We start from the raw sequence: 574,283 nt of genomic DNA, 5'->3' as shown, positions 1-574,283 counted from the left end.
CATCTTAACAGCTCATCTGCCGCAACACCAGGTGAGGCAAGCAGTAAGTCACGTTTTTCCTTGGTGCTCTGAGACAGCAGACCCTGGAAGGAAAGCCAGAAGACTTGGCTTTGATCCCTGGCTCTGTTTGTCCTTCCTAGATGTATAACTTTACATGGGCTTAGCAGGACAGTCCATGTAGTATTCCTACTTTGAAGAACTATTTCAGAATGATGAGGAGAAATATGGCAATGCAGGTGACTCTAGTTTTATAGAATGTAGTACATGACACATCCTTGGCAGAATTTAGCTGTCAGCAATATGAAGTTTGGAGGAAGCTGAAAAGACTATAGCAATTACAGCCGAGAAGTAAGCATTTAGCTTCCATTAAAAACAGAAGAAAACTGGAGAATGCTTTTACGTTTTCAACCTGGAACCATTGCAAATGAGATCTCTCTTCACATGTCTCCTTCAATCATTGGTTTCTGTTATTTTGAACTTTATATACTTCCTTTCCATATTACCATGTCTTATTATGAAAAATTCTAGCATATGAAAAGAATAAAAAGTGCTATTGTTAGAGGGGGCTGCTTGTTTGTTCCGGCTGCCCCAAACCAAAATAATCACACAGAAACTGTATTTCTTAAATCACTGCTTGGCCCATTAGCTCTAGCTTCTTATCTGCTAACTCTTACATCTTAATTTAACCCATCTCCATTAATCTGTGCATCATCACAAGGTCGTGGCCTACCAGCAAAGTTTCAGCACGTCTGTCTCCGGCAGTGTCTCAATGGCTTCTCTCTGACTCTGCCTCCTTTCTCCCAACATTCAGTTTAGTCCCCCTGCTCATCTACCTCTGTTCCCCTCTAGCTCTGCTATAGGCCCAGAGCAGTTCCTTTATTAACCAATGGTATTCAGAGCATACAGAGGGGAATCCCACATCATGCTATGTGGTGCAGTGCTAGTGCTCAGTAGGGAGAGACCACAGGATGACTGTCAGTTTAAGGCAGCCTGGGCAACACAGTAAAAACCTTTCTCAAATTCCTCTTTAGAAAATAGGGAATAATGCAGGACTGAGTGAGCATACACACAAGTGACCCAGTGAGCATGATCCCACATGACTGAGTGTGCATGCCCCCATGTGATCGAGTGTGTATGCACCCCCGTGACCAAGTGAGCATGCATCCACATGACAAAGCACATTTGATGTAATTTGTAAGTTTCCATTCCTCATTTTTTAGATTTGTCAATCACATATTGAGGCTTCCATTCTAAAAATATCATATATACCTTAAAAGGAAAAAATTCAGTTGGCATTCATCATTCGGGCAACACTTACCCTATACAGGTAGTTAAATTTAATGAGATAGGGAAAGGTGATAGATAAGGATATATACATCTCTTTTCTTGTGGTTGTGGAAAAATAACAGACAAGAACAACTTTAGAGAGCATGGGATTATTTGATTTATGGTTTAAGAGGCCCACGGTAGATCCTGGCTGGTCACATTGTATCATTTAAATCAGGAAGAAAAGAGTCATGATTGCTGGTGCTCATCTTCCTTTTTCCCAAATAAATCAGAGTGTCTCTTCACTCTTTAGCTAACCACCCCCTGCCTGGAAATACCCTTACACATATGCCCAGAGATTCCTCTCCCAGGACATTCTAGATCTACTCAAGTTGACAACGGAGATCCACCATAACAGAGGGCTCCAACTTTAATTTACAGTTAAGCTCCAGACTCTGAGAACTATTTATTTCCAATTAGGTTTTCCACTTATTCCTTTGTTTAGAGAGAAAAACCACTGATGTCCTCTAACTCTCATTCTCTAGACCCAGAGTCATAGTTCCTAACTCTATGTCCTAACCCATTAGTGAGTCATGGCATTAATGAGTAGCTCGTGGCAAACATGATCTAAGCTAATGAAACAGAACAAAATAGGAAAAAATAAAAGAAAGCCATGGGAAAATATCGAGTGTATATAACAAGGGCAAATTGTTGACAAGTCTGTTTGGTACCTGTAGATGACTGTGTATTTATGTGTGTATATATATGCAGACTCACATACCTAACTGCTATGTAAAACTGTTCTTTACCCTGTGACACAAGTCTGAGATCTGTTAAGAGAAAGAGTCTATAGTGTACCAGCAGACTTTTTGTCTAGCCTTAGGGTTCTGGGGAGAAGCAAGCAATGAAGACAGAAGATAACTTTGAGACAGTGTTGTAGAACCAGAACTATGACCAGAAACTGAAAGCATGAGCATGCATCTTCTGCCTTCTTCCTGTACTTTAACCATTCATTTCCTGGGTAAGAGTGTATGTACCTCTGTCCAGAAAGCCAACCATTATGAGACAGGCTTCATTCTTACACATCTATAATTGTATATTATTTGTGTTTTAATAAACAAAACTTGCTTGAAGATAAGAGGGCAAAGCAGCCAGACCAGTCAGTCATTCAGGCCAGGGAGTGATGGCACACACCTTTAATCCCAGGACTGGGGAGACAGAGGCAGATGAGTCTTTGTGAGTTCAAGGCCACTTTGGGCTACTTGAGATTGAGTCAGTCTAAAAGAGAAACAGTCACACAAAGGTGATCCCAGCATTTGGGATCACATGCCTTTAATCACTGACTGGATGCAGAGAGGAGTATAAAGGGGAAGAGAGAGAAATTCAGTGGAGTGTGGAGTCTGAGGATTCATGAAGACAGGATCTTGCCCATTCAGTCTGAAGATTTCATAGAAGTAAAAGGTCTCTCTAGTGGTTGCCTGTTTTGCTTTTTTGATCCTCAGGTCGAACCTCAATGTATGTTTCTGTGTTTTTATTATTCATGCTACACACATCTCCCATGTTTTCCAACATTTTCAATGTTTTCGTTGTTGTTGGTTTGATTTTTTTTTGGTTTGGTTTTTAAGGTTCACTGTGTATAAAGAGTCCAGTTCATTTTAAGTTGGTCTGGGAATGTTTTTCATGAGTTATGGTAAAATATAAAGATTTGCAAAATGTATTTATAAACAAACTCCTAGAAACAGAGGATGTGGGGCATCATGATGAAGAGATATACAAAGACACAGAAAGAAAGAGAGAAAAAAATATGTAAGAGATTTAAATATTTTTTAAATTGTGTGTGTGTGTGTGTGTGTGTGTGTGTGTGTGTGTGTGTGCATGCCCATGCATGCACACCTCATCCTATCTCATCACTCCGGAGACAGGATCTGTTTTGAGACAGGATCTCTTATAGAACCTGAAGCTTGCTGGTTGAGGGAGGCTGGCTGAGCAGCAAGCTGCAGGGATCCACCTCTCCACACCCATCCCCCAAAACTGAGGTTATAGGCCAGTGTTGCAGGACTCTGTGCCCCTTGATGACTTTGAAGATGGAGAAAGCCAGTGCAGAAGGAAGTGGGCAACCTGGAGGAACAACAGACAACAAGTACACAAATATATCAGAGTACAATCACAAGGACTCAAATTCTTCCAAAACCACAGTAATTTCAGAAATAGGTTGTTCTCGAGGTTACCAGATAAGGAGTGCATCTAGCCAACACTCTAATTTTGGCATTTCCTATCTTATCCATAAGACCCAGCAAAATCTGGGTAAACTGAAGGCCTATGGGGTTGTGAGTGAGCAGTTTGCTGTTTTCAGTTGCTATGAACATGAACACACCTAATATTTATGAACAATTATCCTTAAGACACACACTTATTTTTCATTTTTTTTAATGCATCAGCAAGGCAAGGTAGATCTTATTGCAAATTTTTGGATTATATTCATTGATTTTCAGAAAAAAATAAATGATATTGCTGAGGTACCCTAACTATGGACCCACAAGAAGAAACAGAAATTTAGTATATTGTTTGAAACCAACAGATGTTGAAATAGAATACCCTAAGCAGGCTTGAAGCTTTATGAAAACTTGCATTTTTTATTTTTCTTTTGGATTATTTTGTTTTTTGTTTTTTTCCTTTACTTTCTAGGTATGGAAACCTTCTTTTTGGAGATTTCCCTTGCTACATATTTTAAGGAGTTTTCATAGTTGGAAGACTGACTCCACAGTTAAGAGTGCTTGTTGCTCCTTCAGAAAATCTGAGATAATTTCCTAGCACTCACATTATAGTTCACAACTGTTCATAAATTCAATTTTAGAGGCCCCAATGGGTGGGCACCAGGCATATTACATGCTATCTAAAGACAAGCAGGCAAAACAATAATACACATAAAATAAATATTTTTAAAAATAAAAAAGTAAGCTTCCACAGTATACATAAAAACTAAAAGATCATTTTTAAAGGCCCCAAATCAAAGATGTTTAGTGCATTAAAGATCTATATACAAAACAGAAATGGAATTATTTGGAAAATATTCTATCAGTTTTTTATAAAGACAATAATTCCAGGCTTGTGTATATCCTATATACTCTTATATAAGTGAATTTAAGAAGTAACCTGCTCCAATTTGCACTGTACATGGATAGTAAAAGTCCCCAGCATGGCTATATTGAGTGGTAGGTAGTATTAACTTTACAAAAAAGAACCTACTGGAAGATCCTTAGGTCACTGGGTCCATGCAAATGGAAATTACGGGACCTTACTTCCCTTTTTGCTTTGTTTTGACTTCCTGGTCATGAGATAACCAGTTTTGCTCCTCCTTCTCTCCATGATGCATTGCCTCATATGGGCCCAGAGCAAAGTAGTCAACCTGGCCTCATATTGCCTCATATGGGCCCAGAGCAAAGTAGTCAACCTGGCCTGGCCTGAAACCTTCATTCCTATGAGCCGAAATAAAACCACTTTCTTTATACACTGAACTATCTCGGATATGTGCTACAGTAATGGAAAGCTAACTGATTGTACATCGATGCATGGTTCAGAATAGCGTAAGGAGGGGAGTTGTTGGTTTAGTAGGTCCTTCTGTATTTGTGTTGCTTTCATTGGTCATTAAAGAAACTACCTTGGCCTAGTTGATAGGGCAGGACTCAGGTAGGCGGGGAAGACAGAACAAAATTCTGGGAAGAAGAGCAGAGTCAGGTAGATGCCATGGTTCTCCTGCCAAGACGGACACTGGTTAGACTCATGCTGGTAAGTCACGGTCAAGTGGCGATACACATTAATGGAGATGGGTTAAGTTAAGATGTGGGAGTTGGCAGGTGAGAGGTTAGAGCAGTAATGGGCCAGGCAGTAATTTAATTGGTACAGTTTCTGTGTGATTATTTCAGGTGTAAGCTAGCCAGGCAGCATGAAACAAAAGGACCCGATCTCACCACAACAAGTTATAGCTAGTATCTGTCCTTTGGGGCTTTGAGAACATAATTGGCAATGGACATCTCAAGCCTGACTATGCTTGTCTAAGGACTAACACTGCTCTGGCACTATGTGGTTATATGCAAATGACACCCCAGGTGATGCCTGGGAAGGATCTTCTCATCATCCACTCCAGCTAAGCCTCCTTTGATATCATGAGCAAGCTTCCTCTTCTTACCAACATCTCATGGATGGTTAAGCAGGTCACCCCATCATTCCTTTGTTTTGTTCTTCCTTTGGCCTCATGCTTAAAATCATGGAGACAGAGACAGAGACCCACACTGGAGCACAGGACTGAAATCTCAAGGTCCAAATCAGGAGCAGAAGGAGAGAGAGCACGAGCAAGGAACTCAGGACCGTGAGGGGTGCACCCACACACTTAGACAATGGGGATGTTCTACTGGGAACTCACCAAGACCAGCTGGCCTGGGTCTGGAAAAGCCTGGGATAAAACCGGACTCTCTGAACATAGCGGACAATGAGGACTACTGAGAACTCAAGAACAATGGCAATGGGTTTCTGATCCTACTGCACACACTGACTTTGTGGGAGCCTAGGCAGTTTGGATGCTCAACTTACTAGACCTGGATGGAGGTGGGGGTTCCTTGGACTTCCCACAGGATAGGGAACCCGGATTGCTTTTCAGGCTGGGGGGTGGACTTAATTGGGGGAGGGGGAGGGAAATGGGAGGCGGTGGCGGGGAAGAGACAGAAATCTTTAATAAATAAATAAATTAAAAAATTAAAAAAAATTATATGCTCCAGGGCAAACAAATTTCACAATATACTCAAATCCTAGGATGAGAATTAACAATTTGATTTTTAGAAAGATGATTAATTCTTTTAAGAGTCAATTTATACCCTGGAAAAGTTGGAATGAAATTCAATTCAATTCTCATGATAGGCGAGAAGAATGTGTCAATAGGCAAGCAGTATATCCAGCATTGCTATATTTCTATCTAATATATTCTGATTTTGTCATTATTTAGTAAAATTGAAGTTTCTTTCCTATCCAGCTAGGAGCAGCTTTTGAGAGCATGTGCCATATTTCATTTTTGTTAATTTCCCTACCCATCCATCATGTTGTCTGGCGTGTCACGAGCACTTGGGGATTGCTAAAAGAATGGATCAATGAGTCAGATGAATCAGCGATTGCTTTGATGTGTCACTACTACAAAATGTGTGTGGATTTTTTTTTTTTTATTTTAAAGGGGAAGCAGCAGCAGGCTGAGGTAAGGCCAGGCGTTTTTCTTTTGCGCAGATCTGAGACAACACACTGTCAACATGTCCATGAACTTGGATTAAGAAAAAATGTGATGGAACACCTTCCAGATAAATCACATTAAGGAAGAGAGAACCAACTACATTCCATTCTTATCCATATATAGAATTTTTTAAAATTATTTATTGGTTAGCTGTCATTACCTTGCCATCTCTCTGCCCCAAGTCTGTGTCTCTGATTTTATCTTCACCACCAAAGCAAGGCAATTGCTTCCAAACTCATGGCCTTGTGTATATGCCAGTATGCTGTTAGCTCATATTTTGCCCTAGGTATTAGAACCATGTGGATATGCTTGAACCACAAACATGAAAGACAGTGTGATTCTCAAAAGATTCTGGAAATTACTTTTGGAAATACATTTTAAAATTCTCAAACAGATGTGCATGGACTTAGGAAACTCTTTCTTGGGTGTATCCCACCTTCAGAGGTAAAATCTCACCTATCTTAATTGCATGCTTATGAGTTTGTTGTTTTCAACTGTCTGCTAGAAGTCTTAAATTATATGTATACTATCAATATTTCAACATATTTGATAGTATTCCACATTTTTGTTTGGAAAGACTGTCTTTTCCTTCAAGTTAGATTTGTTCTTTATGTTGCCTGCACCAGTTTTCTCAGGAAAAGATTTGTATTTATGTACAAGCATATGCATATGAGGGTAGTGTATGTGCTGTGTCATCAAAATAGTTCACTAATATTTTCTTATTCTTTTTTTATATTTTCCTATTCTTAAAAAAACATTTTGAAGCAAGATTTTGCTATATATCCCTGTTTAACTTAGAGGTTGGTATGCTGATCAGGCTGGCATCAGATTTACAGGTATCTATTTGCCTGCATCTTCTGAGCTCTGTGTTTAAAGGTACATGGCACCACACCCAGAGGTGGAGGCAAACATAGTAGTACATATTTCATCTTCATATAGTTAAGATTCATTTGTCTTTTGAGACACCAACACTATGCCTGTATTTGTTCAGTAAGCATTTATTGGATATCACTGTTCATAGAATTATGAGGAAAATTCCATAAAATTATGAAGAGCTGTGGATGAACATAAGTGCAGTCAGGCAACATTTATCTAAAATAAAGACACAAGAAGTCATGTGGATGACATAGTTTAATAAGTAGAGATTATTTCTATCTTGAGGAGCTAGAAAACATTTCATGAGGAAATAAAATATGAAGTTAGTGTAGGTGGATGTTTCTGTCCTGCCAGAATATTCCAAATAAACATGTTGAGGCTTATATTAACTATAAGTGCTCAGCCAATAGCTCAGGCTTATTACTAGCTAACTCTTATGCTTTACATTAACCCATATTTCTTATTTATGCTTTGCCATATGGTTTGGTACCTTTTATCAGTATAGCATGCCCATCTTGCTTCTCTCTGTATTTGCTGGTGACTCTTTTTCCCAGCATTCTTAGTTTGCCTCTCCCACCTGTTTAGCTGTTGGCCAGTGAGTTCTTTATTAAACTAACCACAGCAACATATATTCACACAGTATAAAGGAATATTCCACAAGTCAGTCTTGACATATAGCCAGGATCTTGATAGATGGCATAAAACAGATATGGTGTAAGAACATTCTCAGGAGGTAGGACAGCAAAGAACAAAGAGAAAAAAACCCACTGATTTAAAGAATGACCCAGAGATAGTTTTAAATGTGTCTCTGACTGAAGTAACCTTTTTTCTGTGAAAATAAAGAAGGAACAAAGAAGAAACACAAGGCCTTGTATTAATGGAATACTGGTAGGCAAGCTCTTTACTACTGAGCTATGTCCCCACTTATCCATATTCTATTAGAAATGTGGACTCTGAAAACCTCCCACTGTAAAATAAACCTGTCTTCTAACATAAACATCACATGGATTTTTCACTAGCATTTGTATATTCTTGAAATGGTCCTGTAGTTTTTGAATCAGTGAAGGTCCAGGTCATTGCCCACGTTTAGTTGTCCTTTATCTTACTCCAGAATTTTAATTTTGTTAATTTGTTTTAGGATCAAAACCACAGCAAAGAATGGAAAGCCTTTTTATTTAATAAAAAGTCATTTTTCTAAATGGCCACATATGTCTAATATCATGGTTCACATGCTTCCAGTTCCAGGACATGAGTGGTGATCTTGAAGCTGGCATACCCAGCCCTCTTTCCCATACTGGGGACAGACAGAGTCCCTTCTTGGGCATTTGCCCAGAATAAGCACGAGTTGAACCACACACTGACCTCAGTGATGAGATCTGGGTTTTACAAGAGCCAAGGTTAGTATGGTGGTCTAATAAGACTGTTCCTCTTAGATGCATGTGTTTCTTTTATGAACAAAAAAAGGCTCACTAAGCAGTGTTTTTGAGGTTATTTCATTCAGTTTTTGCTGAAGTAGTCTGAAGAATTAAATGGTGGGGAAATGAAGGCTTTCTCTGTGCTTTCTGCAAAAAGGTAGAAGCACATTTTACACTTAGGAAATAATAACTAAGGTCTCACTGAATATGTACAACTTGGATAGTCAATTCCCTGCCACAGGTCACAAGTCTCTCTTATGTGAAATGGCTGTTTCTCAGGGGTTTGGCACTATGATTTGTTTCCCATTATGAAATCAGGTACCTTTGATAATCATATCAAGATGGAAGATATAGTCTGGGACTATTGTGGCCAGGCTAGGACCTGTAGTCACAGATTTTGGAGCTTTTGAAAGCTTTTTGGACGTGGGGATTTTCCTCTGTATGCTGTGAATATCATTGGTTAATAAAGGAACTGCTTTGGGCCTATAGCAGAGCTGTAGAAGTGTTATAAGAGGAGCGAGCTGCGTTCCGCTACCCGGCTAGCTTAACCCCCAAAATAGTCATATAGAAACTGTATTCATTTAAACACTGTCTGGCCCATTGTCTCTCACTTCTTCTCGGCTACCTTTCACATCTTAGTTCAACCCATTTCCATTAATGTGTATCGCTACTTGACTGTGGTTTACAGGCATGAGTCTAACCAGCATCTGTCTTGGGCAGGAGAATTATGTCTGCCACTCTGCCCCTTTTCCCAGCATACTGTTCTGTCTACTCCACCCATGTAAGTTCTGCCCTATCAAAAGGCCAAGGCAGTTTCTTTATTCAACCAATGAAAGCAACACATAAGCAGAAAGACCTCCTACACCATAGGAGAACAGAGCTAGATGGGGAAAACTAAACTGAATGCTGGGAGAAACGAAGTAGAGTTAGAAGGAAGCAATGGAACCGCTGCCAGAGACAGACGCGTGAAAACTTTGCTGATAGGCCACGACCTTGTGGTGATACACAAATAAGTAGAGAGGGATTAGATTAAGATGTAAGAGTTAGCAAATAAGAAGTTACAGCTAATGGGCCAAGCAGTGATTTAATTAATACAGTAGTATCTGTGTGGTTATTTCAGGGCTAAGTGGTCAGGAATGAAACAAGCGGCCTCCTCCAACACTTTTCCTCAGAGACTGTACCCAGAGCTGATTCTTAACATGTTCTTTATGTTACAAATTTCCCTGGGAGCGGCTATATCCATTCTGACTGGAGGACAGTTTGATTTAATGGAAGGCTTCATGCCTCTTATTTGTGAAAGTAGGGTCAGGCTACCTGGACTTGGACTGTACCTGGGAGCAGGCAGTTTGCTGTGCTCTTGGCAGCACACACTGCACAGTGGGACTCACTTTTTTTGCACAAGTGCCTATATTCAAATGCTAAGGAAGAACAAATGGTCCTTCCTTACAACCTGGGTGACCATGAGTCCATTCTAATACTTGTCATTGCAAGAAAGAGGTCAAATAATTTTGCAAGTTGCAAATACCACTGTCCCTTGTTACAAAAACAAGGTGTGAATCTTGTTTTTGCCTGTATTTTCTTTCAGACTAGAGGCAAGACATAATTTTCTGTCTACAAGCAACCTATCTCATTTAGTTCTATATTCATTTATTCAACAAATACGGTGATTAGAAACTATATTAAACATGATGTATTAGGTATTTTTCTCATTACTATGAAAAAAATCTGAAAAGCACAATTTACAGCAGGTAGCAGCTACGGTCTGATCCAGTGGAAAGAAGTGGAAGCAGGAAAGTGGGATCTCCAGTCACAGTGTACCCAGAGTCAGGAAGCAAAGAGAGGTAAACGCTGATGCTCAGCTCATTCTCCCCCTTTTATTCCATCTAGGACAGATGCCACATCATCTATGGTCCATTGTCTCACCTCATAGAACCCATTCTTGGACTTCGTCACAGACGCAATCAGAGGTCTGTTGCCTAGAGTTTGTCAATTTGAGAGTGAGCGCTGACCATAATGCATGGCACAGGGACTCTGGTCTCCCTGGGAAATATACAAGTAAAATCAGTGGTCAATCAAGAATATATGGTAAATGCATAAAGACAAAAGAATGTGTGTTACAATTAAGTAGAACTCTGAACAAAGCAGTCAAAAGCTAGACATTTTGTGCGAGGTTTATTTTCGTTCTCAATATGCTTTCCCTGTCTGTGTCACTTCAATTTGCTCTTCATTAAAGTGCCAGGATTTATTTAACCCTCATGTCAGCCAATTTCACTACATTTTACAACTCAGACATATTTTCTTGGACCAAGAGTAACTTTCTCATTTGGTGGCATTGAATTGTCATGCAAGGCAGTTACCCCAGAGTGACATCATCTCCATACAAAGCCCTCTTGTGGGAAGGAATCTCAGACTCATCCAGAGTTGCCCTCCCTTGTCATTTTATTTACTGTCCTTCTCCGTTAGTTCACACCACACTTAGTCACACACATGGCGCTGCTCTGGGACACATACTCATCCCCTTCATTGTCTCATATGCTCATCAGCATGGTCACACACACACACACACACACACACACACACACACACACTCATTCTTTTGGCATCTCTTTCACGCTGAGTTTCTCACTCTCTCTCACACACACACATGACCTCAAGTCTGTAATTTCCTACAGATGTGTTGTGTCCCCAGAGACTCATTCTCCCTCCTGTGAGCAAGGGGCCTTTCTCCAGGACAGTCTCTCTCTGAGCTCACACACCCACATCTGCAGGCACTCAAGGCTCATGTCGCCACCAGCCCCTCCTACACCTCCAGAGTCTGTCTCACTAGTGATCAGGGGAGGGACAGAAGACAGGAAGGGCGGGGGAGGTGCCAGTAAGTCATTTCTCCTCCACCCACATTTGTAAAAATCTGCTTTCTTGAATTTCTTCCTTTCTGGTTAGCAGAGGAAGAGCTGTCTGGGCAGCGTGGAGAGACTGCTTCCAAGGGTTGATGATGCTAACAATGGACGGAGGTGTGAGAGAGAAACCTGGAGACCCCAGGAGTCATGTCTCTGCAGGAGGAGAGGACCGCTCTGCATCCTCGTCTCACTGAACACAAACTCTTCTAGGCATTCTTAACTACTAGAGATATTTTGTTGAGCTAAGTCATCCCCTATACAGAAAAAAATAAATCTCTAGGAAATGCAGCAATCCAAATTGTAGAAATGATTGCTGATAAGTATAGGAGAGGTAGGCCAACCTGTTGTCAAAAGAGCCAGAAGGTCAGTATTCCAGGTTTTGAGGTCTGTATGGTGCTTGCTGCATTTAGTCATCTACTGGGAGTGAATGACTGAATATGGGAAGGGGAGCTGTTTGTCAATAAAATAAAAATGTATGTATAAAGTGAGTCAGTAAAGTGACTGAACTCCTGCTCTCTATAGATCACACTGTAGTTCCTTCTAAATTCCCTTTTTTATTGATGACCACTTGAAATAAAAATGCTATATGAATTTTTCATTAAATTTGTAATTTTTTTAAAAAAATATAAATGTTTTACAATTTGAGAAAGAAGAAATTTCTTCAGTGTTTCTACAGTCATGATAATGAAATCATTTGTTAACTAGTGGCTATATCCCACCATGTAAGCATAGCTAATTCATCCAGGACCCTCAATTGGGCTCAGACTGCTTCTGTTAGCCGTGAATACCACTCAAGAGACTGACATACTGTAAGAATGGATCCTAGGACAAAGAACTGATCTGTTGGGATTAGAGAGGTTTTGCTAGCAAATAGAACTGTGAAATGGGGCCTGGAGGTGGCACACAGATTGCCAGGGATAAGTGTGAAGAATGGGGGCATCAAAAGAGAGGCGGAAAGGGGCAAGCTCCAACTTCAAAACCAGAAAGTCAACTTGAGTAAGTGTGTTTATTGATTTATTATGCCACTGCCTAGGGGCTCTCACTTTCTCTGCTTCCTGCTTATTGTGGAGAATGTCAGTGATCAGTTTTCTGCTCTTCTAAAAAAGAAAAATGAAGGCAATGTGAAAAGGTCTAATTTTGAGCCAATCAGCTGCTGGGTTCAGGAGTGAATACCAGAGAGCAAATGTACCAGAGATATCCATATACGTATCTGGGGATGCTGTGTTTACACTCTTTATTAACTTTCTTGCTTTTGAAATGCTATTTGTTTGGCAACAGTTTCTAAACAATGGGCCGCATCGAAGCTGTTACAGGGGAGATTTATGCATAATGACATATTTACACAATATGTTGGGAACAGAAAGGAAAGTAGATTTGCAGAGAAACTTTGTAGGAAAAACTCTGTTTGTGTAGACACACAGCACACATATACATATGCGTAGACTAAAGACAAATATGTACAGACCTTAAACAGTGATTATTTCTTGACTCTGGACTTCCAATTTACTCTATCTTCTCTTTATTCCCTGCCCTATGTCTCTTTGCTTGTCTTATTCCATAAGCAAGCATATGACATATGACAGCAATGGGCAATTCAGAAATTCCATTTAACATAGACATGAAAGCTATGATTTCATTTCTAAAAGAAGTAATGATTATGGAGAGAAAGAAAAGCCCTTCTCTTATTGACCCCATCATGACCCTTTCTCACCAGCTGTTTTTGAACATCACAATGCAGGTCTGTATTTTAAAGCTGGGGATGGGATGTGGGTGCAGAGCATCGGTAAAGCCCTAGGGTCCATGTCCAGCCCAATAAGCAGGGCATGGCGGTACATGCCTATAACTCCAGCACTGGAGCAAGATTGCGGGAGTAATAAAGGTAGGAGGATCAAATATTCAAGGTCATCTTTTGCAACATATCAAGTTTGAGGCCAGCCTGGGCTGCAAGAAAAGAAAAGAAAGGTTTTTTGTTTTGTTTTGTTTTGTTTTTTTGTTTTGTTTTGTTTTGTTTTTTCCAGAATTGAGCGAATCCTGGTTAGTGTTGCAATCCAAGCTGAAGAACACGGGAAAAGAATTCAGAGTATTGTGAACTCTGAGCTACCCAGACAGTCTTTAAAAGTAACGATAGTAAAGTTATCTTATCACACAGAGGGATGCCCTTGTCTATGAGACTAACTCTGTGTGTGTGTAAGCAACTGAATTGCAAATCAAGGACAAAAACCAGAAGCAGAGTCCTGTGTAATTGACAGAAAATTATTTAATCCCTATGAAAACCTGCTTTTTCATTTTCTATGACTGGATCACTCAACCCTACTTTGCAAGTGCAAGGTTAGGTGACCACATATGGAAAAAGCCTGGCAGCGAGTGGCACATAGAACGAACTCTAGAAATTCTAAAGCCGTTTCCTTTCTTTCTTTTCATTGTCCTTCAGCAGCAGCTTTCTTAAAGGAGAGGAGATGGGATGAGCACATTGTCCCGTCACGTGTTCATCTCCAAGTCCCAATCCACTCTCCCTCTCCTCCGATGAATACCTCAGATCCTCCAATGCCAGGAGCGAGCAGGGTGGGAAACAGACAGCAATCCTGCATGTGCTCTGTGTGCTCCCCTAACTACATTAGAAAGTGAAACAATAGAAGCAGCACTTGGAACAATTCAGTAGCTCTCAGAAAGAAGCCTTGACTGAGAAGGTTTTATTTTATTTATCTTTTAAGGGAGACATGTATTTTAATTTTGCCTATGTCTGTGCGGTGGCAAGTGAACATGTATACGGTTGCCCCCAGAGGTCAGAGTTGTTGGAGATGCCTAGAGTTGGCGTTAGAAGGAGTTGTGAGTTGCCTGATGAGGGCGCTTGGAAAGGAATTCAGATCCCCTGCAAGTACCGTATGCACTGTTGATTTTTGCAAAATCTCTCTAGTATCTTCTTTTTATATTTTTATTGCACTTATTTATTGATGTGTATGTGTGTGCATGTACCTGTGTGTATGATTATGTGTGCATGCACACAGGCATCTATATGGGCATGCTGCATGTCACAGCACATGTAGATAGAGGTCAGAGCACAGCCTGTGATAGTAGTTCTTGTCTTTTGCATGGATCCCTGGGATTAAACTCTGGCCCTCAGACCTGGGAGCAGATGCCTTCACTTGCTGAGCTGATTCCCTGGCCTGAGAAGGTTTCATTTTAAAGCAGTGGTTTAGTTTCTTGAATTATCAGTCCCTTATTCTACCCTCATATATTCAAAGGATGATCAAAATTTATAAAAAAAATGCTGTTTCTTCCCTGTGAATGGACTATTAGCATTCTGATATGTGAGCGTTTCTTGGCCTCAGTGTGCACTGAAATACCCTATCTTAGAGGTTGTGATTTAAAGGATATACAAATATCAATGCCAACAGTATGAATGTTTTCATATCAAGGGGAAATCACTGGAAGCACGGGAGAGCCCAAGCTGAACTGCTAATCTTTCCCTGCAGTCTTCTCCATCTTTGGTTTTTCTCTCATCACGAAGTCACATTCCGAAATTTTGCCACCCAGATTCATTTCTTTTTACTTTTCTCCATACCGCAATAAACGTACCATGCTAGCTATCTTTGCAGCTGATGCCTGATTTAGTCCCATCCTCTTATCTGAAACCGATAGATCCATCTCAACTTGTGCCCATCTGTTTTCAAGTACCGATTTCAGCGGAACACTTTTATTACTAAATCCTCATTGGTGCCCCAACACCTACAGGATAAGCATCATTATTTTTCTAATATAACATCCAAGGTCCTTTGTAATTGTGATAATGAAGTATTCATTGTCTTCCAACATGAGGTTCCCATGGAAACCCTTTCATTGGAAGAAACCTAGGAAATTTTCCAAACTAACGAGAGATGGGAGTTGGGTGTGTATTTCCATTCTAAGTATTTCACCCCAGAGTAGTTAATCTGGATTTCTAGAGAGGACACTGTTCCAAAGACAGTGCTCTTAAAGGGTTTGTGCAGCAGGGGCTGACTAAAGCTGAACTCAGAACAGTTGGAGCGGAATCCTGTGATACCGTTGCGGGTAGCACGTCCAATGCGGATGCTGGAGCTCAAGAGTAGGTGGCTGATTCTGCAGATCAGACCTGAGAGGTACCACCCCGAGGATGTGAGCATAGCGCTGCTGCTGCAGGATTTCGTGCATTCCCTGGACAGGAGGTGGCAAGCGGTCTGTGACTGCAGTTAATGTGGGCCAGTGATGGCCGCTGTAGCACCAACTGGGTCTGTGTCCTTTCATGTCTTATCATTTATGATTCTGTTACTGTCTGGAGAGCTTAGAGAAGCAGCTGACTGAAGACATTTGAAAGAAAAACCAGCTGGCTTACCAGTCTGTGCAATGTGTTTGTGCCGCGAGTGCTGATGGCCGTGTTTCTACACAGTAGCTTTTTGTAGAGTTTAACATTTCTAGGGTTGTTTTTTTTTTTAATGTTTCTATGCTTAAGAAGACTTTTCAGGAAAGTAGTGAAGGAAATGAAAATGTCTATGGATGTGTTTTGTGCGTGTGTGTACATGCATGTGGGTGTACAATGTCTGTGTGTTGTGTTTGTGTGCATGTGTTGTGTGTGCATGCATTGTGTGTGTGCATTGTGTGTGTGTGTGTGTGTGTGTGTGTGTGTGTGTTATAAGCATTTGTGGGTGACTCAGAAGCACTATTTAAATCATTCAGAGTTAAATTCGGGCAACTTACAAAGAAGACCCAGGATAAGTAGCTCTTGCCTTTGACATTGTGTAATCCTGTCTCGCTTTCCACAGGATTGTTCTCTGTCGTCTTTACCAGGATTACTTCCTTCTGATTGCCTTACCCTGTCTCAAAGCACATAGTTTATGGGTTTTGGATTATTGGAAATGTATACTGAAGGATAGTCCACTAATTACAATTCTCCACAGAATGTGGAAGTTCCTGCAGTATTAACACAGGTCAGAAGAAACGCCCCACCCCCTCCAGTGTTGTAGCCCTGGGAGCCTCACCCAGGGCCTGCTCTTCCTTTGGGGCCCACCTGCAGCCTGGTATTTGACAGGTTTGGAAAGAATTTAAAGGCAAGTTTTTAAAAAGATGTTTTTGTTTAATATCTTTAAGAATTAAAGCCCCCTTGTGCCTTGAAGTGTGTTTAAGTGTTTAGGCAGATATTTGATAAAAATGTACAAGATGCTCTACTTTATTTGTGTTGATAAATAGGAGAGCCATGACTTTTCAGAGGCACTGGGAAAAGCTATAGGCAAGCAAAGACACTGAGCATTTTCCAGTATTCTCACTATGTGTGCCCCTTCCTCTCCTCTCAACGTTTTAGATAGGATTTATATGAATTTGTGTGCCCGTTACTAAAAGTAATATCAACTAGAAGGCTGTGTCCCTTTCAGAAGAACAAATCAATGTGAGTGGGAGCATGGTGGGGACACAATGCAATGTGTTCATTGGCTGAGTCTGGAGGAACCTAACTCTCAAGGTCCTCCTATGCCCTCAGCCTCAGAGCCACAACCCAGCCACTGACTTCTCTTTGCACTTCAGCCTAAAGGGCTGCACACAGGTGGGGCTTCTGGGTTTTGTAGGTAGGGCATTTGACTTTGGCAAAGACAATGGATTCATGGGAACACTGTGACAGGCTCCAACAGCAGCTCCTGACTAGGTGACTCATCTGGCACCTATGGCAAAAATGTAATGGTTGCCCCTGTCTGACACGTTGGTACTAATAAGTATCATAAGTGTCTCAGTTTTATCTAACAAACAAAAAGAGGAAAGGATAAATTTTGTAGACTGTCTATGTTATTGAAGTTATGGGCACTTGGTCATTCACAATATTCCTCTATTCCTTTGTTTTTTGTTTGTTTTGGGTTTTTTTGAGACAGGTTTCCCTATAGCTTTGGGGCCTGTCCTGGAACTAGCTCTTGTAGACCAGGCTGACCTTGAACTCACAGAGATCCCCCCCCCCATCTCTGCCTCCCTAGTGCTGGGATTTAAAGGCATTTGCTACCACCCATAGCTAATGTTCCTATCCATCTCTGGGTGGGCTCAAACCACCAACCTTTTTGTTAACAGCTGAACATGATTGTATCACAGAGACAGGTGTATTTTCTGTCAATCCTTCATTTCTAGCGCTAGTAATACGTGCATTGTACCTTTATTGAATCAGGTGCATCCTGTTAAGAAGTTTACATTTTCTCTTTAGCTTTTCTGAGAACCAGCATTCTCTTTTATTGATTTTTCTGTGTTATTTTCCAGTTTTCTTTTTCTTTTATTCTCTCTTTCTCTTTCTCTCTGTCTCTCTGTCTCTCTCTCTCTCTCTCTCTCTCTCTCTCTCTCTCTCTCTGTGTGTGTGTGTGTATGTGTGTCTGTGTGTGTGTGGGGGTTGCCATGGCCAGTGTGTGGAGGTTAAACAGCATAGTGACTTTGCTTTCTCCTCCATGTTGGTTCTAGGGTTGAAACCGATCTTGTCAGGATTGTATAGCATCATCCTGCAAGCTGAGCTACCTAACCAGTCCTCTCCTTATAGTTCTACCAGGTTTTATTTCAAGAGCTCACATGTGATGGAGGAAGGTCATTGACTAATAAAGGCACTGCCCTGGCCCATTTTACTGGTTAGAGGATAGGTTGGGAGGAGTAAACAGAACAAAATGCTGGGAGGAAGAGGAAGTGAGGTCAGAGACTCCACAGCTCTCTCGGGAGCAGACGCCAGAGAGAGACGCCATGCCCCGCTCCCGGGATGAAGCTCCAACCCAGGATGGACTAGGCTAGAATCTCCCCGGTAAGCGCACCTTGGGGTGCTACACACAGATGATTAGAAATGGGCTAAATTAATATGTGAGAATTAGCCTAGAAGAGAATGGGCCAAGCAGCGATTAAAAGGATACAGTGTCCGTGTAATTATTTCGGGGCATAGGCTAGCCGAGCAGGCGGCTGGGGTGCTGGGAACGCAGCCTCGCTGCCTTCATTACTACACACATGTCCTGCTCTGAGGATCATACACACTAAGAACGGCTGTATCTTTTGGTATGGCAATTCCTTTATCATTATGTATGACTTTTTTGTTCAAAATGATTATCTTTTCGAGGAGGTTTTGTATTAAGTGAATGTACCTACTCTGTTTAGATTAATGTTAATATAATTCATCTTTCTCCATATTTGTCATTATTTTTAATCTGTATTTTTATACTTAGGATGGACTTTTGTAAACAGTGTATAGTTGGATCTTATTTTTTAAATGCATACTAACAATATTTGCTTTTTACTCGGTGTATTTAGTTTTTTCACATCTGAAGTAATTTTCAACAGAGTTATATATTTCTGGGGCTTTACGGCAAATGCTATGTCTCCAGGAGTTCAGAATTCTTGACTTGATCACCCAATCAATATACACCAATCAAACACAACACACCAAACACCATACCTGTCTGAAAAAAAGAATGATAGCAAAACTAGATAAGATTTGATCAACATGACCACATGAAGAAGAACAGATGATTGTGTTCCATAAATCTCAAGTCCAAGTCCATGTTTGGGGCACTGAAATCAACCTAATGAAAGATAAAGAACTGGAGCAGGGCAAAAGGTATACATATCTAAGCGGTCTCGGTCAGTGTGCGGTCTCATTTTCACTCCTCAGTTAAAGGTTTTGAAGTTGATCCTAAGATGTCCTAATGGGTTGAAGGGACAAGCTAGTCTCATAGATGATTGTTTCTGCTTGAGTGTGATGTCATGACGGGGTGACATACCTACACAGTTGTGCTGCTCCTGGACTCCAAGGTAGTTTGGGTTTAGGATGATGACTGGAACCCTTCAGGCACTTTTGGAGGCCTGGAACAGAGCACTGTGCAAGCTGACAGTAAGGTTTCCTCAATTACCTTTATCTCTGTGCCTTGAGCATCAGAGGAGGAGGAGATGGGTTAGATAGTCTGGGCCTGTAGACAGATACTCCTGGAGTGATTAACACTGCCTACGTGGAGACCGAGGAGTGACTGACTCAACGTATTTCTACAGAGACTCCAACTGAAGGCAGAGACATGTGGCTTTTTTCCTGCTTTTCATTTCCTTGTCGGACCCAACATAGAGCCAGTGCTCTTCAGCAAATCAGTTTCTAAGTACCTGCTGCAGTATTTATGTCCACTGTGCTCATAGCTGTTTCTTCTCATTTTTTATTCAATCTCCTTTCATTTTTGTTTTCCATTCCTTCTCCACTTTCTCAAGTTTTAATTAGATGTTTGATGTGATCATTTTATTCTTTTCTCCTTGCATTAGAAACTGTGGTTTTGTTTGTAAAAAAAAAATATGTGTATGTAATTGCATCAGCGATGGTTGACACACATTTACATTTAATTCGAGTCCGTTTTGAATGACATTCTTTAATGAATAATGCAAGCATCTACTGGCAATGACTTTTTTCTACCTTTTATTAACAACCTGATTGTTATTCATGTCTCTGATTCATGTGCTATAATAATTAAATACATAGTTACTATTAATATTTTGAGCACACAGCTTTCTGTAAGAATGATTAAAAATAAAAGGTTTGATTTAATCTTCATTTTCACCTTCTGCAGTATTGTCCTTCATTATGTGATACGTTTCTGAGTCATGTTATACCTTCAGATTTAATGTCACTTGCAAAAAAGTATAGATAACATATATCCTCTTTGGTCGTGTTTTGGTTCGGGTTTTGAAATTTGAAAGACGGGTTTATCTACATAGGTTTGGCTGGCTTGGAACTTACTGTGTAGACCAGGCTAGCCTTAAATTCACAAAGCTCCACCTGTCTCTGCCTTCTGACTGTTAGGATTAGAGGAATGCACCACCACACCCAATAACAATTTTCTTTGTCTAGGAAATTGCTTTACCTTCACTTCTGAGGAATAATTTTACTGGACACAAGATTTCTGGCTGTGGTTTTCTTTGCCATTTCATTCTGTTTTCTTCTTTTCTTACTTGAACAGAAGTGAAAATAGACTGAGCGTACTTTTTTATCCATTTCCCCTGTAAGCAAGACTTTTATTTTCCTGGGCTTCTTTCAATATTTTCATTTTCTTTGGTTTTCTGTACTTTGGATATGACATGCCTATAAGCCCTTAATATGTCTGCTGTCCTCTGAGCTAGTTGGGTCTGTGGACTGATGTCTGTTATTCATTTTGGAAAGTCTTCACCCATTCTTGTTTGACATTCCTCTTGTTTCCTCTCTCTTGTGTGTTCCCACCACAAAGATCTGCATATTCTTTCATTATAACATGGTTCTACATTCTATTCCATTTTGTCTATGCTCAGTTTGTCCTCAGTGTTTGGAAGAATCTAAGAATTGCTAATAGTTACCTGTTTGGCTCATTTGCAGAAGAGAGGAGAGGTGGCTTTTGCTTTGCCTTGAATCTTCAATGCCCATAGTCCCTTGCAGGAAATCCTTATTCTCCAGCCTGATGTACTCTTTGGAGATCGTAGACCCCTTCACAGGTAGAGCTTAATTAAAGCATTTTAGAGCACAGGGTTAGGCCCTGGACGTTGAGATTAGGAATGGAATCTTTCAATCAATCATAACATGTTCCCCCTCCTCTCTCGGTCCCTCCACTCTCCTTCACCCTTCTTGGAAAGATGGGGTGTTATTCCATTAACTCTTCAGCTTCATGTTGATTCTGCTGAAGAAGTGGAACCAACTGATCTCAGGCTGAAGCCTTTGAAACTGGAGATCAAAACATATCCTTCCTCATTAAGTTGATTGTCTCAAGTTTTTTGTCACAGTAGCAGAAAGTAGAATAATGGAACATTCCACTGTATCATATTTTAAAACGGCAAGTGAAACTTCAAAGTTGATTAACTTCAGGTATCAATTTATTTATCTATAAAATAAAGATAATATAGAATTATGTGAGGTTTAAGTGACTTACGTGAAAGGTAATGATTGGAACAGAGAATGACAATTAATAAAGGCACCATAAATATTCTTATAAAGGGGTCTGAGGGTAGGAGATGAACGTAGTACAACTCTTTTCTTGCAAGTATTGAGAACACAGTAGGCCACAAGTACCTTTGGCCCAAAAGGCTTTGAAGTCTGAACAAACCATTAATAATCTCAATCACATCACGTTTCATTGAGCTTCTGGAGTCGTAGGAATGTGCTCACATGTGTGGTCTTTTGACTCCGAATCACAAGCTAGAGAGATGTTCCCTAGAGGGGGGATAAAGAGCTGTGGCTGGTGTCCACGTCATTCACCAGGGATAGGAACTGATAGATGATGGAAAGTGCATTATAATGCTATTTATTTATTTAGTAGAATGTGTAATGTAAGTCTGGACTGATGGTCAGCTCCATTGCATACAATAATAGCATTTGTTTTTGCTTCTGTTGTAAGACCATATGAACTCATGGGTTGGTTTTTCTTATCTCACTGAAAACTTTCTGTCTATATAGAACATTCTGTCCTCCTTATACTCATGCCCTGTCAGTACAGGAAATTGTGAGAGGGCAGGAAACACATCCAGAATTCTTTATTTTAATGGATTCTCCCATGTCAGTAGGAGCGTTCTATTGCATTGGAAGTGGACTATCCTTACATATAACAGTCATATATTTTTAGAATTGAATCAGAAATTCTTAAATTGAGTATCCTTCCCTTTCTCTCTTTTATACTGTTACTTTTGTCCTAGTTTTTATTGAAATTTATTTATTTTAATTCATCTATTCTTTCCTGTTGTTTCCACTATGGGAAGAGTTGTCAGTATTTGGAGAGTTTTGTTGCTACAACTTTTGACCATTTTCTGGGATATTTTCAAAATGATAGCCATAAAATGAATAAAAAAAACAGAGTTTGTAAGACAATTGAGATGGCACAGAAAGAAAATGTGTTTGGTGCAAATTCCAGGAATCCTGGAACCAATGTTAAGGAGCGGGGGAGAGAGATCTGACTCGGCAAAGTTGTCCTTTTGAGCTACACATTCACACTGTGGCACACTCATCACAAATACACATAGATAGATGATAGATAGATAGATAGATAGATAGATAGATAGATAACAGCTCCCCGAATCTCCACCTTCTTTCAAAAAAGACTTTATTCTTGTATATCTACCTTACAGTTCCTTTCCATGGTGGGTAACAGGATAGGTAACTAAGAAGCAGAGGACTCATCACTTAGTCAATGTTGTTTCCATTGCCTTAATATTATTGCTTATGCTAGAAAATGCTCAGGGTCATCTGTTAAGCTTCACAGACTATGGGAAGAGAATGCAGTAAGCTGAGGAACAACAGAAAAAGGAAGGAGAAACAAGGACCTAGCATGGAGGTCAGCACACTAAATAATAAAGTCATAAAGATAGATTTGCTTACAATAAGCACTACAAATGGCTCCCAAGGTTTCCAGCTCTCAGGAGTTCCCTAGAGGAAGTCCTTAGTAGTCACACATTTCAAAATCATTTGTCGGAATGAAACAAGTCACTTACTCTGAAGGAGCTCAAACATCACAAAGGGTCCAAACGGGCTAGAGTGAGAGACCCAATTAGGATTATCCTAAAAAGATTATCCAATAACCCTTTAACAATACTCAGGACCAATTCCGTGACTCACCTACAGGCTTGTCTTTTGTTTCACATATCGCTGTCATCAATAGTATTACATGGAATTAATTTTGCTTCGTGTGGTTTGTTTGAAAGTCAAAGTTCTGTATTCAGAATCACATCTTTCAGCTGGTCTGTCTCCTCCAGGAGGTGAACTCTGGAACAACCCAAGAAACAAGTGAGCATACGGTCTCCAAGCCGCTTGTTGCCAGAATTGTTCACAGATGCTGCATAGCGTTGAGCTCCCAATGGCTGATGACAATATCATGGTCTCCCTATTCTTTACCTTGCATGTCTTTTCCCACTCTGTAGACTCCTCCCCTGCCTCAGCTTTTTCACAGGTACCTTCACCTCCAGCCTGTCTCACAAATTCTTTCTGACCAATCCTAGGAATTTCCCCTCAGCCACATTGCCCTCTTTTTACAGCCCTTACATGGTTTGCCCTGTTGTTTGATCACAGAACTCATTCATCTTCTGTTTGTAATTAAGGTGTCACATGGACTCGGCAATACAAACACACTCTCCCTACACAAACATTTGACTCATCTGTGACTGCATGCGATTGTTGACAGTTGTTTTATCTTTCGGCATCCCTGTCCTTTTCAGCTCTTTTACATTATCATGGTCAAGAGATAAGTTCATCTTCAGATCTCACATGAGATACCAGTGCCTCCTGGATCCTGACTTGCCTCTCTGCCTTGCAGTCATGTGTGTTGTGTCTCAAACACATAGTTTACCTTCCCTTCCATTTCCCCAAGTCAGCCTGCAGCACCGCTCCTCTCATCCCAGGTACCACCATGATGCTTTCCACCTGAGGATCTGGCCTATTCCTTCCCATTTCTTCACAAGTGAAGAGGTAGCTCGGTTCCCAGTCTCATGTAAGCAAGTGTTCTTTGTCACTCTCCTTTGTCCTAAGTGATCCGTGTTGCCATGTTTAGTGTGCATTAGGATACGTCCTCCTTAGTTTCCATTTTCTTAGTTAGTTCTTCTTCTAGATTTTGAAGCTCAAAACTGGGAAAATCTTAAGTAGTTTGAAGTGAATGAAGAAGAGATGGCCTGCCTGTTAATACTGACATTCTTTGTTTCATTCAACCTCACAAGTTTAGTGTGCCTAGTTCCATATGGCAGGGAAGACAGTTGAAAAATGCAGTCGGTCAATTGTTAAATTTAGTTGACTACTTGATACCTCTCCTCCTTTTCCTTCCTCATGGTTTATAAGAATTTGAAGGTCTTAGGATGTATCTCATTTGGTAGACTGGCATACATGAGACTCTGGGCTCAACCCCCAGTAACACATGAAATGGCATAGTACATTGTGCCTATAATCCCAGCACGAAGATGAGGTAGAGGAGGGAGATTGAGTTTAAGATTATCTTTGTCAATATAATGAGTTCACCCAGCCTGGGGTATCTGAAACTCTGTGGCAAAAATAAACAAATAAATAAATGAACTCAGAGGGAAGAAGACAGAATACATTTTATGCCCTATCTACCATCACTTTCATGAAATGTTACACATTATAGTGGGTACTATTTTCATTTTTCAGTTGATGAATTTGTTTGGTTGTTTTTATTCCAGGAAATAACATATTAAGTACTGTAGCACAGAATAATAAAAACCCAGAGACGGAACTTGGGGTTCAACCTGAAAACCAGAAAAACAAAGCAGCCAAGCCACTACAGAAGTCTTACCTCTACCAAGTCTGGGTGACCCCCAAACTAAACTGACAGCCTTTCTCCTCTTATTTTGTATCCCATCTAGTGCTGAGATTAAGGGCGTATGACTCCCTAGTTCCGGGTTTAAAGATAGAGAACTACCACCCGAATTTGTTTCTGCATTTATCTTGTGTAGCCCAAGGTGACCCTGAACTCACAGAGATTTTGCCTCCAAATCCTGGGATTAAAGGTGTGTATCACCAGTGCCTGACTTCTACAGGCTTTAGCTTTGCCTCTGGTCTTCAGGCAAGATTTATTTATCAAAATACAAGTAATATACCACTACAAAGTACAAAAAATACAATTATGATATATTAGGAGAGATTATCATGGTGAGTCATAGTACTCATAATGAAAGCAGCAAAATACAATAACTGAACAAATAATAGACATGATTTTATCAAACTATACAGTTTGGGGTAATGATTTTTCAATTTTTACTTAACATGTTTGTGTGGGGGGGAAGGATTAATGCTGTAATGCATGTGGAGGTCAGAGAATAACTTCTGTGAGTCAATTTTATCTAGAGACTGAACTTGGGTTATCAGGCTTGGATGGCACTTGCCTTACTCACTGTGCTGATGAGTTTTATGTCAACTTGACACAAGCTAGAATCATCTAAAAGGAGGGAGCCTCAGTTGAGAAAATGTCTCCGTGAGATCCATCTACAGGCAAGCTTGGAGAGCATTTTCTTACTTAATGATCAATGGGAGAGATTCAAGCCCATTGTGGACCTGGCAAGTGGTCCTAAGTCCTCAGGCTGAGCAAGCCATGAGGAGCAAGCCAATAGGCAGCACCCCTGCACAGCCTCTGCATCAGTTCCTGCCTCCAGGTTCCTGTCCTGACCTTCTTCAATGATGAATGGTGACATGAAAGTGTAAGATGAATAAACCCTTTCCTCCCCAGCTTGCTTCTGGTCATGGTGTTTCATCATAGCAAGAGTAACCCTAAGATACCTACTGAGCCATCTTACAGGCCAGGCAGTAAATTTCATGCTGTTGTTAGACCATCTGTCTTTATTTTGTTCGTAAAGCAGTATATTGCTATTTCTTCTCTTTTGCTTTGGGGATTCATTGAGGTCAACTCAATTGCAATTACAAGCTATTCACACCACACCCACAAACTCCCATAAAATTTCTGCATTAAAAAAGGCATTGTTATGTTGTTTGGTTATCAAAAGTTTTAAATTTGAACATCAATTATAGTTAACAAATCAATAAAACAGAGAGTTTTGGCTTGACCGACCAATGAACAAAGTGGTATTAAATTATGGCCTTACAATAGACAAGTTTGACTTCACAAAATTAGAGTATCCCTCTTCACACAGATTTTTTTCACTCCCTTTAAGCTTTTAGCACACTATATACCTGAAAGGCTTTCATATATATTGCCTGACATAGGTCAATATTCACTAAGCAATATTTTTCTAATTATCAGGAAAACTTCAAAACAGAAAACCAATGACTACTTCCTAATAATTTCTCCAACAATCAGAAACTAGCTAACTTAAAATGTTCAAGAAGTAACTCTGCTCAGTGTTGATTTCCTTTCTGAAGACAGGCTTGGTCCTTTGATTCCAATCTCATCTCTAGCAGGACTTATTAGCATATCAACCCCATTTCAAAGCAAGTAACAACCCAGAGTAGTAAAAAACCACCACTACATATATTCTCACGTCAAGATGATTCACCAAGAGTCTGTCAAATGTGTGTGGCACAATAATGTGATCTGAACGTTGAAAACTCCCCTGTGATTTTAAAAATAGCTCCTCAGGATGCAATTAATCAATTATTTAGAATGTCTTGAAGACGTCAGATGTAGGTCCAAACTCCAGTCACATGAAGAGAGTAGTTTTCAGTCACTTGTCCAGTGGTTGAGCCAAGAAGATAGTAAATATTTATAGGCTTATCCCAGGGCGCTGACTAACAGGGCCTGGATGGCCTCTGAGAGAAAATAAACAAGGGTCTCCCACAGCGTAAGCCTGGCCAGCTTCATTGCCGGCTTCTCTTTCTGCTCTTCACGGGGGATTATCCCTGCTCATCTCCAGTCACATTTTGATGGACCCACTGTTAAGTTATAACAAGTATTTTAGAAGGGACAAGAATTGTTTTCTTTCCTCTCGACCACATGTTTAGGTTGGAGGAACCTCGCATTCATGCTGCCTTTTTGCCTCTTAGTTTGCTTATCCCATCTCAATAGGCACCCACAGTGTTTGCTTTTGATCATTAAGCATTTGAACATCATGCAAATCACTATAACAGGAAAGTATTTAAACAGTAGAGGATGTAAATTAAGTCCACGAACTTCATCCCTGAAATCAAACATATAACTTTCAGGAGACAGGACATTGACATATGATGGCATTTAGGTTACTCAACTCATACAGTTTGATTTCTAGTTTAAATACTTCATTGGTTATATTGATGTCATATCTTAGGGCCGAAGAGACGGTTTAGTGTGTAAAATGGCCCCTGTGTATACATGAATATTTGAGTTTGGTTCCCTTGCAAACATGTAAAAACCATGCATAGGCACACACGACTGTATTTGTGCTGGAAGATGGGGACACTGGGATCAAAGGTACTTTCTGACTTGTCAGTCTATCGGAAGCAGAGAGCTTCAGGTTCAGAGAGAACCCGGTGCAAAAGCAAGTGTCACCTGATAGAGGGAAGAATCTAACATTGACTTTTGCCCTCCACAGAAGCATAAATGTGTATGCATCCCTCCACACATGGACACACATGCACATAAATCACATGTACAAGCATAAAATAATAATTTTTAAAAATCAGCTTTAAGAATTAGCTAGCCAAAAACTCTGTGAGTTTATTTTATTATTTAAAATTTTGTACGAGTCTTGAGTAGCTCTACAAAGTTACAGCTTGCCATGATCTTAAAATTCATTCCTCTGGTTGAAACTCCTCCATCTTCAAATTAGGAAACAAAGGGTCAGGGAAATTAGTGGGAGATGCTACCGTCACCAGCGATAGTTGGTGACAATGTAGCTTGCTTTGCCAAGAGGAGCTCCTGGCTTCTAAAGAATAGTTTTTCATCTTATATAAACTTAATTTTCACATTTTAAACATTTTGGGGGGCCATCTTATGTAGCTCATGGTGGTTTTAAACTTCCCACGTGGTCGAGGATGACCTTAGTCTTCTGGTTCTTGGGCTTCTACCTCCCAAGTGCTGTGATTATACTTATTGGCCATGCTTTCTAGCTGATGCAGAGCTACTAATCAAACCCATGACTTTGTGTATACCAGACAAGCGGTCTACTGACTGAGCTCCATCACGAGGTCCATTTTTAACTTTCTTTTGATCTCTTCGAGAATCTGTTGAAAATCCTGGAAACTCTTGAGAGAAAAACTCACATACACTTAGAAATTTACAATTAATTTAAGAGAACCTATAACTCTTGAAACTTGAACTCCATTTCATTTATGAGTCAACTCATAAGTGTTTATCAGAACAGTGAATATTTTCTGTGTTTTTATTATACTTTTTTTATTCTTTGGGATTTCATACGTGTAAACAATAAAAGATGAACATATACACCCCACATTTCTCTCTTCCAACTCCTCCTATATCTTCTCAACATGTCCCCATCCAAACCTAGAAATCATCAACACAATCACAAAATTGCTCGTGGTCACACACTGTAACTGCATGGTAAGATCCTATTACTCACTTAGGAGCAGAGGCAGGAATTGACTGAGGGAAGGACACTGACCTCGGGCATACCTGCTGGTATCACACACCCCCAGTTATTGGTAGTCGAGACGGGGGAATAGCTTGAGTTTTCCAGTCCACAGTCAGCATGGGAAATAAAAGCAGAACTTGACTCGTAAGAAAGAAAATGAAGAGAAGGAAAGAAAGAGAAAGGGAGGGGAGGAAAGTGAGGGGAAGTAAGGGACGGAGATTGGAGTGGAGGAACTTCCCACCTGTTTCAACTGAAGATAGTTTTCCACTTTTTCCTTCAAAACAGAAGCCATGGGACTTTATCCTGTATTTGACATTCGCTCTCCCTGACCTTTGAGATGAGAATATTAGCCATTTGTTCCTTCGTAGCTAATGGTTAAAAGATCTATTTTCAAATACTATTTGATACTTTAAATTTTAAAGAAAGACATTTAACAAGTTTTATTAAATGTTCTTAGGTTTCTAGCAAGAGCAGCCAACAAGAGCCCCTCAAAGATGCTCAGTCCTGTGTTCCGATGTTTGAAGCTTTTTTCACTTAAGTCCTGAGCTTTAAGATTCCTGGAGGCCTCCTCTGCCTCTGAAACCCTGGACCTCAGTGCTTTGGTGAAAGTATCAGATTCCTCTCAGGCATATTGAGGCTTATTGTGAGCAATAATCTTTCTTGGGAATTCCACAGCCAGCATACTTGGACTCTGAATGGGATATTGTGGTGTTGCGTTTTTTTTTTTTTTCAACTCAAGAAAGCCACTGGAGTTAAAACCCAGTGTTAACACCACTTCCCCCCTGTAAGCTCAGTATCTGCAGTGACTTATAGGCAGCTCCCTGTTCGTATTATTTAGACAATGGGATATTTCAAGGTTAGGAAAGCAATTCTTAGGCATGACAAAGATGAGAAGAGTATTCCAGATTCTGTGTTTGGACTCTTCTGCACTCATGCGCTAAGGCTAGATTTGCTTCCAACAATCTATAGGCAAGTGAAATGATTAGTTTCCAATTCTCTTAGGCCAATATAACACTCTTTTAATTGAATTAATAGTTAACAATGCCAAGAATTACCTCATTATCATTTTAACACATTACTTTCCAGTGGTTGTTTAGAGTGAATTTTTATGCATTGAGCCTTCCTCTTTCTCTTTGTTGAGAAAAAGTATCCATTCAAAACATCAATGACCTTGGGGGAGAAATAAAGGGGACAGGGGAGAGGCAGGGAGGGGAGCAGAGAAAAATACAGAGCTCAATAAATATCAATAAAAAATGTAAAACAAACAAACAAACATCAATGTTTATATTTGTCTCTTCACAAGCTGTGCTGCACCCAAGCAACTAATTCTTTCTCATACTAAGTGAGAGGCAGGGCCCAACACCCCCACTTTCAAGGCTATGGTCTATTCTCTAGTCCAGCTGTGGGTGGAAGGCAAGGCAGGTATAGTCTCAATAAAGAGTGGTTTCTATTCATCAGTTAGGACTTTATCCTTCCCAAATAAAGATGCACAGCACCCACAGATTGTCCCTTAAGATCGCAATAATTTCTTGACAAGGACATGGTAGACTGGGGTTGCAATGCTTTTTGTACCTGAGCGCATGAATCCATTCGTGAATCTGCAGGTGGTTTGGGTGCCTGCAGCTCACTTAGGCGAGGTTGAGAGGTTCCACTTTAAGCTGTGGCTCTGCACATGGGCCCGAAAGCTGCTGTGAGCGTGTCTGCTAGGCTGGTTCTTCTGACGCCATCATAAAAGCCTGAGAGGGTAAGTTGAGCCATACCAGGGCTTCTAAAGCATCGTGTCTACTAATAGCCCCAAAGGAGTAGGGGAAGGGCACAAGGTCATATAAATAGAAAACAATGGCTTTCTTCCAATAGTATTTAGGAGACAGAAGGGAAGTTTTTGAAAAATTGAATCACACTTTCCCAAGTCTAAATGCTGGTTGAAGAAATTTCTACCTTTTGCCATAGTGCTTGGATGTAGTTTCTCTCAAGCTAAATTGCATACTTGGCCTGACTATGAAAGCTTGGTAAAGTGGACAACTGCTGATGGTACTGGGATACAACAAAGGGAACCGGGAGTGGATGGGGTCAAAATCCCAGTCAGAAAACCACCAAGTTCAGTGTCACAGTTACCTGTGGTTTTTGATTAGATCTGTCCCTTCCTTGCAGGGCAAGAAAGCTACTTGGTACTCCCAGAGTCTTCCTGTGGGAGAGACAGAGGGCTGAGATCTGCTCTTCCAACACACCTTCTCCTATGACTCATACCCCAGGTAGAAACAATAGGACCTCAGAAGCTAGAGCCTGAAATTCTATATACAAGTTTTCTTGATGGTTTTGTTAACGTGCACCTGGGTGGGACAATAGATTCCTAAGGGGGAGGCTGATGTGCAGAGGGGAGAGCAGGGCATCTGGAAATGCTGGGAAGCTCAGAGGCCAAGTTCAGAGTGTGCCAAAGCAGAAGACCTGCTTAAATACTTAAAGTCTTCCACTGAATCTCCTGGTAGACAGCTAGAAAATCCACGGAGAATTGAAAATTAGGCAGTCTGTTTCGAAACGGTCCAGCAGTTTAGGATGACATCCAAACAGGAATTAGAATATCAGTAAATAAGAAACTGTTTCATGGCTGGGAATGTGGCTCAGTGATGCAATGTTTGCCTAACATGGTCATGGCACTTGTAAGAAAAGAGAAAATAGGAAAAATGAGAGAGACAGAAAACAGGGAGAGAAGAACAGGAAAAAAAAATCTAAGGAGAAACATTCTACTATCCACAAATAAGCTAACAATGAACAACAAGTTAAACACAGGGAAGAATTTACATGTTAATAATACAATTAACAGTAGAAAACAGCAAAAGCAAATGCAGCGTACAAAAAAATCTGACAAAGGCAAATTTGATGATTATTTTTTTGCCCATTGCCAGGGAATACAAATTTGATTTTAAAAATCCCAATACAATTCATAACTGTGTGATTAAATTTTTAAGAAGAAAATACATCATGTTTATGCAAATCTTGTGTATATATACACAAATTTTTATCACATAAGGCTGACAGTCGGGATTTTAGCCCGTCATGGGAGGTGAGTAGTAGAACTGCTTTGAAAAGACCATTGGCTTTATTATTTATTTATTTATTATTACTGGTGAGCAATAACACACAATGCTTTGCGGACATGGTTTGTCCTCTTTTGAAATGGCCATTCTCTGGTTTTCTATCTTATCGTATTTTCTTATTCCTTTGTCAGTCTTCCCGTGTTGTCAATACGCACGACATATGTGTGAATCCCTGTGGAGGCCAGAGCAGGGTGCTTGGGAATCCTCCTCTAGGGATAGATTTCTTGAATAAAGTCTGAACATGAAGTCTTGGTCTGCTACGTAAGCATACCTGGGATTAGGGATGAGTTTTAAACCGTCAGGCTCGCCCACGTAACCCTCAGATACAGATGAACTGAGATGATGAAAATGACCGTCTTGTGGAAAGGAGCGCCACAACAAGAGCCGGTCATAGTTAATGCCCTGGGGTCACCCTAAAATGAGTCATGTGTGGAATTAGAGGGGTTGAGGTTTTTTTGCATCTTTTATTATTATTATTATTACAAATTTTCACCTCCTCCCCTCCTCCCATTTCCTTCCCCCTCCTCGCATCCCCCCTCCTCCTCCCTCTCCAGTCCAAAGAGAAATCAGGGTTCCCTGCCCTGTGGGAAGTCCAAGGTCCTTCCCCCTCCACCCAGGTCTAGGAAGGTAAGAAGGGGTTGAGTTTTATGCCAAGCATAAAACTTTTGAAATCAAGGAACTCATTGGTGGATGCCCACATTGCTCACTCCCTTCTAAGAAAAGCAGGTCACACTTTTATGTGGCTTAAACAAGCCACTGAGGGGCAGAGTTTCCTGAGTGCAGACCATGTGCGCACTCTACAAAAAAGCGGAATTAGAAGGCCTATCAACCAAATCAACAATAGTCCGTGTAACAGAGATGCTCTCTGCATGGGTTGGAATGAAGTAGATCGGGAAGGTCTTCGTGCTAAAGATACTACACACACTTGGAACTCAGATGAGACACCATGCTCTCAAGTATCATTTCAAATCTAACCTTGACTTCAGCTGGCCTAGAGAGGAAGAACTAAGCGGTACCTCCGTTGACAGCAACCAGAGGCATGTGACTCAGGCACCCTCCTTTCACTCTCTTGCCAAATCACACAGAGTTTACATGCTCTTTGCAAGCCATATAGGATATCTGCTAACCAGATCTACTGTGCTAACTGCTAATCAGCCTTTGACTTCTGTTTTTACTCTAAGCCATCAAAAACTTGGACACAGGGCTTTGGTCTTGGTTTTCACACGGTTCCCTCTACTCCCAGAACGCTGTTCTCAAGTCACTTTCTGTTCTGGATATATGTGTCAATCTACAAATGGTAAATACTCAGACAGGCACCTTTCTTCTGTCACGCAATATCACCAGGGACAGGAGAGAGGATCACTGGGTGGTTCGGATGCCTTTTAACCTGGTCTTGTTTATTTGGCAACTTAAGAGAACTCAGACAAAGATGATTAGCCTGCTGGTGAAGAACTGAATATCAGATCATTTTACGAGACTCCTCTTTGCTCATAATTAAGGATGCCAACACATCACAGGGAGCTCTATTAACAAAAAAAAGAGATGTGGGTAAAGGCAATTTCTATGTATAAGGCTCTGGCAGCTGGTACCAGCACAATCTTATTGATTCCCTGGTGGTCTGGGGTCAGACCCCACTGCTGTACGGTAGTGGGTTTTGATTAATCTCTCCATTCTGGCTTTCAGTATGAGTAGTTCCTAGCAGTACTCCAGGAAAGAGACACTGGGTAGTATCTGAGTTACAAACTAAATGGTTCTGCAGCCTCCTGATGCTTCGCCATGAAATTCCCGATTAGCAAAACCTGGAACCAGGCTCTGGGTGCAGCTTGTGTTTTAAATTTGCCAAAGAAAGTTCTGGTATCTCTGTTCCTGGATTTCCCATCTGGGATCTCATGCTTTTCTGTTACTGGCTGTAGTAAGTCACTCTGCTCTTTTGGTTCAGATTTCCATCTTAATACTGGGATTCATTGGCTTCGGAAATGCTCTTAAACATATTTTCTTCTTCTTGCACCTCTGGAACGTGCCCAGACCACTAGGCCATTCCCAGTGCAAAATAGGATTGAGAAATAGTTGTTTCAGAGGTTGGGAGATACTGTTTCATGCCATGCCAGGTAACTGTCTTAAATAAAAACCAGAACAGTGACACAGTCATGTAATCCTTTTCAGAGATCTTAATAGTTTGAAAAAATGCTACCAGTTAGTAGAAATACAATAAAAATGCCAATGTGCTTAATTGCCAACTCACAGTAAAAGAAATTTAAAATTTACTGCTTCTTGGTATATCACGATCTTCACTTGGCTATTTTATTTAATTGTATTTTTCTTGGAGGCAGACTGGGAAGCATCAATCGACTGCTAACAAACGGCTAACAATTCCTTAGGGCACAGCTCACCTTCTTCCCTCATTAATAGCCTTGCCTCTCTTTACCTGTCCGGTCATCTGCAAGGCTGATTTCAAGACCAAAAAGAAAGCAAAGCAAGAACTCAGAAAATAGCAGGAGTTACTAGTGTTCTGTACATATAAAATAAGTATCCACGACATTTTGCAAACCAAACACAGTGCCCAGTGCCGAGCTATGTAGAGCTGCACACATGGGCCTTTGTACGTCTTCTGGATAAGAGACTGCTTTCTACGGAGTCTCGGAGCAAGGCTGCGCTCCACCAGGAAAAGAAGCCCTTGAATGGAAGTCGCTTTTTAGTCCAATGTGCACAGCTTCTGGGATCACACATACCGTGCAGGCTGAGGTCTCTGCTACTTGCCTGCTGTCATTTATTTCTACTCTCTAAATCGCCTAATCGCTCAAAGTAAAGAGAGTGTGTTGCCCTACATTCCGCGTCTTTGACTTTATTCTTGTTTGTGTCTGAGGGACTTGGAGAAAAGCAGGACTGTGTCTGGCTTCTCGTCTCCTTCCTCTCGGCTGGCAGGGTAGTGTCAGAGTCCCAAGTGGTATGTGATTCTTCTTTTTATACTCAGTTTTTATCTGTTTCTGGGAAGTTATAAAATATTCAATTTTTCCTTTACTTTAAAATGTACACAGTATCCCAGCCCAGAGGAATTTGTACGAATCATGTGTTTTTTGGGGGATTTCAAGCTGGTACACTCTGAAAAGCCTGCCTCTTCGTTCTGTTTTGTATCAGCCCACTCTCATATACAATAGTAAATTCAGGCTTATTTTAAAGGGTATCTGCTTTCGTAACTCACTTCAACCAGAGAAGTAAAATATCCTTTAATGGGTAAAGAACATTAAATGTGTGAAGAATTTGCTCTTCAGCTGTGGGGAACTTTTAAGATGTCTGGGATTCAGGGCTGGGGAAATGAGTCAGTTGGCAGAGTGTTTACCATGTAGACACAAAGACCTGAGCCTAGGCCAGCACCCAAATAAAGTGTCAGGCATGGTGACATTCATCAGCAGCCCTCGTCATGAGGGTGAACCCTGTCATGGTGGTGGCTTACGAGAAGCACATCCTATCGTCTAATCAAGTCAGTGAGCTACAAACTGACAAAAAGAAACATGGAGTCCCAAAGGAGTCTAGCTTGGTCTGTGCTCCAGGTTTGACTAGGTTAATATCACAAGACCCGCCAAGTAACCTATCACCTGATGGTCTTCCCAAAGTGGATACATCATTGAGCTAAAGACAGCAGCCAAAGGCCTCCTATGACTTTCCATCACTTCTCCTGGGGTGTTGTTTCTCAACAGTTGGGCCAAAGGACAATGCAATGAACTGAGATAAAATTCAAAGTTTGCAAGTTGGAGTTCTTCCCAAGTGTGATTTTAAAGTATTTTGAAAGACTGCAAAGGAACATCTCTTGGTGATTTGGTTTTGTTTTTCTTTTTTGCCAACAGATTCACATTTTCACTATTTCATAATTCTTAAGTGGGATAGATAGGAATCAGCTAATCAGTTACTCTTTGTTGCTAGGAAACCAGAGATTTAGCCAAATGGTCCATTCCAGAAATGATGCAGGGGAGGAAAGTGTCCTTATTCTCACCCAACTTCTACTGAAACACGAAGTGCCTGTGAATACCCTTATTTTGCTTCACTTTGCAAACTTATTGGGGAGTGAGTTCCTCGGAACTCTCTTTTAACATTCCTTGTGGGAATCAGATATTTGAAATTCCATCAGCTGCGTTTTTAGGTACTGTTTACATGATGAGATCACCTAAGACGATCAAGGTCATTGTGCAGGAAAGTTTGAACTTCAAGTTAGAGAACCAGGAGGAAAGAAGCGGTGGTTTCAAACGCATTTGGTATTGAGGGTGTTTTAAATATTTTGAATTAAAAGAGTTGGTGTTAAACTCTGTAATCCTAGTTGCCCATACAGCCAGATTTGTAGAAAATTTAAGTTTAGATAACAGCTTTGGAGTATCTGATTAGAAACAGAATGACTGGCTGAAACACAAGTTGATAGTTATAAAAAATAAACCAGGCTGTCCATGTCTAGAAAAAAAATCTTACCTTCCAGATCTAAGCACAAAGAAGAAAGGATTCAAGTTATCTAATGACCCCAAAAGATAGGAGAAACCATCTCATGTCACACCCACTGTTCCTGCTGGTCACTTGAACTACAAAGCTAATCAGATCCCCAAATCCCAACATCACGGACAGTGTTCATGGCTTACCAGCTTCAACACAGATAAATGGCCCCATTAACGTCAGGGCAGTTGTGTTTGTCCGAGGAAGAGACGTCTGTATTTTAAATTGCATTATCCAGCTTATCCAAGGGATAAGAGATGTTTACTTTCACAAGTTCCAGGCTTCTGAGCTGAGTTAAACAGGACAAGTTTAAAGGCAGGGGCCCGGAGAAGTACATGGTGCTTTGACAGCTCCACTGTGCTTTGCAGAGGCTGGGTTAGAATTCCAGCTTATCTCTGAGCTCCTGGGCGGCGAGCCGGGGCCTCTCAGACCTCCCTGCTACCTGTGTCCTCTGCGTAGCTGCTGGTCTAAGATTGACAGTTAGAGAAAGTGGAAATACCCTGCAAAGGATTCGGCATTGGATTAGTGTTCACAGTTGTATGTCCAAGGATGACTTAATAGCCCCTGAAGGCTGAGAAGTGAAGAAGAGGGAAGAAGAGGGCAGGGTGGGCCATGAAATTAGGCCTCCCCTGTCTCTGTTCAGCCTCAGGTAGGGCTCAGTCTCCAAGAACGATCCTGTGTTCTTCTCTAACCTCTTGTTAATTTAATGTGCTACTTAGAGATGAAACGCATCTTCCTCTCTAGGCAGAATAGAAACAGAGATCGAAAAAGAGACAAAGAACACTGAAACCCAACAAATTAAGTCCCCTTTCAAACTTCCTTCCACCAGGCTTCTCCCAGCTTGGAAATGATAAGCTCAGAGCATGCAACAGCTGCCTGCTGCCATCTGCTGTACTCTGTGTTGCTAGCAAGCAGGGCACCCTTAGAAAATGTGGGTGGAAGAGATGGGTAGCTTTCTGGCACCTAGGAAATCTTCCAATATTGCATTGTGGATTTCTCCCACCCAGCTGCCACTGCAAATGGACCACGGCCACATTTTCAGGGCTTACAAGGTGTTTTCCTTTATACTGTGGCTATGGCTTTCATTTCACAGTTGTGAACAGGGCAAAAAAAAAAAATCTGCTCTGAAAAAATAGTTCTCAACAGAGTTGAAGCTGTCTGCACACTTGCCTGTCTAACACAAATGCTCTATTTAAATATATTGAACAATAACTGGTGTTTGAGGATCGTGGAGAGCTGAAGATCCAATGATGCTGAGACATCATCTTAGTATTCTCCCTCCTTTTTAATGGTCTGATTCCTTCATTTTCAGTCACGTTCAGACCCTTTCCATGGTATCTATTTCCATTGGATGAATGAATTTTCAGAAGCCCATAGCAATGTGCCAAACCACAAACAAAATGAGTGAACAAAGTTCCCACTGGGGTCTATTCTCAGTTTAAAGTTGTCTTCCTTGGCATATCCCAAATCCAGGTTTCAAAACAGTGTCTGCCTCTGGCCTTTGAAAAATGTAGCTCTGCCCTGACTTTCTTTTATACCTTGTCTTTGTTGCTGTTGTGGTTCTCCTGTCTGCTGATTTCTGAAGTCTGGGTCTCTGCTTCTTCTGAAAATGCTAAAAAAGGTGCACGGAGGGGAGGTGGGCATAGAATGCTAAAGTAAGATCATGATTATTACTTTAATCTGTGAGGGTTTCACTCAGCACTGCCATCTGGCAGGGAATCTCCTTCTTCTGTGTTCTCACTCTTTTCTTCATGGGTTTCTTTTGGGGATCCAAAGCTACTGAATATTTTGTTTATAGACTGTGTGTGTTTCTGTGTGTGTGAGAGAGAGAGCGGGGGAGGGGAGGGACATTCAGACATTATAGAAATTTGTAATGATACAAATTTATAATGATACAAATTTCTGGGTCCTTTTGCCTTAGACACAGCAAGGGTTTTGTAGGTGTTCAGGGAATGAATCAATTTTATTTAATTATAGGCTTCTGACCTCAAGCAAGATGGACAGAAAAGTGAGATGAACATATGAACAGTGAGAAAGGATAGGCAAGAGTTGTGCTAAGAACTGGTGTAAGTGGCATGTGCTGACTGAAATCCGTAGTGGTATCTCTGTCTCCTCATCCCTTGTCTTAGACTCACTGAATCCTCAGCAGAAAGGTAATCTGGTCTAATATCTCTATTTTGCCAAGTAAGGACAGAAGTGGTCAAACAATCCGTTATTTCCTAATGGTCAAATATACTGCTTCCTGGTTACTCTCTATGAAGGTTGAAAGATATATACAAGCTAAACAAAAGCTATAAATTTATAGTGCTTTTTATTTAAAGTCTTACTTCATTCATCCTTTATGTAATGTGAGAAGTGTGATTCTTAATTAAAGCTGGGGAATTTCTTTAATTAAAATAACAGAACTTATTACTATATCATCTGAGGACACCTAAAAAGTTATAAAAATCATAATGATAGTATAATAATAATAATAGTAATAATAATAATAATAACTTCTCTTTATTGGTGCTTACATCATAACATGAGCCAGGGAACTGTCTATGTTTTATACATGTATTTATTTGTCTTTCTAACTACTATGCTATGTAAACATGAGGAAACTGAAGCACAGTGGTTGGCCAGGATCACAATCTAATGAAACTCAGAGGATTAATTGGTCCAAATAATTTGACTCTGTAGCTTAAATAATTGTTTCCTAGAATGTTCTCTTTCAGCAAAGACATGGAAAAGCTGGTGTGTAAGCTTGATAACACTGTACAGGATATTAAGTCCTGACATTTGTCTGGATGAGAAGTTAGAGGATAAAACAGGGAGACAACATTCATTGGGCTTCTAACAGGAGCCAGTCACTGGGAGGAAGTTATATGTGCATTGCCATCGGTAGAACTCAGGATGCCGAAACCTGCCCCTTGATTACTCTTCCTGGAAGCCCATTCTGTCTTCCGTGAGGTCATCTCCTATTGTACCAGTGTGGTGGAGAATATGTCACAAAATCATGCAGAAAATGTCACGAATCTGTGGGGCTTTCCCATTGCTCACTGTCATTCAGACTCATGCCCATTGCTGAGGAGCTCTGATACATGGAAGGAAGTAAGAGATCGCAATATTTTCATTTTCCTAGCAAATTATGACTTCATCAACTAAGAGTTTCATTTTCATTCACTTTTATATTCATGGTCTAGAAAGTTATTTTTCTTGAGATTTTACCATCCATAATTTTTGTCTAAACAATTAATTACCGACGTCTAGGTGAAGGAATAATTCAGCAAGAGCTGAACATAGTTACGCAAGTAGTGGCATGTTGACTAGCTTGGCTTGAATTTGATTTTGTAAGGGACACCGAAATCCTTAGAAGTTCAAGCCACATATACAAAATAGTATAATGCTGGCATGTATTGTAACATGTCATTTATCTTAGTTTGGATTCTATTTCTCTGTTAAATACACCATGACCAAAAGCAACCTAGGGAGAAAGGTTGACTTACCAGAAACTTGGAGGAAACTGTCTCTGCCTTTCCCAGTAGCTGTCCATTGTTAATAGCTCCTAGGTTAGGGGTTAGGAGTACAACTTTGTGTTAGTTAGGGTTTCTATTGCTGTGAAAATACACCATGACCATGGCAACTCTTATACAAGAAAACATTGAATTGGGTGGGTTATAGTTCAGAGGTTCAGTCCATTATTATAATGGTGGGACATGAAGACATACAGGAAGACACAGTGTTGGAGAGGTAGATGAGAGTTCTACATCTTGTGAAAGCAACAGGAAGTGGTCTAAGACACTATATGAGACCTCAAAGTTGCCCCCACAGTGACACACTTCCTCCAATAAGGCCATACCCACTCCAAAAAAAAAAAAAGTGCCACTCCCTACAAGCTTATGGGGGTAATTACATTCAAACTAACACATTTTACTCCCTAGCCCCCTTCAGCTTGTAATGATATCATAATGTAAATTGCATGTAGTCCAACTTCAAAAGTCCCCCTAGTCAGTCACAGTCTCAACAGTGTTTCCAAAGTCCAAAATTCAAAGTCTCTTCTGAGATTCATTCAATCTGTTAATTGTAATCCCCTATAAAATCAAAATAAAAAGTATGTCACATATTTCCAACATATAATAACACAGGATACACATTACTGTTCCAAATGTTGGAAATGAAGCAAAGTGAGAAAATATTGGACCAGAGAAGGACCAAAAACCAGCCGGGAAAACTCCAAACTCTGCATGCCCATATCTAACATCAAAATGCTGTTCAGATCTCCAACTCATTCCAGCTTTCTTGACTGCAACACACTTCTCTCTCTTGGGTTGGTTCCACTCCCTGGAAGCTCTCTTTGGCAGGTATCCCATGGCTCTGGCATCTCCAACATATTGGAGTTCCTAAGGAAATCCAGGCTTCAACTTCACAGCTTCACACAATGGCCTCTCTGGCTTCATTCAGGAACACCCCTGAAACAAGCCTGACCTAACCAACTTTTCTTAGCCACAAAAGCAAATTCCATAGCCTGTTTCTTCTGTCTTTAACCACAGAAGCACGTGGCTGAAGCTGCCAAGGTCTGCTGTTTACTAGGGATGGAAACACGACCCCGTCATTAACCACCTCTTTACCTGCTGCTTTCTCTTTTCCTTCACTGCTTAAGCTTGGCTTACCTGAAACTTTCTCTGTGGATCAAGATGGCCTCAAACTCAGAAATCTACCAGCCTCTGCCTTCCAGGTGCTCGGATTAAGGTGTGCACCACCACACCCTCTTTTAACTTTTAAGATCTCCTGAGTAAATTGGGAATATGGGGACCTTGGGAGAGGATTGAAGGGGAAGGGAGAGGCAGGGAGGGGAGCAGAGAAAAATGTAGAGTTCAATAAAAATCGATAATAATAATAAAAAAGAATCGGAGGCTACAGAAGAGGATAAAGTGGTTGAGCTCCAAGCTGGGCGTTTACACTCTGTGTAAACTGTGATTATGTGTGCAGGAGTGTGGTGTGTGGGTGTGTTCTTATATATATGAAATTCTTAAATAATTTACTATATATATATGCTTTAAAACAAAGTTCCCTTTTTACAATTTGGAAGCTTAGCTGAATGGGATGTTGCCCTGATGTCACCATTCCCTTTATTCCATTTCTTAATCTGTTTATCTCCTTGAACACAGGACTTAACTCCATTTCAATTCCTGGTGCTCCATTTCTTCTGAAATGTACACTTTATGTTTTTCCTTTCTCTGCTTTCTTCTTTTCATTATAAATCTGTCTAACAGTGACAAGCAATAACCATACCACAGAGTCAAGCTGTTTCTAAGTTCCATCTATCATGGAATTAACCCAGATCTATTCACTTTATTCTCAAGCAGACTCTTTAGACAAGGGCAAAAAAAAAAAAAACAGCCACATTCTTTATCAAAATATAACGAGAATGATCTCAAGGCCACCTATTAATATTCTTTGAAACCTCTTGATCTAGCCCCCCATAGTTCATCAAATCACACTCAGTACCAGTGTCTTCCATGATCCTACTAGTATATGGCCTATTAAGTAGTTCTTAAAGCATTCTACTCTCTTCCTAATCCAAAACACTGAAGTCCAAATTCCTCCATGCAAAAATATAATTAGGCCAATCATAGCAATACCCCAGTCCCTGGTTCGCCAACTTCTGTCTTGGTTACAGTTTCTATTGCTGTGAAGAGACACCATGACCATGGCAACTCTTATAAAGGAAAACATTTAATTGGCTGACTTACAGTTTCAGATGTTTAGTCCATTATCATCACATGGTGTGACATGGTAGCATGCAGGCAGACATGGTGCTGGAGAAGGAGTTAAGCATTGTGCTCCTTGACCCACAGGCAATAGGAAGTGGTCTGACACAGTAAGTGCGGCTTGAGCATATATGAGATCTCAAAACACACCCCCACAGTGACACACTTCCTCCAATAAGGCCACACCTACTCCAACAAAGCCACTCACCCTAGCAGTACCATCCCAATGAGCAATTCAAATTACCACAGACTTCACGTACACCTCACTTTAGGCTTGCACAGGTCTTGCACATTCAGTCACAATCACTGTGAGTTCATATGTACAGCTACCCTGTTGTGTCCAGAAGACTTGGTTTCCTTTTAGCCATCCACCTCTTCTCTCTCTTACACTCTTCCAGAACCTTCTTTCTTCCACAATGATCCCTGAGCCTTGGGAGAAGGGGCTGTGATATGTATCTGTGTACATATATAATATATATATATATATTATATACTTTTTACTTTTATATGATTTCCAACTATAATAGTTCCTCAAAATTAAATAAAAAGTAAAATAAGCATCCATACAACAGATACTCATATTATCTATGTTCTATAGTGAATATTTTAATGTATTTTCTTTATTTCATTTTTTGTCCACCTATATGTTTATCCACCTGATAGACCTTATTGCTAAATTAAATTCTTTTTGTTCAAAATCTTACCACAAAACTAATAAGAATTAGAAGTGTGCTTCTCTCTAGGAACAGACTGAAGAACAGTAACTTTTTATCTGACTGTCACAATTCTGTAGAAACTATCATTAACAATGAAAACCGGTTACAACTACAGAAGTTTTATTGTAAAACTAGAGTTTTACAGACATAGCACAATGAACACATGCGTCTTAGTTTCTAATTTTGAAATAAAGCTAATTAATGGCATATTCTATAGTCTATAAATATTATCGCCAAAAAAAGTAATTTTGGGTGAACTGAAAATACCATGTTCCGAATGACATATTTTGACACTTATGTAATTCAAATATTGGGTGAAAATATCTTCATTTTCAGAAAAAGAAAGTCTTTTTCTGCCAAGTTCCAAGTTCAAAGGATCTTTTTGTTCAGAAATTCACCTATTCTAACTGGTTGAAATGAGTACTGTTAATGAAAATACCAAGGGCCATCGTGTTAAGACATGGATGACCATGACTTCCTCAGCATTTCAAATGCTCATGTCAATCTTAGCATCCCAACACTACCAGTAGAGTCAAGCAGCCGAAAACCTATCTCATCATACTTAAGATTCTCTGTGCACACACTGTATCTGCACTGTGCTTCTGGGCAAACTCTGCCCATTAAGTGAAAGCCTCCAAGACCCAAGATGGTCTTGAGCTCATGGAACCCAATTTTTCTCATCATGGTACCACTGGGATCAACCCTTGCTTCTTGGTCTGATCTGACTCTTGTAGAAATCTCTGTCACAGAAATGTCAATCCAGCTCCTCACCTGCATCTCTTAAGATGACCTTCAGAGGGGGCTTACTTAGTTGTAGCAGAAACAGCAGAGTTTTGAGTTATGTATGCAAAGATGTTTATAGTGTCTTTGTAACATTAGACACTGTTTCTTTTTTTTAAGAGGGGATTATAATGGAGTAAGATGTATCTATTCCCTTGTTGATCTTGTGTTCTTCCAAGCAGAAGATTTGTAATAAGAGTGTAAACAATGGCTAATATGACTTCTGGTACTGAAAAATATAATAAAGGGAAGAAGGCAATGTGACAGGAGGAACACTTTGGGATAGAAAATCTTCCTGTGAGGGGCACATCCACTTTCAGTGGGGTCATGAGAACATGCATTTGCGGGAACTTTGATGAAATGTAAAGCATTTTTTTTGTTATCTCCTTTGTTTTGCTGAGGAGATAGCTGTAGGCACATGGGTCTCGAAGGGATAAGGGCACCAGGTGATAGAATAGAGAGGCTGCCTTACATAGGAACATAGCTCCTAGTTCCCAGTAAGAGGAGAAAAGAAGGCTATGGGCACTGACTCCAGTGGTTAAAATAATTGTATAACATTAACAGGCAAGGCATTCTAGGCAAAGCATGTACTTTGATCAACATCTGACAGTAATGGGAGTCCAGACACTGGATATAAGAGAACAGAGGGAAAGAGGAGAGAGGTAGCCATCGAGGCAGTACTGTGTGACTTTTCAAATTCTGTTTCTTAATTGTAGCTTGAAGATGAAGCCATGCATCATGGCTGTGCAGCTTTTTGGAGGCTGTTTCAATTTGTTCAGGAGTAAGTAAAGTTTCAGGAAGTATAGGAAAGGGTAGCTGTGGGAGGGAGGACTGAGCATAGTCAAAGGCACTTGTGAAGGAGTGGCTGTTAGCTGAGTCACAGAAGCTGACCAGGTGGGGAAGGGAAGCTGTGTTCAGGACAGCTAACTGAGTACTGCGCACTAATTGGTTCACCTCTGGAGTGTGGTCATTGTAAACCATCATGAACAAATGGCCAGAGAGATTGATAGGGATGGATATTTCATATAGCTCAAGAAGGAGAGTAAGTGAACCAAACAGATAGGATGTGACATTCAGACATTTCGAATGAAGGACTTTTAAGTGGCAACTGAATAATAGCAATAGCAACAACAGTAGTGATTCCCGAGGGCCTGTATTGGAGAGCTCAGAACCACGAGCTTATTTACCCTGCAGGAACCACAGATGCATTCATTTTGCAGGAGTAACTGCTGAGAGAAATGAAAGCTATTTGTTCAAGTTACTAAGGTAGAATATGTCGAGTTAATTTGCAAAATGAAAAGTAACCTAAGGTGTGACAATTCATGGCAGGACCAAGGAAGAGAAAAACATTGCTGGGGTATATGAAAAGGCCATGGACACAAACATCAGCATGGAGAGAAAATCATTCAAATAGTTTTTAAAAATCATCAATAATTAAAAGAGGAATCACAGCAATAAAAGAAAGAGGCTGGGGAAAGTGGGAAGGTGAAAAGAATAGGAAAAGGTTGGAGAGTAGAGTGCTTGGACACAGCAGGGTGAGTATAAATAATAATTACTAAGTGTTTCAAAGAGTAGAAGAAGGAGTCCCGAAAGTTTTCCCCATCAAGAAATGGTACAAGTTCCAAGAGATAAATATGTTTAACTTAATTTAAATAATGCACAATGTATGTGTATGTCATACTGTATTCTACACACATACACAGACAGACACATGCACACACACAGTTGTTGTATGTACACGCCTCATGGCATTAAACATAGATATTTAACTGTTATGTGCTTGCATGTATTGCAATTAAAAATATTTTGAAAAGGTCATAAATGGGGAGGCAAAGTTCAGGCCTTAAAAAGGACAAAAGAAAACAAATATCCCAAAAACTGACATTTTACTTTCTTTTTGCTGATATAGATAGCAATGTACCAGAATGTTGACAAGTGGTAAAAACAAAAATCACAATCATTGATGACTTCAGATTCTAATTGAAAGTCATAATAATAATGATATAGATGTACCAATAAGGAAAAATGGAAGCTTTTTTCGGGGACCTAATGTATACATAGAAATGGGAGCATGGTCAGCTTCCTCTTGAAAAGGCCTTGGAGGAAATGGCCTGAAGGGTGGAAAGACATAGTCTAGTGCACAAAATAAAAAAATGTCCAGGTAAAAGTCTGGAATGCCAGGGTTTCTACAGGGCACCAACAAAAATCTAAAGAAGGTGACTGGAGAGATCAGACTGTGGAAGCTTAGCTGTGTGCAGACCAACTTAGGTGTGAGTGTGTGTTTACGTAGTGATTCATAAACAAGAACTGGGCTTCCAAATGAAGTAGAAGAAATCAGGAGAATGGTGGGTAGAGTTGAATGGAAATAAGGGGTCAGGTCTTACTTGGGTGCTATGTTCTGAAAGTGAGTCTAGGTTCTGTCCTAGACCACATAGTCAACATTGTGGGAGACACCGAAAGTGTTCTCTAATTTGTAAACTTTGTAATAACACGTGGGATTCACAAGTATAACTGGGATAACAACTAGTACTATTGATAAGGGGCTAATATGGCTTAGATATTCTGATAAAACCAGTTGTGTTTGTAATTGTGAGGATAATGATGACTTATGATAATAGTCTCAAAAGTCTCCACTAGCTCTTTATTTTCTGTCATTTTCTCAGTTGTGTCTACTTTTTCCTAAGTTGGGAGCTGGGAAGTGACAGCTTTATATTTGGGGAAAATTGTGGTTAGGATTAACACTACTAAAACAGGTGTTGTCAATTAAAATCACCTGAGAAGTAGTCAGGCAGAGGTAGGAAAGCATACTCAGAATGAAGAATATTAAAAAGGTAGAAGACTTGCAATGCATCCAAGTGTGTCACCTGGAGTCTGTTGCCTATACCCTTCAACCACATAGATATTCAGAAGAATCAACCAAACGTGAGCAGTGCGCACCAGAAGGAAGTGTTCCCCATGCTGGTCTTCTTTCTTGATGTCCCTCGATGACTAACATGGAAGATATGTCCTTAGACCAAGTATGGCAAGTAACTTTCAGCCTCCTGTCCCTGTGCTCTTTCAGAAACATGAGTGTTTTATGTTCATACTAGTTGGGTGGCACTTTTCCTCAGATCCTAAGAGGATACCATCTTGTAACTGCCCTGGTAAGCACAAAAACTAAAAAAGATCAATACAGTATTGGTCAGGTCTACAGGAGCATCAATGGAACACTCAACTCTCCCTAGTAGCCACCAGAAAGGCCAGTCAGGAGACCCTCATATGAGATTTGTGCAATCATTCTAATAATTCATGTGCTTCTCCAGTCACACATGATTGTGGGAGACGCTAGAGTATGCGGGAAGTAAAAGGCTAAATGAAAGTGTGTCTCTACAACATAGCTTCCATGATGTCACTACTCATGAAAGGGTGAGATTTGGAGGCAGTCTGACTATGTGGAGGTCACTCGCCCACTGTAAGTAACCCTTCTCCTGAGATCTGTAAAAATGTCCAATGAACTCGTTGGTCTCAATCCGGTTGAACTTAAAATAAAAGTTACTTTGGTTTGTCACTGGTGTCCATCTTGGGTAACTAGATGCTTGGTGGTGTTTCTCTGGGAAGAAAGGGTTTATTTCAGCTTACACTTTTCAGTCTATTTAAAGAAACCTGGAGTTGGGAACTGAAGCAAAAGTCATGGAGAAGTGTTGCTTACTGACTTGTTTTTTCTTATACAACAATCCAAAAAGGCCTCCTGCTCAGGGGTGTCACCATCCACAATCAGCTGGACCCTTCCTCCCACATCAATGCTTAATCAAGAAAATGCTCACACAGTCTTGCAAACAGGCCCATCTTATAGAAGCATTTTCTCAATCAAGATCCCCTCTTCTTGGATGCATCTGGGTTTGTAACAAGTTAACAAAAGCTCACCAGCATATCATATGTCTACACAATTCAGGGTCCTGGTTTCACATGTTGGAGAACTTGGTCTCCAGTTGGTGGTGCTGTTTGGGGAGGCTCTGGAACCAGTAGGAAGTACAGTCAGCAGGGAAAAAATATGTCACTAGGGGTTGAGTGTTTATAGCCTTACCCCATTTTCCTGCTTTCCCACTCTTTTTGTCCACAAAATGAAATATGATCTCTGTTTCCTGTTGTCAAGCCTTCCCTGCCATGATGGCTTCTCTGAGCCTCTGAAACAATATGCCAAATAAACCCTTCTCTAAGTTGCTTTGGCTTATAGTATTATATATTAGCAACAGAGCAGTAATTAATACACAAATGTTGTGCATACATTCTCCTATATACTTGAAATTTTCTCTACATTATACATAATTCCTAAAAGCTTATATATATAACAGGTGCATATATATCTATATTGTGCATGCATATATACATATATGGGTAATGCATGCCTGTCCATTGTACACATAACTATACATGTCTATATGTTCACATGTATGTCTGTGTATATTTTACATATCTATATGTGCCTATAAAAGTCTGTACCTGTATATACATATATAACTATATGTCAACTTACACATATGTATAGGCATATTCGAATTTATATATGTGTATGTATATATGTATGTCTCTTTACACACATTTATGTAGATATATTTAAATATAAACATATATCAGTGTAGAAAAAATAATAAATGCACTGAGAATGTATAAAAATAATCCAGAAAATTAAGAGGAGAAAAATAGAGAAAAGTCATAATTCTGGAATAATTAATGGAAAAAAAACGAGAGCGTTCCTAACAACAGTAAAAAGGAAAGCAATGCTCACTGCAGAAAGGGCATGAAGCAGTCTGGAAATTAGAGTAGAAGGTGTGTCTGAGAAAGATGAGCAAATGCAGGAAAGGCGGATTAAAACTCCTTGGAACAAACAACTCTTTTGGGAGAGAAAGAGAGGACATGCAATTGAGAGGGAGTTGTGGGGCATAAAAGACCTGGATAGGGACAGTGGGTAGATATAATTAAGATACATTGTATACGTGCATGAAATTTTTGGAGAGTGAAATTTAAAAATACAATTTTAGCAAAAGAATTAAAAAGCCAGTAATTCAGACACTGATTGGAGGAAAAAGGTGATTTATATATTCTATTATTAACATAACCAAAATGCCTTTAATAGTATAAATCAGAAGGCCATCCATAAAGAAAGCTATCTAATTGTTTTGTTGTTCTTTTTTTATAAAAATAATCTAAAGTACTGTTGATAAGTACATGGCTTGAAAGTTGGGCAGAGTGATGTCCTCCACACTCTCTTGAAGACTGAAGTCTGTCAGTTTTTAACTTTTGGTTTGAGAATTTGGTTATATCACACACCCTGATATAACCATGATTTCAAAGTCCATGGCTTACTATGCTGAGATATGAGAACACATTCTTTGACTTGGCTGTTCCTGAGTTATACTCTTCATAGACACAATCTGGAAGGGATCCCGCAGGTCAGACATCTGCTTCTCTTAGGTACATCCATGAGGTATTTATTCTTGTATTCAAACCACTAAATGAAGCTACTGTTAACACTGCTAAGAAGGGCAGCACCCTCATATGTGTCATTTTTAAAAGAGGTATCAGTCACAATTTCATTTATAAGCATATTTAAATTGTTATAAGGAAGGCTGCTTGTTCATTTCCTGGCTGCCTGGCAGCTCAGACCTGAAATAATCACACAGAAACTATATTTAAATCACTGCTTGGCCTATTAGCTCTAACTTCTTATTGGCTAACTCTTACATATTAGTTTAACCCATTTCTGTTAATCTGTGTATTGCCATGTGGCTATGGTTTACCAGGTAAAGTTGTGTCTAGCATTTGTCTCTGGCAGTGCTACATGACTTCTCCCTGACTCTGCCTTCTCTCTCCCAGCACTCAGTTTAGTTTTCACCACCTAGCTCAGCTCTACCCTATCACAGGCTCAAGACAGTTTCTTTATTAACCAATATTATTCACAACATACAGAGGGGAATCCCACATAAGGACAGCACCCTGATATGTTCATGTTTAAAATATGTATTCATTCACAATTTTATACCTGTGCATATATAATATACTTTGATTATATTCTCCCCCATTACCATCTCTTACCTCTGTCCTGCTTCTACTGAACCCCTCCTTCTTCCCAAATACTATCTTACCTTCGTATCTTTTTGTGTATGTGTGGCCCTACTCCATCTAATAAGGACTGTTTGCATGAATACAGATTGAGGTATATTTTAAACAAAGGCAACTTACTAGTGACAAACCCAAAGAGGAATATGATACCATAATTACCTACAGTTCCTCAGGGAGGGGTGGACCTTATGAAGCCTTTCCCTATTGATGCTAGATATTAATGGGAGAAGTCTTTAGCAGGTATTATATAAGTTTTCATTGCTGATATAATGTCAAGGGTACAAGCAGTGAAGTCATCGTAAGAAGATGACATTTAATAGTTCTTTTAATCCTCCAGCTACTTTCTCACTTTCTGATCCTGATGTCAGGTCTGATATGTTTCCCTTCCAGCTCATACATGCAAGCACTAAAGAAGTTGTCTGGGAGTAGTGGTGCAAGTCACTATCCTGCACTAGAGGGGCTAAGGCAGAAGGAATGTGTGTTCAAGGCTGAGGCTAGTCACAGAGGAAGTTCAAGGGAATCTAAGGATTCCAAGGGCCTTTCAAGTTAGTGTATAGGACCAAGTTACAATGAATGTGGATGAAACCAGAGTTTATTCGGTGTGGGCTCTTTGAGTACAGGTGAAGAAGAAAACCAAAAGATGCCAAGAGACGACTTTATCACCCAAGACAGACACCCAATTATAGGACCTACAAATTTTGGCAGATGACAGAGTTCCAGCTGCCAATAAAGAACTGCACATCTGGTAGGAACTCTCAGCAACTCCTTCGCAGCCTGTGGTACAAAACTCGTTATGGCAGTGTCCAGGGAACCTTTTCCAGTGTTCTTAGAATTCCTCTTCCCTTTGGCACCCATCACTTCCTCTGGGTATCCGGCAGTAAGATCACAGCAGGTTAATACAGCTTGTGTTTCTCCACTCAGGGTCTCTGAAAATCCCACACTCTTTCCACCTACCAACCGTCATCCCTACCCCTACCCCCATCCCCTGCCAGTGAGCAAGAATTTTAGACCAGAGCTGTGCATTAGCATGTGAAAGAAAGCAGTTGGCAAAGAGGAAGACCGGAACTTCCCTAACCCCTCAGAACACCACATAATACACGGGGCGTAACGGACCAAGTTGGCACTATGCAAATGAGCCAGAAAGCCCATACTGTGAAGATGACATATAAAAGTCTAAATCTTTCTTACTTCACTGAGCTTCTAACCTTTCTTTTGGTCCTGGTGTACATGGGCCCTCAGAAATGTAGTTTTGTTTAAACTATCTCTGCTTTGCCTGATAATATCTGTGCACCCACATCAATTCCTTGTTCTAGAATACAAAATTCTAGACTCCCAGCAGGTGACCACTGAGTCTGCAAACCTGCTGATATCACTTAAAAGGTTTGATTTGACCAGTATGTACTGTGTACATGTCTTGAAATATCACACTGAGCCAAAGAATATAGCTAATCAATATGTGCCAGGAGAACATAATGTCATAATTATAGAAACCTTGCTCCTTGCAGCATCCTGTTTCCAGAGAAACTCATCTCCAAGATCTACGCTGAATATTTAGGTACTGAGGAAATGATCATGATAGGATTTACAGTGGCAGAATTTTAGATTTGTTACAAGGGATGTGAACACTATTAGAAAGGACATGGTCGTAAAGCAAGAAGCAACAAGGACACCGAAGGAAGAGCAAGGCAGAGAGAACACAGGAAATCCTCAGCTAAAGGAGAGATCTAGCTATAAAGACAGTCTTTTCACAAAGGCAGACACTGAAAATAAATACAAAAGCAACTAAGTTTTCTTTTTTTTCTTTTTTTTTCTTTTTTAATTTATTTATTTATTAAGGATTTCTGCCTCCTCCCCGCACCCGCTTCCCATTTCCCTCCCCCTCCCCCGATCAAGTCCCCCTCCCTCATCTGCTCGAAGAGCAATCAGGGTTCCCTGACCTGTGGGAAGCCCAAGGAATGCCCACCTCTATCCAGGTATCCTAAGGTGAGCATCCAAACTGCCTAGGCTCCCACAAAGCCAGTATGTGCAGTAGGATCAAAAACCCACTGCGATTGTTCTTGAGTTCTCAGTATTCCTCATTGTCCGCTATGTTCAGCTAGTCTGGATTTATCCCATGCTTTTTCAGACCTAGGCCAAAATAAAAAACACCAAGGATAGCCTTTGCTGGAGAGGTTGTGGAGAAAGGGGTACACTCACCCATTGCTGGTGGGAATGCAAACTTGTGCAACCACTCTGGAAAGCAGTGTTTCAGTTTCTCATGAAATTCGGGATCAACCTACCCCTGGATCCAGCAATACCACTCTTGGGAATATACCCAAGAGAGGCCCTATCATACAACAAAAGTATATGCTCATCTATGTTCATGGCAGCATTGTTTGTAATAGCCAGAACCTGGAAACAACCTAGATGCGCTTCAACGGAAGAATGAATGAAGAAAGTATGGAATATATACATATTAGAGTATTACTCAGCAGTAAAAAACAAGGACTTCTTGAATTAAGCAACTAAGTTTTCTGTGGACACTGATAGGCTCTAAACCTGGGCCTTGGTGGCACTCTGAATGTTAGTGAGGTCATAAGAAATTTAGCGCTGTAGCCAATAGGCTTGTGAGGAAAAACATTTGGCTTCTTCTTTCTATGCTAGGCCAACCTTTCAGGACAAAGATGTTCATTAAAATACTAAATTTTAAATGTGTGCATTTAAATCTAAACCTCCAAATTTCTCTCAAAATTTATAGCAAGGAACCTGAAAATAGGTGTGTGATGCCTGAAACTCCCCACTTCTCCCCTCTGGTGTGTTATCCCAGTTCTCCCCTCTGGTGTGTTACAAATCCTAATTTTTCATCTGTTGTGAACTAAAGAGCTTTGCTTTAGAGGGGAGACTTTGGTGCAGACTTACAGACAACTGAGAACAAGTGACCATAAGCAAGCCTAGTAATAAATTTAAGTCATCGCACACCTAGCAATGACTGAGTCCCGTCTCCACTGCTAAGACTGTTCACAGGACTCAAACATCCCTGGAGGAAAAAAAATGAAAATATTTTCAGGGGGAGATATCATTTCACTTTGAGAAGATTTTTCAATATCAGAACAGACATATCAGAAGAATCCTGTGAATCTTCGTGTGCTGAGATCCTGAATTAAAATGAGCAAAAGGCAGAGATGGTTTCTGAAAGACAAAATTCCCATTTCTTTCCTTCCCAGACAGGCTTACTAAAAACATTGATCATGGAGGCACCAGCTTCAGCTTGCTGAACTTCGGAATATAAAATAAACAGCCATCTGTCTCCTCTCTGTCTCCCTTTTTTGCCCTTCCTACTGAGGAAAGCTAAATAGCACATTCTTTCCCACTAAACAGAAGCAGCAGAACACAGAAGTTCTACGCAATTTTAAAATAAATTACTGGATACAGAACTAACAATAACAGACCCTGCACTCAGCCAACCAATCAAAAAAATGTCTTGCACGATGAAAATGCAGGCACAGCCAAAACCCAGATTTAAAAAGCAATAATATTTAGATGTGATTAGAATTTCCACCCCATGAAATAGATCCCAGACTGGGAGCTGTTATCTCCAGCAACTGCTGCCTTTCTCAGCGGTCTTTCTTACATATCTTTGCAGAGACAGGTTCTCATCACCTCGTGCTTGAATTATTACCTTGGCATTCCTCTCTGGGATCTTGTCTCCAGACCCTCTTCACTTCCAGGCTTATCTGATTGATCAGCACTAAACCCAGGCTGCCTTCTGTGAAGGACATCCAGTCTGGATGTCAGGATTCCTCATTCTCAACTTGAACACCATTGAATATTTTCACTGCTCCCTGAAGTCTGCATCTTCCTGTCCTGGCACCAGTCCCCTCCCCAAGTCAGGAGCAACCCCACCTACACAGTCTCCCCTCTTAAACTTCCATTTTGCAGGCTTTGCAGCCCTATCTTCACCTAGAAGCCTTCCTTCAGCGATAAGCCTTCCAAACACTCTTTACTGTCCTGTGATTATAGTGTCTCCTTTTCTTACATGTTACTACCAATACTTTGTCTCTCTCCCATTCATTTTATGTTTAAAGGTTTTTTCACTCTAGTGTGTAATTTTTTTTCTAATTATAAATTGGATATTGCGGTATGAACTGACCAAGTGGCTCTGGTTCAGTGTTCCACAAAACCCAGTGCTTCCAAACTTTACTGAGCAACCACATAGGAGCTTGTATGTACTTTTTCTCAGCTTGTTTTCCCTAACATTCTCTGAAATGAACGTTTTAGAGACAATCCCTTGAAAACCAGAGGGGATTCACTCTCCCAAGGAGTGCCCTAAGAGAAACTAAGGTGTGGCTGTTGAAACAGAACAACCAAGCTCAGTCTTTGGAACAATCTCTTGGAGTAGAGTTCCTTGTAACGGCATAAACGAATGCAGACAGATTGTAAAAATATATATACAGCTTTAATGGCAAAATAGACTTACAGAACCACCGTTCCCGCGGAGACCAGGAAAGCAGAAGGGACGGCTGGGAGCACGCTCGCCAAATTTATAGGCAAACATTAGCCTGAGGAGAACACGCCTCCCAAAAGGCAGGACTTATCCCTACATCTCCCCTTTTTGTCTAAATAAGACAGAACCAAACCAAATACAACTATATACAATAACAACAAATAATAAATATAACAAACAATATTGAGAACAAAAGCTTTGCTAAACATTCTATCTCAAGGAGTCCAAATAATGTAGAGAGTAACTACAATTATATAATCTTCAACTCCATCAAAGATCTGAGAAGGGAATAAACACTACTCAACAAACGAGATATATCCAAAATGTGCAACAATTGACAGAGACAACTGACTACCTGGGCAATCACCCAAAGTCTCGTTTGCAATGTTGAGTCAACCAATTTTGGCTAAGGCCTAACATAACTGACATACCATTATTAAAGGCAAGGAACTTTTCAAAACTATCTTATCCTGTCTTGGCAGGATATGGCAGTCCTGTTTTATCTATTGATGCACACTCTGTATCTCTGTTAGTGGTTGAGGTATGGGCATTTCTTTGCCCAAAGGCCAGTTCTGCCAAATAGAAAGGCTCCAGGTGGAGTGCCTTTGGTGCTCAACATTCTCTCGGGAATAGAGCGGTGTTGCCAGGAGCAATTGTGTCTCACTATCACGAAACTCTGAGTTAGATTAAAGGCCATTTTCTATAGCTCTTTGAAGAGGTTGAAGATTATCTATCTATACTGAGTATAATCTCTATATATCTAAAGAACCTGATTAGTCTAATTATAAATGACAAACTTAGATGACTATTTATCTATATAATTCTCAATATCTATCTAAATTAAAGACTAAGACAATAAACAACTGTGTAACAAATGAGGATAATGACCTCCAAATATAAACACTGTACAAATATGCATTGCAATATGGTAAATATATATCAATACACAAACATTATATAAGTATCTTAATCAGAGGTAGAAATGTACACTGCAATATGGTAGATATATACAATATATATTTATCAGTACAATATATGTCAATACATAAAAAATGTTTTAAACAGAGATAGAAACATGCATGCATACAATAGTCAATATAATTTAACTTTGTATCAATATACAAGAATCGATACCAATATATTTGTCTAAAAGCAGTAACTCACAATTATAAATCTCTTATCCCATCATTCCCTCTTTTTTTTTTCAAAATGATCCCTGAGCTTATAAAATTTCTCCCCCAACTCCCAACCCCTAAATGATGTCCCTAAACCCAGGGGTAAACTTTACTGGGAGAGGGGACATCGTCCTCTAGAATTACTTCCAGCTGTCATGGGGGCGACGTTCTTTCTGGGGGATCCCGTGAAAGTAAAATGGTGGTTAAATTTCAAGATCAATGTCTTTTAAAATTGCCAATAGTCTCTGAGTATTTTGTGCAGGTTTGGCCAGAATGTTGTACAAGATGTGCACCATTTCAGCTAACCAAGTTGGGATCGTCTTATGCAGCTGGTATCCAAAACAGGTCTTGTAGTAGCGCTATCAGTATCATGACGTCATATCAAGCAGGTAGAGTTGTTGTTGTGGGGCCCCATCTTCTTCCTGGAAACTTCAAATGTCACTTCAGGAAAAACTCATTGTTCATTGTGAAAAACTTAAACATTAATCATATAGACATATATAGACATACATATATATTCAATGAAAGGCAATTTAGATATATTCAATGAAAAGTATGATAGATATGAAGAAAAGCAGAGATGTTTTCTAAACTCATATTTCTTTCTGTCCCATATCATGGCTCTTGACATGAGACAGAAACTCCAAAAACTCTGGGTTTTTCTCTTACTAACAGGCTTGGAATTGGAGAGGGACTGAGCCAGAGTCCAACTTCAAAACCAGCTCTACATATTTATAAAGAAATGTTTAATAAGACATATATATATATATATAAATTAATACTTACAAAATGTGTCCATCCATCAGTAATTAAATATTCAGGGTCCCTTAATTTCTTTGAAGATGAGTATTTTCACGTGGAGATAAGAAAACTCTGGGTTTTTCTCTTACTAACAGGCTTGGAATTGGAGAGGGACTGAGCCAGAGTCCAACTTCAAAACCAGCTCTACATATTTATAAAGAAATGTTTAATAAGACATATATATATATATATAAATTAATACTTACAAAATGTGTCCATCCATCAGTAATTAAATATTCAGGGTCCCTTAATTTCTTTGAAGATGAGTATTTTCCTGTGGAGATAAGAAAAGAACCCTGCCTCCAACCTATCTGTATTTCTTACCATCAGTATGCTCGCCATCCTTATGAAAGAATTGTTATTTATCTTTTCCAAGTGGCTTCTCTTCTTCAAACCGAACCTTTCTTAATTTTGACAGCATCCACAATTTTTCCTCACCTGTGGAGATAAGAGCAAAACCCCTTCCCCAACGAAGCACATCTCCTGGCTTCCATTGTGAGGTCAGCACATCCTTGAAATAAACTGGTTGATTTAGTTCAGTAGACTTTTCCATTATCCAATGTCTTTCTGCAGCCGTTGTTCCCTTCTCATTACATTAGAGTTGAGAAAATTCAAGGTTAACAAAGCATTATGTAACCTATTTCTGGGGGTGTTTTCCACCCCTTTATATTTGTTCAACATATCCTTTATAGTTTGATTTGATCTTTCTATGACTGTTTGACCTGTAGGATTGTATGGTATACCTGTAACATGCTTGATATTGTAATAATCAAAAAACCATTTCATTTTCCTAGAAACATAAGCAGGACCATTATCCATCTTTATTTGTGTAGGTATACCCATGATAGCCATGACTTCTAATAAATGAGTGATTACTGAATCAGCTTTTTCTGAACTTAAAGCAGTTGCCCACTGAAAGCCTGAATAAGTGTCAATGGTGTGATGAACATATTTTAATTTGCCAAATTCTGCAAAGTGGAACACATCCATCTGCCAGATTTCATTCCTTTGGGTGCCCTTTGGATTAGCCCCTGATGGCAGTGGCGTTGGGTTATAGAAAGAGCAAGTAGGGCATTTCTTTACAATCTCCTTAGCTTGTTGCCATGTAATTGAAAACTCTTTCTTCAAACCTTTGCTATTAACATGATGTTTTTTATGAAATTCAGAGGCTTGTAGCACACTACCAATCAATAATTGATCAATTTCTGCATTACCTTGTGCTAGAGGACCTGGCAGACCCGTATGGGATCGGATGTGTGTTATGTACATAGGGCAAAGCCTGTTCCTGATCAAATCTTGAACCTGGAGAAACAATGAGGTTAGTTCTGTATCATCAGGTATAAATTCAGCAGTTTCAATGTGTAAAATAACTCTTTCTGCATTTTGTGAATCAGTGACTATATTAATAGGTTCTTTAAAATCCCTTAGCACCATAAGAATGGCATATAATTCCGCCTTCCGGACAGAATTATAAGGACTTTGTTCCACCTTACCCAAGTCTTCTGATTTGTAACCTGCCTTCCCTGATTTATTGGCATCAGTATAGAATGTACGGGCTCCAGTTATTGGAGCATCACGGACGATTCAAGGAAGAATCCAAGAAGTTCTCTTTATGAAGTTAAGCCGCTTGCTTTTTGGATAGTTGTTATTAATGTCTCCCAAAAAATTAGCACAAGCTCTTTGCCATGGTTCATTATCTTCCCATAATTTCTTTAGTTCATCAGCAGTGAAAGGCACTATAATTTCTGCTGGGTCTATGCCTGCTAGTTGACGAAGTCTCAGCTTGCCTTTTATAATTAACTCAGAGACTTTTTCCACATAAGTTTTCAGTTTCTTGGTTTATGTGGTAAAAAGATCCATTCCAAAATAATATCATCTCTCTGCATTAAAATTTCTGTAGGAGAAATTTTTGATGGTAGTATGACGAGAATACAATCAAGCTCTGGATTCATCCTGTCCACATGTGCCTGTTGTAATTTTTCCTCAATCATTGTCAGTTCCTTTTCTGCTTCAGCTGTTAATTCTCTGGGACTGTTTAAATCTTTATCACCATCCAAGGTTTTGTTCAAATGAATTATTAGATCAGGTGTTATTCCAATAGCTGGTCGTAGACTGGAAATGTCTCCTAACAGTCTTTGAAAGTCATTAAGAGTCCATAGGCGATCTCTCCTAATTTGTGCTTTTTGTGTCTTAATTTTTGCAAACCTATTTTATAACCTAAATAATTAACAGAATCTCCTTTCTAAATCTTTTCAGGAGCGATTTGCAATCCCCATTTAGGTAAAAGTATCTTTATTTCTTCAAACAGTCTGTTCAAGTTATCCATGTTTGAATCGGATAGCAAAATGTCATCCATGTAATGGTATACTATAGATTTGGGAAATTTCTTGCGTATTATTTGCAATGGTTGGTTCACAAAATATTGGCACAGGGAGGGGCTATTTAACATACCCTGGGGGAGGACAGTCCAGTGGTACCTCCTCGAAGGTTGAGAATTGTTATAAGTAGGCACTGTGAAGGCAAATTTTTCTCTATCTTCTTTTTGCAAAGGTATAGTGAAAAAACAATCCTTTAAATAAATAACTATGAGAGGCCATCCTTTTGGTAATAAAGAGGGCAAAGGAATTCCAGATTGCAGAGGGCCCATAGGTTGAATAACCTTGTTGATGGCCCTGAGATCTGTCACCGTTCTCCATTTACCTGATTTTTTCTTAACCACAAATACAGGAGAATTCCAAGGGCTGGTAGATTCTTCTATATGTCCAGCATCTAATTGTTTTTGTACCAGCTGTTCTAAAGCCTGTAACTTTTCCTCAGCTAAAGGCCATTGCTTTCTCCATATTGGTTTCTCAGTCAACCATTTTAGAGGCAAGGCTGTTGGTATCTCTGAAGGGACATCAATTGCTTGTTCTTGTACAGCCCGAATGGCCGGTTTTCTCCGTTTGTAATATCTTTCAATATTATTCTCAGAAATATAGGCTCTAGAAGTAGCAGGAATGTTAATTTTGGTATTCCATTGTTGTAATAGGTCACGACCCCATAAATTCATTGCGATATTGGCTACATATGGCCTTAATTTTCCTATTTGTCCCTCTGGCCCTATACATTCAACCCATCTCGTGCTCTGCCTTACTCAAGATAGGGTTCCAATTCCCAGGAGCTGAACATTTGCATTCTGAAGAGGCCAGCATGGATGCCAAGATTCTGGGGTAATGATACTTACATCAGCACCTGTGTCCAGCAGGTCAGTAATAAAAATGCCATTTACACACACTCTCAGTTTAGGTCTTTGATCATTTATAGAAGTTTGCCAAAATACACGTAACTTATCTTTCTGATCATTATTGCTTGTAACAGTAGGCATGGGGCTTCCTAATTGTCCTGATGAGGCACGTTCTCTGCAGAAACTGGAAATGACTGAACCATGTTTGCCATGGGGGCCTGTGAGGCCCCCCCCTCTCACGTTTCCCGACTGTATCAGGTTGCCTTGTCTATCTCTTGTAGACCTGCATTCATTCGTCCAATGTCTGCCTTTTCCACATCTTCTACATAAACCTGAAGGCTGAGTCCTATTTCTGTTATTTCTAGAAGATGCATTATTATTATTATTTCTGAAAATCCGTTGTCTACAATTCCTTTTCATATGACACATTTTGCCACAATTAAAACATTTTGTATTCTGGTGTCTCCTTTTACCATTGGAAATTGCTTCTTCTACCCATGCTTCAGTGCCATAATCAAATGTATCAACATTGAGTGTATGCAAGACCCATTCTTCCAAGGGCACTGATCTGAGCTTTAAAGGCCCCAAAATCCTTTTGCATTCCACATTTGCATTTTCATAAGCCAAAGACTCAATCATTATACGTCTTGCTTCTGGGTCAGATATCCCTATTTGTACAGCCTTAGTTAATCTTTGTAAAAAGTCACTAAAGGGTTCTCTCTGACCCTGTTTAACTCTGACAAATGATTCCATTCTCTGTCCTGGGTCTTGTACCCTGTCCCAAGCCCTTAAGGCTGCTGTAGTACACATGGAGAGTGTGTTTTCATCCAAATTAGCTTGTTCCTGAGGGTCGGAAAAGAGCCCTTCACCTAGAATTTGATCTAGGGAAATGTCAATTCCCTTCGCTTTTTCCTGCTGTTCTAAAAGTCTAGCCTCTTGCCTGAATAAGCATTTCCATTTCAATTGCGGTCCACTCTCAAGTACCGCAGTGCTCAGCTGGAGCCAGTCCGAGGGGGTTGCTCTGCTTGTCGTGGCCCATGATCTTAGCATCTCTTTAACAAAAGAGGCTTGCATCCCAAAAGTCATGTCAGCCTGTTTTATTTCCTTGAGATCATTCATATGGACAGGCTCCCATGTATCCTCCTTGATGACCCTAGGGTTTTTGGAACCAATCCCCTCTCTGTTGTTATTACTGGAAAGGCAGGTAGAGCTGTAGGTAGAGCTTTGTGGAAATTGTCCCGGAGAGATTTACCCACAGATGTAGTTTAAATTTGCATTTCTACCCTTTGCTCTTCTTCATCAGAATTTAGAAATTCCTCTATCTTTTCAATTCTATTCACCATTGCCTTCTGCAATGTCTGAATCTCCTGTCCAGAATTATGTTCCAAAGCCTTCATTGAGGATTCTAAAGTATGAAGTTTGTCCGTTAGAGATAACATCTCATCTTTGGACATAATTTTTATGGCATAAACCGTGCCTTCTTGTATTGACAATCTTTCCGTCAATCTGTCATAAGCTTTAGACAAAATCCGATTGTCACATTCAGCAGTTTTGATTCTCTCAGTTAATGTTTCATTTCCTACAGAAAGGGACTGAAGCTTATGATCCAAATCAGCTGTTCCGTCTTCCATAGTAATGAATTTTTCCTTAATATCAGCCACTAATGTTTCAGTTCCTATTGAAAGGAACTGAAGCTTACGATCCAAAACAGCTGTTCCCTCTTCCATAGTAATGAATTTCTCCTTAACATCAGCCTGGAGAACTTCAAACTGATTCTTGAGAAGATTGTTGTCATTTTCAATTGTTTTTAATCGTTCAATCTCTGCCTTTAGAATCCTGGATTCGTCTCATAAAGACTTTATCATATTTCTATTATCAAACCATTTAGTGACAATGAAAACTACGAATCCCAGAAGGATCCATAGATGTGGGGTGATAGACACCTCTTGTAAAATCTCCCACATGGTACAATTAAAAAAACTGTTAAATTCTTGAACAGTAATGTGTTCAGACATTTTATTTATAAAAGAAAATTTTTTTACCTGCAGTGATCGGTTCCTGCCAGTGCTGGTCTCTGTGTTTTTGGAGCCTGTCCTAGAACTAGCTCTTGTAGACCAGGGTGGCCTCGAACTCACAGAGATCTGCCTGCCTCTGCTCCTAAGTGCTGGGATTAAAGGCGTGCACCACCACTGCCTGGCCAAGTCACTTTGTATCAGACCAAATATGCCGCAGTGGAAGCTTTTGTTGCAAAACCGCAGGTACTTGAGTTTCTGGTAATTCAGGCAGTGGGGTTCCGCTCCAAACTTAGCCAAAGCAGGCAGGGAGGGGTTAATTGCTCTGGCGAGCAGGCGGGGCAGAATGGGTCTGTGTGGATGAGTGTGTCTGGGACTCGGCACTGGGGCCGGAGTCACGAACTAAAAAACAGCACCCGGGAGGGTGCTGTGTTAGCTAGCGGGCTACCCAATTGAGTTGGGGGCAAAATAGCCTGACGTTGGACGCCAAAATGTAATGGCGTAAACGAATGCAGACAGATTGTAAAATTATATATACAACTTTAATGGCGAAATAGACTTACAGAACCACCATTCCAGTGGAGACCAGGAAAGCAGAAGGGACGGCTGGGAGCACGCTCACCAAATTTATAGGCAAACATTAGCCCGAGTCAAACACGGCCCCCAAGGGGCGGGACTTATCCCTACAGTTCCTCTTCAGTAGCTCTGCCCCATCGCACTGTCCCTGCCATCGTTGTCCTTCTGCCTTGCCACTCTGCCTTCCATTATAGTAAATGCAGTTTGATTTGTGTTCAGCCAAAGTCTCACTATGTAGCCTTAGTTGGCCTCAAACTCCTAATCCTCCTGCTGCAGCCCCTTCAGTGACACTGTGCCCAACTTTGATATATAGGCCTCCGAATTCTGCCTGTCTTTGATCTGTAGATCTCTTTTGAGCATCTTATATTTTGATAACCACTAAGTCTTCCCATACAAAGAAAGGGCAGGCATCTGGCCTGAAAGGGATTTTTTTTTCTCACCAGAGTATTGAAAAAAAAACCCTAAAATCCAAGGCATGGTACCAACTGATGGTAATGAGAATGTCTCTCCACTGGCATTTGTGATAAAGGAGGATGCATTGCTTCTGGATTTTTCAATATATCTCTGAAGGGCTTGGATGATGCCCACATCAACATGACATGGGCTGGAAGGCAGGGTACAGGGTTGCCTATTGAAAGACTCAAGTACAGAATCAAATCTTCCTGCCTTTCTCCAGATCATGCTGTGCCCTCAAATCCTAGTCTACACGGTTTCACCCTGGGACCAGTGTCTTCTTGAGGTCATCCTGATTCCTTGTCATTCCTATTAGCCTGTCTGTTCTTCTAGAGGACCAAGAAAGCTCCAGCCATATTGCTGGTGGTTTCCTAAAGGAGGACACTTGCACCTCTTTGGCTATCAGACTGTTGATGAAATGGACTTACCTATCCCCAGGAGTCTCAGGGTAAGGTCTTCTTACCACTTATGCCAGCCAAAGAAGTAGTTTGCCTTCTAAGAAGAGATTTCACAGGATGCTGACAACTTGCAGGGAAGACAGGGAGCGAGGAGCTGAGAAGTGAGGGGCAGTACCATATTTTACAAGGACTTTGTGCCAATACACACTTCATGCCTTTTAGTTAAACAGATGGCTCAGAGGTTAAGAGTACTGACTGCTCTTCCTGAGGTCCTGAGTTCAATTCCCAGCAACCACATAGTGGCTCACAACCATCTGTAATGAGATCTGGTGCCCTCTCTGGCAAGTAGGCATACAGAACACTGTATACATAATAAATAAAAATCTTTAAAAAAAAAAAAACGAAACCTCATGTCAGGACTCTGAAGACAGACTAAAGGGCTCTGTGAGCCTCTTTTCTTGTGTGGCCATTTAGATCACATTGCCTTTCTCTGTTCTTTAGTGATGGGCTCTTTAATTGGTTTGTGGATAATGGGTGACCAGGTCTAGCTTGTCGGAATCTCCAAGGATGAGAATCTGACCCTAACAACTGGCCAAAGAAGTATCAATATCTTCCCTAAAAAACTCTTTAGCGTGAACATCTGTATCAGCAAATTCCCACCATAGACCTCAGTGCAAGCAGCTCTCAAACTGTGCATCTCCCCTTGAAACCTTGCTTCATCCCGTCCTCCCTCTGCCAAATAGCTTCGGAACCCAAAGCTTGTCAGGAGGTCTCGGCTCACATAAAAGATAAATGAGTACTTGGTCTCATGCGATCTCAGCTTGTCACCGTATGGGCCAGGCTGGCAGCTCTTTGTATTCCATACTATACTGTTTTGCTTTGATATGATTTAAAGGTAGGCCTTGTTTACTCTGATGAGGAACCTATTCACAGTACCATAGGGATTGTGTCCATTTCAGTGCTGGCTCTGCCTTAGATCATGGACATCTTCATCACAGGAGATCTTGTAACTCTCAACAGCCACACACTGTCCTAGCTGCTTTATCACCTGAGCTCCCAGTAATTGGATGCTGCTTCCTTTTAATTATTTTCACTGCATTATGTCCGGGAAATTGTTTCCCATTTGGGAAGAGGATGGTGATATCTTTTATGAAAGTGATGGGTATGGAGGGTGACACACACACACACACACACACACACACACACACACACACTATTAAAGCAAAATTACCCATATTGGGCACCGAAGCAGAGCTACAGAACATGCTTCCCAGTGCAGAAGATTTTTTTCTAGAGAAAAAATGAAATGTCCTTGTCAGTAGTCATCCTGTGAAGATCCTTGGAACACTCTGCCTTCTTGTGACACAAACAGGTTGACAGGAGACCTCAGTCCTCACAATATTTTAGACTTGTGTTAAGCAAAGAAAGAGAATGAGCAGAACCATAGGCCTGAATTCCACAGGGACCAGGACACCTTCAGAATCCTCTGCCTCCCTGCCTCACGTTAATGAGAAAGGGTCCCTAAATCCTTCCTACGAAGTTTTATTTATATTCTGTCCACCTCTCAAGGTGCCTGTGTCTTTCATCAGTTTGTGTCCCTCTGTGCCCCTGACTCTTTCGTGACTTTTTCTCTCCCCTCACTGCAGCTGGCTGTAAAAGACTCCTCTTGGCTTTGGGCTGCAGTCCCATCAATTCCAAGCTCAGCAGGCCGGCTCCAGGCCTGTCTCCTTCCTAGAGGAAGGCCCTCAGAGCAAGGCTGGCTCTGCAGGAGAGACAGGTTCTCAGACCCAGAGGGGGAAGGGTGTTGGCTCCACCGTGGCTGGAGGACAAGATTCCACAGCCCTCTAAACAGTACAGAGCCGGTGCCAGGGAGGGGAGGCCTGCTGTGTGGGGATGGCGCTCTGTACATTGGAGCAGGATTTCAGCTCTGTCTGTTCTGTGGGCAGACACTGAAGCCAGTGATTGATGACGGGACCTAGGTAGCAGAGAGTTAGGCAAGCTGCTAGGTGGTCTCTGGGGAAACTGGTGCTAATTCAGTTATTCAGTTATGCCCGTCACGTGAGAATGAGCTGCTGCTCCACACCCAAGCTTGAGGCAAAGAAGAGATGCAGAGTAAGCAAAGAGCATCGTTTCCAGTGAAGGTGGGTAGAGACACAGTTAAATTTGGTGGCGTGTAACAAACATTTAAGAGAGGAAAGTTTTAAGAGCATGGATTCCATACATACAGGGAATAAATAAACTTCCTAGGTATTGTTCAAAATATCGCCACATGGTCTTCAAGATTTGTAGTTAAAACAAAAAGGACACAGATGTGAGGAATGAGTTTTACTTCCAACTCATGGGGAAGAGGAGGTGTAATAATCTTATGTATCCTTTTGTTTTTAGAGATTTATTTAGTATTTTAATTAAATATATATAAATTTAATTATATATATATATATATATATATATATATATATATATATAGTGTGTGTGTGTGTGTGTGTGCGCGCTCTCATGTGCTTATACGTGCACATACCCACTGAGTCCCTAGTCCCAAGCAGGCAACAGATCCTCTGGACCTGCAATTGTAGTTGGCTGATCTGGAAGAATAGCAATGGCTCTTATTCACTGAGGCAACTTCTGAGTCCCTATACATCACTTCTGAAGAAGAGTATTCCAGATAATCCAATAAATGGCTAAAAGGCAAGCTGGAGAGGCAGTGTAATAGAACTGTCTGTGATGAAATGGAGGAACTGGGGTCAGACTCAGGAGAGCAACAGTGCTGGTGTCCAAATTCCACCCAACCAGCTCTGCTTCTCCCAAGCTCCTCAGTTCTTCCACCTGTGAATGAGGAAATAATAGTGTCTTGAGGTTTAAGAAAAAAGCCTGGGCATCAGCAGTCCTAACAGGCTGGGCCGGCTACCCAGAATTCATTCAATGAAGCTACAGATAGAGGTGTTCGAGGACCCCAAGTTCCGTCCATCTTCAAAGGCCTGATAGGAGTGTTAAGTAGAAGAATCAGGGTAAAAGCAAGCAGGCTGCATCACTAAGCAGTCCTGCTCAGGATGTGGTCTGGACGATCGTTGTCTCAGTTCTGGCTCTGCGAGGTGGAACCAAGAAGTCTACCATGCCATTGCTCATGGAGGAATCAATCCCTTCTTACAAGATAGTGAGTGATTCCTGCCAACAGGTGCCACCTCCCCTGCATGGAGAACTCTCTCTCTAGGGGATGGTGTGCCCTCCAAAGCCCTACTTTTCCTGGAATCCAGGGTAACTGTTTGTTTAGGATGATGACTTATGACTTATCTAGGTGCTTTGAGTCCCAAAGTGGGATGAGATAGGTCAGCTGGACAGGCTTGCCTTCATCACTATTATGCCAGTGGAGGATCCGACAAAGAGGAGACAGACTATAGGATGAAGGCAGAGGTAGTGATACTAGGAATTCTCCTGCTTTTAGTTACCTTGTGGACAAAGCAGCTTTTAAAGTCCCACTTTGGTTTGCAGTGGCAGTGAAGTGAAGGCTTCATTCAGAGTTGTACCCCCCTTGCTACCTTGGGTCCTCTGGCCAAGCAGGGGCAGGGAGGGAGGAGAAGGCATTTTGTTTATGTATTTACTTGTTGTATGTGTGTGTGGTTATGTAGTGCCTGTGGAGTTCATAGGTCAGTGCCGAGTGTTGAGTATCTTCCATAAATGTTCTCCACCTTAGGTTGTGTGTTTGGTTTGTTTACTTTGTTTTGTTCTGTTTTTCAATACAGGGTTTCTCTGATAACCATCGTGACTATCCTGGAACTCACTCTGTAGACCAGGCTGGCCTTGAACTCACAGAGATCCACCTCCTTTGGCCTTCTGGGTGCTTGGATGAAAGGTGTTCACTGCCTCCTGCAAGCTACTTTTTGAGACAGAGCCTCTCACTGAGTCTGGAATTTCAGGGATTCACCTATCTCTGTCTCCCTAACACCATGAATGGCTGTAGGCACATTTCACTACGTATGACTTTTTACTTGGGTGCTGGGGACCTGAACTCCATACGTGCTGCTTCCACAGTGAGCTACTTCCTAATGGAGCCATCTCCCTACCTGCAGAAGGCATATGAAGTTACAGTAAATGCAGAAAGGACCTAGATTCCCTCGAGCTGTCTGCTTACCTTCCACTGGGAGTGCTGACAGATGGTGCCTTCTTCCAGATAACCAGTTCCCCATTCTGTAACAGAGAATTCAACTACTTCCAAATGTTCTTCCAGAAACCTCAGTTCTTCTTCTCTACCCAGGTGTAGATGAAGGTAGTGTAAAAACCATCAGGAAACAACAAAAATTCTAAGACTTACTGAATTTCTTTTTTTTTTCTTACTGAATTTCTTGATGCTAATCTACAGTTAGTTTCATTTTCCAGAGAGGAAGAAAAGAAAAAAAAAAACACAGTTTTTTCCCAGTCTCTGCTTGCCTGCATTCTGCTGTAGGACCAGACTAGGGTTATGGCTATTTATTTTTCTGTCTCTGCTTGTTATTTAAATATATGCCAAATTCAACTTGGCATTTCTAAAAATAGAAAGAAAAAGAAAAGAAAGAAGAGAGGAGAAAAAGGAAAAAAATGTTTCAGAAACACAGACCCGGGGATGTAAGACTTTTATGCAAACACAAAACATTAATACACTGAAAAACTTCGAAACTCTTCCATTCCCGGGAGAGAAAATAGCTTATTTTTAGAGGCTCATTCTAGGACGTGGGATACAGCACTGAGGAAGAATGTAAAAGATGCTAGGTAAATTCTTTAGCTGTCTGTCTCTTTCTGTGTAACAGCAGGAAACTAGGTGCCAGATCTGAAACTGTCATTTTGAGCAGGCAGAAAATGAACCATTATTCCAAGGATGAGGAGCCAGCTCCCATCTCAGGGCCCCAAGGTAAAACTCATTATAGCATATGAGAGGATGAGGCCACAGAGGGCTGTAGCCCTACCTGTTACTGTGACAACCATACACGGTCATCTGCTCCTCCCTGTCAACTTTTTCACTTATGTTGGCAAAATTATACCCCTAGAAACACTCTAGCAATCTGAGCTCCTGAAAAGTAGAGCAATGCAGAGTCCATAAGCATAAATAGAGGCCATTTTTTCCAAATAAAGAAAATGGAGCAAAACTATAGAAAATAGAATATGTAATGCTTCCTCTGAGGATAGAACTTTGGAAAAACCTTGGTGCTCATCAATGATTTATTCAGCTGGATCCAGTGTGTGTGTGTGTTTAGAGGGGATGGAGAGAGGTTCACATAAGATTCGTATATTATGCTAGGGTTTAAATTAAGTCCAAAATAAAAGCACATCTCAGAGGAACTCTTAATCATGAAATAGTGTCCAAGTGTAACTCAGACAGCTTATTTTTAAATATTATATTTGACACATATACAGATGTTTTGAAAATACATACTAATTATAGAAAGCTTGTATAAAACAAATATGAAAAAACAAGATATTTGATATTTGCAGTCCCTCGTAATAGCATTTCATTGCTGAGTGTTTGCTATGGTATATGGATATTGTTCAGATTATAGTCAGTTAGTACTCTAGAGTAAGATGACCAGCTTTTGTTTTTCTATAAAGGCCACCTCTGTAAATATTTCTGTCTATTTGGCCCACAAGGTGTGTCACAACTCAAGTCTGCTATTGTATGGGAGAAAACATCACACATGAGAAGTTGCAGTAGGAGGTCGCTCTTTTGTTACCAGCTGCTCTGACTTGAAATTATCACACAGAAACTACATTATTTAAATACTATTTGGCCTATTAGCTTATGCATATTTCTAGCTCACTCTTATATCTTAAATTAACCCATTTCTATTACTTTATATTTTACCATGAGGCTCGTGGCCTACCGGCAATGTCCCGACTGGTAGCTTGCTTCTTTCTCCTCTGGCGGCTCCATGGCTTCTCTTTGACTCTGCCTTCTTTCTCCCTGCATTAAGTGTAGTTTTCCTACCTAGCTCTATTCTGCCAAGTCACTGACCAAAACAGCTTTATTCATTAACCAATGAAAGCAACACATGTACAGAAAGACTTCTCACACCAAGAAGTGAATTTGTTAGTTATTTTATTACAATAGACTTTTTTTATGAGAGCAGGCAGGGAGCTGGATTTGATCTCTTTCCTAGAGCCTTATTTAAATGACAGTAGAATACTTTGTTTCATGCATGTGTTCAGATCAGAAAGCCCTGCCATTCTCTGCAGCTGAACACTAAGATCTTCCAGCACAGTGCTGGGTGCAGTTCTGAAAGTAATTCCTTTCATTGCTCAGAAACTTCTAAAGAGAAAAGAGTTTGTGATCCGCATTCTATAACATGATTACTAAACTATGGACAAAAACTCACCTTCCAGAAAGCCTATGGCTTTTCCTGTCAGGAGAGCGATTAGCCTTGGATGCCCAGCAGTGAGGGGATGAGAGGTTTGCTGGGACCAGACTTTGGAATGCAAGGACCCCAAGGCAATGACATTCACTGGCTGCAGGTTTTATTGCAAATATTTATACGTGTTTCTTTTTCTGCTACAGGCAGCTTGGAATTTCTATTCAACCAAATCCATCCATCCTTTCCTTCCTATTAAGAACATTTTCCCTGTCCCTGACACTGCTCTTCCCTGCCCTTCAAGTGTGCTTTGTGGTCAGTGTTAAGATCAAACTTCTTTCCTCCTGTGTTCTGCTTTTGTCTTCTTGCTCTATTTGCTTTTTTTTTTTTTTTCCCCTTTTCCTCTGTCTCTCCCTCCCTCCAATTATCCAAAACACCCTAACATCTCATACTGGAAATACCATCTTCTCCGGACCAAATGGCCGTGCCCCTGGAAATCTCTCATGCAAAAGCCTGACCCCCGATTCAGTGGTATAAGAGGTGGGGGCTTGGGGGTGTGACCAGATTCCGCTCTTTTGATTTGGATGGACTAGCGCCCTCATTCAACAGGCTGAGAGAGATTTGCACCTTTTCACTTGGTGGGAAGGAGCAACAAGGAGGAAAGGGTTCCAAATCTCCTGAAACTTTGATGTTGGACTTCATGGCTGTCAGAATTCTGAACAAAAAGTATCTGTGATTTATAAATTTGTCCAATGTGAAATACTTTGGTTTAAGAACCTGAGATAAACAGTACCTATCATCTAATACAATATTACCTACTTATGGATCTGTTTCCACATTTTATTATCTCACACTAATTTCTGTCTGTCTCCACACTGGTACGCTATCGATTGGTGTTTTGATAACTAAGGCCTATTTATGTCTTTCAACACACATCAGTCTTATGTTTTCTAACTTGTATTCATCATTTTCAGTAATTTACTGTTTAGGAGTTTAAAAGTAAATGGAGATGGAGTTTAAAGGACATTCTGACTTCTGGGAGAATTGTATTAATTTGTAGATTGCCTAGAAATGACACACCATGATCCCAAGACTAATCTATCTCCCCTAGTACATATATGTCTCCTCATTTATTAATGCCACCTTTTAGGAAATGCATCTAACAAAGATAATTTGTTTTAATAAATATATTTTTCTTATAAAGTATCAGTGGAGCTGATCTATTGGGAGCTCACCAAGGCCAGCGGGACTGGGACTGAATAAGCATGGGATGAAACCGGACTTTCTGAAAGTGGCGGACAATGAAGGCTGATGAGAAGCCAAGGACAATGGCACTAGGTTTCGATCCTAATACATGAACTGGCTTTGTGGGAGCCTAGCCTGTTTGGATGCTCACCTTCCTGGTCCTGGATAGAAGTGGGAGGACCTTGGACTTCCTGCAGGGCAGGGAATTTGGATTGCTCTTCATTCTTGAGAGGGAGGGGGAATGGAGTGGGGGGGAGGGGAAGAGGGGGAGAGGAATGGGGGGAGGGGACGATGTGTGCGAGGAGGGGGAGGGAAATGGGAAATTTTTTTGCAAAAAATAAAATAAACAAAAAAGTATCATTTTTTTCCTAAATTTATTCTCCAGAATCTTCTTTTTTGTACTATTGCTAATCATATCCCTCCTTACACATCTGTATTCACTATAGCAGCCATGAGGAAGACTCAAAAAGACTTTGGCATAGATCTTATACTTAGCCATCTTGCTGAGCTATTTTATTTCTTAGAATAATTTCTCAGTTGATGTTTTTGGGTATGTTCTATAATACTTTATTTCATTTGTTTTTAAGTGTTTTCATTTCCTCATTGTTTTGTAAAAATGACTTCCAGGAAAAAACCTGAAGCAATAATATACAGAATTTTGACACTCCAATAAGGGCTAGCTGGTTTTCTATGCACCTGACTTTTAGCATGGTAATAAAGTATCCTTCTGTGGTGTGGGACCATGGTCTGTATTCTGTCAATCATATTTTAAATAAACACTTATTGACCAGTAGCCAGGAAGGAAGTATAGGCGAGTCAACCAGACAGGAAGTAGAGGTGCGTCAAGGAGAACAGGAGAATTCTGGGAAGGAGGAAACCCATTCCTCTGCAGTCGAACATGATCACAGAAGAAGCAAGATGTGACTGCCCCATTGAATAAGGTACTGAGCCACATGGCTAACACAGATAAGAATAATGGGCAATATAAGTTATAAGAGTTAATAAGAAGCCTGAGCCGGTTGTGGTGGCGCACGCCGGTAGGATTTGCTGAAGGAGGCAGAGGCAGGAGGATCACGAGTTCGAGGCCAGCCTGGGCTACACATTTGGGGCTGGAGAGATGGCTCAGTGGTTAAGAGCATTGCCTGCTCTTCCAAAGGTCCTGAGTTCAATTCCCAGCAACCACATGGTGGCTCACAACCATCTGTAAAGACGTCTGGCGCCCTCAACTGGCCTTCAGGCATACAGACAGAATTGGCCTTCAGGCATACAGACAGAATATTGTATACATAATAAATAAATAAATATTTAAAAAAGAAAAAGAAGCCTGAGTTAAAGGGCCAATCAGTTTATACCTAATGTAGACCTTTGGGACTTAACAATTGTGGGAACTGGGCAGGACAGAAACTCAGATAACACTTCTGTTTATAGTTTATGGAGAAATATTTTAAAATTATAAATGAGTGTTGAATTTTATCAAAGGCATTTTTTTGTCATCTTTCAAAAGAAGGCAAGTGGTCTGTCTGCTTTGATTCATTCATGTGATGAAAAATAGCAATGCATTAAATAATATCAGACTGTCATTGGAGTTCAGTTGCTTACATCTATGCTCATAAATAATGCATAGTCTTTGGATGCTTGGAAAAAGTTAAGATGCCTTGCATTCACATTACATTAATTGAAAGGAAAGTAAGTTACCAAGTTATATGTTCATAGATTTTATAATCCTGTTTTCTCTTTCACAAAACTTAAACAAACATATACTGACCTAAAGGTAAGGAGAAAGAATGAAAAAGATCATAAATCAAACACTAGTTTTGCCTCCCCAGGAGGTAAGAGAGTTAGAAAGGAGGAAAGCTGTGTTCACGAGCTTTACATAGTGTATGGTTTTTATTGCAGTAGGATGTGATCGTTTCTGGTACTACTGAAGTCAAAGACCCCATTTTTTTCCCAAAAGAATATAATTAAATAATATACTCATAAGTTTATTTTTCCCTATTAAAATCTCTCAAGTAAGTTATATTCCTCTCTCTCTCTCTCTCTCTGCCAAGAAAATATTTTAAATATAATTGTCTATAATAAAATATGAGGTATTCCCACATTTCCAACACACAGGAGAATTGGGGGAAAGGGGGGGGGTGGATAGAGGAGAAGGCTGTAACCTGTCTCCAGAAAGGGTATTGCCAGCATTTAAATTTCAGATATTCACACCTCACATCTACTTTCTGCCATCCCATGCCATGCTGTTTGTCCTGTTGGATGACTCCAGTATATAAGCCATGTTTTGTTTGTGCTAACTTTTATATCTTGGATCTTTGTGTTATATCTACCCTTGACATTGCTCAGTGGTCATTCAATGCAATAGTATCATTCAGCAAAGCTTAATGGGTGGGGGTTGATAGCTCAGCGTCTTTTGCCTTCAGAACACACACAGTATTTACTCACATGACAATATCCCAGTAATAACTGCTCTTCATAGTCTTTGCATCTACTTCCTCTGTTCTCTAAGGAAGAAGGGGTAACTCTGAAACATGATAGATTCGTACGTCTTTTTCCATCTTTACTCAACTTTCACTCTCTCTCCTACCCCACACTCCTAAACCTTTCAGAGAGACCCTTGCTAATTGCTCTGACCTCGCAATATCCCTCATTTGTCCTCCAGAGTATTGCCTTAGATCTGGAGATCACTTTGATTGCTTCCACATCTGGGATTCGTCACACACTTATGTTAACTATGACCATGTGCTGAGTTACACAGCAGGATTTAGGAGACAGTCAGGAGAGCCATCCCTACGAAGAACACCATCTGGAGAAAATTAAGAGAGGATACTTTCCATTGACCAGCCCTGGGAATGTATCTAGGATGTAGACAGACAGACAGACATGAGCACACAGCGGAAGTGAACATCCTTTTTCTTTGGGATACTGAAGAAGAAAAATAATTCTTCTGAAGATTTCCTAATTAATTATGCACCCTAAATGCCTGACAAAATCGTGAATAAACAATGGCTTTTCTGAGAAAGGTCTTGTTTAGTAGCTGGCGTCATCTCCAATCAAAATGTCTCTGTGGACTTCTCTGGGACCATGTGTGTGAACAAATACGGATTCTATAAAAGGGAGAGAGGAAGTGGGCCATGTTTTCCTCAGTTGGATTATTGAACATCTCCAGCAATTTTTCCAAAGCTTGGGCTTGGCAAAAGTCAAAGTTGGCTTTACCAAGCATTTTTCTCTTAATTTTTAAATCCAAGTGTATTAAGGGAAATTTAATCCATATGTTTATGATTCATTTACACTTAACTCATCAAAAATATTGTTTTGTTAGAGTCGTTTGGCCCTCAACAAGACTTGGGAGCTGGTGACACACAGACAGACACACAGTCACCTCGCTTGAGCACACTTAGGCTTTGGTTCTTTACATTGGAGTTATTTTTTTTTTCACCTTGAACACCCATCTAAATGGTTGTTTAAGTATGTCGTGGCTACATAATTACACCTATCCATGCAATTTCATGCGAAAGTCACAGTGCAATCATGAAACTTGTGTTGCTTCTGAGTCTATTTGGAATTAACCATTTCTGAGTTTCCCATGTTACTTCTTTTCCATAGCCAATGCCCTGACTATGGATGAATGAATGGTTCCTTTAAGAATCTGGCACTAGGATGCTTGGTTTTCATTCCTTTATTTCAATATATAATGATGGTGCATCATCATCACCACTATCATCATTTTTGTGTTATTAGGGATAAATTTTAGAGCCTTGCCCATGTTAGGCAAGTACTCTATCAATGAGTGACATCCCCAACTTGTACTAAATATTTGAAAAGTGAATTCCCTTAGTTCAGAGGAAGTCAGCGATGCAACTGTAGTTAAGGACAAAGTTAATATAAGCAATTCCATGAAGGCCAACGTCAAGGAAAGCCAAGGGATGGACATGAGCATACAGAGTTCAGGAAGGCTGTGCTAAAGTCTTGCTTTTCTCGTCCCAAGACATGAGTATGAAAAGGGGCTTAACTTAAGACCTTGATCATGCAAAGCATCTCAGAAGAGATTTTGAAATTAATAATGAGCTTTCACTATGGTGTATTTCTAAGAAGGGCAGACATATTTGTTAATAAACTAATAATATGTACCAAACTGGCACAATAATATGTCTCACAGTAGCATAATTTCATGGATATCCGTGGACTTAGGGAATTCTGATTGTGGTGTGTGTGTGTGTGTGTGTGTGGTGTGTGTGTGTGGTGTGTGTGTGTGTGTGTGTGTGCACGTGCATGCACACTAAAGCCTTGCATCAGCTTCAGTTGTCATTCCTCAGATGCCACCCAAGATTCTTTTGGAGACAGGCTTTCTCATCAGCCTGGTACTCATCAAGCAGGCCAGGCTGATTAACCAGAGAACCCCACGGATCCATCTGTCTCCACCTCCCCAGCAGAAGCACTTTAGAGACTGAGCTGTGCCTCTAGCTCCTTCATTTCTGGCTGGCAAATGGAAATTTGAAGGGTAGTTAAAAAGGCAGAAAAGCATTCTGTTGGCTTTCTGTATGGGATAACAACCTTGGTGTTTTTAAACCTAATGCCACTCATTGGAGAGACAGTGACAGCAATTGCCATAGTTTACAAATCTATGCTGGAAAACGCAGGTGCTTGCAAAGACCTGACCTGGCTGGAGGGAGCATCTGTTACAAAGGGAAGCCATGTGTCTGTCCTAGTGTTAATATGACATCGTCTTCTTAACCTTCATTTCTTCACAATTGATATTTCCGCCTCAGGAAATTGTTAAGTGTGGACTGTCTTTCCTGCCTTAGAGGCAATTCTGTCTCTTCCTGTGTCCCCCAGTTCAGTGCAGTGTAGTGAGGTTTTTACTTTTTGAATACTTGTAGGTTTTCCGAAGATGTTTTACCCAGTGAAATAATATTAGTTTAATTTTATCTAGGGTCAAATACTATTTATGGGGCTTTAGAGGAATCTCAGTGATTAATAGCACGTACTACTCTTGCAGAGAATGAGTTTAGTTTCTAGCACCGTGATTGGCAGTGCACAGCCTGCTGTAACTTCGGCTCCGGGGATCTAATACATGTAGTCTCCTCTGTCACCTGCACTCATGTGCATGAACTCACACTCACACACGTGCGTGGACACACACTGAAACACACTTGCATGCACACACAGAAGCTGAGTAGTACAAAATTAGCTTTATAAAAGGAACACAATTAACATCAATTGGATTAACTGTCAAATCCATTTCTGAGAGGAAAAGGAAGAAAGAACGTGATAATATTTGGGTTTAACCAAGCTGCCTTACATACTTTGGAAAGAAAATCCAATATTCTGTAAGTTTTTCAAGCACTTCATTGGAACCGCTATTTTCAAGGGAAATGTAATTACAGAAAAATTATGTTTTTTCATCCTAAACCAACTTGTTTCATGTAACATGTATTCTACACTGATGCCATATTAACCCCTATATCTTAGCATGCATGATTAAGAATACCAACCCTAACAGACAGTTTTTCTTAAGAGTAAAGACAATAAAAGAGTGAAGTGACATCAGCTTTGTTTCTGCTGTCCCTTTGTCCTTTCCCCCTCCCTGCCTGATGGAGGAAGGTCATTGGTTAAATAAAAAGAAACTGCTTGGCCCTCATTGGTTAGAAGATAGGTGGGAGGAGTAAACAGAACAGAACACTGGGAGGAAGAGGAAGTGAGCTCAGACTCCACAGCTCTCCTCTCGGGAGTGGTCGCCTCAGAGAGACACCATGCTCCCAGCTCCCAGGCAGATGCATGCGATGAAGCTCTGACCCAGGATGGACATAGGCTAGAATCTTCCCGATAAGCGCACCTAGGGGTGCAACACAGATGATTAGAAATGGGCTAAATTAATATGTGAGAATTAGCCTAGAAGAGGCTAGATAGAAATGGGCCAAGCAGTGATTAAATGAATACAGTTTGTGTGTTGTTATTTCGGGCATAAGCTAGCCAGGCAGCCGGGGTGCTGGGGACGCAGCCCTGCTGCCCTTATTACTACACCTGCCACTGTTCTCCATAGTCCCTGGCATATGTCTGGACTGAGGCACCTTCATGCCTTTTGTTACTTCTTCCCCAGCATGTCTGCTCAGCCTTCAAAGGCCAGTACAACAGAGCACACTAGGATTCTTTTCTTCTCTGCAGGAAGAAGTCAACTGTTATTCCTATGATCTATTATAACACTGACCATCTCTGCCCTGTGCCTAAAATGTCCTGGCTCTTTATGAGCTCATAACCTGTAAAGCACCTTCTGAAGGGAAAGTGGAACACATTTGTTAAGTAAACTTAAAATGAAGATACTTGCTTTCAGACCCATTTTCTCTAACAGAGAGGGAATTCATGAAAATCAAGCTTGATGTTTTATTCAGAATTTTATACTCTGATCAACTCTATTTATCGATGATCCACCTGCTGGCTCAGTGGTCACCCCTTAGAGTGTGAGGGGGCCACTAGAGCAGGAAACCCTTCTCTGGAGGTCCTAAACGTAGGCCGTATGGCTGGCCTGCCACCAGCCTAGCTTCTACAAGCTTAGCTTCCACTTGCTCAGCTCTTAAGCTATGCAGACCTCACAGGTTTGGTTCCTAAGTCACTGTAGACAACACGTGAAACCCATGAGCTCTTTTCTCCTTGGCATTTCACTCAAGGGTGGGGGCTGTCTTCTGACAGTCAATATTTGATGGCACAGTAGGAACACCACAGCTAGTCAGTGTCTGGTGCCCATTGTCCCTTCCTTCCCCTTGCAGCCACTGCCCTCTGTTGTCACACATGTGAGTGCCCTCCAGGACACTGGATAGATGTATGCTTAGATTGCATTTCCCCTAGAAGCCGTCTTCTAACTCATTAGCAGTAGAGGTTTTTTGCTCAGACAAGGAATCTGGGAAGATGCTCTGTAGACTGCTAGTGTAGACAAACAAACAAACAAACAAACAAAACAGCAACAGCAAAGAATCCACACATTTATCTCAAAGAGGAGAAAGCATAATTTGTTCTGGAGCCAAATAAGAATTGCCAAATTCTCCTAAACAAACGTATGAAGAAAACAAATGACCGCCTTCAAAGATTTTGCTTTTCAATGAGGACAAAATAGTTGACTGTATCACAAAGCTTGTATTAGTATTTATGTATTTAGGAATACACACACACACAAACACACGCACCAACAATTACTGAAAAAAGAGGCCATGAATTTGAAAAAAAAACAAGTTAGGGTTATATGGGAGGGTCTGGAGGAAGGAAAGAAGAGGAAAAATGATATAATCTTGAACAATAAAAGAAATGACTTTTGAAAATGCAGGGCAGTCATTTGTTCCCTTCCCCTTGCGTTTGTAAGAATTTGACAGCCCAGCAAGATTCTTGCCTTCTGTTTTATCCGTAAAATCAATGCCTATGATTCAAGGCTGCTGGGCAGACGATATTTGATGTACATGTCTGAAGATGATCAGATGGGATCCAGGGACACAGCCAGCACACTGCCCCCTGCTCTTTCTCTTGCTCTTTTGTCTCTGATGCCCTAGTCCCTGTTGAATGACTGCAAACGGATGTGTGTTCCTGGGCATAGACAAGTAGGCTGATTACAGATGGATGACTCACCCACCGAAGTGACTTTAATGCTTTCCATCCTGCACTGTTTACAATAGTGCTGACCTTGACAGTTACTGATCCACCGGGTTTCCACACAGCACGTAAGTCAAATGGGTCTAGCTGCAAGTTAACCACTAGATGTCAGGCTTGTCAAATGCTTGGAAAGCACTATGCTTCCCCTGGAGGCCTGGGGAAACACATTGCTTTGGCTCTCCCTTTTCAGTTTGATGGCATTCCACTAACCTGGGTTTAGACCATGCTCACAAGGGCGCTGATTTTATCTGAGGCTTTTGGGTTTGTGGCTCGGACTCCTATGTTTTGTCTTTTTTCAAAGATAAAACATCAAAGACAAATCTTGCTCTCTTTGTACCCAGGAAACAGGGGTTGTTGGTTCATAAGCTTTTTACCGATCCGTGTTACACTGATGAATTAAGGAGAGACAGGATGCCCCAGGGAGTCAGCTGGTGACGAGAAAGACCAAGCATGAAGAGTGGCCTAGAACAGTGACAAAAAGAGGTGCCCAATGAAACAAAATGTCTCTTATGTTTAAGAAGTCAGAATTTACCTCTTAGCCATAGAGCATTTTGGAATACAAAGTCTCTGAAGCTAGCCCATGGATTCACAGCTTTGGGATCCTGAAGGCTACCTGAAGATCAAAGTCTCAGGAGATGCTTCTGAAATCTCCTTGGCCTAAAGCTTTAGTTTCCAGTGCTCAAGAGATGCAAATATCAACTGCACATATATAGAATTCAGCCTTAATAGGAACTAGGAAAGACTTAAGAAAAGGAATTAGGGATCTCAGCACCAGGAGAGCCATCACTGGGGTGAGATTCGGAACCACGGCAGCAGCCCGGGACAGGGAACTCAGAAGTTCCTCATCCTCCCTATACTTCCTGGGCTTCCTGCTGGGCCTATACTCCCAGCATACTGCCTCTCACCTCCTATCCCACCCAGCTTGCATATAGAACCCTCCCCCATTCTGCATCCCTTCCCTCTTGGGGCTCTGGGGCTGAATCCCCAGGGCAACCTAGCAGGCGGGAGTTCCTTTGTTTCAATAGCCTGCCTGCAGCAAGAAAGGTAGGCGCTTTGTTTATGAGCTACCCAACCAGCACAGAGATCTGATCTCAGCACCAGGGGAGACATCACTCGAGCACCAGGAGAGCCATCACTGGGGAGTGCCATCACTGGGAAGGTACATCACTAGGCAAGGAGACCTGATCCTGGAAAAGAAGATCCATAGGGAAGCATTCAGAGGGAGATGGGCAGGCACCAATACAAGAATTCACCCAATAATCTGAAAAACAACTTGAAACCACCAGAACCCAGTGACCGCACAACAGGAGGAAATGAACACCTTAATCAAGAAGAAGTAGAAAAAATTGACTTTATGAAAGTGATTGACACCCTTAAACAGCATGTAAAAAATGCCCTTATAGAAATGGATGAGAAGTATAACAGAAAGTTTGAAGAATTGAATAAATCAGTGAATGATACCCTAGGAAACGAAGGAAAAACAATCAAACAGATAATGAAAACAGTTCAAGACATGAAAACTGAAGTGGAGGCAAAGAAGAAAACACAAACAGAGGGCCGGCTGGACATGGAAAATCTAGGTAAATGAGTAGAGACTACAGAAACAAGCATAACCAGCAGAATACAAGAGATAGAAGAAAGAATCTCAGATTCTGAAGATAACATAGAGAAAATAAACACACTGATCAAAGTTAACAGCAAGTCCAACAAACTCTCATCACTAAACATTCAGGAAATATGGGACACAATAAAAAGACCAAACCTAAGAATAATAGGAGTAGAAAAAGGAGAAGAAGTGCAGCTCAATGGTCCAGAAAATATATTTAATAAAATTATAGAAGAAAACTTTCCCAACCTAAAGAAAGATGTACCTATGAGTTCAAGAAGCATACAGAACACCGAATTGGCTGGATCAAAAAAAAAATCCCCTCACCATATAATAATCAAAACACAAAGCATACAGAATAAAGAAAGAATATTAAGAGCTGCAAAGGAAAAAGGCCAAGTTACTTATAAAGGTAAACCTATCAGACTTACACCTGACTTCTCTATGGAAACCATGAAAGCCAGAAGGTCCTGGATAGATGTTCTGCAGAAACTAAGAGACCATGGATGCAAGCCCAGACTACTATACCCAGCCAAGCTTTCGTTCACTATAAATGGAGAAAACAAAATTTCCCAGGATAAAAACAAATTTAAACAATACGTAGCCACAAATCCAGCCTTACAGAAAGTAATAGAAGGAAAATCACTAACCAAGGAGTCCAACAATGACCACAATAACTCAGACATCTAGAGGCCCTTCACCAGCGCAACTCAAAGAAGGGAAACACACAAACTCTACTACTAAAAAAGTGACTGGAGTTAACAACCACTGGTCATTAATATCACTTAATGTTAATGGACTCAACTCACCTATAAAAAGGCACAGGCTAAGAGATTGGATACGAAAACAGGATCCAACATTCTGCTGTTTACAAGAAACACACCTTAACCACAAAGACAGGCACCTACTCAGAGTAAGGGCTGGAAAAAGGCTTATCAAGCAAATGGACCTAAGAAACAAGCAGGTGTGGCCATACTAATTTCTAACAAAGTTGACTTCAAACTTAAATCAATCAGAAGAGATGGAGAGGGGCATTTTATAGTCATAACAGGAACAATTCATCAGGATGAAGTCTCAATCCTGAATATCTATGCCCCTAATATAAAAGCACACACGTACGTAAAAGAAACATTGCTAAAACTCAAGGCAGCCATCAAACCGCACACACTAATAGTAGGAGACTCCAACACTCCTCTCTCATCAATGGACAGGTCAATCAGACAGAAACCTAACAGAGAAATTAGAGAATTAATGGAGGTAATAAATCAATTGGACTTAACAGACATCTATAGGACATTCCACCCAAATAGGAAAGACTATACCTTCTTCTCTGCAGCTCATGGAACCTTCTCGAAAATTGACCACATACTCGGTAACAAAGCAAACCTCCACAGTTAAAAAAAAATATTAGTAACCACTTGTGTCTTATCAGATCACCATGGATTAAAGTTAGAATTCAACAACAATGTTACCCCCAGAAAGCCTACAAACTCATGGAAACTGAACAGTCAACTACTGAACCATACCTGGATTAAGGAAGAAATAAAGAAAGAAATTAAAGTCTTCCTTGAATTCAATGAAAATAAAGAAACAACATACTCAAACTTATGGGACACTATGAAAGCAGTCCTGAGAGGAAAGTTCATAGCACTAAGTGCCCACTTAAAGAAAACAGAGAAAGCACACATTGGAGACTTAACAGCCCACCTGAAAGCTCTAGAAAAAAAAAAAGAAGAAGCAGACTCACCTAGGAGGAGAAGAAGACTGGAAATAATCAAACTGAGGGCTGAAATCAACAAAATAGAAACACAGAAAACAATCCAAAGAATCAATGAAACAAAAGGCTGGTTCCTGGAGAAAATCAACAAGATTGATAAACCCTATCCAAACTAATCAAATGGCAGAGAGAGAATATGCAAATTAATAAGATCAGAAATGAAAAGGGGGACATAACCACAGACACAAAGGAAATTCAGAGAATCATTAGATCTTACTACAAAAGCCTGTATGCCACAAAACTGGAAAATGTAAAAGAAATGGACACTTTTATAGATAAATACCATATACCAAAGTTAAACCAAGACCAGGTGAACAATCTAAATAGACCTTTTAGTCACGATGAATTAGAAGCTGTTATCAAAAACCTCCCTATCAAAAAAAGCCCAGGACCAGATGGTTTCAATGGGGAATTCTACCAGAACTTCCAAGAAGACCTAATACCTATACTCCTTAATGTATTTCACAATATAGAAACAGAAGAGTCATTACCAAATTCCTTTTATGAAGCTACAGTGATCCTGATACCAAAACACTCAACCAAGAAAGAGAATTAGAGGCCAATCTCACTCATGAACATTGACACAAAATCCTCAACAAAATACTGGCAAACCGAGTCCAAGAACACATTAGAAAAATTATCCATTATGACCAAGTAGGCTTCATCCCAGAGATGCAGGGCTGGTTCAACATACGAAAATCTATCAATGTAATCCATCATATAAATAAACTGAAAGAAAAAAACCATATGATTGTTTCATTAGATGCTGAAAAAGCATTTGACAAAATTCAACATCCCTTTATGATAAAAGTCTTGGAGAGATTAGGTATACAAGGGTCATACCTAAATATAATAAAAGCTATTTGCAGCAAGCCGACAGCTAACAACGAATTAAACGGAGAGAAACTCAAAGCCATCCCACTAAAATCAGGAACACGACAAGGCTGTCCACTCTCTCCATACCTCTTCTAGCAATAGCAATAAGACAACATAAGGGGATCAAGGGGATTCAAATTGGAAAGGAAGAAGTTCAACTTTCGTTATTTGCAAATGATATGATAGTGTACATAAGCCACCCCAAAAACTCCACCAAAGAACTTTTACAGCTGCTAAACACCTTTAGTAATGTGGCAGGATACAAGATCAACTCCAAAAAAATCAGTTGCCCTCTTATACACTAAGGATATGGAAGCAGAGAGGGAAATCAGAGAAGCTTCACCTTTCACGATCGCCACAAACAGCATAAAATATCTTGGGGTAACTCTAACCAAGGAAGTGAAAGATCTATTTGACAAGAACTTTAAGGCATTGAAGAAAGAAACTAAGGAGTATACCAGAAAATGGAAGGACCTCCCTTGCTCTTGGATTGGGAGGATCAACATAGTAAAAATGGCAATTCTACCAAAGGCAATTTATAGATTCAATGCATTCCCCATCAGGGTCCCATCAAAATTCTTCACAGATCTTGAGAGGACAATAATCAACTTTATATGGAAAAACAAAAAACCCAGGATAGCCAAAACAATCTTATATAATAAAGGATCTTTTGGAGGCATTACCATCCCTGACTTCAAACTCTATTACAGAGCTACAGTAATGAAAACAATGTGGTACTGGCATAAAAACAGAGAAGTCAACCAATGGAATCGTATAGAAGACCTGGATTTTAACCCACAAACCTATGAACACCTCATTTTCGATAAAGGAGCTAAAAGTATACAATGGAAGAAAGAAAGCATCTTCACCAAATGGTGCTGGCAAAACTGGACGTCAACCTGTAGAAGATTGAAAATAGACCCATATGTATCACCATGCACAAAACTCAAGTCCAATTGGATCAAAGACCTCAATATCAGTCCAAACACAATGAACCTGATAGAAGAGAAAGTGGGAAGTACACTACAACAGATGGGCACAGGAGATCGCTTCCTATGTATAACCCCAGCAGCACAGACATTAAGGGCAACATTTAATAAATGGGACCTACTGAAACTGAGAAGCTTCTGTAAAGCAAAGGACACTGTCACTAAGACAAAAAGGCAACCTACTGACTGGGAGAAGATCTTCAGCAACCCCGCAACAGACAAAGGTCTGATCTCCAAAATACATAGAGAACTCAAGAAACTAGACTTTAAAATGCTAATTAACCCAATTAAAAAATGGGGCACTGAACTGAACAGAGAATTCTCAACAGAAGAAGTTCAAATGGCCAAAAGACACTTAAGGTCATGCTCAACTTCCTTAGCGATCAGGGAAATGCAAATCAAGACAACTTTAAGATACCATCTTACACCTGTCAGAATGGCTAAAATCAAAAACACCAATGATAGCCTTTGCTGGACAGGTTGTGGAGAAAGGGGTACACTCATCCATAGCTGGTAGGAATGCAAACTTGTGCAACCACTTTGGAAAGCAATGTGGCGGTTTCTCAGGTAATTCGGGATCAACCTACCCCTGGACCCAGAAATACCACTCTTGGGAATATACCCAAGAGATGCCCTATCATATGACAAAAGCATTTGTTCAACTATGTTCATAGCAGTATTATTTGTAATAGCCAGAACCTGGAAACAATCGAGATGTCCTTAAATGGAAGAATGGATGAAGAAAGTGTGGAATATATACACATTAGAGTACTATGCTGCAGTAAAAAACAATGACTTCTCGAATTTTGCATGCAAATGGATGGAAATAGAAAACATTATCCTGAGTGAGGTAACCCAGACCCAAAAAGATAAACATGGGATGTACTCACTCATAATTGGATTCTAGCCATAATTAAAGGTCACGGAGTCTATAATTGGTGATCCTAAAGAAGCTAAATAAGAAGGTGAACCCAAAGAAAAACATATAATTATCCTCCTGGCTATGGGCAGTAGACAAAATTGCCGGGGGAAAAATTGGAATCTTGGGGGTGGGGTGGGGTGGGATGGGGGTAAGGGGAGATGGGGAGAGAAAAATGAGAAGGGGAGGATGGGGGGAACTTGGGGAAACAGGATGATTGGGATAAAGGAAGGTTGGATCAGGGAGCAGGGAAGCACAAATCTTAGTTAAGGGAGCCACCTTAGGGTTGGGAAGAGACTTGAACCTAGAGTGGCTACCAGGAGACCAAGGGGATGTCCCCAGTTAGTCCCTTGGGCAGCTGAGGATAGGCAAACTGAAATGACCCTATCCTATAGCAATACTGACGAATATCTTGCATATCACCATAGAACCTTCATCTGGTGATGGATGGAGATAGAGACAGAGACCCACACTGGAGCACTGGACTGAGCTCCCAAGGTCCCAATGAGGAGCGGAAGGAGGGAGAACATGAGCAAGGAAGTCAGGACTACGAGGGGTGCACCCACCCACTGAGACAGTGGGGCTGATCTATTGGGAGCTCACCAAGGCCAGCTGGACTGTGACTGAAAAAGCATGGGATAAAACCAGACTCTTTGAACATGGCGAACAATGAGGGCTGATGATAAGACAAGGACAATGGCACAGGGTTTTTTGATCCTACTTCAAGTTCTGGCTTTGTGGGAGCCTAGCCAGTTTGGATGTTCACCTTCCTAGACATGGACGGAGGGAGGAGGACCTTAGACTTTCCATAGGGCAGGGAACCCTGACTGCTCTTTGGACTGGAGAGGGAGGGGGATAGGAGTGGGGGGAGGGGAGAATGGTGGGAGGAGGGAGAGGGAAATGGGAGGCTGGGAAGAGGCGGAAACTTTTTTTTCCTTTTTCTCAATAAAAAATTAAAAAAGAAAGAATTAGGAAAACAGAGTTAAAAGAATAGAGAGATGTGGGGGGATGCACAGTGGATGGGCTGAGGCACACATGAGGAAGAAAACCTTTATAGATAAATTATGTAAATTCCTGCGGTCTAAAAGTGTGTATGCTAATAAATAAATCTGATGGATGAGAATTATAAATTATACATGTTAGCTATCTTATTTCCCCGTATGTACATATTTAAATATGCATCCATCATATCTGCATATGCATGTCTTTAAAACACTAGAAAGCAGTCCTTGGCAACTCTTTGGGGGATTCCTGTGCTCTATTTGAAGAAGGTAGACAGAATTCATTACAGTTCCCATGTCTTAAGGGGAACAAAATGCATACATGAATTATTCAACTGGTCAGATGCTATGTCGAGGCAGCATAAAGTAATTTTAAGAAGTCTTATCTTCTAATAAAGACAATATTATGACCAAAAGCACAATCACAGAAATCCTTACTCTTTTCACATTCCCGTTTTTTTTTTTTTTTTAAATGAGGGAATACATTTTGTGAGTCCTGAATTAGTTGTCACAAGGAGGAATATAAATTGACTCACCGCTCTCATTTGCCCTTTGGATAGCTAAGCAATTTAATTAGCCATAAAAGGCAAACATCCCTCCCCGTCTTTTTACTACACACACAGGGAAGGGCAGGCTCCCCTGAGGTGAGAACATGAGATACCTAAAATGGTATTGCCTGTGGGAACCCCACCTGCACCAACAGTACTCGGAATTTGGAACTGGTGACATAGGTCTCTTAACTTTGGTCATTTCTTTAATTTTGTTTGGGTTCACTTTGCAGTGTGTGCAGTGGAACTTAAAACCTCACACAAGCTAGGCAAACGGTCTACCAATGAACCATAACTGCAGCCCAGATCTCTTAACTTTTTAATAGAAAGGTATTTTACAATGGGAATGAAATAAAACTTTCTAGTTTAGTGGAATAAACACAGGCTTCCACATAGATGACCAGATTAAAATCCTTTACGGTTTACTAATTAGCCTTGAACCAACTCACTGAGGTTGACCTGTTATTAAGGTCCGAACTCTCTGGTTAGTCTATTATAATGACCAACCTTAAGCAGAAACTGGTAAGCACTTGGATGAGGAGAGGAAACGTTTGAACACAGCTCATACCATTTAATCAGTGTAACCTGTAGCAACAGAGATCATATAGAAAATTATCTAGGTTTTCCAGAACAGTTAGAATCTCATGCTATAAAACTTACTAACTGTATAGCAGCATGTGAGATACTATTACATCCATGTAACATTTTTTATATATAGATGAGGTTTTTTTTAAATATGCCATCCTTAAAAAATAATCACAGTTCTTATTCCATATGAAAACATTTCATTCTCTCTCTCTGTCTCTCTGTCTCTGTCTCTCTCTCTCTCTCTCTCTCTCTCTCTCTCTCTCTCTGTGTGTGTGTGTGTGTGTGTGTGTGTGTGTGTGTGTGTGTGTGCTATGACACACATATGGAAGTCAGAGAACAATTATAGGAACTTGTTCTCTCCTTCCAGCAAGAGGGTCCCTGGGAATGGAAGTCAGGTCATCAGGCCAGGCAGCATGTGCCTGATGAGCCATCTCTCTAGCCCCAACATCCTCACTGAAGGCTGAAAAATTATAGCAAAATAGAAATGGGGAACCAGTGTTATATACATGTCAAGTTGTTGCTGGGTAGACAAGAGCAGTGCTGGTGTGCTTTAGTATGACAAACTGTGCACAGCAACTCTGGCCAGCTCACCTAAAAAGCCTGAAAGAAAGGGATTCCTGTCATAAAGAATTGGGCACAATGTATAACATGATTGTACAATGTACACATTTATCAGATGCTCACATGGTGCCTCAGTCATACGTACAGAAATTTTGTTTTCATGTTGATTAAAGATAAACTCAATTAAAACATAAAGTTAATTGCATCAGTCAGGAAGTATTCATAAATAAATCCCTTCAAATACCAGAAACCCTTCGTTGATTTGTTTATTTTATTTCGGAGAAAATTCATCATTATATTTGCTATAGCAAGAGTGGAACTGTATGTGAAAGATGCGTGGATAACGGGAGAAATGACGTCATTGTGATGAGCATCAGGACTGAACTTGCAGTAAATAATTTTAAAAATTGTCAAATTTAAAAAAGGAATAAAATATTTCAATTTTTTAAAAAAATTACAATAGACGGTGTTTTCAGAAAATACTGGCCCTGGGGAACTGTGGAGAAGGTGTTCTGCTGTGGACATTGGGGCTATTCTTTGTGGTCCTGATGAGAGCTTCCCTTGGGGAAACTGGCAAAATCAGCATTCCCACAAGTCAAAGATAAAAATTCTACAGTGCCTGCCTCCTTTCTCCCTGTTCCTGCAATGCTCTTCCCTTCTGTCCGTGTCTTTCCAACTTTGTTTTTTTCTTCAAGATTTGACTTGGGAACAACTGATGAAAATCAAAGGTCACCAAGATACATGAGTTAAAGGTTCTCAACACACAGAGTAACCCTCCCACCATGCTGCCCAGAATGAAGTCCTGTGTTTGCAGCAACAGAGATGGAAGTGGGGCCATTGTGCTAAGCAAGAAAGTCAGAGAGACAAGAAAGGTGCCTTCTCACTTATGTCCAGAGCCTAATGAGAAAATGCAGCAGAAGAATGGGGAGCGAGGTAAGAACGGGACCTAGACTAGGGGAGGCAGTCTACATGGCACACCGAAATGGAGTGGAAAAATGACGCCTGGCTCTTTAGCGTTGCCAGTGTACTGTTGGTAAAAACAATTTAGGGTGTATTTTAAAATGATTAAAAGCGTAAGGAATTCCCAGCACACACAGAGAAGAGATTAATGGCTGAAGAGGTGGAAACACTCACTGCCCTGATTTGATTAGAGAGTGTGTACACCATCAGCTACGGCAGTATACCCCATAAAGATGCCCAGAGAAGTCTCAATTAGCAATGGGGAAGTAAAATGTTATTTTTAAAGTTCTCAATAGCTTTGTGTGTTTGTTATTCTTATTTAATAAATATTCAATAAAAGGGCAGTGGGAGATCCTGAAACTCAATTACGTGCCTGGGACTTCACAGTTGGAGTGTTAAGTCACAGGGCTCATGATTCCAGCACAGTTTCTACTTTTGGTCTGGGTCTTTCAGGCTTTATTCTCCTATTCATGTAAGCAGGCCTGTGACGTTGGGGTGTACCATGCAAACGCTGCCATGTACTTACTCTTTGCAACCTCTGGCACTGTGGAGAAGAGAAGGACTGTGTGAATATGGTCCCAATTCTGGTTCCTGCCAACGGTCATCCTTAAGGATGTTTTGATGGAATACCTACAGAACAACTATTTTCTCTGATGCAAAGACTGATTTTTTTAATTAATTATTTTAACAATGTTTTAAAAGAAGAGATGTTTTAAATCTTGAAGGAGAGATACTTCAAATCTTGAAGATGTTTTAAAGTAATTTATTTCCTGTAAATAATTTATAAAATTATACATAATAAACTCTTTATCATTCATACTTCTGGTAAAATATCAAAGAAATCTTTGGGTAATTCCAGGCTGCAAAGATTCCCTTCTCTGTTTGGGTAATAGTGTTAGTTTAATATGTAGGTTTTAACCCATGCAGAGTTATTTTTCTATACAGATCAAATTCCAACTTTTTAAATTGATTTTTATTGAGCTCTATATTTTTCTCTGTTTCCCTTCCTGTCTCTCCCCTCCCCTTCAACCCTCTCCCAACGTCCCCATGCTCCCAATTCACTCAGGAGATCTTGCCTTTTTCTATTACCCATGTAGATTAGATCTACTTTTTATCTTAGTTTCCACACATGGCCTTCTAACTGTCCCACACTACTTTTCTACCCAAACTCCGTCCCTTGGTTCCTCCCCAACCCAGCTGAGTGTTTTTCTTTAAAGTAATAAGGAGAAGGTACCATGCCATTAAATTCCTCCTTCACGTTCATCTCCATTCATGTTGAAAGTGCTCTCTGGACCCCTCTCATAATTAACAATGCAGCCTTTAAATATCAATTTCTGATTGTTTCTGCTATGTAGGCAATTAATCTTTAGGACACTTGTGTGTATATCATTTGCATACCAGAACAATCTCCCTTTTACTATGCGCAGGTCAGTATTTCCCATGTGTACGCAGTGTTGTGCAGTGACTACCACTCTTGAATTTTAAAACATCATTATTACTCAGAAAATTGTCTCCTCTCTCCATCTTCTGGCAGACACTAGTCTGATTTCTGTCTCTCTGTTTACCTATTTGGGATAGTTTATTCTGTTTGTTGCAATAATACTTTCATATTTCCCCTTAATTCTTTAGTTATAATTTCCGTTAGTTTTTGGCCATATTTATAATAGCTGATTTAAGTCCTTTAATTCACCTTTCTAATAGTTTGTTTAGTCTCTTCCAACATCTTGGTGTCTTTAGGGACAGTCTCTCATGATTTCTTCTGTAACCCATGTAAGAGTCATACTATCCTAGTTACTTGTAAATACAACAAATTTTTATTATTATTTCTAATATACATATGAGATGTGTGTGTGTGTGTGTGTGTGTGTGTGTGATGCATACTCTTGTGTGTGCAGGCACATGCTCAGGGAAGGCAAAAGGCCTGTGATAGGGTAGAGTAGAGCTAGGTGGGGAAAACTAAACTGAATGCTCGTAGAAAGGAGGATGAATGAGGGAGACACCATGGAGCTACTGCAGGAAACAGACGTGTTAGAACCTTGCTGGTAGGCCACGAGTCTCGTGGTAAAATATAAAATAATGGAAATGGGTTAAATTAAGATGTAAAAGCTGGCCCTCTTGTCTGTGTGCGTTTGTCTCAGTTCCTAGAGATATGTCAGAGGGTTTTAGACTCCTTGCCCAGATCTCACCCCTTGTGTGTCAGTTTCATGTTTTTATTGTTACTCTTATGCTCCTTTAACTGCACTTAGTGCCGTTGCCTCGATAGCTACACCGTTAAGCGGTTTCTACTTCTCTTTGGAACACACACACACACACTAGTATCTGAACTTTTCTCACAGAACAGTCTCCGACTTGGATCAAGCAAAGAGGTGCTCTGAATGCGACCTTCAGCGAGCTTCCAGACAAGCTAAAGAGCCTGGTCTTGGGACCAGGCTGACAGAAAGTTCCACCTGCCTCCCTCTCTTCCAGTAGCTGCCATTCTTAGTTGTAATTATGAGAGAGTTGGTTTTCAGTGTTACCATGGAACTAGGGGGTAGGGAGATGGGAAAAGAATGAGTCAAACATTGGGATGACTCTTTTAAACCAATGGTCTTCCAACTGCTGAGTGTTTAGAGTCCAGAGTTCTGGGGTGGATGAGGGGATGGTAGTTTCACTGTTCTTAAGCTTTTTATCATTCTGAAAGGTCTTAGCGTCATCAGCTTTCAGACATAAATCTTTCACATTCCAACCCTGTTAAACTCACTTAATAATCGCTGCTTTTCTGGTGGATTCAATTGATCCACAATATGGACCAATGAAATTCCATTTGGGAAAGATTTCTACTGGCATTCTAGGAAGAAAGTCATCAGATCCCCTTTGGCTGCTACTGATGGTGGCATGGAAGTGTGTCTCTGGCTTATAGAAACAAAATCAAAGACAAACTTGGAAAATATTTAGGGAAAGACAGCAGATCCAAGCCTTGAGCCTTGGAATTGCTGTAAATGCTGCAAAAGAATGAAGTTTGGCCTGGTCTGCTCAGCGGAAGTGGCGTGGCGTTTACAGGCCCTGACTTTTCTCCATCCAAATACAAGACAAGGGACATCGCACCTCAAATAGGTGGCAAATACAATGAGAAGGTGAGGTGTAAATCAATCCCAGAAAACAAAAAAAATCCAGGGGGCAGGAGATGTAGCTCAGGAACAGATTGCACGCTTAACATGTGGTAGACCATGGATCTCCAGTACTGAAGAAAAACACAGGACTCAGGGTGTTCACCGTTGGTTTTGTTTTTAGGAAGACCTCCGCCTAAGAAACGTAGAGATAAGGTCTGTACTTGCCTGTCAGTGTGTGCTCTCTCCTTGGAAGGTGAATCAGTGAATGGAGACCTGGGGCTTTCTAAATGTTTGGAGTGCTGTTTCTCCAGCCAGCAGCCCAGCAGCTCAGAATTGAGGGACTGAGGAAACACCTCCCCACAAGAGACAGAAAAGGACACCAGATTAGTCTCAATTGTGGTAATGTCCCAGAAGCTAATCTGCATTCTAATGAAGTGAAGCTGGTCAGAGGCCAGTCAGTTCAACCATTAGCTCTTCCTCTTCCTTCAGAGAGGGAAGCCAGGAGCACAATGGGCAAAGCACCCAGCAATGCCTTGAAGTACTAAGAACTCATGTCCCAGGCATTTGCTGTAAATGAGGCGTAGAAAAGTCAGGCCTTCTGCCACCCTTATCTTTAGAAGTTAATTTGCTCCTCTGCAACTGTATCTTTTTAGATGTTAAAATGTAAACCAGAGGGGTGGGAGAGAATGGCTGTCAGTATTTTAATTGCGACTCTCTCTCCTTCTCTCTCTCTCTCTCTCCCTCTCTCCCCCTCTCCCCCTCTCCCCCTCTCCCCCTCTCCCCCTCTCCCCCTCTCCCCCTCTCCCCCTCTCCCCCTCTCCCCCTCTCCCCCTCCCCCTCCACCTCCCCCCCCCCCCCCTCTCTCTCTCTCTCTCCTAAATTGTTATTTCTGTGGTGGTGGGGAGGGGTATGTGTATGTGGAAGTATTTGTGTAGCTTAGAAGATATTTTGCTACATGGTAGGCTGCCTGGCCCTCATGTATCCTTGAACATTTGGGTCGTAAATCCTATCACTCAAATGGAGAGTCACACTGCAAAGTTCCACAGATAATCTCACTGAGGTTTTAATGTATTTAATTGATCTATTCATTAGCAAATAATCATATTGCGCGTTACAGAAAATTCCCATTCACCATTAGGTAAGTGTTCTTTTACGACCTTCAGCTAATTTCATTAGTTTGATTAAGAAGTTCTTTCAATTTTAGTAACTTTGTAATTAAATACTGTGTAATTTTTAAAATACGCTTGCATAGGAGGTCTCAACTCCTTTTTCTCATGGATCCCACCGTGTTCGGTGTTATTTGATTATACTCTCACTCCAAAAATGTATCTGAGGTCACTGAGACTGAATTAGTTTTAAAGTACCAGCGAAAACCCAACTAGCCCTTATTAGCACCATTGCAGCTGTTATCCGTTCCATCACTCAGCGCTTTGGCAAAATCTCTAGCCACCCCAAACGCCGGCACTTCGGGGTTCCAGGGCCATGGAACAGGCAATTTACATAGCCACCCAGGGTCCTCAAGCCCTACCTGACTAAGTGCAGTGTGGTCACGTGATCCACGCACGCCACCTTAGGCAGCCTTTGGACAGGCACAGAGAAACCCTGTCTCGAAAAACCAAAAAAAAAAAAAAAAAAAAAAAATAGTTGGACAGGCCCGCTCCATGGCCGTCTTTCCTGCACGTGTCTTTGTCTCGCTAGTGTGTCTCCTGATCTGTTCTCGCTTGAGAGAGAGAGAGAGAGAAAGAGAGAGAGAGAGAGAGAAGGAGAAGAGAGGCTAAGCCCCGTGTGTACACTGGGAGAGAACAGGAGAGACAGAGAGAGAGATGGCAGCAGAGGTTAGGGGTAAAAAAGGAGTGGGTGTGGCTACGGCCACTGTGTTTCTCTAATTCCAATAAATTATCTTTGAGTTTCTTTCTGTGTCTGTTTTAAAATTACTTTACCTGCAAGACTAAGAACCTACCTGCCAAAAAGATCCGGTGTCCTTTGCAGTGTAACTGAGTTGGTTAGTTATTTAGTTAGGTGCTGGGACCCATATCTTACACTCACTGTCATCTATTCTCATAGTAGATTAGTAGATGCTGGCCAAACTCCCCTGGGATTTTAGACTACACATTGGTGAGGCCATGGATATCTTTGGCTAAGTTTCCATTTCCCAAGCATTGGCTTTCAACATCTCCTCCCCTGGGACGCAATTCTCTTAACTGACCTAAGGATTCCCCTTTGGTCACTGTTGCAGAATTTCTTAGCCTCTATCACAGTTTCCTGAACACCCAAGACCTCTGTTGTCCTGACTCTATTTGCTTCTGGCCTTCCCTGACTTCATTCTAACTAAAAAGGAGTGTGCGGATACTCACTGTATCTTTTTATAAAGATGTCTCCCTAGAGGAAAAAAAAAAGAGGAGTATGTAAGAGAAAAATTATTTCCTACCAGTTAGGCAGCAAGCACTATGCTGGATCATTTACATACATTATCTTAATCCTTTTAACCAATACACGAGTAGGATGTTATTAACCTTTAAAAGATATTAAACACGCTTTGACCTACTGCATTTCCAAACAAGAGTGAGATGATTAAGGCTTTATAACCTAATAAAGACATTAAGATTTATGAATCAATTTATTAATCAAGAAATGTTCACATCTACTTAGCCACTAATGGCCATTTGGAAATGAAGTTACAAATACATTACACTTCAGGCCCAAGGAAACATCCCTAAATAGCCAAGGGCACGTGCCTGTTGTGATTTAGTTTTATTTTAATAATAGTTTACGAGCGAGGCATTTATTTTTGCATTTTTTTTCTCAAACTGAGTTGGTGGGACTAAGAATATTAGTAAAAAGTCACAGGTGCAGAGTCATACAGCAAAATCTCTGAGGTCCTTGAGGTTGAAATATGAGCTTAGTTTCCTCTCTGTCTTTCCCATTCTTCACACTTCACCGACACGTGCTGTATCTTAAAAGTCTCTGGAGACAGAATGGTACCTTTGGTTGTTTCCTGTAAATGTCCAAGAGAATTCTCAGAGCATCCTCTGGTTGTTGTCACGGGTTACAGCGGCAAAGCATTTGGAAATTCAATGTGTTGTCTCGAATATGTCCTTGTATATGGATACAATCCATCCTTGCACTGAAACGAATGGAAGGGATTCATAGTCCTCGAGTCTTGCCCCTAAGTTAATGCCCCAATTATTTCTAACTTATCACATAATAAGAAGTGTGCACCCAGCTACCAGGGCAGATACACCAGCAACCCGCAAGGAACAAGATCAAGTGTGACACTTTTCAGGAAGCCTGGGAATCACCCTGCCTTCATTTCTTATACTGGCTCCTGTCGGCTGATAGTTTAGATAAGTTAGCGGCCACATTTCTGTTATTCAGAATAAGTAGATATTTTTTCCCCTCCAGATCTGCTGAAAACATTATTGCAACATTGCAAAGAAGAACTGGGTCAAGGAGGACTAGATGCTTTTATAATGTGAATACACAAACTTTGAGTCACTGGGGGATGGTGGCAGGACCAGGGGAACAACTGTGAGCTGTGAGGCTCTGACAGGAGAGTGGGAAGGCAGAAGTTTCCAATCGCCGTTTTGTCTGGAAACCTTCAAGAAATTTTTATTTTCTGCCTTATAGTTCAGCTGATACTAGAGATGAGAATGAGGGTGGGCTGGGATTGTGAAGGGCTAAAGGGCAAAAACAAAACAAACCTCCAGAGCTTTGGTCTGTGCTTCCTGAAAGCTAGTCAAAGCCTTCACATACTCCCAGAGAAACCTGGGTGTCTTCAACTGCTATAAAACTCTTTAAATGTATCCCCCTCCCTATCTCTCTTTCTGTCTCTCTCTCTGTCTCTCATGTGTATATGTATCACACAGACACCCAAGTGTCACAGAGCATATTTTGAGAACATAAGATAAGTATGTTCAGTTGGGGTTATTCTATTTTCATACAGGGCTCCTGGGATCAGTTACCCATATATACATATATATATGGGTACCCATATATACACATACATACACACACACACACAAACACACACACACAAACACACATGCCATTCATAGCCTTTCTTTTCTGCATGATCCCATGATGTAGTCCCACAGATAATGAAGGTGATTAACACAGTGGTGAAAATTGCCATTGAAATAACCCATCGCAGCCGTGGAAGCACACACTGCACTTACAACTTCCTCCCCATAACAGCTTATTAACCAAGCTCCATCTTAGCAAGACTTTCTGCAGGACACAACAGATAGTGACTGAACTGACTTTGAAATTTCCTGCTTCATGGAAATGTCTCTGGATACTATGGGCCTGTAGGCCAAAGATGGATGCCCCAACGGTACAGAGAAACTTTGGGTGACTGTCCAGGCAGTGAGATGTCTCTGTCATTTCTAGAGTTTGAAAGTTGCGAGGCAGAAATCCTTAATAAATAAATAAATTTAAATAAAAAAAACCAAAAATAAAATATATAAAAAAAAAGAAAGTTGCTTATTTCTTGTTTGCTTAGGTAATATTGTATCTTTCTGGAGTCTTTGATGGAGTTGAAGAATAGATAGATAGTTATAGTTATAGTTTTCCTTAGTTATGATAAAGATAAAATAGATGTAAATATTGTAACTTTTACTTGATAACTGTTTTGTTATATGTAATTTTGCTATGTTAAAGTTAAAGCCTTCCTTTTTTTTTTTTTGTTTAAACAGAAAATGGGGAAATGATGGAGGAAGGTCATTGGTTAAAAAATAAAGAAACTGCTTGGCTGGCCCTCATAGGTTAAAACATAGGTGGGAGGAGTAAACAGAACAGAATGCTGGGAGGAAGAGGAAGTGAGCTCAGAGATGCCATGCTCCCCTCTCCCGGGCAGACGCGATAGCTCTGCTCTCTGAGGCAGACGTGATTAAGCTCCGACCCAGGATGAACATAGGCTAGAATCTTCCCTGTAAGCGCACCTTGGGGTGTTACATACATTATTAGAAATGGGCCAGTCCAGGTGCGAGAGTTAGCCGAGAAGAGGCTAGAGATAATGGGCCAAGCAGTGTTTAAAAGAATACAGTGTCTGTGTAATTATTTCAGGGCATAAGCTAGCAGGCGGCTGGGGTGCTGGGGACGCAGCCCCGCAGCTCCTACTACAACTTAATTTGAAATATCAATGTTTTTTTTGAGACAGGGTTTCTCTGTGATGTCTTTGTCTGCTGGGGCACTTGCTCCCTAGACCAGTTTGGGCTTGAACTCACAGAGACCTGCGTACCTCTGATTCCTGAGAGATGAGATTAAGGGTGTTTGCTACCAGTGCTCAGTGAATTTTGTATTTTTTCAAAAGCCAAACAAGTATATAATCAACTTTTCCCTAGCTGTTTACACTGCTTATATTCTAGCCGATCTGCACATTCTTCCTAGTGATTCTTTTCCAATTTGTGATAGTATTTATCAGTTAGACTAGACCCACTGCTTATATATCACTGATGTTGACAAACTTCCTCCGTATTTAAATTGTCCTACATAGTTAGAGGACACTAATAACTTGATATATTTTAGTAGCTGGGGTATGCTATACCTTGGCATAGATAAAAGTAAAGAAGTCAGCCTACTTTAGCACTATCTCATCCTTGAAAGGTATCAAGTTTTTTTTGTTTGTTTGTTTTTGTTTTAGTTTTTTTTTACCTGTGTCCATGGGGGACTCCAGAGATTGGAATAAAAATGTCCTGAGAGTCAGAAAAATGTTTCCTCTGTGAAATATGGATTTTCTCGTGGCTTTTTTTTTTATCAAAAATAAGGGAATAGTTATGGGTCTTAAGGTCAGAGTGCATGGATTTATATGCTGAAGGCAACTGTAACACTATGCCAAAACATCATATCCTGTGTGTTGAATCTTTTAAGTTAGAGTTATTCATTTTGGTTTGTGTGAGTATTTTGCCTTCATGTATATGATTAGTGCTCTCAGAGGTCAGAAGAGGGCATCAGTTCTCCTGGAACTGGAGTTATGCATGGTTGTGAACTACCATGTGGGTGCTGGGAATTGAACCCAGGTCCTCTGGAAAAGCAACAAGTGCTCATAACCCCTGAGGCATCTCCCTAGCCCATGATATATATCTTATGATATATATCTTTAATATTTTCCATTTATTTACTTTCTACATCTGTGGAGTGTGGCATGCCATGTACATGGAAGTCAGTGAGAACCTGTTTTCTCCTAACACCATGTGGGCTCTAGGGATTGGACACAGACTTTTAGGCTTCCCTACTGAGCCATCCTCATCCTGACCTGTTTGGTATTTTAAGATGAAAGAATTTAGGTAGACGCTGAGAGAAACCAGATCACCCAGCACCTGCTGTTTCTCCTCCATTCGACTTCTCTACTCCTGTCCCTTGGTCCTCTCAGACTTTCTCACAGGCTCCACCTTGTCAAACCAGCTGAGGAAAGAGTAGGGTAGAGTCATTGGTTTAAGTCTGCCTTTTCATATGCACTTGCCCCTCACATAAGGCTTCTGCTAAGGAAATGCGTGCTCTCTTCTCTTTAATCTGTCTGGTGTGTGAGATTCAGCCAAGAACCAAGCAGGGCGGAGTGAGGCTTCTCTCCTCTAATCTCAATTTACCATTGTGTGACTTTGAACAAATTGCCGGTTTTCTCTTCATCAATAATTGAAGATGAAATACCTCCCGTAGAATGTTCTCTTTGAACACTTGTTGCCCAGCTAATGGAGTGCTGTTGTGAAGTGTTGTAGAACCATTAGGATGTAGACTCTTAAAAGAGGAAGTGAAGCAGTGTGTGTGTGGGGGGGCGGGGGGCTTGACATTTGGTAACCCCATTCCTCTTCCCTTCCTGTCCACTCCTTGTTTCCTGATAAGGGATATAACGGTGACCAATCCCATCTGTCATCCACTCCTGCTGCCATGCCTTGCCCTCCAGGATAAACTCTAAGCCATAATAGAGCCCTCTTATCAGAAGTGGTTTTGGTAGGAATTTTGTCACAAACATGAGAAAGTCACTAACAGAGCCCATAAGAGAGTGGCAAACAGGAAACTTTCACTAAGCTCAGAATCATGATTTAAACGAAAAAAAAAAAAATCACTGCTCAAGCCTCACTGTAGCTAAAATACTCATTAGCTTTCCCAGGCAAGCATAGATTTCATCATATGCTGGAAAGGCCTCCTCAGATAGGCCTGAAAATGTGGAAGTCTGATTTGTGGTGTTTTCCATAGAAGATAAACAATCTCCCTAATCCCAGGTCAGTTCATCAGGGAGATTCTTCCAGTGTGCTGGTCCTGACTTCATCACATCCAAACCTGAGATGAACTGGAAGGTGGCAGCTTATGCTGCAAATCCAAGGCTGGGAGTTCCTTCTCTTCACTTTCTTTTACAGCTAGCACCACCAACAAAAGTTCCCAAAGCAACGAGATTCTGCATCTTTTAATGAAAGTTAAAACAACAATATAAACATACACAAATTTACAGAGAAGAGGTCAACTTTGATACATTTGGAGTAAAAGGTGTTTTCTCATTTAAATATGGTATAAAAATAAACGCAGGAAACATGAACAGACAATGTCCAGAGAACAGACAAAGACGGGCGTTTGTTACAGACGGTGGATACAAGGGTGGAAGGACACCTTCTGTGCTAATTTGTTATTTAATAAATGTGAAGCCATGTGTATACTTATTGATATATACTTTTTTTTTCTTTTACAATTCTTCCAGTTTGTGACTGACTGAATTCTCAGTGAACTGCGTATCTAGCGGAAGCTTAAGAAAAGGAGAGGAGGGGGGAAAATAAAGTTTACTTCACTTGAACTGGTTAAAAAGGAAAAAGACACAGATCCAGCTTAATAAGGGGGGCAAGGGAAGCAGACGACAGGTGGAGATGGAGGCAATGGGGTGGCGAAGAGTCCCTTGGTGGTGGCGATGCCTTAGTGTGCGCACAGGAGAGAACAATTCAGGTCCTTCGTTCATGCAACATCTCGGTCTAATGTCCTCGGCTCCAGGTAACAGCAATGGGCTACAAAGTATGGGCGATGGCTCCGTTCAGCTTTCGTGTCACCAAGACGATCCTTTTAGTAAGACTGAACAAGGCTTGTTAACCTCTTGGATGTGAGAGATTTCCCCTGAGAAAAAAAATATCAAACGAAGAAAGAAAGAAAATAATTCACAATCACTGGAAAACTGTACAATAGTAGAATTGAGCTACTAGAGCAGAAATTGGTGTTAGGGTCAAAACTGGACCCTTGTCTTTTGGTGTGTGGTCCTGGGAAGCAAGCCCTAGACCTCACACATAATAGGCATGTGCTCTAGTACTGAGCTCTGCCCTCCTAGACCCCCAAACTGAACCCCTTAAGTCACCCTGAATTCCAACATCATGATGAACCCTCTCCCCTCCCTCACCCTTCCACCACAAAAACATCAAACAAATGACTCTCCCTCCCCAAACACTCCCTCTCCTCCCAGCCCCTCCCCACCACTGCAAACAGACTGATGGGGTCACAGCACACACTAGCAAATCATAAACATGTCCAGAAACGTTCCACGGAGGCTGAGCTATGAGGCAACGCCTAGGTTCCCAACCCAGAATAGACATCCTAGCACGAATCTGCATCAGATATTCTGCAGGACAACAATGTGAATGCATTTGGTCAAGTAGGTGCTTGGGTTGGGGTGGGATTGAACTACATAGCGTGCACATCTGAGGATGTGATTGGTAGAAGCTCAGACTGGAGTCTCTCCCTTGTAGTTAATGGAGGAAAAGAAGCCAATTGTGAGTCTTGAGATAAAAGTTTATTTATTCCTCTTTCAAACAGTCCACATTGTTTAGCCATCCCCCATTTGTGTTTTTCCCAAACTGGAATATGTATATGTATATATGTATGGTGTGTGTGTGTGTGTGTGTGTGTGTGTGCATTAAGATACATGGAATATAGAATATATAGTATACATATACATGGAATATAGAATATATATGTATGCTATATATATATTAATTCCACATATTTTGCTATTATACTATTACAGAGAGTATGTGGAATTTTTTGTTTCTTTCTTTTATAAAATCTTGACTACCAAGTTGTTTTTTATAATGGCGAGCATGCTGGAGCTATAAGGGATTTGATATTTTTAATGAGAATACAGATTATTGACTGGTGAGTTGTCTCATGACTCATTTTCTAGGTTTTGATATGAAAGTGATTGACCTATTCATTGAATTTCTTTTTCCTTCAAAAGGGATGAGATAGGGACTTTTGGGGAGAGAAACTACAGTATTTGGGACATAACTTGTGTCACAGCTGAATCCTTGACTTGATGCCCAATGTGGTTGAGTTTGATCAAGGGCTGTGTCAGAAATCATCACTCACAGCTATCATCTCTATCTGTTGATGAAGTGAGAACACAGGAATTGAGTGCTTGTCAAAGGGAGAAATGTGTTTCCCACGGTCCAGAGAGCCTGAGTGTGCTTTGTTGTTATTGCTGTTATTGTTCTTGCTGTTTCTGAGAGGGCTTTCTTCTGGTCCACAAATAGTACATTCTTTGGTCCTCGCGTACGAGAAGAGAAGAAGCTGCTGGCGGCCTCTTTCACAAAGCCCTTAAACTTGTTTGTCAAACCTCCTCCCTTAAGGTCTAATCATCCTCCATGTCTGACCTCCTAGTCTATATCCTTGCCACTGTAGAATTTAACATGTGGTATTTTTCTTGGCTGGGAAGCACAAAAGTTCAACCCCAAACTGCTACATTTTAGTCAAAGAATGATATGTTTAAGAAATGATTAATAACTCTTTAATTGCTAGTAAAGATTAGTAACTCCATAATTCATAATTGATAAGCTTTCTTTATACCTTTTATGGTCTTTGACTGACAACGTGGCAGGCAAGAGAAGCAAGACATTTTCTCTTGTTTGGAAAAGGGCTCCTAGCTTGGTTTTCAGTGGCTGGCAGCATATTCAAAGAAAGCATCTCATAACAGGCTATGCTTAGCTCCTCTCCTCCAAAGAAAATACCAAAAAGCAGTGTGTAATCCGCATACACGTCTTGCCCATGATAGTTTTGCAGAACACATCCAAGTGAGATTTTGGGCCTCCATGTGAGGGCACAGGAAGAGGCTACCATCATGAATGACAAAATGGATTCCCACAAGCCATGGAATTGGCTGACATCTTGAACCTGAATTTTCAACCTCTAGTACTGTGAGCAGTGTTTGTGTTGTATTAGGGTATTTTGTTATAGCAGCTCAAAGCGATGAAGACTTCTACTTCCAATCCTGTACCTGTTTTCTCAGCCTTAAGTGGAGACAATAATTGCATCTGCTTTAAAACCTCGCTTGGAACACTGATGCAGGCACATGTTTTAATATTGTTCTTAGCACATCCTTGGAGTCACTTTATCTTGGGTGTGACCTTACTATTGTAAATGCTGCTGATACTACCTTTTAAGTAAAGAAATCTGATCTCTTAGGAATTCCAGGGCCGAAACTACTATTCTGATGCTCTGAAAGGCAGAAAATCACAAAGGAACTGAAAACCAAGGTTGTTCTCCTTTTCTCCATCCAAAATAGGCAATAATGTATTTAATTGGTGTTACCATCAAAAAGCACTTTTCTGTGCTTAACGATGTTACTCTTTGCTGTATTTGCTACTGTAGTATGTGTTACTAACATACACACATACATGTGTAAGCACTCATTTATTCTGAGATGAAATAATTTGTCTTGAAATGGGATTTACTAATGTCATTAGTGGAGAAGAAGGAGAGAAGAAGGCTAGGCCAAGATAGAACTATTTCTCATAAAACTTTATGTTACCGTGATTTGGGTCAACATTCTGAAAAAGAAGACTAAAATAGCTGTACTGGAATAAAAGGTCATTTGAAACCCAGGCACAGTAACAGTTTATCTAGATAGAAACCCTTGTCACTTTTAATTTATACATTTAACTTAAAAGGGGACATGGTTCTTTTCTTGTGGTTTTGTTTTTAAGTTTCTGCAAATCATAAAGACGGCTAACAGACTTCGCTAAACATAAGTTCTGGTCAAAGGTGAACCTGACTAGCTCTGTCCTAAGACATAGCTTAAAAACTCTTCCCTGGAAGCCCACAGTGAAGCAGTGTCACGGTCAACCTGGGGGATTGAGATAACAAAGAAACAGTGATCAGAAATAAGAAGGTGTGTGAGCCTATGCCCATGTGTAGTCCTGACTGTCAACTACACAACAAGCTATTGGTGTTGTGTATCACAATGATGAAAAAGGGACACTGGGTGCAACTAATAGTGGACAGATCCTAAGAGCCTGGGGTGACAGCAAGAACATGCGTGTCTGGTGGCTCACCTAGATTTATAGATCTAGACCCTGTGCACAACCTGCCTTGCTTCCTTGTGGAGAAGACCAGTCCTGATGTTGGTGCTCATAGAGAGGACTCGCCCTATTGGAAAGTATTAAAGGCCTAAGAACACTGCTCTCTCCTCCTAGGGATGTAAGCATGCATCTTTTAAATTGTATATGAGCCATTTACAACAGCATTTTGAGTCAGTGCCCTAGAAACCATGTAGAATGGTCCCCGACCATTATTTTTGGATAACTACAATGAAGGACTAGAGAGATTTTCATGGCTAAATTCTAAACTCTCTACTCTAGCAATGAAAAGGGATGAAGAAAACCTTACCAGTAGGATTCACCTACAAGATTGCCTGATCACAATAATTTGATAATTTCATATGAAGAGAAACTGTCTTAATCTTGGGACTACATGAAGGTCAAGTGATGTCAGCCCCTCCTGTCTGTCTCAGGGACAGGGACCACAGCAGAAACAAGTCTACAGAAAAGACACAGACATTTCAACCAAATCCCAAACTCAAGAGACTATAAGTAAGCCTTTGTGGTATGTAGCTGAGGGACAGTATGTTAGAAAAACAAGAGTGTGTTCAGTTTCTGAACCGATCGAGCTTGGCACAGAGGTGAAGTTGGAGCACCAGCTGCACCTGCAACACAGAGTCGTCTAAACAAAGTTCCATGTGTCTCACTATGAAATTTCACCTTCATCAGACCACACATTTCCCTTCCCACATGATTCCAAGAGGTTTTCTGTAATTAGGAAGAGAAGAAACAACAAGCCCCCAAACAGCAACTCATGAGGTGTTCATTTTATGGTCTAGGTACTGAACCCTGGGCCACACACATGACTTAGCACTTGACCACAGAGATGTTACCTCAGCCCTCTTACTTAATTTTATTTTTAGATACAGTCTCACCAATTTGCCCAGGATAGTCTTGATCTCATGTTTTAGGCCAGTGTGGTCTTGAATTTATGATCTTCCTGCCTCAGCTTCCAAATTGTTGAGATTATAGACAAATTTACTCACAGTTATGATTTTAACTGATTTAAAAACCTCATTGTTAGTCATAAAGCAGAGAGATGAAACAAGGTGCTTAGAGTCCGTGAGAATGGACAGGAAGGCCAGGCTCTCAGCCACAGTCTGAAACTTGGGGTGATGGGAACAATAGTTTTCCACTTCCCTTTTCTGCTTAGCTTGACCCATAAGCAAGCACAAGGAGCTACGTTTTCCTGAGTGATCAACTCCATAAGTTTATGATCAACATGGAAGTACACACACAGTTCAGCAAGTAGACTGAAGAGTGATACGAGCTGAGCTACCGGGATACAGGGATGGGCACCAACCTTAGCCTGACCTTAGCATGAAAAGGCCAAGACTACACTTTCACCTTTCTGTTTAACTCAGCTTCATAACTCTTGCTATTCCATCACAGTTCCTGGAAATACCCACATTGCTGCTAGACGTTCCTGTAGACTTATAAGCACATTCTAGAATAATGTCCCAGTGATTACTTGCTCACTGATTTAGGTGGTCTGACGAATGCCTAGTTTCTAGGCATGAATCAACACCATTGACCGTGTGAGCATACTCATATAAAAAGATGAACTAAAGACACAATCTCTTTAACTCTTGTATTGAAATGTTCTTGTCTCACTATTTGCCTAGATTTCCAAGTCACTCACTATCTGGCTTCTCTGTCCCTCTAGTCTGCTTGGTGTCACTTCCCACATGGTTCTTCAGCTGACTTGGCACCTGATGCTCTTTCAGTCAAGACTCTCTCTCTCTCTGCACACACCTGTGCTCTTTACTCAGCCGTCAGTGATAAGTGTTCTATCCACATCTCTGCTTCCTGGATTTTGCCATTTCCCTCCCTCAGTTCTGCATCCATGTCTCTGGGTATTATTTTGTATGTCACTCACCCTGATGAAGTTATTGACAGCTGTTAAACAACACCAGGCTTATAGAAGTCCCCAAATAAATTCACAGTTCCTTCCATGAGATGAACTCTCTCACCAGAATGATCACTTCAAGAATAAATTTTACAAAAGGAGGTAAGAAGGATTTCATTGTCTTGGGATTAAATCACTTTTAATTCATGGCAGAAGAGTCTTGATATGGTGAGGGAATAGAGATTTGGTGATAGAAGGACACCAATCTCACCTTATGTATTAACCGATTCACTAACAGAATCTGGTTATTTCAACATGGAAGATGGCTAAAAAGAAATTGAATATAGTCTGCCTGTCCCAAAAGTTCTTCCCTGATTTAATAAAAATTCTTCTAAGTAAAGCTGCAAATGAGTTTATTAAAAAGCGTGTTAGATGATTCTAGAGAAACTGTGAATGGATACAACTTCCTATAATGTTAGATGTATAGCAATTCTGAGATTGAAGAAAAGAAGGAAGTGGATTCTGTCCTTTGAATGTTGACTTTCTTAACTAAGAGGATATAGGTATGAACAATTAAACACTTAAGCACTGACTACTAGATTTCTATATAAGTTAAGAAAGATCATAAACCAAATAACCTCATTTCCTTATTTAAAATTATAAAGTAGACAACCATTAGATAAAAATACAGGTAATAGAAGAAACAATAAAACGTAAAAAATAATTGTTTCCAAACTAATACTTTTCAACTGTTTTATTAAAAATCACATTTTAGAGCTTTTTAAAAACAAAATGAATTATACTATGGATACTGACTTATTGTGGCAGGTAATTTAAACTATGCATGTCACTCAGCTATCCATTTCTTATAAAACAGCTTTCCCAACTAATATGTGACAAAATCAATTTAGGTAGATGCAGTCATGTTTAGGAAAAATTTAAATATCCTAAAACAGGTTAGAAAATAGCACATGGGATCTACCCAATAGAGGAATTTACTGCTTGTGGAGAGTTTTAATTTCATACAATTTAAATTTACGTAAGTGTAATCTACATGTATGTGTGTTTATATATAGTACACACAGATGTAAAATGAATCAAATGTCAGTGATATTAAAAAACATGAAAGCCACTGTTCTGAACCCGATTTTAATATGTGGGCAATGGTGAAGTACATAGGCTCTGATAGGTTAAGAAAGTCTCAGTTTCTGAACTTTCAGAATTTCTATATTTAGCAATTACATGATGCAATAAATGTTTTTGTGTATGCCAGAACACCTGGGGTTTATTAGGGTTAAATTACTTTAAATTGAATTATTAATTTCAAGTTACAAGAATGTGGAAGCTTTTAGAATATTTTATCAATTCTATCCCATAAAAAGATAACAGTTTGTACTTACAGAAACAGTTTGAGATTGTCTAATTTTATCTCTTTCCTTCCTTCCTTGTTCTTTTTTCCCTTCCTCCCTCTCCCCTTTACTCCTACCACCTCATTTTTCTAATTCATGACTTGAGGACAATGTATTTATTATATATTTACTTGAGTCAATATATTTATTGACTATTTGTATTTATCATTAAAACAGCCCAATTCCTTTGCTAATTCTCCTAATGGCAGATTTCTCTCCCGGTTATCGTTTACCAAGAACTTGCAGTACATCATCTACATTAACTGTGTATCTGTCTGGACATGCGCATTGACAGTTGTTAGAAAGGGTTTACCAGATTTGAGGACAGGAGCTTGCTTTAAACAAAGGCTCTTGGGCTAAGTACGGCGTGGAGCAGCCTTTCATGGCATCTCTGTGGATGAGACAGAGAAAGATGCAGTTCATAACTAGGCAAACGACCACCCCCAAGGTGTGCTGTGCACTAGAGCGGTAGCTTCTGCTGTCTTCCCAACACCTTAGAGCGTTTCCTTTGTTAGCCTGAACGAAATGTTAGTAGGCTGCAGAGAGAATGCATGCATGATGCAAACTTGATCAACCGCTTCAAAAGACTAGCCAAGAAATACTCCAAAGAGACAGCAAGTACAGAGATGAAGTATGAAATTTAATAACAGGGCAAAACAGGAAGAAGGTAGAAATTCAAATTTACATTAAAATGAAGAAGCGACACACAAAAAGTCTAGAAACAAAAGACAAGAGTAGAAAACATAACTACAGTTCGTAAAGAAAAAACAATGTTTCAAAACATTTTAGCTAAAGCACCAAAGGATTCTATGTGGTTATGATTAGAGGTTGGGGCCAGAAAGCTGATGCGGTTTCCCAGTTAGATTGTCAAGAAGACAAATCTAGGGAGGTGATAGCTCTTGTTGGGTCACATGTTCCGTGCTGTGCTTGGTTGTGATCTAGGAGGGCTTTTGATGGACTGGAGCAAACAGCAGTGAGCAGTTAAGGTAGTGAGAAAACACAAAACGAGTAAAGGAAATGCAGGAGAGCGCCCCTCCTCATGCAAGATCCACTCCGGCTTAATCGGAAGTCAACTTTTAAGGTATCTTCACATTATCAAATCTGTACAAGTGTTCTTGCTCAGTTTTCACAGAAATATCATTTTCAGATTCACATTTGATACTTTATTTCTGTGTTAATAAATTACATATACATGTAAGGATTCCGTAACAGCAGTAAAAAGAAACACAACTGACTCAATGCTGTATAATTCTGATGGAGGTTGTGGAGTTGAGCTCACCTAACGGGAGAGCAGCCTATCCGCTGTGTCATTGGCTTTGTGCTTAACACTGATCCGTGGAAAGGGTGGAAGGTATTGCCTTGTGCAAGACATGGGCTCACAAAGCATGGTCTTTACTCCAGTAGCATGATTGCCACAAGTATCAACTAAAGAGGTCTGGATGGGCACGGGGTTGGGGGAGTTTCCATCAAGGTGTGTTATAAGACTCCTTGTGGGGGCTCTGATGCAGGCAAGTGAGAAGTCCTGGTATTTGGTAAGAAGAGCTGGAGTGTGAACACTCCTAAGGTGGTAATCCTTCCCCTGTATTGTCCTGAGATGCTTATAACCCCTGCAGGAAAGAGAGCAACAGACACAGAGACACACAGAGAACGATTAATTCAATGAACAGGGGACAAGCTCACAGACTCTGTATTTTCTAGGCTACTGGTAACTTGAGGATGTGCTAAGTGGCATCCCACTTAGAAAGGTAGCAAGCTAGAAATTTTAACTGAGAGGAACAGCAAGAAAACTTGGGAAGAGGTGACATATACCATGACTTCAAATGATACCCCTTTGATCACATAGATGAGGGGTTTGCATGGCTCTTCTCAGTTACAGGAAACAGTAGAGATGATACCGGAAGACCACAGAAGAGTAGATAATCCTAGAAACAAGAGGGTGTGGATTTCTTAATGATGGATTTGATGCCCCTGCCACCCAAATGTACTATGTTTCTGGAAGTCAGGGGCCAGCAAGCATAGTGAGCCTGTGGAAGAAGACCCTAGGGACTGCCCTGGATGAACAGGTTCTGCTGAATTCCTTTGTAATTCTGAGATGACCATAATAATTAATATCTTTTCCAGTATCTTCTCAGAACACTTTGTAGACTTATCATTTAATGCTTGAAAAGAGAAAGATTTCCCAATGACTTTTGTTTTACTTTTGATATTAGTAATATGCTCTTATATAAACAGTAATATGCATATTTTAATTGAATACTCTTATTCGTGGGTGGTTATTGTTCCCCTTTGTAGTAACTCGGCAATGACTATTGCGCATTTGTGTGTATGTTCTTCATGAGCTAGATAAAAGTAAAAAAGATCTCTAATGCCAAAGTCATCTGTATGGTTTGGAGAAACAAATCAAATGACAGTTGAACTTTTTTTTTCTCCTTCTAGAAACAATTAACAGTTGGTAGATTGCACTTTAAAGGGACGGTAATCGCCACAGCCTGTTTTATTGCTGCTTCTCACTGGTTGAGGGCACAGGAATAATGAGCGAATGTGGGATTTTCGAATATTGTTCATCCCACTCAGACCCCGACCACTGGCAAACAAGAATGGTGCAGCAATGGGAGTGTAAAGTCATATTCCACCAGCTAATCTTGCCCAATCCAGGCTGCTTGTGTGGTCTGCCAGGGTGTAGGGAAACCACAGCGGGATGGCTATAGATGCACTCATAAGACTTCCAAGCACACAATGGCTTGCAAGTTCTGCAAAAGAGTCTCTTGTCTTGCTATTGTAATTGGTCTCCAAGAACAAGCACAAATGATAGAAGAGTTAAAAATTACTCCCACAGCGTTCCGTCAGCATCAAAGTGCCTTTCACTTTTCTGAAAGATGTTTCATAGGGAGTGTCAAGAAACATATATGGCCCCATATGTGGTTTTAGAATGGATGAAAGAAAATGAGAAATAGTTGACTTGGTCAAAGGAGAACGGTCAAGTATGTAGTCACATAGGGAGACATGACTGAAACTTGACTCTACTGTTAGTGGCAATTAAATCTGATGTCACAAGGAGCCTTATCTTTGTCTATTTAAGTGCTATTCACACTTTTCCCAGCTACATGAAACACATTTATTAGAAGAGAACATGCATACCCATTGTTCCTAGAACACTGATGAGATTGTGTGTATTTAATTTTGTTGCATGCCACGTTGCTTAATGAGATAATTTAGAACAAGGTTGTGTGGATGATTAAGAATGTTGCCAGGGGCTGCGATGTTAAATCTTTATATACACACAAACATTTCCGGGTCTTTCTACTTCAGTCAGTGACAATTCAGAGGTTGGATATAAGATGATATGAAACTTGAGACATTCCAGAGTCATAATTTAAGCTCAAGAGATCTTCAAATAAAAACAGTGACAAGGAAAAATACTATTGGCTGCCTTATCAACATTATGAATCCTAAATTAGACGGTTTGAAGCTCAATCTCAATTTACAGTAAATGTGGCTTTAAAATATTGCAGTAAACACGTTGGGATTCCAAATTTTCTTCCTCCTTCCCTTCTCTTGCTTGAGCAGCCCTGTTCTATCTGGAATCACTTAAGGTGTATGTTGGAATGGTAGCTGCTTGTCCTATGGAAGGATCCCCTGCTCTCTCCCCCACCTTCTACAGTCCCAGAGGTGGTAGAACACGGTCTGGCTCTTCATCTGCCTTCTCCTGTGCTCTGCTGCTCCCACTGGAAGCCCCGACACTGCCCTGGCTCGAGTCTGCTGAGTACTCAGGACTCTTTTCAGTTTAGATCTTGCAGGCCTCTTCTCCCCTGTTTGCTCTGGGCTCCCATGGTGACTCACATTAAGGAAGCAGGTGGGAGCCTCGTTCTGTTCACTGGACAATCAGCTTCCATAAGAAGAGAGAATCAGTTTAGATATGCATGCTAGCAGCATCCCAAGATAGAAATCTGAGTCATCTCTGTCTTCTTACAAATTAAAATTTGCTCAGAGCAGGGTACTGTGTCTTATTACCTATGTATTCTCAATCACAGAGCAAAGTATCTACATAGTGTAGGGACTCAGTAGCTATTATTTGTTTTATATATAAAACAACCCAGTGGTGGACAAATGCATGCTACGACTGAGCTCTACTTTTATCTCAGAAGTCTCTCTGATGGTCATCCCTGAGGCCTCCCAACCAACAGCACAAACAGAGGGCTTGACATCAGTAGAACGTAGACAATTCTGATAGAGTTTCTGCCTCTGGCACCTGCAGAACAACTTGGACATTGCTCGGCAGTCACACCTGCGCTCCCTTGGAGCCCCTGTCGGTGCAGTGGGTAGTCTGTAGCCAAGCATTCACCGCACCTAATTCATAGCTTGTATAACCTTGAGTGACAATTTCTGAACCAATGATGCTGTCAGGGGAGAATAAAGTTCCCCCTTCCAAACTCAATTAGGCTACATGATCCAGAAACATTTCACCAGTGGGTTTATATCATGCTGCAGGGAAACTGGAGTTATTTTGTCAGGCAAGTATTTACCACAACCAGTTCCACTAAAACAAGATGGATAGCCATATCTGCCAACAAAAAATGATGAAAGAGATGGGTTTAAGATCCATAAAGGAAGAAGGAGGAGACAGAAGTTTATTTTTGATCAGGTTTGCTTTCTGTTTGCTGGAGAGGTCCAACGATCAGTTCCTAAGTGTTTTTCACCCAAGATGTCATAGGGATTCCTAATGCAGTTTTTCCTAATTGCAGTGTAACTGCAATTCTGAGCAATAAAAGACATAGCATTTTAGCTGGCGAGGGTGGGGGGTGTGTGTGCATAAAACCTTTACAGTCAACTCACAGGGGGCACAGACATGAAACATAAAGCTTTCCTCTCTCAGTTTTAGAATGTGAGATCCTGGGTTAGGAAAAAAGAGATCAAGAACGAGATTAAGCACAGTGAGATTGCCTCCTTATACAGTTATATTATAATTAAATAATGCGTTCAATTTTTAAATGATTATACTAAGAGAATGAAATCCATATTTAACTTGAAGGATCCTGATCATATTTTGATCTTTAATAACCATGAAAAAATAAGGTAAGATCTGATTCAGGCTAGTGAGATAAATAGTTGGAGAAGCTAGGGTCCAGTAGTTGAAATCATTTCTAAAACTCGCATGATAAGACACAGAACCAGACATCATGCTGAACTGTAAATAACCACATCAAACTCCAAGGCTGAAGGACGTTTTGCTGCTAACACAGATTCTGCATAAACCTAGATAGAGAATTTCATTGCAATAGAGTATGGTGGTGAGGCATTGAAGCCCTATTGCTCCCGAGATAAAAGCAAGATGGTAGAGAGCCCAAGGGCAACCCCGAGCTATGAAGGGAAGCCTATCTCAAAACTGACAAAGAAAACAAACGTATTAGCTTTAATAAAAAAGAACATTCAAGAGTAATCAAGTTTTGCATCTTTCTCATTGTTTAATGCTTCATGTTTGTATCTCACTCTGTCAATACTGAAATCACTGAGCTACACTGTTAATGAAGAATTGACTCAGAAAGATCAACCAACTCTTCCTGGTCAAGCTGGCCTCCTGTAAAAATTGTCTCATAAAGTGGGATCTGGGGTGGTTATCTCAATGGTATAGTAGTAGCCAGTGTGTGTGAGGCCCAGGATTGCTTCCCTAACACGAGAATCTGAAGATAAAAATCTGGCATGAAGTCCCCATTGTTGCTCCAGACGATGCAGTACAGCCTCCAGAAGGTGACAACACAGCGTAGTGCTTCAACTTAGCCCAAGTAGGCCAGAGCAGAGGGCGGGCATGGTGTGGCTCAGAAGACCTTGACGGCTTTTCTACTGACTTTTGAAAGGCTCTAAAGATAACTGTCTTCACTGGAACAGAACAGGACTGTTCTCCAGAAAGAGGTTAGCTTACTGAATTCCGGGGAACTCGTCACTAACACCCCCTAGTACTCATTTCCACAGGTCCTACTTTTCTAACTCAAAGCCAAGCTGATTCAATTTCCTCTTCACACAAGCGACAGAGAGATGCGTCATTGGTCCTCAATTTATGAACCTTGACAGATGGCATTGCTGATCAATCTTCATGCACCCCTTTCACGTGTTGTCCTATCTGCCCTTCTGTGCCGTCCTTTTGGTAAACGGGCATTGTGGCAGCTAAGCAGATGGAGCAATGGGGATGCACTCGATGGTGAAGGAGAAAGGAAACCATTTTCACACTCGGTAAAGTACAGGCTCCGCAGGAGAGGAGAATAAAGCCAACTTAGGATGAGTGACACTTGAGGGCTTGAAAGGACACAGCGACCTTTGAAAGATGGACGTTAAGGGATGTCTCTAATGGTAAGAAAAACAGAGAAACAAAAGAGCGTGCCACGGGGAAACAGGTTGGTTTTTTTTGTCCCGAAGATATGCCAGTGTGAAAGCAACGCACAAGTCACTCATTATCACCTGTTTGGGGCTCAGTGTGAAGAGCAAAGGTGGACTGTAGAGAGGAACAGACTTCAAGTAAGCAAATTCTGCTTCCAATCTGGCTATAATACTCAGCAAAGAGCGACGCGGGGGAACTGGCCTCACTGGGAAAGCAAGGTAACTAACACCTGCCCCACAGCACCCTGGGACTGTTGAGCATAAAGACAACAAACAAACCTATGACGGGAAAGAGATGTCCGGGAAGCACTGAAGCTGCTGTGCATCTCTGCCGTAAGGACGTCCTCTAGTGGGCGTGGCCGCAGGGAGAGGTCGTGATTGAGAGTCAGAGAACTACTGAAGGTTCCTTTGACGTTTGGAAACACTAACTCTGGGCTAAGAAAAGCACATCGCGATTCTGTTCTTCTCACCCAGGTTGCAAATGTGCTATATGGAAACACAGACACTGAACTCCCTAAAACCAGCATTGACCTGAAGTGGATCTGAGTTGGAGGCGAGGCTGTGACTAGATGGCAAATAGGAAAGAAAGTTTTGGTCACGGCCAGCAACTTCACTGTGCGATGTTGGGACAATTATATTCTTTGAAGATGCACCTCCCAATTATTTTTTTTCACCTACAAAATGGGTGAATGAATATGCACTAGAATTTCCACCTTTTAGGGTCAGGTGAATGTACACAGCACAATGTTCCTGGTCCAGCGCCTGCTGCATGGCGAGTAATCAGTACTCAGTGTTGTCGTCCCATTTCCCCCAGTTTGACAGTGAGACCTGCCGATGTGTGTTTTCTCTGTTCCATTTTGCCTTGCCGATTGTCCATCACGTAGCCTTCCTGCTCGGCCAGAGCCGCCTGTGCCTAAGCCTCCATTGAAATGCTTATGCAAACTCTACCTTTCCCATCATATGTCTCTATTTTCTAATCTCATCTCTTAGTTTTGCCTGTGTTAAAATTATTTTATTGATCCTATTATGGTCTCTGATGAAACTTAGCATGTCAACATTTATGATTCCCAACACGGTTGCCTAGCCTGAAGTCCTCCTGGGTTCATTCTGAGACCTTTGATTTCCTTAAGGATTTCTTCACAGCAACACTCAAACAGAATATTCAAAAATATTTGCCACGTTTTATTTTCTCAGATGGAAAAGAGTTAATGCTATATGAGGGGTATTTGAAAGTAATTAGTATGTTTTATGTGCATGTGTGTGTGTGTGTGTGTGTGTGAGAGAGAGAGAGAGAGAGAGAGAGAGAGAGAGAGAAAGAGAGAGAGAGAGAGAGAGGCAGATATTCAACTTTTTTCTCCAGTCATTCTGGCTTCTCTCTCCCTTCCTTTTATAGAAGGTTTGGCCCCTCTTGCCTAGTGAAGTTCCATTTACCCAGTTAAACAGTTAAATGCCATCCTTTCTGAGCATCCTCCAACTACACATAGCCCTCTCTTTCTCCTTAGCACCAAATGAAGGGGTTCAGCTTTCCTCGTACACACTGACATTTTGTTTATACCACTAGGCACTTTTGAGCCATACTCTCTTCTTTCTGCAGGGCCCCGAGATCAAGCACTGTGTTTCCTGGTAACTGCATACATTTTGGTGGAAGGGGGAGCTGATCAAGACCAGTTTCTCCTGGTTTCTTATTGGGTTTTTCCTAAAGTGCCCAGGGTGGACCATGCAGTACTATTTTAGAAGCGTGGAAGTGGTTCAGATATGTGTTGGAACTAGAGGAAAGATATTTTATTTCTACCTTCCGTTCCCCCCCAAGTCATGTTACTACTTTAAATTCTATCACAGAGACTTCCATTACAATCTAAAAACAAAAGGAAACAAAAAACAACAAAAACCCAATATTCTTTCCACACTGCATTAGAAAGGGATTAACTTTGAATAATTCTTTAGCAGTACACAGAGGACATGATGATATATTGTTGCTTCTTTTCCTAGTAAGAGTCTTAGGGAGATATTTTGTTATTGTCTTTCTCCATTATGACTTATGGGATATTTTAAGGGAAATTCTATGTTAAGGTTCCAATAGAGATAGCCAAAGCTTTGTGACGTGTGTAGTGTAATTAACTCTTCGAATTTTTCATCCTCTATCCTTTTAATTGAGGCAATCACATTGACTGTTCAAAGTCTATGTAGCTATTTAAGGTTTTTCCAATACCCTGGGCAGTCATAACAGGTGTAGGGTGGATTAGCATTGCCCACCGAGGGATGGGAATCCATGAAGGAAACTGAAGACAAACATTGCGTTTGTTGAATTCAGGTTGCTTCTATCTCAGCACACATAGCTCCACTTAAGTTGACCATTACAGCAAAAGCCACAACACACACACACACACGTACACACACAAAGAGCAGCATGGAGCTAACCACACGACTCCACAGATGATGCAGACAAACTTGAGTAGAAACCAAGATTGTTCTACCTCTTTTCATAACAGGTTAGTGCTGGCCCTCAGTGTTGGTGTACAGTTTTTATGGCATGGGAAAATAGGGATGTTTCTGCCCTATAAAAATAAATGTGTTGAAGTCTTTAGTTTGAGCTCACACAACGTCAGAAAGTTCCAAAGGCGTTGGCACAGTACAAAAAAATAATAAAAGAAAAATAACAAGAGAATCCAACAAACAAATATATATCACCAAAACACATGGCAAGAGGGTAAGAACATTCTAGGAGTAAAGCGACTAGTTTCTCAGATTAATGCAACAATTTCCAACACCGTTGTGGAAAATAACGCATAAGAGCGAGAAACTCGTGGGTCTTTTTAAGGGTAGGGAGATGGGCTAGCTACCAATAGCCACTTGACTTTAAACTGTTCAATTGAGCATTTTCTCCTTTCAAAGGTTGAAAGCACAGAACTTTCATTGTCTTAACTTTTTAAGCATAATGAAGAGCTGTGGGCAAGAACAAAAAATAAATGCATGCAACTATCGTTAATAGGGAAAAGGATACATGGAACATAGACACAGAAAGGAACTGATTCCTTCACTGTATGCATCATGCTATACACTTCTTTCCAAACCTGAGTTCAGCCCATGTGGTTGTTCCTGCATGACAGCTTTTTTTTCTACTCTATAAAGGGTTGGGGAGAAAGATAAGTAGGAAGCAGGATTATGGGTTTAAGTAAAGACAATACTTTTGGCGTCAAAGAATGCAAGGTGGCCAATGGGGCCTAAAAACAGGGAAATTTTCACTGGAGATAAGGACTCGTAATTCCTCAAAAAATGAAAACTTACCACATCCTGTGCAAATTTCTCAAAAGATGTTCTGCGATCCATTGAGTTTCCAGACTTAAATGTGTGGTGTGGGGTAGGGTGAAGGGGAACAAGGAAACATTAAAAAAAAAAAAGCAAGAAAAACAGAACAGAAAAAGACAGGATGGTAAAGTAACACTCCACTGGGGCCATGGATGAAACTCATGACCACATGGCAATGGGACTGCCACGGGGCTTCTCACCACTGGATCCAGGTTTTTTGTTTGTGAGTGACTTCATCATAAAACCCCAAAATTATACGTGAGCAAACAAAGTGATGCAATTTAAAGCAAAATTAAGATAAGCAGAAATGAGGAAGATACGGTAAGCTTTTATGCTGACAGTTGCAGAGCCTAAATATCTGAAAATTTGGTGGAATTTCCTTAGAATCAGCTTCTAATTTCTATGAAGGTTGGATTTCTACAGATAACATTAACTTGGTACAGACTTTCTGTAGGCTAGACTTTGCTCAAAGGACGGATATCCGCCTTGATTCTGTCTCTTATCAAAGCCTCTAGCTGCAGTGACTGAGCACAGGGTTTAAAAGACGACTTACTTTGAAATATCTTTGTTCTGTCCTCCGTCAATGAAACTTATTTTCTCTCTAGTTACCTGAAGTTCACCTGAACTTCAGAGAGCCATCAGTCCTGTGGCTCTAAGCGGTGAGATCATGTACTGACTGACTTGAGTATCTTCAAACTTGTATCAGTTGGCTATAAATTTGTGTACTTTTAATTAATTAAAATGAATTTTAAACATCAACAGTTGCCACATTGGGCAGTATAGGTACTTGCAATGATTTTTATCTGTAAAGGCAATGGGCTATGAAAAAAAATCACAGTATTTTAAGTCATAAATTAACAGAACTGTAGCTTAATCATAGAAATTTAAGAATCTATGGGTTTCTTAACATTAAAAAGTAATGAATAATGTTGATTTTCTCTACATGTTTTTGTTTAATGTTACATTGATCATCTAAGGGATTTATGTGTCATGAGACATCAATTACAAACAATTAATGAAGTCTATCACTACCACCAGCACTACTATTATTGCTCCTACTACTACTTCCCAAATGTGTGTGCTTGTCATCTTAGTTGGGAATAGGTTATCAAGATACTAAGTAGTTTGGGAGATAAGTAAAATGAAACGATTCATCTGCCAACACTTTTGCTGTTTAGCAGCTATCTTTGAAAAAAGTAAGTTTCTATTTCTCTACAAACATACAAACGCTGGCCTTGTAAGCAAACACAACTGCCTTCAAGTTTCGGCACTCGACTTATTTCTACTTGGAGTTTTTCATTTCCTTTAACCAGAAATACTAAAGATTAACATCAAACATGAAAATAGCATCTAATAGGCTTTGTAAAACATGAACATCTGCCAAAGCAACCGAAAAATGATACACAGAGCAATCAACAAACAGAAACAAAACCAACTTAAATGGCCCTTAGAAATGGATGGGCGGGGAAAGGTCTTAGAGAATGACTACTTACCATGTTATTAAAACCCTGGCCCAACAGAGATAGTTACTTTCCTTAATTACAACTAGGAACTAAGGTCAAGAGAGGTCACAAAGAACCAGTACCTTTCGCTTTGCCTGTAGAAGTTCCTGGTAGGCACTAGATCTTATAAAGCGGGGATAGGAGTCACTCTTCATCAGTTTGTAAATGTGCTCCTGGAAAGAGAGAATGGGTAAGGGGCTCCTTTATCAGTTTAGTAAAGCATTGTAACGAGGAGACTCAGGTGCTAACAAACAAATGCAGAGCTTCAAAAAGCAACTGTAGTGCTGATAAGAACATCTAGTGTTTACAGGACATTTGGGTTTTTCAGGCCATCATTTCTTTCCCAGATCAATGTTTACATTGGGATAGGAGCTACTCTGGAGGAGAAACCATATGTTCTCATTTTAATAATAGAATTTACCCAAGAGGACATAACTTCACATCAGTATGACAATTTATATGGAAACTTTGAAAATTGAAACAAATCTGTAGACTCCGAGTCCAAAGTGGATAATGTGACGTAAAGACCGTACAGCCATCCTGGAGACTCTTGGCACCTACAGCTGCTGGGTGAGCCAGGCAGTTCAAGTGGATCACACTCTTGGGAATCAATGCCATGATAGATTATCTTTTACACCTACTTTAACTCAGAACACAAGCCTGAAATTAGTTGTTGGGTTAGTGAAAGGACAAATTTTCCAATGTTTGTTTTTTTTTTTTTATATGGGAATCTGTTGGTCATCCATTCCTAATGAGTGCAGAGTTCTCCCTCTCTCTCCCCTTTGAACTGGGGGTCAAGATTCATGTATTTTTGATAAGGGCTTTACTGAGGAGCTACACCCTAGCCTCTCTTGTATTCTACAGATGACTGCTGATGGACGAAGAAGTCAAGCAAGCAAAGAACACATGTCATTTAACTCCAACATGATCCAAACCCGGGAGGTTCTGCTCTGGTTTAGGGAAACTTATATGTTCCATTGTCTTCCAAATCTAGTGAAATAGCAGTTAGTTGTACAGCTATGCATGATGATGAGAGTGTCCTGGATGGTCCATGGAATTCTCATGTACAAACACTAAATTTATATTTTAAAAAAATCCCCAGGGGTTTAAAAGATGACTTACTTTGAAATGTCTCTGTTCTGTCCTCAATCAATGAGACTTATTGAATGTCCAGTTACCTGAGCTGTAAACACTCCAGAGAGCCGTGGGCCTCATGGCTCTGAGAGCTTAGACTGTGTGCCTACCTGAGCATCTTCAAATGTGTATCTTCCTGGTTCCTTCACGCTCTGTGTGGTCTTGTCGTAGCTCTTGGAATCCAAGTTAATGGCACTGGGGGCCCCAGGAGCCAGAAATTCCTGCCATATTTCCTGCACCCGAGAGGGTACTTCTCGGATAGGCCTTTTCTTCAGGTCCTCCACTGCCAGCCAGAACCTACAACACACCACAGGACCTCTGAGCCCCGAAGCCGCACCTGGGCATTCTTGCAATGTTAACTCACTACTCTAGCAAGCTCACTCTTTTTGGGGATTCCAATATCAGGCCCCCACTAGCTTTCTTTTTCTTTCAAGACTCATATTCAAAAGCATAAATGTTAGTTTTTGCAAGTTTTATGCTGTGGGATAACCCCTCCGCATGCTGTGACTATGTTTAATTATCATTGGTTAATAAAGTAGCTGATTTGGCCAATAGCCAGGCAGAATAGAGCCAGGTGGGAAATGCAAGTAGAGATAAGGGAGAAGAAGGGCAGAGTCAGAGAGACACCAGCAACTTCTGGAGAAGCAAGATGTGAGGTAACAAGCCATGAGACTTGTGGTAAAATATAGACTCACAGAAATGGGTAAATTTAGTTGTCAGAGCTAACTAATAATAAGCCCGAGCTAATAGACCAAACAGTTTGTAATTAATATTAAGCCTCTGAGTGATTATTTCAAAAGACCTCGGGACTGGGTGGGACAGACATTTACAGTTTTGTTTTTAATTTTAAGATAGGGTCTTGTATAGCTCAGGCTGGTCTTGACTTTCCTAAGTTGCTAGAGATGATCTTGATAAAGAAATGTGATAGGAATATAATAGACAACTCAAGAAATACATGTGTATATACATATATAAGACATATTTAATATCTATGCCTGCATGTTCCTAAATGGGCCATCCTCTTTAGTTTTCTTTTACTTTCACTTTCTTTATTATAGGTGAGTGCATGTGTGTGTGTGTGTGTGTGTGTGTGTTTGTGTGTGTGTGTGTGTGTGTGTGTGCGTGTGTGTGTGTGTGTGTGTCTGGTGGGTTAATATAGATGTGCTTGTGGGAGTTCAGTTTTTTTTTCTTTTCTCTGTGGATTTTTTTGAATTATATCAACAATCCAATCCAAGAACCACAGATTGAACCTAGGGTCTCACATACGCAGAACTTGCTGCACAAGTTCTTTACCACAGAACCACAGTCCACACCCCACCTTAGATTCTGAGTGTCTTTCATTGGTTTGGAGTTTACTGAGTTGGTGAGACTGGCTGGCCATTGGGGCCTGGATGTCTTCCTGTCTCCACCTGGGTAGCACTGACTGCTGTGTGATGCACCGTCACATTCAGACTTGTTTTTCACATGGGTTCTGGGCATCAGATTCGGATCCCCAGGCCTACAGAGCAAGTCCTTGCTAAGCAAGCCATCTCCTCAGCCCTAGACTTCTTATATGTGATATCGCTTGGGGAAATTAGTCCAGCACAGGGATAATTAAACATAAGAAATAGCAAAGGTGTAACAAAAGTAAAGACTTCGCAGTGACTCAGTTCCTCCCTGAAGCCCAGTATTAATATACTGCACTACCTATGTCTTTGCTCTCTGATTTTAGACAGGATGTCTCCTCATCACCCGCTCTCAGCCTGCAAGCCTCTGTTAAGATGTCTGTGGTGGCTCTAGGTGAGCCACCTATTCTCTTATCTAACTAAGGACTCAGCTCCAGCATCCCATGGGGCCACTTGTTTTCTTGAAAAGTTTACTTAGTAAACCCAACAAAACCCCCAGGATTCTCCAAACCCCACAAGACAACAAGAGAGCATACTCAAGAATCCATGACAGACGGAGAAAATGAAAAGATTCCAGATCTGACCAGAGTCATCCTGCCTCAACACTGAGGCATCTGTCACCATTATGCATGTTTCTGATTAATTCCTAAAGAGAACGCAACAAGTAGACTTTTGCTAGCTTAGCGCTCATGAAAAGAAATAGATGCCAATATCCTTTTATAAATGAATTTCACAGAGCCTAGTAAGACACGGCAAAGAAAAAAACAGTATATCAGGTTTCAAAGAACAACCAATGGAGAACCTCACCAGAAAAAAAGGGGAGAATTTTTCATGTAGTGAGAACATATTGTTTTAATCGTCTTAAGCAGATCTATGAACATTCAAATGCCTCCTATTTAAAAAGTTTGTCCTAGGTGTCCCTTGAGTTAGGAAATATTACAGCAGATCGGAATGTTGAGGACAGAGGGGCAGAACAAGTGCCCTGGCCTCTTTCTCTGCACCCTGCATCATTAGTCTCAACAGCCCTGCTGTGCCTATTCTTAGCTAAAGGCTGAGGAGCCATCCACAGCTCTACTGAATCTAAAGGCACACAATTAAAAAAATAAAAATAAAAGCTTTCCTTTGACTTTTGTTCTAAGGTCTTTGAGACATTCACTCTCTTTCTTACGGGAGACAAGCTGTTGGAAGTTAATAATGATAGGTGTTGATGTTTTTTAAAATAACCATACAAGTCCTATTGATCACTGTTAAGATTGAACTGTGAAATGCCCCACAAAGGGGTTCCCCATGTCTTGAATGCCTGGTCCCCGGTTTGGTAGTGGTATTTTAGAAAGCTGCAGGAGCCTTATCATTTAATAAAGACACATGATAGGCATAAAATAGACAGTTTAAAAATACATCCACCCATACACACATATAATATTTATGCATCCATGTTCTCTGCTTCCTAGATCAGCATGATGTGAGCAACCCTAGCCTCCCACTCCCACTGCCATGACCTGAGTTGCTCTGTCATGCTTTCCCACCATGAAGGACTAAAATTCCCTGAGTCTGCATTATTATGTGAACAGTGACTGATAGAGACCTTTTCCATTTTGTCAGAATATCAGGCTTGGGATTGTAATTTTTTATGGTGTCAATTTCAAAAGTTTTACATTTATGTAGTCAACAAATCCAGAGGAAGTGCAAAAATGAATTATGAAAAGGAACTGATAATGCTGGATAACTTTTGTCTTGCTTTCTTGCATCTTTAGTGTCAGAAATGAAATTTGTTTACATCATTTTGTAATAATACGAGAGCAACAGGTCTATTACATCTAGAATAACTAGAAAAAGCAGTGGCTCTTTAACTCATAATGACAAAATGTGTCTTACCTTAAGTTCTCTGAGCTGAATTCTGATTCTAGAAACTTAAGGAACTGCTCTCTTCCAACTGGGTCTTTCAATGCCTCATCCATGCCAAAACCCCATCGTTTTACTCTCTGTTGACTTGGTTCTTTGCTGTTGGAGAGAAAATGAGACTAAATATATTCTTTGTATTACAATTTCCATTTGGGGGGTGGTTGAGGTGGGGCAGGGTCTCACTGTGTGGCCCTGTCTTACCTGGAACTCACTGTATAGACCCCTGTTGGCCTTGAATTTACAGAGATCCACTTGCTACTGCCTCCCATGTGATAGGATTAAAGATATGTGCCACTATGCCTAGGCAAATTCCTCTTTTCTTTATCATACATACCTTAGAAGAATGACTATCTTTAGCTTATCTTCTAGAATAGTAATATATCACTGATGATATACTTTTCATGAAATCACGGGGAGGTATAAATTAGATTAATAACACAATCTGTAACTAAGAGTCTGGACAAATTCATAGCAACTTTGAGAATGGCATTCCCCCTCTCATTTTATGTAGATGAAAAAGCTGATGCATAAGCAGTTATAACATGATACTTCTATATGAGAAATAAGGGGCAAAAATCCAGCTATTATTACCCAGAGCCTTATTTCATCCACTATACAGTTCCAGTCTGACATTAGTCATTCTTGTAATGATGCATTTGTACCTAAAAGGCCTCATTTCTACATATGACTCTGTTACAATTAAATATGAACAGTATTTAGTCATGGATTGGGGGGTTCCAGATTCCTCATATATATGTACAAAACTTGTGACTGAAGAGTGAATTGGTAAATATTTGAGATCTATGGCTGGATATAAAAGAGATGGCTCATAAATACAACCTGGAGCCTTGTGTGATATCACAGGTTTGTAGTCCCAGTGACGAGGAGTTAAGAGGTAGAAGGCTAAGGAGCTGGGTGTCATCCTTAGCTACATAATGAGTTGAAGGTCAACATGAGCTACAGGAGACCCTGCCTAAAGCAAAACGAAACAGAAGTGCTATTGAATACTGATACTGCCTTTGTAAAGATACATGAAACCACCTCTGAATGAGCCTCAAGATGGATGTTGCAACTCCCCACATAGCTCACCAAAGAAATCTGGAGTTCTAAATTATGCTTGGGTTTTTAAAAGTCAGTTTCTCTGTATTCATGGTGAGTTTATCTAGTTTTAAAATGAGGTTTATATAGGCGTGTTTGTCCTGGGCTTAACTGAGTGAGGGTTTGGCATCCATTTTACCTAAACACAAGCCTGTACGACTAAAAGCATTTTCAAATGATTTATTAGCAGGGGTTGAGTCTTAAAAAAGGAAGGATTTGAACTCTGAATAACTTACCTTTAAAATGTCACCCCTAATTTTGGGTCAGTTCTTTCTTTCAGCAGTATAGATTTGTTTCAAAAATTAAAGTTTTAGAATATATAAAACTCACACACACGATATTCTGGAGCATGCATATTGTGTAATGTTTAAATCAGGGTAAATACATCTTCTCAAGCAGCATGTCTCTAAGGTATTCAGGATCCCTTTGTCTAGAGTTTTCAAATACACAACACATAGATATCAGCAGTCACTCTACTTCAAACAGCATACTAGAGCTCCTAGATCCCATGCAACTATTATTTAATGTTCATTGATCAACCTTTCCTTATGCCCCCTTCTCTTCTACTTTTCCTAACCTATGTAACCACCATTTACTCTCAGCTTCCTGGTTTTTTATATTTTGTAAGATCGTATGGTTCTCTTGTTTCTGTATGCCATTTAACTCATATAACATAGTGTTTTACAGTTCCATCCAGGTTGCCATGAATGACTAGATTCCATCCTTTCTGGTGGAAGAATGATGTGGGATTTCCTCTGTATGCTGTGATTACCATCAATAAATAAAGAAACTGCTTTGGACCTATAGCAAGATAGAACTTAGGTAGGTGGGGAAGACAGACTGAATGCTGGGAGAAAGAAAGGTGGAGTCAGAGAGAAGCCATGTAGCCACCAGAGATGGATACTGGAACTTTAGCCAGTAAGTCACAGCCAAACAGCGATATACAGATTAATAGAAACGGGTTAAACTAATATGTAAAAGTTAGCCAATAAGAAGATAGAGATAATGGGCCAAGCAGTAATTTAATTAATACAGTTTCTTTGTGATGATTTTGGGGGTCTATATGGCCAGGATATGAACAAGTGGCCAAGTGGCCTTCTCACTATAGAAGAACAGTGCTCTAGAAGCAGGCCAGATCTCAGAGTGGAAGCCCATGTCTGAAGTCTCTTTTTGACTAAGAATGATAAATTATGGATGCTGCAGAGCAAAGCAAAACCAGCTCTACAAGAAGTCAGTTCCTAACTCTACTATGTCACACGCACGCTCTTAAGTCACTGACATACTTGAAAGGAAGAGACCGTATCTTTACCTTGCTTCAAGTTCCCAGAAGGTAGTATCATCTGAGAGCCAAGGGTTGGAAGGGTCAGGTGGCACAAGAAACGGGTCATATTCTACATACTGTTCTGTATAACTTAGTAGACTAGGGAGAAAACAGAGGGAAAAAAAAAACATTTTCAGCTTCATTTTTCAACCTGAAACAATACTGTGTTCAAAGTAAGGGAAACAGCATGAATATGGATGGCCAGGGAATCCACATCTACTTACAGAAAGAAATCCAACAGCAATTTCTACGTTTCCACATCCTGCATGCAACAACTTACATCTGGCAGGCAGATGTGGTTGAGGATTCCTCCTTCCAGCCTGAATGTGGAAGCGAGTATCCTCTTGTAAAGACTACATGGCCAGTTCTGCCTGAGCAGTAAGTACTGAGTGACATTCCCATCCTGGCTAGCTAGCACATTCCTAGCAGTGCAGATGGTGACCAAGTTGGAGAAAGGATTGGAAGACAAATCTTGCCTCAAATATAGATAGGACTCACTAGCTAATATTTTTTAAAGAATCCTATCAAAAACAAAAGGTAAGCAGATGGAGTAAAGTTGGAAAAGAATAATTGGGAGACTCGTTAAGCAAACAACATATATTTTTATTAAGAATAGACTTTTATTTTCTAAGTCACTTCCTCTGTGCAAGGGGAGGGAAATGAGGGATGGTTATAATATCCCATGTTTGTTTATGTTTGTTAGCAGAATCCACATTGGAAAAACATAAGCCACTAAAAGTATTTTAATTCACTGAAAATATGATGTTTTATTTTCACAAACACAGATTTTTTAATTAAGAAAAGGTAAATCTAAAATTGAGTTTAATTCAAGTTCTTAACACATAGAAGAATTCATTATGAATTTTAGTGAATTTAGAGAGTTACCAGGTTGCCAAATAGTAGACAATAAATTAATAGGTTTGTTTCTACCAGGTGTGAGAAGAAGCCACTCCCATCAACCGGATTCTTGGTTCCACAAGGATTGGACTTCTGAAATGTTAGATAATCATTATTCTATTGTCTTTAAACTATGACGAGAGACTTCTTCAGATATTTTTTCATGGGCAAAAATAATACAATATAGTCCAGCAAATGTTTCAACATTTACTTTCACTGGCCTCCAACCACCTGGTTACTATCTTCAACACAGCTGCCATATGACATTTAAAGTTTATAGCATGGAACTGGAGTGATGGCTCAGTGGTTAAGAGCACTGGCTGCTCTTATAGAGGACCTAAGTTCGATTCCCAGAATCCATATGGTGGCTCACAAACATCCCTAACTGCAGTTTCAGGGGATCCAATGCTTTCTTTTGTCCTCCATGGGCAGCAGACACACACATGCATAGACATACATGCGGACAAATCACAAACACATAAAATAAAAAGAAACACTTCTTTAAAAAATAAGGAATGTATTGATACCTTAAATGCTTACCTATCAGCAACTTTTGACATTTTTAATCGATGTCTATCTAACTGTATTTGCCAGTATTTTATCTGAAAAGAAAGTTGAAGACATAGTTGCATAAACAGGGCATCTTGATTCTCTACTCTAAATTCCAATTCTCGCTGAGTCCCTTCTAGAAAAAAATCTAAAGCTAGAAAAATGCGAAAGCAGAAAACTCTGAAAGGGTTGAAAATACATAATCTATTTGAATGTAAACATAACCAGTATAACTTTAGAACAGCAATGCATTTGATTTCAATGCTTGCTTCAAAAAAATGTAACTTTATCTGAAAAGTGCTATGTTGGGTTTTAAACATTCTTGACAAACAACTAGATTCAGAATCCAATTACTCTGCAAAGATTTAACTCATAAAACAAATGGAGTATTATTGGTTACCATAATTTTAAAATAAATTTTACATCCTTGTGTTATCCAAAGAAAGGATTAGAATTATGTATTTTGAAAGTAATTTTATCAGCTCGTGGCACATGCCCATATAGATATAAATACACAATAAAACTACTTTAGAAAAGAAACCCCGAACTACTTTTTCCTGATGGTAATTATAGATACAGCATAAAAACTAACATTAACATACTGATAAAGCACAGAGCAGTAAAATATTAGGGAAAATAATCAAAAGTGGAGGATCATCCCTCTGATTAAGTCAACTATGATTTGATAGGAGACTTTGGCATTGGCTTTGAAATATTTCTTGGAGACAAATTAACTTTGAAAAAGGAACATGCAGATCATGATGACACACGAGGACTGATCATGCCAAACCTCAAAAAGTTAGAGAAATTAGGGCTGCAGAAACAGAAACGCCCACATTCTCTGGTGATCATATCAGCTCATGTGGGAAATAAGACTCTGTCGCTAAGCTGCTGCCCACTCCTTTAAGGCACAGCTCTAGGGTACAGAGCAACTCTCAAGGCAGGTGCATGGTTGGGAAAAATTGTCTGAAGGCAAAGAAGGGAAAACTTAGTGAAGAGTTTTGAAAAGCATTTCCATGTATTATATGTCTCAAGGATCATGTCTTAGAATCAGATCAATGCACACACAGGACTGCTGGAGATTAGCCCCCAAGGTCTTGCACAGGCCAAACAAACACACTTCCAACTGAGCTTACTTCTGCCCCTTTGTTTAACATGTTGTTTTGTTTTTATTTTGAGACAGAGTCTGTGCTCAAACACAGTTCTCCTGGAAACTTTGATCCTCCTACTTTCAGCCTCTGCAAGCCGGGATTACAGGCATGTGCCACCATGACTGGCTCCCACTACTTTTCCATTGTAAATCTCTATGAAGCAGTTGAACATAAAAAGAACCTTCCAGATTCCACCCAGAATGAATGCTCATTCTCTCCTCTGCGTAGCTGCTGTCCCACGAACCCTCAGTTGGCCATTTCACAGGTGGACGTACCTGTTGGTGCAGCTCATCTTCTGTAGGAGGCTTGGTTTCTGGTGTAGGTGTGTGGGTAGGACTGTGGCTTCGGATGTCATTTTGTAAACCATAGACTGACTATAGTAAAATAAGAAAAGGGTCAGGACAAAATATCCCTGGTAACCAGAGACTGTCTAAAAAGCACATGCTATCGTGTATTCAGTGAACTACTAAAAATTAATTTCATGATGTTTCTTATCAAAAATCTAAAAATCAAAGCAGTAGTAGAGAAGAGGAAGGCAGGAGGGATAAATATCACCAAGGATACTTGAAGAATAAATAAGGAATCATTACTTTATATCTACCTAAAATTACATATAATACAGAGAGAGAGAGAGAGAGAGAGAGAGAGAGAGAGAGAGAGAGAGAGGTTGTATTCTTTGGAGTAATAATGTCCACAACCCCCAACTGTGTGCTAGACAAACTGAGCTGACATACACTGATTCTTTCTTTCCACAGCACTTCATTGCATTCCACCACAGGTTTCTGCCATCACTGATGGCGTGTGAAAAGCTCTCCTGTTACTCTTGGCTTTCTGGAAGGAAGGCGGAGGAGGCTCAGCTCACATATCAACACAGGCCAGTGCTAGAAGGGGGGGAGCAATGACCTCAGCACACCCAATTTCCGTCTTGTTTACCTCTCTGCTCTCTTCTCCCAGTGGTCCTACTGCTCAGTCAGCCACAGGAAGGGCATTTTGAATAATTCAGGGAGAAGCGGGAGCACAGGGCCCTGTTCAGAGATCTGACTGACTTTTGAATTCTGTTTGGCTGCACTAGTGGAGTGAGCCGAGGGTTCGCCAGGAGTAGATGAAAGGAACCGGGAATGTCTACACAGCTGGGCTCACTGTGGACTGCCTTTGCTCTTTGTCTCAGAGAGTTCCGAGTGGCAAAATCCTTGCTAGTTGCATCTAAATGGACTTTGTGACTCTTTCTGTGGCTTTCCTGTTCTAACATAGAGGGAAACTACCTCAAAAGAAAAAGTACTTGGGCTATGTTGGGATCTTTGAAGGAAGAAAAGAACAACATGAAATAAGGTTCCTAAACCTCAAAAAAACAAACAAACAAACAAAACCTTAGTTTTGGTTCATCTTCATGTAGAAGCACCTACTATAGAAGAATGCTGGAGTTACATGGGGCTAAAACCACAGAAAAGAAGGTCTTCTGAGGCACAGAATGCTCTTTGTCAATGATACCAATTTCTAGGCTATTCTTAGAATGACTGGTGCTGGCTAGAGATACTTGTGTGTATGTGTGTGCGTGTGCTTGTGTGCATGTGTTCTGTGTGGGTGTGAGTATGCTGTGGGACAAAGCTTTTTTATCCTACCACTTGTATAATTTGTAATAAAATTCTGATTGGCCAGTAGCCAGATAGGAAGTATAGGCTGGGCGATGGTGACCAGGCAAGAAGTAGAGGCATGGCAATGAGAATTATGGGAAGAGGAAAGTTTCAGTTTGGGGTCATTACCCAGACACAGAGAAAGCCAGACACAAAACAAGCAAGATGTGACTGCCTCGCTAAAAAGGTACCAAGCCACGTGGCTAACACAGACAAGAATAACGGGCTAATATAAGTTATAAGAGTTAATAAGAAGCCTGAGCTAATAGGCTAACTAATCAGTTTATAAATAATATAAACCTCTGTGTATTTCTTTGTGACTGAATAACTGCCTGACCAGGCAGGACCAGGTGGGACAGAAAACTCGGTCAACATGCTGGGTGTATGGTGTGTGTGTGTGTGTGTGTGTGTGGTATTTATATGGTGTGTGTATGGTGTGCGCATACATATTTTTTACAAATGAGAAAGCACTCTTTCTTCACTGGGGCTGGGAATGGTCAGTGGTGGAGTGCTTGTCCAGCATCTGCTTCACTATATATAATCAGGTGTGGTGGCACACATCCTTGATTTTAGCACTCAGAAAGTGGAAGAAGAAGGATCAAAAGGTCATATTCAGTTACACAGTGAGTTCAAAGCCATCCTGGGACATGTGAGACTTTATCACATAACAACAAATAATTAAAAGCAGACATTCATTTCCCCAGTAGCTTTCAATTGCCAATAGGCCTCAACTACATGTTACTTTGTATGCCCTTTCCCCATCCATGCTGAAATGTTAGCTGGTTTGATCTTGTACAGTCATGTACATGCTGGCAGAGCCACTGTGAGTTTCTGTGTGCAATGGGCCTCTTCTGTTTTGATGATTGTGTCATAGCAATCTTACATTCTTTCTGCTCCCTCTTCTATGATGATCCTTGAGCCTTGGGAACAGTAGGGGATAAACTAATGTCTCATTTAGTGTTGACCACTCTACAATTTCTTGCTGTTGACTAAGTGAAAGCCTCTGTATTAATCTATATCTCTTGCGAGAAGTTGAAAAAGAAAGCGTAGGGGGTAGATGTGATCTAAACATATTATCCACATATACACATTTAAGGATTCTCAAATAATATATTAAAAAATAAAAAAATAACTTCTCTCAAAATGGCCCATATGGTAGCTTGAATGTAACTGGCACCCCCATAAGTTCATAGGGAGTGTCACTATTGAAAGGTGTCGCCTTGTTGAAATAGGTATGGCCTTGTTGAAGGAAGTGTGTCATTGTGGGGGCAGGTTTTGAGGTTTCTTTTGCTTAAGTTTCATTCAGTGTCACAGACCACTTCCTGCTGCCTGCAAGACATAGGATTCTCAGCTACCTCTACAGTCCATGTCTGCCTATATGCCACCATGCTCCACCATGATGATAATGAACTGGCCCTCTGAAACTGTAAGCCACCACCTCAATTAATGTTTTCTTTTTAAAGAATTGCCGTTGTTATTGTGTCTCTTCACAGCAATAGAAACTCTAATTAAGACAAAAGTTAGTGCCAGGGACTGGGGTACTATGATAGGCCTGACCATATTGTTGTTGGGAATAATACGGACTTTGGGACCTTGGGTTAGGAAAGCAGTGGAATGTTTTAAGCACTGCTTAATGGGCCATACTAGTAGGAGCATGGGAGACAGTGGTGCTAAGAGTTATTTAAACTGTGTGGTGTTGGCTCAAGAGATTTCAGGGGGGAAGAATATTAGCATATAGACTAGAGGTTGCTGTTGTTATATTTAGGTGGGGAATGGGGCTGCTTTTTGCCTTGGTCCAAAGAGTCTACCTGAGACTAAATTGAAAAGTTTTATATTAATTCCCTTGGCAGAGGAAATCTCAATATAGACTCTGTTATGTGATTATTAGGGACAACTCTAATGAAGACATATAATGAAAAGAAACAATCTGAGCAAATAAAAGTACAAAATGTACAGATTGAGAAAAGGAGCACCAGGAAGTAGAATAGAGCTAATACCATGTTCAAGGAGATAAATGAATTAAGAAATTGAATAAATGGAGTGGTGACCTCAGGGCAAGAACCCACCCAGCTAAGTTTTTAACTTGTGAAAAGGATTTCAAGAAAACCTTAGAGCAGAGTGTGGTGGTATACCCCTTTAATCATAGCACTAGGAATGCAGAGGTTGGTGGGTCTCTGAGTTTGAGGCCAGCCTGGTCTGCAGAGCAAGTTCCAGGACAGCCAAGCTTAGGCAGTAAAGATTACAACCAAAGGCAGAAAACTGGTTAAAAAGTTACTGAATGAGGGAGTCAAGTTTCAGTTTCAACAAGCGCAGAACTTGGCAGCTTCAGTCACGGAATTCTGGAGTTAAGGATAGAAGAAAGGGCTATGAAATTTGTCCCTAAGACTAAGGGAATTTGTCCTTAAGACTAAGAAAAGCCGCTGTCTCCTGGAGATGCCAGGAAAGCTACACCCACAAAGTCTCAGCAGCAAAGTTGTCTAAATAGTTCCTACAGAAAGAACAATTAAACAAACTAACATGGAAAGGGGAAAGCTCATGGAGGCCTCAATCTCAGACAAAGAACTATTGGCAACTATTGAACTCCCAGAATAGGAGAAAGACTCCCCAGGAAAGAGCACACTAATTGGTTATCCCATACCAAATGGTCCATCCTGAAAACATACCCATAAAAGTAACATTATACAGTCTGAGCAAGTTGTACTTTTATATTAAGGAATGCACACACACACACAAACACACACACACACACACACACACACACACACACACACTTTAACAATTTAAAAAAAAAGGCCAAGGATTTGAAAGAGAACATGGGATGGGAGAAATTTGGAAGGGTTAGAAAGGAAGATAGGGAAGGGGAAATGGTGTAATTATATTATAATCCCAAAACTATATATATGCTATTTATTATATATAATATATGCTATATTATATAATTATTAATTATGACATTAATCAAGATATATTCAATATGTCTATTAAAAAGTGATGCACAGGCACAGTGCTACATAATCAGGACAGCTTTTCTCTTGTTGCAGACTGGGAAGTGCTGCCCACACCTGTGGCTGTGTCACAAAAATGCTGCTGCTAAGAAGAGGGCCTCCTACTCTTTCTGTAATAATCATATTTTAGACTTCCCCCTTCCTGAAGACAGTCCCTCCATAAATACTATATTTTCTCATTGATAGCATCTTTCCCCACCAGCTCCATCTCCTGTACCTGTCTGTTAGTCTCAAGGAGGATGCTACCCTGTGATGGAGAATAAAGATTAGCTTTTTTCCCATCTCCCGTCACAGTCCCATGGCATCACCCTTCTACCTCCAACTGTGTTGTAGAGCAAGGCCCTCCAAGAAACATGGCAACCATTTACAGAAACTCGGTGGTGGCTGCTTGCAAGAGATAATTACCAGTGAGCCTGCTGACTGTCGAGTCCTCTCAAAGAGAGTGGAGGGAGTCACAGTACCCTTATCTGAGATTCTTTCCTGTACCACTCAGCCATTTGTAAGCAATTTGCCATGACTGCACTTAGACTCTTCCAAAACAGGGTCTTTGGAGATGCTAGAGTACCCAGGCTGGGAAAGTTAACTGAGGGAAATCCATTTATGTAGTCATGGAAAAGTTGTCATCCATACTGGGTGGAGGACTCTCCAGTGTAAGTAGATTCTCAACCATGTTCTGTAAGGCAGCCCAAAAGATTGATTGGTTCTCCAGGGCAAATTCTAGTGGGATGTACTTTGGTTTGCCATTGGGATCTTATAAGGAGAGGTATATGTTGCTTACATCGACCTAGAAAAGGAATTATCAGGGTAGAAACCCAGGGTGAAGTAGGCTCATGACGTGGTAGAGGGTTTTTTGAGATGGACGTGTTGAAAGTAGATACTTCAGCAAGACCACAGGACACACATCTATTTACCTTGCGTGTTTTGTGTGGGTTTCTCATTCGGGATGACTTCTTAATGTCCACTTCTGTGGTATTTACACATCCAGGCTGGAAATGAAGAAAAGACAAAGGGAGTTTTAGGTGTGCCAGTGCTAGCAGGATAATCATTGGTGAATTGCTCTGCAGAGTTTGAGCAAATGTCACCATGATTGGGTCACCTGCAGTGCCTCCGAGGTGACTACTAGTTGCTTTGAGCAGCAACCAGTATGGAAGTGTCCTGCAGCTGTCTCCTTCTGGTGAATGTCTCCAGAGCCTCAGACAACTTCCAGAGACATCAAGGCAAAAGGACTTGGGCTTGGTATGGAAAATAGGTATCCATAGTGACTCAAACTGAAGAGTCTGAACAAGGATGTCCAGGAAGACTAGTGTGATGTCCTTTCTTGATGTCCATGCACAGTATCCTACAGTGTATATCAGCATTCCACAGGGCAAATATACCTTTCTTATGCTGCTTTTAAGTGGCACTCACTTCCCCCAAAGTGCACAACTAACAGAGTATTCAGTTGAGCCAGCACAAATCCCAAACTGAATTCTTTTTTATGGTGATTAAGAAATCTGTTACCCGGAATATTTGCTTTCCATGGAGAAGGTAAGGCCAGAAGCAGGAAGTCTACATACTGTACCTTCCCTTTAAGTTTCTGGCTTTCTTTTCCCTTTCTTTCCAGTCTGTAAATTCCTTTTTGACAGGAAGTTGAAAGGAGCATGGGATACCTACTGCTGGCCTCCTGACATACCCAAAAAAGTCTCATTTGATCAAAATTCCAGTTCAGTTGCCAGGAAACAAATAGACAAATAGACATAAACTTCTTTTGTATTTGGAGACTGAGAGGGGAAGTGGAGGGAAGAAGAGAATGAGGAGCAAGACAGAGAATGGTTCAGGGGTCCTTTCCTAAAGCAACCCCACCCTTGGGTGATTTCAGGCATAGGCAGAGGAGCACGAACCAGAGAAGAAAGGAGTTTCAGAGGTGTGGAGAACCTTAGACCGGAGGAGAAAGTTTGCTTATGTGAGTTGTGTTTCCATTCCTTGAAGTTTGGGGTACACTATTTAGATAGATCTGGTATTAAATTAAAAATACCAAGTTGTATAGATCTGACCAAATTTTTTAATTTTTCCACTTACAAGCTTTAAATGCGTATAAAAGTGACCCCAGGGACACTCTGAATGTGGTATTGGGATGGGTGGGCAGAAAGGACTGGGTTGTTCTCCGTTATTGCTGCTGATCTGCGAGGAATCATTCTGAGTAATAAGGAACATAAACCATTCTCAGGGAGCCCTCTCACAACAGCTCAGGCATTGCGACAGAACCACCACAAGGCAGAAAAGCATAAGGAAGTTAAAGAAGACAATTCATTATTCTTTAAGAAAGCTTATATTAAACTAAACACAAACACGTCTACATACAACACTACAAACACTAAATAAAATACATGTTTTTTTCTCTGGGTTTTCATCTTCAGAATAAAAAATTTAAATGTTAGGGGTCCGTGAGTTGAGGCGCCTCCATGGGGCAGCAAGGCAATGACCCAATGACCCATGTTCAATTCCTTCTAACTCACATCTGATTCATTGCAAGTTGTTCTCTGACCTCTACATGTATGCACTGGCATGGCTACACACACACACACACACACACACACACACACAATCAATCGACAGTATAGGAAGAAGAAAGAGCATTGGCTGTGTGAGACTAATTTATGGGCACTGAGCAATTTTCTCAAATTGCTCCCATCACCAGGCCGACCAATAACCCAGTGTTTTTATTCATTCTTTCTATGGTGTGTAAACATTAACCTCTTAAGAACAGAAAGGCCTGCTGATTTTTAATATTTTTACTATTTGGCAGACTTCACAACCATTGATCTACTTGTAACCAAGATGCTTTAAAAAAATGTTAAAGCCTTGTGTTTTTATTTCCCACCAGTTTCTAGTACGGTGTGGTCATTCTTCCCTAAACTGAGCCGTTAAAGAAAAGGCAGTCACGGCACTTTTAAAAGTCTACTGATATAATATTGATCAATCAAGAGCCAGCGAATCCAGGGAGACCACAGATAGTTTCTTAACGATATGTCCTGGGAATGACAACACATGAAGCCCAAGGAAAGGAAGCCATGGTATCTGTCTTTCATAGGAAAAAAAAATCCAAAATGAGAATACAGGAGTATAGATATACCCAACAAGTACGGTTCCTGAAAACCGCTTTATCCCATGACTCCAGCAGAAGCCTTATAAGGAACACAGTCTACACGCATATTTAATATCATAAGAGGATTAGCAAGAAAGAAGAGTTGTGCCCAAAGAGATGGCTAAGTGGTTAAGAGCGTGCACTGATATACAGAGGTCTAATGTTCTGTTCCCAGCACCCATATCGGGTGATGCTAAGCTACCTGTAACTCCAGCTCTAGGGAGATCTGTTGCTTCTAGTCTCCAAGGGCCCCTGCACTCACACATACATACCAACCTCCACACCCTATATAGACACATAATTTAAAAAATCTGTGAAAGTGAAAAAGCAGGAAATGGAGTCTAAGGCAGTATTTCCTTACTCTTATATGCAAAAGGCAAGGCATGCAAATTTTCTTGCAGACCTTCACAGTAAAAAGTATAGACATACTGAGACCAGCAAGTTGACAAGAATTTGAAGCAGAAATAAAAACCAAAATCTGCATGGATTCTATACTGAGAGCAAATGTCTAAGAAGACAAATTCCATCAGGGAGAACCAGGTGATGAGCCGGACCCTATGTACCCTGACAATCTGTCCCAAGCAAGAATCAACAAGGTTCCACAAGTGTACTGTTACTGCTTGACCTCATCCACCACTGCGTGAGATCAGACAGATCAAACCTCTGATCCTGAACTCTCCTCTCAATTCAGTGTTGGATAGCAGCAGCTGAAGCTGGGGAAACAGAAACTGTGATTATCTCCCAAAATCAAGAGAGCCACACCTGTGCGTGTTAAATAAGGCAGCTCCCAGGCCCCATGTCTAAACTCATCCCCCAGAAGGGCTTCTGAGGAAATGAGAGCAGTCGTAGAAAACAGAAATGCTTATTTTACACATGTGCCGAGTCTGAATTAATTGAACTCTACAATTCCTTTCGCTGAAAGCCAGGATTCGAAGTCAATTTGACTTCATATCAAGTGGGATAATTAACAAATGGCCCCAGAAACTGTGTCAGCCAACGAAGGCGCGAAGTGAAGTGCTTTCCCCCAGAGGCACAGACCTGACTTCTAGTCCAAAGGAGAATTAAAATTTCCATCCTCAAATTTCAAAGATTGTGATCTCTTGAATGTGATTAATGAACCATTAACAGACATATCTAATCCTTACTTGAGCTGATTGGTCACATACTAACAAATTAAAAAGAAAGGACTGGTTGTAGAAGCAAACATTACTAGAGGCCAGATCTGGGGATGGCTGTGTGTTTTATAACCTAGCTCCAGCTCAGGAAAATAAAGTCTGCCGGCTCAGAATTTATCATGACTGACTAAAGGGTTAAATAAGAAAACTTGACAAGAAAGACCTGGGCTACCTGTCTCAGTGAGCTCTGCAAGCTCCTGCTATTTCTAATGCACCCTCTCCTTTCTGTCAGCTAAAGGTGAAAGCCATTCCTGCAAAGTTTTCTAGGAGTCTTGAAAAATCTCAAAGGCCATGATGCAACGCTGATCCCCACTGAGTAACTACTTAAAGAAGTCAGGTGCTGGGGTGAGCAAGATACTGAGCACCGTTTCTGGCATTCTTTTGTTTACTCAAGGACTATTTTTCTCTGCATTGAAATAAGTGTCAGGTTGTGATGATGAATGATGAGACATAAAATAGCAGCATGATCAACTTCCCAATAACCTCCTGAGAACCGACAGACATAGAATCATCACTATACAGAAACATAATGACTATCTTGACACAGTACATGATACAGAAGAATATTTTTGATATCCATTCTTAAGCATTTTCTATTGGTTCTTCCCAACAGAGTACACACACACACACACACACACACACACACACACACACACACACAATGAGAGAGAGAGGAGAGAGGTTAACATTTCTGTTTTACTTCAACAAGATGATGTTGTCCTTGGTATTAAAAAGAAAAATAATAGGGTCAGAGAGATAATTTACTGAAGGGTAGCTCTTGCAGTGCAAACATGGGGGTGTGAGTTTGGATCCCAGCACCCACTTTAGTGGGTGACTTTTAAATCAGAGCCTGACCATGCATGCCTATAAGCCAAGTGTTGTGGGGTGCAGAAACAGGAGGATCACTGGAGTTTGCTGCCTGACAGCCTAAATCCAGGTCCAGTAAGAGATGCTGTCTCAAAGGAATGAGCCAGCGAAGCCAGAGATTGACAGAGAAGGACACCTCATGTAGTCTTTGCGTTTCTACCAACACACACAGGTGCACACATGCCATAGACAAATGCACACACATGCAGGTGCACACATGTCATAGACAAGTGCACACACACGCAGGTGCACACATGCCATAGACAAGTGCACACACGCCATAGACAAGTGCACACACATGCAGGTGCACACATGCCATAGACAAGTGTACCACATACACACACTCAAGAGAACACATAACTAAGAATGGTTCTGCAATTATATTTTTTGAAACTTGTTATTAATAGGTGCCACACAGAAGGTTCATAGGTGTTATTCATAAACTGGTTTTCCACAGAACCATATGTATTTACCCATAAGATCAGAATAACATTATTACTAAGCAGCATGCCATCAAAGTGTTCAAATATGTACCATTTACTTTAAATAGAATTAAATGCATAGCATTTTTGGATTCAAGGAATAATAATATGCTATTTACTTTGGCCTAGCACAATATCTCAAGTCATTTTCAATGACTCAACTGTGTTGTAATATTATTGTAATGTTACTGTTTATTAGAAGGTAGAAGGTATATACTGAAGAACACAGCCCTAAGCAACAAATGAGGAGATCCTCAAGAAACATTCTCTCTATAGTGGGTATGTATCCCATGAGTCACAAAACAAGCAGCAATTCTTGGTCTCATTATTGATACATTGTAAAACACCACTGAGTTCCTTAGTTATTTTCATGGAATACTAGATTTATTTAGCTATTCATTTATTTCTGTGGTGCTGGGAACGGAACCCAGAGCCTCACACCAGTTATATATAAGCTCTACCATGGAGCTAGATCCACAGCGCACGTGATAAGAGTCTTGTTAGCTATGTTGAAGAAATATGGAGATGGGCGACAGCCTTGTATTGTTCCTGATTTTAGTGGACTCACTTTGAATTTCTCTCCATTTAATTTGATGTTGGCTATCGGTTTGCTGTATATTACTTTTATTATATTTAGATATGTTCCTACCATGGAACACCATAAGCCTTTTTGACTTTTATTCTTATCTTACTTGGTGAATGTAGAAATTAAGGTAAAATCTGGATGGTCTCTTCGAGGACAACAATAATTTACCCAGTATAAAAGGTAGGTTCTATGGGAAAGAAAAATGGATCTGTTACAGAACAGATGAAAAAAGTTTTTAATTTTGTAGAGACTGTTGTTTGTCTCGGCGATTTAAATTGTATGCTGTAGGACCTGGCTAGAACCAAACAGATTTCCTTTTATTTGCTCTCAGTTCATTCAAAAGGCTTACAGTGATTGTGATAATGAAAAACCGCATGACAGCTAGAAATTGCTAAGTGGGAACACTATCTTATGTTGAAATAAACCTTAATTTATAATAGCAGCCTCAGAATCAATAATCTTCAATTACAGGAGATCCTAGAGGCCTCCAAATGGAAAAAGAGGTGTCCCTGCCTGTCTTGTCCTGTTTAGACAGCTATGACCCAATGGCACAAACGGGAAGGTTTGTAAGCAGCATTAGAGGGTTATGCACAGTCTGCAGACGGTGGAAGCTGAAGAGGCATTAGCTCAAGCACCTGCTTTTGATTCACAGAGTGGATCATAGGGGAGCTCTTCCTTTTAAGTATACCAGATTGGTCTCAAACTCAAGATGTTCTTGCCTCTTCCATCCTAGTGTTAATGTATCACCATGACCTGATGAGGGGGACATTTTTCTTGTTTCCTAGCATAGTGGAAAGGTAAGGGGTTTCTCCTGGACCAGTTAATGTGGGCAGTGTCCCCAGGATCTAACCAGTTCCAAATTATCCTGTCCCCTAACACATTCACCTTTGCAGTTGGATTTCAATAGGCGATCTTGGGAGGGTGGCACACAAATGTTCAGGTGGTAGTGGTTCCTTTATGGAGCATGTGTACAGAGTGTAGTGTATGCTTGAGTTTAGCAAGAAAGACAAGAAAGATCTCTGTAAAACCTGGCACATTTCTAAGACCTTCTGTTGCATCAAAGCTGATTTCCTCAAGAAAAATACTAAGTTCCATAATTGTTAGGGATGTCTGAAAGAGGGACCAGGTAAATTCCTTAGATCGCATCTTGTTACTAATCCCAAACTGTGCTTTTGTTCTCACCATTGGGTGAAAAATCTAAAATAATCCCCAGCATTTCCCTGAATCCCATACAATCACATCCAAACAATGCAACCTTTCCTCCACAATTCAATGCCATTACTGGGAATAGTATTTTTTTTTTCTTTTTTGCTGTTTCTGAGGCAACAAAGTCCACGAGGCTAGACAATTCCAATTCTTACTGTTTCTGACGTGTTGTTTCATTTTATGCCATTGGTAGAGCCTGTGACTTCTCCCAGTGAGCTGTCACTTTCCGCTGATCTTCCTGCCCTGGCCTGCTCTTCCAATCCCCCTCTACCCTCTGTCGCCTGGCTTCTGATGCAGGTCAGGAAGCTGGATGCCAGTGCTAACACAGGTCTCACATCTTAGCAATCACTGCAGACAGGTCAGCAAGTCAGAGTCTTAAAAACTGCTTTCATCCAGACTCCATGAGCTTTCTTCTCAGCTAGTTTTAGAGAGCTAGATTTGCTATATATGAGGTAAGAGCAAAGACGGCAATAGCAGCATATGGACAAGTTTTCATGCTATCTTAAAAGATCTGCCAGGACATAGACATGATGAATTAGAAGCTATCAGAGATTGATCAGGAATTCCAAAATGAAGAGCAGTATAACCTTTAGGAGCTGGGAGCTTTTTTTCTCCTCCCTGAGGCATGGGAGCCATGGGGAGATTTCCCAAATCATCTTTTTAACCACCAGACTGGGCCGCTCTGAGTAATTCGATACACTTGCCTTCATGCTTAGGATGAGCCAGGGTGGTGTGAGACCTCGTGCCTCATGGGCAGGCATCTGCATCAGCTTCTGCCTCCAGGTTCTTGCCTTGTTTGAGTTCCTGTCCCAACTTCCTTTGGTGATGAACTGTGATGTGGAGGTGTAACCTGAGTAAATCCTTTTCCTCCACAACTTGCTTTGGGTCATGGTGTTTGTTTACAGCCGTAGTTACCCTAATTAAGACAACCTCCAAGCGTTTCTATTCTCCAACTCTATGCTCATGAGCATTCTACCAAGCACATAGGTTAACCACTACAAATCTAAATTTCCATGAAGTGCAAAATCAAAGATTCATACATTGGAATGGAAGGGAGATAGTAGCTTCACAGGCCCAGTTTTCACTCATGATTTCCTTTGCTAACCCTTACCATGAGACTCGTCCAACCTAGACCCAAATCCTTGATAAATGTTTTCTTTTAAAATTGCCCTTTCTATCACACATTTAAGGATGCAGAGAACTTTTGAGCAAGTTATTTCTTTAAATGATTGTGCAACCCAGTGTGTGTGTGTGTGTCTGTCTGTGTGTCTCTGTGTGTGTCTGTCTGTGTATTTGTTTGTATGTGTGTGTCTGTGTTTGTGTGCATGTGTGTGTCTGTCTCTGTGTGTGCATGTGTGACTGTGTGTGTGTGTGTGTGTGTGTGTGTGCTGGAGTTTCTGGTGATAAAGTATAATTCATGTTAGAGTGACCAGTTCTTTTTATTGTGAATATGTACATGAAATTTTTGAGAGGGAAAAAAGCAGAACCTAGGAGAAATTTGGAGATATCTGGATTAGGGGAGAGAGTATTTTTCTTATTTAGATGTTTTAAAAGTGAATTTGTTTTCTGAAGAAAAATGGCACGCATTTGAAGACGCCTGCTGTCAAGTTAAGAGAGTACAGGCTGTCTTTCTGTCATTTCCTCCCTTTAAAAGATATGATTTGGGCATGGAGCTAGTAAATGAACTGGGAAAAAAATCCAGGCCTAAATATTAACTGCTCCCCATGAAATGGAGTCACACTGGCTCTGTTGGGCTATCGGCATAGTCACTGTGCCTACTGAGCCTTCCTTTTGGAGAATATGTTCCTCTGTCTATGTGTATACATATTTTTATCTTTGATGCGATTTCAGAAAAAGTTACAAAGTAGTTCAAAGGAGTCCTATAGCCTCTTTAATCCCAATTCTTGAATTGTTCATATTCTATCCTATGTACTTTCTATGTCTATATTTAAAAGATTATCTATGGATCCTTTTTCTGCCGCCAAACAGATCTTTAGTGTAGCTATATATAATAAGACTGGCCCAGGGGGCCGGCTTCCAAAGAGCACGTTATAGCTCAAAGGCCACCCTTTCCACCTACTGAGACCTTAGGCTCTGCAAGTTAACAGTGGTGCTTAAGTGCAGTGTGTTCCTCTACCTGCCTCTCTGGGAGTTAGCTGTTAGCCCTCAGGGTCTTCTTCCAACATAACCCCAATCACTATCCATGCTCTCTCCCTTTCAGAAGAAACAGGGTAGAAATCTGGGCACATCATCTTGAATAGTTGCCAATCTGCAGGCTAGAGAGACACAGCTTAATAACAGGGAAGTGGTTTTTGTTCTCATTCTACCCCTGGCTCACATAAATAGCATCAGATATTACATAATAATAGGACACCGTATCTTGAAATCTATTCAGGGATAGAAAGAGCACACAAGACAAAAGATGTAGCCAGGGAGAGAAAAAAAGGGACGATTTTACTCATAAAGGCTCATGATAGCCAAGCTGTCAAAATATTTTTTTTCAGTCCAAAAGAACAGGTGTGAATAATAGGCTGAAGGGCTGTTCTTTTTCTGCCCGCACAAAAGAAAGATTGAAGTTTGTCTAAACACATCTTTAGGTTTTTCTCTAACAGCTGAAGACTTCAAGAGTGAGAACATGGACCCTTGCCCAATTTGGCCATTAAAGGTGGATGACCTCATCATTTCATCTTCAACACGAATTGTCTCCCGTGTATGCTGCAAGGCTGACAGCCAAGCAAAGGTTATAGTGGGAACACTGCAGAGAAAATTTTACTGAAGACAGTGAAGTCGGGCTCCTAAGTTTCGATTGAGCAGTTGGAACTGTGTGTTTCAATTGCACCTAACGTACAGGACTAAAAGGCAACTGCCTTGCGATTTCTAGAGTACTGTGTTTTCTATTTCAAGCCCAAGGGCAGTCATGGCTTACTGGAAATATTTATACCTGTCACTTGTACTTGTCACATTGCAAACTGTAACTCTTTCCCAGCTGCCTAGTGTGGCTGGTGGCATTTGCAGCAGTAGGTAGGTGTCACCCCCCCACCACCACCACCAGGGAGTTAGCTGACTCCCAAGGCTCAGCTAATAACCTCAGCCATTTCAATGACAAAAAATAAAAACTAGTTGTTCACAGGGGCAGGCCTGGTGAGAGAGCCGAACTTCTCAGTGGAGGGTGATGGGCTTGGGAGCAGAGGTCTTGTGCTTTACTCCCGATTATGATTTTTCTCTTAGTTCTAGAACAGTCTATTCAAGAGTCTTGCTTTCTCTTTTTGACAAATTAAGGATAACAGTCAACCTGCAAGGTCACACAGCCAAGAATGAGTGACATAATGGTTACAAAAAGCTCTTACTGCTAGCAATTGCTAACAGGATGTGCTGACTGCTGTGGATAAGGCTAGGCGCCCGCATGCACAAATTGGAACTATGGACTTTGCAGAGAGAAAGGCCAGGAGGTATGCATCTCCCATTGGGTTCAATTTAACCGCATTCAGTGAATGGGGAATATTCTGTCCAGCTGAGATCACGCCAGAACAACCACTTTTAGGATAGCTTGTTGACTCTGAACTGGCCACTGATATCTGGGTTGACTCAAAACTCAGAGCTTATGACAAAAAAATGTGGATGTGTTTTTACCATATTTATTTATTTGTAGGGAGAACATGAGTATGCCACAGAGTATGGTCAGAGGATGATTTGTGAGAATCAGTTCAATCTTTCTCCCATGGAGATCCTGAGGATTGAACTCAGGTCCTTGGGCTTGGCAACCTCACTCAGCATGCATGGTTCATGTCATCTGAAAAGATGCTGTCAGGGGTAAAGGATAACAGGTGTGATTAATTCACTCATCGACTCAGAAATACATCCAGTGTGGGTCCTGGCAGTGGTCAGGGCCTGAATATAGGGCCAGTGATATCACCACCTCATGTCCATCTCATTGCCCCAAGTCAAGACCAGTTGTATCACGTGCCTCATGTTTCATCTGGTGGGTGTGGTTTTTGTCCCTGTTATGAAAGGAACTGTTGTTAGCTCTGCCTTACAGTCATTCAGGTTAGCATGAAGAAAATGTAAACAGCAGCGGGCAGTGTGCAGTTTTGTTTACAGAAGGACTCCTCAACATTCTTCCAAAAATTTGGCAGAGACATCACCTGGCACAGCTGTGATGGGGTAAAAATCGCAGCCCCACTCCACTGGCTTTCCTCCCCCTCCTGCTGAGGACCCTACCATCAGATTTGCAAGGATTATGAATAGTGAAAAAGATTCTATTCATGGAGAACTAGAATTTTCTTTCCCCACTGGATTTTCAAATTCTCTGGCTAGGGTGTATCTCACTATGTAAGGCCCTGGATTATCCCCTAACACAGAGAAAAAGTAAAAAAAAAAAAAAAAAAAAAAAAAAAAAGTTTCCATTCACCCAGATTTTCCTGGGAACAGTTTTGCCCTCTAATGACTTCAGGCTGCTGGCACCCATATTCTCAAAAGCATTATTGCAGACTGGGGAGAAGTCTCTGTGTGTGTCTTAGTGACTTTCCCTGTTGCCATGATAAAAGACTCCATAAAAGCAGCTTAAAGCAGGAAGCGTTTATCTCTCAGTCAGTGGGGATAGTCCTTCATGGTGAGAAAGCCCATGTGGCAGGACCGTGAAGCTGCTGGCCACACTGTCTTTGCATTCAGGAAGAAGGCAGTAGTGCATGATGTCACTCCGTTATTGTGAAGTGGAGGCCTCTTATATTTTCATAGCTCTTCCCATAGCAATTAAATTCATCAAATCAGCCTTTCAAAAGCACACGCAGCAGTTAACCTCATGGGAACAATCTCTCACAGGTATGCCTGTAGGCTTGTCTCCTAAGGGATTTCATATCCCGTCCAGTGGAAAACCAACGCTAATCACCACAATGGGGAAAGTGCTCACAGCACAGGCATGAGGACCCGAGGTCTGATCCCCAGCACCCACACACAAACTGGGAGTGATGGCACACATCTTTAACCCAGTGTGGGAGCCAGGACAGGCAGATCCTAGAGGTTCAGTGGCTGTTCAATCCACCTTAAGAGCAAGCTGCAGGTTCCCTTAGAGACTTGGTCTCAAAAAGCATAACGTGGGGAGAGAAATAGAGAAAGATATCCAGTGTTGATCCCAGCTTTCCCACTGGTATGTATGGGAGAGTATAGTGGCACCCTCGGGTGTGCATACATACATATACCCAGCACTGCAAAAATAAAATAAAATATGCTCTTTATAACATTAACTATACAGAAGAAAAGCAAATCCCACATTATCGTCAATATAATAAAATCTAATCTGTTTGTCCCACTGTGTTCTTGAGCTGTTTCTGAGAATTCTTGGCAAGTAAAGAGTCTGCCTCCTTGATTAGACCTCAATTTGGTTTTTCCAGAGTAAACACTGACACACTTAGAGAAGCTAACTTTATTTCATGAAGGTATTAAATGTAAGAAACAGATTATTGTTTTCTCATCTGACTTAAGGATGACCTCATGGTTAAAAAAAATCATATTAAAACCCCATTAGATGTATTTCCTACATTGCTAGGTTTTAATTCACACACTGGATTATAACATCACATTAAGTCAGCTCTAAGCCTGTGAGATGCTGAGCTGCAATTGCTGTCTGCTCATTCTGTTCCTGATTAAATAAATGGAACCAGATCAAAACAAGACCAGGCAGGCATACCCGAAACAACAAATCTGCTCTGCTGGAAACAGCAATGTGCTAAGGCCTGATACTAGGTGTATATATTTTATATTTATTATATATTTTTATTAAAACATCAACAAACAATATTGTTCAGGGAACTCAATTTCGAGATATTAAAAATAAAGACATTTCATATATTTATAAATGTAAATTATTGCAGGAAAATCTAATTATATTAACCACCTGATTTTGATTGTGTTTTATAAGGACAATTGGAGTCTTTTTCTTTAGAAAACAGACAACAAAGATTTGCCTGTTATCTCTATTGGGGGGATAGAACCTATGGCTTCAAGGAGGCATAAAAAGGATAAATAAGATAGCATAATTAAACATGGGACTATGCTGTATTATGCAGAGGATATTGGACTTAACACCCTCTGCAGGCTCATGATTTCATCGCGAGGTTCCAGCAGGTGGCGCTGTTTTGAGATGTTGTGGAATCCCTAGGCCTGGAGTCCAGCTGAAGGAAGTTTTTGATTAAGAGAAAGTCTTTCAAGGAGCATTATCCCTGACCGCGTCCTTCTGTGTGTGTTCTCTGGCCCACCATGAAGTGAATAGACCTCTTCTCTGTCTTCTTCAACATGGGAGACTGAACCCCTTGAAAGCATGAATCGTTCCTCCCTTTGCTGCCCAAGGAAATTCGGATGCAGTGTTGGAAAGCAATGAATGTAGCAAGGTATTTCTAGAGTCTGGAGTGATGGAGGAAGGTCATTGGCTAATAAAGGCACTGCCCTGGCCCATTTTATTGGTTAGAGGATAGGTGGGAGGAGAAAACAGGACAGAACACTGGGAGGAAGAGGAAGTGAGGTCAGAGTCTCGACAGCTTTCCTCTCAGGAGCAGACGCCTGAGAGAGACGCCATGCCCCGCTCCCGGCATGAAGCTCCGACCCAGGATGGACTAGGCTAGAATCTTCCCGGTAAGACCGGTTCTCACAGATTATTAGAGATGGGTTGATCAGGATGTGAGAATTAGCCAGTAAGGGCTAGGGCTAAAGGGCCAAGCAGTGATTAAAAGAATACAGTGTCTGTGTAATTATTTTGGGCATAAGCTAGCCGGGCAGGCGGCCGGGGGTGCTGAGAATACAGCCCTGCCGCCCTTATTACTTCACTGGAGGCTGCTTTAAGGAAGGAGAAATTCTGTTTTGTATCCTCATGATGATTATGAGCATGTTCTCATAATTCCTTCTTTACCAAAAGTAATAAAACTCCACCTGTCCTTTGAATAGAAAAGCCAGGTAGCTCAATTCTTCTCTCTTGAGAATTCAAATGACAACAAATTCAAAATAAAACTTAACAACTGCATTGCTGTCTGAGTAGAAATACATACATTTGCAAATACATCTCTGGATTCCTTCTGTTTTGTTCTGACTCAGAAGGCAATTGAAAGGAAATTTTAAGATATCTTTAAGTCATCTGTTGTGAATTCTTTTTCCTGCTGTGAACCTATTATTAATTCTGGTAATGCCTATATAAATATTCCCTAGTGATCTATCTGTAGTTAAAGAAATTCATAGAAGAGAAAGATATCTTTGTAAAACAAAAATGAGGCTAGACATGTGATCTTTTTATTTGATTCATTATTCACTATCATTTTAATTGTGCGTGTGCGTGCGCATGTGTACAAATATGCACTCACACATATACATGCGTGCTTGAACATTTGAAAGCCAGTTTCCATGGAGGCCAGAAGAGGGTGATGAAACCCCTAAGGTTGAAGCTGTAGGCAGTTGGGAGTCACCCACTATAGGTAACTGACCCCAGGTCCTGTGGAAGAGAGCAGTATAGGCTCTCTAGCCTCTTGCTTGTTTCTCCAGAGGCAGGGTCTTGCTTTGTATCCTAAGCTGACTTTAAACTCAATCCTCATGCCTCAACTTCCTGAGGGCTAGGCTTACATACTTGTGGTACCATGCACAGTAGATATGCTATCTTGTGGAGGCTTGAACCACACTTAAACAGCTTCCACAAGTTTTCTGTTATTAAGGACATTCAGTACTTGTTCTAATGAGGCACTTGGTTTGACAATATTAGAGAGAGAAGAGCTAGGTTCTTATATAGACTCGAAGTTGAGTCATTAAAAGTATGAATTGATGGGCTGGTGAGATAGCTCGGAGCATAAAGGCCTTTGCCACAAAGCTTAACATTCCGTTTCAGCTTCAGGCGTCCACATGAAGAGGATGGACTCCCAAGAGCTGTTCTCTTACCGTCACATGTGCTCCAACTCCCATGCACAAAATAAATAACAAATGCAAAAAGAAAAATTTAGGAAGTGTGAACTGATTTAAATTTAATGATATGCTAACTTTCAAGAGATACAATAAGCATTAATAAGTTATAAAGAAGAAAATAAAGACAACCAATTACATTTTGATTCTAACTTTTTCTACCAAGCCAAAAAAGTAAATAGTAAACATAAAAAACCCACTGCTCTGTTAACAGTGTGTTTTTCCCTTTCAAGTGTTGGCAACAGCATCAAAGCTTGGTAGTTCAGAGTCAGCTGTCTAACCACATCAGGGAGAGACTTATCCTTTTATAAATATGCATTGCATGAAGTCTCATCTTATACTGAGGCAGCAATCTTTCCTTAACTATTTCACCCAGACACTGGGATATACTGGTAAGGGTCCCGGTCTGATCCAGGACACCCTTTTCTTCCAACCCTGAGACATGAGTTCAGGGAAACATGTTAGTTTACTTACCACAGGCCTGTGGACGTCCCAGAATGCTCTCTCTTGACTATCGAGAATTTTCCTTTCGATTTTGTCTCTCTTCTTATCCACTCTGTCAAAGTGGCAACAATGAAGAGTTAGCAAGACTAATTGGACCATCTCCGAACAGAAGGCCGCACAGAAGGCCGCACCTGAGCAAATCTCCCCACAGACTCACAATGACTCACTTTGCTTGTGCTTCTGCCTGCATGAAAATGAACTCCCACTTCCGGGCAAATGCTCTCTGCAGCCTGGCAAGGCTCTCCTGAAAAAACATAGGACAGCTGAATATATTTTAGTGTTCCTTTCAGAATTTCTAAAGTGTTATATATGCTCTGAATCTGAATCAAGTGTGCTTCCTGAATTTTCAAATCATAGGCCTCATGGGGCCAGGTGAGCCTCTAACTCACTATGTAGCTGAAGATGACTTAGAACTACCTCCCCAGTGGGGGTAATACATACATACATATATACATACATGTATTTGTATGTATACATATATATGTGTGTGTGTGTGTGCCAACATGCCTAATATATATCTCATGCTGAGGATAGAAAACAGAGCATTTTTTGTGCTAGACAAGGACTTTACAAACCAAGCTACAGTCCCGATCAATAGCAATCATCTTGCAGGAAGCACAGTATAAATCACCAAACATTCCTTTGTTTCTACTGAAGACAAATTCACTGGATCTTTCTGTGCCCATCCTACGGAGACAGGAAAGCAATGCCTTCCCACTACTGATCCAATCGATTGGTTCAGGTCCTGAGAATAGTTATCAATCTTTGGAAGCTCAGGATCTACTTGTGCAGAGTACTCTGAATTAGTTATCACAACACAGCCATCATTAGAACAAATTACACTAGACTGCCTTCGACTGATGGGAGCTATCAATCGGACGGTCCTGCTAAATCGGCCGCTAATGTAAACAGTTTTCCATCCTCACAGTTCAGACATTATTGATGTAGTATATATCTGAAATCTTTACAATTAAGTTAGTCTAAAAGAATAAGACGTACTTCTCTTCATACATTGAATTCATATGCTAGAATTCTACTGTCCTTAACGTGAGGGAAAAGAGGAAGCAGACAGAGAGGAGTCATGAAAGCGCTGGGCTGGGAAGCCTGGTCCTTATGATTCATCCATGTAAGAAGGCACAGAGAACCCAGATATGGCCAAAGGCTTGATTTGTGCTGGTTTTATACCACTGTATGAGCATCCTTGGTACTTACGGCTTCATAATCAGCTAGCTCTAGCCTTGCTTTGTTTTGCATTGTTCTCTTGCAGAGGTAAACAGCTGAAAGAAAAAATAGTATCATTTCTTGGCTGCTCATTAGCACTGAAACACTAAATATAGAAAAATAGCACTATGTGTCAAGATATTTGTCACTTTCTCTCAAGTTCAATTTACTATTGTTATCTTATTATCAAAAATAAATAATAATAAAAGAAGACATGTAAGATTCAAATACTGGCATTTAAAAAGTCAAAAATAAGTAGAATATTAAGCTAGGATAATCATTTATTGTTATTAAATGGTAGGCATAATTTTATCATCAACAAATAGTAAGGAGAATTAAAATCTTTTCAGAGATTAAATGAGCTTAAAATCTAGATAGATAAAAATCATTTCATAAAAGGTAATTGCAGGAAGAGGTATCTGACAGGCATTTTGAATTATTTCTAGATTGTGCTATCAACTACCAGGATGTCTTATGTAAGCTTAAGGGTTCTTGGCTTCTTCCCCTCTTTATTTTGCAAGAGTTGCTCATCAGTCAGTTGCTCTGTTCTAGAAGAGCAGAGTCTAACACAAAAAGTGTTCCCCTTCTATAGTATTTTCCTCAGTCTGTTTGGCCACCAAGTAGGCTGGTCATGGCACCAGGTTTATTGAATTGTGAAAAGTAGGAGAGAACAGGGGTGGCAGCATTGCCCTGGTACAAATCTTCAGATGTTTAAAATTACCCTGAAGACTTTAAGGAACATTTCAAGAGAACCAGGTCCTCAGGCAGAGTCCCAATTCTCAGAATATCTTCTGTCTTTGTTTTTCATTAGGGGTGAATCTTGGAACTCAATAAGACCAATACTAATTAATTATAACAGTCTACATACTGAATGAAATCACTGGCTGAGGCTCATTAACTACTCCTTTTTGTAAGGCTATCCCTATGGAAATGTCTTATACCTATGACCTTTGCACTCAACAATATTTGCCTTGGTTTAAGATAAGGAAACACAGCTGCTCTCAACCACTACGTCCTCTCTAGTGAAGGACAGAGAAGACAAACATGTAGTTCATGGGGGCTAGAAACCCAAAGGCTAAATTTGTGTGTGTGCGTGTGTGTATGTGTTACTGGGGTTTGAACCCACCCAGGGCCTTGGCTGGCTGAATAATGAAGGAATAGGATTTGGTTCAAACACGTTTGACAATCTGGTCGAGAAGCCCAGGTTTCTGAATCAAGCCTCTGAGTGAGGACTGGTTAGAAGGGAATGTCAACAGGAGAGTCTTTCTCTCAATTCTGGAATTCTCTACAACACGGAGTAGTCTCTTGCATAAACATTGTCTGTAGCAGAAATATTCACAGTCGTGCCCCATAGGTGGCAGGGTCATTGATCATTGTGACACTCTGACACCTCTAGCTAAGGATGAAGACAAGAGCGTTTACTTCATAAGGAGTAGGAATGCAAAGGCCAAATGTGCACTTGGAAAACATACAACATGTAATCCAAACATTACAAGTGAGACGTAGGATCAGGAGGCTGCTCCATTTCTTTTGAAATGATCTTTGAATAATTATTTTGTGGACTAACTTTCCTCCTATTCTTGAATTTAAAAAAGTCAGGCAGTTCCCACAATCTTGCTTTTCAAGCTTGGGTAGGTCAGAGAGCATCAAGTTATTGACAATTTCTATTGCCAGTTAACAAACTCCAAGCACATTTCCAAGGTTTAAAGATGAAGTCATCTCCTTGACTCCAGTTTGTGGATAGAAGGAATATATGGGACTTTCTCTAGTGCCCCTGCTTTTGGCCATCAAGACCCACTGACAGAGCCTCTAATCCAATGATTCTTGACATTTGGGTCATGACTCCTTTGGAGGTCACTTATCAGATAGCCTGGATATCAGATATTTGCATTACAATTCATAACAGTGGCAAAATTACAGTTATCAAGTAGCAACAAAATAATTTTATGTTCGTTGGTCACCACAACATGAGGAACTGTATTAAAGTGTCATAGTGTTAGGAAGGTTGGGAATGACTGCTGTATCCTTCTGAGGATGTAGAATAAGAGAGAAAGAGAGTGAAGAAATGGCAGAACAAATTTTTTAAGATTACATATTTTTTATTTTACCCTGTGCATAATTTTAATTTTATTTTCAAGAGAAAAGGCAAAAAGTTGTAGACAAATTTAAACATATGTATTTCAGCAAACTTTATAATAATTTTTACTACATTTATTATGCAAGTGTGTGTGTGCTTATAGGCACATATGTGCCATGGGGTGTGTGTGTGTGTGTGTGTGTGTGTATGTGCTTATAGGCACATATGTGCTATGGTGTGTGTGTGTGTGTGTGTGTGCGTGTGTGTGTATGTGCTATGGTGTGTGTGTGTGTGTGTATGTGCTTATAGGCACATATGTGCTATGGTGTGTGTGTGTGTGCGTGTGTGTGTATGTGCTATGGTGTGTGTGTGTGTGTGTGTATGTGCTTATAGGCACATATGTGCTATGGCGTGTGTGTGTGTGTGTGTGTGTGTGTGTGTGTGTGTGTGTGTGTGTATCTGATAGTCTGATAGTCAGGGCACAACTTGTGGCAGTCAGTTCTCTCCGTCTACCATGTGGATCCTAGAGAGTAAATCCATGTTGTCCGGCTTGGCAGCCGCACCTTGTATCTGCTGAGTCACCCTCCAGCCCACCACATTCACTTTCGTTTTGATTTAAGCATGTGTGTTTGTGTTGTACAGCTTGGTGCTTTGCTACACACTTACAGCGTGGAAGGGCAGTGTCACACACATTTCTCACCACCATCACCTCACCATCTTCATCCTCACCATCCCTCCCTCGCACATCCTGCCAGACTAGAATATTTAACATCCATTCTTGTAGTGACCTTCAAACACACACACACACACACACACTGTTGTTGCATCTTATACGATAGAGTTCCTGATCTTAGTCCTTCTAACTGAAAAACTGAATTTGCCAGTGGTTATTAATGCCAAACACCTTTCCATAGGCCAGTTGATCACTTCTTTGTCTTTCTTAGAAATCTTTATTCAGGTACTTGTTCATTATTTATCTGAATTGTATGCTTTCTTGCTTCTCTGACACATCGTGTTGATCTAGCTACTCTCTAGACGTGACAGAGGTTTGAAGCAAATATTTTCTTCATGTTGCTTCTGTGGATTTTGGAAAATGACCCCACCCCCACCCCATCCTGTCACCAGTACTGATGGGTCCTCATGCTGAGAAAAATTTGCCCCAGAGAAAATGCTCAATATCTATCTGCCAAGTGGCAGGAAACATCACAATTTATTGACCTTTTGAGGGTTTGTTTATTTGCTTGCCTGTCTTATTTGTTGATTCAGCCTAGTGATATTTTATACTGGAGGACCTTTTTCCAGTTAGATTTAAAACCAGTTTGTATGCTAAAGATAAAAAACGAAAGCTCTCTACATATGCAAGAAGTCCATTTTCCCCTAGGCTTCTTGAGAAAAGATTATTTAACAATAAAGATAATATCCAGAATATTAAGTATGGATTGTGTGCATGAACATATACACATACGTGCATCAGTGGTACATGTATTGAGATTTGCTTTTCTATATTAAACATAATATGATTAAAGTTTTCTATTGTTTTATATAGATATAGCTTGTTTTCCCTAGCCACCATAGTCTGTCCTGTGAATGAAGTGTGTGTGTGTGTTTGTGTGATTTTTAAACTATATTTATATCATCAAATAAATAATGTTGACGTTATGAATAATGATCTAATAAGGGTCTTTCTTCACATATATTTGAAGTCTGTAGCAAATGGCAGAGTTTGAATTTTACAACATTGCCACATTTTTGTGCATAATGCTTTTTTCTCAAGGAATGATGAACCTTTTGCTTCCTTTGGGTTTTTGCTAGTCTGGCTGGAAAGAAAAGTATTAAAGTCTTGTAATTTCATTAGTTTTCTGTATTTGTTTTATTAAATTCCCAACATTTTTCATATTACAGATTTTACTATATTTCTTTGGAATGTTACCTTTACCAATTTAATATTTTAAATTTCATTTTCCAATTTAATATTTTTAATTTAATTAATATTACTATTGCTAATTTTGTCTTCATGCTATAACAGATTTGTCTACTACACCTTTGTCTACAATTCTATTTAATTTCTTATTTAGTTAGTGTTTGAAAGGTTTTAACTGTGTAACCCAAGCTGGCCTAAAACTTTTTATGAATACCAGGCTGGCCTCACAGTCACAGATATTTGCCTGCCTCTGCCTCTAGAAACCTGGGACTAAGGGTGTGTACCTCCATACCTCGCTTGCCACCGTTTGCTTACACTGAGTTACTTTATTTTACTTAAAATCCAACTATAATACTTATTCTTTTGGTAGACAAATTTAAATACTTTAATTCTTAATTGTGTTTTAGGTGAATGGATATTTTGCTTGGATGGATATTTCTGTACACCTCATGCATGCCAGGGGTCAGAGGAGAGCATTAGGTTCCTTGGAGCTGGATTTACAGATGGCTGTGAACCTTCCTATGGGTGCTGTGAATCCAACCTTGGTCCTCTGGAAGAGCAGCAAGTGTTCTTAGCCACTGAGATATCTCCCCAGCCCCTTTTCATTCTTTCCGTTACATTTGGTAGTCTTTTTCTCACCGCTTCCTTTCTCTATTTCCTTCCTCCTCTTTATTTTCTTTGTTTCATGAGTTAGTTTTCTTTAACTTCCACATTACTATTTGATAAGTAATAAAACTTGTTATCATTCAACCTTACCTGCACAAATAAAGTCTCAAATATTTACCTCTAAAACTGCAACCTCAGAAATTACATGGTAACTAATACAATCCACCATCCATGCTGAAAAACAAGTTTATCCTCACTCTTTACAGACTTCTAATATTTTAATGAATACAATTTATTTTGCACTGCTAATTAACATTTTAAAATAAATTGAAGTATTCATGTTTCATTTGAAAACCGTTTCAATCCAGTTATTTTGGATCCTAGAGGGAAGGCAGAGAAAGTGGTTGTCTTGGGAAATTAAACAGAAAACTGTCTTTCACAGTGTAAATTTATTTGAACCAATATATCTGAACTTAGATTCTCTCAGAACTCATGTCTTTTACTATTTGAAATTCCCATAATGTTTCTTGTTTCCCCGAATGTTTGCCCACTTGTCTGGATGAAGTGACCATGCTGGTGTCAGGGAATTGGAGAGCAGCATGCTGAACCCCATGCTTTCTGTCAGGTGCTCCCTGAAGTACACACACCATAACTTCCTTTTATTCCTTCTGTTCAAAGTTTGCTGCCAAACATCTGGGGGTCCACAGAGCTGAGAATCAAAGTCAGGTCAGGGACGAGACCTTCTGCTACAGAAGTCAAAGAATCCTTGAAAGACAAGCAGGCTTTCTCTGATCTTGCTTGTATTTCCAGCCCTTGTGTATGAACAGGGAACCTATAATGTGGTTACTTGGACTGGCTCCAGTGTTCTAAAGCTGCCCAATATTTTAAGAAAATAAACTTCAGCTACATCCATAGGGCGTTTTCCTAGAATTAAGTCCCTATGATTCCATTCAAACGAGCGGATATCTTCACTGTTGTTCCTACTACTTTCTGTGCTTCTGTCTACTCACTACCAGCTTTGTCTTTACTCATTATGGTCTATGCAGGGAAAGAAACAAGTGATTTTGAAAAACTTCTGGAAAGTATGTTATGTCAATCTGCTGTTGCTTCTTAGATCTACTTTGAGACTCAAATACATCTATATTTAATGGACATATAGGTGAAAGCTCAATAATTAGGGAGTATTAAAAATTATATACTGAAATTATTATTAATTTAATTCTAAAGGATGACATAGCTCCTTTTTTTCAAAAACAGAATCTTCCTGGAGTCATGGAGATGGTTCAGTAGGTAAAAGTACTTGCTCAACCATGAAGATCTGACCGCCAGTACCTCACAAAAAGCCAGATATGTGTATATCAGATTTTTAACACCAGCACTGTGGGTGCAGATAGGATCCCAAGAGCTCACTGGTGAGCCAACTTATACCAAACGGCAAATTTCTAGTTCATTGAGAAACTATCTCATTAAGGCTTACTGATTAGAGGAAAACACCCATCACACTGCTCTGGCCCCCACATGCACACCCAAGGCACACATACACATCATCACATTAATATATACACCCTGAACATACAACACAAACAAAGTCTTATTCACCAAACTCAATTCTGCACCCCTGTGAAGCTAAGACCCAGGTCAGACACATTGTTAGTCTCCACTTAAGAAAGCAAAGCTAACAAAAGAATGGTAAACTATTTTTTCTTCGTTGTCATTTGTCTCCCTCTCCTCTCTCTTCTTTCTTTGTATGATGTATTTATTAATGATGCATTTAAACTTTTCAGAAATCTTTGGGCTGTGGAATAGCTTAGTGGGTAAAGATGATGGCACGCAACCAACACTGGCAATCTGAGATAGGTCCCTGGGATCAACATGGAAGGACACAACCAGTTCTTGTAAACTGTCCTCCGACCTCCACACATGGAATGACAATGTAACCCTCCCCCATGTAAATTATAAAACAAAAAAAATTAAAATTTCATGAACTTTAACTAGCATTCTTAGTACTTTAAATGTAATGGTCAAAACCTTTTCTTCTTTCTCAAATCCTAAAATGACTTGTTTTATGAATGAAATGACTCCGTAGACTCATAGGGGGTGACACCATTAAGAGATGTGGCCTTGCTGAAGGAAGTGTGTCAATGGGGGTGGGTTTGAGGTTTTAGAAGCTCAAGCCAGGCCCAGTGACACTCTCTTTTCCTGCTGCCTGAGGATCCAGCTATAGAACACTCAGCTCTTTCTCCAGTGTCCTGTCTGCCTGTATGCTGTTGTGCTTCCCACTATGATGATAATGGATTAAACCTCTGAAACTGTAAAGCCAGCCCCAATTAAATGTTTTCCTTATTAAGAGTTACAGTGGTCATGGTGTGTCTTCACAGCAATGGAAACCCTAAGGAAGACATGACATCAACTCTTCCTTCAGTGACCAGTGCTGGTTTTCCAAGCTCTCCTGAGCATCCTAGTATGTGTTCTCTATCTCTGAACCTGCTTTCCAGAGTTTTCCTCCTCCATATCAACTTGTTATCAATTAGTTAACATTCAGAATCAGACCTTCCATTTTTCAAGTCACCACCTCCAATTTATTCCAACTTGCTCATTGAGGCTTTAATTACAACATCTTCATTTTGTATTAATGCAAGATTCAGAGGATTGCTTCTCAAATCCCTCTGGAAACATTCCAGCATTTTATTCTATTTTCTGACATTTCCTGTTCTCTTTTTGATCATCTAATATGTTACTTAGATCATGCTAATCTGTACCTCTTGCTGACCTGTTCATCCTCCTGATGGCTTCACATTTCCCTGGTTGGTGTCTCATTTGCACATTGAGCTTCTCTATTTGGTGTATCAGGCCTTCTCAGTGTTCTATGCAACTGACTAGCAAACAATACTTTGTGACAACTTCAGGTTTTCCTTTTCTTGGTATCCCCAAAGGGCTATCAGTCAGAACCCAGTCTTTCTATTGCTGTAGTGGTTTGGTGACTAGTAACTTCCTTCTTAGGCTTCTCACATGCTTGTGACTAGATTTTGGAAATGCCATTTTGTTTTTCTCTTAGCTTCCTTGCTGCTTCCTTGGGCAGCTTCGCATAGTAAGAAGGACTTCACATTGAAGCCTTGTGTTGTCTCAAGTCTCAGCAAAGCTCTTTGTCAACTGTGGTCTAACGTTATGTTTCCTGTAACTCTCAGGGCACTGACCCCGGCACTCTAGTCTCCCAGCATTCAGTTGGGTTTACTCCAGACCTCTGTGGGCTTTCAGATTTAGTGTTTTCATTGTGGTTCATTGTTTCTGATACGGAGTGACTACTTTTCTCTAAGCTGTGTGTTTTTGTTGTACTTCAGCCTCCACTTCTTTTTGTCTGAAGAAAGACACCATTTATTTCAGCTCTGAAAACTCATGCATCATGGCCCAGCAATGTCACTAGAACAATTTGCACAGCATTTTTTGTTTGTTAAAAGGGTGATTTCTTTCAGAGCACTGCCTCCTGTCTTGCAAAGCAGATCTCTGACAAAAAAACATTTCAAATGCAAATTGTATTAAAACAGTGGTTTGTTGTTTTAACTAGGGAGGTGAAGTCTAGCATTGCTGATGGATGGTGGGAAAAATGGTTTACTTTAAACTGTGGAAAGTTACAAATATGGGCAATTTCATCCTGTTAAGGTGTATGACTTCCTGTTACAGACACTTCACTGTAAGAAATCAATTTTATTCTGATGTTTGCTAAATTTTCAAATAAAATCTTAACTAACTAGAAAAGATACATTCTGACTGGCTACTATTTTTATCTCTCATTTTTTTCCAGGATATTCATTATTATATTTCTTGGCAAATGCAATAGGAAAGGATTTTAAAAAAATAATATGGTCCCAGGGATGGTCTTGAACTCTATAAATACTCAAAGATAACCTTGAATTTCTAATCCCCCAGCCTTCACCATTTCTATGGAGCTGCTTCATGAACCCCAACCATGATATTTCTTCAAGCATGCTTTGCTGCTACTTTTTCTGTTTGCCCTAAATGCATAGCACCTATATGACCAACACACGCACACACGCGTGCACACACACACGAGTAAAGGTAAAGGAACAATTTAATTTTCTGTTATAATTTTACATTCACAATTTTGTTGAAATAGATATCTCTATTCTTAAAAAAACGACACGTATTCTCTCCTTTTTCTTATCTTTTCTTCCGAATTACCCAGAGGAATTAAATAATAGTAATCTACATTTTAGAAAGTGCAAATATTTCATTTAAGGTCTGAACTGAACTGGAGGTGACATCTGGTAAGGAGCCCCAGGTCTACTTTGTAACCTAAGAAACTGTTCTTTTTCAGCTGGAAAATACACCTAAATCAGAGTCACACCTTGGAAGCCTTTGCCAGCCTTACCCTGGCTTCACCCTCCAGGGAATCCAGCCAGAGGTACAGCGCTGTAACTTGGAGAACAGCACCATGATCTTGCGGAACAACGTACGATCAGTTTCCTGTATTATAACAGCTCTGAGCTGCCCAAAGCTTCACAGAGGAAGTGAGAATATGCGGCAAGCAGCGGCAGGACACTGGGATGCCTTAGAAAAATATTTCTCAGCTGAAAGGAGAAAGCCCTTTGAAAAGAGTCTGACAGAGCAAAGTTAACAAGAAAGCAGCCTGGGAACGCTGCCTAACCAGCTGCTTAACAGAGTGCATTCCCCAACAATGAACACTACAACAATGAACACTACAACAATGAACACTACAACAATGAACACTACAGGTACAATGGGGAGACACACCTGGTACACTGACTATCCTTCAAACATTCGCAATTATTTAGTAAGCTTTAGAAGATCTTTATTGTGTGTCCTGCAAAGAGCAGTCCAGGTGTCTTTCTAATTGTCTCATTTTTCAATGTCTTAATATGTCCAGTGAGAGGTGTGGCTTTGGCCTGGTGGCCTTCCCTACAGCTCCCGAACACCAGCTGCCTCAGTGAGATGGCCAGATGGGATGATTTCTCAGGTGTCCGGCAGCTCGCTCTCTTAAGGATGGAGGAAGCCAGGTTCTCTCACTGACACAGACATGGGGAGCATGGCAGCAGAAAGGCAGGATGGTGCTGGAGCAGTAGCTGAGAGCTTATGTCTGATCCACAAGCAAATGCCAAGAGAGAAAGAGACAGAGGGATGGCCCAACTTCCGAAATTTTAAAGCACACGCCCAGTTACACACCACCTCCCAGAAGGCCACACCTCTGGATCCTACCCAAACAGTTCCACCAACTGGGGATGAAGCATTAAAATATACGAGCCCTTGGGGGATTGGGAGTGTTCCTATTCAAAACCTCACCAGGTCCCGCACTTGCATTGTTTCTCCCTCTTTAGTATAGAAGCAAAAGATTTCCTTTCACTCAAAACAGAATCATAGAAACAAAATACTACCATATCTCCACCCCCAGTATGCTTAAGCTGAAGTTGAACTTGGACATGTCAGTGGTCCTTTTAATGAGAGACTAGCCTTCCAGGCAGATCACTTGATCTTTAATGTGGTGTTCCAAAGCCTCGCTAATAAATCAGAACTGTCATTGTTTATAGCATGGCTACCGTAAGCACCAATTTCCCTTTACTTCAATTTAATGAAGATCAGAATGCTTCCTGTAGTTAGTGGCTTACAAAAGCAAGCGAGGTGCAGACTTACTCTGATTCTTGCCAATCTTAAAGGCCCTCTAGTAATAGAGTGGAGAATTTTGCTTGTACAGTGATATTTTCTAAGTTTCCTGTGTCCTTTCCATCCCATCTTTGTTAGGTAATAGGTCTACCAAAACCAAAATATTTTCATTCAATCTCGGATGCTCAACATGAATTAACATGAATGATGCCCATTGTACTAATAATTGTAAGGGGTCCCTGGGTATTTTGGTTCAATATTAATAAAAAAAATGATTTACTTACTGAGGCCTCTACTTCATAACACTTTGCAAGACCATGCAGTTGCACTAATCTTCCCAGAGGGTATTTAATGCCTGCGTGGAAGTGTCATTCTGCCTTGCTCATGGTTTTCAGAGGATACTGTTCATAGCTTTAAGTTGAAAAGCAATGTTCATTTTATGTCAATTAGGTTTGCTATAAATTAATTGATTAATCCCACAGAATATAAGGAGCCATGTCGGTATAAGTTGCATTGCTGGGATGGAAACTTCTGGTAAGTTCACAAATGAATAGGTCATGCTGTAGTTCAAATGTGAGTTCGCACATTCCTCACTGTGGAGCAGACTCCTCCCTTCTCCCCTTCTCCTGGTGTATGCTTCTGCACACTGCCATGGTGCTGCCGTCATTACTTCCTTCTCTATCTAAATCTCAATAGTAGCACTATGGAACCAGAGTGCTTCGATTGACACAACACATCACATCCTAAAGAGTTTGAAATTCAGTTCTAAACTAAAATATCGATAGAAAAACATCTGAACAGACTGCTTGTTTGGAACCTTTCTGCCTGGGCAAGCAGCTGAAGGTGTGTGCCTAGTGCATGTGTTATCTTGCTCTCTCTGCAGGTCACGACCTTCAGTGAAGTTTGCTCAATGAGTGTTCAGTGTTCTTCAGTGAACTTAGTGCCATCTTTTAGGAATTAATCTGCACCCCCATCATTCACTTATTTATTCTTTTTTCCTTCTCCCTTACTTTATGTTTTTTCACTTCATTAACAAATATTGAAAAGCTAGTTCAAGCTTATTGCTGCTTATTTCTTTTTTCACAACTCCTCCAAAATTCCATCTCCCTAAATTTCTCATCCACTCTACATGGGTGTGCATTCCAGCTGAGAAACAATCTGGCCCAGTGGATCATGACCCTGTCCTGTGATTATTATCAGGGGAGTAGATCTATTGCACATCCGATGTTTTAGCTCTTTTTCATCTATAGAGTATGGCTAGTAACATTTTAAAGATTTTCTCTAAGGGATAAAATTAGATAATGTTTGTAAATTTCCGAAGAGAGTTGATAGGGAATACTTAAGCTTCTGCTATACCACCAGTTAAAATGTAGTTAGACAATCAGAAATAACCATTAAAAATCAGTCAAAACAGAAAACCAAGATACTTTGTCTTCATAAATCCAAATAATCACTGACCTTCAATCTATGTATGTTTACAAACTTTATGTATGTTTACTAGTAGCTTAAGTTAGAGACCCAAGCTCAACTGGTTGGGAAAAGCACCAAGAATTTATATTTAAAATCACTCCTATTGATATGGGTAAGTCAAAGTCACACTCAGAGAATAGTCAATCCCTAAACATATGCACATTATATTTACATATGTATATTTATGACCTTGATCATAGAATACTATTTCTTACTTAATATTCAAATAAACAATGATGTAAGACAAAAGTAATATTGATAGTAGTTAGACATTTAAGAACTTAATGCATGTTACTATAAAATAAAAAATGTATTCCTTTCCCTTTTTATAATTTTGCAGAGAATTTGAAATAAAAAGATACACTCATCAAAAAAGTAAAAAAGGAGTCTAAGAAGACAGGTCATTGGGTGTTATCATGCCCAAGTCATTGGACTGGTTTCTTAAATAGATAAACAAATAGTAAGATGTTCTCAAGATGGTGACTCAAGACATTAGTGGAACAATTTTCAATATAATTGAATACAACTCTAGATATTAGATTGTGAACTGGGGGCACACTCCAAAGACTAATGGGATTTAAATATTTATCTTATTGATATCACACTTAAGAATATTTCACTTCCCATTTGGATAACTATTTGAGTACTGGATTTGGAATTATGCAAGGTCTATAAATAATACATTTATATACTTTTGTAATATTCTTATGTATAGATAGTCTTACATATAGATATTGGAATAAGACTGTGAACCAGGTGCCTAAATATTTGAAAAATAAAACCCTAAAATCTAGAGAGACTGTTTAACACCTGAAATTTTCTGTTTTTAACACCTGAAATTATCATTGAGAAGTTCTGTGAAATATCAAATGCTTCTATTAAGAATTTACAAGTATAATTTCGTTTCTTCAGATGGAATATCTTAATAATGAGTAAACTTTTACTTTTATAAAATTAAGCTTGATTTTCTTTTTAAGGAGGTAACTTATTATATTTTTCATATTTAAGCATAGTTTATTTGCTCGTGATGGATATTTATTTTATAAAATGAATTGAAATGCTAATATTATCTCTTATAACAAGCAAAATTAATGCAACAATTAAAGATTTTATTTTATATGAAGATATATATAGAAGTCTACAAATCAGAAGATTACCCTACTATATTTTTCAAAATCAAAGATTTTTAAGTTATCTAGGTTATTAGAAAGCTACTTTTATTGTAAACACTAACTCTGCATTTGAGTCATGATATTTGATGGTGACTGGCATGAGATCAGAAGATGTGGCTCCTCCATCTGCATAGTATGTTGTTCTTATTTGCCTTGTTAGTTTTGGGAATAGCATCGTCTATGAACCCATTGCTCACTGAGGAATGTTCTAGAATTGTAAAATAGGGTTCTTCTGCTAAGCTCAGGACATTTACTAACCACATACTTGGAAACAGCATACCATGGAAGAAACAAAAGGAAGACCCGGGAAGGTCTCTTCCTCATCCCAGAAAAGATACAAACATTAGTCTGCTTTAGGAAGATGCTGCCTGCTCTTATTACTCTTGTGTCTTAAGTGTGTTCCCTCAACTTTAGGAGCTGAGAATCTGGTTAGCCACTTTGTATTGTAAATAAAGCTTTCTTTTTCTTCTTTAGCACTTATTCCTTGAAAATTGTTTTATTTGTATTTTACCCAGAAGATGCACTTCTACACATTGTTTTAAGCAATGATAGTCTTCTTGGTGGTCATGGTTGAATTCCAGAAAATTTCTAACCTCAGTCAGAGAAAGAATATGGAGAGGAAAACATGACTAACTCGCTGTGCTCTCAAACATTAGGAAGCAACCGCATGATGAAATGAAAAGTAGAAACAAGGCAAAAAAAAAAAACCCACAAAATGCTTCATCATATTTGTCATTTTCTCTAGAAAATTCTGCAAACACCGTGTATGACAGGAAGGAAGCCTCAAAGTCATTTCATTACTCCCATTTACCCTCACAGCAAAAAGAGGTGGACAAGGGTGAACCAGCTTTTGTCTTACTCAAGGATCAGTGTCAGAGGACAAACCATCAGCCCTGTTTTTGGAGAGACATATAAGACTGTTTATACAATTGTGACTTAAAATAGCAGCCTGGGGGATGTTATCTTGAAGTCAGGAATATACTAGCTACAAGCTGCAACTCTAAGAGCCAGAGGCCCTTGCAGACAAATATGAGACTCAAGTCTCCTTTGAGATCAGGAAGAAAGAAAAATCCATTCATACTGTTTACAAAGTACGGCAAAAGCCAGCATTCTGAAACACACCCGGAGCATTCTGCCTTTAACAAGGTCTGATATAAGTGCTAGGGTATAGGGAGAAGATGCCAAGCCCTCCCCCACTATATTCTTCTTAGTCCACTTAAGGGCAAAGGAATTTGAAAAGCCCAAAGCACAATCGCGAAGGTCACTTGCCAGCATCACTATGTGTCTGAGTTCTAATCATAAAGATTGCACAGTGTAGCTTCTTTCCCTGAACCTTCCCAGGTGTCACTAGGTCCCTTACATGACATCAGGGGAGTGTGACTGAAAGAGTGACACATGTCAGACCTGCTTTAAGAAAAAGAAGCTTCTAGGAAAGCCCAAAAAAGAAAAAGGAGAGAAACAGGAAAAGTTGGAGTAGGGAGAGGGTGGAGCAGGAGTAATGTGGATAAGAAAAGTACTGTGATAAGAAAAAACACAAATAGAAATATTTAAATAATAAACTTTTATGAGTTTATCAGTAGACTAGACAGGACTGAACTGATAAATCAATGAGCTACAAAACAATAATCAAAATTTCCACCAAGTTGAAGCAAAGTCAAGAGAATAAAATTATCAACAATCTTAACATATGCAATGACATACAGAGAAGAGAAAAACAATAATATTTTTAAGCAAAGACTAAACATTTGCTAAAACCAATGATAGACTCTGTCTTAGCTGAATTGGAGCCTTTCCCAAATAAATGTCCCAATCTTCTATGTCCCAGTAAACTCAGAATTCAACTTAATGGAGACAAGACCACTAAGGGAACAATTAAGATAAAATGGGGTTCAAAGAGTGGGCCCCTAATCTAAGATGACTGGTGTCTTTCTAGGAAGAGAAAAGATGCCAGAGATGTACTTGCTCAGAGAGACAGCCATGTGAGACACAGTAAGAAGTCACATTTCTGAAAACCAAAGGCTCAGAAGAAGCCAATTCTACAGCAGTTTGTTTTTTAATTTCTCTGCAGAGGATGCCTGTCATTATTTAGGAGAATCAGTTTCTGTTGCTAAAGTCACACAGGTTGTGATATCTTGCTATGGCCACCCTAGAAATTAACACAAGCCATAAAATGAGGAATCAGAGAAAGAATCAAAGAGGACAAATAGATGAGCCCACGTTCCAAACCCTATACTTAGAATACTTAGACAGATTCTAATTACAAGGAACAAGTTTTAGAGTTCTGTAAGTTTGTGAAAAAGATGACTAGCATTTGCAGTTTCGTATTATGTAATTCCATTTGCCCATGTAATTAATATCTTATGTTAGTATCGTAAATTGGCTAATTTAGAGCCACTGTCTAAACAGTAATTAATAATTTTGTTTTGTTTTGTCCTCTCAGGTAATGGCAATGTAAGCTTTGGAACAGTTTTTGTTGATAGAAGGACCTTATGGGATAATTTAATGCTTCTTTCTGCAAGTGTCACGTGGTGCCTTCAGAAGCAAACCAGAAAGTTCTCTCCTCTCTACTTCATGGCCTCTCCACACTAAACCTTCGCTGTTTTCCTTTTAGCTACATAGTTCTAGATTTTTCAGTTCAGACATTAGTTGCCATACTCATCCACATGAACATGTATGTCATCAAAGATGGCCCATGAACCAAATACATCATCAGCTTCGTAGAAACAAAGTTCTCAGTAATGAAGATAACAATATTTGAATATAGTACTTAAAACAAGAAAAAATATTGTCTTAAGGTTCGCAATGAATAATATATCAAAAACTTAAAGACGATGCTAGACTGTGGATGGGCTAAATGAAGTGAGTCTACTAGGACTCCTGTACTTAGGGGAAGTTGTATTTCATTGGCTTAAAATCCTATTTAGCTGGACATGGTGGCATATGTGTAAAATCCTAAAAATCAGGAGGCCGTGGCAGATAGATTTCCAATTTGAGGCTAACTTAAACACAATAGACTCTTTAGGGAATCTGAAGTTGGAATATGAAGATCTTGCCTAAATAAAATAAAAACAAATAAGCGAAAATCCTCTCTGGACATTAGATATTTGACCATTGAAAGTCATATCCTAGGCTCTTTATGTGTAATGCATACAATCAGAGCTACCGTCTTTGGTATCTGCTTCTGTTTGGCAGCAATGGCTCTATCTGCTTCTCACCAAAGCTGTCTTGTGCTTCCTCATGTGTTGGCCTCCAGCTCACTCTGGTCTCACTCTGAATGATGCAAATGTACCAATAGAAACACATTCTCCACACTGGAATGGGTTTGGATTGGGATTGCCTTTTGTATTTCCACACACAGTATGCAAATTTTCTCCCACCTTGATTTTCTAAGAATGGAGTTCTTGTAGATGTGGTCCATATTGGCTTTAAAATAAGCTAAAATGCTGTTAAAACAATCAATATAGTACCAAGATAGCTATGAAAACATGCTTTTTGCACATGGGCTGATCTACAGAAGTTTGTGTTCTACACATCATAGGATAAACTCAAGTTTGGTGATGGGAAAGAAGGTCAAGATGGCAAGAAAATGAGGGAAACTTTTAAAAACTTTCTGTTCAGTTTCACATAGCAGAGCCTGTTTTGAATCTCAGCATTCAGGGCTACAGCAGGCAAATTGTAGTCTGAGGTCAGTTTAGGATATTTAGAGAGAATATATCTCAAACAATAAAGTTATAATAAAATAATACAACCATTTCTTGTGCATCTATGCCACAAAGTTGTCTTAGAAAATACAGCCTAAGTAGCCAGTCTACTTTAGACCTTAAAGCCCACGCATGTCAGATCATCCATACCCTTTTAAAGAGGGGGTTTTAAGAGTATATTTTAAATAAAAAACAGTAGAAACTGAAACACTGGAAAAATTCAAATTGGTAGTGCAATTTATTTGCACTTATGAATATAAGCTATTGTTGTGGACTATGGCTTTAACTAAGTAAGGATGTGTTACATTTGTTTAACAATGTAAAAATGTGTTGCTTTGCACCTGATTGATCTAATAAAAAGCTGAACAGTCAATGGGTAGGCAGTAGAGGGATAGGTGGGGCTGGAAGGAAAAGAGAATAAGTAGGAGGAAGAATCTAGGGCTCAGGGGAGAAGAGGAAAGAAAGAGGGAGAAATAGAAAGAGATGCCTGGGGTCAGGCAACCAGGCAGTAGCCAGTCAGCCAGACAAAGAGGAAAGAGGAAAAGTAGAACATACAGAATGAAAGAAAGATAAAAGGCCCCAAGGCAAAATGTAGATGAAGAGAAACAGGGTCAACTAAGTTATAATAACTAATGGGACAAGCATAAGATAAGGCCGAGCATTCATTACTAATATTAAATTTCCATGTCATGATTTGGGGGCTGGCAGTGTGAGAAGCTCTGCTTCAAGCCATCCTTATGTGGATGTTTAGTAATTAAGCCAGCTACAAAATAAACCAGAATATGATTCATCAGTAAAAACAAATGGGATAATTTAACAATATGATTCCACTTAGTTTACAAATAGGCTGGCTGGGGTTGTGGGAAACAGTTCAGGAGATGATCTCCTCTGATGTGGGTGCCAGTAAAAGTCAGTTCAAAGCTGAAGGACATTAGCCATGACGGATGACTGCTATGAAGCCTGTTCTGTGAGTGATTCATTGCAGAGATCACGGCTTTTCCTCGGGCATTCCAGGGGAACAAGCCTACTACCAAGTCATCAGACGTGTACTGCAATTGTGATTCCTCTAACCTTCCAGTGAAGAAGACAGAGATTGGAAAGGAGGGCCACCAAGAATAAGAATTGTCTTTAAGGTGTCACCCAGCAGCCGATGGAGGCAGATACGAAGACGCACAGTCAAACATTAGGTGGAGTTTGGGAAGCCTAGGAAGGCGGAGGAGAAAGGAGTGTAGAAGCCAGAGGGGTCAAGAACACCATGGGAAGGCTCACACAATCAACTAGCCTGGGTTCATAGAGACTTGAAGAAAATGAACAGACAACCAAGGAGCCTGTATAAGACTGACCTAGGCACTCTGCACATGTTACCGTTGTTTGGCTTGGTCTTCAGGGGACTCCTAACAGCAGGAACAATGGCTATCTCTGACTCTTTTACTGGATGTGAGGATCCTACTTCTCATACTGGGTCACTTTGCCCAGCCTTAAAACATGAGGAGGTGCTTAGTCTTACTGCAATTTAATATATTGAGTTTTATTGCTACTCATAGGAGACCTGCCCTTTCCTGAATATAGATGGAAGAGGAGGGGACTGAGGGTTAAGAGATAGGAAATGGGGAAGACGGACTGGCAGGGGAGGATGGGAAGTGGCTGCAGCCACAATGTAAAATAAACAGATGAATAAAAAAAAAGAATTCTCTTTTTAAAAGGAAACAGAAACATTGTGTATGATAGGCAACAATAATGAGAAACAAAAAATCACTAGTTTATGTTTAGTGAGTTTCGAACAGGAATAATGCCAGCTTCCTTAGGTATATCAATATGAATTATTCCAATCATTTCATTAAGTCAAGATCTCTAGCCTTGTTTTTGAGGTAGCAACCTGAGACCCAGAATTGTGCCACACTTTCTTCAAAGGCACACATTCAGCCTTTTGTCACAGCAGGCATCGGAGTCAGGTCTTCCTCTGGAAGGTGTCTCCTCTACTAGAATAGTGTAAGGCCTTTGGGTAGGCTCCTAGACATAGATCCACATTCCACAGAAAGCTTCAACTCTGACTAATGCATCTGAAGCTGCTTCTCAACTTTCTGTAAGCATTTCAATTCTGAGGACTGTTGAGCAACAGATGAAGAAGTGGGCATTTCCAATCAGGTAACAGAATGATCTAATCTCTCTGTTAGTTTGACAACATCGTATAAAGTACTTTTGTCTGTTTGTCTATTTGAAAACCATCTACACTACCTGCCCACTCTGGGGTAACTTACTAAATGTTTCTATAGTGACTATTAGGAAAGGTAATTCCAACAATTTGCTATGGATTTTCCTACAGTTTACTTCTGAAGATGTTTCTCCAGGGGAAGCCCAAAGAAAATCAAACGATTGTTATGCTTCTTCCTGCTTTTGCATATTATATTATTCTCTCTTGATATGATGGATAGTTTATGCCAACTTGTCCTAGGTTAGAGCCATTTGAGAGGAGGGAGTCTTAACTGAGAAAATGCCTCAGTAAGCTTGAAATATAGACAAGCTTATAGAGCTTCTTCTTTATTAGTGAATGACATAGGAGGGCCCAGTCCTCAGTAGGTGCTGCAACCTCTGGGATGGTGGGGTTGGGTGATATACAAAAGAAAGAAGACTTCACAAGTCCTAGAGAGCAAATCCGTAAGCAGCACTCCTCTATGGCCTCCTGCCTCTAGGCCCTCCAGCGTTGTTTCAGTTCCTGCTATGATGTTCATCAGTGATAAACTGATGTCTGGACATATACGTGAAATAAACCCTGTGCTCCCCGAGTTGCTTTTGATCATCGCAGCAATAGAAACCCTAACTAAGATATTTCCTTAAACAATTTCATGTCTCACCACCACATGTGCTGGGTTGAAGAGAATGGTCCCCATAGGATCATGTTTGAATACTTGTTCCCCAGTTAGTAGAACTATCTGGGAAAGATTAGGAAGTGTGGCCTTGTTGGGCAAGCTGTGCTACCAGGGACAGGCTTTGAAGTTTCAAAAGCCCACACCAGGCCCAATCCTGCTCTCTCATTTCCTATTCCCTGTGGATTCGGTACAACTCCAGTGCCATGCTCTTGCCAGATGCCATGCTCCTCACCGTGATGACCATAAACTAACTTTCTGTAAGCTCCAAAGAAATGCCTTCCTGCAAAAGTTGCCTTAGTCATGGTGGGTCTTCACAGCCATATCACAGTAACTAAGAAACCACATATAATTCCTTCTTCTGACTTTAAAATCTGTCTCGGATGTTATTAATTCTATTATGAGATTATTCTAGCATAATACCTATCGCCACCAAATAAGGACAATATTTAATTATTTTAAACTCCCATATCACTTTGCACATAGCAATGGCATTTTCATGTCCACTTATAAGAACTCTTTGTGTAGGACACCACTTTCTTTTCTAGGCTGTCAGCTACTCAATGCTGCAGGCAAGTCAGACACCCTACGGACACCATCATCTTCTACAACAAGGCCCGTGAGTGGTTTTCAATGAGCATCTGTAGCCATGGTGCTTTGGATTTGTCCAATCTTGCTTCATAAAAGCATCACCTATGCAAAAATTCCTGAAGACGAGGGGCCGGGCGATGGTGGCACACGCCTTTAATCCCAGCACTCGGGAGGCAGAGGCAGGCGGATCTCTGTGAGTTCGAGGCCAGCCTGGTCTACAAGAGCTAGTTCCAGGACAGGAACCAAAAGCTACAGAGAAACCCTGTCTCGAAAAATCAAAAAAAAAAAAAAATTCCTGAAGACGAATATTTTCTAGGGACGAAAGTTTTTCCTTATAGAGCTTCTTTGCAATCTTCATGATTAGGCTTAGGTTATCTTAAGGTCACGGAATTTGATTTATTAGGGTTAAATTTGCTATTGTAAATTGCTATATTTTCTTTGACTTGCCAGTGGCCTTTCCATATTTAACATAACCTTCTGATCTAGAATCATAGGATGCCTCCCTAATAGTCAGCAAAATAGAGGTGTGAGGAGCAAGAGGGCTTTGTGTTTGCGTGTTTGTTTTAAACTTCATAGCTGAGCTGAAGAAGAACTAGGACTCTGGCTCTCTGCATCCATTTATTTCTCTTCCTTGTTGCATGGGATGCTCTGAAAGACCAGCCCCAACCATTTGAGGCTTGTTTCAGCATTGCAATATAATTAGGGGCTTTTCTTTAACAGAGCACATTCTACTATGGAAGAGCTGCCATCAAGTCTGGTGACTTGCCAAATAAAGCCATACATAAATTACTGATCCATATCTAGAATGGTGGTTTCCTCTTTCATTAATAAAAGCAACAGAATTCATTTACTTGGAAAACAGACACATAAATGGTTAAGGACAAAACAAAGACCATTGCACTGACCATAGTCTGTATTTTCTGGCTCCCAACAATTTGATGGCCAAAAATAGGGTGTCTGTTGAAGGAAAAAAGAGGAGTCTTGGTTATACACATAAATATTTAGTAGGCTTTCTGGTGTACAGTCTGTGTTTATCTTCGGTGCTTATCTAGACTATGTTTCTGATAACAAACATTTTATACCCAGAGAAAGCTAGCAGAGAGATTTTTATAAGGTTCTCATCTGCATGCACTGACCAATTTCTCAGCCTTCAGCTTTGCCAAACAACAGCAGGGATTTAAAAGGGTGCTCATTTTCCATCATCTCGTACCAACAGACATAAGGTTAAAGGATATGACTGCATTATCCAAGCAAAAGGTTCAGTTTCAGCCACAGCGAGGGCTGAAAGCGGAATATTATGTTCAGCAAGATTTGAAATGAAGCATGCCTAAATACAGCGATGTTTTCTGCACATTATATCTCTTTATTGATTTTCATAGGTTCTCAAAGTTTAGAATCATTCCTGAAACTTGTGAATCATTTTCTGGGATCTGTTAATTATGTAATGCAACTTTCAACATTATTCAGCATGATGACAGTAACCTTTGACTTTTACTTATAAAAGCATTCATTTATTGCTGTAAACTTTTAAATGGTGCAAACCAGAGATCATGTTTTTTAACTAATAGTATATTTGATGTGATTAATAATATCCAGAATTCTGATTCTGTAAAATTCTAGAAATACACTGACTGAAATATAAAAGGAAATTTGATCTGGAATAAAACCCTTACGATAATTAATGTGGCAATTTTTTTCAAGATTTTTCTAGCCCTGACAACTGAATCTGGCACAAAGACTCATGGTGACCACATATCTGCAGAAGCAATGTCATTCATTGAAATTGGGATGGCACATGAACTCAGGGGCACAGTGGCTGTAGAAATACATAATGGGTTGATTATATGGATGAACTAATTTTATTGATTGCTTATGTGCAATGAACATATTTTGGGCATTTTCCGACTCTCTGAATTTTACTTTCTAGAGAATGACTCTCAAAGATATAGAAAAGGATGCTCTGGAGAAACGATGGCATCATTAGGAGACGGCCCTTTTCTGAGTGCTCTGACCACCAGAGGATTTTGACTTAGCCTCTACTTTTTTGAAATTACTTCAGTCTAACAAAGGAAGATAATAGTAATGTGCCCATATGAACAAAATCACAGTAGGAATTTGGAAGAAAAAAAACTGAATCGCTACGGTAAGAGGGGTAGGAAGACGTGTACGGAACATGCTTAGCCTCTCCAATCATACTTAACTCTGTAGGAGACAGAAGTTTGAAGATTTGATTTTTTAGAAATTAAATTGGACCAGGATTCCAGTAAAGCCATGGAGGGAATGAAATAGCTGAAGACTATTTCATGCAGAGCTCCTATTTGAGAAGCCTCTCAGAGGGAGCACTGATTGCTTGGTGCTGCTTCATTTTGTGTGTGTGTGTGTGTGTGTGTGTGTGTGTGTGCATATGTGTGAGAGTGTTCATTATCCTTGTATAAGCATATCGATTAACTAGTTTTAGACTATATTTTAGGTATATGGTCAATTAGACACATTTTGTTCTCAGTTCACCTTTTAAATTTTCTCTTTATTCTTTTACCATATTCTCAGTAAAGACGTTATGCCTATAAAAATTGAATTTTATATTGGGTATTATAGAGAAATGTCATAAAACCAACAGTTTTCATTAATAATGGAAGATTTTTTCCTCAGGAAACAATGTTTGACTTATAATAATAAATACTTTAAGAGAATAACAAACCTTTATAGTTTGTTATTTATTACATATTTCTGTGATTTTTCTAGACTTTGGGACATTTTTGTTCTTGAGTGTCCTTTTTTCAGTGCTAACCACCTTTGCTTCTACAGAACCTTCTCCAATCACCCTAGCCATTACTCAGTAGACTTTAGCTGCACAGTCCATGTATTAACTCTGTGCGGGGCATATGAGATCTGCCCGAGGGAATCAGGAAAGGTCTCAATTCCAGTTAGCAAAGAGTGACCAGACAATTTTAAGTTTACAGTAAATCTAAAAAAAAAAAAAAAAAAATCGCATGTCTAAAATGTCCAAAGAGTATCAGACACATCTATTGTATCACATCAATTAAATTAGGTTCTGTTTATCTCAAATGCATGTCCTATACCTTCTTTAGGTTCTTAATGATGTTTGGAATCTACATGGTTCAACAGAGGCACTGAGAATTTAACCCTGTGAATTTAACCCTGTGTTGAAACTCCTTCCAAGGAGGTGAATTTCAGGTCAATTCAGGAAGTTTCTGCTGCTTGGAACCAGTATGAAAATGGAAAAAAAACAAAATCAGATCACGATGAACCTTCATGTGTTTTCTACTATTAGAGATGTTCCAACAGAACAAACAAGGCAGCACAAGTAGGAATCCAGCTCACTCCGACTCTGTTCTTGGTTCCTTTCACTGTTAAAGGATTCAATGATAAACAGAGTTGCTAATCCACCACATTTAGATGTCACTGCAAAGGTAGATGGATTATTAAAATATACAGCATTTAATAATTGATAGTAATAATATAATTTAATAGATCTGCATGAGATATACCTAACAGCACATTGAACTTGATAACCTCTCCTAAGTCTTATAGTTATGTAATGAATGAGCCACTTGCTCCTACTTCCTCCCTTTGTTCTAAAACTCTCGAAATTCTTTTCCTCCTCTAGATGTGCAGTGGTGCTTTGTAACCTTCACTCAGCACTTACAAGCCTGATAAGACATCCAAACTTTGCCCACTAATTTCTTTCTGGGAAGGTCGAGAACAGAGAACAAGAACTTAAATTGCAGCCAATTCAACCCATTATCACTAACTGAGGCAATGTCTGAACTCATTCATTTTATGAAAATATTTTAAATTGGATAATTAGCAAGAGAGTGCCATAGTCACTATTTCCTTTCTGAGTAAGGTTTTTTTTGTTGTTGTTTTGTTTTTAGTTACTGTTGTTGTTTTGTTTGCACAATGGAGATTTTATTTTTTATATCGATTATAAAGATACATAATTTTTTGGTTTTGTAAACATAGAACCATTGCTCTTTCAGAATTTATGAGTTTGTTAGTCTTAAATTTTACTTGTAACTTCAGTCTCAAAAATGTTTCTAAAAATTGAAACTATGTAAAGATGTAATCCTGCAACAGCAAAGACTTTCCTTCAAAAACAAAGTTGAGTTATATCTCTCAACTTCCTGCTTGCTAAGTGCAACTTACAGCTGAAGTCTTCCCTATTTTCTTCGATTCCACTAAGTCACCTCATGAATTTTCCTAAAGTTTTTCTTACATTAAAACATAATTTCAGTCATTACACAGTTCAGCTTCCACATTTTCCCCACCGGTGTCTTATGATTGCTTCTGATGCTTACCCATGAGCACTAATTACTTTCTAAGTAGTCTAAGACAACCACATAATAGTTTCCAAAAGGTCTGAAGACACACAAGAACGAAGGTCAGGCTTTCTGGCTTGTTGTGAAAGAATATAAGTTTCCACTTACTTGAAAGCGGTAGAAGGTGCCATCATCCTTGAGTGTGAGGACGTGATCTGAGATGGGAAAGAAGTAGCCGTGGGCAGCCATTAGCGTTCCCAAATGGAGAGCCTCCACTGTTCCAAGAAAGCAGAGCAAAATGAAAACAGCACATGAAAGCCCTGTATATTTGTTGGAATTTGTTCTTGATGATTTCAAAGGAGTAACATTTGTCTGATCCTCTTTCAACACATTCTTGCACCAAATTTTTAACATTTTCCCAGTCACATAGAACACTCTTTCTATACAAAGGTGAGTGTGTGTGTGTGTGTGTGTGTGTGATTTTGAACTCCCTGTTCAAAGCCAAAATTTTGCCACAGAGTACCAGAGTATCTATACATTCTAGTTAAAACTCTAAAGCTCATGTGGACACAGGAAGAACAAAACTTTAAAGACACATATCTTGTTGCTTAAACTCGTGGCACTTCCCGCATCTGATGGTAAAGATAATCAATACACCTTGCAAGATTTATGTGAAAATCATATACAGATGTAGGCAAGGGAGGTAGGCAAATGCCTGAGCATAGTAGCTACTGGACATATGGGGCCATTATGCTTCACTGCTTGAACACTGAATGAGATTCACATCTTTCCAAGGTATTTCCCTGGCGTGCCACTTCTACAGATTTGCCTCTGAGAAGACAGACTGAGAGAGGCTGGTTCCTCTAAATGGTGGCAGTCCTTCCACACGTCCTCCATTACGTTTGGGTTAGCCATTGTGTTCAAATGGAAGAGAATGTTGAGCAAAGCTGGGCCACAACAGTTGCTAATAGCCTACAGCTGTGGTCAAGGTTGGGGTCCTTGTATGTCTTTGGCAACAAGACTTGAGTCTTGAAATTTCAGGGGCCTCACTTCTCCTCTTCTTACAGTTGCTTCTGTTTGCTTTGGTTTTTCAGTCTGTGTGCTGGGAAAGAGTATCAGCACACTTACCAGCCACGGAGATTAAGTTACAGCACGTGGGGATGACTTACATGTCTTTGGTTAAATGGTAAGAGAGTATGAGATTATAAACATAATTTCCAAAATGAAGTTATTAAATAATAGGTAAAAAAATCAGGGGTAAATTTTGTATTTGACTTAGAACTGTGGAAAAATGAAGCTATAAAACCAATACTGCTTGAGACAAAAATAAGAATTCAAATATACAGTCCATCCCAAATAGGTTCAATACCAGTACATGGGAAAGGACTAAAGTGTTTTGTGTTGTGATCATGAGAGGTCTGTTCAGTTTTTTAAGTTAATGTTAATGCTTGCATTGTCTTTTCAAAGTACCTCGGAAGGATTTGATGCGAGTTATTGTGCAATGAAAAAAAACTAGAATTGATATTACAGGCATAAATGATAGCAAGAAATCTTAGTGTTAGAGGACATGGTTTCAAGGTTCATTTGTTTATTTAATGATAATCATGGGGCTACATACTCCCATGATCCAACTGCTCCTAAAGCCCCAGCATCACCTCAACTGAATAAGACCCAGAAAGACCACACTGGCAATGTCCACATGGAGTATTACGAGAGTTCAATGAGTAAATTGTCAAGTTCAACCTCCAGTCATGCTTCTCGGCAAAATAATCACTAATTAATCTTCATGTGGGAGTGATTTTTGCCTCACTCACACAGCTCAAGCTCAACAATGCACCAACCAAAGCATCTTAGTTTCTTTTCTCATTTGGATAGCCAAGCGATGTGGGCGCTGAGCAAGCCATTCCCAAACTGCCACCATGTGAGCAGCTGCAGCAGCTGTGCCAAAGGCAGGCATTCCTCCCTCCCTTACCTCAGACCCTCAGGTGAAGATTTGCAACGTCTTTAAAAGAAGAGTGTTCTACAGACTAATTTGTTGTTTTTTAACCACAGCACCTCAAATGTTAAAAGGATGAATAACACATTATAAAAGAAGGTTGAGTCCTCCTGTGTGAAGTGTTGTGTATTTATAGCCCAGTTTCAAAGTCGTCTTATCCACAGAGAGCACAGCAGCCTTCCACAGACAGCAAATCTTCTTACAAAGATTGAAACGTGTTGGGACCAAGAAAACAAGAATTGTGACGATTCTCACTGGATTCTGTACATTTTAGTCAAAACCTTTTACTTAGGTTTTATGTGGATGTCTTTTACGAAATATAGCTCTATGTAACAATAATAATCAAAGAAAAAGAGACTGTCAACTTGAAGAGGGAGGATGGGAAGGGTTGGGGGAGGGCACCTGGGAGGAGGAAAGTGATACAATTATATTCTATTTCAATTTAAAATGTATTTTAGAAGAAAAAACAAATGCAGTTGTATATATCTGCATATGCATACATTCATAATTAAAATAAAACAAAATCGAAAAAAAAATACAGTGTTGTCATTCCATATGCATACAGTTAAATGTGATCGGGCTCTATCCAGGTGTGTCTTAGAAGGAAGTCTAAAGAAAAATGATGATAGCTGGCAAGGAAACGAAAATGCTAAAATGTATACAAAGGTAATTTGCCTACTAGTCAAATAAAAGGCAATCAGTGGGATGCTTCTAAGAAAAGCAATGTTTGCTTGGAGAAGATCATTTTAGAAGTCCTTTGAAGCATGATCTTTTAGATCTACTAGAATTGGCATTTGAAAAGGTAAGGTCAGACATTTGGGGAAATTACATATACAGAACATTTTATTCTCCAACAAAGCCAAAAAGAAATGGACTGTTACTGAACGAGGACTTTCAAAAGCAGCTTTAATTTCTCAGCAGAGGGAGGGAGTGAAAGAAGTAACTTGGGCTTTTTTTTTAAACATTTCCACATTGGAAAACAAATCCAAGTATTACTTGATTTTTACCAACTACAAATAGAGACTTTTTTAAAAAGAAAAGTGAATAGCAAATGATACTAAAGTATAAAGAATGAATGTAGAGAAGTTTGGGGATTGGAGATGTGGCTCAATGGGTAAAGTGTGTGCTGTGTAAGTATAAAGCCAAGAGAGCAGATTCCTAACACCCATGGAAAAGCTTAGAAGGTATGACAGCTCACCTGCAACCCCAGAGCTCAGAAAGTAGAGACAAAGGACACTTGGAACAAACTGGGTAACTACAGTAGCCCAATTAGCCTGAGCTAAGGGAGAGAACAATCCAGGAAGACATCTCAAATCAACCCCTGACCTCCACAAGCCTACATGCATATGTGTGCTTCCACACATTTGAGCACATGTATACACACTCAAATACTACAAACACACCTTTAAGAAATAACTTCTGTGTGTCATGAATAAAATAATAATAATAAAAACAAACAAACGAGCCAAGGATGCAAATGACCCTCCCAAAATGGCTTCTGCTTGAAAGAAACAAAAACAGAATGAGAAATTGAATCAGCGTTGAGAAATGCACTAGGTGTTGAATAGCTGTAAATCCCCTTCCTAACAGCAGTGAAGTGTGGCTGTTGTGCAGTGTGCTGTCAGAATCCAGATCCATCTCTCTGTTGACCAGCTGTGTAACACGAGCCAGGGACTTCCAGTCTCCGGCCTTGGTGTCCTCAGGAGCATGAAGTTAATAAAATACGCCTGTCCCAAGTTCACTGTGATAACCAACTAAGATGTGAGCTATGTATCAGTACCACATGCAAATGCTACAGTGATATTAGCTGATAGAAAATGACAGAGTTGTACCACTTCATCACTTCAGCTAGTTCAAAAGCAAAGGGGTAGCTGGACCTGACTAGTCAGAGCAATAAAAAATATCAAGGAAATAAAAAAGTAAAGAGAAAAATATATTTTATTTTGTTATTCTCAATTTCTCTAAAATGTAACTTAAAACAAATAATAGTAAAAAGTGTGTTAGAGCAGTAGTTATCAACCTGTTGGTCATGAACATTCCTTTGGGTGTCCAAAGACATTTTCACGGGGGTTATACATCAGATATCCTGCATATCTGATATCTACATTATGATTCATAACCATAGCAAAATTAGTTATGAAATTACAACAAAAATAATTTTACGAATAATTATTTCGTAATAATTACGAAAATACGAATTATAATTACGAAAAATAATTCCACAACAAGAGGAACTGTATTAAAGGGTAACAGTGCTTGGAAGGTTAAGAACCACTGTGTTAGATTATTACAAAATGGCCACAAATAAAACAGAAGAGATGAATTAGGAGAAACCTAAAAACCTCGAGAATTAGAACTGTGTGACTAAAAATGCCATTGAAAATGGAATTACATTATCTGAGATCTAGACTTAAAACCTCAAGACAAGCAATCAGTGAATACAGGATAAACATAACTGATGGCAGCAGAGAAAATACAATCATTTAAATGACTGAATTGAAATTGCAATGGCAGGAAAAAAGGAGGAAGAAACAAAAGAGCAAAGTTTGCAGATATTAACCTACCTGTATCAATAATACCTGAAGGCAAATGATCTGAAGACAGTAATTCAAAATTTAAAAAATTAAAAAACAAAACAAAAGCATGGAACTATACTAGAAGGAAACTACATTTTCTCATTTTCTCTTCTCTCCTCTCTTCCCCTCTGTTCTACTCTCCTCTTCTTTTCTTTCCTTTCTTCTCCTATACTCTTTTCTCTCTCTCTTTTTCCCTTCCCCCCCCCTTTTTTTAAATTATACTCTCTAACACGAGCTGGATTTGAACTCAGTTTGTAGCTCAGCTTGATTTTAAAAAGAAGTCATCTTGTTTCAGTCTCTGAGTGCTAAAATTACAGGATGAACCCACATGCAAATATGTTGAAAATAGAGAGAGTAGGAAAGATGGATCCTGTCTATGCAGATCAAGATGTTCATATGCTAACAAAATGATTATAGAGTGAGGCTCATAATGAGCAAGATCAGTGGGAATGATGGGGAGAATTGCATAACTTTAAAGAGGTCAATTTAATAAGAAAAAAGCAGTCTAAATGTGTGTGCACTTCCAAATTTGGGAGGTAAACTTGGGAGAAATAATGGAGAGAGAGAGAGAGAGAGATATCCAGAATTACAGATGGAAATATTTGCACCGCTCTGTTGGGAACCTATAGGTCAAACAGCACAAATGGCAGTGAAAACGCATTGATCTGAAGCTCACTTGATATACATTGACCTGGTCTAATTTGGCTTTCTTCTACTAGCTTACATCCCAAACAGCAGTATTCTAAAGTTTACTTGGAATATTCACTAAGATAGAGCACATTTTGGGTCAGAAAGGATATCTTAACAAATTTAGGAACATAACAGTTATTACAAGCTTATTCTAGAAATCAATATAAGAAAAATACCTAGAAAAACTGTCCTGAGTATCTACATATTAGACAAAATATTTTCTCACAGCACATGGCCAAAGAAGACATGGTAAAAACAAATCAAATATTATTTTGAATGAATTAATATGCAAATACAATTTATTGACACACATGGGCTGCATCAAAGGCAATGAATAGATGGGGATTTATAGTGGTAAATGTACACATTAGAAAAGAAGATATGAATCCTATTAGTACGAGAACCTGGAGACAGAAGAGAACTTGAGATCTAATGAAAGCCAACGCAAACCCAAAATAAACTAAGAAAACAACAAAACAAAATGTCAGTTTTCAGAAATATATCAACAAAATTCATAAACATCTAGGCTGATAACTAGGGATAAAACCAACACCCAAACTGCCAATATCAGAAATAAAACAGAGTTCATCATTAATGATATATAGACGTTGTGCAGATAACTAATGAACACTGTGAACAACATCATGCTCATAAATTTGATAACTTGGATGAAATAAACCATATACTTGAAGATAATATCATAACTTACTCAAAACAAAATGAAGAACTCAGTGGTCCCATTTCTGTCAAAGGGACTGAAAAATGATAGCTTCTTGAAAAGAAAGCAATGGATCTAGATGTTTTTGCTCATGAGTTCTGTCAGCTATAAAAAAAAATACAATTGCCCCATAATTTCTTTTCCCGAATAGTTACAGAAGGACTATAGCCTACTTATATAAAACCAACATTATTTTAACACTAAAATTAGATTAAGACATTGGGAAAAAGAAAAATAACAGACTATTTTTCCTATTGTAAAAGAAACAGAAATCTTCAACAGAATACTATGAAATAAAGTCCAGAACATAGAAAGAATTAACAGGAGTCTAGGGTTACAGCTTAGTCACCACAGTGCTTGCCTTGAAGTATAAAGGCCTGAGGTCAATACTGTAGAACACTGGTTAAAAAACTGAGATTGGGGAACCCCTGTAATTCTTCCACTGAAAATGTAGCGACCAAGAGATCACTAGGTTTGCTACTAATTAGAGAATTCCAGGTCAAGGTCCTCTTTATCACAAAAACCAAAGTAGACAGCAACCAAAGAAACTCCATCTTGGTTTGGCCCTACATGTGCATGAGTACACATACACACACACACATGCACACACACACACACACACACACACACACACACACACCACATGTAAAATTATGTACCTGGATTGATCTCAGGTGGACAAGATTTAATCAACCTTTTAATATCAGTTAATGCAACACACTTTTTAAAATCAATGATAAAATTATCCCTTTTGTAAGTTTTTTTTAAAAAATATATTCTCCTCTCTTATTTTTGAGGATGAATACAATTTGTGCACATGCATGTACATATATGTGCTCCATTTTATTAGTAGATGCAGATTGACACTTGGCTATTGGAAACAACTATAAAATAAGCATGAGAGTACAGGCAGCACACCAATAGAACAATTTGACTTCTTTTGAATGTGTACTCAGTAGAGGGATATGAATATTTAATCACATGTCAGTTCCATTTTTAATGTTTTTAGGAATTATGCAAGCACAGGTATAGATGCACTGAAAATAGAAAATGGATGCAACACCTCTTTCTTCTTCATCCAGAAGTTCTTCAGTCCAAATTTTAAAGTCAAGTTATAGAGAAATCTCTGTAGATTTTCAGTTACGTTGATGAATGCCGGCAATCCCAGCATTCCATCAACTGGAAGACTGAGATTTCAAGTGCAGTCTAGGCAACAAAGTGGAAATCTGTCTCAAAAATCCAAAGGCTAGGGACAAGCCTACATGGTGGAGCCCTTGCCTGAAGTGAGAGGATTTGGGTTGAATTCCCACCAAGCAAAAGTAAAATAAAAACTGCATTGGCCTAATGACGCCTGAGGAAACAGGGAACTTGAGCTTTGCCAATCCCCTCAGATGACAAACCTCACCCTACGCTACCTTCTTCCGCCATGGGAAGCAATGTTATCTTTCCTTTCTTCCCATGCTCTGAAATCCCATTTTAGAAGAAACTAACTGAAATAAATCTGCAGAGTGAGATTTAGAACTTAGAAAGCAGCACAGCTTGAGACCCAATTTTGCTGGGACAACACGAGGAATTTTATATCTTATATAAAATGTTATTAATGGCCTTCAGCCTAATCACAGAAACACAGGAATGGCAGCCCAAGGCCAATTATGAACAAAGGTGGGCTGGATGGCATTATCTAATTTACCTCAACACTTGTCTAAGTTGGAATTTGAATATGGAAATGTTTTGCTACTGGGATTTAAAAAAAGACAAAAGCTATGAATAAGCAACGATTAATGCCAGAAATTTGTATTCACATAATAAAACCAATTAATTATTTTAATAGGCCAGCCTTTGTTGATTCAGATGGTGAAAGTAAGAAAGAACAATCTGTAAAATAGTGTATATAAATTCAGTCAGCTTGAGCAAACGAGAACTGAGTGTCTGGGGAGACAAAAAAAAAATACTAGAAATTAAAGTGCTGCTCTTTATATTCCAGAGAAATATTATACAACAGCAGGAAAAGGGATTACAACAGAAGAGGAAATGGCTCACACCAGTGTTTCGCTTCTCTTTGCATCTCTTCCACCAATTCTCTCTGCAACAGACAATGTAAGAGTATTGTACTGTGGATGTGTTAGGCAAGGTTGTATCTAAACACACAACTGCTTTACAGCAAAAAATAATCTATTACAAATCAGGAGTTCACTTAAGCTTTAAGTAGGGGATTTATAAAGGTATTATCAATACCCTCATGTTTATGACCACTTATTCCAAAACAAAATTGCTGTCAAACTGGTGAGCACCCAGTCTACCAGGAAGAGGTAATTAATTCTTCACTGGCATATTCTGTCTCCAAATTTGCCATGCCCCTTGTGACATTTGCAAGGAAAGTATTAGGCTACAATTAAAAGTTCAAATGGCTTTCAGCACCAACCTGGCATCCTTCTAAGCATCATGGTTTATAGAAGGAAGAGTGGGCTCTTCCTGAGAAGGAAGAGAGACACTTCTTACATCCTTTGGTTTCCAGAAACCAAGGAGCCAGAGGAGTTTGAATTTCTTCATGAATCTCAGACTGAGAAACAGGCAAGGATGAAGTTAAGGGTCAGCAAGGGGAATGACTTGACCCTCAGATATAGATGTCTTACAGTTTTGCAAACTTACACATCACTTTGAAGAAGAGACTGAAGTCAAAACAACTCTGAGCCAGTGGTGGGCAAGACCAGTCTTTTTTTTTTTTTTTTTTTTTTTTGGCTTTTTCGAGACAGGGTTTCTCTGTGGTTTTGGAGCCTGTCCTGGAACTAGCTCTTGTAGACCAGGCTGGTCTCGAACTCACAGAGATCCGCCTGCCTCTGCCTCCCAAGTGCTGGGATTAAAGGCGTGCGCCACCATCGCCCGGCTTTTTAATCTTTTTTTTTTTTTTTGCAAGACCAGTCTTGACTCGAATGCTTACTTAAGTGTCCTTATCCTCGACTTAAATCTAAAAGTCACATTAGTATGCCAAAGATGAGCTTGAGAGGAGGTACACCTCTTTGTTTCTCTTCCCAACATGGCCACATTGAAGAAATCTTTCTCAACGTTTTCTCATTGCCTTATCTCTTTAATTGGCCTATTTAGAATGTGTAGGCAAGTTTAATTTGTTAAAATAATACACAGCCTAAGTTTGTACTGAAAGCTCCAGTCATATAAAATTCAAAAGTCTTTGTATTGTCTGGGGAGCTATATCCTATCTTTAATTGATTAACAACATATAGTCCAAAATTTTTGCTTCATTAAAGCTCAGCTACCAACATTCTTATCCCCGCAAAACTGTCTATGTTCATGGAAGTTTCTACTGAAAACACAATGCATTTGATTTTCATCTCTACCAGTCAGCCTTCCCCTCAATCAGCTCATGGGTGACCCTTGCTTTTAATTATTCCTTTCTCCCTTCACAAAATCACAAGGAGGAACATTTGTCTTTATTTCCAAGGGAATTCTATGTGGGATTTTAATGAGAGTATTGCTCATTCAATAATGTCATGAACTGTGCTGTACCAGTTCCTTTTGGAAAATCAACATTAAACTGTCCGTGAAACTGTGGAGAGAGAAAGAGACAGGGGGAGACAGACAGACAGACAGACAGACAGACAGACACACACATACACACACACACACACACACACAGAGAGAGGGGGGGGGAGTCCTTGATTTGCAAGCTTATTAAGAAATTGTCTGTACTACAGTTACCCCCTTCCTTGCCTCTCAATTCATTCTTTATGGAAGAATGCTTTTATGTATCTATTTCTCTTACTTCAGATTCCCATTACTTTCTTCAGCTCATTATGCTCTCATTACCAAATCTTTTTTTCCCTAAAAGACTGCCATTGAAGTCCTAGAAGAAATGTCCCATATATGTTCTGTAATCCTTTCTCCTATGCTACCCCTGTCTTAGCAGCTCAGATTTTCACAACTCTATCTACCCTGCTTGTCTTTCCCACTGGTTTCTGTTCTTTGATGTCTCCACTATGGCAAGTTTCTTTGCCTCTTTCCTTACCATTTTTTCTTTGACAAGTTCACATAATTTCAAATGTTTGATTATCAAAAGTATAACTCGATCATCATGTATTCCATTCATGGGAGAGGGACACAGAACAAAGGCCCAGCCTTCACAGTTTATTTAATAGATGAAACCAATAAATAAGCAGATAGTTAACCACAAAATCTAATAAGAATTTCAACAGTGATAAGTTCCATGTGTTCTAGAAATATAGTAAAGAAATAGTCCCATCTAATCTTGGGAGCTCAGAAAAGTTTCCTAGAAGTCTTGACATTTATTTAATTCAAGTCCTGAAAAGCAACAACAAAACAAGAACAGGAGTTATAAAGTAAGAAGAGGTTCCAAACAAATATAGGAGCATATGTGTAACTGATGATGTTCATGGTGATCAAGGGCATGCAGCAAAGCCATTTAGGAACCAACGAGCAGGCTGGTGGTTGGAAGGTACAGCACAGTGTGTGTTGGGAAGCAGTGGTCACAGGAGATACAAGGATAAATATGACTCCACTGTAAACGACTCTATGTGCTTTTAATATTAGCAATGTGTTTCCAGAATACATTGCACATACCCTGATGACAGTTTTAGACTTTGAGACTAAGTGTACACTTACTTGATGGTTTTGCCTATATATTCCCCAAAGGCAATGAGGGGTCATTAGAGTCACAGAGCTTTGGAAAAGGTGCAATTAGATCTCAGTTTTAGAAAGATTATTTTTATTCTTGCTTCAGAGAAATGAATCTACTGATATGGAACAAGAGAAGAAGGTACCATTGTCCCTCAGTATCTATTAGGAGTTTGGATCCAGGAATTCCCTGAGGATACAGAATTATTAAGATCCCCAAGTCTCAGATAAAACAGAATGACATTTGTATGTAATCTATTCACAGCATCCCAAGTACTTCCACATAACCTCTAACTTACTCAAATGCCCAATAAAATGTAAAGACTGCATAAATAGTTGTTAGGTTTTTTTCTTTATGTATTTTCAGTAAAATGTGATTTTTTTCTAATAGCTTCTATCCACAGTTTTATACACTCATCCATGCACACAGAACCTTGAGCATGTGGGGCTGACTTGGTATAAACTAGAAATTTATGGCAGTTCTCAGTTAAATGTGAGAGGCAGTGGAGAAGACTGGTGCTCAGACCAAAGAAACATTTAGGAGGTAGTGTCTACACCGATTTGAGAATGGAACAAGGAGGTCAGTTTTAGGATGGTTGCATAAAAGATGCCTGTGACACATCCAAGTTGAGGACTGTTTGATCCAAACATTGGTAGTTAAGAAAACAGTGTAGACTGTTTGATATGTACATTGGAAGTTAAAAGGCAGTGTAGACTGTTGGATCAGTACAGTGGAAGTTAAGAAGGCAGTGTAGAGGGTTGCCTTTGTGTCTTAGCGACAGTGTCCTTTGCTTTACAGAAGCTTCTGAGTCTCAGGAGGTCCCATTTATTCAATGAGGTCCTTAATGTCTGTGCTACTGGGGTTATACGTAGGAAGTGATCTCCTGTGCCCATGTGCTGTAGAGTACTTCCCACTTTCTCTTCTATCAGGTTCAGTGTGTTCGGACTGAAATTGAGGTCTTTAATCCATTTGGACTTGAGTTTTGTGCATGGTGATAGATATGGATCTATTTTCATTCTTCTACAGGTTGACATCCAGTTTTGCCAGCACAATTTGCTGAAGATGCTCTCTTTTTTCCATTGTATACTTTTAGCTCCTTTATCGAAAATCAGGTGTTCATAGGTTTGTGGGCTAATGTCAGGGACTTCTATTCGATTCCATTGGTTGACTTCTCTGTTTTTATGCCAATACCAAGCTGATTTCAATACTGTACCTCTGTAGTAGAGTTTGAAGATCTTCACCAACCCCGCAACTGACAAAGGTCTGATCTCCAAAATATATAAAGAACTCAAGAAACTAGACTGTAAAAGGCTAATCAACCCAATTATAAAATGGGGCACGGAGCTGAACAGAGAATTCTCAACAGAAAAAGTCCAAATGGCCAAAAGACACTTAAGGTCATGCTCAACTTCCTTAGTGATCAGGGAAATGCAAATCAAGACAACTTTAAGATACCATCTTACACCTGTCAGAATGGCTAAAATAAAAAACACCAAGGATAGCTTTTGCTGGAGAGGCTGTGGAGAAAGGAGTACACTCATCCATTGCTGGTGGGAATGCAAACTTGTGCAACCACTTTGGAAAGCAGTGTGGCAGTTTATCAGGAAATTCGGGATCAACTTACCACTGGACCCAGCAATACCACTCTTGGGAATATACCCAAGAGAAGCCTTATCATACAACAAAAATATATGCTCTACTATGTTCATAGCAGCATTGTTTGTAATAGCCAGAACCTGGAAACAACCTGATGCCCTTCAATAGAAGAATGGATGAAGAAAGTATGAAATATATACATATTAGAGTACTACTCAGCAGTAAAAAACAAGGGCTTCTTGAATTTTGCATGCAAATGGATGGAAATAGAAAACACTATCCTGAGTGAGGTAAGCCAGACCCAAAAAGAGGAACATGGGATGTACTCACTCATATTTGGTTTGTAGCCATAAACAAAGGACATTGAGCCTATTGTTAGTGATCCTAGAGAAGCTAAATAAGGAGAACCCAAAGAAAAACATATAGGCATCCTCCTGAATATTAACCTTCATCAGGCGATGAAAGGAGACAGAGACAAAGATCCACACTGGAGCACCGGACAGAAATCTCAAGGTCCAAATCAGGAGCAGAAGGAGAGAGAGCACGAGAAAGGAACTCAGGACCGCGAGAGGTGCACCCACACACTGAGACAATTGGGATGTTCTATTGGGAACTCACCAAGGGCAGCTTGCCTGGGCCTGAAAAAGCCTGGGATAAAACCGGACTCGCTGAACATAGCAGACAATGAGGACTACTGAGAACTCAAGAACAATGGCACTGGGTTTCTGATCCTACTGCATGTACTGGCTTTGTAGGAGCCTAGGCAGTTTGGATGCTCACCTTACTAGACCTGGATGGATGTGGGGGTTCCTTGGACTTTCCACAGGGCAGGGAACCCTGATTGCTCTTCGGGCTGAGGAGGGAGGGGGACATGATCGGGGGAGGGGGAGGGAAATGGGAGGCGGTGGCGGGGAAGAGACAGAAATCTTTAATAAATAAATAAATTAAAAAAATAATAACAATTATATAAAAAAAGAAGGCAGTGTAGATGTACATTCATAGCAGGAGCCATGCCCATCATGAGCAAATGGAGGAAGGACAGGTGTGAAGAGCAGATCCTAATGAATCTGACACCTGAGTCTCCAAGACCCAGGCATCTAAGAGACAGAAGTTGCTATGAGGACTAATGATGTGCCAGAGAATCAAACTATGGTGCAGCAGGCAATGGAGCATTGAGAGACAAGAAAACAAAAATGCAGCAAAGAGTTCGTATCAAGAACAAAGACAATGATTGAATCCATTAATAGTAAGACATTAATGACCAAAGCAAATAAAGGTTCATCCTATAGGAGCAGGATATAAACAATATCCTAATGAACTGAGATATAAATTGGAGGGGGATTATGCATCAAAATGCAACTGAGTTTGTGGAATCAAGAGAGAACAAGACAATAGCAAAAAAATACCATAGTATCATGGAATGTTTTACAGTAGAAAGAAATGTAGTAAATCAATTAAGAGAGCACAGGTTAGGGTGCTTTATTAAAATGTAAAATGTAAGGGATGAATAACAACCCAGTGGTGATGTCAGGGGCTATGATTAGCACAGACAAGCTCAAGGATGATGGGAGATCAGTGTATACAGAGGCAGCGTACCCTTGCATGTCAGAGGAGTTGGAATATTAGAGAGAAATTTCTTCCTTGACTTCTATTTCCTCCAAAACAATCCAGCATGAGACTATAGTAAAACGGCAATACTAAGGGAAATAGATAATATTGTTAAATGATTATTCTACTGAATAAGAAAAAAAAAACTCTTATTAGAAAACACAATGTCTTAAAACCCTAATGGGTTGGAAACCAGCAGGTTTCATTAGCAGCAATCCAAAACACCGGGTGACCATTCAGAAACCACTGTGCACAGTTTCAGTAGACAGGAGCTATAGACAGGGTGGTCTTGTATTATACTCTCTTTTAGTGAAAGCATTGGGATAATATGGAAGGACATTACAAACCCTTATGGGTGGAAGAATCTAAATGCTTTGCTACTGGCATATTGATTTCCCTATTGCTTTGAGTATTGCAATCACCACTGTACCACTGACACATGCGGCATAGACAAGTTCTGTAAGTACCTAAATAAACAAAAGAAGAGCCCTGCCTGCAATCATTGTCTGTCTGGTTAGAGTTCAGGGAGTGATTTTACATTATTTACTCTATCGCTGAACAAAGGACTTTTTCTATTCTAACATGAGTTACAGTATTTTGATCATTAAAAAGACAAGATAGCAAATTTATTTCTGATGATCCCTGAAAACAACACTCATTTGTCTACATAAAATCCTATTAATTTGAAACATTTTCCCTTCCAGATACCTCCTCTAATATCTTGGCAGGGTGTGGGCTAACCCCAAGCTCCACCTTCTGCTCGGAACATCTAGATCATCATCAAATAAAAGTCTTCAAAGCTGAGTATTACATGAACTTGTGTCCCTTACACTCACATATCCTGAGAAAATGCTTTCAGCTCTTTTTTTGTGGCCCTATTTTTGTTTCTTAACTCTTTAAGAATGTACATATCTCTTAACCAACATTCTCCCAGGCCTCTAATACCCTCATTGTTCATAAACAATGTCCCACAAAGGTGCTGGGTTAAGATGCAAGGAGAAATTCCACATCAGCTGTATAATTTGGCCTAAGCAATAGTGATCTGTATGATATATATATATATATACACATATATATATATATATATTCATACACACATATCTCTAAACACTCCTTCATTTTGAAACATTAGACCTTACTGCCACTTACTTGAATCTTTTCTTCAGACTTCCCCTGCCTGAATTAATGTAGCAAATTTCTTGCTTCCAGATACTGGGAATGTTTGTTCCCTATCACCAAGCACTAATTTATATTTGATGGCACTCTCTGGAAGCTCTGTCTCTAAGGTCTCCTTATATTAAGTGAATGTAAGGTAGGCACCAATAAAATGAGCATGAGACTCAAGTGCAAAGGAGCATCCGTGGGCACTGGGAGATTCCATGAGCACTACTTCCCAGCAGTGGGGGTGGGATGAGAAGATAAAGGTGGGGAGGGCAATGTTGTGGAAGGATGGGGGCTCCAGCTGCCAGGCACTTCCTGCTCCACTATCTGCTCTTATTTCTCTTCCAAAGGGTTCAGTGGTAGACCAGGATGCAAAGTCAGGATCTCCAGTTAAGGACATTTTAGCTGGTCTTGGCTCTAACCTTGGCAAATATCAGATAAAAAGTCTTTTATATTTTCAGCAATGGGCTTCTGCTTACAGTACCACACCAGTGACCAAAAATTTATTAGCCTGCCATTGGATATCTGTTTGGAAATCAAACTCATTTGTCAAATTTAGGGGACCAGCTGGGAGTGCGGAAGCACTAATAAAACCAAGAGCTAATGTTCATGAAAAGACGAAGCAGTGGGAATTTACCTACTGTAGAGAGACAAGATGTTCTCGCTTTTCAGGACTGAACTGCCCACTAGACTGTGCAGCAAGTTTCAGGGGAAAGGCTGGACAACGAGTGCCTCAACCCCTCAGAGCCCCCCTCTTCTTTTCCTTTCTCTCCAGCACAACCCAGTCATCCCAGCAATGCTGACCTACTCCCACTCTCTGAACGACACAAGAAGATATATTGAGAAGTCTCATACTTTTTAAACCTAATAGTCAAAGGCCTGATCTTGATCACTTACAACACATCTGAGAAGTCGAAATATCAGGATGCCAGGAGACTTTCTAAGGATTTTAACTCTTTTTTTATTTTTTAAAATTCAACACGTGGCCTGCAGCCATCATTTCACTGAAATAATGTAATTTTAGGCCAAGAGATTAATGTCTAACTGAAGAATTTTTGGTGATTCTTTTGGAAACCTCCCTTGGCTTTCTAGACTTCTGTACATCTCATATGACACCTCAGGCTTTATTTTAACAGATGCAGCATTTGTCTGTAAACCTCATTATTCATGGAATAAAATAAGCTTAGTCTCTTTTGAAGTCTGCCGAGCATTTCTCCACACTTGGTAGCATCTCTTGGCTTTCTTTAAGATAAATAGATCATTTGAAACCTATGGGTGATGACCTTGTTTCCTTTCTATAATTAAACATTTTCTGTGTCATGCAGAGCTGTGGACCCAGGGGCTTTTCGCTTTGAGGAAAACCTCCAGCCAAAGCTTTTACTTGAATGTGGAAATATTTCTACTGTGTTGTTAAATGTTAAAGATTGAAACCAGTTTATTTTCAGTGCCAATGGTCTCTTTGTGAAGTACATTGCATTCAACATTTATTTTGTATACGACAAATATCAAGCACTGTAAAGGAGGCAGAGAATCAATCCCTCTATTTAGAAAGAATATATTCTAGCAAATGTACCCCAGATCTCAGCAAATTCCCTAAAGACAGACCATCATGTGTCAGTGAAGGGAAAATCCATAGCAACAAAGATATTTTTCATGTAAAGATGCCCTTGGGATGCTGAGGTAGAAAGATATGAGTTCAAGGCCAGACAGGACTGCATAGTAAAAATTGTCTTAAAAGGAAAGGTTCTTGAAAAGAAAATCATTCTTAAAAGTCATTGGTGGCGATAAACCCGATCAGGTAGATAAATTCAGAATCTGTGGTTAAGAGTGGGGTTGATGGGGAACCTCCTTCACCCAATGGCCTTTGAGAGGCTGGACCAGGTGGGGTGTGGCCTTGGGTACCAAAAAAACCTACAGGACTGTGCTTTAGCTCTCTCTTCCCACTTGCCACACCAGAATGTTGAATTCCATTCCTGTTTCCTCACTGTGATCCATGAGTTCCCTTTTAATAAAAAAAACACCCAGTATGTATTCTATTCGGAGCTAGTGTGGGATTATTTGATTTGCGTTCCCCCTCATCTGACATATTCTGCTCCATAGGGTGAAAGGAAATTTTACTCTTTTCTCTTTGAATACAACTCACTAGCTAAAATGAAACCTTGATCTTTAGTTTTGAAGCTATTGGTCACTGTCCCCAGACCTAAGAGCCTAAGAGATTTGGTTTTTAACAGGACTCAAGGTGAGACAGGGCTGTGATGAAGCTTCCTTGAATGTGCTGTATTTTCCTTCCACCATCACAGAGACTCTGTAAATCTATCAAAAAGCTTGAGTAAGGGTTCACTGTAAGTGACAACAGAAGTAGAGATGACATCCAGGGCTGGGGCCATACCAAGAGCAGTAGAAGGCCATTGTGAGAAGCAGAGATTGACAAAGATCAATTGAGGACATGGCCAAGATGAAGCTATCAAATAAGACTACACAGACGTGCTAGAATTTAAGTGTCTTTCTGGGAGAGATACCTATGTATATGTTTTCTGTGTTTCTTTTTCATTTTTGTACATTTCCCTAATTACCTGGAATGGATGTCTATTGCTCTTCAAAAATTCAAACCACTTTTAAAACATGCATGACAAGGACCTGTGACATCTGACATCTGTCCCTAAGTATTGACTGCCAAATCACCTACCAAGCTGTCATCAGGAGAATATAAGGAAATGCGAGGGAATCCTTGGAGAACAGCAGTGGTTCACTGCTAACGCTACCATTTCTCTTGTAGACGTATAGGACCCTCAGCAAGGGCAAAATTAAATGTCAGGTTTGCCAAAAACCCTCGTTGGAGAATTCAGTACAATCAATGACATACACAGAAATTCCACAGTAATTGGTTCAGTCAAAAGAACAAAGATTGATAGGTACATAAGCCACAATCTGAGTGTTGCCACCTGTAAAATGACTTAATCAAACTCTCCATTGTGAGCTTAATGGAGGCTAATGGATCTAGCAGTATAGGTGTTCGTGAGCACAGCAGGGGCCAGGAACTCTGAAGAATTCAAAATGCTTCAATCAACAGAATTGGAAGATAACTTCCAACAGCTAAAAACCGTTTTTGTTCTATTATACTTGAAAACCCCCTTGTTTAAAATGGAGACTGGCAAATTTAAAATTTCAAACTCACATTCTCTGTTACAAAGACATTTCTTATACTGGTTGTTTTACAAGGGATGATGGCTTTCCTGTCAAAATAAGACCTTGTGTGGGACTTGCGGCCAGGTGATGGTGAAAGAGTTTGGACATCATATCCCAGGAAGACCTGTATTTAGGTCACAAAGAGCCCACCAGTGCCATGCTTGATATACTTCTGGAGCTAGAATCTCAACTCATTCTCAGTTGGAACAAAAAAAAGCTTATGACCTATGAAACAGACACAGAGAAGATAGCATCGTTCTCAGTTCAAACCCTGAGGGGAGAGACCCCAACACCTCTCTAGGGTGGAGAAATAAAGTACTGTGCTCCTTTAATAAACAATAAACAGGCCTAGCTCCAGACAGCTCTTCCACAACTGTTCCTGGACCCTTCCAGATAAGAGATGTAATCTCTTCATTTCCCTGCCCTTTGCTGGTTGGCAGGGCTGTTGAAGCAAGTTTATCTCAGATGATGCCTGGGCTCTAAGTCTATTAGTTTTGTCAAATTCCATTTGCTTTGTCTCCCCTTTATGCTTTTCCTGCATTTCCTTTCTTTTTACGATTGTTTATGAGAGAAAGCACAAACAGCAGATTGAGACCTGAGTAAATGTGGGTCTGTCTCATCAGCAATGGGTGGCTGGGGAGCTGGGGGCCAACTGGGCCATTTCAATGGGTGTCTCTTAGACACCCTAAACCATCTTCCAGTCTGTTGCCTGCATCTCTACACCTAGCAACCATGTTCACACAAAGGAAAACCAAGCTGCCCTTTCAAGGTACAAACACAGATCTGACTCTTTGAGTAAACTCCTTGTGATGAACTTTCTCATGCCAGGGGAGAAATTAGTTCACACCTGCTGTGATACTGATGCATACTGGAAATTTGTTAAGAGAGTTAATTCTATGCATAACTGCAACTTCGAAGGGGGGGAAAGTAAGTCAGGAAAGCTGTGGATATGATAATTGACTTGATTACAGCAATCATTTCACAGTGCAACTCAAATCATCAACTTGTGACCTTAGTTGCAGATGAGTTTCTTAATTCTACCTCAGAAAGATGGGAAAAATCAATACTACAAAAATTCTTTATAGTTTATGCTTTTTTCTGTAAATGAAAATTCAAATTGTTATATAAAAAGAACACAAAATGTTCTAAAATATTAACCTGAAAGAAAATTAAGAAGAAAGCAAAACCAATGAGCGACTGGGGAACTAGACAATATAATCAGACAGTTTTGCATTTTTTTTAATTGGTCTGTGGAGTAGACACTGAAAATGTATCCGTACTGCAATAGGAAGCATCTCTAAGTGGAGTCAGACAGCCGCTCACGGCATCCCTTTATAAACGTGTACAGCAGTGCAGGTTCCAGGGCAGAAAAGACAGAAGTTCTAGCCATGTTTCCTACACCCTCCGTGGGCTACCTATTTGCTACCAAATCCAGTAAGCAATAGGTACATAAATAAAACAGATAAATACAAGGGAAGTCACAAAACTCTGGGACAGGCATTTGGGGATAAAGAGCTGTGGTGGTTTAAATAAGAATGGCCACCATAGGCTCCTCTATTTGAATGCTTAGTTACAATTCAGTGGCATGATTTACAAAGGATTAGGAGGTATGGCCGTGTTAGAGTGGGTGTCTTTTTACTGGAGGAAATGTGTCATTGGGCATGGGCTCCTGGGCTTTGAGGTTTCAAAAGCACATGTCAGGCATAGTCTCTCTCTCTCTCTCTCTCTCTCTCTCTCTCTCTCTCTCTCTCTCTCTCTGCAGATCAAGATGTAGTGTCAACAACTTCTTCAGGAACATGTTTGCCTGCATGCCACATTGATCCCTGCCATGATGATAATGGACTAAATCTCTGAAACTAAGCAAACCCCAACTAAATGCTTTCTCTTAGAAGAGTTGCCTTGGTCATGGTATCTCATTATAGCAATAGAACAGTGATTAGGAGAAACCAAAATAGGGATACCTGCAGGAGAGACAAAATCAAGTACACTGTGCTGTCCTCACTACCAATGGTTTGAACGCTATATATCCAGATGTTTTCCTCGATTGCTTGTCCATCTTATTATGTATCTGTTGAGACATGGTCTCTCAGCGGACAGAATGCTAGATGTTTCATCAGAGTGGCTGAGGAGCAAGCCCCCAGGATCCACCAGTTCTGGGACTGCGCCCAGCTGGCGATCCAAACTCAGGACCTCAGGCCTGCACAGCGTGCAGAGCCATCCCTCTCCCCTGACCCGAGTGTTCTTATTTGAAAATGAATGTTTCCACTTTTAAATATTGGCTCCCTCCCTTATTATCTTTATGGCACAAGACAATGGGTTTTGATTTTTATTTGATTAGAACAATAATACTTAGGAGAGTTGATGCAAACTGAGGTCACCTGTTCCAGTAAGGGAGGAAGTAGTCCAATGTCAATGTAGACGCTTACTCCTAGATTAGTGTGCTTCTAAAGGAGCCTAGAGAGCTCCTTCTTTTTCCTTCTTCCAGGGGAGACCATGTTGAAACAAAGCTGTCTGTGAACCAGAAAGTGGACTTGAACACCAAATGTGCCAGTGTCCTGAACTTATACTGGGCCAGCTTCCATGACCACGAAAACTGAATGCATCTACTAACTAAGCCAATATATTGCTTTGTCTTATTTCAGGCTGAATGGATAAAACTGATTGTCAACTGAGCGTATGGAAAAAGGAATTTTCCATGTTATTGGCTTCTAAGAAGCCAATACTATACTAAAATAAACACACAAAGGAAAATCTGGCCCTTGCATATCTCACAGGAAATAACTAGAGGAACATATGGGATTCCTTGTATAGCTGAAGCTCTCTGACTTTAGCAACAGGAACATGTATTAAATGTAGTTACAGTAGTTAAGACTGTCATCTTGTCAGGATCTAAAACAATCTGGAAAACAAGCCTAATTTTCTATTATGTTAACTTCTGAGCATGTCTGAGAGGGGGTAACTTGATCAAGTCAACCAAGGTGAGAAGACTCATCCTAAAGGAGGGTGCTACTACTCTTTGAGTTTAGGTCCCAGGCTGTAGAAAAAGAGAAAAGCTAACTGAGAAGGGGGGGGGGGGGGGTCCATCTCTCTTTTCTTCCTGACAACGGATGTGGTGTGACCAGCTGTTTCTTGATCTGCTGCCTTCTCTTCTCCACCGTGATAGACTGTCCCCTTGAACAAGTTCACTAAAGCAAATCCATCATTAATGAAGTACATTTGTGAGGGTATTTTATCATAGGAACAGAAGACAGAATTAACACAAGCAGATATTAAAAGATGTAAGGACATTGACAAGCTTTTACTTCTTGAAGTATTATTCATAAGGTAAAATGCACCCTTTCAAGAGGGACCTTTGATAACATATTATCTTGAAACTAGTTCAAACAATGTTGCTAGAGGTATACATGGAGGATCTCCCCCAGACATGTTGCATCAGTGTTAAATGATGCTTTACAAACCCAGGATGTATGCATGTAATGATTTGCCAGGACTAGAACAATAATAAATGGGTCACTTTAATTTATTGCAGATTGGCATGATAGCTTGCAGAATGAACAAAAAGATATTTTTTATGAGCTCATGAGGGTTTGGATGTTATTTGCAAGGTGTTTCAAATGCTTCTACCCCACAAGATTATCATTTGAAAGAATCTGAGTGTATGCAAAAAAAAAAAAGATTCCTTTTTTATTTACTGTAAAACACAGGAATGCTGATATTCAGAAAATGGCTCTAATAACAGACTGTGCCCAGAATATGACTGTAAGTATTAAGTCAAATCCAAAAATATCAAGGTAGTATTTCAGAAAACCACCATGTCATATGTCACCTCATCAGATGGCTCCATGACTCTATCATGTAGCCACCATTTATGGAAAAAGTAAAATCTAGATTAGAAGTAACTGTTCAACCAGGTAAAGATGTATGGAGCAGAGAGGTGAAGAAACTGAGGTCAGGTTTCTGGGCGTCTTTGAGCTTGACAATGCCTCTGTTGGTTTTCCAACAGTGAAGTCATGAAATATCTGTCTGCTGCTTCATGATATCAATGTAATAATCAAAAGAAATAACTTGTTTGAATGGTTTGTAAGTGCTTAAAATACAAATCCAAACTATCTTCAAAGAAAAGGGAGATATTACCTTCTTCCCAAGTCCCCATGTACCCAGGTTCCAAGGGCTGTGATATCAGTGGCAGACTAACTGGATCCATACAAAAGCCATTGATAATGGACTCCCTAAGTGAACTAATAGGATTTAGAGTGCTTTCTCCAGAGGATGCAGCTGCCTCTGGATGGCAGATGATCGATTCTATAATGGTTCCTGCGATGAGGTGACTTCATTCATTCAGGGAAGGGCTAGTCACTGAACCAGCCACTAAAGCACAAGTTAAACTTCTGGTCGGCTTTTGAATCTTGACTTTTTCACTGTAGTTTCATTACAGGTAACTCTTCTAAAAGACCTTTTTATTACACTTGCTTGTTTATCTATTTGTGTTTGCGGGGAGTGTCACAATGCATCTCTGGAGGTCAGGGGACAACTTGTAAGAGTTGCAAGGGGATCAAAGTCGTCACAGCAAGAGCCTTTATCCACTGAGCCATTTAGCTGTCCTGAGATGGTTTGTGACTATTTCAAATTAAGCTTGTACTTTGGATAATTTTATATTTATACCTAAGCTTATTTTCCTCCTTCATTTCACACTTTGTATATAAACACCAGGCTTAGTTGATGAACTTAGTGTTTTTTTAATTCATGCATCTCCTGTTTTATTTAGACAAGCAAGGTCTAAAGCATTAGTGTAATACACTTGGAATAAACTTGATAATACTCAAGCCAACTCCCATATTAACAAAATCAGTTGACTGTTGAAAACTAATCAACTTTAACACTTCAATTTAATAAAGAAAATTTATGCCTTCCACTATGATGTTTTTTTCGAATGAATTGATATGCGCAACACATGTGAGAAGAAATAAAAGAGAACATTAACCCCAGAAACCAACAGACAGATGGAATAGTATCAACTGGCAATCTTCCCGAAGTCCATTGCCAAGAGAAAAGTCAATGGGAACTGAAGATTTCATGGCATTGGATGTGTTTAAAGGTAAGTATATAATGGCATGTATTTTAAAAAAAAAAAAAAGAACCCAATTCAAATAAATGTCTTTGCAGAAGGTTAAAAAGAACCTGTGCAATTTAAAAATAAAATCAAGATTCTGGCCTGCTTCCATACAGACTCGTTAAAACTTCACAAAGTACAGTACAGTACTAAAGCATTTTTAACATAAGAGGGCAATTAGAGTCATTAACTCATTCAATGCCAAAGAACATCTCAATTCCCTGTGTGTAAAACCCAGGAACATCTTCTATGTCAAGGCTTCACAATGAAGATGAGAATCTCAAATAGCATGGGATGGATTGTGTAGAGCTAGATGGCAGAGGAACAGTTAGGCGCCCTTCCAGGAACACAGAAATATAAAGCACATCTCAATACTGCAAACCCTCGCTCCTCAGACTCTTCATTTTGGTCAGTGTAGCTTCATAAGCATCCAGTGAGAGGAGGCTGAGCTAGCAAATGAGCAGAATGACACCAAGGAATCATTGGTGTCCCCAGGAAGCTTGCCACAGGTGTGGAAAAAAAGAGCTTCAAAACCTAACCAAATAATATTGTAATATATCTACCCCAGAGGGCAAATTTAAGAGGCAGAGCAAGTACAAATGTGATTTCTGCATTCATAGTGTTTGTCTGTGAATGAGATCATAGTGAACGTGACACAAGCAAGAATTCGCAGGATGTTGGACTGAGAATATGATGAGAAGGCTGAAGGATGAGAAGAACTACCTAGATAGCAGACTAGCAAATGTTTACATGTCAAAAATCAGAGCGCTTGCCCTACCAGCTGGCTACAGTGCTTCACAAATTAAAGCAGAAACCAATCAAGCCAATTCAGGTCATTGGAGATGATCATGGGAGTCCCAGAATCCTGAGCTAAATGGAATGTGTGCTTACTTTGAAGGTTTAATGGGTTTTATCATAGAGTGGTTTATCAGAGAATAAAAAAAATTAACATTTGTAGGGATAAGTCCCGCCCCTAAGGGGGCATGTTCGCCTCGGGCTAATGTTTGCCTATAAACTATTACTACAAAATGGCGCCCAATGTGGTAGCAGGAATTTCTCAGGTCTACTTTGCTTGCTAGAGGCAAGCAAGCACCTCATCTAAGAGAGGCTTCCTGACTCAGCTTTAGCTGCAAAACCCTGCAGCTCATTGAGAGGTCCTGCCACGAAACACTTAAACGGTGTTGACGAAAAGCTGAACACATGCTTTTCGGTTTTCAGCCGTAGCAGGAAAAAAGCTGCGCCATTTAAAAATGCCAGTTTTCTGGGCCATCCTGCCAGGGCAAACTCTGACTGTTTGAGGCAGGAGGGCCGACTACAGAGAGAGGACTTGTGTGTTGTCTGTGGACATAATGCTGCAACTTACTTGCTGGCAGGAACCTTGAAATGCCATAGAGTTGTGGCAGTAAACATGGCTACAGCTAGTACCTCAGCCATGAGGCTGGAAAGCTAAGGAATGGACTGGATCTAACTGGCAAAGCCACGGTTTTAGTCCTACTGATATTGCTTGGTAAATTAAAGACTCATGTGGTCAGAAGAAGAGAGATATACAGTAAAGAAAGATTCAAAGTCAAAGAAAATGTTTAAATGGTTTACAGTCTGTTAAAAATATATGCATGCTAAACGTTAAAGTTCTTAAAGTAAAAAACAAAAATAAAAAAGGAAGAAAGAGGGTAGTTTTGTGTGGTAGTACACACCTTTAATCCCAACACTTGGGAGTCAAAGGGAGATTGACCTCTGTGACTTCAAGGTGTGGTAGCACACGCCTTTAATCCCAGTGCCTAGAAGGCAGAGACAAACAGATCTCTGTGAGTTCAAGGTGTAGTGGCTTACACCTTTAATCCCAATGCCTGGGAGGCAGAGACAGGCGGATCTCTGAGACATCAAGGACAGCCTGGTCTACAGAGTTATTCCAGGTCAAAGATACAGAGAACCTGTCTCAAAAAGCAAAAAATAAAAGTAAAAATAAACAAAATAGAGGTTAAAATAAAGCACACAAAGATGGAAAATACACAGAGAATTTGATACTGTATGCTATTATGCTCTCTTTGAATTATTTGAATGCTGAGGAAAGAGCAACAGCTGCTAAAAGATATTTATTGATAAATGCTGCTGAACTAATCCAACATAGATACTTTGAAAATGCCTTGATTTTGAAATTTGGATCTAAGGACATGATGCTTTGGAAAGGAGTTTCTTACTTCACTCAATTGACAACTGAGATGAAACTAGCACACAGGTTATACCATGAAAGACCCAATTAGCAACACCCCCATTCAGCAGGAAGCAGTTTGGAGAGAAAAAACTGCACCCATGTTCCCAAATATGGTTTATAAACGTTCTTTTACATTTAAAGGGGGATATGATATAGATATGAATAATTTGCATTAGTATAGAGTTTGCTTTATTGATAGAGATTTAAGGTCAATTTTGTTATATGTGTATGTATTTCTGATCTTGATTAAGGTATTGTGTAGTTCACTTAAAAATATAATGTATATAGGTTGTTAATAGATAATTATAATAGTCAAGTTTGTAGTCATGTTAGTTAAGATTTTCTAGATGTACATAGATAAATTTTAGATAGACATTCTTCATATCTTTCAAAGGTTACAGAATAGGACATTTAATGTTTTAATAACTGAGGACTTTTCATGAAAATGAGACACTCTGCTCCTGGCAGCACCAATCTACTTCAAGAGGAAGATGGGCATCGAAGAGGCACCTTATGGAGTTTGATAGCCATTTGGGCAAGAAACTGCTCTTGCCTGGACTATTGCATAAACTGGAAACAGAGAACCCATAGAGAGAGGACTACTGAACTTGCCTAAAGGTGAGATGATCTTTCGGGGTTCCTGATTCATGAAGGAGTCTGCAAGACATTCTGCAGGACACAACAGATAGTGACTGAACCGACTTTGAATTTTCCTGCTTCATGGAAATGTCTCTGGATACCATGGGCCTGAAGGCCGAAGATGGATGCCCCAACGGTACAGAGAAGCTTTGGGTGATTGTCCAGGCAGCAAGATGTCTCTGTCATTTCTAGAGTTTTGGATTTCTTGTTTGCTTGGGTAATATTATATCCTTCTGGAGTCTTTGATGGAGTTAAAGAATATATAGATACTTATAGTTTTCCTTAGTTATGAAAAAAGATAAAATAGATGTAAATATTGTAACTTTTACTTGATAACTGTTTTGTTATATGTAATTTTCTATGTTAAGTTAAAGCCTTCCTTTTTTTGTTTAAACAGAAAAAGGGGAAATGATGGAGGAAGGTCATTGTTTAATTATAATAAAGAAACTGCTTGGCCCTCATAGGTTAAAACATAGGTGGGAGGAGTAAACAGAACAGAATGCTTGGAGGAAGAGGAAGTGAGCTCAGACTCAACAGCTCTGCTCTGGAGCAGAGACGCCATGCTCCCCTCTCCCGGGTAGACGTGATAGCTCTGCTCTCTGAGACACACGTGATGAAGCTCCGACTCAGGATGGATGTAGGCTAGAATCTCCCTGGTAAGCCACCTCGTGGGCTACACAGATGATTAGAAATGGGCTAAATTAATATGCGAGAATTAGCCTAGAAGAGGCTAGATAGAAATGGGCCAAGCAGTGTTTAAATGAATACAGTTTGTGTGTTGTTATTTCGGGGCATAAGCTAGCAGGCAGCCGGGGTGCTGGGGACGCAGCCCCAGCACTCCTATTACAACAAACATTAAAGAATAATTTTAGGCTATTAGGTAAATGAGCAAAGATTATTATATTTAAGAGAAGAGAAGAACATGCTGTTGCCCACAAATAACCTGGCAACCCAGAAGGCTAATAGTACAAGAACTATGTGGGCTATCGTTGGTGGAAAGCTACAGAGAACCCTGGACCCAAAAATGGTAAGAAAGTAGGCTTACCTTCTTTGAACTGAGGAGAAAATAGAAAAGGAAGTAGGATTATTTTAGGGATAGATGTTAGCGTGGATTTCTTGTGTGGGTCATTCCTGTTGCTGTGCTCCACACAAAGCTTGGGTAAAACACAGCTGTCAGTATGTAGGAAAGGACGATGCTGATGTGGAGAAGCAGCCACAAGAAAGCAACAAATAGACCACTGACTAGAAACACCAGTAACAGGCACCAAAAATCTCAGGGGAGACTGAGATCTGGCAGTTTTTATTAACTTTGGTTTTATTGTTGTTGTTTGTTTTTGTTTTGTTCTCTTTCCCCAGACTAGTCATTGGACAGACTTCATGTATGTGTACAACAGCATAGACTTAACTCTAGAGCTGAACCCAGGAACACAGGAGCAAGAGTAAGTCTTCACTTTGGGTTGTGTTGTGTTCAGTTTGCCCTCCAGCAAGATGACCCAAACAAGCATTGGATAGATGTACAGAACATCCATCACGGAGAAGTCAGCAAGACTGCGTGGACAGTACATGTTTGGGAATTCTTGGGCTTAGGTTACTGAGGAACAGTGCATGTTGATGGAAAAGAAGACAGAAAAAACCACAGCAATCTGCCCAGTTCAGCTTTATAGATTAGCTACAAAGCTAAAAGGCATTTTGAGAGGCTGAGACCAAACCAGTGAAACAGAAAGAGGCAAGAGTAGAATGCATTGAATCAATCACTCATCAAGGGAGGTGAAGGTTCCTCGGAGCCTGCAGTGAGCACTAAAACTATTTTTAAAATGAACAAAAGTGTGAAGAAGTCAAAGAGCCAGATCATCTTATAATATTCTCACATATTTCCTACAATGATATTTTAAAGGAGACTGGAATATAGAAGAAACCCAACATATTAGACAAATCTTGCATTGGTATGTGGAGGATTTTCCCCCTCCCCCATAGGCTCATCTATTTGAACAATCGGTTCCTAGTTGCTGGAACTGTTTGGAAAGGATTAGGAGACATGGCCTTGTTGAAGGAAAGGTGTCACTGAACTTGGGTTTAGAGATTTAAAAAGCCTATGCCAGCTTCAGGAAAAATGCTCACTTTCTCCTTCCAACTTGCAGATAAGATGTAAGCACTCAGATAATGCTCCAATGTCATGCCTGCCAGTGTGCTGCTATGTTCCCTACAATTATGGTCATGGATTAAACCTCTGAAACTGTAAACAAGCTCCCAATTAAATATTTTTTAAGTTGTCTTGGTCATGATGTCTCTTTACAGCAATACAAAAGTAATTAAGATGGTTTTATTGTATATATGTACACAATGTATATATGTGCATGCCAATAAAACTAGGAAGAATTGTAAATTCTAACTAAAGATGATGGAGTTCTATTTTAAAAGGAACATTACACTGTGCCATAGTGTCTGATGATACTAAGTTGCTGGAATGGGAGTGGAAGGTACTCTGGCATTGGTTAACAAAATGTTAAAAAATGTGAACAATATGTGCTCCTGGGTCTTGGAAAAGCCTTGAAGATCACAAAACTCACTTTGCTCCGCATGGGCCATTGGATACACAATTGGTCTTATTTTTCAGCTGGTTTTCAAAAAACCTTCTTTCAACAAATTACTGACATTTAGATCTTCAAATTGCCCATTAAGGCCATCAAACAACATTTTGCTGCCAGATAAAACACTAGACAGACAGGAACCAGGCATTAGATTCTCTTTCATTTTTAAACAGATTCAGGGCATTGGTGAGGTCCAAAGTAAACCAGACATCATAATAACATAATCTCCCTTCTAAACAGCTCCATTCATGGGGCCATAAAAGTAACTTTCTTAATGTCAACTACATCGCTAACTACATTTAGTTGAGAGCAGGCTCTGTGTGCAGAACAGTCACCAGGGCTTCTTTTTACATTTCTGAAAACCTACCAGAGAGGCTTATATTTATACTCCATCTAGGGTAAACTTATTCATTCAAAGAAATAAACTAACAAGTAAAACACTATCTTGTTTTGCTTGTCATAACATAACTGGAAATCTTGGGCTGTGTGGTAAGTTTCACGTCAGCATGGACTACAGCAGGATGGATTCCACACCAGAAATTTTAAGTATCAAGTTGTTATAGAAAAATACTCTTTGGAACTTATTTTTAATGCATTGATCTATATTATTGTTGTTGGTGGTAGTTATAAGTCAGCAGCACATTTGGGACCATTTTCTGAATGGCTATAGATATGCAAATCAGGCATACCAATGGCAGAAAACTGAACTGTGAACTTGCCAAGAGTGTGGCTTTCATCCTAAGTCCATCCTCTCTCAGTGACAGTGCAGTGTTGCATGATAGTGGCTCCATTCTTTAGTTAACACTTTTAATCCCTCTGAACCGACTACAGAAATATTTTCAAAGTTCATGTATCAACTGAGCATGGGTATGGATACAGAATTCAGGCTACATTTTCTGATGAAGTGGTTTTGTTAAACTATCACAAATGGCAAAAATCCTTTTATCTCCGTGTAATATCTATCAAGTTTAAGTCACTCTAAGGTAGTAATCAGTAATCAGCAGAGGGGGAACAAAAGACGTAAACCTCCCATTCCAGGTAGTAGGTAGAGTGTTATACAGGTCAATGTATCCCCCACACTTTCTTCCACACCCTGTTGCTGGAATTTCAGTCCCCTGAAAGCTATTGGATTCTCAGTGTCTCTGCTACATAGCAGAGCTTATTTATATTTTTGGGATGTAAATAGTTGGCCACACATGAAAGCTTTTATATCACATTTTCAAAAGTCGTTTGGTGTGGGAGGTCCTTCTGACTATGTGTTGCTTTTATTGGTTAATGAATAAAGAAACTGGCTTGGCCTATAGCATGGGAGGAGGAAGGCAGAGTTAGAGAGAAGTGATGGAGCCACTGGAGACAGATGCTGTGAACTCTACCAGGTAAGCCACAGCCACATGGTGATATACAGATTAATAGAAATGGGTTAAATTAATATAAGAGTTAGCTGATAAGAAGCTAGAGCTAATGGGCCAAGCAGTGATTTTAATTAACACAGTTTCTGTGTGATTATTTTGAGTCTAAGCTAGTTGGGCAGCAACCAACAAGCGACCCTTCCCCCAACAGTCATTGAATGTCTGAGATGTGTAATGGTTTTTTCCATGAGACACAAAACACAAGCTGGTAAAAGTTGCTTCAAGCTAAAGAATTTAGTCTGTCACAGAACTAACCCTGCCTACCAGTGTAAATGAGCTCAGGATTTCACTGTGAGCACTAAACACACATACACATGACCAAAAATCAGAACTGCAAAAAGCATATTGTTTTCCAATCTTATTCAAAATAAGAACTAAGACAAATGATAAATTAATGAGATTTACTATAAAGTATCCCAAAGAGATATTTAATGATTTCAAAATAATTTGCTACAAATTACAAATTACATGCACAATTATTTATGTACGTATATATAATCTATTCTAAAAATCACAAATAACCATAATTAAATAAAATAGATATTATATATGTGGAAATTATACATAAATATTTATTTTCAGTTGAACATACATTGACTTTGTATAAACACTAAACATAGAGTTTGAGTTTAATTATGTTTATTATCATGAAATTTGCTTGATTATTATTTTAAATAGCCTTGAGAAAAGCACATTTATCAAAACCACAAAGAAAAAACAATCTAACAATGGGAAAATAATTTATTTACCTGGATCTTCTATAGTTAAGTTCTTTATTAACCACTGAACAATGTCTGACCCTAAAAAAAGAAAAACACAAATAGATGAGAACCTTTTGTTTACAGATGATACCGTTAAAAACTTTCCACATAGGGTTCTCATTTCAGTAAATCATTATAATAAGCAGTGAAGGATCATCCACAGGCAAAGTACCAAAACCACCAGTGTGAAAGCATTTCTCTAATGAGCATATGTGCAAGATGGCAAATTATTAAATATGATTTATTACACTGATCATGCTTTTATTGATTTTAATGCTTTAGTCATTACATTTATTAAATATCATGTTTCAGGCACAAATCTTACCATGGCATCAGTACAATTTTCCAGGAGGGGCCCCTCTTCATTTTAGATTGTACTTACAGTTATATCAAGCCAAATCAATGTTGTCTTTGGGTCATTAATATGCCTGGAGACTTTAGGCTCCCATGACTTCATATAGTGTTATTCTTTGGGATTGCATGCAGGGTCCTTGTTTTCAAGAGCCTCAAGACTCATGGACACAAGAGAACTTTCTTGGCCTTCACTTTTGTCTTCTCAGGGACAGCAGCCACCTCAGCCCTTCCCTGAAATGACTAGGATCTTTTATTGGAGTAGAGAAAGGACCACACCACCTCACAGCTATGTAAGCAAGTCCTTAAAGGATTTCCTCAAAGCAGACTCTCAAGTTCATCTCTGTCTATTTGAAGCAGACCCTTCTTACAATGAACAATTCATACTAACTAAATAAAGCAGGCTTCCACCTCCTAACATGAAATGAGGAAGTCTCTGCTAGATCTAAAGACTGCATTTGATTTATGGAAGGGAGAGAAATGTAGTTGCTACAGGGACCTAACATATTAAACAATAGAAAGCAGGAGAATTTCTTTATTGTTCTCTGTTTGTTTCTTGAGTGCTAGGGGAAAAAATCTGAAAGTCAGAGAAAGATGTGTGCATTTGACAGATCTAGAATTCTAGGCTATAAAGAATTAGAATTGTTTTCCTTATAAATACGTCAAATGTTTTTCAGCAGACAAATAATACAATGAAAGTGCTTTCACGGGATCTAGCTAGAATTTCCCCTAGAATGCTAAGGTAGCGCCAAAGGAGCAAGGTGCGCTGGTTCATGTCCACAATTCCAGTGCTCTGGAGGCTGAAGGGGTGAGATGGAGGCTGTTCTGGACTCATAGTGGCTCCCAGGCTAGCTTGGGGCACAGAGGTAGGACAGCAGGGTTAGGAGTGAGGAGAATGAAATCGTGAAAGCCTTAGAGACCAGGGCTGCAAAATTAGCACCTGAATAAACCTATTGACAAAGAGGAAACTCCCCCCATCAAGGCCAGCTAGAACTAGATAAAGCCTGTGGCCTAGGTACCATAGCACTTCACCAAGCCTCAAGGTAATTCGTGATTCATTATAATACTGAAACCAATTGCCCCTGGTAGAGAAAGAAGATGTTGATAAGACTAGAAATGAACAAAGGTGTATGTGGAACTGTATATAACACACAGATATGATTGACAAAGTCCACATTTTAAGGGGAAAGGCAAAAAGTCTACAAGGAGGTGAGTAGATGGCTCAGTCTACAAGCAGGAGGATCTGACTTTGGTCTGACTCATGATACAGTCAGGGGTGGCAGTATGTCCCAAAAATTCCAGTAACAGCAGATGGAGCAGGCCCATCTAAGGGCTTACTGGCTAGCCAGTCTTACTGAAATATAAGTTTCAGACTCAACGACTTCTTCTACAAAACAACCAGACAATGTGATGTCAACCCATGGCTTTTACACATGCATACACAGGCAAGTCCACATCCATACACATGTCCATACAAACATGCCACACACATATGAGCCCACACAGTGTCACATAAAAGCCCCGTCTCTTGTGTAGCCTTTGTCATTCCAGCGTCTAAACTTGCCCACTGCTCCGATTCATTTTCTCCCTTGGAAATTTATCCTTTTCGAAGCCCAGGTACAGATACATTCAGCAGAGAATTATGCCAGATCTCCAGAGAAAAAAAATGCCAATTCTCCTCATGTTATTCTGTGAAATAGAAAGGGAACAACTCCAAATTCTTTTTACTAAGCCAGTATTACCCTGATACTAAAACTCTACAGAGACCCAACAAAAAAGAGAAAAATTATAGGCAAACTCTTGGGTAAAGATAGACTCAAAATTTCTCACCAAAATATTTCTAAACTGAATCCTAGAACACCATCTACCATCCACTATGAACAAGGCAGTTTCATCTCAAAGATGCAGGGATATTTCAATACGAGTAAATCATGAAACACAATCCGCCACAAAAACGAACTCGATAGAAACCACATGATCATTTATCTCAGCTCCAGAGAAGACCTTGAACAAAATCCAACAATCCTAGATGACAAAAGTCCTGGAGAATATAAGGATACAGGGTGCATATCTCAATTTAATAAAGGTAGTGTGTAACAGTCCTATAGATAATGCCATGCTAAGTAGAGAAAAACTTAAGTCAAAAGGATTCTCTGATTAAGAGGCCTCCCCTTCTAGTGAGAGTGGTGGATGTCCTCATGACAGACCGAAACACAGTAAACACGTGACAGATATGGGTCCAGCACCACATGAATCACTTATACTACCCCCCCTAAAGCTCATGGAACATTGCAGAGGCGGGAACAGGAAATACACAAAAGCTATAAGATAAGGTAAAAAGTGAAGAGATGCCATTGCTTAGACGTGATACAACTGTTGTGATCATTAACAGATATCGCCTGTAGGTACCAGCATTGGACCCACAAAGTAGCGAGAGGCAGTCAAGGCAGGGCAAGGGGCTCACTGGCCTTCGCTGTTTGCCTCCATAACAAAGTAGACTGAAGGTTCCTAGCTCCTGGGTTTACATCTGTGAAACCAAACCCAGCCAGCAGTTTGAGGATGCAACTGTGCTTCCCTGGTTTCTGACTCTCAGCTTGGAGTGGGGGTACCTTTCTTCTTCAGTGTAAAATAGGGCAGAAAGCTGAGATCATAGAGCATAAATATTGCTGTATAGGTTGATTAAAGAACATCTGAGAAAGAGCAGGTTTTGACAGACAAAACAAGGGGGGGAAACGGCAGCTTCCTCCGAGCTTCCTCTGTTACATTTCCATCAGAAGAAAGAAGTGGAGCTTGGAGGCAGATTTTTTAATAAAATGAATATGTATTTCTGCCTCATGAATACAAATGGGCTATGCACTGTGGGATTACTGTATTCCTGAAGAGCAGAGTATAAGGATCTTTTGGGTTGGTTTTATGTTATTGCTGGTGTTGCTGTTTTACCGTGTGAAGAAGCTCACATTTTATGCACACTAAAGTAACTATTTAAAGGAGCCTTATGGTGGATTCATGTGTGATTATGCTTTTATAATTGTATTTTTAAAGTAAAGACTTTATTTTTTATTTACTGGAGAGATGGCTCAGTATGTGAGAATGCTTTCTGCACAGCAATGCAGCTAGGCTCAGATCTCAGCACCTACATACAAAGCGATGGCTGTTACCTACACCTGTAGCCCCAGTGCTGGCAGAGGTGAAGAAGAATGGCTACGGCTTGCTAGTTGCCAGGCAACCTACCTCCAGGTTCAATTAAGAGTCTGTCTCAAAAGAATAATATGGAGTGGCTGAGGAGGACATTTGACATTTTCCCTTGGTCTCTGGGAAGCATATTCACAAGCACACAGATACACAAACACACACCACATACATCACATTCATATATACTTACCAAAAAGACTTTATTCTCTAAAAGAACATTTGGGAAATATTTTTTTTCTAGAATGTTATACACCAGGTACACTTTCAGAGGATTCCATTTTCAGAATGTTAAAAGTTAACATTTCAATACACTTTGAAACTGGATGTAACTTAGAAGGCAAAGTGCATTTTCCCAATTGTCTATAATTAGTATGAACGAGATATGAAGATCAATTGACACAAAATAATCAAGGAAATATGATTGTCTTAGAATATATGAAATCTATTTTAAATCTTGACCTATAACAATTAAAGCTATAGACAAATGAAATGATAAAATTCTCAAATAAATAAATGGAACTGGGAAAAATGATATGGAGTGAAGTAAGCCTGGCCCAGAAGAGTACCCTACATGTTGTCGCTCACATTTGAATCTTAGTCAAATCTTTAGGTTTGAATGACTAACTTAAGTATCTCATTGTGGGTGGGAAAGCCTTATGAAAGGGGGGCTAGTGGAACACAGGTGATAAGAAGGTAGAGAAGGTGGGTACTGAGGGTGGAACTTCATTTCTTCTTGAGTGCTATAATATTCTCTGTTAGGAATATGAAGGTTAGCGTGTGTTGCCTCCTCTTAGAGGAATGACCATTTTACAGTAATTCAATAACCCTCTTTGTGATTTATGCCTTTTCTTGTAGTAAAATCTACTTTGTATGAGATTAACACACCTATTCCATCTTGTCTTTGACGCAGCTTTACATAATAGCTGTATCCTAAGAGCTGAGAAGACTGTAAGAAAAGTCACATTTCTATTTTGTTGGGGCTAAATAGACAATAAGCAATTAAATGCATCAAATCATTCTGATTGCTGTGAAGGAAGTCACATGCTGCTGGTAAAATAAGGTTTGAGTTGCAAATATGAAGAAAAATAATTGAATAAATTATGTGAATATCTGGGACAGAAGATCCCAGGCTAAGAATAACAAAGCCCAAAGCCCAAAGGCAGAATCCTGATCGGAGTATTAGAACATAGGAATATTGAGAGTAGCACAAACTTGACAAAATTGTAACAGACTCCAAGGACAAAGAGATTATAGAAAGCATGACAAGATGTGTGTAAGACCTTTGCGTTTTACTGAGAATGAGCTGAGAAAAGGGAATAATTGCTTGCTCGTGAAATCTGCGATATCAAAGATAGATTTTTTTCAGAGTGATCAGTGAGAGAAAACAACAACATCTATAGTGAGGGTAACAATGATGATAAATAATGAGAAAAATATGGACTTGCAATTTCTGGGGTAAGTGCTGAAAGGGAAACCTTATTTTGGAGTGACTACCTTGTGTGTTCTTCCTATTAAAACCAGATAAGAGTTCCAGCCCACCACCTGGGTAGTGGTCACAGAGTCAAAGTGTTGAGATTCCCCTATGAATTCTTGTTTCAAGTTCAACGCTGCCAGACTCAAACACAGAGAACCCCCAAATTCAGTGATTCATGCACATGAGGAGAACATCCCACTGGAATAAGACCCCTGCTCTGGCCTCATCCCTCCCTGACTGGGTCAATACAGAGAAAGGAATAAGAGTATGTGTAATGTGCCAAGAATAAAACTGCAAATTGGGATTTTTTTTTAAAATTCTCTCCTCCCCAGAGGGCAAGAGGCACAAATTAAATTAAAACCCATACATCAAAAGCTTCTCTCTCAAGAATGCAATTATACATTAGTTAACATTCATAAGCTCAGCCTCTCTGGCTCTGTGACTTTCAAATTAGCATAGTTTTGGAGCCTATGGTGGAAAAGGCGTGAGCTCCATTAAAAGTTGACTATCTCATCAGAAACTGTGCCATCATCTTCCTTCCCGTATGGTGTCCCTCTGTCAGTGTGACCCAATGTCTGGAAAAGCCATACAGTGAGACGATTTTCATATATCTATGTAAGTCACACACAGATCACTCTGGCCTCTAAGCAGGACTATGATGCATTCTGCTTTAGTCAAACGGAATACACACCAAAAGTAAAATAAAATAAATTTTGTTTAGACTCAAGCAAACAAAAGCCTTTAACAGAGGGCTAAGAGAGTGTGCTCATCAATTCTGATTCTTTACGGGTGAGCCTAAAAAACAAAAGAATTTTGTTTTCAATTTCTTTTCAAGTTTCAGTGCAATATTTCACAGAAAGTGTTTGCTTGACTCTTAGAGGACTAGAATCCATCCTTTCAGAAAAATCCAGACATTCCAGAGACCTGAAAACTGAAGGACACTTCTGCTCTATCCTTCCTGCCTCAGAGGTGGACCCCGCCAAATGGGAAGACAGATGGCAAAGACAGGCCGCCCAATGGAGGGGCTAAAAAGTAAGGGCAACCACAGAAGTCTACAGCATGGATTGAAGAGGACCTTGAAAAACTGGACGAGGCCCTGCAGCTCCAATGGCTTCTTGAGTTGTTAATATGGGAGCCTGGTAGAAATTAAGAGTTCAGTGTAGTGGGGCAGGCCTGTAATATTAGCACCTGTGGGGCTAAGGTAGAAAGATAGTGAGTTCTAGGCCAGCCTGGGATAGCATGATCCTATGCCAAAAGAAAAAATACAGGCCCATGGGGTAGAGGGCTGAATTTGAACACTTCTACTGGGCATCAGGGGATCTGGAGATGAAGTTGCGGTAGTAGAGATGCATATGGGAAGGGAATCTTATGTTGAGCTGGCTCAGGGGATCGGGCCATAACCTACAACTGATGTGAGAAGTTGAGCAGCACAAAGCCAGAGCAGAGGGCAGGTCCCAGAGACTTCCTTCGGACATGAGAAGTCAAGGAAGACCCGGCAAGTTCAGGAGTTCATAAAAGGCCAAGGCTCTTCCCACCAAGTTATGATGCTTAAGAAAAAGAAGAGGCTGGACTGGAAGGCTGAGAAAGCATTGCTAGTTTGAGGCCGTCCTGGACTCCATAGTACAATCTTCTAAACCAAAACACTGGCGTGGGGAGAAAAGCATAAGGGAGGCGAAACTAAGAAGAGACTGCCTCAGTGACAGAAGCCACAGGATAAGCAAGAAATGCTCAGCTACGCAAAACACATGAGGGTCATATTTCCGATGTCTCTTTTCATTGCCTGCGGTTCTATCTTCCTATCACTTAAAGGAAAAGAGGCCCACAAGGACCTTAAAATCAGTGATTCCATGCAGAAAAAGAAAAGCTATACATGCCAGCCATATACGTTGTGTTGCTATGGCCAATTTTACTGCATCGGGGAAGTGATGGGGACACTGTTTTCCACACTCTGGCTCCTGTCTGCCACTGGAGCTGCACACCTTGATGACCAGCCACCTCCTTCCCAGGCGCGAAAAGAAAGACCTCATCCAGAGCTTTAAGATGTTACTGGATAATAGCGCTATAGAGATATTACCTACCCCCAGTTCCTCAGTGTCACGCTGCGTAGTAAAAGTGACTTTGCTTCTCCTATTAGTAAGACAGAGGGACAGGAAGAATAAAACAAGGAATGGCACTCTTGAGAGGCGGCAGCTGACCGGGTTTCTCAGCTTGATAGCGTAATTAACCTTGTTAAATCCTACTCTTGACAAAGTCTCCACCCTAGGACCGGAAGAGGATAATGCCTTGAAGTCACCTCACTGCCACTGGGCACTCGTTCTAGAAATGGCAGTGATTGCATATTCTAGATAAAAGACATTAAAGGACGTCAAATAGCAGATGCAGATCACCAATCCTAGATTTCTACCCCATTCTCTTTATGAAAAGCCTCTTATTCCTTTATAATCTTTTATTATCTATATTTCTCAAGTTTTGCTTTAAAATTCAGAGAGGATGAAGTCCAACAGTATTGAGCCTGTGAATCCTAATCATCCCCATTGATGCTTCCTCGACCCTTACACTTGCCCTCTCTGGTATGCAGAATGTGATTCTGTTGACAGGTAGGTAGCATTGTTTGGATAGCTGTATGAGTTGATGTTAGCCCTTATATAATGCTATCTGGACGTCTTTTTTTTTAAAAAGTCCTTTTTATTCATGTTGGTTGTGGCCTAGTGATGTCACAGAATGGCTAAGAGAGCAAAAGTTGCTGGGCCAGCCATATAGCGTTGTAGTCATTTTCGAACGTAGGAATGGCGTGACTCATGTATTCATTTATTAGTATTCCATGAATATTTATTATTTTCCAGGAGGCACCATAACATTCAGATGCCTACAGTCAGTGGATGGAAGGAAAAATTCTCATTAGTTACTATGTGTAAAGGATTCCAAAAAGGACTTGAGAAGAAATAAATCATCCTGACTCTGGTGACTGGAAAAACCCTATTACCTGGATCTTCAGGTTTGTACAAGGAAGACCAACGTTTCCCCTGACAAATCTGTTGAAAGCCAGGAGGAAAGCATGGCTGTGAATGAATAGTTAACTTTCATCTGGCTGAAGTCTTGAGATTCATTCTGCTCAGTCCCTAAGTACTCCTTCAGACACACTATCCTACTGCTACTGAGAATAGTCCATGTAATACAAAACCAGTCAGTAAAACCCAATGGTGTTAGAGCTATTAGCATTTTTCTCAATTGCTAAAGAAGTAAAATGCATTCAATTTCTCTAACCATAACTTAAATAATTAAACAAGCACCATAAGGAATTTTTAACCCATTGACCAATAGATCTTGACTTCATAGGTGTTTGTACTAAAGCAAGTACTGTGAGTTCAATTTGTTCGCCATAAAGTTTATGATCTTGTAAATTTTAGATTAAAAGATTGCTTCATTAAGTAAATTTACAATGGTTAATTTAATAGAAAAAATAGCAATCATATTCTTGGAATAACTTAACTTATATGGGACCCCTGTACCACTTTGTAGCAGGCAGGGTTTTTATATCTCTGTCAACTAAGAATCATGACAGATCCAAAGAAGATGCTGACATGCTCTAGTTTCCCATCTTATCTATGTCTCTTCAAACTGAACAGTCACCCCAAGATATCTTCCATAAGAACATAGGACAATGTTTGAAAACAAAGTATGTCGTTTACCCAAGTCATCTGTTCAGATCTTAACTAGGCCATCGTTCTATTTAATTTACTGGTTACAAGGAAAGAGTTCACCGAAAAACTACTAATTTGGAATCTGGCGGACATACCTCAAAAGACTCCTGAAGAAATTTCCTGAAGCCTACAAGCCAGGTAAGACAACAAAGAGAATAAACCAAAATTAGGTATTAATTGCCCAGAAGAATTTTCACACAACACCCCCAGAACTACAATAACAATTGAACAAGGAAGTGATCTTCAGTACGTTTGTCATTGGATCTGGACTGCCGCAGACTGCTGAGAGAATACAGCTAGTGGAGGTTGCACTCAGGAAATTTTTGAGGCAACAAAGGACTTTACTGGAAGTTGGATTGGAAGTCATTCATGCATATTCTGTCAAGTAACTAGACTCTATTCTATGCATGTCCTGAAAAACTGAGAGGCTGAATTCAAGAAGAGTGAGCTAAAGTGTCTACAGAAGGAAATCTTGAGATCAGCTGCAGTGTGGTTACTATCTACTGCTTTTAGTCGGATCTACAGTGAAGATGGCAGAAAGACCTGAACAATATAGTTTGGTGAAGAAAGCATAAGGAAACTTGATGTGTGACTTAATTTTAATCAATTATTGATTTACTCATTTGACTTAGAGCACTATAAACATTGTGATAGTTAAGTGTACTTTGTTTTCTAACGGTTCAACTAGCTGCTTCACAGGTTAATCTGATGGCCGCTGTTTCCAGGGATGTGGTCTAGCTAACCAATACAACGTGCAAGTATTAATTTCCCAGGGAAAGCTTAGAGGCATGAAGAAATTTGGATGTATTCTCTCACAGTTCTGGAAAACAGAAGTTTAAAAGGAAAGGCTTGGCAGGAGCATGTGTCCTTTTTATTCCTGTCTCTTCCAGCTTCTATCTGCTGTCAGCACGTCTCACAGGCCGCAGAAGACAAGTTGGCTTTAGTCTAGTCTTTACACCCCCTTCTATTTATTCTCCATCCTTATTCTCCTATCAGGACATTCCTCTTCACCAGATGCATAGCCCATTCATACAACCCAGGAGGGCTTCGTTGAAGCCGTTCATTTAATTCTATCTGTAAAGTTCCGCTTCCCAAATAAGAGCACATTCGCCAGTTCTGCAGGAGGAAGATGTGGACAAATATGCCACCCCTGCCACCCTGCCAGCGTGCAACGCCACTCAATTAGCTGTGAGACTGACCCAGCCTTTCGGTTTGGACAAAATACAAAATGTTAAAAAAAATAATAATTTGTAACATTTTCCTTTGCCTTGAAGAACAAAGAGAAGTTTTTTTTTGACTCATTTGGGCACTGTAATAAATTCCAGGCTCTATACTTAAGAAAACATCATCTGAATTGTACGAACACTGTTTTCCCTCAAATCGATTATGGCATTCTATCTACAGAGGCAATTTTGGATCATTTCTGTGAGTAGAGAGGAAACAAGCAAGATGGTCGTGGTGTTGCAAACGGGGATGCACACAGAGGGGTAATAGAGTTAGCATTCACAGTGTCATTAGCAATGCTCACAGAAGGCAGTGCTGGTCCAGCGCCCCATGACTGCTGTCAGCAGAGCTGGGCAGTTTCCTACAGCTTTTCTTTGTTTCGGTACGTAGAAGCAAAGAATCTGGGTTTTGCTTACATCGCTAACAATGAGCAATTTGCTTTTAACTCTCCTCCGTAACTGGACAGCAGGGCTTGAGAGCCCTCATTCTCCCGCGATGAGCAGGCTTGCTGGTTTTATCATCAGTGGTTCATTCAGCACACATGCTAGGGGGATTTGAGGAGCCGGATAGAGGGGAGCAAAGAGACCGTTGCAATCTGTTTTAAATAAATGAACAAAATAGACGGTTACTTTAAAAAATCCTCTTCCTATTTTACTTTCTAAAGGTTGTAACTCCTTTTCAAAATGTTTGGAGACTATCTTAGACAATGTCTTGGGTTTGCTGGCCCTGTTTGAACTGCCTGAAGAGCACATAGGAGCTCTAGTGATCCTGCTCTTGAGTCGTCACCCATGCGATGACCTTTTTGTTGATGTAGCTGTTTGAAAGATCCATGCTCCTGTAAGGAAATTCTCACCCGCGATCTGTAAGTAAGCCCAATAAATTCATCGATTCACCAAGATGGACTTGGATGGGTTCATTTCTTGGCACAGTCCTCAGTGCCCTGTCAGAGTGATCAGAAGGTTGCTCTTGTTTACTCAGAACTCGCAGGCCAGTTTGACATGACCAGTTCTTTAACTATAACTTTTAAACCTATGAAGATCAAAAGCTCATTACGGGAGTGGACTGGGATCTGGGAGCTAAGATTTTTAATTGACTATTGAAACTTTTTTGGGTGAGAACATTTCTAATGGCCATTATAACAGTCCAGTTTTGTTACTTCTGCAACCCATTTAACGAGTTTCCATGCCCAGGTAAACATTATTCATGTGGTACCCAGTTGAGAGAGCAGGATTCCGTTTCATTGCATGGGTGGCCTGAGAGGAATGGTGAGAGTGATTGGCAGTGAAGAAGAAATGTCTGCTTCTGGTGGAAGGGGTGGAAGCCAGCCAGAGTAAGACTAACACCTTGATGAGGAAGCTTCAAAGACTAAGTAACATATTGGCCTCACCAGTTAGGAATTTGTTGGGAACCCTGTGTTCTCTCTCTCTCTCTCTCTCTCTCTCTCTCTCTCTCTCTCTCTGAATTTTGTGAATATTTTTATTTTAAAATCTGTCACAAGATATAAAACTCTAAAAATTTTCTCATGTCTCATAAGAAGATTCTTTGGGAATATTTTTGTCAATTTTTGTTTGTTTGTTTGTTTTTGTTTTTCAAGGCTGGGTTTCACCGTAAGCTTGGCTGTCCTGGAACTCACCCTATAGACCAGGCTAGCCTCTGCCTCCTAAGTGCTGGGATTAAAGGTGTGTACTACCGCAACCATCCAGTTCAATTTTTTTTTACACTTAGGGTGTGTGTTTAAGTGTGTGCGTGGGTGTGTGTGAGAGAGACAGAGAAGCAAAGAGAATAGGAGTGTTCTCCAGTTAGGAGCAATACACAGCTACAATATACTTCTTTGTCTCTTAACTTGAGACCTCGTTTGACTCTGGGTTTCAAAAGAGAATACACAGAACTCCTCAGACAACCAATATAGTTTGACTATTAAACCTAGGAACTGCACCGAAGTCCCTGAAAGTGCTGACAACTTTGACATAAAACTGCTAGTAGGTCAAATCCTAAAGTGCCACCAGCTCCTGATAATGCAGACTTTCGACTCCACCACCCTACTCAACCCAGAGGAACAGACCTCTCCTTACTCAATGTGCTCCTGTTCCCTAACACCCCCACTTTCCATTTCCTTCCTCTTTTATTCATAGCCAATATGAGTTCAAAATAACTCAGGTGTCTTCAGAAATGCTCTTAGCTCTAACGCTAACAGCTAAGTTCTGCTGTTTGCTCACCTCACTGTTGGTTGTTGTTGTATGTAAAGCCTGTGTGTCATAGGACATGGTCCTTTTCTGGCTACTTCTCTCATGATTCAAAAAAAGAAAAAGAAAAGAAAGAGAGAGAGAAAGAGAAAGAAAGAAAGAAACAAAAAAAGAAAGAAAGAAACTCATTTCAGAGAGATTTGACCTTTGATCTTGGCCATCAAACATTAATAATACTTCTTGAGCAATGCTGATAGTTTAAGCAACGATCACAACTTTACTAATACAGATATTATAAGTAGGACCTGAACATTTTCCTCACATAGATTAAACATTGAACATGATTCTTCAAAAGGGGTAAGAGGTTACTGAAATTTGGATCAATCTTGGAAATAGGGACTGAACCCTTTAAGAAGGGCTGTTCCTTTCTTTCAGGGTTGTCCTTAACAACTGTTACCACAGCTAATGGCTGACAGGGAGAAAAGCCCATCCAAGGAAGGATACCCAGGTAGGATCAATCATCAAGGAGAGAGAGTCTAGAGGGAGGGTCCCCAGAAGCTCAAAAAGTCAAGCAAGATTCCTGGGGTGCCTCTCACCACCTTGATAAGAGCTGTTTTCTGATCTAATAAAGTCTGCAGTTTTGTTCTTTTTCTCTCTGTGGCTGGTACTTCTCAGACTGCAGCAGACTCTAACTGTGGCCTTTTCTGCTGCCCCCCATCTGTAACTGTTACTTCAAGTCCTGAACCCCCAGGATCTCTATTTGACTCTGAAGCAGCTCCTACTTTCCGTCTGTCTCAGATCCATGCTGCTTTCTGTCAGGCATCCCCACTGTCCATCACTGCTTTCACTCCCTGGAGGCCTTCTCTCTCCAATCAACCATCACTTCACTTTCCTGTCTGCTGGCTTCTTTGCAAGAGGCTTCTGTTAAGCAATTTAACAGTACCCTGGAAGACCACCACTACCCCAGAACCCCCATTGTACTTTCAGATGGTAGCCCCCTGACCTCTGCTGTCTTTAGAAACCTTGTCACTAGAAAGCAGGTCTCGAGTTCTTTGAATTGTTTATCTTTTCAGAAGTCTCTTAACCAACTTTGCAATTCAGTTGTCTTTCTCTAGGTCAGAGTCATCACTGTGGGAAAACAAAAAACAAAACAAGAAACCATCAAAACACTACTGCCTCCTGGTCTCTATTGAGTATTATGTACATACTTAACAAGCTTCAGAATTCAAAACCACTGCCTATCACACTCAGGCAATCCTCTTTCCTTTCAGGTAGAGCCAATAGGCAAGCACAGCTGGCCAGTAATGACCCTGCCCCAGCTGTTAAAGTTCCCCACCTTCTCTGTCAGTGAGGCTGAGTTTTCACCACATTTGGGTTTCTCTTTACTGAAACAGCCTTGAGTGGTATCTTCCTTGTTTCTTCACTTTGACAGAGTTTCCTTTGATAATGATTTGATTTTAAAATCACCATCTTAAAGGTGAGACAATAAAAGTTTCGGGAGATAAGTAATTTCCTCAAGAGCACATGGCTGGTAGGGCCAGGATTAGGACTTAGCAGAATGGTTTTAGAAGGCCTATCTATCTTTTTTTTAAAGATTTATTTTATTTTTAATTATTATATATATATGGGTGTGTGTGTGTGTGTGTGTGTGTGTGTGTGTGTGTGTGTGTATGTGCACATGAGTACAGGTGTCTACAGAGCCTTGGGGTGTAGGATCCCCATGGAGATGGAGTTACAGGTTATTTTGAGCCACCCAACATGCCCAATAAGAACTAAACTCATGTCCTCTCTAAAAAGCAGTGCAGGCCATCTCTCTAGCCCACACCTTCATTGTGACAGGAAATAGTATATTCACTGATCTAGGGAGAGGCACATGAAACCCAAAACCTTCAGGTCACAGCAACAGGTGCTCAAAAGCTACAGCTATGGAGAAGACAAACATGGTACTTGCCAACTAGACCTGGTTGGAGTCAATCAGTGCCCTTTGGTACTCCTGCTGCTACCTTGAGAAATCAAGGTGGTGAGAAAGGGGTTTGCATTCACTGTCTCTCTGGGACTGAATAGAAGCACAGGGCTTTCACAAGGCTCACATGTTGGAAGTATGATGGGTTAGTATGACAGTGACGTTCTAAATAATAATCTATTCTGTTCTTTTCTTATTATTGTTAGCAAAAAGAAAGAAGAATTGCACATTTCAAAGGCAAACAAATCAAATATAAATGCCATTAAACAGGTTTAAACATATCAAACAGATGGCAAGATTAGAGGGCAGAAACCTAAGGTTACTCAGGTATATAGACAGAACAAAGGACATGGGAGAGGGTCATGCATGGATGTTCACAAAGACCTTGCAGCTCGCTGATTTGAAATGCTTATTATTAGTTTTAAAGGGATAATTTGGGCCTGTTTTCTACTGTGACCATATTAGAAAGGCAAATGTGATCATCTCACCTCTTGATCAAGAACTAGAGTAAGTTAGAGAGATTGCTGATTGCAAATGAGAATGCAAATTTCTATCCATTTTAATTTGGGTAAATTCCTATTGCGAGCTACTGATTTGAGTAACTTTCAAGTGCTGAAGTAGTTCTCATGGTATTGGATTCCTGGGAGTCTTCTCTGAAGCCAATTGGTTTCAGCCTCTGGTAAAAGGAAATCTTAAGACGCCTTCAGAGGAGTAAATGGCACCCCTTATAGAGAAAGCAAATTTCCATTTTCATAAAGTGAAACATTTTATAACATGTAATATACAATTGTTTGTAAGCAAGTAAGTGAGAATACTAGTTGTGTTAGTTGACTATGACAGTATACTGGAGATAAATAACTTTAAAAGGGGAACAGTTTATTGTGACTTATCCTTTGGGATATTTCAATTGGTAGTCAGTAGATTCCATTGCCCTTGGGCGTACGGTGTCCAGTCAGTATACCATCTTGGGGTACATGATGGAGGAAGCTACTCACTCCATGACAACAAGAAACCAGACACAAGAGGGGGCCAGGTACTGTGTTATCAGCTTTACGTTTGTAACCTAAATGGCCAAGCTTCATACCAGGACCCAACTCAAAAAAGGTCTGCAACATCCCAGTATACCATTATAGGGCAGCTTAAGACTTCGTCAGGATTTTGGGAGACATTCTTCCACGTGTAGCTTCAGATAACAGTAGCTTTTTAAGAAAGTACAAACACAAGACATTGAAGAAGAGTCATTGACGGCCAATGACTAGTAGTAACAGCCATGATCACAGTAATGGTATCTGCAGAGTCAGGCATAGAAATAGTGACAGGGATGGGACATTGCTACCCAAGCTTGACTATGTGCTTACCGTGTGCTGGAGACTGATATGAAGGTCAGAGCATGTCATCAGCATCTTAAACTTCACAACAACCCTTTAGATGCGATTATTATCTTCAGATCAATATCAAATAAAAGGGATCAGACTTCCCTTGTTTGTCTAAAGTCATACAGGTAGAAAGAGGGCTGAGACAGAAACCAGGTTCCTGTTGGTCTCACTCTGTAGCCCAGGCTGCCCTCTGACTCACAGTCTTCTTGCTTTATGTTGTTCAAAGTCAGTAAATTCTCAATGTAGTAGGCACAGACACAAGGAATTCCTTTATGGAATTGACAACACCATGGTTTGTAATAAGAACATGTCTATCAGGGCTGGGGAGATGGCTCAGGTAAAAGTTCCTTACCCTCCGCCTATGCCTGGAGATCTAAAGAGAAGAACCATGCACAGAAGTGGAGAATTCTATAAGGTTTTTCTTTAGTGGAAGATACTATAGATGACAATGAGAACAGAGCCATCAGGATTATAGAGGTAAGATGTAAAGATAGAGAGCTCTTGCTGCTCATGTGTGAGGCCCTAGAATGGATTCTAAGAATCCCAGCAGTAAGGGTCGAGGGGGAGTATCTACTGCTGGAATCATTCCCAAAGAATTCATTCACCTATCTGAGGCACTGTGTGTGTTGGGGGGGGGGGAGGAGGGAGGGACCTAGAAACTATCTGCTCAAGCAGCAGGCAGCTAATTCACAAAAGCAGTATTATAAATATGATTGATAGCATACTAAATTTTCTGGAAATGAGGGCAGGCCAATGCTCAAACTAATACATACTAGGATGGCATATCCCTCATGTGAAATGCATTGTGAATTATTGACATTTGTTGCAAGGAACCACTTGTTCATCCCAGCCATCCAGAAGCGAAATAATCACACAGAAACTGTATTAATTAAAACACTCTTTGGCCCATTAGCTCTAACTTCTTATTGGCTAACTCTTACATCTTAATTTAACCCATTTCTATTAATCTGTGCATCACCATGAGGTTTTGGCCTACCAGCAAAGTTTCAGCACATCTATCTCCAACAGCGGATCCATGGCATCCCCTTACTCTGCCCTTTTTTCTCCCGGCATTCAACCTAGGTTTCCCTGCCTGCCTAAGTTCTGCCCTATCAATAGGCCAAGGCAGTTTCTTTATTCATTAGCCAAGAAAAGCAACACACAGACAGAAGGACCTCCCACACCATACATTCCTTAGGTGGCCACTGTGCAAGTGGCACATGGTAACCAGTCTTTCTAATCTTAGCACTTCTAGATAAACACTGCTGAGCTGTCTCTGTAATCATACACTATGTAATCCTCCACAGGGTGCAGTGGAATCCGTAAGAGTTTGGCTGAACAATTATTTCTCTAATGTCTGTTTCTAAGAAGTTGAATACAGTTCTGAATGAGCAGCAGGCAACAGTCTCGCGATACGTTTTGTTTCTTTGGTTTTCAATGGAACATGGTATGGCAACAGTACTTAGCAGTATGTAGTGACATGGGAAATGTGAAACATTTAGAGGAGTAGACGCAGTAAGGAGTAAGTTTCTATCAAGTGCCTTCTGCCTGTCAGGCACTACTCTGGACACTGGAAAGCTAAGATAAAGGAAACAGGCAAGGTCACGTTCTGCTAGCACTTACGTTAAAGACAGAGACACATGCTTCTAATGGATGCATATATGAAATCAATAGATGATGTCAGAGACTTGGTAGAATATTGAGAGTCTTCTGACAGATAACTGGGTGAGCAGTGAAGAAAATATGCAGGGTTATGTAGGGTGGGTTAGGCATGATCGTAAGACATTCATCAATGGTTCAGCAGAATGGATCTATAAACTTAAGTCCCGAGTTAAGAATGAACTTAATAGGCTTTAAATTAAAAGAGGGGTGTATATAAATCCAAGAATGAGACAACAGACATAAGCCAAACATCAGCCTTCCTCTTTCTCTTAGATATTCACCTACATTAGTGAGGTAGAGCACAGTTATATGAAATAGTTCATATAAGCAGTGTGAGAAGTACTACACAGCACTGAAGAGAAAGACGACCTGGGGCCACCCAGAAACACCTGATGGATACGGTTTCTGTGTTGGAAAGAAACTAGAAAGTTGAATGGAGAAAGAGTGGATGCACATTCCAGAAAAAGGGGTAACCAGGGCCGCCAAAAAATCAGTTAATCCACCCTTAGTAAGAGACTTGTCCTAGGACGGAGGAATGGAGAAAAAGAGAGAAGAAAGAACAGTTAAAGTGGAAGAAGAGTTCTCAAGACCAATCCTCTGAGGGTTATAAGTTAAAGATGATAAAATTTAAAGAGGAGGGGAGTGGAGGAAGAGAGAGAAGCAGGCAGGGATGAGGGAGACAGGTGGGATAGAGATTCTACTGGATGGCACAAATCAAACTATTTCCTGACACAGGAATACTGTGGTTGAAAAGTGGCAATCCAGCAATATATTGTCCCCAATTTTTTTTCTGCTTCAGGCACAGAAACCAATATTTATTTTCCTCCCTCTTCTATAAATTAAAAAAAACTTGTATAATTATATTCATTCATTTAAGATATAATCAAAACACCCTAGCTTTTTTAATTTAAAGAAAAATATGAGCTGGAGCTTGGGATCCTGGGTAAAGATGACCTTTGGTGGCAGGTCATACTTGATAGATGTGAATTAACACACATGCGTTGAGGAGCCTGCAGAATATTCTGAGAGCAATGACATACAGAAAAATCACAAATTTAGTATTTTATGCCTCCAAGATGAATGTTACAACATCTGAACAAGGATTAATGTCATGATTATTCAATTACCTGACTTCTCAGGGTCTTATTTACTGTCAGCTTTCCCAGCATGCTCATCTATTTACTGGCAAATTGAATAATGTCTCCAAAAGGAGACAGCATACTCTTCCTGACAGCTTGTCCCTAAACTCTAGGATGTCATAACACCGCTAAAGAAATACGCACATCAGCTCTAGTATAAATACTAGCTTCCAAAAGAACGGTGTTAGCCACAGTATGCTTCATTTCTCTGCTTATTACATTTCTTTGCAGTGCTACTTCCCATTTTAAATGTAATCTGTTGGCACAGTATGTAACATTGGCAGACACAAATATACTTATTTTAATTATAGTAATGACAATTGGGCAGTTTTCTCATGCCCAATTTCTCAAACAGCACATGGTGCAGTTTTCTAGCTTTTGTGTTTGCCCAAGATTATTCAATTCAACCTTGACACTGAGGAAAGAGACCTCTTTTCTTAGGTGATCACTTCCTCACTAATGTTTAGTGATTCACTTAAAGGAATAACCCAGGTGTATACACCTCTTATTTTACTGAGACAATGACAAGATTATCGACTGTGAGATGGAAGATGTTTCCCTGTTGCTTTTAAATGAACCACAGTTTACTAAGAAACAACACATGGGCACAGTACTGTCTAGTAGACAGGGGTTGAAATAGATAGATTGTAGATGGATGGATAAGTAGATATATGGATAAACAGAAATATATATATACACACACACACACACACACACACATTCAGCCTTCTATACCGTGAGTCTCACTTGGAGTCAATGGACAACAGATAGAAAATATTCAGAATATTTAGATAGATTAAAAATTCAGATAGATTACTATCTGATTCTGTTCTAAATATGTAGATTTTTTTCTCTTATTGTATAAAGTGATAAATTATTATAACCATTCACATGGTACTTACATTATATTAAGAATTACAAGTAATTTAGAGTTATTTTATCATACACAGGAAGATGGGTACAAGTATATAGAAATGCTACAGTTTTATATTAGGAAATGGAGTATCCCTGAAGTATCCCTGGAGAATACTAGTATCAATGCTCACTGACATTGAGGAGTATCTACACACATGCACACTCGCACACATGCACATACATACATACACACACGCATACTCGCACACATGCACATACATACATATACACACACGTGCACACATTCACTCTGATGTGCCCATCTATGTAGATAGCTTAACTTCCCATCCCATAACTCAACCCAAATCCTAGACCCTAAAGTGTTCTTATTCCATCATTTTTTCCTGCCAACATCAACAAATGACTCTGTCACTAAAATAACTAGAAAACTTGATTCTTTCTCATCTCCTCTCTGAAACCCCCAACTATGACCGTAGTCTATTTCCCCTAGGGAGCCACTGTCCACACACCAGCCAAAGTAATCACTTCTTAAGAAATCACCATTTAATGTTAGCTGTTGGCTTGCTGTAAATAGCTTTTATTATATTTAGGTAGGACCCTTGTATCCCTATTCTCTCCAAGACCTTTATCATAAAGGGGTGTTGAATTTTGTCAAACACATAGGCATCCTCAGGAATATTAACCTTCATCAGGCGATGAAAGGAGACAGAGACAGAGACCTACACGGGAGCACCGGACAGAAATCTCAAGGTCCAAATCAGGAGCAGAAGGAGACGGAGCACGAGCAAGGAACTCAGGACCACGAGGGGTGCACCCACACACTAAGACAATGGGGATGTTCTATTGGGATCTCACCAAGGCCAGCTGGCCTAGGTCTGAAAAAGCATGGGATAAATCCGGACTAGCTGAACATAGCGGACAATGAGGAATACTGAGAATTCAAGAACAATTGCAGTGGGTTTTTGATCCTACTGCACGTACTGGCTTTGTGGGAGCCTAGGCAGTTTGAATGCTCACCTTACGAGACCTGGATAGAGGTGGGCAGTCCTTGGGCTTCCCACAGGTCAGGGAACCCTGATTGCTCTTCGAGCAGATGAGGGGGGGGGGGGACTTGATCGGGGGAGGGGGAGGGAAATGGGAAGCGGTTGTGGGGACGAGGCAGAAATCCTTAATAAATAAATAAATTAAAAAAAAAAAGAAATCACCATATGTAGTAGAAAACCTGAGAGCTAGTAGTCCCAGGGTATGACTGAAGAATGGAAGTCTTACCTGGGAAGCTTGCACGACACCTATCCCTTGACCAAGGAACATACTGAATTCCTGCTCCCTACAATTCTGCCCCACAGACCAAATTGTATTAATTTTCCATAGAGAAAAGTTAGGATTTTGATATCATATGAAAGGAAAAGGGAGGTTCCAGAAGCAATAGGTAGGATGTGTATATATACATGACAGGTTGCTCATTGTTCCAAAATGAAATGAGAATAATACAAATGATAGCTTTACTACCCTTTTGATGTATTGTTTGGTGGTCCTTCTGTCTATGTGTCGCTTTTATTGGTTAATGAATAAAGGAACTGCTTTGAGCCTATAGCAGAGCTATAGGGGAGCAGAGCTAGGCAGGGAAAACTAAATGGAATGTGGGGAGGAAGAAGGCAGAGTCAGGAATCCACCACAGGAGATAGACATGCTGGAAATTTGCTGGTAAGTCACAACCACGTGTTGATATACAGATTAATAAAATGATTTAAATAAAGATGTGGGAGTTAGCCAATAAGAAGCTAGAGCTAATGGGCTAAGCAGTGCAGTATATAGTTTCTGTGTGGTTATTTTTGGTTCTGAGCATTCAGGACAAACTAGCAGGCCCTCTCCATATTGGGCACCAATTTGTAGGATGAAGCTGCTTGTTAGTCCTGGCCACCCTGAAATAACTACTTGCAATTCCTCTGTCTCAGTTTCCACATCCTCAGATTACAGGTGTGCACCACCACCACAGGATTTACCAAAGGTTAAAAATGATAATGTACAGTGGGTTCCCAACAGAAGACACAGCAGAGCACAACCCGCAGTGATTTGATCAGCGAAGGCTCTTCGTGAAGAAATACTTCAGAGACTTATCCTAAGGTATCCCACAGACACGCTCATGACCTACTTCGCCACACATCTGGTGTTCTGAGCAAACAGAAAGTCAAGGGACACAAGAAAAAAAATTAAGGAGTTGTTATTACCTTGAGCTACAGCCTTAGTATTTTTGAACTATCCTTTCACATTCCTAAAAATTACTCTCCATCCTCAAGTTCCTACTTTTCCAGATGACTCTGAAATGCCACACTGCTGTCTGAATGTGGAAAGGCATCTCCAGACCTTTCCTGAACTTCTATTACTGTTGCCAGAGAAACTATCAAGCCTCGCAGAACAGGGAAGGCAGAGCAATCTCTCCTCAGGCCTCTAAAGAGGAATAAACCACGAGAAATGGGGGATGAATGGAACAGGAGGCTCTGAAGACATCATTCCACCTGTCAATCAGAGGGGAGCAGATCCATCTGATGGCAAGGTCAAGAGACAATTAGATACAATCCTTTCCAGGAAAACACAGGTTATTTTTTAAATGCTAAGTAAGAGTATAGTTTTTTTTACTGTGAAACTATGTTGGTTACATAACGTATGACAAGTAGTTTTATAATTAGCACTTGTTCATAAATGTCTGATACTGTGTCATGTGTGGAGGGCCTAAAGAGGTTTCTGTGTCCTCAAATTCTTCATATGAGTTAAGCCATATGTAGAAAAGAGGCAGCCAAGGTATATATGTTTAAACAGGGAAAAGAACTAACTAAGCCCAGCACAATTATGCTCAACTCATATTGTTAATAGGAAATGGTTTAAAAAGCAGAAACTACATTCATTTAAGGTCTTAGGGCATCTATCTTCATCTTTCCTTTAACCCACATGTTCTTCTTGCACCTAAAATTAATCAGGAATCATGGCAGAGTGGACTTTCCCTCAAGAGAAAAAGTACCACCAAGGCGGGACTGTAGAAGTTGCTCATTCTTGAATACAAGGAATTAGAAGGACCTGGGTTTTAAGATTATATTGAGGAAAAGCTTCATCTGTTTCTGGTGAATGACTGTCATTAGGGGGCTAATATCCCTGGTAAGAGGAAGAATGCAGGGTTACAGTAAGTGATTGTGTGTTCACATTGTGAGCAAGGAAAAGTGGTTTCAGAGCAAATGTTTAAGTTCACTCCTTGACTTTTGGGTTAGATGATCCATTAAAATATAAGAGAAGAATGGACTGGGGAGATGGCTCAGCAGTTAAAGTAGTCACTATCTAACCAAGAGGATTGGAGTTTGGATCCACAGAACCTGATTAAGCACTTGCTACATCAACAGGTAATGTGTAGTTACTGCGTCAAAGGGTAGAGATTGAAGCTCCCTAGACAAACTGCCCAGTAGCTGTACCATTGAGCTCTGGTTATGAATGAAAGACTCGGTCTCAAAAAATGAGGTAGAAGAGCAAATGAGCAAAAATCCCAGCCTCAAACTCAAGGCTGCTCACACATGTATGTACGTTCATACGTGCATGTGTGCCTACAAAGATACAAACATGCCTCCTGGGAGATCAGATTAGAATGGGATCCCTGGTGCTACTTTCTGAAGCTAGGATTATGGGCAGGAAGCCATGACCACCTGGCATTTATGTGGGTTCTTGAGATCAAACTCAGGTCCTCTTCCTTACATTGCAGTCAATTTAAACCCCAAGTCACTTCCTCAGCCCCAGAAAATCAGAAATTTTTTTTGTCAGAATACTTACGATAATTTTCAGAGCTGGGGATTATATGTTAAAATATACTCAAATAATTGTGTGGTCTGACTTTTTTCTTGACATTTCTTAGTGATTGAGAATGTGAAAGGTGTATTAAAATATTTATGTCACAAATTAACTCACATAACAACCATAACCACTATCACCACACCTATAAATGCCACTAAAATCATTATCACAATCTGTGCCTTCACCACCACCATCTCTCCCATCATTATCACAATCTCACGCTCATCAGCACCACCATTCATCATCACCATCTCCATCCCTATTATCCCCATCATTTCCATCATCATTATCGCCATCTCCATCCTCAGTATCACCATCTCATTTATCATCACCTCTACCTTTGGTCCCACATTTTATTTTTTAAGAGACAAAGGCTCATTATGTTGTCCAGAATAATTTTGTACTCCTTGGGCTCAAATGATTCTCCTGTTCCAGTCACACACACACACACACACACACACACACACACACACACACACACAAAAAAAGCCCAAGAAATTCGACAGACAAAAACACATTCTACTATACTTGTCAAACCCTAAAATCTAAAATTAATTGCCAGGTCTTTCTAATGAGATGGGTTTTTTTTTGGGGGGGGGGGTTTGTTGGGTGTTCATGATTAATTTAATTTAATTTTATTAAAAATTAATTTTATTTATCTTTTGCATACCAATCCCAGTTCTCCCTTCTTCCTCTCCTCCCCCATCTGCTCCTTCGAGACGGTAAGACCTCACCTGGGAAGTCAATGAAGTCTGTCCCATCCCATCCTTGAGGCAGGACCAACCACCTCTCCCCCACCCAGTGCCTGGGCTGAGCAAGCTATCTCCCCATAGAGAATGGGTTCCACAAAGTCAGTTCATGCATTAGAGTTAGATCCTGGATGTAAGGTAGCTGAAAGTATCCCATTAGATCAGGACCAGGATCTAGTGGGATATTGTAAGCTACTTTACATCATCATTCTGTGCACTGTACTAAGAAATGTTACCAATAATACTGTCATGAAAAGAGCATCCATCATGCTGACAAGACAGCTTCTGAAACAGTGCCTGTTGATCCCTGGCACATCTCTGTCGTGCTAGCTCCTTTTGCTTAAGAGGAAAATATCTTAAGTTATCTTCTTTGTTACTTACTCAAATCATGCAGCAGGTGCCATGTTTATAAAGAGCCCTCGCTCCCTTTCAAATTATTCCACTTTTAATAATGGTTTCTGGCCAGTACCTTCACAGTTCTCAGTGTGTTCATTCATTTAACAGTAACCATTGAATAACAGTTGTGCTAGGACAGGAAAGGTGTGGCCAAGTGAGAGCTTCATAGTGAATATTTAAAACTCACTTCAAGAAGGTGTCTGAGGAGCTTTGGGCTTTGAACAGGGGTTGGGTTCATAAAAATATTTTCCAGAAAAAGTAATTAATTGATTAAACGAGTAATAGAAATACACTAAAATACTTAATTAAAAATTTAAAACGTGAGCTCCTTGAAGATAAAACTGCAAAGTCACTTCCTCTACATTTTCCCTGATTTCTTAAACTGTGCCAGCTCCTTTGAGGCTCCTCTCACATGGCACAGACATTTGTCTCAGAACTGACCCCATGACTTAAAATTACAAATCATGTGACTTGCAGGGAAGACAACCTTTTTTGACTTTTGCACTCCTGTAGTCCCAATGCTCTGAGCACAGATTGATTCTCCCTGGGGGAATCTTGAAGGGTCTGTAACACATGTGTAGATTAAAACTCTTCGTGTTTGTCTGTCCTGTAACTGATATGCAGATAAAAAGTTTTAAGGTCTCGACATTTATCAACTCAAAAAGAGTGTTCAGCTCATACCCATCAGGCTTGAGAGGTTGGCAAAGTCTGGACCTTAGTGAAGGTTGTGGGGTGGAACATCCACATCCATGTTCACTTTCCTGTTTAGCATGTAGGGAAAGCCATGACTAGCAAGAGATGCCAAGGTGGGCTTAGGGTTGGGAACGGTGACTTCAGGCTGAATCTCCAAAGGATAGCATATTCCATCACGAAATGCCAATGTGAATATAGCCTTCCGTGTCATAACTGAGGTAGAATGAACTAGGAGAGAATAGATCAATACTGGATATTTTGTAAGCTTGACTATAACATGGAAGCATATCTATTTGCATTTCATCTACAAATGTTAGGGGTACGCCTGGCTCCCCTCTGTAAGAGTTTATCCCCAGAGACCAATAGAAGGGAAGTCTAAGGAAGGAAGTGGAGAGGATGGAAAAGAAGCAGATAACAGGAGAAAGCCAAACACAGTTCAGTTAGGTGAAATCCCCTTGCCATGCAACTTGGAAAAACCCCAGGTTCCTGAGAATAGGAAGTTGTCATTTAGGTGCCGTTCTTCTGCTTGCTACAGGCTGGCTGTGATCACACATGGTTTGGCTGTGGGCACTCCAGCAGAAGTGTCCAGGTGAGGAATGAAATGTAGCCTGTGCCTACACTGAAGGCAACTCCACAGAGAAAACAACATCAAAGAAGACAGCAGGTGCAAGTGAAGCCAAGACTTCATGCCTTTGCTGCCTTTGTCCTTTGCCCTTCTTCCTGATCCTTTAACTTCTCTCTCCATTTCCCTCTAAAAGATTCCACAGGCACAGTTACTCTTTATTCAGGTCAAGGAGGCCATTCAACTGTCATTGTTACAAGAGAGAAAAGCAACAGAGTGGAAACAAAGAATTCAAACCCATGAATGCAGCCTGGAAGATAAAGAAGGCAAGGAAAATATTTCCATTCAGAGTCAACCACAACACCCAGCCCAGCATTGAGGAAGGCAGGGTTCATTCACAGAGTGAATATTCAAGCATTTCAGCTTGAGAATCTTGATTTACATAAATAGTTAAGTTATTCCCCATTCTGATATCTTATGTCCAGGCTGAAAAGCCATTGAGTTCAGATTTGCTGATTTGGTTTTGCCCTAGGGATCCTCCAGTAAACTTAATCTAATTTAATTCTTAACAATTTCCAAGAAAAAGTACAAAACTAACAGCTATTCCTTAAGGCAAAGCAATTTTCTCAAGGGAAATGATCTGAAAAGCTCTAAGTTTAAAGCCAACACTTAGAAGCTTGAATTTTACTTCGTAGTGTGGTTTTTATTTATGTATTAAATTATTTATTTATGACTTTTCAGAGTTGCAGATTGAACCCGGGGAGTGATGCACACCTAGCAACACCCCAAGCTTCCAATCCCTTGGTTTCTCTCCCTTTACATTACTCTGTCTATGAAAACAAGCAGAATACATTTGTATAGGTGAGCGTGGACGCAGCCTAATCATGCTGAATCTGTTTGCTCGTACATGATCACACTTTCACCCTCGTTCTTATCCATCCCTTGGGTTTCAATGTCAAATTTAGATTCTGCCTAAGGACTATGAATTCAGAAGAGGAATCCTTTCCCAAAAAATAACACTGAGAAAGTGTTAGACTTCAATAAAAGAAAAAAAAAAAGCAAAACCAACTGACGTGTTGATGCTATAGTAAAACTTGAAGGTCAGGTAAGTGTTCTAATTAAAGAAACAGAAACAAAAAACAGGGAGGTGAAAAGCCAAATCATGAGGATTACAGTGAGTCTGGGGCCACCTTGGGCTACTTAGTGAGTTCCAGGTCAGCATGCCCTGTAGTGTAAGATTCTATCTCAAACAAACAAACAAAGAAAAACACTTAAAATTCTATTTAAATATATTCAGCTTTGTTTTTCTGTTTGTTTGAGACAGGGTCACTGTGTCCATAGTCAGCAGGAATCCACAATGTTCCTACCCTTCTGCACTGAGGGCTGAAATTACACATGAACCACCAAAACCACTCCTCTCTGACTTTAATGTTCTCAGATAGATCTCTCTATTCTCTAGCTGAGCACACACAGTGCTCAAATGCTGTACAGGACAGACAGGGATGTGGGTCTCTGGGGCGCTGTTGTCACACCATGCGTTCTGTTAGACACTTTGGAAAGCATTCCTTCCCTTTAGTTTGTTGGGGGATATAGATTATTCTCAGGAAGAATATAATGAATTGTACAGTTACTCTGACCTATTAAAGGTGGCACCAGGAAAAAAAATCAAATGCTGTATTAATATCGTAGTAAGTTCTTCTATTCTGACAGTTATCCTGTAGGACCGTCCTGCCTCTGTCTATTCGGCTGCAGGAAGTTTTTTAATGTGGTTGTAGGTACAGGCTTGCTCTATGTTAGCAAAGATTGCCCATATTGAGAACTTAGAAATGTTTTCTCAGGGTTAAAAAGTTGATTTGACAATATAAAAATAAAGTTTCACCACTGCACTCAACAGAGAACATGAAAAATCCTAATGATATTATATTACACGGTGTTCCCTTACTCATTCTAGATTCTTCTCCACATAATGGATTACAGATCCATGCCTGGCGTCAATAATACTTGTAGGGCTAGCAAGATGACCTGGCAGGTAAAGCATTTGCCACACAAGTCTGAGGACCCAAGTCTCATCCCTTGAACCCATGTGAAGAAGGAATGAGAGAACCAACACTAGAACACTCTTTTCTGACCTCTACAAATGTGCTGGTGCATGCCCACACATAGAACACACGTTTACCATTTCTCTCACTTTCTCTCTTTTTCATATACTGTCTCACACACACACATGAAGAAGGGAAGAAAAGGGAAGAGGAAGGAAGAAAGAGAAGGAGGAGGAGAAGAAAACAATGACAGCAGTTGAGGAGGAGAAAAAGGAAGTGATGATTTTTTTAAATATTTGAGGAAAAATCTTGAATCTTGTCTCTATTGAGCATATAAAAATTTTTTGACTCATTAGTAGCCAAAGGTTATAATTTTAACAACTTTTAGTAGCATTTATATTATATAGGTATTACAAGTAAGTAGAAATGATGCAAGTACATAGAAATATGTGTGTAGGTTACATGTAAACATGGAGCCAATTTCCATTGAGTCTTACACCTTTAGGTTTTAACACCTTTTCACCCATGGATACAAAAGGATGGCTGCATTTAAGTAATTTTACTTAAGGCGATGCTACCTTGCAATAAGGTGTCCATTTGATGCAAGAGTTTATACTGATCTTCTATTCACTTCTACTCAGACTCACACTTAGTAGCTTTCTGCTGTTACACAATAAACAAGCATTGAGTGATGACAAGACAGACAGAAAAAAAAGTCAAAACAGAGGCCTGGATGGCAGCCAGTTTGTAGCAAAGTTAGAAAGAGAATATAGAAAACTAGACTCATGAATAATCCCAGAGCAAACTGCAAAGTAAAGGAGTGTTAAACTGTGACAGTTCAGCAAAGGGGTGGGGGGAGCACGAGGACTCAGTTTCCCTGAGGGCTGACTGTCCATATGAAAGGTGTCTTGCATCTCATTCTCTGATATTTTTCTACTTTTACAATTTTTAGTGTGTGTGTGTTGCATGCGCGCGTGTGTGTGCATATGCTCCTGTGCATGCTGGTGTGTATGTGTGTGGAGGCTTGAAGATGACCTAGGTACTATTCATCCTTAGGTGATATCAGTGTCGAATTCTTGAGACAAGGTCTCTTACTCAATATGGAACTTGCGAACTGGGTTACACTGTCTGACCACTGAGTCCTAGAGGCCTTCCCGTCGTTACCTCCCCAGCGCTGGGATTACAAGCACAGACAACCACGCCGGCTTTTTATAAACTCTGGATCTTGTGTGTGCATGGCAATAACCTTAACATCTGAGCCATCATCCTCTCTGGGCTGGAATGACCTGAGACTTGCTTGTCACTTTCCTTCCCAGTTACACCTGCCTTATCGTCTTTTCTGGCCATGTTCAGTTCCTGATGATATAAGGTTCAGGCATCTCACTGTTTTCCCTGTTTCTATTCCTACATAGGTACTTTCCAGCGAGCAGCGTTCTGTAAATGATCAACTACATAGCCCAATGGCTTATTAAGTAGGGAAATTAAGCCTAAACTTTTTTACTTGCATAGTAAGAATCTTGTTTCAATAGCTCACAAATGATTTCTCATAATATCTCTTTGATACGTTGTGAGTCATATTTTAAAAATAGATTGAAAAGAAATGTCATTGAATAAGAAGGCCTGGTCATGAACACCTGTAGCAACAGCATTCAGGCTGAGAATATAGGATCATGAGTTAATTGACAATTTTATTTTATTTAAATTAATAGTCCAGGTTTTTGAATGAGACTTTGTCTCAAAATAACAAATAAACAATAAAAAACCCACAATGCACAGGACATAATAAATAATGGCATAATGTTTCATATTATTTTGTAATGCTTTCCAGTTTTATATAAAATTATCAGTATAAAACAGAAGAAACAAGGAATGATGTAGACATGAGTTCTAGCACTCTTTGCCTGGAGATCGCATCAGATCTCACAGAATACGGGCTCAGTCCACAAGAGAGAGAGAGAGAGAGAGAAAGAGAGAGAGAGAGAGAGAGGGAGAGAGACAGACAGACAGACAGAGACAGACAGAGACAGAGAGAGCACAAGGTTACATTTAAGGTATTTATATTTATTTGCCACACAAACTATATTTTTTAATATGAATTATTACTAAAAGTCACATTATGATCTAGCCATGATGACTTTAATTTTCTCTCCTACAAAACTGTTCATTGCTTACTAGGCTGTGCTTTATTTACTATTGATCTTCCAGACTTCAACCTAACACTCTCATCCCTGCCAGAGAATATTCTCAGACTCGATTTCTGCTATCTACAAAGACATCCTGAGAGTCTTTCTATTCTTTATAGATTTTTTAATTTGTATCTGAATTTGTCTATAGTCTCCCAATAGTTACCCTAAGTCCCAAGCCGTTTCCCCTGCTCAGTCCTGGTTAAGCTTTGTCTGTGGGCCAGACTCACTTCATCTCATTCGTTATCATGTTTACATATTCACTGCTGTCCTCATTCCTGCTTCTCCTGCATAGAATGTAAGCCTACATGAAGACTTGGAATGCATTTGTAGGATTTTACAACTTCACTGTCAGGTTACTAAAACGTATTTGTTGAACAAATAATGAGCCCTGAAAACGCACTTCTCTTTGGAAATGTAGCTGGGACCATCTGCAGCCTCTCCCTGCATCCTAAGACCCCGTTTATAAGCATCGAATCGGTATCCAAATTTCCTCCCTTTGGCTTTGTGTTGGTCTAAGGGACCATTCATTTCAGCACATTAAGCTGCTAATTATGGGATCTGGCATCTCCTTTCTTTATGGAGAAAGAATAAATAGTTATTATTAAATAGCCCTTAATAAGCAGTGGTTCCTTTTAGGGCAAGCATAATTAAAATTGCACAAACATGTTCATACAGAAAGCCCTTTCTCTAAATCTAGGACAGTCTGACCTGCCTAATTCCACGGCCTTTTCCACCTGCTTGTATTCCACCTTTTCAGGATGCAGACAGTGCTGATCCCTCCTCCTCTTCATTGTTCTCTTGGACCATGTAATATGCACTTCACATCTGCAGCTAAAATGACCGTGACATACATAATTCAGCTCCAAGACAGTGGTTTGCTTTCTGCATTGCTGATTTCCTTGGCATTGTTGTGATCATCTATACCATTATGTAGAGAATTAGTCAAGTTGAATTCTTATTACCTGTACTATCTGAATATCACTTGGTCTGAGTTTTTGTTTAAAATTAATGGAATGTGGACCATTTAAAATAAAAACACCAAAGTCAAGCATTGTACAGGTCTTTAGTTCCATTATTCAGAAGGCAGAGGCTGATGAATTTTTTTTTTTTGAGTTCAAAGTCACCCAGGTCTACATAGCCAGTTACATGCCAGCCAGGGATAGATACATGCTGAGACCTTGTCTCAAAACAAAAATCATAGAAGGAGATATAGGAGTAGACAAAAGTTATTTAGTGCCCACAGTTTGGGTCTTACATTTACCAACAAAAATATTCACATATCACTTAAATTGCTTGAGTCTCCAGTTTCTCGTGTATCTATTCTTAAATCCAGTTTAAGCATAATCCTTTACTATTTACTGAAATTAATTATAATACAAATATCATTTTAAATTAGTCATCAGTTCCTTCATCCTCATAAAAATCTTGGGAGGTTAGCAATGTCATTTCTTCCACCTTACATACTGAGGATGCTGAAGCAGAGAAAATAGCCACTAAGTGGTGGAGACGGTTTAAAAACAGGGATATTCTACCTGTAGAATAATCTACACTCTCATTACTCACTGTTTCCATCCCCAGAAGCCTTCTGACAAGTTGTAAGTCCCTGCATCTCACATGAGCCTCTCCATCTCATTGTCCCAGCAGATCGACAGCTGTGTAAAGGGGAAGGCTCTGTGCCTAATCAGAAGGCAATCAGCTCAGTGCTGCAACAGAATTCAGCATCCACTTTAAAATGGTCAGCAGTTGAGATGGAATCACATGACCATTCTTAGACAAATAAATGAATGTCTGCGATTCAAGTACTGAACGTTCTTCTAGAAGTTATCACTAGTGCCTGCACAGCATCACCTTTGATTTACTCCTCAGCCCATTGCACCCCCAGTAATGCCAATCACACCTTGTTCTTTGCCAAAGTCAACCATGAACTTCATGATATTTCTCATGACAGCTCATTGCACCTGTGGGAGCATGTTATTGATGATTACTGCCTCCTGAAACCTCATGTTCCCTTGAACTGGATAGCACAGGCCTGTCTTCTTCTCAGCCTACTGTGCTTCTGGCTGGCTTTAGATCTATTTTCCCGGCTTCTACATATTTCTAAGGTCTCTTACGGATCCTTCTTTTTCGCCATTCATTTTGTCCTCTGAAGTTGTTGCTTCTCTTTCTGGATTTGTCCTGCCATTAACATGCTAAGGATTTTCAAATTTATACCTTCATCAGAGATGATATTTCTCATAAACTTCAGAGCTTATATAATGGAGCAAAATAATGACTCACTTCGGTGGGAATACAAACTGTGCATAGATTAGTTGGTATTTGATGAATCCACAATGTAATCTGCATTTGGAGAACTAATATTTGGGTGCCTACCTGGGAATCTATAACCTATGGGCTGTTTCCCAACTGACCCACATTCTGTTGTCAGTCTCTCCCACAGGCTTCACTAGATAACAATGCTAAAAATAGATGTCCTTTGTGGGATGGAAAAATATATTCCTGGGACATGTGTAAAGACCCAGCCAACCCATCGGCCAATGCCTCTGAAGCTTCTCTATAGCACCAGCAATGATGAATCTAATCTCTTTCTTCACAAGACCACCTGACTCATCTTAGAGTTGACCAGTCTTGCAAGACCCCGAGCAGCTAGTCTTTCTAATTATTTTATTCAGTGCGTAGACCCACATTTGGGAAATGGTCCAGGCCAGAAATAAATCCCACATCTAACCGACTATCAGGCGGCATCAGTATCATCATCTAAATAATTCTCTGATGTGTCCACATCTCTTCATCCTCATTGGCACAGAGCAAATCTGGACCTCCATTTCCTCTCTCCCCTGGGCTACTACGACAACCTGTCCTCAACTCTGCTCTGTCATGTTCATTGTACCTCGAGAGTGGCTCTTATGAAACAGAAGTTAATTATATTGTAGCTGATTATGATAAAATAAGAATGGTATGAAAAATACTTTCAACTTGTGGTCCCATTATGGAGAGGCCGAACTGTTCTTACATTTCGAGGTGGTGTGGTGGTGTGCTACAATTCAGGATGGTGTTGTGATGGGGTAGCACATCTGTAGTGCTCAATTCAGGATGGTGTTGTGGGTGGTAACACATCTGTAGCGCTCAATTCAGGATGGTGTTGTGGGTGGTAACACATCTGTAGCGCTCAATTCAGGATGGTGTTGTGGTGGAGTAGCACATCTGTAGTGATCAATTCAGGATGGTGTTGTGGTGGAGTAGCACATCAGTAGCACTCATCTTTCATTCTTAGAATCTTAACACTTCCTGCACAGCAGGAAGACTTTGTGCTTATGAAGAGACAAGAGTAGGAAAAGGTCAAATAGTCAATATGCCAATATTTTCAGGGGAGTCACTAGTATCTTGATTTCTAGATTATTTGGTAATTTCAGCTGGGGTGAGTGATGCCTTGCTTTGACACTTTGAGATTCAGTATTAACCACAATTGCCATTTTTTTCAGTGCTGCTATTCAATGGCAAGTTTGTGTTTTACTCTCTGTCCTGCTCTCTTGTGGAAGACTAATATGGCCTCTTTCCCTTGCATCTGCTCTGCTCCTCCAATCTCCAGTGTCCTTCTTGACAACTAGAATACGTCCTAGATCTGGGGAGTACAAGCTCCCCTTATTCCTTTGGACTGACAACATTAGTTTGGTGGGACTGATTTTTTCATTTCCTACTAGGTGCAGGGAAATCTAATTCACCAAATATTTATTGACAATCTCTGGGACTAGAATAATGAATGAGTCATACACTCCCTTTAAGAGCTCACTTTACACTGGTGAAAATAAACACTCAAGTGAGTCATTTAAGTAAATAGGTTTTGAAGCGTGGCTGTCCAACTAATAGCCCTAGCCCAGCACAGAAGGGCAATAAGAACACTGAGATATGCCTTTAATCCCAGCACTCGGGAGGCAGAGGCAGGGGGATCTCTGTGAGTTCGAGACCAGCCTGGTCTACAGAGCTAGTTCCAGGACAGGCTCCAAAGCCACAGAGAAACCCTGTCTCAAAAAACCAAAAAAAAAAAAAAAAAAAAAAAAAAACCACTGAGATAAAAGCTGGATGTTGACATAGTTGGTACCAAAATCAAAACAACCGAGAGTGCCTGTGTTCAGAGTTTTGTGGACTTATTTGACCTTATATGATTACTCCAATTATTTTAAGATACAGGAGTTGCACTGGCATTTTTTGCCCCCAATGAAATGGATCTCTCAAGTCTTAGCCTGTTCGTAGTAAGTGATAAGATAGTGGCTTAGATCTATGCTCTGAGAGCATGTGAGAGGCCAATTAAATCAGTGGAGGCAAATCAGATTTGCAGAACTGTAAGAGGAAAGTAATTCGGAGGGGACAGTGCCTGAGCTAAGTTGTAAGGAGCAATTTAATTCGGGGAAGCCAGATGGCATCATTTTAGGAAGATTTGCTCATGACTGTGAGAGCCCCCAGCATTTCCTGCTGGTCTAGACTAACATTGGTTGTCTTTCTGTTATCTACTAAATCTGCTACGTTGATCTCTCTTGCACTATGCTGAATATGTATAACTTGGAGGAATATCTAGCTTTATGACTCAGGTTTGGTTGCAAACTGGCATTCAAAATCCCCAGCCCATTGGTTCCATCCCTGTAAGGCAAGTTTGTTCATGGTTCTATTTTTGTTCTTTCAATAAACACCTGCATGTCTGTCGGTCACTGGACAAATAACTGCTGGCATTATCCTCTGGCTAACCCTGACTGCTGATATGATGAGACGCAGAATCTCTATTGAAGGCGAAGGTGTAAGTCAAAAACAATCCCATACCAGTTTAGAATTATGATTAATAGAATGGTTATTTATTTAAAGAGGAAAAAACTTACAGATCACCATCCCAGACAACAGCCCTCTGCGCAATCAGGAAGGGAGTCTAGTCGCCTGAAGCGGAGCAGGAAGTAAGAGAGAGCGAGAAGGGAAGTAGCCTCTTTGTTAAAGGGAGAGAGACCACGCCCCAATGGGCTGGTATCTCAGCGGCTATTGGCTGGAGGAACGGAAGGACCTCCCACAAAACACTATAGATACAAACTTCTAGGTATGTCTGTAAGGGACTTTCAGGCTGGGTTAATTGAGGTGGGAAGACTAGCTGTCAATGTAAGCAACCCAACTGGAGTTCTGGACTGAATGAAAATGAGGAAGGGACTGAGCAGCAGTCATCTTTGGAAGAAGCATTGCAATTGTCTCAAGCTCTTGGAACCCTTCTTAGCCTCCTATAACATGCACCCTTGAGCTGTGAGCCAAAATAAATGGCTCAGTGAATAAGGGCAGCTACTGTTCTTCCACATGTCACAAATTCAGTATCCAGCACCTATGTACAGTGGCACACACACACATGCACACACACACACACACACATACACACACACACCTCTATGCACAATGAAAAATATTAAGTGAATCTTTTTTTAAACCCACCTTCTTTATGCTGTATTTTGTCAAAGAAAGAAACATAACCAATACAACAACCATCTCAAAACCTTACTGGAAGGTCACTTTCTGGTTATCTATGATAACTCATAACTATAGTCATGGGCTGAGATAGGAGGATGATCATGGGTTCAGACCAGTCTGAACTTCAAAATGAAACTTGTCTCAAAAAGAGAGAACACTAGCCATCTTCTGTAAAGATGAAGGGATTATTTCTCATGCACAGTAATCAACACTTAATCTTTTTACAAGATCTATCCCCTTTTTAATTATGTATCTGTGTACATATACACATATACATGCAGAGGTGGAGCATGCGCAGGCAAGTGCAAATGCCTGCAGAGTTCAGATGAGAGTGTGGCTTTCCCTGAAGCTTTAGTTACCAGTGATTGTGAGCCTACCAACTTGGGAAGTGAGGACCAAACCCCGGTAGTGCAAGAGCAGTACGAACTCTAAACCACTGAGCCACCTCTCCATGACCCTGTACATATTCTTAGGTGAATGAGCAGTTAGATGAAGTGAAGCCGGTATCACAGACAGCATACAGCGATTATGGAAACTCCTCAGCTGGCTGTATCCAATCTCTCTGTCTTTGTCTCAGATGTTGGGTAGACAAACAGAAGACACGATGTCTAAGAATCCATGTGGCTTTCATTTCGCCTAGTCCCTCATGACTCCTCACCCAAATCGGATTACTGATGGAAATCTGATCTGAGCGAGTGAGGTAAGAAAGTTGCAAACTACTAAAATCTCGTTAATGGAATTTAATAGTTCTGAAGAATCAGAGCATTTCACATGGGAGCTTTATCAAAATAGACGACCTAAAACCAAAGTTGTTTCCCTGGAATCCACACTCACTGTACTGTCTCCTGAGGTTGCTAATATCTTCAGTTTTCGGAAGAGGAAGATAAAACAAACACAGTCCACATTTTCCTCAAAGCTCTTTGCCCTATAAACACAGTAGTTTATGAAGCACATTTTCTGGGGGAAACACTGTAGTACTATAGAGACTGAGAATAATACCAGCATGGCAAAGGCTGTAATATTTTGGTAAAGATAGTTTCACTTTTTAATTAAGTTATTCACTTATTTTACATCCTGACCACAGTTTCTCCCTCCCCCTCCTCCCCTTCTATTTCCTCCCCCCACATTCCATCTGCCTCCACCCCCACTGCAAGCGTCCACTCCTCCTCTGTTTCTGTTCAGAGACCTCCCATGACAACCATGGCCTCCCATGGGTGTCAACAAAGCATGGCATATCATGCAGAATTAGGACTAAGCTCCTCCCCTCATATTAAGGCTTGATAAGGCAACCTAGTATAAGGAATAGGTTCCCAAAAGTCTGCCAAAACATCAGGGACAGGCACTGTTCCTTCTGATGGAATGCCATATGTAGACCAAGCTCTACAACTGTCACACTTAAATAGAGGGCTTAGGTCAGACCCATGCAGGCTCCTTAGCTGCCAGTCCAGTGTCTGTGAGCTCCTCTGAGCCCATGTTAGTTGTTTCTGTGTGTTTCCTTGTGATGACCTTGACTCCCTTGGCTTGTATAATCCTCCCCACCCCCCACCCCCCACGTTCAACGGGATTCTCAAAGCTTGACCTGGTGCATGGCTATGGATCTTTGCATCTGCTTCCCTCAGATACTGGATGGGGCTCTTTGATGACAATTAGAGTAGACCAATGTGATTACAGGAGATGGCCAGTTCAGGCTACCTATTGTTAGAAATCTTTGCAGGGTCATCCTTATAGATTTGTGGAAGTTGCCCTGGCACCAGGTTTCTACCTGACCCCAAAACACCCCGTCCATCTCTTCTATTACTCTCCTCCTCTATCCTGCCCCCAACCCCATCCCTTGTTCCAATCCACATCTGCTCCCAGTTTACACAGGAGATCGCTTCTATTTCTCCATCCCAGGGAAATCCATGTGTTCCTTTTGGGCCCTTTTTGTTGCCTAGCCTCTCTGGGGCTGTAGATTGTAGCATAGTTATCCTTTATAGCTAATATCCACGTATAAGTGAGTACGTGTGTTATAAGGAGGCTGCTTGTTCATTTCCCAGCTTCTCTGCTCCAAAATAACCACACAGAAACTGTATTAATTAAATCACTACTTGGCTCATAGTTTAAGTGTATTTCTGGCTAACTCATATCTTAAATTAACCCATCTCCATTAATCTGTGTATTGACACGAGGCTGTGGACTACCAGCAAAGTTTCAGCACATCTGTCTCCAGCAGCGGCTGCATGGCTTCTCTCTGACTCTGCCTTCTTCCTCCCAGCATTCAGTTTAGTTCTCCCTGCCTAGCTCTATTTTTTTTTACCTTATCAAAGGCCCAAAACAGCTTCTTTATTAACCAATGATATTCACAGCATACAGAGGGAAATCTGACATCATACATGAAGCTAAAAAGCTTTTGTAAAGCAAAGGATACTGTCAATAAGGCAAAATGGCCTCCTACAGAATGGGAAAAGAACTTTACCAATCCCAGATCTGACTAAGGACTGAACTCCAAAATATATAATGAACTCAAGAAACCAGACATCAAAAAACCAAATAATCCAATTAAAAAATGGAGTGTAAATCTAAACACAGAATTCTCAACAGAAGAATCTCAAATGGCCAAAATACACTTTAAAAAATTGTTCAATATCCTTAGCCATCAGTGAAATGCAAATCAAAATGATTCTGAGATTCCATCTGACATGTGTCAGAATGGCTAAGATAAAAAACACAAATTACATGCTATAGAGGATATGGAGTAAGGGGAACACTCCTCCATTGCTGGTGGGAGTGCAAACTTGTATAAATACTTTGGAAATCTATATGACGATTTCTCAGAAAATTGGGAATCAAGCTATACCAATCCTGGGCATATATTCCCAAAGAATGCTCAATCATACCACAAGGACATTTGCTCAACTGTGCTCACAGCAGCATTATTGATAACAGCCAGAACCTGGAAAAAACCTAAATGCCCCTCAACCAAAGAATGGATAGAGAAAATGTGGTGCATCCACTCAATGGGGTATCACACAGCTGTTAAAAAAACAATGCAGGAAATTTGCAGGTAATGGATGGAACTAGAAAAAAAATCATCATCCTGAGTGAGGTAACCTAGATCTAACTTTAAAATTTTAAGCTTTACTTCGCAAATGTGTTTGACTAAAAAAGAGCTTTCCTCTACAAGAGGGCTATCAACACACTCCATACTACATGGATTAGGAGAGGCAAGCCATCCTATCCACTGAGTTCACATGCTCACAGTCAGGAGTATCCTGTAGGCGGGATATTTGTTTCACTCTTATATGTAACTCAAAGCATGAACATTCTTCTGATGTTTGCTGAATTTGGTCTCAGTGAAGAAGACGGAGACAGACAGTGCCTCAATACTAGACCTTTCTCTTGGAAACCCAGTGTGGATTATCCCAACTGTTATCTTGGTGGCAGGGTGCTGAAGAAAGAAAAGGAACAGTTGAAATTCCAGGCACTGAAGGGTCATGCTGCATTGGAAGCAGACCTTCTTCTTACATGGTAATAGTGAACACCAAGGAAAGAATCCATCACCATCTCTGCTATGTAATCTCCCCCGAATGGCACAAATCTCATTTTTGACTTGGGTTAGGGTCTGACCGGCTGCCAGGAAGCGTGTAGGCTTTCTCCCTGAGATTCAGAGCAGAACGACAGTCTCTCAGCATGTGTGTCCCAGGAGGCAGGGGACAAAGTGAACAGGCCCCAAAGCAGCTATTTTAAACATGGGCCTGTTTTCTTGAAAGGTGAATGCTTTATTTCAGAGCCATTTAAACTTTCAGCCCTCACTTGCTTTTCTATTTCTTCCTACCCTATGTTCTATTTTCACAACCTGGAGGGCCTAAAGAATCCACAGGGAAGATAGAATAGCCCTGCTTGTGTGCTGTACACACATAACGAGCTGGTCGCTGGAGGTCAGTTTTCACAGACATGAAGCAACCACAGCAGGAGTTAACGATAACACAGTTGTTCAGACCAAAAGCCTTTGAGGTAAACATCTGGCAAAAGAGGCTTTTCACTTGGACACTACCCAAGTTCCAAACACCAAATTCCATGGAGTAGCTCTGTCTGAAAAGAAAACTGTTAGATGAGATGTTAAAATGGTTCTCAACCTATGAGTCACGACCCCTTTGAGGGTCTTCTACCAGATATTTACATTGCGACTCATAAAAGTAGCAAAAATACAGTTATGAAGCAACAATAAAACAATTTTATGGTTAGGGTGGTCTCCACAGCATGTGAAACTGTGATAAAGAGCCTCAGCTTTAGGGAGGTTGAGAACCACTGTTCTAGAATGTTCTTCTAGGTATTCTAGATATTGGTTTTAATGTTAATTGAATACTGGATTTTCTTTAGAATTTGTTGCTAATATCAAGTTCATAATGTTAAAAACATTCTGCTTTATAACAATGAGAATTTGCTAAACTTCCATATTTTCTCTTATCTTGCTATCAGAAAGTTTGAAAAATGAATGTTCAGCTGCAGAAAATAATTTGTTTTCTCTCCAGACCATTGTTATTTAAAGCAGCATTTTATTTATGTATTTAGTTTAAAAACTCTTTTTGTGATGTTCACTAAATTCATTGAAAGGCCATGGGAGCTAGGCCAAATATTTAGATGTAAATGAGCTTCAGCTATTGGCTGAGAGATTGGCAATGAGCTATCTGTTAGCCTCAAACCTCTCAAATATTAAATAAAGCTGGTAAACATATCTTGAAAAATAATTGAGATCAAATAAATTATATATCTCAATTACAACAATGCCCACTATTTGGCATGACTCCAATAATGTCATTTTTAAAGCTTATTTACCAGAGAGGAAGAGTTGTTTTTGATGATGCATAGTAAAAAAAAATCATTAATATATCAGCAAGAAAATATATGTAAACAAACTGAGCCCTGTAGCATGTTCTCTATCAATGACCAACAGAACTAATTAACTGTGGTTTATTTCATCCGGAGAGAAAATTCAAAGGTCATCTTACATACCTCTCTTTACTACCACTAAAAAGTCTTTCCCATTACTCATGAAGGCCTTCATCACGTGTGTGTTGCATGTGAGCGGAGGGTTGTGCAGAAGTTCCTGTGTGCAGGAAGACACTGGACACAGGCCTCTGGAGCTAACAGGCTCCCCACTAACAGGGATCCTAAGGACAAGCAGGAGCCTCTTTTGCTCTAATTGTTCCTGTCTCCAAGCATTGGCAAGCAAACGAGGGAGCAAGGTCTTAGGACTTGTGGGTGGCTAGCCAAAGAATTCATTTCTGTTTTCTTTTCACTGCCCACAAGCCAGACTCATGTATTAACTGGAACACTACGAGTTCTTGCTTTAATCTTCACACAGTGGGTCCTCAAGCCATCGCTCTTAGGTGTCTTTCTCCTAGACATTTTCATCTTACTAGATGAGACCCACTGGCCACTTTTCCTGTTTCTTGCTCTACAATCCATAGTCAGTCACATCTAAAACTCATTAAAACTAAATGGTGCTTTTAAATTAAGATGTGTGACTGGTTCAGGAAGAAGGCGCACAAAATTAACATCTATTTTGATGCAAGATATCCGAATGCTGTCCCACACTAACGTGATGTGAGGGGAATAGAGGAAAAATCTTTAGACAATACAGACGTTGAGGAGCCTCTGGGAATAGTGAAACAAACAATTAACTCTTTTATTAATTAGAAAGAGGATGGTTATGTTTCCTTCCTGGGCTGAAATACAGAATGCCCTTCTTTGCATAGCTTAGCCTCAGGAAGCTGGATTTTTCTTAGGGCTTGACTGTTAATTAGCTGTGTGAGCTGCAGTCCTGTGTTATTAAACCTTAATGCTCCCTTCTGGGATGAAAAGCTGCAGTTGGCTGAAGCTGAAGGAGTGGGTCTCTGCTGTGTTGTGGTTTCCCTCAGTTGTATCCTCCGTTACGTCCCTGTCAGATCAATGATCGTGGGGCGCAATAAAGACCACCTCCTTTCCCACCAGCTCCAGCCCCCTGCAATTCCCAGGTTTGATCTGACAGAAGTCCAGAGGCTACAGTCACAGCTGACATCAGGAGGCACTCAATCAATGCTTGTCAGAAAGCAGGGGCTGGAAGACCGCTGAGAGCTGGGGTTCTAGGGTTTGATCTCTGCACACCTTGTTCAAGGTAACTTCAGGAAATCGGAATGTTGTTGAGGACGAGACTCAGTGGTAGAGAACCCCACTGTACCTTAGCACATACAAACCTTGGGTTCAATCGCAGCACTCCCAAAGCCAAAGAAAGCAGCAAAAATAAATACTAATACATTTTCCGATCAATGAGACTTATTCCATTCTCTTTTTTTCTTCTTGTTGTTGGTCTGTGTATGTTTGTTTGTAAGTATATGTTCACGTCTATATGTTTGCATGTGGAAGCCAGAGGTTAGCATGGGTCTTTCTCACTGAACCAGCAGCAAAATTCACTGATTCAGGTAGACCAGCTGATCAGAAACCCCAAGGATCCCCCTGCCTCTGCTTCCCTTGTGCTAGGATTACAGGTATATATTTTACATGAATATTAGTAATCAAACTCAGGTCTTAATGATTGCATGGTGAACACTTTGTCCATGGAGCCATCTCGCCAGCTCTTTTAAATGCATCTTTTACTAAGAGTCAGAATAGGTTAATACTCACAGGACTCATTAAATTGAGAAAAAAAATGAATGTTTCTAATTAGTTTTGAGGTGGGGTGTGCCTGCCTGAGTAACTGATCTCATCAAGAGCAGACAAAGACTAGTGTTAATGCCCCCACTCCAAAAAGATGCGATCATAAATTCACAGTTCTTCACTAACTTTTCCAAAAGCAATAATACAAAGATGTTCCCTTGAGAAGCCTGTGCCAAATGCAGGATGGACTAGTCCCATTCTTTAACTAAATATCATAAACAGCACACACTTCCAAGAAGCTGGCTGCTTCTCACAGGCCTCTCCCCACTGAATGCAGGACTGCAGCTCTGCCCACTAAAGCGGTTTTTGCATGCCCGTCATTTTCCTTATTCTGGGTGGCAATGAAGGGCGTGAGGGTATTCCCACTACTCTTTCACCAATTGTTTCCCTCCCATCTCCCTTGTCCTGGTGGTTACCTTTAACACTTTCTGTATCCCCACTGCCTTCTGATTTTCCTGCTCCAGAGATTGAAGCCCAGACCTCCCACATGCTAAGCAAGCACTTTATCACTGGGCTGTATCGCCAGCCTCTCTCCTGCTAGTTCTTGAGGTTTAGGGACGGACTCGACTGGGCAGCCATCCGGCTGTAACTGGAACGCTGCAGTGCAGCCTGCTGATCTACACTCCCATTTTTGTATCATCAAGGAATTCATAGAACCCGACAGTATGTCGTGCCCACAAAATGTGACCGAGAAACTGGCTACGTTTGGCAAACATAAGCTGTGAATACAAAGCTAGGTTGGTTGTGCAAATATTTTCTGAACATCTTGGTGGCTTCTGATACCTGTTGCAAGGGCATAGGTCTTTCTCCTAGAAGCCTTAGAACAGGACAAACCAATGAAATTGCAGTGGGAATAAGAATACAGGACTCAAGTTTATGTCCTCAACTTCTCAGGATCTGAGGGAAAGGCGAAATCTCAAGTACCTGGTTAAAATAATACAATGGAGAAGTTAGTGGGTACCATTCGTTAGCTCTAATTGGTCCCTTGCTATCAGTTATGGCTTGGGAAGAAAATATCTCCCATAGGGTTCTGTGTTTAAACACTTGGTCTCCAGCTTGCTGTGCTGCTTTGGAAAGCTGTGGGATCTTTAGGATTTAGGCAGGCTTTGAGGGCCTCAGCTTAGCTCCACCATGGACCCTCTCTGCTTCTCGATTGTCCATGTTGTGGGAGCAGACATCCCATGTTCCTGTGGCCGCGGCTTCCTCTCTGTGGTAGTAAATACTCTCAAACTGGGAGCTAAAATAAGTGGATCTTGAGTTGCCTCTTGTCAGGTGGTTGGTGACAGAAAGGAGCGAAGCTATCCTCCTTTGCTCCATCTCTGCCACCTGTGCCGTAGGAGATGATCTGTGACTGTCTGTCAGCTTCCTGTTTCAATTGAAAAGGGGAAAATAGTGTTTTCTCTCTGCGAGCTTGGAGCATGAGGATATACAATTTGAAAGCTGTTTCAAACTTTTTCAGAAATAAACAAGAGTGTTTCTAGATACAAATAGCTTTTATAGTAGAGAACTGAAGAAGAAAGGATACATAAAATGGTAAATTTATACTCAAAACTTTAGTTCCCAGATGCCCAAGCTAAGCTATGAGGAGGAAATGTGTTTTTGTTGTTGTTTCATTTGCTGCCAAAAAGCTCCAGGCACAGATGGATCAAGGGGTTTAAAGTCAGGGCCAAGCTTCACTTTATACTCAATAACAATGTGCATCCCTACATCAGTTCCACTTCTGGTTTCCACCTTCATGCTTCTACGCACCAGCTAGTCAACCCACAAAGAAAGATTCTTTTGTTCGTAGTTTAGATAAAGTATGAGACACGAGGCTCAGATTTACCAAGCCTGATCTCCATTCTCTCTGCTTGCCCTTAACCCAGAGGATTAGTGTACCTCACTGACATGCATGCACAGAATGAGGCTGGGATGAGATTGTTACCCAAAGGAAACCCCCAAATTTGGGCCACATAAGTGGAAGGTCTTATATAGTTCAGTAAAGCCTACAGATAAAACCCATTAACACAGGTTTTGGGGTTTGACTTTATCACCAGCTTCAGACACACACACACGCACGCATGCACGCACACACACACACACACACCTTTAAGTTCTGGGACAAGCCAAATTGCTTAGCACTTAAGAACAGCTATTTTTGAATTATTTACTGTTCTCTCACCGCATTAGCCCCTAGCAACCATCAGCATCCAGCTCTTGCTAAAAGGCCACCTGACCATACGGTGGAAAGAAACAGCCAATAACCTCGGCTGAAAGTGTAACATTGATATTTTTAGCCTTCTGGTATTTGATCTTAATTGTTTTCAGGGTAGAATGACTTCAGTGAGGTTTGTCCATTTGGAGGCTGCCTTTCCAGAGAAGAGGAAATGAGTCAAATATTAAAGAAAACCTTCTTACTCTCCTTCAAAAGAAGAGGATGCTTTACACTTTTAAAGAAAATGCTAATTCTATTTTTAACTCCCTTTTGGGTTTTCTCAGGCTTAGGCTAAGATACAGAGAACTAGGTCAGTAGCAAAAAGCTTTAAAAGCAAAAGACTTTGTGCATGGAAATCATTTTAACCCTTTATTAGCAATGTTTGACTCTGGGGAAGAAGATGGAGAAAAACAGATGTTTTGCCTGCGGCAAACCAGGTCTTGGTAGACATCAGGAGGGGCACCCTTCCGAATGAAAAGGGCAGTAAAAACATGTGATCTCAGGCTAGGGATGTAGTTCAATGATACAACAGTTGCCTAGCATGAGTAAGGCTCCAGGTTTGATCTTCAGTACCATACACACACACGTATGTGTGTGTCTGCACTCACTTAAGAGTATGTATTGATCACAAATATTGTCTTTCTAAAGTCACCAAGTCAGCTTGTGACCTCGAGGTTTCAGGAATGGAATGAAAGAAGGTTAGGGCCAGTGAACCTGTCTGTCGCTTACACCATGATATGCTTTTCAAGCGTTTGGCATGATTTGCACAACTTCTTTGAGTCTGTCTTCTATTCTGACCCATCAACCAACTCAACTGCAAATTCCTTCTAAATGGGCAATGTCCATGTTTCTACTTGCAATGACACATTGACATTTAGGACTAGCTAACCACAAGGCAGACTGTATGGTAGAACTCACAAAGAAGCCATGAAGCATAGGTGTTCTGTCTGAGAAACACATTTACAACATAGATTGTCTGTTTCCTTCAGGCTTCAGTTTCTGCCCCAGAACCTCTTCCAGAAGTCCCTTCATAGTCCTGTGTCTTCACGTTCTTCTCCTTAAGCTGAACTTCCCTTGCCATCCCATCTTCTCAATAGCATCTCTCCACTCTGACCTCCCACGGGCGGGCACAGCTCCTTCTGGACTGACATACATACTGTCTTAACTTCCTCCAAGATGATTTCTGACAGAAACCGCTGCTCTTGCACATGGAATTTCAGTAGGGTGAACACAAACAATTGGCTTGATGCCACCTCTGAGGAACTTCATTGGAGATGATCTAAAGTCAAATAGACAAGCACTCACACGAGAGTCTGAATCATGGCTATAATGGTTATTGGAGTTTACGTTTTCACTGGAATTAATGAGAGGTGAAAAACTATCTCTGCGACCTGTGCCACAGAGGAGATGATGAGTCACCAAGTCCCTGTCTGTCAGCTTCCTGTTTTAATTCTAAGAAGAAAAATGGTATTTTCTTTCTGTGAGCTAAAATCATGAGGATATACAATTTGAAAGTTATTTCAGCCCACTGTGCTGCTATATGCATGAAGGAAATTCTCAAAAATTATAAAAATATTACATTCAAAATGAGGATGAGCCCTAAAATAGATATATCTCTCTATATATGTAATATGTATGCATCATACATAGAATGGTATGTATTACTCATAATAGAAGAGATTATATTTGTACATTTAAATAAATGCATATGATATAATTAAAGATGTTCCATTACATATAATATGTAATATACAAAGCATTTTTAAATACTGCTTCTGTTTAATCTTATTATTTTGCAGATAGAAGATTGATTGACAGATATATGAATGGTAATCAGATAGACATGGTAGATAGAGCAATCATGCAAAGAAACAAAGTTCATAAGATTTGTATTTCACATATCATTTCTGTATCATGGAGTATGTTTCTGTTCTCTGTGTCAGTTTATATATGTACATATATTTGTACCATAATCTCATATTATAAAATTATAAATATAAAATATTATACACTATACTATATATATAGTTTATTATTTTTCACCAAAACATCTATTATACGATATGTATATGTGCTTCTTGGTTTATGTAGCATATACACACATATATGATTCCATATCCTAACCTGGTATAATATGGTCTGTATTCATTACATTTTCCATCAACCTAAATTAAAATGGCACCAATATTACTTAAAGGTGGGGAAGTTATTTAACTGCTCTCCATTGTTACAAGGATGCAGATACATAAATATTCCATTTAAAGGCTGATACTTGCAGAATGTTAGTTCAGTGCAAGTATCTGAGATACTGGAAGTTCCTCTGGCAGCCCTTGCCGCCAGATCACATTCACCAAGGCCAGAGCTGTCTTGTGAGACATGGTGATCTCACCTGAAGCATGAGAAATAGACGCAGGTCTGTTCACTGCCTTGCTGCTTTCTCCAGGTTTGGAGGAATATTACATTTAAATACAAATTCAATATTCTAAAAATTAAGTGTAATGCAAACAACAAAATTTAAATTGCAAGAGCCTGTGGATTTTGAAGAAACTTGAAAACTATGTTGAGTTTCCCGATTATCAGCCATGAAACCCACACAAGGCAGCAATACAGAGCAAAGTACAGCCACCATCATTCAGTGTTCCCTGCTGGTAGGGAAGTTCGGGGCAGCACCAGGTACCCACATAACCTACTAAGGCAGAAGGCTCTTTATATTGCCAACCAATGAGAAATGACATTTGCTGAGGATGAATCTAAATGTGTCATTGTTCTTTACGTATTGACACTGTCTACACACCAGGGACTGAGGGCTGAAGAGATGAACACTGCTCCTCTTCAGGTGCCAAAAATCACATCACCCATCCATGAGGGACGATCGCCAGATAAAAGCAATTCAATGAAGAGCATAACTACAGAAAGAAATTGAGAAAAGGGGATGGTGAGAACAGGTTAGCCCACAGAAGAGGGCACAGTGGTGGTCTCTGTTCCAAGAATGATAAGGAGAGAAATCGTTGGAACCTTCTACATGTGGTCAGAGATATGAGAACCATGAAGAGGAAACCACACGCTTCCATATGTGTAAAAGACAGTGAACACAGCAGAGCACACGTGGCCTTTAGATGCTGTGCTCTCTAGTTGACTATTTCACAGAAACATGTCCAGATTAGCAACACTGTCAGCAATTCTTACTCATGTCTATACCAATGAAGAGTCAGTGTAAACTAAACATAGAGACGTCTATTCAGAAGAAAATGATGCTAGGGCGGCGTGTGGGAGAAGCAGGAGACCCCCCCCCCCCCCCCGCCAAGACCTCACCAGAGGCACTGCAGTAGCAATCTGTCATTTGCAGGATTTGGAGATTCTAAAAGGGAACAAACAGAAGTGAGCTTCCAAATCTGCTGTTTCAAGGGAAAGGCAGCATTCCCGATAAGCAGTTTCCAAAGTAGATTACCACCAAATGAAAATGGAATATGTCAACATCAGGGAAATCTCCCAAAACAAATTTTCAAGATTGCCTCTGACTCGCTCTGCTTTATTCTCACAGTAATGTTCCAGATGGCTCAATGCACTAAGCACTGACATCATAATGAAGAAATCAGCTAACAAAGTTGGAGTGTGTATTACAGGGGAAAGTCGGCATCAATATGTAATGATATTAAACTAATGATGAGCTATGAGAACGGTTAGAAAGGAACTCATCCGCTGGGAGGGTCCAGTTTCGATGGCTCTCTGTCATGGGGAATAAAAGATAGCCCGCATGAAAGAGTGTTAAAAGTTAGAAGACATCTCGAAGATCTTGGGCATGGCTATAATGAAATGAAAACAGCAGGTAAGGACTGAACAGATAGATTTTTCTCATTGCCTTCGCCATCTTGGCAGCACTCTTGGTTAGAGGCTGTCCAGACCCCAAGACAGGAAGTGATGAGCACAGAGAAGACAAGAAAATTGTTTAAGGTGACCAGCTCTCAGCTCCCACATATGATGAAAAGGGGGACATATTTGCTGAGGTACAAGGGGATGATCAGACAGGGAAAAGTGAAACTGCCATTGTCATTAACAACTGCCCAGATTTAAGGAAACATGAGGTAGAACACTGCGCTATGATGGACATAACTGACAGCTATCCCACAGCTGAGTTGGGCACAGCATGCAAGCTCTACTAGACTGTGCACCCTGGCTGCCACGGAACAGGTGACTCTGATATCATTACAGGTAGTCAGAAACGATTAGGAAAAATAAACCATGTCATCTGCTTTTTAGAAAAAAAAGCAAAATAGAATATATTTTGTCCTTAAAAGAGAAATTTAGCAAATGCCTTCCAATCACTAAGAAAACATTGCTTCAGATGCACCCTGCATCCACTGTCGGTAATTTGTTGGCCTTGGCAACAGATTAACTATCTAGCAGGAATAGGAATGTCACACCCAGCCTAAGCACAGTGTGGTAATAAAGTCATTATTAGAATGAAAATGACAGCCGAAATAGAGTTTCTGTTCATTGCTCGTTTCTCTGTTTTATGCACAGTAGTTAGAAATATTGAGTTGTCCAGTGATACTGCAAAGGAAACTAAGCTTAAAACCCAAGCACTCCATCTCCCCCTGTTCATATTTCCTTAGCAGTATTTTTTGGTCTTTTGAACTGTTTATATTTTAAGACATAATTGGTAACAAATTCTACATTTTAATTACTTAAGATATTTACATGCTTAATATCACTCTTTGTGTCCAAAGGACACCTTTTCAAGTGTATCCTTGAGGCATTTCAAGTTCTGCAAATTCTATCTGGATATTTGATTAAAATATGGCACAAAACACTCGCTTTTGTTTTCATAATTACAGTTTTGAGATTATAATTACCTTTGCGTTCCTTTTCCTCCCGCCAAAGCTTCCCATATACCTCTCCCAATTCTCCTTCAAAATCACAACCTGATCTTTCATTAATTGTTCTTACATGCATATATACACTTACATATATATATATATATATATATATATATATATATATATATTCCTAAGTATACCCTACTCAGTCTGTATAATATTACTTGTATGCATGTTTTCATTTGGTCGATTGGCGTGTTCTCCTCCAGGGAAAACTGCCTCATCTACTCCCAGCTTTCCTCGGTTGCCCATAGTTCCTTGTGTAAGGCTGAAGCTTTTAGCCCATTCATTTGCCATGTCTATCGGTGACATCCTTCTTCAGCCCTCACTGGGTCAGACATGTTGGTGAGACTTCCGGGCTGCAGCCTCTGACATTCTTTGAAGCCACAATCTCACAACAAACTCTATGGTTCTCTGACTCTTACAATCGTTCTGTCCCGTCTTCATCAATGTTCCCTGAACCTTCAGTAGCCGAATGTTTTACGGATGTGTTCATTGGAACTGGGCTCCATGATTCTGCATTTTGATTGGTAGTGATCTGGGGCTTTTGCTGTTGTTTGACTGGTTGTTTTGGTTTTTGGCCTGTTTGTTTGCTGTTTAAATTCTTCTATAGTACTGGCAATGGCATCCAGGGAAAATGATCTCCCACTGAGCTATGTCTGCAGCCTTCTGTTTACCTTTTTACCTTGAGACAGAATCTCCTTGTAACCCAAGCCAACCTTGGACCTCAGATTTTTCTGTCTCTGATCTGTAAGGAGCAGGATAACAGGTCCAAGTCACTAAATCCAGCTGAAATACTTAACTCATAGTTTGACAAGACCGTAATCATGTGATTGTGAAAAAAGTTGATTATCTCTTTCTTTCCCATTCTTTTTTTTTTTAAAAAGGTCTTTATATGGTTTTGTGGATCCAAAAAGTGCATTGGAATGATGACTTTAGGGGACCAATACTCAGTGGTCCCTCACACCCTTCCATGGATCTTGTATGTCAGCGTGGGAGCTGTTCTTTGAAACGGCAATGTCTTTCAGTAAATCAATTACTTTCTCTGTGGTTAAGCTGATTTCTTCAGTTATAAGGCTGAAGCTATATAAACATTATATTTGGAAGAGTGACTTTCAGAATGTGAGTTCAAGGCAAACACCGGACATGCTAATAGTTACTGTGTGTCTATGTGTGGGTCTGTGAATGTGACCCAGGTGCCCATGGAAGCCAGAGGCATCAGATCTGCTGTTATTTAACTAATATAAGATCTGAGAACTGAATTTGGGTCTTCTGCAAGAGAAGCAAAAACCTTACCTGATTAGTTATCTCTTCAGTTCCTGGCTAGGATGATTTTTGTCGATCATCTTTTATGCCTTCACCTATGCCAGTGCTCTCCCCTCCTCCACCTGCTCACTAAGATTTTACCTTTTATTAAAAGTTGACATCATTAGTAACACTGGCTTCCAGATTTAACAACCACAGAACATTCAAAACCAACAAGAATGTCCCAGACATTTAGAACGTAATTTATAGCTGCAGTGTACTATGGCTTTGAGAGGTCCATTAGCCATGCCAAGAGTTTTGGCCATTATGATATGTAGACCTTTGACCTGGAACAGACTGATGATTTTAGAAAATATGAAATATACTTCATCAGTTTCACTTTGTCCAAAGGGAAAGACAGCTTCATTCCTTAGTGGTGCTCAAGTCCCCTTTAAGGTATCAGACCCATGTGCTTGTCCATCACATGGGCCAACTCAGGTTTCCATCTGGGCATGAAAGACCTGGAAATCTACAGTGTGGGTCTACAGTATTTTCAGAGAGGTGCAGAAGAGGGCATTGGAGTTTCTGGAACTGGAGTTATACATGGTACCAAACTACAGTGTGGTCCTAGGAATCAAACCCAGGTCCTTGGGAAGAACAGTCAGAAGCCTTAACTGTTGAGTCAATTTTTCTTAATTGCATGCTAAGTATTAGCACTATTCTTATCCTATTGCTCTTTCTTGTGGATTTCTCCTAAAGTTTCTGTTTGTAGCTTTGAACTTGCCTAGGATACTATAAGGGGAAAACATTAACAGCAGAATTTCCGACAAAATATCTTTTAGAGTTGTTTTCTGGAGAAACCTGTTTTTGCAGAACCCATGATATCTATTCCTATTAAAAATATGGACAGAAGAAAAAAATATCCCAGGATGGGTCAGTTTCAGAAAGGAACATCTCTAGACTCTTAAAAGCATCTTAGTATTAGGTAAACAGTACCCCAGGCTTAATAGAAAATTTACATATCATTTTCCCTCTACCTTGTGTTATGTTTTTTTGTGAAGAATCAAGTTCAGTAGCTTGTGCATCTGTACATGTTATGAAAATACTCTACTATTGAAGTCCTGGCACCCAACCCTATTTTAAAAGACTCACTAAGGGTCCCAAGCAGGACTTGGCCTTACAGTCTCTGACCTGAATGTCACGTATTGCAATCACGTATGTATGCATACCACCATGCTCTATTCCTGCTATGATTTTCAAATTGAGAACCAATTACATTTTGGTGTAATGTAAGAAAAGCTTAATTCTTCATAAAGGTCATGCTCCCCAAGTCCATTTGAATTTTGTTTCTTTTGACGTGAACCTGTACAGTTACCCACATGATATATTTAAGCCTACATCAATCACCTCTGTGTAACACTGATATTTCTGCAAGCCTTAGAAAGTAAGGGAAAAGAAACAGAGCAAATTTAAGTTATCACATTTAAAATCAACTATTTTAAAAAGCTCACACACTGCCTAGTTTCTCATGCATGGCTAAAATCAAGTCAACTAAAAAACTGGGTACACAGAAGGAGGACTGAAATAAAAATGACTAATTACTCTGTGTCCAATAATACACAATAAACCAGATTATACTATTTGAGGGGGGGTTGTAGGAAGTTTCTTGGCTTCATTAGTTAATCAAATTTGCTGAACGGCAGTATAGAGCTCTGGAAGGAAATTGTTGGAATGGACATAGAAAGTTAAAGATGCTTTTGTGAACCCTAAGAGCTACCAGAGTCTGGGGGTATAAGACTGCTCAGTATGTGCAAAACACTGAACTCATTTTTTTAAAAAAAAATATTTATTTTTTTATTATGTATACAATATTCTGTCTGTGTGCCTGCAGGCCAGAAGAGGGCATCAGATTTCATTTCAGATGGTTGTGAGCCACCATGTAGTTGCTGGGAATTGAACTCAGGACCTTTAGGAAGAGCAGGCAATGCTCTTAACCACTGAGCCATCTCTCTAGCCCCTGAACTCGGTTTTAGAGATAGCTGCAACTCTAGCTCGGTGGTAGAGAGAGCCCTTGTCTCACATGTGTGAAGCCTTAGGTTCAGTGTCTAACGCCCCCCTCTCCCCCCAAAACAAAAAAAATCTTAGAGAAGATTGTTGTCCAGCAATGTTTTTCTTTCTCATTGGTGGCAAGGCATGTGCAAGGCGGTGTGTTAAATGTGAACGTTTCAGATAAAGAAGCAAAGTAGCAATGAAAAAGTGCTTAGAGAAGCGGCTCCCTACGCAGTCTGTGACACAGAACCTCCGGAAACTAATTAAAGATAAACTATATGAAAGTCAGAGAGGCCAGCTAGGGATCTCTATTCACTGCTCCCTGTTTTCTTCCCCATTGACAGTGCTTCTTAATCTAGAACAGGCACCTGTCTTTTGGACTCCCCTGAATCTTTTTAGTAATTTCACCTGTAAACCTCTTAGGTGACTTGCTTTGCAGAGGCCTTCTGTTTAATAACGGTCAACGGGCATTCTCACAAACTCTTTTGATCTCAAGGGTCATTCCTTAAGCATTGCTACATGCAAATTTAATGGAAACTTATAGACTCTGCAGTGAACTGAGAACTCTGGCTTGTTTCCTGCTGTGGTTCTCAGTGGAAACAGAATAACTTCCAAGTCAACCTACAGAAGGCCATGGAAGTCTTCCAACAGTGAAACTTGTGTCTAGTTCTATAGAGGAACAGAATTTTTGAATGTCAAGGGCATGAGACATTGAAAGAGCACTAGCTCAGCAAACGTGTTTCTTCTGAAGCTAGGTTAATCTAAAGGTGATGGGACGGTGGGTGGTGGATGTCTCTACAGATATTATCAGAGGTTTGGTCAAATCTTGACTTTAAGCTTCTACTTCATGAGTACATTAATAATGTCTCTTTTATATTCTTACACCACACAGATCCTCACCCTTTTGAAGAAAGTGGAGAGTTGTTACTTCATGTGAGGACGGGTTACTTTTGACACTCAAATGTTTGCAGTCCTGATACTACGTGCTATATCACAAGGCACGGTGGGATTGCGTGTCATGTCATTAGGAGGTCTTTACCCTTCCGTGTTCCTGATGCTTCAAGAGAACTCGGGTGAGTTATACTCTCCACCAGAACATGGAAGCTGTCCCAGAGGAACCACATCTGCTCCTCACACTTGTTCCTGTTCCACAGGTGCATCCCCTGACTTTCTCACCTTGTTTTTACTTGCTTGTTCCAAGACAGATTCTCCTCTACTCCTGGGTTATAGTACATATACTCATAAATCCCCTTAGTTGCAAACCCTGATTATTCCAGGAGAGACCAACATTATACATTATCTTCCTCTATCACTTTCATTTTTAAAAGTGTGTCTGAGGGCATTGGCATCCTAAGATGTTAATTCTAATTGTCTAAATATGGGTATAACTATTGACAGTATTTCCTCCCTGAATTCACTGGCCTTATCACCCAACCCTTTCCTGTTGTTGAGCTATCATGAAGCCCTTTATAAATTCCTGAAGCCTTTTATTCATCATTTTTTTAAAAAAATTTCACTGCCTTGCCTTAAATTTCTGCTCCAATTCAAGCCACAAACCCATTTCCTTTTTACACAAGCTGATATTCTCTAGCCCTCTTTTCAAGAGAAACCCAATTTTAAGCATCAATAAGCGATTTCCCTGGTTCAAACAGAGCTGAGGGTATATCTGAATGGTGGAACAATTGCGTAGCATGCTCAAGATGTTGTCCTTAGTCCACAGAACCATGGTGAAGGGGATCCGGTCCCAGTTAGGTTGACCAGTGGGTGGCTCAGACCCATGGCTGTATGGGCAGCATGAAATGGACTCTATGGTTATAGAAGAATAAAAGTTATAAAGTTGGAAGGTGTTTTGGGAGGTATTGGATGGAAAAAAAACAGGAAGAGATGGAGCAAAAAAAGTGAGAACAAATGATGGAAACGCATTGAAGGCTTGTATAAAATTATCAAGAAATAGATTAAAACAAATCTATTATATTAAGACATTAATTTCTTCTTTTTCTTCATAACAAGATTCTAAGTTCTTAGAGTTGCAGCTCCTGTCTTCTCCTCTTAACTCATGCCCCTGCACTCCCCAAACACGGCATCCTTTCACACGGGTTACTGAAGAGTTATGTGTGCTCTTTTAGGCATCTGTCCTGACATAGAAGCTTCCCTTCTGTTTGGATGAGTCTAACACACACCTTACAAAAACTCTAAGCTGTCACCTTTATCAACCAATACCATTAATCCAGGATCCCTGGCAAAATTCTACATGGTTCAGGTTATGTGATACATACTATGGAAAAAAACCTTAAAGTATTTTTGTTTACTAAAATATCATTGAAAACATTAAGCAGTTCTTTTACAAGAAGTCCTTCTTTAAAGCTAAATAATTTTTATATGTTGTCAAAGCCACACAAACATGAAAGTGTAGAAAATTTCTAAATCAACATCAAAGCAAATAGTCTCACTAAAACCTATAATGATTGTTGAGCCAGCTAGCAAATATCTAATGAACACCTCTTATGCTGGACTTTGAATCTGGGATGACAGGAGTGAGCATATGGAGTCTTCCCGTAGTTTACATGATTGTCAAGGGGCATTACCAACTGCTACCGTGAATGACTTTATAATACCAGATGGAATAAAGTCCTCAGAGAAGAGAGAACATGGTGTTAGGAGAAGACACAAAAAAAAGGAAAACCAGTGTGAACAGGAGGGATGATTTCTCAACAGAACAAATGGATGCAGAGCAGGAAGTGTTTCAGATGGTAAGGATATCCTGGGTCCAATTGGACAATGACTTCGCAGGCTAGAAAAAAAGAGAGCACTGTGACATGAGGGCCAGGAGATTTGAAAATACCAGTGTATTTTCATATGCCTGTGGAGCAGGAGAAAGTGGTATGAAAGAGGAGGTAGAAGTAAATTCTGAGGGACAAAAAAAACATATTTCAGACTAGAGTCACACTAGAGCAAATGGTCGTGAGACAAAGTATTGTATAGCTATTCTAATAACACCTGATGGCAATGTAGACTCAAGGAGAAGAAGTTATAGGAGAGACAGGGTAATGAGAACATTCATATAATAATCTTGATAATGACAAAAAATGAAAAGAGGCTGAAGGTAAGACAATGAATCTCATTTTGGACATGTTGAATTTGAGGGGTTCTTTGAGATATTCAAATAAAAATATTATATTAGAAGTTAAATTCAATGAAGGTCAAAGAAAAACTTGAATTATGCAAATGCTTTAGCATAGAATTCATAATGAAAACCATGAGCACAAGTGGCATTACCCTGAGGCAGGAAGCAGAGGGTGAATTCCACCACCGCACCACAGTTTCTCTTACTCTGGGATCATTTGCACAAGGACAGCCAGCCCTGAAGAGCCTAGGCGCCGGGCTCCCCAACTCTAAGCCAGTCTTTCTTTCTTTCCCCTTCACTGATTCTCTGAATTGTGTAAGGAGAGGAATCTGCAAGAAACCTTTAGGCCTAACCTGCAAACTTCAGAGATGAAGAAACTAGAGGGGTTTAGCCAAGGACGTGGTGACCCAGAGAAGAAACAAAGACCAGGCCATTTTATAAGCACTCTGGAAGATTTCCACCTGGGGGTGGGGGCTGCAGACTGGAGGCTGGACTGAAATAGATGTCTTTGTCATGCTGTAAAAACGGCTGTTTGGCCCAAAGGAAAACTCAAGGCAGAGGTCAGAATGGCAATAGTTTTCAAAATCAGTTTCACTATAGATTAAATATTAGCATACAAGACAGAAATGGACGAAAGGTTGAACTTCCTGACCTTCCAAATCATTTGCTATGAAACAAACTCATTATTTTGAATATCGTAAGAAATAAATTAATGTATTTACAATCGCTAACTACGTGGTACTTTTCTAAATTACTGATTAATATTTATGCCAAATATCAACATGAAGATAAATCACTATCATTAAAAACAAAGCAAAGAGAATGGCAGCAAGGCATGGTGAGGCCATTCTGCAACCCCAGCACTCAGGAGGTTGAGGGGAGGAGATAGTGAAGAAATCCTGCAATCCCAGCACTCAGGAGGCTGAGGGGAGGAGATAGTGAAGAAATCCTGCAATCCCAGCACTCAGGAGGTTGAGGGGAGGAGATAGTGAAGAAATCCTGCAACCCCAGCACTCAGGAGGTTGAGGGGAGGAGATAGTGAATATGAGATCAATCTGGGCACACAGTGAGTGACACTGTGTCTCAAATAAATGAAAGCAGAACAGACTTCAGACGCTTATTCAAATACTATGAACACATTAGAATACTAACAAAGCAAATATTCCTTTCATGGGTCCTAAGGACCATTATGTATTGTAAACTTATTAGACCCTTAGCCTCCAAAGCACCCATGATTATATAAGCCAAAAATATACACTCAAATATACTCAGTCTTCTTAGAATGCGATGTATTTTCTAAGAAAAAGCATAAAAATATATTATTTCAACAGCTTGTTAAGCAACAAAGTACCTACTTTTGTTGTCAATTTTGATTCTTTCAAGCATGCATGTAGCCAAGGTAAAATAGCACAGCTGTAAAATACTAGTACCACAAACAAATATCTTTAATATGTGAGATCAATGGTCTCCTCTAGCATTCATGGCTTTTCTGCTCTGTTTGGGACATGGGTCTCTATTGTGCTGACGTTCAGAGTCTGATAGGAAGCATTTTCAACTGACGACAATGCCACGGACTGCCCCGCCACAGATGTCAGATGTGAGAAGAACGAACACCGTAAGTCACAGGATATGAATTCTAGGGAAACTGTTTCCATGCAGACTGGGACCTATGAAATTCATTTAAAGAAAATGTCAGAAAAAGCTACAGATATGCCCTTAACTTTACAGTTATTTTTTTCCAGTCTGCAGAAACAATGGCACAAATTTGAGTAAACATTTTATACTGTAATGGAGAATGTATGACCAAAGTCCAGGTAGATCACCCTACTTGAACTGAGAAGGATTTGAGGCAAAAATTACTCCCAGAAGCACAGCAGACACTTCTCAGCTACTGCCTCAGAATTCATCTCAGATGTCTCCTATATATAACCTGAAACCATCTACTATGCTCATATCCCAGGGCTCCCACATACCCAATTAAGGCACTAAAAGGCAGACGTGCTGGGGAGGTGCTTATTGGGTAAAACACTTGCTGCACAAGCATGAGACTCTGAGTTTGGTCCCTAGAAACCATGGAAACCATCCAGGCATAGTGTAGGCTTGTAACCCTAATGCAAGAGAGATGGAGACAGAGAGAGCCCAGGTGCTCACCAATACACCAACCCAACCAGAAAATGGAGCTCACGGTTCAGGGAAAGACCTTGCCTCAAAAAATAACACGGGTAAGCAATTGAAGAAGACACATGTGCAAAAGTACACTTACATATACACAGACCAAAACAACAATAGATGACACGGACTTGGGTAATTCTCAGTGGTAGCGCTCTGGAACTAGTATGTGCCAGGTTCTGGATTCAAGTGCCAGTACGACAAATATATATATATATATATATATACACATGTTTATATGTATTCATAGTAATTTTTGAGGTCACTCAGGCCTATAGTTCAGGAGGCTGACGCAAGAGGGTCACTATGAGTTTCAGTCCAGTCTGGACTGCAGAGTGAGACTCTTTCCTCAATAATTCAAATAAAAAATAAACAAGTAAAAAAAATAATAGATAAGTAATGAGTCATGAGAAAAACTATGAATAGAATATTAAATTTACCAAAGAACTTCAAGACAAAAAAAGAATAAAATGAAATTATAGTTGTATTGTTTAAGAAAAAGAAGAAAGCGGAGTCACATTTATCTTCCAATATGTTGTTTTCCCAGTAGTTTATTACAGGGTAAATTTATTTTTCTGTGTTGTTCTAAGCAGCATAGAAACCATGAAGTGAACATTTTGAGAGCATCCTTTAAAAGATAAGAAAATAGCAAATTAGCCGGGCGCTGGTGGCACACGCCTTTAATCCCAGCACTTGGGAGGCAGAGGCAGGCGTATCTCTATGAGTTCGAGGCCAGCCTGGTCTACAAGAGCTAGTTCCAGGACCGGAACCAAAAAGCTATGGTGTTTCAGGCATACCCCACACCCAGTTTTTGACATGGGTTATGCAGAGCCAAATTTAATATGTGTAATCAGGCCTGTACACCCAAAACCATCTCTCCAAACCTCTCGTCGCAACATTCTACACAAACATTTAAAAGCTCTTTATCACCCCTGCTCATTGGAATTTCAGTCCTGTGGTTGGCTTTTAGAGACACAAATTCGAGCCACCACTGCTCATGACCTGTTGGCTGTGTCATTGCCCAGTTCTCAGCATGGTAAACACCGGGGTGGTTCCTGGTGATCAGATCCTTCCTGGCTTTCCCAATTCCGAGCAATGCTGTGCTTCAAGACTCCTTCCCTGACTTCTCCTTGGTTGTCTGCCACTCTCTCAACTTCCACATCCTGTCTACATGGCATTGTTTTACACATCACTATTTATTTTCATGTGGTTCTTTTCTCTTTTATCATATGCGTTCATGCTGTCTTTCAAGTGAGACCCTGTAGCGAGTTAGGACTCTTGGTTCACGTCATGTCTTACACTCATTTCCAAGTTCTAAACACCGTAATGAAGGTGCCATGGCATCTTACTAGCTGCTGTTTAACAACACACCAGAGGTTCATGAAACACACAGTGAAGAAAGCGGAGCTGTGCTGGATACACACTTACCAGAGAAGACACTAGGTATCTTGGAAAGGAAGCTTTTGACAGTGCGGATGGGAATTCCATTTTTTTCATCTTGCATGCGTGCTATGACATCTTCCATCTAAATGATAAAATAGAGAAAATGGTGAAAGTTGAATTTTGGAGGAAATTGCTGTTTCATAATTTTTGAACTATAGCTTTGCTTAATGAAGAATAATTCTACACTCTTGTCTTTCTATAATTTATTGCATTTATAGTTTTAAGACTTGCCAAACAAAGTAGGAAAAGGGTAACAAGTGGGGAAAGAGACTATTTGGGGTGCATTAAACCAGTGATAGGATTTTGTGCTTTAACATTGTAGGTTACATAGTCTTCGGCTTTAAAAAGTGGGAATAAACAGTAACCAGGTAAGAAAGCACTGTTGGCAGATTCACATCATCTCATCTTGGCTTAACTCAGGCCAAAAGCAAGTGGATGCCTGGGAACAATCTGCGTGGACTTTTCTTTAACATGGGAACTTCTACAGCTTGGGCTAACATTTGAGTTCAATCTGCTTGGAAATGCAGGTCAGACTGAAAACCACTGGCTGCTTCACTTGCTAGAGTGAGAGGGAGAGAGAGGGGGGACCTTTGTGTCCGGTTGGAAGATCACACTGTGACATCTTTCTTTCATCTTGTTCATCCACTCTCCTTTACACTGAAGTATTTTCACAATTCTAAAACTGTTCAACCCCAAGTCAAGGTAAGGAAGGATTGTGGGAGGCAGAGAGAGGGGTTGAGAACAGCACAAAACAATGGCCGGCCCACAGAATTAACTAACCAGGGCTCATAAAGCCTCATGAGAGAAACTGGATCAATAATCAGGGAGCCTGAGCTAGGTCCTTTGCATGTATGTTATGATGTGTAGCTTGACATTCTTGAAGCACTCCCAACAGTGGCAGTAGGGATTTTCTCTGACTCTCTTTTTCATGGTCTTGAGACCCTTTTTCTTCTACTGTGTTGCTTCATCCAGCCTTGATATGAGGGGATGTGCCTAATCTTACTGTAATTTGTTATGACGTGTTTGTCTGATATCGCTGAAAGGCTTTCTCTTTTCTGAAGGAAAATGGAGGAGGAAGAGTGAATCTGAGGGAGAAGGGAGATGTGGTGAGGAACTGGGAAGAAAGGAAGAGGGGTCATGGGCTATAATATACTGCAGTCAGGTTGCAATATATGAGAGAATAGTAAAAAGAAATCTCTTCATCACTGAGCCTAAGGTGGAATTTAGTTCTATAGTAAGCATTCAATCAAAGCCTCAGCGTCTCTTCATGTGCTTCACACCCATGTGACATAAATCCACACAAGGATTCCCAGGCTGTAGTGTGTGACTGAAAGTCCATTCATTGAGCTACCCTTTCTGCAGTCAGTGGGCATCGTCCCTCAGTCAGACTCCCTATCAGGTACTGGGCTATGAAAATCCGTAAAATAGCATCCCTGCCCTTAAAAAAAAAATGCAGAGCCAGAAGTGAGCAGTAAGGTGAAATGAGTAAAGCTCGCAGTTTAGTTAGCTCTGTAACAGCATCCATTTCCCATCTCAGTAATTACGCCATGCTTATATAAGAGGCTAACAGGAAGGGAAGCCAAGAATGGCCCGATGGGAAATCTCTGTGTTATTTTTGCATCTTTTCTGTAAGTCTAAAATTATTTCAAAGTAAAAAAGTTTAAAAGAAGCCATACTCTATACTTTACATCAGTGAGTCACCTTATTCCCACCACACAGTTCCAGAGTGGTTTTCAACTAAAAAAAAAAAAAATCTAATTTGCTTGGATAAATGTCGTTTGATTTCTTAGCATTCAGAATACCTGGGTGGCAAAGGTTTTCATGCGCAACAGGTCTAGATTCGACTCTCAACACTTGTAATTACAGTACTTTGAGCGAATTAAATAATTTCACTAAGACTTACTCTCCTTTTTCATAAAACAGAAAGGACAATGTTTAGAACCAATCCTTTAAAAACATTGTCTGGGCACCTGGTGTTGGCGCTGGAATGAAATAAAATAAAGTGCAATGATACAGCCAACACAAGACCTGGCAGACACATAGGACAACCAACACTGGACTCGAAATGTTCCATATACTTCTGAGACTCAAGAATGTCTCTTCTCCATTTCAGCACATGCAGACATCCATCGTTGTATCCTGTTGCCTGAAAACATCCCAGGGTTAACTCCAGGGGAGCCAGCTCATGGACACATGAGCCAGTAAGAGGTATGAAGACAACTCAGAGCAAGCCCCCAGGTCCATTCCTCCTCTCCTGGCTGGAAGTCTACACCCAGATCTGCTTCTGAGCGGCGGCTTCAGTGACTTCTCAAGTGTAGTCAGAGAAGTGAGCTTCAGAACTGTGACACACAGTGCATAAATAAGGGGGCTTAAGGTTGCTCTCTCTTTTCTATCCCTTTTTGCTTGATTGATGTGCTCAATCCAAACAGAAATGGAAGATATTTTTATTACTGGGTCTCCAAAATCCCTAACAGTAATCAAATACTCTACTTCAGTAATAAGGATAGCAGAGTATAGAAACATAAAATAGACATTCTGACTTTTTATTTTGTTACTGCTTGCCCTTGATTCACCTGACACGATGCTCAGAAATGAAGAATAAGCTGCTTCGTCTGCCTCATATCAGCCTGTAAGTCCCTGTATTATCTGCTTAAAGGCTTAACCGGGCCGATTAAACAGCCACAGAGTCCCCTCTGCCTCCTCTGTGCTCTCCCAAGAATGTGGCATTGATGAATGCGGGTACAGAGCAATGAGCAAAGGAACTTTGCCCATGAAGTCACCTCTATGTGAAGGGGCACTCTGGAGCAAGGCTAGGAGGATGACAATTTAAAGTGACCTGTGTTATAGCAACTTACAGTCTTTTTCTTTCTTATCTTTTCTTGATTTGGGGTCTTGATATGCAGCCCAATTTGAGAGCCTTCTGCTTCCATTTGCAGGATGCTAGATCTGAACCATATTTTCTATAATGGGAAAAAATTTTAACTATAATGTAAAAACTAGAATTTGTGCTCTAAACTGAAAATACAATTATGCAAAGTTGTTTAGGTGTTTGAATATTTGTTTTGGACATGATTTATCCATAAATGTCACTACAGGGTACATGAGCATTAACTAACAAATAAATAAAACAGCAGCAAAATCTAATGCAAAGAAAAAGACACTAACCTGGTTCCTAAACCCTAAAATGAACAACAAAAACTGCCTGTTAAAAGGTGGTGCACGCTTTTAGTCCTGGCACTCAGGGAACAGAGATCTCTGTGAGTTCGAAGCCAGCCTAGTCGACAAAGTTTGTTCCAGGACAGCCAGGACAAAGCAAGTACTCAGAAGAAACTCTGTCGGGGGGGGGGGGGGGGGAGAGGAGCAAATCTGTCCTCTATCTTAGAATGTCAATTTGATGTCAGTCTTTAACGTAGGTTAATTAATTACCTTAGAAACATTAGAAATACCAATTGTAGGAGAAAAGGAATGCTAACCACAGGCAACCCCAGTAACTGAGAAAAGTAGACAGCAAAAGAAATAAGAGATTGCAACATTAATTCTAACAAGTATTAAAAGTCTCCAGGAAAATTTAGTTTAAGACCAAGGGGATAAAAGAAAAAGAAAAAAATTTACATGTTTAGGAGTTCCATGAAAAGATATAAGATACACATGCATGCGGTATTCATGTGGTGGTGTATATGTGTGTGCATAAGTATTTACACAAACACACAGTATCATTGTTGTCTTCAAGAAATGGGTACTTATCAAACATCCTCAAACCCACAGACTCTCATGTCCCTCTTATGAAACGACATCATCTTTCCACATGTCCTTGCCCCACCATTCTGGGCTCATTATATACTCTTCAGGTTCCTGATAATGCCCAACACAATGAGTGCTGTGAACAGGTACTCGATTGGATCTGCTGAGTTAAAGCCAAAGGAACAAGTCTATGGATCAATTTTAACTAGGATTTCTTATAGATGGTGCTTGTATCGGGTCCTCAAAGAGAGGGAATTTGAGTAGAAAAATGTTAGGATATTTGTATATCTAAACCAAGAACCATGTGAACTAAAAATAGTTAGAAGAAACAAGTCTTCACCCATTTCTGACAGGTGAAAATACTGCACTCAGATTTTCTTCTTTAGGAATTTCCCTCCTAGCCTGCTTTCTCTTTCAGTTCCACTGAATGCAAGTGGAACTGCATTTATGAGAGAAATTTATTAGACTCATTTATGAGAGAAATTTCTTCCATGAACATGTCACATCAAGCTGGTGGCCGGGACTTTCTGCTTGTATATGTGACTCCAGGTCACAGCTATATATAAAGTCTCAAGATAAAGGATCTGTTGAATGACAACACGGGCTCCTTTTATGGTGGTCCAAGGCTGCCGTTTCTTCTGGAGTAGCTAAACAGCAGCTCAGTGCTTGGGATGACACTCACACACCGATCAGGCTAAACAGTGGCAGCTCACACACTCGGGGGGGGGGGGGGTGAGGGGCATCAAAGGCAAAGCACATTGTGAAGACTTATCTTTAAAGAGCTACAGAGCTACAGTGTATTGAGGAGAGGCCCCAGACAGGACCGCACATTCTGATGGGAAAGCTTCTTATCTCTCCGCTGTTCTCAACAGCAATGGGAGCTCAATTCAATTAACCACACAGTTGTGTTTACCAGAAAGGTTTGTACAACATCATTAGCATGGACTTCATAGCTCCAGTCACCCTCTGCGACACCCCGACTGCCAGCATGGCACCCAAGTGGGGCTGAAACATGTTATACCACTATGGCTCTGAGAGAGAAATGAATCGATCACAATTTCACAGGAAGGCTTCCGACTTCGTATTGTAACCCACCATTAAGCACAGACATTTGGCGACTTAATGAGAGCCTCACTGAGCATCTTGAATGGGTGTTTCTTATGTGCACATCCTTTCAGTTTATCACGTGCACCGCCATTTCCAGTGCTGGCTGTGGAAATGAGAGAAAGGACCACGAAAGTGCTTCTTGGATTCCTTAGCCATTAGGTGGAGGCAGGTGGGCTGAAATTCGCATCTGCCCACATCACGCTCTCCCTTTCAGGGAGCTTTTCCAGGGGAAAGCGCGATGTGTGCTTCTGAGCAGAGAAGTGCTAAGCAGAGAGAGCAGAGTGAGTTTCTAGTGAGAGTTAAATAATAACGAGATTACGATTTACAGCCAAACTGGATTTTTGATACAATCTTTCAATTAAGGCTGTTTGTAATTGATGATTCCCCCCATATTGCAACTCATTTCCTTCATGGAACCCGCGCTTTCATCATTTGTAACAATTGTGAATATTGGCCAGTCTGAACTAGCCTAGATCATTTACTGTACATTTAAAAAAAACAACAATAAAGATCAAAAATTTTACTTGTTATGATTTTTAAGAAAGTTTTTGATGTGTGTCATTTTAATTTTTTAAAAAACAAAAGCATTTCTTTGATCTATTTTAAGGAATATAGCTTCAACTCAAATAAAGTGGTAAAAAAATTTAAACAATGTTCATTATATTTGTTGAGACTACTTGGGTTGTAACTGGGAAAAAATAACAATTTATCATTTATTATTTTAATATTGATTAATTAATGTGCAAAGTACTGAGTTTATTCTAGGGTTTCGCACTTGTGAGTAAGTTCTCTGTGACTGGCGTCGCCTTTTCATTTTTTTTTTTTTAATTTGGAGACAGTATCTCACTGTTACCCATGTAGGCCTTGAATTTTCTTAGCTCTGCCTCCCAAAGTGTACTACAGGTGTGTACTACAAGACCCAATCAAAACTCCGATTAAAATTGGTATGAATAAAGAAAAGTTTGCTTTCGTTTTGCTTAACTCGGGGGTGATGATGCATGTTCACACACGTGTGGGTGTGTGAGCACATGGGACACACGTGTGTGTGTGTGCATATGGAGGCTAGAAATTATTCCTAGGTATTGCTCAGCACAGCCATTTACTATCTTTTGGAAGCCAAGCCTCTCGCTAGACCTTGGTCTAGGCTGGAACAAGCTCTCAAAAAATGAAGAGGGCAGCTCCTAAGGAATGACAACCAAAATTGAACTCTAGCATCCACATGCATATACAAAACACATGAATCTATATCTCCACACACATGAACATGGGAATTCATAACACACACACACACACACACACACACACACACACAAAAAACCTATCAGAGAACACACAATCCCATGGACTGCAATTTATGCGGCTGTTCATATTTCTTCTTAGTATAATCTAAAATTGCCATACTGTTCTTCCATCTTTCTACTTCAGCCTGTAAACACTTCATGCCACAAACACACTTGCCAATGGCTCAGGCCTCAGCTTATACCTGTGCTCTCTGCAGGGTCCCTCTTACTCCCATCTGGGCCTGTACAAATCCAATTATACTCCCAGGATCCCGTCAAATTTTAATGTCTTACTAAGTCTTTCTCATCCCTTTCCCTGATAGCAAATACTGTCTCCTTCTCCTGTGACATACGTAGTAGTGCTCTCTTCGTGTTCAATGCCTGGATTTTGTCTCCCTTTTCCTCTCCGAGGCAGAGAACATAATTATGGAAGCTGTCTGGTTTTATAAGCCTCTGTCCTGTTTGCACCTTCTTTGCTTTCTTGCGTTTGTGTGTTTGCTTGTCTTTTTGTTTTGTGTTGTGTTATTTCATGGGGTGTATTCCATCTTCTGCCTCGTCATTCATTTATTTATTTTGGAGACCGGTGTCTCCCAACACATCACCGCTTGGCCTTGAAAATGTAATGCTGCCGTCTCCACCTCTCGAGTGCTGGGATTATAGATATACACTACTAGTCCCAGCCTTCTGCTTTGTTTCACACCAAGTATACAAAATGTTGCCTGCATAATTAGGGATTTTCTATTTAATTATTACAGAATCCCTATTTTAATAGGACTAAACTACTACACTTAATTTTGTTATTCAAACATCCGTTGTCTCATATTTTGAAGTTAAATATCCTTAACTGCCAGCTATATTCTTGGTGAACATTGTGGACTCTTGCCAGGAACTTTAAAAACACAATTGACAGACACAGGAATCACATTTTTTTTGGAAAAAAAAATCTTTCAAAATTCAAGGTGTGAGAAAAGCCTTTCCTGAAAATATCGCTTACTCTTAGAGACTGAACATTTACCAGACCTTGCAACAATCAAATTGCATTTATTACGATGTACTGTCTGTTTCGCTACTGTGTTCTCAGGCCTTTTAAGTTCAGCCTACCTTTAAGAAAACTTTGTAATCAACCTTACCATGACTTGGACTTTTCCTCTAATCAGTTTTTGCAACTGAAGTTAAGGACATAGCTTTCATCTCAAATATATTGTTCCATGCCCTGATACAGGAGAGAGAGAGCAATCGAGAGAGAGAGAGAGAGAGAGAGAGAGAGAGAGAGAGAAAGAGAGGCAAAGGGGAGTGGGTGTTGTGGAAATCATTTGCTGAAATCACCCAATAGGTTGAAAGCAACCGTAAAGAAACACATATCCACAGAAAATGATGGAATAAATATGTAGACATATAGATGGGTAATACCTGTTCAAGTTTTGAGTGCTCTTTTGAGTCAGTGGGCTTCAGTAAAGTAATTTTCATTTATACACTATCATAAAAATGATTAAGACAACAAATTCCCTATTCCTTTCCCACACCATGCTTTCTGTGATGTTCAGTAAATACATAGCACAGCCCTGTGTGAGAAGCAGAAAATATGGACAAAGAGAAGACAGAGGGGGAGGTACTGAGAACTAAAATTTGGGCTTGCTCTTGGTTTAAACCACTCTAAGAGGAAGAATCTTTTTTCTCTGATGCAGCACGGACATACCAAGATAATGGGAAAAGTAATTGCCAGTCTCCTTTTCTATTGCTTACATCTCTCCTATTCCTAGAAAAAAAAAATCAGTAGTCTTATCAAATCAACTTTCTCTGAGGAGAGTGGATCAGAGCCCCTGACACTAGAGGGCCTTCCTTGTAGAGTTTTTATCAATGCAAATGCTTCATTTATGAGGAGTCCTCTTCCTTCCTCCTCTATTTTAGCATCTGGGATCAATTTCAAACTCACCCAGTTGATGGTGGCCATGGAGGCTGTTCGTTTGTTACTGGCTGCTCAGACCCGAAATAATTACACAGAATCTTTATTAATTGTGACACTGTTTAGCCAATAGCTCTAGCTTCTTATTGACTAACTCTTACATCTAAAATTAACCCATTTCCATTGTTTTATATTTTATCAAGAGGTTTGTGGCCTACTGGCAAGGTTCCAACATTTCTGTCTCCAGTGGTGGCAACATGGTTTCTCTCTGACTCCACCTACTCTCCCTCTCTCTCTCTCTCCCTCTCTCTCTCTCTCTCTCTCTCTCTCTCTCTCTATATATATATATATATATATATATATATATATATATATATATATATATTCCAGCCTGGCTATGTTCTGTTAAGCCATTGGCTGAATGCAGCTTCACTATTAGCCTATAAAAGCAACACATATACGGAAGGACTTCCCATACCATTCAGCCAACACAGTTTAGCAAATATAGACTAGTCATTCCCTAAAAATAATGTTAATAAATATTTTAAAAAGCAGACATTGATTTGGCTGAAAAGAAATGTAGAGCATGCCCTGAGGTTTTGGCAGAAATGACAAATAAAAATGTCAAAAGCTTGCCATTTAGAACATTACCAGGAAAGGTGGGGATACTCACAGTCCACACCCCCACAGAGTAGAATGGATTTGCAACAGCTTTGGAATGTAGGTATTGGTCTTATGATTCAGTTTTTTAACTTCCAGTTTCTCCTGACAGCCATTCATGAATTTGCAGTTCATAAATGTTTGCAGATATTGCTGAGGCCATTTATGATTCCCTGCTCCTTGAGCAATCCACTCTGTATGTAAATTACCTGAGACTGTTCACCTGGTTGAATACCAAGATAATAGGAAAAATATGGTTCATTTCTGGCTATTGGATAGCAAAGGCCATTCCCAGATATCTGTGCAATAAGCATTCTCCTTTTCTGCAGTGCCTCTTCATTTCTCTGGAACAGCAATGTACCTGCTCACTCCCAGCTCAGGCCCATGCTGAAGACCAGGGCATGGCAATAGCATACACAATGGAGTAATGGGCCTCTGCCATCCCTAGAACTGACTGAGAAGTGCAAATCTGTGACCAGTGGTTAAAAAAAAGTTGTGTCATTGGTAATTTGTGATCCAAACACCTTTTAAAGCCCTGGGTCACATCTGAGATTCCAGAAATACCAGTAGAGGTACAATCTAGTACTTAGGAACTTATAAGGCCTGGGATTCAGTGATGTAGGGGAAGGCAGGAAAAAGAGAGAGCAAAAGTAAGAAGTGGAGAGAGAGGAAAGAGATATACCAGTTGTCCTGAGACTTTACTCAAGTCTGTTTCTCATCAGCTGAGAACTCCCATTCAGCTAGTGATTTGGCATCATGTCATGGGTACCCAAGCATTTTGGGAATATTGTATTTCAAAAAAATTCTTCTACCACAAGCTATAGGATCTCTCAGCTACTTTTAAAAGGGCCAGTGCTACCTGAGAAATATTTTTGAGCTCTTAAGAAAGGAATTTCTCTAAACTATCAGATATAATCTATGTCATCAATGTTAGACAAGATCAAAGCGGTCACAAAACCTATTGTCCCTATGACAGATAGCGGACAGAACAAGCTTCAGAAAGAGGTGGGTGTGCTGTCCCAGTTTCAGAGGCTTCAGTCGGTGCTTGCTGAGCCACAACCTAGGGCAGTACAGCATGGTGGGAAGTATGTGGAGTTGGAGGCTCTCCTCATGGCAGGGAGAGACAGAGAGAATGGACGCTGAGCATAGTGGGCATGTTTCTAATCCTAGCACTTAAGAGACTGAGGAAGAAAGGCTGGTGCCAACCCGTCTACACAGTGAGACCTTGCCTCAAAGAACAAAGAACAGATAGTTAAACACACGACTACGAGAGAGAGAGAGAATTTTTACTTAAGTAACACTTTAATGATTGCTCTATTATTAATTGTGGCTGAGAGACATACAGCGATAATATTTCGTATAAGGGTGAGTTTACCATCACTGCCACCATATATTAAGCAGTGTCCTGCCTGGGCCCAGACAGCCTAGTCTAATAATGAATACTCTGGCTCTGATTCTCACTTTTTATTGGTGTAATCACTGTTATTGTTACTATTATTGTGGTGTGGGAGATAAGATGTGTGGCCTTGGACCTTTGCCCGCGCTAGACCAGAACCCTTCCTTGATTGTTTTAAATGATGTCTTGCTATGTGGCTCAGACTGCTGTGACCTTGCAATCTTCTGGTCTCTGTCTCCTGAGTCCTTGAATTATAGATAAACACTATACGCCCAGCAGATTTTCAGTTTAAAAAGGAAAGTGAGACAAGGCAGGGGCACTCAGAAAGGACAAAGTTTAAGCATGCCCATGAAGAACATTCCTTCCTGGTATGTACACTAACATGCTAATCTTGCCATGAGCCACATAAGGACATACTGGGGAATAACTGACTGGGCATATGACAACAGTCTCCTGCCACCCCCTACTAAAGAAGTAAATGTTTACTCAAAGTCGTGTGTAAGCTAGTGCCTCAAACATCCCATGCCTCCCCTGTCTTTTAAGTGCATCATTTGTTTTCAGACATGTACAGAGTGAACCAGTGCACTTAACATCAAACACGTTTGTGCATCCTGGATCTAGCAGGAGCAGGCATTACCTGTATGTAGCTGAGGTGTGTGGAGGACTGTACCGTGTGATTTCTCCCATGGTGAAATGGCCTAAGATACAGTGCTTAGGACTTGTTTCTCTATTCAGTGATGCCTGGTTGCCCACACATGGTGACATTGCAAGTCTGTCTCAGGTGTCTTGATTTTCCAGTTTTTGAATGGGTTTCTGTCGGGAGTCTGGCTTTTTCCTCTGGGCAACACTTCTGACTTACTCATTTCACACATTGATCTTGAAATTTCCAATTCCTAGAATTCTTTAGAGATCGGTGAGTAAACCGTAGACAAGCAAAGGGCCTCTTCCGCTTTATTGATCCTCTCTCACTCGTCCTGCCAATTCGAGGCACTGAGAAACTAACGTGGATCTTATTCTTTTTCAGAAGCATCTGAACAGCAGTATCGATCGTTCAAGCCCACTGAACAGGAGCCTTGAAAACAGAGGAAATTTCAACTGACTTTTCTTATTCGCTTTTTAATTTATCGCTAGAAAGATAGAAGGGGGCTTCGGGTAAAAACCCTCCTCCTTGCTCCATCCATGAAACAAAAGCGCCCTGCTCAATACTCCTCTGCAGTCTTGCATTTGGCTCTACTCTCAAGAGAGGAGTTAGGGACTGATCTAAACTACTGACACAAAACCTGGCATAAAATAGGGTCCAGATTTAACAGGTAAACACAGCTTTTCACCCAATAACCAGCTCCTCTATGTCCCCAGATTTATGTCCTCAAAGAGTGCCACAGAGATCCAGAGTGCCCAGTGCCCGCTTTGTAGTGTAGTAATAAGAGCGGCGGGGGGCTGCGTCCCTGGCACCCCAGCCGCCTGGCTAGCTTATGCCCCGAAATAATTACACGGACACTGTATTCTTTTAAACACTGCTTGGCCCTTTAGCTCTAGCACTTACAGGCTAATTCTCACATCCCGATCAACCCATCTCTAATCATCTGTGAGAACCAGTCTTACCGGGAAGATTCTAGCCTAGTCCATCCTGGGTCGGAGCTTCATGGCATGTGTCTGCCTGGGAGCAGGGCATGATGTCTCTCTCTGGCGTCTGCTCCCGAGAGGAGAGCTGTGGAGTCTGAGCTCACTTCCTCTTCCTCCCAGCCTTCTGTTCTGTTTACTCCTCCCACCTATCTTCTAACCAATAAAATGGGCCAAGGCAGTTCCTTTATTAGCCAATGACCTTCCTCCATCATTGTGGGACTCTCAGTGGATCGCAGGAAACAGAAAGTTATTGGGCAGCTGTGAGTATTGCCTTGTGGGTAGAATGTGGGCATCGGAAGGCCAAGGCAGCTATGGTGGATTATTTAAACTATTTCTCTTTTTGATGTGAGACTCCTGGGTGGTTGAAAATGCTCTCCACGTGTGTCAACAGTTTCTCTATCTCCAGCAATCAAGTATAGGTTTTGATTTATCTACAATAGGGTAGGGGTTTTTTTTGTTGTTTTTTTTTGCCTTCAAGAATGAAAGCATCGGTGCTTCTAACTTTGCACTTGCCCTCTTAACACTTCATTACCCTGGTGCATCTGAGGCAGAGGGCAGTGCACACTGCCTTTCCCACCTCCTAGAAGCTACAGCTAATACCAACCTGCTGTTTGCTATGTGGCTTTAAAAGAATAATTGAAACCCTTGTGTTTTTTTCCCCTTTTCCTTCTTCACACACTGAGGGTTCTGCTTCCTTGGTAGAGTGTGCGCTAAACAGTCATGCCCCACCTCTATGCAGGTGCTGAAACGACACCATTTTCAAGATTTCACCACTCAGACCTTGAGATGTTCTGAGTGGCTGCTCTGATTTTTTTATGCTCTTTCTAAGTCTGTGATCCATCCTGAATTACATTATAGGTGTGTGTGTGTGTGTGTGTGTGTGTGTGTGTGTTATTCCTTCTGTCATATTCATTAGGAGTTTCTGGATAATAAATATTTGTTTCATCATCCCGAAGCCCTGAAATTTTCAATGACTACAACAGGAGAGTAAGTACACAGAATCAAGGGAAAGACCACAAAACACTGACCCTCAATGCCTACAATTGGTCCAGAAGATATATCCTAAGATCTCCAGAAAAGGAGACCAGAAGATCAAGGTCTGGACAGTAAGTTCCTGCTTCCCTGACTTCTGCCGTTTCCCACTGATGAACCAGCAGAGCTGTTTCCCCATGTCAACACTCTCCAATCCGGACAGAGCACACCTGCAGCCTCTAATTCAATTTCTCCCTCAGCCCCTCCCTCCATTCCTCCCTTTCTCCCTCTTCTTTGATCTTTTAGCATTTTCCTTCCTGCTTTTGAGTTTCTGCAAAACATGCCAATGGTGAGTAACTTTCTCACTATAGCAAATGCCAAACACAGATTATTTTTCTCACATGGGTAAGCTTCCATAACAGTCACACACACTTCCACGCTCAGATACATCCCTCTGTGTAATATATCATTGCATTTCTGAGAAGGACTTAAAGTCAATGAGTGTCTGACAGTGATGTCTTTTATAGAAGCAGAAGCATCCTTCAGTTGTGAGTTTTGTTTAAGTAATAAGTGGCCGTCTCGTCGGTGACTTTGTCACCAGTGGAACAACTGACCAGAAATACACGGTTCCCTTGTATGAAGATTGTTTCCTCTGGATATAGTAAGAAGTCTGTTACTCTAAACTGTCATACTTCAGAAGTTCCAAAGGACCATATTAAACCCAGTCTAGCTCACTCTCAGCGACGCTGCGCAGTTCACCACGGAGCCTAGCTAGATCTGGGTGCATGTGTTCTAGGAGGCATGTCTCCTCTTGCTGCAGGGAATCCACTCTTTCAGATATGTACATGCTTGCCCTTCTGGGTCCTGAAAACTACAAGGACCAATTCGAGGAAACTGATTGCCTCCACCAGCACCACCACCACCACAGTGTATCAGTATAACAGGCAACACAAGAGGGAGTGGCTGGGGTCTGGCTACTCCTGTCTTTCTTGGCAGCCCTGGACATTTGTTTTGAATCAGTTTCCCTTTCTGAGTGTAAGTAGTCTTCATTGTGGTATTTGAGGGATAGGAACTCTAGTCATCTGGCTGTTTGAAGAAGTGACATTATACAAGCTATAAAGTTTATACTGGTGACAAGGGACAGAAGGGAAACGTCTCTAGAAAATTCCAATGTAAGCACCAGTGAGCCACAAGCACTTAACCCAGGAATCTTCACCTTATGGCCCTCATCCTGTCTGACCACTCCAAGAACTGCTCTCATTCTTCTGTCTCTCAGAACAATGTGGCTGAGCTGCTTCTGCTTGTTCTGGATGCTCCAAGCAGCCAGCGCTGCAGCAGGCACACTTCGTCCTGAGTACCCCTGCTAGTTTCTTTCATGGCAATCATCTGAGATCTGTTGGAGTGGACAGTCACTGGGATTTTCCTGCCATTTAATTGTTGAATCCCTCTATTGGCAGAGCCCATAGGAGGCAGGGCATTAACTGTGCTTACTTCCACAAAGGAGTATAGAGGGTAGAGGTTTCAGACATTGAACATATAGTAGCATTCATCTTCTATAAAGGAAATGGCCCACAGAAGGCAGCTTCAGGACAAGGCCGAAAGATAGGGGTAAGAATGGACTGCAGAGAGATGAGGGGACTTAAACACAGGTGTTGTGCTGAGTCCCCTCCAACATAGTGACTGGGGCCTCTCTTTTGTTGTTGATGTTGTGTCTTGTTGTTTTTATAAGACATGGTTGTGCATTGCCCAGGCTAGCTGTGAACTTGCCATCCTTCTGCCTCAGTTCCCCAAATGTTGACATTACAGATGTGTACCACTATCCTCAGTTTTACGCTGATGTCAAGGGTGACCATTAAGACTGTGTAATGTTGACTAGTATGGAAAACAATTAATATGTTCTTTCTAGAAAGTCTATAAGGTTAAATGTCATAATGTCATATGAAACCAAGTATTTGTATTATATGTGTAATTTTCCAAACTTTCATGTCGGGGAATGATAAATAGGCATGAAAATTGTCATAATAAATTAGGCCTGCTTATGAGGTCCTTCTACAAAAATATGTTCTTTCTAGAAAGTCTATAAGGTTAAATGTCATAATGTCATATGAAACCAAGTATTTGTATTATATGTGTAATTTTCCAAACTTTCATGTCGGGGAATGATAAATAGGCATGAAAATTGTCATAATAAATTAGGCCTGCTTGTGAGGTCCTTCTACAAAAATATTATCCACAAAAATAAATATTAACTTTTCCATAAATGGCTACTGGTCGCTTGGCCTCTCTTCTCATGGTGAGGGAATTTGGGCAGCTTGCTTAACTGTTGAAGAACTTTCTGGTTAGTTGGTTGATTGGTTGGTTTTTCCCAAAGACTCTAAATTTTGGGAAAGAGAAAGTAAAGCAATAAAAAGTACTCCATGCATGAATAAGGGAAAACTTGCCTTCTACTTTTCCATAGCTCTAAGTTTGTTGCTGACAAGAGCATCATACATGAGATGTATCTAATTCTTTGTATATGACAGAACTGGGGTTCTGAACATTGATGTAATGGGCTCGTGGCTCAGCAGCTCGTGAGAAGGGAATGCTGAAGTAAGACTGAAAAAGGGCATGTGTGTAGAGCCTAGCTACAAAGGAGGATACTTTAAAACATAAATACTGGAGAAAAACAAAGCCTTTTAGCTCTTGAAAGCAGATCTCAGCGTTCTTAAACACAGTCCTCTTTAGGATAAGGACGTCTACTGTACTGAAAAGGTTCCATTCGGCTGTATCTGGAGATAAGAGCCCTCTGCACTTCAATCAAGACTTTTGAAATGATTGCCGAAAGTAGTGTTTATCCTCACATCCCCCCCCCCCCCCCCCCCGGAATTACATAGTCCTTGGAGATTGCTACACAGAGTTAGAGATTTTTCTCATTTTTATTAGTTCTTTGAAATTCTCACGCAACTTGTTTTGTTCGTATTTTAATTTACAGAATTGGGTGTGGTTTCAGTGACTTTTTGCACTATTTAAGACCTAGGCCATTTAGCCCACAGGGAAGGTGTTGAAATATGTAATGATCATGAATGTCTCACTCAGAGACCTTAAAATCTACTAGGTAGCCTAGGGTGGTCTTCAGTTGGTGACAGGAAAGGAGAGAGGCATGAGTTTCTAGAAAAGGGGTCTTTCAGACCACAGACTACTGATTAGATTGACAGAAGGAAGGGCATAATCAAAACAATTCATTAGCCCAGAATGGATTGCTCCTGAAAAGAGGTGTATCAGAGAGAGCACAAAACCATGGCACACAGATGGATATGGAACAGGGGCAGCAAAGAGGAAAGAGAAGAGCTGCAAGGTAATCTAAGTTGGATTAACCTACATCCAGTATGGGGAACCAGTAAAGATGAAGGCGCCCTTGTGTAGGAAATCAAAGGAAGGCTTTGGGAATGAGAGCCATTCTGCTGTGAAGACAGGAGGTCGGAATCCGGGGCAGAGCACTGCTCTCCCAAAAGGCTTTTGAACTATTCAAGGAAACCTACAGTAAGATATATAAATCATTTTCACCCCAGTCCAGTACATCCACATGTCTCCCTGAATAAATACATTTAATTGAAATAAGAATTTTACAAATAAGACCCCCTGTACTGTCTGAGGTCAAGCACGACACTTTCCACTCTGTCAGAATACATTAACTAGAAGTAGCAGCTGTTAATTTCTTAGTCACTCTCACAATCCACTAATGAGGCACAGTTCCGCGGGCATTTTCTAAAATGTGCTCTATTGATACATTCCGTGGCGGAATAAACATATAAATGCATGCAAGTAGTATTTACTCTTAAGAGTCAGCCAACCAGGTAGGCAGGCATGGGGACAAACACGGAAAAACTAAGCAGTGGGGAAGCAGGAAGGTTTCCAGATCAAAGCCAGCCTGAAGTCCTTAACAAGATCTTGCCTCAACGGCCAAGGGCTCACTAGTATCACCCTTGTCTAGGCTGCAGGAGGCCCTCAGGTAATACCCCCAAATGAGTGTGGGATATTAACAAGCAATATTAAAACCATTAAAAAAAACAGCAATTACTTTCTGTCATCCTTTGGCAACCACCCTCTGTCATTTCATTTAAGAATAATTTTCCTGTCTTATGCACAGCGACACGGAATTGTAGGCAGACCTGCCTAAAACTGAGCATGGCTATAAATCTAACATGCATTGGCTAGTGCTAGAGAAAGCCAGTTTAGGAGCTTAGCGAGGGAGTAAAACTCTGCCATAGAAGGAAAGAAAACACTCTAACAAAGGGGATCTCAAGCGGTCCAGTCTCAGGCACCCAGCAGAGGTTTTATAATTACAGATGACTTCAAAGAAGTTATTTAAACAGATGGGCGACATGCAGTGATATTTATAATTTTTAAATTAGAAATGACTATTGTAAAATATAATATAAATGTTTATCAAAAATAACTCTTTCTCGTCTAGGTGGTGGCTGCACATGCCTTTAATCATGTCACTTGGGAGGCAGAGACAGGCGGATCTCTGTGAGTTCGAGGCCAACCTGGTTACAGAGCGAGTTCCAGGACAAACTCCAAAGTTACAGAGAAACCTTATCTCAAAAAACAAAATAATAACAATAACAATAACAATAATAATAAACAACTCTTTCTCCTGAAGAGAACATTTTTGCAAATCTTTTCAGTACTTGATAGAAAATGCTGGATTTTCATACCTACTTCTGCATTTGGTCAGTCACAATGCATTGCTTCCAGTCATAAATGCAAAACATTTTCAAAGAAGACATACGTTCCTAGTCTTCCTGGGCTATCTCAGATATATCTGTTTGCCACCACACCACAAGGGGCAGCTTCATGATGGTGTGCTAAGTTATAGAGTTTGAAGCCTGCACCAGTGAACTTCACAGTCTTAAAACCCATCAGACTGCTTTCATGTTGAATAGATTGTTTTTTCCAGGAACATCATGCTCTCACTGGTCATTTGGAAAACACTGATTTGCTGGGTTACTTGGATACTGCAAATGCTGACATATTTCATTATACACAGTATTAAAAGTCACATCTGTCAACAACACCACTGATGTCATGAGGAACATCCTTCACTCTTGGGATATTGCCAGGCTCAGCATAACAATGACAAGGTTTCACAAGATTCTCACTCTCTCTTAAAACTGTTATTGGCAACTGTCTGCAGCTTTCCTTGGGGCAACAGGCTCGTATCATTCTTTAAAGTTTTCCATTTCCAAATACTCATATCTGAAAGTGTGAGCTTGTCTTTCTCGTATCTCTCTGGGTAATACCAATCCATGAAAAATGAGGATGCTGTGACCCAAATAGGAAATATCTTTCACAGGCTCATGTGTTAAATCCCTGAATCCCAGTTGGTGCTGTTATTTGGGTGTGGAGGGTGGCGAGGGTGGCAGGTCAGGTTTTAACTGGTTGCTCACTAGGTTGTACCTTGAAGGTGAAACACTGGTACAGGGTCCCTTGTTCTAAGATTCCTCTCTACTATGAAATGAAAAAGCTATTTATTTGAAAAATCCTCCTGCCATGGATGCAATCATATTCAAAATGCAAAAGACAAGGCTTGGCTTTTCAGAGAGGTACTTCAGGCTGGGAGGTCATTTGAAAGGTTATAGGATAGCACACTCCCTAAATTCCTAGTCAGGACCAACTTGCAACTTTAAGGTTTAGACAAGAATTATATACAGGTTTTCCATATTATAATTGTTCATCCTTTTGCAAAAGGTAATTATATTCTATTCCAGCCATATTTTCTTATGATCAGTACTTCCTTGGGTAAACCTTTTGCTGCTCAGTCTGAGTTCCTATTTTTGAGAGGCTATTTAGTGGGGTCAACACCTAGGAATTTAACCACTTGTTGCTTCTTTCCATAGCTGGTAAGTTGAGAAGAGTCAAGAATGAAATTTTGAATACATATGTGTTTGCTCATCTTTCTATGACCTAGTCAGCATTTCCCCTGCTCTCCACCATCCAGATACCTGGAGTGAAGCACTTAAGAGGCTTTTACTAAGTGGTTGTCAAATGAGTGAAGTGAATAGAAGCCCCTGATTTGGTCCAATCACAGACCTCCCATATCCAGCATCTCCCTTGATGGCAATGAACCCTAAAGGGTAACAAAAAGGGGGTCTCAAGCAAGGGTCTGCCTGATGGTTTCTCTTGCCACCATACCCCTCCCTGACTTCAGCTACACCCTCTTTGATCTCAACTGAACCCTTCATTCAAGAATCTCAAGTCTGGTTGACATGTGAATGACTTCCTTCGTCACTCCTCAGTTATCCACTCAGCCTGGGTAGAATGCCCCCACAGTCATGCTTCTCAGAAGGAGTTGTTCCTCTCTACCCATAAAGCAGCTGCCTTCATCTAGGTGTGGTGGCTTACTTCCGGAATCCCAGCACTTAGAAGGCTGAGGCAAGAATACCGGCATGAGTTTGAGTATTGTCTGAGGTATAGAATGAATCCCTGGCTGAAACCGCTGAAAAAAATGTTTATACTTAAAATAAAAATCTATCTGCCTTGTATCCCATAGCTATGGCTGGATTAAGGGAGGTAATACAACCCTTCCCTATATTCTAGTCATTCCCCACAGTTTGACAACTTTATTCTCCACCACCACAAAATTAAATTAAACTAATTAAGATCTTGAGTTTATATAGGAAAACATGGCTTTACATTTTGACATCAAGGGTTTGATAGCACTTAGTCCTAGATTTGTAATGATGGATCTACCTCGTCTCTGTCAGAACGGCAAGGGGCTGGGCATCTCCAAAGAGGACATGCAAGAAAACATACGACCCTGAGCAAATCCTAAATCAGGAAGAAGAAAGGGAGAATGGGAGCATGTCCAGTTCAGTTTCAAACCACTGCTGACAAAATGAATCACTTCGGTATCTCAGAGCCAAAGACATTGGACTGTCCTTGATTAGTGGACCTTTTCTGCACAGAGAGTGAGGCCTGAAGACATTGTTTTAGAAACAGTAGATGAACAGGGTGTGTAGTAAATGCCTGCAATCCCAGAACTGTCAGGAAGAGGCAGAAAATGCTCAGGGCCAGCCTGGTCTACACTGTGAGCAGGAAACCAGTTGAACAAACTAAAATCCTGCCTCAAAACAACAAAAAAGAAAGTGGGGAGCAAGAGGCCTTCAGAGACAATGTATCACATGCCTGCTCCCAAGACAGTGGACAGACAAGGTCTCTGGCAGTCCTAAGCTGCTTGGTATGGCAACACCCCTTTGTCCTATAAACCACAAAGTCAGCAGAGGATGTGTCCGACCCTGTGAGGATTGCTTTGACACTCCGGATGAAGAGCCTCAGGTCGCTCAGAGGTTTCTACTGATGCTTTCATTTCTCAGCTCTGTCCAGACTCTCTGTGGCCACTGATGCCCCTAAAAAATTCTGCATGCTTCAAGTCCTAAACGAAGCTTTCCAGAATGCATTCAGTACTGGAGGGGATAATAAAAAAGCTCCACCACACTAAAGAGTGTTCAGCCCCTCTAGGTGATGGTCTTTCTCTTCTCTTTGCGGAACTGCCCTCCCATGCATGCTACCTACCCACACACCACACATACACACCACACACACACTCACACGGCATATACACATATTCATATACCCATACACATACTCATACACTACATAGACACTCAAACACACATCACACCCCCACGCGTACTCACTGTACACGCAAACTCACATACCAAACATGCACACTCATACACATACTCACAACACTAATATGCATACATACCACACAAACACACTGAAACATACACACACACTCACACATATATACACACTTAACTCACACACCACACACGCTCACATACCGTACACAGTCTCACATAAACTCACATATACATACACACTTACCATACACACACACACACACACACACACACACACACACACACGCACATACATACTGACCTCATGTTCCCAATCATAGGCAGCAAAGCAAGCTTCCTTGGCTGCTCTGAACTGAACATCTCCCCTCAGACTCACATTTCGCTTCTTCTCCAAAGTGTGTTTATCCTAGACTTACTCCTCCCTGCCCCCACCAAAGGCAATTCTCTGGCTTAGAAAGGCGTTATGCCAGCTCTTAAAGGATTATAATCATATCCCTATTTTCCCAGGGTAGGCAGTCTAATCACATAGTAATTGTTTAGAAGGAACATGTGTGGAAGTATTTCATGTTCCAAGTAGGGTTCCCTTCACTGTGACCTGGCAGAGAAGCAACCTGGGGCTGAGGAGATTCCGTGTTTCCAGACTAATTTACATTATAGAGAGCCAGGGCAGATGGAGATTAAATCCCTTCTAGTCCATAGACTGTTTCTCTTTTAGGAGACTCAGATGTTTGCAAACACTAATCTGCACTATTTCTCTAGGAAGCAGGTCTCTGTAGCTCGGAGATGGACGGTTTGTCCCGACAAGGCTGCTGACAAACACTGGGCTATTCGATAACTTTAGTCTAGAGTCTGTAATGTACACACTATGTTGTTCCGCAAAACAGTTTCAGACTTCAAACTCTTGAGCTCCCATGAAGCGTCCTTGTGGGCTGTCATGCATGGGCTGGAGCTTAACAGCCTTCACCAAAGTTTTACCCCTGAGATCAACATGGCATATCTGGCACTCTAACCACTGACCTCCGGAAAGATAGTCAGCATGTTAACCCTCCAAAATCTCAGGATCTATAAAAGAAACGACAAACAATAGCATCCGCCTACCAGTGCTGTTAAAAAGATTAAATGAATTTACACCCTCCTACTCCCAGCCCCCCATATACCCAATAGAGAGCTTGGGAAAGGTCCAGGTAGAGAGAAATGCTCCATCAGTGCTAGCTATAATTATTCTTTCGAAATTGTGTGCTCTTTATTTAGCACCCCGAAGTTGACTCTTTTAAGGTCTGAGTGACAACATTTTCTAACTTAGAAACCCGTCTTGCAGAGTCCTGGCGTATGATCAAATTCAATATATTCTGTTGCTCTATTCACGTCCCTCCATCCCTCCTCTCTCCCTTTCTTCTTCCCTCTATTGCTCCGCTTCCATCCTCCTAGGCACTTCCTTTCTTCCTTCTCCATCTGCTTTCTTCCTCTCTCCACTCGCTCTTCCTGTCTGTCTGAGGAGTATTGTCAGAGCACTGAGAGGTAAGAAGGGACAGTATTCACTTGGGGAACGTGGCACACAGAATGGAAAAGGTTATCATTTTATGGTATAGGGAAGATATGCACATAAATGTTATATAAAATAAAATATTATAAATAATATATAAAAATAAAATATTATAAAATGAAATTTCCATCTCTTTCCAGAGTCAACATAATAGTTAGAGAGGGATCCCAGAAGAAAAAACCATTGATTTCTTTCTGCAACCAAAAGATGAGCTTTTCCTGAGAAGATAATATTTTACTCAAGTCATGGAGAGTGAATATAAATTTGACAAATCAAAAAAAAAGTTTCAATATTTAAGTATTCTAGAGAATAGATATATTGCTTCAAAATTTTTAAGTTTATATATCATATTTACAAAATAAAACCCTGTACCAGTTATAAAACATATGCCAATTATCAGAAAATTTTCTTCTAGACATGAATTACTAAGCTGGTCAACACTGTCACCAGCAAAAATTGAAATAGGAGATAAATGTTAAAGAATACAGATCACAAGTATCAATATACATATATACATAAATATATGTAATTCATTGTTCCATAGCTTTTTCTCTGCAAGCAATTTAACATACTTGATAAAAACATAAAAATAATTAAGTTCAACCAAACAACGACAAAAATGAACTGTGGAATGCATCCTAGAATAAATGTGAGGGGAATATAGAGGAACGTGTCACTTAGACGTCTAGAAGTCACTTGTAGTATCAGAAAATACAGCCTATGGGATACTGTGTAAATGTAAAATGCTTTATATTGCTCTGAAATATTTTGTACCTTTTATAAGACAGTTTTTCAGAAGCAATGGACATGGAGAATAACAAGAAATAAAAGCAGCTTCTCGGGGAAGGCAGGGAATTTCATTTGAGAAGCAGTAACTCCGCAGATCTGCTTTTCCTATACCTATAGGCTTAAGTAAATATCAATTAAGTAACTAAATAGTTATACTGATATTCCTTTACATCCATATTAACCGCTGCTATTTAATGACAATCAGCATCCTGGGGAGTGAATTATTTGCAAAGAACTTTTCAAAGGCTGGACCCTTTTTTTCTAAAGGGTTCTCAAAAACACAGTCTATGAATGAGCAATGCATTTCTTGTGATCAGTCTCCACGGCAAATGATGAGCGCCCGATGGGATTTACTTGAAAGGCCCTGGATGATCAAGTGTACCACTTTGGGACTTTAAACATTAGAAATAAAGCAAACAGCTCTCAATGTTTGAAGCAGTCAAGGGCTTTTAGGTTTGTTTTTAAATGCTTCCGGGACAGGGTGTATTTGAGGTAGAGTGGCTTCAGATTTAATTAAAATACTCTTTAAAGTGTGTGTGTCTATGTGTGTGTGCATGCATGTGTGCGCACCTGTGTTCGAGTATGTACATGCCTGTATCAGGGAGGATGCCAGACACACTTGCAGAACCAGAGAATAACTGTCCGGGATCTCTCCTCCCCCCGTGGGTTCCAGAGATGGGACTCAACTCCTCACCCTTGCTATCAAGAGTCTTTAGAGTCTCAACTACCATGGTGGTCTCACATTTTTTTTTAACATGTAGCTCTTGTCATGACTGTGTGGCATTCCTTGTCACATGCGGCCATGTGGGACCCAGCAGCATTAACTACTGTACCTATGTCCAAAAGGCAATAAGGGACTCTGTTGTGACTGGAAATCTCAGTCAGTTCAACTCTGATTCTTGATGCTTGCCTTTATGTACAATTTCGTCAAATGACAAAAGTCATAGATTTAAAGAAAAAGGAAAAATGAGTTAATTTACGGTCTTAGCACACTGGGCATGTATAAATTGTATCCACCTTGCCTAAACAAGGGCTACCGTTTGCAAAAAGAATTAAACAAGTACCAAGAAAGCTGCACACATGGCAATGGCCCTGTGTCCCAGTTACTCGCACTGGGAGAGTCTGTGTCCTGGAAGAGGAGCGCTTCTCCAGGTGCCAGTGTTCTGAGGTAGGGGATTTCACTCTCAGTGTAGATGTTCCTGTGGGGATCTTAATTCCTGAGTCCCTGTTTTACTGCCTCTTGCTTTTTTCCCCCATCCTTTAAATAGCAAAATAGCTTTTTACAGTATCCTTGCAGAAGAAATCCCTTTGGGTCATGTCAAAAACTGGGTTAAGTGCATATTCTAAGCCAATCATTGGCAAAGAACCAGAATAGATACACTCTCTCCTCTCTATCCACACCACAGAGCAGTGCCTTCTTAAACCAAAGTGTACCCCGGAGCAATTTAGAGTTTATTAAAATGGGTTTCTGGGCCTCATTGCAGAAGTCAGAAGGCATAGGGTGGAGCGTGTGGGATTGTGTTCTTATCGATCTCACAGGTAAACAAGAATCGACTTGTCATTCTGAGCAAGTCTTGGACTGTGGGAAAGCTCAAACACCTACACAAAATGAGCACATGGGGTCTGAAGAGCCCATGATGGCTCAGCAGTTAAGAAAATATACTGCTTTTCCAGAAGACCCAGGTTCTATTCCAGCACATACAATAGGCAGCTCAGAGCTGGCTGTAGCTCCATTCCCTTAAGTCTGATACCTTCTTCCGGCCTCTGGGGGCACCAGGCACACAAGTGAAGCTAAGCTATAATACATGGCAGGTATACACATAAAGTAAGTTTTATTTTAAATGGGTGTATGGTATAAAGGGGCAGGTGAGGAGAATTTTAAATAACCATTCAAAGTTCATTCTGTATCATTTATTACTATTTTAATTACTTTACATATATGCTTATGCTAAATTAAGCATTGTTTTGCCTAGAGTTGACCCAGCTTTTTTTTTAAGCTTGCCCTAAATGTTGCTATAACTTCATTAGATATGTATTATAGACTCTTGAACTAGGTAGCAAAGTCCCAGCTAATCACATGGGATCACCTGCTCCAACCATGTGGAGAAAAACAGACACAAGGTGCCACCGGATATGGCCTGTGCGCCTCTCTTTGATATAGCTATAAATGAAACCTGTCCATGTGGTAGGAAGAAACCATTTTGGCTTAGTGGACTGGCCAGTTCTAGAACCCCAAAGCCAATTAAGGTCGTCAGAAGTAGATCCATTGTAATTGTGCCTCAATTTGACACTGGTGTATCAACGTAAAGACGCAGCCCCATTTCTTCTTGTGGAAGTGGAACTTTTTTACATCCCATCATCGCTCTGATAGCTGTCTCAGAAGCTATTACTAAGGCGTTTGATTTTAATAGTCTGGAAGCTTCCATCACTATTCAAGCAATGGCACCCTTCACACATCACCGAGCCAATACAGAGGAAGCTGGAACACTTCTAAGTGGAATTCATGCTATTTGACAAACTTTAAAAAGGGGAAGAAAATGGAGGTGGAGCTTAAAATTTCCCTAACCCGACAAGAACCCACTGCCAACCACTTTTATAAAAAGCCCCAGAATAACACTTCACCAGATGTTCCTTTAATTTCTCAGGGAATAATTTGAGAGTTAATTATCCATTTTAACCGATTAACAACAGAGGAAAAAGGCACTCGGCTCTGAACCAGTGCCTTTAACCGTATTATGGACCCTTCTTTATTTCTACTTCTAAGAACCAAAATCATTTTGACATTTTATTTTTTTTTCAAAGTACCAGAATGAATCTGGCTGTCTGTTCAGCAACATCTGAGCAAGCGATCACTGTTGCAAACCTAGCAGGACGCTTGCTCTTGCACATGCCTGCTAGCAGCAAGACAGACAAGGAGGAAAAACAATGTTACGATGTCAGAAAGAAAGTTGACTCAATACTGTTTTCTTTCTCCCCTCATTATACCCCACATTGCTAACAGCAGACACACTAAACTGTAACACAGACTATCTGAATTCTCAAAGTCAACTCCTGAACATTTTCCTTACTGAACTGGTAAAGGTTTGAACTGTGTTCATTCCTAATATCCCTCCCAAATGTATCCTAAAAGTGACAAGGTCTCCCTCTACCCACTGATCTTCGAGGATCTTGTTAATAGCAATTAAATAAAAGAAGGTGATGAGGGAAGATTAATTGCAAAATGAGAAAAAACAGAAGGTAACATAATCCTTTCCCTACATAAGAAGGAACTGTAAAATGATCCCGATGACCGCGATTCTGAAAGCAGATAGAGATTTAATTGCTGAAGCTTGCTTGTTCAGAGCCAGCACTGAAGAATGGTATCTTCATGCCGACTGTTTGGTTCATGGTTTTAAAATCTTTCATAAATAGGTTTTCTCTTTCCAGAGTTGTGTGTGGATGACATTGATTCTCACAAGTAGCTCGCCAGGGAAGAATTCAAATGTTTACTTGGAAAGAAAGGGAAATTTGAATCTCTGCTCTGTCGCTTTTATTTCATAAGCGTTTTAAAAAGACGAGAGAACACATGGACTCCCATAGTTAAATACAAAAGAAAGATTTATCAATAAAACAGGGTGGAAGATACTTGGTCTGCCTCTATGCATCAGCCCCAGTCGTATTAAATATCCTGCTAGGAAGATGTGATGCTTAAAAGAGAGCGAGCTGTATGTGGCACCATCACCATCGTTTTAATTAGAGAATAGGACGGATGGGAAGCAACGTAAAGAAAGCAGGAGGACTCCAGGTCTTGATTGCCGTCAACAGGCTCGCATGGCTACAGCGAAAATACCACGGAAAGCTTACAGAAACCTTCCCTTATTCTGAGGAGCCAGAGATCACTAAATGGTGAGAGATTTGGGAGAGGGGACTCAACATTTTTTTTTATCACCTGGAAAAGCATAAAAAAATTGGCTCTGGAGTCATCTGGATTAGATAGAGTTATTTTCGCCTCTCTTTGTTCTTTGAAGTTTAGAATTTTTAAATTATTTTACATACCATCCACAGGTTCCCCTCCCTCCTCTCCACCCATCCCCCCTCAGTCTCCTTCCTACCACCCCTCCCCCATCCACTCCTCAGAAAGGGTAAGGCCTCCCATGGAAAGTCAATAAAGCCTAGCTTACCAAGTTGAGGCAAGACCAAGCTCCTCTCCCTGCCTTAAGGCTGAGCAAGGCACCCCACCATACTAAATGGGCTCCAAAAAGACCTGTGCTGGGGACAGATCCTGGTCCCACTGCTAGGGGTCCCACAAACAGACCAAGCCACACAACTGTCACCCACATGCCCATTTCTGAATGTAAAGTGAAGCCTAAACACTGTCTGCTCTGAAAACACTTCAGGAAATCTCTAGGGCCAATGTTCTGTGAGTGGGAAAGAAAGAATGGATACAACAAACAAGATCTCTGTCCTCTTGGAGTTCACGGGCTGGGCCCAAACCACAATATTTTGCAAAGGGGACCATTTTCACTGATGCCTACTTAATCAAAGGAAAACTTGCCATACAATGTATGATGTGAAGAAACTGTCACAAGGGCAGGACCCCAGGGGAGCCCATGATGAATATTTAGGAAAAAAATGCATGCTTGATGGGAAATTGAGCTTTGGCTCAAATTTTAAAGAATTCAAACAAAGGAATCTCAACGCTAGAAAAGGGATGTGTTTGCAAATTCTGTCAACAGCTCAACTAATTAGAATAAATACTCCATAATAAGTATTTCTCAAAATAGTGAAATATCATAATTGAATTGTAACTCTACATAGTGGAATATAATATATTTGTAAAAGAATTGTAACACAGCTCAAATGCTATATTCATATTGACGGAAGAAAAGCTATAATTATCACAGTAAAAATAAATAAAAATAAACCTCTGCACCAGTTTAATATCAACAGAAATGAACTCAACTAAGCATATGCAGAAGAGATAAATAACAGCAGAGAACAATTGCTTTAAATCAAGGGCCAACACAGATGATTTATAACACCTTCTTGGGAACTGTTTTTGCAGAAAACCATCTACTCCTTACTTGGGCTACAGTATAACCAAGTGAAAGGTAAGAACTTGATATTCTAGTCTTCATTTTGAAACCTTTCCTTTGGATCACCTGCTTAACTCTGCATATGGGCTGCTAATCCCTCAAGGAATAGTTGCCTGAAAACTAGTGATACCTACCTATCTCTTCACCATTTAAGACTGAAGGCACAGAGAAAAGGGTAACTATGTTATTTAATGTCAGATTTTACAATACCCTGTTACAGACTTGCTAACAATCTCTATTCATTGCCCTATCCCTGTGCTGATTTGGATTCTAGGAAGAGCACCACTGAAGCACAGTTAACCACATTTGAGGTCATGTCTAATGAGGGGCACTCATTTTATGGGAACTGACATGTATCCTCAATAAAGACTTCTCATAATAAAGAAAACTGTTTTGTTAATATATGTGTGGCTGAAATACAGCTCAGTGATCAAGCACATGTAAGGCCCTGGGTTCTACTCTAACATCTCCACAAATGACCACCAAGATGTATGACCAAAGAGGAAGTCTACTGGCAACAAAAGTCAAGGAAGTGGAGAGTTAGCAACATAATGCAGGAATCTTCCTGCAGATAGTGATAAGTAATTTTGATTGTCAACCTGATTGAATTGAGACGCCTTCGGGTGTGTCTGTGACCAGGTTCCAAAAGGCAAATAGATCATAAAAACTCTGACCTAATGAGTGGATTAATTCTCTCCTGGATTTATAATGTGACAGCTTCACTGGGAAGTGGTTAGAGGTAGGAGGGGAGTTATTCTTGGGCATACAGCTTGCCCCATTCCTGTGTCTCATTTTCTCTTCCTCCTGCTGGCCACAAAGGGAGCTGCTTTACTCCGTTTCTCCTCTATCATGATGGATTGACACCTCTGAAACCATGAGCCAAATAGCTTCCCTTTCTTGTATTTCCTAAAATAAACATGTGTCATCATGCCTGGAGGGGTTATATCCCTAGGAAGCTTTCCTTTTTCCTCCTGCTTCCTCTGTCCTCCCTGGCACTCAGTCTGAAGTGGGTGTTTCTTAGGATTCTGCTGCCAGTACCTATGTATCCCACTTGTTTTCCCCCACTGAAGACTGTTGTACCATAAATTCCTCAACAGGGTGACTACATGCCCTCATATTCATGCCTCTAGCCTAAGCTAGAGAGTGACACAAAGTCTATATTCAATGCTTAACTTTAAAGAAGCATAAAAGAATTGGAAACATAAACATTCCTGTTAATTTAAGACATACATGATTACAGGTGTGTTTATATATTATATTCCCTTCACTGTGGCTTTAAGAAATCATACTGTATTGGAGCTTACACAAGGTTGCCCATGACTCCAAACTGAAAGGTTTTCTGTTCATATTAGATTCTAAAAAGTCAAACATTTATAACTTCCTTCATCAGCCACATTCAGACCACTGAGGAAGAGTAGGAGACATTAGACTAAGGCCCAGTTCTCTAGGTAGTAAAGGCTTGAGCCAACACACACCTGCTTGCATACACTGCTTATTAAATTCTCAGCAACTGTACAAATGGGTGTTAGGTGATCTTATTTAAGAACGTGACATTGGTAATGGGCAGATAAATATGCCACAGAAAATAGCTGATGTTGCAAACCATGGCCCTTTCTCAGAGACCTGTACCATCACGTCACTATGCCTAAGAGGGCATGAAGAAATGTGTATCCGTGTGATCCAATGTAGCTGGATGACCACTGTTTGGGAAGGCAGTATCAATAAATGCAAGGAGATTAGAGCATTTGAAACTAAAATATAACCAAGCCCTGATTTAATAAACTCAAAAGCCAGGAGCTATAACATGGGTTAAAAATGGTACAAGAATCAGAAGTAAGAGATAAGCCCACATTTTTGAGGGAACATCAGGGAGGCAGCAGAGCATGGGGGTGAGGGAGTGAAAGGATGAGGAACTCTCTCGGCACAGTTGGGCCACTGGGGCATCCCTACCACATGTACGGAGAGCAAGAAGAGTGTTCCAAAGACATAACAGTGTTTCTCAAGAGGAGGGGCTGATTCAAACATGCCTGGTTTCTGGGGAATGTAGTTACAAAGAACACCATAACGGTTGTCTTAACCCAGCTACAGCAGAGGGCAGCACCGTGGTCTCCTAGGCTGTGACTGCTCTACAGTTCATGTGTGGTGCCTGTCATCTCTGTCATCTCTACCCTCTGTTTTGAGAATCTGCCTCCCATTTTGCACTCACTGCTTGGTAAGCATTTCTTTTAAAAAGCTCCCGTGGCGATTTCCACGTCACTTAAACAGCTTTGCAGCTTTTGTCCAATATAAGATGATTTTATAAAAAAAAATTAAACCTCCATAATCTGGATTTAGAGCTGAACAAATGCACCTGGCATTAGGTAAAGCAGCAGTTCCACAGCCTTCCTGTCGTCTATGAGGTAAAGCCATCCAGCTCTCAATCCAAAGTCACAGAGAAGCAAAGTATGATGGGAAAGGATAAGTACATCATACCTGTCTCTCCGCACTTGACCTTTTCTGGATATTCCACTTAAATGGAATTATACAATAAGTGCAAGAATGCTTTTACTTTACATAATATATGTTTGGGTTTATTCATGTTGTAGTGTGACAATAAATTACCCCTTCTGTTTCATGAATGCTGTTTAAATGTCCCGCCAAAACTCATGCCAACTGTAGCAGTTTTGAGGGAGGGATAGTGAAGAAGCAATTAGGCTACCAGGCTATGTTTTCGATGATGGATTAACGTTCTTACCATAGGATTATGTTCCTGATTTTTTTAAAAAATGAGTTTGATCTAATTTTATCTCTCCTTACCTAACCCACTCCTCCCTGCTCTCATAGTCCCCGTCCGTGAGCTAGCTCCACTATTAGACTGAGCAAGACAGGGTTGCCTAAATGTAGTCTTTCAGTCTTGTACTGCTCAGCCTCCAGCATCAAGAGTCAAATAAACTTAGATTGCTTTTAAATTACCTTGCCTCTGGTTTTCTGTTATAATGACATAAAATGAACTAAGAGGGAAAAAATGGCACCAAGAAGCAGGACTGCCATTCCATCAAATGTCCCCACATAGAAGTGACTTTAAACCCAGGAGATGGGTAGAGATGGAGAGAGTTTAAAGGGAAAGGCTAAAAAAAAAGTTTCGATAAATAGAATACTCTGGATAGTTGTGGTGAGAGCTCAGAACAGGAGTGTGAGGTGTTGGGATCATCTTAGGGATTACTTAAGTAGTAATAACCTACAGGTTGGTGGGACTCCAGAGAGGAAAGGCCATGCTGAGGCCTCACATGTAAACTGCTATCGAAATCAGAGTGAGATACATCATTGTTATATAGTTGCAAAAGAAATGGTGGAAGAACCATGCTCGTTTTTTTTAGGATTTTGTAGAATGAAGAACTCAAGAGCAAAGCAGAAAAGGTGATGTATACCTGTGGTCCCAACAGTCAGAACACGACACCTTTAAAGTCCCCTGTGCTACACAGTGAGATCCTGGTTTAAAAAAAAAATAGAAAGGCAAAGAAAGGAAGAAGAAAGAAGAAGAGGAGGAAGAAAGAGAAAAAGGAAGGTAGGTTACTTGAAGAGCCATGCATTAAAATGTTCAACAGAAGAATTATCTAAGCCTAGAAACATTCTGGCTGCTCACGCTGCTTTGTGGCTACTCTTAACCACATTACAGTTGGGGGTCATTCAAAAGAAATTATTTAAAGACAGACTCATTACTAAAATAGAAACAAAGCAAAAAGACTTAGAAAAAACTCACACCTTGGTTATATTCAGAGTGAAAAGCCTCTTTAGGAAAATATGTTAAGGCTGTGGCCAAGTGTCTACTTGCTAAAGAAATTGTATTGATAGAAGTAAGCCAGGAGACTGATCGTAAAAACCTTTCAGGGACCTTCCCAAAAGTCACTCCCTCCACAAGGCCCAAGCTCCAGGGCTACAGACTGGCTTACAGAATGACCCTCCTAGAGCTTGTTGTTCAGAACTCTGCTCCATGCATTCCAGTACAGCTCCCCTTAGTCACCTCAACTGAACCCCAAGCGCACTCAGATTGCTTAAGCTTTCCATTGTCCATGGTTTCCTTTCATCTTTAAGCTTTCCTTTCATTCCTTCTCATAAGTTGGAAGCTTAGCTGGGTGGGGTCTTGCCCTGAGGACACCACTCTCTTTATTCCTTTTTGAATTGGGCCTTTCCTTAAACAATTTATCTCCTTGAACAGAGAACTTGACTCCAACTTTGCATTTCCTCGTGTTCTTTTTCTCCTCGAGCTGTACATTTTGTGTTTCTCTAGGCCCCACCTGCTTCCTTTAGATCTACATGATCTTCTTATAGATCTACATGAGAACTAATAATTTACATTGGTATGGATTTTAAGGTCAATTTTGTTATACGTATATATATTTCTGATCTTGATTAAGGTATTGTGATTGTGTAGTTCATTTTTAAAATGTAATGTATAATTAGGAAATATAGGTTGTTGATGGATAATCATAAATAGTAGTCAAGTTTGTAGTCATGTTACTTAGATTTTCTAGATATATAGAGATATATTTCAGATAGACATTCTTCATATCTCTCAAAGGCTACAAAATATGACATTTAAAATATTTTAATAACTTAGGACTTTTCATGACAATGAGACATGTCTGCTCCTGGCAGCATCAATCTACTTCGAGAGGAAGATGGGCATTGAAGAGGATCCTTATGGAGTTTGATAGCCATTTGGGCAAGAAACTGCTCTTGCCTGGACTGTTGCATAAAATGGACACAGAGAACCCACAGAGAGAGGACTGCTGAACTTGCCTAAAGGTGAGACGGTCTTTTGGGGTTCATGACTCATGAAAGAGTCTGCGAGACATTCTGCAGGACACAGCAGATAGTGACTGAACTGTCTTTGAAATTTCCTGCTTCATGGAAATGTCTGCTGGATACTATGGGCCTGAAGGCTGAAGATGGATGCCCCAACGGTACAGAGGAACTTTGGGTGACTATACAGGCAGCGAGATGTCTCTGTCATTTCTAGAGCTTTGGATTTCTTGTTTGCTTAGGTAATATTATTTGATGGAGTTGAAAAATGGTTAGTTATAGTTATAGTTTTCCTTAGTTATGATAAAAGATAAAATAGATATAAATATTGTAACTGTAATTTTTGCTTGATAACTATTTTGTTATATGTAATCTTACTATGTTAAAATGAAAGCCTTTCTTTTTTGTTTAAACAGAAAAAGGGGAAATGATGGAGGAGGGTCATCTTTCTATCTGTTGTTTAATTGGTTAAATAAAGAAACTGCCTTGGCCCTTTAATAGGACATAAAATTAGGTAGGCAGAATAAACAGAACAAAATGCTGGGAAAAAGAAGCTGAGTCAGGGAGTCGCCATGATTCTCCCACTCCAGACAGACGCAGGTTAAGACCTTTCCTGGTAAGCCACCTTGTGGGCTACACAGATTATTAGAAATGGGTTAGTTCAATATGTAAGTGCTAGCCAATAAGTGGCTAAAACTAATGGGCCAGATAGTGTTTAAAAGAATACAGTTTCCATGTAATTATTTCGGGGCATAAGCTAGCCATGTGGGTGGCCGGGTGCCGGGGACGCAGCCCCACTGCTCATAACACAACAATAACCACACCATGTGGGACAGTCAATACTGGGCTATCTTGAAATTTCTTCTACAAAGCCCATCAATCCACAATACTTCAATTTACCTTGAGGCAGATTTTTAGGACAAGAACAGAAATCACCCATATTCTTTGCCAAAATATCTCAAGAATGGTCTCTAAGTCAGTTGATAATATTCTTCCCCTCTAAAACCTCTTGAGCTGGGTCATCACAGTTCTCATTGCCCTCAGCACCACTGTCTTCCATGCTTCTACTAGAATGTCCCATTGAGCCTCACCTAACGCATTCAATTGCTTTTCTGGTACAAAGTTCCAATGTCTTCCATATTCTTCAACAAACAACATGGCCAGGTCTGTCACAGCAAAATCCCAGTCCCTGGTAAAAATGTCTTCTTGAATTACTGTTCTATTGCTGGGTAGAGACACCATTAGATATGCTAGGGTAAGGACACACTTCCTCCAACAAGGACACGCCTCCCAATACTTCTCAAGCAGTTCCACTCACTGGGAACCAAGCATTCAAACACAAGAGCGATTCTCATTCAAAACACAACCAACTCCATATCTGGATGAATCACGCCTTGTGTCTCACCCATCTCTGACTGCCATTTTGAAAACAAAAACAAACACAAGATTAGTACATGAGTTAACAACAATAATTTTGGTAAAGTTTATTTAGACTTAGATAAACACATCTCTTCCTTAGGTCTCCTCTGATCTCAAAGCACAGTGGTTTTCAACCTTCCTAATGATGTGATTCTTTAATATAGCTCCTCCTGTTGTGGGGACCTCCAACTATGAAATTATTTTCATTTCTACTTTATAGCTATAACTTTGCTACTGTTATTAATTATAAAGTAACATTTGTGCTTTCTGATGGTCTTAGACAAGTCCTATGAAAGGGACATTTGACCCCAAAAGGGTTGTGACCCACAGGTTAAGAGCTGCTGCACTAGAACTTTGGGCTTTACTCAAGGAAGCATCAGCCCCTTTACTTTGCCATCATTTGCAGAAGAATCAAACAGCATCACAAAGGAAGAGCCAGAGGTTTTCTGTTCCTTCCAGTTGAAGGGTGTGTCATTCCTAAGGGAGCCAATTAGCTTCGCAACTAGTCTCTACCCAAACCAAAACTATGGATCATTTGCTGTCTGAAATTTTCACTGGTGGGGCTGTACAGTGAGGAGGAAGAAGAAGAGAACAACACCAGAAAGGGAACACCCAGGATGGAGTGTTCAAGATGAAGCATAAATTTCCCTGGCTTAGTCAGAGACAAAGGGGAGGAAACTTCATTCAGCCCTATTCTCACCTCCCAGACCACTCAGCGTACTTTATACCCACCAAATTTGACTCTCTGGAGACAGGTCTAGAAATGTGTATATTTTTTAATTAATTTATGCTTTGACAATTCTATACATGCACAAGACATGCTGGTCACATGACCCACGCTCTCTTGTTCCTTTTCTATGCTCATCCACACCTCCTCCACCTCTTCCCAACACGTCTCCATCCCACCTACATGTCTTCTTATTTTGGCTTTGCCTTGCGGAACACTGGGTTTAACTCAGAGCAGTCAGCAAGTGCATGGATGTGGAGTTACCCACTGGTTCATGAGAAACTGCTGAAAACAAGATCTCTCTTGCAGCATCCCCCAGCTGCTGATAGGTCTCCAGAGAGAAGCAAGACTTTTTAAGCCCTTTCTCCATCAGAGACTGAGCATTGAAAGTTTCAGTCTTGAAAAGACCCTGTACCAGTAGCTACAGCTACTGTGAGTTCATGAGTACCACAGCCATGTCATGTCCTGGAGACAGTGTCCTTCTTTCCGTCATCCATCATCCAACACTTATTCTTTCTGTCTCTTTTTCTGGTATGTTCTTTGAGGCCTAGAGTGGGTGGCATACGTTTTTCATTTAAGACTGAGCATTTGCCTTGTTCTCAACCCCCAAGTCTCTTCGCTCATTTATTGATTTTTTGAAATAGAGCCTTGCTATGCAGCCCAGGCTCCCCTGGAACTTACAGTTTTGCCAAAGTCTCCAGGGTTGCACAACCAGTCCCAGTTCTGAATGAATCCTTAAGGCAAGCAAGAAGTGTATGTTTTCCATAAGAATCTAAAAACCTGATTGTTATAGTCTGAATGTTGTGTTTTCTATAATATCCACATGGATGCAGAAGGCCCAGTGTGATGGTCGTAGGAGGTGAGTTATCAGGATGTGACTACCTCAGAAAGGCAAAGTTACGTGAATACAATTAATTAATTTGTTATTAATTAAAGGACGCCTGAGAGAGTCCATGTGCTTTCTCCATCACGTGAGAACACAATTAAGAAAGTGTCATCTATGAACCAAGGAGAGGTCCCTCAACAGGTACTTAAGCTGCAGATACCTAAATATAAGACTCTGCAGCCCACAGCCTGAGGAGTAATTTTCTGTTCTTTGTAAGCCACCCACACTTAGATGTTTCATTATAAAAATCCAAATGGATTAAGATAGTCATGTATAGATAGTACTAAGTTTCTTTCTTTCAGAGGGACGGTTCATGATAGGTTTCTCTGTAGCTTTGGGGCCTGTCCTGGCATTAGCTTTTGTAGTCCAGGTTGGCCTCAAACTCAGAGATTTGTCTGCCTCTGACTCCCAAGTTATGAGATTAAAGGCATACATCACCACTACCCAGCTAGACTATACTGTTTCGAATTTGATTTTGTGTGTGTATTGTCGGGCAGTGGTGGCACACGCCTTTAATCCCAGCACTCGGGAGGCAGAGGCAGGCGGATCTCTGTGAGTTCTAGGCCAGCCTGGTCTATAAGAGCTAGTGCCAGGACAGGCTCCAAAGCTACAGAGAAACCCTGTCTTGAAAAACTAAAAAAAAAAAAAAAAAAAAAACAAAAAACAAAAACAAAAAAAAAAACTAAAATATTTTCAAATTGCATCTAGAAGATGAGCTATAGGTTTTGTTGTTAAAATATCTAAATTGTTATCCATATTCGTTAAAATCAATATCTCAACATAAATGCATACATTATTCCTTTGTTTGTTTTTGGGGTGTGTGAGGTGGTGTTACTGGGGATAAACCCCAAGGTCTGGAATGAGCTGAGCATGAACTTTACCACAGAGCCAGAGTCCCAGCCCCTCTCTGTGCACACACTAAACCTTTGTCGCAGAAATGCCCTTCACTTGTACAAATGTGTATACACACACACACACACACACACACACACACTGTAGTAAAACTCACTATTCTATCAATCTTACACCTCACAGCTACAATTGGCAAAAAGCCTCATCTGTGGTACTTGCAGGCGTTACGATTTACTGCGGCTCAGGGATTTAATCACAGACATAGCCTTGTGAATCTATATAGAGCTCCCTTCCTGGGGAAGCCATGAATGCCATGTTCCACTGAGCAGCTGGGGCAGAGTGTTAACCCCCTGGGTGAGGGCTTTCAAAGAGCCAGCACTCCCGTAGGAATCTCATCATCTCAGCGGATAAACTGGTCTGGGGTTGCCTACAGAAGAGCTGTTTATCTGACTGCATGAGCAAGCTACCCACCAAAGGATGCTAAATTCGCTCTTTGAAATCTGTTCTCCCAGTTGGTAGCGAGAAACCTACAAGCAGGAACTCACAGCCACATGCTAGGCGGGGAAGCCTGCAACTGGGTGAGTCTGCAGGGGCTCTAAGAATGATCAAAGGGTCCGGCCTCTGTTACACTCTCCTGTCCATTTACTTGTCTTGAAGCCTTGGAACCCGAGACTTCCAAAGGAGAATACACAGAGTGATTCAAGTGTTGACAGAGTGAGAATGTGTGTGTGTATGTGTGTGTGTATAAATGTGTGTATGTGTATAAACTTGTATATGTGTGTCCATGTGTTTATGCATGTCTGTGTAATAGATGTGTATGCGTGTATGCATATATTTGTGTGTTTGTGTACATACGTGGTGTGTGGGTGTGTGTGTGCATAGGAGTGTATGAGTCTTCAATCTTACTGTACCCGTGTTTCTGCTTCGCCCACCAAAGGCCTTGCTGTCATGTAGAAAATGTGCTGGTTGCCTCCTTGCTCGAGGCAGCATTTGAAGTAGCAGTTTAATCCAATGAAAGCATCATGAAGAAGTGAGGTGACATAAGAAAAGGGACCTCTCTTCCCACTGGAAAGGCTCAAGCAGGATTCTGGCAGCAGATACCCAAGCTGCACATCACAGATGTCCACCATTTTAAATTTCTGTGACAAGGCTGTCTGCCTGTTTAATTAGAAAGATAATGGGGACTTTCCTCGAGCCTTGCCAACCTTGCCTACTCCCAAATGTCCTCAGCATTTAGAAGAAGACAGAAATTAGAAGGTTTTTTTGTTACATTTCCTCTGTTACCTGTAAGGAGGACCAGAGGCTTTGCAAATCTCACTCTGAGAAGAGAATCTGATTCATGCCCAGAAGACTAGAGAAGAGGGCTCCGCAGACTATCTCACCTGTGTCCAGGTGACTGGCAGCCAGGGGAGACAGGGAAGGGGGCAGCAAACATACTCTGGGCTCAAGATCTTCCAAAAGCTGCAAACAGAGTGCCTGACGAGGGGTCCAGTTCTATTATCACTACTAATAACATATGTTAACAGTAGAATAAATGTTTGGAAAACTGATTCTGAATGACCATAAATGAATGGATAAAGAAAAGGAAGAAGAAAAGGAAAAAAATGCAATGCCCTTCTTTCTCAGCAGAAGTAAGTAAGCAGATCTTACTTTGGTCTGGCCTTTCCTTGCCATCTTCTTGCTCCTCCCTCCGGAATAGGAACTGTTTGTGCTACGGCATATGGGTATTCATAGTGAAAAGACTGCCTTGAGTCTTAGTAGGAACTCTAGATGGAGTCAGACTTTGGCATAAATCTAGGACTGCTAACACTATGGAGAGTAATGAAGACACAGTGTATATGGTCTGCATTATGGGATGGATATGAGGCTTTTGGGGGAACAGTATATTACTGTTACAGTGACATATCTGTATGTCAGGATAACAAGGGATCAACTTCTAATAGCCACCCTCCATTGTCAACACAATTGAATTGGAATAACTTCAGAGATTTGGTCACACCTCTAAGTGTGTCTGTGAAGGACTTCCAGAGAGGGTAAACTGAGGCACAATAACCAGTCCTGAATATGGATGGCACTAACCCCATAAGTCAGGAGTGCCAGTTTCTACTGGGCTAAACCCTATGAACCCAAAAGCCTCAATAAACCCTTCTCCCTTCAATTTGCTTTTGTCAAGTGCTTTGTCACAATGATGAGAAAAGTAATGTGTATATATATAAAAGTTTCACAGTGTGCAGTTTTGCAACTAAGAAAATCAGCAACATTTGGTAATGCATGTTTAAATTGATAGGAACTTTGTCATTGATTTTCCTTTTTTTTTCCTAGCTGTCTATCAAAGTCAGAGTAGTTGACAGCAGAATTATCCAGCAGGCCACATATCTCTACTTCTTCTCCTGTTGGACTCCCCAATAACATTGCCTGCCTATGCCCACATGCCTTATGAGCTGTCTTTCAGAGGGCCCAAGAAATAACTATACCCCAGTGAGCTCAAACCACCACACCTCTACAGAAAGCTCTTCCAAGTCTCCCCTGTACCCATCTTTGTCCCTTGCCAGATTTTCTATGCCCAGTACTATATGAACTGATACCCCATCTAGGGCCCCAGCTTAGACGCCCACACAGCCCTCTTCTCTCTCAAAATTCATATCCTAGCAAACACCATCAAGTATCCGCTTAATGCATATTCACAAAAGGAACAATTACAACTACTGTGGCTTTTTTGCATGCATTTAGTTGGCCTGGAATTTATCATCTCCTCCTTCTAGATATCAATGCTAGGATTAGGGGCATACGGCAGTATGCTTGACAAACTAAAAGACTTCCAGATTTCAGGCAGGCACTACTGTATTAGAAGATCTTTAGTCTAGATGTTCAGAAGTAGTACCAAGACTCGTGGTTCCAATACAGCAAAACCCAGAAAAGGCAAAGAAACAGAAATCTCAAGGCTTGGTACATAAATACGAATGTTGAAAGTAAGAACTGCAATTAGTTAACTTCATGGATAGGGAATGTGAGCATTTTCTTCTTACTAAACCCACCGCCATGGTTTCTGTTAAATCATAGACCTCTCCCTGTAGCTGCTAGCTCGTCTCTATTCTCCAGATAAGTTCTAGACATAAATGGCCTTCAACCTTTTGCACACGGTAACAATCAGCTGCCATCAACCCTGTGCCCCATACTCTGTAACCATGGTGATAGAGCAATGTATGTTTTGGATGAATGAATAATGTGGTGGGTGTGGGCATCTACTGCATACGCAACAGAGATTGACTTTTAAGGAGAGAACGATAAAGAACACTTCCAAGTCAGCCATTCTGTTCATTCCTGGACTGAGCCCACAGAAACCAAAATGACAACCAATCTGAAGGGACACACTATCCCTTGCCCTCCAATTACCTACAGACTATATTAATGCACTTAAAACAATGTGGAACTGTATGGTGATGAGCAACGCTGCAATACTCACAACCAGTTTGGGAAGAGAAACTATAGTAACTAAAACAATTACGTTGTGTGCAAGCCCAACTTGTTAATAGAGATGGGTGTTTTTACTCCATATCAGCACATGCACAGACATGAGAACCATAGTTACAGGAAACATATTCAAATGAGATTATTTCAGATTCAGACTCATCGGAGGCCCCAAATCTTTATAACTAGGATTTGAAAGCAAGCTAGCCAGAAAGAAAAAGTAGGGGGACTGCTAGTTCCTCATTTATATTGGGGCTATAAGGCTGATAATCATCTTCTTGTTTGAAATTGTAGGTTTGGAAATTATTAAGAGTAGATGAGGGTTGGAGTGGGGGGAAGGGTGGGTTAGGAGGAGGGGCAGGAGTGGGAATGGGGATAGCTATGTAAAATGAGAAAAGATTGTGTTAAAAGATAAAAAACATTTTTGTAGTAGTTGGCATGATGGTTGGAGACTGAAGAAGAGCTAAAACAAACACAAGAGCAAATGGTCCTACTGTAGCTGAATAATGCAAGGTAGTAGACCTATGGGCTATGGACTTTGGATTGCCAATACAAGGTCATATCAAAGTGTGAGCCTGCAGGATCATTTCAGACCCAAACCATAATACCCTGTGTGTCTGATCCTTTTAACTCTGTCTCTGGAACAGAAAGTCTCCCTGTATAGAAATATCAATAAAACACCATAGTGTAACATTATTCCATGATCCATTACTTCATCTCAGCTAAGGAGTCAAATGCAGGTCTCAGACATCACTCAGCAGCTCACAACTGCAGTGCTCTCGGCAAGGTTGGGGGGCTTCTCATAGTCCGTTCCATAGCCCCTAAGCAGCAGGTGGCAGATCCATTCATTCTTTCCAGTTCTTAAGTCTCTCGGTTGGTCCAGAAGTCTTCTTTTCTCGGCTTTAAGTGACAGAGACCTGGGAAACTCAAATACAAGTCTTGGATGATGCCTTTTGTCACACCATTGAAGATGTGATTTGTTAAAGACTGAGAAACAGTATGCTGGCCAAGACTGCTTCCCAGTATTCAAAGATACTGAGAACAACAATAGCAACTGTTCCTTTTAATCACTGAATGTGACCCTTGATGTCTTCTGAAAACTGCAGTGGATTTTGACTACAAATAATGCGTTTGGTCTTTCTGACTTATGTGGCTCTTAGCCCTGAGAGGGCTGTCATGCCCCTCCTCCAGGTACCTTACTCTTTATCAACTGGGGAGAAGAGAAGAAGGACATCCCTGGGAGCCCTGGACTTACTGGAAATATGTGTGTGGCTCTAGTTGGGAGTGCGGTCTGTCACCCCACCAACCATTTCACACACCTGCTGACATGGGGACATTCTCTTTCTCCTCCTATAGAAGCCGGTCGATCTTCAGTATTATATGATAGCAGTGTTCCCAGATGCCAGAGTCAGCCAATGTGATGTGAGTAAGGAGGAAAATACACTTTAAAGAGATTGGTGAAGGGGTGGTGGTGGTGGTATTTATCACTATGTCTTAACTGCTCTGACTAGACCTGATGTCTAATTTGCCTACCTCCTCACTAGTGTTTGCTGATCAGATCATTCACTAAACATGCCTGACCACAAGCTTATATATGTACATTTATATAAATCTGTCTCATATAATTGGCAGTTAGAGAAACATAGATAATGCAGTTCCCATTTAACCGTCACTCTGGATAAACATTCATTAATGATAAGTAAGCATTGTGGATCTGCACGCAAACCACAGATGGATTTTGATCATTCACAGGAAGGAATTAGATGTCTAGAAGGCATTTTTCAGGCCAGTGGCTGAGCAGGACCACCACTGAGGCTCTAATCTCAAGTGTTGAGAACTGAAGCAAGCCCACCACCCCTGCAGTGGTGCAGCTGCTGTACAACCAAGAACATGGCTTCACATGAGACAAAGTCCAGCTCAGGTCACCTGAAAACTTTTCATAACCACTGAGTGTCTTTATGGGTTCCTTAAAATATTTCTACCTAAAAGCCTCAAGAAGAAACTAAAATTTAAGCTAAGTTTGAAAGACGGTGAAGTTTAGGTGGCTATTTACTACAAATTGAATATAGACCAATGACTGCCTAAAGGTGAGACAATCCTTCAGGGTTCCTGCTACATGAAAGAGTCTGCCAGACATTCTGCAGGACACAGAAGAAAGTGACTGACAAACTGCCAATATAGGCAGAACTGTCTTTGAAATTTCCTGCTTCGTGGAAAAGTGTGCTGGATACTATGAAGCTGTAGGCTGAAGATGTATGCCCAAATGGTTCAGAAGAACTTTGGGTGACTGTCCTGGCAGTGAGATATCTCTGTTTACTTAGGTAGTATCATATCATTCTGGAGTCTTTGATGGGATTAAAGTATTTATAGTTATAGTTTTCCTAATTATGATAAAAGATAAAGTAAATATAAATAACATAACTGTAATTCTTTCTTGATACCTGTTTTGTTATATGTAATTTTGCTATGTTAAAGTTAAAACCTTCCTTTTTGTTTAAACAGAAAAGGGGAAATAATGTGGGAAGTACTTCTATGTGTTGCTTTTATTGGTTAATGAATGAAGAAACTGCCTTGGCCTGTTGATAGGGCAAAACTTAGGTACGCAGGGAAAACTAAACTGAATGCTGGGAGAAAGAAGGGCGGAGTCAGAGAAAAGTCATGTAGCCCAACCGGAGACCAGAGATGGATGCTGGAACTTTAGCAGGTAAGCCACAGCCAGGTGGTGATACACAGATTACTTGAGATGGGTTAAATTAGTATGTAAGAGTTAGCCATTAAGAAGCTAGAGCTAATGGGCCAAACAGTGCTTTAATTAGTACAGTTTCTATGTGGTTATTCTGGTTCTGGGTGGCCGGGACAAACAAGTGGCTTACTCCAACAACACCTTTTCATTTAAGATGTACAAGAAACTCTTAGGAAACTTACAAGGCTTATGAGATTACCAAAGCTTATAAGATCCATGGCACTCCCTACCTCCTCAAGGTTATAGGCAGCAAGCAACTAGTGTGGGATGGATGCTTCAGTGGATTAGCTCCCTGCAAGCTGACTCCAGTAATACAGCTTTCACGAGTTGTCATCCATGGTAGAGGAGACTTTTTGGCAGTACAGCTACCTAAACCAACTATGCTCCTCTAAGTAATCTCAATAAATTCCTTGTTTTACCAGGTCATACCGGGATGGAACCATTGCTTTTGCCTGTCTTTGCTCTCTTTATCAGGAGTGAATTGAAAGAGATTTCTTAGGAAAATAATAACAAGGTGTCAAAAGCATTTTAGGCCACACTGGTGCTATATAAAATAAGGACTGAGTCTGTTATCCATCTATGTTTTACGTTCTGGAGAGGAGTTTTGCACCAGGTGGTCAGGGTAAGGTCCTAATGCTCTGTGCTGAGACACAAGCAGCGCTGGATTCTAGTAAAGAGGAGTGATGGGTCTTGCACTATGGGTGCCATTCTCATGGAGAAGATGGGTAAGAAGTCAATACTGTGTGTATGTACTGACCTGGGAATGAATATGGATAAAGGGGAATGAAAACATGGGAGATATTAGGTCTGAGTTTGGGGTCGGGAGATGTGGAAAATCTGGTTTGAAAATGACCTCTAACTGGAATCCTATGGGCAAAGAGGAAAGGAGTCAGAGAGGACATGGCAAGAGAAGAGTCTCAGACAGAGGGATGGTGACTCTAGGGGACCAAGAAAAAAATGCCTTCACTTCCGGCATATCTGGGTCATTCAGAAAATAGAGAAAGGGTGGGCAAGGCCAGCAGAGGCAAGTAACACTAGGCATGCAGGAGCAGGATGGTGAAAGACCCCGACCTCAGAGCTTGTGGGTATCAGAATGAAAGAACTGGCCAATGAGAACCGGGCCAGTGCCTGGGAAAGGTGGAGGGCTCAGACTATTTTAGAAAATGGTCCCGGCTAATCTCCTCAAGTGTCAGAAAAACAACCAGAGGCCATTGAAATGTATCAGGTAGGCAATGATGAGAATCTCACCTTGGGCTGTTATTGCAGATACCCAGATCTGGACATTCACACTGAAAGAAAAGCTGGAGGCACAACAGATGACATGAGCAAAGAGGAGACAGAAGTGACAGATGAATTGGGGTCAGTGACTGGCAGTTGCTGTCAGTGACAGCAGAGATGGAATGGGAGGCCATTTAATGAATCATTATACCAAGGGGAGATGTAGTCAAGCATGACAGCCATGTATAAACCACAAGCACATATATTCATTGTCCAAACAGCCATTCTTCAAAAAGCAGTGTGTTGTGTGTGTGTGTGTTTATGTGTGTGTGTGCACGTGTGTGTGTGTGTGTGTGTGTGTGTGTGTGTGTGTGTGTTTATCAGGGAAAGTCAAAAAAACAACTCTGCAGAGTTGGTTCTCTCTTTCTCCATTTATATAGCAGGACCACATTCCTATCACCAGGCTTGCACAACAGGTTCTTTCCCCAATGAGCCATCTCACTGGCCCCAGTCATGCATTTAAAATGGAAGAATGTCATTCAGATTTGAAAAGGAAAAACAACAACAACAACAAATAGTCAATAAAAAATAACCTTTTACAAATTTATTATTATCAGAATAAATTACCACAAAAGAGAAAATTCTTTGCTTACTAATTTCAAAACAAACACTTTAGGCCAGTGGCTGATGCAATATGGTCATTTTATTGTGTGCCTTCAAAAAATAAAACTGGAAAAGGAGTTAAAGACAGGCAAGAAGACTGAAGACAAAGGCCTCTTGGTTCCTACGAAGGCTCCTCCATTGCATCAATCCAGAGTACTGGTCAGGGTCAGCACCTCAGAAGATAGGTGCTCTCATGTGTCAGGGAAAGGGAGGGGAGTTGAGGCTAGAAAACCTTCAAAAAGTATGTTGCACAAATTATAATTGTTCTTAATAATAAAAACCTGGAGTCAGGTATTGGGGGTGAAAGCTGAAAGATCAGAGAAGCAGAGCAGCCAGCCACTAGCTCTTACCTCTACAAAATTCTCAGAGCGAATGGGGTATCCTGTCTCTATAAACCCTCAGACTGAATACCTTGAGCTCCTGTCTCCTCCTGCCTTATATTCCTCTCTCTGCCCAGCCATATCACTCCTGTCTCTACATCCCTAGTGCTGGGATTAAAGATGTGAGCTCTGTTTCACTTTTAGACTGACTGACCCAGGGTGGCCTTGAACTCATAGAGATCCATCTGGCTCTGTCTCCTGCGTGCTGGGATTAATGGTGTGTGCCATCACTATTTGGCCTCTATGGCTACCTAGTGTGGCTAGCTCCGCACTCTGATCTTCAGGAAAGCTTTATTTGTTACAGCAGAAACAAAATATCACCACGGAAGTAGGCAAGCAAACCCCGCATATGTCTTTCTGTGAATCACATCGTGAGCCTTAGTTTTCTCCATGTGGTAAATCATTGCTGTAGAATCATCCATTGCTGGATTAGGAAACATTCAATCTTTACTTAAATGACACTTTGTTTCTAGGGAAGAATGCTTGTCATCTATATAACTTGAGAGCAGATTCATCAGCAGAATTGGTATGGCAATTCTACATGTCAAAACACTAATCTTTATCAACGGTCAGCAGACATTGACTGGCCTATGGGTGATATCTGACCAGACTTATCTTTCTGTATGGGCTGTTTTCAGTTTTCCAATGGTGGGGAGAAAACCTTAATAGTCATAAAACTTATGTGAAACACCCGTAAATAGACAGCAACCAGAATGGTTCTACAATAGCAGAGTTCAGAAGTAACAGACGCCTAGAGACATGCAAAGCCAAACACAACCACTACCTGGATCTTTACAAAACAACTTCATTGACCTTGAGCTATGTAACTAGGGCCCCATAATAGGCATCACATCCCTGCTTATTGGCAAACTTGCATTTGGGGGTTCTCATAGCCAGACTTTCACTACAGGTCCATTTTGCCTGTCACCAAACACAAAATAGCATCCACAGAACTGCACAAAGATTTATAGACCATAAACTAGATTCAAGCCAGCAACTGTTTTTGTCTACATCTTTTTAAATTAAACGTATTCAAGCTTGGTATGAAAGTGGAAGAATAATATTTGTCAAATAAAGGGCAGCATTTTAACGTTGACAGAAAGAGGGAGTGGACGCAAGCAGTGAGGGGACCACGCCAGACCCAACTGTTCAGTGTGGACGGCAGGTTAGACCTCTTCCTCAAACTGGAGGAGAAGACTTTTCCTGCCCTCACTCATTTTCTTCCAAGAGCTCTGGGACTTGTCTCCAAGTCACTCATTATGATACTTTAGCACTTTCTCTTCAGATATCTGAAATTACAGGGTCAGAAGTATCAGGAGATTAGAAGTGCAATTTCCAGCCTCAAAGGCCGTATTAAAGGTCATTTAAACAAAAATTACCATGAGTTCCCCAAAGCGCTGTAATTCATAAAAATCAATTTTACTGCAAATCCATCTGTGAAGCCATTTGTCTGCCTCTGCATGTATTAATTTTTTGTACACTGTTTCTCCAAACAGCACCCAGGAGCTCATGTCTATTCTTATTTTTTCAAATACATGGAGCTTTATGGAGCTTGCAAACTTGATAATGCCATATGGTGTTCGCCAAGGAAAGGTAATTGTTTTAATCTTTTATATTGCCGTGATCATATAATCTTTGTTTATTACATCAGCTGCTTGCCTAAAAAATTGCAATGCTTCCATTTCTTCCTTGTTCTAGCTTTTAAATCGTTCATAACTTAATCTCATCCTATCTGGCCACAACATCCCATTGCCCATTGTATCCCCCCTCCTAGTTTTTCATTGTATGTAAAACTTTTGCTCTTCTTACATGACATTTGCTTTCATTACTTCCAGATATTCGTCTACCTATCAAGAGCCTTCTCTTTCCCCTAACTGACAAATACCTACACAACCTTCAAGAACAGCTCACAAAAGGAAGCTTCCCAAACTACCCCAGGCAGAAACAGTCATCCCTTCCACTTGTCCATCTGTACAGCCATATAATATTATGCATATTGGGCACATACTAAAAATGGATGGAAATAAGCTCTTTAAATTGGGCTATTATGAACATTAAAAGTATGAACCATTACTCTGGATCATGAGAAAGAACACAGGCAGGCAAATCCTTTGGAAGGAGTTCAGTTTAGAAAGTATGGCTAAGAGGAGGTGACTTGCAGGGAACTGGACAGGATCGCCAATACAAGATGGCGCCGACATCCTGTCTTGTTGGAAATAAACAACTCCATATTTGGCTATGCCTTTGGGAGCTGCGTGTCCCCCGCTTCCTGCATGCACGGTGGTTTAGAGTCCTTGGGCCTATCCTGACTCAGTCTAGTGTCAGCTGATGGTGGCAACCAATCACAGGGCGACCCGTGTGCCTACTCCCTATATAAGCAGCTGCTTTAGTTTACCAAGAAGCACTCCATTAAAGCATCTTTCAGAAGGTGTTTTGATAGAAGCTATATTCTTCCCAGGTTGTGCCTACAGATGCAAGTAAATGAGAATAATGAAAATACAGGTTTTGATGGAAGGATCCCATGAGAAGGAGTCACATGATCAGCAGTCACAACACATGGGACCTGCTTCCACTGATGTACACGATTGTACCATGTGGTGATTAGAAAGAAAATGGTCCACAGAGGGAGCAGCACTAGGAGGAGGTGTGGCCTTGTTGGAGGAAGTATGTCACTGTGAAAGCAGGCTTTGTCTCATAGATGGTCAAACCACACCCAGTATCTCAAACCACTTCCTGTTGCCTGTGAGTCAAGATGCAGGACTTCCAGCTGCTTCTCTAGCACCATGTCTGCCGGCACATGACCATGTCCCCCATGATAATGGACTAAACCTCTGAAAATGTAAGCCACCCCAATTAAATGTTTTCTATTTAAGAGTTGCTATGGTCATGGTGTCTCTTCACAGCAATAGTAACCCTAACTTAGACATACTAACATTAAAATCTTCATTCAGATCTGGCAAGCAATTCTTATAAGACATGATTAAAACATCTACATTGCAAGAGGGAGATGGCTCAATGGGTAAAGCACTTGCTTTATAAGAGTGAGACTTTAGATTTGGAACCTCACAGCCCATGTAAAAATTGGGCACGGTAACAAACATCTGAACTTCCAGAACTGCTATGGCAAAATGTGAGACAGTTACAGGAGAATTCCAGGAAGCTAATGGGCCAGGCAGTCTATCATCAGCAATGGCAAACCACAAGAGATGCCTGTCTCAAACAAGTGGAAGGCAGAGCCCCTTGAAGCTAGGCTCAGGGACTTGCTTGTGGGAGAAACAAATGCAGCACCTAGTAGTTACAAGACACTATCCTACACCCTCTCTCTATTCAAAGCCTTGAATCCTAATCAAATCAAATTAAATATTGTCACAATGGGCCAAATCCTTGTCTGTGTCAACAGTTTCCCTCAATTATCTTCCTGTATCATTCTTTTTAAATTTTATTTTGTTGTTTTGGTTTCAGGTTTAGTTTGCTTTGGGTTTGTGGGTTTTAGAAATGGCTCTCTTTGTAGTCCAGGCTAATCTCAGACAAACTAGTGTTCATCCTGCCTTGGACTTCTGAGATCTGGGATTACAGGCAGGTGTTACCATGCTTGGCTTTTCCCTGTTATTTCTAGAGGCTGCATAAGAACATTTTTAACTACAATGTGGTTTGAGTCAGGTACAAGCTATGCATGGATTTTACAGAAGTAAAATCAAAGAAGACTGGCTCTATTGGAAACTGTGACATTATAGTCAATACTAGTCCCCACGGTCCTTCTTGTGGGCTGGGCCTAGAGACCTGGAGCGACTGAGGATTATAAAGCTCATGGGAGTCTCCTTCTCAGAGTAGGCAGACATACTGGGCAGCACCAACTCTTGAAGAAGCATTTTAGACCACTGCTCAGAACACCTTAAATGCAAAACAGTGACTAGCACCAATTTTTTTTCCCAATAGTGTGACTTTCAAGAAATATTTTTCATGTTTTTGTGATCTCAGTAATGGATGACTATATACATTTAATTTCTAAATAAGATTTATCAGGTTAAGCCTTATATGGTCTTCTTTCATGAGAAATAAAAGACATTACTTTATATAGAAGAAATGGGACATAAGATGCACATAAGTCATATATTCATGATCAAAAGAGCAGAGCAGAAGGGGGAAGTTATGAGTAATAGTTCAGGGAAGCAAAAACAACAGAGAGATGATGGAGGAAGGTCATTGGCTAATAAAGGAACTGCCTTGGCCCATTTTATTGGTTAGAGGATAGGTGGGAGGAGTAAACAGAGCAGAATGCTGGGAGGAAGAGGAAGTGAGGTCAGACTACACAGCTCTCCTCTCGGGGGCAGACGCCGCAGAGAGACGCCATGCCCCACTCCCGGGATGAAGCTCCGACCCAGGATGGACTAGGCTAGAATCTCCCTGGTAAGCGCACCTTGGGGTGCTACACACAGATGATTAGAAATGGGCTAAATTAATATGTGAGAATTAGCCTAGAAGAGAATGGGCCAAGCAGTGATTAAATGAATACAGTTTCCGTGTAATTATTTCGGGCATAAGCTAGCCGAGCAGGCGGCTGGGGTGTTGGGGACGCAGCCCCACCGCGCCCCCATTACTACAGAGAGAAGCATTACTATAAAAAGGTTTGGAGTGTATGTAGTCAAGAAACAAGACTCAGAGGGTAAGGTATCTGGTAACAAGTATGAAAATCATGGTTTAGATTCATAGCCCCTTTGCAAAAGCTGGCATTGTCATCTGCAGCAGTAACCCTACCAATGGGGTGAGCAGAAACAGGTGGACTCCCAGAGTTTGCTGGCTAGGTAATATAGCCAAACAGTGAACTTCAAGTTCAGTGCGAAACCCTGTCCCAAACATAAAGTAGAGCTCATTAGAAGAAGGTGTCCCCGGTATCATCCTCTAGCCTATACACACACATGGGCAAATATGCATGCATACATATACCACACACATACACACAAAGTGGTAGCATAGTGCTACTGATGCTTACCATTTTTTTTGTTTTGGTATAAATCATTTGTTTATGGACTCTATCTTATTGTCAAAGACATTCTCCTATAGGAACCTTGGCTTAAATACTATTCAAAGATTGCATAATATAACAAAGTATGCATGAGTGTGTGCTGTAGAATAATGCTCTTGTACCATGGGAAGATTTGTCACTTGTGTTGGTGTACTAAAATGCTGAATGGCCAGTAGCCAGGAAGAAAGTATAGGTGGGATGACCAGACTAAGAGAATTCTGAGAAGAGGAAAAGCTTAGTCTGCAGTCGCCACCCAGATGCTAAGGAAGCAAGATGAAAATGCTGCACTGAGATAAGGTACAAAGACATGTGGCTAACATAGACAAAAAGTATGGATTAATTTCAAGAGCTAGTTAATAATAAGCCTGAGCTAATAGGTCAAATAATTTATAATTGCTATAAGCCTCTGTGTGTTTTGTTGGGACTGAACAGCTATGGGACCAGGTGGGACAGAAACTTCCTTAAAAAAGTGTGTGTGTGTGTGTGTGTGTGTGTGTGTGTTCATGTGAGTGTATATGTGCATGCATGTGGTCATGAGAAGTCCAAAGCCTCAATACTAGATGCTTTCTTGAATCACTATCTACCTAATTTCTAACGCCTCTTGCTGAACCTGGGGCTCCTTGATTTGGCTACGGTAGATGGCCAGAAAGCTCCTGGATTCTGTTCATCCCTCACTCCCAGTGCTAGAATTACAAAATCATACAGCTGCACTTGGTTTTATATAGCAGCTGAGCATCTGAAGCCAGGTCCTCATGTTTGTGTGGTAAATGCTATACCAGCTGAGCCAACCCCCAGATCCAGCCTCTAACATTTCAAGGATCCTGAGTACCTCTGCTCTTTATAACAGCACTGTCCTCCTCACCTATAAGTACCTCAAACAGATATGCTTTAGAGGTAATAGAAGTCTCATTGATCTGAATCCACCATGAGAAAGGGGGCATGAATGTCATCAAAATACAGAGCTGTTGTTATATCAGATTCCTGTCCCAAACCTCACACGAAATAGTACTGATGTCAAAATTACTCCAGATCTGTCATCTTTCAAACACCCAGGTTAAAAGTTATTCTGGAAAGCCAAACAAATAGTTGAAGTGAATTGGGGTCAGATAGAACCAAAACAATGATGACCAAATTCATATTGATGGTGTGGGTGCTTGTTTTCATTTGATTATTGATATTTATCTCTGTGATACTGGCAAAGCAATAATATGAACCAAATATTTTATCTTGTGGACTCCACAAAAGAAAGGGAGAAAGGGAAATTGGCTGCCTTGTAATTGTATTACTGTATTCAGAGGCGAAGATAAGAAGAGTACAAAATAAATGTTTTCAATGAGCAAAATAGTTACATAGAAAAGAATAAAATCAAAGAAAAACCCAGAAGAAGTAATGCATGTTGCTGAAACACATTCTATCATGAGCTACATCTATGGTATCTCACCTAATACTGAACAAAGATCCTTCAAGTCTTTTTTTTTTAATCTACTGATACTTTGAATTGTTAGAGTTGTAATCTCTATATCATTTTACATAAGGTACTTTTATAGTAGTAATCTTAATACTAAGATTACTTAATTTGGCACTGGATAATTTTATGTCAACTTGGCACAAGCTAGAGTCATTTGGATAGAGGAAACCTCAGTTGAAAAAAATGCCCCCACTAGATTGTCTTGTGGGCAAACCCATGGAACATTTTTATGATTGGTCCTTGATGTGGAAAGGCTCAGTTCCCTGGCCACCCCTGGGCTGGCTGTCCCTGGTGCTATAAGTAGGCAGGCTAAGCAAGCCATGCAGAACAAGCCAGTCAGTAGCATCCTCCAGGCCTTTGAATCAGTTTCTGCCTCCAGGATCCTGCTGTGAGGCACTGATCTCCTTCAATGATGGAAGCTTACAATCTGAGAGGAGGAACAATCTTTGAAAAGTTGTGGCAGTGGACACAGAGTCAGTGAGGAATTAAAAGAATGGCCTTGGCCTTGAGAAAACTTCACAAACAAGCATTCTGTGTCAGGAAAAGAGACCCTCATTAGTGATATCAATAACCTGTAAGGTTCAGGGGTGTCTATGGGATCCCTTCGGCCAATGGCTAAAAATGATGTAACCCATTCCTGCATTGGGGAATTTATTTGGTGGCATATGATGTCTAGCCACTTAATGTAATGTCCCCCATTACATTAAAACCCCATTTAAACCCCCTTTATATAGGCATATATCAGAGTAGGGAAAAGAATATGATCAAAATATATTTTATAAAATTTTCAAAGAACACACACGTATATGTACACATTTCCTTTTATCATGAGCCAGATAAGGAACCTAACTATTTCTCTTCTTCATAAGTGAGATAGGTGAGTGAGTTGGATACTTCCAAGCCCAGTTTCCCATCCTCCTCCTTTCTGAATGGCAGCTTTTATTAGTTTCCCATAATCCTACACTGTAGCTTGGATCTTAAATACTCACCCAAGGTCTACATTTTAAAGGCTTGATTACAGACTGGTGATGCTAAAAGGTATTAAGAAGTGGGCCCTCGTAGCTTGTGCTTGGACCACTGGGGGTGTGTTCTGGGGAAAGTATCCACCTGTCCTCGCTCTCTCCATTTCCCTGGCTAGGAAGTAAACAGTGTGAGCCATGCTCAACCTTGTATCTGTATCAGTTCGTTGTCCCCGATGCTTCTTCGATGCTTCTTCCAGTAACACACACATACACATTTAAGAGAATGTACTCAGATATCAAAGAGTCTCTTTACTACATCTCTAAGGAAATCTCCAATGACTCTGTTCAATGACTGGACTGTGGCCCACCTTCCAGAAAAGCCACGATCCATCAGCACAGAAGGAAAGCACTATGACAACCACGTGATACAGCAGCAGCAGCATGTTATCTGTATCGTGGCTTCCTGAAAGCCCTCACTCTCGCTATTATAAGGTTTATCAGGATCTGTACTCGGTTGTCCTGTCCAAAGGCTCCATCCAGCAGCAAGTTTCTACTGCCAATTAATTTCCAAAGGTTTGAAAGAACAATCTTTGTTTTTACATATATGTTTCTTCTGCCTCCCTTTTTCTATTAGCTAAGTGGGTAATAACTCTCTAAAATAAACAAAACATGGTTTAAAAGAGAAAAGTGGATTAATCAACTGTACTATTAACAAACACAATCACCATTTAATAGGCTTTAACTCTATCCAACTTTGCAATCACCCTGAAAAAATATTTACCGGCCCTGTTTGGAGACAAAAGCAAACCTGTCGGTTCTGTGCAATATTTAATAACCATTCATTATAAACATCTTGAATTTCCAAGGAGATGTTAAACTGAGGGCATTGGCCGTCAAAGCTACCACACTGCCATAGAAGAGGTGAAATTTGAGGCAATTGTGCAGTTACAATGGAGGTCAGTGTAGATAAGGCTAATCTACATTGTAGCAAAAACAGTCACTTCAGCTTCTAGGGTAAAAACTACTCTGTTATTATCTTATAATAATATAAATACATTACTAATATTATTGTAATAGGTTTTGAATTTTCTTTTCACCTTTAAATCAATTTCATCCAAGACTTAAGTTTTAAGAGCGATGATTTCATGCTTTAGGTCCATGAGAAGGGACAGTTGATTGAGATCATCTAATTAGAAAAGCAAGCCACTCCGGGGCCATTGAGGGATTTGAGGCCAAAGTTATAAATCTAACATATCTCGATCATCAGGAAAAATTATTGTTGGGCTGCATGCTTTACTATAACACCCCACAAGCCATTAAGGAACGTGAAGTTTGGGTGCTCGTGTTGCAGAAAGAGGCATATAGTTCTCATTTTAGAAGTATTTTGTCAGATTAATTTCTTTTCACTGATATTTAAATAAGTGAATATTGTACATTAATCAAATATTTTATCTGAGTGTTAGATAAATAAAATATTATCAGACTAGGATACAAATCGCGTTCTATTTGGATGAAGCTATCAGTGGTCTACAAAAGCTTTTTGCTCTCACTTCTCACATTAGAAAATTCTGTAAGGAAAATCATTGCCCAGTAGGCCAGTTCAGCAACCAAGGCTCCAACTCAGACAACAACCTAGTGTTTTCACACCTGGGTTTCATTTATCCATCTTTTTAGCCATTTACTGGGCATTAATATGGCCTATGATTTCACGAAAAAGATGTTAGAAAGTTTATAATATAAGTGTAAATCTACAATCATAACATGATTCAAAAGTCCTCTGCAGTTTTAGAACAAGTGAATCCTAATAATCTTAAATTTTAGTCTAGTAAATAAAATCCTACGCATGTACTGAGATATATGTGGAAATATCTTTGTGTTCTAAAACTATTTCTCCTGAATGAAAAATAGGAAAGCTTACAGTTCCCAGGAAAATCAGTAAACTCAAGAGGCCCAGGAAGCTCACGAGGTCCCTCCCAAAGGTGTACAACTAGTAAATACTTGTCGGAAAGGAAACTTTGTAGTGGTGCTGCCTGCAAGTCTTGCAGAAATTCTGGATGATGGAACGTCATTGAGTCAATGACATCATTGGACCTCTGCTGAGGTGGGCATTTTGGCCATGCAGCTAGCTGCCTTTCAGTCATCTCTGCTCTTGTGAGTCACCCTTTACTTATAAATAACCCAATACTCTCATTGGATTATCAATCTAGATTTGGTTGGGACTGTGTCTTTGGTCTCCGCTTTGTGCCTTATCAGGGATGATTAGGTGCCTGCTCACACATTCTCAGGAAACATCACAGAGCACTCAAGTATGCTAAACAATAGGTCTAGTGTGTACCTGACACATGGGTATGGGGAACGCACAAAATGGGGAGAATTCCCGCATTCTGTGAAGTCCCTTAGACAATCAGTTCATCTAAATAACTTCAACATGGTTTGTTAATCGTTCAGTTTCAGCTAGCAGAAAGAAAAAGCAATCAAAGCCAAATCAGAGAAAGCTAATGCATCCTGTGGATATGGCATTGACTGGTGGCTTTTCTTTTGCAGGGGCTGCTCTGATAATGTGACCATTTAGGGATTGCGCTCTTTCCAAGTTTTCCTACTTAACAACCCAGAAAGAACACAGCCTCCACTAAGTAATGAGTGGAAAGTTACGGAATGGAAGGTTTGAGGGAGCTGACTACGCACACACAAGCCCTTAGCAAGGGGCATTTCTCTCCCAGGAATCAGCCTGTGCCAGAAGCTTTCCTTCTGAAGCTTGGATGGTCACTTTGTGCTGTAAGATACAGGTCTCTGCTCCAATAGCACCAAGTACTAAAGAGAAGATTACAACATGCCTGGCAACCTAGGTCACACTTTCTCAGATTGCTGATATACTTTGGGATGAACTTAACTTTGGTGAGAAAAAATAAAAGTGGTTAAAAATAGGTGTCATGTCCATGATGCTCCTGGGGAGGGATGGGGTGGGGGTTACATCTTAAAATCTAAAACCTGGGCCAAAGAAATTGCTCAATTGCTAAAGTACTAGCCATCCAAGCATGAGAACCTAAGTTAGAGCTAAAGACCCTAATAAAAAGCGAGTAAACAACAACAAAAATGGTATCGTGTTTCATGACTAAGTTTCAGTCCTAGGGAGATAGAGACAGATGGAACTTTCTAGTCAAATAGCCTAGCCCAACCAGTAAGCCTCAGGTCCCATTGGGCATCCTGTCTCAAAAAAAAAGAGAGGGTGGTACCTGAGGAAAGATACCATAGGTTGTCCATGTCCTTATCCACGTATGAACAGACACACATACACATACACAAGTCTTTGCTTAACACCATTTATGTGTTAAAGGCTTGACCCCTCCTGTGATGCTATCAGAAGATGCTTTACATGGAAGAACAAAGTTAGGTACTGAGGCAGTCAAGGACCAAATCCTCGTATGGTACTGTGGCTTTGACTCTCATTCCGCTCATCACTCCCTGGCTCCCGTGAGGTAAGCAGCTTGATCTCCAACATACCCTTATTGGGTTGTGCTCCTTGCCACAGATCAAAAGCAATAAAGGCAGGCGTCCACTCACTGAAACACCAAAAGTGTCACTCAGTAGAAATGTTTTTCTCTTTCTAAGTGCATTTGTCCCATTTACACCAGCAGAAAGCTAATGTGATCCTTCAAAGGAAGTCAAAGGGGCTGAGGAGATGGTTCTGAGGGTGAAGGGCTTGCAGGGGAGACATAGGACCAGAGTTCAGAACCTGAACATGGGAAAAGCGCTGCTGTGTAGACACAGGACCAGAGTTCAGAGACTGGACACCCAAGTTAAATGGGAGTGGTGGCAGACACCTGAACTCTGTCTAGTTCTGGGAGAAAAAAAAACAAAAAACAAAAACAGAAGGCTCATTGGGGCTTGTTATCCAGCTAGTCTTGACCAATCAGTGAGCTGCAGGTTCATGGAGAGACCCTGTCTGAAAACTTAAGGAGGTCAACTAGAGAGGCAGACACCCAATATCTACCTCTGGTCTTTACCTATATTTGTGCTGATGTGAGTGCACACCTATCCATACATGTGTGGTGCACACACACACACACATTAAAAATTCCTATACACACATACATCATTACTAAACAAAACAGTTTTAAAAAATGCAAAAGATCAATAACTTCAAGGATATGTGCATTCATGTAACATTCTTTCTCTGGAAAGTTTGTGACACTGATGAATGTATTTGTTTTTTGTTTGTTTTGGTTTTTCTTCAATGTTGCAACAAAATACCTGATAAAAGTCACTCCTCGGTTTCATGGGAGAAGGGAGGTTTATTTTGGCGTAGGGTCTAAGGGTATACAAACATGATTTATGGATTTTATAACCACAAGCTTTCATATAACATTTCTACAGACACGGTTGATTGACCTGAGAAAACAGTGCGTATGTGGGTTTAGAGCTACGATTTCTGTGGTAAGCAGAAAATCCCCATCTTTGCTTCCTGTCCCCAGTACCGCATGCTGCTTTCTCCTAGATGAGCTGGGGGATCTTGACGACTGACCATAGAGTATGTAACTATGAAGTTCACATCCCCACCCTCCAAGGTCACACTCAACCAGGACACCTGTGCAAACTCTACGGAGAAGAGAGATGAGTGAGAAAATGCTTTTATGTTTCTGAGTCAATTCTAACCTAAAATTTATAGCATGCAGAATCGGAACCATCAAAAACGTAAATTGCTGTCAAGAGCTCTAATGTCCCACCGTTGGTAGCGGCAGCAGTTAGAGGACTTGCCAGTTACTGTACCGCAGGAATCATCAAGTAGAATCCAAGGCAGAACCCATCACAGCCCTGAGCTGTTTTCAAACACTGCATTTGTGCAACCACTTTGGAAATCAGTGTGGTGGTTTCTCAGGAAATTGGGAGTCAACCTACCTCAAGATTTAGCAATACCACTTCTGGGAATATACCCAAGAGATGCCCAATCATGCTACAAAACCATTTGTTCAACTATGTTCATAGCAGCATTATTTGTAATATCCAGAACCTGGAAACAACCTAGATGCCCCTCAATGGAAGAATGGATAAAGAAAGTGTAGAACATATACGCATTAGAGTAGTACTACTTAGCGGAAAAAAAATGACATCTTGAATTTTGTATACAAATGGATGGAAATAGAAAACACTATCCTGAGTGAGATAACCCAGACCCAAAAAGATGATATGGTATGTACTCACTCATTAGTGGACTATAGCTATAAACAAAGAACATTGAGCCTATAGTTCATGAGCCTAAAGAAAGCTATATAATAAGGTGAACCCAAAGAAAAACATATATAGATCCTCCTAGAAATTGGAAGCAGACAAGATCACTGGGCAAAAGTTGGGAGTGTGGGGGTGGGGGTGGGGGTGGGGTGGGAGGTAGGGGAGAGAGGGGAAAGAGAAGGGAGGAGGGAAGGATTGGGGAGAGCTTGGGGGAGTGGAAGGGTTGAGATGGAGGAAGGGTGGATATAGGAGCAGAGAAGAAGATATCTTAATTAAGGGAGCCATTTTAGGGTTGGCAAGAGACTTGGCTCTAGAGGGGATCCTAGGTGTCCACGGGGATGTCTCCACCTAGGTTCTTGGGCAGTAGAGGAGAGGGTGCCTGAACTGGCCTTTTCCCATTGTCACACTGATGAATATCTCGAACATCACCATAGAACCTTCGTTCGGTGAAGGATGGAAATAGAGGCAGAGACCCACATCAGAGCACTAAACTGAGCTCCCAAGGTCCAGTTGAACAGCGGGAGGGAGAAGATGAGCAAGAAGTCAAGACCACGAGGGGTTGGTCCACCCACTGAGACAGTGTGCCTGATCTAATGGGAGCTCACCAAATCCATCTGGACTGGGACTGAATGAGCATGTGATCAAACCAGACTTTCTGAATGTGGCTGACAATGGGGCTCACTGAGAAGCCATTGATAATGGCACTGGGACTTGTTTCTATTGCATGTACTGGCTTTTTGGGATCCAATCTGTTAGGATGCACAGCTTCCTAGGCCTGGATGGAGCAGAGAGGGCCTTGGACTTCCCACAGGGCAGGGTATCCTGACCTCTCTAAAGACTGGAGGGGGAAGGAGGATGGGGAGTGGGATAGCGGGAGGGGGATGGAAGGAGGGGAGGAAGTGGAAATTTTGAGTGGAAAAATAAAATTAAAAAAGAAAAAAAAGCACTCTTCCCTAAGGTTCTCTTTTTCTTTCCCTTCTCTGTCCACAAGGATAGTGCAGTGACAGGAGGCTTTGTGGGCCTGTGACAGATGTCTGCAAGCTACGTATGAACTCCTTTTGGTGAGCTTAAAGGGGAAAGCATTTTGCATATGTTTTAAGACTCCAATTCGCAGAACGTATGAGAAGGGAGATGATTGAGAAAACAGAAGGCATTCTCCTCTCCTGGCACCCATTAGCACCACTGGAGAGCATCTAAGAGGTTTAGCTTGTAACTGAAAGCAAATCCGAGAAGCAAGTAGGGAGTGACGAGTTACTTGCTATGCAGTGGTATGTGGAACTTTCCTGGCGCTCTTGGCATCGGCGACATTGCTCATTCTCACATGAGTAGTCTCCAGGGAAGAGCCAACCTCCAGAGGAAGCTAGGCAAATTTTATGAGTTAATACAAACCTCAAGGTTGCTTTGGAGTAGGAGGAAAGCATACCTCTGTTTCAGTGCCTGAACACCAGACACAGTAAGATGGGGACCTCAAGAATGCCAGAGGGACATTTAAGCATCAAAGCTAGGAGCATGCGGAGTCCTGTGTGGGAGGGAACTGCTAGGCTGGCAATAGAGTCAGACCTGCAAAGGCCACCCCTGGGATCAGCCTAAGGAGACAGAATCGTATTTAGCGATGGGATATACACAGTGGTTGGGGAGGGGAGAAACAAGAGCCACAATCCATCACATTAATATGGAATTGTATGGAGTGAGACGAGAGACTCATTTAACTAGAGAAGAGTAGATGAAGAGCAACATAAAAGTACCGGCTCTTTCTCAGGAAATATCCAAAATAATTGCTGGGCACTATTGTAATTAGTTTTCCCTCTGAAGCCAGAGCTAACTAATATCAGTGGAAGACAATCACTGCAGACACTTTATAAACAGAACCCTGGATCTCTTGGTGTTTACTTATCAAGAAGCATAGAAACAAGACAAAGTTGAAGTGGGCACCCTTGTCCCAGCCCCTTTTGTAATTCTGACTTTTAAAGAATAGTATGAGGAGGTGCCGAAGGAGCTGAAATAGTGAACCCTGAACACGATGCAGACAGAAGACAGAGATGCCACAGAGATTTGATCAGCAGCCAACAGATACCATCAGAGACAAGATTCAGAAAAGATAGAAGCTGCTTAGCACAGTGAAAAACTGGGTCATTGATTGAATGTCTTTGTTTATGTACTTACCTCAAGGATGGAGGGGAAAGTGTTTAGTTATTTCTGTGTCCTACTTTTAATATATTTATTTCGTCCTCACTACATGCAGGATGCTTTTAGTCACTTAGGGGACACAGAGAAATTTTGTAATTGACTGAGGATCGTAAGTTTGGGAGTACATCAGGGATCCACCAATAACAGAGACAGAAAGTCACAAGTTACATGTTGGGCCATCTCTGATCCCACATTTGGTACCTTCTGCATAATAGAAATTGAAGGCCTAGAAATTATGGCCAAAATATCAGCTATGAGGAAAGGGTGCTCTATTTTGAAGCCTTTTGACATAAGGGAAAGATGGCACCCAATGGAGTGAGACAGCCCAGGACAGTCACTCTGGCCAAGTGTCAGTTCCCTCTCAGAAATGCACAGAAGGGAAGAGATGGTCCCCCATGGTCCCCCATGGTCTCCCAGACAAAGGAATCTAAAGTTGCTCTGCTCGTGTCTACTTACGACAGCCAATTGAAATGAGCACACCCACCGTAAAGTTGTAATAACAGAGAGAAATCAGGTGAAGGACTGACCTAATGCAGAGCCTATGAGAGAGATGGTTTCCTGGAAAAGCCAACTGTCACCAGGGTTTGTCTCTTAGCCTGCAGCAGACCAAAAGCTGCTGCTCAGAATGAAATGTTGGTGCTGCTAGAAGTCTCACTGCTGCTGGCAAAATGTTACAGGAGAATACATGAAAATGTAATAAGTGGTTTTTGAATCCAGACAATGTTCCATGCCGGGGCTATGTAGTGGAGGAGAGAAATATTCTTGATGTCTTAGCAGAGCAAAAATCATTAGAATACTACAGAATCATACCTAAGGCCATCACGTTGTCAATAGCAGGAAGCGGCAATAGTCTCAGAGAGACTAGGTTGAGATTCTGCCAGTTTTAGAACCTTTACTAAGTCACTTAGCTTTTTTGAATTGGGTTTCTGCCATCCCTCAGGGAACCTGGCAGACAAGAGTCTTCTATGAACTAGGTTCTGTCTATTCCATCTCAGCAGAAAAGAGGACTTGGGCAAGTCAGAACTCTTCCATCCAGTTATAGATAATTATGTAGTTCCCATCAAATCCCAAAGAACAATGGCATCATACTCCATCTGTCACATCTGGAGGGATCAGTCTCTTTCACTCGGAGACAAGATGTACCTCACTAAGCAACCGAGAGGAAGGAATGAAGTAAGGCACACAAAGCGTTCTGCACACACAATTCCCATCTCTTCAATGCTACAATGAATATGAATGTTTTCTGAGTGAGACAGTTCAAGCTGACAGATGACGGGGGCCCGCTGTCTCCAGGCAGGTATAAAGCACAGCTAAACTCAACGTTAATCATGACAGCTTGACGTTTATACTATAAGCCTGCCTTCTGATGTTCATTTTTTCTGTGAATAAGCAGACACCCTGGGGATGGGTAACTTGATTTCTTAATTAGCAAGCCTCTGAATTATCCTGTGCTGACCTAAGTAAAAGGACTATCATTCTAACAGCCAACCAAACTTCTCTTACAGCAGCAAGCACCACCAAGAACGTGCCATGGACATCTTTTGACAACTATACAAAGATTTCAGCCAGTAACCCTGACTCTTGAGGCATAGCCTCAGCAAGAGCTATTTGAAACCATTTGCACCAGACTTCTCATTACCATAGGGCTCTATGAACTCTAAATGACCCTGCAACCTTCTACACCTTTGCTAGAGAAGCAATTGCCTTGGTGGAGGAACTAATAAGAGTACTGCTAAGAAATGCAAGACTGTAACTGGCCCAACAAATAGCCATGATCTACCCAAACAAATGACTGGGATTGGTCCTAGAAAATGGCATCAACAGGTCAAGTCATTGTGGTTAATCCAGACACCCCCTTTCCAGCTACAAAAGCAGGCTGCCCACGCTCATTCAGTGAGCTGATTGGGAGACACTCCCCTGTGCTGTCTCCCTGAGTATTACAACATTAGGGCCAATAAAACTCTCTTTCAGGAGTGCTGGATGAGTTGGTAACATGAAGAGAGAAGTAAGAGAATAGTAGTGGCAGCAGCCACAGAGATGATAATTGGAGTTATCATATAATTGGTGATATTTTGGCAGCTTGCCAGCTGAAGCAGTATCAGAGGTCTCCACACAGGCGCTCTAGAGCTAAAACATCGATGGCCATCTCAGAGGTGGTCCTGGAAGCTTGTGCCCAGCTTCCAGTCACTGAAAACTCAACTGTAACTCAACTGTGGGGGCTATTGAAATTCAGTCTTCTAGACATGGAGGGAAGACAGATGGGGAAGGCTTGAAGATGTAATCTGTGCTTGGTATCAAAAGATCTACTTCAGGAAAAGATCACTATCAAGAATGAGTTTAGTTAGGTCATATGCAAAAGTTACCCTGCATGTAATAAAACTGATACCATGAATTCCATCAGAATTCCAGAAAGGAAGAAGGGGGGGAAAGAAAGAAAGAAAGAAAGAAAGAAAGAAAGAAAGAAAGAAAGAAGGGAAGGGAAGAAGGGAGGGAAGGAGGAAGAGAGGGAAGGAGGAAGGAAGGAAAGGTGGAAGGGGAGGAGAGAGGGAAAAAAGGAAGGAAAGAAAGAAAGAGAAAAGAAAAACACTGTAAACATTGGAACCCATGTAGAAATGTGATAACACATGAAGTAGGAAGATCCTACAGACCTCATCTTTATGACCATGGTGTGTGAGAAACACCAGAAAAGTAGCCTCTCTCAAGCATCTTCAGAATGAAGCACTCGATGTCATTACTGTCAGAAAACAGGTATTGATAACAGAACAGAAGGCAGTGAGTAGAAGTCGCCCATGAAAGCAGGTTACTTCTGGGTTGTAGAAGAAAAGGTGAGGCACCTCCATGCAAAGGAGGGGGGAATGCACCAGGAAGTAACAGATGTAACTTAGCAGATCACTGAATCATTGTGCAGTCAGAGATGGGAAGTGGTCTCGTTAACTAGTCAGCAAAGATGTGCATTCAGTGAAGTGTCCCACTAAGGATCCAAACTGCAAGGTGAAGTGACATCAAGAGGCATAAGAAACATAAATTACCTAACCAAGCCATTGAGGATAGTAGATAAGTTATATTCATTTGCTCACCTATTTATCAAAAACTCATCACCAAGAACATAACCACCTATAAGGTTGTTATTACAACCAATGTAAAAATTGGATAATTGAGTTATTATTTGAAGGAATCTCGAAGATAGATTAAACATAATGGAAGTTCAAAACACATATTATAACAAGATATTATGTTTGTCCACTGCAGAAAACAAAACAAAAACATCTGTTGATAGAGAACACAGCCTTTGGGCTAAACATGGCTAAGAAGAATGTAAACAGAATAGAGTCATTTTCTCAGAGGGCTGTGTACAAAAATAATAGAGTTAAATTTATCTTTGCATAACTCTTAATTCTTATATGAGTATATACAAAATTTGTATGTAATGTCCTATAGAATTTTTAGTGTTAACGTTTCCCTCAACAGAAACATCTTACAAAAGCACAGCATAATCTCATAAACAGTTTACTAACACTGATGCAGAAAAGCCGCAGACCGTGTCCATCAAGATGAAGACCTCACTCTGCCCTGCCATAGCCACTTTCTGACTTTCTTTTCTTGCCTGACAATTTTCTTGACTCCTACAAATCACAACCGCATTAGTTTAATTTCATCATTTCAAGAACTGTTTGTGAATAACATCATGTAATGTGTGGAATCTGAGAGCTGGCTGCTTCCACTTAGTGTGACTCTCTGGAGAGCCATTGGCACTGTTGAGTATATCAGTCACTCAGTCTTCCACTGTATGGATATACCGCAGCTTACTATTTTACCCAATTTGAGGTTGTTATGAATAAAGCTACCATAACAAATTAAGAGATGGTTCCATAATAGCCGTCATGAGAAAAACAGAAGCAGACAGTAATTAAAAAGAAAACAGCTGACAGATTCTATAGACATTAAATAGTAACAGTGGGATATTGTCAACAGCCCTGTGCCAACATATTACAAAATTTATATAAAATAAATAAACTTCTAGAAAAACACAAGCCTAGCTAACTTGAGTATATATAAATGAGTAATTATGTATGTAGAAAATCTAAATTTATAATTTGAAGTCTTTTTAATAGAAGTAAACCAAATAGTTTCATTGATAAACATCATCAAACACACAAGAAATAAGCTAGGATCAATATAATATAAGAATTTTCAGGAAACAGAAAAATAAAAAATATGGGGCCTGCTCTCGCTCTTTTTGTGAGACTAGCATTATCTTCCTAGCAAAATTGACAGGGACTTAACCATGGAAATCAGAGACAATCAATTTATAAAATACAGATACAATAGCACTGAAAACTTATGATAACCAAACTCACCAATACAGAAAAAGTACAATGCATCAAAAACTAGTTTGTATTTGTTCTCTGCAAAGACGGAAAGTGAAGCTCAGCATGTACAACTGATTAATGCAACTCACAATGTGATGAAAAAGAAAGAAACGCCTCCATAAAACTATCTGTTAAAATCAACATTTATTCAAGATTTTAAAACTCACAAACCAAAATTAAGAGATGCATTTCTGTGTTTAAGTATTACCCATTTTCAGCCACCAGCAGAGGGGTGGAAGGAGGACATATTCTGACTACCCTGTGAGTGAAGTGGCCAACCTCACAGTGTTTGAGACCAATTCTGGCTATCCTCTGAGTGACTTGGCTAACCTTATAGAGTTTGTGTTGAGCTAAAGGTAACTTTGTGACAACCTTCCAAATCTTTCTAAATAAACCTAGCACAAATGAATCAACACATATTGACTAGGACCATCAGGTTGTTCTTCAGTGACAGGGTCTTAAGGGGAAGGATGGAGATCAGAAAATAATGAGGACTGGAAACTTGGGACCTGGAGATCTTGTGCAAGCCAATGACTTGCGCCAAGGAAATTGTAAGAAGTACAGCATCTTATACACAATTTACAAAGAGGAAAAAGGATGGGACAGAGCCAATAGAAAGTCGTCATTCAATGGGACAAAATCAACAGGAAGCTAATAAAGGAATGTTGCATAATGGGGAATACAGTCTATCTCAAGCTCCCCACAAACCAAGCACACAGCAGTCTCTCAAGGGGGAAATGTCACCTTCCCTGGAACTAAAAACTTAATTCTTTCTATGTCCCAGCTCCAGTCCCAAGATGGACCTGCCCCAGTCTGCCTCTGGACAAGACACAGAACTAGGTTCCCTTCATACTTTCATTTTTTCCTCTAAGGAAGCCTTAGATCAAGTTGGACCTCAACAATAGATCAATAAAACAGCAATCTGAAGCTATTGGTGCTTCCTGCTAGTAGTTCCCATTTTATTTTCAATATATTGTTCTCAACAGAGTAATCACTTGAGGTACTCAGCTGTTGGAACTGTCTCATTGATTTTCCCTGCCATTGTGACTGAATGACTAACAGACGCAACTTAAAGGAATGAAGGTTTATTTTGCTCACAGTTTTAGAGAATCACAGTGCCTCAGGGCTGGGAAGGTAGAGCAGGGCAGCTGGGCGAGCTGTGGTGGGCCCACAAGACAGCTGTTTGCACACATCACAGGAGCCTGGACTCAGTGTCTCCATTCCCTGCCTCACCTCCCAGTGCTGAAATTCAAGTTTGCACCATCATGCTCAGCTTGAAGTGCATATTCTTAAGAACCTTTAGCAATCAGGAATCTGCAACATTTGCTTAGATACTAAAGGGAATGAAATGGGTTGGAGGTTATTGTTAGATGGTACTACGAACCTGAACTCTTGGCCACTGGAGTCCCGTCCAGTTACCAATGGTTGTTTTGTTTGGCAGATAGTGACTAGCTGGACGTTGTCTCTAATACACGCTTTCAACCTGCTTCAGTTTTAAATATTATGTGACAGAGAAGTCATAAAACGATTGTTGTTTTGCTTCTTCTATAGAGACCATCTTTAAATTTCAGGCTTCTGTGATTATTTTAAAATACACTTCATTTTCACACTTAAATAAAATGTCAATTTACCAGTAACAGCAAATATTTTTGAAAAACATTTCCACTAAAAGGAGCCCATATGAAATTCCTTGAATGGATGCGTTCTTTTGTGCCCGTCTTCATACACTAAAGAGTTAGACACTTTGTATGAACATCAAGGAAAGCCAAAGCAGCCTTGCTGCTTAAAAAGAGAAATTCTACAAGTTCAGGGTTCCGCATTCCCCTTTTCCATTCCTGCCGTCCAAATATGAGGAAACTGGCCCTATCTGACATCAGAATTTAAAACACGGTAGCATGCCTACTCTTACATAATGGGTGCTAGGTCAGATGGGGACAATTTTTAGCTCTAATTGCTTAAGAAGTGAAATGAGAAAATGCAAATCACCAAAAGAAAACAGGACTTTGCATCCAGAAGAGGACTATGAGAATGAAAATAGTAGAAAGTGTATGCCATGTTTCTATGATTCCAAGGCCTCATGGATCATGAATATAATCATAATCATTCTGTTCTCACACAAAGGGGTCAGAATCCAGGCTCTACTGCCTCCTAGTGATGACACCTTATGAAGATCATGCACCGTGTCTAAGATTCAGATCTGTGAAATGTGGGTGAAAGAAATGTCTGTCTCCTCAGTCTGGGTGAAGACGAAATACAATTATACTAGGAAATATCACTTAGCACATAAATATCCAAAAAATATATGGGTTTTATTTGAAATTACTAAAAGCAACTCTAAAGCCTTTGTTCTTCAGTTAGGGGACCCACATGACTCAAGTATAAATAATAACACCCTAAACCTAAGTTATAAGGTGATGTGGAACTGAAAATTAAAATGAGAGTCACATAACCAATTATCCATTTCTTTCTTTTCCTTCTTTTCATGTGGTGTGTGTGTGTGTGTGTGTGTGTGTGTGTGTGTGTGTGTTTGCCTAACACTGATTCTGGCTATCTTCCTCAATGATTCTTCCACTTTATTCTCTTGAGGCAAGGGCTCTTAATCAAACCCAGACTCCCTGATACTGCTAATCTCACTAGTCACCTTGCTTCAGGGATATCATCCCTCCTCTATCTGTGTCCTGAATTACACAGGCCAAGCAGCACTTACATAATTTACACAGATCTGAACTCCAGTCCTCATGCACAAACACTCATTGAATTTTTGGGTTTTCTCCCTGGTCCTGAGGAGTGACTTTAACACTCCACTGCCTGGCTCCAGGAAGTTTACTCTAATATTATTCCCCAGCTCTACAGACTTACCTTAACTCTCTGCTTGCACCCATTCCACAGGTCTCCCTACTCTTCATCTTTACTTTGAACTAGAAAGTTCTCCTTGATTCCCATGAGCGAGCGTACAAATGCTTCTGTCGTCAGTGCACATCTCAGTGGGTTTTCACAAACTTAACACACCCAAGTGAGTGACATCACACTGGTCTTCCCACCACTGAATGACTTGAGAGGTTTTTTCAGGAGTGCAAATCTAGCTGGACAATGCAGCGTCCACTTCTGCTTCTAACGAGGACGCTCTGGCTGGCTTTCCCACACACTCTGGGAAAGTGTTTCTTATATGAAAGTTAGAAGCATCTTACCTACTTTTGTTCCAGAGCACCGTGTGGGAACAATACTGCAAGCCACAGCGGATGCTGATTTTTCCTCCAGCCTCTTTCCTTCGGCTTCTGTGATTCTGGACCTTTCTGAACTCCATCCAAAAATCCCTTCAGAGTGCTGTTCAGCTCACTTTCTGTCAGTAGCCTGAATTCAGGATTTCCTAAATCCCCATCAGGACTCCAGCTCTCCTTTCACACTTTCTCATTCAGCCCTCCCCTGGTCCGTTCCATTCCCATGTGTCAACAGCATGATTCAGCCCACTAGAAGAGGTGCTCATCTTTCCTCCCAAAGCCTTCTCCCTACGCTATGGTTTCTATTTTGCTTGTATCACTCAGTTACCCATGTAAGAAATCTTTAAGATTTCCTTGCCCTATTTGCCAAATCTCACTAATTCTTGCACTACCGTGGCCTTGTCAGATGGTGGCTGTCCCTGTGTGGATGATCCGACATGGAGATAGCATGAGAAAGATGCCCAGGAACCTGCCCATTAGACTTCTTTCCAGAGGTGTCACCACCAAACAGCTGCACACAAATTACGTTATTGCCTTACTAGCAACTCTCTGTGCTTACAACTCTACCAACCCAGACTTTCCCATCCATCTCTGGCTCCTGCATAGTCACTAAAATGGCATGTAGCCTTCAGGGAAGCTTGAATTTTTTTCTCTGATCCTCACAACGACGATGAATTATTTCTTCACTTCAGAGGCAACAACTCTAAAAACATACATAAATAAGAACTTAAAAGCTAAAACCACTCTGCCAAGCATTCTAAATCATTTTTACACACCATGATTCATTCCATCCTTGTTGATGTAATCCCCATGGCAACGTCATATTTTGGAGACGTATGGGCAACTTCTGACTAAGTGATTCATCTTAGGTCTTTACTGCTGCATGAAAGCCAGGATCCAAATCTAGCACTCTGAAATTCGAATGTCAAACTTTTAATGTTTTGCTAAGTATGTAGTTAGTTGTTTATACATTTCTCCGTCAGAATGCTGTAAGCTTTTAGGAAGCTAAGAATAACTCCAAACTCTTATCCCTGCAAACATGCACATGCTTATATGATACACACTAGATATGTCACACACATACACACGTGAGTGCATGTACACGCCCACATACACCTACTTTTGTGACTTTCACAACAATTTGTCAGTGAATAAGGGTAGATAATATATACAGGCATACTAAGATTCATGAAAAATGTACATGATGGTATTATTATAAATATAAATACCAAAAAAGCAACTCTGTTGCTGTTCCTGTGAAATTTCCAAGCACAGAAGACAACAACATGACATCAGTGGCCGAATTTAGCAGTCTAGAAGAAGCTCACCAGTGAGACAAAGATAAATTTATGTAACCAAGAGGAATCCAGCCCAGAAAGGGTCCATCCTCAATTGCTTGGCTCTGACCACGTGGCAGTTGATCACAGCCTAGAAGATTATCTTTGACAGGTGCTATTGCTCTGTCAAATCTAGACATCTTTCCTCTCTGACTGGCCTTTTTCCCAAAAGGGGGCACCAGCATTTCTGGCTTCCTTAGCCATTAAGAAGCCCTTTGGCTCCTGCGTCTAGCCAGGACTGCTGAGGTTCTGTCGTATCATTGAGATTCCATTAGCCACAGAAGTCTCCTGCAACATCCTTTCCACAGACATTTTTCTGCTTATTCCAATCAAAGGAAGATAGTGGCTTAAAGTCAAGAAGCCTATCCTCTCCAAGTCATGGTGATCACCGAGCAGTGGCCTAACCTCCACAGTTCTGTTTATTTTCAATTTAATATATATAGCCCCTCTATTTCTATTTATCCATTCAATGCTGGAGGGTGTATTTCTGGACAACAAAGGCATATGATGGTGTCCTTATTAGGTGGATCCTAATCCTCAGGGAATCTAAAATTCTTTGAGGTTTTGTTGTAGGAAACCAAAGGATATAACACATGTGTTCTAGACAAGGCAGGTCATTGAAAGCAGTCAACAGCTACCTTCCTGAAACATTGTCAAGCAATCAAAGTGAAGAGGAGACTCCACTGCACCTCAAACAACCAACAATTAATACAGAATCAGCGATAAATATTACCCAAAGTCAATATATTGTGTTTTCTCTTTTGTTACACTAGATGCTAATGGGGGAGGAAAATTGTCCAAATACCCTAAGATGGTATATAATACTCAGACAATCATGGGATGGAAACAGATGTGTTTTAGAAATAGCACAAAGAAAAGAGCTCAAGAATCACAGTCAAAACACACAAAAAGAAGGTAAACAATTCTGCAAAAAAGTATCCCAGAGAAAGTTGGAGAAAAAGAGGCCAAATGCAAGATAGTCTGTTCTTCATTTTCCTATTAGCCACAGGGATGGGTGCAAGTGGGTGTGGCTCTCAAACCTTTCTAAATATATCATGAGTTTATCACAAATATTGTGTGAGCAGTGTATAATCTTCTTAGTGAATAGAGAAGATGTTCACTTTGCAAAAAAATAATAATTCAACTAACGGTAGCATTGTTTTACCTTCGCTTTAGAAAGCAAATATCTGTGATGTCTGCCAATTTAGAGCAGAAATATTTAAAAAACAAAAGAATCTAATGGAGAGTACTCTCTGTAAAGCTCAGCGAGATGTATCAACAAAAGGGAAGAGAGTATTGTCTCAATTGTCACTTTGTTGTTTCTGCTCCCTTGCTGTTCCTCACAGAAACAGAATGAATGCTTAAAAGCAATGGTAATGATTGCAAACTCCAGTTGCCACTAATGCTTTGAATAGGCTCTTTTATAGAGCAGCAAAAAAGTGAGCCGCAAGCTAGACGACATAATTAGAGGATCGGAGATGAAATACTCTGTTGGATGACTTTAAATACCTTGTCTTAAAAATCCACATTCGAGTATTGTTGTGATGTAGATCTTAAATGCCCTCCAAAGCTACATGCATTGAAAGCGTGTTTCCCAACATTAGCACTATTAGATGGTGGTGAGAACTCTAGGAGGTAGGAGCTAGCCGAAGGGCGTAGGTACTTGGGGTTGCACTCTTGCTTTGCAGGATAGAGTCTCCCCCTTTCTGCATTCAGGCCACCTGAAGATGAACAGCTTTGCCCCACCAAACCCTTCCCATCAGGTTCTTCTTTGCCGTGTCCCAAAATCAACAGAGCCAAGCAATCACAATTAAACCTCTCCAACTTTGAACCAAAATGATTGTGTCCTTCTTTGTATGTTTATCTAGGCTATAAGAAAACCAACACAACCAGAGGGTGGGGGTGCACACCCTTGATCCCAGCACTTGGGAGGCAGAGGCAGGTGGATCTGTGAGTTCAAGGTCAGCCTGGTCTACAAGAACTAGTTCCAGGATAGCTAGGACTGTTACACAGAGAAATCGTGTCTCCAAAAACAAAAACAAAAACAAATATAAGTATCTGCTTATCAGAACCACTGAGTGTAAAATATCATACACAAAAATATGCCATGACATACACACCTATTATACACACATGGCAGGGCACAAGAGGGATAATCAGTCATCCGTTAAAGCTAGTTGAATCATTCTGCTCTATGATTTATAGTGAAATTTATGGGTTAATAGTAAGATCCTAAAGTCATTCAGCCATTACTTTCCAGTTATTTTCTGATTCTTAGATTAGTAACTAGTAAAGAAAAAGAGTCAGTGTTTGTAGTATTTTCATGGTTGCTCTTTCTCACTTGGGAGTGTTTGTAGTATTTTCATGGTTGCTCTTTCTCACTTGGGAGAAGCCTGTACTACTACAGAGATCCAAGTGTTGAGAGAGTAAAGACGCCAAGAACCCTCAGAATGAAGTCAGGGAAACTGACAACAACTAACCCGGATGCATGGACCTTTGAAGAACCCAACTCATGATGGCTTCATTCCTTTTCCCAAGGTGTTTGCTGGTTTCCGATGGCTGTCTGTAACTGAGAAACTTCTTCCCTTGGCTTCCAAAGCTGTGCCTCACAGAAATCCCATCTGTGTGCTCTGTATGTCCCACTCCCTTCCTTGCCACTCTCTTTTATACCTACCGTGCCTCCTCCATTCCACACCCACCCACATTCCTCCACTAGGGATTTGGTTCTCTGTCACATTGTTTGGAGCTCCCTTCATACTCCCCTCTGCAGGTCAATCTAATGTCACAGCCCATTGACCCTAACAATCCAGACACTTTACACAAGTCAATCTGAATTCCCACCATAGAATTTAATGTCTTGGACGACTCTCTTGGCCTTCCTTCCCTCACTTCCCTCCTACTCTCTCGTTCTTTACCTCTTTTAAAGATCGGGAATCATGGGCTCTTTGTTCACAGCTATGTGAAAATAAAAACAACTTAAAAGTGTTGTTGTGGGGGCCAGGGAGATGGCTCAACAGTTAGGGTCATGTTCTGTTCTTGCAGAGGACCAGAGTTTGGTTTCTAGAACCCATGTTGAGTCATACACAACTGCCTGGGACTCCAGTTACAGAGGATCGGATGCCCTCTTCTGGACTCCATTGGTACCTCCCTCACACATATGCATATACTTAAAAATAAATATAAGTATATGCTTATTAAAAGTTGCTAAAATACATAGTTTCTATGCTGATGCCCTTAAAACAGCTACCAAATCTGATTATTCATTCAGTCAATAGCTGCCAAACACCGGCATTTTCAAGGCACTGGAAATGAGACAGATAAGGTCACTCCCTGTCTTTGAGCTGCCAATCAAGAGCTGAGGGCAATACAGAACAAACAATACAGATAAGAGCAGTGAAGGCTATGACAACTGCTCAGAATGAAATGGGAAAGGTGGTAGCAAAGAGAGTTAGGACGGCTTGCTCAAAAAGTGGTTCATTAGCCAAGGCACCAAACAAGAAATTGATACTTCCAGATAAAATGCTAGATATTTCTTTCTTTTTTTTTTTATTCCCCCAAGACCTTGGACACATTCAGAAGCAGCCATCCATAGACAACAAGCAAACAGGAAGTTCACTGAGCTACTGCCCCTGGAGGTGTGATGGGGGAAAATGGTACAACCAATGCTTAAGATTAAGAAAGATGGAATATATTTGCTTTCCTTGTTTAGGAGAGAGTCAAAACACTTACTTCTCTGATGGAGGAAGGTCATTGGCTAATAAAGAAACTGCCTCACCCCATTTGATAGGCCAGCCTTTAGGTGGGTGGAGTAAACAGAACAGAATGCTGGGAGGAAGAGGAAGTGAGTTCATACTCCTTAGCTCTGCTCTCTGGGGCAGACATGATGAAGCTCCGACCCAGGATGGACGTAGGCTAGAATCTTCCCGGTAAGCACACCTCGGGGTGCTACACACATTATTAGAAATGGGCTAGTCCAGGTGCAAGAGTTAGCTGAGAAGAGGCTAGATATAATGGGCCAAGCAGTGTTTAAATGAATACAGTTTGTGTGTTGTTATTTCGGGGTATAAGCTAGCCAGGCGGCCAGGAGCCAGGCTGTGAGAAGAGACCCGCAGCTCCTACTACACTTCTCTGTCTTTTCTTTTCACTGAAACAGAAAGGGAAGAAATTATTTCAGTGGGCAGATCATGCAATCTCTCTGATTTGGCTTCAGTCCTGTACCATGTACTTCATGCCCGTGTCCAAACCTGGCCTGATCACAGGGATGAAAGACCAGGATGGACTTGTGATACCCATGGTTCAGGAGGCACCGAGGAACTCAACCAGGATTCTAACTGGAAAAGAAAAGAAAATAAAAGGTGCCCAACTCGGCCTGCCATGCTGTTATGCTATCTACCCAACGGAGTGACCCTCCTCCCAGCTCTGTCTCAGGTTTGTCACCGCAATAACAAGAGGCACCTCCCAGAGTTTGTTCATTTAACTTTTTGTCCTTTCTAGTCAGCTCTGTACCTCTGCAGTTACCTCTGCCATAACAGAGAGTAGTACTGCAAAAGCAGGAACAAGGTTTCCATCCTCAACACAACTTCCGCCATAACAGAGAATAGGACCACAAAAGCAGGAACAAGGTTTCCCTCCTTGAAAATACAAAAACTGTTGGAGAACCAGTCATTCTCTTCTTTATACATTCTAGATGAGTGCTCTACCACTTAGCTGCAGCCTAGGCCTGTTTACATTTGAACTAAGTTACCTACGCTGGGTTTAAACTTCTCCTCCAGCTCAAGCAGCCCTTGGATTCAGGATCTCTACCCCCACACACACACCCTGACTCCTGAGTAAGCTGAGTTACTTTTGAATCTGTCTCTGAGGACTGGCAAACAAAAGTTATAAACCTTGAGATATCAAAACCTGAAACTCATAGACAGAGACCAACTGCAGTTAAGAGAGTTCTTGCTTGTTTTAAGCTCTTTTCTGATGTTGAGAGAATATGCAGAGGCCACAGGGGGGCCAGGAGAGTCTGAAATAGAAGCAAAGACCTTGCCAATGCTGTCTCCATACCCAGAATCTCTCTTCTCTAGAGTTTCCGTGCCAGGATGGGTGACAGTGGATTCCACGAGCTTCTTGCTAGGTGAGTTTCTACCTCCTTTGAAACAAATTATTCAATTGGTGCCAATCTAAAGAGGCATTTAAATTGTCTACTGCAGGTATAGTCAAGGAATTGTCCATCCCGACACTGAGACCTGCTGGAGCTCACAGCTGACAGGCTTAGTAGAGTGCAGAAACCCCAAACCTAGAGAGACACAGAGTATGTGTGCATGGTGAAAGTCTAACAAGATATTTAATAACCTAAATCTACTCTCAAAATGACAATAAAGCTCAAGGCTAATGCATGGAGACTCATGAGAGACCATCGTCCCAGTTAAGGTTTAGGGTTCTCACAGATCTTCATTAGCAGCAGCAGTCACAGGAGTGATGGCAGCAAACATTTGTTGAGCATTTACAGTGTCCTCGGTCTCATTCTAAACATTTAAAATATGCTTTGCTTGTTTGACTTTGTTTTGTTTCAATTTATTTTGTTTGACACAGGGAATCTCCATGTATCCTAGGCTGGTCTCAGGCTAAAGATTCTCTTCCTATTACCTCCTGGGTGCTGGGATTACAGATATGTACCATCTACCTGTTTAAATGTAATATTAATGCATACAATCTTGACAAGATTCATGAAGCACTTTATCAGCAGCCACATTCAACAGGGGGAAGAAATGGAGATACATGGATATAACCAAATGAATCAATGTGATATGATTGTCAAAAATATTAATATGACCTTAGCTACCGCTTGAGAACAGTGCGCAAGACAGTAATAGCAGAACAAGGCAGAGAGTAAGTCATCTCTCTTTTGTTTACATCAGACTGGACTGAGGTTTTTGTGTTCTTTGTTGTGGGCAAAATAAAGGCTGAAGGAAGCAGCTCAGACACCGAACTGTGCACTCCTTTGTAGAGAAGTAGGAAGTGGAAAAGATGGTGAGTTCAGGCCTCCAGAAGGAAAACAGAGAGGGCAGACAGCGTGTTTAAGTGGGAGGGGAGTTCAGAGGCCTGGAAGGATCAGAACAAGGCGCCCTGTGCCTTCATTTTGCCTTAACCTGCATAAATTACATGGCCAGCCCTGCAGTGCTGAGCAAAACTGCTCTGGAGGAGGGGAAAGGAAAAGCAGGGCCCCAAGAATGACACTCCTGGTCATCAGGGAGATGGCTGAAGCAGAATTTTAGGCACCTCGGCTGTCACTCAGACATGTTTCTGAGACTCCAAGAATCTCTTCCATTTGCTCATAGTCCCTTGCTTGCCAGTGTTGTCCTGGCTACATTTTGCCTTAACAGATAACCCCCCCCCCCCGAAACATAATCAATAGCCACAAGGACAGTTTTATGTGACATATCACAGACATGGCTTGTATCATCCACATCCCTCTCTACTGCTCTGAGAGTCACAGCTCCATTTATATGGTGATTTTTTTTTCTGAAGCCCATGAAAATCAGTCACCAAGAAAATGGGATCATCTGTGTGTTGGTGGCTTCAGTGCCGTAGCCACTGCCATTGGCTGACCAGCATTCTCAATTATCACCCCCCTGCAGGTAAAATGTACCTGAGAATAACCTTCAAACAAATGGTCCAGGTTATGAGGTGATGATGCTGACTCAGAACACATTTGGGGTGTTGTGTCATTTATCTATTAAAATGTTTCCAGAGGCTGAGGCCTCATTGACAGATAATGTCTTGTTTACAAGCCCGTCCTTGGGTATCAGACTCAGCAGCAGTGAAGCATCTGAAATGCCTTCTGCTCCAATCACTGCCTGATGTTCATTGCATACAAATCAGCGAAAATTCTGAATGCAAATCATCTTTAATCTTGGCTGAATCAGGCTGACAGAACTCATAGAAACATAAGCCAGAGAGAACAGGAGAGTTAGCCAAAGAAGGACGCCGATGTCAGAATGGTTCAGCCTCCCTCTCTCCATTCAGCATCCCACCTCCTGGCTCAGCATCACTCAGCATCACTTTCGCATCTTCAGGTTGGCCTGTTTTATTTCTGTTGCTATTACTGAGGCAGGGTCTCATATAGCCAAGGCTATCCCTACACGTGCTATAGTAGCTAAGGATGTCCTTGAACTTCTGATCCTCCCTCCATCCCCAAAGCACTATGACTTCAAACATGGCTACTGTACCTGGATGGGGATTAGTTCCAAGGCTTGGCACGTGGTAGGCACACACTGTCACAACTGAACTGTATTCCTAGTCCCTAGGTGTTCCTTTTGTTCTAGACTTCTAATTGTTGCCATAAAACCTGAAATATGCACTCCTGGTAAAAAGTTTTTAATTCATACACAAATATATAAAATTGTATGTGTTAACAAAGTACCATGTGATGTTTTGAAATACATTGTACATAATGTTCAAATCGAGCTGTAGCCTAACTATCTGTCACGTCTGTATGGTGGAAACTCTAAAGGTCCATCCTGAAATGTATGTTACTATTGCATACAGGTTTCCTACTGTGCACACCAGAAGGTCCGGCATGTTTCTAACCATAAAGTCTTTGACAAGTGTCTCCCATCCCCCCATAACCCGACTCTCTGCAGACTTCATGGCCATTCTGCTCTAAACTTCTGAAAGATCAGCATTTGGGGATTCCTCCTGAGAGCAAAATCACAAGGTACTTGTTCGTCTGTGCCTGGCTTATTTTACTAAAAGAAGGGCCGGCTGCTCCATCCATGTTGCCGTGAAGGACAGGATGTTTTCATAGATGAACACTATTCCAATGCACATACACGCAGCATCTTTTCTTCATCTCCTCATCTGATGCTAGGCACTTTTTCTCATTTCTTAACTGTGGCGAACAGAGCTGTAACGGCCAGTGACACAAACCTGTCTTTTCAACAGACTGACTTTCTTTCCCTTCCATATATTCAGAAGTGGAATTATTGGATATTTTTAATTTTAGAGGGATTCTCATCTTGTTTTCCACATGGCTAAGCTGATGATACATATTCTTACAACTAGTACATGCTATATAATCATTTGATATAAGAGCTGTTTCAGACTATAAACCATTTATAGGTTATGGCTATGGTCTAACAGTTATTTCTACCAGGGATATAAGCTATACAATACATTGTCATTAATCTATTGTAAACATCTGGTTGATTTCACATAATTAAAAAGTAAAGAAAAAGTCTTTAAGGAGGTATAAGAGAGGGCAGTGGGGGCAAACATGAGCCAGTGATTATATTTAGAAATGAATATGCCCCAATACCCATTATTTCCAGCAATTAATATTTGGTGTTTTTTAAAAGACTGCATTTAATCAATAAAAAAGTTAAACTACATAATAATAATGTCCTTTATTTGTCTTTTATCCCTAGTAAATCTGCCTCCATCTGGTAGAATTTCCCTCCAGGCGGAACTCCATTTGAGCATTTCTAGTACTACAGAGCTAAATTCTCTGTGTTTAATCTTCTGGAAGTGTTCCTCATTAGTCTTCATTTTAAGAATCATGTTATTATTTTTTAATATGGAACTTGAGGCTGCCGGTATGAAAAAGATCCCATCATTCCCCTGTCAGCTACTTGCACACTCTGCTCCAACAGACGTTTCCTTTGCATCTGGCTGACACTGAGACTTCCTTCTGGCATGTGGACTCCAGCAAACACTCTGAGGAACATTTTATTTTAAAAAACCAAAAATGATTCATTAACTATAATCTTCGATTTCTACATTTCTGTTTTAGACCAATTTCTGAAAATTTCTAAGACTCTCCAAATATATTTTTTCTTAACATGTCTCTTCTCCATGTCAAAGATGACGTGAATAGTGTCAGGTCACATGACCCTGAAGTCATAAGGAAGTTCTTTTCTATTTTAGACTTTGGGACTCACTTTAGATGATTTCTATAAATTTTTCACCAAATATCTTTCATCTTACCATAAAGTTTCTAAGATTTTAGCCATTATATTTTTCTGTACTTTTATCTTTTTATTTCAAGATTTTTTTAAAAAACCTTTTTTTCTTATTTTCTTGAAATTTCCAATCCCTTTACACATTTATTTGTCTTTTCTTCTGAACTCTCTTTGTGCTTCTAATAGCTGATTCAAACTAATTGTTGGATAGTTGCCACTGAAAGAACGTATCTAATTTATTTTACATTAGCTTTTCTTGATTCTGGCCAGTAATTTTGAACCACCCTAATATATTACACATTATATAGTCATATAACTGGGCTATTCATTGTAAAATTTTAGAGTCTTTTACCTTCTTTTGAAGATTCTTAAGTTTTATGTTGCAGCCAAATAAACTATTTAAAAGCAATGCTCACCATATTCAGAGCTCATACTTTTTAAAATGAAAATATGCTTACCTTAGCTACCCCTCCTAAGAGTAGGGTAAAATAATGAGTCGTAATATACATGTCACTATTATTACATCTTTCATTAGCTGGTAACTATACAAAAACCCAAAAGTCTTACATCTTCTAGGTTAGACGGACTTTTAAATCTTGTCTAAGAAAAGTAAAGCCCCCACAATGAGAGACTGTTAAAATCTCTCCGGTTGATGCCCACTGATTTTCAAGGATAAATCGTCATATGATTTATGAAGCTACAAAGCTCAGAGAAGCCAACACAAGACAAACAGAATTCAGAGATCTGACTTTAACCTCTATATAAGTTTGCTTGGGAGGAAAAACTCAATGTCCACAAAAAATAGAGGTGAGGACTTGGAATAGATTAGAAAATAGCTTTATTAATTAGACCAGTACCGGTGTTTGGCATCTCATGCAAAGAATAAGAACTTTAGCAAACACCAGAAGAAGAAAGAAAGCAGCTTCCAGATCAATCTCATAAATTCTAAAGATAAATGATTTGATAATGCATTACCATGATTAAGACTTTACATGGTGCTCATATCATGTTCAACCCAGTTGAGATTTAGAAACATGTACCCATCAACTAAAAAGCACCCTCCCACTAGAAATTCTATTTGTAAGATGAAGGATGTAGTTTTCTGAGGACAGGCCTCCCAGTGAAGGACACACACTATGTATCATGCCTTTATCCTAGGTTTATTCTCCATTCATCCTGTCAGACATGTATACCCCAAGCCTTGCTGTGCAGTACCAAAGTTCAAGTCCACATTGCTGGCCTTCTGGTCCAGAAAGAGCTTGGGGTACAAACAAACAGAACAAGACAGGGTTCTGGAAATTCAAATTAAACCATTTCTAAGGTGACGTTTTCACAGAGTATATGGTAGAATAGGTACTTAAAGCTGATGTGGCCATCTGGTCATCCTTAAAAATTATAATAGGGGCTGGAGAGAAGGATTGGTGGCTAAAAGAGAATATACTGCTTTTTCAAGGGACCCAAGTTCAGTTACAAGTTACCACATAGCGTGACTCGTGGTCACTTGTATCTCTAGCTCCAAGGAATCCAACATTTCTTGTCCCCCACAGGTAATATATATGATTACACACACACACACACACACACACACACACACACACACACACATCTTTAAAGAAAGAGAAATGGACACTGAGAAATCCAGTGCAGAGTCCTGAATCCAGCGATCCTGATGGCCGCTCCTAAGCGTTCAGTTATTATTTGACAGGGTAATTACTCTCGATTACCCGGGAGACATTTCACTGAGGTGGAAGTACAGAATAAGTATTTGTGACCCCAGAGTCCCTATGTTGCAGTCATAAACCCCCCCCCCCCCCCCCCCCAGTGACTCCAGTTGGAGGAAGGGCTCTTGGGGAGTAGTTAAGGATAAAGGAGGGCAGAGGGCAGAGCCCTGGTCCCAGGAGACCAGCGGCCTAATGAGGAGACACTCCAGAGAGCTGGAGCAGTCCTCACTTTTCCACAGACACAAGGGGAGGCCATGTGAGGACAGGGACGGAGCAGGGAGGCAGCCCTCACCGGAAAATGCACATTCCATCTTGTTGATCACGGGCTTCCTGCCTCCAGAATGGGGAGAAAATAAACGCCTGCTGTTAAGCAGTGGGCTTTTCTTTCCAGCAGCCCCAGCAGCCAAGTAGAGTTTAGGTCACTGAAGACCAGGAGTCCTGAGCAATCAGGGAAGTAAGGTGCGAAGAGAGACAGCCATTGTGACCTTGTCACACCAATTCACGCTGCCAGCACCCTTCCCTTCAATTAAATCCCAAGTGATTCCAAAGAGCCTCTAACAAGGGCAGCAGAGACTCCACTGAAACGGAAAATGCGCAGTGCCAACAAAGGCCGCTCACAGGCTCTTTCTCAACTTTCAGTTTTACCTTTTCAAATGTTTCTCTGGCAAAAATAAAGGTTCCAATTAAACCTAAAGGCCTGAGCGGTCACATGACTGGCTCTGATTAGTCACTTAACCATGCAGGCATTAAGACTAAAATAGCAACCAGACCCGTATCGAACCAGGCCATTCGAGACCATTTAAACTTGGCACAAGAAGCTAACAGCAAAAATGGCAATGGATGGCTCTCCACAAGAGGAGACAGTTTCAGGCAGTTTTTCTTTTTCTTTTCTTTCTTTCCTTTTTTTTTTTTTCATTTTGGTTTTTCAAGACAGGGTTTCTCTGCGTAGCTCGTGTAGACCAGGCTGGTCTTGAACTTACAGAGCTCTGCCCATCTCTGCCACTTAGTGCTGGGGTTAAAGGTGAGCATATGCCACCACCACCCAGCTCAGGCAGTTTTCTAATACTTAGGGTCCCCACTGCCATCATAGTTATCTACATCAGTCAGTTTTCTGGTGCTCTAGCAATGCTGGCCTTCAGAAAAAGAAATGGTTTTAGTCTAGGGTGACTTGCCCTCGCTGCGTGGGCCCATGCCTATACCATATACAACAGAGGGAAGAGGGTGTCTGTTTATGATGTAGCCAGAAAGGAAAGAGCCAGGAGAGAGCCTGAGGTTGCAGCTTCCCCTTCAATGACCTAACCTCTTTCCATTAGGCCCCTCCCCACCCCCCAATAGCACCACAGGTTGGAGACCAAGTTTTTCACACCGGGGCACCAGACTTACTTGAAGCAATGTTTCTAAATTGAGCCAAATTCTGGATCACCCAGAGGGATTAAGGCAATGGGTGACAAACCTTCAGCGGTCACATATCAGATATTTACATTCTAATCTATAACAGCACCAAAATTACCCCTAGCTTCAGGGTCACCACAACATGAGGAACTGTATATTAGGGGCCGCAGCCCCAGGAAGGTTGAGCATGGCTGGAATAAAGTCTAAAGTGCTTCTCTGAGTCTTTCTCTTTCTATCTGTGTTTCAGACTCCGGTAACCTAAGGTCAGGTTCCAGATTTTTAATTTCTGTCCTGTTGTCTGGGGCTAATGTTGTTTCTGGTCTTGGGAATGATGGTTGAGACCTCTGATTAGGACACTCAGGACAGGAGGTATGACTCACCACAAGAGTCATCTTCTGGTTCTTCTCCAGTTGGAGGGCTCCCCACTGTGTTTTACCTGTACAATCTACACTCAGCAGACACGAGGACATCCCGGCTTAGGTGCCACAAGCCCCCCATCCTCCATGCTGCCTCTACAGATGTAGCCTTCTGGGGGCCATTTATTTGAGTGACAGCTCTCTATAAAGTGCTGGCAGAAATCCTGGTCCAGGACCAGTACCGATCAGGAAGGATTAGGTGTCAACTGCACGGTATGACCTCATGACCTCCACCATCTTTACTTGTCAGGTTGAAAGCAGAGGCAGGAGGATAAGTGAGGTCCAGGTGTTTCAAACAGAAAGGAAAGCCTCTATCCACCATATGTACCTACTTAAAAAGCTTAGTGACTATGAAAAACTAAATTGTGAAAAAAAATCCTTCGTGTCTTATTCTTAATTTAGTAAAATCTCAAAAGCTCAGAATTGGGAATAATTCCAAAGAAGGTCAAAGAACATCTACTTTGGGCTTCACGGTAAAATAAAATAAAATAAAAAATTAAAAAAAAAATCCCCTAGACATTGAGTTGCTATTTATTCGACAGTCCACGCTCCCCTTACCTGACATGTGTGTGCTGCCACCGGAAGCCTCTGACTTCCACTCCCAGGAGAGTGGTTAATCTCCAACTCCACTGTAAATAGGAACCGCATTTCGACCTTTGGTAGTCTGTGTTTTACCGCTTGACTGCTATGTGGTCGGCTCCGTTCTGCCATGCTGCTCAGTGTTGAAGACCACATTTCAGCGTGATATTTGAATACACAATGAAACATATTGGCAGCTCTAAAGCTTAACTCCGGGAATAAAGGTTTAAAGAGGAAGCAACCCCTGCCCAGAAGAAACAACTCTAACCCAGTAAGATATTAGAGGCATAAGACTTATCACAGCATACATTTGCCTGACAGCCTTTTTCCCACCACAATAAAAAAAAAAAAAAAAAGAAACAAACACCAATGTTTGGGGTGGATTTCCAGGCAAAACAACGTTCATGAGGTTTTCCAAATGATCTTTTCTTTCCCTTCCTTTTTCTTTCCATTTCTTCCTCCTTCCCTCCTTCTCTCCTTCCCTCCCTCCCTCCTTCCCTCCCACCCTTCTTTCCTCTCTCTGGGTGGGGGCAGGGGGTGCAGTTATAGGGCAAGAGCTCTAACATTGTGAGTACCCTCCACCCTCCCTAGGAGATTCTAATGCTCATTCAGGGTAATTAAAAAACAAAAACAGCCTCCCCATAAAGGAAATTGTCTTTTCTCCACCCCTCTCCCATCCTTCATAGGAAACACTACCCTACCTGTGTTCTCGTTCTGTAAATTGGATACAGTTTCTAATCCCAGAATGTCTCTAGCCTGGGGGAATGGGAGACTCTTCACTACATGGCTGTACAGTCTTTAATATTATTAACACTGCCAATTCCCTTACGAGCACGTTCAGACTGGAGATTCAGTTTCAACACCCCAACACCCACACAAATTGGCAAGTGTGGCTCCTCATGCCCATAACCAAATGGGGAGCTGGGGGAGACAGGAGGATTACTGTGGCTTTCTGGCTACCAACTTTGATGGTAGGGTAGGGCTGTAAACTTCAGGTTCAGTGAGAAACCGTTTCAAGGAAATAAGCTGGAGGGCAATAGAGGGGGCACCCAATGTCCAGGTTTACATGGCCATGACATGTACACACACACACACACACACACACACACACACACACACACACGTATATACCCTGTGCCTATCACTCAAAATTTAGAAGCCCAAACCAAGTTCAACTTATGTACTACAAATAAATAAATTAATAAAAAGTCACAGAAGAAGAAGGAGGAGGAGGAAGAGGAGGAGGAGAAAGAGGAAGAGGAAGAGGAGAAGAAGAAGAAGAAGAAGAAGAAGAAGAAGAAGAAGAAGAAGAAGAAGAAGAAGAAGAAAATATAAAATGCCTGTAAGCCTCTCCCTTAAACTTTTTTCCTGTGGCCATTAGAAAACAGGCTCTCTCAGTGCTCAGGTACTGAGCAACACTCTTGGTGCTTTTGTCTGCCTGCCTTTTGTTTAATTTTGGGACCCTGAGCTCAAAGGATCCTCTTGTCTCTGGCTAGGAAAAGCTGGGAGTGGAAGCATTTCTGGAGCAGATGTGGTGGGGCCTAGTAGACACTCCACAGCCTGGGTCCTCTCTTGGGCTCGTATCTAAGTATGGTTTACAGTGTCTGTCCTTTATTGGGGAGAGTGAGTTATCTGCTGGGTCTACTTGGTGGAATATGGAGGTACAAAGGTCACATCCAGGTCCACTTGGTAAAATCTACTCATTCATGTTTGTAGGGACTCATTTTATCTGTCAGCTTGGCCAGGCTACACTTCCACATCCAGGTCAATCATCATCTAGGGTGTTTCCCTGAGGGTGTTCTTAGGTTTGATTGACACTGACCCAAAGGAGTGGTAGGCTTTGGGTAAAGCAGATTACTCTCTGGTATTTGGGCCAATCTAATGCAATGGAATAAAAACATGATTTCTCACAAACAGGAAAGATTGGGGAGACAGGGGAAATCTGGATTTGAACTATACTATCAGCTTTACTCTGCATCTCTGAACTTTTATCCCATCTTGTCACAAAAGTATCTCTCTGGTTCCCTTTCTGGTCTCTCTTTAGATACACACACACACACACACACACACACACACATACACACACACACACACAGAGAGAGAGAGAGAGAGAGAGAGAGAGAGAGAGAGAGAGATACAGAGACAGAAACAAAGACAGAGACAGAGAGATACTTTGTGCACTACAGGAAGACTCTGAATTATTCTATTTCTCTGAAAATGCTAAGAACAATTGCTTAGGAAAAATTATAAAAATTAGCAACATAAAATGAGAACCCACCTCCCAACCAAGAACATGCACACTGGATTTGTCCTGAGTGCTAAATAACCTGCAGTTGAATTAAGTTATGGAAAGCTATTGAGATTTGTTAATTAGTTGGTTGTAGCCACTGACTTGTATATATATTCGCATGCTTGGAAGTGCTTGACCACTGAGCTACATGCTCAGCCCATGAGCTTTACATAAAGTGACTAACAGAGCCTATGCTGCATTAAATGACATTGACATGCCCTTTGAAAGCACAGCTCTACACAATGGTTCTCAGGTTTTGCCTGAGAACACCAATGGAATAAAATGAAACATCACTCATAAGGTTAATGGTTCCACCAGGCAATGGTAGTGCACACCTTTAATCCTAGTACTCTGCAGAGGCAGGCAGATCTCAATGAGTTCAAGGCTAGCCTGAGATATAGAGTGAGTGTCAGGACAGCCAATGCTACACAGAGAAATCATATCTCAAAAAACAAAACAAAACAATCAAACAACCAAAAACCAAAACAAGACAAAATGATGGTTCCATTGAGTTCTAAAGTATAGCCTGGTCACTAAAATTTCTAAATGTTCTCCAGGTTACTCTAATATGCAGATCTGTTGAAAAACCATTGGCCTAAAGAACAGGGACCAGACATAAGAACTAATAAAGAAGATAAGTCAACAGTTGCCTATAGATAAATATATGAATGACCTATATGAATGACCAGCATGGTATGCATTTACCAAATCAGAACTCGTTATTGTTCTTAGTACAGCCAGCATCACATGCATTATCCAATATCACCATCAATCCTCACAACAAATCTGCTTCTCAAACAGCATGATCCTGCCCTAAAGATGAGAACCAAAATAAAAGGCCAAGAAGGTCAAATGGTTCAAGGTCACACAGCTACAGGATAGTGAGCATCTAGACTCTGAATCCTAAACTGTAACACATCCATTATCCTGAAGAAAATGCTCCGATTAAGATAAGAATATCATTATGCAATCATTCTTAAGATCCCTAAAATATTGCACTCAGTCTTCAGAGCCACACATTAAAAAAATGACAGAAAAATTTGGGGAGTGGAGAAAGAAAGAAGTCACTGCAGAAGAGGAGGGAGGAAGAGGGGACAAGTAACTTTAAGGATGTTTGATAAAACCTCAAGGAATCATATAAACTTTTACTTACCTAAAATTATATATGTGTGTGTGTGTGTGTGATTATACACATCTTAAACATGCAATTATATACCTTAAATTTATATAATACAACATAAATTACATATAGAATTTGTAATATATGTTTTAATGAAGTGAATATATATCTTAAATGAAGTTATGCCACTTGTATTCCCAATGGCCCCAAAAGAGCCATGGACTATCTAACTGAACCTCAGTACCAGGTAAGAGACACCTTTGTCTGAGCTGCTGGTCAGGGTAATCTAAATGACTCTCCAAACAATAAAGGCCACTCTTGTTATCCTTGCTTGCCTCTCAGAGGTTGAAGACAAAATCTTATTGTTGAAGACATAGCACATTTTAGATGCAAAACTTGGAATGTGGAAGATGGACTTAACCTGAAACTCTCCTGAGTTCTGGCTTTTGTAGTATCAGCTGCTGTGCACGCTGCCAAAAAGGGGAAAAATCAACAGGCCTATGCAGTTGTGATGCCCATGAATCACAATGAATCCCTCAGCAGGATAGCCCTAACAATGTAATGGCGCATTCCTATTTTGGCAGGAGCTGACAGCTGTCTGGTTGAACTTAAGTCCCACTCAATAAGAGTTCAGTACTGGAAACTTGCCAACTATCTGGGGCCAGTTACATCATGGGTCTTAGAAGAGAACATACTACTGGCACTTCACTAGACCAGCAAAATTCCCAACTGCATTCTAAAACATGGCATTATACCTCGAGGTTAGTACAGCTCTCACCCTTCGTCAAATGATCTTCTCTGCAGTTAACCAAGACCATTCTAAAAAAAACACGACTCATCATAATGCAGAGATTATTATTCATAATGCATGTTGTGGGAGATCTGAGACCCCATGGATACAACTACAGCCCAGCCTCTGTACCTGAGGCCCAGGAAACACTGAGAAAGAAGGAGCAGAAAGATTATAAGGAGTAGAAGACAAGGGAGTCTACTGCAAAGTTGTGTCTCCTAGAAAGAAAAGAAGCTCTACAACTGTGATTCCTCAAAAATATGGCAGCCTAAGGAAACACCTGAATGATAGCAAGAGCTGTAGACATGCTAATGCAAAGCAGAAGAAGAAACTCTTGTGGGGTTTTATTCCTAGACAAAGAACTACGGACAACTAATGCCTGCTGAAAGAGGGAAAACCATTTTCTCCCAGGAAGATCCCCTTAACTGGTTATTGTATACAAGGATCAGCTCTGAAGTCATGTACATGAAGGCATATGAAACAGACTCATCAGGCTATATTTATATGTTTACATATATAACCATATATGTGTAACAATGATAATCAAAGAAAGAGAGGATACCAGTTTGAGAGGAGTGGGAGAGACATGGGAGGGGTTGGAAGGAAAAGATAAAGAAGTAGAGGGAAGAAAGGGGAAAAGTGATGTCATTATATTTTAATCAAAATAAAGCGGAAAATTATGCTCAGAGGGAGCAACCATGATGCTAGCATAACGGACAGATACAAAGGGAATGGAAGGATTGGTGGTGAGAGGCAAAGTTAACTAGCTGAAAAAAAAAAAAGAATGTTTGAAGAAATCCAGCATGATAGTGTATTCAGATAAGAAACACTGAAGTAGGAACTAGCTTATTCCTCTGATGCCCATGTGGTTATATCAGGACAATCAACTGGACGAGAAAAAAGTAAAGTTCTAATTAATTAATTAATTATTAATTGATGTGAAAGGACCTTTCTCTTTTTATTTCATTTTACATTTATTTGTGTGTGTATGCGTGTGCATGTGCGTGTGCATGTGCTTATGAATGTGTCTATGTGTGTGCACACACACACAGCCCAGTACAAGCTTGGAGGTCAGATGACAACTTGGGGGTGGGGGGGTTGTTCTTTCCTCCCACCATGAAGGTTCTAGTTAACAAACTCAGGCTGTCAGCTTGGCAGCAAGCAGCTTCACCCCCTGAGCCATCTTGCTGGCTTTAAAAGACCTTTTGATAATTGGAACTGCATTGAAAAGGCCTAGAAGGGCTGCTGGGAGGATTCAATGAGAAAGTGTCATTTTTAAGCATGAAAAAGACTGAGTATTTTTATGTTCTATTATCACATTTGTAAAGGTCCCATCTGGTGAAAAGTTCAAGTACATTCTGAAAGTGTGGTTCTGCAAAAGATGGTGACCAGAGAGAAGGTCAATAGGACCCATTCTTGTCCTTACATACCTTGGGTTGCCAGGAATGGGCATTTTTGTGACATGTCTTTTCTATGTGCTGGTGAAACAGAACACATACAATGTGTTTATATAACAGACAATTCCAGAGTCATTTTTACAGGACCTATAGCTTCTTCCTCACTGTCACAAAATCATAGAAAAGCCACAGGATGCCCTTAGTCAACAGTAGTTTGCCCAGTATTTAATAGACTTGAAAATGTCTACCTTGTGTGAATATAAAACCATCAAATACATAGTTGGGACAGGATGATTCCTGAGACCAAGTGGAGACCCCTGCCTCACCTCCTTAGGCCTGTCCACAACCACTCTGTCCTGTTTCTTAAATCTGCCTTGTCTTGTCTCCATCAAAGCTTTTTTTTCTAAACAAGCCCATTAAAATTTGAATCTTCTACCTGGCAATTGCAATACACTCAAAATGTATTCAACAAGAGTCTGATCTGGAAGTTGCCTAGACCCCCCAGAAGTTGTTAGTGGTCCCCCACTCAGAATATAAAGAACTGTGGATTCAACATAGAAAAAAATACACTATTTATATAAGTCTACATTAAGAGAAAATAAAAGAACCATGCTCAAGTTCCCTAAATGCCACATACAATTCTCAAGAGACACAAATAGTATACATGTTTCCTGTCTTTTATTTATTTATTTATTTATTTATTTATTTATTATTTCTGTTTCCTGTCTTAAGCCACAAAGAACCAAAATTTAATGCTGTAAGCATCAGATCTACATAAAATAAAAGGATTTGGTGTGTGTGTGTGTGTGTGTGTGTGTGTGTGTGTGTGTGAGAGAGAGAGAGAGAGAGAGAGAGAGAGAGAGAGAGATTTTGCTTTGTTGAGAGAAAAGATAATTATTGGAGAAATACAACACAAAAGAGAATAACTTTCAAGCTTCTGTTCTCTCCTATCGTGCGGGCTCTGAATTGAACTCAGTTCATCATGTTGTTGGCGAGCACCTTTAATTCCTGGCCTGAAAAGGCCTTTCAGTAGTCAGAACGGCCTTGAGATCTAACAGAGTTCCTTAGACAAACTGTTGAGTTGATGTTCAGCATCTTCTCCTATGTGACAAGAATACCAGGAGCAGGGTGGTCTTGCTGTCATTTACTGTATGCCTAAGACATGGCCTCAAGAACGGGCTCTGCAGATACTGGCGGGACAGCTGAAAGCTTGAATGGGAGAAGGAATGGGTAGACTTTCAGTGGGGAATGTGCGATGAGCCTCGCAGCAAGATATCACAGGTCTTTCTGTGACTGTATTTCCAACAAGCCTCTCTCGGAGCGTATGACTTACTTAGTATCTTAAAGTTCATGTTGACAGAGAGGGTGAGGAATGAATGCTTCCGGGAGCTGGTTATTTCTGACTTGTGAGCTGCCGTGATCAACAGTGCTAACAGTCCAGCCCGCGCTACTTATCAACCGGGAGCTGTGTGCCAACTTCCACATTGCAGTTTCCATGGTAAGATGGCTCTCTGTTGTAGCCACTGAGGAAAGAGTGCCATTTAGCACCAAGGAGAGGACGAGAAGACTTCCTTCACTGCTGCTAACATTCGAGGCTTTCTCAGGAAAGCTGGCATTGGAACACTACCCCAAAGGTGGGAGAGAGGCCAGCAAAGTCGGCACATGATCTAGAGAGCATCGCGTCATTTGCAGGGGCAGTCATGTGGCTCAGTAGCAGAACAAGAATCATGAAAGCCAGAGAAGCCCTTCATCTGCTCATCTGCGAAGTGCCCGGGGCTCAGGAGGGCCATCTTGTCCTCTGGGTGAAAAACACGGAATGTTTGTTGCAAACAGCAAATATTCTTCTAAAATGTGCAAGGCAATAAATGCCCTGTTGTCACAGGATGCCAGCCTTGAACTAGGCTAGAAGAAAGCCAGTGTCCTTGACTGTGAATGCTTGTTCCTGCCATTCTTGAGAGAAAGCAAAGGACAAAGGGTTTGGTGGGAAGGATGAACGGATCTTTTTCCAGCACCTACTAGAAGTCCTCATGGGAAATAGGATATAGCCAGTACACCTCTACACTCACAAAGCTTACATGCATAATACACATAGAGGTTAATCCAAAATCAGCTTTCTCAATTACAATTAAAATGAGTGTTATTAGAAAACTGAGGTACTAGAAATTTGTTTGATAGGGAACTCTGACCTAGTTAATTCCAAGAAGAGGAACCACTTAAGTTGGGCATTAACTAAACAAAGCCTTTACTTATGGGAGACACTGTCACCCATGACAGAAAATAATAATCTTGGAGGTCTTTAGAATATGAACTGGCACGGGAAAGTTTAGTGAACTCTAGATTGCTAGAATTCACTTACACATGCTAAAGAATGTTTTTCTAGGAAGGACAAAGCCATAGCCAAACCAAGCCCATATACAGGATAGATCTACATATGCAGTGCTCTGGAAGAATAGGAGACCTGTGGAGGGTCAAAGGATCCAACTACCTCAAACGTCTCCTATCACAGATAAAATCTCACAGAGCTCAATCAGGGGGGCCTACCAAAGGATGTCCATGGCTGGAGCAATGCCCCTGAGAGTGTGATCAAATTCATCCGCAGGTAAAATAAGTTAGGACAATATGAGAGGGCGTGGGTATGATCTGTCAGATAGAACTGGCAGTAATAGGTGGTGCCTGAAATCCGAGGACAGAGGTTGGTGCTATACAAAATATCACTTTCCTGTGTTAATAGGAAGCAGAAGCTGCAGCCAGCTCTAACAGTCTGACAAGACAGGGTATTGTGGCTGAGACACATCGTCATCCACCAAGGAACAGGACTAGTACCCTTGACATTGCTATGCCGGACAAGTTGTGGACCAATTTCCAGACAATGGTCCCAAACAAGAACTGTTGTAGTAGGTGTGGCAGGCTGTGTCCCGCCACCCGACTAGCTTTATCCGAAATAATTACATGGAAACTGTATTCTTTTAAACACTGCTTGGCCCATTAGTTCCAGCCTCTTATTGGCTAGCTCTTACATATTGATCTAACCCATTTCTAATATTCTGTGTAGCACCACGAGCTGGCTTACCAGGGAAGATCTTAACCTGCGTCTGTCTGGAGTGAGAGAATCATGGCGACTGACCTGACTCAGCTTCTTTCTCCCAGCATTCTGTTCTGTTTACTCCACCTACCTAATTTTCTGTCCTATTAAAGGGCCAAGCAGTTTCTTTATTAATTAACCAATGAAAGCAACAGATAGACAGATGACATTAACCAATACACAGATGCCCCTTCTCCATCAAAGAACAGCTGGGCCCACCCCACCAAGACGTAGAAAATGTGGACAATGGACAAGCTACTCTATAAGCCATCTGCTTTGCATTATTTCTACCTGGGCCGCCATTGAGCAGAAATAAACCATCTCTCTATACCAAGTCCAAATTCCTGACTCACAGATCCAGTAAGCACAATAAGACAGGTGTACCAGCTGGAGAGGATTCTATTACTCAGAAGTAAATTGCAAAAAAATAAATGTCACCTTATTTTTCTCATCAAGATTGTGGCCACGGGGCCCAGCAAACAGATGGCAAACGCAAAGCACAGACACACCAAACAGGTTTGATCACAGCATCCCAAATGGCATTGAAGAACTGTGGTAACAAGATGACCATGCACATACATCAGAGGGCACTGCTGCAGAAGAAGCAATGATCAGGATGTTGCAGTATAGTAAGTAAAGGAACTCATGGGGAGGTTTAGATGCCCTGGAACAACCCTTTCCCAAATATTAGATCCAGAAAATCACAGTAAAAAGAAAAACGTCCACATGTGTGGGAAGGAAGCTAGAGCTCATGAGAGCCTGTATGTGGGACTCTTTACATAGGAGGAATTTAGGAAGGAGACTAGCAGGAAAGCCAGTAACATTTGAATAAGGCCTCTCTCTAATTTAATAGACTCATAGTAACCTTGATTTCCTGGTTTTGAACTATGATTACCTAATGTGAAAATCTAGATGAGGGGAAATACGAATTGCTGTTTTTTGCCACTTTTTACAAGTCTAGAACTACATTTTAAAGAGGGCTTTTTGGAAAATAGAAGAAACCTAGGGGGAATGAAGGAGGGAGGGAGAAAGTAAAGCCAAAAAAAGGAAAGGGAGGGGAAGGGAGAGGAGCGGAAGAGAAAAGAAGGGAAGAGAAGGCAGGAGAGAGGAAGGAGAGGTGAGGGATGAGAAGAGAAGGGGTAAGGAAAGGAGGCGAGAGGAGGGGAATGGAGAAGAAGAGAAGGGATGGGAAGGGATAGGAAGAGAAGGGAATGGGAGGGGAAGGGAAAAGGAGGGGAAGGGGAGGTAAGAGGTGATGGAGGAAGGTCATTGGCTAATAAAGGAACTGCCTTGGCCCATTTTATTGGTTAGAAGATAGGTGGGAGGTGGAAACAGAACAGAACGCTGGGAGGAAGAGGAAGTGAGGTCAGACTCCACAGCTCTGCTCTCCGGAGCAGACGCCTCAGCAGAGACGCCATGCTCCTAGCTCCTGGGCAGACGCACACTAAGAAGCTCTGACCCAGGATGGACATAGGCTAGAATCTTCCCGGTAAGCGCACCTAGGGGCGCAACACAGATGATTAGAAATGGGCTAAATTAATATGTGAGAATTAGCCTAGAAGAGGTTAGATAGAAATGGGCCAAGCGGTGTTTAAAAGAATACAGTGTCCGTGTAATTATTTCGGGGCATAAGCTAGCCGTGGGGGCGGCCGGGTGCTGGGGACGCAGCCCCGCTGCCCCTAATTACTACAAAGAGGTTTTGACAGCTTGGAGAACCTAATGCTTCCACGTATTGCATTCTTTTTTTGCCACTGACTTTCTCGATCGCTGATAAAGCCAGAACAGATGGCCCCTGATTTCTAGTTCAGACCCTGCTTTCCCTCCAAAGAAGAGGACTCCCACAGGGTGGCTATTGCTTCACACCCAGGACATTCTGAGAAAAGGAATTCAGGAAGCAGATGGTGGAAACCATCTACAGTGGTGGAATCTCTAACCTTCTTTTTGGACCTCGGGATCCTGGCAGCCACAAGCTATGATAGCCACGAGTCTGCCTGCACTTCCTCATGTCTGTTTGCCCTCCTTTAGAGGGAATACCCCCTCTGTAGGTGGGCACCTCTGTTATCTGCCTGCAGCCAACAGCTAGCAAGAGCCCCCTGAAGCTGCCTTCCCAAGCTAAGTGAGCTGCTTTAAATATTTGAAGAGGCAGAAATGGGCCTGCACTAGTGCAAGTTTAATAAAATATTTAAAGAACCTTTTTCTAAAGGCTCCATAGGCCACTTCCTTCTTTGACCTTGGGGAAAGATGGGTCTTCTTGGTTTACCACGTGAGTTGAACTTGACTGGTCTGGGAACTCTGCCATACAAGGAGAGTGAGGGAGAAACTTCCAGGAAATCACCAAAACTATTTTAAAATAATTCTGACAATTAAGACTATAAAATTCTGGGGAATATTCATCAGGCTCACCTATGAAGATAAAGCTGCTACATGTCCACAGCTGCCACAGGGCTGACCTCCTCCCTTGTGCTCTACACATGGCTGAGGAGCTAGCACAGGAAACAGCATCTACACTTCATTGTAAAGACTGTGGCTCCACACACAAGGTCCAGCTACCACAGGATCAAACCCCTTCAGTTCACAAAAGTAGGCATCCCATCAACCCGTATGTCAGGTTTCTTTCAAAAAAAAAAAAAGACTATGTGTGGTGTATGTCTGGGGCAGGGCATGCAAATGAATGCAGGTAACTTCAGAATCCAGAGAATCTTCTAGAACTGGATTTACACATTACTATGAACTACACAGTTGTTGGGACCATTTGGAGTCCTGGCCTCAAGCTGCTCTTCCCCGCTAGAGATCTTTACTTTCCTTCTGATTTGAGTTACTAAAAGCTGTGTCAAAGTTGTTTACCAGCTCTGCTTCACGAACATGTGTTGCCTTGCCTTGAGGATCAGAGGATAAGGTTTTCACCTGTTGGCCCACTTGACTGTTGGGTATGTAAGCCTCCATGGTGCTATTGAATAAAGGGCTTCTTACCAATGACTAGAGGTCCGTGTCTCTGTCTTTCTGTCTGTGTGTGTGTGTTTCAACCTCCAGCCTCTGGCCAGAAGCTCACGAACTGTATCGTAGTGCATAGAGCACAGATGGGCGTTGTGCACTGCACACAGTGTGGGTACTAGAAAGCAAATTCAGACCCTTGGCAAGAACAGTAAGTGATATTTAACCACTGAGACATCTCTCCAATCCCAGAGTTTCTTTTGTGGACTAGACTGCTCCATTCCTGCAATAATGGGATTACTCTGCCTGAAGTTTTGATCTTGAGACCCGTGAAAATTCTTCATTAATGCAAGTCCTCATAGACATACATAGGACTCATTCATAGGCACAGGAGGTAAACTTTTCTAGAAGCTACAACTGAGTGTGCTATAGGATCCACATGCTCTAAGGGGCGTCTTCCACCCCTACAACTCTGTCCTCCTGCTGAGCTCAAGGCTGTCTACTAGTTAATTCCTCATGGCTGTGATAAAATGCCCAAAAGAAGAAACTCAAAGAAGGGAGAATTTAGTTTGGCTCATGGTGAGAAGCACAGGAGAGTAAGGTTGTTGGTTATATGGTGTTAAGTCAGTAAGCAGAGCGCAAAAGGCTGAAACTGGCTACTCTATGACCCATAAGGCCCAACTCGTGGCAAAAGACTTCCTTCTTTAGATTTAGTATCCCCTAAAAATGGACCTACCAGCTGGGGCCTCTCATACTCAAACCATAACTGTTCAATGCCTGAACATTTTAATAGGATTAAAAATGGTTTCGCTTAAATTATATTCTTTGAAAATTAGTTATCCTTGGGCTTTCAGGGTCAATCAAAATTGTGTATAATTAGGAATCCCTATTCTCAAGACAAATAAAGCGAGGTGATTAGCTTTGCGAGCATTTACTATTATTGTCACTTCTTCCTATTGTAGGAGAAACCATTCGCTCTCTTTTAAATTGTCGTTGTGTATATTCACTGTGCTTTGGACTGTGTCGCATAAGGACATTCTATGCTTTGAACACATGCACACCAATTAGTCTTTGTTTCCATAGACAGTTCCCTTTCTTTCACTTTACATATGCATACATGGTTTTATATATTATATAAAATCTAGCAACCACAAATTAAAGAAAATATGTAATATGACTTAACTTAATACAATTCACTCCAGTTGTATCCAGTTTCCTAAAAATGTCATAATTTTGCTCTTTATGGCTGAAAAATATTCCATAGTGTATATAATATGTAACATGTTTCTTACCTGCCCCTCTCCTGTTGGACATCTAGTTTGTCTCCACAACTTAGTGATTGTGAACAGTATTGTCGTAAACATTGCCAAATATCTCTGAAATAGGTTGAGTTGGGAGTTCTTGGGGAAAACGTTCAGAAAGGAATAGCTGGATCGTGTGGTAGACATTCAATTTTTTCCTGTCTTCAAAAGTTCTCACACTAATTTCCACAATGGCTACACTAGTTTACTTTCTCATCAGCCACCTGTAAGTGATTTGTCCTCTTTGTTCACATCCTCACCAGCATTTACTGCTCTTTGTTTTCTTGAGGACTGTCGTTCTAACAGGGTTGAGAGGGAATTTCAATAGAGTTTCAATTCCCCTTCTCTGATGGCCAAAGAAGTTGCACATGTTTTTGTGTGTTTACGATCCATTTGTATTTCATCTTTGAAGAATCACCTTTCATTCCATTAGATCATTTGTTTATTGGGTTGTTTGTTTAGCATTTTCTTTTGATTTTTTTTAGTTCTTCATGTATTCTAAATATTAGTCTTCTGTTGTATGAATACCTCCTATTCTCCAGGCTATCCCTCCATCATGCATTTACAATGATGTCTATAGGTTTGTCCTATATGCTGAGATATGTTGTTCTATTTTTAGTGTTCAAGGACTTATTGGAAAGAGATGTTAACTTTTGTCAAAAAATTCTTTTCTGCATCTATTGAGATGATTGTGTGACCTCTGTCTTTGATGTCATTTATGTGACCTATTACAGTTATTGATACACCCCATATTTCTGGAATGAAGTCAATGATCAGTACATTTCTTGAAAGGATAGGGGGCTAATATTGATCATCAACTTGACAGGATCTAAAATTGCCAAGAAGACAAGTCTCTGAAGATGTCCATGAAGGGGTTCTAGATTTTGTTTAATTGAACTGGGAAGCTCACCACACTATTTGCTGGTACATCAGACCGAGTCAAAAAGAGACAGCAGGCTGAGTACTGACATTCACCTCACTCTGCATCCTAAATGTGGATGTAATATAATAAGCTGCCTGAAACTTCTGCTGCCACAATTTCCATGCCATAGTAGCTATATCATCAAACTATCAGCCAAAAGAAAACTTGCCTTAAATTGAATTAAAGATATTTTGTCACAGTTGTAAGGAAAGAACTAACAGAGCTGTGTTTTCTGATTGGTTTGCAAGTATTGCTATGGAAAGTTTTTGCACCTAAATTTATCAAGGCAATTGGAATATGAGTCCTTCTGGGACCTGGACTTTTGTTCATTGGGAAGTGTTTTTATTACTTTTTCAATCTCATTGTTGATTGTAGGTCTGTTTAAAAATTAATCCACTTTATTTAGAATTTAATCCACTTTGCTTAGTGAATTATATAGGTTTAAGGTATGTCCTAATGACTTTCTGAGTTTCATTGGCACCTGTTGGAATCTTTCTCTTTTCATCTCTAATTGTATTAATTTGGTCATTCATTCACTCCCATTCTTTGGTTATTTTTGGCTAAGGGTATATCAATGTTCTTTATCTTTTCAAAGAATCAATTTCTTGTTTTATTGATTCTTTTTTTTTTAATTTCCATTTCACTGATTTCCACCCTGATCTTAATTGCCTCCCTTCATTTACTGATTCTGGGTTTGGTTTGGTTTCTTCCCCGAACCCTAGTGTTCAATGCAAGGTTATTAATCTGAATTCTTTCTAGTTTGCTAATGTAAGCATTGGTAGCCACAAGCTTCTCTCTTAAGGTTGTTTTCACCGCATCCCACAGATTTGGGAAGTTGTGTTTTAATATTCACTTGATTCTATGATCTTTTTCTTTCTTTTTTGAGTCCTTTGATGATTATATCCTCAGTCAATTATGTGTTGTTCCACGATTGGGTGTATTTTCTGCCATTTCTCTTGCTGGTTTCTAGTTTTATTCAATTATATTGAAAAGAATTTCTATTCCTCTAATATGTTGTTCTTATTTTTTCTAGGCTTATGCATCATATTTGGCATTTTGAACAGCTTTATAATGTTCTGTCCATGTTTTGTTATTAATTCATCTTTGTAAGCAGCTGAGTATTCAGTTCCTCTGCCCTGTCTTCAACCCCTGATAATCTCTTCTCCCCTGATCCATTCTGCTGATGAATCTTTGTGTAGGGCTTATTTGCTTACTGAACTTTTCATTTCCAGTATTTCAGCTTTTTTCAGTATCTATATCTCTTTATTGAATTCTACTTTCATATCCTGTATCAACTGCCTTACTTCATGTAGCTATTTGTTATATCTTAGAATTCACTCAGAAATTTGTGTCCTCTTTGGCCTCTTTGAGCATACTTACAACCTTTCTTTGACTTCTTTGTCTGTGACGTCATATCATTCATCCTCCCTATAGGCCCTTACAATGGGCTTAGCATGGTTTGGAGGAGTCATGCTTTCTTGAGTGCCTTTTTTCATGTTTCTTGTGGTCTTATATGGAGTCTTGTGTACTGGAATTAGGTCATTAGTTCATTTATTTTAATCATAGTTACTCTTTTAATAGAAATACTTGCAACATTCAAGAAACACTAGGTTGTAGCAGAATTGAGGTATAATTTTTTCTCTACTAGCCTGGTATTGATCCCCAGCACTCCTCAGAGACTAGAATACTGTTCCGCCAAACAATCACTATTAAAGAAATTCAATCAGACTATCTAAAACTATTCTGATCCTCCAAATGCTCAGATACAGAGGCCTTTATGGCAATTGAGCCTATATTCTTTGGGAAAGCCTATTAAAAGAAAAGAAAAAAAAGGAAAGAATTGAAAAATAAAGTGAAAAAGAGACACTGAGGAATGGAGGGAGGGAAGACAGAAGAGAGAAAGGGAAGAAAGGAGGCAAGGAAGGGGAAAGGGAGGAAGGGAAGGGAATCAAAACATGAAAAGCTGGTCTGCTCAGTTAACATTGGGTATTAATGAAAGAAGCAGTAAACATTAAGAAGTGGGAGTTGGATGCTGGACAGGACTTTTAGAGAATGAAGACAATGTAGTCCCAACAATCTTGATGTTAGACCTTTGGTGTGGAAGAATTGTCTGTATTCTGTCAATCATGTTTTAAATAAATGCTGATTGGCCAGGCAGGAAGTATAGGTGGGAAAACAAGACAGAGAGTAGAGGTAGGGCAACGAGAACAGGAGTATTCTGGGAAGAAGGAAGCTCTTTCTGCAGTCCTGCCAAGAACACAGAAGAAGCAGGATGTGATCTGCCCCGCTGAAAAAAGTACTGAGCCATGTGGCTAACATAGATAAGGATAATGGATTAATATACATTGTAAGAGCTAATAAAAAACTTGAGCTAATGGGCTAATCAGTTTATAATCTTATGGAAACCTCTGTGTGATTTTCTTTGGGACTTCCAGCTGTGGGAACTGGGCAGGACAGAAACCCCAACAAACAAGGGCCTCATGTTACAGTCCCTTGCATGGTTGGGTCACTGATTTGACAAATTGGCTGCAAATGCACTCCCCACCCTTGGTCTTCTTTTGAAGACACCTCACTATTGCTCCAGACAAAAACAAAAAGAATAGGAAAGAGGATAAGAAAATCACCTGTTACCATCTCTTTAAAATGTCACATCAACTAAGAATCTATACCTATAATAAACAGTAACTTGATCAGGCCTTTTTGGTGCATGATTTCCCAAGGGTTTTTGTGATGTTGCTATTAGAGTTCTAGAAAATAATTATGAAGAAGACACTTCATATTTACAGAGATGTTATGATGATAAATGAAATTTTCATTAGAACTAAAGTGGGCACAATTAATTCTAATTAAATTGACTCATACATTTTATGTCCTAGAAATGGATAAATGAATAGATGCTCTTTCATTTTTTAAAATGAAAAAATACTGGCAGTTTCCCCTGGCTGGCCTCAAGGGTCATTTATATCATCCTCTTACCAAGCCATACTGGATAATTTATGGATAAATTAATAAACTGAAACTCATTTCCAATCTAGTTTTACCAAAAGCAACTTGAGAAATTTCTGACAAAAAAAAAAAAAAAAAAAAACCAGACAAGAGTCTAGAGAACTTCAAAAGGAAGAACTTCTAGATGATGCTAATGAGGAAGACAGGAGGGGGTCTGGTCAAGAGAAAACAGACATCCACAGAGGCAAATTTTGAAATGTACAGAATTAGAATATTCATAACAAGTTACTTCTCTGTGTCTACTTCGTAGACCTTCTTGACATAGCTGCTTTTTTCCCCTATGCACAAGGAAGGAATCAGACCAAAGACAAGCTTGGCCTCCTCCCTGCACCTGTCCTGGTTTCACAGTACAAAAGCCTGGTGGGGAAGAGGTGTTAATTCCCTTTCTATCCTTTTCTCCCTTACAGAGCCAGTGTGACCACATTCGTGTGATTATCCAACTCTACACTGAGGATCCCAGGCACAAAGCAATTGCTGCTAAACGTAATGATGATAGCAATATAACCCCAAATGCTGTGTAATGCGCCACATCAAGAGCTACTCAAACTCTTTCCTGTACCACGTTTAATCCTCACAGCTTCGTGATGCAAGGGCTAATGTAATGGCTTTATTATTCTCATATAGATGAATAATCACATCAGCTTCCCCCAACTGGATCGTGATTATTACTCCTTGAGTAAATGTAACAGGTCTCTAATTCCATAGATGAATCATTTCAGTCCATCCTTGGGCAGGGCATGGAAGTCCCTGTCAGTAATCCCAGCTTTTTGGAAAGTTGAGGCAAGACTATCACAAGTTCAAGTTTTGCCAGAGCTAAGTTCAGAGTTAAGTTCAAGGCCAACTAGGACAACGTGATGAGATCCTGTCTCAAAATGAGAAGAAATGAGAGAGGGCTGACTGAGGATGCACTTTAGTGGTAGAGTATTTGTCTAGCACAACAAGGAGCCTGAGTACTATCCTAAGTACAATAATAACAATAACAATGTCCTTCTGCACATTACCATTGATCTCAATCTAAACAATAAAGGTAAACAACCACTTAGTCAGAATTTTTCGTCAATGTGACAAAATCCCTGACATAAAATGCTCGGCTCACAGTTTGTATCTGGAGATTTTAGTCCACAGTCACCTGGCTCCAGGCACTTGGACAGAGCGTTAAGGCAGCAAGAACATGTGGCTGTGGGGAACAGCATTTTCTTTTGTCACATGTGGGAAACAAAGTGAGGACGTCTGCACATCCCAGTGTGCTGCCATGCTCCCTTTCCCTCTGGGCCTCTGGCCTTCCAGGATAGCGCAGCCTACACTAAGGGCTCATGGTCTCCTCCAGGGAATGCTCTGGGAAGGCCTTCCAGAGATGCCCAAAAGTATGCTTCACCAATCCAGGAGCTTTCAAGGCAGTCAATGAGATAATCATGCTAATTGGAAAGAGGGTCTCTGAAGGAGGAGGCAGGAGGATCACAAATTTGAATATGACCTAGGAGATGTATCAAAACTCTTCAGTAAAAAACAAATATCATATATGAGCTAATTCCAAATGTTTAAGTATCTTCCAACCTCATTATCTAAGGATGTACATTAGAAGCACCTAGAAGCATTTTCATAGAATCAAAGTCCAACCCTCAAGAATAGGAATCGCTAGAGGAGAGTGTAAACAAGGGTACATTCAGAAATCTTCCTGGGGTTCCTGGTTGGTTTTTGCAATTGGGATCACAAATCACTCTAATTAAGAATTTTTGTCTTCTGTGAGATAGTGTCTCCTAAAAATGACAGTGAATTTCACCCATGATACCACAACAATATGATTGCCTAACAAGACCTGAACAAAGACAACACCAGTACACATGCTAATGACAAAGGGGAGAATCTAATGTCCCTCCCCACCTCTAGACAAAGAACTACAAGCAACTAAGGAATGCCAAGAAAGGGAGACTTAGTCTTTCCTAGAGACAAGCCCCTTGATGGTGACCCAGTATCAAATGGTCAGCTCCAAAATCATATACACTAAACAGGCTTAGAAGGTTGTATTTATATATTTATTTGTTTACCTATATAGATGTAATAATAACAATTAAAGACAAAGATGCCATGAATTTGAAGGGGGAATTATAAGAGGGCCTGGTGGAAGGAAACAAAAGAGGAAAAGAATATTACTGAACTTTAATTTGAAAACTCAAAATAAACTTTAAAAAAAAATTGTTGTTGTTGCTTTGTTAAAGAGCTTTGTGGAAATACAATTTTCATCCCATAGAATTTGCCCATTTTAAGTGCATAAGTCGACAATTTTTAGTGACCTCATTCTGTTAATCAATGCTAGTCCGATTCTAGTCATAGAATAGTCTTATCATCTTGGACCACAAGAAACTGTACCTGTTTGTGGTGACATCTGCTTGCTAACATCAGTTCCCAAAAAATCTCTGCCGCTGTCCCTGTAGGCTTGCCTGATCTGGTTAGTTCATATAAATGTAACCCTATATACTCGCTGGTCTATGTCAACTTGACACACAAACTAGAGTCATTGAAAGGAGAAAAAATCAATTGAAAAGATGCTTCTATACGATCTGGTTGTAAGGCATTTTCTAAATTAGCCATTAATGAGGAAAGACCCAGTCCACTGTGGGTGTAGTCCTTGGTTCTATAAGAAAGCAGGCTAAGCAAGCCTAGCCAGTAAGCCACATTCCTTTATGACCTCTGCATCAGTTCCTGCCTCCAGGTTCCCGCCCTGCTTGAGTTCTTGTCCTAACTTCTTTGATGATGAACAGTGATTTGGAAGTATAAGTCAAATAAACCCTTTTCTCCCCAACTTGCCCTTTTGGTCATGGTGTTTCATCACAGCAATAGAAACCCTAAATAAGATGCCCTGTAACTTATAATCTATAAAGCTCAGTATCTTTCATTTAGACTAACATTTCTGATATTAGGATATAGAAGTGCTCAGCAATGATACATTACATAATATTATTTACTAAATTGCATCTGTCATATGTATCTATCCATTTTGTCTTAGTCATTTGTCATTTGGTGAACATTTAGATATCTGAGTCTTTGACTATTATGAAAATTTCCATTATAAGCAAGTTGGAACAAGTTATTGCACAAATTGACATTTATATAGTGCATGAACCCCTTTCATTGTCTATACATCCTTTTGAACTCCTAATTGCTTTTAGGGTGGTGGGTAGTCTATGGGGTATGAAAGGGCACTTTACGGTGGCAGTGGAGTCTGATTTCCTGGTAAATAATCCTGATAAATAATGTTGCTTCAATGACCATTTTTATATAATTTTGGTGAATGGTCAACTCTGGTTTCTTCTCACTTTTGGGATGAATTATCTTATTAATTTATAACATTTTCTGTGTATTCTGAATATGTATCTTTCCAAGATAAATCATTTGCAAACACTTTTTCCTAAGTTGTGGCTTACCCATTCATTTTCTTAATGCTATCTTTTCAAGGGCAAAAGTTGTCCATTTTCACAAAGTCCAATGTATTTGTCTTCTTTTGGGGATGGTAATATTTTGGCATCCTAACTAAGAATTTATTGTCTTATCCAATATCATACACACAAAAATGTTCTACTTTTTCTTTCTGAAGCTTCATAATTTGACACTATGCTTAGGTCTATGTACCGCTTGAAGTTAATTTTGTGTATGATGTAAGAGATGGATATAAATTCACTGCTTACAGGTAGACATCTATTTATCTTATTATTACTTACTGGGAAAGAAAATCACTATACTTACCTTCTTTGAATTGCCTGGACACCATTACAATCACTGTCGCAGGATCCTGGTTTACCAACAAAACCTACTGCCCTCTTATAGGACTCCTCTGGTGACATAAAATAAATTCCATAGCATAATCCCTGTCCCCTATGCTGACGCCATTTCTTTGCATCTGTAACTTGCAATCTACGTTCTTTATGCTGATTTGTAGAGGAATATTTATTGCTTAAAATCAATACTTTGTTTCAAGTTAGCTATGACTTCATCCTCAAATATTTTTCTTAATTTTCTTTACCTTCTCTTACCATTTACTCTCCACTGAAATTCATACATGTTCATTTTATTATTTCTATGAAGCATTTTGACGGAGTACTCACATGGGTATCAAGGAAATAAGAGCTATCATGTATACAAAGACTACTAGCTGCTCATTGGTACCCATCCTCTTTGTCCAAAGCGACAGAGCCACTAGACCCATAGAAGAAAAAAAAGCATAACTGCACTTCCCCCATAGTTGCAGGCAGACACATGACTCTTTTGTAGGCAGTAAGCATGAACTTCTCTAAAGAGCACCTAAAATTTCCCCTTCTTTCTTTTCCTTCTGTATTCCTTTCTCTTTCTTGCAGGCTAGAGTCAGATCTGCTAGGGAAAGCTGGTCAGAGATCCTGACCAAGAGACAACCTTGGGAATAGAGAGACACATGTAGCCACAAAGCAGATCTGCTAGAAAAACGTTAAGTCTCCCTATATGACCCTACTTCTGGGACTTCCATTTTGAAAAGAACATAACTCTTGCCTTAAGCTGATGTTTCTTTGGGTCTCTGTTACCTATTACCAAACTTAATCCAAAGAGATATGTAAATCTAACTTGATACAAGTTCAGTCCATGGTGCTGTGCCTGCTACAGAGTGAATCTTCAAGTGACACTTCCTGCTTTAGTGTGGGGAGGTAGCAAAAGGACGGGAAGTCTTCATGAGTCCCCACCTTCTCATCCGGGCTGCTTTACATGTTCACTGAAGTGATGTCCAGGACACTCAAGCCAGGCCTCTTATGGCGTAAAATTTTGCCTTCAGAAATCTCTCAGGTTATTGAGCACAATTTTTCCTCTTTCCATCCTAATGTTAATAACCTCTTTGATTTTTTTATAGTTGAGGGAAGCAAATTTATTTAATAATTTCATGGATACTCAAGAGCCAAGAGCCTGAAATTAACTATAATAACATATCTCAAAAAAAATCATAGAACTAATAGTGATCATAGGATAGAAGCAGCTAAACAGTTTGGTTCCACAGGTGACTATGCCAAGCTTCAGAGACATGGCATGGTTAACTCCCAGTCACACCAATGTTGAATGGCAGAACTGATGTCAGAACCCACTCAATCAGGCCTCCCACTGTGTACACTTGGAGTCAGTTAGGGCATCATTGATTGCAAAGAACAAACTACTCACGTAAGCAGAAGGCAAATGACCTTTTCAAATGTGAGGATTCACAGGATCTGAAGCGTGGAACGCACATGCACATGCACTGGCATCTCTGCTCCTGCCTGGTTTCCATAGCAACCTCAGTTACAGGCCTCAGGCTGTTGTGACCAATGGAATGAATGGATGCACTACAGTAATTGTTATTGCTTTTCTTTTTTCATTCTGGTTGTGATTTTTTTCCCAATCAATGGCCATTCCCTTCCCTCATTCTCCCTGGCAGGCAGAACGTGTGCCTTGGGCCTATAGCTGAGAATTCCCCAATCTCTGTTTCCCTTAACTCAGTATAGGGAATGAGGTATGAGAAGAAGGCTCCTGAAGATGCTTGGGGGAAACAGGGTTTGGGGAAAGAGTACAAAGAAGAAAAGGAGAAGAGGGGAGGAAGGAGAGAAGAGAGAAGAGGAGGAGGAGAGGAAGAAGAAAAGAGGGAAGCAAATGAATAGGAGAAGGAAAGAGAAGGAATTATCTCTTTTTCATCAGGCTGCCCCTTGCTTCCTGCTTTTATAATTTTTAAAAATTTGTTTATGCATTTTGAAATTCTGAAGTTACAGAATATGAGATGACAAGTTAGAAAAGTAGCAGCCAGTTCTTTTAGGATAGTTGAAAGAGTGTTATAAGCCAGTTGAGTCTTCTATGGTGACTGAACCACACCCCTGACCTACCACTCAGCTCTCGCTGCAGATTTCATTATGTGACATCATCCATTTTCTTGTACTTATAATAAGTTGGATGTGTACTGTTTCCAGCTACAAAGGATTCTAAGATCTTTGACAAATGGTCTAATTTACCAATTCTGGATTTTGTGCTTCTCTCTCAAAATCTAAGTGTAGAGATGAGACCAACACAAGGAATAGAAAGCTTCAGGATTCAGTTTGTATGAAGTCAAGCCTGTTGATTTGTCTCTCCCATTGAAATACTGCTGACAAGGAAGAAACAGAATGCATCCATATCACAAATGCTCTTAACTCACCCATGTAACAGTATTCTGTACTGCTAACACAATGATAAGATCAGTAAGTAACATAGTGTATGAAATTGCAATTGTCAGTATAAGAGTTAGAACTTACTAGGGAATTGGTACACCATTTCCCCCTTCATTACTATAAATGGTGATACTAACAACTAGCTTTAGTAGTTACTCATCTTTTGGAGGGAGGCTGCTTGTTTGTTTCCGGGAACTATATTATTTAAATCACTGCTTGGCCCACTAGCTCTAGCTTCTTATTTGCTAACTCTTGCATCTTAATTTAACCCATTTCTATTAATCTGTGTATCTCCATGAGGCTGTGGCTTACCAGGAAAAGTTCCAGCGTTTGTCTCCGGCCCAGGCTACATGGCTTCTTTTAATTCCTCCTTCTTTCTCCCAGCATTCAGTTTAGTTTTCCCCACCTACTTCTACTCCCTGCCCAGGCCCAAGACAATTTCTTTATTAACCAATGGCATTCACAGCATACAGAGGGGAATCCCACATCACTAACCCAAAGCTGAGAAGTTTATCTGGGGCACAGTTCTGGAGGCTCAAGATCAGCTTCAGCTTCAGTGAAGACTTTGCAGATAATGGCATGAGGGAGACAACATCACCAGATAAACAACTCCAGAGTGATTCCAGGGTTGGATTTGCTCATACAATAAGCTCATTCTGAGGACGACTCTCACGAGAATCATATTGATCCCCTTTGCAGAAGTGCCACATCGACCTTTCAATATCACAGAAACCCCATGTCCACTCTACTTCAGCCTGTACCACCATACTGGGGACAAAGCTTCCAACAAGCAACCACTTGGGACAAACCACTTCCCAAACATAGTGACCAGTTACTTTGTGTTAGTATGGGGAAAATAATAAAATGTAAAATGCACACAAAACACTATTATATAATACGAAATTTCACTATTTATAAGCCAATATAGAACTGTTATAGATGCTACTATCTCTTTGCTAGTTTGGTCCTAAAGATCTAAATACAATTTTATTACTTGTATACTGTGGATTTAAGTTCCTATTTATCTTATATAATCTATAGTTTTATATTTCTAATCTATACAATCATTGGTTATGAACAAGAAGAAACTCCTAACTTATTAATTAATGAACATCATCTATTTTAACCCACAAAGCACATCAAATTTGTACTGAATCTTGTTTGACTTGAGAATGTATGAGGATTGCAGGAGTGAGCAAACTCAGGCTGAAAGTTTCCCCATTTCCATCACATACAACTTTGTATCACTAAAGAAGTAACATGCAAGGTCTGAGTTTGCAGTTGATACAGATTAGTATCTGAACATGGGACTGAGTGGAAAAGGCGTGCCATGACTCAAGATCTGAAGAGTTCTAGGAACTAAGCAAAATCTATATGACCTTTAATGTATATAAAATCTTGGAGTGCCAAATGGTGATGGTGTGTGGAGGCTGAAAATTGCAGGCCCATTTCCACCTTGTCTGACAGTCAGAGAGTTTGGAGATTACTCAAATGATTGACAAGCACAGTTACACAACCCAACTCAGGATATGATTGCGTGATTCTTTTATTTATTTATTTATTTATTTATTTATTTTGGTTTTTCGAGACAAGGTTTCTCTGTGGCTTTGGAGCCTGTCTCATAGACCAGGCTGGCCTTGAACTCACAAAGATTTGCCTGCCCCTGCCTCCTGAATGCTGGGATTAAAAGCATGCACCACTACTGCCTGGCTTTGCTTGGTTCTTTTGACATTAAGATAGCTACATTCAATCTTGACAGATAGTCAGGATATGCAAACATATTTCATCTCCTTCTTCTGTAACTATGAGGTCACCTGGGGAGGGGCAGCCTTCAGGATATGTGACCTAGAGCAGCTTTGCTACCTAGACAACAGAATGCTGTCTCATAATGATTTGATGTCTCAGAGTATTAAAGCAATTACTGTGAGTTGTCCTTTGTATCATGTTAATAAAGTCTTTTGTCACCACCCCCCCCCCTTTACTTTGGGTATAAAAGCTGTGGAAAATAAATGCAAGTGATTTCAGGAGTTCAATAATCACTGGCTTCTGTCTTATTATTTTTATGTATCTTCATGTTCTTTTCTTATATTTCTAAAATTCCCATGACCCTACCCTGGTAAGAAGTGATTTTGTTAAGGCTAGTCCTTGACAGTGGTGAATGCCTTTAATCCAAGAATTTGGGAGAAAGAGGCAGGCATATCTCTGTGAGTAGGAGTTCAGGGCCAGCCTGGTCTACAGAGCAAGTTCCAGGAGAGTTTCCAAAGCTACACAGAGAAATCCTGTCTCAAAAAAGCAAAATCATCATCATCATCATCATCTTGGAGCAAAATTCATAATTCATACCTAGTTAATATTAGAAAAAGAGAAAAGGAAAGAAGGGAGGAAGAGAGGGAGGGAGAAAGAAGAAAAAGACAAACAGAGAGACAGACAGACAGAAAGAAAAGGTAGAGAAGAAGGAAGAGAAAAAGGAAAAAAGGGAGAGAAAGAAAGACAAAGGAGGAAAGAAAACAAAAGCAGAGAGCAAGGCCTTAGTAATGGCCATTGGAGGAAAGGATGGAAGAGCACAGATAAATTCTAGGGAAATAGTGATTGTGAAAATCACAGAACAAAGGAAAAGAAAATGTGAAAAACCATGAACCAACTGCATCTCTTACCCCACACTGAGAAGCTTCTATATTCTAGCATACTCCTAAAATATTCAAGACAATATGGGCTATGGAACATATTCCCATTTAATTTAAAACTAGTTTATAGTCACAGGGCATAATTTAGGGAAAGAATAGGATTTAAGACTTGGCTTACATTTATTTGTGCTTGGATTAATATGATGATGACAGCCCGAGTGAGGGTTGCACAGGTCCTGCCCACCAAAGGGTATTGTGCACATGACTTTGGCTCAATAGTTTCAAGTCCCACCCACATAACTGGCAACCAAATGGGCATTCCCATGATAGCGTCTCTAGAGAAAGCATATTTAAGCAGGGCTTGCTATTTATGTGCTTCAGTATAAGGCACAGAAACAGATTCTACCAATTTTTTTCTTGGCAGGAGGAAATGCACTAAAGATAAATTTTAAACTCTTGCTGTGCAATTTGATTTTTCCATTAAAATATTTTATTTCTTTAAATGGGTCTTCAAAAATGATGTTAATAACCATTTGTTATTGGATGAAGGCTCTACCAAGAAAGACAAGGCAGGGAGCCTGTAGACAGTCTACCATAGCAGCCAGACCTGATTAATACAGGGTGTTGATGAATATTTATCTATGAAGAGGTTAATGAAAAAAATAAAGACCCAAGGGCCAGGAAGATGACTCAGCGAATAAACATGCTGCTTGCTATTAAGCCTAGAAACCCTGGGAGATACATGGTAAGAGAATAACTCCAACATATTGTCGTCTGGTATACATACTACCTCCCCTACAATAATAAATGCCAAAAACCACCTTAAAAATTACAGATTCTATATACACTATACAATTGTAATTTGAGGAAGGAAAGATGTCAAAACTGCTTTATCCTCTACCATAGAATCTTCTGGTAAGGAACTTTGGGAGAGGTATCTCCTTGGAGTCATCTAACCAACTTGGATAAGGCCAGATTTACAAAGCGCCTTGTCAATAACCCGAAACAAATAGTTTTCTCTGTGTGAATTTTTAAATCCCCATCTGCCAAGGCAGATTTCGGAACTAAAGCCAGAAGCTGAGGGATAATTCCCTTCTTCTACTCCTCTCTCATGAGAGTGCCTTCCTTCCCCAGGAGATCCTGCCCAGTAGACAGAAGACAGCAGTGCACACAACAAGCAGCCTTGAGGCGCACCTGGGAGTGACACCAAAGCTCAGGGCAGGTGCTGAGGGATCCCAGAGAGCAGACAAGGCAGCCGAAACAGGCTCAGACTGTGCACTCTTGCATGCCTACATGTTCTAGAAGTCTAGAGAAAGGAAAAAGAAGAAGAACAACAACAGCCATATGCAGATAAAAGTTGTGGGTAGGCATGGAAACACTCTGTAAACGATGGCCTCTGTCGACTTCCATGCTGCTTGGTGTTTGCCAGCAGCAATAGGCAAGTGGAAGCAGCAGCAAAAGCATCCTCTAACAAGAATCCTTGTAGGCTCAGGTACCAGGATTCTTAACCCTATACATATTAGAGTACCCATGCAGGCCCTGGGTATCAAAATCCTCATCTATTGAAAATGGACAGTTATAGCTCTTCACCTGGGGTCTGAGAAACTGACCCTGAGAACTTGACAGGCAGTTCACTGGAACTCTTGGGGTATCCAGGGCCTGCAAGAGCCAATTTTTTAATTGGCGTTCAATCTTGGTCTACGTTCACTTCCCTGCTTTCTAATTGGCTACCCTTGAAGTCTTCAGCTGCTTCTTCAACCTGTCTGTTCACTGTTGTAGGAGGCTGCTGGTTTGTTTCCTGGCTGCCCAGACTCCCAAAATAACCACACAGAAACTGTATTAATTAAATCATTGCTTGGCCAATCACTATAGCATATTCCTAGCAAGCTCTTGTATATTAAATTAACCCATTTCTACTAATTTATATTTTACCATGAGGCTCATAGCCTACCGGCAAAGTTCCAGCTAACAGCTCATGTCTTTCCCCTCTGGTATCAACATGGCATCCCTAAACTATACCTTCCTTCTCCCAGCATTCAGTTTAGTTTTCCCTGCCTAGCTCTATTCTGCTAAGCCACTGGCCTAAACAGCTTCTTTATTAACCAATGGTATTCACAGCATACATAGGGGAATCCCACAACAGCCCCTTTCCACAGTGTAGTGGGAACAGCTGGTGTAAGTAGGGATACCCGACTCTGTTGAGATTGTATGTGGGAGTTAGGGAGCTGTGTCCCCTGGAGCCCTTTATTCTCATGATCAATAGTCTTGCTTGTTTTCTTTCAGCCTTTTTGTATTTGTCCAAATCTTTCATTCTGATTCCCCAATCTAACCATGATCTCTATATAACCTTTATTTTTAATCAGAGACCAATGTTTAAATTGAAGAATTTGGTTGATGAGTGTCCTTGGCACCATGAACATTTTCAGTAGTTCTCAACCTGTGGATCATGACTCCTTTGTGGGGGAGGGGTCAAATGACTTTTTCACTAGGGTAACTTAAGACCATTGTAAAACACAGATATTTACATTACAATTCATAACAGTAGCAAAATTATAGTTATGAAGTAGCAACAAAAATATTATGGTTGGTACTCACCACAACATGGGGGACTGTATTAAAGAGTCACAGCATTACGAGCATTGAGAAGCACTGTTCTAAAGGATTATTTCATCCTGAGACTTTCTGTCCCCCATGGCTTGTAGGTCACCAAGAACTGATGGTGATTTGAATTTTCCTAGCCACAGAAAAGAGGTGGTACTCAGGTTTCCTATCTTAGTAGGAAACTACTGTTTCATTTTTATCAAGAAAGATATGATTTGAATTTCACTTCAAAAATACTCCTCAGTTGCTGGGTGACATGGATAATGTCTTTAATTCCAGTACTTTCAAGGCAAAGGGAACAGATCTCTGTGAGTTTAAGCCTATGTAGTGAACTGCAGGCAATTAGAGTTACATAGTTTGTTTTCTTGTCTCCAATAGATAAAAAGATGGATGTGTGTGTGGATGGATAGAGTGGTGAGTATAGATAGATAATAGATGATAGAAGATAGATGGATGGATAGATAGATAGATAGATAGATAGATAGATAGATAGAATACCTCTTGGGCTTCTAGACAATAGAGGCAAAAAGACCAGTTATTTATACTTTTTGTAAGTATTTTGTAGTAAGTACTGGGTCACATGAAAGAAAATGGATAGATTTGGGATACCTTATGGGTAATGAGAATACAATAATCACTAGTGATTCATATGAAAGGAAAAGAAGCAGTAAGAAAAAAGAAAAATCAAAGAAGGCACCTCCTATGTTTCTGCTTGAACAACTTGGGGTCGCCCTTGAATGCTGTGGATACATAGAGGTCCAGAAATTCAGACAATGGGAAGAAATCTCGAGTTCTGTCCCAGCTGCCCATCAAACATGTAGATGGACATGAACGAGGATGGTTTCCTCTTCCAATGGGAAACTAAGAATTGGAAAACCCTGGGATAGGGGTCACTAACAGAACACTTGATGCTGTCTTGGAGACAGACCACCTCACCTCTTACTCAGAGGTTTTTATTTCAGTAGGATGATGAGATATGTAAATGTAAGCAAAGATTCTTTTTTTTTCCCCTGGATGCAGAGGTGTTGAAAGCTATAAATATGAGCATGATGACGTAAGGAGTTCCTTTGTGGTGGCTGAGTGGATGCCTGGAGACAAAATGCCTCTCGGAGTGAGACTCCCTTTCTGCGCAGGGATGGAAGCTGCCCTATACAAGCGCATTATCTTAGTTTTTTGTTTTGTTTTGTTTTGTTTTTTAGAAAATGTGTGGTCTGTGGTGATCAGGTAATCAGGTATGGATGAGAATTTGATGGACTTGCACAAAGATCAGAAATTGACAGGTCACAATTGGGAGGCTGAGACAAGAGGATGACTTTAGCACAGTTTGAGATCAGCCTATGAAAAACAGCAAGACCCCTAGAGCACCGAAAACAAAAAAAAAGGAACTCTATAATTATTATGGCATGTTAGGGTATGGTTAAAATCCCAAGGCAAGATCCTGTGCCCACCGGAACAGGGTAGACCTTCTCTGAGGTGGATATATGTTCAATGCCTGCATTTCAAGGAGAGAGCCCATTCCGGTTCTAATGGCAACTTTAAGGTCTGTTTTAAAGATAAGGCTGGCTAAGGTTTGTTTGTCCCTTTCTCTTCCTTAGCTTGGAAGGAGGCATTTGCGTGGGCAAAGCTGTGTGTGTTATGAAAGGACACCAGCGAGTGTCTGCCATAGAAAAGGAAGTTGTTAGTTAAGGGAGCGGAGGGTCTGTTTGATAAGCGAGGACATGTCTATGGGCCGTTTTAAATTGTTTTCTCTCAAAGACCTCTGGGTGTCTTTGGCTTTGAAGTTATTATTTATTTATTTATCTATCTATTCATTTATTTATTTATTTTTACATACCAATCCTAGTTCCCCTGCCCTTCCTTCCTCCTGCTCCTCCCATCTTGCCCCCCACCCCATCCCCTATCTGCTCCTCAGGTATGATAAGGCCTCCCCTGGGAAGTCAACCAAGTCTGTACCATCAACTCATTGATGAAGGACCAAGGTCCACCCCCACCCCCACTCCCAGTGCCTAGGCTGAGCAAGGTATCTCTCCAGAGAGAATGGGTTCCACAAAGACAGTTGATGCATTAGGGTTAGATCCTGTTCCCACTGCCAGTGGCTCCACATCCTGCTCAAGCCACACCATTGTCACCTGTATTCAGGGGCCCTAGTTTGGTCCCATGGAGGTTCCCTAATTGTCAGTCCCGATTCAGTGAGCTCCCACTAGCTCAGGTCAGCTGATTCTGTACGTTTTCCCATCATGATCTTGACCCCTTTGTTTGTATTATCGCTCCTTCCTCTCTTGGATTGTACTCGACTGTTTGCTCAATGGTTTAGGACTCCATCTATTTCTGAACTGCTAAAACATACTGATGCCTTTGCTGTATGAAATTCTCACTTCTTATTCTCTTGCAGCTGGGGGGGGGGGGGCTTTCAAAGGTTGTGTAAGTTGAATTTGTAGTAAATTTATTTTTAATACACGGATATTTAAAGAACTAATTATCTTTTTTTTTTAATTTGTTCAGTTTTATACTACACTGCCTTGATTTCTGATGCATGCCTGTACTTTCAAGTCCTGTCATGTATTAGAACACTGTGTGGCTCACTAAGCTGCAAGAAAACGCAAAACTTTGTATGGAGGTTAACTTCTTCATTTGAAGTTTGGCACGAGTGACCAATAAATAGTTTTTAAAGGGTACAACACCCTTAGCCATTAGGGAAATAAAAATAAAAACTACTTTGTGATTCCATCACACCTCAGTTAGAAGATCTAACATCAGGAAAACAAAGGGACAACAAATGCTGGAGGAATGTGGAGCCCTTGACTGCTGGTAAGAGAATAAACCAGTGGGTCCGCTATGGAAATTAAGGAGACCCACATTGGAGCACCGGACATAAACCTCAAGGTCCAAATCAGGAGCAGGAGAGAGAGCACAAGCAAGGAACTCAGGACCGCAAGGGTGCACCCACACACTGAGACAATGGGGATGTTCTATCGGGAACTCACCAAGGCCAGCTGGCCTGGGTCTGGAAAAGCCTAGGATAAAACCAAACTCGCTGAACATAGCAGACAATGAGGACTACTGAGAACTCAAGAACAATGGCAATGGGTTTCTGATCCTAATGCATGCACTGGCTTTGTGGGAGCCTAGGCAGTTTGGATGTTCAACTTACTAGACCTGGATGGAGGTGGGGGTTCCTTGGACTTCCCACAGGACAGGGAACCCTGATTGCTTTTCGGGCTGGGGGGGGACTTAATTTGGGGAGGGGGAGGGAAATGGGAGGCGGTGGCAGGGAAGAGACAGAAATCTTTAATAAATAAATAAATTAAAAAAAAAAACCTAAAACAGAACTGCCACATGATCTAGCTATGCCACTCCTAGGCGTAAACCCAAAGGACTTTATGAAAATAAATGAAATTTATGCCCTGGCAATGCTGAAGCACACATGGGCCGCCCATACATGGCAGCTCTGTTGAACTTGTCCATATTGGGTTTCATGGTCTAAGTTGATGAGAACGACTGACCAGGTCTCTTCCTCAAAAAGGCATCAGATCTTATTACAGATGGTTCCGAGCCACCATGTGGTTTCTGGGAATTGAACTCAGGACCTTTGGAAGAGCAGGCAGTGAGTGGTCTTAACCGCTGAGCCATCTCTCCAGCCCTTTATACCCATACAATAAAGATGTTTATCCATGCTCATTTTTGCTCTGTTCAGACTCTCAAGGAAATGGAATCATCCTAGGTGTCCCTCAACAGATTAATGGATAAACAAAATGTACAGGAACACAATAAAAGGGGAATTTTATTCAATCTTAAATACAAGTGAAATCAAAAATTGTAAGAAAATTCATAGAATTGTTAATTATTAAAGTAAAGTAGTCTGGACTCACAAAGACAAATAGCACACATTTTTCTTAAATGTGGGTCCTAGATATATAAATTGGATGCAATCATAAAATTATACAAAGGAATCACATGAAAGAAAAAAAAAGATTTTAAGTTGGGTAAAGGAGAGAGAGTAATAGAGTATGTGAGGTATGGACAGAGAATGGGCTGATGTGGGAGGAAGGACAAAAAGGGAGAATGAAAAGAACAGGGGAAAGGAGTTAGAGACAATCAATAAGTGCAAAATACTTCTGTAGTTCAAAATTAAAATAATGAGTAAATAAATAAAAATACATAGGAAAGCTACATAAGAAAAATTTACTTTCTTTGTTAACTTAAAGAAACAAACAAATAGTGTAAAATAAAGTGTAAGGATTTTTTTTTGTTTTTTGTTTTTCGTTTTGTTTTGTTTTTGCTTTTGAGACAGGGTCTTACTATTTAGCTTTGCCTATCCTGGAACTCGTTTTATAGACCAGGCTGATCTCGAACTCACAGAAATCCTCTTGCCTCTTGAGTGCTGAGATTAAAGGCATGTACCACCACCATTTAATAAATATTAAAATTAAGTTTTTAATATAGAGAGTTACTACTTTAAATATAATTAGGTGTGAAGCTTAAAAGATTACATGTGATTCCAGCTTTTTCTATTTAGTTAAGAATGTAATTATTTGCTTCCATAATGCAGAGGACATTCGAGAATCAAATTAATTGTTGTCCTTGTCTGTAGTTGCTGAACATGCTGTAAATCTTGTAGACTGAGGTCCAGACAGGGAAGAGACCGGCTACCTAGAGGAACCAGGGCAGTTACTGGGGGCAAGCATGGAGGTCAGCAGAGGCCTACAAGCCCACAGAAGAACAGCCACCATGAGAGGAATGCGTCAACAGAAACCCTCCTGTAGTGCTCTCCATACATAGAAAGGTGATTTCATAAAACTGACTATTCCCGGGCAGGAAGGCAGCTGGGAACATCCTACACCTGCTCTTTAGAAGAGACTGCACTGATACACAACCGGAACACTTGCCCATCTGGCCCTAGTCTGGAAGCTCTTCCTAAAAAAGGGCCTGCCATACAAAAGAGACCTGAATATGTCTGAATGAGAAAGTAAAGCCATTCTTGACGCAGACATTTCATCTCAAATGGTTCAATTTATTTTAAATCACCACCAAACTGTACTTCCTGGATACATAGGAGTCCCAGGACTATTAATTTGATGAGGAGGTATCATTTTGAAGAAGATCTAAAGTTGCAATAGTATGGAGGCAGTATCATAAGCATACATTGGCCATTCGTCAGGCATGGGGCACACACCTGTCTTCTCAACCCATGGGAGGCCAAGGTAGAGGGCTTTCTCTGAGTCCAAGATGAGTCTGGGGTATATAGTGAGTAGAAAACCAGCTGTAGATAGATACTTAGAAAAACTCTAACTCCAAGAACCAAACCCCTCAAAGAAGGATAGTTACTGGATGGAGTTCTTTAGTGATGATGTCAGGAACCCCCTACCCCAGCTAAGGAGAGCAAGAGAGCAGGGTTTAGAACTCTTCATACTCCTGCCTCAGACATTTTATTGTTATTACAGATGTGCAGTGCCCTGCCCAATTTTGTAACATTTAAAAAATATAATACAACCTCAGATATGGCATGGGTGAGTATGAGGAAAGAAAACCAACATGGACTGAACTTGAGCAGCCTGTAGCTAAGACTCATTGTCCCAACAAAAGAAGAAGGCTAAGAATTCTAATCACAGCAGAAAGTTCAAGGGAAAGTGACTTTAAGAATTTGTCCTTGGGACAATGGTAGGGCTTGGATCTAAACTGCCTTCCAAATCTCACTTGTTGAAGTGTTGGTCCCCATTATACAGTGCTCACAGGTCACTGGATCATGAGTGCTTTGACCTCCCCAATGGTGTGATCCACTTGTGAGCTCATAACCTTATGAGCTATTGGAAGGTTGTGGAAACTTCTAGAAGAAGAAACTTCTAGAAATTTCAAGTTAGAAGAAGTAAATTTTTTTGTGAGTATTTTGCCTGCATGTAAGAATATGCTCTCTCTTTCTCTCTCTCTCTCTCTCTCTCTCTCTCTCTCTCTCTCTCTCTCTCTCTGTGTGTGTGTGTGTGTGTGTGTGTGTGTGTGTGTGTGTGTGTGTGTTGCCCATGGAGGTTAGAATAGGGTATCAGATCCCCTGGAACTGAAGTTGCAAAGATATGTGAGCCACCGCATAGGTACTAGGAACCAAACCCTGGTCCTTTGAAAAAGCAACAAGGGCTCTTAACCACTGAGCCTTCATGTCTGCATCCCAGCACCTAACTTCTTAATAATATGCTTTTATCTTCTGGTTTCTCAAAAACAATATGTATGTATCACAAAACAATATGTATATGTGCATACATGCAGTGTGTATCTTTATGTGTGTGTCACAGTCTACCTTAAATGAATATTTCTTTTCAATTTTTTCATCAATGAGGTAAGAATCCTAAAGTAGTATAATTTTATTTATAGATATTCTTATCCTGAGAGTCTTTAATTCTGTACATGATAGAAATCTCCTAATACATTGTTTTTTTTTCAGATTGATGAATATTTTATTTATTTTTTTTTTAAATTTATTTATTTATTAAGGATTTCTGCCTCGTCCCCACAACCGCTTCCCATTTCCCTCCCCCTCCCCCCGATCAAGTCCCCCTCCCTCATCTGCTCGAAGAGCAATCAGGGTTCCCTGACCTGTGGGAAGCCCAAGGACTGCCCACCTCTATCCAGGTCTCGTACGGTGAGCATTCAAACTGCCTAGGCTCCCACAAAGCCAGTACGTGCAGTAGGATCAAAAACCCACTGCAATTGTTCTTGAATTCTCAGTATTCCTCATTGTCCGCTATGTTCAGCTAGTCCGGATTTATCCCATGCTTTTTCAGACCTAGGCCCTAGAGAAGCTAAATAAGGCGAATCCAAAGACAAACACATAGGCATCCTCAGGAATATTAACCTTCATCAGGCGATGAAAGGAGACAGAGACAGAGACCCACACGGGAGCACCGGACAGAAATCTCAAGGTCCAAATCAGGAGCAGAAGGAGACGGAGCACGAGCAAGGAACTCAGGACCACAAGGGGTGCACTCCTAATACATTGTTACTAGACCTACCTTAGTCTGGAGACAGGTACAGCAACACCCCTATAATTCCTATACAAAGGCAAAGAATTGCATCAAGTTTGAAATAGCCTGGTCTATATATTGGATCCCTGCCAACCTGGGTTATTTAGTGAAACCCATCTCAAGAACAAACAACCACTCAAGTGTAGTAGCATTTCAATTGTATTTTAATAAATAGAAACTGCTTGAAGATCTTAGAGCAAAACAGTCCCACTGGTCAGCCTTACTGACCAGGTTATGGTAACACACACCTTTAATCCCAGTAGCCACACTAGTTGCCATAGAAGTCGGGTAGTGCATGAGTTTAATCCCATTGGTGCACGCCTTTAATCCCAGCCCTAGAGAGGAATATAAAATGGGAGGAGACAGCTCTCACACACAGTCTCATTCTGAGATTCCTGGAGGCAGATCGCCATTTCAGACTGAGGTCTAGATAAGAGCCAGTGGCTGGCTTTTTTGCTTTTTAGATCTTCAGGCTGAACCTCAGTTTCTGATCCTAAGTTTTTATTAATCGTGCATCACTCAAACAGTAAGAATTTTATAACAGAAAGAAAAGCAGTCTTTCCTTTGTCTTCACACACTAAATGTCTTCATGTTTTCTCACAGTTGTGCCTTTTTTTCCTAGTAGTGTTTTCCTTCACCCTGAAGTGTTTAAGCATTGTCTGGGGAAGATGTCGTTGTGGTAGAAGAACCTGATTTGTTGCCACTTGGCTTTCTCTGTGGCTAGGGGAGAAGTCAGCAGTGATCCCATCAATATCCCATGTGTGTAAATAATGGTTTGGGTGGCATTTTTAAAGACTTCTGCTTTTATTTGTTATTGCTTGTGAGAGTTTTATAACAATGTTCAGAGATATGGTTATTAATTTGGCTTGAGTTTTCTTCAGGCTCTTGAGCTGTTGTGACACTTGGGCACACATCACTGTTTTCTTAGCAAAGATGTTGGTGTTGGGAGCCAGGAACAGATGAATACAGGAAAGAACCCCTGGCTGGCCTAGATAATGTGGCACTCTTGTTAGTATTTAAAAAACAAAGCTTGTTTTTTTAAAAAAAAATTCCAGGCAGTGGTAGCAAATGCCTTTAATTGTAGCACTCGGGAGGCAGAGGCAGATGGATCTCTGAGTTCAAGACCAGCTGGGTCTACAAAGTGGGATCCACAACAGCCAGGACTGTTACATGGAGAAACCCTGTTTCAAAAAACCAAAGAAAAATATAAACAACAAAAATAAATAAATAAATAAATAAATAAATAGCAAAGTTTCTGGTAGGCCTACAGGACCTATGCTAGGCTAAAGATTGTCCCACCCAGGCATATCCACACCTAAGCTCAAATGCACACACATCAGGAGCAGACGAAAGTGGTAGAAAATTATTTTTAAAACAGAGCATTAATATTTAATAAAGACATCAGCTGCATTCAGGGCAGGAAGGCCTTCATAGCTATTATGATAGCATTGTAGAAAATATGAAATAAAAATAGAATTTAGAATATCTTTGAGCTCTAAGAAGAGATATGAAGAAGTTACAACAAACTCTCATCTCAGTGTTGTGAGATCTGAAAACGAGAAACTGGAGTCGTTGCTATGTATGTCCTTGTACGAATGGGTGCACTTGCAATTTCTGCAGAAATGGTTGCCCGAATCTACCAGGAATCCTGTAGTCCCCGATGCATGGCTTCACGCTGTACGTGCTCCAGCCTCTAAGGTTCATCTCAGAATGGGCACTGGGCAGGATGCATGCTTCTGTAGTACGGATGGCAGCTAGAATTCGTCACTCCATAAACCACAACTGCAGAGATGTGATGTAAATGTAATGCAGCATAGGACATGGAAACACTTTGGTAACTCCTTCCTGGAGTTCTACACATGTATTTTTAAAGTGAGGTTACAATATAGTAGTGTGTTCTATTTAAGTCGGGGAAGCATCTAATCTATTAGACATCTGTATATACAGACCACTACCGTTCGGAAAGCCTTCTCGTCTATTAGTTTCCCTGACACGACAGTCCTGTTAGAGAAGTCCTGGTCTCATCTCCACTTAATGAATGCAAACCTCAGAGCACCGAGAGGATGTGGCCGACCTCCACTTGTTCTGTATTAAAGATGATAGCAGAGAATGAATCACGCCAGGCCCCACGATTCACATCGCATTTAATTTTCAACACGAACCAAACAATTCTAAGAGTAAGTCTAAAACTATCCCATATCCCTAGCAACTCAGAATTTCTAGCTCCTTGAAGGGATGGACAAGTTTGTTTGTCTGTTTTTAAATCTAATATTGCTTATCTGTAAGTTTCAGAGTAACCTCATGCCTCTAGTTCATTATACTATATCATGAAATCAACAAGACAAATAAGAATACTTCCAGTTCAAAGGTGTCAAATATGAAAGTCATGAAATGTAAGATTGTATGGTGTTAGGAAACTAGAAATTGTGCCTAGAGCAACTGAACCCTCAGGATAGTCATACAGGAATTCTTTAAGGTTATAATATTTTCTGAAAAAAATCACCCAATTTTCTTTCTTTTCATTGGCAAACATTTGATAGGACATCTCACACTAGGTGGTGACAGTATTTGAAAAACTTAAGTAAAGTTCTTCCAAAGATCATTCTCCCTCAGGAAGAGTCTCATACAGTCACAGCCTAACCTCATTGAGTCTAAGTTCCTTTCTGGCTTCCCGGTGGTTAGGTATGGTTCTCTTACTGAATATATATATCATATTTATCATAGCAAGATCATATTTATCAAGATAAAATGTGGCACAGTTTGCATCACCTGAGGAATTCTCAAAGCCATTTATGGAAGTCAGTTTACTAAATCCATTCTGGAATGAAAGTTACTTCAACACAATTTCTAGGCAGGTTAGAAACTGTTAGTCAGCTCTGTTCTACTCTCTGAGCTCATGATGAGGGTTTTGACAAAACACACATAAATCCTGGTAACTTTGTTGTTATTTATGGCAATTCATAGGGCGATGAAAATGGAAGAGGCACCAGGACAGAAGAGACAACTGAAAAATCCCCAGATTTTCTTCAGAAACATGCGTTTAGAGGCCAGAGAAGAAGGAGCTTTCATTATAGAGTTCAAATTTTAAATTATTACAAGAATGATGGAGGAAGGTCATTGGCTAATAAAGGAACTGCCTTGGCCCATTTTATTGGTTAGAGGATAGGTGGGAGGAGTAAACAGAACAGAACGCTGGGAGGAAGAGGAAGTGAACTCAGACTCTGACAGCTCTCCTCTCGGGAGCAGACGCCTGAGAGAGACACCATGCTCCCAGCTCCCGGGCAGACACCATGCCCCGCTCCCGGGATGAAGCTCCGACCCAGGATGGACTAGGCTAGAATCTCCCCGGTAAGCGCACCTTGGGGTGCTACACACAGATGATTAGAAATGGGCTAAATTAATATGTGAGAATTAGCCTAGAAGAGAATGGGCCAAGCAGTGTTTAAAAGAATACAGTGTCCGTGTAATTATTTCGGGGCATAAGCTAGCCAAGCAGGCAGCCGGGGTGCTGGGGACACAGCCCCGCTGCCCCCCTAATTACTACACAAGAACTCAGGACAGAGTGCCTATTGATACTTGAATCACTTCCAACAATCAATAATGAACAAAATGAAGAAGGTTCATTGCTAAAGGTATTCTATTAGAATAAGCTTTGGGTTTAGTGGTCCATTATTAAATCATCTTTAAATATTTGAAAATGATTGATTGCTGGGGAAAAATCAACAAGATAAAAAAATCTAAAACCTAAGGACATAACTCAATGGAAGAGAGTTTGCTTTGCATATGTGAGGCCCTGAGTTCAAGTCACAGCCCTGTTAATATGCCGTGATTTATCTATTTTTATCAGAAGATAAGTAAAATATCTAGCATCTTTCTATTATATTCAGTCATCTAGGAGAAAATTTGCCTATACTTGTCCAAAAGTTTTTAAGATATATATATATATATATATATATATATATATATATCTAGGAAGAAGTTTCTGAGCAATAACACATGCATATATTAGAATATATAATATGCCATGACATTAATATGTCATTCTCTCCCCCAAAAAGTCTGAAGATTCTTAACAATTTCATTTGAAATCTCAGCAGCCTTTTGGGGTAAAACCCAAGAAACAGACTCTAAAACTTAAAAGGATATTCAAAAGACCTTAACTCTCCTTGTGTAGTTTGCTGTCTTATTGTGAGACTAGCAATACTTCTCTCTGAGGATTCTACAATCTCCAAATGTTGGAAAAATTGTTGCTAATATGTGGTATTCCAAATCAGAAATAAACCTCAAGAGAGAATTCTGAAATAGCTACTTATTTTCCTCCTAGTCTGGGTAGGCAAACACCATCAATAGCTGGCAGGCAGGCATATTCTCATCACTGTGCTCAGGCAGTTTAATGCTAGGAATTATGAATGCCAGCAAGTTCAGTTATTTAAATTTTTTAACTAATTCCAAGTGCCTATGATTTGCAGAGCAATGTTATATCTTAATTTTTGTAAATCTACAAATGATACCACCATAAAATCAGCATTACCTGGAAGCAGGTAGGAAACAATGTCTCTGAAATTTCCCAAGAATGTCCCAAGATGCTGATGCTGAAGTCCACTAAGTAAGGTGGGCAACTAACAGAGTATTGCCAGTTCTAATCAGTGCTGTGTAATTCTCTGAAATACGTATATTTCAATCCTATTCTGGGATGGAAAAGTCTGCAGCACAGGATTGTGGAATATTAGACCCAGGAGATCAAGCTTCATCACCTCCGTTGAGAGATGAAGAAATCTGTGGGGGACAGGCAGGGACCATGGAATCATCTCCTGATTATATATGTATATATGTCCACCAATATTGGATGTGTAATCTTAGAGAGTCTTCATGATTTTCTCACTGCTCTTTTAAATTGGTGAACAATGCCTTCTCTTATGCACATTACATAATTGTTACTCACCAGCTACTGTTTTCCAGTTTGTCTGGGTCATAAACATGAATGAGAACAAACAGAGCCATGCCAGTTCCAAATTAGCTGACCCAATTTTATGAGAAATAAATAAATGGATTTTGAACTTTGGGGGGGAATGAGAACCTACACATAATATTTTACTCTAGAAACTGACTTTTGTGGAAGACAGATTGCCATTATTCATCCCCTAAAACTACCCCCACATCACTGACAGGTGTAGTTAGTGGAGTCCATGGTGTTTAGTCTGGACCACACAGTATCCGGAAACAAGTAGTCACAAGGCCTTCTCAAGAGGCAGGAAAATGAGCAAACCCTAACTCAGTCATCAAAGCTGGGTGAGGGAGAAGAAGAAGAATCAGTGTTCAGGGAGTCCATGGTCCAAACTGAAGCACGCAGGACTTGGGACCCCATAGATCTGTAAGTGTTTCCTCATCAGACAGATGCTGTGAGGAAAGAACTCTGCTTGTGAGCTCATCAGAAAGACTCTGTGTAGTAATATGGGGCGGCAGGGCTGCGTCCCCCACACCCGGCCGCCCACATGGCTAGCTTATGCTCCGAAATAACAACACACAAACTGTATTCTTTTAATCACTGCTTGGCCCATTCTCTTCTAGGCTAATTCTCACATATTAATTTAACCCATTTCTAATCATCTGTGTATGGCACCCCAAGGTGCGCTTACCGGGGAGATTCTAGTCTAGTCCATCCTGGGTCGGAGCTTCATCCCGGGAGCGGGGCATGGCATCTCTCTCTCAGGCGTCTGCTCCCGAGAGAGCTGTGGAGTCTCTGACCTCACTTCCTCTTCCTCCCAGCATTTTGTTCTGTTTACTCCTCCCACCTATCCTCTAACCAATAAAATGGGCCAGGGCAGTGTCTTTATTAGCCAATGACCTTCCTCCATCATTTCCCCTTTTTCGGTTTAAACAAAAAAAAGGCTTTAACTTTAACATAGCAAAATTACATATAACAAAACAGTTATCAAGTAAAAGTTACAATAATCTTTATCATAACTAAGGAAAACTATAACTATAACTAACTATTCTTAACTCCATCAAAGACTCCAGAAAGATATAATATTACCTAAGTAAACAAGAACTAAGAAACTTCAAACTCTAGAAATGACAAAGACATCTCGCTGCCTGGACAGTCACCCAAAGTTCTTTTGTACCGTTGGGGCATCCATCTTCAAGCCTTCAGGCCCATGGTATTCAGCAGACATTTCCATAAAGCAGGAAAATTCAAAGTCAGTTCAGTCACTATCTGTTGTGTCCTGCAGAATGTCTCGCAGACTCTTTCATGAATCAGGAACCCCGAAAGATCATCTCACCTTAGGCAAGTTCAGTAGTCCTCTCTCTGCGGGTTCTCTGTGTCCAGTTTATGCAATAGTCCAGGCAAGAGCAGTTTCTTGCCCAAATGGCTATCAAACTCCATAAGGTGCCTCTTCGATGCCCATCTTCCTCTTGAAGTAGATTGGTGCTGCCAGGAGCAGAGTGTCTCATTGTCATGAAAAGTCCTCAGTTATTAAAACATTAAATGTCCTATTCTGTAATCTTTGAAAGACATGAAGAATGTCTATCTAAAATATATCTCTATATATCTAGAAAATCTAACTAACATGACTATAATCTTTACTATTATCGATGATTATCCATTAACAACCTATATTTCTTAATTATACAGTACATATTTAAATGAACTACACAATCACAATACCTTAATCAAAATCAGAAACACTTATACATATAACAAAATTGACCTTAAATCTCTATCAATAAAGCAAAATCTATACTAATGCAAATTATTCATACCTATATCATATCCCCCTTTAAATGTAAAAGGACGTTTATAAACCCTATTTGGGAACATGGGCGCAGTTATTTCTCTCCAAACTGCTTCCTGCTGAATGGGGGCGTCGTTAATTAGGTCTTTCATGGTACAACCTGTGTGCTAGTTTCATCTCAGTTGGCAGTTGAGCGAAGCAATTTTTTGAAGGCGTGCACACCAACCCTTCAGGAGGGCGTGGTCCATCATACCAAATCGGAATAAATGCAATCCACAAGGTCTGATCCTCTGTGAAAACAAAAGAAGAATCTCTTTTCCAAAGTATCATATCCTTAGATCCAAATTCTGAAATCATACCCTCATGATATCCGTTCTGGTTCCATTTGGCAGCCCATATAATGAAATGTCTCTCTGTGCTTAGCTCCTTCACAGTCAAAAATTTTAAAGAAAACACAATGTACATAATCCAGACTCTCTGTGAATTTTCCATTTTTACGTGGCTTATTTTTCTTTATTTCTTTTAATCTCTTAACTATCTGTACTCTGTCTCTTTAAAGACTTTACTTTTACTTTTTTAAACCATTAACTTTATTCTCTATATTCTTTTTCTTCTCTCTCCCAAGCCTACGTACATTCATCCACAGTGTGACTCATTTAGTGGTCTGAATCTGTCCTATTGTGAATCTGCAATTTTTTACTATCCAAGGGCACTTTTGATTTGCGCCTTTAAATCAGTAGGCACTTAAGAATCTAAGCTGTGACATTCCTAGGTTAACTTTTTGCTTTTTGAGCGTATATCTTTGACCTGGAATATCTCTGTAGACCAGGCTGTCTTTGAACTCTCAGAGATCCGCCTGTCTCTGCCTCCCAGGCATTCGGGATTAAAGGTGTACACTACTACACCTTGAACTCACAGAGATCTGTTTGTCTCTGCCTTCTAGGCACTGGGATTAAAGGCGTGTGCTACCACACACACAACTTTCTTCCTTTTTTTTTTTGTTACTTTAAGAACTTTAAATTTTAGTCTGCATATATTTTTAACACACTTCAAACCATTTAGAAATTTTCTTTGTCTTTGAATCTCTCTTTACTATATATCTCTCTTTTTCTGACCACACGAGCCTTTAAATTACTGAGCAATATGGGTAGGATTAAAGGCGTGGCTTTGCCAGCTAGATCCAGTCCATTCCTTAGCTTTCCAGCCTCATGGCTGAGGTACTGGCTGTAGCCAGCAAGCGAGCTTCAGCAGCCTGTGTTTGCAAACAGCAGGGACCGCCTGCGTAAAAGAGTCAGAGTTTGTCCTGGCAGGACAGCCCAGAAAGCCGACATTTTTAAATGGCGCAGCTTTTTTCCTGCTATGGCTGAAAACCGAAAAGCATGCGTTCAGCTTTAACCGTTTAAGTGTTTCGTGGCAGGACCTCTTAATGAGCTGCAGGCTTTTGCAGCTAAAGCTGAGTCAGGAAGCCTCTCTTAGATGACGCGCTTGCTTGCCTCTAGTAAGCAGAGTAGAACTGAGAAAATGCTGCTACCAAGAAACCAGGCACAATGGTTTCATTTTGTTCTAGAATTACTTCCCAAGCTGTCTCAGGCTTTATGTGGAAGCAGTTGTCCACGTGGGCGCCATATGAAGTAATAAGGGCAGCAGGGCTGCGTCCCCCACACCCGGCCGCCCACATGGCTAGCTTATGCTCCGAAATAACAACACACAAACTGTATTCTTTTAATCACTGCTTGGCCCATTCTCTTCTAGGCTAATTCTCACATATTAATTTAACCCATTTCTAATCATCTGTGTATGGCACCCCAAGGTGCGCTTACCGGGGAGATTCTAGTCTAGTCCATCCTGGGTCGGAGCTTCATCCCGGGAGCGGGGCATGGCATCTCTCTCTCAGGCGTCTGCTCCCGAGAGAGCTGTGGAGTCTCTGACCTCACTTCCTCTTCCTCCCAGCATTTTGTTCTGTTTACTCCTCCCACCTATCCTCTAACCAATAAAATGGGCCAGGGCAGTGTCTTTATTAGCCAATGACCTTCCTCCATCAACTCTGGTGGCTGCCTTGATGTACTTGGCTAAGGCTCCCAAATGGTGCTCACTGGTAAACTATGCACCAAGAGAACTTGGATAATTCCATCAGCAAAGACACCAGAATTTCAAACTGGAACTCCCAAAAGCACCTTTGTGAAAATCATCTCTAGGGGGCAGGAGAAATGGCTCATGGGTTAGGAGCCTTTGTTGTGCTTTCTGTTCTCAGAACCCATAGAGTGGCTCATAGCTATCCAGGATCTCCAGTTCTAGGGGATCTAGCAACCTCTTCTGACCTCTGCAGGCACCAGGCACACATGTGGTACACATGCATACATACATACATACATACATGTAAGAAGTTAACATGCATAAAACAAAATAAATGAAACTTTAAAAGAAAACTGAAATCAGCTCTACATGTCAAAAGCCTGAGACAATGGACGGAGAGAAAGGAAGACCCCAAGAAGTCCTTAAAAAAATGACATAAACTAAGCCAAGAAGTTGAAACATTAGCATGACTGACACAAACCAGGTAAAATCCTAAGACCATTGAAGATCCCAACTGACCAGCTGGGAGAGCCCGTTTTCCACTTCTATCAGCCCCTAGACACATAAGTTCACCACAGCAATCTGAATCCATTGATTTCCCATTTATGTGTGATGGTTAAGAAGCCAGCCTGCCAATATTCTGAATTTCATATGTAATCTAAAGTTATGCATCATTAAAAGGGCCCCAGTTATCTATAAACATGTATGTTCTTCTTCCAATGAGATAGAAGCAATCTATAAAAGCCCTAAATACCCTCATTGTGAATACCATATTTGTCCAATATCAGGCATTATTGCAAAGAACTTTCCAGCACACAGAAATATCAAACAACTGTTACCATCAAACATATAACAGCCAATCCTTGACAAGGACCCATTATAACTGTGTGGAATTTCCTAGCGTGACCTATGTCTAATTTTCACTCTTCCTCCAAAGAGCTGTCTTAGGTAATTGAGGGCTGTTTTAACAAAAAGAGAGTAAACAAGCCAACTCATACATAGACATAAATTAATCCATAGTCCTAAAGGCTAAGAAACCCAGCATCAAAGTGCTGCCAGGTCTCGCAAGCCCCACCCATCCCCCACCTGGCTTTCTGGCAGCTCCCTTCTTGCCACCCCTCATGGTGGAGGGTAGAGAGTCAGATTTGTGGCTTTTCTTAGAAGGGCACTAATTCCAGCTGTGGGGGTTCTGCCCTCTCCAATATTCCCCACACTGTGTTGGCACAGGATTTCTTGCATTTTCTCATTCATCTCTCACTCATTTAATTTTATGGAATTTTCCTTTCCTGACATGAATGGCATTAATAGTGCACTTCACTAATTACAGTGAATCCCATTTCCTCTGGGAAAATGAAGAAAAAGCCCTAGACATAATGTAGATAAAATATATCGACAGGCAATGTGGGTGGGAGAAAAATGAGACAAAGATTTTACATTCAAGGTCTTACGGTTCAGACACATGAAGCCGTCAAGATATTTTAAGACAGAATTTCATTTGCTTGAATCTCATAATTTACGATGTTAAACTATAGATGACCTTTCCAAAGCAATTAATTTGCTTGCATTGTTAGCGAGAACTATGAAGTTTCATTATGTGTGCATACTACAGCTTTTAAAGCATACATCCAAGCAGATTAAGAAGTAATAATAAGCACCTCTCTTTGCCATCCAGCCACAGCTTGTTTGGAATCCTTGCTTCCATTAGCCAAGCCCAAGGTTACATAGGCCAGGCTGCCTGCAGCCTTAATGAGGAGCAGGCACCCCCGGAAGGCTTTAATTGAGCTGATTGGGATTAGCAAGTCCACGAACATCACCAAAGCTTTGATTGTAACAAGCAAAAATGAAAGAGGTGGGGGGGGGGGGGCTACACAAAGAGTATTTTAGGGAAAGCAAGATACAAAGGAAATTTTCTACACCAAAGAATTTGGCTAGCAACATGGTAACCGATGTTTCCAGAAGGTCAAACAGGCGGTTCATTTAGACTCTACACCTTCATTTCATAATTTCTACATTTAAAAGTAGTGATGTGGCAGATGGTGGGCAATGTTGATGTCAGTGGGGGATCGTGTCACACAATAGAATTATGGGCAGTGAGAGGAAAGTGCCCAGTTCTTCCCCCACACATTACTGGGGTCCTTAAGCAATTTGTGGCCAACACCTTCTCTCCAAACTAGTAATATTCCTTTCTAAGGACTATTTCAAATAATTGAAAAACATTTAAAATTTCCCCTAGAATTCTGTGTTTGTGGAATAGCAAACATGGCTGACGTTCTCCTGGGTGCAGTATCAGCGAGGCTTTACCTCTTCTGTTCCATTGTGGTTGGGGGAACCTAATACCCACTACTTGTGAAAGCCACACCTGTCTTCAAAGTGACAGCCAAATTTACACAGTACAACTTTACACAGCATTCGTGCTTTAAAATCCCAAAGAACCTCAGATCAGATGTAGGTAAGGGAAGAAAGTGGGGGTGAGAACATTAGGGTTTTGTTTTTTTTTTTAATGCTTTTGTCTTGAGTTTCAGTAAGGGTGTGCTAACACTTAATTCTCTGAATTCTGCCTGCCTTATCCCTCTTTGTAAAGATTAAAGACAGCCATGGATGTAAAACAGAAACCACACTGTCTCCTTGGGGTCACCTTTGTCAAGACCTTCTATCGCTTTCTGGGCAGGTAGTAGCAGATTTTTAAGGAGTCAACCAGCACATCCTCAATACACTCTGGCCTATGTAACCTTGGGCTTTGCTAATGGAAATCCTCCCTAACTGAGCATCTCCGAGTAAACCACCCTCAAAGGATCACTACCTTCAAGGATTAGGACAAGTACAGGAGTGGCTATTTGAAAAGCAACTCCCTTGGCACCTCCAGATATGCAAGGGACTCAACATAAAGCAAAGAAAAACCAACCTACAATTCACAATCCCAGAGAACCTAGATAACAAGGAGGACCCTAAGAGAGACATACATGGATCTAATCTACATGGGAAGTAGAAAAAGACAAGATTTCCTGAGTAAATTGGGAGCATGGGGACCACGGGAGAGGGTAGAAGGGGTGGGGAAAGGAAGGAAGGAGAGCGGAGAAAAAAATATATAACTCAATAAAAACAATAAAAAAAATTAAAAAAGACACTGGCCAAAAGAAAACTCACTTAGTGGTTAATGAAAGATATCTTCCCAAAGATCTGAGATTGACAGAAAACCATGGAAGTCAGAAAAAAAAGAAAGAAAGAAAGAAAGAGAAAGAAAGAAAAAAATCCTACTTACCCTGGCTCTTTATGAGATACTTTGTTGCAGTTGCAAGGGTTTTGAAAAAGCAAGGAGATTTCTTTATTGAAATTAAAATAAATACATGTTGCACAGATACTATGCCAATGAACTAGGAAAAATCACAGTTATTTCTAAAAGGTCTGGCAGACAAGAGGGATTTTTCAAGTGGAACAAAATTACTATCCACACAAAGGTACCTTTTATATATCCTGTAATTCTGAATCGCACACTACTACACACAAAGTTGGAGCCCTTAACCTACCCCACTCCTTGCCCCTTCTTTGCACTGCCTGGCAAGAGAGAAGGACTTAGGTCACTCTGGAGAGATCCCAAAAACCCAAAGGCTGCAGGAGGAATGTGGACCTGTGACTGCCATCCCATTGTTGCCATACCTGATATCCTTAGGGTCCCTTTCCAACCGCTAAGGACTCATTCCATGAGGATTCTTCGATAGGAATTACAAAACATAACTTATAAAGTGTCAATCAAATACATTAACACTTTATCTCTAGAGTGTCATACCTGGAGCCACAATGTCTTGTGACTGAGGGCTGCCAATAACTCATGGGCACTGTCAACACTGACAAGGCTCTGGGAAAGTTTGTTTCACCTGCCCCTGGTACACAGCTCTTTAGGAACAGATGTGTGAGGTTTGGAACAAAATGAGAGATGAATTTGACCTCTCAGTCAGTAGTTCAAATCATGGCACCATCTCACATTGTGACTATTGTTAGATGCAGCATAATCACAAAATCGCAGAGTTCAAAATATACATGCTAGCTATTTATTCCCCAGGGGCCTCCCTTCATCCTGTCTCTTCCAGTTTCTAAAGAGAGATGGTGCCCTTCTTCAAGACAGTCATAGCTGTGAGTAGCCTTGGTCTTTGTTTTGTTTTACTTTGGTTTGGATTGGTTTTGGCTTTTTTAACATTCAATTTATACTTCACTAGGAAAAGCAGTGTAATATTTGTTTCATTTATTTTAAAATATCTATGAAAGATAAGTGTTGGGTTTGGTTTTATAGAGTCTGACTATATTTATATTATAAATTCCCTAGCAATATAAAAATAAATAAAATAGCATCAACAAGACAGAGATGGTATGTTTCCAACACTCAAGAGGCCAGAGCAGGAATATTGTGAGGCATCCCAGGCTATGCAATGATACTATTTTTTAGGGGAAGAATGAAGGAAGGAGAAATGGAAATAGATGAAGTGGGAGAAAGGATTGAGGAAGATACCAAGGTATTAATAGCTTATATGGGCACATTCCTACAGTTTTTTCACCTGCTTTTCCCAATTGTCTTGGCATTGGCAAGCAGGTGACCAATTAGAAACTGGACCTCTTATAGGAATGGCTCTAAAAAGTACAGTGATAGCCGGTAAGGTAAAAAACAACAGGGCTGCACCCTGGCACCTGTCTGTCTCCCTTTGTAAGAGTGCTGAGTAAGAGCATTTATATCCACCAGCCAATGTCTATCAGCTACACAGGGGCAGAAGAAGCCAAATTGGTCTGAACCACTTGGGCTCGATCACCCTAAGCCTAGGACAATGGTTCTCAGTCTTCCTAATGCTGTGACCCTTTAATACAGTTCCTCATGCTGTGCTGACCCCCAACCGTAAAATCATGTTGTTGCTCCTCCATAACTTTTTCAAAACATTTTGCTACTGTTATGAATTGTAATATAAATTTTTGATATGCAGCGTGTTTGATATGGGACGCAAGGAGTCACAGCCCACAGGTTGAGAACCGCTAGCCTAGGAGGTAAGCTTTGACAGCAGATGGAACTGTGTGAAAAACCACTCTTTAATGTCCCCTCAATCAGAAGATGTTACAGGTGTTTGGGAGGTGACGAGGCACAAATGACACAGGAGAGAGAAACAAACCCCCAAGAGCAGCCCCATGGAACCTGTGTTCCCCAGACTGCTGCAGATCTTGATATTACAGACTCTGAGGGTGTAATATCAAAAAGAGATGCTCTGGCTTGAATGCTTTCATAGCAACAGACACTGCAGCAGGAACACTTCAGAAGCCACAGAACTCAGAGCACTCCATCACCCTAGCTCCCTGTTGGCTGACATGTCCATCCTGCTATACCGCCTTATAATAAACAGCAAGTAGATCAACACAATAAGTATGGAATGATTTTTATCCATGATACAGAAATGATGGACGGTCAAGTGCAGGGACCACACATACAGCAGGAGATACAGGAAGGCTCATGTGTAATGAAGACCTAAAATCAAAGATCAATAACACACATGCCTGGTCTTCTGGAAAACTCAGGAGAACCTCACATGGTCCGACTTCAAGGTCCTTTCCTTGCCCAGGGTCTTCCTCAAAGAAGGGCATACAATTATTACTTGTTTCTGATTGGTGACCTTCTGCTCCCTTCCTGCTGTGAATGTGTTCAGACAACTCAGTCATATCCCAAAGTGCCTCTTCTCTATTCCTGCCACCCACTCCGCATCCACAAGCAGTCACCATGTGGCACTATCTGATACGGAGTCCTCATCCCCAGGCTATAAAGATACAGAAAGATGCTGCTGAAGTTCTTTGTCGAGTGCTGGGTGCTAGGTGCTGGTTGTTTGACTATCCTTGTAACCCTCACCAATGGTTGAAGAGAAGGCAGTAGAGACAGACTCCTACACCGACAAAATGTCATCCAGAGGAGTGGGGAGGCAGTAGAAGCCAGAACCCATGAGAGGAGGTCAGAGAAGCCCACGACGCAGAGTCCAGGCATGAAAGATGGGCTGGGAACAGTAATGAGTTATGGTTAGGTCAGGCAAACATAACTAAGGCAGCCTTGGACCAGTTACAGACACAGGGACGGCAGCAGATATAAATGAGTCAATGGGCACTCAGCCTCAAGCGGGGGGGGGGGGGGAGAACAGAATTCGGATTGCTCAGATTGAATCATGAGGTAAAAATATTAGCAGGCAGGTCACCTTGATCCCAAGTCATCTGAGACATTGGCTGGAGCAATTTATATTCACCTCCTTCCTCTCCCCAGCCTTTCAATAAACAAGACAGACTTATTTCCAGGGAAGGGAATTGAATGATAGAGGGAGCCTGAGGGGCACTCAGGAAGAATTGTGAGCTGTGAAAAATTCTGAATCCTTCTTGGGGTTAGGGAGTCTCGGAGCAGAGGGCGTTACTGGCCATATTCTCGCCCTTATCTCATTCTAATCACATGGCTGTCCCCCAGGATTAGCACCACGTTCAGGAGGCTGTTATTCTCCTATTTTCAATACTATTTTACAGTTCCTGGGTGCAGCTCTGGTATCGTGCCAGGCCTCCCTGGTTTTTGAAGTTATTAGAAGTACCTCTGTAGATGAAAATGTAGCCCCTAGGACTGGAGGGCTGATGTTGTCAAGATCTCACACTCCTTTCGTTCTCCAATTTCTGAATGTGGCTTTTGTCATCCTTCGTTTGGCTCTGTAATTGCTGACACTTTTCCATTCTTTCACCTCTAATTTAAAAGCTTGGTCCAGTTCTCAGTACAATTGGATCTTCGTTCGTTTCTCTCACTTCCTCACTGGAGCCAGGCCTGCTTCACTGGAAATGTCATCCTCCCCTTAGCGCTCCTGGCAGAGCGGTTTCAGAATCCCCATGGACCAAAATCCATGATCAACTCCATCATACAAACCGCCACAGTGTTTATACACACCCTCTAGTATACTTTAATCAATTCTAGATTACTTATAACATCGAATACAATGTCAGTGCTGTGGCATGGCTATTATATTGTTAAGGGAATAATGACAAGAATCATCTGTACAGGTTAATACAAATGTAGGTTTTGCTATGAATATTTTCAATCCGCAGTTAGTTGAACCCATAGACACAGGCCCTATGGACTTGGGGAACAGAACATGTTTACTAAGGTTTCTGTGAGGTCCTCTGTATTCTCCCATGATCTCAGGAGTAGGATCAACATTTGAAGTCCTCAGTCATTCAGTCACTTCACTAATATTTGCCGGTATATGCCATACCTAGTACTTGCTAAGAATTGGTAAGAAGTTTTAAGGAAGTAGTGAAGAATGGTTTGGGGATGTGGAAGTGAATTCTCCATCTGGATATCAAATGGGTCCACAAAAATGTGTTAGCTTTCTGCAACAGTAACAAATAGAAGTTTCCGTCTATCAGGAGCCTGGGGTCTGGTTGCTTTAGGCAGTAGAACAGGACATCAGGACTGTGTAGGAGAGGAATATGTGGGGAAGCACACAGTTTAGTGCTCCATAGTGGAGGTAGGTCTGGGGTCCCACAGTCTAACTCAAGGGGATGTACCCAGTGACTTGAAGGTCACCCATAGGGACCACCTCTTGAAGGTCCAACCTCTTCCCAACAGGACCACCATGGGGAAGCAATTCTTCAATACAAGGACACATGGACATTTGAGAGATACAGATTTAAACAACAGCAAATACTAACACTCTCTTCCTTTACCAAGAACCCCTCCCTCTTAGATCTTGGTTCTAGGTTGATATTTAGAATAGAGGACCTTAATAAATAAATAAATTTAAAAAAAAAAAAGAATAGAGGACCTTGCTCAGGGTCTGCGGTCTCATTGAGGAAACGTAGCTTGAATCTGCATAAATTGAAAAACCAGGAGCCTTTGCTTTTGTCTCCAGGTTTGACTGGGTACTTGCCAAGCCCCCAAAGCATCCCTCTGCACCTATCCTCCATCTGACTTCCCCTTCATTAGCATACGAGATAATGGTGCCATGATGCTTTGATGTTTTTATCCAGGTCTGCCATTGTGACCCCATTACTCTCTGTAGTTGTCCTCTTCCTCCTTTCCCCCATTCTGGTGCCATCCATGCCACGTGTATTTCTAAAGATATATTGATAATTTGGGAACTTTTCCCTCTCTGTTCCAAGTGCCCACAACTTAGAAGACTTGGCCCTCTGTAGACTCATTTCTGGGTTTAAGGCATTTTGAGGGCATTGTCGACTTCACTCATTTCTTTCCCTTCTTATCGCTGTCTCCCTCCTTGGAAATTCTAGCGATCACATCAGCACCCCAGGCATCTTATCTCCCCTCCCCTCCTTATTTGCCTTTTATTATTCCTCAGATGATTCCTCCAACTTTATCTCTGAATTCTTCAGCTTCTGTCTTAGCACACACTTTAGGATTCAGCTCATTCTTCACAGCCCTCTGATTTTCTTCTCAGCACAGACTCTTCTATTATGTCTCCCAGGCTTCTGGAGGCATTCTCCTTTCGATGTGTGTTAGCTTTCCTGTTTACACGTTTGAAACTTTAACTGATGCACTTGAGAATGCGTGCCTTTTTATACTTGATCTCAGGCAAAAAGACTGAAAAGAAGATGTACCTTTTACTGTAGGGGCTGTTCTAAAATGTCTGATTTTTAAATATTTCTAATGCTGCTCATATTAGAAATGAAGATGCTGTAAAGCTGACAAAACCATTGTGTGCACTGACAGCCTTTTCGAATGGGAGTCTGGATGTTGCATGATGGAGAAATGAGAATTCTCCTTTTCTCTCTCCCTCTTTCTCCCCCCTCCTCCACCTGCCTCTTTACTAAGACACCTGCAAAGTCACTGTCTAGTCTTTTTCTCTTACAGAGAAGGCTCACCAAACCAAACGGCATTCTGGGAGTTGGCGGGAAGCAAACGTGGGCTCCACTGCTCGACAGACAGACATTAGCTTTGCTCCATCTCCAGCCCTGTGTCACTCCTCAACCCCAAGCTGGTCCCTGCAGGCTTGATCCTGCTAACATCGGGAACAACAGAATTCTTCACTGTGGGAGGCCGTTCTGTTCATTGGAAGAAGTCTAATAGAGCCCTGGCCTCCCCGCCAGAGAAGCCAGGAGCACCATAAAGTGTGGCAACCCAAAATATCTACACACATTGCCAGATGTCCTGTGGGATGGGCTTCTGGGTTCTGCAAAGGCTAAGATGGTTCTGTTCTGTGCCTCCAGTTACAGAGTTTTAGACTCCCCCAGAGACAAAGCAGGGATACAACTGGAGCTCAAGGAGAGAGCATGAGGGTCAGACCATGATCTGCACAGATTTTCCCACAACTTGCCACATGTGCGATCCTGATTGTAGGAGACATCAGAAGTCCCTAAGCACAGAAGGCCAGGGGATTGACAAAGTGCTAGTCAGTGGTAGCCAGCAGCAGGTCAGGTTCAGCTCTCCCTCTCTGCTAAGGCTGCTTCCATTCATCAAACTCTAGAATGTAAAAATGTGTGCTATCACTAGTCCACTCCGAATTCTTCCTCATTGATGGTCTTGGCTTTTATGCTTTGCACTAGCATTTACATGGTCAGAGACAAACCATGCATTTATTACTTCCAAATCTGAACTGCCACTTTGCATGTTTGAGTAAGTAGTTTGTTGTTTGTTTAGATAAACACATGAAGACATCTTTCAGTCATTACTCTACAGATTCTGAGTGGGACTGACTGCCCATGCTATATATTAGTCTCTCCTAACTTAGCAGCAACTTATCTTCTGTTCCCAGATTAGATTTAAGAGTGTAAGGAAAATGGAAGATTTGGCACACCTTTGGGTCTCTTTAAAAATCTGTGAATTTCTTAGCACACTCTCAAAAGTTAGTATAAATACTGTTTTCCCCCTTTTAAAAAAAGAAATTGTATCTGAATTTTTCTTTTCAAAAATTTCTTCCAGGGTTGAGGATGTAGCTTAGTTGATAGAGAGCTTACCCAGCATGTCTGAAGCCCTGGATTCAGACTCTAGGACAACATAAATCAGGTGTGATGATACACACCTACAATCCCAGCAGCTGGTATTTATTTATTGGTCCTGGTATTTGAAAACTAAGGCCTCCATAATGTTAACCACACAGGGTACCACTGAGCTGCATATTCCGTGACTGCACATATTTTTTTTAAATCATGGTAGGTTTTATTAGGTTGCAAGAATAGAAATATAATTAATTATCACATACTTTGCTAAGTATGTCCCAAGAATAATTGTGAGTAGTATATACTTAGCTCTAGTGTCCATATGTCCATAGTGATATTGAAGAAAAAAAAGATTAAGAAAACATATAAAAGAAAAAAGTTAAAAATAAGTTGAAAAATAAAGATGAATCCAGTGTGGGGGTGATCTGCTTGTCTTCAGCCCATTAATACATCTTCTCTATCTAACAGCTTCGTAAGCAGTATCCTTAGACTCAGAGGTTTTTAAAAACCAATCAAATACTCATCTCTAAATCCATAGTGCATTGCAGCTCTCCACCCTCTTCGGAGAGGCTTCTTTTTGTAGCGGACAGCTCTTTGTACAGAGACCCACAACCGGTCAGGCTGCGAGGAATGAGGAACTAAAGAGTGTGTAGCTCTAAATGAGGCATCTACATCACACCCGTCTTCCAGCATGGCTCAGGGAACATTGCAGAAGAGGGCGAAGAAGGATTGCCAGAGGCACACATTCGGGGGAAGGGAAGTGCTGTGAAATAGTGGCTTGTGGACAAGACAGGGCTGCTCCACTTAGGAACTCACAATGGCTGTGACACCTACACAGTATCAGCCCAGTAAAATATCCAGCATAGCTATGGGGAGAAGCTCACAAAGCTCAAGCCCTAACTGAGGAGTTTTGACAGTCGAAGGCTATTCAGGTAGGGAAGTGGCCCAGTGTGTGATCTTACACCTATGTATGTAGACACATAGACAGCAGTGATTAAACTCCATGAGCTATGAAAGAGGATATGAAGTTGGGAGGGGGACATGTGGTGGGAGGACCTTAGAGGAGTTGCAAGAGGAGTGGATGTTTGATATCCTTAAAGTGCATTGTATATGTGTATGAATTATTAAAGAATTAGTAAGAGATATACATTAAAAATAAGCTATGGTTTTTGCACCGTTGCCTAGGCAATACAGGGGTGCATTCCACAGCAATGTACACCCTCGTGGCCATTTAGGACTGTGGACTAAAAATTAGCTGACAAATGTGAAATCTTATACAGTTGAATTAAATATAGCTCATTCTTTCTGGGCTGCTCTGCTTTTGGCAAAGCAACCAGTGGTAAGTGAAAGGAGTTGAACAGCACATAGAAGGATAAAAATTGTTTTTAAAAATAAGCCCAGAAGCTGGAGAAATGGCTCGAAGGTTAATTAACAGTGATTGCTGCTCTTGCAGAGGATCTGAGTTCAGTTCCCAGCACTCATGGAGGTCATCCCACACCTTCCCATAAACTCCAGATCCAAGGAGTTCAAAGCCCTCTTCTGGCCTCCATGGGTTCTTACACTCATGTGCACATACCAGGCGCGGATATACATGTCAGCACATGATTAAAAACAAAAGTGAATCTTCAAAAGTAATAAACTCAGAGGCATAGAATGTTACAAAATTGGTTAATCTGCTTCATTTTCTTCAGAATCATGCTTAAACCTCAACTCCTCTTGGTGGCCTGGTGTGGCAGCCCTGGCTTCTCCACTGGCTCCACTTATTTTACCTGCCACTACCCTTACCCCCTTCCACTAACCCTGGGTTGCCTGTGGCTTTCCTTCTCCCGTGACACCCATTCTAACTGAAATTCTTTGATTCACTGATGTGATGGCTCTTCTTGGGTGTCAACTTGACTAAATTTGGAATAAACTACAATCCAGAAATGCAGGGCACACCTATGAGAGAGTTTTTGCTTGGTTTGAGCTGTGTGAATGTATTTCCAGTCCAGACCTTTGAGGTAGGAAGAAGCACACCTTTAATTCACTTCCTAAGGTGGAAAGAAACACTCTGGACCACTCCTTCTGCTTGACGTCTATGTAAGGACATAGAAGGAGGAAGTTTTTTCTCTGTGTCTGCTTACTGTTGCCTTGCTAGCACATCCATGCCTTCACTGATATTAGAGCCTACTTCTTCAGGATTCTAGAATCTATTAAAGACCAGCTGAGACAAGATCCAGCCCTGTGGACTGATTCACAGCCAGGCATTGTTGGATGAGCTAGACTACAGCCTGTAAGTCATTCCAATAAATCCCTTCATAAATACAATATACACATGTATTTTATATATGTGCATATTTATTATACATATGTATATTATTTGCGTGTGTATTAAATATAAATACATGGAGAGAAAGATTCATTTTATAACTTTAGAGAACCCTGACTAATACAACTGGGGTCAGGTTGCATGAGCTGTCAATCTTTAACACAAATGTGATGATGAATATTGGCTATCAGCACGACAAGATCTAGAATCACCTAGGAGGCAAATCTCAGGGCATGTCTGTGAGGGAGTTTTTAGATTAGGTTAACTGAAGGGGAGCAATAGACCCACTCTAAATATGGGCAGCATCCATACAATAGTCACATCGATCTCTCTCTGCTTCCAAAGGACAGACACAATGTGACCTACTGCTTCACACGCATGCTGCCCTGTTTTCCTGACCATGACAGACTGTGCCTTCAAAGTATGGAGCAAACTAGACCCTTCCTTCTTTAAGGGGATTTGTCAAGTGTGTTTTCACAGCAACAAGAAAAATAACCAATTCCACAAACTAATCTCATGCCCTTGATCCTACTACCATCGTATTTTAAATTAGATATGAGGAACAATGGAAATGCATTTGTTCCATCAAACTTGGGATACATAAATAATCTAGAAACTTGGACTTTCTAGAGGTCTTTCGGTTTGAGCATTGCAAATCATCCAGGTCAACATTTTCTCTTAAATCTATTCCAACTCATTTTAAACAGACCAACTTTAAGCCATACTCTCCTGGCTTACATGGGAACCAAAATAAATCTCTCCTGATAGCCTTGGACAATAGACTGACAACTCAGTGATGAGTGTGTGCCTTAGTTCAAAGTTCAAAGAGAACAAGCCCCAGCTGGAGCTCTGGTTACATGTGCTTTTCTCTGTTCAGAGGTGGGTATCACCTTATGTCACAAGTCATACAGAGGATCTGACATTCAGAATGACTTTGAAGCAGCGTGCATAGAAATAAAGCTTCCCGCTTCCTACCAGACCCAAGCGCTCTTCTGCACAGCCCCCATTTAAAATATCACTGCCACAGCTGAAATATTCATCTTAGTTAAGACCTACATAGAAAGTCAACCTGTGTATTTTCTGCTGGTGGGAACCTACACAGCTAAAAATGTCTCCTTTCCAAATGTGAACTAAAAAGTCCAAAATTATAAACAAGTTTCATAACCTTTAAAAGTGGGAAGAACGTTCCCAAAAATGAGCTCATGGTCTCAGACCTTCCTGATGTACTGGACCAGGAGAGATGGTGTCATATGAGAAATAAGGAAAGGAATGTGTGCAGAAGTCCAGCTTTTGTGCCTTAAGAAAGAAATTAAGTGTCTACCCAAGCAGGTCCCACCAAAGAATATCCTGCACTCTCCCGTGGCTTTGTATAGTATGACAGGTGCAATGTTTCTGGATGAATAATTCTATGTGTCAACTTGACCAGGTCACAAATATGCCCAGAAATAGATATTGTTTCGGGAATAAGAGGAGATGATGGAAGAGATTGACATAGAAAACAGTAGGCTGATCCCCTTAGTGGGGTGAGCTTCATCTAGTTCCTTGGGCTCCTCAATATCACTCGAAATCCTAAACAATTTTTGGTGACTCAAAATATTCAATCAGAAAAACTCTAAAAATACAAATTTACAAATTTCACATCTCATTCCACTTTGACTAGCATGATGAAGCCTCACAGAGCCTTGTTCTGCCCCAGGGCAGTATGAGTCAAAATTTTGTCCAAAATATTCATGCTACATACACCACCCACCCATTAGTGACATCACAGCCATTACAGGTAGCAAACCGACTCTAGTAATGTCAAAGTACTTGTGTTCAAAATCCTTTATTTTGCTTAACAATGACCCCAAAGCACAAAAGTAGAAACTCTGGAAATTCATATTTGCAGAGTCCAAACAAAATAAGATATTTTGAAAGAGAGTTTACATTCATAAAATTTTAGATAAAGTAGATTACTGATATCATCCTATTTCTAATTATTGTTAATCTTATTATGTCTAATTTATGTGTACTATATGGATACATATACATATAGACATATAATAAGAGGTTTATATGATATCATGTGTGTGCTATTGTGTCTGTTTCTCTGCCCAACTTCTGATGATGATCTACTCAAGGTCACATGTGGCCTCATCCCTGTTGGCTTCTCTATTTCCTACAACCTCTCCTTTAGGACTTCTTACTCTTCCCCTTGAGAGATATTGTACTTGTGCTATGAGCCTTGAGTGTCCTCGTGGCAGTCTGTTGTAATTTATGGCTTCTACTCGAATGACAGTATCCTACATGGGCTGCTTTTGAAAAGTCCAGTCTGGAAAGCATTCTGACCCCCACAGGCAGTCTTCTAGCTGCTGTTTTGTTTTCTTCTGGATGGGTTTGGAGTTTTTTGAGATGAAATCTCACTATGCAGTGGAGACTAATCCTTAACTCACTGTGTGGCCCAGGCTGTCATGGGAGCTTAAACTCCTGCCTTAATCCCCCAAGTGCCTGAAATACAGGCATGAGCAACCACATTGAGGCCCTTCCCAGTCTCTCTCTCTCTCTCTCTCTCTCTCTCTCTCTCTCTCTCTCCAGCGTTATTCCCAGGGTTTTAATTCTCTGTCATCATTACTTCAAATATTTTTTCTCACCTCTTTCTTAACTAATAGACACAGATGTTACCTATGATTCATCCAGTTTGTGCTGCTCCCAGTTTTCAAGAAGCCTTGTTTCAGCTTTGCAGTCCTTTTTCCTATGGCTTATTTGTTCCTTTTTTTTTTTTCGCCTTAAGTAAATTTTATTTCACAGAAGAAATGCTAAGGGGACACACTTACTACATGCAATCATCATATTGCTTGTGATAGTTATGCCTCATCTAATGTTCTAGGTTTATTTGTTTCTTGATGGTAGTATCTGACTGTGAGCCCAGAGCTTCATGCAAGCTAAGCAGTTGCTTACCTCTGAGCACTTCCTTCAATTATGTGGTAATTCCTATTCCCTCTTTCAAGTCTGCCGAGGCTTTCCTCTGCAGTCTATTGTCTACGATTAGATGCGGTAGAGGACAGCCCTTTTTTACACTCTGTTTCATTTCTAATATAACCCTTTGATAGTTTTATCTAGTCTCTATCTTTCTGCAGAGATTAGACTAGATGATAGATTAGATAGATAGATAGATAGATAGATAGATAGATAGATATAGGAAATGTACTTTTCAGCCCACCTGTCTGCTTCTTCTGGGTCATCCTTTTCATCCACATCCTGATTGCTGGTCCTGAGTGCCTTGGTCAATAATGCTCTCTCAACACTACTACCCAAGGTCTAGCCTTTAGGGGCGCCACCATGCCCTCTGTGAATGCCCTTATTACTTGAGTATAATTACTCTGGTTGCTTCAACTCCTCACTATCACAGGGCTTTTGTGGGACACCGAATAAAGGTCACGATACCTAGGAAGAATTTCTCTTACCTCTTGTACTCAGTTTTTGTATTGAGTGGCCTCCTGTTTTATAGATAAAAATGATTCCTCATGTCTCAGTGAGAAATTAGCTAATCAGACAGATTTTGGTTTACTTCTAACATTCAGTGTAATACCTCTGTATATTTGATGAAAAAACATAGCAGGTAGAAGATGTTTTGCTTCTAGAGTCTCATTCCTGCCTTATCTATTCTAGATCTTTCTTAACTAGCCCACCAAGAATAAACACTACCTACAGAAACAACTTTTCACCTTTTGGAATTGAGTTAGTTGTGTCTGAAAGTCCAGGCTCTCTACGTTGGAAAGGCATAATGCTGTGTAGCAAGTGTCCTGTATCTAATGTCAGGACTGATGTGCTGATAGTCTCCTTTAGGAAGTGGAAGATTCTGCAGAATCTCATTCCGCTGCTGTCTAAGCATCTGATGAGGAACCGGTAGGTGTTGCCCATTCAGTCGGATTGTTCTTGGGAATAACAGTACTAAGTGAGCACTGACGTGCCTGACACTGACCAGGCCAGTGGCTCCTATAACAAAATCTCCCCTGAAGCTTTTCAAAAGGTGAATAAAACACAAGTAACAACTCTGAGTCACAGCAGTAAAAAACAAGGACTTCTTGAATTTTGCATACAAATGGATGGAAATAGAAAACACTATCCTGAGTGAGGTAAGCCAGACCCAAAAAGAGGAACATGGGATGTACTCACTCATATTTGGTTTCTAGCCATAAATAAAGGACATTGAGCCTATAATTCGTGATCCTAGAGAAGCTAAATAAGAAGGAGAACCCAAAGAAAAACATATAGGCATCCTCCTGAATATTAACCTTCATCGGGTGATGAAAGGAGACAGAGACAGAGATCCACATTGGAGCACCGGACAGAAATCTCAAGGTCCAAATCAGGAGCAGAAGGAGAGAGAGCACGAGCAAGGAACTCAGGACCACGAGGGGTGCACCCACACACTGAGACAATGGGGATGTTCTATTGGGAACTCACCAAGGCCAGTTGGCCTGGGTCTGAAAAAGCCTGGGATAAAACCGGACTCGCTGAACATAGCAGACAATGAGGACTACTGAGAACTCAAGAACAATGGCAATGGGTTTTTGATCCTACTGCAGGTACTGGCTTTGTGGGAGCCTAGGCAGTTTGGATGCTCACCTTACTAGACCTGGATGGAGGTGGGTGGTCCTTGGACTTCCCACAGGGAAGGGAACCCTGATTGCTCTTTGGGCTGACGAGGGAGGGGGACTTGATTGGGGAAAGGGGAGGGAAATGGGAGGCGGTGGTGGGAAAGAGACAGAAATCTTTAATAAATAAATTAATTAATTAAAAAAAAACAACTCTGAGTCATTTTACCCATCCCCATCCTCGCACAGCTTCTATGATCCAGTGGCACTGGTGCCTATATAGACGTTACAGAGAAAAATCAATGCAGTCTATACAAATCTAATTGGGATGTTAGCCACAAAAAAAAAAGGCAAACTCTAATGTATTTATGTAGAAAACATAGAAATTACGTTAGCACTCTTTTAATGAAAGGGTTGAACAGGTTTACTGCATATGACTTTTCCAGATTTCAGATGCATACAATTATACTACAAGACGCGCTCTCCTTACTGCCCAGAAGGGGTTTTCAGTTACTCTCATCATTTGTTCCCAGTCCCGTGACTGACTGTGGAAAATCACAAGCCTTCGTTTCCCCCGTTTGCGTGAAACTGAGACGTTACACTGAAGAATCTGTATCATCCCCCTTGTCGATGTGTGCTTTCAGATCCCATCACAGCCAGGGCACACAGAAGGCATTTCCTTATACAGGCTCGATTGATTATTCAATTTAACTTTAGCTATGGAAACACACTCCTGTATCATCTAAACAGCTGCCTGGTTTTACAGAGAGAAAGGAGACGCAAGCTTCAAAAGATTCTGTGTACTGCGGGAACTGACGGCATCAAATACTATCAGCAAGAGAGGGCTGGCTCAGCAGCCGTCTTCAGACCTCTGTGGGCACAGCCAGCCTACATTCAGCTCCAGTTGAGAGAACAAAGTGGATCGTTAATTAGGAAGGGACTTCGGATTTGGCCACAGCTATCCGTTAATATTGACAGTCCTGTCATAGTGTTTCAGTCTGGCCCTGGACAAACACTGCCCAATGAGCACCCATTGGTTCAGAAAGTTTTTTTTTTTTTTCAACCTGAGGAAAGTTAAGACATGGTAGGAACCGTTTGTACAATGAGACATTTGCACTTATAAAAACAAACGTTCATGTTAAAACACATCCTGACCAGGTTACTTGGTTGCATTGGGAATTTGCGGTCTTCCTGTCTGCACTCTCTGGGAGCTGAAGCTATTGACTGGGTCCTTTAAAAGTCTCCCTGGTAGAAAACGCTGGCCACCCTGGAGAGTCTCCTGGTCTCTGCAGTGGCCATTAGGATCAGCTGGCAGATCTCTACTAATGATCCTCAGAGGGGAAATCAGCCATTAGGCGCAAACAGGGTATTTACCCGTGTAAACTTGCCACGGATCTCCTCCGTCGGTGATGTCACGGAGGCCTACTTTGACAACAAACACAAGGGAATCAAACAAGCACACCAACTTGTAACCAGCCAGGGTGCAAGCTCTGTGCCACATTCCAGATAGAAAGGATCATTTGGTTCTACGTGCGCTCCTCAAAGAGTGACAGCAGCCAACAAGCTCAAACCAGGCATAAAAGCTGAAGCAGAAGCTGCCTGTCAAAGACTTAGTCATTCGGCACTTTTCATGAATCGAAGTAGGTGCCTCATACTGGCTTGTGTGGGTTGCATCAGCTGCAAGAGGTCGTGCTGATGGCTGGGAAGGGTGCGATCGGATCTGACGCAGAGGCCCATCAATTAGAGTTATCACTTTCCTCCTTGTAGAACTTCCTTCTGTTCCTAACTTTGATGGGGGGGGGGGGGGGGGATGTGGAGTTTACCGCGAGACTGGTCCTAAAGAACCTGGAAATGTTGGAGCATGAGTCAGACTTGAAAATCAGCTCCGAATGAATCAGAGAACAGAAGACCTTTGGGACCTCATTTATCTTTTGCTCTAATAAAGAGCAACGAACAACACAAACTGTGATGGCTTCACCCCAACAGAATTAACATGGGGCAACTCCTGCCCTGGATGCACTTAGCTCTTGATAAAGCCTGAGGGCTGGACACGGCTGTGTCTAATCACTCACAGACAAGATGGCTTTCTGGCAAAAGAGGGGAAAGACAATCTTTGAAGCACAGGACAAAGTGCCTTGATCATGCTAATTTTATTTCTAATTCTCAATTCCCTGTTTCATTTTGCTAAACCGATGGCAGGATCAAGGCTGCTGACTTCGCTTGCTAAACACCAGCCTGAGTCATCCCCCTGCCTACTTTTATGGTTTCCTTTAGTTTAGTAAAATGTCCGGATGATCACTGTTCCCTGAGCATCTTCTCTCAGACTGAAGCATTTTGAAGAAGAAAAGTAACAAAATATGTCAGTGATGGTCTCTCAGAGGTCCCACAGTTGCTACCTGGCCTATGACCACTTGCACGCCACATGGAAAGCAATAGGTAAGACTGGAGAGCAAATCCAATTGTAAAGTTTCATGCTCTCGTATACAGACAACGCTTTGAATAAACAAACGTTCTGAATATTTTGAGTAAGTAAGCCTATTCCACTTCTTCTAGGCTCTTTCGCAGCACGCTTAATAATGCAAACAAAAATTTAAATTAAAAAATAGATCAAAAGGGAGAGACTGGTTAAGAAAAGTGTCCCCTGTACACATTCTATTGTCATTTTTTGTTTTTGTTTGTTTTGTTTGTTTGCTTGTTAAGTACTCCCTCAGATATACACACAAAATACCACCTTGCTGGTTCTCCCTTAAAATGTATCTTAGAATTATTCTTTACCATGACTGTCAAAGTGTCTGTTCTCTTTATAGCTAATGCATTTGCTCATTATATGACCTTATAGAGCTTTTTATCTGAATCATCCTGTGAGAATGCCTTAGGTTAGGCTCATCTAACCACCTGGAGCATGGTTTCTTTCCATTTTTAAGTCTAGTGAGCATTGTGTACTCATACTCATTGGCACTTGGGTTGAAACATCTTAGGGTCACTGAAAGTTTTTCTTAAATTTTATCTTTCAAATTTTTTTGCTCATTTGTTATGCCTTCAATCTGAAATGTCGCTCGCAGGCATGTGCTTTCCCTAGCAGATGGCCCTAGTCTAGGAGGCCATGGTGCCTGATTGGGGTGGGGCCTGCCTAGGGGAACTGGGTCCCTGAAGTAGGCCTCTTAAGTTATAGCTGGTATTTGTGCTTGTGCTCTCTCTTAACTCAGTCTGACATGAGACTGGCTGCTATCAACCCCACCACACCTGCACTGCCGCTCCTTAGCAGGGCAACAGTGCTTCCCTGTGCGTGTTGCTGCATACCTGCAATTCCAGCACTTAGGAGGCAGAAGCAAGATCAAGACCACCCTCAGCTTTATATAAAGCACATTCGAGGCCAGTGTGGTATGAAAATGACTCTGCCTGCAGGTGGGTGGGGGATAAGAATAGCAGATATCTGTTGACATACTTCATCAGTCTTTCATCTTTATGACTTTTTAAAACATCCTCTAGTTATTAGCTTATGTGGCCTTAAATTTGTTGGCTTTTCTTAAGCCTGACGCACGCACTGTTGCTCTACCGACATTTCAATCCTGTGTAAGTTTAAATACTTCACTTTTTGGTGTGGGAAGTCCTTCTGTATATGTGTTGCTTTTATTGGTTAGTGAATAAAGAAGCTTCCTACCTTCCATGGTCTCACCACCCTCCTCCATGACAACACCTCAGCAGGGACAGGTAGGTGTCCTGCTTCTGCGGAGGAGATGGGCAAGGATGCTCTCCAGGGTATGCACTGCTTGTTTGGTGCTGAAGCATCACACCAAACCTGTTCCACCTGCCATCAGCCCCACTCAGCCTCTGGCCTCCTTCCCTACCTCTCCATCTGGCCAACCAGAATCTTTATCTCAGGTCTTTGCAGCTTCCTGAGCCTAAGCCGGCCCCCTGTGGCTGCCTGCTGCCAAGCCGACTCCAGTAATTTTCCAGAAGCCTCTAGGTTTACACCACAATGCTCAAGGAAGAACAATGTCATTAAAGGGACCCCACAGCTCCATAAACATGCCACTTGCAGCCTCCTCGTGCCAGCGGGTGAGCTCCACCATCCACCACAATCCACAAGGCCCTTTGGGTTTCACAAAGCCCTGTGAAATGAGAGCCTGAACCATATGGATTTCTGTGTGTCATAATGAAATAACCTGTCCTGAAAGCTCAAAGTCCAATTGGCTACAGCACTAAAGAAAAAGAAAAAAAGCCACTGGACATTGATGAATGAAGGCATGACAGAATGAATCTAAACTGATCAATGCTGAGAAAGCCACGGTGCACGCAGGAGCTGGCTCTACCCATTAACCTAATGGACCTCAGAAGTTAGAGCTCTTCTCAGGGCATAAAAGATAAGTGGCCATGAGGTCACCTGCAGAGGACGCGACCTTCAAGTCTCTGACTCTATGTCCACCCGTGTCATTTCCTTCTAAGCCACAAGGCATTGGGTCTTATAGAACGACCTTGCATAAAGGAAAACCCGCCTGATAGTCTTCAGTTCCATTTAGACACATAAGAGCTGGACTAGGCAAATAGCGTGAGCCCTGTGAGGAATCAGGTCCCTCTGTCCGATACTAAAAGAAATGACTATCAGTCTCGGAAATAATGAGATGGCCATATTTTTTGAGAGAAAAATCAAAATCAAAGTATTTTTTTAAAGTCAAACTATGTCAAAGAGAAGTTTCCCCTAGAGAGCTGCATGTCAGTTAGATACTGCTGATACTTGTTTCCATAGCAATTATATTTTGTAGATGGAGAACTTACCAAAAAATAGCAAAAAAGTCCACAAAAGAAATTGCAGAATTTGGGCACTGTGGAAGAAATTATCATTGAGAGATCATAAATTTTATGTGCTCAGGTGGTTGGAATTTCATTACAGAGAGGAACTCATCTGCGGTGTCTGGATGTGACACCTGAGTTAGGAGAAGCACAGTCCACTGCCCCAGATCACACAGCAGTAACGAGAAACTTTAGGATGTGACTCCGGACCCACACCAAAGTTTACTGAGCAGAGTAGTAACTCAAAATCTTACTGTGGTTATATGACTGTCAAGCATCTCCCTCCACCCTACTATCTCTGAAGCTCTGCCAGGTGTCTAGTTCAGAGTCCTTTATCTCTAGGTAGGAAGACCAGTAGACTTGTTATTTCTTCCCCCAAAAGGCTGTCCAAGGAAATGCCACAAGTCCTGAGAACTCAGCAGCTTCTCCTAAAATTTCATCCAATTCCAGACTGAACTGTCAAACAGAGAAACAAGAGAAGGAGCTGTCTCTCAGATTTCCCGACACTGCATATGGGAAGGTGTTTGACTGAGAGGATTACATATCATATTGCTCTTGAACCAGACGCCACGAGGTGTCATCCCATTATCCAGCCAAGGACTCCTAACAATTGCAAAATCTTATGAATGGAAGTTGTGAAAATTCTCTTTATTGTCATCTGCCCAAAGCCTCTATCTTGATTGGAAATTCTGGCTGCAGAAGCAGTCTCTGCCCCTGTAGTCCACCTATGCAACAGGAAGTCTTTGTAGAGCATAGTTAATACAAAGATGGCTCCCAGGGATAACACTCTAGACATCAACCTTGACCTAAACAACACGCTGCAACAATCCCCTCTGCTTATGCAAGTGTCCTGGTTTGTTGCTGCTGGTGTTATCTTTGGGTCGAACAAGACTTCACATGTGAACTGAGTGGTGGCACCAATTTCATCCACCAATAAGGGTCTCAAGACAGCCCTCACATCATGGACAATGCAAATCTGCCTTTCCGCAGAGGTTCTCACCCCTCCCCCTTCTCTACCCGACTCTCTTTACAGTCATTTAAACACAGTACCCTTGATTCCTCATTTATTCTAACTTAGAGTTAATCCTCTAATCATGAATCTTTTTCTTGACAAAAGCAAAGTCATTAAAATTGACGCAAAAGACAGAGCAAAGTCGCGTTTGCTGCTTCGGAATCATTACAGTCTGGCTAGTTTCTTCCATGCCTACAAATCTTTGTTTTAATTCAAAAGTCACATTGGAAAGTAGGACCTTCCATACAGGTGTTTATAAATGAGAAGTTCATCATTTAGGGAGTGTGTATGTAATCACGTTTCACAAAGCACCGTTACAGACAAGATAATCAAAAGAAAGCAACAGAACAGCCGGTGCCTGGATGTAAACTCAGATGGCTTGAATATTAGTGGCATCCCAAAGAATGTGTGCAAATTTCCCTCCAACATGGCCCCTGGCTAACAGATTGAATATTTAAGATATGTGAATAGCTTCTCTGACAAAAGAGAACGTCAGCTTAGAAAATTAGCATAGTTCTAGGAGATCCAAATAGCTCTTCACTATGACACAATCGCAGAGTGCACAATAAAAAGTTATCTGTCTCATTTTTGTTTATGCAAAGTAGGAAGGAAATCCTGTCTAACCTTGTCTCAAGTTAGGTTGCTTGGGTGGTTAAATAAGAGAGCGAACTCTTCTAGAATAAGAACCCATTTGGTTGCACATTAATTAAATACCTGGGCATAAATATGTACAGAGCAATTAGGTGAAAGTGTATCAAAGAAGCTATGGAATTGAGCATACAACTTGACCAGGAATTTGGATAGCAGTTTTGTCAGTTTTTGTAAGTCTAGATAAAGTATATAAGCCCTTCTAACCTCAATTTTCCCAACTATTAATAAGGATAACAGTTGACATTTTATGGAATAGTTACATGGATTACACATTGCACATTTACAATCACATACACCACCATATACATTCTAGGGCTTTTGTTTGTTTTTCATTCATTTTTAGTGTGTACTGAAATTTAACTTTGTGTTTATCCCTTTAAATTTAGTTTATCCCTTTAAAAATATGGTTTTAATTAAAATAGAATTACATCACTCTCCTTTCTCTTTTTTCTCCTTCCATTCTCTCAGACCTCCTAGCTACCCTCACTTGAAACCATCACAAGCCCCCCTCTTTTACTTTGATTATTATTGTTTGTCATTATGTCTTAAATATTGGTGAATATGTATGTAATTAGCCAAAGTGTGCTTGCAGTAAGAGGTTGCCCAGGTAATGAATATGCCAAGCATGCAGTCTGCTGCAGAGCGAACGCTCACATTTTATTTATCCTCCTTAACAGACTGAAAGAATGTCCAAAGAGAATGATAATGAAAACATGGCACACCCATGTCCTTAAGAAACTAAGATTGGTAAAAGTATAAACCTGCACAGATCAGGCCAAGCAACACAGACACTTGAGGAGCAGCGTTGGTGCACACAATTTGAGGAGGAGGAAGAACTGGGCTCCCTGGAACATCAGGTTTGGTTTCAGGAAGAGAGGCTCAGAGAGCTTGCAGGGATCATCTTGTCACGATTCTACTTAATTAGCACTCTCAGCTGAAATATAAAGGGAAAGACAGAAGCTATGGAAGACACTGTGCTGTAAAGAATCCTAGAGGGACTTCCAGAAGTCAGTAACTTTGGGGCCTTAACTAAAAAGGAAAGCTGGAAAAGAATATAGTTTATTGCCTAAGGTAATGCAATGATGACAACTTAGGTGAAGGTGGAAGCAACCTTACCCTCCCCACTCCAGCTCAGACATTTCTAGCAGTCCAGCACAGAGCTTGGAGTTCTTGCCTATAGTACAACCATTGAATCAGCCACTGTTCTGGGCCTCTTCTTTAGTGGGGAAATCCCATTCTACAACTTTCTCTAGAGATGAAGTCCTAAAAATATAAAAAGCAAGCTTGAAGAGAATCAATTAGGAAAATAGTTACTTTGTAGAGAGTAGATACAGCCTAGACAAAGAGGTATGTCATTCTGTAAGATTAGTTTTGGAGACAAGGCCTGGTAGCAGGTGACACTGGAGATCATACAATTTCATGTACTTTCCCATTTTGTCAACCAGACAGACAATAGGGATAGAAGAGGACTCATTTAATGCAACAGAACTATTCATGCCACAGGACCAAAAACTCTTCACAGCATTCAGTCTGAAAAGAAGTGACATGAACTCAAGCCACTAGTAGGACAAGCTACTCTGCCAGGGCAGAACATTCAATCAAACTCAAATACTTCCCACTTCAAGGGAAAAGAATCATTGTTCTTAAGAGACAGTACAGAGGCAATGAACTTGAAGAGGAAAATGTTCCTCTTCAAAAACACTCACTAGATAGGGTTGAGATTGTAGACCAAGAGTAAGGTATTATCTAGCAAACACAGGGCCCTAGGTTGGTAGTCACAGTAACACACACAAACACACACACGTGCATGCACGTGTGCACACGTACAAAATTACTATAAGCCATGATTTGTAATGAATTGCATGCTTCGATAAATAGTGGCAATCAAGTTCTCAGGTAACAGTTAATAAGTACGAAAATTCTTGCAGAGCTGAGAATCATGCTGCCTGTCTGTAATTCTAGCTCTTGGAAGGTCTAGGCAAGAGGACCTTAAACGCAAGACCAGCTATACCTTGTGTCAAAATAATCAGCCAGATCTGTGCCGCATAAAGAAAGAAATAACAATCAAAGAGAAAGAGGAAGGCTTATAGGGGCAAGTCCAAATCCACACAGGAGCACAAACCATGCCTGCTAAGGGTTCAAAGACCTGGGTGCGGAAGGGCGAACAGTGATGAGGCTGGAAGGACAAACTGGACTCGGACTGACAACGGCCTTGGACATGCCACTTCGAACCACTTTTAGAATTAACAGCTCTGTTCCCTTTGGAGTACGTTTTAAATACTAGCAAATGCTGTAAGGAAGCTATGCCTTTGAAAGTTACTCTTAGATGTTTATGTCTTTAATTAAATGGCTGTGAGGTAGGAGGCTGTTCTGGAAATCCAAGTACCAGGCAGAATCTAACTGGTCCTGTTGTCTCATGACAAAGGAAGACACAAGAGAGATGTGAGCATCACATACAATACAACCAATGTCAATGGAAAGAGTTCAGGGGAGGAAGCAATGCCGGAAGAAGGCTTTGAAGGATGAATTCTGGACCATCACAGACCTGTACAGGTTCTACAAACTGCAGGAAGAGTGTGTAAGGTTTATGCTGAACATATTAGATTTAAAGTGACCACCAAGCATCCTGAGGAGATCCCAACTGGGAGGAAGAAATGTAGTTTTTACTTTGGGAAGAGCCTGAGCCAGAGACACCATTTTGACTATCAGACATGAGTGGTGGTCAGGACCAGAAGAAAGAAAAGTGCATAGAGAGGAAAAAGTGGGAAAAGGAAAAGAGAAGGGCCTGAAAGATTACACTTCAGAGGAGAAGAAGAAAAGTTGCGACTAACATAACAGGGAAAAGCAAGATGATAGTAAGCATGGGCTACAACACCGCAAGAACTTAACGAGTAAAGCACCATCAATGCTTCAATGCTGCACAAGGAAGTGAAGAAAGCGAACGGCTACCACAGATGCCAGACAGGAAGCCAAACAGCAGCAACAACAAAAAATGGCAGTCAAAAATCTTTGTGTAGTGAGGATAGGTATTGATCCACGGGGGTGCCATTTTTAGCACACATCTGGAGTCCAGTGCCCTAATTACCCATCACTTCTCTTCGTTCAGATGGACTGGGGAGGTTTGTCTCTGGAGTGTTAATAGTTTGAGACCATCACCACAACAACCAACAGACCAACTGTAACCAGTATTAATGGCCTCCCAGTCTGTGGCCGGCCTGGAAGTGAGCTTTCAGATACAACCCGGCAGGACACAGTCTGGGTGGAGCTGCCTGAGAGGTCCCTGATAACTAGTAAAGTCTGTAATTACAGGAAAGATGAACCCTGTCATGCAGCAAGGTAACAGGCAGGAGAGGCAAATTAATTCCTCGCTTCCCGGATAAAAATACATATTTATCAAGTCTTAATTGGATTCGGTTTTAATTAGCCACTTTTTAAAAGTCAGAGCCTCAAAAACGCCTTTATCAAGCTGACCCTTTTCTTAATATTAAAGAGAGTCCTTCCACACCTAACTGATTTCTGCAAAGACATCATGGCTGGTCTTATTCAGTCGCAGCAACTCCTCAAGGGCCAGCTTGCAAGAAAAGAGAAAAACCATCCATTCAGCTTGCTCTCTTCCTTCACATAAACCTATTCTTCCATTCCCGCCCAAGGACTGATGCAACATTTAAGATGATTTGAGTGATCGCTGTCCATTTAATTATGGCTTACTGCGGCACCCGTAAACATGGCCTGCTTGAGAGGAGTCCACAATCGATGTGTTGTGTTTATTTTGGTAATCAAATTATGCAGAATATTGCCACTGGCGCACAAGGGAGCTGTCATAAAGCCTAGGCAGCTGGCCCCGACCCCCATCAGGCAAGTCATTCAGCACAAGAACAAAGGAACAACCACTGAAGAGAGTACAGGAAGAGAATGCCCAGGTAGAGCATGGACATGTGGGTTAGAACTGTGGTATTAACCTCACGTTGACATCCAGCCTTCACAATGTTGTTAGAATTGGGACACACATATAATGTTAGTTACCAGTTTTTCCCTTCATTCAATAATTGCTTCCTAATTTCTTCCAGAATCATCAGAATGTCGACCTTAGACTAGAGCATAAGGCAAGTACATGGTGTATTTATCACTTGTTGGTATCTTTGAGTTGTGTTTTTGCCTTATTGACAGTACTGGGTTTGGACCTAGGAACACATAAGAAAGGCAAGAGGTCTACCACCAAACTATATCCCTAGACCTAGGAGTTTTGAATCTTAAAGATCTGGGGCCAGCAAGATGGCTCAAAAGGTAAAGGTCCTTGCTCACTGCCAAGCCTGATGACTTCGGTTTGTTCCTCAGTACCTCATCCACTGTGACACATGAACTCACCTGTGCATGCGAGCACGCGTGCATACACACACACACACACACACACACAAACACACACATACACACACACACACATACACACACACACACACACACACACACAAAAGCAATTTAAACCATGTTTTAAAAATTTATTTCACTCACATGATTTTATAACAGATTATTTCTGTCTCCATGGAAACAGTTTATAAACCTGTATTTCAATAACTCACTTCTCACTGAAGTCTGTATGCAGTGTGAAATGCCTGTGTCAGAGAAACCCGATGCCTAGTAGCAAGATTATCTGTTACAGCCAGATAGCTTTCGAAGGCCCTTGCCTTATAGAATATAAGAATATAATCTTGCAACCAATTCAGCAGGTCCTCTCCTTCGTACTAAGGATGCGGCAATGAATGAACAGACAGAGTCACCCTCCAACAAACCAGGAGCAAAATGGAAAAGCAAGTAGGAGGTGGGGGATAACACAAAGGAATAAGGATACAAAACCCAGAGGAATGGCTTAGGCTAGAGATCTCAACATCAACAAGAAAGGAGAAAGCGCCTACCAACTCACTCACTATAACAGTTACAACGGAAAAGCCTTATTTCCTTGTGTGTGAAAATCACACTACTTTAAAGTAAAGCAGGGAAATGCAAATCAAGACAACTTTAAGATACCATCTTACACCTGTCAGAATGGCTAAAATAAAAAAAAAACAAAACAATGATAGTCTTTGCTGGAGAGGTTGTGGAGAAAGGGGTACACTCATCCATTGTTGGTGGGAATGCAAACTTGTGCAACCACTTTGGAAAGCAGTGTGGCAGTTTCTCAGGAAATTCGGGATCAACCTACCCCTGGACCCAGCAATACCACTCTTGGGAATATACCCAAGAGATGCCCTATCATACAACAAAAGTATATGCTCAACTATGCTCATAGCAGCATTGTTTGTCATAGCCAGAACCTGGAAACAACCTAGATGTCCTTCAATGGAAGAATGGACGAAGAAAGTATGGAATATATACATATTAGAGTACTACTCAGCAGTAAAAAAACAAGGACTTCTTGAATTTTGCATACAAATGGATGGAAATAGAAAACACTATCCTGAGTGAGGTAAGCCAGACCCAAAAAGAGGAACATGGGATGTACTCACTCATATTTGGTTTCTAGCCATAAATAAAGGACATTGAGTCTATAATTAGTGATCCTAGAGAAGCGAAATAAGAAGGAGAACCCAAAGAAAAACATATAGGCATCCTCCTGAATATTAACCTTCATCAGGCGATGAAAGGAGACAGAGACAGAGACCCACATTGGAGCACCAAACAGAAATCACAAATCAGGAGCAGAAGGAGAGAGAGTACGAGCAAGGAACTCAGGACCGCGAGGGGTGCACCCACACACTGAGACAATGGGGATGTTCTATTGGGAACTCACCAAGGCCAGCTGGCCTGGGTCTGAAAAAGCCTGGGATAAAACCAAACTCGCTGAACATAGCAGACAATGAGGACTACTGAGAACTCAAGAACAATGGCAATGGGTTTTTGATCCTACTGCATGTACTGGCTTTGTGGGAGCCTAGGCAGTTTGGATGCTCACCTTACTAGACCTGGATGGAGGTGGATAGTCCTTGGACTTTCCACAGGGCAGGGAACCCTGATTGCTCTTTGGGCTGATGAGGGAGGGGGACTTGATCGGGGGAGGGGGAGGGAATGGGAGGCGGTGGCAGGGAAGAGACAGAAATCTTTAATAAATAAATAAATAAAAACTTACAAAAAATAAAATAAAAAAGGAAAAAATAATCAATAATAATATTAGAAAAAATAAATAAATAAAGTAAAGCAGGAATTGTGCTGTCGCTTGGGTTTTCCTTTAAGACTCTGGTCCACTGGAATGGAGTCCAAGGGTCAAACGACAGAAAAGCAACAGTTCTTCCACACTCCCTCTTCTGGTGTTCCTGCATAGGACTGGATGAGACAGGCTACCGAGAACTATTCCCTTTAGTGTGGAAAGAGAAAGAGTTCGTGTGTGTGTGTGTGTGTGTGTGTGTGTGTGTGTGTGTGTGTAAGTAGTAGTAGTAGTAGCAGTAGTCAGAGTATAATGGAAAATAAAAGAGAAAAGCCATGGCAACTACTGAAGAGGGAACAAGGGCTTGACTTACACTCCTGATCTTCTATTGTTAATAGTGTACTCTGGAATGTTCCCCCAAAGCCTGTGTTTCCAAAGGCTTAGTTTGCAACCAAGTGCTATTAGGAAGTGATGGAATCTTTTAGAGACGGGAACTAATGGGGGTGTTTTGGTCATTGTGGGTGTGGCCCTGAAGGGGACAGTAGGACCCTGCCCTGACCATGTCTCCTCTGTTCTGCTCTCCTGGTGTAAAGTAAGTAATCCTACTCCACCATATATTCAGTGCACTGTCATCAACCTCTTCTGGAGACCAGAAAGCAATGGGCTCAACAAAACCAAAGGACCTGCCTCAAAATGGGAACGTGCCTCAAATCTTTGAGAATGTCTAAGGATGTGGTGAAGGAATGCCTAACTTGTTCCAAAGTTTAATTATTACTAAATATAAGTCAAATATTAAAACACAGGTGTATAATCACTATGAATGGCTAAGTAAGGTATTAATAATGTTTTGGGGTTTTTTGTTGTTATTTTATGCTTTGGTGGGACTGGGAATTGTACCTAAGGTCTTGAACATGCCAGACAAGTACGCTAACACTAAGCTGCCTCCATCACTCTCTTTTGTTGATTGATTTTCAATTCTTACTTTGAGACAGAGTTTCTCTAAGTTTACCAGACTGGTCTTAAATCCACTCTGTAGCCCAAACAGGCCTTGAACTTGGAATCCCCCTGCCTCATTCCCCAAGTAGCTGTGGAAACAGGCCTGTAACACCAAGGATGACCCTTAGTAGTTTATTTTAAATTTTTTGAAAAGGTCAGTCAGACCACCAATAAACTCATCGATTAAAGGGAGTTTGAACAGCAAGGAAGATCCAAAAGTCAAGTCTCCGCTCTTGCTGGCTCTGCTTTCAGCACATTAGATCAAAGAAGAAGCTGGAGGAACAGTGACGAACAGAATATAAGAGACGGCTCATGAACAAGGCCAGACGACTCATCTGGGACAATCAAGGAAAGAAAGAGTCACCTGATGGGAACTGCCTGGGCAGATGGGGTGAGCAGATAATCATGAAAGGACTATGTTGAAAGCAAGAGAGCTTCCCAATCTGAGTACAGGTCTGAGCACAGACTGTAAAGACAGAGCTCGGATTGTGCCCAGATCTAAGTAGAACAGATCATCCAAGCCACACTGACATGCACTACTGCTTAAGTCCCCACTTGACACGTCCCACTCTGGTCAGCCCTTCCCGACCTCACCTTCATTTCGCTGAATCACAGTGCTCAGAACACTTGTCTGTCCCCTGTCTGTCTGTACAGAGATGCTCTATGGAAGGAGGAACCAAGACACAACTTTGGAGAAAATGCTTGAGCCTTAGAAACAGACCAAAAGACTCCTCCTGAAAGAGCTTGTTTCTTCCCAAAAGGTCACGGGCCAAGCAAACAAACAGTTGAGCAGCACGACCCACAAGAGAGCCCTGGATGTTAACAGACAGGGCAATATTAGTGAACAGGAAAGGCTCTCCCCGCATCTCCACAATTCTCATCTTATCTCTTAAGGTTATTACATGATCAGGGAGAAAGAGGTCAGCTGTTTTCATTGAAGCAAGATGGCTCAGTGGGTAAAAGCACTGGTTACAAAGCCTGGTGATGATAATTACTTTAATCAACAGAACCCACATGATAGAAGCAAAGAACCAACAGCCAAGAGTTGTCCACTGACCTCTATACGTGGTCCTTATCAGATAGACACACACACATAAATATGTAAGTGTAAAAATAATTAAAGAATATATAAATAGATGCAATAAAGAAGTCAACTGAGATGTGTCTATTACATTTGGGGATGCTTACACACACAATTCAGCAACCAAGAGAGATGCAATCGAAATCCCTACAGGGAACTAGAGCTAGCACAGGGATCTCTATAGACACAAGGAGGTATTTCTCATCCACTTTCATTTCAACTCTAGTGTGGAAAAGCTTAAATAAAGCAGAAGTCCCCCAGGAAATGATATATGTAAGCTGGACCAGAAGTTGGGGGAACCCTTAAGTGGTCCATTTTAAGCTCTGATGAATTCAGGCTTGTGAACTGACTCTCTTCTGTAAAGAAGGCAGTATCTATGATTCTGTCCAACTGGCACATATTAAACACATCATGCCTGCCTCTTACATGATACATGCATGTTTTTAGCTCGGATATACTACTGTCTTCATTGCTGGAATCAATGCAGACAACTTCACGTATCTATCTGTCTCAAATGACTCCAACGATTTCCATGGCAGATCTCGTTCCTGAGAACTTCCTACATCAGTTCCATCATCAGCCTTGGCTGCTATGGCAACAGGAATATTTCGGAAGTGATTTGAAATAAGTATGACTACACATCCAGCACTTTCTTCAGGAAACAGAGAGACTATGAGATCTAATCCACTCCAAAAAATTCAAAATAAAGCATCAATCTTCACTCTGAAACCTATTTATGCTCCTATTTGCAAATCAATAGATAACAACCTGGTCCAATTACACAGAAGCACCAGGAAGGAGCCTTTCATTTCACTCTTAGCTAGTCACATGAAAGTGGCACTTGGGTGCTCTCCTCCCCGTTTTATTAGGCCTTTTAAACACAGACCTTTTCTAAGAGCAAGCCTGAAGGGAAAGCACCTGTTTTCATACACTATCTCTCCGCACACAGCCTCCTCTGCTATCAAAATCCTGAATGAAAACGCAGCATTCATTGCAATCAGCCAGCCCATAGCGGCGCATCAGAACCACCCAAAGTGTACAAAGAGTAAGCAAGTATCGGCCTGGATGCTGCGCTGTCTTGGAATTCCCACTGCTAAATCAATTAGCGCTTTACTTCTGAATCCTACATCATTCAAGTTGTCAGGACATGGGGCAGAGCGTAGCCAGATTCTGTACCTAAATGTGACATGAATGGCCTCCAGCACAGTCGCTGCTGGGGTTACTATTCCTCTCTGAAATCTCCTGAGAACCGCTGTTCCTATTTCCATCAACTGTCTAACCCCCACAGGCATTGCCCAGCAGACTCTGCTTACAGCGCTTCAGGGATTCTCCAGCGCACAGCCCGAAGTTTTCCACATCCCTCTCACAAACCAGTTCCAGAGACCTATGCAACACATCATTTCAGTTTCCATTTTATGTTGCTGCTGTTTTCCTCACAGCTGCAACCAAATACCGGACAGAAACGGGAAGAGAAGTTTGTTTTCCGTCGCGGCTCACAGAACACAGCGGGAGGCAGGGTATCAAGAGTTCCAGCTGTGGCAAAAGGAGCACATGGCATGGCTTACCCCCCTCAGTGATCAGGAAGCACAGAGCTCAGACAGGAAACTGGCCTAAGCCCTCAAGACTGGCTTCTGGGCTCCATGACACAAAGGTTTTACAACCTCGCAACACATCAGGACTATAGAGAGAGAGAAACCAGCATTCAAACACATGAGCTGGTGCAGGACACTCCACAGGCAAATCATAACACTGGCGTACAGGATGGGCAATCTGAAGGTAATGGCAGGTCTACTTAACGACACACTGTTCTCAGTAAAACTTAGGTAATTCATGAATTAAATCACAATTACTCTGTGTCATAATTATAATCTGTTAGAGATTTGTCCAGAAAGGAAGCTTTATTAGCTAACCCCCAAATTTGACAATGAACTTCATTCTGATATATTATTCAAAGGCATCCAAAACTGTCCAGATTTTCTAAGTACTATAATAATTGCTGAAATTCTCCAAAGAGATGTATGTTTTTATAGGTAAAGTCTTGATAGGTTTTAAATGTTTTCTTCCTTGCTACTTCCTAAGTGTTAATGAAATAATTTACAAATACATATTTTTCCAACACCTCTAAGCAGTATCTTTTGATTTAGTTTGAAAGAAAGAGGGGGATGTAAGGAAGAGGGGGGAGCATTATCAGACAGCTAGATCTGATATCACATTGCATTACACTCGATCTCCTGTGACTAGACCAAGCTCTGACCTATGGGCTGTGCACACTCAGGATCTCAGGTAGAACCACTGTCAATAATGGACATTTGGGAAAGTCCACATTAAAACAGAACATGTATTTATAGACAGCACAAAGTCACCCCAGAGCTGAATGGGATACAAAGGGCTCTCCCACACCCACCTTCTTTTTTCATGACATAGAGTATTACTATAAGATGACTTCTCAGACCATCATCCCTAGTCACTGTTTCCACACAGCAAAATGCAGCTGGAAATGGCTGTATGTCTGTAAACATGAAGTTAAGACTGAAATGAAGAAAAGACAGATTGATACATTGCCCCAAGGAAGAAAAAGAGCATGTCAGATACCTCCCTCCCTCCCTTCTTCCCTCCTTCCCTCCTTCCCTCCCTCCTAACTTGATTCTTTCTTTACTCCTCTCCCCCACACTCATAGCTACACATACTCACATGAGAATGTACACTCATAGACACACAGACACACAATACATATATATATATAGGCACACACACTCACAAACACACATGCATGCACACACACTCATAGACATACCACCCACACACGTGCGCGTGCATACACAAACACACACACACACACACACACACCTAATTCGGAACAGAGGACGTTAGCTTGCAAATAGATGGTTGATGCCTGGCTGCCCCAACACTTCCTTCCATGGCATTTTAACAATAAAGTAATGAGATGGTCTGTAATCGAGAAAAGCTGTTTCCAAAGATGAAATAGAAACCCTTAGCCGGCAAATCAGGATTTGTCCATCTGTTAAGTGTGTTTTGCTCAAACTGGTTTTTATCAAAAGATTCTCCGTGCTTCCTCTGGCTTGGTTATTATTTTCCCAGCTTTGCTAAAAATGTGACCGTGGAAAGTGCCCCAATCCTGTCTACTACCTACTTGCAATTTGCTGAACGAGTCATTCATAGAGGACCACGAGGACAACCAAATACAGTACACGTGTGTCCTGAAAGTGCACTCTCTGGGCTGCTCCCCAGGGATTAACTGGTTAAGTGGATACTTTAGAAATCTATTGCCTATTCATAATGCTGCAATGAAGAAGAGGCTAATGGAGACTGGTGTGGCCAACTGGATTGAGAGATAAATGGCAAATATGTGCAATATAAAATAAACGTCAGACTGCTTGGAGTCCATCAATTACAAGGCACTGTGCAGGCATTTGCGTATATTCTCTCAAGTCACGGCTATATTTTAATATATTTCTCCATGAGCTTCCCGTATTGGGACCTACGAGAGGGTTCAGTGGGTAAAGTTGCCACTAACTCTGAAGACCTGAGTTTGACCTCCAGGACCCACAAATGGTACAAGGAGAGAACTCACTACCCCTGACCACCACATGTGCACCATGGTGCACACACACACACACACAACACATGCACATACACAGACAGAATAAATAAAATGAAATCTTATAGAAGAGAAGCAAAAAGACATTCAGGTACCATTCAAGCCCTCTAAATGACACCGCTGTCATTCAAAATACTAAAATCTAGAAAGTAGAGGATGAGAACGTGTTCTGCCACCAACCTCCCATCATACAGCAGACATTTGTCTGGGCATCACTCGTTCATTATATCAAGAGGAGACTGCCTCTACCGCGGGAGGGAAATCCCATGAGAATAAGAGGCACTTCTGTTTGCTACTCTACCATGTCTCCAGAGTCAGACACAGAAGAAATGCTCAGCTAATAACCCTGAAGAAATGATAGAATGAACCGATGGCTTCGGAAGGAGCGACTGTGCCCCAGCTCCCCAGCCTTCAATGGCTGTCCTTGTGGGAAAAGACTCACAGCGCCCTTGGCCTGTGGGCTCAGACACCAGAGGCACGAGGAAAGGAGTGACCCTTCCGCTGTTCGCCTCCTTTCCCCAGCTGATTGCATTCTGGTGATTTCACACACATGGAAGACTCGTGTGCATGAATGGGCCCTCTCCTCCTCACTGAGGAGAAATCAGGAACGACTTTGGAGATGATGCTCTTTATTCCTTGTCAAGGGCCTGGTTCAGACAACGAGGCCACTTAGAAACAGTGTTGCTGCAGTTGCTAGGGAGATGAGGAGAATGAGGCAGGGTGAGGGGACAGTGAGTGCCTTCAATAGTCTGCATCCCAGGGCACAGTGACCAGAATAGAGACAGAGAGGGCCAGCCTGGCCTCCTAGCCCAATTCCTCGATCTGCATAGACGAGCCAGTTTGGCTTCCTGCTTAGAATCACTACATTACTAGCCTGCCACTGCTGCATCCCAAATATTTTCATTGTATTTACCTTGTTGACTGCTAAGGCACAAGGCCCCAAAAGCAGAGCAGCCTTGTGTTTGCTACCAAAGGGGATTATTCACCTGGTGAAACATTGCATCATAGCTATCTGCCCCACAGGATGATGGCAAAGAGGGACTGGCAAATTGTCTTCAACACGTTGGTCCCTTTCCTCCTTTCCTGAGAATACCAGGGAGGACTAAACTCAGCTCGAAGCATTTCAGATGTCCTGGACTAGAAACGGTTGCTAAGTGTTCTCTGAGGCTTCCTTCAGGACATGAGACAAGTGCTCCGACCAAGGCAACTCTACCATGTCTCATTCTGTCTGGGAAGGCATGATCTTCAGGCCTGTTTGGTGATTCAGCCACTGCACTAACATCCAGTCCACTGTCTTGGGTCCTACTAGTTTAATGCACATGGAGATGACGGCTCATCGAGGGAAAGAAGAGGGGAGGTTGCTAAGGGAAGCTTCTCATAATACCTTTCTGACACAGAACTTTTTCCAAAGATATGTAGAATATTTAAATTTTTATTGGCTGATATTAAGTATACATCCTTATGGGCTGTAGTGTGAGGTTTGGGTGTATATAAATAACATATATGTGTTTGTGTATCTACATATATGTATATATATATATATATATATACATGTGTGTATGTGTATATATATATAATGAACTGATCTGTTCGTAGGTTACCTGCCATCTCAAACATTTCTCACTGCTTTTGAGGAAAACATTCAATATCCTCTCTTCTAGTTGCTTTGTATTACTGAACACTATATCATGGTCTTTCTCCATCCTCTCTGAAATTCTCTCTCTCTCTGTCTCTCTCTCTCTGTCTCTCTCTCTCTGTCTCTCTCTCTCTCTGTGTGTGTGTGTGTGTGTGTGTGTGTGTACATGCAATTGACTTTATGTGTGTGACTACAGGCTCATGTAGTGGTCAGAGAACAACCTTGGGCGTTAATCCTTGCCTTCCACCTTATTTGAGACAGGGTTTCTTGGTTATCTCTCCACTGGATTCTCCTGGCTCCACCCTCAACTCCCCATAGGAGTGCTGGAATTACAAATGGTCCTGCTGCAAATCATAAATCATACAGGGTGCTGTTGCAGGAGGCTGCTCAGCCCCAAAATAATCACACAGAAATGATATTATTTAAATCACTGCTTGGCCCATTAGCTCTGGCTTCTTGTTTGCTAACTCTTACATCTTAATTTAACCCATCTCCATTAATCTGTGCATCATCACAAAGTCGTGGCCTACCAGCAAAGTTTCAGCGTGTCTATCTTTGGTGGCTCCATGGCTTCTCTATGACTCTGCCCTTCTTTCTCCCAGCATTCAGTTTAGTTTTCTCCACCTAGTTCTGTTCTACCCTATCTGGTCAAGCTAGTTCTTTATTAGCCAATGGTATTCATAGCATACAGAGGGGAATCCCATATCAGGGTGCCACTCCTAGACAAAAAAAATGCTGGCAACCAAGACTGTTAAGAAAGAGAGAAGCAATCTTCCTCAGGGAGATGCCCATAATTAATTATCTAATACCAGGTGGTCAGCCCTAAAATCACACACAGTCAAACAACAGTAAATGGACTCAGCACTTTGTGTTTAAATGTTAATTCATTTTCATATACATATCTATGTATGTAAAAACAGTACTTTTAAAAAAGAGATTATGAATTTGAGAAGTAGTAAGGGGATCTGAGCAGGGCTTCGAGGGAGGACAGGAAGGTGAAAGTGAGGAAATATTTTAATGCAAAAATTAGTTAATAAAAGTACTCATGCTACACACCTGGCTTTTATATGTTCTGGAGATTCAAACTCAAGTTCTCATGTTTATATATAGAGAGATTTTGTATCCTGAGACATCTTCCCAGTGCCTCTCAAGGCACTGACAACATTTGTCACTGGGTATGAAGTTTAGCCAGTGTCCTCATCTGATAAAGCATTAAAATAGTGATGGATGTGCTCAAGTTGATAAATGGTAGGAGTCAGGGGAAGCTATGCTATAGTGTTATCTCTCGCAGTGTCTTCTCCTGTAAAGGAGTCCTGGTGTACTGGAAATTAAGGAACGATACAGATTGTGACATTTGATTCTCTGGCATGGGAGGCAGGACAAAATGCAAATGTTCAAATTAATCTCATATTACAATGGCGTTTCCCATGTACAGATTCCAAAATCACCACAACTGCCACAGTACAATGGCTCACCAAGCAGGGCCCAGAGTCTTTTAAAATTCCAATTCTTTAAAAGAACCAATTTGTCATCCTGGAATAAGTTAGTTGAAGACCCCTAGTGAATCGGGATAATGCCACTCACACACACACAACACACACACACACACACACACACACACACACACACACACACAAATTAGCATTCCAGAGTGAGAGAAGAAATGCATCAGCCAAAAAGCAATGACAGTGTTATCCTAGGAGCAATGGCATTATGAGCTAACAAGGCTTATTTCCCAGACAGTGTGTTTGCTCCTCCTTCACAGCTAAGGAGTAGATTTTTTTTTTCACTCAAAGAAGTTACTATTCTTACAAGACTCATTACTTAAGTCTATCCTTCTCTTTTCTTTTGGCATGTGCATGTGATTAGCATATGTGAATGCTTGCATGCATATCCACACGTATATGAATGAATACATGTGCAGTGATTGGCACTGGACATCTTTTTAGAACCCTCCCCCACTTTATTTGTTGGGGCAGAGTTCTGACTATGGTTTCTGTTCAGCTGGTCTTGCTAGCCAGCTTGCCCTGGGTAGTCCCTGTCTCTGCCTTCCAAGATTGGGATTCCAAGGGGACCACCATGCCTGTCCAGTTTGCACGTTGGTACCACAATTTCAAACTCTAGTCCTCACATTTGTAGAACAAGCGTGTTGTGCTCTGAGCCATCTCTCCAGCTCCATCATCTTTCTCTTTAAGGAGAAAGTCAAGAACCTGACAAATTAACTCATGGCAACAAACCTATCACCTAATTTCCTCAACTCAAGCATCTCCAGCTAAATATACTTGACTTGAGAGAAGGTATAAAATAAAACCTAAATAACAAAAGAGCACATGGAGTAGGGGAGAGAACAGAAAGGAAATGAAAGGTAGAAAAAGAAACAAGCAATATGCCCATATATACAGCCCACGATGGTCAAGAGAGTTACTAAACTCCAGAACAATAGAATCAAAGGGTCGATGACAATCCACCAAAAGGAGGTCATGCAGGTGAGTAACAACATCATCAACCTCCATTCATTTCATTTCACATTTTAGAAATCAATCTCCCACTACTTGCAAGAATTTTTTTCTCTGAGGGGCAGTGGCAGCTTACACCTTTAATCCCAGCACTCAGGAGGCAGCGACAGGCAGAGCTCTGTTAGTTCAAGGCCAATCTGGTCTACGGAGAGAGTTCTAAGACAGTTAAGGCTACCAAAGAAACCCTTTCTTGAAAAACAAACAAACAACAAAAAAGAATTCTTCCGTTGAGGTTATTGTATTGGGGATGGAGAGATGGTTCAGCAGAGTGTGCAATGCTCTTCCAGAGGATGCCGGTTCACCTCCCAGAACCCATGCCAGGTGGCTCACAACCATCTGCAATGCCTGCCGCAAGGGATGCAATGACTGAGCTCCCCCCAAGAGCTCCTGGGCTCACCTGCCCATACCCAGACATAGGCACATCATTCTAAATAATATTTTTAAAATATTAATATATTGGTTTTAATTCACTGACTACTCAACAATATTCCATTGGGCCACAAGAAATATTGTCTCCACAGTGGGCTAGTCAATACATGCTTTCAAGATTGTCAAGAGAGAAGACCATATCTTCTCTTGATCCAGGCAGCTGGCGAGCCAGAGAACTGTCCACTTGGATTGGGCACTGTTCTGACTGGCTGATTTTTGACTCTTGACAAATCTTTTACTCTCTCATTTTTTGATTCTCATACAAAGTATCTACCTTGAAAATTAAAATAATATGGTAACAAAAATGAACACTATTTTATTGAAAATTGGAATGTTCTTATTAATATTTTGTTAGCCCTTTCTGAAATAATGCTTAATAAATACAGTTATTTGATGTACAAAATATACAGCAAAATACACAGAGCTTATGAGTGAGGAAACAGCACTAAAGACACAACATTCTGAAAAATAATCAACTGTAGCCAATAAGATAGAAATATAGGGACTTAATTAAAATGTCAGCATGTTTTTTTTTTGTTTCCTCATTAAGAAACACAAATACTGCAGAGTCCTGTATTTTGCAGATAATATGCACTTTCCATAATGAAAAAGCCATGGAAGTTGGCTTATAGAAGGAAGCACCCGGAGGGCTGCTGCTGTGGGTTACTTAAGGTTCTGGAAAGAAGGCTATCTGAAATCATCTGTATCACCAGAGAGGGGTGGGTGTGGCTCATCACACAGGTTGAACCCATGAAAGGGCCCGCAGATGGTTGAAAAATGAGCCTTTGCTGGTCTCAGTGTAGCTCAGTTGGTCTGGATACAGTGACCTTCATCTTTCCAACAGTGGCATTGTATGGGGTACAGTGACCTTCATCTATCCAACAGCAGCATTGTACATGCACAAGTATGAGACCCCCATTCCCTTCAAACTGCATGCTAATGTGTCGGGTGTACCGGGACAGCTTCGTGTTTGCAAATGTGCATTAGCAAGTGCTTCCCCAACCTGGGAAAACAAAACTGCGAAATCCTTCAATGCCCTGCTCTCCTTTGCCCCTGTTTATGTAAACATAAGCATTAATGGTTGCTCTGAGTGACTCTTCTCCCAATGAACACTGGACTCTGGGGAACTGAAGACTCCAGGAGCTGACTTTTCTGCACCACTGGGTCTTCCTTGAATTTTGTTACTGTTGAACCTCATAAGGAATATTTGATGAAGGAATTAAGATCACTAACCAGTAGGCTATTCTTTGCCAATCATCCACAATTTTTACAGAGTACAAGATGGGCATGGTGGTACACACCTGTAATCTCAGCAATGGAGAGGCAGTGGCAGATGGCAAGCCACTATGAACCCAACAGTAGCTACCTAGTTAAGATCCATAGTAAAAGCACCCAAAGAATGAATGAAGGAAAGAAGGGAGGGAAAAGGGAGAGAGGGAGGGAGGGAGGGAGGGAGGGAAAGAATGAAGGAAGGAAGGAACAAAGGAGGAAAATAAAATAAAAAATTAAAAATGATGGATAACTTAGTGTTATTTCCTTTTAATATAATTTAATGAACTTATATAATTTAATATTAGATTATTGGTGTATTTAACAGTCAGCACATGAATGTTCAGAGAATTTAACAATTGGCTCCTTTGTATCAAGTACTTCAGGACCTCATGGCAGCCTGGCCTCCAGCTAGCAGCTTATTGGGACATTCTGAAGCCACTGGGGAAAGACCTACTTCTACCTTGCTGTCTTCTTTTGTGAGGGTTCCCCCATGTGCCTGATAACAGCTCTCTCTCATCAACAATTCACCTGAATCTAACCCTGAGTCCTCAAACAGGCATCCTAGCATTTCCCTGGGGACCCATGGCCCCAAAGACCACCCATCCCATCAAAGGAAGACTGTGAAAAGGATCTGATGGACAGATCATCAGTGAATACCCAAGCATGAGAGTGTGCCCCCTATAAGACACACATCACAGAATAACCATCTCTCCTGCTGACACTTGGCATGTTGAGACGTTACACTTGGTTCCCTAAGACCACCAGTAGCTGCTATTGTGTGTATTTTTAGCTTCTGCACCATTCTTCCAAGGACAACGAACACTACCATTTTCTTGGTTAAGTAAAAGATAACATTTTACTAGCTGTGTGAGTTTCCCTTTCAAAACCTTAGCTGTCTCTCTTTCTTTACATATTTATGAATTAGAAGAAAAATTACAGCATTCTGATGTGGACTTACTTGACCTTCTTAACTGAGAGCTGAGCATAGCATTTCTTTCTTGTCCAAAGCATTTGTCTGTGGTAGGGAGCTTGCCTAGCATTTATGAGACCTGGGTTTCCATTCCCAACACCATAAAAAATTATTATCTGTTTTAGAATTCAAGCACCATATTCCTAGAATCATCTCATTTTTGATAACAAATCTAAAAAGCAGGGAGTAGTAGCACATCCCTATAATCCCAGGGTTTGAGAAGTGGAGACAGGAAAAACAAGAGTTCAAGGTCATTCCTAACTAAGTACAAGGCCAAACTCCCCCCAACTCACCATTCCAAAGTTAAAATAGCAAAATAATAGTTATCTTGCCATCTCACAGAAAGTTGTTTGGAAAATATCAAATGAGGGCATCAAAATGTTCATCATTAACAAGTCAGTTTTCATGTTTGATAACATCCATATTAGTCTAGTTGGAGGCAAGCAGTAGCCAGTCTCTAAGTACTTCTAGCAGGAGGATTTCCAACAAGAGTGTTCTTTTACAAACAGACATGATCAACACTTGTTTTATTTCTCATCATTATAAAGCAGTAAGTAGTTGATTATTCAATTACTTCATCTTTAAAGGGTTTCATGGGAGAAACCCTTTCGACACAAAGAGTAAGCTAGTCATAGTGGTACATGGCCTGTAATTCCTATTCTTAAGAGGTAAAGACAAGAGAATCACAAAGAGAGCTGGATCCCAGCCTAGGCTGCTTGAGACCTAGTCTCAAAAAGCAAAACAAAATAAAGGATAAGTAAGTTGGCATGGTGGTGTGTACCTTTAATCCCAGCAGAGGCCAGGTGGATCTCTGAGTTCAAGGTCAGCCTGGTTTATGCAGAGAGTTCCAGGCCAGGCAGAGATTGACAGTGAGTCCCTGTTTTGAAATAATAAATAAACAAAATGAATGATAAGTAAATACATATAAAATTGCATGGTACTTGTTTTGTTTCTGGAGAAAAGATAGGAGTCCCCCTACGGTGGCATCTGCACAGAGCCAATACTCAGAAGCTCCAGCAGGAGGACAGAGTTTGAAGTCTACCCCTTGACAACAAGGAAGAGAAGACAGAAAGAGATGACTCACTAGATCCAATAAAGGGCACTGGTCCATAAATGCCAACTTAAGGACAACATGTGGTCATCTGTGGGTTTTCAGGTGACTCATCAGGTCGTCAGACCGTGAGTAAGAGGCCCAAGCTGCTGCAAGAGGAAGCTCTCGGGAAGGTGGCACCCACAGGTGCCTCCCACCTGCCCACTCTAACTGGCTTGAATGGCATTATTTACCATGAGAATTCCCTCCTTTTCAACGACAGAAGCCATTTGATGATCTATTACTAAAGTGTGACTTTGATTCCTCTGGTTCTGTAATTTATGAACTAGAGATGTGCAATGCTGACAAAAGCAGCCAGAAAGATGGTGCATCATGTACAGTTCTTGCTGTTTTTGCATGAGGAAGTGTTTTCAGATCCTTAGAACTGCATATAAAACCCCAGTATCTCAAGGCTTCCAGTACAGAAATACTCAGCTCCTGGGGGCTTGCTGGCCAGGCATTCTAACTGAAATGGTGAACTACAGGTTCATCGAGAAACCCTCCCTCAAAAAATAAGATGAAAGAGCAACTGGGCAAGACACTGATGTCAACCTCTGGCTTCCACACACATATGTATGGACAAGTATATCAGCACACATATGTACACATGTATGCACTACACATACATTGATTACAATGTCGGAATGTATGAGGGTACTGTATCTGTTAATGGCATGAAAAGATCTGTAAGAAAATACATCAGATTACTATAATGGTGATAGAACTCTGACTGGGGGAATTCTGGGCAGTACTTTATGTAACTATTTTTTCCATTATCCACGTTTCCATGGTTATGCAGTAATCTTGGAATGGGGAGAAACATTTTACAATAAAGATGAAGAGAGAAACCATACATAATTATATTTATTGTACTAGTTAAATTAAATGTCTCTCAAAATATTTTTAAGTTTTATTTGCATTTTAATTTTGAAATATTTTAACGTTTTTGTTTGTGTATGTGTGTGTGTAAATGAGAGGACAATTTGCAAGAGCTCATTTTTTCCTTCTACCACATGGCCCCGAGGAATTGAAGTCAGTTCATAGGCTTGGTGACAAGTACCTTTACCCACTGAATCACCTTCAGTCCCTTAGCATGTATTTGACTGCCCAAAAGATGCTCTCCTGACCTTTGCCCTAACCATGCATCATGATGACTTGAACTCCACAACCATCAGACTGACCCCAACTCTGGCCTTGGTAATGCAGATGCTCTTAAGTACCCTTCCTGATGCTTCTTAGGAACTCCTAGTTTTTCCTTCAAAATTCTCACTGAAAAAAAAAAAAGCCTTTCTGAGATCCCTGGTACATTATAAATGTTCATTCTGTGGAAAGAGCCCTCTAGAACTCACTGACTGCGGGCACTCCCTCCCTGTGATAACCAGAGCAAGGGTGTTATTCCCGAGTGACTTAGCACGGTGCCTGCTGAATAAAGAGATGAATGAATGAATGAATAAGCAACCTTGACATTTCTATAATTGAAACAAATGCTTGACCTTTTTTCTTTCTCCCAATTAAACGATCCACTGTTTGCCTAGAATGCTAAACCAAGTAGGTGTTTTCAAACCAGAAAAAGGGGTTTCACTCATTTACATAAGCTCAGTGTATTAATTTTATCAAGAGTATTCATTCAATAAATATTAACTTACTTTACATTGAGTGCCAGGATCTGTGTGAAGCATTGGGAGAGAAACAGGGAGCCTCTTTCCTCAGCAAACCCATAGATGGGTAGAACCAGGCAGGGAAATCTATGGTTAGAGCAAACTGGGCCAGTGCCATACTGAAGCATGCACTTTCCGGGGCAGTAGCGAAGGGCTGTCTGAGTTGCGGAGACATGGTTCTGGATTCTAAAGACCCAAAACGAACCTGTAGCTGTGTCTGTAGTATAAACAACATACAGATTGGAAAGACATCTGCCTAACCAAAAATAACCAAGGCAAGCAGAAACACAAACAAACCGATAGCAGCATTGGCAATTTGAACTACACATTAGTGCATGCCTGTAATCTGTGCACTTGAGGGTCATAAGCAGGAGGATCCATAGCTAAAAGTTTGGGAAACACAGCAAGAGATCGACTTAAAACTAATACTAAACATGCTAAACATTGCTGACTTGAACGAACAAAAGAAACAGCAAAAATCTAATACTGCCAGCAGTGATTCATAACGAAGAGCTGTGTGCCTGCCACTCAGAGTCAAAACCCTGAAAAGGGAACTTCATGAAGAGTATAATTTATGAAGGTTTAACCTGGCTACAATTACTATTTCCAATATCACTTTTTCGGTCCCAAGTTGAGAGGGGAGGGATGTTATATGAATCTGTCTTGGGGAAAGAGAGTAAAGCTCAATTAGCCAGAGCCTATGCCTAGTGCATAAGATCCTAGATTTGACCCTTTACCCAAACTGTCATTGGGATATTCCTTTGGATTCCACAGCCGTGAGAAAATGGCCGCTCTTCACCATTTCAAGCTTTAAAATCATTTCCAATATAGCTCTCAAAGAAATGAACCAAGGAAATAAGCTAGGCTCTCCCTCCCTCCCTCCCTCCCTCCCTCCCCCCCCCCCTCTCTCTCTCTCTCTCTCTCTCTCTCTCTCTCTCTCTCTCTCTCTCTCAAAACTAAATAAATACAACTACAATAAACCTAAGCACTGTGTCGTGGTTGCTCTCCTCTTTGTTTCCAAGCTCTTCATTATCCCAGGCTGGACTTGAATCCGACCTTTCTCCCCAAACACATTGGCTCCCTGCAGCTCCATCAGCACAGCTGAGTCGCTTTCTGAAGGAAGACCTTGATGGAAAACCTTCCTAGGACCACAAGCCAGATCTCTTAACTCTTTCAACTTCCATGTCTGTCCAACTTTTATTTTTCATATCATTGCCTCTGGTCACAGAGCACTGCCCTCTACACGGCACAATGAGAAAAGAGGGAGGTGTGTGTGGTTTTAGCCATGCTTTACCCCTGTATACTCGCAGCTGGCCCGAGAGTACAAACTGCACCTAGAATCCATGGCTATAACGGGGAATAAACTTTTGTCATCTATATGAAAGCTTACATAAGCGACCCCAAAAATTCTACCAAGGAACTTCAACAACTCATAAACACTTTCAGTAATGTAGCAGGATACAAGATTAATTCAAAAAAAAAAAAAACAGTACCCCTCCTGTACACAGATGATAAATGGGCTGAGAAAGAAATGAAACATTACCCTTCACAATAGTCACGAATAGCATAAAATATCTCAGAGTAACATGGCTGACAGACACTTAAGGAAATGTTCAACATCCTTAGTCATCAGAGGAATGCAAATCAAAATAACTCTGAGATTCTATCTTACACCTCTAAGAATCACCAAGATCAAGATCAAAAACACTGATGACAACTTATGCTGGAGAGGTTGTAGGGAAAAGAGAGCACTTCTGCATTGCTGGTGGGAATGCAAGCTGGTACAGCCCCTTTGGATGTCAGTGTGGCAATTTCTCAGAAAATTAGGAAACAACCTTCCTCAAGACCCAATAATACCACTTTTGGATATATATCCAAAGGATGCTCAATCATGCCACGAGGACATGTGCTCAACTATGTTCATAGCAGCTTTGTTTGTCATAGCCAGACCTGGAAACAACCTAAATGCTCCTCGACCAAAGAATGGAAAGGAAAAGGTGGTACATTTACACAATGGAGTACTATACAGCAGAAAAAAATAACAACATCTTGAATTTTGCATGCAAATGGATGGAGCTAGAAAACATCATTATGAGTGAGGTAACCCAGACCCAGAAAGACAATTATCATATGTACTCACTCATAAGTGGTTTTTAAACATAAAACAAAAAAAAACCACCAGCCCACAAACCAAAATCCCAGAGAACCTAGACAACAATGAGGACACTAAGAGAGACTTACATAGATCTAATTTACATGGGAGTAGTAAAAGACAAGATCTCCTGAGTAATTGGGAGCATGGGGACCTTGGGAGAGGGTTGAAGGGAAGGAGAAAGGTAGGGAGGGGAGAAGAGAAAAATGTAGCACTTAATAATAATAAATTAAAAAAAATTTGTCATCTATTACACATAGAGTATCTAGAAGGACTTCCTAAAACATAGTTCTAGATGTTTCCTTAGTTCATAGTGTGCAATTCTTGTTCACTGGTTGTGGAATGAAAACAGCAGAGACTGTTAGTTTGTTCCCGGCTACTCAGATTCCTGAAATACTCACACAGAAATCTGTATTAATTGCAATACTGTTTGGCCAATAGCTTAAGAGTATTTCTGGCTAAATCTTACATCTTAAATTAACCCATTTCTATTAATCTATGTATCGCCACAGTTACTGGCATGGTTCCAGTGTGTCTGTCTCCTGCAGGTTGCATGGCTTCTCCTGACTCCACCTGCTTTCTCCTAGCATTCAGTTTAATTTTCCTGCCTAGTTTTACTCCATTAAGCCATTGGCTGAAAGTAGCTTCTTTATTAACCAATGGCAATAAAACATATTCACAGCATGCAGAGGGGAATCCCACATCACCTCCCCTTAGGATGTAGCTGCCCAAGTTGTGGCACCAATCTGTAATGGTGTGGGGAGTCTTTATGTACATGTATTGTTTTTATTGGTTAATGAATAAAGCTGTTTCAGCCAGTGGCTTAGCAGACTAGAAATAGGCAGGAAAACTAAACTGAATGATGGGAGAAAGAAGGCAGAGTCAATGAAATGCCATCTAGTCCCCTGCTGGAGAAAGATGCAAGCCGCCAGCTGGAACCTTGCTGGTAGGCCACGAGTTGCATGGTAAAATATAAAACAATGGAAATAGGTTAAAATATAAAAGCTAGCTAGAAAGACATTTAAGCTATTGGCCAAACAGTATTTGCAATTAATATAGTTTCTGTGTGATTATTTCAAGTCTGGGTGGCTGGAAACAAACAAGCAGCCTTCGCCAACAATGGTCTTCACTAGTGACTCCAATGTCTCCTGTGAAGCTGAGAGCTCTGTGTTCCTTCCCCAGAAATACCCTCTGTTCTCCTTAACTTTCCTACCTCTGTGTCTGCTTTTTATGATTCTGTTTATTCTTTTTAGTAAACTAACTTTCTTCTCATGTCACCTGTCTCTATCTCCCAACCTTGGTGTTATTCACACTTGGCCCTTTAAGCATCAGGTGGCTGTTAACCTTGTGGATGGCATCCGAGGCTGTTTTGATGTACCCATCTCTATGAGCAGATTCCCTGCCTCGTGTTCTTTCCTCATAGAGTAGGAAAATGACTCTGCTGTCTGACTCTCACTTGTACGGATTCAGTTCACGCTGGAGTTTATGTTGCCACTCCAAATTCAGTTATGTGCTACGCACATTCCTGTAAGGCAAACTGACCCATGATGTTCAAAAACACTCAAATTTCTTTGTGGTCCAGCCTCCAAAAGCTTTAAAGTCCCTAATGTCTAGAATATAGCAATATAGCTCTGACTGGAGATGCTAGTTTGGAAACCAGGCTGCATCTTGCCATAGAGAAAAACTGATGTAGAGCCATATTGTCGGGACCTCGATGGTCCTTCTAGAAAAATAACCCACAAAACATAGAAAAGTATTGGAATTTGCAAATTCCTCATAAAAGGGAAACATGAAACTTGAACCACAAATATTGCCCAGGCTTTGCATTTTCATGCCGTGGTCTTAGAAGATTCTGAAGGACAGAAGTTAATGCTGCAAGGCCAAGAACGAAAATGACTTCTACATGCCACCGACTTCAAAACATGGAAATGCAAATTTCATCAAGACAGAAAGCAAAAACATCCAAAGAAGTTTTTGACTACATAACTTAATAATTTGAATACCATTTATTTTTGGGCACTACAAACTCCTCAAGCTGCTCTGTTATTGTCGTCTGGAAATAAGCTAGAGGGGAAAAGAGAAGCGTGTGATTTCACTTTCTCTGAACAGGTGCCATCCAGGGCACAGGCAACTCTCTATCATTCTGATGGAGCAAAAATAGGCAAGCAACCTAATAATGACCTCCTTCCCTTGACTGAATTTCAGAAGCTGAAGAGGAATCTTCCTCTCAAGAACACTACCAACAGCCCGCCCAGTGATGATCCTATCATCCAATGCCCAACTCTTTTTGTTTGGTTGGTTGGTTTGGGTTTTGGTTTCTCGAGACAGTGTTTCTCTGTCTGCTTTGGTGCTTGTTCTGGAATTCGCTCTGTAGACCAGGCTGGCCTCGAACTCACAGAGATTCTCCTACTCTTGCCTCTCGAGAGCTGGGATTAAAAGCTTGCACCACCAGCTCCTGAGGTTTTTTTTTTGGGGGGGGGGGGGAGAATATGCCCAACTCTTAAGGACAAAATTAAGTTCAAATCTCAAAAATTTGTATCAAAACAACAGAAGAGTAAGTTGTAATGTTTCTAAGGAAGTAAAAAGACAATCATAGAGGGTGACTGTCATTAGGACAAAAGGCCAAACAGACATCAGGAAAGCATCAGAGCTAGTCAAGGTCCAAATGTACAAAGAGCCTCATTCCACTAATTGGCAGGCTCACGATTATCTTAAAACCCCTACTGTGCACAGCTTTGTGGCTGATCTAGGCCCAAATCATTTACACAGGTTCAAGAAGCTCTCAGTCTTACTATTTAACGTACTGGTAGTCCCTTGGAACAAAGAGGCATGGGCAAACACCGTTACTTTGGTAAGATAATAGAATTTGTATATCTTTACCGGGTATCATATGATAATTAGATGCACACATACAATGTATGATGATTAGATCGAAGTTGTAAATGCATTCATTCCCTTAACATGTATTGTTTCTGTGCTGGGAACATTTATACCCTCTAGTCAGCATTACAGATACATATAAATAGGTTACCCTACTGGGCTATAGAAAACCAAAATAATCCTTCACCTCCTTCAGCATTTGGTGTCCCCTTCCTACCTTTCTTCTGATTCACTCAGTTATTTCATCCCTGTGTCTCATGGTGTGGGAATAGTACCTCAAAGAGCTGTTACGAGTGATAATTACCTATGGTGAGAGCATCCTGTATTTTTGTTACAATGCATCCCATTCTACTTAAAGCTATGGCTACATCCTCTAGAAAACAGATGGAGATACAGATGTCCACATGTCTCCGTCCATGACCTCATTCGAAGGACCAAAGGTGCTCTCTACTGCAGTCTGACCAACTTTCCCCAAAAGCCACTGCTTAGGAGCACAGCATGGGAAAGCCACGGACATGTGAAGTGGTGTGCACCTCTCTTAAATTAATTCTTACTAAGGGATCACATTGATCCAAGCCAGCAGGAGACCCTTGTCCCTACTTGTCACAAAGAGGTCACACAGTTAATCCTGTGCCACAGATTGAATTCAGAGCTGACACAGAGCTCCAAATAGGAAAGTACAGAGTGACAATTAAAGAAGTAATTAATTGGGCAATGAAAGTATATTTACTGTTCCCTCAAAGCCTTTAAGGGAGAGCCAGCTAAATGGATGCAAGGAATCCTTCGTGTTCTCAAAGCCCATGGCAGACACCAGTGCATACAATCCTATAGGCAAGTAGCCTGGTGTACCCACCATTCGGGTCACTGGTGACCTTTGTGTAAGGACTATTTGGTGGGCCCCACAGTGTTGTGCGTGGGAAAGACTCTGTCATGGATTTTTCAGGCTGGGATTTGTTATACAGGCATCTCTTCTGTGTTAGGATGCATTCTACTCAGGAGGTACTCTTTGTTTGCAATCCTGCTCAAATACTGATGGGAGAGGAGAGGAATGCAAGGGAACAGGAGGAGGAGGAGAAGGAACACCTGTTTGTGAACTTCTAGAAACTTATTTTTTTTCTAACTCTTCTGAGGAAACAGGATAGCTTAGGGGAACTGTTAATTTTTTTCTTTTTTCATCGCCAATGCTCCAAGTATCCATTGTTCGACTCATTACTCAATAGACTACACTATTAAAGAGAGCAATATAGGCTAGCAGGGACCTACTGTTAAACAAAATCATTCCTCTGCCACTCCACCTAGCAAATATCAACTTCCCCAGAAGCCACCAGCTCGCTCAGGAAAGCCACGAACTTCTTCAGAGCACTGGAAACCCACATTTCCCTCTAGGCTTTTCATCCACTGAAGGGTCTCCAGCAAACTCTGGTCCACAGTGCATTGGCAACATGGCAGGGGGACAGTAGAAGTCACATCCTAGCCTTCGAAAGCCGGTGCAACTAGTCGCACTGCATACAGTGTTATAAGCAGACTTTGCAAGATTTTATCCATTTGGTCTGAATGGCCTTACATTGCAATACCTTCATACTGCAATGGCCTGAAAAACACAAGTGCATTGACATGGGATTATGTTTTAAAATACTGCATACCACCCTCATCCTGGCACCCCAATTGTGTTAGTTCATCTGGAGTGAGCTGCAAAGGGACCCAACTCAGCTTTGGTGCTTCTCAGACACCAGAAGGGATTGGGTAGACCATATGCATCTTCTCTGTATAAATGTCCTATGCCTAATTTGCATATGAGGTTAGTAAGCACCCAGACGCACCCCAGCCATCATCTCCTTCCTCCACTTCTCTATTCCGGTGCTTCACTTACAATGAGTAGGTCTGCAAACTTGGCAAGTATGTCTTACTTGTCATTAAAAACATATCCATCTGAGATTTATCCAAAATTTTATTTGCATCATAATTTATTCTAGCTTATTGAAAACTAGACAATGGAAATTTATCTTTTGCTTTCTTACATTTATTCATTGCCTGGGGATAGTCCATGTGTGAGGTCAGAAGACAAGTACAGCCAGCTCTCTCCTACCTTGTAGGTTCAAGGGTCAAAATCAGTTGTCAAGGCTTGGCAGCTGAGTCACCTCGTTTTCCCACATCTTATTTTTAAAATATAGAAGGTTATAATGATAGATTAACTTTTTAATTTTTTTTTTCATTATTTTCAAGACAAGGTTTCTCTGTAGCTTTGGAACCTGTCCTGGAACTAGCTCTTTTAGACCAGGCTGGCCTCAAACTTACAGAAATCTACTTGCCTTTGCCTCCCGAGTGCTGGAATTAAAGGTATGTGCTACCACATCCAGCTTGATAGATTAACATCTATATTGTGTGTGTATACACCCACATCTTCCTGTATGTATGAGTGTGTGCACGTGTGTGTGTGTTGGGTAGAGATCCATTTCAGCTGTCTTCCTCAGTTGTTCTCCACTTTATTTTGTGTGACAAGGTCTCTAAATGAACCTGGAGCTTGCCAATTCAGCTAGCCTGAGTGGCCAGTAAACTTCAGGATCCTCTGTCTAGATTTCCCCAGCAATGGGATGACAGGCATGTGCCACTTCATCCAGCTTTTCTGTGGCTGAGGCTGCAAAGGCTCAGACTTTAGTCCTCATGCATGGGCAGCAAGGGCTACACTTTCCTGACTAAGCCATCTCTGTGGCCCAAGACAGATTATGTCTGATGCTCAGAAAACCCCGGGGAAGCAAAAAATAACTTCAGAAAAGGAGAGCCCAGCATGGGTGAAGGGAAGTAATTATGACACCTGCCACAAAGTCACTGACAGTCTGGTAGGGACAGACCACAGTTACCTTCTGGGCACCCCAGTGTTTGTGGAAAAACACAATGTTATCAAACACATAGTATCAGAAGTGAACGTCATAAGTTCTAATCTTGGGCTGGGGAAAAGGCTCAGTGGGTGAAGAACTTGCTGCAGAAATACGAGGCTCTGAGTTCAGATCTCAGGCACCCACACAGAATTTGCACTCTGTAGCATACGTCTATAAACCCAGATTTATTGAGATCCTGACTCAAGAACTAAGGTAGGAAGCAATAGAGGAAGATTCCTGAATTCAATCTCCAACTTTCACACAGGCATGCAAAAGCATCCTCATACACACATTCAGGAGCGTACAACACCGCACACACAAACACACAGACTCACACACACACAAAGTTTTGAAAAGTAAGAATGTAAGAATTAAGAAAAATGAGCTATAGTTTCAGATTGTCATGTTGAAGAAGATAAACTAAACAGCTTCGGAGTAAAAACATATCGGCATAAGTCTATGTCTAAAATAGTACCCAAGAGGCAAGAAGGAAAACCTGCACAGTTCAATGAAGCATATGGACATCAGTCTGTGAGTTACTTGAACTCCATCCTGTGAGTCATTGCTACAGAGAGGAACCTGCAGCCTCAAGGCTGCTTCCCACAGGACAGCTGCCTGGGAGGCTGGTACTCACTGGTTACTGGTAACCAAGAAAAAGTTGACAGGTGTGTTTAGGTTTCTTGTCTGGCTATACATATCCAGCTATTTTAGAAGCCATTATTGTTGGAATTCCTACAAGAAAAATATAGCAGTTGTGGGTCTGAAACTCCTTACTGTCACTTTTTCTGTTGAAATACTTATGTTTGTAATTCAATTTTCGAGTTTTGGAGGAAAGGGGGAGCGGATTCTCAGGTTTCAACCGTCAATACAGTCCATGAGGCAGAGTGACCACATTTTTAAAAGTAGAAACAAAGACATATTAGAATTGTGGGATGGAGTTATTGTTAGTAAAACTTACATCTTCTACTCATATTAAATTACATTTGATTTTATACTTAATGGATTTTTAAGGAAATTTTTCATTAAATAAGAATAGTCACAAAAATTCTTGGTCTGTACCTCTGGCCTAAGGCCAGATGTACATTTTAAAGATTAAAAAAAATTAGCACACCCAAGTGTTTCACAATAATCTCCTCGTTTTAACCATTTTTGTTGTTTTTGTTTTTTCTCAGACTCTCACTGTATGACCCAGGCTGGTCCTGAATTTCTGGTCCTCCCGCCTCAGCGTCTTGAGTGCTGGAATCTCAGGAAGGAGCTACCATGCCCTCTGCTCATGTTGACATTTTTTATATGTAGGACTGTATTCAGAATCTTGCCTTTGTCTCTAGCTAGTAATATTGAACAGATTGCTTAACTTCTAGAAAGTTCTACATCCTCAAACATAAAATAGACGATTGCCTGGTCCAATGGATGCTCTGAGACTGGCTTGCTAAGTAGCAGGCAAAGGTCAAAGCAAGCAGCTTTGTGGGGCAGATACTCATTAGAGGTGGAGCTGCAGGTGTCTGTGCCTTTGCAGACTTCCGAGAATACAAGTTCCTAGCTTAACTACAGAGCTGAAAGCCCAGCTCCAGTCACAGCCTAGAACTAAAATCTGCCCTGGCCACTTAAAAAGCAAATCTTAGTGTGACTACAAACTCATTTTCCCATACTCTAATGACCAGTAATTTGACCATATTAATTTACCCATCCAAATTTCAACCTTTGGCCTGCTTGCTCTCACCTCTCTTTTCCAGCTGCACAAGACACATGCTTCCATGCCTTATACGTCCTTCTTACAGCACTGAGCGCACAAAACCTTGAGTCCCTCTATAAATATTTCAGAACAGGCTCTCCTTCACTTTTGTGAACAACCCAAAATTGAATCTACAGGGATTGATGTCTTTCATGAAAGCCTAGAAATAAGACTGATGCTCAGGCAGCTGGTCTACCGGGAAGGATGGGATTTCTCTTCCTTCCCCTAAAACACCTGGACATTGACTCACACGTCAAACCGACAGTAAGTATGAAATAGGAGCCCACAGTACTTATCCCCAGAGACGACGCTGTTTCTTATACGGGTGATGCAGAGGGGTAAAAATAATCACTTGTGCTTAGCGTTGTCATGTTTTCTCCACTAGAAGTCTGGATATCCACAAAATGCCACTCACAAGCCATCAGCCAAGCCTTCCTGAGAAGCCAACGCTGAGATGACCATTCAGCCATGCGTTAATATTTTCAGCACGCGAGCGGAACCTGCACCCACAGCAAAACGTCTACATTTGAGGTGCACTAGTGAGTTATGAATGCCACAGAATTACAGATCTGTAAATCTCCTTGATCAGATGCAAAGATGCTGTGCCCCAGAGCGAGAAACGAGCCTGTTTGAGGAAAGGCGTTTGGACAGGAAAGATCAGAAGGTGTTCATGGTTTGGTGTTGAAGAGTTTAAGGAAATCTCCAAACTTAAATTTTTTTTATTTCTTTTCTGTGGGGGATGGCTTGCCTTCCTGTCTGCTTGTGTAGCACACACATGTCTGGTGTCCACTGAAGTCAGAGGAGGGTGTTGGAACCCTTGGAATTGGAGTTATAGATGGGGATGAGGCACCATGTAGGTGCTGGGAACTGAACCCTGGTCCTCTGAAAGAGCAACAAATGCTTCTTTGTTGCTCTTTTTTGAGAGCTCCACTGAGATATCTTTTCAGCCACATAAATTTTCTTTTCAGTTTTAAAATTCTTATGTGTATGGTGTTGGGTCTGCAAGTATACCTGTGCAGTACATGCATGCAGTGTCTTTAGTGACCAGAAGAGGGCATCAGATCCCCTAGAACTGGATCACAGAGGGTTGAGTGGCCATGGGACGCTGAGGCTGGAACTCAGATCCTGGGAAAGAGCGACCAGTGCTCTTAGCTGCTGAGCCATCTCTTCGGCCCTCAAGTCTCCAAGTAGTTATGGACAGCTACAGCCCTTTAGAGGTCTTCCCAGAGGTCAGGTCCGTCACTAACTGTGAAAACCCAACTCCTCCCAACACACCTAATCCACCCAAAACCGAACAATACAATGAAGAGTTATCATTCCGCAGAGAGTTTTGGGTAACAACATAACACAAGTTCTCTGGATGTTACTCCACAATGAGAATAAGGTGCATTGTTGTCGATAACTATGTAATAAATACATCCTCCTGGATCACACATTGCTGAGTGTTGTAACTCTGGAATTGATATTGGAAAGCGAATACAGATGTCTTGACATTCTAGGAAGTTGTGTAAAGTCCTGGAAAGCATTTCACTCAATTGTCTTGTGTGCTGCTAGTGGGATAGACGGAAGTACAGATAACTCAGCTGGAACAGTTATTGCCTTAAAGTGTGAATAGCTGAGTTTGACTCCAAAAACTGCTGTCAGAAAGGAGGAAGAGGGGGAGGGAGAAGAAGAGGAGAAGAGAGAGAGAGAGAGAGAGAGAGAGAGAGAGGAGGGGAGGAGGCCAGGCATGGTGATATACTTGTAATGTCAGGCCTGGGGAGGCAGAGACAAATGGATTCAAGGATTATTGTGATTTGCTGGCCAGCCAACCTCAGGATACTTGACAAGTTTTCAGGCCAGTGAGAGACCCTGTTTCAAAAAACAATGGGGTGGGGGAGATGATGAACAACACCTGGGACTGTCCCTGGCCTACACACACACACACACACACACACACACACACACACAGAGAGAGAGAGAGAGAGAGAGAGAGAGAGAGAGAGAGAGAGAGAGATACAGACAGACACACACACTCATACACACGCAGAGACACAGACATACACACATACAGAGACACATACACACACATACACATTCTCACACGGACACAGAAGGCATTCTTAAAATCCTCCATGTAGCTTTCAGTTTCTTAGAAAGCTGTGGCCACTCTGCATTTCACTAAAATTGTAATAGCATAGGGAACCATAACAACAGAAATAAACATTTCAGATTCAGTGGTCAAGGGCAGGGTGTGGCAGTGTGGTCCTTTAACCTTGGGAGGCAGAGACAGCTCTTTGTTGAGCTCAAGGCCAGCCTAGTCTACTAGGGAGCTCCGGGCCAATAGAGCTACACAGTAAGATCCTATCTCAAATAAAAGAACCCGCTGCAGAGTCCTGCATAGACTGTTTGTGTTTGCAACTATAGAGCAGAGTGAACATCCATTTCCACAGTCATTATTAGACCCTAACATTTTAGGAGTCATTAGCAGCGAGCAAGCAGGAACTCTGGGTTTTGCCAAGTTGAAGGTCCTAAACAAACAGAATAACCATCCACAGGGCAGCTAATGTCCTACACAGTGATTACCCTGATCTCCAGGCTACAAAGAAAAACTAAACCAATATAATCAGAACTGTAAACAAAGCCATAGACCGATTCCATTCATGAAGGGGTCTGTATCTTCAGAGGTGAGCAGAATCCCAGAGGACAGCGGAAACTTAGGGCAGCATTCAAGTCCACACCTGAAATTTCATCACTGTGTGGAAGTCATCTACTTCAGCTTCCCCTTGCACGTGTACTTGCACACACACAAAATTAAATTAGGTCACCAAGTCAACCGATTAGTGGCAACAAGCAGAGCCAGGACCAGGACTACAGGTTCATCCCAAATTCTCTCACTGAGGGAGTGAAGTGGACGTCCAGTGCTCCAGGAATTAGGACAAATACGGTTTCTATTAACTCAACAAGTTCACGACAAACTGAAGCACTGGCATTCTGTCTGGGTTTGCAGAACTCCTTATTAATAAAATATCAGCTAATAAATGCATTGTATCTACTGTAAATCCATAGCCACATTTCTAGCCCTCCCTTCATATATATGTTCTTTAATCTCAGACGTTTACTAAATTTCTGCTCAGTCAGCCAAGAGGCAAAGATAAATTGCAAAGAGACCTTGCTTGGAAGGAACACAAACAAAGTTACTAAGTACATCCATCTGCATACAGTGGTGTACCAGTGTTCACTAAGTAGTATGGGGCTGCAGGGAATGTGGGACGGCTACGGTTTAAGTCACTGCACAGTTCCCCTGATGGAGTTCCCCTCCACTGTGACTGATTTCTGTTTCTATATCAGTGACTGCAGAGCTGTGGACATGGAAAAAGATGTACACACCTATCTCACTCAGCTAGCTCTGGTGTAACATGACTGGGTGTGTGTGTGTGTGTCTGTTTGTTATCTGTCAGTTGGTCGGTCTGTGTCGGTCTGTCTGCCAGTTGGTGTATCTTTCCAAATCAAGTGTGTATATGGTAACCAAATACTTTACAGTCATTATTAGAGTCAAGCATTGCTGCTTTTCTTTCTTATGCTTTTGGCTTTTATCATCCAACATCTTTGTCAACATATTTTAGATACTAGCAAGATTCTTATCCCAAAACACTTTGTCTAGACAGCTCTGGTGTTGCCAAACTTAAGCAGGAGTAGAGAGATTGAAATGTTTTGAGAAAACATTAGATTATCTTTAGAACTTGATCCAGGTGAGATAAGGAAAAAAAAAAACCCAGAATGTGTCCAATTTCCTAGAGGCTTCATCGGATTGCATTTAGCATTTAGCCCTAAGCTGCCCTGAGTATCACGCTGATAACACGCAGTTCCCTTTTCCTACAGAAGAGTGCCTGCTCCTACCATGTGCTCCTAATTGCCTCAAATATTCTATCATAGGAAGTCCGTGTGTAGAGGAAGGAGAGGAATTGGAAGCTAGAAGGTTGATCTCAAAAACATAAGCATCCAGGCAAAAGTATTGCTTTTGCAGAAATATCTAGACAAGCTTGAATGGATGCCACCTGTTCAGTTTTGGGGGACGATTTGCTCAAGGTCTGCAGCTATCATCAGCGCATCCGCCTTGCCATTTTTTAATGCCCAGGTGCAGTTTGCTTTGCAATCAAACAGCCTTGCTCCTCTCCCACAACCCAACCTCTCTCTTTCTCTTTTTAATTCTTAGGATTTCATAAAGCCTCAACCTGTAATCCTAACGTCACTGACATTTCTCAATCACTTCGAATGTAAAAAGCTGGAAGTTTTAAGGAAGGAGAAGGCGTGCATGTTTTAACATTCGCCCGGGGCTTCCTTACGAAATGTTGTGAGCAACTCACGACCCTATGAAGGAGAATATTCCCACCACCTCAATATGTGCCGAATAGGAGCCTCCGGGGGTTTCAGAGCACATCCCAGGTCATAAAAAGGTGACAAACCAACTAACTGCAAACCATTCAGCTTCAGCCTTCAGCCTCTGAACTGGGGAAGAGTAGAGACACAACAGAGTCAGACGGGCTTGAGTGCCAGTCCTGACACCACTGTTTAGTGCATGTGATTTCGAGCACACTCTTTCAACTCACTGGGCATGTCCTTGACTGTGCAATGGGTTAATGTTGCCTATCTTATCAGACTATTGGGAAAACCAAGCAAAATAAAATGTGATGTGTCGTAGATTCTTGAAACATCACCTCACTTTGTCCACCTTTTTCTGTTCCACCTCTGCAGCTCTTTCTATTATCCTGTTAAAAAAAAATACTCACTTTGTTTCTGGCCATGACTAAGCAGATCTTTATAGTGGTATTTTGTTTATGTCTTAACAAATAAAGTTTGCCTGAAGATCAGCGTGCAGAGCTAAGCCACTAGATGCCAGCGAGTGGTGGCACACACCTTTAATCCCAGGACTTGGGAGAGAGAGGCAGAGGGATTTCTATTAGTTCAAGGCTATCTTGGGCTACACAAGATTGAATCTGTCTAAAAGAGAAATAAAACTCACACAAAGGTGATCCCAGCACTTGGGATCCCATGCCTTTAATCCCAGCATTAGGGAGGTGGAGACAGGAGTGATATCACTGGGCAGAGAGAGGAATATAAGGCAGAAGGAGACAGGAGCTCATTGCAGTCTGGTTTGATGGAGACAGTCAGTCTGAGATTCAGGAGAGACAGTTGCAGTCTGAAGTTTGGAGTAGACAGATGGAGTCTGAAGAGGCAGTCTGAGGACAAGCTCACCCCTTCCGTCTGAGTATCAGTAGAGATAGAAGAACTCTCTAGTTGCTGACCTCTCTGCTTCTCTGATCTTCAGCATTAACCCCTATATGTGACTCCAGGTTTTATTAAGGCCAACTAGAATTCTTGCTACAGGTCTTCCGAGTTCAACAAGAAGAAATTACACAGAGTAGTTGTTGAGACCAAAATCAGCCCACAAACAATTGCTAAGTCAGGGAATGGCCACAGTCCAGCACAGAAATCTCAAGGATCCTCGCACAGTATTTATAAATGCATTACATCATGTGTGCCCAAGAACAGCATCTAAGCACACACCCAAGTGGAAGAGACAACACTGGAGGGCCTGTGGATGTTACATCCTTCCTCCTGCCTAGTATGACTAACAGCTCAGAAAAGACTCGAAAAATATTGATTGCACATGTTCCCCTTACTCACAGGGAAGACATCTCAATCCCTCATGGTTGCTTGAGCCATCTTGGTATGGAGGTTTTTCCTATGCACACCTATGACAAGGTTTAAGTGATGCATGGAAAGATGTAAATCACACATAACAAAACATAATTATAACAATATACTATATAAAATTTATATGTAAAATAAGACTGCTCCTCACTGTGCTCATGAGCCCCTCCCTCTGTGATGACCACGTGAGATGATGTAAGATCCGTGCAATACGTAAAGCGAGGTGACCCACACAGGAGTTGTCGGGTCACAGTAGGCTGCTTTTGGCTTTCAGATGACAGAGCGGAAGGATGTTTATATTCTCCGCAGCATTTTCTAACTGTCCTTGAGAGCAGGAAACGGAAAGTGCTCCAAACGAGAGTGTGGGTGAAGGAGCATTACTGTGCGAGCCCCCCATCCAATGCTGGGACTCAGAAGCATTTCCTGCTAAACCTGAGGCCCTCTGTCTGCAGATACCAGGGCTGTGTTAGTCAGCTCTCTGTCACTGTCACACTGTGCCTGACGTAAGCAACACAGAAAGACGGCAGGCTTAGTTTGGCTCCCAGTCTCAGAAGTTTTTGTCTGTAGTTGTTGAGTACCCTATTTTGGAGCTTGTGGCAAGACAGTAAACTGTGCTAAGAGAAGTCTGCTTACCTAACAGCATCATTATGAACAAAGGGAAAGAGAATAGGGCCAGTGGACAAATATGTCTTTCAAGGATATGTTCTCAGTGATCAAAGAAGTTCCTCATCTTAAAGATTCCAACAGGTCACAGACTCAAGCAAACCTGTTCCACTTGGGGCTTTGGGGAACCTTTGTCTAAGCTGCGGCAGATGAAAATGTCTCTTTGGTTACATTTCTAGAACTCTTCCATCAGGCTGCCCTTTGCTTCTTGAAGGGGAAGCTTGTATTTACTGCGTTGTTTCCTCATTTCGAGGGAAGGTAACAGTTTTTCATAGCTGTGTTTGGCTGTCTAATAAGACAGCTACTGTTTTGGTTGATGCTTTATGTTCCGAGTGGTATAAATGTTTTGAGTGATCTATTCTACTTCCAGTTATCGCAAAATGCCAGTTATTTTTAGCGTGTGATTTTTTTTCAGAACGTGGAATCTTCTAAAAGGAGCACACGTATTTATGCCGCTATAAGAACGATTCTCTTTTCTTTGTTATGCTGATATATTTTATAGACAAAAGTGCTAAGAACTGGAATTGTGTGACTCTCTTTGTTAAAGTCCATCTTGGTCCTCATCACCGTAATTTAAAATGTCCAATTTGGGCAGTTGCTAACGGAGCCTCAGACATGCACGCACACACACACACACACACACACACACACACACACATTCTAATTATAATACTAATGAGATGTTTGCAGGCTTTGTGCCCCGCTCTCCCAACCCCAAGATCTAAACACTAGGGAGGCAGAAGGTGGAGAAATCAAGATCTAGAACAGATTAACCTACCTAGGGAGACGCTATCTCAGAAAACCAAAATATAAAGAGAAAAGAGGGAAAGAAACCAGTACAATTTTTAAAAAGGGTTTTATTATGTTTACTCAATGAGTAATAAAATCAGTCACAAAAACTTTATTTCCATTTATTTTGGGATATGAGCAATAATAACCTTTCCATAACTTAGATTTCAGATGAAAAATTTGAAACTGTAATTACCCCAACAGTTTTATGAAAGTATTACTGTATGAGTTTCTGTGGATGTGCACGCGTGTCTCTGTGTGTACATGTGTACGTGTATGTATGTGTCCATGTGTTTCTGTGTGTGTGAGAGAGAGACAGACAGAGACAGACTGTTTCCTCTCCTACCTTGGGACGGAATGACAGAGTGGTACTCTGACCAACAATGCATTATCATCATCTCTGGTGTGTTATCCCCTGACACTTCAAGGAAATTGCCTTGCATATAATAACTATCCAATAAATATTTGTTAAGTTAAATTGAATCAAATAAAATGCATAATTCATTTAATTGGAGTCTTTCAAATGAATTGTTTAAATGAAACTAGATTTATCCCGAGAGAGCAAACAGATTGGTCTTAAAACTAAATATATTTAATATGTTAACCAGAACTTGAGGCCTGCTATTATCTGCAGTTCTCTAAAGGCATAGTTCTTAAATCGATTAGAATGCAGCCTAGTTGAAAATGACAGGAAAACAAAATGCGTTCTCTCAAAGAAGATGTAAGTTCTCTCCAACACGTTCACGGGCAAGTCTAGTCCGTAAAGAGCCTGAAATCACCAAAGACCTAGTTAATTCTCCTTGTCGTCCAGACCCCATTATTTCTTGGCCTTCACCTCCTGCAGGAATAGGGGAGGAGAGGAAGGGGACAGGAGAGAGAACATAGGAACAAAGGGGAATCAGAAGGAAGAAGAGAAAGGCAGAGGGAGGTTCCTTTTCTTTTTTTAATCTCTTTGTCTTTATTGCTTCCTTTGTTGGTTTGATGTATTTTGATTGGCCTTTTTGAGGTGGTCTAACTATGGACCCATGAGAGGCCTCTCTCACTGTCCCCTCTGGTTAAGTGCTCACTTCTCCAGTATTGCATCTTATCTACTCCTATCCCATTGACCAGAACATATAATACACCCCTGCCTCGTTGCTCGGAAGCCTGGGAGAGGTAATACGTGTTATGGTCGCCGCATGCTTAGATGAAACTGGAGAGTGCCGTGACTACAGAAGAAGAAAAGAAAGACCCAGGACCAAGTGATTTACAGCCGTGCTCTGCGGTGGCAGTGGGCTTTGAGTCACACAAATCAATACGGAGGGAGTAAATTAATTAGCTGCAAACAAACTTTCATGACAAGAATATCAAGGATATTTAAGGCCATAGATAAAGCTCGTCCATGACAAGCTGCCACCAACACAACTGCTGCTGCTTTTGACCCCATCCCAGTCCTCAACCCAAATCATCTACGGTAAGAAGTCATACAATACACGCTTCACATTAGTTCAAGGAAACGTTGCAAAGCAAATAAGTGCCTTTGTAAGACCGGTCCTTGCGATTAAAGGAGACCCTTTCTTGATAGCTCCCTTTGCTGGGAGAATGAACAATAACAATGCTGGTTTAACTCAAATGTGCCTCTCTTCCTTGCAATAATCCTGAGAGCCTGGCTAGTCTGTATCACAAAACACTTTGAGAAATACGGGTTGCTTGCCTCATTCAAGGACACACCAAGTAGCTATTTCATGGGTTTAGGATGAATAACAGGTGTTTTTCAATGCGCTATTACAATGTTTACTGATTAAGCCTCACCGCCGCCATCACTCAAAGGGGTCCATTATTGAGCTTTCTAAGTAAATCCCTAAAGCTAAAGGATAAAAGGGTAATAAAGAAGAGATAATCGAAACGCTGAGATAAAACTGCAAAAATTAAAATTTAAAACTAAAAGCACTTGGAGAAACGGAAGGTGAGGCTGCAGGGAAGTGAAAAGCATGAAGGGCCTTGTGGAGGGCAGAGGGATGCTCCCGACAGAGGCAAGAGAGGAGGGCAAGGGTGTGGCTCAGTGGCAGAGTGCTTGTCTAGCATGTCACGGGTCCTCGATTCAACATACAGCAGCATAAGCAGAAGGCAAAGGGGAGATCTTTGCTTTGTGAGGAGATAAAAGCTCTCTTCACAGGAATAGGGCTGGCATACCCTGCCTTAACTCGGGTGCTCTGATTGGCAGCACTGTCTAGTTTGAAAATTTGAGTTTATCCAGCATTGGGAGGGTACCAGCTGTTGTGTTAGCCTGACCTTACACCCTGAGACCAAACCCCTGAGATGCTCCCCTAGAGCCATCTCACTGATGTATGCATTAATCACCCAGAATCTCAGCTTTATGCTGTCATATTTGATCCTTACAGCATCACGAAGAAGCAGAAACTTTTAATCTGATTCGCGCTGAGGTTCAGAGAAAAAAACAATTGACTGGTCCAAGGGGTCCATGAAGCACAGGGAATTCCAGGTCCTTACCTCTGACCATGCTTTAGGTAGGTCACTTAGCCCCCATGAAAGTTACCTGTGAAGTGGAAATCATCCGTAGCAAGCTCACAGATCTTTATAAGATAATGAGATGAGACCATGTAGAAGGGTCTTCAGGAAATGGGATCTCTACAGAAATACCATGATGAGAACACTGATGCCCACCCCCAAAGACCTGGTCCTCTTTACCTGGAAAATAACCCTCTTCTGTTTCTGGTGGCTGGATCCTAGAATTAAATCTACACCTGAATATTTCCTGACTTTTGTTTCGTATTTTCTATAGTTTTTAATACAGCTATGAGTAACTATCTTCCTCCCAAGGTTTAGCCAAAATTATGAATAAATTCCTTTTCCTTTATTATATATTATGCAATTTTCTCTTAATACAAAAGAGTAGCTGCACCCAGAGCCAGGTCTTGAGATGTGGGACTTCATAAACAATTTATCATATATTTGCACAACATGAAATGCTCTATGTAACAGCTAAATGAAGTTTCACATGCCGTTTTGGCTTTTTAACTAATAAGATGGAAAAATTTTAAAGAAATACAAAAAAAAGAGGAATTTAGAAAGAAGAGAGAGAGAGAGAGAGAGAGAGAGAGAGAGAGAGAGAAAAGAAAGGAAGATGAAAGAAAGCCAGGACCAAGAGAAACCGGCAGCCGATGACAGTGGCTAGCCTGGCACAGAACCCACACCAGGCACTGTAGTGGCATTCCAATTATATTTTTAATAAATAAAGACTGCCTGAAGATCTGAGAGTAAAACAGTCCCACTGGTCAGCCTTACAGACCCAGTTATGGTAACACACACCTTTAATCCCAGTAGACACACTAGTTGCCATAGAAACTGGGCGGTGCATGTCTTTAATGATGGCCGTGCACTCCTTTAATCCCAGCCCAAAGAGGATTATAAAATGGGAGGAAACAGGTCTCAGAGAGGCAGTCTCCTTCTGAGATTCTGGGAGGCAGGATCACCATTTCAGACTGAGGCTGAGGTAAGAGTCAGTCAGTGGCTGGCTGTTTTGCTTTTCGGATCTTCGGGTTGAACCCCAATTTCTGACCCTGAGTTTTTATTCATCGTGCTTCAAGGCATCATGCTAAGTCTTTGCTCACTAACCTGGCAGCTCTCTAAGGCAGATTTTGTTATGAGTTCAGTCCTTAGGTAAGGAAACTGAGCCTTGGAGACATTCAGTAACTTGACTCAATCACAGAACTAGCTGATGGCAAATCCGTACCATCCACAGCAGACAAGACATGGTAACTCTTGTCCTGCCCTCATGAGTCAACTAGAAACAACAGCATCTCACCACTTCATCCAAAGCCGCCACAGAAGGCCAGATCATCAGAACAACAGGAAGTGAAAATGCTCTCCCATTCAGAAACCCAACATGTGCCGTCCTATGCACAGTGGCACAACAGAGGTTTCGATACATGATGGAAATACTAGGAAATGGCAGGTGCCACCCAAAGAAAGAATTCTCCGTGAACATACTTCAATTGCTAGTGACGTTATAAAGTGGCCTATAGCTGAGCATTCACCCTTCCTCAGTGGATGCTAAGCTAATGGGTCAATTCAAAGCAACTTTAAAATTAGAAAGAGGGACTGGAGCAATGGCTCAGCAGTTAAGAGAACTGCCCTTGCAGAGGACCTAAGTTTGGTTCCCAGCACCCATGTGGAAGCTCACAACCACACATAACTCTAGTTCCAGAGGATCCAATGGCCTCCTCTGATGTCCACAGACACCAGTCATACACACTGTGCACACACATACATGTAGACAAAACACAAATATACATAATTATACACATACACACAAAGCTTTTAATGACTTCTTCTCCAATAAAAGCCTATCTGAGTAATTCTAATCTTGGTTAAACAAAACCTCAGTTAGGCAGAAATCTAAGTAGTCATAATTCTCTATGCTAAGCCCTGGTCAAGTAAGAACAATTTAACTAGTATTTTAATAAAACTCAGAGACTCTCCAGGAATAATGTAGGAAAAGATGCCCATCTTCAGGGAGATACAAATCAAAGCCCCAGTGAGCTACTACTCCACACCTATTTGAATGAATATTGACAAGTATAGGCAAGAATATGGAGCAAACAGAACCTTTGTGGGCTGCCTGTGGGGATGCACAGTGATGAAAAAGGCAATCGCCCTGCTGGCCAGTAGTCCTGCTTCCAGGAGCACGCCACAAGAATTGAAAGCAGAGACATTTGGAAATTTCTGGGCATTCACGTCTGTTGCTGTACCGTTTAGAACAGCCAAAGACAGAGAAAACCCAAGGACTCCTGGGTGAAGAAGGAAGCAAAATGTTGAAGACAACTTCAAAGCAATAGTATTTGGTCTTTAAAAGGAAGAAACTGTGACGCATGCATGACGGTCTTTGGAAACACATGAATGATTTTATGATGGGTGGGAAGTGATCACCACAACATAAGGAACTGCATTAAAGGTCGCAGCATTAGTAAAGGCTGAGAGCCACTGTTCTTGAGGCTCAGAGGATGGTAAGCTTGTGGAAGCAGCGAATCCTAAAATATGTATGAGAAATATTGAAGAAAAAAAATGCTCTTTAAATGCCACCACTTTCATTTGTAAAAAAAAAAATCTAAGTACTTTTCATGTATTATAAAATTAATACTTACATGCACTGAAGAATTCCCCTCATCCAAGCTCAACATGTGCGTTCAATGAGTAAATCGAGCCATAATCTACAGTCTCTTTTTATTGATTTTATTGAGCTCTACACTTTTCTCTGCTCCCCTCTTACTCTTCCCTTCTCTTCAGTCCTCTCCCATGATCCCCATGCTCCCAATTTACTCAGGAGATCTTGTCTTTTTCTACTTCCCATGGAGATTAGATCCATGTATGTTTCTCTTAAGGTCCTCATTGTTGTCTAGGTTCTCTGATTTTCTTTGCTTTTTTGTCTAAAAACCACTTATGAGTGACTACATATGATAATTGTCTTTCTGGGTCTGGATTACCTCACTCAATATGATGTTTTCTAAGTTCATCTATTTGCCTGCCAATTTCAAGATGTCATTTTTTTTCCTGCCATCTTGACTGGCCAGGAACTAGCCACACAGCTCATGATAGCCTCAAACTTGTAGCCATGTTCCTCCCTCAGTTCCCTGAGTGCTGGGATTACAGGCATGGGCCACCATGCTCAAATTTAAACATGTACATCCATGTAATCCTGACAACACCGATTATTCTTATCTCCACTTTACAGATGAGCAAACCCACTCCAAGAGGAAAGCAATTTAATCCATAGCAAGTCTATTCGCGCTTCAGCAGTCTGCAAACACTGAAGCTAATTCTCTAGGTGCAAGAGCAATGGCTTCTATAATGTTGCTAATTTAAAGACACTCCTTACTCCTGAGCTATCAGGATTAGGATGGCTGGACCTGGGCGGGCGGGGGGGTGGGGTGGGGGGAACGGTTGGGTCTGAAAAGCAAAGTTTAGCTTTGTAAGGGAGAAGCCATACACTTGTGCCTCGTGCATCTCAATGAAGGGCTGGGGTTTTCAACATTCTCTTAATTCAGTTCATTTCTCTCTGCCCTTACAGTCAAGAGCTGTGCAATTTGGGTGCTCTGCTAGGCACCCAGAATTGCAGACTGGAGACAGAGGTGTATATATATTTATTGAGAAACCAGATGACCAAAAAATAAGTAACTTTTCATCTGGCCAGTGCTTCCATTTTCTTGCCATTCATTGACCTATTGAGAATAGACTGAGATCTATGTTTCATTGCTGTAAAATAAGTCACCGGCAGCTCAGAAAACAATTGCATTGTTCAAAAATCTCACCACACACATACTCCATATGTGGGGAGGCTGACTGCATGTCTGATGAGAACTGTGATTCCAATGTCTTCTCCCTCCACTAATTTATCTAGAGCCTGATTTCACATTTTATGTACTAATTCATGCACTTACACATCCGACATTCAGAGATACCTATTCTATCTCATTGATCAAAAGGCTGGCACACAGAGCAGAAACAGAGGTGTCTCCATCTTTACAGAGCTCTCAGCATTGCCACTAGTTTCTCAGTGACCTTGGGCATTCACAGTATACAGATATAGACATAGACATAGACATAGACATAGACATAGACATAGACATAGACATAGATATAGATATAGATATAGATATAGATATAGATATAGATGTGTGTGTGTGTGTCCAGATCTCTTATTAGGGAAATAGGCTGTGTGTTAGTTATGGCAATTGCAGCATCTAGGAGAGTAATGCAAGAAGATGGACAGTATGGCCCATGGGGATAGTCCAGCTATCCTGCTACACCTGTACCCCCCAAAGACACTAATAACCAAAATAGTTCCTTATTTCTCGGAATATTATTGTATGTAAATTCTGACAAATTATGTATGTAAATTATGTATGTAAATGACATGACATGTGGTAACTGCTAACTAGTAAAAAAATAAAAAGTCCTAAATGTAAGTAAAGTTATGACAGCTGACAAAAGATAATGATTTCCTGAGGAGAGGAAGCTTCCAGAAAAGCTAAACATGAGAAACATGGATAGGTACATTTCTAATGATGGCAGGGGACGTCACTGGGTGGCAGAGCACTGGCTTGATGTAGGTGATTGGGTTCCGCCTCCCAGGGAAGCACATATGCACACATGTAGTACATGTTCTCTACACACCTCTGGACTAGACAAACGCTTTCTGCTGAACCAGAGTGGCTGGCACTGAGATCTTTGTGGGACTAACCAAGGTCATGTGGACACACATTGTTCTTTAGAACCTCCTAGCAATGACTAAAAATGGGAACTGGTGATCTACTAAATGGCCCCTAGCCACAGGGACAGATTAGTCAACATCATGGTTTTTCTTTAAAGGCATTTATTCTTCTTGCACATGTTAGATAAAATGTAATGCATCATTTTATTTCTTTCCTTCGCATGTGACACAGATTTTTCAAAGCTTTTCATTCTGTGTCTCCACGCTATCTTATCTAATCTAATAATCACCAGACACATGAACACTTAAATCTAAATTAATTTAAACCAAACATGATTTAACGTGCATTCAGCCCTCAGTATTGCTGACCACAATGCAAAATGTCCAGATACCCAGTATGGCAAGTTACCCCAAGACCTAACAGTATGTCTATGATGTCTCCTCAGCATTAGGGAAAGGTCTGCTATCCGCACTGCCACATAGTATCGTATCCCGGGTCCCTATCAGCCCAGAATCTTCACACAGGATCGGATAAGCACAAATCTACTGGTCAAATAGATAAAACAAACTCCCCGTCCAATTACTTCTGGGAACCCAAGAGCTAACAGTGATCAAAGCCAACACACTAACTCTGCATAGAGTGGTGAATAGGGACCCTTCCATAGTCCATGCTGGAGCAGCAGGAGGTGGGTCACTTGCTAGCACTGAGCTAAAAAGACATTACAGTTATCAGCTATGCATTACGCATACGTCGATAATTTAGAGCAGACTTAGGAAGACAGACACGTTATGTGATTTAGAAAAATAATGTCACTTCAAAACTCCCCAATGCACAAAATAAGCAAATAGATAAAGTCCGACCTCCTCATCACCTCTGAAATGCCGCAATCCTATGCTTTATTTGGTTTATAAAATGTCATGAAACTATGCAGATACACGCATAGTCACACATAAAGTTATACACACATATATGCACAGTTATGCATAAAGTTATACACACAAACATGCACAGTTATGCACATATATATAAAGTTAGACACAAAGATACATACAACTTAAGAAGAGTTTGCTAACAAGTATAAGGTGGCCATCTAAACCCTCCGAGACCAGACACTGTGTCATGAAGATGATATCTTCAAAGCATCCTATAGAGCTTGCCTGTTTATACAATTGTAAGATACGATGAAAGCGAAGAAAATGTTCCCTCTTTTTCCTCTTCAGAAAAAAAAAAACCCACCAATTTAGTCTAACTGACCTGACACATACAAAAGTGTTCAATAATTTTTGTCAAATAAATAGTGATATTACTACTAAAATCAATAAACATTTATTGAAGACATGATACACATTGGGTGCTACCCAAGACACTTCCCCTAGGCTGTCTCACTGAACAATCCCAGGAGGGAAACCTTTATTAATTTATTTATATTTTCTCACTGTGTCAATAAGAAAACCGAAGTGAAAGGAGTTAGGATCCTAACTTCTTGGCACACAACTAAACCAGAGCCCAGCTGAGCTTTAAGGCTAAGACTTTCCAGTACCAGAGAACATATCCTAATTTGGCTAGCCATAAAAATAGAATAAGAACAAGATCTAATTGGGACTGGAGGGATGGCTCAGCGATTAAGGATATCGGCTACTCTTCTAGAGGTCCTGAGTTCAATTCTCAGGACCCATGTGGCAGTTCACAACAGTCTGTAACTGTAGTCCCAATGGGATCCAATTCCCTCTTCTGGTTTGCAGACATACATGCAAACAAAACACCCAATTAGATAACGTATATAAATAGACACATTGTTTCAAAAAGATCCCTGAATTTATTCATAAGAACATAGATAATGTTCTTATGAATAAATTCAGGGATCTTGGCCGGGCGATGGTGGCGCACGCCTTTAATCCCAGCACTCGGGAGGCAGAGGCAGGCGGATCTCTGTGAGTTCGAGACCAGCCTGGTCTACAGAGCTAGTTCCAGGACAGGCTCCAAAGCCACAGAGAAACCCTGTCTCGAAAAACCAAAAAAAAAAAAAAAAAAGAACATAGCTAATGGCTACCATTTTCCTAGACACTTTCCAAAAGACAGGCGATCAGATGGTCGGTCCTTCTACACAGGCCTCTCAGACAAGGTCCTTTCTAGCCAGAGCGGGAGGGCAGTTTCGGTGATGCTGGAGACAAGTCCATGTCTATCAGAGTTCAGAGTTCTGCTATTCTCAGAATTTTGTTAATGAAGCTAGGCATAATGCAAAAGGAATCAAAATGAAAGCAAGTATAATTCCCACGTTGCCTTGAGGAAACGGCATAAAGAAACCAGGTCTTCCATCCGCCCCCTTAGGAACCGGGTGAGCACCCACTTTGCCGTTTACAATTATTTTATAATTAGATTGATGCTGTGTGGGATAGACGTCTTTGTGGCCCTGACATTCAGAAGCCTTGCCGGCGCTACAAAGTGAGGAGCCTCCATTTGCTTGTTGGCTGCAGGTCTGTTCTCAAGGAGAACTGAACACTATTAGGTCACTAAACTGTCTCGATGGGAGGTATTTCCGTTTTCTCCGCAGTGATCATATTCTGTCACCCACACCACCTAAAAATACCCAGCTTCCCATCACTCGGGGGAACCACAAAGCTATTAGAAGGCAATAAAATCCCTGGACAGCTCCCTTTGGTGGATCTGCATTTTCCTCTGATCAATTCAATTCAGAGACACTGGAGATGAAAGTGAAGGAGGTAAAATCCAAGCCACAGATCCTCGGGTCACTCCCACAAACAGCCTGGGCCAGCAAAGAGCTCCACCAGGAAGCCCTTCCTGCTCTGAACTCAGTAATTATTAGCCAGAATTCATCATGAAAGTGTCACCGATAAAACGCTTCCACCTCCCCCAGAAGACGTGCTGAGGAGGACCCTGTCCTGTTTCATGGAACCCGCCATGATTCGTGCCACTGGAGAGGAACAGAGAGGTCTGGCTGTCATTACTGTAGACAACATCTCCTAGTCCAGAAAGGCACTTTCCTGACATCTCATTAGATAAGATGCACCACTGCAGAATGTTCCAGAAATGTGATGAAAATTCTTGTCTGCCTCCCACCTGTATCCTTACCTTCAAAATTGGAGGCTTAAAGGCCCCGGACCTTTGTATTTATTTACACACACCTTCCTTTTCTAACATACCTTTCGCTTGTGGTCACCCACAAATACTACCCCCTCTCCTGACATGTACTAAGCCCAGGCAGATCAAGAGAACTAACATTAAAACCCAGCAGAATGTTTTTAACAGTGGAAGTGAAGCTGGAGACAGCAGCAGCCTCTAAGGTGATGAGACTAACAAGCTTGTGATGATAAATGCACTGAACTGAAGCAAATCACAGCAGCAACTCAAGGCTGAGAGACTGACCCTGTCTGTGGTCCAAAAACCCTAGAAGAAATAGAACCCCTCCCTGTCTCAAAATAGTGTCAACTGTTCCAAGAAAGAGGGACATCAGATGTAGCTTCCAAATATACTGAGGTGAAGCTAGCCAGCAGAGACAACCTTCCAAATGGCAGGCTGGTGGTCACTGTGCCTTCAGGTAAGAAAGGCCAGCTGTCCCATAATGTTCATAAAGACTGGAACATTCCTACCCTTAAATACTGATCTGGTGCCACAGCCACAGTATTGTGTCATGGTGAGCACCTGTATAGAGTAGGTACCCAGGCAAGGATGGGACCAGCTATCATACCCAACAGATACTGTGAGTTATCAAAGACATTGCGTCCTCTCTTCGAACTAAGACAAACAGCATATTAGTGAGTTTTGTACTTTTCCCGTTGATTTTGTTTCACACAGAAAAGCAAAAAGACACAAGTGGAAGGCAAACTATTACATAGAAGCTGAAGAGAGGAGGAGAGAGTGGAATGCAGGCATGCCTGACAGAGGACAAAGGAGAGAGGCATGGTGAACTTGATAGGTTTGCTATCTCCAAAGCCATGCACCGTCCAGTAAGACAACGAAGGAGGAAAAGACTTTCCTTTTCTTTTCTGACAGCTGGAGCATAAATGGTGACTGCAGTAATATCAGAAATTATTGGCTATGTTGAACATTCTTGCGAGTGAGGTGCCAGCATTACAACAAATCTGAAATATTGGCCCCAAGGTGCCCTAGCATTTTGTTTTTCCAATGCAGGACTGTCACTTGCAGGAAAGGAGTAATGCATGCTGGCTAGTGAGCGGCATGCTGGCCAGACACCATGTTTGGACAGCGTCAACCTGCACTCTGGGATCCAGCTCGGCCATCTTTTGCAAACAGTACTGGTCACAGTAGCGGTTTCTCTCAGAGATGATCAAAACTGAAAACAGTATTTACAAATCACTAGCCCAGAAAGGACCTCAATTTCTGACAACATTGCCACCTCTACAAATGTTTGAAGAAACTGGTCTGGCTCCATCTCAAGGAAATTGATTACTTACAGCTCCAATCTAGTTAGCACCCATCTGAGGAGAGCACAGACAGCTTCAGAAATAAAAGCGTTCAACGCTCATCATTTTGCAACTTTTAAAAATGTCCTCAAATATATCAGACAACATTATCACTCTAATTTAATTTCCTGGTTATGAAAAGGCAACATTATAAAGCCAAGAATTGATAAGGCAAATATTTCATCCATAACAACATTTAAAGTGGATCTCAAACATCAAATAAACTCTAGAGACCCTTTCTATTAAGCTAAAGTCTACTTGCAGACAAGTCAGACTGACTTTTCCATACCAACTGTGATCACTAGGTAGCATTGCTGTGCCCTAAAGCCTTTAGAATGGTAACATTTACACAGCCTCGCAATCACAGCTTGACGTGCTGAAGACTGTCTTCTGTCAAAACACTGTGAAGGGACCGAAGAGACAGCTCAGTCGGTAAAGTGCTTGCTACTCAAGCATGAGGACTTGAGTTCAATCCCCAGCACCCACAAAAAAAGACAGACATGTTGACAAGTTCATAATCCCAATGTTGGTAAGGTAGAGGAGGTTGGTAGTTCCCTGGGGTTCACCGGCTAGCCCGTCTGGCCTAATTGTCAAGTTCCAGGTCAGTGAAAGATTCTGTCTCAAAGAACATAGTGGAAGGCTCCTGAGGAAAGACACCCATGTTTGATCTCTGGTCACACACACACACACACACACACACACACACACTAGATTTTTAGATGGGAAAAGATGACTGTACTTTTCATTATTTGTCAGGACTCCTATGATCTGTATTAGAGAATCACAATGGAGAGAGACAGCAAACAAGAAATTCGCACAGGGCAGCATTCCTATGTGTTCTACACTGGTAACCATTAACAGTGCTGCAGTCCTCCCCAGGGTGTTTCTAGGACGTCGTCTATAACCCATGAAGACAGAGTGGAAACAACACACATCTGTCTCAAGTGTCTGAGCAGAGAGCATTATGATGGGGGCAGGCAGGAAGAAAGGGAAAATGCCACGAATCTGGCCACTTCAGATCACACGTTCAAGAATTGCACTTCAGCAGTGAAGGAGAAGTGGAAAATTGGCATCAGTCAATAAAACAGCAATTTCTCTCGCTCTACTCTCTCAGCCATTCTTGAGCAATGCCCTGTTAGGACTAAAGGTCTTGGCTGAACCTTTGGTTGACTTCCATATTAATTAGCACTGTAACGAGAGCCTAGTTCTTCATGAAGGGGGAGCTGTTGAAACTTCCTAATACAGATTGGCCCTACACACCTCTTCAATTACTTTGCTAGTCATATTAAAAAAAAATGGCCTCCACAGAGAAGTTATCAAGTGGTAAGCCCACAGAAGATATGGTGCCAAGGTAAAACAACAGAAAAGCCATGAAGTCCCGTTCTATATGTGTATACACATAGACCATTTTACACAATGACTAGCGAATGATAATGATTCCAAGTGTTTATGACTTAGCCCGCATTGTTTAAAATTATTACTTATGTCACAACAAAACTTACATACACACACACATGTTCAGACAATTCAGACAGACTTTAAATCCATGGCTAGACATCATGAGTAAGTAAGATTTACTGAACTTAGCTTTGCTTATCAATCACATTTCATCTGGAAATTTTTCCCGGAACATTAAGTGAAATAATGCTGTTTTTAAAGAATTAAAATGTTATGCAGAGGCAGACTCAGGAAGGTTGCTGCAAGTTCAAGGCCAACCAGGGCTACATAGTGAGACTACGTCTCAAAGGGACAAAACAGTTAGATTCTCTCCATGAAATCTCCATGAAGCCTATACGCTTAAATTTAAAACTAATAGCAATTTGAGACTGTGAACTTATAAAGTCAATTCAAAATTAGTAATTTGAGACTTGAGAACAACAAATAATTAAATAATGATATCGCCGGGCGGTGGTGGCGCACGCCTTTAATCCCAGCACTCGGGAGGCAGAGGCAGGCAGATCTCTGTGAGTTCGAGACCAGCCTGGTCTACAAGAGCTAGTTCCAGGACAGGCTCCAAAAGCCACAGAGAAACCCTGTCTCGAAAAACCACAAAAAAAAAATTAAATAATGATATCAAAGTCACCTGTCAGTTGTTTATAGGCAAACAGGAAAATAAGGCAGCAGTGTTACTTAACAAGCATAGCTTACTCTCATTAATTTCCCCTCGAAAAAGTGCACTGCATATACTCCTAGAATAGATTTTCAAATTCTCACATCTTGCATGTCACAACATTCAAAGTCATTCCAAGTAAAAGAAAATATTGCCATTTACTTTCAAGCACCTAGATGCCACCAGCATAATCTTCTTCTCTAGACCAACTCTCTATTTAAAATCTTCTCACACCCAGTTACTGCACTCAGTGTCAGAATAGAATAGTAATGACTTAGATTCAAATACGTAGGAATCTCAATGCATCAATATGGATAAAAATAGTGAAACAGTCACCTAGTCTCTTGTTTTTTTACCTCTTCATCATGTGGTGTCTCAGACACATCTAACTGCCTTTACAAGTCTATGGAATAGCACTGTCCACAGACTACATGATGAGGAGCTGGCATTGTGTCTGGGCTCTATGTGTCTGCTCTTAGAGCAATACTGATATTCCCTCCAGCCCGTTCCTCACTACCTTTTACCTTCTCTGGGCCACAGAAGTAAACGTTGGAATTCTGCATGGGCTAAGGCAGCACACAGTCTTTCTTCTGCATGCACAATCAATTCACAATCTCATCCTGGATTCAGGGGGCTCCTGCTAATCAAAACCCTTATAGACATTCTTGACTTCAGTGTGTGATTTCCAGTTGTCATTGTCAGCTAAAGAAACCTAAGCTGATACACACCTCAGGCAACACACTTAAGAAAAATAATCCCAGTAAAAACTACAAGAGAAAAAATCAACACAGAACTTACATAAAGAACACTGCATCCTTAATTTTAGTAAGCTTGTTGATTATTGCCATCTTGAAGTTACCTAAGCAACCACTCTAAAACCCAAGCGAAACCCAAATGTGTCTGTAGCTCGATGCCTAGAAGTTTGATGCCAAAAACATGACAGAAATCTGTCAGATATGTTTGTGGAAGGGGGAATCTGGATTGCACAGATCTATCCCATGGACATACGACCCTAGAGTATAGATGCTATAGATAAAAACACCAGAAACAATACAAAGTGCAGAATTAGCTTAAGACCAACAGAACTAGAATCATTTAGTTGTGAGTAAACTCATGAAAGCATATACATCCACGAATATAATCATTCTTGCCACACATCTGCAACGTGGTCTCACTTTATTTCCAAAGTATGGTACACTTGAGAAATTATTATAATCTAAATGTTTGGAAGGGGGACTAGGAAAAGCCTCTGGAAATTACAAGGGGTGCTATTAAATCAGGGGGAGCAAACAAAACTCATTGAATGGTCAAACATGCAGTGATTGATAAGGACAGGTGACGATAACAATCAGCAAAGAATATGCCAGGTCTCATCCACTTCTTGTCACTTGGAAACATCCAATTGTATTCTAGTATAGTACATAATCATTGATGATCTGGGAATTCACAAAATTGATAAATACTCTGATTCAAACAAAGGACATAGAAAGGAAAAAAGGGAGGAAGGAAAGAAGGAAGGAAGGAAGGAAGGAGGAAAGAAAGAAAAAAGCTGAAGGTTCCCTTTTCTGAGGGAAGAGCAGAATTCTTACCTTTCTGTATACCAGCATGTTCGGTGATTCATCTGCCACCCCGTTGCTGGTCTGTCCATAATTATTCCCCTGAGCCATTTCACCCAGAACTTGGTCCCTCCTTTGTGAGGATGATCAGTCCGCCCTACAAAGGATCAGAGAGGCTCCAGTGAGATCCTGGAGGGAGTCCTCAAGAGAACAGACTCCCCTGACTCATCTTCATGTCCACAGTACCCAATCCACGGGGAGAATTCTCCCATCCCGGGGCTGACTGGAAGGACACCGGACATAGACTTAAAAAGAAAGAAAAAATAGGAGAAAGAAAAGGAAAGGAAAAGGAAGGCGTTTACAGCTGTAGCAGCCCCGGGGAATTTTAACAGACAGCCTTCCAGTGAGAAACAGTCATCTGGCTAAGGTTTCTGTGAGCTTCATTTTATGGACACTCTTTTTGAAAGTGTTAAGTACTCACTTAAAACCCGTGGTTTGCACTTCTCTAGTACCGACAGCTCTCTGGGATGCTTGCAGCACCACTTGATGTGGTCCTCCCCAAAGAGCGGAAAGCCAACACCCATGGCAGCCCACTTTCCCAGTAGCCCAGTAGTTTCCCATGACAGGCACATCAGAGGCCCCTTCCCCACAAGTGTTCTCCTGCACAGTCTCCTCTCCATTCCTCGGGTCCCCCACACAGCCTGGGCAGAGGCTTCTCCACTTTCACCTGCCTTCACAGCCAGCCCATGGCTCCTCTGCTGCTCCCACCTCACTCGGAGCACTAAGTCTGAACCTAATCCTTACTGATCTTTGGAAGAAAGCATCCGAATTAGGTTCAGGCAACCGGAGGCTGGTGAGAAGTCGAGCCTTGAGCAAATCACCTGGCACACCGCGGAGAGCAAGCTAACTGCACAAGCCTGGAGCGATCAGCCAGGAGCGCAGAAAAAGCTGAGTCCCAGCTCATCCTGCTTGGCCCTCGCTCTCAGAGGCAGCAAATGGCAGGCAGGCAGGCAGCCTTGCCCCGCACCAAGGCACCGGCGGCACCGGGCAGCAGTTTCAGCACCGTGGACCGCGGCGTGCGCAGCACCCCAGCCCGGCCCGGCGCGCGGCTCCGGGGGATCGTGGCTCCCGCCGGAGTAGGATGAGAGCTGGGTGCCGGCCGAGGGGTCCCAGGGACTCCGGGTGGCGCCGCCTCCTCCCCTTCAGTCCCCTCCGTTTACCTCCTCGGCCAAGGTCACGGCCCCGCGGCTCCCCTCCGGGCGTGCTGCGGGCAGGCGCTGTCAGCTGGCGGCAAGCGGAGCAGCGAGGCAGGGCAGCCTCATCACACTCGCGCTGCTCAGGCCACCGCCACCCTCGCCGCGGTGCACAGGCGGCCCCGGCAGCCGCCGCTCGCTCCCGCTCCCCCGGGCCGCTTCGCTCGCTCGCTCCCTCCTCCGCTTCTCCTCCCGGGGACTGGGACCAGTCGAGCGCGCGCTGGAGTCGAGACGCCCGGCCCGTGCGCGCGACTAGGGGGGAGGGAGGAGGCGACGGTCACGTGGGACAGGGACGCCCGAAGGTGCCGGCTCGGACGGGCTCGGCTCCGCCGCCGCCACACCCCTGGGTGTCCCCGGTCTCCCGACCCCGCAGCCCCTCGGAAGCACGGGCCCTGTGCCTGGCGCTGGTCAGACCACGCTCCCGCGCCCCGCCCGCGCCGCTGTTAGGCCTGGAGAGCCAAACTGAGCTAAGCAGGAGGAAGGGCTTGGCGGAGGGTGGGTGGAAAGCTGGGTGGGTGAATGGGTGGGTGGGTTGATAGAGAGATAAGGCCCCCTACCGCTGGCAGGTCTACGTCGTGTGCCTGGCGACCCTTCTGGCAGAACTAGGGAAGCAAATGATTGATAATCAGCACAGAGAGCTGCTGGAATAGCCCAGATTTGAAAGCAATGGCCAGGACCAAATTCAGCAGCCCCTCCTCTCCTGTTTGCCTGTGGCTTTCACTGCCTCCTCCTAAGTTGGAGAAACGCGAAGGAATTTGGAGGCCTTGACCTAAAGGGAACAGTCTCGCCACCTGTGTCATTGAAAGACCATGGCTGAAGTCTAGCTGTTTTAACATACTGGACTCAGAGGAACGCGGCTTCTGTTGGTCCCTGTATTCTGCCGGGTTCACAGAATCACAAAGGGTCTGTGATTGCTGATACCTATGAACTCTTCAGGTCCTTGCCGCTGATTTCTCAAAGGTTAGAAAGACATGAAAGAGAAAAGTGTTCATCAGTTTTCTGGGACATTAGGAAGTTGTAGGAGCCTAAGAATCTCTCCACCGGTTCCCTAGGTCTTTCTTTTCACTGCTCAGCAAAATTCTCTTTGTTTCCAATCTTTTTGAATGGGTCCTTGGAATTTTTACTCGAACCCTGCTGCTCTCTCTCCAGTACCCCCACCCCCACCCCTTTCCCTTTGCCCTGTCTACTTCGGGATACTCACTTGGTTTAGATGGATAGATATGGAAAGAGGGACTGATGGATAGATGGATGGATAAGTGGCTAGATATGGAAAGAGGGAAGGGCCTGAAGGAGTCTCTAAGGCTAGTTACAATTGCCAGGAAAGAACTAAGGAGGAAGATTCAGTCCATAGACAACTCATAATTTGTGTCTCTATGTAAAGGACACCTTGATAATTTATCCTGATAATTTATCAGGACTCCCCACTCTTCAGATGAGACCCAGGCACACAGCCTAGATCTCCCCAAATCCATCCGTATCTTAGATTTTAACATTCACCTTCATAATTTTCTTATGTAATGGAGACTTGTATGGTATAAATAAGAAAAACAAACATGGGTATTGCTGGGCCTTTTTTTCTGTTTTAAAACCCTAAGTATAGCATAATCTCAACTGTCATCATTCAAATTCATTTTACTATTTTCTCTATGAACCATACATGTTGTAATATTTTTGTTTTAAAAAAATTAATTTTTGAATGTGGCAATATTACATGCCAGGTGGGACCTCTGATCAGCAGGCAAAAGGCCTGCTTGTAGCCTTATCACGCTCTGCCCCCAAGACATTTAAGAGCTTTTTTCTTTCTGTTTAACTTTAACAGTTTCACAATGGGAAAGAAATCTAATTGTATTACTATTTTTGAAATATGAGAAATAGTGTCTATTTTTGTAAATAATTCCGAGTTTAGGCATCCTAAGTTACCACTTTCTGATGTAGGCATGAATTTTCATTCTGGAAGTAGTTACTTATTTACTGTGAGTGAAAGTTTCCTCTGTTCTTCTACAAAGAATTTAAGCAAGCACAGTAGGTATCCTTTGTCCTTAAAGAGTCTCCAGTCAAGTTGGGGAGATATAAAGACCTCCTTTTCTCATGCCTTGCAACCAGTCCAGTCAGCAGGTCCCAGAGAGAGCATCCAAAGGAACCGTGTCAAGTGCAAATGCTATGTGATTTCCATACTTAACATCTCCCAAAGGACTCTAAGCTGCTCAAGATGAAAGATGTCCTCAAGACACCAACAATGGGGAGTATTATATGAACATGCCCCTGCCAGTTCTAAAGTTGGTGTGCTAACCTGGTGCCCTAGTTGGCTTTCTGTTGCTGTGATAAAATGGTGATCAAAACCAACGTGGGAAAGGAAAAGGAACTTGGTCTTTCAGGTTACAATCCATCATCATGGGAAGTCAAGACAGGAACTCCAGGCAGGAACCTGGAGGCAAGAGAAGCAGGGACCATGGAGAACCAACTGACTTAATGGTTTGCTTCTGCTGAGTTGCTCAGCTACATCTCTTATATAGTCCAGGGCTCCCATTCTAGGGATGACTCCACCAACAGTAGGCTAGACCCTCCTACAAAAAAGCCCCACAGACATGGCCACAGGCCAAACTGATCTAGGCAATTCCTCAGTTGAGATGAATCTAACTTGTGTCAGTTAACGGAAACTAACCAGCATACTTGGCTACTCTGCTCCAGGCACAGCATCTTTGTGTTCTTTTATGTGTTATAAATATGCGAGTGCCACAGGGCATTTGCACTGGCTCCGCCCCCCCATCCTATCCAGAATGTTCGGCCTTCAGATGTTGGTGTCACTCTTCCGCTCTTATCTCAAGAGATACCTTCTCAACAAGGACAATTATGTTCTCAATGAAGACAATTATGCTCTCAAGTCCTACATAAAATAACTCATCCTCCCTGTAGTCTTTTACACTCTTGCACCAATTGAGTGTCTGTTCCTTGTAACAGGACTGCAGCTTGCTTATAGATTACACTTGTCTTTCTCCTTAGGTTCCATGATGGCACAGACATTTTCTCTCCTGTTCACTGCCCCATCCTCCAGACATGGAGGATCTGTCTGACAAGAGTAGAAAGAACTTTAATTACTTATGAAGCCGATGATGAGATGAGGTCATCAGCATGGTTCACTGTGAACCTCTGGTCAGACTGGAAGAATAACTGTAGATGATACTGAACGGAGCTGAGTAGCACCAAGACCCATCATAGACAGGAATGACCTCCCCTTTGAACCTGCTTCCTCTCTATCATCATGGCAAAGGACAGCTCCCCCCATCATACACCCGCTTCACAGATGAATGCTCTTAGCACGAATTAAATGGTAACATGGAGACATCATTTTGATTTTCAAGAAGAAAACTCATTATTAATATGAGGCTCTTGCGATGTAAAAACATTGAAGTGACGGGGCAAGCAGAGAGAGGAGATCTGTGAAAAAAGGGAATACCATTCATAGTAGCCCATTGATATTTTACAGGATAATTGATTTAAAAGTGATATAAGGAAGTGTGGCTTTAGATCTCTAAGAAATAGCTTCTCTGCAATCAGCTTGCTATTATTTATAGCACAATAAACTCATTGTTGAATTATTCTCCACTCTGGAAATCCCTTTGGCCACTTTGCGGCCATTTCCCTGGTAATTATCCACACCAGCATCAGACAAATGAGAAAGGAAAACTAGGGTTTCTCTATACTGTGGGCTGCTTGTCTCACTTTCCTGCTGAGGGGTTTGAGTTCTGATTTAAAGTAATTCCATAGACCTAGATGGAGGGGGGAGGACCTTGGACTTTCCACTGTGCAGGGAACCCTGACTGCTCTTCGGACTGGAGAGGGATGGGGAAAGGAGTGGGGGGAGCAGGAGTGGTGTGGGAGGAAGGGGAGGGAAATGGGAGGCTGGGAGGAGGCAGAATTTTTTTTTTATTTTTCAATAAAAAAAAGTAATTCCAAAATTATCCACTTTTCTAGTGTGCAGTAATTGAGCACACATTTCCAATGAGACTCTGAATGATGTCCAGAAGAGAATCCAGAAAGTGTAGAGATTTAATGGCACAGCATTAGTAAGGCTTCCAAGGGCCATGCCTTTGACTCCTTTGCTTAAAATCTAAGGAACAGAGAGCAAACAGGTTGATTGGCTTTGTCTTCAGTTCCTTCATCTATAAAATCAACTCATGTTCTGGTCCTCATTTTGTCCTCCTGAAAAAAAAAAAAGTCTTTAATCTGAGGCGTGTTCGTCAGTCTTGTATGACTCTAGCAAATGTCTAAGGACATCAATCTGTAAAGAGAAAAGGCTCGTGTGTGCTTCCGATTTTGAAGGTTCAAGTCTGTAATCAGTTGGCATTTTGGCTTTTAGGTCTGTGGTAGGAGTGTGAAGCCAGCAGAGCCACTGATGTCTTAGGAGTAGAAAACTTTGAAGAGCGGAAGCCCGGGCTACTTTTGAGGTCACACCCTCATTGATTAAAGACTTCTCATTGTACCCTTCCTCTCATGGTTCCACCACCCCACAACAGCTCCGTGCTGATGACCGTACTGTTAACACAAAGGCTTTCGAGAGACACAAGCAATACGCATGGCAAATCCAGCTCGGAAAGACAGTCTACGTTGATATCCATATCAAGAGAAACAGTGAGCTAGAAATCTACAATCATTTCTTCTGGGAAGATGCTAGGGGCTTCTATGTCTATAATCATCAAGAAAACTATATACGACAGAGAGTGTGTTGCACTCAGAATATGAAAACTGAGAGGTAATAACTGCACAGTGGGAGAGAAAAGGTAGAGTCCATGAAGGATTGCAGAGCGTGCCCACAGCAGGCCACCCTGGGACTCTCATCAAGTGACAGCCGAGCTCAGCACCGGCTTGACAGGCAGCTGACTCCTGGAGATGGGGAAGCACCAAGCGCCCAGCTCCTGTTTGGCTTCCCAATTCTCAGCAAAGAAAAGCAAGCATGAAACTTTGAAGGAAATCATAATTACAATGGCATGGGGATGAGCAGGAAGAGGCTAGGTCTCAGAAGCAAATGAAGAAACTGGGCTTCCACGGCTTGCTTCCTTTCTCAGAACTGTATATCTGGGAGAGTTGGGCTGAAACATAATTCCAGCACCTTTAAATGCCAAACCTGGTGCTTCCCACACTATTCAACTTCACCTCGGAGAGGCAACTGAGTTCCTAGGAGACAGAAGAAATAGTAAAGGACACTCGGTGGGGTTGGGCTCTGGAGTCAGGGCAGGCCAAGCCATTGGGATAGATAGGACTTGGCAATGCAATTCTTGGGGACTCTGAAAAGCATGCTTTAAGCACCATCACTCTTACATAGCCTTAGAGGCTGCATTGTTGATGGCCTGGTCCCTGACTTCATGTTGTTGGGAAGTGATGCTGTCCCCGGTGTGTATTACAGTAGTATCATAAAGCTGGCTGATACATAGAGGAAAGGGGTAATGAAATGCAGCCAGCGTTCCTGGAATACTGCAGGCTGCTGCACTGTTTGTAAGGTTTTGTGTTCAGTTTGATGAATAAATGGCTCACTGGACTCAAAACAAAGACTGGCAAAAAAAAAAAAAGAAAGAAAGAAAGAAAGAAAGAAAGGAGGGATGTAGGGAGGGAGGGAAAGAAGGAAGGGAGGGAGGGAGAAGGAAGGAAGGAAGGAAGGAAGGAGAAAAAAAGCAAGCTAATTGGTTTTTCAGGACACACTAGGAAAGATTCCATGGAGAAAATTCAGAGTTTTGTCTTGAGAATTAACTTTCTTCTAGCTGAGCCTAGGCAAAGGGTCTCGGGTAAGAGACCGGAAATCCCAGTCTTATATGTAAGGGTGCAGGACGACACAAACTGGCTGTTGTTCTGGGAAATAATGGGAGACCATGGAGGTATGAGACGAACCAAAAAAAAAGTCTAAAAAGCACAAATGTTAGGGCTTGAGTTTTCTTTGCTTGAGTACAGTGTTTATGCCCTTTTCCACTAAAGCCTTGAACCCCGAAGGGGTAGGACATGACGGGGTTGTAATGGCAGAGCCTTCATAAATGAAATTATTTGGGCCAGATTGGGTGAGGCATACCTGTAATCCCAGCGCTAAGGAGGCCAAGGCAGGAGGCTCATAAGCTTAGGGGCCAGCCTATATTCCAGAGTAAGTTCCAGGCAAAACTGGGTTGTGTAGTATAACCTTGTCTCAAAAATATGGATGAATAAATGAACATCTTTACGAACGTGGACTGTGGGATTACAGGAGGAGCCATCCCTCTGTAAGAAAGCAGGGCCTCACTAAAGATGCCAGTATCTTGATCTAGAACATTCCAGCACACAGAACTATGAGTAATAAACACGTGTTGCTTATAAGCTAAGCCGTCTGTCGTAGTTTTGTTGCAGCAGCCAGAACAGACTAAAATAATGAGAGGGGCCAAATTAATGCTGAGTACGAGACAGACAAGATGATGATTGAACAGCGGGAATAAGGCACACTGGTTTGTTGGTTTTCTTTGTATTTGAAACAAATCTAATATTGCTCAGAAAGAACACACGTCTTCACTCAGAATATAATGTAACTTCATTACAAGAAAAAGATAGATGTGGAGAAACACAGACCAGATGAATGTGACGTTACCCATTGGACCCATCATGACACTGTCCTCGGTGGAAGAATCCAGAATGTTAACAGTGTCAAGTATCTAGACATGCCCTAACCCTGGTGCCTACTCTGGTTCCAGAGAAAGATGAGTGTTCTCTGAAGAATCAACCCAGTGAGTATGAACAACTCAGTAAGAATAATGCACAAAGACATTGATGGCCCAAAGGAAAAGATGTTTAGTCCATAAGGAAAGGTCTTAGTGGTTTTCAATAGCTGTCTCGGATGTTAAGGGACTCTCAGGTCGAAAAGGATTCCAACGTAATCTTTCAAAGCCCAGAGGGCAAACTTAAATGTAATTGGTGGATGTGTCAAAGAGCTGGGTTTCAGTACAATGTAGAGAGGTACTTCCTCACAACCGAAGTTGTTCTAATAGCTAAACGAGAAAGTGGGCTTGAAGCAGTCGGAGGAGAGCTGAGTGGCCTCTGCTGAAGCTCGCTAAGGGATTTTCATCGCGCTAAGGATGCTTGCTGGTTTGGGTGACCACAGAAGTTACTTTCGATTTCCAATTATCTGCCTAGAAAATGGCAAGGCTCGGGAGAAAGCGAAACATTCCTGTTTTCCCATAAGGACGTAAAACGCTTTTAACCTAAAGTGGGATTAGATCGGCATGAAATATTTACGATGAGAGATGAGTGGCGCCTGCAGTAAGTTCTCCCACCGGATTCATTTGGGACTAGGGGGGTATGGGGGAAACCCTCATGCGCAAGAGGGAGCTTATTTAGCTTTGAACATGAGTTAGCGGGAAAGTGGGTATGGTTATCACAGCCGAAGGAGACAATAGCGGAAGTTGCCTCTTTCTCAGCTCTACCCAGAGACTGTTATTACCTGCTAGCATTTTGTCCTCTAAGCACATCTACAGCTGCCCTCCTCAGAAGATGGGAATCTTGTAGTGTTGGGTAGGGGCATCCCTTATTCCTCCAAGTCCCACACTCGCTTGTTATTTTAGCCTCTTTTCCTGGGATTCTTTTAGGCGTACACATTTTATTTGTTGTAGTCCTTGTCTCTTCCAACTGATAAGCATCAGTACTACTAAATTCATACTTATTTATCTTTTTATGTAAAAATAGCAGAAGGAAAAAAATTGGAGGAACTGAAAAGTTTACATAAATTATTTAGCTCACTTATAATTATTTCTTAAAATATTTTAAAAATGTGTGCCTAAATTAATAATGTCTAAGAACTTGAAATATTTTCCAAGGTCACTATTAACATGGGTGCTGTGACTGGCTAAGTAACCATAAGGCAGCCTCTGTCGTGAACAGCTTAGCTTTGCAGCCCAAGTTAAGGCCCTCTAAGTAGTCCACAATGTTTCTATCTTTCAGTCTGCTTGGCTAGGAATAGGCTCTTTCTAATCCTTAATTATTAGACTCTGAGAATATTTTTTTCTTACTGTGTATTGTGATAGTTTGAATGAGAATGGTCACTAGATGTTCATCTGTTTCTGTAGAATATTTCTTTACACTGTGTGAATATATGTCACTGTGCTTCGTTTAATAAAGAAGCTGACTGGTCTATAGCTAGTCAGGATAAAGTTAGGCAGGAGAACCAGACTAAGAGAATGCTGGGGAGAAGAAGGGCAGAGTCTCAGTACTCTCTAGCAGACAGACACAGACAGAAGAGAGATGAATGCACCATGTTGAAAGAAGTTACTGCCATGTGGAAGAGAGTAGACAGGAAATATGGGTAAACTAAAATGTAAGAGTTAGTTAGTAATATGCCTGAGCTATCAGTCGAGCATTTATAATTAATATCAAATCTCTGTGTGGTTATTTGGGAACTGACTGGTGGTACAGAAAAAAACCACTTACATGTTTGAATACTTGGTTCTAAGTAAGCGGGACTGTTTGGGAAGAACTGGAAGGTCTGGCCTTGGTGGGAGATGTGCCATTGGGGGAAAACCTTGGAGTTTCTAAAGACTAGTGTCTTTCCCAGTGCCCCACCCACTTACACACACCTCCCTCTCCCTTCCTCGCCCTCTCTCTCTGCCTCCTACTTCTGGATCAAGTTGTAAGCTCACAGTTATTTCTGCCACCGTGCCCGTATTCTGGCATCATGGACTCTAATACTCTTAAACCATAAGCCAAAATTTATTAGTTTATTTTTAAGTTGCATTGGTCATGGTGTTTTATCACGGCAATAGAAAAGTAACTAAGACATGGATAATTCCAGGGATTTTTTTTTCAGTTGAAGCTGGACAATATCACTTACTTTTGATTGGCAGAGTCCATTAGTCAGATATCTGAAAAATACTTTTTAAAATTCTTAGTCTACTGTGCAGCCATCTAAAAGCCAATCTTACCCAAGCAATTGACCACGTGTCTGGAGCCATTTTTTTCTTGGTCCTGTTGAACTGCTGGACACATGTCACTGGGTTTCACAAACACCATAGCTCTTAAATCTGACATCTAGTTATTCCCTGTCTGACAAAACCAAACAAACAAACAAACAAAATAAAAAACACCTTTTTGCTTTTATTTTTGCTCAATTACCTGGAGTGCTGAGTATTGAGGAGCTGAGCATACAGAAGGAATCATCAGAATGAGAGCTGTCCCTTCCTGGAAAGGAACATAGCATTCCAGAACCCAAGCTGTATCTTGGCTTATGGCTTTCCTCCTTCCTCTGGAATTTGTTTGTCCAGAAACAAGTGTGGCTCTAGAAGCATGGGGTGCACCCAAGCCTGGCTGACGTGGGTCTATGCTGGACCACATCAGACCATTAGGAAACCTAGAGAACCTTTCAAGAAAGAAGGCTAAAGTCTCCCAGCTAAGCCTCACCTGGTGGAAAAGACTCAGGAAAAGGGCCCGTACGCTTCCCTGCTGGTTCTGCAGCACCTTCCTCAGAAATGGCTGCTTCCGACCTGCATTGCCATGTTCATTAAGCTCCTGCATTGTGTCTGATGGGTTTCTGAAGGAAGAGAGCCCACCTCTCTGAAGAATCACTCAATCTAAAACAGAAGCACTGGAAGGCTTTGAAGTGCCTGGGAAACTCCTAAGAATGAGCTCCAAGCCCATGGGCTCTCTTTATCTCTTCCAGATATCAACTCTAGGACTTTTTATTTCATTTTAGGTTTTGCTTTTACTGTTTTGCTTTGCTTTGCTTGAGTTGGGTTCTCACTATGTGAAGCACAGGCTAGCCTGGAACTCACGTTATCGCTCAGGCTAGTCCGAAATTTGTGCTCCTCCTGCCTCCATTCCTTGAGTGCTAGAATAACAATTGTATACCATCATGCTTGCTAGTTATAAAGCTTGAAATATCAGCAATACACAGAAGCTAGCCCATTTCTATCCCAAGCTCCTGTTCACACCTGTGGGCTATACATCTTCTCTTTAACACTTGCTCTTCCCGTTGAATTAGATCCAGAACAGAACCCATTTTCCTCCTGACAACACTCATATGATTCCTGCTGCTTCAGTTTCCCACCCATATTAAGGAAACACTACCTACCCAGCTACACAGGTGAAAATCCCAAACTGTAATCTCATTTCATTTCACAGGAACAATTAAAATGTCTTTAGTAATCTCAAAATAAATACCACACCAAGATAGCTTGATTCTCTCTCTCCCTCCCAAGAGACTTATTGGCAGATGTCGACTACTAGAGAGGGTAAGTGGGTACATGGCCCATGGCCCAGTGACTAGGGATACACCAGTGTCTACATGGTGACCCTGGTTGAACGCGGTGGATATGGAAGTGGAAGGGGGACTTTTTAGGGAAAAGGGGGTGACTTGTGAAGGAGAACATGAATAAGAGAGAATAAGAGGAGAATGTTTATCAGAATGCCTTACATACATCTATACAATTGTCAAAAAGAACTTTTTTTTTGCAAAAAATAATTCAATTCTACCCCATCTGCTACCCTTTTAGCCTAAGCCTCTATCCTCTCTTAACTCAAATCAATCCTTAAATGGCATAACTAGTCTTTCAATGACCATCTTAATTAACTAATTAGTTAATTAATTCTTGTTAAAATGCCATCCCCAGGAAGTTAGCTTTCTGTCATTGCGATAAATATTCTAAGGCAATCAACTTATAGAAAGAAGAGATTTACTTGGTTCCTTGTTTTAAAGGCTCCAGGCCACACATCGTTAGTGCTTCTTTGTGCTCAGGACTTCAAGAGAACACACATCTTGGCAGAATATTGCAGCAATGTAACCACTCACATGATACCTTCAAGGATACATTCTCAGTGATCTGACGACTTCACACAAGTCTCCATCTCTTATTTCTTGGTATATCTCTCAATAATGTCAAAATTTGGGGGCCAAAGCTTTACCATATTGGCCTTTCAAGAACATTCTAGGCCCAAGCTGTAGCAACTCCCATTAGGGCAAGGAGTAGGACACCACTCTTTTAGAGAAGCCATTTCAGAGAACAGGAAGACAGTGGAAGGAAGGCAGTCTACCATGGAAGCCAGAGGATAAGTCAAGCAATGAACATGATAAATCTGCTTCACTGCAGTCTTTCAGTAAAAATAATTAAAATGTTGGTCCTTTAAGTGTAGTGTATAGCAAATCAAACCCGTGCTTACGCCAACATCACCACGTAAAGGTTATCTCAAGAATTCAAAGATAACATGAGAAAGTCCTTCACCATAGCATGGCAGTAAATATATTTATTCAGATGCAGGAAGAGTATACACCAAATTACAATCCTGTGGCATGCTCAGGGCTTTGGGAAAAAGACACTGGAAGACCCAAGAGGCAAAAGCCTAGCTGTCATTTCCCTGATTTTTGTCTGCTCCCCTTCTTCCCCCAAGACCAGTCAGAGAAACCAGACCTCTCTTCCTTGAAGCCTGGAGATATTATTCCAACTCTCCCTACCTTTCTGTGTAAGAGCTGGTCACAAGAAATTCACTTACCTGCCTTGTTCAGTAGTAGAACATAGACCAAGTTCCCCCAAAGATCCTGTTCCCGATACCTGTGTAGAAGAGGAATGGTCCAGAGAATCAAGAAGTCTAGACAGAGAGCTTCCCTTTAACCAATTGCATTAGCTCCTGCGTCCATTTCTATAAAACCATTCCCCACCTAATCTGGCCATAAAAATGGACATTTTACCCTGAGTCTGCATTCCCAGTTAGCAGCTCATCTTTTGTCATTGGCATGTTATCCATGACTCTTATGAGAAGCGAGGAAGACATTGAAAGTGGAAAGAGCAGGTGATCTTCTCAAGAAATGGTTAAGTCATTCAGGACAGGCAAGCTATGCTGTGGTGACTAACCCTCAAACCTCAGTGGCTTGATATAAGAACTTTTTCTTCTCAACAAGCTCTCAGGGAGCTGGGAATGTGGCTTAGGTGTTACAGTGCTTGCCTACCATGTACAAAACCCTGGGCTTAGTCCTCCGTATGTGGCAAAGACACAATCAGGTTATTAAGGCACATTGAAAATAGATTGGATTTTGGCATAGTTGTGCGCACATGTAACACCCTCAAGTGAGAAGCTGAGACAGGAGGATCATGGGTTTTAGGTTGGCCTAGGCTGGTTTAGGCCAGCCTGGATAACTTTGAGAGAAATTGTCTCAGAGAAAAAAAAAAAGCAAAGAAAGAAAGGAAGGAAAGCTATTCTAAGTCCCTGTTCTGACCACGTTCATGGAGACTCACAGTACTGAGTGTTCTCTCCTCAGATCCTTCTGTAAAGAGTAACATGGCCCAGAAATGTCCTCTACAGCCACCCATAATGAATCTAATTTCCTATTTCCAGAGAGGCAGACTCTATTCTAAAAAATTCAGTTATTGAGGAATTTATTTTAAGACCTTATAAGGAAAAGCAAGCACTTTGAAATATATATATATGCATATATACATATATGTGTATATATACATATATACATTATGCATATATATGTATATATAGAGAGGGGGAGAGGGAGACAGAGAAAGAGAGAGGGAGAGAGATGGAGAGAGAGGGAGAAGTGGGAGAGAGAGACAGAAAGAAAGACAGAGAGACAGAGAGAGAGCCAGGAGGGGCCTAAGGTCTCCTAGATCAGAGACATCTGATTTCAATTTCCTGAAATCCTAAGAGCTGACTCTTCAGGGCTGCCTGCTCAAGGGAGTGTGAGTGTGCAAGAGGAAGCAAAACCAAGATTTAATCCCACCCTCCAATGTTAGAGATGCATGGCTTTCCCTCACTGGTCTCAGGAGCATCCCTGAAAGTCAATGAATATAATCAAACCTACCCCAGGAGAATGATAGGCTCAAACAGACAACAAAGGCTTTCATGACATGATGTGTGAGAGGACTCCATGGAGGATCAGTTCTGTTCTGCCTCTCTTGATAAAATAGCTTCAGGCATTCCTGAAGGAAAACCTATATCAAAACAAGAAAAAAGAAAGAAAACCTGGAAAACATGGTAGCCAGAAATGGTGAGTATCAGTGATTATATCATGTCTTCTGTTAGCCTAGCAGGGTGGCAGACGTCTACAACCCCAGCCTAAACAGCTGAATCCGGAAGACAGCAAGATTGATTTCTTCCTGAGATACACAGTGAAATTCTGTCTCAAAACAATAAAAAAGAAAAGAAAGAAAAAATGGTGCTTATTGGTGGTGCTAGCAATGCACAGATGATACCAGTGACATTTATAGAGTTCTTTGGCCTCCTTAGGAGAAAGAAATTAAATAAATACAAGCAAAGTTCTAGTCACGTCATTCGTCAGTGGAAATGCCAAGCTGAGCCACCTTGGAGCTGCATAATGTATTCTTATCTTTCTTTCTTTGTCCTATCCCCAGGAGATTCCCAAGGTCAATGTTTAGTAAGACCTTTCCTGTCACTAAAAATAATGATAGGACGCCACTCAGAACAACCTGCACTAACAAGGTGAGAGAGCCCGCACGGACAGAGAGCACTAGCTGCTCCCAGGAGCAGATTTGAAGAGACAGTGGTGTGCTCTGAGAGAAAACTTGCTTCAAGAGCATGGCCATAGCAGCGGGCTCATGGTTTGGATTTAATTATGTTATAATGTTTCTACCTTATTCATTTCTCTAATGCATCACTGAGAACATCAGAGCCATTTAGTAATCTGCAGAGCCCTTTAGTGATCTTGACGTGATTAATGTCCATTGGCATTGAGAGGTGGTTGGGAGTGAATGAGAATGCACCTTGCAGCACTCAGGATGAAAGAACCAAGGTCTTTACCCCGGAAAGAAAAGCCCTTAAAGGCCTGTGCTTATCATCTCATTCCCAGCATAGCAGAGACAAGGGCCAAACCACTGGCCACTGCCCCTGGATCAGTGTTCTGAATGGTGTTCCAGATCCTTCCACTGCTGTGTGTTTCCTTGAGACATTTGACTTTCTGGGGACCACTGCCCAAATCTCTACTTAAACTGTTTTCTTCTAAGGGATGTGATGGGGATGAATTTAATATCAACAGCCCAGTATGATTGACAGGCTCGTGTTCTCCCAGCACTAGGGAGGCTGGGGTAGAAAGACCAACTGAACATAGGAGCTCAGGGCCAGCCTGAGCAACAGAAAAAATAACTGTATTGATTTTTTTAGAAAATTAGTATCTTTAAATTATAGCTAGCAATTGCAAAATGTGAAGCATAGATAATTGTAAATTTATACTAAATAAGAGAAGAGAGAAATAATACCACAGAAAATTCAAGGAGAGTTTTCAAAACAAAAAGAGGCAAACATTCTACCAGTATCCTTCATAAAAAACATGGAAATAAAACATCTAAAATGACAGAAATTATTATATGGCAGGCATGGTGGCTTACACTGGTAAGTAACCCTGGCTACTTGGGAGGCTGAAGCAGAGGGATCACAAATTAGGCCAATTCGGGCTACACAGTGAGACTCTGTCCTTCCAAAAGTAGAAAAAGGCTAACAATGTAAACTCACTGGGAAAGCACATGCTCACGAGTCAACCCAATCCACACAATTAGTTGTTGGCCTTCTTTTCCCAGATGTTTCTAGATTGTGTCAAGGTGACCACTAAAGCTGATCATCACACATGGTAATTCTATACACCAGAAGGTTAGTCAGTAGGAAAAGGGATAATGTATTGATACATGTCACAAGACTCAGTGGATGAAACTTAAATACAGTGTGCAAAGCAAGATAAAACCCAGTCACAAAGTGCAGACTGCATGATGCCATCCATATGAAATGTCTGTGATGGGCAAGTCTGTAGACACATCTACTAGTGGGTGCCGAAGCCTAAGGAGAGGGGATCAGACACTGACAGGTGGGGGTTAGAGAAGGGTCCTTTCGTTATGTCATGGAGGTTAGATAATTGTAAATACACCTAAGTGTGTTGACGTATGAATTTTTAAGGAATGAAATGGAGAAACAGATACATTCCACCATAACTCTGGCCACCTTAATGTATCACTACACTAAACACACTCAGCTGATAATCCGCATCAGCCATGCGTTTCCTCTACTTAGCTCGTTTGTGGAAGAGGTGTGTTCCTCCACTCTACTGTCTTTGTTTTAGATAGGCGGGGTATCGCGAAGCAGCCCCAAATTCATAGTCTGCTTTGACTAACCTTAAAGTCTCAATCCTCCTGCCTAACTCTTCCAAGTGCTGGAATCACAAGCACGCAAACCATGCCAGGCTCCTACCAACACTTAATTGGGCCATGTGGTTTCTATTAATGTACAACATGTTGTGGAACTGTACACACACCAGTTACAAAGAAAAGATTTAAAATACCCTGTGTTTTGCTGGGTCCTCTGTAGCTCCTGACCATGGTCTCAAAATGGATCATGCCAGGGAGCTGATGGTCCCTCGGCTCAGATCCGAGAGAGAGATTTGCAAAGCACATCCGATGTGAACCTCCCGAAGTCTAACTGACCCCCTTGAGCCCAGCAGGGCCATAGTCAACCTACAGATCCAGGAACAGAAGTTCCTTGGCATAAGGCATCAGTATTTTAGAGCTATTTATGGTCACAGTAGATAGGCTACCAACAAAAGGGGACAAGAACGGGTACTGTCACTGAAAGCTAAAAGTGAGCTAAACGTGAGATTCAATCTCAGCACCAAATAAACAAACTGAAAAGGAGGTAAATATTTGTACTTCCTTGTCCTGTGCCTTCAAAAATGCACTTTCAAAGCCACACGTGAGTCTAATAAGATATTAGCCGTGGAGGTGACGAACAGGGTAGCTGAAAGGGTGACAAGGTGTCATGGAATACTTTTCACAGTGGACTGCTTTGTGCATTTTTTCAATACTGAGCCATGGAAGTGAAGTTTATTTTCAAGTCATCTTATGAGAATGTTCTTCTGGATAACGCAGGTGTTATTAACTTGAGCCATCTATGTGGAAGAATAATTTCAACATGCCAACATCAAATAAGGAAACACCATACTGCTAATAGAAGAGTCAAGAGACTCACACAGCCATCTCGAAGCTGGTGTCACCACCGAGTGATGGGGGGGAACCCCAGAGTCAGTTACCTCCTTTGTGGGAACTACCTGTCACCAGACAACCATTTTGATAAAACCATTTAATTTAATTGAGCCAGCTTTCTTCATTTGCTAAGTGAGCAACGGACTGTTAATGCACCCTAAGAAAGCAATCACCCACATTTTCTCTGTAAGTACTGCCGCTGACGAATGGTTAGACAAAAATTACCACAAGGCACACTGTAAACAAGATGCTTAGCGCAAAAGACAACATACCAGATTTTAAAATTATGCATTTGTTGTCTCCTTGCTGGGAGGTAATTTCACTAGCCCATTCTCACAGGAAGGAACGGCCAGGTGTTTGTTTTCCTTGCAATTGAAATGAGTTTCTCCCATTTTTTTTTCTTCAAGTTTCCTAAAAACTCATTATCTCCAAATCATTAATGAAACCAATAAAAATTATGTATTTGATACTCTGTGACCACTGGTAATGAATCCTCTAAGGAGAAATTACTCCTGCACAGCTTTTAACAGTAGATGGTCGGCAACAAGAAGAAAGGCTGACGTCCACAAACAGTCCTTGCTCAGGCGGAGATTTTCTTCCATCTCCAGTGTTTCCCTCTGCTCCTGGCAGACTCTTGGAAGGTTAGGAGCCAGCAGTGCAGTTTATTGTTTGGCAAGACAACAGCATCACAAACTTGTGTTGACTTCAAGCGAAGAGTCTGCTCCAGTCACTTCAAACCACAGCTTTTCCTCATGAAAATAAGCAAGGCTATTTTCATTGATTAAGTAGGTAGAACAGGAATGGAAGTGTAATGGGGACAATAAATTCATCTCTGCACTCATGGAAAGAAAAATAGGGTTTTGTACAGCTCATCAAATCAAATCCGACCCTACTGTGATGTATAAACAAGGACACAGATTCTTAAGAACAAAGACATGCCAGTTGTGTTTGTGAGTGTGTGTGTGCATGTTTGTGTGTGTTTATAGATATCTGAAGGCCCACTGAGAACTAGAAATCAAATCTTGGCAGAGATTTTATTTATACTCTGTATTAATCAGCTTTCTGCTACTCAAAAAAAAGACTGAAATAATTGATTTTAAAAGAAGAAAGGATCATTTTGGCCCACAGCTTTGGAAGACTCCATGCATGTACTGACTAGACAAAGTCCTGAGTAAATGTGGATTGTTGACATGAGAACAGCCATGTCATAAACCCCAATGCATCAGATCTATGAGACTAGCAAGGCCTTCCTCTATTCAGAGTAAGGACGTTTACAATGTATGCAAAAACTATCAGCCACAGCTTCCTCCTCCAGCATAACTACAACCTGAGACTGTGACCTACAAAGACATCCTGCTAGGATTAGCTAACCGCCAGGTATAGTAAGTGCACTTACTTTCCCGTTGGGCACTTGGTGTGTCTCCAGCAGAGTACATGACCCATCGGATCCCCGCTTTCCTGTCTGTGTATCTGCTTTCTTTCCCCTCTGCTCCCACAGCTAGGTCAATCCCTACCTAAGCTGTGCAAGTGATGGCAAATGGAAGGCTGGTTGGGCCTTTGCTCTGGGGTTAGTGGTGGGCAGAGTGTGTTCAGGTAAGCTGTTTAGCTCATGCCAGGCTAGGAAGGAAACACAATAACAGGCACAGAGTAATGGTCCCAGGACTCCCTCAAGGACACTCCCCGCTAAAATGACTTTCACTTTCTTAATCTGACTCACCTCTTAAAAGTGTCACCGCCTCCTGACAGTGTCATAGATTGTCAACCAAGTATTGTAAGACATTTTGATCACACACGGACACTCCTGATATTTCCAATAAAGTTAACTTGGAAGGATGGAGCTAGCTACTAACTGACCAAAATTAGCCGTAGAGATTTTGGAGGACCAAGGACATATAGACACAGGACGTAGTAAGGAAGGGTTTAGAAAGATACTTGTCTCTTTTGGATCAAGGAAAGAGAGAGACAGGATGGTCCCTGGTCACTTCTCTGCCACTTCTGATCATTCAGGTTCTGACCCCCCCATATCTGACTCTGGAGTTTTTATTGATAAAAAATAGTTAGATAAACACTTCAACTAAGTCTTTACCATGTGAGCCTTTAAGGGACCCTCACCCAAACTGGAGCACTGTTTGCCATAAAAGCTCATTATCACACAAGTGCTCAGGGAAGAGTCGTCGATAGAAGACCCTGGAATTAGTAAGCACACTAACGAAGCTGACTCGTTCCTTCCCTAAGGAAGTGTTCTACTGCCACCCTCCAAGTCACCTGGACTCATCAAGATCAAGTCATTAGGATTTCCTGTCTGATTCTTTGGGATATCTTATGGCACCTTTCCTGGAATCGGTCCCAAGATGTTGAATATCTTCTAACCAAATTATTACCAAAGTGGAATTTTGTTGTTTGTTTGTTTCTAACGTGGATCTTCCTAAATGGTCCAGATAGGTCCTTGAAACTGAATCTCTTTATCTCTCAGATTTGGAGATTATAGGTATGTGCAGCCATCCCTGACAAACATTATTGTCTTTAAGGTGAATTTACAATCTAAGGAAAAAGAATGAGGTTAGCGGAGGAGCACGCCCTTCATTTTGTGTTGAGACAATTGAAGATATTTTACTGGAGTCAATTCTTTACCTCACCTTTTCTCTTTTGTCTTGGAACATTTTTTTCCTGGATTTGAAATTTGAAAACTGTAATGAGTTTTCTTATGTTTTAAGGTCACCACTTCACATTCATGCTCAAGTTACAATACATTTGTGATATATGGATCCTTAAGAAAAAGCAAAGGCTTTGGAAATGCTGTTCTAAGATAACATTTTTTCTTCTAATGATGACAACCTGGATCACTATGGCTTTATAGGAGGAAGTAGCTTACAGCAGAGCTGTAGTTCTTACAATCATCATACAATATGAATAAAAGTGTAAAATATTTATTAAAAACTGCAAAATTGTCAAAGGAACAAGGATGAAAATGGACACACTATGGACAGTAAGAACCTGCTGGAGGGTAGGCTAGAGCTTGGCTGCTACTCTGGAGCAGAAGGCATTTGTGAAGTCTGCCTGCATGCTTCAACTGGAGTATCTGAGTATTCCCTGGCCAGGTCAGACCCCAGACAGAAGCCAGAAGAGACCATGATGCTCTCACAGGAGCCCAGAGACAGAATTAGATGCACAGAGTCAAGATGCCAAAGAAGCGTGGATGGAGAGGGTAAGCACTGGAGAACCACTTCCCCTCTAGAAACTTTCCTGTTCTGAGGCAGAATGGCTTAGGGGGCTGTGATTCTCACCTTGCCATCCAAGTATTCCTACCCCTCAGCCATGATCCTGGGTCTGTGGCTGTAAGTCTCAGCAGAGCTCTGTGAATGTACCCTCTTCAATCTCACTGTGAAAAGAATTAGAGTTTAGAACGGGCCATGGATGGATGCCACAGTAACTATGCTCAGGTCTCAGAAGAAAGCACTAACATTCAACATCTTGGGCTCTGAGGTGAACAAAAGACAGGTGGAGCCTTTCACAGCAATGCATATATGAGGTTGTTGATAACAAAATTCCTCAGTAAGAAAAGACATATTAAAATAAAGAAGTAAAGCAGCCTACATCAGCACAGGCTCTGGAGTGCTGTCCCAAGTGGTATGAAAGAAAAGCCGGTGATCTCCATGCCATAATAGCTACAGGTTCTAACTGTACATAGTCCATGTACAATGTCCATCTTAAAAACTCCTCAGCCACACCAAATATTAGGAACACGTGACTGTAAGCTGATATGAGGGACAGCAGAAAGTGAGAAGACCCCAAAGCAGCATCATGAGTTAACAAATACAATTTTTAAAGTCACCACGTGTGTGATTATAGAGGCGAAGACAGAGAAAACGGATTAAGACTGGTGTCTTTGGCCAGAGAATTGTAATTTACTTAAAATGTAATTCTGTAGTAGTATAACAGCTGAAACAAGAAGCTAAGCATAAATACTAACAGAAATTCCTCTCTTCCTTCCTCCTCCCTTCTTCCTTTCCTTCCTTTCTTCCTTTCTTTTCTCTATCCTGTCTCTCATAACTGTTTTGGCAGTGGTAGGGATTAAATATTGGACCATGAAGACACTAAGCTTAAAAATTATGCCCAGGCTTGGGATTTTGAGACAAGGTCTGACTATATAACCCAGGCTGGTCTTGAAGCCAAGGCAATCCTCTACCTCCACTTCCTAGAGCTAGAATTTCAGGCATGTGCCACCATAACTAACTAGCAATCTTGATGTAGAAGGAAATAAAATCACAGAACTGGAAGCTACACCAACAAAAGAATCAAACAGGAACCCTGAGACTAAAAGCGAACAGAAATTTAGAAAACCTAGAGGGCTCTGTGGGTGAGGCAATGGCTCGTAAGGTAGAGATGAGAAGAGAGCGGGATTTTAAGCCCTACGTGGAAAAATACACGAGTGGTTTCCTGAACTAATCAAAGATATCAGCTTACTGATCAACCACCAACTTAGAACGCTATACCTGAGAAGTCTCTCAAAAATAAAGGAGAAAATAGAAAATGACCCACAGCTGGGATTCCAGCATCTGGAAGCTGAGAGAGGAGACTCAGGTTTGAAGACAATTTTGCACTGCACAGCAAGAGCCTGCCTCCAGAAATAAAAACAAAGAGCAAAAAATTGATTGGAGACAAAATGAGACATTCTTCTCTCAATGGAAGAAGTAGCAAAAGAAAAGGTAGTATAGCTATGTTAACATTTAAAAAATAGTGCCCTTTAAGTAAAGAATATGTCTAGGAATAAAGATGTCTTTTTTTGTCAGGATCTGAAGAGAGGATTCAGTGATAAAGACTCAGAGTTACTCTTTCAGAGGACCCAAGCTTGGTCCCCAGTACCCAGGTAGAGCTGCTCTCCACCACCTGTAGCTCAGGGGATCTTCTGATCTCTCTGTATCCATGTGGCTCACACACACACACATACACACATATACTCACACACACACACTCACACACCCATGGACACTCATACATGCACACATACACACATGCATACGCACACAGGCACTCACACACATATACACACTCACACACACACTCACACACACGTGCACACTCAGACACACTCACACATTTTTAAAAGATAAGAACAATGATCATAAGATATAATAAATATACAAATAAAATAAATATATTGAATTTCTTTTTCAGAAGCTGTGCAGGGGAGAAGAGACTACTGAGACATTTTAAAGTATATAATGATAATAAAATTCTTCAACCTAGAATTCCTTATTCAACAAACTGATCCTTCAAAGTGAGAGAAATAAGGCCCTTTTCAGACAGTTTCTGAGGGAAATTTTCACTAGTACACTTTTCTTGAAGAAAACAGTGGGAAAAAACTCATTCAGGTAAAAAAATAAAATTATATAATTCAAACACTTGGTCTTGCATACAGAGAGAGCTGTTACAGAGGAAGTAGATGGAGGTTAAATAAAGTCCTCTCACTGTCTTGTTCTTAGCTGATCTGACTGACATTAACAGTCTGTGGAAAGTGATGACTGTAGCTCATGAGTAAGGAAAATTTAAGGTTGCAAAATGAGAAGGAGAAATCCCGGACACGCTTGGACAATTTGGGCAGTGCTACAGTGTTGCTTGAAAGTGTACTGGGTGGTCTGTGCTACAGCTCAGCCACCGGGAGATCTCAGAAGACCAGGAGTTTTAGGTCATTCCTGTCTACACCGTGAATTCAAGATTTTACACAAAACAAAGTGCGCTCAGATTAGATGTAAAGTTAAATTGCACATTGTAAAGCAGCCATTGGAGGCAATTTGAGGAGAAATATGATGATAAGCTAAGAGAAGAGAGAAAATTGAATCACTTAAAATATTAAGCTAAAAGCAGAGACAGCATGAGAGAGGATGACAAAAAATGACAAAAATAAGGACAATGAATACAATCACAAAGTTGGAAGACCTTACTCTGACTACACACAACAATCTCCTGGAATGTGACTGTTCTACATATACCAATTCATAGATTTCCATAGAAGCCGGTGGTAGAGCGCAGGCTTAATGGGAATGGGGCCTTGGCTTTGATGGCCCTACCACAGACTACTAAAAGAGATTGAAAAATAAAGACTATGAGAATAGATTAGGAAAAGACCCAAGCAAATACTTTCTACAAAAAGCCCAATTTACATATAATTATATAGATGGAGAAAAAGTAAAAGGATGAGGCGGGGGCTCAGTTGACAGAGGACCTAACGTGATGATGTCCTGGGCTTGATCTCCAGCACCTACATAAAGCAGGCAAGGATACACAGAGAGATTAAGAGCAGCCTAGGATGCTTGAGTCAGTTTCTCTGTTTCTTTATCTCTGTCTGTCTCTCTCTGATTCTCTTAGTCTTCCTGTCTGTCTTACTCTCTTTCTCTTTCTCTCTCTCTCTCTCTCTCTCTCTCTCTCTCTCTCTCTCTCTCACACACACACACACACACACAGACACACACACACACACATACTTACACACACAAATACTTTACACCCAAAAGAAAAAGGGTAGAAAAATATATCTGGAATAACTATATTACTTTTAAACAAGGATTTCTAAGCAAGGAAATTTGCCATAGTTAAAGACATGCAAGTCAGCCACAAAACATATGAATTGCACTGAGAAATGTTCCCAGTGTTACAGAGTAGGAAACTTTAGTAACTCTATAGAATAACTAGCTGATTCAACAAGAATAAAAAGAATTATCAATCAATCGTTTCTAAATGACATAGAAGCTTTCACAAAACAATAGCAGAGAATACAATATTCTCATGCTCACGGAGAACGATAGAGCGCATCCTGGGCAGTAAAAATAAACCTGGCCACACTGGAAAGAAGAGGAAATCACACGAAATATTCTTACAGATCATAGTGAAAATCAGTAACAGAGAGTTGGAATCAACTTATTTCTAAATCAAAATAAAATCCTAGACAGAAAATTGAAAATATTTCAAACAAATAAAAATTAAAATACAGCTCCCAGGAATATGTGGGATACAGCAAATGTAGTGTGTAGAGGGAAATTTACAGTATTAATTATGAACATTAGAAAATGTTATCTACTGGCTGAAGAAACAGCTCCTTGGTAAAGCATGAATACTGTTCTAGCAGAGGACCTAAGTTCAGCATCTTAGTCCAGATATGGAAATGTAATCTCTAAACGTGGAACTGGCCTGCGGTGAAGGGCAGAAACGTTGCTAATGGCCAGCCGGATCAGACTGGGGAAGGGCTGATTTTCTGTGGCATGGTGGGTGAGTGACGGCTGGGAGACTGAGCTGGCTGCCTGTGATGGCCCTCAGGATGACTGTGGCGAGTGAAGGCTGGGAGACTGAGCTGGCTGCCTGTGACGGCCCTCGGGACAACTGTCTCGCACCATCAGTTTTGGCTTTCCCAGCAGCTTCTGTTCATTGAGCTCAGCCACATGTCATGTTCTGGGTTACACGCTGAAATGACTTCTCCTGCTATTCTCTCTGTGCAGATCGCATGAGGCACAGAGCAGTAAATTCCTTCACTCTATAACTGAGGAAGCTGAAGTTTTGGCATGATTTCTTGTCAAGGGTCAGAGCAATTTTATCTGGACCTGCAGAGATGTCTCTACTGACTCCTGACGTTGTTAATTTATACTCTGTTCTCTTCTTTCCTCTCCTACCATAAATCTTACTCTATGGTTTCCTCACTCATTTTTCCTTATGCTTTTTTTAATCAAACATTTATTAAGGTTTTTTTGTTGTTTTGACACACTAAACACCTATGAGCTGATTGTAGGATAATGGAATTTTAAAAGAGACTCTCAGGTGGGTTATGTTTAGAAAGTGTTTTTTTTTCTTCAGAAATATTTAAAGGTTCACTTAAACTCTATACTTGAAAATTTTCAGTTATTAATTGAAACATGAAAGTGCAGATTGTTAAAGTTAAAATTTTCACAATCTCTCTTTATCCATATATTTCTGGAACAAATTTTTTTTGTCCAAATCTGGTGGATAATCATGACTATAATTATAAGACATCATTCACATACTGATGTTTTAAAATTTTGACTATAATTATTAAAAAGACAAAAGTTTTGAGCATAGTTAGAAAACACTATTCACACACTGGTGTTTTAAAGTTATATATTATTAACACTGTTCACACATTGATGCTTTAAAGTTATATATTATTAAAATATATATAGACTACATGATAGCAAACTTTTCAAACATGCAGTGAAGTCCTTTTAAACAAGAGTATATCTGGCCCCAAAGCCATTGGTTCTTTCATTTCAGTCTTTGCCTTCCGTGAGCCACCAATAACGAAACAGATTTTAACATCCTCAATATGAGAAAAGGGGCTGTACCCACCACGTTACATGCAAGATTTCCTTTCTATTGTCTGGACTAGCTGAGAACCTATTACTATGGCTACAGCTCTTTCCCTTGTTATCTCATTCAAAATTGGTTACTAGATGTTTGCTTTCTTTTATTAGCCTGCTGTATGCTTAGGAACAGGCCCCAGCTCTGAGCTGTGTTTGCCCAGTTCCTTCTGAGGTCGGGCCATCTGTTCCTGGGCAGGTGAATGGCATTTTTTTACCCAAAGATTTCCCCTACTGTGTTTGGTGAAAGAAATAAGCCTCAGTGACTCATGTCATCATCCTAGCCTTCATCTTCCTTCCCATTCTCTTCATCTTCATCACGGTCATCAACACAGAAACACCCAGAGGCTGCGAGTCTGCTCCTGAGCCTTCAAATCGTGCCACGTGGTATCAACAGGAAACGGATGGTGTTTGCACTGCAACTATGATCAGAAAGAGACAGTGGAACTTCCAAGCTAAGCCAGATTTATTAATGTGTCCTTTGACATTTTCACACATGTACACAATGCATTCTGACGGCTCTTATCCCCACTCTCCCCGCCTCCTGCTCACCCAGCAGCCCCTTTCCTCCCCACAGGTCCCCTTTCATACTCAAGCATATTTGTTTGTTTTGAGCCCCAGTGGAGTCGCCAGAGGGACACCACTAGTGACAGCAACTCCCACTTCCCAGAATCTGTCTGTGACGACGAGTTCAGAGGGGATGGGACAGACACTTTGGTTCCCTCTCTCCCCGAACCCATGGTAGCCTGTTGGCAGTCATGAGTGAAACCCAATTTTCGAGTGGCAGAGAGCTGAGGGTGATTTTCTGTTTCAGAGTGTGCTAGAACAAAACTGAGAAAAACACCAAGCTGAATATGTACAATTCGTTATAGCTATAAACTAGAACTAAGAATAATTATTTCATGTGAGAAAACTTTCTAATTTTCATATAAACTTTCTAATATACATACACACAAACATACACACAACATATATATATATATATATGTGTGTGTGTATACACACACTCACTCATAGGGGGCTTTAAGAACAACAAGATTACTCAACGTTATCTTCAGATATCTGAGCATTTGAATAAGTTTGGTTCTTCATTTTAAAAATAACAAATGATATTTGGAGAAAGTGGCAGGCTAAGTGGAGGCTGTATATGTGGGGGAGGGGAATGCAGTTCTAAGAGGGCTTCTATCATGGACACTGCCTAGCAGCCAGGTGACCATAGTCCCCAGTTCCTCCAAATATTACTACCTGTCTTCCTTAAAAAGTGTGAACCTTCCGTGCTCCCCTATCCAGCCTTCCTTTATCCCAATCATCCTGTTTTCCCCAAGTTCCCCCCATCCTCCCCTTCTCACTTTTCTCTCCCCATCTCCCCTTACCCCCAACCCACCCCACCCCCAAGATCCCACTTTCCTCCCTGGCAATTTTGTCTACTTCCCATAGGCAAGAGGATAACTATATGTTTTTCCTTGGGTTCACCTTCTTATTTAGCTTCTTTAGGTTCACCAATTGTAGACTCTGTGACCCTTATCTATGGCTAGAAACCAATTATGAGTGAGTACATCCCATGTTCATCTTTTTGGGTCTGGGTTACCTCACTCAGGGAGCCACCTTAGGGCTGGCAAGAGACTTGAACCTAGAGTGGCTCCCAGGAGCCCAAGGCAATGTCCCCAGTTAGTTCCTTGGGCAGATGAGGATAGGGAACCTGAAACGACCCTATCCTATAGCAATACTGACGAATATCTTGCATATCACCATAGAACCTTCATCTGGTGATGGATGGAGATAGAGACAGAGACCCACACTGGAGCACTGGACTGAGCTCCCAAGGTCCCAATGAGGAGCGGAAGGAGGGAGAAGATGAGCAAGGAAGTCAGGACCACGAGGGGTGCACCCACCCACTGAGACAGTGGGGCTGATCTATTGGGAGCTCACCAAGGCCAGCTGGACTATGACTGAAAAAGCATGGGATGAAACCGGACTCTCTGAACATGGCGAACAGTGAGGGATGATGAGAAGCCAAGGACAATGGCACGGGGTTTTGATCCTACTTCATGTTCGGGCTTTGTGGGAGCCTAGCCAGTTTGGATGTTCACCTTCCTAGACATGGACGGAGGGGGGAGGACCTTGGACTTTCCACAGAGCAGGGAACCCTGACTGCTCTTTGGACTGGAGAGGGAGGGGGAGAGGAGTGGGGGGAGGGGGAGAAGGGTGGGAGGAGGGGGAGGGAAATGGGAGGCTGGGAGGAGGGGGAAACTTTTTTTTTCCTTTTCTCAATAAAAAAAAAAAAGTGTGAACCTAGTTAGATTTCTGGAGATCTCCTCTGAAGAGACAAATCTTTTCCCTCCATTGACCAATCAAAATCATTTTCAAAACACCCCTGCAGGTTTACAGTACCCCAAACCCTGAACCAGAGCAGATCACTTATTACAAAATCCTTGGAAGAGTGCTGATTCCGGACCCCAAAGATAAATTCCTGAGTTGGCCTCTGACAGTGGCAAGTGGTTGCTGGGTTCTTTGGGGCAGGTTGAGTAAACACGGAGCACACTCGCAGGACGTTTCTCTAGGGTGGGACCAGAATCGGGGGACTCAGCGGCTGATTTGTTTCCCGATCTCTGGATTTGATTTTAGACCTTCAGGTTGGACCTGAATGGATCTGGATGGACCATGGATTCTTCTTAAAAAGAAGAATCAGATCAGCTGGATATAGTTAAGTGAACAAAAATATTAACAAAAACATTGCTAAATAAACAAGGAACAGACAACTCCATTTAAAAGGGGCAAAGTAAAAGGGATGGCACAAGAGGGTCATAACCAATGCCGGTGATCGAAAAGACTGGTCATTATGGAAATTAAATGGAAAAATAAAAGTGATCACTCAGACACCACAGCTGCAAAGACGGAAAAGCCTGTGGGGTTTATATTCTGCTGAGAGTGCAAAACAGCTCTGGCTCTCGTTACTGGTCCTGAGTGGGTAAGGATACGGGGAGGCTTTTTGGTTACATATTTTAAAGCTGAATCATCCTATTGGAAGCATATTCCTAACTATACACCCAGGAGAAATGCCTGAAGAATCCAGCACAACACCCCCCTTCACTGTTTGCAGTCATAACCCTATAAAAATCCTAAACCTGAGTTCTTTGTCCTCAGTTGACACTTGAGATTCTCTCATTCTGTGCTGTGGGCTTTCCCATGCCAGGTGGGCTTGTAAGCGATACCCTGACCTCTCCTCGGACCTCCTAGGTCATAACAATGTCTCTAGGGATTGCCAGAGAGCCACGGGTGTCAGTCATCTCTGGCTGAAAATCTGTCCTAAATGGAAACATCTATTCATTTACTGCCGTGGCTTGTCTGTGACTTGGCCCTCCCAGAGGTTCCTGTGCTGGGAATTTGGCCCTCAAGGTGAAGATACTGTAGGTTAGGTCTCAGAAGGATCCTTGGGACTTATTACAAAGGAGCTACAATGAAGGCCTGGCTTTGGCCCTTGTCTTCACATTTTGTTTAGACCGTGTGCCCCAACAGCATACTCCTGTCTTCACGTCCTACACCCACTCTACACAAAGGTCCTATCAGAAGTGACTTGTGACACCATCATTCCTAGGACCTTACAGAACTATGAATTAGTAACCCCTCTTGCTTCCTAAGAGGTATATCACAGGCATTTTATAGTGCTGAAATTAATTAGTTAATTAAGATAATTAATACAGGCTTTAACAATTAAAATGGATACACAATGAGGAGCTACTATATTACACAGTACAAAATAAATCACTGAGAAGGCAGGCACAGTGAGGTTCACACAGTCACATAATCTGCAATATAAAATTAAAAAAAAAAAACAGATAACACCAGTCTGTAGTTAGTCAGAAAAGTGGCAAACTGTGGAAAAAGTAGAGCTTGAAACAGTAATAAAAAATTCCACTTGGATGGATGGTCTTCTGGTATTATATTCAAAATATAAATTGCAAACATTTTAGTGTTATAGGTTTATAATTTTTGCTATTATCTAAATATAATATTTCAGTTAAAATGTTTCTCCTTTACATATTGAGAGTTAAAATTGTTTATATTTGCAATACCAAGGATTAAACTTAAGGTCAGATTTAATATATATATATATATATATATATATATATATATATATATATATTTAGTCTGATACTTTGTCTCAAAAGCTAATCTGTAGACATCCTTTAATGTTGAACTATGAAGCCTTTTCCACTCTCTGAAATAGAACCTTGCCTGTTGCTTCTGTTACTGGAAGGTTTCTCACCCTAAGCCTCTATATCTGATCACCAAGCACCGTGAGTTGAAGCCCTGTCATTTTCTTTTACTGAGTCCCACTCTGTGGATTTCTGAGGAGTCTGACACAGCATATTGTTTTCAAGTTAAAATGTGTTTAGGGATGAAATTTCACGAACTGATTAAATTAGTAGCTTCTGAAACTGGGCAGTCACTCCACCAAAATAACTGATAAATTACTTACTCCAAGTTTCTCAGTGGTTGGATGACTTTGGTATTGCAGAACCTGGTTCCACAGGAATCTGTATCCTTAGGATATAGTCCCCACATTTCAAGTCATCTCTATGCAGTTACACACAGATACCCTGTGATTTCAGTGCCACGGAGTGTCTTGTTTTCTTAAAGTAAATATTCTTCATAATACATTGCTCTTTAAAAAAAAACAAGTCTATTTCAAGCTATTCAAGTCTTCTACAAAATAAAAGTAGTTTACTTTATAGAGAAACAGTGTACTTATTTGTCAATGCTCACTGAGTTAGGTGAAAAGTAGTTAATTTATCAGTTAAGAAGAGAATAAAGTATCAAAGACATAGATTGCCCATAAAGGAAGACATTTGGTAAAGCAGTAACATTGGAGGGAAAGTCATGGGACAGTTTCAGGACCCATCTACAAAGTTGGGTATGATAGTGGGTGCTTGTTATCCTAGGAACTAGGATGCTGACGTAGAAGAATGACCTGTGCCCACTTCAGTGGCATCCAGGTCAGCAATGTTAGAACCTAACCCAAGGTATTTATTTATTCATTTATTTATTTATTTGGTTTTCTGAGACAGTATTTCTCTGTAGCTTTGGAACCTATCCTGGAACTAGCTCTGTAGACCAGGCTGGCCTCACACTCAGAGATCCGCCTGTCTCTGCCTCACAAGTGCTGGGATTAAAGGCTTGTGCCACCACCACCAGACTATCAACAAGGTACTTAGGAACAAGCCTGTTGATTTTCCTTTCACTGAGAGATGAGATCATTCTCTCCTCACCCTGGGTTGGGCTGGCCTTAGTTACCAATCTGTGCCAATAAAAGGCAGAAATGGCTTTCATGGTTCTGTAATTCCCATGTCAGAAATAAAAGCACAGCTTCACCTTTCACTCCTGAGATGCTTGCTGGGGAAAACAGCCAGACTGACGAGGCTGACTACCCTGTGGCACTGGAAAGGAGAGGAGACAGAACCATTGAGAGGAACACCTATCTACCTACAGCCAGCATCATCTGCCAGGCACGTACGCCATGTGGGATGGTAGCCTGGGCAACCCTCCAATGACCATTGCTGACATCTATGATATGAACTCTCAGCCGTGACTCTGAATCCAAACAACTTCTTGATGAGAAAATGTCATAAGGAGCTGGGAAGGTGGCTCAGCAGTTAAAGCGCTAGCTTGCAAGCAGAAAGACTGGGGTTCACATTCCCAAAACCCACGTAAATGCCTTGTGGGTGTGATGACCCCACCATTAATCCCAACCTTGGAAGATGGAGAATGGGGAAGCCCCGAGCAAGCTGACTCTGGAGACTAGACATCCTGCTGAGCCCTGAGTTTGACTGAGACCCTGTCACAAAAAGTAAACTTCCTGATATCAACTTCAGGTCCCCACATGCACATATGCACACACACACACACACACACACAGAGAGAGAGAGAGAGAGAGAGAAGCAAAAAGAAAGAGACATAATATACCCAAATTAAAAAATAAATGTGTTTACACAAAGCTGCCTTGATTGTAGCAGGTTTTTCTTACAGAGGGAAGAACAAACATAAGGCATGAAATAAACTGATGTATATATAACTGTCATAAACTAATGTATATATAACCGTCATAAACTGATGTATATATAACCATCATAAACTGATGTATATATAACCATCATAAACTGATGTATATATATAACCATCATAAACTGATGTATATATAACTGTCAGCTCACAGATAGAACTGGGAGAAAGATCACCTCAACGTTCTGGTTAAAATCAAGTGTAGAACTGGGCGATGTGTACCCTAGCTCTCGTACATTTGGGGAAGGCCATTTTTACTAGTGGTAAGATATTTCCTGCAGAGATAACACAAACCTACTAAAATTACACAAGATGCCCTAAGTAAAAATAGTATCCGCTAACTCTTCTGGAATGATTGACTCCCCCAAATCATCAGGCTCCTACCTTAGAGGCTGATTTTTAATGCAACAATTGTTTCAGAATAGAATTTCATCCAAAGACATAATTTGGTCTGGCAAGATTTTATATATATATTTTTAAAAAAGAAAAAAACATGGTCTGTGCCAGGTGGGAGAGTCAGCCATGTTGTAAACAGGTACACTAACAGATGCAACAAGAACACAGGGAAGTGGAGTATACAGTTTAGGAGAAGCTAGAAATATCTTAGAACCATCTCTGAGCAGAGGATGGAGCTGTCCAGCCTGTGTTCAAACTTCAAATATTTAACTCATTAATTAAATCCCATGAACTAAGTAATTTTGTCATATTGTGCTAAATGCATCTTTTAGCCTTGGCCTCTCTGAACCCAGGTGTCCTTCCATGACAGGTAGCACTCACCACTTCTCCACAAAGCCCTCCTGCATCTAATTGGAGATTTGGGGGCATAAGTAGACATGTAGACCAATCCCTTCTTTCCTTTTGCTTTGGCAAAACCTAGGATTTGTTCTGCTCCTTGCCATGTGTTGGCAGAGGTCTACCATCAGCAGTTCAGACGTGGGAACTGCAGGGGCATCATAGCCATAAAACTAACCAATTTGCAGTGAAGTAGACAGACAACCATGACCCTGACCCTGAGACCTAGAGACTCTTCCAGACCCATGAGTCTCTTTCTCCAAGCTTTCTCTGTCCTTCCGTGGTCTGTGGCTTTGGGCCTCAGGCACAGTTCTATGGGAGTCTTCCCCTCGGTGGCTCACACCAGCTGTGGAAGCACCATCTGCCGTGAGTTATGTCTTTGTAGCACTTTGTTTACACAGAGTACACATCTTGACCTTCAACCAGAAGGCATGAGTGTTCTAAGCAGTTGTAGCTGGGATAGAAGTCCTAGTTTAGAACATCAAAACCCATTCCATGCATATGCCTTGTAGACATTGGTGTGCAGAAAAAAAATTAAAAAAAAACATACTGCTTTCAGATTTCAAGGCATCTGCGTGGTAGGTTTAGCTGAGGACAGTAAGGACAATCTACCTTTAAATTATTAACACTAAACCTGGGTGGAAAGGGCTAGACATGCTGCCTAAATTTCATTCTGTTCTCTTGGGTGAGAGTGAACAGTAAATGACCAACATTGACAAGACAGCTTACCCAGTGACTGAAGGTCTCCGCACATGTTCGGAAGGCAACTGAGAGGTATAGTTGATCAAGACACTCAAATATTCCTGTGCAGAGAGAGAGCTGACTGTTTAAAGAGAAAGGTGATTGGCAACAGTAACGTAAAGTCACAAAGACAGTGAACTGGTTCTATAATACTGGTTCTCAGCCTTCCAAATGCTTTGACCCTTAAATATAGTTCTTCTTGTTGCGGTGACCCCCAACCATACAATTATTTTGTAGTTACTTCATAACTATAATTTTGCTACTGTCATGAATCATAACATAAATACTCTATATGCAGGAGACTGTAAACCCTGTGCAAAAGTCGGTCAACCCACAAAAGGGTCGAGACCCACAGGTTGAGAACCACTGTTTCAGAAGGAAGCAGTAGCCCATGGCTATGCCTGCAGGAAAGGGCAAATATACAACATGGGCCTTCCAGTATTGAAGAAAGACAGTTAAATGAGTAATTTTCACCACATTCTGCTGCTTCGCACTCATCCCACAACAGCTCCTGAGGGAGTCTGCAGTGCAAAACTAATGTGGAGAATGAGAAAAGAGACATTCGCCAGGCAGTGAGCGCCAAAGGTTTAAAAACTGTTCCATGGGAAAGAGGGGCCACAGCCACAGGGCATGAGACGGTGGAGGCAGAGCTCACGCTAGGACCCGCACAGTGTCTAGATAAATGAGCTTCCTGGAGCTTGAGAAATGACTCCACAGTTAAGAGTGAGCAAGTCCTGCTCTTGTGAAGGATCCGTCACCCGCCCCTGGCATCTCACTGCTGCCTGTAACTCCAGTGCCACAGGATTCAACACCCACTTCTAGCCTCCACAAGGAAACACACACACACACACACACACACACACAAATTTTTTAAAGTAGCCTGGGCTTATAACACACTTAAAATGCAGGCATATGGGAAGTGCAAAAGAGGAGCAGAAGTACCCAGATTGCACACACTGGACCTAGTAACTTGGTTGCCCACCCTGGAAAATTAATTATTCAACTCCACATCAGAATAGCAATGCCTCCTATATTGTCTTTCCAGGAGGAAAAAAATGCTGTAGCAGAGGAGAAGTTACTTACTCAACCTCTAAAATGAACCACTTGGTGGGTAATTTCTCCCACTTCAGTATGAGGTAACACATTTGAATTCTAAGCAACTATTAACCAGGAGTGGTGGTTCATACCTACCATCCCTGGGCTAAGAAGCTGAAGTATGAAAATCATCATGAACTTAAGGCTAGCCTGTACTACAGAGTAAGAGCATGTCTTTAAAAATAATTAACAGCTTCCAGCTTTCATTTTCTTGATTTTTAATTTCTATGGGCAAGGGAAATGTATTTATCTGTTTCATTTATTTATTTATTTAGGGTTTTTTGAGACAGGGTTTCTCTGTGCAACAGTCCTGGTTGTCCTGGAACTTGCTTTGTAGACAAGGCTGGCCTCAAACTCAGAGATCTGCCAGTCTCTGCCTCCCAAGTGCTGGGATTAATGGTGTGCACCATCACCTAAACATGTCCTTTCAATGTGGTAGAGGGGAGTTTCGGTTGAGGTATGCATTGAGTTTTGTGGAGAGTTTATTACTGAAGCACAGTAGTGTTGTTACCTAGTCTCTCTGAAGAACTTCTGAAAGCTTGTTTAGAGCCATAACTGAACATGGGCTGGAATAATGACAAGAAGGAGCAGCATACAGATCCAGTTAGTAGACTGGTCTCAAATGTCCCTTTCAAGCTCCAAAGTGTCCAGCTGCTCAAGGTCCTCATAAACCACAGTGTATGCTGAAAATTTGCATGTTTTCTCATATAATTGAAATCATCTGGAGGTCACTTAGAGCACTTACTATAACTCAATGTTACATAAATAGCAGTTTTAATGTGTCGCTCTGAGGACCCTGATGATGAAAAGAGTCTGTAGGTGTTCAGTACAAATGCCACCACCATTGACCTAACTACCCAGAATGTGACCAGTGGATGGTTGAATCTGCAGATGTCTTGGATTGATATGGAGTGATACAGATTTATAAGGCTTTGTAGTTCTAAGGGACAGATTTCTTCTAGTGTGGGCTTTGAGTTAATTCAGTTAATGGATTATTTGTTTCAAACTCCTTTGATGATATAAACTACCCACATGTAATCCTAGGAAGGAATACACAGAGATAGTCCCAAAAACAAAATGGTCCTGGGAAATCATTGATTTCCTTCTTAGAGGTGGCTACCATCCCACCTCCAAGTTTAAAAAAAAAAAAATGTTGAACCTGGGTGTTGCATCTGTAACCTCACCAGTTAGGAGACAGAGACAGAATAATTGTGAGTTCGAGACTAGCCTAAGCTATACAGAAAGACTTTCTCAAAGAATCAATAAATAAGTATAAAGACTAGGATGGGGAAAAAGGAACAAGGGGAAGGAGGCAGAGAGAAAGTGAGGTGAAGAGAGAGAGAGGGAGGGAAGGAGACAGCAGACAAGTACCAACTGTTGATAAACAATTACATCATCTCCGCTTTTAGTCTCTCTTCTCTGAAGGGAGTGCCTTATTTGACATCCTGGCCTCTTACTCACCAAGCTAGAAAGGTGGGCAGGGAAAGTGCAGTTCAATGCATCATTTTCGGCTTCTCTTAGGGCTAAAGTCACTGTGGGAATCATTTTTTGTGTGTGTGTTTATCCAGAGATCAAAAAGGGGAGAAAGCTGTGATCTATCTCAGTCCATAACTGAGTAATAAATGGGCTAACCATGACTCTATATTACAGACAGGATTTGGGGAAGGGGACTTGATCAGGACAAAAAGCTGGAAACACAAGAAACTACCCTAAAATTCAGAACTTACAATTCTAAAGCAGGTGCTTATGATGGGAAATGTAGTCTGTTAGCTTAGCACAGTGACATTCCATATAAAATTTGAGTTCTAACTAGGTGTTATGGGGGGAATAAATACTGAATAAGCAGCCAGCTCTAGGTCAGGGAGCCCTTGGCAGATTCCACCAAGGGATATTGTAGGGACTTTTGCTCTCATCAGATATGGAACTTGCAGCCACATGGTTCTTTGTTCTTCCTTTTCTAACCTTGGATCTGGACTGATGCCAAGAAGTGAGTATCATATGATATACAGTAATGAGCATATGGCTTGTCTTGGTTACTTTTATATTGCTGTGATAAACACCATGACTAAGGTAACTTATAAAAGAAAGCATTTAACGTAGGGCTCATAGTTCCAGAAAATTAGAGCTCATTATCATCATGGTGGGGAGCATGGTGCCAGGCAGGCAGGCAGAGTGACGGAGCAGTAGCTGAGAGCTTACGTCTTGATCCATAACCACGAGGCCAAGACGGAGATACCTGAAAATAAGCTTTGAAATCTCGTTACTACAGTGACACACCTCCTCCAACAAGGACACACCCCCTAATCCTTCCTAAACAGTTCCATCAACTGGGAATCAAAAATTCAAACATATGAGCCTATGGGAATCATTGTCATCAAACCACCACAGGGTGACAAGATAAATGACAGAGTTTGATTCTTGTCATTGTCAAGTTATTGAAGCAACACTAACAGCTATTTGTCTCCAATAGGATAATGTGAAAACTCTTTTTGGTAAGGTTGCTATGTTACATGTTCTCCTACAGCAGCTTTAAATTATCACTATCAATCCTAAGCAATAGGTTTTGACCTTGTCTTTCCTCTCTGTCTCTCTGTCTCTCTGTCTCTCTGTCTCTCTCTCTCTCTCATCAAGCGTGTATGTGTGAGTCTCTAGGTGAATGAATGTGTGTGCTTATGTGTATGTGTGTACATCTGTCTATTGTTGTGTGTATGTGCTATGTATATGTTCTATACATATAGCAGTGGCTATGTGCTATGTGCATGCTATTGCTGAATGTGTTTTTGCTGTGTGTGTTGTGTGCTGTGTATGTTGTATGATGTACACTATGTATTTGCTATGTATGTATTATCTTTATGCCTTTGTGTGTGTTGTGTGAGGTTTGTATGCACTCTGTGTGTATTTTCTGTATGTGCTATGTGACATGTTATGTAAGTGTGTAACTGTATGTGTGTGTTGTGTGGTATATGTGTATGCTATGTATGTGTTGTGTGCATGCCTATATATGCTGTGCATGTATTCTGTTTGAATGTCTGTGTGCATGTGATACTAGAATGTAATCCAGAGGTTATAGAAGTTTTAATTTTTCCTCATAGAAACCATGCAAGTTTATGAGACAGTTTCAATGAAAAGATCTCCCAGAGATCAGAAAGATCCATAGAACACATGTAATGCAGACCTGTGGCTGCATGCCCCACTGTTTATAAAGAAAACATCTGCATCCGGCATATTTTCTACCTTCTCCATGTCTTGCTGAATTGTAAACCCTTCTTCTTGTGCTGGCTCCAGAAAGGAAAGATATTTTCCACCTCCCCCGCAAACATCTGATAATTCCTCAGTGGCTATAATTGTCACTCCGGCTTTTCTTCTGGCCAAATCAGCTTGCCTCTTGACATACAGACCTTGAAGGACTCCCATTTTGACCTTTTTGACCTACAGTGCTAGCTGCTCTGGTCTTCTTTCAAAACCTTTGTATCTCATCCCTGCACCATATCAGGTGAAAAAGGAAAATATGAGAGTGAAGGCCAGGGTTTAGGACAGCCATGCTAATTTTCCAGGACAGTCTAGAGCAGAAAGTGCCCCTCATTCGTTAGCATTCTGCCAAGGCTCTGCAGAAGCAACTGCAGAGTAGGGCAAGTTTGCTTTAGCTCACAGTTCAAGAGAATACAGTCCACCTGATCTGGCTTTGTTCTATCTGTTCACTTATCTTTCCATCCCTCTTCAGACCACATTGCAACCATGTTTTCAAAAACACAACACACACACACACACACACACACACACACACACACCTTATACTGCCGTGTACATCTATTAGTTTTAGGCTGGCTTTGAACCCAGGAGCTTATGGCTTCAGTCCTCTTTGTGTGAACTGTGTATCACCATGCTGACTCTCAGAATTCTAGTTTAGATGAATACAGCCAACAATCATCCAATTAGGCTTTAATTGTTTGTTTATTTGCCTGAATCCCCTCTGAACTCTGAGCTCTTGAAGGGAGAAGATGCATCGAGCTTGCTTCTGTATGCATGTCACACAGCAATGTCTGATACATTGCATACTGCTTATTGTTTGGAAGTTCATTAATTCATTCATAGAAGTGGTGAAATGAATACATTGAATTGAAAGCTTACAAAGAATATTCATCTTCCAAGTAGAGGAGAGACATCTAAAGATTAAACTACATTTGTAATGTATATGGCATAGGCTTCAGTAGTAGAGAGATATAAATTATTTATGAAAAAATACAAGAAAAAGCTTTATTTCCATTTTGTGGATGTTTGAATGCAAAATTTCTGGTAAGGGATGAAGAGATGGCGCTATAGTTAAGAGCATTTGCTGCTTTTCCTGAGGACCCCAGTTCAATTCTCAGTACCCACGTCAGGTGGTACACAATTGCTTGTAACTGTAGCTTCAAGAGATCCAGCACCCTCCTCTGATCTCTTCAGGTTCCAACACACATAGAATCCACATGCAAGGTGCTCTCTCTCTCTGTGTCTCTCTGTGTCTCTCTGTGTCTCTCTGTCTCTCTCTGTCTCTCTCTGTCTCTCTCTCTCTCTCTCTCTCTCTCTCTGTGTGTGTGTGTGTGTGTGTGTGTGTGTCTATCTTTGTCTCTCTCATACACATACACATGCTGTTTCTGTCTATCTCTCACACACTGTCTCTGTCTCTCTCTGTCTCTCTCTCTCTCATACACACACATATCTATCTTAAAGAATTCTGGCAATCTCAAATCACACAAAATAAACCCATTTTGCTTCTTGCTTAGGAACAGAAATTGTTTCACGGCCCATTTAGGCATACCGATTACACAGAATGACAGGAACAAACAATTTCTTTTGGAACCATAACTATAGGATGTACATCCCAGTCCTACCACATAAAAACTTGTAAGTTGCTGGAATAAAAATATTTCATAGGTCTGGGCTTTAAATCTTCAAAAGTTTTCTTTGCTTTTTATCATAAAGTTAGAGTGTTTTAAGGGTGGAGATTATACACATACAGAGCATGTAAAGAAACTGCCTTGCTCCAGGGCTTGCCTTAGCATCAACTGAAGCTCATTTTTAGTTATTTTTATTACATTTAACCTTTTCCCCTCCCACTCCTACTTTCTTCACTCCTCCACAGAAGTTATCAGAGAACTCTTCCATACACACCTTTGGTGCAAATCTCCACACTAGGGTTCTCTGCCTTGAAGCTGGAGCCAGTGGAAGCCAGTTCCCAACAGATTTCCTGTTCCCTGCTGCAAACATTCTTCTGAGCCTGCTAAGGTGAGAACCAGACTCTGGGCAAGTAGCATGTCTATCAATGCACAGGACAGATGTGTGGTGTGAGCATCCCAAACATTCCTCACCTGAAGCTTCTTCAGCTAGCAGACACAGAGGCTCTCGATTAAGATTTTCAAATGAGAAAGTAATTGCCCACTAATTACCTTTTCTTTTCTGTCCATAGCCCCACCCACCGACCCAATGTTCGCTCTGAGATCAGTCTACACCAATCGGTAGGACTGACCTTATCTGGGAAAAATATATCAACCATGGCAATTTTCTGGTTATGTAGTCAGCTAGACAACAGATCTTAATTGAACATGTCTAACATATCTAGCTGGGCATGGTGGCACAGACCGGCAACCTCAATTCTTGGAGGAAGAATGTGAGATTGATGTAGAAGATGGGCTACATAAAAAGCTCCAAGCAGTTTGGGATAAAGAATGAAACCCCTGTTTAATGGAAGGGAAGAGAAGGTGAAGAGGTATCAGGAAGAGGAAATAAAAGAGTAGAATGTAATGAGTAGCAATAAATAGGTGAGGACTGAAAAGCTGGATCTGTGATAGCCAACCAGCATCGTCCGAAAGAGCAGCCCAACACTGCCCAATCTTCCAAATATTTTCAAGGGGAGAAAAAGGTATTGGTGGTGAAAAAATAAGTACTGGCTATGGTGACCAGACCATTTGTGCCCAAATAATGTTTGAAAGACTAGATAAAGTTGACTACTCCATCTCTTTCTCTCTCTCTCCCTTCCTCCGTCTCTCTCTCTCTCTCTCTCTCTCTCTCTCTCTCTCTCTCCCTCCCTCTCTCACACACACATGCATCTCTATATATTTATAACAGATTCATATTTATATATGGTTATATTAATTCCTGATTTAGCTATAATTTACACCTATTAATATCTTCATGTTTATATTTCTGTATTTTTATATATTGCTTTTTTTTGTGGTGAACCTGGCTAACACAGAAACAAAAGGATGGGAACAAGGATGGGGTGCTTTTCACACAATTGGTGGAAAGGGGGAGAATTAGAAAACCCAGCACATGCTACTTAAACTAAATGTTGTGTTCATTTTTGTTCATTCTAGCAAGGACGGCTTCATATATCTTGATTTGAGCAAATCCATTATCAGTGCTTTTGATTTCAGGCATTCCAAATTTAGGTCCACTTGGATCCTGGGGAAATTGTTATGTTTGAGAGTGTTTCTTTCTTTGTAATTTCTTTATAATGCAAGACTCAAAATCATGGTTCCATTTGGAAGTTATGGAATTTTAGAGAGGTGGACCCTCGCTAGAAGAAGATCTCTAGTAGATTGGCCTTGACTTCCATAGCTCCAGCCCTACTTTTTGTCCCCGCTTCTTCTTAGACCATTGAGATGTGAAAACTAGCCTCATACTCTTGTCACCAAAGGCAAGTCTGGTGTGGTCCTCATGTCATGTCTCCCACACCATAGTTTGTATCCTCAAACCACAAGCCAAAGCGTTCCCTTTCTCCCTTGCATTGCTTCTTCTCAGATATTTGGTCACAACCATGAGAAAAGTAACTAATACATCTATCTTTTTAGCCATTATACCTACCTCAACCACTATTCTAGTCCTGGCAATAGGACTATTGTGATTCTTCTGTTTCCTCAACTTGCTCAGAGCCATCACCTTCCTCAGGTAAACTTTGTATTTCCTCCCTCTTGACTCCACTGTCCCATGGCCTAATTAATTCAGTTACTGCATATAGTGATATTTCATTGTATTTTAATAAATAAACCTTGCCTGAAGTTCAGAGAGTAAAACAGCCACACCAATCAGCCTTACAGACCAGGCAGTGGTAACACACACCTTTAATCCCAGTAGCCACACTAGTTTGCCATAGAAACTGGGCAGTAGTGGTACAAGCCTTTAATCCCAGCCCTAGAGAGGAATATAAGACAGGAGAAGACAGCTCACACACAGTCTCATTTTGAGATTCCTGGAGGCAGGATCGCCATTTCGTACTGAAGTAGAGGTGAGAGCCAGTGGCTGGTTGTTTTACTTTTCTGACCTTCAGATTGAAACCCAGTTTCTGTCTCTGGGTTTTTATTAATTATGCCACAACCACAGCTACTTATTTTTCCTGACTAAGAGCATTTGTCTTTCCTCACTTCTGTGCCCTGATTCCTCTTGACAACTGTGTTGGTCAGATTTTCATTGCTATTAGGCAATCATCTTACAACGAGAAAAGAATGGTTCTGGATTATGGTTTGGAAAGTTCCAGTTCAGAACAGTGGTCCCCAATGTTTGGACCTGTGGAAAGAACAGAATGTACTGGGGTATAAAGGCATTCACCCTGTGGCCGGTAAGCAAAAGAGAAAACACAGTGGAGACCCGGATCCTCTAAGGGCACTCGGTGACCTTGTCCTCTAAGGGCACTTGGTGACCTTGTCCTAGTTTTGCCTACAAGTTTAGTTTAGTTTAGTGTTGCTATCCTAAAACACCATGACAGAAGCAATTTCAACTGAGAAATGATTTTTTTTGGTTTATAATTCCAGGTTATAATCCATCATTGTAGGGTAGTCAAGGCAAGAACCTAAAGCAGATTTTCATGCTCAAAGTCAGGAACAAAGCAAGATTTAACATGATTGTGGCTTGGTATTCAGCTAGCTTTCTCTTTTCTACCCTGTCCAGGACCTCAAGGCAATGGTATTACCTACCTTTAGGCTGTATTTCCCCACATCTATTAATGAAATCAAGACAGTCGCTCACAGCTATGTCTATAAGACAACCTAATCCAGAAAATCTCTCCCTGTTTCCAGGTAATTCTAGATTTGAGATAGGTTGACTTTAAAACTAACCACCTTTATCCTCTTTAAGGGCAGTTAGTGACCTAAACTTCCCAGTAGAACCCACTTCATGAAGGAGTTTATCACCTCAAACAGAACCACCTGATGACCAAGGCTTTAACACATAAACCTTTGAAAAACACTTAAGACCCAAAATGTACCAGCAATCAAGCCACAGTTTGTATTTTGTATATCATAATAGATACATCGTAAGCTTGCATTTGCATAATAACAGCTTCAGAGGACCAAATGAGTAAGGGCTTCTTGCTTTTCCCTAGCAACGGCTGCAGAGGTGACATTCAGCCCAGAGCTGGTCAAATATCCAGGGAAGTCATGTGAAACCAGGCTCCTTCTACCTCCTGCTCTTTCATCCTGGCATGTGGCTGCCTTAATGATCTCCAAGTGACTCCTCTGCCCCCAGGTACTGACTCAAAATATCTTCAAAACAGAGAAGAGGTGAGGGATGAAGGGCAAATAGTAAGGGTTTCCTGGCCCTACCATCTGTCTTCCTTCCTTCCCTCCTTTCTTTCTTCATTTTCTTTCTATTTATCTATCCTTTGTCTGTTTATTCTCCAAGAACAAAAACCCCAAGGACCCTTCAACAGATTTCTATTCATAACTTTTCTTTTTTTTCCTTCACTCTTTTTCTTTATTCTTCTCACATACAATGCATCCTGACTGTAGCCTTCCCCTCTGTCCACTCCTTCCCGTTGCTCCCACACCTCACCTCTCCTCCAGATTCACTGCTTCTTCATTTCCCTTCAGAAAAGAGAAGTCCTCCCAGGGATATCAACTGAACATGGCATAACAAGATGCAATAAGACTAGGCACAAGCCCTCACACCAAGGCCAGATGAGACAATCCAGTAGGAGGAAAAGGGTTCCAAGAGCAGGTGAAAGAGTTAGAGACAGCCTCCACTTCCATTGTTAGGAATCCCACAAAAATCCCAAACTAAACGACCACAGCATATGTTCAGTGGACCTAGAACAGCCCCATACAGGATCCATGATTTCTGCTTCATTCCCTGTGAGCCTCTATGTGCCCTGTACCTTCTCAACCAGAGTTCTTTGCTTAGCCATTACTAGTGGCAAGAAAGTCTGAGCAGGAGACTGGCAAATGGCCACAAACAGTGCCACTTGAAACCAAATTAGATCCTCTTTTTCAATAGACAAGGAGAGATTGGCCATTGGGTAGACCGTTTACCTGGACACCTTTGAGTACCAAACCTCCATACATGCCAAACACCTATCCCCAAAGACAATAACTCCAAAGCCTGCCTTAATGGCTTTGTTAATCTTTTCAGGATCTCTGGGGACTGCCTGGGGGTGGTTTGATTGAGAATGAGCCCCACAGACCCATCTATTTGAATGCTGAGTCACCAGGGAGTGGCCCTGTTTGAGAAGGATTAGGAAGATCGGGAAGTGTGGGCTTGGTAGAGGAAGTGTACCACTGCAGGTGGGTTTTGAGCTTTCAAAAGCCTACTCTAGGCTCTCTCTCTCTAGCTCTGCTTGCTGCCTGGAGATCAGGATGTAAAACTCTCAATCACTGCTCCATTGTAATGCCCATCTGCTTCCCACCATGATGACCACAGACTAACCCTCTGGAACTGTAAGCAAGCCCCCAGTTAGATACTTTCTTTGTAAGAGCTGCCTTGGTCATGGTGGTTCCTCACAGAAATAGAACAGCAACTAAGACTAAGACAAGACCTTTTGTTAGATGAGTGGTATATCATACACAATAGTAACTGCATAACTGAAGACATATTCTCTACCCACAGCACAATCGATGTCTGACAGTTTTCAAACAGAGCAGGATAAGCTGTGTAGAAGCTCCTGTGCTAATTTAGATTTGGTTTGAGAGTGTCACCCATGGGTATTGAAATTTAATATCCACTCTGAGGCCTCATAGTAGTAGAGATTCAAGCCAGGTGTGGGGGCGCAAACCTGTAATTCTAGCACTTGGGGGATGGAGACAAGATAATCAAGAATTCAGGGCCAACTTCAGCTACATAAAAAGTTTGAGGCCAGTCTTGTGATAACCTATCTCAGAAAATAAAATAGAATAGAGTAAAAGTTTAATCTTACTATGATGCTTAGCACCAGGCCTCTCATCAGGTGCTTAGGATTTGGGTTAGACAAGATCATATTACAGACAAAGATTGAAATAGATACAAATGCTCAGTCTCCTGCTGTGTGATGCTCTATTCTGTCTCATTACACATCACATGGCATAGACTCTTGACTTCCAGCAATGTGAAATTTCTTTTCTGTATGAAGTCCCTCAGCCTAGGGTATTTCAGTAATGCAGAAAGGCTGATAGGGATCCCTCTTCAGAAGGAAGAGCAGTAGAGAGCACAAGGTAAAGATAGCACCATGGTAAATGCCTGGCATTGCACTGCAGGGAAACTCAGGATTGCTGCCCTTCCTCCTGAGATGCTGTCTCTAGGATATCCACTATGACATACTCAAGCCCTGCTCCCACAGCATCTTCCTGACCTCTTGTCATCCATCGCTACTCATGAAATAGATACTGTGGAAGATTATTTGCTTTGGGGTCAATACACAGCCTTGGACCAGTCCTTACTATTCTGAATTTGGAGTAAAGAATGTCACTACAAGTTTGTTCTTTAAATATTTTACTCTACTTTGATTGTTTATTTTGTGTACATGAGTTGGAGAAGGACACATCTGTGCCACGATACATGTATGGAGGTCAGAGTACAAGATACAGGAGTTAGTGCTCTCTTTCCTCCATGGGGGTCCCAGGAATTGAAATCAAGATGTCAACCTTGGTGGTGAACACCTATCTTGCTTAGTATTTATTGTCAACTTGACACACTCAAGAATCACCTAGGAAGAAGAAGCCTCAAACTAAGGCATTGACCAAATGTTATTGTTCTATGGGGAATGAATTGTTATGGAGAGATTAATCTTAATTGTTGATTGATATAGGAGGGCCAAGCCTACTGTGAACAGTCCTGCCCTTGGGAAGATAGTTCTGAGTTATATAAAACTGTTGACTGAGCCTAAGTCAGAGGGAACAAGTCGGTGAACCGATCCTCCGTGGTTTTATTTGTTTGTTTGTTTGTCTTTTGTTTTTTGTTTTAATTCTTTCATGTCCTCCCCTAATGCCTTTCAATGATAGACCATGATCTAGAAGTATAATCCAAATAGGCTCTCTCCTCCCAAAGTTGTTTTTGATAGAGCAACAGAAAAGCTAAAATAACCTCTTTACCCACTAAGCCATCTTGCTGGCCAACCCTGTGAGTTTAACAGTTATAGCTAGCTCCCTTCTAACCTTTGCCCATACAATTACCCTAAGAAGTTAATAGAAGCTCCAAGCTTGGATATTTGCTGGAGGCCAATAAATTCCCTGTGGGAATGACCATGGGCAAAGGTTTAATTTGGAAGGATATTTAGTGTGGAGATCTACCTTTCTCTCTGATCTCTTATCTTTGCAGGGGGTGAGGGGCCTGTTTCATAGCTCAGGGATAAGGCCCTGAGGTCATTCAGACTATGAGGGAGATGTCAGGTACCCCACAAAGTTGTTTCTGTTTACAGAAATCCCAAGAGGATGGATAGAAAGTCAACAGAGCCAACTGCTGAGCTGTACACCTGCTGTCACTCTTGTCTAATTGGACCAGGAAGAATGAACTCCTTTTTTAAATCCCACGGATCCTGAAATGAGGAGATTCTTAGCTGATTTCAAATGCAGGCCACAGGTAAAGGACACATCTCCCACTTCTCCTCGCTCTAAACCCCATCTGCGTATAGATCTGCCCTGCAGGAGAAACAGAATTCTGAAGCCATGTGGCAAGGGTCTGACTTTTCCTACTACTTAACAGTGAATCTGCCTTGGCACATGGTCCCCATCCTAAGAACAGAGGGTGAGGAAGTGACCGAATGCTTGGCCACCATATCAAGGCCACCAGATTTGCAGCCTGAAATATCTAAGGACTCACAGTTCAAAGACCCAAGGACAGTTCCATCCTTTCCCACCGTATTTGCAGCTTCCTCTGCCAAAGAGAGCATTCAATGTGCAGCGCAGTGCAGTGCATTGAACTGTAACTACAGAGGAGCCCCGCAGGAGCACTGTCTCCCAGGACGCGGGTCACAGGGTGGAGTTTTAGAGGCAAATCAGCCAAGGATGATGATGCCAGCATCTCTGTACTCTAAGTATGTGACCCTCTGAGAAGAGCAGCTCACAAACATGATTTAATTTGCTCTTTGTGATAGCTATATATGGCTGGTCATTTCTTTTTATCCCATTTTACAGATAAGCTGAGGCCTGCTCGAATTTTCCCTTCTGTGAAGGAGTAGAGACTTGAAACCCAAGCTGAATGATGTAAAAATCAGGCCGTTCCATTATTTTGGTCATTTAATCTATTGTTAGGGTACAACCATAGCACAAAGGACCAAAGGAGACTCAACGTAAGTCAGTTTACCTGTGACGGTAGCTGTGGCATAGCGGTGGCATTATGGAACCCGGATGAGCCTCTGTCTACCAAACAGAGCTAGCGCTGCTGCACCGTGCAGGGTCCTGCAGAAGCTACCACAGAGCACATGATTGCTTTGACCCAAGTTGGTGGCTAAAGAAAATAGGGAGTTGCCTGAGAGCCTGGGAGATAGCTCAGGCAGTGAAGTGTCTGCTGTGCAAGCATGAAAACCTAACTTCAATCCTCAGACCTGTGGGAAAAGCTAGACATGGTCGTTTGCCCTTGTAACCCACTCTTGGAGCCAGAGACAGGCAAACTCATTGGGACTCATTGGCCAGTCTACATGGTGAGTCTCAATACAATGAGAGATCAAGCGGTGTCTAAGGAACAACACTCTAGGTTGTCTTTTGTTCTCTGCACACACACGTCCAACTGTGTACCTACATCTGGAAATACACCCACACCCACAGGGACACACACACAGAGAAAGAGAGAGAGAGAGAGAGACAGAGACAGAGACAGAGAGAGTAACAAGCCAGCCTCTCTGAAGCCATATGCTTTCTTCCTTAGCCAGGACTGTAAAATCCCTGCCAAGTGCATCTTCTGGCCACTGAATCTCCATGGCATGATCATGGTTTCCAGGTTTTAAATAGGGCAGGGGAAGCTGAAGGACATGCCTGACTAGGGTAGTTAGCAGGACTCCTACCAGCAGGCCCTGTGGGCTTTCCTACTTACACTCCCTGCCCTGCTGCCCTCTATGTGGAACCAAGAGACCAGGTTCTCTAGCCCAGGGCTCCTCCATGTTGTCCCACTCATAATCGCTTTCACCCAAGAAACTTTGATGACACCTAGGCTATATATACAAAATAAGGGTTCAAATCAATCATTTTCTCACAATGACTCATAAAGAAACTCTTTAAAACAATCCTTGAGCATACATATAACTGCCGTTTATTAAAGATGGGAGAAAACTGATGTACCAATTGAGAAGAGATGAGCTGTTGGTTTTATATTAGAAATTAAATCCTGACCGAATATCCGAAGACTCCAGGGGATATAGCGTTTTTGTTGCACTTTTTTCAGAACTGATCAATGTTTTCATTTTAGAATCACCAAACTGATAACAATGTTTTACATAAATACGTAGTAATAAATAGGAGAATACTTGGCGCCATGCCAGACATTTTTTTTTAATTAAATGTTCTAATGCAATATAGTCCAAAGATAAATAGTGATACATATAGGCTGAGAAATAAAGACAGGGAAGTATTGATTGTTTTCTGCTAGGTTGCTATAAAGGCAGAAAACTTATACGAACAGTGAAAATCCTGCTATTTATAGCAGGAATCTGAGCCTCGGGATTCCAGTCAGTGTCCCATGGTGGTGAGCATGCACCACAGCAAGTGTTCACGGTGGTGTGCTCAGCACCACAGATACAACACCAACCTGGGCTGGTGCTGCCAGAACCACATCGGAGTCATAACACACGTGTGATTTTGCATTGGTTTTTGGATATTGTCCACTCAGAAACCTTTGGCCAAATTTTTCGCCACTCCACATTCATTGAAGCAGCTCCCCATGGGATCCTCGCTCAGTTTAAGAAGACATGCTCTAAGCTCTGCCACTCGCTGTCTTTGGACATGAGACCGTCTCTTACTGTTAGACTGGTTGGTTGGTAGTTTTGAGCGGCAGCTCTCTATATAGCCCAGAACAGCCTGGCACCCAAGATTCTCCTGCCTTCACCTTCAGCCTTCTAAGATTGCAGGACTGCCAGCCCAGCCTTTCAGATATGTGCTCCTAGTTTGAAGGTGGGTTGGCTCCTTCGATCAGAAGTTGGTGCATAGTGCCCAGGGTCTCTGTAAACCAAGCCAGACCAAAACCCAGCATGAAGAGAAGGGTTGGATGCAAAGTGTCCCCCTGCCACCTGCTTGTGACAAGTATTGGCAGTTCATAGCTCCCAGGAGACAACAAGTCTGTTTTCTCTAACAGTGTAGCCCTGAATAAGTCAGCCATAGTCCCATGGAAGGCCACCATATCAAATGGGTCTTGAAGGGAAGAAAAGAAAAAAGAATACATGATTGGGTGAGAAGGTGGGTGGAAAGACGAGATGTATCTGGGAGGAGCTGGAGGTGGGGAGATTATGATCAAAACACATAAAATTCTCAAAGAGTTAATCAAAACATTTTTTAAGGTGAAATTTGAAAACAAGCAATTTTAAAGTCCATTATGACTCTACATTGCAGGTAGGGCTAGGACCAGGAGGCATTTTCTACAAACAGTTATCTTGACCAGAGTTTTTATGCTATATATACATAGAGATACATAGATAATAAATAGAAAGTTATATATAATATAGACTTATAGTTAGGATCATGTCTCTGAAAGCCCATGTGTTAAAGCCTTCTCCTCTATCCTATTATACTATAAGGAAGTTAACAAACCTGAGGAGCTGGAGCCTAGGAGTTAAATCACAGAGCGTGTACAGGATATTAAGACATCAGCCACTTCCTGTCTCTATTTTTGCTTCCTGGTCACTCTGAGGTGAATGGCTTCCTGATCTCATGCCCCCCGCCCCCCTGGCAGGATGCAGGCTCAAAGGCAACCGGTAATTAACCATGAGCTAAAACTCTCAAAACCTAAGTCAAAAGAGACCTTCTCTCTCTAGGAGTTGGTAACCTCTGGGATTTTGTCAGAGTCTCGGAAAGCTGATTCATAGAAAAGGTATTAACTAACATGTGTATTGTTACCTCCGTATAGTGCTGTAATTTGCAGATGTGTGTCCCAACCATCAGAGGGGTAGAACCTTGAGGAAGTGTGATTTATTAAGAAGTATTCCAGAGCATGTATCCCTGATAGGATTATTGTGGGAATAGAGAGAGGTCTCAGAGGTCAAGAGCCTGTACTGCTCAAAAATATGATTTAGCCACAAGGTCTTACTTTTTGGGTGCATACTGAAGTTTAACATTTTATATACAATGCAAAAATAGACTCTTTAAATTTCATCTCTGAGACAAATCTTTCCATGAGGTGAATAAAGGAGAGATATTTTCTTAAGAAAACCAGCTTCAGAGTATGGCTGAGATTGTAGATTCCCCAATCTGAAGCCACTATCCTGTTGCAAGTGCCCACCCTTGGGCCTTCAGTCCCTCCCTTGGTTAACATAGGTCAGATTTAACTACAATCTTGTCAAATTCAGTCTGACCTCATTCTAAGGAGGTATGGGGAACACATAGCCACAAATTTGTTCTGAACCTGCCTCCGTCTATGACCAGAACAGTGATCTTTTAAACTTGGGCCAATCATTATTTGACTCAAACACCTCCACAGGTCCCTATTTCAGGAAAGTAAAACGAAAACCTCATCCAGAGTCAATCAGACACCCATCCCAACGTTACCACCTCTCCCAGGAATAGCCTTTTCCCTGCAGCAGGCCTCTCTCTGCTAGTCACATCAGCCTCTCAAGAAAGTCTTCAGCCAGGCAGCTGGCGTCATGTCTCCCTCTAGTCTTTGTCCGTCATCTTCTCAATTGCTGTTCATCTGTCTGCCCCACCTCTAGTGTAACACCCTGCTCATTTCTCTCCTGTCTTTTTTCATTTAATTTATAGTCTTTCAATCGTTTATGCAATTTCCTTATCTGTCATTGTGTTGATGGACGATTTCTATACAGGAGAAAGAAATTATTTCATTTTTTAAATTCAAGTATTCTGAGTATTTACCCTAAAATATTGTTAGCAATTTGTCAACAAATACTTGTTAAATGAACACATGAAGAGAAGAAAAATATGGTGAATATTTATTATAATTTGTTAAACTTAATCAAAAAACAAATAATGAGACAGAATTTTAATTCTTGTTCTGATATCATGGATTTGTACATTGAAGTCTAATGTTTTAGGAGTTACTGCTGTTATTGCTTTAACAAAGTAGTAATTTAGAGAAAAAAAGGTCTATTTTGGCTGATGGTTTGAGGGTATTCTCCCTTATTGTAGGGAACTCAGAGCAGTGGGGTTGTGAGGGAACTGAGCTCATCACACCTGAAGTTGGGAAACAGAGAAGGTGGATGCTGGTGCTGTGCTCACTTTCTCTGGTCCCCATCAGTCCAGGACCCCAGCCCGTGGATGTCCACCATGGGAGAGAGGGGTGGATGCTGGTGCTGTTATCACTTTCTCTGCCCCACCCCATCAGTCCAGGACCCCAGCCCATGGATGTGCACCATGGGAGGGAGTCAGGTACCAAACACAGGAACAGCCAAAGCAAGAAACCTTCAGATGCTATCCTGAGCTTGGAGGCAGAAACCAGACAGATGTCTAAGGATTAGAGAGGTCAAGAGCCAAGATTTGAGCAGATGATTGTGGCCATGAGGAGATGGAAGGTCATTGCAAATGCTGAGGTGCCGTACCCTGGTCCATCAGAAAGCCCCTCCAGATGGGCAGCAGAGCTCTGGTCTCACCAGAATCTCCTCCGGCTGTCTGGTAACTAAGTCTTTACTGAAAGGTATGCCCTGAAGGTTTGGGGCTGGAACACTGGACCACGAGGCAGCACTGAGGATGTTACTTCTCTTCCTGTTCATACTGGAAGAGTGACTGCTTCATACTCAGAAGCCAGCAGAAAAATTAAAGTGAAAAATATAGTATTTTTTAAAAATAGAGTCAGTTGGAAGTAATGTTCCACTGTTTCCATGGATACAATGAGCAATCAACTGCCAGTCAGTAAGGGAGTGTTTATTAAGTGAATCCCTCAAGATGTGCAGCCCCATCTTCTCCACACATAAAACCCTTCAGGCATCTTGCATCTGAATTTCCCATGCTGAGTGATCTTGATTGAGAAGTCTGCCCCCACTTTTTTGAGACAAGGTATAATACTATAGCCCAGGCTAGCCTCAAGTTCACTATATAACCGAGACCAGGCTAAGCCTACCTCAGCCTCTCAAATGCTAGGATTACAGGCACAAGCCAACATGCCCTTTCCTTCCCATCTCTTCAACAGGGTTTCACAATGTAACTCAGGCTATCCCCAATTTTGTAGTCCTCTTTCCTCCCAATCTTCAGTAATAGAATTACAGGTGTGCACTACCCTTTAACACATTGCTTTACTGCAAAATTTCACAATGCCTTGTATCTAAATTTGTATATTAATCACAAACAGAATCTTAAGTAGTACAAAATATCTCCAAAATTTTCTTGGTCACAAAAAATCCTTGTACATTTAACACCTACTTACTTTATAGGGTATGCACACACACACACACACACACGTGTGTGTGTATGTGTTGTTAATTATGAGTGCATATACCATTTTAGATTCACAGGAAATCTGAGTAGAAGACAGAATTCTCACACATCTTAACTTTCCACCTCCAGTTTTACCTATTATTAACACTTTGCATTGATGTAGTATAACTCTTACAGGTCCTAAGCCAAGATTGATATTATTGCTGTAAATAAATCCATAGTTTGCATTAGTGTCAATTCTCGGATTTTACATGCTGTACTTAGCAAATGCCCAATGACATATATCCATAACAGTGTCATACAGCGTAGACTTTCTTCTTCATTGATCCCTCTTTCTCTCAGAAGTCCTTTCAAATTCTGGTGTCTCTACTCTCACCACTATTTCCCTTCTGCAGGTTGGCATGCTAGTAGATTCTAACATGTAGTTTTCTATGTGTAGATGCCTAGGCTTCTAACATAGCAATATGCATTTCAATTTCACTCATGACTTCATAGCTATTTTTTGCATCTCTGAATGTCATGCCATCATAGGAAGGAACACTTTGAAATTTATTCATTCAACTATTGAGAATTGTTTAGGTATGTTCCAATTCTGGGCCATTGGAAATGAGGCTTCAATAGACATATATGTGCAGGCTTTACAAAGATTTTTTTTAAAAAAAGCTCAATGCCTTTGACACCTAAGAGAGCAATTGACAGGTCATTTGGGAGGAATGTTTAACTTTAAAAGCACAGTGAGTTGTCTTTCCATATGGCATCTGCATCCTGCATTCCCATGGCAGCGAATCCCCGCCACCGTGCTATCTGACCAGCAGTTAGTGTTCACCCAAGCTGGCTGCAAATTCCTGATCCCCCTACCTCAGTCTCTCAAGTACTGACACTACAGGCCTGTGCCACCAAACCCAACTGTCATTCTCAGCTTTATAAAAAATCACTGCAACAGGTGTGTAATGGTATATTGTTTCTATTTTTGTTTGCAATTTCCTAACAAAACACCATCTTTGCATAAACTTATCTGCTGCCTATTTCAGTACCCTTGTCCGTCCTTCATCCATTTTGAAAGCTGCTTTGCTTTCTTCTTGTTGAGTTTTAAGAGCTCTTCCTTTATTTTGGATACAGTCCTTTATCAGATACATGTTTGTCAAATACTTTACTTGTTTCATTTTTTGAGTAGTCTTTCACAAAGCGGGAGGCTTTAACTTTAGCGAAGTCTAACATTGCCATTTTTATTAGATGGATTATAATGTCTTTGCCGAGTCCTGGGTAATCTAGGTCTCCTTTTCCATCATTTCCATGCTGATTGTCACTTCATGGTTCACACATAGGTCTAAGGCACACTGATGTCCTTAGCTCTTCTCTAAGCCTCTCACTCTGTGGCAGTTGGGTAGACGCTGACAATCACACAGTGATTGTCCAAGAAGAATTTGAATCTCTTCATCAAAACTGATACTCTCAAGGCCACTGAGTTTGACAGTGGATAAACTGAGGCCAAACACTCATCTACAAAATGGAATTTCAATTTTGATTTCCAATAAAACCTATTTTCCCAGTGACCAGTGGATTGAGATTATATAGGAAGGTTTTCACTTACACATTAAATCCATAGATGATTGAAACAAAGCCAAGAACTTAAGCTAGTCTCATTTCATCTGGGTCACGTGGTAACCTGGATTCCTCCCAACCTTATTCTGTGGTCTACTGTCTAGTCACTGATGTTCTCAAAGCCTTCCCAGTGATGTCTTCCTCTCCCCCAGTCTTCACATACTTCTGCATTGTCCTCTGATTCTAGGAGTTTATGCTTACTATCTGACAGTCCCTGGGGTGTCCCTAGAGTCTACCTAGAGAAAGAAGGCAGCCTCCTTCTGTCTCTAACCTCACAGAAACATCCTAAGGAGCTGAGGCAGGTCATCACTCTAATGCCATGTCACAACTGATGACGTTTCTACAGGAAGCAGGGAATGTAAACTGCTGTGAGCACAGCTCCTCACTCCCCTCCTTTCACGGTTTTCCCATAAGAGAAGCTGGGATAACTGCCTCCTGCAATGCGGTCATTGCCCTTTGATGAGCAGAATGCAAGAGGAGGTCATCTCTAGAGTCAATCACCTTTATGAAGTGAGACCTTATTGCCACTCAGAGCATAGCACTGAATTACCACCTCTATTGGGCTGCACTGGAGGGGGCTAATTGCTCTCCAAAACTCAATTATCTTACTACATTACGAAGTATTTGGTTCTAGCAATTAGATGCTTTGGATTGTGGGAGTTAAAATTCTAGTAGTCATAAAGAAACTTTTTTTTATTTATAGGCAGACTCTTAGATGGCTAGGTCCTGGAGCTTAATGTAGAACAAAATGTTCCTACACTTTTATTACTGGCATTAATATCAATTTAAAAACAGAGATGTTGCCTTATGTAATGAGACAGTTGATTGATACCATATTTCTTTAAGGAAAAAGAGTTCTATCTGAGACACCAGAAATCTATAAAGTCAACTTATGGCTTATCAATGTTTATTGATATTGATTTCTGAAGACCTTTATTTTGTTTGAAAATACTTTTTATTGTTTTTATTGAGCTCTACTTTTTTCTCTGCTTCCCTCCCTGCCTCACCGCTCCCCTTCTACCCTCTCTCATGATTCTCATGCTCCCAATTTACTCAGGAGATCTTGTCTTTTTCTACTTCCCAAGTAGATTAGATCCATATATGTCTCTCTTAGGGTCCTCTTTGTTGTCTAAGTTCTCTGAGGTTGTGAATTGTGGCTGGTTTTTCTTTGCTTTATGTCTAAAAGCCACTTATGAGTGAGTACATATTATATTTGTCCTTCTGGATCTGAGTTACCTCACTCAATATGATGTTTTCTAGATTCATCCATTTGCCTGCAAATTTCAAGATGTCACTATTTTTTTTCTGTGTGTAGCAGTCCATTGTGTAAATATTCCACATTTTCCTTATCCATTCTTCGGTCAAGAGGTGAAAATATTTGAACATATGTGGAAGCAGAACAAACCAGCTTCAATGATTGTAAATAAATCATGAGTCTGTTTTAGGGGTTTCTTTTTCTTTTTTTACAATTATCTACACATGTCCCTTTTCATAGCTCTCATTTTGGGGCACAATTTATTGAGAAATATTTCTGTAATAAAATTTATGCAACATATTATATAATTCAGCCATTTTTAAATTTTTATAGTTGTTTAATCACCGAACAAATCTAATATTTAAACATTTCTATCACCTACCCAAAAAGGTTACCTTGCATTCGTTTGACATCTGCCTTCCCTCTCCAGGTCAAAGGCAGTTGCAATATACTTTCTGTCTATAGATTTTCATCTTCTGGACTTTTATTTTATTTCTGTTATGAAATAATACTTCTATAAAGTTTCACATGTGAGTCTTTTGTGAACATATATCCTCACTTTTCTTCTAGATTCCTGAAAGTGGAATTATTGTATCCTGTGATAAGATTGTGTTTAACCTTTGAAAGAAGCCCTCAAGTTACCTTGCAGAGCTTTGCTTGTCACTGGATAGCCAGTTATAAATTCCATATACTCTTTTCTTGTTTTCATTCTGTATATTTTCCAGCACTCTTCTTTTCCCAATGGGAAACTTTAAAGTATGTTTTTAAAATGTCTAAATATCTAGTGTGTCCTCAATAGCTGTTTACTCTCAGCATTTTCATAGAGGAGTCCCCATTCTGGCCACCATCCACTGCCAATACAGACTTCTCTGACCAAGGCCGAGAGATGCAAGTGTGTGGATATAGCCATAAATATCTAGAAGGTAGCTTAATTTCATATTCATTCTGCAAAACATCAGTAGTAAATTCTGCCATAGGGCATGGGACCTCCCTAGATGTAGGGTATTGGCCTGGTCTGCATTACCAAGCGTGTATTCCCTCATTCCTTGTACACTGGCTTCAGTGCACTCTTTCATCAGCTCATATTTCATTTCCTGGTTGTGGATTTTTACATTACAAGTGCCTTTTTGTCTCCACTGAAATTTGAGAGCCTTGGGGGAAGGTTACATTTTGTTCTTGTCTTTCTGGAACTTACAGTTGAGTTAATTCACATAAGTGCAAAGGGGGACATTCCCTTACAATATCATATATATTAAGTAAGCATGACACTGTACATTTGAAAATTTAGAAATAAGTTTCTTAATCTGAAAATTGGGAAATATTATATTAGAGTGCAACAGGGATATATTCATTGTTTGAATAATTTTTATTTATATTACATCTTTATTCACTTATTTTGTGTGCTTGTATGTAAGCGGGTGAGATGTATGACTTGTACCGCAGCATGCGTATGGAGGTCAGAGGGCAACTTGGGAGAGTCAGCCTTACTCTTCTACCATGTGGGTCCTGGGGATCGAACTCAAGTTGTTAAGCTTTGTACCATCTCATTGCCCCCACCTCAATTTTTATAAACATAAAACTCCCTGTAAGTCTTAGAGGGCAAGACTTAAAAGTATCATATAGGATTCATCAATTTGTCCACTTATGAACATACATTTTTCAATAAGAATCATTACATTTCCAAATAACCAATTATGGAAAATTCTTGGGCTGTAGAACATACCTGAAGCAGCTAAAGCTAATCTTTAGACATGTGTGCTGACAGTCACCCTGAGGAAGTTATGTTACCTCCTCGGAGGTGTTTTCTGTTCCATGAAAGCGGCTGTAACACACTAACCACAAAACTGTCAGCATGAACCAACAGCAAATGAAGAGGCTTGTGGCACTCAGAAGGGACCCAGTGAACATAAAAGGTTTTTATTCATTTGTTTCTTACCTAAAATGTATATTAGGGATATCTGTAACACTTAGTGGTCTAGATTTCAGAATCATTTTTGTTGTGTTGATTTAAAGGTCCTCTTAATATGGGTATATCTCTTTGTGTAAGCTTTAATTTGTATATGTCATGGTCCACATATCTACATGGCAGCAATTTGGGCCTAAAATTGTTGACAGAGGTTTCTGTCGCTCCCAGTCCCGCAGCTGTTCAGCCCCAAAGAATCACATAGTCTACATTAATTATAAATTGGCTGGCCTATTAGCTCAGGCTTCTTATAACTCTTATAACTTATATTAGCCCATAATTCTTGTCTGTGTTAGCCATGTGGCTCAGTACCTTTTATCAGTGAGGCTGCCTCATCTTGCTTGCTCTGTGTCTGGCTTCCTCTTCCCAGAAGTCTCCTGTTCTTATTGTTCCACCTCTACTTCCTTCCTGGTCACCCTGGTTTCTGGCCAATCAGCATTTCATTGAACAAGTACAAGAAACAAATCTTTACAGATAAAACCATTGTCCAACAGCATAAAAGGAGCTGTTAATATGCAAAACTATAGAAATGTATATGAGTCATCACAATTTGTTATATCCAATTGGTCAGTATATGCTATATAAGATGAATAATTTAATAGCATAGCAAAATACATTTTTATTTAATTCCTGATTCTATGAATACCAACTGAGCCAGCTCTCTAGCTAATATACATTAGTGGTTAACTAGACCTGTTGGCTTACTTCTCATCATCTGCCAGGTTATCCAAGGTTCTTTCTCATAGAAACCTGAGTCGCCCAGTGAGCAAGCACAATGTGCACATGAATTTCAATTATCTCTTTGAGTAGTGTTTGCTAATATCCCATTAGTCAACACATCATTTGTTGAGAGGAGCGGAGCTGTGGGCTGCGTTCCTGCCGCCCCGGCTCACAGCCGCCTGGCCAGCTTATGCCCTGAAATAATTACATGGAAACTGTATTCTTTTAAACACTGCCTGGCCCATTAGTTCCAGCCTCTTATTGGCTAGCTCTTACATATTGATCTAACCCATTTCTAATATTCTGTGTAGCACCACAAGCTGGCTTACCAGGAAAGATCTTAACCTGCATCTGTCTGGAGTGGGAGAATCATGGCAACTGCCTGACTCGGCTTCTTTCTCCCAGCATTCTGTTCTGTTTACTCTGCCCACCTAATTTTCTGTCCTATCAGGCCAAGCAGTTTTCTTTATTAGTTAACCAATGAAAGCAACAGATAAGATACAAGACCCACCTCCATCAATCATTCAGGCCAAACCAGATTCGAGAAATAGATGCATGAATTTCATCTCTTTAGGAAGTGGGAAAGGCTATGGCTACTTTCCTATCTTCCATACACAACCATCAAGAAAGGGAGCAATACTTCAGGTCAACCTCCCCAACCCTTTAACCCACCAAAAGGGCTGTAACCATTGAACTCTAAAGTGAAGAGTAAATAACGTTTTACTATATTAACCCCTGAAAGTTAAACACTTGTTTATTACAACAGTTACTGATCCAGAGCCACCAAACTCACCAACAACTACCCAGAGAGAGTGATGGCATTTCATTTCTTAGGTATCTCCCATAGAATCTGTCCAACTCCAGACAGTGGTTCTCACAAACTGAAGACAACCCTGAGAAAGGGAACTAAGATATGCCTGCCAATCTTTTTTAAGCTTAAACTGTGCCTTCCTTGCCTGAAGGACACATTCCTCCCCTTGGATGTGTTCACACTAAGTACCAGTCTTGGAAGCTTTCCACTGTGGTCTTTTTTACTGAGATGAGATCCCTGGAGAGAACACCGTATACCACTCCAGACAACTTTTGTTTTTGCAAGCTGTTTTCTGGTGTGGATGAAAGAGACTGTTAGCCTCTGATATTGCCTTGTATTTTTCATGAAGCTGCCAAATTTTTCTTTTGAAATTCTCCTTTGCTGTGGAGATGCATTTGATCAGCATAATGAAATTTTAAACATGCACTTACAAGTCAGCATGTGCTAGAATTGCTCTTTTCTAGATGACCACACCAGAGAGAGGGCAGCTTGGTGCAGCAGAAAGCATGAAGGTCATGGTCTCTAGTGACTGAGTTTATGGCAAAAAGGGAATAAACTGGAGAGATGAACCAACTGCCATGTGGGAACACCTTTAGACAAAGTCTAGAGTATTTTTCTTTTGCAATGTTTTCATCCCCAGACTACTTCGACAATTCAGTAAGGAACAGGATATTGAAGGGGATACCCTGGGCGTGGCAGGAGGCCTTTGAGATAACCAAACGCTACAACTGTCATTAAGTCAGGTGCTGGCAGAGTAATAGTAATATGAGAACCACCAGATAGACACAGGCTGCTTGAGCACAGAAAGTAACTTCAGGTCACTCTTGTTCCAAGTCCACATTCTTTATGGCCTTCTGTCTCCATGCTTCCCAGCTTCACTCATTTCCAGTAAGAAAGTAAGAAGTCTCTGTGAGAGAATAGACCATTGTTCCATGGTGTGAATATGATACCAGGAGAGAAGAAACCACTGTTCTATGGTGGGAATATGATGCCAAGAGTAATGTGGGATTCCCTTCTATATACCACTGATTAATAAAGAAGCTGTTTTCGGCCAATGGCTTAACAGAGTATAGCCAGGCTGGAAAAGATGTATAGAGAGAATAAACAGAGTCAATGAGAAGCCATGCAGCCTCTGCCAGAGACAGACGTGCTCGAACCTTGCCAGTAAGCCACAGTCAAGTGGCAGTACACAGATTAATAGAAATGGGTTAATTTAAGATATAAGAGCTAGCAAGAAATATGCTTAAGCTAAACAGGGCTGCAATTAACACAGATTTCAGTGTGATTTTCTGAGTCACAGTGGTTGGGAAATGAACTAGTGGCCTCTTCCAACACAAGAGAAAACAAACCACTCCTCTATGGTGTGAATATGATACCAGAAGAAAATAAGTCACTGTTCTATGGTGTGAATATGATTCCAAGAGAGAATAAACCACTGCTCTATGGTGTGAATATAGTGTGTGAACAACACAGAGTTGGTGCTGGAGGTGTAATGTTGCCCTAGACACCTTAAAACAAGGAAGAAGCTCCAAGTGATGCTGGCACACCTTTAATCCCAGTAATCAGGAGACAGAGACAGGTGGATCACTGTGTGTTCAAGGTCAGCCTGGTCTACAAAGTGAGTTTCAAGACAGCCAGGACTATTACACAGAGAAGCCCTGTCTCAAAAAAACTAAATAAAGTAAAAAAAAATGAAAATTAAAAAACAAAAGACAAGGAAGATGCTTTAGCACTGCTTAGTGGGTGGAAATGTTTGAAACTACATGCTTGAAAGAGCCTGGATTGTCAGGTGTAAGAGAGTGGGACATTTTTACAGACAGAATCAAAATCTTCAAAGTCTTAGAGAAGTCATGATCAGAATGTTGGTATAAATAGGGACCAAAAATAGCTACTTTTATGAGATCTTAGGGGGAAATGGGAAATGTCTTCCTGGAAACTAAAAGGGAGGTTTTCTTGTTGCAATGTGGCCAAGAATCTGACTGAATCAGGTCTGTGTTCTAGCACTTTATTGTAATCAGAATTTGAATGATGAAGTAAGAGGCTCAATGGATAAGAGTACTTGCTTCTCTTATACAAGATCCAGGTTCAGTTTCCAGCACCCACATTAGGCAGCTCATAGCTACCTGTAACCCTGGTTGCAGGGAGTCCAGTGCCTCTAGCTTGAGGACACCTGCACTCCTGTGTACATACCCCTGATATATGCAGACAGACATGATGGAGGAAGGTCATTGGTTAATTAATAAAGAAACTGCTTGGCCCTGATAAGTTAGAACATAGGTGGGTGGAGTAAACAGAACATTATTCTGGGAGGAAGAGGAAGTGAAGTAAGATGCCTCAGAAAGACGCCATGCTTCTGCTCTCCAGGGCAGACGCAATGAAGCAAGCCGCCAGGTCAGACATGCTGAATCTTTCCCAGTAAGACTGGTGCTACACAGTTTATTAGAGATGGGTTGATCAGGATATGAGAATTAGCCAGTAAGCTAGTTCATGCTACCTGACTCTATTATACTGTCAGAACAATTCCTTATAATGTTTCAGCAAAAATCTATAATTTTGTAAATCCATTCCCATGCTATAAAATTAGCAGGGGAAAGCCAATTTTCTCCAATCTTATGATGAGGCATAAGAAGTATAGAATATACCCAAAAAGTCATAAAGCAATAGCAAATATTCAACTTTCTGGTATATTGTTGAACATTTGAACAAAAGTCATGAATTAATAAGAGCTGTCATTGGAAAGGTTTTTGAGATGTTTGAGTGGTCCCAACATGTGTTCTAATTGATATTGCTTGGCCCAATAATGACTCTAACATATATTGATTGCTTCTACCCCTCATGATGTGGGATTTCCCTCTGTATGCTGTCATTACCATTAATGAATAAAGAATTGCTTTGAACCTATATCAGGGCAGAACAAAAAAAAAAAGAATTAGCCAGTAAGGGCTAGAGCTAATGGGCCAAGAAGTGTTTAAAAGAATACAGTTTGTGTGTTGTTATTTCAGGTTTAAAGCTAGCCGGTGGCCAGGAGCCGGGCGGCGGAACACAGCCCATAGCTCCTTCAACACAGACACACACACACACACACACACACACACACACACACACGCACACACATTCATGTAACTCCACTCTAGGGCAATTTTTAGTGGATCCACAGAAGCAGTTTCCCAATGGAAGTCTCCATTAGATAAAAGCCAACAGAGCCAAAGGTCCAAGAATACCACAGAGAAACCTCCCATAGACTATGCTTAGTGGAAAGGTTGGGCCAGAGAAACTACTAAAACCTAGGTCCTTATAGCCAGCAACTTAGAATAATATCCCAGAATGAGGCAGAGCCCTAGACACCAACCTGAGAAAAGTAGAATATACGCTGCGTTCAGCAAAGCCTTCCGAAGGGTTTCCCTGGAGCCAGAAGCCTCAGCCCCTACGCAAGGTAGCTGGAAGGATGGGGCATGGAGTTAATGATTACTTTGCTTTGAGATTTTTTATGTTAAATTTATTTTTTAAAACAATAATTTCTCATTTTACATATCTATTTCAGTTCCCACTCCCTCCCCTCCTCCTGCTCCCCCCACCTTGCCCCCACTCCAGGCCCCCATCCACTCCTCAGAGAGGGTAAGGCTTCTCAAGTAGAGTCAACAAAGTCTGACACATCTCTTTGGGGCAGGAGTAAGGTTTCCCCTTTTATCTAGGCTGAGTAAGGTATTTCTTCAAAATGAATGGGCTCCAAAATGTCAGTTCAAACACTACAAATAAATACTGGTCCTACTGTCAGTGACCCGGCAGACTGCCCAAGCCACACAACTGTCACCCACATTCGGCGGGCCTAGTTTGGGTCCTATGCAGGTTCCCCAGCTGTCAGTCTAGAGTCAGTGAGCTCTCACTAGCTCAGGTCAGCTGTTTCTGTGGGTATCCCCATCATGGTCTTGACCCCTTTGGTCATCTTATCGCTCCTCCCTCTCTTGGACTGGTCTCCAGAAACTCGGTACAGTACTTAGCTGTGGATCTCTGCATCTGCTTCCATCAGTTGCAGGATGAAGGTTCTATGGTGACAATTAAGGTAGTCATCAATCTGATTACAGGGGAAGGCCTATTAAGCACCCTCTCCACTGTTGCTTAGGGACTTATCTGGGGTCATCCTTGTGGATTCCTGAGAATTTTCCTAGTGCCAGGTTTCTCACTAACCCCATAATGACTCCCTTAATCAAGATACCTCTTTTTTTTTCTCTCTCTCTCTGTCCTTCTATAACATGAGGGCTGGTTTGTTGGGGTTTATGTCCTGCCCTGTCCCCCAGCTGTTTAGCCCCAGAGAAAAATCACACAGAGGTCTCCATAAATTATAAACTGATTGGCCCATTAGCTCAGGCTTCTTATTAGCTCTTGTACCTTATAATAAACCATTATTCTTATTTATGTTAGCCACATGACTCAGTACCTTTTTCAGTGGGGCAGGTCACATCCTGCTTCTTCTATGATCTGGTCTTGACTGGGGAAAGAGCTTCCTTCTTCCCAGAATACTCCTGTTCTCTTTGTTCCACCTCTACTTCCTGTCTGGTTTCCCTGCCTATACTTCCTGCCTGGCCAATCAGCATTTATTTAAAACATGATTGACAGAATACAGACAATTATCCCACACCATCTAGCCATCCCATTCCTATCTAGCCGTCCCATTCCCTCATGGTCTTCTCCCTCCTTTTCTCCCCTCCTTCTCCCTTTCCCCCTCCCAATTTTCTTAGGATATCTTGTCTAATTCCTCTTCCCAGGAGAATCCATGTATGTCTCTCTTAGAGTTCTCCTTGTTACCTAGCGTTTGCACTGAGATTTAATGTCCTCTCATTTATTGAGTCTCTTGGTTGAGACTGCTTACTCCCCTTTCCCTTACTGTAGCTTTAATTTGGAAAGACTGTGTTTATCATTTACTGGAATATTTTGGAAGCACATAGTTTTCTTGCTATCAGACTCACACAGCTGGAAGAATGTCGTATAACTATGTCCCCTGAATTGAAACATTCTCTCCTGGGGGTGTAGAGCAAGTTCTAACTTAAGAGGCTAACAAAACTTAAAAGAGCTAGGAGGTCAGGACACTTAGGAGCCTGGGGATTCTCAGAAAGTTTTAAGGCTCTCCAGACTTCTCTTCATAATTACTGCAAGCAATGGACCATTTCTAGGGTCGAGGAGAATCTTCAAAAGGGCAGCCTGCACATTGGGCAGGCAGCTCCAGGGATGCAGCTTTTGTGAATCCTTACCCATGCAAGGGTAGGTTTGTTGGTGATGCGGCTTACCTTGAGTCACCCATGCTCTTGAAAGTAACACCAATTAAAAAATGGTTCCTCTAATCTAGACATAAGTAGAGTTATTTCTTTTTTTATTTAATTTATTTATTTATTAAAGATTTCTGCCTTCTCCCCACCACCGCCTCCCATTTCCCTCCCCCTAGTAGAGTTGTTTCTTTTGTCTTTCATCAATGTCTTATCTGAAGTGAGCAGACATTTTTTTTTTCATATCTCCCCAAGAAAAGACATGCAGCAAGGAGAAATTTGCTTCAGGACAAGTCACATGTCAAATACTCTCTGTCTCTGTCTCTGTCTCTGTCTCTCTCTCTCTCTCTCTGTGTGTGTGTGTGTGTGTGTGTGTGTGTGTGTGTGTGTGTGTGTGTGATCTATATGAGACATGAGACTCTGGGCTTTGATTTTAAAAAATGGAGCTGGTATCCCCTTTGGGGATGGGGTGGATGCATTTCCTGTATGAGAAGAGTGTGAATTTTAGAAGGCAAAGGGTATACTAGTTTAAATATGACAGGCACCACTTTGGGAAAAGCACAACTCTCACTAGAACTTAATAGCAATTAACTTCCCATCATCCATGACCATAAGGAATCAGTTTATACTCTTTATGATCCAGTCTCAAGTATTTGTTTGCAGCATCACAATGGGACTAAGACAGTTTGGGGAAAGGGCATCCATTCTTCTTTTTGCCTTGTTCCACTATGTTTGCATGGTTCTGCTATGGCCTTCATAACTCCAGGTGGGTTTTCTGGGCTGATTCTTGAGAAGTTCTTTATTCTGACAAAGGAAGAAGGACGGACCACTAAGTTATTATTAAACCAACTGGGAGAGGCACAAAACCTCATGCAAAGGTACCAAGGAGAATGAGATCTGGGAGCTTTTGTTATGTGTTTTGTTTTTCATTACTGGTTGTATTATTGTTTGATTTTCAGGACTACTACATTTGTTAAAAGGATTTTTGTACACAAGTTGTCATTTGGTATTCAGCGTGACTCAGAGCTTTCTTAAGGATGCCCCCCCACACAAACACATATACACACGCTCATTGCTGGCCCACTCATGGTCAGAGCATAGTTTGCATTTGCTGACTTTTTTTGGTTTTTAAAGTTAGTTTAGTTTATAAATCCTCAAGTCTTGACATTCTGGGTTGCAGGGAGATCCAGGGAACATCATGACTCTTAGACCATCTCTGATTCTTTCTCTATCCCTCCCTTATAACCCAGGAAGATCTTTCACATCCCCTTCTGTCTGGGGTTAGGGGTCATCTCTAATTATTACCTTCTCTCTACCCTACCAACTTCAGCTATACATGATGGCTTTTCACTATTGCAATAAATTTAATTAATTGTATTTAGTAGTGGAAACTTTTTTGGGGTGTGTGTGGTGGAGGAAACTGCACCTATAAAACATACATCCAGAAAAATTTAATAACGGCTTCTCTCAAAACACAGAAAGATGATCCATGCATTCTAGCTCCTGTCTTTCTCTTGTTGGTGGCAGCATGAGAATCCTAAATTGGCTGGGTGGTGGTCTTAGTTTCTAGTTTAATAGGCTCCTTGTTGCATCACCTCAAGGAAGCTTGTGTTCCTCGGAAAGAATAGCTTTAGGCCAGGAGAGCACAGGGTCACAGAAGCAGGAAACATAAAAAGTTCAAGCCAAAAGGAATATTAAGTGCTTCCATTTTTCTCAGAAAAAAAAATTGAGAGCTTAAAAGGCTTGTAGTGGGTAAGGTGAGAGTGATCTGCCCAGACCTTTTATTTTTCTGTCTCTTTACAAATGACAAAGACATGGTTGGTTCATCTGTGCTAGTTTTATTAATTTAGAAGTCTTTAAGCCTTCTTTGGAAGGCAGGTCAAATAGAGTGCTGGTTGATGGTCACCAGCTGGAATACAAACGGCAAACACTTAACGTCTGATCTGAACTGAAATCAAAGATGCAGCATTTCCTAGAGTCTGTCTCGGGTACGGATCACTCTGTCTCTTCAGCCTTCAGGTAGTCCTTTGAAACATCACAGGAGTGTCACAGAATCCAAAGCAACATTCTTCATGCCATGCCTTACACTGAACAGAGGCACAGCAATCTCCTTGTGTGCTCGTTTCCATTCCTCGGCCATTGTACTTTATCAGATGAAGGAAGAAATATGTCCCCTGGGAAACAAATCCCTGAGCAGCCTGAGCATGTTCCATTTTCTGGATATCTTGCCTTATGTCTGGCGAGCTGTACTGATTAAAAGTTCTAACAGAGGAAGAAAAAAACTAATTTGGAAGGAGTAATCAAGATTCTCCATAGTCCAAAAGAGATGATTTCCCGGTTGTGCACGAGAACCAATAAACCTCCATCCTGAAGACGAAAGTAATTTAATGAAATGGTACAATGATCCTCTGGAGAGGGATGCTTCTCCAAGCTCAGTGGCCACAGCTATGCTATGGAGCCAGACTACCCTGGACCTGTGCCAACCAAAGAAAGACTTCCAGTAGAGTCTCTTAAAGAAAATCAGTTTGTTTCAATTCTTCAGATACTATGGTTGGCAATGTTCTCCAAGGAAATAGAATATATTCATAGGTGTGTAATGTACTGAATATAATGTGTCCAACATATCAATATCAACAGAGCATATGTGCAATATACATTATATCTTGTATACATATGGGATGGTCAGGGGAATGAAGAAAAGGAGGGAGGGATGAAGGGAGAGAGAAATAGAGGGACAAAAACATATGGCACACACACATTTACAGGAATTGACTCCCATGATCATGGAGGCCAAGAAGTCCCACAATCTTCCATCTTCAAGGTAGAAGAACAGGAAATCCAGTCACGTAATTTATCCTGAATTTTGAAAGCCAAGAACTGAAGTGGCAATAGTGTAAGCCATGCTCTGAGTCCAAGATCCAGTGACCTACTGGGAGCAGACAGTGGCATGTGCCCCCTTCCCAAGAGGAAAGAGAGAAACTTGATCTTCTGAATTGTTCTTTGCAGATCTCATTTGGGTTGGGTGATGTCAACTCACATCACAAAGGGAGATTATCTTTCCCAGGTCTACATGCCAAGTGAAATGTTTGATCAAATACCTGGTCCTCCCTTACCCAATCAAATCTACAGATACTGTTAGTCACCACAAGTCCAACCCTTATCAACTGGACACTCATATACCTCCTCTTAAAATGCACTTAATCTTGAAACAAAGACCATAACAAGTTCATAATTCCACCCAACATAAAACTGATTCCCTGTGCAAAACCTAAAGTGTACTCAACCCTTTCCCCAAAAAGGAGGTAAAGTCCTTGAATGATGTTTAGTCTCCTCCTGATACTAAATAATTGAAATACTATGCTCAAAAATTAACTACATTTAAATATTTATGTGAATTTTCATTATCTTTTGTTATGTGATAAGGAATAAGATGAAAGAAAGCAAAAGTATGTACTTTATATATGTGTACAAATGAATGTAATCCGTTAAGAGATGTTGATGACAACTGTCATCTCATCAATGTAACTGATCACTTTTTTATCATAGACCTCCAGCAGCCTTCTTCTGATAGCCATCCTATGTCCCAAAGGAATGTGTGGTAGTTTGAATGTAAACTGGTCCCCTAATGTCATAGGAAGTGGCACTATTAGGAAGTGTGGTCTTGTTGGAGGAAGCATGCTACTGTGGGGGTGGGCTGTGAGGTTTCCTATGCTCAGGATACTGCCTAGTGTCTCAGTCGTCTTCCTGTTGCCTGCCAGATGTAAGAGTCTCAGCTATTCCGTCAGCACTACATCTGCCTGCGTGCCACAATGCTCTCTGCCGTGATGATAATGGACTGAACCTCTGAAACAGTGAGCCCCCTCAATCAAATGTTGCCATGGCCATGGGTCTCTTCACGGCGATAGAAACCCTAACTACGACAGAAAGCCTAGGCACAGGCATCTTAGAAAGCACTTTAAAGATATCTGAGAAATTTCTCCATATAAGTTGCTATGTCTTCAGGACATCCTTAGGTCTGTTTACATATACACTGCTTCTATATGATAACAGCATATTTATGTGCATATGCAACTTAATGGCCTGGATCAAACAGCATTTAGCTTGTAATGGCCATCTCGGTTCTCATGTGGAGGTGGTTCTATGTGCTTCATCTTTCAGTCACTACTAAGGCTCCACTCAAATGAAGAGCAGACACCTGAATATAATGGCAGAACCTTTCTTCAAAACCCTAAAGGTCTGCACTTTGACTCATTGCACAGGCTTCTCATGGGTCCAAACAGCTTCTCTTCCATTCACCTTTACTTTAATTACCGCTGTGTCTTCTGGTTCATTTGGTCCATGTGGTAAAATAATTTATGGAGCTGCCTGGACTGTCACATAATAGTGATAGGTCTAGGCTCTGCTCGAAAGTAGAAGCTTTTTGGGTCAGTAGATAAGCCAAAGTAAAGAGCAGCATTTGAGTCTCTGATCCACCACACTGTGGCTGTCTGAACCCAGGAAAGGGCCTCACATTCACTGTGTGGATTCCATGGATAATATGAGCATAAGCCTGTTGGAAAGATCATGTGACTGCGTAGCATGGTGCCTGGCACGACATGTGTGTGATATAGATAATGGTTTATACTACTTGCCAGCAAAATGGAGATTCATTTTCTTCTTGCCAAACCTTGTAAAAAGTATTTCCTCGGTGTGCTTTAAAATTTTATTCTTCTTTCCTGCTTATTGAAAAATGTCGTCCCCCACAAGAGCTAGAAAATGAGAATGTTTCAATCTACCCCCTCTGGTCTGGGACTCCTTTTCCTTCTTTTACAGCATAGCGCCAACCTGAGGAGGGCTGGAGAAAGATACTCCGAAAGCATCCTGCCATCTTCTCTGCAGCGAAACTGGACATTACCTGGGCAGCCGTGGTGACCTCTCAGAAGCATTGGTTAGCAGACTTCAAATGTTAGCAACTTCAAACAAAGACCAGAACTCTCCGAGCTCCCCATCATGTAGAACTAGACTAAACATTTGAGGTTGTTGGCTCATATGTAGCCACACTTTGAAAAATGCAAGATTTATGCATTTAATAAGAGCCCCAGAACAGTGTGATTTGGTGCCAAGTGAGGTTTAGGAATGAGGGCCGCCTCCCACAGCAAGCTATCAGAGGGAAGAAAATATAAACAACTTAATCCCAACTTTCTTTGGGCCTAGAGATTATTTACAGCTGAGATAATCACTTTTTGAACTTTAGTAATATACCATTCTGGTTGGCAGAACACTGGATAAAATGAGGAACGTATTTCTGAGTGTCCTCATTGAGTCAGCTCCAACATTGTCATTCGATGACCCATAGGAAGTGTTACAAAGTAAGATTTAAGAGTCTGCTACTTAGGCGGCAGATGGCTGCACTGGACGATGGGAGGTGGGTGTTAGAGAACAGCCTCTCTGTCTGAGATTGGAGGGGACAACTCAGTGACAGTCACCATGCCTGCCACCCTCTCATCTTACAGGACATAAATGTCCTTACTATGACCAAAATCCTGTGAGTTAAGAATGTGAAAAACAGTAGCAGTCAATAATCACTTCTCAGCGAAAAGATCAGCCTCTGTGTATGACTTAGACAAGAAGATCAGCCTCTGTGTATGAGTTAGACAAGACTCTGGATGATGTGGGGGTACCTACGACAAAATCAGACATGGCCCTCTCTCTGGTCTCAATGCTCATGTCCTCCAGTGTTCATATGCTGAAATTCTAATCTCCATGGTGATGACCGTTTTAGGGCCCCGAACCTTTAGGATGATTAGAAGAAGATAGATAATGGTGTTAGTCGCTTATAATATCAACACAAAAATGCTCGGTTGACCTTCTACCATGTGATGTTCTGGGAGAAAGGTAGTACTTGTGAAGGAGGAAGTGAGACCCCACAAAACACCTAGTCCACCAGTGCCTTGATCTTGGATTTCTAGCCCCCAAACTCTGAGTGATAAATTGCTTTGCCTGCAAGCTGTCCACTCCCCATTCTCTTCTATCAGCCTAACAAGGCAAAAGAACCCTTCAAATTCTCATCCTTTGATCATCACTGACTGATCTGGACAAACTGGCTATGACACCAATTTAATGGAACTTCTCTCCTTTCCCCAGACCACGGATCTTCCCTAAGATGAAGCACACATCAAAATGCAAAACGTCCTACTCATACCACCTTGAACTAGCTCATGCCAGCTGCACAAACTCCATCCAATCAGATTCCTTACTTCTCCCTAGTCAAGAAAACTGTCTGCTCAGACACTTGCAGACTTGACAATCTTCTGAAAGTCATTGTGTCCCTTTCCTTTTGCAATGATCCTTGTGAACTTAGTTTCTCTCCAAGTCCAGATTTGCTTTTTCAGTTGCATGAAGAAATTGTACTTCTTAACCTACTCCTGATCTTTTAAGTGTTTTTTCTTGAATGTATTAAAGAAATATGCATGTATCAAAATACATATCAAGTTCACACTTGGTCCTAGAGATAAAAATATGAATAATAAAGTCTGCACTCTGCAAGAAGATGAGATGAGATACAGATAAGAAGCAAGTTTCAAATCTTATGAAGTACTTTGTAGAAAAACAAGGCAAGCTACAAGTACAAAGTCCATGAGATACATGTTATTTAAGGTATTCAAGAAATGTCAGAGGTGATCATGTGGCTGGTGGACAATAAGGAAGGGGACATCTGAACCCTAGACTTACAGGTGGTTGTAAGCCATGCAACACAGTTGCTGGGACTCACACTTAAATCTTCTGTGTTTGAACAACTCTTAACCACTGGGTGATTTCTCCAGCCCTTTCCTCCAGATGCTAATCACTTCCTTGCAAAAGTGTTTCCCTGTGTCAGGGTCTCACTATGAAGCCCAAGCTGAACTTTCCATTCTCCTAGCTCAACCTTGTAAGTGTTGGGGGTGACAGACACAAACCAAGTGTCAAAATAAATATGACTGAAACCTGTTTGTCACATTCCTTTGTCCTAGTATTTTGGGGCATCTCAATTTGCCTTTATCGGCTGGATTTTAAAATTTCCAAAACTTAGTTTGAAACCCACTTACCTTCTGTTGTGGAATATTATTTTAACTAGGCTAAGATACGTTACATTTGTTTATACTGCAGAATATTCCTTTAACTGTGTAAAGGTGTGATACATCTGTTTATGCTGTGCTTGTTTAATGATATAAGGATGTGTGTTTAATTATATCAAGATGCGTTGCATCTGTTTCACCTTGCCTGCCTAAGGTACTTGCCTGATCTAATAAAAAGCTGAGCAGTCAACAGGTAAGCAGGAGAGGCATAGGCAAGGCTGTTAGGCAGAGAGAATAAGTAGGAGGAATCTAAAGAAAGAGAGAAGGAGAGAATGAGGGAGAACGAGAAGGAGAAGCCTACGGCCAGTCAGGCAGCCACCAGACAGACAGACACGAGCAACAGTAAAAGTAAGATATACAGTAGGGAAAAAAACGGTAAAAAAAAAAAAAAACAAAAAACAAAACAAAACAAAAAAAAAAACCCAGAGGCAAAAGGTAGATAAAGAGAAACAGGTTAATTTAAGTTAAAAGAGCTAGCCAGACATGAGCCTAAGCTAGGTCAAGCATGGATGCTCACCTTACTAGACCTGGATGGAGGTGGGTGGTCCTTGGACTTCCCACAGGGCAGGGAACCCTGATTGCTCTTTGGGCTGACAAGGGAGGAGGAATTGATTGGGGGAGGGGGAGGGAAATGGGAAGTGGTTGTGGGGAAGAGACATAAATCTTTAATAAATAAATAAATTAATAAAAAAAAAGAAAGAAAACTAAGGATAAGTTGATTTGGGAGCTGGTTGGTAGCCCAAAAGAAAAAGCCTGGTATAATTTGCCCTTCCTTTTAACATGTCATTTTCTTTATTATAATTACATTCCCTGTAAACACTGTAGTATAGATTTGAAGTAATAAGGGCGGCGGCGGGGCTGCGTCCCCAACACCCCAGCCGCCTGCCTGGCTAGCTTATGCCCCGAAATAATTACACGGACACTGTATTCTTTTAAACACTGCTTGGCCCATTCTCTTCTAGGCTAATTCTCACATATTAATTTAGCCCATTTCTAATCATCTGTGTGTAGCACCCCAAGGTGCGCTTACCAGGAAGATTCTAGCCTATGTCCATCCTGGGTCGGACCTTCATTGCGTGTGTCTGCCAGGGAGCAGGGCATGGCGTCTCTCTCAGGCGTCTGCTCCCGAGAGAGCTGTGGAGTCTCTGACCTCACTTCCTGTTCCTCCCAGCGTTCTGTTCTGTTTACTCCTCCCACCTATCCTCTAACCAATAAAATGGGCCAGGGCAGTGCCTTTATTAGCCAATGACCTTCCTCCATCATAGATTAGGGTTGTATTTTATTTATAATCAATGTAAAAAGTTTTTTGTTTTCTCAAAAATGTAATCTATCTGTACTGTTACCATGATATATTTAATTCAGGCTAGTTATGACTGTTTTAACTGTCAACCTGGTACAACCTGGAATTGCCTAGGAAGGGAACAACAAAGAGGGATTTTCCAGGTCAGGTGACCTGTGAGCTTGATGGCAGTTACTGAGGAACAAAGATCCATGCACCGTGGACAACACCATTCCCTAGACAGGCAATCCCAGACAGCTAAGTGTAGGGAAGGTTCCATTGGGAACAGGCAAAAAGTATCTTGTCCTAAGTACTGCCATTTTTTACTCTAGGGTCCATATTACCTGTAGAGTCAAATGAAGTTCAGGTTCCCAGCGCCTAGTGGAGCTGGGAACCTTCCAACAGCTGACCCACCTCCTCCTTAAACAATAGAAACACACATCAGCATCTACAGTTCTCTAGAAACATCATGGCTGGTACTAGCAACAGAAGAAACAAGTGAATCTGATTGGTTGGACTGAAAGGCTTGCATTGTATGTCAGTTGACAATGATGGAACATTCAAGGAAACCTCTAAACTCTAAATCCTGGCTGGTAAAAATAGTTACTGTAACTTGGCAACAAATGTTTGCAAATTTTGTGCTTAAATATTTGCTTCAACTAATGTTTCAGGGCCACAATTCAGCTCCTGAGTCTGTTTTGTGGCCGTGATGGATCAGTCCCTCCCCTTCTCCCTTTTTTTTTTTCTTTGTGCTGTCCTGCATTAAATCTTGCCTTGAGGTAACCTCTTAGGTCGGATTGGATTGGTTCGGAGCCTCAGACCACAGCCTTTTGGTGCGCTGGCTAGGAATCCAAATGCCTACCCACAAGGGCCCACAAGGCTGATTTGGCAGCACCTGTACCCTCTGGAGCTGAGCCAGTTTTCTGGCTTCTGGTTTTTGGTGTTGTCTATCTGGACCCAAAGGAGAAACTGGATGCAGTATTACTCTTAGGGTCAGAGGATGGGAGACCTCCCACTTCTCGGTTCCCGTGTGGGGGACATCTAGTTTAGTTATGGTTTCCCTTGCCCCCTAGGTGTTTTTGTGCTGTCCTGTCGGTCTAGCCCTTACTGTTGTGCTGTCTGTCGGTCTAGCCCTTACTGTTGTGCTGTCCTGTCGGTCTACCCCTTACTGTTGTGCTGTCCTGTCGGTCTACCCCTTACTGTTGTGCTGTCCTGTCGGTCTACCCCTTACTGTTGTGCTGTCCTGTCGGTCTACCCCTTACTGTTGTGCTGTCCTGTCGGTCTACCCCTTACTGTTGTGCTGTCCTGTCGGTCTACCCCTTACTGTTGTGCTGTCCTGTCGGTCTACCCCTTACTGTTGTGCTGTCTGTCGGTCTACCCCTTACTGTTGTGCTGTCTGTCGGTCTACCCCTTACTGTTGTGCTGTCTGTCGGTCTACCCCTTACTGTCAGCTTTGTGTTTAAGCTTCACTTTTCTGTGCTGATCTCTGTCTTATTTCGTACTTTGAGGTCATAGGACAAGCATCTTCAGCTTCCTCTGTGCCCCCAGACCAGGTCTTAAAGCATTTCAAAGGTCTCCAAGAGAACATCAACATTTCTTCCTAACGTCATCTTCCCAAGGATGATCTGCCTCTTGGGCCAATTGATAGAGCAGCAGAATGTCTGGGTCCTACCAGAAGAACATCCAGTTCTCTCCCATCTCCTCTCCCACTCTGTTGGTTGTCCTTGGTGCACCAGTCTGTCCGTTTGTTTATTGCAGATGAGTAAGTCTTGAGATGTTCAGAGCTACCTATAAGTCATACTAAGTACTATTGTAATCAAGTATAGGAAATAATTATCCAGCCTCTTACATGTTTTCAGGATACAGCCTAAAACAAATAACTAAAAACAAACAAGGGTTATTTAGCTCAAGTCCTCAAACTATCAGATATTTGCTGAATATGACTTTTATGATATAGAAACTCATATGACAGCCAGAAACTCTCGGATCCTGGCAGTGACTCCCAAAGATCTCCAAGAAGACAATGGACACAGCAGTGGACAACACTGCTAACCAGCTGACCACTGGGCAAGACTGACCCAAGGCCTCACCTTCTGCCAATATTCAGCCCAAACTGTGGACAAGAAGGATCCTGGAGAGTTGATGCTCCACTTTGAGGCCAGGCTCCTCATATTCCTCCTCCACAAGAAAGCCTCTCATCCTCTGGGCCTGCAACCAAGACTGCTATTCTGAAACCTCTGTCCTCATCCCCATAGAGATCACAGGAGCCTGGGAGACCTGTCTAGGTAAAGGACTATGAACTAGCCTCTGTCATTTTGCTTAATCCTTTTCAGATCTCTGGCACTGATGGATAACTGTGACTTTGTCAACTAAGCAACAGCAGGCAATTGTCTCCTTCCCTTAAGGCCAGAGCCCCCTTGCTGGTTCAGTAGTCAGTTCGTTACTTGGTTAAAGCTTCTAGGTCTATTGTTAAGGCAAACAGGTTTGCTTTGCTCACATTAAAGCTTCATATTAAAGAACAAACAGACTTCAAATGTTAACTTTTCATTAAAGGAATGTACCTTGCAACGGCTATTCTCAATAATAAGCACTTCTGTCCTTGGAAAAAATACACTTTCTAATGATGTTGAGGGAGAAGATAATAATAATCAAATTGGTTCATATGTAAAATGTTAAATGCCAGTGAGTATAATGGAGAGGAAAGAGGAAAGAGAAAAGAAGTTGCAGAGAACCATGAAACTGGCTTGGTCTAGCTTCCTTGAGAGGCATGTGTCTTAGGTTTTTCTGCCTATGTTTCTCTGGTTTTTCCCCCCTTAGCAGTCAAAGAAACATGAAAACTTGATGGGACAACTGGTTTTGGACATTCATCTTAAACACCTTCTGTGACTTGTAAACTTCACCAAAAGTGCATCGTTACACTGCAGGTTCAGAGGTCCAGCGTGTTAACGCTAATAAAAGGAGTTCTAATAAACTGAGAGAGTACTCGCTATCCAGTCATAAGCTCAAGATTTTAAATTTCCTTTGCTCTTCTTCTAAGTCTAGACTTAAAGATGTTTCCCCTCAGGGTAACCAAAGCCATAGCTTTTGCTGTGTCTCCAAGGTGCAAATCTGTTCCAGCTGTTTTACAGACACCAGTGGACTGCTTTTTGTACAAATATGGATTTCAGTACAATGAAAATATTAATATATTTAGAACTTGTATCTTCTTTGGTAAACTTAAAATTCATGTAAGCTTCAATGAGTCTAAAAGGTCATAAGGCTTGGATCCACCTGTCACAGGTCAAATGGAATCGGGACACGTAAAAGTTCCAAGTTTTCTTTTAAGCTCCTAAACTTTAGCTTCTGGCCTTAGTCTAAATCTGTCTCGGCAGATTTAACAGACACCACCCAGGGAGCACCTGCAGACTGCAAACTGCTGAGCTCTGGACTTGCTGAAAGCCGATGTGACCCAGTCCAGCTGGTGTGATTGCCCCCTGTCCCTTCACCTAGAACAGCTAGTCAGATGCTTCTGATAAACGTCCCATTGCTCAGCCTTTGACTAGCCTTTCCGCCTTCCTGGGCCCTGCCACTGACACCCAGTTTCAGCTGGAAGCGGTTACCCAGGAGAGTCCACCGTCCCTGTTCCCTTCACAGGCTGGATATGCGAAGTCAAAGGCAAATGCCCGGTGGTGAAACCTGCTGCTTTTAGGTCAGGCATTCTGGGATAGCCCAGCAAAAGTAAAACAAAACCTGTTGGATACGGAGAAACAAAGGAGACCTTAACTAAATTAACCTTTGAGATTGGCGGGGACTAGATGGCACTCCTTCCCTTTGCCTTCTTCTGGTCAGAAATACCCCTTCCGTGGAGGGTCTAACCCCCTGTGAGATAATGTTTGGGAGGCCCCTCCAATCTGCCTCTCAGGTCTCCTCCAATTGCTGAGATATCTAATTTTGCCTCACTCCAGTCGGTACAGGTGTTACAAAGGATTCAGGATGGAATGTTTCCGTGGCTCTGCCACATGTACAATCTGCCACCTGTTAAACCTCATGACTACCAACCAGCAGACCTGGTCTGGGTGAACCATCATCAAAAGGACACTCTGGGCCCCCGCTGGAAAGGCTCTCACATTGTGATCCTGGCTACTCCCACTACTGTCCAAGTCAATGGCGTCCATGCCTCGATACATCACACCACCTGAAACCCAGTCCTGATGAAAGACTGTGCTCAGATGCGGTAAAGAGATGGACAGTTCAGCAAAACCCATCGAAGACTGACAAAGACTGATCTCTGCCCTTTTCCTTCCTGTCTGTTGGTTTTAATCCCCTATTCGGTGGCCCCAAACTTTTATCAATCTAAAGTTTATGAATGGAAGCTGAGAAACACACAAACAGGTTCAACAGTAGCAAAGGGGTTCCAACACACCCACACAGCCTTACCTGTTGGTGATTGATATTCCCACTCTATGGCCCGGATTACGTAACTTTGTCACATTGGCCACAATATGGTACTGGCCTAATCTCATTGGCGTGGATGTTGACAACTAGAATTTTAAAAGTCCTTATTGGGTGCCTCCTTTTATACATTTATCCATTCTCCATTTCCTGCGAAGCTGGAAATGAATACCATTGTCATCGCTGGGGTTACAGAATATGGAATAAAGTTCACCTTGAAAACTCTTGGAAAGGAGGATGCACTTAGGGTCTCAGACAGTACCACACAGGCCCAGACTCAGGAATGGAGTTTGCAGTCTAAAGGCAATCGGTGACCATGGTTAACCACCCTACTGACTTCTCTTGCTGGACCCCTTGTGTTGGTCCTTTTGGCCCTTATTACTGGGCCCTATGCAACAAAAGTCTTAATCAAATTCATCCAAGCTAAAAAAAATACTCAATTAAATTAATAATGTAAGAACCCACTATAATCCGTTGCATACTTTGTTTAATATCGTATAGGTGCTGTCAAGCTCATGATCCTAAGGGCATGGTACAAGCACTTATTCGAACCCACAGACGAAGAGTCATCTCATCAACTGCAAAGAACGTTGGGAACAGGCAAAAAGCAACTTGTCCTAAGTACTACCATTCTGACTTCAGACTCCATTTTACCTGTAGGATGAAACAAAGTTCAGATTCCCAAACTGGGAACCTTCCAATAGCTGTACCCCTTCCCTCCATAGAAACAGTTGTTATGCATCTATAGTTCTCTGGAAACACCGTGGCTGGTCCTAACAACAGAAGGAACAAATGAATCTCATTGGCTGGACTGAAAAGCCTGTGTTGGATGTCTGTTGACAATGATGGGACATTCAAGGAAGCCTCTAATCTCTGATTCCTGATTGGTGAAAAGTGTGCTGCCCTGCACTAAATCTAGCCTTGCAGTAATCTCTTGGGTCTGCTTGGCTTGATTTGAAGCCTTGGGCCACAAGAGATCTGAGCACAAGCAAGCAAGCATTCATTCTCCTTCTGTTCCCAACAGGGGACTGGCTAGCTGCTTCAGGTTCCTGCCTCGCCCTTCCTATAATGATGGACCGTACCCTGGGATTAAAAACCAAATCAACCCTTTTTCCTTCAAAATTACCTTTGTCATAGTATTTTAATCACAACAAAATAAATGAAGCCAGGATGCAAATTATTGCCCCCTGTCATTAAAAATGAGAATATCAATATTATTTTTTTTGTACTTTATGGTCTGTGCTTTGAAACCTGATTTCCCTCTGGAGTTATGTAATTTCCTCTAATTCCATCAGGGACCAAATATTAACTTGATTTCTCCTCACTGTTTACAACTAAGACATCAATGGCTTCTACTCTAGGCCCTCACCTAACTAAGTCCCTTTCTCATGTCCAGCATTTGTGTTTATCCCCATATAATCCACCTCAAGACTGTCTTCCCTACACAGTATTTACTATAATGCCACGCAAACAGGGGTTAGAATATTGCTAAGAATTAAATTCCCTTTCTTATTCAAGCAGAAAGTCCTTTTCAGAGGAAGGTGGCAGGTTTGCTTATCTCTGAATGATCCAACTATTTGTGTCTGTACTCTATTTTCTAGGCCCCATAAAACACGCTTGACCTGCAAAGCCCGTGTCTACTGGCAAAGTCCAAATCCTTCTGCTGGAGAGAGAGAAGAAGGGGTCAAAGCCTTCTCTTGCCAGCAGGTCTTAAACTTCATAACTTGGCAGAGAAGCTCAGCAAGGCTTTCATAGGTACTTCTACAATACTCTGAGTCTCTTTAACTGAGAGCACCCCTCCAGCCCCAAATGTAAGCAGCGGTGGTGTTTATCTTTGCTTTTCAGGTGTTTAGAAAATATAACTGTATATTTTGCTGCTTATGTAAATGGGAATTTGGAAGGAAGATCGCCAATGCTTTTCCTTCATGTATCCATCATGCCTAGAAGAAATTTCTTCATATTTTATTCAAGACTGGGCATGTTAGAAAAATAATCAGAGAAGCAATTCTGGTGGCCAACTTGTTTGTTCATGTCCAACAAAGTTATTGGCTACCCTTACTAAATTGGTTGTGGTGGCTGTAGATACACAAATATCCAGATAGGTTTTTTAGTTTCTCAAATTCTGCAAGTCTAAGTAGATAGAGATGACTTTGGACAAGGTGGGCCATGCAGAAGAAAGAAGAAAAATTAATCGAGATATTGGGGTTTATTCCTATAATCCCAGCACTTAGGAAGTTGAGACATCGGGATCTAGAGTTCAAGATCAACCTGTGTTCTGTAGAGGGACGATCTCAAAAAAAAAAAAAAAGGAAAGAAAGAAAGAAAAAAAGTAGAGGTTGGTGACCTGGCCCAGGAGTTAAGAGACGTGGAGCTCTTGCAGACATTTGGAGTTGAGTTCCTAGCAACCACATCAGGCCTGTAACTCTAGCACCGTGCCTTCTTCTGACTCCTTCGGGCATTTGAGCATGCTTACATACACACTCACGTGCCTGCACATGTTAAAAGCAATAACCATTTTAGAAAGATAAATCAGAGGAAAAGAACATGAACTTATGATAAAATTACAAAGATGCAAAAGATAATGACTTCTCTTAATTTCTATTGCCCTTCATAAAGCAAGATACAAATAAGCATGAGATTTATTTAAGAGTTATTGAAACAGTAACCCGAAAGGATGGGAGAGATGGCTCAATGACTTTTACAGAGGAGCTGAGTTCCATTCCCAGCACTGACACCAGGCAGCTCAAGCCCTGTTAACTCTAGCTCCAGGCCACCTGCGCCCTCTTCTGGCCTCCTTAGGTACCTGCACTTACAGACATATACATGATTCAAAAATAAAAGTAAATCTTTCCTTGTTTAAAAGAGTAAACTGAAGAGCAAAAAAGTCTGTGCATCTGTTCTCCCTCAAATTCTGATCCTGAAGCCATGCCTGGCCTCCATGTCTGTCTCCAGCATTTAACATCATATGCCAGTTTCTGTCTCATCTGTTCACGGCGATTCATCAAAGCAGAAGTGGATGCATTTAAATTGCCCTAAATTTCCCCTTCTACATCATTATGTTACTCATCTTCATCTTTTTGCCAGAACTGTGGGGAGACAGATCAGCAAAGTAAACAGCAGTGGGTGTCGTTTAGGCAGCTGTGAGGTGCCAGTGGAGGGTGACGTGGCTAAATTGCATAGCTATCTCTGGCCATGTCATTCAGAGATGTGGGCAATATTGAAAGCTAGACAGAGGCCCTTATGAAGTTAGCCTAAGCAAACAACCGATCCCTGCCATGATAAAACGCATAATTATCAGTAATAAGTTATATAACTGCATTATTGACAACACACCCATGCAGGCAAGAAGCGGAGCTTCTGGGCCTTTCTGGGTTTGCTAATGTGCTCACAGATGGTAACTATGGGAAACATAAAACCCAGAGAAATTGGCTCTCGGAGAGGCTCGTTGGCTTGAAGCCGTAGCTGTGCTGCTGTGTTAGCAATGGCGTTCAGGCAGGTGGGGGAGCATTTGGAAGGGGAGAGACCGTCTTCCAAAGGGGCTCTGGGTAGCAACAGTAGCTGTAGCCTACAAACCTGTGTGCAGACATGAGATCCTGGAGAAGGGGGCTCAGAGGATCAGCAAACAGTGGGTACCAGGGACGGAACAGGAGCACAGAAGGTATTGGGGAGGCGTGGGGTGAGCCAGCAGATGGAAGGTTGGAGAATGACTTGGAGGTTTCACTAATTTCCCCTTGTTCCTAAGAATAATTCAAAACCAAAGCCAATTTAAATCTGAAACATTTTATTTTGGAAAACTAAGAAGTCTTTCATTTCTATTCCTATGAAAGTCCGAGGTGGTGCCAGATATACACAACGTGGGCCTGCATAGCCCGAGTCCTGTGCGTGAGCTGCCGTTGCCTCGGTAAGCTTGGCTAGGACATCTCTCTCACACTTGTAATCACTAATGCTGAAATTTCCATCTGGAAACAGCCCAGGTGCTTCACAGAGAGAAAAGAGCAATTTCAGTCCTATTACCCTGGCACTTCCTCTGCCCTGTTCTGACAACGTGGCCTAGATTCCAGTGTTAGTTATGATCCTGAAGGATATTTAACTTCTACCATGTTATGGATGACAGAACTTGGGATCAAAGAAGTTAATGGACGTGACCAAAGTCAACGCCTACTTCGTAACAGAGTCAAGACTAGAACTCTGGCCCCTTAGGTCCTTGAATTGTTCTCTTTAGGTTGGGAGGGAATGTTTTCTTCCAGAATGTTATAAAGAAATTTTCATGCTGCCACTGAGTTCCACAATGTATGTTTTATGTACAACTAGGGAAAGGAAAAAAACCACCAGTCATAAGATGTCAGTGATTGCATGTTGCACTCAGTTTTAGGGAAACAAAAATACTTTTTAAAGCATCATATAACAGATTTTAAAAAATCGATAGGCAAGATCAGACATATTCAGGGCGGTACGGTATTAAGCCGGCTCCTAGTGACCTATTGATATTCTCATAGACCAGTGCTTCACTCAACCCTCATCAGGGAAGCTTCTTCTTGTAGTAGCCAGTGACTCACTCCGAGATCTGCATTTGGTTAATCTGAAGAATAAGAAACCGAAGAGCGCACAGCCTCAAATGAGACATCTATAACATACCTATCCCCAAGGATTTTACCAGGAAGACGGAGGAGGCCAAAGAGTATAAGAGCAGAATCAACATGTGACTATAGTGAAACAGTGCTTCCCAGACACAACATGAACTCACAGAGGTTGTGACAGTAAAGACCTGCATGAGCTTAGCTCAGGCAAAATCCCATCCTGAAAGAGTCAGGAAGTCTCCCTGGTAGCTGAGGAGCTATTGGCACGTTATAGTCACCAGGAAAGAGACAGTCGATTTACTTTAAGACTTAACCCCTGGTATGTCAACTATGCTCCAAGAGTTGGCCCCACGCCAAATGATATTTGGGCAACACAAATTGGACTCCATGGGGAGAAGAAGAAGAGAAGGAGGAAGTGGGAGGAGTCACATGTGTAGAGAGGGGCAGATTGGTCTCAGAGGACTTTCAGGGTGTGTGAATATGACCAAACTGCCTTGTGTGAAATTCTAAAAGAATGAGTACAAGTGCTATGGAAAATAATAAATCCAAGTGGTGGTAGCACGCATCTTTAATCTCTTCACTCAGGAGACATAGACAGGCAAATCTTTGTGAGTTCAAGGCCAGTCTGGTCTACAGAGTGAGTTCCAGGACAGTCTCCAAAAGCTACAGAGAAACCCTGTCTAGAAAGGCCATAGATAGATAGATAGATAGATAGATAGATAGATAGATAGATAGATACATACATACATACATACATACATAGATAGATAGATAGATACATACATACATACATACATACATAGATACATACATAGATAGATACATAGATAGATAGATAGATAGATAGATAGATAGAAGATAGATAGATAGATAGATAGATAGATAGATAGATAGATAGATAGATAAAAACTGGAACATTTCTAGCCACCAATTTCTAAGGTATCCTAGATGGTTTTCAAGCTGGGAATGCAGGGGCTTTTGGGAGAGACTTGTGACTGGACCATTGCTATAGTAGAAGGCCTTAGGACTCTTTCACACACAGGTACTGACAACTGCTTTGGAGCCATCAGCCATAAGAAAGTGAGATGTCTTCAGGCTCAAGGGTAGACTCATGGAGGCAGGCTGTCTCCCTACATGGCATACCAGGCCCATAGAAGAGTCCATAAATAAACTTTCATTTCTCCTGAAGTGAGAAGAAAAAAATCAGCCTTTAGGTTGTTAAAAACAAAATCTAGAAGACCACTGGAAGAACGGAGTTAAGAATGATAATGGATTATTTGCACACACCACTCATTGCTAACTCCAAACTAACTGTAGTGATCTGATGTCAACCCGTCATGTCTCCAGCACCCCCTTTCCCTGACCTGTTTACAAGAAAAGGAACTTTGAACTAGCCATCTGATTTTTAGTTTTATTTCTACTCTGCCAGTCTTTTTCTGACCTTAAAGCCTGAAACTAGAGGCATTGGTAAACATGTGCTATTTTATGGCACAAAGTATTGCTGTATTCTAGAATAGAAAATAAAGCCAGTTGGAATATTTACAGATCCCAAAACCTCAGTTTTCCAAAAAAGCCAGATGCTCGGAGGAGAGAATTTCATCCTTATTCTAACATGGTATCAAGAACCATATGAGGCCAAGGGTGTCTGAAAACCTACACCCCAACAACGAAGGAGCTGAGAGGCCAACAGTTATTCAGGCAACAAGGTTGGGTACCACAACTGTCCCAACCCATGAGAACTGCTGGTCCTCGGTCCACATTGCAAGTCTGGAAAATCGGGTTCTAATATCAGCAATAGAATTAGTAGCTGCAGCAGGGCAGGATGGTGAGCAGAAACCAAATACCTTCCTTCTCCTGTGTTCTTTTCTTGTCTGGGCTGCTCCAAAAATGTTCCACCCACATGGTAGCTAGACCTTCCTAAATCAATTAAGATAATCAAGGTGTCCTCCACGGACACTCCCTTATGCCAAGCTGATGGAGGCAAGTCCTTAACTGAGGTTCCTCACCCAAGTGATTCTATGTTGTGGCAAGGTGACATTTAAAACCAAGGATCAGAGTAACTCATTTCTTTTTCTCACTGTGTAATATTCCATTGAATGGATGTACCACTTTTGTTTATTTCTATTTAAGGACAGTTACTAACCACTGTCCTTAAATAGAAATACTTTAAGTGGCTCCAATTTTTTTTTTGTTATTCATTAAGCTCATGTAAACCTCATGTGCAAGCTGCTGGATAGATGTGTATCCAATTCGTTGCTGAAAAATTGAAAAAGGAAACTGTTCAATCATACAACAGCAGTGTTCAGTTTTGCAGGAACTACCAGCATCGCAGATCTTTGCCCTTCCCACAGGTGTGCATGCATCCGTTCGTTTCCTGCTGCAACTTCTCAGCACTGACCTTGGGGAAAGTTGCAAGTAGTTTTCTTCAGGACTGAGATTGATAATAGAGAAAAAGTAATCTTTATGTAGGAAAGTATATTTCAGGGGTGTGTGAGTGTGAGTGCTGTTGCTCAGATGAGAACTTCTCAGACGACAAATGTCTTCTTGTGATCAGTTGGATAAATGACAGGCCTTCCAGCTTTATCTGCTTTTTTCGTGACAGTCAGAAGCAATACAAATGTTTTCTAGCTATCAAGTAACTGATACACAAAAATGGATTTAAAATTGCGTTTGGCTATAAACATACCATGTCATAGAGTGTATCATCACGGCATATCTGCAAAAGGCCAAAGCAGGTTTGGTCAGTTTTTAGGAAAGTAATTAAAACTGATCAACAGAAATGATTAATTTTTAAACTTTAATTTAGTTCTCTTTCCCATTGCCACCTTGCTAGACATGTGATTTGGTTTTCATACATTTCCTGACTCTAAACTGAAGGACACTTGGTTTATTTCTCAGAATACTTCAAATACCTATGAATCAAAATATTGTGTCAAATCTATGTATGTATTAGTATATGTGCATAAATGCATAATGCATTATATATAATTTGAGATAATTCCAAGTCTTAGTGAAAAGCAATTTAAGGTGACTATGGTATACAAGAGAGAAAAGTAAAGTAAAGGAACCAAATTTATAATAGATGTACAATGTCTAAACTTTTCCTATAATCTTTTCCTATTTTCTAAATGTTTAGAAAACAGTGGAAGTCCCGACCCTCAGACTGGGGTTGGGGCTGCTTCTGCTCCTGCTGCTCCTACCCTCCATTCCTGACAAGCTCTGGATTCTAACCAGAGCCCCAGAGACTCTTTTGAAGTTGTTCACTGCTGGCATACTCTGTAAACCCACTGTTCTCCTCTTTGACCAACTCCTCCAGGCTCAGACACCTTGGAGCTGTTAAGGTAGGGACCTCAATCTTTCTAAACAGCAGGCCCTGAGCTCCTCCCCTTATAAACACCCAGGGTTAGTCCTTCTGCACACCTAGATCTTGAAAAATAATCATCTGTTTAGGATCTAGGATGGCTCAGTCCCATTTATCTGTTTTTCTTTATTAAGCTACAATTCACCAAAAGATTGTTACACCTCATTGGGATGGCTAGCTGTAATTGTCAACCTGACATGGTTTAGACCTAGGAACAGGACCTCAAAGAGGGATTCCTCCATCACAATGGCCTGTGAACACATCTGTGGGCGATTGTCTTGATTGACATTACCTAATGTGGGAAAGGCCCAGCCTAAATGTGGGCAGCTGCCTTCCCTGGGTTTGTTCCAGGCATGTGTGTTTTGGTTCTCTCTCTTTCTGACCGTGAGCTTCCCTGCGATACTCAGCTGACCTGCACTCGTAAGCCGAAGAAACCCTCTCTTCCTCAGTTGTTCTTCTCAGGGTGTTTTATCCCAGCCACAGACATGAAACAAGGAAGCTTATGGAAATCAAAGAGAGCCCAGAGCTTCATACCATAAAGCCATATACCCTTTCTGGGCAAAGAAAAAAACAAAACAAAACAAAAACAGATATTGGGTTTTCATAGTTACCTTCCTACTTAACTTTATGCACTAACCATGTTGGTTCCAGCATCCTTGTGAATTTTTACACAATCACCAACACCTTTGCTATCACAGTTGCTACTTCCAAGTCTCATCTAATATCATCATCAACACTTCTTTCAAAGCTAAGGATAAGGGTGCATCTTTGCAACTCCATGACTGCAAAGTGTGCACAAGGTCCTAGGTTCTGCCTGAGAAACGCACAAGATAAAAACAAAAAATCAGAAGCCCAACACAGCATTGTTGCCAAATATTCAACTCCGATCCATCATAACAGGATTAACAGATGCCAGGAGGCCCGGAAGTATAAAGATGGCAAAAGTATCATGCAAATAGTAAGAATGCTAACTTTAAAATAATGATTACTGTAAGAAGCAGATGAGATCGTCTCACCATTGCGTACAATTCTTTCATGTAAAGTCTTTAGTAATACGTGACACGTTCCTAATGCCAGTCCAGTCATGGGTCAGCCAATCCTCTATGTCGGTCTCCTCCATGTGAAAATCCTAAGGTAAGAGCGCTCTCTCACCTCTAACCAGGTGAGAGAGCGCTAACCTGACAGGCTTTAGACTGCTCTAGCTTTAAGCTCCTGTTGTACACAAAAGACTATGGGGCCCATTGTACTTCATCTTCCTGTAGAATAATAACCTTAGTCCTCATTCGTCATGCTTGTGGAAAGAAAATTGAATTATGAAACTACACTGTCCATATTGTATATCCCTGCAGCTCTCTTCGTCTGAGTGTGGCCCGAGAACAGGGTGACTGGGTGTTAGGAAACCTGAGAATAAATAAGTAAATCAGTGTCCAAAGATATGAGCAACGGTTGCAATCTTGTGATTCAGCAACGTTCTCCCAGTGTGTGGCTTTTATCCCATATCCTGCCTCCACCCCCAGCACCTCCCCTTGCACCACCAACTGTAGGAGGGACTTTCTAACGAGGACTGGTGGCACTAGATTCTAGGGACAGAGTGAGAGTCTGGTGAGTCACCAGTCACTAGAAGAAAAACATTCAAGAACTGCAACATCATCAACATTAGAAATATTTCAATACTGTGAATCTCTTCCTAAAAATAAGAACAACAAAATAACTTTATTCACTGACAAAAAAGCCACACATCCAAGCAACTGTGACAGAGTATAATTATTCAAAGAATCATCATGATTACTCATAAAAAATAAATAAATAATCTAAAAAGTCCTTAACATTTGCCAACCGTCTTTTCTTGTCAAAGCACATTGTCTCTTGTGGGGTTTTAGACCCTCAATTTGCCCAATTACCCTCCATAAATGTTCTCTTCGGTGGCTGGAACATACAATGCCATTCGGATTCTAAAGACTGTGGGAGCAACATTTGAGAAGCAGATGAATAGCTTTCGAAGGCAATTTTACTTAAGATTTGCGAGAGAAGAAAGTCAGGGGGTGTCTGGGGGCAGGTCATCTGAGGGTCTGTTCTGAAGAAGCACCAGATTCGGAGCCAAGCGGGCATGCTGGATGAAGGGTAGAGTGGTCTACACAGGCACCTGCTCACTCTCCTCCACTCCACATTTCTTTCCCTTCATCTCTTCCCTTCAAAATAGTTCATGCTCCTCTTAGCTCTTTTTTCCCTAGTTCCTTCCTCTCTGCCTCCTTTCCCCGTGGTTTCTGTATGCGTGCTGGTTTTCTGAGATCTAGCCTCCTGAGGTAAATGTGTTGTAGGTCCTGCAAAATATAAGTGTCTATCTCTTTCTACTATGCACCTAAAAAAAATATGTTTCCAAGAGTCAATTAATTCCATAGTATCTTACTCCAAGTTGGACAGAGAATATCTACACTAAATGGGAAATCGTCCATATCTGCACTGTGATGCTCCTCACAACCCCTCCTAGATTGGGGTGTTCTTCCTACAGTGAGCCTCCTCTGACTCCCTGATAGTTGCTCAGCCACTAGCTGCCCCAGTACCATAGCCATGTGTTTTGCCTTTAACAGCATCTTATGACCTTGACCTTCTGCCATCCAGCTGGGTCCAGTTCCCCTAGGACACTGCTAACTGTGAAGCTAATGTGATTGCTTAGTATAAGCCAAGACACTGATCATTGAACAGACATTCTTTGCTTTATTGGGGCTTTGTATGTTTTTGAGTTTTGCTGTGGTATAGCTATGGCTCTGTTGTGAGAGGCAAATGTCCTCCCCAGGTCCATGTGGACTAATCTCAAGTGGCACTGTTCGGGGGCGGTAGGAACCTTTAAGAGGTGGGGCCTTCAGGGAATTACCCAGAGTTTTAGGGAGGTGGCCTTGAAGGGGGTTGTAAATGATGGGACCCTTGCTCTTTTCTCCTCTGCTGTGTTTTATAAGTATTTTTATAATGTGCTAGTTCTTTGATATTCATACAATGTATTTTCATCATGTTTGTTCCAGCTCTTCATCCGTCTCTGCTTTTATTCCTGGCCGTGAATAACTTTGTTTCACCAAACACTCCCACCTTGATGAGTCGCTAAAAGCCCAAAACAAACACCAAACTGTGAACCACATAACTTTTTCTTTCAGTAAGTTAGCCACCTCAGGCATATTGTTATAGAAATAGAATGTTAACTAAGACAAACATGTAAACTCTTCCTTGAACAGAGGTTCAAAAGACAGTTCAAATACCTGGATGTACCCTGCCCCTCTGTACATCCAGAAGTAGACAATGCACTATCATACCCTACAATGCACTATCATATCCTACAATGCACTATCATACGCTACAATGCACTATCATACCCTACAATGCACTATTGTACCTTACAATGCACTATCATACCCTACAATGCACTATCATACCCTACAATGCACTATTGTACCTTACAATGCACTATCGTACCTTACAATGCACTATTGTACCTTACAATGCACTATCATACCCTACAATGCACTATTGTACCTTACAATGCACTATCGTACCTTACAATGCACTATTGTACCTTACAATGCACTATCATACCCTACAATGCACTATTGTACCTTACAATGCACTATCATACCCTACAATGCACTATTGTACCTTACAATGCACTATTGTACCTTACAATGCACTATCGTACCTTACAATGCACTATTGTACCTTACAATGCACTATCATACCCTACAATGCACTATTGTACCTTACAATGCACTATTGTACCTTACAATGCACTATTGTACCTTACAATGCACTATCATACCCTACAATGCACTATCGTACCCTACAATGCACTATCATACCCTACAATACACTATCATACCCTACAACACACTATCGTACCCTACAATGCACTATCATACCCTACAATGCACTATTGTACCTTACAATGCACTATTGTACCTTACAATGCACTATTGTACCTTACAATGCACTATCATACCCTACAATGCACTATCGTACCCTACAATGCACTATCATACCCTACAATGCACTATTGTACCTTACAATGCACTATCATACCCTACGATGCACTATCATACCCTACAATGCACTATTGTACCTTACAATGCACTATTGTACCTTACAATGCACTATTGTACCTTACAATGCACTATCGTACCTTACAATGCACTATCATACCCTACAATGCACTATTGTACCTTACAATGCACTATTGTACCTTACAATGCACTATTGTACCTTACAATGCACTATCATACCCTACAATGCACTATTGTACCCTACAATGCACTATCATACCCTACAATACACTATCATACCCTACAACGCTCTATCGTACCCTACAATGCACTATCATACCCTACAATGCACTATTGTACCTTACAATGCACTATTGTACCTTACAATGCACTATCATACCCTACAATGCACTATTGTACCTTACAATGCACTATTGTACCTTACAATGCACTATTGTACCTTACAATGCACTATTGTACCTTACAATGCACTATCATACCCTACAACGCACTATCGTACCCTACAATGCACTATCATACCCTACAATGCACTATTGTACCTTACAATGCACTATCATACCCTACGATGCACTATCATACCCTACAATGCACTATTGTACCCTACAATGCACTATCGTACCCTATGGGTTTTTCATAGGGAGAGCTGTTTGGCTTCCCTTGGCTCTGTTTTGGTTGAGACAGGTCTCATACTGTACCCCCACTCTGCAGTCAAGTCAGCCTCAAGCTCATGGTGATCCTACTGCCTCAGCCTTCCAAATGCTGGGACTACAGTGAGAGACCCTATGCTGAGCTCATGGGTACCTCGCTCCTGAGCACTGTGACCTAAGCTGTCAAGCCAGCACATTATACTGGCTGTCTCTGAACTCATTCTATTACTTCACATTCAAGAGAGGTGCATCTGTTCCACCATCTTATGAACTATAGACAATGTTGTATTAAAGAATTGTCTTCTGAGGCTTATTCCTGAGCAAACAATAAGCATTCGGGTTCTGTTGCCATTTAGCAGAAAACAATGAAGCTAGCTTTGCAAAGGTCAGCCTCCTCCCAGTGGTCACAGGACAAGCAAGTAACTGTGTTGAATCTGGATGCAGCTTGAACACCAAGTGTAGCGCTGTTAACTCCACCACTGGTGACATCTCGGTGTCTGAACCACCCCCTGTAGATCAGCACAGGTGGATTATAGGAGTTTGCACATCATCTTCATGACCTAGCACATGCATTCACGGCAAGAAGATGGGAGACAGATCGGAGGTTTGTAGATGTTACTGTTGCAATAGTCTCGTGCTAAAACCACATCGTTCTTGCTGCCTAAAGCCCACTGGGTAGAAGCAGCTAACTAGCATCCTACATGTCCTTGACCTCCTCAGGTCTTTAAGGTTCCACACGTCCTCTCCACAAATGTCTAGAGTCTTTTCCTGTCTGGCATTTTAACTTGAGGTACAGTGACATCCATGACTCCCCTTCCTCTGAGGTCAGATTGTTGACAAGATCCTCAGCCATCCAGCTTGCCTTCTTGGACCATCGTTTCTTACATGCAGGAAACTGAGAGGTGACGTAGTACAAAAGCGTTACATGAAGTTATATAAATGAGGCTACACTGGCCTTGGCCTTTGGGTTCTTTATTATTAATTATTGACAGTATTAATTTGTATGCAATGTTCTGTGGTTACGTTCACACCCTCACTACCTTCTCTCATTCTCTCTCATTAACAGAGTCCCTTCTTTTTCCTAACTGGTCTCTCTCCCAGCCTCATGTCCATCCTTTCCTATTTACTTCTTTGATCCCATACAGGAAGTCCCAGCTGCTGTGTGTTTGTGACTGTAGTGGCCATGCCATATCCAGAAGACAATAACCCCCCATGCTCCTCCCCATCTTTCAACTCCCACAGCCCTCTGCCTCCTGTATGTTCGTGATTATAGTGGACACGCCATACCCAGAAGACATGCTCTTCCCCATCCTTCAGCTCCCACAGTCCTCCGGCCCCTCTTCCATTATGTTCCCTTCCCCTCAGAGGGGGTGGCATAGGTGTCTCATTTGGGATTAAGCACCTAGAAAGTACTTATTCTTAGTACTTTATTAAGAATGTGCCCCCAACTTGGTCATCACCCAAGGTCAAAGATGCTTCTGTGACCAAGGCCAAGAACTGCACTACTCTGGAGGTATAAACATTTAGAAGGAAGTTGAACTACACATACATCCAGCAAACCATCATTAGCAGCTTCCTCCATAGGGCCTGTGACTCCCCTAGCCAAAGACTTTTGACCAACCCTCCAGCGCCAGGCATGTATTCCGTCCCGTGGAGTGACCCTACAATCCAATCAGGAAGCCACTGTTAGACCAGTGGACATGCTCACCCAAGAAGTGTCATATTGTATTTCAAGATAAGGTTATACTGTGAAACCTAAGCTGAGCATAGATTTAATATCCTCCTGCCTCAGCCTTCGGAGTGCTGGTAGCAGCCATTCTCCATATGTCTGGCAGGCTCCTTTTCTCTATAGTCAGATACCCACTAGTTCAAAAGCCTGTCGTCTTTAATCATCTAACTATCTAAATAACCAGCCTATATATAGTTCCAGCCATTTTGGAGCTTATCTGTGTGTACACTCTATAAAAAAGCCACCCAACCCTCTGAGAACAGATAAGCTAAGCCGTGAGCCATAAAGACTGCAGACAGATGCTGTGCCATGGAGACTCGGACTCTGGCTATGCTGCAGAGCATGTAAGCCCATTTCTTTCCAGCTTCCTGTCCACTGGGAGTCTCTGGCGGGTATGGATCCTGCACCTTAGGCTACAGAAGGACCCACTTGATAAGGGCTTCTGCCTTGAGCAAAAGTGTTGGACTGTATTGCGTTTGACACCTTGTACCCATGTATTTTTTCCTCAATCATCCCTGCAGGTCTGTTGTCCCCCATACGGTAATCAAAAGTTGTTCTAAGTTCACTGGGAAATACATAGAATGGACAGCTTATTCCATAAGCAAAGGTATGAGTTCAGTTTGTTATTGTCAATTTATAGGTGGCTTAGGGGTAAATATTCTGTCACCTGGCAGTATTATGTGAGAGCAGAATCACTGAGATGCAAATGTTTCTTATTTTACAATTGTACAGTATATGACAGAGATGTGAACAAAATTCTACCAGTTGCCTTAATTATAAAATTTTCCACTAAAAGGTCACAGACTATGTTTCATTACATTACAGAAATGATTAGAAGTCATATGGATACAAAAATCTGTGGCAGTTAAAAAATGAGGAGGAAACATGAAAAAGAGAGAGAGAAAGTGCTAGAAGGGTTTGTCAAAAAATATAATCTCTAATGAATGGCCAAATTCAGAGCAAACTAAGTCACAAAATAAGAAGTGATGGCATTGAACATAGAATAAATAAATTTACATCTGTGTTGGTTTCTTCGCTGCTATGCCAAAATACTTGAAAAATTGACTTACGAGCAAAAGGATTTATGTTGGCTCACAGTTCCAAGGGATACATAATGGCGGGGAAGCCATGGTAGCTGAATCATGAGGCAGCTGTTCACACTGGGAAGCCGGGGTGCTCAGCTCCCTTTCTCCATTTTTTTCAGTCCAGCACCCCAACCCACAGGATGGTACCTTCTTTCCTCAGTTAAATCTCTCAAGAAAGGTCTTCATAGACAGCCTGTCTCCTAGGTGATTCTTAATCCCAGCAAGTTGATGCTCAAGATTAATCAACGCATCGTCTTTCCATAGTGCCATAAACAACAGACTAAAGAAGTTGGTGCAGTTAGCATCAACAGTCAACTTGACACAAACTTAAAAGTCACCTGCATACAGGGAGCCCCAACTAAAGAATTGCCTCCACTAGATTAGCCTGCAGGCACATATGTGAAGCACTTCCTTGTTTAACAATTGATGTAGAAGGGACCAGCCCACTGTGGGCAGTACCATCCTCCAGGCGCCTGCCTTGATCTCTTTCCCTGGCTTCCTTTGGTAATGGACTGTAATCTGAAGCTAAAATGAACCCTAGCTTCCTCAGATTGCTTTGGGTCATGGTGTTTATCACAGCAATAGGAAAGCAAACCAGGACACAGTTCACAGGGAAAGGAAACAGCTCCTCCTTAGAGGAGAATTCCACATAACGGGTTGTAAATAGAAAGTAAAAGACATGGAATTGTTAACAAACAGCTGACAACAGAAGCTGCAGACAAGGTTCATTCATGGATGCAAACGTAATGAGGAGAACAGTTGTGGTTTCAGGTATTGTTCCAACATGCTTACTTGCTACAATGGAAAAATAGTAACTTCACAGCGTGGAAACACAGCTGGTTCCCTCTTGACTGAACATTAGCACCAGCCATGAGACACAGCAGGACACCACAGCACTGTTTTTGGTATTCCTTTTGGCTGGTCATTGTATTGTTGTTGCTTTTAAAACCAGGTCTCACTCTGTAGGATAGCCTGGCTTTTAATATGGAATTCTCTTCTCTAAGGCTCATGAGTGATGTTATTATAGGGGCGGGGCACCACACTCAAAGCAACACAGCCAAGTATCTACCTTCTCTGCAACCTGAATGGCCAGAATTTATAGAATTTTACAGAGTGGAGGAGATTCTGTAAAATGATGGATCCACCCTCTGAATATACTTCTAGTGACAAAAACAAGGGGCTGAGAAGACGTGACAGAGAAGACGTGACAGACCGGAAGAGACACAGGATTCAGTTTACAGCTAAATGTAGCGCAGGGAGCCTGGGTAGACTCTCAGGAGGGAGAAGCGCAACAGTGGGAAAATCAGGGAAGTCTGAGAAAAAGTCAGCAGTTCAGATAACGATGCTGTACTAATAATGTTCACTTCCCAGCCGGGGCTATTGTACTATGGTTATGTAAGGTGTTAGCATGAGGAGAGGCTGGATGAGGGACACAGAAAAGTCTTTCATCCTGGCCTCTTAACTTCCCTATAAGCCTAAAATAGGTGAAAAGAGAAAAGTTTAAAAAATAAATTACAATAAAAATGGCTAGTGGTCAGTGAGGCAAATCCAGGATGCTTGTGTCATGGCTGGGAAAACTGAACAGGATGAAGCTGGCTCACAGGAAGTCTTTTGTCATTTTTTTCATGTTAAAAAAGAAAACAAAAGCAAGAAACTGAAAAGAACCATGACTTAACCCAAAGCAACTGAGACACAAACACTTTGGTTTTCCACTCTGGCTTTCCTGCCTAAAATGCTTATCCCTTTTCTACAGTAACTGCCAAGAAGCATATGCAATAAAAGGATATCGCGTGAGCAAGTGACTGTGTTCTGCCCTTTGCCATCCCCTGTCCTGTGGAGAGCCTCAGAGTTTACTGCCACCTCTATAGACCATGTATGACATCATTGCCCCCCATCATTCAGTTCCTTCTGTTTTTCTCCCATAAATATCCCCGTATTCGTTACTTTTCTAATTGTTGTGCCCTGAAATCTGACAAGAAACAACTTAATGTTGGGATCAAGATATTAGTATGAGGCTTCCCACCTCAATTGGCCAATCTAAAAACTCCTTCACAAGTATGATGAGTTCCTCCTATGTGATTCCATGCCCAACCAAGTTAACCATCATAAATCACAACCACACATGGGGGGAAAAGACAGTTTCTTCAACCAATGACACTGGGGAATCTGACTATCCACATGTAGAAGAATGAAACTGGAATCATACCATTAATCTAGAAAAGGTCAGCTCAAAGACCTCAGTGTAAGACATGTAACATTGAAACTGACATAGGAAAATACAGGTAAAATATTTCAAGACACAGGTACCATCAAAAACTTTCTAAAAATGCCTTCAATAGGATGAGAAACCTTTTCAAGAATTATTCAATGGGATTACATGTAATTAAAATACTTCTTCACAACAAAAAATTAAAAAAAAACAATCACCAACATACAGAGACAGGCTATAAAAAGGGATAATTATTTGCTGACTGTACATCAGACAGGAGGTTAATATCTAGGATATATAAAAACTGCAAAAATTAAACACCAAAAAGGTCTTAAATCATTTAATCAATAAATGAGCTAATAGGCTAGAAAACAGAATAGATAGCTCTCAAAAGAAGAAATACAGTCAATTATTCAACATCCTGCGCTATTAGGGAAATTAAAATAAGAACTAATTTTAGGAGCAGTGAAGTTCAGTAGCCAAAGATGCTTATTGCCAAGTCTCGATAAACTCAATGAACTCAAGGCTCTGAGTTCAATCCCAGAATCCAGATGGTAGAGAGAACTGACTCCTATGAGTTGTCCAAGTGGCATGTGGGCATATGTATGCAGAGAGAGAGAGAGAGAGAGAGAGAGAGAGAGAGAGAGAGAGAGAGAGAGAGGTGGGTGATGGAAAAATGTAAAGCAAATCAATCTGGTTTGAGATTCCATTTTATCTCATCCAAAATAGCTTTAATCAAGAAAATAAATAATAAATTCTAGCATGGACGTAAACAAAAAGGAAGCCTTCCACAATGATAGGAATCTGCTCACTCATTATGGAAGTCAGTGTGGAGCTTCCTCAGGAAAACCAACCAACCAACCAAACAGAAACCTCACTACCATGAGACCTAGCTATACCACTCCTGGCTATATACTCAAAGGACTCTAAATCAGCATACCACAGAGATATTTCACAGACCAGCTTATCTTTACACTATTTCCAATAACTAAAAAAAAAAAAAAATGTAACCAACCTCAATGTCCACTTAATGGACATTCCCCATGATGTTGGAAGTCCTTCTGTTGCCTTATTTTGTTGCTTTTATTGGTTAATGAATAAAAAAGCTGCTTTGGTCTGTGATAGGGCAGAGTAGAGATAGGCAGGAAAACTAAGCTAAATGCTGGGGGAAAAGAAGGCAGAGTCAGTGAGAAACCATGTAGCCATCACAGGAAACAGATGCCCCCTGCCCAAACCTACTGGAACTTTGCCAGTAGGCCACAACCTGGTGGTGGTGTAGATTAATGGAGATGGGTTAGTTTAGGATATAAGAACTAGCTAGAAAAACGCTTAAGCTATTGACCAAACAGTACTGCAAATAATATAGTTTCTGTTTTATTATTTTGGCTCTGAACATCCAGGAAAGAATGAACAGCCTACGCCAACAACACCTGAATATATGGAACTCAAACACGATCTTCTTGGCCCCAAAGGGCTTGTGTAGATGCCTCTTTAGTCCTATCACCCAGAGCACACACAGCTTGTCTAACAGGCACAGGGTGGCTCTACCACACACTTGCCACCATCCTTGCTAGTTATCCATGGTCCTGGCATCTCCACTGAAACTGAGGCTGCACCATCACCAGGATCTTCCAGGCTGCTCTGCTGAAAATTCATTCCTGTCCCGTGGTGCCAAGCCTCAGGTTCCTTTCATGACCCTTAAATCCTGCATCTTATGACACCCAAATCAGTACTATGTGGGAGACTTTTACTCCTTACTTTCCAAGTTTAGTTGCCAGGTTGAGCTGTGGTCTTGGCCCCCTCAGAAGCATTACTATGTGTTGACTCTGAGGAAATATTCCCCATAAGCCTTCACCTCAGTGATGCTGGTCTCTTATTAATCACAGCTGACTCTTCAGTTCAGGTCAACCAGCATCCACGGTCTCAGCAACACAAAGATTTCGCTTCTTACAGCCTCCTAACCCAAAATCCTGCATCACATCTGACAGTCTTGCTTCCCCTTGAATCCCCCCAAGCCAGGCCCCCACTGTCAGCACTGCTCTCAAAATAATCTTCCCATTTCTCCCCACAGCTTATTAGGGTCTGAGCACTCAGTGGCTTTTCCAGCCCAACGCTTCAGTCTTCCAGCTTTCTCCTACAAAACCACCCAGGGCCTAAAACCACACGGTCAGGTCCTCCAGAGCAACGATCACTCTTGTAACCATTTCTGTTTTGCCTTCCTGATTCTGTGATAAAACATTACATTCAAAAGCAACTTGGGCTCCAATGTGGGTCTCTGTCTCTGTCTCCTTTCATCGCCTGATGAAGGTTAATATTCAGGAGGATGCCTATATGTTTGTCTTTGGATTCACCTTATTTAGCTTCTCTAGGATCGCGAATTATAAGCTCAATGTCCTTTATTTATGGCTAGAAACCAAATATGAGTGAGTACATCCCATGTTCCTCTTTTTGGGTCTGGCTTACCTCACTCAGGATAGTGTTTTCTATTTCCATCCATTTGTACGCAAAATTCAAGAAATCCTTGTTTTTTACTGTTGAGTAATACTCTAATATGTATATATTCCATACTTTCTTCATCCATTCTCCCATTGAAGGGCATTTGGGGGAGCCTAGGCAGTTTGGATGCTCACCTTACTAAACCTGGATGGAGGTGGGAGGTCCTTGGACTTCCCACAGGTCAAGGAACTCTGATTGCTCTTCGAGCTGATGAGGGAGAGGGACTTGATCGGGGGAGGGGGAGGGAAATGGGAGGCAGTGGCGGGGAGGAGGCAGAAATCCTTAATAAATAAATAAATTAAAAAAAATAAAACATAAAAAAACCAAAAAACAAAAGCAACTTGGGAAGGATAGGATTTATTTCAACTTACAGGTTGCAGCCCATCATCATGGAAAACCGAGGCAGAAACAGAAGCAGAGACCATGGAGGAAGGCTGCTTACTGGCCTGTCTAAGGCTCATACTCAGTTACCTTTCTTCTACAGCCCAGAACTATCTGTCTAGGGGTGGCATTACCCAGTGTGGCCTGGGCCCTTCTACATCAATTAGCAATCAAGAAAATAGCCCCCAGACTTGCCCAATGCCAATCTGATTAATGAGGTGGGATTCCCCTGTATGCTGTGAGTACCATTGGTTAATAGAGAAATTGCTTTGAAAAAAAAAAAAACTGCTTTGTGCCTATGGCAGAGCAGGGCTGAAAAGAGCTAGGTGGGGGAAAACTAAACTGAATGCTGGGAAAAAGAAAGCAGAGTCAGAAGAAGCCATGGAGCCCCGCCAGAGACAGACACGGGAACTTTACCTGGTAAGCCACAGCCACAAGACGAAACACAGATTACTAGAAATGAGCTAAATTAAGATGTAAGAGTTAGCCAGTAAGAAGCCAGAGCTAACGGGCCAAGCAGTGACTTAACTAATACAGTTTCTGTGTAGTTATTTCGGTTCTGGGCAGCCAGGACGAACAAGCAGCCTCCTACAACATTAAGGCAATTCTTCAAGTGAAGTTCCCTCTTTCCAGGTGTGTCAAGTTGACAGCTAACTCAGCCATCATAATAGGGGGGAAGAGTAATGAAGTACATGTAATGAAAGAGGAGAAGCAATGATAATTCGGAGGCAGGGAGGAGGTGAACGACAGGGGAGCGGACCAAAAGAATAAAAATATAATGATATATACATAAAAATACAGCAACAAAACTCTAGTGTGCCAACTTTACCATACAGAAAAATGTTATAATACACAAGCCTGTCCATGCTACTGTGCTCATCTTAGTCTCGCACTCTTAAAGTCTGTGAAGTACTTGCAGCTTCCCCCATTTCTCTTCAGGGAGCTTAGAAAAGAGAAGCAGGGTACTTGTGCTGGGTACTTCATAGATGCTTAAGAACTCGGGAACCTAAATATGAAAGGTGGAAGAACAGCTGCCCTGTAAGGAGGTGGGTGGGTCAGAGACAGAGTAGTGCCCGGGTCGGTCTACCAGTCTCCCGTCTTCCTCAGCATCTAGAAGCTGGCACCCAATGCCATCTCTTCTCCATCCATCACTCTTTCAGTGGCTCCCTTCCATCTTCCTTCCAGTTGGCTGCCTATTTTCCTTTGAGCCTCAACCTTACTTCTAAGTCAATATGATAGAGAGCTCAAATTACTGAAAAACATACATAGTTCTCAAGAACCTTCCTTCTTAAATTCCTCCCTCATCTAACTGAGTCAGGGCCAAGCACACTCCACCCGAGGCTCTTAGTCATGCATGAATACAGTCTGGTGACACAGGAGAGGTCTCTCCACTTTGTCCTCAGAAACCGGTTTCTTTCTAGATTTACAGGTGATGTGTGATGCTTATATAGCAGGGAGGAGAGAACAAGCAACTTGGAGCCCCATTCGTCTTTGGGGATAACCCAGGAATGGGGTAAAATCTCAACAGTTCACAAGGTGGCCTGTATTCACAATGCCTTGTGATCGCCCCTTTTAAAGCTTAAGACAAACCCAGCATTAACTTCCTCCTCCTCACCCACATTCCGGACAAAAGCTGTTAGGATAAACTGATGATTCAATGAATTTATTCCCAGAAATTGAATCATTTGAGCTTACCAGCTTTAATCTTGTCTTTGGTAAACATTTCTTTAAAACAATTACACTGGACTCTCAGGTGTCTAGCGTTTCAGGCCAGAGAGTCAAGGAAGAGAGGAACACACCATGTAGAAGTGTGGTTGTTCGTACGCCTAAGCCTGAAGTCTCTAGCGTTTATGAATACTTTTTTAGGCCAGCCAGGCTAAATATCTCAGAAATGAGTAAATTGTACGTTCAGAATTTCTTGCTGTTTGTTGAGCTGACAGTTCAATGGACATGTTCATTCCAGTTCTCTGATTTTCCTTTGAGATGATTTGCTCAAGAAAACCCTTTATCAAAGGTGGAGTAAGATGACAGGTATCTGTAATCCTAGCACTCAGGATACTGAGACAGGAGAATCCCACTTTGAGGCCAGTCTGAGCTACAGAACAAGATAGAGCTGAAGAAAAGAGCAACAGCAAACAACAGCCAGAAGTGGAAAGTCCCTGGCTCTTCTTAGTGTTTGTCTACAGGTATCAAGAGATTGTACGTCTTCATCTTAAGCCTGACAGTGTTTCAAGACTTTGACCATTTGTGTTGTTTTGGCTTTTTTTTTTTTTTTGAATTTTCGAGACAGGGTTTCGTTGTAGTTTTTGGTTCCTGTCCTGGAACTAGCTCTTGTAGACCAGGCTGGCCTCGAACTCACAAGAGATCCGCCTGCCTCTGCCTCCCGAGTGCTGGGATTAAAGGTGTGCTCCACCACCGCCCAGCCTTGTTATGGTTTTTTGATTTGTTTTTAAAGACAGGGTCTCACTATGTGGTCCTGGAAGACCCTGACCTCATGGAGGACCTTCTTTCCTTTTCTTTGAAGCTTGAGTGCTGCTGTGGCTAAAGGCAGGAGCCACCACTCCTCACCTGCCTACCTGTAGTGGGAATAGCACCATGGATGGAAGAAGGAAGAGGGGAAAGGAACCTAGATGGTCTCTAGACTGGAAAATGCTCTCCTGTGCATTGTGTTTAGCCATCTGTCTTGTCTCTCTGGCTTCTATCACATTTCTTCCACAGCTGTGGCACACAAGTGTCTCTGGACTTTGCTATATGTCTTCAGAGAAGATTCCCCCTGGAAACATGGAGTTGACCTTCAATTTGAGCATCCAACAGAGAAATCTAAAAGCCTTCTTCCCATGACATCACCCTATACTAATTTGCTTCAGCACCATGAGAGATGATTTTAATTCAAAGGATTCCTTGGCCTGTAATGTGCTGGACGGAATCGGTCATACAAATGCTAGCTGAGAGGCTGGGAACCTGATGTGCTGTTATCTGTATTACCTAAGTGGTTATATCCCTAGACAAGCCCTCAGATGACAGCCTGCCAAGGTAGACATCAACATCAGAACAAATATGTCACAAGACCAGTTCTCACAACTACCAATTATTTGTTACACATTCTAATTGACTGATTTTTATTAATTTCAAAACCTTTCTAAGATGGAATTAAGAGAAAGCACACCTTATCCAAAAGCAAGCTGTAGAAGCATTGTAGTATCACCATCTAACTATTGCAGGCAAAGACAGACCTACAGGTAAGAAAGTATCTCAGTGGTGATGCCTGCCTAGCAAGCTTGAGGCCCTGGGGTGAATCCCCATATTGAGAAAGAATACACACACACACACACACACACACACACACACACACACACACCATATGGACTAAGAATAATCCCTATAATTTCTGGAGTTATGTAAGAAAAGGTTTGAACCTGTAATAAAAATGCCTCGGGTTCGGAACATGGCTTGGTGGTAAAAAGCACTAGCTGGTCTTCCAGAGGACCTGGGTTCAATCCTCAGCACTACACAGTGGCTCACAATCAACTCCAGTCTCACGGAATCACTGCCCTCTCCTGGCCTCTAGGACACTGAGAATGTACGTGATAGACAGACATACATGCAGAGAAAACTCGTAACACATTAAAAAAAAAAAAGGAAAAAAATGTAATGTCCATTCAGTCTTAACAAATTAGAATTCTGCAAGCTGTGGTCAGAACTATAATCATAGCCTAGGAAGCCAGCAAAGGAGGCTTCCAATGTCAGCACCTGCCTGGACTACAGACAGCTCAAGGAAACTGGGCAACCCCATGAGGCCTGATCTAAAAAAACTGAAAGACTATAGAGATAGAACTCAATGGTAAAGTGTCCAAGCATGTGTAAGGATCTGGGTCCCACCTCCAGCACTACCAGGAAAATAAAATAAATAAATCCATCCACCTTCCTTAACAGTTTTAGAATTAGTTTTAATTACTCTGTTTCTATATAAGCAATGACTTTAAACTGCCACGGAGGAATTGGTGGTATAATTACTTTCCCAAGAACAAATATTAAGGGATGCTTGGCCCAAGCATACTAGTCTTTATAACTGTACGACAGCATGTGTATGTCCCAGTTTTTAATTGATCCCCCTTCCTGACACTAACACACGCACACAATACACATGTATACATGCTTACTCAAAAGGGCTTGGCCAGCTTATGCTGAGAGCACAGTAAATTCAAGCTGGTTAGAGACATGATTTGTGAATCAGTAATAATACTTTACTATCAAGGAACTTTATCAAAATACTACCAGCCATAAACTAAAACTCTTTAAAAAACTGATGAGTATTTTTAAAAACTCATGAAGTGACAAACACATATGCACAAAATATCAGTTTCTATTACATAAGTTACTTAGCACAAAATGAAATTAGTTTATCATTTTTTTTATTTTATGAAATAATCTTACACTTATTTAGTTTACTGTGGCCCTGGAAGTTCATGCAAATTGTCAATTTTGCTGCTACAGACCCTCAGGTCCACACATTTCCTTTTTAACTTCCTCATTTTCATTTATAAACAGTCTTGCTTTTTAAAATTTCATACAAGTTTATTTTAATATAAATTTATTTAAGTCACTTTGGGCCCAGCATGTCCTTGGGTTTCACCCACTCATCAAACTGCTCCGCTGTGAGGTAGCCAAGCTCAATGGCCGTTTCCTTTAAGGTGGATCCTTTCTTGTGTGCGGTCTTGGCAATCTTCGCTGCCTTGTCATACCCTGAGGGGAGGACACACAGCACAAATGTTAGACAACCATCATTGTTAGTGATGCAGATGTCACAGGCCAATAACTGTCAGGTCTCCTACAGAATATGGCCTGGATTTTCTTAGGAAATAGACTTAAGCACGCCTCATTTTATCCGAGATTTGTTGAAGTGGACCAATAATCGAAAGAGATTGAAAATAAAGCACCATGGTATAAAAACCCACATTTGGGTATGCTGCCCCATAATTACACCCCCACCCCACCCCACCGGGGTTTCTCTGTGTAGCCCTAGCTGTCCTGGAATTCACTTCGTAGACCAGGCTGGCCTGGAACTCCTAGAGATCATCTGCCTCTGTCTACTGAGTGCAGAGACTAAAGGTGTGTGCCACCATGCCTGGCCATACTTATCTTTCTAAGGCAGCACTAACATTAAATGTGGCAGGCCGGCAGAATAGACAGTTATTTAATGGGCAGCTGTCAGGACTGCCTCTGGAGGAGAACTGGGAAATTAGGTCCTTGTTGAGGCAGAGCAGCCAGACTGAGAGGGTGTCATTCTCTGGTTGGATATTACAAGGAGAAAACTGGGAAAATCTTAGCAGAAATATGTATCTGGACAAAAGAACCCAGGCAACCCAATGCACTGTAATACTCTCAGCCAGGAGATGACCCTGAGTCTCAGCCTGGCTACACAGCAAGCCCCTGCCTCAAAAAACAAACAAAGGATCACTGGCCTTGGCTTATTTCAGAGTCATCTGCTTTTTAAATAAAGGCTACCACCGGGAAGTTCTCAAGGTTGTTCTGACCTTAAAAATTGACAGTTTTAAAAAGAGAGAAGGCAGAAGCCAGGACAATGAAGTCAGTGAGAAAAGACAAAAATAAAGCTTAAAAGTCAGAGACCTGTGACCAAAGGGTGGAGCCTGCTGGGCAATGACAGCCAGGAGGTAAAGTGTGACATGTCTGGAAGCAACCACACCTGGGCCTGCTTGACTTCATCCTTCCTTCTGTGCTTTGTGTGTGAGCAAGGACTGAAACATAAGCACCCTGCTCACCAGCACAAAACACTATTAGCCACCAGACTCTTGTGTCTCAAGACCCCTGAGAGCCGCGGACCAGGACTCACTCAGCCAGTGAGGTGGTCCTTGCTGAGATCAGGAGGCACATTTGCCAGAGATGTTGCCTTGGGTGGCTCTGTCCTCACAGAGTCCACGAAAGTGCCCCAGCCATCCTGCTTAGACGGTGTCTCTAACCTAGAAGTGTCGGAGGGAGCACTTGTCACAGGAGCCCTTGGGGTCACTCTGTACATCCAGGTGAATACTGGTGTATAACAGTTTTAAATGAGTCACCATTTTACCAACTTTACACAACTAGAAAACCTCAAATAAGATCTGCCCCAAAGGTCGGGATCAGAGAACATGCTAAAATGTAACTACATCATGCCACATCACTCAAAAACAGACCAAAGTCAACTGCTCGGTAGCGGGAATGTAGCGCTGTGTCTGCCTCAGCCTGCAGAAGCCACAGCAAATATCTTACAGGCTGGGCAGTGGTGGTCAGCCTGCCATCTAAGTCTGTATAAAAACAGTTACAATCTAGAAAAGACTAGGAACACAAAGGTTAATTTCAGAAAAAGTATTCCATTTTCTCTCCTTTCCCTATAAACATTAAATATTTTGCCTTTCTCTTTTAATTAGTAACATTAAATATCTGAATTGGATAAAACAAAATTCAAGTGCTACATAGTATCTAGAAAAGGAAAAAAGCAAATGAATCCGTTCGTTCACTGTTGGTAATCAGGCAGTGCCACCTAGTGACATTACCAAAGAAGATCTGACAGACAACCTTCCCAACTGCAAGCAACACCCAGCACGTGAGTGCATTAATATGAAATGAGGGCTGGTGTGAGAGCTGGGTGTGTAAAAGTGCTCTCTGCCCAGACACGTGCCCTGCCTTCTATCCCACAGCCGCACGTGGTGGAAAGAGAGAGCGGACTGCTGCAAGCTCTTCTCCCATCTCCATGTGCATCCCATGGGACAGATGGACTCACAGACAGATAAAGAGACCGAGAGAGACATGCATACACACACACACACACACACACACACACACACACACACACACACACTGAGAGAGAGAGAGAGAGAGAGAGGTAAAAGGTTTTATTTTTTAAAAAAAGAACTCAAAGCCATCCTAAGCCATATATCTAAAACCCTGTCCAAAAAAACTAGTCACTTGAAACTTCTAGGACCAGCAAATTAGTTTATAAAGGTGCTTGCTGTGAAGACTGCTAACCATAGTTCCATCCCTAGAACCAACATAGTAGAAAGAAAATAACCTGACGTACACATGTACACCACGGTGTACATGTACATGCACACACACACATACACACACAACATTTTTTTAAAATTTAAGGATTTTTGTTTTTAACTTTTAAATGCTGTTTTTAAAATGGCATTATTCTCCAAACTTACCTATATGAGGATTAAGAGCTGTCACCAACATTAAAGACTCATTCATTAGCTTGTTAATCCTCTCAGTGTTGGCCTGGATCCCCACCACACAGTTTTCTGTGAAGGACACTGAAGCATCTCCCAGCAGCCTGGCTGAGTGCAATACATTCTTAATCTGTCAGAGACACAGAGAGGAAGAAAGAAAGAGAGTCATTTCTAAGCCTCAGTTTACTTTGTTTTGCTTTTGTCCAATGACATGCATTATTTGACGTTCCATGCTGGATATATAATTCAATAACCATACATCGCTTTTACAAATTCTGCAGTATATACCCAAGAAGACAAGTGAGAAAGGAAGTTACAAACCTAAAAATGACAAAAGACATAAGTCTGAGTAACTAACACAAGACACCCCTGATGGATAAGTAACACAAGACAGCCCACAGCGACTAACACAGGCTAGCCCATGGTGGATAAAAAGAGTATCCATGGAGAGTTAACTAATCCGAGATAGTCAAGGTAGATAACTAACACAAGACAGCTCACGGTGAATAAGTAACACAAGATAACCAATAACTGATAGCTACACAGTGAACATTTAAAACAGGTGAGATGTGTTGTATCCACAATCCAGGAGGATTCCTAGCAGACACAGATGTGGACAGCCATAGATGATGAAGACCCATCCAAGCAGGAGAAAGAGATGCAGAAGTATAGAGGCCTGAGACAGCTGCTAAATGCTGGATGGATTCTTTGGTTTTATGCCTCATGAAACAAACACTGCAGAATCACTTTGAAGTAACATCACACGGTGTTTACGCCTGTTTCTTTTGAGCAACACTTCCCATATACAGCTAAAACCCCAGTAAGATCTGGAAGCTATACTTCCACCAATGGACGCTAACAGAAGCTAGACATTAAAGCTTGATTCTTATGACTTAACTGTAACTTAAATACTATCCTGATATCCTAATTAAAGCAAAACTTTTTTTTTCTCTCAATTAGGTCTACCTTTGACCCCAATGTTCTCCCTGTCTCTCAGGCTGATGTAATAGTTTTACTCTATGCGATGGAAAAACTGTATTTACCAGAACTGTTTTTTTTTCTTGTTCATTTTTACAAAGAAGAAATAGGATGGCATTACTTTTAAGACATAGTAAATGATTATAAATCTAACAATAAACAGTTGTTATACACCTGTATATGTCAGGCAGCTGGTATTAACTGTTGGAAATATGGCCCTGATGCAAAAGCATATAGATCTGAAGTTCATTTTGGCCTGTCTTTTGTTTGCCAATCCTGACAGAATATGCATGCCATGAAGGCAAAAAACATAAAGTTCATTATGCTTATTGCTTATTGTGAACACCTAAAATTGTATGATCCAAAGTGAAACCTAAATGAACATACTAATATCCATTTGCATATACTCATCAATTGGACTTTCTACCACAAGCCAGTAAGAAATAAGCCTCTAGTGTATTTCAGATTCAGCAGTGTACAAATGGCTGACTGAAGCTCAGGAATCTGCATACAAGATGATACCAGCTTGTTCCATATTTGGAGTGATAAGGGAAAAAGAGAAGTTTGGTGCACAGTTAGTTTCTAAGGTACAAGGAAAAGGCAAAAGGAAATTAAAGAAAGACTTTTGGGGGGCAGAAAAAGTGCTAAAAAAAAAGGAGAGATGGTCAACATGTCATCCTGAGAATGGGGAATGTCCATTAGAAGGAAAAGGTCACTGACAATGAGGAACAATGCGAGCTACGTGAAAGGCTTGAGGCTGGACCAAAGTGATCAAACCATCCAAGATTGGCAATGGGCCAGTCTCTTCCACCCAACCCTGAAGGAAGAAGCCACAAAGCAGCAGTCTGAGAAGGAGACAGGGCTGTACAGGAGGCATACTTTATAAGCTGAGCAGACCTCAACTGATTTCCAGCTACTGGCATCCATGTTGGGAGGGGATAAAGAAACCCCTCTCCTACTCCAGAAACCCAGACTATTCCAGTAGCACATCGGTACTCTACAGACATCACACAGTTACCTAGTGTGGAAGTTCCAGAAACCTTCAGGAGGACAAGAGTACTGGCAATTAGTCTTCAATCAGAAACTGCTAAAAATCAAATTGAAAGCTTACCATCATTGGTTTAAAAACATTCAACTCAAAATGTCCATTGCTGCCTCCGACAGTAACAGCCACATGATTCCCCATGACTTGGGCAGCAACCATAGTCATTGCTTCACACTGAGTAGGGTTCACCTTTCCTTTGAGAAAATCAGTGCAGAGTCTCATCAAATAGGCTCATGGTTTCCCATATCATTTAAGACTGTTTTTATATCAAAGAAAGAAATGTAACATTATTAAATAAAGACATAAAAGAAAACAAAATTGAGGTACAGACTGTAATTCTAGCCAATCAGGGGTCTAAGGCAGGAAGATTCTACATTCAAGGACTACCTGAGTCAAGGCCAGACTATGCAACTTAGGAAGATCTTGACTCAAAACATATAAAGAATTCTAGGGATACATCTTAAAGACAGAATGCTTGCCTAACATGAGGAGGCCCTAGGTCCAACCCCCAATATCACAGGCACACAAAAATATCAAAGAAAGGGGGATGTATAGCCAGGGATCACTCAAGAAAAACTCCATCTACACATGGTTTCCCTTCTTTATGGCTTATGTTCCCACATAGGCATTTAGGCAACCAGGCACGAAATATACAATTAGAAAGACATAGACTCCACCCTCCAAGAGAGTGGCAGCCAAGAAAAGAGCTGGCGACTCCAATAAATAAGGGGTTCACAAGAGAAGGGGAGATGCTAGGCTGGAACTCTATTTAGTCCCCAGGGCTCGAGCCCAGCAGCATTCCTTTAACAAGCCCAGATCCAAGCCGCACACAGCAGATTCTTCTAGCCAGTGTGAGAATACATGGAAGGATTGCCCCCTGTCTGTGATGTTCTGCCATTTGTTTTTCATTTTGGAAACAGGTTTTTGCTTTAGTTGCCCAGGCAGTCCTGAAATATTGTTTGTAGCTCAGGTTGTCCTTGAACTCTATCTAATCTTCCTGGCTCAGCCTCCTAAGTGCCAGGATCAACCATATGCATTACCATATCTGGTTCCATTTCTCTCTTTAACAATTATTTTCAACTTGCAATCAACTAAACCTACATGCCATTTTTCAACACAACTGCAAATAGAGATCTTTTGGGCTATGTACACATACATAGTTAAAAGTCTATTGAAAGCATTTTCTACATAGTAAACTATTAAATGCTACAACATATTGCCACCTCAACTTTTGCTATCAACTAAATAATTAGTAAGTGTTTCTTGTCTCTACCCCACGTCACCAGTAAAATGCTGAATGGGTAGGAGCCCAATATCAAGCTATTTTTCCAAATAAAGACAACTCATTAGTCATTCCCTTAAATGTCTGTTCCCCCAACTATGCTCACCTCCCAGATTCCAATGTCTGTCACTTCTATGTATCAGGCCAGAACCAGAGGCAAAACATGACATGAGGACTTTAGAAGGGGGCTCATATTTATCCAAGGCTGATTGTTGTACTCTGTCATTCTCTTGGCTTCAGACTGAAGGATACAACTATGCAGGCTCCAGTCTGAGAACCTCAACATGCCACTAACTCATGTCATGTTCCTGACTTGGTAAGTGATGGTCCTGAAAGCTCTGATCCACACGGATACTGTGGAACAAGTGCTCCTCACGCGTCCCCATCGCTTCCGGGATGGCAGTGGAAAAGCATGTTCTGTGTTACGAGTCCCTAGGATCTAGTCAATTCCAGCTCCGGAAACTTATCAGCTAAGTGCTCACCTGGCATGATGCTGCTCCCTGGTTCATTTTCAGGCAAGATCAGCTCCCCTAGACCTGACCGAGGACCGGAACCCAGGAAGCGGATATCATTGGCTATCTTCATCAGGCTGCAGGCGGTTGTGTTCATGGCTCCACTTAGCTCCACCAGAGCATCGTGAGCAGCCAGAGCTTCGAACTTATTTGGGGCCGTGACAAAAGGCAAGCCTGCAGGAAAGAAAGAAGAGTAAAGACGCCTGCCAAGCACAACCCAGCTAAACAAAGTCTAGTAGACACAAAGCAAATTAGAACAGAGGGCTGGACGTACGATTCAGTGACAATGCCTGCCTAATATGTGCAAGGTGCTGAGTTTGAGTCCTAGGACTATGAACATCTAGAAATCAATAACAAATAAATGTCAATTTTGAGTTGAGGAAAATGCTGCAGTCAAGCTGTGTCAATACTCCTTTAAGACACCCCAAAAGGCTTAATGCAACTCTTTAACAAGCATATGTGAACAAGGCCAGAGTATTCTCATAAGGATGAGAACTGTGAAATTCACTCTGCTTTTTGTTCACACTCTGATCTCAGATAATGGTTTAAAATTTCTCTGTCTACTCCAGTCTCTTCTGCTCAAGAGACTAGGGAGCACAAATAAGCTATGGTTTTACTCAGTCCTTCTATCCCACAAGCAAAGAGTCTGTGTACTCTAAATCCTAACACAGTTTCTTTCCATTAAAACATGATTTTGAAAACCTCAGCTGGAGGATAAGCAAGTGTGTGCTCAGTCACAGAAGGTTCGTCTATACCACCCCTACCCCAGGTTCAAAGACATCTCAGAAGAAACAGCAGGAAGAATGAAGAGCTGGGAGGAGGGAGGAGCGCTGTGAAATACTGCCCTCTGCACATGCATGGAACTTGAATACAGGAACACACATCAGCTATGGGTAACTCACAAGATCAAGCCGGTTAAAAGTTCCTGCATGAACGCTCCCCACTTCCCCACATCTGAGGAGCTACTGCAGTTGGTGGCTGCTGAAGGGGAGGGAGTCACTTTTCCTTGAAGGATGGCTGCTAGTGGGCGGCCCCATATCCTAGTGGATAACTCCATACCGTGCATATGTGGGCAACACAAACTGAAATTAGGGATATATGCAGAGGGAGAGGGTGGGGGACTTGAAGTTGGGAGGGAGACATATTTGGGAAGTTGGGAGATGGGTGCTAAATATGGTCAAGATACATTGCATACACTTATGAAATTTTAAAAATTTACATGCCTAGGGCTTAGTCCGTCTATACCGCTCAAAACAAAGCACCACAAACTTGGTAATATATTCAAAGCAGAAATAATTTTCTTGGGGCCGGGCGGCGGAAGGCGGCCAGAACACCGGGCCGGGCGCGGAAGGCAGCCTGAGGACGCCCAGCGCAGCCGGCGGGGACCAACTGGGACAGGCTGGAACCGGCAGGGACCGGAGCGGCAGCAGAGGACACAGGCTGCTGGTGGCGGGAACCATCCCAGCAGCGCGAAACACCGAGAACAGATCGCCCCACTACAATTAAACCAAAGAGGTAGGCATTCGGTTGGAGGAGGTCCCTGGGCAGAGGAGGAGCCCGGTCCTATTCTTGAAGACCCTTCTGAGGGGTGAGAGGGGATCTTGCGCCGCCCCCCCCCCCCCCCCCCCCCCCCCCCCCCCCCCCCCCCACCCCCCCCCCCCCCCCCCGGCAGGAACCAGGAAACAGAGCAAGGGCATTTTGTAAGAGGAGCCCCTGGCCAGCAGGGAAACCTGAACCAGTTTTAACAGACCCCTTAGATAGCATCGATAGGAGGAGATGGGCAGGCGTCAAGGAAAGAATTCACCCAATAATCTGAAAATCAGCATGAAAACACCAGAACCCAATGATCTTACAACAGAAGGTCTCCAACACCTAACACAG

At 41.1% G+C, this 574,283-nt stretch overlaps 2 protein-coding genes across 6 annotated transcripts; both read right to left on the bottom strand.

The window, feature by feature from the left end:
* Positions 1-98,214: 98,214 nt before the first annotated feature.
* Positions 98,215-466,054, bottom strand: Rgs7 (regulator of G protein signaling 7). 5 transcript variants are annotated; one of them, XM_041643495.1, is made up of 18 exons: positions 465,617-466,046; positions 464,430-464,553; positions 261,831-261,927; positions 202,971-203,021; positions 172,253-172,359; positions 168,710-168,761; positions 147,760-147,824; positions 146,715-146,791; positions 146,518-146,599; positions 131,586-131,660; positions 126,314-126,412; positions 124,879-124,940; positions 123,430-123,540; positions 120,996-121,121; positions 117,846-118,032; positions 116,685-116,774; positions 114,268-114,348; positions 98,215-98,918 (listed from the first exon to the last, which is right to left on the bottom strand). In XM_041643495.1, the coding sequence occupies exons 2-17, from the start codon at positions 464,505-464,507 to the stop codon at positions 114,274-114,276; spliced, it is 1,434 nt and encodes a 477-aa protein (XP_041499429.1). In that variant the 5' UTR covers positions 464,508-464,553; positions 465,617-466,046; the 3' UTR covers positions 98,215-98,918; positions 114,268-114,273. The 5 variants fall into 5 exon arrangements, with proteins under 5 accessions (XP_041499429.1, XP_041499431.1, XP_041499433.1 ...); XM_041643497.1 differs by lacking the exon at positions 114,268-114,348 and adding an exon at positions 105,738-105,815 and having other exon boundaries at positions 465,617-466,044; XM_041643499.1 differs by lacking the exon at positions 131,586-131,660 and having other exon boundaries at positions 465,617-466,054.
* Positions 466,055-565,754: 99,700 nt separating this feature from the next.
* LOC121441975 (fumarate hydratase, mitochondrial) lies at positions 565,755-572,576 on the bottom strand (the record flags this gene model as incomplete). The annotated part of the gene is made up of 4 exons (XM_041643401.1): positions 565,755-566,102; positions 568,562-568,715; positions 570,675-570,802; positions 572,373-572,576. Coding segments are annotated over 4 exons (629 nt in total), but the record flags the coding sequence as incomplete, so codon positions are not given.
* Positions 572,577-574,283: the final 1,707 nt, after the last annotated feature.

The sequence above is a fragment of the Microtus oregoni genome, unplaced genomic scaffold (assembly GCF_018167655.1).
Source record: "Microtus oregoni isolate MIOR12 unplaced genomic scaffold, Mior012 000086F_ref0000336, whole genome shotgun sequence".
Taxonomy (NCBI): domain Eukaryota; kingdom Metazoa; phylum Chordata; class Mammalia; order Rodentia; family Cricetidae; genus Microtus; species Microtus oregoni.
Note: the sequence above shows the minus strand (reverse complement) of the source record. Positions and strands in the feature narration are given on the sequence as shown.

Coding starts and splice junctions, on each gene's coding strand:
- Rgs7 (XM_041643495.1), bottom strand. CDS start 464,507: ATGGCTCAGGGGAATAATTATGGACAGACCAGCAACGGGGTGGCAGAT. Junction 261,928..464,429: donor ACATGCTGGTATACAGAAAG/GTAAGAATTCTG, acceptor TTTATCATTTAG/ATGGAAGATGTCATAGCACG. Junction 126,413..131,585: donor ACCCACACAAAACACGCAAG/GTAAATAGATGT, acceptor ATTTTACTATAG/TCAGTCTATGGTTTACAAAA.